Source organism: Triturus cristatus, chromosome 3_1, assembly GCF_964204655.1.
Source record: "Triturus cristatus chromosome 3_1, aTriCri1.1, whole genome shotgun sequence".
Taxonomy (NCBI): domain Eukaryota; kingdom Metazoa; phylum Chordata; class Amphibia; order Caudata; family Salamandridae; genus Triturus; species Triturus cristatus.
The window spans coordinates 660,415,801-660,935,748 of record NC_140583.1 but is presented as its reverse complement, the minus strand read 5'-3'; the positions used below and the strand labels follow the sequence as shown (position 1 = coordinate 660,935,748).

At 45.2% G+C, this 519,948-nt stretch overlaps 1 protein-coding gene across 1 annotated transcript; it reads right to left on the bottom strand.

The window, feature by feature from the left end:
* Window positions 1–32,636: 32,636 nt before the first annotated feature.
* MINAR1 (membrane integral NOTCH2 associated receptor 1) lies at window positions 32,637–289,418 on the bottom strand. The gene is made up of 4 exons (XM_085644700.1): window positions 288,759–289,418; window positions 195,109–197,424; window positions 40,870–41,133; window positions 32,637–39,047 (listed from the first exon to the last, which is right to left on the bottom strand). Exons 2-4 carry the CDS (start codon window positions 197,374–197,376, stop codon window positions 38,850–38,852), a joined length of 2,730 nt encoding a protein of 909 aa, XP_085500826.1. The 5' UTR covers window positions 197,377–197,424; window positions 288,759–289,418; the 3' UTR covers window positions 32,637–38,849.
* Between the last annotated feature and the right edge of the window lie 230,530 nt (window positions 289,419–519,948).

The following is a 519,948-nucleotide window of genomic DNA, read 5'->3' as shown; positions in this document are numbered from 1 at the left end:
CTACTTTGAGGCCTTTCATCCTTTGAAAGACGTATCACTGACTGCTCCCCAGCCCTGACTTTCGTTTTTAAGATTTGTTTAGAGTGGGTAAGTCAAAAACTCCCTCAAACTCTAGTATTAGGTGCTAGTGGCCCAGTGGAACTAGTGTGACCAGCTGGGTTTGTTATCTTAGGAAATCCCCTGACTCCAACTGGGATCCAGGGCAATGATCTGATTACTTATTGGTAATCTTTTTTTTTTTTTTTTGTTTATTGGCATTTGTAATTGTATACAAACAAAAAAAAAAACAATCATAACATTGCGGTCACGTCACAACAGCATCCTTCATCCAATTTTGTCTATACATTCCTAAGCAGGAGTCTCCCATACCCACCGCCATTTAACACATGTGCGTATCACTTATTCAGTCTGTTGCTGCAGTTGCAAATATTGGGTTAGATACACCCAGTAGTCTCTGGGTTGCGATCGAGCTGGAAGTTCTTCTTCATAGGTCTTCAGGGTATCTCTACAATATGTTAAGTCCGTGAGCCAGTCTGTGGGCTTCGGGCTGCGCCTGCCATTCCAACATATCGAGACCCTCCTCCTAGCCATTAGTAGCGCAATCATACAGAATCTGCGTTTCAGGGCTCGAAAGTCAGGCAGTAGCCCCAGTAAACAGGTTTTGATCTCGCATCGCACTTCCCCGCCTACCATAGCCCCAATCTTCTGCGTCACCTGCACCCAGTATTCTCCAACTGCCTCACATGACCAGGCTAGGTGTATGAAATCTGCCCCGTCTGCCCCACAGCGCTCGCATCTAGAGTCCTCCCGCAGCCCATAGCGGTGCAGCCTAGCTGGTGTGTAGTATGTTTGGTGTAAGTATTTGAAATGCAGAATGCGGAGATTGCCGTTAGGTGTCAGCATGCCCGTTAGAGTACAGGCGGTAGTCCATTCATCCTCCGTTAGCGGAGTGTCCAGACAGCCATTCCACTTCTCCATGGAAGCAGTCGTGGTTGCCGCTATGTCCTCCTGCATCTTCGTGTACAGTGTGGACACCAAATGTTTTCTCGCAGGTGTGGTGATCAGCCACTGCAGTGCGGTTAGCCCCGGGGGTTCCAGCGGGTACGTTGGGTATAGCTGCTTCATAGCCCTCTGCAGTCTGTGAAAATTAAAACGAAATAATGCAGTCATGTTACTAATAAATGTCAGGTTGTCTAGCGTTTTAAAGGTCCCATCTTCGTACAAGTCCCCCATAGTGTCAATGCCCACTTGGCGCAGCAGTTCCAGTCCCACTTTTTCTTGCGTGACCGATATAGCCGGGTGCCACTGAAGCCGGAGTGCCGGGGCGTACAGTGGCATTTTATTAGCTTTTCTGCCCATCTCATGCCACGCCTTGTTTGTAGCATCGATAGTGTTTATGTCGTTTATGTGCAAAGGGGGCCTGCGATGGGTGATAATCGCCTCCAGTGGAACCGGCATAGCATCCCCCTCCTCAATTGCTGTGTGGGTGAGAAACGGGACCTTGTGATACCAAAAATGTGCATATTGTGCTTGCGCGCAGAGATAGTATAGACAGAAGTCAGGAACCCCGTACCCCCCCCTACTGTAAGGCAGCGTCAATGTCCGCATCTCTACCCTAGCCGTCTTTCCCGCCCAGATAAGGCGGAGGACCAGCGAGGTGATCCGTCGGAACACCTCCGCTGGAGGATGAATTGGGATGTTAGTGAAGAGGTAGAGTAGTTTCGGCAGCACCACCATTTTAACAATAGCGATTCGGTCAGCCAACGACAGTGGCAGCTGGATCCACCTCCCCACCTTCGCGTCTAGTGCGTCAATCACCGTCCCGTAGTTAGTCCGGATCACGACTTCCGGGTCCCTATGGTACCACACACCCAAATATTTTATCGGGTCCATCTGCCATTCAAGGGGATAGTCCATTGGGTGTGGTTGCGTGCTGTCGGTCAGTGGAATGATCATGGACTTGGCCCAGTTTATAATGACCCCGGATTGCCGCGCGAATTTGATATATTCCCTCAGTAGGCGATTTAGATTGGCCTGCGGGTCTCTCACAAAGAGTAGCATATCGTCTGCGTACAGTGATATGTGTAGTGGCCGCTGCGGGAACTGCAGGGCCGAGTAATGGTGCCCCTGTCGTATTTTGCACGCAAGGGGCTCCAGCGCCAGCGCGAACAGGAGGGGGGACAGGGGGCAACCCTGCCTCGTCCCTCTCCGAATGTCTATGGGGCTTGAGATATATTTATTCACCTTAACCCGAGCCACAGGTGCGTCATATAATAAGTTGATCCATTGGAGGAACATGGGCGGGAAGCCCATCCTCCTCAGCACCTTGTTCATATAAGTCCATTCCAGAGAGTCAAAGGCTTTGGCCGCGTCCAAAAAGACCGCCGCCGCCTTTGTCTCAGGTGTTAAATAGTGCGCGAGTGCAAAAAGTGTTCGCGTGTTGTGTGCCGTGGAGCGTTCTGGTATGAATCCAGATTGGTCAGGCAGGACCAATCTGGGCATGAGCGGATTAAGCCTGGCCGCAAGCAGTTTTGCCAATATCTTGTTGTCCACATTTATAAGGGACAGCGGCCTGTAAGAGTCGCAAAGTTCCGGGTCCTTTTGAGGCTTGGGTAGCGCCAGTAGTAGCGCCTCTCGCAGGGTTGGCGGTAAATGTTGTTGCTCATGAGCATTGCCATACATTTCCACCAAATGTGGGGCTAGTTGGTCAGCAAACGCCTTATAAAATTCGCCGGTGAATCCATCTGGGCCCGGCGTCTTGCCATTCGGCAGCGATTTAATAACCTCAGTGACCTCCTCGACCGTGATGGGCTGGGAAAGGTATTCGCGGTGTGAGTCTGACAGCCACGCTATCGCCACGTCTTCGAGGTAGTCCGCGATTTCGGTCTCATTGGCCGTTGGCCGGGATGCATAGAGTTCACCGTAGGCGGCCACAAATTCACCCAGTATTGCTTGTTCACCATAGTGCTGCTCCCCATGGCGCCCACGGATCACCTGTATGTTTTGTGGGGCCCGGCCCTCGCAGATGGCAGTCGCTAGGCGCCTGCCCGGTCTGCCGCCCTCCCCGTATGCCCTCGCCACTTGTCTTTTGGTGGTGTATTTAATTTCGTCGTCCGCTAAGCTCTGGAATTCGGACAGTGTTTTCCTAATGTCCCCTAGTAGCTGACCATTCTGCGTGCTCTTATATTCCCGTTCGAGGAGTCTCAACTTGTCCTCCCGGGCTCGTATCTGCTGTCGGATGTCCTTTAGAATACCTGCGTTAGTGCTGATGCAGACCCCTCGTATGGTGGCCTTGCAAGCCTCCCATAGTACTCCCGGGTCGGTCGTAGGAGTCGCATTGTTGTCAAAAAAATCCTGTATCGCCCTCCCAATGGTATCCGCATAGACAGGATCCATCAGCGCTTTGGCATTAAATCTCCAACTGAAAGGAGGCGGCGTGTAGTTCGGGAGCTCCAGAGAAAGGAGCACCGGGTTGTGATCTGAGAGTGTTCTGGGTAAGTGCCTAACTTCCCGTGTCCACAATGCTATGTCCCCCGATACCAGCCAGTAATCTATGCGGGACCAACTGCCGTGTGATGTAGCTACGTGTGTGGCCTCCAACTCTCCCGGGTGTCTACTTCTCCAGATGTCAGTGAGTGCTCTGTCAACCATTATGTCATGTAGGACATGTAATGCTCGCCTATGTGGCTCCGTCGTCGTTCCAGATCTATCGACATCCTCCGAGAGCGCAAGGTTAAAGTCCCCACCCCAAATCACGTGAGGCGCCTGAAATTCACGCAGTTTACCCCACAGTAAGTGGTAGAACTGCGGATCATCCACGTTAGGCCCGTATACATTTACTACAGCTAGTCTCTGACCCCGCAGGACCCCAGTCAGTAGGACAAATCTCCCCATTACATCCGTCTCCACCTTGTCTATCATATAGTTCAGCCCCTTTCTGATCAGCACTAACACCCCCCGTGCGTAGGAGGAGTAGGATGAATGGTGTACCGATTCAGCCCATCTTCGTCCCACATTTATTCGGCGCGCCGGCGCGCAGTGCGTCTCTTGTATTAGTGCAATGTCTATGCGTTGCCTGTCTAGGTAAGCTAGCGTTTGCCTTATTTTCTTGGGGTTGCCTAGCCCCCTCACATTCCATGTTAGCAGTCGAAGATACCCTTCACCTATCCTGTTCTCAGCCATCAAGCCGTATCAACCTGTGTGCACCAGTCGCCCCCACTTTTAGTGAATGCTCCCAGCATCTGGCGCAGCGGGTAGGGGCCCCATTAGTCCCCAGCAATGGTACTTGGATTTCAGCGATGCATCTCATGCGCAGTGACCAACAGTTCAACAGTTCAACCACAACCCGTATCCCCCCACCCACTTTAGCACCCCAATCATGCCAAAGACACACCCCAAATTTAACATCAAACATCAAATTAACTGAATTCGGGGATCACCCTATTCGGGGGGACCGCCTAGAGCGCACCATTCCATCCAACTTAATGGATGGGGACGGGATTGTATTATGGTCCAGAGCTCAGCAGCTCCCATGTTAATGTAGGCATTTCAACAATCTTTTCCCTTACCCAGTGCAACAGCCCTTACGAATCATCATCCCCACTACGCATCAGCATTATCTTGCTATTCAGTGGGCAGTACACAGTCCTTCGCTTATTACCCCTCAAATGCCTGACCCTCGGGGTCCTGCTCCAGCCCAGCCTGCCAGGGACCATTGTTCTCGTTATCCAGTTATCTGAGCCCCTCCTAGGCCCGCGATGTGTATGGCAACACAGCACACAGTGGTCAAGTACACAATTATGTGGGCTCTATTGCTGTATGGCATTGTCACTCCGGAGTCCCACTTACAGGAGTCAGCGTACAGCTCCGCCGAGCTGCAAGAGCAGTAAAGGTGACAGACATCATTCTGGCATAAACCCAAATATACTCGCTCGCAGTGGGTGAACTCACCGTCTCCACCAGTCCGAGTGTCTCAGTTGTGTCCTTGCCAGACCCCACATACCTCGACATGGTCGCAGTTTCACCAGGTTGTGTGGAGCATCCTCACCGGTCTTCTTGTGGTTCACCTTGTAACACGTCAGTCTGTGTCTGCACCCTTATCAACCCTTTGTTTCTCTTTGCGCTTGGTTCCAAGTTGCTTGAGGAGTTCATGCGCCTCGCGAGGCGAGTGGCACAGCGTCACCCGCCCTCCATGTGTTATGCGCAGCCGGGCGGGATAGAGCATGGCATAATCAATCCCCAGGTCACGCAGTTTCTTTTTGACCGGATTAAATTCCTTCCTCGCCTGTTGGACTGCGAACGTGAAGTCCGGGTAGAAGGCCAGTGTATTACCCTGGTGCGTGACCTGTTGTTTCTCTCTCGCGATGCGGAGGATTGCATCGCGGTCCCTGTAGTTGAGGACTCTGGCGACTATAGGGCGCGGGGGAGCCCCTGGCTTCGGCCTCGGGGCCAGTGACCTGTGCGCGCGCTCAACCAGGAACAGCGGGGACAGATGTTCTGCGCCCACAACGTCCTTAATCAGCCCCTCAACATAAGATTCCATCCGTCCAGTGTTGGTGGACTCCGGGACACCCGTTATTCTAACGTTGTTTCGCCTCGATCTCGCTTCCAAATCCTCCGTCTTGTTTTTTAGCGCCTCCAGCAGCCTTTCCGCCTCCGTGCATCTTTGAGCCGTGTTTTGTGAGGCGTCCTCTACCGCTCCAAGCCGGGTCTCCGCCTCCGTCAGTCGCTCGCCGTGCCCATCCAGTTTGGTCGCCATGTTGTCGACCCGTAGCGTGATGGTGTCCAGTTTACCGTGGATGTCGTGCAGGCTTTGCTGGATGGCCCTCAGCGCCTCCGCCATGCCCGAAGGCGACAGCTCCCCCACGTCCTCTGCTTCATCGCGCGGTGGTGTAGCGCCCTTGGGTTGACGCTTAGTTTCAAACGCCAGCTTAGTTTGCGATTTGTCCGGCTTCCCCATCGCGTCCTGGTCCTTCGCCGGCCACCGAAGTTTGCGCTCGCAGTAGTATTTGGCTGCTCTGTCCGCTCCGCAGGCGTGGTGTGTATCGGCCTGGCAGAACAGCGTGCGCGGATATCAACACGTCGCCCCTCTCCTGCACTTCAGTTTTTCGTCGTGTTCCACCATTCGTTGTCAGCCGGTGCCACCCAGCTCCACCAGGTTCCGACTGACACCCGGCATACGTTATCTGCGGAGTAACTGCAAGTGGCCGTCTGCGTTTCAGCGGCGTCGTAAGGACCCGGCCGCCCGCATGTCATCGGGCATCCCCAATGGCGGCCATCAGCGCACGACAACGGCAGCAGTGGTGGTCCCGTGTAGTGGCATCCTCGCGATTCAAAGACCCCAGTCGAGCCTCCACCATAGACCCGGTGCATCAGATCAGCCTCCACCGCCGGCTGCCCCCAGCCATGCGGTCGTGCCGGATCCAGACAGCCAGCTTTCAGCGCCTCCTCAGGTAGGTATACATGTGTTACTCCGTTAAGTACTGGCAGCAGTCACAGCATAAGGCTCGCAGAGGCAGTCAGGGTCAGTTCTGCGTCGCTGCTTTTTTATCCACATCACCGGTGTTTCCACGGCATGTCTCCGCATTTAGTGGCACGCAGCGCCCCATGCGTGTACCTGGCCAGCCACCGGGCAGACAGTCGCGGCGTCCATCAGTAGCGGCTCGGTTCAGATCTCCCGGGCGCCGCCATCTTGTGAGCTGTTGTTCGCGCCCAACGCCGTGTGGAGAAGTTCGATTTTCTGGGGCTAGTCGGACGCTCCGCCGTCTCCCACTCGTTCCATCTGTGGAGCCCACCTTCCGACCTGTTCTGTGATGTTTGCGGGCTTCAGCACTCCGCCGATCATGCCTCTCGCGCCATTTGTTCGTCCCGTCCGGCGGAGCTGACTCAAAGGGCAGCCATTTCGCCGTGCGCCCTCTAGCGCCCCACTTATTGGTAATCTTCATTCCTCCCATAATACTATTGCTAAAACCCGGCAAAGGTCTGCAAAACCAAGCTTCAGGTAACACATTAAGTGGGAAGGAGCAGAGGGAAGATGGACTGAGATGAGGAACACTTGCAACTGGAGTCATGAGGATTGCTGGTAAGTAATCAGATCATTATGTACCATCTCAGATCATTATGTACCATCTCAGATCATTATGTACCATCCTTGTTGTCACAGTCCTGACTGAATATGGATATACCAAGCATTATCCTAATTTGTTTTTCATATATTGATTCATAGTTAAGCCAAATTAGTTGATTGCTGAACTTAAAATTTTGTAAACTAAATTTGTGAAGAATCTGATAAAGAATTCAAGAAATATTATTAAAAATACCAGGTCTTTGTGAATTTACATCAGTCTATAACGTTTTACAACCATGTTAGGAGACGTCAATGAAGCAGATCTACATATTTCTCCAGCAACCCCTATAAATTCTGCACAAGAAGCTGACATTCTTCTTGTGGAATGTGCTTAAACACCTGATAGTGTAGACTGCCCTACAAAATCATAAGCAGAAATATTAGCAAACTTGACCCATCTTCTTGAAGTAGCTATACATAGCTTCTTCCCATTCCTGATCCCAAAAGGGGCAAAATGACTTTGTTCTTTCAAAACAAGTACTTAAAGCTCGACCCACATCTTAGGTATTTAGACATTCTTCTCTCTGACCCCTGATTTTGCCATCAGAAAATAAACATGTTCTCTAAACGCGTAAATAAAGTTCACTGATAGCCAGGTAACTGGTGGAAGGCCCTGTGTTGGTAATGGTGACTGGATCACCAGATGCTTGAGTTTAAAACTGAACAACAAGCATCCAGCTAGTTCTTCTGCATGTGTCAAACGTTTGCCATGGTCTTCAAAAGTCTTAATGACTGCCGACTCCCCCCTTCCTGTTTACGTAGATATGTTTTTTCATGAAGCCGTCTCTTAGAAAATGTAGGACCTTAAAAGGGTCAGACAAGACCAGGTGTAGCCCTTTAGGTTGACACAATATTGATAAAATGCCCCAATATCTGGTTTAAGAGGATCGTGTAGTAGGACATCTATTCTCTTCAACAAAGATGCTACATTGCCTCAATAACCCAGTTCTAGCAGAGGTACCTGTTTAATTTCCAAGCTGTTAGTCTTAAATGACTTGGAGCTTAATGGGGCACCTCCAGTTACTTTGGGAGGGTTAGAAAATGTCTGATGACACCGTTTCTGGTAGTTTCTGTAACTGCTGAAAACATGGTTTCCTGGGCCAAAACGGTGCCACTAGAAGGGTCATGCACTTTTTTCCTCTGAGTACCCCGGGAGTGAGGGGTATGAGGGCAAATGAATATAGGAACTACATTGACCTCCTGTTTGACAGATTCTCCACTGCCCGTGCTTAGGCTCACTCAGTTCTCAAGCATTTGTCCTGGATACAAAGAGATCCAATCCTGGACTTCCTTGAAGTCTCATCAATGGCTTGAATACCTTGGGATGTTGGAAGTCGTCTCTTGAGGAGGGGCACGTCTGACTCATTGAGCTGCAATTACTTATTTTTTCTCTGGTAGAGATACTGGATGTTTCTCCACCCATACTCCTATGGCATTAACAACCTGAGCTAGGGAGAGAGATCTTTGGTGATTTATATATGTTTTCACCACCTGTTCTGATTAACATACCTTTCTCTTAGGGATCGAGGAAGTGCTTTCAATGCCAGAATAATCGTTTTTGTCTCTAGTTCAGTGATCGGGTTGCTTCCAGTGAGGACAATGTCCCTTTTATCTTGTTGGTCCCCAAGTACCTCTCCAACCAATACAACAGGTATCAGTTATTATCACTATCAGAAGTAGTTGCAGCAGAGACATTCCCTTGAATAAATAGGAATCCAACATTAACATACTGATGTCCTATCTAAGAGTGTTATTGGAATTAGGTGACTAGTGTCCTGACTGGCTGGGCCCCAATGCCACATCAGATGTTGAACAGAAGGATTCAGATATAGTTGTGTTCCAGGCATTACACTTGTTGCTGACATGCAACCCAGTACTTTTAGGATGTGTTCTGCATTTCCATTGTTTACCTATAGCAGAACCTGAAACTGTGGCTGGAACACAGAAACATTCTCTTGGCAGGGATACTCTCCTTGGATTGGAACAGAAATGAGTGCCTGTGAAATGTCGGTCTTGAGCTGGCTACAGATACAGTTTCTTCCAGGTCAGAAGAAAGGTCAATCTGTGAAACTTTGTTCATATAATTGTTGTTTGATCTTGTGCTTTTAACAAAGAAAGAGCAAAACATAGCCAGTTTACAAAGTATGAAAGTATTTCTTTCAATTGCAGAAAAGCAACTATGGAGTTAATACCTTTTTGAAAAATCTTGGTACCACTAATAGGATAGCACTAATATGGAAATAGTGAATTGATAGCTGTCCTCCCTCAGAGAAAAACAACCGTACATCTGCTGAAACAGATTCATAGAGGTATGAAAGTATGCATCTTGAAGGTCCAGGATGGTTAGAAAGTCGTCTAGGCTAGTAGAGTGATGACTAATTGTAGTGGCACCATTTTGAAATTTTGCTCACCATGCCATTCCAGTTTGGACCCAGCCATATGCAAATCAGTCTTGACCCTGCGCCCAATGGGAACAATCCAGTCCGAACTGCCACGCCAGCAGGGCCGGACTGGGAACCAAAACCCTCCCTGGCATAGTGCTCGCCCCCCGCGGGGGAGTGGGGGTGCCGCCGAGCTCTTTGCCAGGGCCGGTTTTTGGCCGATTTTGTTACAGGGCCGATTCGGCCCTGTAACAAAATCGGCCCCCCAGAGGCCCAAAACCGGCCCCAACCCGTGCGGCGCACCGGGGGATTGCCCGGTGCCCGCTACGGCCAGTCCGGCCCTGCACGCCAGGTCCTCCCTGGACTGGAAACAAGCATCCTAGGACCAGTTTCGGGCATTCAGTGCAGGGTCAAGACTGATTTGCATATGGCTGGGTCCAAACAGGAATGGCATGGTGAGCGGAAACCGATGGATTTAGGCCCAGATCTCTGCACTGTGGAGAATGTATGACATTGTTCTGCATTCTGTCCATCAATTGTTCTTTCTGCACCTTCTGCTCTGCCTGGAGAGACCACGCCCTATTTTAGCCACTTGGAGAGGGGAAGAGTCCGATATCTTCCTGCCACAGAGGATTCGGGTCAGGATGATGGTCGCCTTCACTAAGCAGTAGAAAAAAACACTGAGGCATGCCAGCTGCGTGTGAGGGGAGCCCATGCCGGAACACAGAAGAAACAGACGGCTGTAGGTGGCATACCTCAGCCTGGGTGAAAACTAGTAGAGGTCCTTTGGGAGACACCATTTCTGCATTTGGGGGGGTCTCCAGGTAGCTCAGATGCACTCCGCTGATGCTGCGGCTCCTTTTTCTCAGTGCCGCTGGGTCCTGCAAAATCCTAGGCCAATAGAAAAGAAAGCTATCAGGGCCCCCCTTCAGAATGGACTTGTCTATAGACTTTGGGCCCCCTACTGGTAGCGGGGAAACACGGTTCTGCACCTGCGCCCTGTCAGTTACTAGCAACAAACACCATAATTTCTGTACAGTTGGGTCCACATAGGCCAGGCTGAGAAGAGAGAACAATTATGAGAAAGACACAAGGGACGCGATTAACCATCAGTGTGAGGTTGGTGTAGTTGGTCCTGTGAGACATTCATGGTGGTCAGGGCTAGGTGTAGATTCTCCTCCCCTATCCGTTGGTGCTCACTGATGCACACCAATGGAATATGAGCATTACACTCTTCCTAAGGCAGACATGTACCAATATTCGGAGGATCAGGGCAGGGATGGCCCAACTGGCAACACTCACTGGAATTCCCCTCCACCTCGCAGGACTGCAAAACATGCCTTGGAAGTGTGAGCTATAGAAGTGGGGCTGAGGAGTGGGAGAGAGGCATGACTGGGACACCTATGCTTGTTGGGCCCTACTGATAAAAGGAATCCTAAGGCTCAATCTGGAGGGTACATAGCATGGAGGAGACACAAAAGTGTTGGTTGCCCGCCACGCGAGTGTACCCGTTGTACCTACTGGATTGACTCTGACCATGGGATTCAACAAACCAGCGAGAACCGATGGAATATCCCTTTGAGGATGAACTGATGCAACTAGTCCCTACAGACTCCAGGGACCCTGGCGCTCCACTCGACAAACAAGAAACCATTATTACAAGCCAGACAACCTACAGCAAACATCCTGGAGCAAAAGATCGACACAATCATCCTCGATCCTAATCTTAATCTACATAGAGCAGATCAACAGATAGTGACCACAAAAATCTCAAAAACAGAAAATGCACTGGCAGTAGTGAACTTAGCAGTCCGAAGCTATCAACTCACCGCAGACTTACAAGAATCTGTGTGCGTCCTTGAATACTAGATCCAAAACTCTGAAGGCAGGTCTTGATGCAATAATATAAGACTCGCTGAACTACCCGGAGAGACTAGAGGGCTAAAACAAACATGGTATCCTTCCTGTAAGAGTGGCTTGAGACACCTATGGCCCCCGAGCGCCTCTCTAAATTTCTCTCTGTTGAACAAGCCCACAGAATGCTGGCTGCCCCAACAACACCAGAATCACCACCCTGTCTGGTGGTAGTGATACTGCTTCATTATAAAACCATGACTGGTTGCTTCGGGGCGTCAGGAAAAAACATCTGCTGGTAATAGAAAACCACAAAATATTGTTTTCCCCTGATTACACTGCAGGAAAACAATTTAAAAGGCGCACATTTCTTGAGGTGAAGCAAAAGCTGAGCCAACTGGGAATCAGATATATGTTGTTGTTCCTAGCCAACTTGAAGATTATAGAAGGGAGCCAAATCACGCTTCTTCACTAATTCTTGGATGACGTGAGACTATGCAGAACAATGAGGAGAAGAGCAAGGGATAAAAGTGTCAGTCCGATGAACTAAATGGCTGAAAAAGAACAGAAAAAGGCCAAAACACAGACATTCCCTGAAATCAAAGTAGGCCTAAACTGTAGAAGCAGAGAAAAGACTGCTGGTAAGCACCTGGGGCGTCAGAAACACCCTGGGGGAAGACGAGGACTTATTTATTTATTTATGAATTTTTATAAAGCGCGGACTTTACCCGAAGGTGTCAGAGCGCTGTACAATAGAACCAGTTACGTTACATGAAAGAAATCTTACAAAATAGAACGTACAAAAGTAGCAGGACACAGAATCAAACACAGCAGGCAAGAGGAACACAATATCAATCACAGCAAGCAAGGGATGTACAAAAAATAAATAAATATAACAAATTTACAATGACTAACGAACTTCCTGGCGGGGTCTGAGAATGAAGGAATTAGTACTGAAAGTGTCTTTGGAATAGAAGAGACTTGAGGTCCGCTTTGAAGATCCGGATGGAGGTGGAGAAACGGAGCAAAGGAGGAAGCGAGTTCCAGATTCTCACTGCATTACCTGAGAACGATTGAGCTATCACTCTTTCCCTTTTGAAGGAGGGGGCTCAAGCAGGAACTTTTCCGCATTCCAAGAAGATCTCAAGCCTCTGGCCAATTTCAGTTTATTCGCCAGATAGCGAGGGGAGGAAGAGTGCAAGGCTTTGTGGGTGATGCAAGCCGTTTTGTAAATAGCTCTAGCCTCGGTGGGAAGCCATCGGAGAGAAGACAGGATAGGAGTGATGTGGTCACTTCGTTTGGACCCTGAAATGAAGCTAGCTGCTGAATGGAGGACGGATTTAAGGGGGGAGAGGTGAGATTTGGGAAGGCCAGTCAGAAGAGAATTACAATAATCCAGTCTAGAGAGAACTAGCAATTGGACCAAAGTTTTTAGGTCTTTCTCCAGGAAGAACCGACGAATCCCCCACAGAAGGCGCAGCTGATAACGTGCGTTCTTGGCAATGGAGTTGATGTGTGAGATTAGGTTGAGTCTTTTGTCAAGTATGACACCTAGGGATTTAGCGCAGTCGACAATGATGGGTTTACTGTTGAGTAAATTCAGCTGATCCATCCAGGATTGAACAGGAGGCGGGGAGAGAGAGGTAGACAGGAGTAGGAATTCTCTCTATATTTCAGCTAAGGCCAGATGAACTACTACTGGCCAGTGTAGCAGCTGACAATCGGAAGTTCTGTTGTGGCTTCATCATTGTACATCATGTACACAGGGAAGGGAGACGGGGAACTAATGCCAACTTGCAGAGCTCACACGCTGATCAACCACTGGCGGTGCAAGATGCTTGATCTATTGGACCATACTAATCAGAGAGCAGATCAACCCATTCCAACCACTCCTCCAACATGTATATCCGAATGACAAGATGGAAGAGATATAAACTGATAACATGGAATGTGAGAGGGATGGATAACTTCTCTAAGAGGGACTGACTTTTCTATCCTACAAGAGACTCACCTAAGCAATGGGGAATTGTACAAACTGAGGAAACCATTGAGAGGACAAGTATACTGCACAATCTATTCCTCTTGTGCAAGGGGCACACTATGGATTAGCCCAATAACTTCCTTTGTGCTGGGTGATCATAAAAAAGCCATCTAGAAGATGCTTGGTAGATAAAGGCCTCCTAAATGGAGAACTCATACACCTGATCATTGTGTATGCCCCAAACTCATCACAAATACTTTCTAGAAGAAATTACAGTATTACTGGCATGCTGACAGCATGTTCCCACAGTATGAGGAAGGGACTTTAACTATTAGATTTTGAGTTAGACAGGGCCCACCAAATCATACTTGGCACTGCAGCCAGCATGCTACAGCAATTGTCGACAATTAAATCAGTGGTTGGGTCCTTACAGATGACTACACACCCAGTGGAAAGAGATTACTCATTTCACTTGAACATTTATTTTCTTTTAGGATATTCTGAGCACTCCTGGCGTTGGCACGTGATGTAACTAGAGGATAACATCTAAGGATTAAGTGTTTGATATTATAGATGATGGGAGGAATTTTATTTCAGAGAAGGGCAGCTCGTACCCTAAAAGCATGACTCCTCTGTTACTTGGTGATATCACATAGAGTGCTTTAGAATTGGAGCAAATAGTTCTGAGTGGGGAATATTTCTTGAATATTTACATCAAAACATGTTGGGCAACACCATGGTGGATATTTTGTTTTAGGCAGTAGGATTTAAATATAGTATGTTCATGTAGTGGGTACCAGCGAAGTTTACGGAAGTAATGGACGGTGATTCAAATTTCTTTTAGTTGAAAAATACTCTCATTTAAAGAGTTCTGCATTGTTTGTAGTCGAGCAATGGATTTTTCAGGGAGACCGATTTATGCTGAGTTATCATAATCTAATCTCAGTTGTATAATTGCATTGGTCAGGTTAACTTTATTAAAGAAAGAAGGAAGTGGGTGACCCTTCTAAAAAGCCTGATTTCCTAATGCAGGTTTGCGTGACTTTGGTTATTTGAGCTGCCATGTTCAGGTTGGAATCAACTATAACACCTATGGGCCAGATTTATATGCAGTTGGACAGAGTATTTACCCTTGGCCTGGCGGAGGGCTTTTCGTCCGACAGGCTGTGAATACTACGCCCACCAGAAGTATAAATGACCGCAAATATGGCGGTCATTTATAAAGACATTGGCAGGTACTGCCGTCACGGCGATTCCTGACAATGCATTTTACTGTTTGTTACAGGGCTGCATCGGAAGGACGCGGCCCTGTAACAAACAATAATCTTTATTTCTTTTCAAAAAAGAAATTCCCAAAAGGGGATTTTGTTTTTGTAAAGAAAAAAAATAATGCTTCCCTCGCCATGGGGGAATTTTCCCATGGTGAGGGGAGCATCAAAATGTTTTTACTGTTCCTTAGTAGTCAGGTACTGCCACCAAATGAGTTAGCAGAATCTTGTCGTCAATAGTGTCGAAGGTTGCGGACAGGTCAAGGAGTATGATCACTCCTGACCAACCACCTGCATCTGCGATCATTCTTAGTTTGTCAGATGCTGTGGTTATGACTGTATCTGTAGAGAAGCCGTGCCTAAAAGTTGCTTCACCAGAAAAGAGTAGTTGATTAGCTTCTGAAAAGGCCGTTAGTTGCTTAGTTACCACTTTTTTCATGAGCTTGGTCACAAAAGGAAAATAGGTCTGTAGTTTGCAGGGTTCTATGTATTGAGGTGGGATTTCTTTAAGATTGGGCGAACCACAGCTTTCTTTTAGTTGGGACTATTCCTTGTGAGACATTTATAACGTCGGTAATCATAGGACCAATACAATTGTTTACTAATTTAAGGAATGCTACATGGCAGGTGTCAAAGGGGAAGTCTGAAGGGTTGCTGGATTTTTACCAGAGCAAGACTTTCTTCTGTTGAGACTGGAAAATGGGAGTGAAGACACAGAAAACTGGTGTGGTTTGTGGAATTAGTATTAGGTTCGACTGATTGGAGTCTTTTTCTGTTTTTTTAGGTATTAACTTAGGTTCATCTCTAACTGTGCTTACTATGTTTACAAAGAATTTGGACAAAGAGTCCACGAGGACTTGTGAAGGACCTGTGCGAGCTTTATTACAGGATGGGCTATATAGGTCATCAATTGTTTTGAATCAGAAACATGTTTTTTTTATTTGCTAATAGTAGTTTGTTGTAGTAATACATTTATTCCGCTTTTCTTATCTTGTCATAATTTTTTCCTCCATTAACTTTTTCGTTGTTTTAAGAGTTTTTCCTCTTTGATTAAATTGTTGGTGAATTTGGTAAATGTTGTTATTTTAAGAGTTTTCTCTACAAGAGGGGAAACAGTCTCTACATTTTCTGAAACAGGTCTTTGCTGGAGTGAGAGATTTTTTTGGGGATATATTGTGAAATTCTTTGATGAGGATGGATTTCCAGTTCCATTTAGTGAAGGATTTGGTTTTGGGTGTGGTGTTAGCTAATTTAGTATTTTTTATCTCAAAAGGTTCAAAGAAGTGATCAGACCAGGTCAATTCAAATGCTTTGAGAAACAGTATGTCGTTGAGATTTGCAAAGATGAGGTCTAAGCATGTTCTGCCAATTTGTTTTAGTTCAAGATGTTTGATTGGGTCTAATGCGTTAGCTCCTTTAACCAATTAAAGTATTCTGATTAAGCTTGGAGGGGGTAATATGCTACGATGCATCTTAAGGGGTACTTTGGTTAGATTTTAACTTTTAAGAATAGTTTTTCAGTATTTTGAAATTATTTGCATTGGAGGAAGGATATTGAGGTTCTGTAATTCTCGAGTCTGACTCCATTTTGTTCTGTGCCACCATTTTGTGTTGCCCTCACGTAGGCCTGTGAAGGTAGCCTGGCGAATAAAGTGGCCTGGCCTTCTTAGTTCATGTATACATTAACTAGGTTTCTTTTTGACTCTGAAATGAACTGTAAGAAACTGACCTCTGCACCTGAAACTGACCCCGCAAAGCCAATTTCCCTGATCGATCTTTGTTTGAGATTGCCAATCAATGTTCAGGACATCGTTAACTTTTAGTTTCCTTGCACATGCCTTATCTTGTTCAGCATCTGTTACCGTTTCTTTTTTTATGTTTCTTCATTACATGGGTTATGCTTTCAATTATAGGTTTGTCCGGCTTGTGGAGATTGAATTTGGGACATTCCTAATAATTAACTTTTGGGTTGGGATACTGTAAATTGAGTTTTTGTTATGTGACACTTTGTTTGAAAATGTACCTTATTGGCTAGAATTTTGTGCAGTGGGTGTACATTTATAATGTGAATATTGGGTATAAAAGGAGACGTCTCGCCTTAGTAAAATGAGCAGTCTCCTGAGAATTTACACCGTGATGTATTTCTAGGATCACTGTTACTAGCTGTAGCTAATAAACTTGGTCTCTGATGCCATCCAGAAGTACTCCGTGTCTCTGTATACCAAGACAGGTGAACTCGAAGATCTTAGGCGTGCCCCTGACGCCGCTGGGTTAAACCCTGGTTCTTCAATATTTGGATTTGATCATTATGAATATGTCCAAGAGAGACTTTGAATGTTTGTATTTTAAAGTTTTAAAATGAGATGAGATTAAGTCCTCCAGCATAGGCGTGCAATCTAGAGGTAGTCAGTGATGAGTAATAGGTCTAACTTTTAGTTAGCAATGTGAGTATAGTAATGAGGGAGCAGTTCTTCACGGCTGAGCAGGCATTACATATTCCTGCTTTTGGCTCTTTATTACATGATTCATCATTAAGCGTGTTAATGGGGATGTTAATCCCCGAGTCCTGAGGGTTTTGGCAGGAACAGAAGATGCCATTGTTTATTGACGTGGTTTCAAAGGGGTAAGAGCATACTTAAATGAAAGTAGATTAGGAATTGCAGTAGCTGGAGTTAAGGGTTTACCGTGGGTTTTGAGTGTAAGGCAGCGCTGAACAAAGTTTTAAAGCCTGATGGTAAGATGCAGGGCGGCCAATGATGCAGATGGGCTTGCTTTAGGTGCACCTTTGGTGCGTGATGCAAGTGATATTTAAAGGCACTTTGATGTGGGGCTTTGTGGAGAGCAGGCAGGGAATCCTGGCACTGCCGTGCACACTTGCCACACCCGAATAGACATGTTTCTACACACCTTGCACATGTGGGGCCAAATACTGACTAAAGAGTACCTGTCCAAAACGTTGTTCAACCATAATATCCTCCTGAGGATGGTGCAGTGGGGCAGCTGGTTAACGGGCACACCCTTTTGATGCTAATAACCAATGGCCCTTAAATAGTTTCTCTATAGAGGACTACGGGTACCTCAATATGACAATTCATAACTGATAATGCAGCAACAAATAGTGGCCTGGTTGAGTCAGAGGCATTCAAGTTATACATAACATGAATCTGTACAGACACAAACCAGGAGCAGCCCGTGCAGGTAAGAGCGGTGGGGCAGGGATTCGACAGACGATGAGAAGGGAAAATTAGATAAATATTTCATTTTCCCTCATTGTTGTCTGTCATGCCCCCACCCCGCACCCAGCCCCACTGCTCGTACCTGCACGGGCCGCTCCTGGCACAAACTCCATTGAACTAGAGAATACCATGAAAGAGCTGAAAAAAGCAGGGGTGATACTTCCCAACAGGAGAGAAGAATTGAGATGGACAAAGACTGCCTATAAATAACTAAGCAATAGAATCAGGCTGCTAGATTCCAGGGAGTACATAGCAAACATGCATAGAGATGGCAACAATGATGGGCAACTGCTTTCTGGCTGGTAGAATCCAAAGCAGCCCACTCTCCTAATGCAGCAATACCTAGTCCAGGTGGCTCTGGGGCATAAACACATACAGAAATAAATGATACTTAGCCAGACTGCTCTAACAATCTGTACAGTTCTGACATCTCCACCCCCGAACAAAAGGCTATGTATGAGGATAAGATAAGAAGCTGACTTGGGAAAATTCCGAACAACTAGTTGTTCCTCTTCCGGTACCGTCTAACCTGCACAGTCATGGAACTTGCTTACTGCGAATAATGGTAATGGCGAGAACCAGAAAGGCAAAACATGAACGTAGATGTTTAGGCTTGGCAGTGCTAATTTTAAAATGCCCCATTGACCTGCACTGGAAGTTGAGAATAGCGCCACAGACAGAAGCATGGGTGAAAGAATTACTAAAACGGGCTGATGGAGATCACAGCTATCTGCGTGAAACAAACATCGGTCGACGCAACAGCGCCTCAGACAGAAGCATGGGTGAAAGAATTACTAAAACGGGCTGAAGGAGATCACAGCTATCTGTGTGAAACAAATATAGGTCAACACAACAGCACCTCAGACAGATGCACGGGTGAAAGAATTACTAAAATGGGCTGAAGGAGAGAACACAGCTATGTTCGTTAATCAAAAACAGGTCGACAACTTGTGTCAGGAGCCTGGCTGCACTACTCAAGATTAGCAAAGTCAAAAGGTTGCGCCTACGCAAGATCTTTTGGGTTTGTCATTTTTTTAGACAAGTTGCACAGCAGCACGGGGGCGTGGCTAGCCACCTAAGATGGCGGCTGTGTTTTGGTAGAGCTCCGGGGGGATTCAATTCTCCTGCACCGCCACTCAAGGTTTACCAACAACCGAGGATACGTGCATTTGTCAGCTGAAGTTCTCTGCACACTTTGAGATCTTACCTGGCCCTCCGGACCGCGGTCCCGTGAAGTACGGAGGACGGGCCTGTTCACCGATGTGATCGGGCCGTGACCTGGCGCTCAAGTAAGACGCAAGCGGCCCAGCGTGCTACGAGGCGGCATCCATTACATGCACGGGAGCCTCGGGAGCGGTGTGGTATCGAGCCGGACCCTCGTAGCTGTTTCGATGTACGTGGAATGGATCCGCCCGCTGAAGAGACCGCCTTAGCCTCCAAAGCTCTGGTGCGGCGTGGGAGGGCTGGCGCGCTGTGCGGCGCCACCCGTGGGGTGCCCAGAGGCTGCCGTGCGGCGCTGGGCTCGCACCGCCCTTGGGTGCACGGCGGCGGCACAGGGTGCTTGTGGAGTGCCTGCAGGATCCCGCCGAGGTGAGACAAGGTGAGCACTGCGGCCGTGCGATGTGCTGAAAGGTCCGCAATTGAATTGGCACTTCACCCTCCCCCTGGCTTCCAGACTCGAGCGCGATTACAAGCCCTGTCGCCCTGGGATCTTGTACAGCTCAAGTGTTATGAACAGGGCACCACTGGCAGAGAGGCGCGGGTGGGATTCTTTGGCGCTCTTGTCCCCCTGCTGCTGCGGGCCTCTCCCCACCCTCAAGGACAACGCTACAGTACAGGAATTTCTCCGGACACTCCTACGACCAGATTGACTCGCATTGGCCTCCACACCTACAACACAGCGGCCCAGACTCCGCACTACAGACGCTGTGCCTCACCATCAGCGGGAGCGGCCCGGGTGGGCTACAACATACAGTAAGGTGCAGCTCGCTTGCTCTGGGGTGCATGGCTGGCTGGCACCGGACGGCATGAAACACATACTTCCTCCTCCGGGGTACCGAGGGCAATATCTGGATCACGAGTTCCCTGAGGCCTGCACTGGCCTGCCGTGCTTTTTCCCACAAAGTGAGGTCCCCCGTGCAGGACCCCATATTGGATAATCAGCTAGAAGGCGCTTCTACTAGTTTCTCCGTGAGGCCTCCTCTGCCACCTGGTCCTGCTCCGGCGGTGTAGGCCCGGCCTTGGCACACTGTCCCAGTCTCTAGGGGTGACAAACAGTTGAGCTCACGCGTGTAGCCCCTAAATCGTATCTCATTAGCCTGCACGGACACCTATCTATAGTGGATTCCCTGAGGGGCCTGGATTGTGCGAGAAGGAGTAGGCTCGTCCTCCCCCCATTCTTCTATTCAACTACCCCAGGCGACTGGAGAACACTACTTTCCACCACGGTCCGAACGCAGCATGGGCAGAGTTCGAGGGAAAACAATGGATGGCCATCAAGGTGCAGGTGCCCCCTCCACCACACCAGAAAGCTCCAGTCGGCCTCCTTCTCCAGGGAATGTGTCTTCTAAGCTTATCGTGAGTGCGCCTGACAAGTTGGATTTAATACTGAAAGAAATCCGGGACTCCAGGGCGGCCCTTGAACTGCAGATCGGCACGCTCACCACGGGCCTTATATTACTCAGGGCGGACCACAGGAAACTGGCCGATACCGTTAAGGAGCACGACCAAGCCCTCAAAGACATGGATCCCCGAGTGACAGCAAACACCGCAACCCTACAACATCTGCAGCAGCAGGTGACGCGCCTGCTAGATCGGGTGGAAGATGCGGAGGGCAGGAATAGATGCAATAACATCCGTGTTATTGGCCTGCCGGAACGCAGCGAAGGCAGAAAGGCAGCAGAATTTATGGAAGCCTTGTTCAGGGACCATATAGCACAAGAGGATCTTTCTCCTTACTTCTGTGTTGAACGAGCCCACCGAATACCAACCGGAGCACCCAAACCGGGCGCACCACCTCGACCTCTGATAGTAAGAATTCTGAATTATAGGGACCGAGATCTCCTTCTACAAAAAGCAAGAGAAAAAGCGCTAATCCAATACAAAAACCATTGCCTCTCTCTATACCCGACTATACAATCATGGTCCAAAGACAGAGATCGTCCTATCAAGCCGTGAAGAAGAAACTGCAAAAAGCACAGCTTAAATACGCCCTTCTGTACCCGGCTAGAATGAAACTCATCTATGATAAAAAAAACACTTCTTCGAAAGCCCGGTGGACGCCGAGGAATGGCTTGAGGTCATGTGCATTGGTGCAAGCTAGGGCAGTCATTCAGTCTTATCCTCACAGGGATCCGGCAAACCGCAGAGAATGAGTCACCGCCGGACACAGAAGACCACTCAGACTAAGGGCGGCGCTGGACCATCACGTGACCAGCAGCGACTTGATCAGGAGAGGGCCCTTGCTGTTGCCGGGACTTTTCGAGAGGACTCCACCAAGATCCACACAGACTCAGAGGACAGCACCCTCAACTCAGACTCTGATCATAGTATTACTCTGTTCTGCACGATCACACCCCGAACAGTGGATGATCTAATCGACAATTGAAGCAGGCTTTTGACACACAACGAGCATGACACAGCACAGGACCGGCTGCGAATTGAACTCTTGTGCAGAGGCTGTGATCCCTGACTTCCAGCAACCATTATATCCTTTTTCGCATATCGTCTACAAATGCCATCACTAAGTTTTAACCTGTATGATTCTGCCTCGAGTTTAGATTGTCTGTAAAGGATGTGGTGGCGGACTGCTCTTGTGACTCTGCAAATTCTCACTGTTTTGCTGGGTTCCCGGCTGTAGATTACTCAGGAATAATTAGGCGGAACCACTGTCTCTGACATGAATAGTTATACTCCCCCCCTCTGGGTTCCGTAGAGCCACCAGTACGGTAACCTCAGTATGGACATGCTTGTGGCTGGTGGCAGCGACCCCCCTCAGAGCGTAAGCACCGTTATTTGTTATATGATTGTTGCAGCTAGTTGTTGGGCCCCGCGTAGTTCGGGTGCGGAGCCATGTTTTGTTACTGTTAAAGGGAAAGGGAACTCCTGGTCGATGTCAGCTTATCAGCTCCATATATATTGGAGCTCCATGTAGTCTAATATGTCATGCCTAGAACCGTTGCCACATTAGGGTCCTACAACCTACTAACGTGGAATGTACGAGGGATGGGGGCGACACAGAAGAGGCACCGTATCCACGCCTATCTCCTTAGGCGAAAAGCACATATAGTTTTCCTACACGAGTCCCACTTAAATGAGTCAGAAGCACAAAAAAGACACAAGAAGTTGCGGGACAGGTCTACTCTACTAATTACTCTGCTTTTGCTAGAGGGACGACCATATGGTTACGCCACGGGGTCCCATTTGTCGAACTAGAGCGTCGCGTAGATGATCAAGGGAGATACATCCTACTGAAGGGCACGCTTGATGGCTCATTGGTGATTCTGGGCAGTATTTACGCCCATAACTTTGATCAGGACCACTTTCTCCATAGCACTAGCTGAGTGGGATGGTATTCCCTGGGTGTTGGCGGGGGGATTGGAATGCAGTCTTGGACACGAATATGGTTAGGTCCCATCCTCCACTACACAGTACAAATGCCCGTCAGCTAGCCGAAATATTTCATAACTGGTCGGCTGGTTGGGTGCTTTCAGGTGTATGGAGATGTCTGCACCCTACTCATAAAGAATATTCATTTTATTCTCCCATACATAGCCTCCATACCAGGATTGATAGATTTCTCTGCTCCAATTCTGTTGTCACTCAGGACTGCAATTCCATATATCCAGTGAAAACCCTCTCTGACCACAACCCCCTAGAGATCACACTTACCTGGGGTAATGTGCCAACCCCAGTACCCACCTGGAAATTACATCCACAATTACTAGAGGATGCTCCCTTTCGAGTAGGGCTCTCCAACGCCATTACTAATTATCTAGCCAAAAATTGGAACACAGCCTCCTCTAACCTTATAGAGTGGGACAAGGTAAAGGTAGTGGTAAGGGAGGCATCAATAGGACAGATAGTGGGAGCCCGACAGGAGACACATCAAAGCTTGCTCAGAATTGAACAACAAATGACTACACTAGAACAGGAAGCAGTGACGGACCCAGACAAACGGGAGGCATTACAGAATGCCCGTATTAGCCACGCTGAATCACTAGAAACCCTACAGACGATTGATCATAGGGCCTACATGCAGCAAAAACACTCTGAGGCTGATAGAACTGGGACACTGCTTGCCCGCCTGGTGCGAGACAAGCCTGATGCACCGCTCATAACCCAAATCCGTGCACCGGATGGGAATATGGCCCATACCCAACGTGAGATAAACGAAGCCTTTTATACACATCTTAGCACTCTCTATGCTGCACCCACACTAAATATGAACTCTTCCATCGTGGACTTTTTGCAGGATCTTACAATTCCTGTACTCTCAGATGCAATACAAAAGGAAGTTGATGGCCCCATCACCTAACAGGAAATTTGAGCTGCAATTGAAGGCCTGAATCGTAATAAGGCGCCTGGGCTCGACGGGCTACCTATCGAATTCTATCATACTTATTCAGATGCTCTGCTCCCCACACTAGAGGCGGTATATAGGGCTGCCTTGGACGCTGGCCATCTACCACAATCAACCATGCAAGCGTTGGTCACCACGTTGCCAAATCCGGGACGAGATAGCCTTGATCTGTCCAATTATAGGCCCCTCTCCCTGTTGGCGACCGCATATAAAATTCTGAGTAAGGCTCTTGCTAACTGCATACAACCCTACCTCACTACTCTCATACATAGTGACCAATGCGGGTTTCTGCCGAATCGCAGCACGTCTCTTAACACGAGACGATTACATTACGTCATGCAGGCCACCTCGTGCGCTTACCAGACTGCGGGATGCTTTGCATTACACCTTCAACAGGCCTTTGACTCCCTATCTTGGGATTACATGTTTGCGGCACTCCAACGATTCGGGCTCCCGGACACATACCTTAAGTGGGTACGCTTACTATATACTTCCCCCACTGCCCGAGCCCGTACGGGATGCTACATCTCAAACCAGTATACAATTCATAGAGGTACGCGGCAGGGATGTCCGCTGTCTCCCCTATTTTTCGTTCTCGCACTAGAGCTTCTGGCGGTGGCACTAAGGCGGTCAGCAGAACGCCTGGGAATTCCCATAGATGGCACGACCCACCTTATTTCGATTTATGCGGATGACATCCTCTTATATCTACGTGATCTGGCTGCTAATAATGCGCCCCTTCCCGCTATTTTTGCCATCTTTGAACAGGTATCGGGCCTTGCTATAAACCCGAGAAAATCTCCGGCCTATTTTTTCCAGGAAATGCCATACCCTGACGATCTACGATTTGGCACTTACACCTTGCCAGTAGCCCCCACCACTTTCAAATACTTAGGCATCCAAGTATATAGAACGCAGTTGCATCAACTCAACAGCAACTTAGTGAAGGCCATAACGGTCCTTAGAGCTAGTGTGGCTTTCTGGACCTCCCTGCCTCTATCGGTGATGGGACGTATCGCCATCTCGAAAATGGTGATGCTCCCTCGCCTATTGTATTATTTTGTGAACGTACCTATTGTAGTCCCACAGTCTATTTTTAATAACCTGAATGCTATATTAGTGGAACTCATTTGGGGGACAGGCCGGCGAAGAGTGAGCCTGCAGAAACTCCGATTGGAGCATCGTGGTGGAGGCTTGGGAGTCCCCGACTTCAGAGCATATTACTACGCTAGTCAGCTCCAATGGCTGTCTTATTGGACGGCTGGGAGAAATTTGCAAGAAATTGGCTACGCACCTAGAGACCTAGACCGAGGCACACTGCACTTCCTGCTTCTGCCTAATGTCCTCTGCTAAGGACGGCACTGCAGTGCTGGAAGAAGGCGTTATTATATACTTCTACAGTGACCCCATATTCGAAGAACATCCCCCTGCTGGGTATCCCCACACAGCAAGGCAGGCTTACGAAGACCAGGATCCGTGCCTGGGTAGAGACGGGAGTAGAAGATGTCGGGGCTTTCTTTGGAGATGGCAATCTACTTGATCACAAATCCTTTTTACAGGCTACAGGGGCACCACCATGTTTATATCTATTACACTCTACAGTCTCCCATTACATTCGGAATACCTGGCCCCCACAACGTAGAGAGCCTCCACAGCATAACTTGGTTCACCTCTTATATTATATGGGGAATGGGGGACACCTAGTTAGATGGATATATACGGGTATACGTGCACACGCAGCAATCACACTTACATCCCTTAGAACAAAATGGTCCGAGGATACTAATACCAAAATCACAGATAAAGCTTGGAAGTGCATCCTTGAACACCCTAAAAGAGTATCCCGTAATGCCAAACTAAAATTTATACAGACAATGGTTCTTCATAGGTCATATCTCAACCCACAGATAATCCACCGCATGTTCCCTGAGGCACACCGCTGCTGCCCCCGTTGTAAAGGGGACGAGGCAGACTTCCTTCATTTGTTATGGTCCTGCCCCCGCCTCCGGGACTACTGAAGCGGTGCTCGTCAATCCCTAGGTGAGGTCACAAACCTATCTGTCACAGATAGCGCCATGGATTGCCTCATGGGCCTTCGTAAACGTACAAGTACACAGAAAGTGCAACTGAGATTCGGCCCTCATACTGGCAATACGAGACATTACCATGAGGTGGAAATCCCCCAGGTGCCCGACATTATCCAGCTGGCAAGACGACATGATACAATGGGGGAAGGCTGAAGACACAGCCCTTCGAAGGGAGGAAGAGAAAGGATTATGAAAACACTCCATTTCAATGGAATGGGATATTATGTTACATGATTTCGAACTACTTGATTTAATACCCCCACTGTGTAACCCTACACCGTGAATCGCAATACGGCTTTGAGACCACCTGCCTCAAATCTCCCAAACCCTGAGCCACATACTACAATACAAGGGTAATGTAGGTCCCCTAGCAATACCCTACTAGCCCCCATAGGCTACTATTAGAATTAGCCTACTCAGACCAGGAGTACGGGTTGGGTGGGATGGGGAACGTGGGGGCATAGATAGGTTTGTTTGGTTAATTGAAAATATATATATGCTTTAAGTTAATGATGTTTATGTGACACTACTTCACGATCATCAAAAATCATAGCTATTATTCGGTAGTACATGAAGTTCATTTCCTGTCGTGATATTCCAATACTGGACAGTGGATTCTTGCAATATTACTGTTGAAACTGTATAAAGAACAAATGACCTTCTGTATTAATCTTTGCATTGGATGTGATGTCAAGGTCCGCAATAAAGTATGTTAAAAAAAAAAAAAAGTTGCACAGCAGCACTTGCTGCTGTGCAACCTGGCTTAAAGTAAATAAATTATTAGCGACATGTCTAAAAACATTGACAGAGCCCATAGATCTCGCATAGGCGAAACCAATTGGTTTCGTGCAAAGGCTCTTTATCTTTTCTATTGTGTTTTGCATTAAAAAAAGTTTTTTAAAAGGCAACAGGTTAACAATATGCGTGGCCCATGACCTTTGAATTGAAAATTGGTCTACAGTTTACACTTGGCAGAAAATGAAGAAAAATCTTGCCCTAAGACAGACAAGGGATCCCTACCAAAGGGGATCTTTCTGCCGGTTGGCGTTGAGCTGGGAGAAGCTGGGGCTGATGGGCTGCACTAGCGCCAGCTCCAATTCAAAGTCTCCATTTTTTGGCTATCCCCAGGAGCCAGGGAACAGAGGGGCAGAGGTAGGGTGGGAAGGCAGAGAGCCAGACCAGTGGTAATTAGGACCCTGGCAACACTCAGTCCCTTGCCTTATTCTCTCTTTTGTGTGCAACAGGGGTGGACCAAAGACATAAACATTATTTGCATATGAGGGTTCAGTCCCTGGGAAAAAGGAAACTTACCACCAGAGGTCCATAGAAAAGAACTTCTCTCCATAGAAAAGAACTTCTCTCCCAAGAGCCCCTGAAAAGGGAAGTGGTGTAATGGGGTACGGTGCTGAGTCCAGCAGCATGAGACGGGGTGAGCATCTGCTGTTGAGTGATAGTCCTGCAGCCATTGTCACATACAGGTCTACCCTGATTGAGTGCCTTAGAGCTCTCTGAGAAACAAAGATAGGCACGTTGAGATAAACAAAATGTATAACAATAGCTTTTGCCTATAGCACATGTGTGCTATGTAGGTGGAACCTTAAAAATGAGGACAGACCGCATACATCAAGGAAGCCTCCACAGAATATCCACAAACCAGGAAACAGCGTAGATAATGACATCGGTACACACTGCCACTCATACATATTTACCCTGATACAGATGCTGAGGCCTAGTCACCCCTCAGCAAACATTATACTATACTGACACACCTGTGATGAAAGATCAGAAGTACAATCTGCTAACCTCCGTAGGGCAGTAGACTCAGCATGTGTAACAAGACTGCCCCCCTTACAATGCAAAACTAGCCAAAAATGACTATGTGAAACATGGCATAAGTTATTGACATATGTTTTACTTTCTTATGCTACACTATATGCTTGAAAATGTAGACAAGATATCCTGTAGTGTTTAAGTGTGCGATTATATTGCCTCCACGCAAAAAAAATATATATATAAAAAAAAAGACCTTTGACTTTGTTGATGATTTCTTAAGGGTTCCAATTTGTTTGTTCCTCTTCTGTTGTTTATTTGATTAGTTCATCTAACCATGGACTAAAACTCCTAGGACCTAAAATGGTAAATTGGAAATGAGAGAATTGTGTGAAAGCACAAGGTCGCATCCAGGTGTGTCTTCAGTCTGCTTTAAGTGTGCCGGAGTAGGTTGCTTCTGCTTACAATCCATCATATTTGGTGGTGGATAACTATCTGGCGGACTCGACCTAACTAGATCCAGTGGGCTTTGCCTTTAATAAACCATGGTCCATTGAATTTTCAGCGAGATGTCATTGCAGCTAAAGGAGACTGTCCTTCGGTATGCCTGCCAACTTCCAATAGATGCATTTCCAAGCAAACACTCATTGCAGTAGTAGCGGGAGAACCAGCTTAGTTTAGAGATCCCCTCAGCTTGCTTCTCCTGTACCTTCCTGTCCCGCCCAAAGCTCAAGAATTATGCAGATTTATGGAGGGTTGGGCTCTTAGTTGTCAGAGCTGCACTTTGAGCTGCCTTGTTGCTCTGCCGTTGGCAACACCCCATCTAATTTGTGTACTGTTGACCCAACATCTTGTGATTTCTTATTCTAATTCATATTATCTCATCTTCCCACAAAAGTATATGCTGCAAACTTCTTCTTTTAGCCATTACGCAATTTGATCCGCCACAAGCCTTTTTGCAAAACAAGGGAGAACCTCCCATTCCCTGAAAGAAATGGAAAGTGCAGTTTTTAAACTATATTGTTGCCATTAATGCTAATATAATGTCTGTGGAGCCAGTGAAAGCATTCTCCCACATTGCTTGGTATTACAAGGCAAAGAGACTTACCGAACTCCTCTTAAAGTTGAAACACCTTCGGAAGATGATGATGACTATGAAGAAGCACTAATGTGTCTTGAAGGCTATCTCAAACCTACAATCCGTATTACTTTTGAAAGGTATCATTTTTACACTCGCAGAGAGAAAGGTGGCAAATCTTTGGATTCATATTTTACAGCACTTAGCAGTTTTTCTGCAACTTGTGAGTTTGGTACTGCTACCAACGAAATGTTGAGGGATCAGTTTATGGTCAATACTAATATTAAAATGAAACAATATAAATTATGGGTTATTGGAAACCCAGATCTACAGGGAGTCATTACATCAGCCAAAGCCACAGCAAAATCAGTTTCATGGGTGAAAGAGGTGAATGGAGACAGAAGTGACTAAAGGAATGGTGAAGTGTGTAGCATAATTAAACACAATAATTAGATGCAGAAAAAATAAAAAGTTTGCAACTAAAAATAATTGTTATCGTTATGGCAGCAATTTTCAACTAGCGCCCTTTAAGGAATGTCCTGCCCTAAATTTCTCAAAGCTCTACAGAGAAAGTGAACCCAATGTGAACTCCAGAGTAGCACAAGTATCAGAAGAAAACAACTCCAATGGGAAACAAAGTATGATTCAGAACCAATCACCAACAATATGGTCCTTGTCATCAACAAGAGACTGATACTCAGTGGCGTAACGAAAGTTAAAGGGGCCCCCTTTCAAGGTAAATGGTGGGGCCCCTGCTCCGGATTTACTCCGGAGCTCTCAGTCCTGAATACTGTGCTGAGGGGACACCTGCAGCTCAGGCCCCCCCCCTCCCCCGCACCGCGGAGGCTGCAGGGGCCAGTGTTACGCCCCTGCTAATACTAAAAATGTAGATTTAGACAAACCTCCTACAAGTGTGCTGGAACTTTTGGGAAGATAATTGAAGGTGTTGGTGGATTGCGGTTCTCCATATACCATAATTAAAAAAGAGTAGTTTGAAAGACTGCTCTCCAATAAGGCCAACAAATTAATCGAACCAGACATCAAGGCAGTGACTTTTGGGGGCAGACTCATTGATTTTATTGGATTTTTAAATACTGCTGTCACTTTTCAAGGACAGTCTGCCCTAATCAAGATCTATGTAATCAATAGAGGAGTCTGTGTACTAGGTTGGAAGGATCAAAGGTTATTGTAGATCACATTGAATCATACATTACTTGATCTTGTTCTTGTGGTCAATGTGATAGATTGTGAAAAAGACATCTTCAATTTATTTCCTAAGGTTTTCAATAAAGGATTGGTAAACTTGAAAAATTATTCTCACAAAATTATATCGAAGTAAGGTACCACTCCAGTTAGAGAAAAGCTGATAGGAGAGAGCCCTTCTCCGGTTGCTCAAAGAGTGAGTTACCGTCTCCAATCTGTGTTCTTGGTGGTTAAGGACCCCCTTAGATAAAAGACACAACTACATGAGGGACTCTTGCATTATTCAAAATAGGGTGCGATCCCATCAAGAAAAATCCAAATTATATTTTGATGAGAGATGCCAAGTTAAGCCTACTAAGTTTAAGATTGGAAGTTTGGTGAAAGTGAAGATAAATGGTCATGTCGAAAAAGGTTGTTTTAAGTATACCAAACCTATGAAGATTGTGAAAGTGAATAGAGGTAGCGTGGTTACCCAAGATGGTTAACGTTGGAGCATGAGAAGGTTGGCACCCTGTGCATGCAATAAAGAGACTTTCTAGAATGAGCTGAGTAGAGACATTGACACTGATTATGTTCAGGTGTGTGATGATATTGCCTCTGCCACTTCCAACCCAAAAAATCATTTTGATGTTGTGGACAATTCAACTGATGATTCCATTGCACAGTGTGGAAAATTATCTACTAGAAGTAGAACTCTTTCATAGAAAATTCTGAAAGAAGAGTTTTCTTTTTCTGTTTTAATTTTCTTTTTTTTTAAAGGAAGATGTGTCATATTCTCCAGGTCCCTGTTTACCCACCCCAGTTCATTTGAAGTTGTCCATTGGCTATCCCCCATGGAATGTTAAAATGGGACGGTTGGATATAACAATGGGAAAGCATGGTTGGACATAACATTGTGAAGGGATCAGGTGGGGGGAACGGTTTTAACAGCATTTAATGTGATGAGGCTCTTCCTGTTGAGACTTGTTTGTGTTGAGGAATAAAGACGTATCGAGAATTTCAGTGTACCTTATCTTATCGCTACTACACACCCGCCCCCTCTCTTTGGTCAAGGGTGGCAGTTCACTTCGTTTTAGCGAGGTTGCTCTGGAGTGTATCCTTAAAAAGATTGACGTGTTCACAAGAGTCTGTGTCATAATGGTCCGATTAAAAAGGCACGCTGGAGCACACCAAAAGTGATTTTGTGAGAACGTACATAAGAAGGCTGGGCCCTACATGCATCTTATCAGTAGCAGATACGCCCATTTCAACCAGCGGAAGACTGACAGGCTTCGTTTCTGCCTTTTTGATACCCATCATGCACATTGACGATGGATAATTAGACTTGTCTCCACATGACATATTCTATGCCAAAAAGGACCATTCCATATGTATTGCACTTCTCAAGTGCACTGTTTGCACGCGGATGGAGAATGATTTGAACATTCTGCTATCTGTTATGTATGCTAAGGAGTCCTATAAAATGGCTTTACACTGCAAAGGGATCGTTTGGGCCTGAAACTAAGATCAGAGAAATCGCCATTTGGGACACTGTGCCCCATTTGTTTGGAGTAAATTATGCTTCATATTGTGAGTATTAAGTTTAGACGTTTTACTGCAACTGGTGAAAGAAATGAAACACAAGATTGTATTAGAATATTGCCTACAATGGAGAAGCAGCTGGCTCTTTACAAAACAAAAAAGTTTGAGATGTGTTCCAGGTCTGCGTTAAGACTCAACAGTTTAATCAGGCGTTTTAGCTTTCTATGTCATTGTTTTATTTCTAACCCGAACCTGGGCCTTCTTGAGATGTGCTCCAGTAATATGTTTAGTGTGGGCGTTTTGCTAATGGTAATACATTTGAGCACCAATACCAGACTGCCTGTGATATCTTTACTTCAGGTGGTGCACTTGGACACTGGACACAATGCCAGCTTGAGTCACCAGCGATTTGACAGCCGCTTCTGCCCATGTGCTGTAAGCACACTTTACTTCCTCCGCCCCCAATATACCATTCTATCCAACTTGTGGGTTTCTTGTTTGAGGGTAACACCAGGCAGCTTCCTTCTGGCATTAGCCTAAAATTAAGTGGTTGTTGCATAAATGTTATGTCATTGGAATTTTCGTTTTCAGGAGAGTTTGCTATAGATAGTTTTTTTTACACAGAGGGTAGAGTGTTATTGCAAAGAGACTCCACTGTATCTCCCAGATATTCCAATTGTCTCTGTAGGGATACCAGCATATTTCTGCTCGTGTGTCCTCACTCCTCCTTGGGAGACCTCTTTAAATAAGGCCTCTGAGTGTCGTGTCCTGGGAGGAACCAACTTCCCACTGTCTCTTTAAGTACTCACAGTTCACACATTCTGAATATAATCCCTCTCCGGTCTCAAAAGCACTAAGACACCATCTGCTGAAAAATGACGAAACCAACTCCTACACGATTTTTTACATCTCTACCCTGAAGTTGTGGAGGTGGAGAGGGCCTTTGGTTAGTGTTAATGTGACAAAAAAGGAATTTAATAATGTCACTCACAGTGAACCACACCGTTGTGTGTTATTAGAAACGTCTGTGGCCAGGTAGGATGGTGCATATGTTGGCGAGTGATTCTCCTCTGGCAGTCAGTGCCACGGCGAATGTTGGTGCTGGAGTGCAAACCCTCTGCTGTGAAGGTGAGTGCTCGGGTGGGATCTGCTGTTTGCTCTGGCCAGGAGTGGCGGATAGTGAGTGGCAGTGTTCGCGTGAGCTTCGTCTCCTCTGAGTGAGCGATATGATTCGTGTGGGTCTGTAGAGGTCCTTCTGGTGTGACACTGAGTGAGATGGTGGCTGCAGAGTGCAGGGGAGATATGTATATTCCAGCGGTGAACCAGATGATGAATTTTAGAGCCGAGAGGCATTCTGTCTTCTCTGATCAAGAGTGGCATAGTGAATGCAATTGCTTTTACTGTGATGGAGATGGCATGTGTTAAAGTGTGACTGACGTGCATCTGCATGCTCTTACAGAAAGGACTCGTCATTGAGAAGAGAGACTCTGTGATCTCTCTCTACTGTTCCCGAACTCACATTGCTCCACATTCAAAAAGACAGGAAGGAGAAGAGGTAAATATGTTTATTGAGTAATAAGGCCCCCTCGGGCACATTCTTCTAAACACAGCTAGGAATAAATGGTCACTTTATCGCTATCTTTTGTGTATAAAACTTAAGAATTCTGAAGCTTCTGCTGTGTCGTCACAGACCCAGCCAAAACATTCTTGTGGCGAGAACATGGCCGTCGGTATATAGATGGTCCTCGTGAATCCACGAGCCTGGTCAAAGCCGTCATCTATAGAATTGCTCGGCTCCAAGTATGCCAAAGTGTCAATACCAATGTAAACGTTAATGTGAGCTTGGCATTAGACGACATTCGCAAACAGTCCGTGAGTATCGGATTCAGTACGCCTTTTGGCTCCCAGGCGATCGACTCTTCTGCAGCACTTGTACATAAGTAAATAATTCCATATCAGGCATGCAGATTTCTACATGGAATTACATAACATTAGTTAAGAACATTCCCTACTGCACCATCCCACTCTAGATAGAAGCCCCCTGTTCCTGTGAACAAAGAGACAATATCTCTCCCCCACCCCTAAACCCAGTTTCCTCTTTAAGGGCTTTTCGGAAAACATTCAATATCAAGAAGAGGTTTTTGGGGTCTTGTTTACACGAGGTCATCTCCTTTCCAGGCATGAATGCCTCTGAGCCCACCTTAGGGTAAGGAATGGGGGCTGGATGTATAGTCTGCCAGGTCCATGACAAATGTCTGTTTGATACGATGATGCCCCAAAAAATCAAATTTATATCTGGCAATAAAAGGAACAGATGAACTTTGAACACATCTTGAGGAAACTGGACTGTAAGCCCTTTATCAATTGGAAAAAAAGAACAGCTACTCATTTCTGGTGCTTATGAAATCCCTCTGGATGACAAAGCCAGACATTGACCACGATGCTTTTGGTGGGGCTCAATAGCTTCGGCGTAACACTAGAGACACTATGAATGCAAAGACAAGGGGCCTGTCAGAACCTTCTGAATGGAAATAGCAGTTTAATAGGATGTCAGTCCGTACACTCCAAAAGCATAGGTTACCATGAGACATGCTCAAGTATGGGGCATCAATCCTCACAGGAGAAGCAATTACATTTCCAGATGTCATTGCCTCCTTCTCCCCACCATTCTTCAAGAGCTTGAAAAAACATAGACAATGGAAAACTAACATAAATAAACAAATACATATCTAGAACAATCATCAGTTATATATTATGCAAAAAATATTTCATAAATCTAAGTATAGAATAAACATTTAGATTGCTTTGTAACTACATCTACAAGGCACAAAATTCTGATAATAAACGGTGTTGGTCTCTATTGACGCTTAGAGGGGTTCACTCTTTCCTCCTCTTTTTTCTTCTTTCATTTTTACACTGTACTCCCTTCTTCTTCACCATTTCATTACTCGTCCAAATCTGTTTGCTTCGAACTGCATATCTTACTTTCTCCACCTGTGTATGTCTCTTTGTATTATGTGTTAAATGTCCACTCCCTATCGCTTTCACACATTAATTTTTCAAAACTCATCCTTTCTTTCTTCCCACATTCTTGCACAAGCTCTTTCTTTTGATACCCACACCTGCTCTGTCCACACAGACATACACCCTGCCTTTTTCACCTTCTGCATTTGCAGTCCTCTGTGTTCCATTGCTAGGTAAATACCATTTTGCATTCTTCCCCCATATATGTGTATCACCATTTTATTGAAAAAAAGATGCTGATCCTTCAAAAAGCAAGAACTGGTAGTTGGTAGCTAACATTTTATTATTGATAAGGATATGGAAAAAGACTACCACTGCTAAATTTCAAGCCCTTCAGGAGATTAAAATTTTTGGGGTGAATTGTAGTTGGTGTTAGACTTCAGCAGAGATGTGGACATGGCACTTCTTGATGAATAATTCTCAAGCTATCATGTTATCAGTAAAAGAGAACCACTCCTTGTTTATGTTACAGGAATTGTTGGTTGCCTTTGACATTGTGGGTCACCCAATACTCCTGCTCAAGAGTAGTGTTCGGGTCTCTTGCAGAATAGTGGCTCCACTCTTTTAAGATTGAGAGACAGTCAAAAGTAATTGTTGGGGTGATACTGTCGCCATTGTCTTTAGTTATCTGCAGTTACCCTCATGGTGTTGTGCTTTATCTCTGTTTCATCGACTGGTTGTATTCATGGAAGTGAGTTTTATTTTCAATTCTATTGATGATGCAAATATGGCGTTCCAGATAGAGGTATGTGGTGCATTAATCAAGTGTTCTGTTCCATCCAAGTGGGCTAACTGGCTCAAGGCAAAATGGGACCCTTATTATTGCTTCCAAATCCACATATGAGTAAATAAATGTCATAAACCTGACTATATGAGTGACATCTTCCACTGTCTGTAGACGTAAAGGTCTTGGGAGTGACACAAGATCCTAAATAACAAGTGCAGACACATTAATACTATAATTTTCTAGTTTCATTACCATAATTAGTTAGTTATAATGATCCATTCCAGGTAAAAATGCACAAGAATCCAATTTCTAGAGCAATTGTGGAAGCCAAAAACAGCTACTATAACCCTATGCTGTAAGATACTTATAAAATTGTAAATTCACAAGGTAAAAGTGATCCAGATTACAATTGCTCAAACCCCGATTAATATTTAAAAGAGGGAGAATATTTACGCATTCTGAGGCGACTTTGGTGGCTGCAAGTTTATGCATGTACACAATTTAAGGCCGATTGGTTGCCCTATAAGGCCTATCACAGCAGTACTCCGACCAATCAAAGACATAGATTTAAAATGCATGCCTCAAACAGATTGTTTGAACTGAGGGAATAAGATCTGGCTAGTTTAGCCAAAGCCAATGTCAGAAACTTTTCTTCTTCCTAACCGCTAAGTAATGGGACTGTTTTTCCAGATTCCATAAGCAGAATTAGGCCGTTTTTTTAGCCTTCAGAAAAGTGATTAAGACTTTCTTTCTGATTTCTTTTCCATGCCTACTGGGCCGCATATGGATGCTCTCCAGAGTTTGTTTTGCTTTGCAAGGGAATACGATCATGACTCCCTTTTGCTATTCCTTCAGTCTTTCTTGGAGCAGTAGACATTCATTGCAGTACAACAATTGATGTAAAGTCATCCTGGGCAGAGATTTAACCAGTTTCTCAGATTGATCCACATACACAGAAGCCCCTATGATTTTAGCCTATTGATGCATGTTTATCTACCAAGTGAGCCATATAACTGCATGCTCTATTGTGTAATAAGGTATACAGTTATGTGGGTAATATCATGGTCAAGACCAGTGGCCATCAACTATTGGAAGCAAATGATTGTTAAGGAAAAATACTAAGTTTGAGTTTTTTTCTGTGTTTGAGAAGATCTTCAAATTTGTAAATGGCATTTGAAAGAGTTTTCCAGATCCTGTCTACACTAGGAGGGATTCTTTTTCAGTGCAGCACAACTACCAAGTACTGGGCAGGAGAACAGAGATTTTAAGATGAAATCTATCTGATTAATCCTTCTCCAATAATGGTGCTGATGACCAATGACCAGCACCAACAAGCATTTGCAGAGCCGAAAGATCTGAGGTTTGTGTGGTGTTTGGATTGTGTATGCACACGCCTTAAAATGCTATCCATATTATACTAAATTGCAGACAGAAACATTTGAAAATGGATGCCACTGAAAATAAAGCAACCTTTTTGCCTTAGCAGCAATTTCTCAGATGTCTTTGTCAGCTCTCATTCGTCAGTAGTAATGGTCTGCTTCCCCTCTGATTTTAGATGTAAATAGTACATATGAGTTTGAGTGGAAGAATAAGGATGCACCCAAACATCTAAAGTTTAAATACTCCTGTGGGCTGATCCAAAATATGATTGACAATGTCTCAAGCGAATGTCTGAAGGATCTGGTGGGAAAGTGGCAGGGACAGCTGGGCCAAAGTCCCCTAAAATACAGAATACGGAAGAGTGCCTATGAATTTCAGAATTCCATACACGTGAGTCCTAAAAATAGGCAAGGCATTCATTGATTGGGAGTTCCATGGAGCCAAATGAGCGACAAAGAGTTCTGTTCATATTGCGAAAGACCATTACAGGTCTGGCTGTTTATTTCTGTATTCTTGGAAGCCTGTCAATCATTTATATACTCTTGCAGTCATTTAATCCAGCTATTGTGGTAGCAGCACATTTGATTGTGTCTTGATCATTTTGAATAGTCATGGCAGTAGGTTTTTTAGCTATGGTCTGATAAAAGGACGAGAACTGGTAAAAGCCATGTTTATTTCGCTCCCACTATCATTTGGGCCCATTATAACTCTTGATCATGTAATGATGACCTCTAAAGGTCTGGCTGTGAATTTATATAGTCTGTTGAGCAGAGGGGCTAAAGATGTAAACTTGTAATTCTTTTTCTTAATTGCTGTACATGCCTTTTACCTTTCTCTTGCAATGGCACAGTCCTACTCACTCAATTCAAAGTGAATTTTAGAACCATAAATAGGTACCTGTGTAAAAATATCTCCAAATACACAAGGATTCAGAGCGCTATAGCATGCTTGTTAGGTGTAGACATAGTGGGTACTGGTACTGGCACACATTCTTTCACTCCCCATATAGTCTATGGCACACGTCTACCCTCGCACACATCTCCGAGACTTTGTATGCTCTCAGAGCTAAACATCAGCCTGAACTTTTCAGCTGACCTGTGTTAACAACTTTTGCATATCTGGTGAATAGTGCACTCCGATGGCACGGAACAAATTTTATCCGCAGCCAAATATACACGACTGTTCCTCGCACACTGTCATTTACTCAGGCTCGTCAGTCTAATCTTCTGCAGCTATCTCCTGGGATGCCACCAAGGGAAAAAAAATAATAACACCAAAGGCATCACAAAGAGTAAATGAAAGGCAACACAGAGACCAAACGCAGATCAACACAAAGACCAAACAAATGGCAACACACAAAGAGTAACAAGAGGAGCAACACAAAGAGTAAATGAAGAGCAACACAAAAGTGCCACAAAAGCATCACATAGAGTAAGTGAAGGGCAACACAAAGATTAGAAAACAGCGAAGCAAAGAGCAACACAAAGCCTAAACAAAGGGCGAACCAAAGAGTAAACAAAAGGCAACACATAATAATATGATGTGAAACACAAAGTAACAGGAAAGGCAACAGAGAATACACATTGCAACACAGAAGTAAATGAAGGACACCACAAAATGTAAATGTAGACAACTCATAACAACATGAAGGGTAACACTAATAAAGGAGCAGTACAAAGAGTATACATAGGGTGGCACATAGTATAACTCAATGAGTAACAGGAAAAAGACATGAAAGGAACAGGAAAAATGACGAAGCACGACACTGAGGGCAATATATGGAAGAACGTCATCATTCACAAATTCTTTCTTTACACATTCCATAAAAAGTTTGGACTCTTTCTCGTCTTATTGCAAAATGTAGCTCAGGTATCGGTTCATTCACGCATCCTAGCATTCTCCTAGCCTACCTCTCCCTGATTCCCCACTCAACGCCCTACGTCTCTTTTGCTCCTTGGCAGGCAGCTGCTGCTTGTCTCTCTCAGCAGACCAGGCCAAGGAGTTGCAGGTTCTCGAGCCCTCCGGAGGGGAAGCGCCGACGTCGCTAATACGTGACATGTTTTTGGCTCAACACACACAGCCCTCTTCTCCTCATAGCTCTTTGATAATGAACAAGTCTCAAAAGAGCTGCACTAACAGAGAGCAGATCTCCTGTCCATGAACGCAAGCAGGTGCAGCCGCTGCTTCCAAAAGGCTCTGTGGTTTTATGAGCAGCTGCCAAGTTCTCTAGGCTCTTCCCCGGCAGCACCGAGGGAGGTTATTGCCCTATTCAGATGAGCTGGCGCCTATCTTCACAGCCTGGCCCTGCCGCCTGCTCCTGGCACAATGCCGCGATGCCCTTTCCAACATGGCCGCCCCTCTTCCCTCTCTCTGGTCCTCGCGCCCCTCAGTCCCTCGTCGCTGGCATAAATGAAAATATTGCATATGAAGAATACTACATAACGACTGCTGGTCACGCCGGCCCAGCACATCGGCCGGCTCTTACAGGATGAGCACAAGTGCCGACAGCCAAGAAATCACGCCCATGCCCCTTGGCGTTTATTTCTAGATTCTTCTCAAGGTTGAGTGGTTAGACCGTGGCAGCCAGGCGAGGGTGCTAGGAAGGGAGCTGGCCGCCTGCCTCCTGGTGAACTCACGACTTCATTGTGCATATTGGAACCACGATGACCAGAATGACGGTGCAAGCTGCGGCGGCAATGAGGGCCGCAATTTTGCACACCTTGGCCCGTCGGAACTCTGCCTCTTTGCGCTTCAGCAGTGAGTCATAGCCGGGCGTGTAGATGTCTTCCATCCAGTATTCCAGGTTGTTGGGGTTTAACGATTCTTGACCCTGAAATTGAAAGAGTGGGAGGAAGGGTGAGTAGGTTTAGCATCGAGTTTGAGCGAGGGGCTACAGTAAGGTATGCAATGCTGTTGTGTTACTCTTCGCAGGTTCCTGTTTTGTATTCATTTTCCCACTCGCACCATGCTTCTGTTTGTCCAGAATATCATTACAGATCACTGTATGTTTTTTTATTCTCTAGGATGGAGAGAAGCGTGTTCTCACAGATCAAGTCTTACATGGGTTTGAATTTTACCCCCTCACATCTGTTTCTATTTCACCAACAGGGGCAGAGCCTTGGGAAAGGGTGCTCCATGCTTTAATTTATCTTCTGACTCAGATGCTTTACAGTGACCTGAAATGGTGAAGTATGACGGGGATAGAGTCTACACATAGTCATGGGAATTACATCAAGATTTGGTAGAGGCATGCAAGACATGAACATCTGAGACAGAACCAAGCCACATGACTTTAGGAACCAAAGCATGAGACAAGACCCTGCCTCATTTTCAGCCGGGGAACAGCGATTACAACGCGGTTATTACCACGCTGTGCAGTTACATCGCATGCGTTACAACGCATGCGATGTTACAACGCTATGCCATTAGAAAGCAAGTCTGTACATCGACTTGCGCTAGATGGCGTGCTAACATTAGAAATAGTGTAGTTTACTATCCCAACACCTTCCCTACTGTTAAGTAGACGGGAGTTGGAATAGTAAATTACACTTTTTTAATGTCAGCACGCCATCTAGCGCAAGTCGATGTAAAGACTTGCGTTCTAATGGCATAGCGTTGTAACATCGCATGCGTTGTAACGCATGCGATGTAACTGCACGCATGGTAAAAACCCGCGTTGTAATATCATAATCCTTTTCAGCCACAACAGGAGCAACAGAGATGCAGGGACTTAAAGAACGACAGCATTACAAAGGTTCGACCCCTTTGACCCTTGCAAATAAGCTGTCTAGAATCAAATGTTGAATCATTCAGGAAAAAGGTATAAGGCAGACATATGGATGAAGTATAGTACAAGAACCCGATGGCCTGAATATCTTCTGTCAAAAACATTGTGTCGTAAATATCATTATAAATATCACCCCATTGGAGTAAATAATAGAAAATCTATCCCCGATGGAGCCATATTTGTGTTACCAATATTTAGTTCACAATATTTATGTATTGGTTACCCATATTCTGGTATATAAGCTCCAGCAAAACTAATCACATCATACATCAAGTACTTCCCTTCTTCAGAAGGGAGCCTGGCAAGGTGCTTGTGTTATACAGGACACGTGAAACAGATTAATGTGCAATACGGAATAGTCCTTGCATCACAGAATGTCTAACCCTGATTTAGTGGCCTTCTTGTACTGCAAGACTAAAAAGGTCATGCAGGGAGGGTGATCCTATCATTTAATATCTTATTCTGACTTAATGGGGCAAGATGACTGGGGGATCTCCTACTCTGATTCACAGTCAGACACATTTTGTGTTTACGTCACACAGTAGTACCCTGTTTTAAAGGGCAGTTGACATGGTGCCCACATTGAGCAGAATAGTAAATCTTTATTCGGGAAAGATTGTTATGTCTGAGTGCTCACGTCTCATAGTGATTTAAGGGGCAGGGCTGGCATGGTGGACAATCCCATAATATCTAAAACCGATATAGGGGTCAGCTTCCTTGCTACTGACGTCACACATCTAATGCAGGGTCAGGGGCAGACTGGCATAGTGCCCACATAAAAAATTTTCTTCCCGTAATTTAGTGCAATTCGGCAGAGCAGCCGTATAAAAAAAAAGCAGACAGTTCAGACTAGGATTATACTCACATGCAGGTCCAGCGCGGCCAGCTTGCACTTCTCTCCAGAATGCCTTGTGTATTCCTCGATGGTCCACGAGGGTTGGGGTCTCTTCACCTCCGACATCTCAGTGAGGCGCATGTCCGTGTAGAGCGGGTTACTCTTCATATGTGACTTGAGGGAGGTAGGATAGGGGTGAGGGCTGAAGACTTGTTCTACCAGGAAGGAGTCCTTGGAAGGCTTGGACGGCTTAGATGCTCTGTGGGACTGCCGCATCTCATACTGTCTGTCCGTCTGCGACATAGAAGAAGACATGCAGTTAGTATCTGATGACCACAATCGCATTACATCATTGAGAATTCCCAATACATCATTGAATCTCCCTGTACATCAAGAGAACACTGCATCACTTAGAAGGCCTACTTTCACCAAGATGATTCCTCCATACGATAAAAGTACAGTGAATCAGTAGCCAAACCTACTTTTACTAAGAGTACTTTGCATCCCAGATTATGCATACCTACTCTGAGAGTGTGCTGTATAAGTAACAAGGAGATTATCCCTTAGAAATAACCATGTCTACCTTTAATAAGAGTACAGCACAGCAAATCACGGACTATAATTACATACTGTGATATTACACTGCAACAATTACCGTACCTACATATAGTGGGAGTACTGCGTTTATGTACCTAACCTGAAGGTTCATAAAACTTTCAAAATAATTAAATAAATAAATACCACTCCTACACAGAACTCGTGTGTTGCGTTAGTTCTGCTCATAAAGCACTGATTTATACTTGGAAGTCATCGTAGCCATATAGAACTAAGTGCAATCAAAATTCAAGAGATAAACTGCTGACCATAAAGCCAGATCTTTCAGACCCTATATAACTGCAAACGGTTGGAGGTGATGCAGTGCTGAATGCTAAACAGCTCTGCAGAAGGGTTGCTTGAAACCCAAAAGAAGGTCCATCCAGTTTAGTTTGTTGAAAAGGAGGAATTTTCAACAGGAGATTGGATGCACATCTTAGCTTTCTAAAGTTTTCAGAAGGAGAATATGTTTTAGGGGTATCCATAACATAAATGGGAGGTATGCTATAGAAGACGTCGCCAGTGAGAGAGAGACTTAAATGTAATCACAATGAAAGAGTACTCTTTACGGAGGTGACTAACTAGTCATGACTTGCTGGTACTCTGAAATAAGCACTGGCAAACCAATAGCTCTCGATTTCTTTGCTGCTAACGCGGACCTATTGCCTTTGACAATGGTTTTAGCCGATGCTGTTCAGCATCAGCAAAAAGAAAATATAATTGCTTTTTCCCAATGGACTGAATCGGCAAAAAAATAAAAAAACACTGAAGACACCAATCTTGCAGTAGGAATAAACAAACATTTTCAATGCAAAAGGTATCGCATTACAGATAGTTTGAGGTATTGGCATTGCAAATAATAGTGTAACGCCAATAGCTCATACTTTCAGTAACCCGAGACCTAGACCTAGTGCATTGCAAATGCTTGCTCAGTGCAGTACCGCAAGCTGGTCCTAGAGGTCCCTAGTGAGCAAGGCACCTGCACTGCTTGTCTAGGTTCAGTACCGCAAGCTGTTCTTAGAGGTCCCTAGTGAGCAAGGCACCATCACGGCTTGTCCAGGTGCAGTACCGCAAGCTGCTACTAGAGGTTCCTAGTGAGCAAGGCACCATCATTGCTTGTCCAGGTGCAGTACTGCAAGCTGCTCTTAGAGGTCCCTAGTGAGAGAGAGCGTGTCCAGCCTGCAACTGCAGGCAGGAGAAAGCTATTTCAGAAAATAGTGCTTAGAGGCTGTAATTAAAGCCTACTGAGTTACAACACAAGTAACGGGGTGTAGCCATGGGAGGTTACAAAATAAGACAAGGATGTACTAAGGAGGGACTACTAAGCCTATTGACCACTGAACAGCCACAGTTTACAGTGAACAATGACACAAGCGAATAAAAAGTATGGGCGGAGAGTGGAGGGAGCTTCAGGTCCCTACCTGAATACAGCATGCCTCGCAGTGTGGAAATTTAGCTTGTAACTGAACATTATCTGCGCCATCTTGCCTCTCCCCAGCGCCACGCGCAGCGAATGCACGGCCGCCATTTTAGGCGCCCCACTCTCTCTCTCCCCGCTCATTGCCGATCACCAGCGCGCCCCTCAGGCGCTGCGAACATCCCCCGCGCGCTGGCCACCCCCGCTCTCTCATACATGGGCCGTAAAACCTCTCCTTCTGCGCGACCCTGCCATGGAATTGCACCCCGTGCCTGACCAACACCTCCTTTCATCCCATACATGGTCATACATCCTTTCTGATAACCCCCCCTTCCTCCGCGCCCGATTGTCCGAACCGATCCCAGGCCATCACCTAGCCCTGCAGATGCAGTTTATTGCCCCTACTGTAAGGGAAACACCCCACATCAAAGGGATTACAGCAGATCAAGGCCCCCACCCCCTGAGACCCGACCAGTCGCACACACCCCCGGGAATTGGCGGAATGTCCAGCTGTGTGATAGCCATCTCCTACTGTGTGAGGGGTGGGGACTTCCACTGTAGATATGTGTGGGAACGAGCTTAAAGTGGGGATTCTGAGGATGTTTCATGCATCAAAGTGATCTCAAGAATGTGCCATGTATGATAAACCTGCAATAAAGTCATAAACGTGTGTATAAGAGACCAGGTCTCTGAGATGCAGTTAGAGCACCTCGTGACGATACCTTGCTGTCTGACCTGATGTGTTCTCCTCCGGAGAGAATAAAACTTTGTTTCCTGCCTTCCAGTCTCCGGCGCCTGCCTCTCTGTTGATTTATCATCGAATGGTATAAGAGGCGATTACCGCCGGGCAATACTTGAAAGGTTACCAACTACGACTGCCGCTACCATTTAACAATTGGCGTCCCAAACGTGGGGCCCATCAGCGACACGTGGATCCAGTGGGAGAGGTCCCGACGACAGAGTGAACAACTGCAACGATCGGGAGAGCTCCTGCCCGATAGACCCTCGTCTGGCAGCCGATCATCCGAACTTCACTGGTTCCGAACAGACCTCTCTCGAGTGATCTACGGTCCTGACTGGGAACCATCAGGAGTGCCGCGGCAATAACGGAGAGTAGAGGACGATCGGGCGCTGGAGGCGGAAGACGAGAAACTGTCCATGCGGTCCGGGTAAGGTCGTGAAACACGACAAATTGCGACACGATTGATTGATTGATTGAAAATACTAGTATTACTTATTGATTGTTCTCCTTGAGATATTCGCTGTCTACAAACGGGGAAGAGTAGAAATACTCTCTCTTCCTTTGCAGATAGTGAAGGGTAGGTAACGCAGACTTTTGTCCCCATTGTAACCCGTCGTGCCTATTTTTATCTCCCCACTGATTGATTGTCCGAACATTGATTGTTTTGAAGGATAGTGCTCTTTGAGATATTCTCTGTTTGCAAATAACGTAGAATAGGAATATTCTGTCTAGTCTTTGCAAATAGTGAAGGGTAGGTAACGCAGACATTTGTCCCCATTGTAACCCGTCGTGCCTATCTCTTTCTCACCATTGATTGATTGATTGTCCGAACACTAGTTGTTCGATATTGGTTCTTTGGAGGTATTCTCTGCTTGCAAATAACGTGGAATAGAGATATTCTGTCTAGTCTTTGCAAGCAGTGAAAAGATAGGTAGTGCAGACTTTTGTCCCCGTTGTAACCCGTCATGCCTATCTTCTCCCCACTGATTGGTAGTTGGTTCTGCCCGGACCGCTTATTAGAGGTGAACCATCCAGCTCCACTGGAAGACACCCCTAATAAGGACATATTTACTAAATATGGATTAGTCGCTGTAGCTTACAGCAAGCTAGGGCATAAAAATCGCTATAAAGAAACAAAAATAATCTAGTGAGACCAGTAGACCGCTGACGGGATCCTTTTTGACCCTACAAACACAAGAAACGCTAGGAAATAGCCCTTTACGAGGAATTTGAAACTAGGAGGAGGAGCCAAGCCCACGGTCGAGGTAGCCACGCAGCGCCGAGGCCCTGGCAGCGCCAAGGTGGAGTCCACCACGTTGTACTGGTCTTCCCATTCTCTGCTTCGACCGGCAGCGAAGGGTGCCCTGGCAGGGGGGAAGCGATGCGGACGGGCCTCCCCCGCCTCCCCAGGTGGAGGCTCGCCAGCAGAGAAGGCACCCCTGCCGTTTCATTCGCCGGCCAGCTGAGTTGCACCCAGCCGTTTCGCTCGCCGTCCAGATGAGTAGGCGCCCCTGCACTCACCGGCCAGCTGCAGCAGGACAGCCATTCACGTCTTGCCTGCCGGGCAACCACTCAGGTGCGGGTCCACTAAGATTGCCATTAGCGTTTGACTCGAGAAGTAGGCCCCCGCAGCCGAGTGATCGGGGGACCCACCCCGGTGGCTGTAACGAAGAGCTGCTGCTGCTGCTGCCTCTGGACTCTGGCGGTCGGTTCTTCAGATTCAGGCCTGGCCCACCGAAAGACGGCTCTGGACTCGGAAGCTTGTCTGCTCGGGCGTGGGCCCCACCCTTGAAAAACACCCTCTCAACTTTGCAGATTCTGCGGGAGTCATTGACATTCGACTCCCGTGGACTTCCGGTGGGGACAACCGCCGCTATTTGCTTGCTTATTCCACATTAACCTGTCTTTGCCCCGGGCGGCAGCCATCTTGCCTCCGTTTGGTGCCATAAAAGAAAGACTGATTCAAGGCGTCGGCGGAAGAACCCGCCTGCTGTCCCGCCCCAAGGACGGACCACGGCATTGCTACAAGACCGCGGTGACGCCATGCTGACGCAAGCTGACGCTAACGAAAGTTCTCGAACTACCGAAAGGGATTCTGGTCCGGCAGCTAGTTAGTGGGAAGACTTAGACTGTGCACTGGACCCACCCGACCTCGCCCCAAAATAGCGCCAATGTAGGAGGGGCCTGCAACTCCTTATGGCGTCCCGGTTACTTGACATTTATGTAAAAAAAAGATATGTATGCGATGTTTCCACACATGATGGTCGGAGGGACGGGGAGGGTACTGAATTTATGCTAAAGTAGTGTTGCTCATGATACTCGACGCCTCTCACACCGTGGCCGGCCTGTAGCGGTTGTAGGCCCGTATTTGTATACTGACATTGTTTTAAATAAAGGGCTTCTTAAAGGAATTACGGAATCAGCGTCATGACAAATCATCTAGGTTGGTAAAGGTTTTGAATAAATGATTGTTACTCCCAAGCAATAGAAAGCAGATAATGCAGACCCTATTTGCCTGAATTTTTTTTGATTGACGGAATTTGTACCTGTCACACCTGTCTTTTTTCAAGAGTTGTCAGAAAATGGTCGACTGTAGCTTAAGGTATATGCCGAATGCAAGGTACGGTATCTTGCACCATAATATACGACCGATTGAGAAATAAATGTACGACTAGGGAAACCGAATTTAGGAGATGAATGAAATAGAGCATCTTTGTATAATCGAAAGAAAGAATAATAGGTCTGTGGTATTACCCACTCCTGCGGCTAGCCTGGTACGTGGTAAGTAGAACTTTTTTCGTGTCTACGCGCGCTAATGTACTTTGAATGCTGCGCCCCCCCCCCCCCCTTCTTCTCTTCCCTATAGGCCACATCGGAATTCCGACTGGAGAATGGAATGAACATGGACCGCACCGTGCTCAATGTAGGGAAAAACATAGACAAACGTTGTGGGATGGTGAGTGAAGCACAGACCACCACTGGGAACGTGAAAAACTGTATGGTATAACTGTGCGTATGCGCCCTGATTGTACGGTATGAATGTGTACGTATTGTATATGCCTGGATCGCTGGAGAGAACGTCGTCGTATGGACTGAGACGCTTGTCTATCGACCAAAGGGAGGGGAGTAAAAAGTCCGACACCCCCCCCAAAATGAATTACGGAAAATACTGAAAAATACACAGCACACGTAGAAAAAAGGGACAGGAAAAGAAAGGCCCCCTTTTCCCTAATTAGCTCTGTGTCTTCGTCTTCAGTTTCTGCGCTTGGTGTGTGTACTGTCATGTCCTATCCGGTATTTGTGTGTACGTGAACGATGAGTTTATGTTTTTCCAGCCTATGTTTCTTTACGTAAAACTGACCCGTGCTGCTCTGCGTTGTGTGCACACCAAGTAGCCTATAATCATACACATTTATCGCTCTCTCTCTCTCTCTCTCTCTTTATGTCGCACGTTTATCAAATAGCCTACTTGATGCGCACGCACTCTCTCTCTCTCACTCTCACTCTCTCTCTCTCTCTCTCTCTCTCTCTCTCTCTCTCTCCCTCGCTGAAGGCTCCCTTGCCCTCTTTTTAAATAAATGACGACACTGTACCACCCCAGTAGATATATAATTGGCCTAAAACACGGCGGTGTTCGAACAAATTGACAGAAACAAAAACGACCGTACTTTACCACGTTACTACCTCTCCTTTCTGCAAAATGTTGAACTTAATTGGCTGAGAAAGAAAGGACAGGTAAGACGACTGATGTCTCCCAATCTGGCCCTCATCACAGGGACTATTTGTCAGTGGTTTTCGTTTTTAGAGCTCTTACGACACCATCTCCACTGCCCAGAATTGCCCCCGCCCAATTGCTCCGAACTAGAATGTCTAAGCACCCCGTCCTCCCAGAATCACCCCAGCTCTGTACTAGCCGTCCCAGAGTATTCCGAACAAAACAGCTGATGACTTTATTTTCTAAAGGTACATCGCCTAAGCTGATTAGGGTTACCTATTGTCTCCAGCAAGAAAAATGTTTAGCTTGTGTCCCTCCCCGAAATAGATATCTGTGAATCCATGACAGTAGCACCTCACACTTTTTCATAAACTTAGCAGTCCTCGGAGGAAAATGTGTATTAACAGAACTTGTGTTAAGAAGAACGAGTCTCTACCGGAGAAGCCGGTTCGAATTTTTGATAGACCAGAAAGTTGACAGATGTCAGGCTTCCTGCCACGATTATAGGGCACAGGAATCGACACCTAGCAGGCCAGACGATGGAAATTTACAGGAACACCCACAGAAACCTGCACCACAGCAATGATTAATAAATTAGTAACACACACCGACATAAGAGTTAATAGACATCAATCATACAGCGACCGATAAAAGCATTTCCCCAACTACTCGGTGGTTGGGGGAGAGGATGAAGTGTGTAAATGTCTTCCCTGCCAACTCTCTAAGATTTTGTTTCTTGTACTCATTCAAAGATAACCTGCGGCCATCGGAAGAGAGGGGTCGGACGTGACGCACAGCCTGGCTACGGACCATGGAACATCTATGGCATCGACCAAGGGGGAGCCACGAAGCAAAGGGATGCGGGACGAGGCACCATTCACAGCATGGAAAGCAATAGAACGAAAGGCTATCCCGAAGCCCCCTGCTCGCTGATCAGCTCGTGCCTGAAGTCCCAACCCGTCGGGCCCGATTGATGGGCCCAATGCTGAAAGATTCTGCTCTCCTTGGTCCGCCTTTGATCCGATCCCACTCCACCCCCTCTTCCCTCGGCCTCCCAAAAGCACCCCTATTTTTTTTGACATTGACCTTACAAAAGAAAAATGAGAAGCGGGTACCCCGTCTCAAGGTACCTACGATAAGATCAGTCAAGGGACAGGACAGAACAGGACTGTGATCCAAGAGCAAAGGATGATCACACCCTGCAACGCGAAAAAAAATCTGGATTTGAGCTGGACCTTAGCTCCACCGCCGGTGCTCAACAGTGCCAACGAAAGAAGAAGAGAGAGCTTACCAGTGATGTCTCACTGCAATAAGACACTGGAAAGCAGAAACCCCCCCCCCTGACTGTAACCCATGTTGAGTTGTATTCCTCTCCCAACCACTTTTTGATTTGACTACCTCCCAATCAAGTTTCCAAGATCTTTTATCGGTCGCTTCCAGCTACACACTAAATAAATGAGGAAACATTAGCTTTTTATAAATGACAATTGTATAGCATCAACCGTACACATGACTATGCTGTTTAGCTTGATCCACGCGAAGTCTAGGCCTTAAGTAAATGAGCGTAATTATCCCTTGTTTTACCGAACCTTTTTTCAAGTATCGAGTTTGTGTTCAAGCAAGTTTCCCTCCACCTATCTCCGTGTCTGATATCTGATGCAGCTAATGAAATTCTGTATACGCTACCTCCTCGACTGTCATGTCAACCACATGTAACTATGTACAATTGTGTCAGATTGCTCCCGTCTGTCCTAAGACTCTGTACTTTTAAGGAACGCATGAAAACATTTACGATATTATGGCTAAAAGGTTAACGAAGGTGAATGTCGGCCAGACAAGCTGGCGAGATATGTTAAAAGGGAGGACTGTGGAAATTTAGCTTGTAACTGAACATTATCTGCGCCATCTTGCCTCTCCCCAGCGCCACGCGCAGCGAACGCATGGCCGCCATTTTAGGCGCCCCACTCTCTCTCTCCCCGCTCATTGCCGATCACCAGCGCGCCCCTCAGGCGCTGCGAACATCCCCCGCGCGCTGGCCACCCCCGCTCTCTCATACATGGGCCGTAAAACCTCTCCTTCTGCGCGACCCTGCCATGGAATTGCACCCCGTGCCTGACCAACACCTCTTTTCATCCCATACATGGTCATACATCCTTTCTGATAACCCCCCCTTCCTCCGCGCCCGATTGTCCGAACCGATCCCAGGCCATCACCTAGCCCTGCGGATGCAGTTTATTGCCCCTACTGTAAGGGAAACACCCCACATCAAAGGGATTACAGCAGATCAAGGCCCCCACCCCCTGAGACCCGACCAGTCGCACACACCCCCGGGAATTGGCGGAATGTCCAGCTGTGTGATAGCCATCTCCTACTGTGTGAGGGGTGGGGACTTCCACTGTAGATATGTGTGGGAACGAGCTTAAAGTGGGGATTCTGAGGATGTTCTTTCATGCATCAAAGTGATCTCAAGAATGTGCCATGTATGATAAACCTGCAATAAAGTCATAAACGTGTGTATAAGAGACTAGGTCTCTGAGATGCAGTTAGAGCACCTCGTGACGATACCTTGCTGTCTGACCTGATGTGTTCTCCTCCGGAGAGAATAAAACTTTGTTTCCTGCCTTCCAGTCTCCGGCGCCTGCCTCTCTGTTGATTTACCATCGAATGGTATAAGAGGCGATTACCGCCGGGCAATACTTGAAAGGTTACCAACTACGACTGCCGCTACCATTTAACAGCAGAGCAGCACATGCGCTGCCCAGGCTTGACCTAAAAAGGAATGACCGGCAGCAGATTGCAGCTGCTGGGCCCTCCTTGAAAGAAGTAAAATGTAAAGAATAAAATGTGTAGGGGTGGGAGTCAGGAGGGGAAGTGTGGGGAAACAACATTGGAATGGATGGGTGGGCTGGTGGGGTAGCGGTTAAAAAGTAAATTTCACGGAGAGACTATAGCTGAAAGGGCATGTGTGGTGCATGAGGAGGAGAGGAACAGTTACACAGGGGAGCAACAGGGAGCTGGAGAGCAATGAGAATGTTGGGGTTAGGCAATTCAAAAAATGATAGTAGGACCAGCAGGAGTGGGAAAGTAGTAAATGGGCTGGTAGGATGGGAGCAACATAGAAAGCAAGTGGGGGGTGTTTTGAATTTGAGAGGAAGAAGCAAATTAAGAAGGAAGCAGAAAAAACAACATGCTTTCGCATGGCATGATGAAATGAAAAGAAAACACTAGCTCCTTAAATGTAAGCAGTGGCAGGATACAAGCCATTCAATCAAAAGAATGGTAAAGATGCTATGCTGCAGGGGAGGGACAAACACAAGGAGAGGAAGGAAAGTCCTCGAATAGGAAGCAAGTAAATGAAAGTGAAAAGAAAGCCAGCCACTGGTAAACAGTGGACTTGCCCAAAACCACAGTAAGTTTTTGGTGTGGTCCAAAATAATTATTTTGACAACAGTGTATGTGAGACCTCCAAAGCTATAGGTGGGGCTCATACCCGATGCATCCCATGCAATTAAAATTAGGATAATTTCATGGAACACAACAGTTTTTGCGAGACACTCGAGTAACAGAATGTATGATTATTCTTTTTCAGCATAAAGCTGGCCTGTGCATGCCAAGTTGTGAAACCTGAATTCTTGTTACTTTAGCCATTTCATAAAAAAGTCTTCAAGCTTTGGTAAGTGCTAAGCTGTTGAAATTTAAATAAAAAGCTTATCAAAGAAGTCCTTTATTTTAGCAGGAATGCTCCCTTGCCTGTGCAGAGATGGGAGCTGCATCCACATATCCTCTTTTATTAGCTACGATTTGTTCCTTCCCCTTGCTTCTTTGTGGCAAGTCTCAAGGCTGGACATCCAGGAGCTTGGAAAGGAAATGAAGTGGGTCACAGGAGATTGGCCTCCCTCCAATCTCTGTTGACGCCTTTCCTGAGCATCCTGACTTCACACCAGGGCTACACTCGATGGCCTACAAGCACCGACAGCAAATAGGGCTCACAAGCACTGGCCAACTATACAACACTGAAGGGATAATCTCCTTTGACAATGCTAAGGCAGACTTTGGGCTCCCGGAAACAGAACACGTCTATTGTCTTTAGGTCTGACACTGGATTAAGCATTCATCTGTGAGACCAGGCATACAGCGATTGCTCACCCCAATTGAGAAGTGTCTCCTTCTAAAAGAGGGAGACAAGCGCATTATGACAGAACCATATGCTCTCCTTATGGAGCCCACGTCTGGAGAGAAAACCCCAGGACAGAGCCCAGGACAGAGACCATGGGAACATAAAATCATGTGACTCTTGACACCAAAGGACAGGGCGGATATATAGTACAGAGAGTGACACACGACATGTAATGCAGACAGTGTGGAAACAACCACTTAGATACTTAATTATTAGTACCTCACCCCGGCTACAATACACAGATGGAATCCGGCTCATAGTGACACTCACTTACTGGCAGGGGTACGGGTCACAGGCACCCTACTGCACTTATTGTGGACATGCCTGAAATTGTCACTGTGGGCGGCCGTTATGTGTTCAGGTTGAAATGCTTTCCTGAAATCGGGTCTTCCGCTGCCAGACTTAAGGGCAACTGAAGCCAGGATGTCACTACACACTAAAATATGTGATAGGCAGGTGTCCTCAAGTAGATATCACCATCGGGAGGAAAAAGCCAAAGGCATAAAAAAAATTCCTTGCTGAAGACCTTGAGGATAGAAGAAAACCAGGATTCTGATGGAGACTTCTAGCCACAGATACCTCACCATTTGAATATTTCCCAGGCGTCAGACTGGATCTGGAAACCTTTCTATAGTATCTCTGAGCACCGAGAGGTGGTACTGTACACCTCCACATGGATGCTGTTCCCACTCCAAAAGTGACATGCGGGGCCTATATAAGCGCTACCCTGCCCACTGATATGAGTTCCCTTCTTTTTGTGCCTCTAGATGTGGATCCGGAGCTTCTCTCATTTCTCAGAGACAGCTTATTTGCAATTTTTCTCCAAATTTCTCAACAGTGTGCAAGATGTCATCTCCTAAGACAAAAGGTTTTAAACCCTGTAAGAACGGTTGCAAACAGATGTCTTTGACAGATCCCCACCAGGTTTGCCTGAAGTTTCTGGGGTCGAGCCGCAACTCCAAGACCTACAGCGACTGTGTGTCAATGAACCAGAAGGCCACCAGGGAGGGTGAGGTGAAACTTTGTCTTCATGCACAAGATGCCGCAGCGCCAGGACCGCTCCAAATCCCACTCCACGTCCAAAGCTCGATCTCGGGGGCGTGGCCAAGATGGGAGCACAGTGATATGTGTTTCTCTGTCCCTCCACCCGCCCGCCACCAAAACAATGTATTGTCAGGGGCCGGGGGAGCTTTGGGAGTAGCAACACTGAGAGTATAGCGGCCTGACTCTCCCCACTCCCCCCATCCTTAGAGGTGACAGCCACCATGCCAGTTGGGGAGGATGCAGAGGCAGTGCGGTGTGTGCCAACACAGGAGCAGATCATGCCCAGCGGCACTCAAGATGGCCACCACCAACGATCCCCGAGTTGAGCTGGGAGGAGCCTGGTAGCCCAACAGATCATGGGGCATTTTCACAACTGCCAAAGCAGGACATGAGTGATTGGAATGCACTAAATCCAAGTGGAGGTGAGCCGGGGCCCGGAGTACACCTGCACACAGCGGCCTGCAACAGCGTAGCCAATGAGAGGGCCCACCCCTTGGGTTGATCGAAAGGACAGGAAGAGTGAGGCCCAGACAAAGGGGAGGCTCATCCCCTGAGACTGCCCCCTGTCAAATAGCGGACATGTGCTTTGCCCCTCTATCACACACAGTACAAGCAGGCGGTAGTGCTCGGGGAGACACAGTGCCTAGGCCAGCCTGCGGTGTGGGGTAACTTAGTGAATGCCCCTCACGGGCGGTGAGAGGCCAAGCATGGGTGTACAGTGGATGGGGCCGAGGCCGGCATGCTTGGTGAAGATGGACTGGGGGAACAGACTTGTGCACATATCAAGCATAGTGGACGGGGATGAGCAGACTCCTCCACCCGCGCCAGTTCCCCTGCACTCTACCCGAAATGGCAGCCACGAGGGTAAGACGGAATGGAATTTTAAGGACATGCTCACTTGACCCCTAAGCATGCGACAGCATGATGGGCAACCCTCCCAGCAGAGTGCCCTCCAGGAGGACAGGGGTGAAGCCGCAGCTCCCCTGATTAGAGCATTCATGGAGTTGTTATTCGACTATCCCAGAGCAGATCTCCACTAGATGAAGCGCAACGTCTATCTAGATGTGGAGGCGATCGGCGACAGGGTCTCGACACTGGAAGGCAATGAGACCGCGAGGGGAGAGAATCTGAACACCTGCAGTAGGACATCTTACACCTCCAAGAACAGCAAATAGTGATTCAGGCCCACTTAAAGACCTAGAGAATCGGTTGCCCAGGAATAGCATATGTATCCATATGGTGCCAATGGGTGCAAAGGGGCAGACATAGTGGCCTACGTGCAAACCCACCTTCAGCCAGATCCTGGGCTGAGGCACAAGACTCCAGTACAGCTAGGCAGAGCACACGGGTAGACTGTCCTGGTTCGAGGGGTCTCACCCAGCCAGATATTCTCACATGTGTGCATGATTTCCAACTCAAAGAATGGTTCAGAGGCCACATACTTGCTCTATACCAGAACCTCTCCACACTCATGCTACAAGGACGCTGAGACTTTAAACCAATTACAGACCATCTTCACGATATGGGGGTCTCCTAAAGCTGTACATGGAGGTTAGGACATGTAAATGCTATATTGTGTAAGATTGTGTAATATTATTGTTCTGTAATGTTATTTTGTATTTGGCAGGGTGGGGGATTTGATGTGGAGATCATAGGGGTGGGGGGGGAACAAGGGGTCAGGTAATTTATGTATAGTGAGGTTTTAGTTTTGGAAGGCAGTTGCCAGGGTTAATAAATTGTGATATGCACCTGTTTCAATAAAGCAGCCTTTTACACACACAAAAAATTGGTCTCGTGCTGGCTTGCCCCCCTCCCTCTCAATCCCTTCTTTTGCCTCCTGCTTGGCACAGTTAGCTCAGCTCCATGCTGGGCTGGAATACCCTGTGCAAATAGCAACACTCACATTTCATCAACTTTCACAGCACATTGAGATGTGGTAAATATAGATACATACAGAAAATATTGTAGGCTCGAGAGAGCCATAGCAAACAATGCATCGGTGTATAAGAACAGGTTTTCAGCATGCATTCAAATGATAAAGAATCCTGCCAGTGACAATGTAAACCTCCAAGCCCACCCTGTCATCCCATTGCACTACCATTTCATGCATTTGAAAACTCACCTTTGTCTCAGGCACTGCCCTGGCTACTCCTCATCTCTATCTACCCTTTGTGAAATGGTCACTAGGAATTTGCGGTTTTGTCTACAAGCGTATCACTGCATATTAGCCTTGTCAGATGATGAAACATGTTGCTATATGATCCAATTTCTCCAAGCAGCAGTCCAGTCTAGGAGATCGATGCTCTTAGACTAATTTATTTGCTGCATCAGCAGTTTGATGTATTATGCACGATTTTATGTATTTTATCGGCTATCTTTTATGTGACGTTATATGTATATTTATTGCTATTTTGCATTTGATTCGCTTTACTTTTCTGGCTGGTGGAAGTCGAATAATGATAAATCTGATTGATTGATTGGTCACTCGTTCATATCTCTTTTGTTTGATAAAATGAATTTAAAAAATGTGTAAGACGTGGGACTATCAGCTGAGGGGGTGAGCCCCAAGTGCAATGGGGGAACCACAAAAGTCGCTAAATGAACCTGTTCTTAACCCTCAGGTAACTTGACACTAAACAGTCAGACCTAACTTAGAGGCAATGTTGAAACTATTATGCAGTACTAAAACAGTAATAAAGTCAAAATAAAAATCCCAAAACATATTACATTGAGTAAAATTCAAGAAACAAAATGAAACAAAATTACAAAAATAAAAATAAGAGGAGCCAGAGTTATAAATTTTAAAGGTTTTAGTAAAAATAGCGCCAGGAAGCTCAAAGTGCCAGTAATGGTCAAAGGTCATCGTAAAACAGGACCTAGACAAAATTTGGCGCTGACTGGGAGGGAGCGCAGGCCAGATACAGCAACCATGATTGGTGCCAGCCTGCTTAGAGGCGCAAAGGAGAGGCAGGCCTAGGTGTGATCTGCATCTACCAGTGTTAAGGTAGGCACCCTTTGAAGTCAGAAAGGGGCTGGATACAGCCCCAGGCTACCCTTTCAAGCTCATGCAGGACTGGTGTTGCAAAGTCATCCTGTGCCCTGGGCACCCCCCAACATTTTGCTGACTGGATCTGGTGGTAACTGACTCTGACTGATCCTGGGCTCTGTTTAACCAGGCCCAGGGCCAGTGCCAAGCTAAAAGGAACACATTAGAATACAGTTGAGACACCCAACATACACTAGGGTACACTATGGTATGGTGGGGTACCCCTGTAATTGGCATGACCTACCCCATAAGCCTCTAGTATATAATAGGGCAGGGGATTGAAACTACCTAGAAGTCCCCAGTGTCCTGGGGCATGGCAGTTTAGAGGCGAGCAGATTTTCTGCACCAGCATGTATGCAGTGCTGAAGCCTGAGGTCAGTTTAAAAGCAGCACTGGTTGCCAGGACTGCTTTTAAACCTTAAATTGTGCCCAAACTCGACTTTGTGGGTAGGGGCACTTAAAAATGAAAAGCCTACAATGTTTTTGCAGATTAGGGACCCACAGGGTCACCCCTCGGTATCCCTGGGGTGGGGGAGGTCAGTTATCTATAAGGTACACCCTTATAAAATGAGTTTTTATATGCCTGGGTAAAGTGAAATTTGACATTTCACTCCCCACATTGTGTTAAAGAGCTGCTAAAATTCGACTTTGATGCTAGAAGAACTGGGTAAGGAGGATCTGCAATATTTCTGCAGATTCAGAACCCCTAAAGTCTCCCTTAGTTGCACAGGGGGTGGGGGGCCTGTAGAGATAATGGAAATACTTATAAAATATTTTTTTATAAGCCCTGGTGCTAGAAAACTGGCCCAAGTCATTTTCCCCATTGCAAACCCCATGGCCCATAGGTTAACATGGTAGGAAGTTATTGATTAATAAATATTGATAGGAGAGGACTAGCCGGACCATTCAAAGACTTCCCAGAATGGTAGTAGTAAATCCAACAATATTATATTGTTGAATTTATTCTAAAGTGTACATACAAGAAGTTATGAGACTTTCTTGTTTGTAAGTCCAAATTCAGCCTTCCAGTGGTCTGCCCTGATTGGTCAGAGTTAAGTGGATTAGCCAGGCTGCTTTGAAGAGGTGATAAAGAACCACTCTGCTGGGAAGGCAGTGTGCTGGTCTATAGGTATGCCAGGCCATGAGGTGGAGTCGTAAACTATGCTCTTCAAAGGCAGAGGGGAGGCCTGGGTTTTAGTTTCACTCTGACACTCTTCACCCAGAGTCAGGATAGGCTTAAGGAAGGTATGTGCAGATGGTAGGGGGAGAGTCCATGGAAATAAGCCATCCCAGGGGGTGTGTTTAGCCAGCTCTTACCTTCTTGCTGGAAAATCAGCCATTATGGATTTGGAAGAATGATGCACTCTGGGACAAAATAATGCCCACTCTACAGGATGTGGTCATAACTATGAGGAGTTGCCCGGCTCTCATTGGTCAGAAGGGACCTGGTGCTTGACCCTGAGAATTTTGAATAAGTATCTGAGAGGAGCAGAGCCCTCCAGATCTGCTGCTTGAAACTGAATGAAGCAAGAAGTGCCCTGCTGAAAAGATTTTGCTGTGCAAGGAACTCTAAGGCCTGACCTCTGAAGACTGCACCAAGTGAAACTGCAGCCTGTGGATTACCGTGCTGCCAAAGGACTGAAGAGTGGAATTCCCTGCAAGCTACAGGTTAACAGAGCTCACCTGGACAGCCTCATAAAGAATTCCCAGCCTGGAGTACCAGTGGATTTTTAAGGGTTTTGTTCAAGTGGATTGCGGTATTGAAGTTTCACACTTTCAAGGACCCTCTTGGAGATTCCAGAACCTTGGACTGTGTGTTGGATACTTTGGGACCCACACGCAGAACCTCAGGAAGGAGTTCTAACTGGACACGCCTGCTGGAGAAGGCGGCACAACACAGTGGTGAGATATTCTCCAGAACAGTTTCTAAAGTTGTGTCCATGTCAGGGAAAACAACATGACTAAAAGGGGCACTGCTGGTTTCTAAGCCCTAGAAAGTGACTAATCTTTAAAAATTCATATCTCTGGTTCCCTGCAGTGTTTTTTTTTCATTTTGGTGTCATTTAAAGAATAAAAATATTACCTATTTTGATAAATTGGTGTTGGATTTTTATTTTGTGTTGTGTCTTAATTATTTACTGAAATGGTGTTTTTAAATGCTTTACATACCTGTCTTTGAAGTTAAGCCTCTCTGCTCGCAGCCACGTTACCAAGAGTTGAGCATAGGAATAATTTTCTAAGACCTCTGCTGGGTCCTATCATGTGTTAGTGGCCTTATTGCCAGTGGCAGACCTACATTTGCCCCTACCAATAACCCACTTTCCAACAACGGGGTACAGTACCCACAGGCCATTGCTTAGAGGCGCAAAGGAGAGGCATGACTAAGTGTGATCTGCATCTACCAGTGATAAGGTAGGCACCCTTTGAAGTCAGAAAGGGGCTGGATACAGCCCCAGGCTACCCTATCAAGCTCATGCAAGGCTGGGTACGGCCCCCCCAGGCCATCATGAGTGGGAGAGGAACACCCCTCCCCACGCCCAAGGCCCTTTGTCCACTGTCTGGGAGGACATATCTCACCCCAGGTGAGCCATTCACAGTCATGGGACACTAGCAGAAAAGCCCCTTTGGTTTAGACAAGAAATGACAACTTTTTAAAAGTGCCATTTCTAAAAGAGTAATATATAGTCCGATTTGACCATTATGTTGCATTTTACATTAATACTAAAAGAAGTCCTTGAATTATGGTTTTAGCTGCTTCGAGACTAAACTGAAGTTATTCATTATATGTTGTTGTAATGTAAACCAGTGTGTTCATATGGGAGCACTAGCCTTGTTAAACTGATAAATGACTTTTTTATAGCGCAAATTGACCCGAAGGTATCAGAGCGTTTTACATAGCACCAGTTGCGTTACATGAGGACACATACATTTTTGTTAGGCACTTAGGGGATTTTTCACTGTCAGGGCATGTAAAACATGAAATATATAGACCTTACTTTTGGACTACCATGGACCCTGACCTGTGGGCATTTAGGACCTACCTTAGAGCTACATACAAATATTAAAAAGGACAGCTTCGGCCTGGCAAAAAGTCCCACTTACCAGGCCGGAATGGCAGTTTAAAATTGCACACACAAGCTGTAGGGGCAGGCTTGGAGATATGCTTTACATGGTTTCCGTAGTAGGGAGACACAATGAGTGCTGCAGCCCACTTGTAGCATTTAATTTACAGGTCCTAGGTACAAATAGCACCATATAATAAGTACTTATTAGTAAATTAAATGTGCGAAATAGGTGTATGGAATTTTACCAGGTTTAAGTGGGAGAGCACAAGCCTTTTACTATTGGTTAGCAGGAGTTTAAGTGTTCAGAGCCCTATGGCCAACAAAAACAGGTTCTGTCACAGAAGGCAAAACATTTAAGGGATGCCACACAAATGGTCATGTCCTATAATCTGCAGCATAGCAATTACTGGTATAAAATTATCATACACTTATCAAAAAATGTTCAGAATGTCACTCTGCTAAGTATGTCACATCTTGTTTAACTCAGATAAAGAAAAGGGGCACTGCATTCCAATGGAACTAGGGTATGAAGCCATAAATATTAGAGATGTTCCAAAGTCAATCATTATGGGGAAATTAGGCAGGTAGACAGGGAAATGCAGTTCAGTGAATCCTGCTAATACAATTAAGAGTATGAACATAGTTCAGGTATTTTAATGATGAGATAAATCACCTCCATTGAGTGACAATTCCAATCAATGATAAGGAGCTACATGTGACGGTGCAGTGAAAATGAAGGTAAATGATAAAATAGTACAGGATGTATACAGTGTGCATCACATAAGATAGTCTTAACAACAGCACAATATTTTAGAATAGAGGAACTGTAGACTTAAACAGTTCCTTCATTAATGAAAAGTGGTTGAGACATAATAGTCGACGTTTAAATCCCAAGAGCATCTGGCCATCTTCCACATGCAAATAGAAGAAGCTGTGCATCAAGTTTGCCAAGAGCTCAGTTGATTCACTAAAGGGCCCAAAAGAGACAGTACTAGGCCATGTTTTGTATTTCATTAAGTTCAACTTTTAGCTCTCTTTGCAACTATTGCTGCATATAGACAAAGTTCTTCCCATACTTCTTTCTTCACTCTCCCAGTAGTAAGGATTTTATGGAAGTTTGTACAAAGGTTTTCTCTCCAAATATGTTGGGTTCTCCCAGGGATCTTAACAATGAGCTATTTAAACGAATGCCTTCCATCTCAAAGCCCATGCATATAGCTGCAGTTCACCGTTTGTGCTGAGTTGCTACTACTTCAGCACATAATTAGTGTGATGCAGCCCCTATGTTTCATTAAGCCATATATCATATTTCACAAAAACAAGGCAATGATAAACATGACCCCTACCTTCCTCCTCAAAGTTATTTCTAATTTTGTGCCAATCAGATTATGTTGTCCCCTAAAAGCTCTTTCCATGTATTTCCTTGCCAGATGAATTTCACACCCATGAAGCAGAGTTCTTGGATAGTGCCTAGTCAAAACTAAAGACTTAAGGCAGTCTACTCAACTATGCTCCTCTCCATAATAAGATGGTGATATCTAAACAGTCTTCAACCAAGTTAAACCATATCCTGCATTGTACCAACAAATAAACAATCTCTTCCAGACGGGCTGAAGTCCTAATTACAACTGATGCAGGATTTTTGCATTGGTCTATACACACATGAAGTACAAATACTACAGGTAGTAATACTTTCAGGATGGCTAAAAAACGAGCCTTAAAAAGTTAGCCCCTATTCACGCATGTTTCCCACATTTCTGGGCCTCTTTTTATCCGGACATTTTGCCTGATTTTAGTAGAGAAAACAGCGTTAACTGTGATTTTTCTGTGAATCTGTAATAGGGCCATAAGAGTTCATTCTACACGGTGACGATCAGATACAGCAGGCCTGCCTACAAACATCCCTGCAGTTGGAAGGTTCAGAGCAGATACCTGGCTATTAGCTCCCACATTTACGAAGCACTAGTGCCTAGGTTCTGACTGTAGGATGGATGCCCAGATGGATAAAGCGTGTCTGTAAAACCTGTTTGATTAGGAACCTGCATCCTTTATCAGTCCATCTTTTCTCAAATATTACTCTTCCTGCTTTTGCAGGTGGGTATTATCTTGCTATCATATTCAGTGCTCGTGAATATCAATGAAGATCCGATGGCAGAGAAGGGAATGTTGCTTGCTCATTATTCTAGTTCTCCACCGCGGGAACCTTTCTGAACACATGTACATCACACCCTTCTACCTGGGAAATGAGAAGTGACGCTCGGTGAACAGCAACAGTCAATTCTAAAACCTTGTTTGAATTCAATAATGAACTGAAATGAAAGGTGTATGCAAATGATCCAGAAAGCCTCAGGAGAAGAAAGTGTATCCTTACAAACCAAAATGTTGCCATTCCTAAGTGCTATAAATAAATGGTGCTATCTCACAATAGCTCAATTTAATGGCATTCAATTTAGAGTTTTCAGAATGATGGGAGAATTCTCAGCCCTTTCTGTGATTCAGACTTGTGACATTCAGAGCATTGCATTTAGCAGCACGGAGCACTTCACTAGCTGAATCTTCCTGCTAGTTGTTATGCCACTTCAGCTTCTGTTGGGCCTCTGAGTGCATGACCTGGTCGAAAAGCAGACTCTGCGATCAGAGGCTCGTGGATAAGGGCAAAGGATGAACCCTGTTGGATCTGTGGGAAGGGGTGCTGTGCTTAGAGACTTGTTAAATGACAGGTCTAAAGGTCTAACAACCAGAACACCTCAGCAACAATTTTGGATCTTACGCCATGGGTTGCACCCAGAGAGGACTGATGACTTTTGAAGATCATGTCCAGGAGTCTCGAAGGAAGAGGACCGGCATTTGATCTCGCTGAGGACAGCCTGAGGCTGTGCCCAATGAGTTCTTAGTGCATGGGTCTTTGGTGCAGAGCTTAGGCTGAGGCTTGGCCATGCGCCTAGAATTCACTGAATTTGACTGAAGTTTATCAGTGGGCCTAGGAGTAGGGGTAATGCCTCCAGGTGTCAGAGCTCTTTATACATGGTTGAAGCCTAGGCCCACTGTGCTACAGGAGCTGTATCCAGATAATGCGTGCAGAGTCCTCTGAGCATGACCAAAGGAGGCTTTGGCCTCAGCATCTGTGTATAACTGAGACAGACCAAAAACTACATTATGTCCCCTACAGCCTACTAAGACCATCCCCAGAGCAGCCTCTGCCCTCAGCAGCCTATTTTCCCTTTAGTGAAAGGTCTCGCCTTTGGCCACCCCCTCCACCCAGAGATGCTGTGTACAGTGAAAACCTTCATCCAGAAAACTGTAATCTCGTGTCTGGCTTTGGAGATGTTATAGATAATTTCAGTGGTGATATGATTCATAATCTTATCAGTGATGCCATTGATATCTGTGCATGTGTGAGGTCATGAGTAGTTCATTTTGGGACTATTATGGTTGCCATGCTCACCATAACCGCCTTCATTTAAGATGCCTTTAACTTTTGGTTTATAACTATAACTTCCATTCAATAGTCGTTCTTTAAGGGGCTTTCTTTTTGTTAACAATCTTTATGTTCTCATTTGTGTAAGGAACCATATGTTTCCTTTAACATTTTTTTCATTGTTATTTTTAAAAAAAAATACGTTGTAATTTATTTTAGTCCTTCGGGCAAAATAACAACACTGCAAACAGCCTTTAGTGTGCCCTAAGAGCAGGCGATGGCCTTCCTCCATGCCCTGTAAATTATTATGTGTGAAATGCACAGTGGGTTCTGGGCAGCATGGGTGGCCTTTGGGTATTCTCTTTGCTAGTAGACCCTACCACACATGACATTTGATTGTGCATTGCTGGCTCTGCGTGTAGGTCATGGCATACACGCTACTGTTTATGGCCTTCAGGCACGCGGAGCGGACTCCTGACACAGTGCATGAATTGTGGCAAACTACCTGTCCCATGAAATCTCCTTTATGGCCCAACACCTTATCCTATGGCCGCATAGCACATTGCCTGGTTTAGGCAGAGTGTAGGTAGTGACCTTAAGCCACATCCCACACCTATTTGCAAATCCCAGCGCTAAGTGCAAATGAGCTTCGGCATTCGCCGTGGGAGATGGGTACAAGCCACGCCATTTTTTTAAAAAAAAGCGTTAATCAGTGTAGAAAGGTAATGTTTACAGTTCCCCCAAAAGACACCTTTCTTTTTTAATAAAAGTGCAGCACCTCATTTATAGCACTATATTAATTTCGGCTCGAGTGCCTAGTTTCATTGCTTGCACCAGGGCCCAGGCTCCCAGGGCTGCGCCACTGTCTCTGACTCCACAGGGCCTCTAAGCCTCTAATAATGGCATATGTTACATCAGTGAACAGAAAAACAGTACAGTAACCCTGGCTGGTGCTAGAGGTCACTGTCAGCATCAAGCGTGCTTCCCTTCCCAGCCTTTATTGCAAATGGGCTGTCGGTATTACTGGCATTAAGTTAATGGCCTTACCACCTCATACTTGACAAACCAAACTGATACTAGTTTAGGATGTTAGATACTGCATTTTGAGCAGCACAACGGGCAACAGATGTAATTGACTCATCCTACCCCTTTTAGAGAAGTTGTCTTGAACCCGTTGAAAAAGTAAAGCCAGATCCGGAATGACCACCTACCCTCTAAAAGCCATGCACTGTCCTTAAATGCAGGACTATCAGTTGCTGCTGGAGGTTCTGACAACACTGCACTAATATATTTTTATGATGAGTTGTGTTAGTAAGGATCAGGAAGTTGTTGGAAATATTTTGCTTACAAAACTATGTTTTCCTGGCATTGGCCAAACCAGGACCCCATCTTGGATTGAAACGCAGCCCTGTGTCCATCTCTCATGCCGACGCCGCACACAGCCAGTGTGCACTGATGCTTTGTGATGACACTGGTCCAGGTGAGCCTCGAAGGAAGCTGTCTTGCAACTGCAACAGTTCAAGGTTCTTCCTTTCTGTATTACTGAAGCCCTATTCATATGATGAGTCTTTTGTTGTTTGTGTGGAAGTAGGTTTGTACTGTCACATCCTATGACATTAGATCAAGGGGGTGCTCATTGAATATTCATTTAGGGGATGGTGTTAGGATGGGATAGATGGTGCTGCATTACATTCTGTAGACTGATGTGGTCAACCCCTGTATCAGTTTCATCACCTTATGCTGACAATGCGCTTTTCACTGTGCATGTTGTTATAAAAGATGCCTATTCTGGAACACAGGCACACTTTCTAGCCCCTCTAAAGCGAGCACACCTCTTCCAGTCCGCCTTAGGCTTAGGACTTGGAATATTTCGCCCGGGTTATGCTCCTGCATTTGATTGATCCTTGCTATAATTCCCTGTATTGACTGAGTACCTTCATGTATGCCTTCTGTGATAAACCTTCATTTGTTTCACTTTTACCCTCTCAGGAAGGCTTATTTCATTGAAATGTAGCTTGAGTTAATCGGCCAGATTCTGACTTCTGTTAGGGATCCTTTACCGCATCTATTTGTGAGGATAACACCACCCCCGATCCCGTGAAAGCACCTTATCTCATATCAGATAATCCAAGATAGCGATGAATCTGGCATCAGTGCACAAATACCTCTCATTTTCTGTCATATGTTCCTCAGTTGTCTTCTGGGCCAAATCTTCACAGCCATGTCTTCTGCTCTGTGTCAAGTTATGATATGCGATTTTCTCTGATGTAATCTTCAAGGGTCTGGGCAAGTGATACAATTTCTGTGATGTCACCTTTATGCTGAATAGCGGTTTTGTTATCAGAACCCCACCTCCCCACAGCCCACACTTGTTTTGTATGCGCTCCAGACCCTTTGCTTTTTTTTAAATGATGAATGCATTTGCGTGGTGGGCCACGCTGGGCGTACCTGTCAGCAATCACTGAGGCAGCATGGGACAGCTGTCATAACTGCACGGTTTTCAATATACATATGTATAATATTTTCGCTGCATTCTGCCTAAGTGTAACAATTACATGCCTGACATTTTGAGTGACAATTTATTGCAAGCAGTTGAAAAACAATTCTGGTGCAATGCAGAAATATCCAGTGTTGGTTCAGTCTGTGAATTTGGCCTCCCGAAATTCTGCATTTATTACTGTGAATAGTAAACTGCAAAACACTATAACAGAGAAGGAACAACCGGATAAATGTAACTTCACTAACCTAAAATGTACTCAACTAAAATCCTCGAGTTGGTATCAGGTGCTAGGATGCTTTACTCTTTACGGGTTGGGACTATCCCATGTAGTCATATAGTGGGTCATATATGGGTTCACAGAGAGGAAGCCCTGCTGTAGATCTGCATGGTTCTACCATGCCATACTCATAGTTCGCCAACTCGATGGGCAAAGTACAGGGGTTTCACCTGCGGAGCCTCAGCTGGTTCCACTGGAGTAAACCCTTGAGCCGGTGGCTTAGTTGCCTAGTTAGGGCAACTTGCCCTGTGCTACGTTACCTACTTCCGAGTGAGGCGTGGTGGTGCAGGGATTTCAGTTGCTGGACTCAGCGCTCAAGGAAAGAATTGTTTGCTTTTCAGGGCTGCTGATGTTTGCTTTACATAAAACAAACTACCACTTTAGAGGTTTGTGTGTAACAAACAGAAATACTGATAATGGTGACAATAGTAAGGCGTCCACTCTACATTTCGCTGTGCTTTTGCCAAAGGTGGAGCCACCAGTGCAGCTGCTTCAGCGTAGGCTGAGAGCGCAGCGGAGGCCACCACCTTTTCCACTTCCACACACCACTCAAACTCCCCGGAATCACCCGGGGGTTGGAATCTGAATCTGTGTGGATGTGCTCCCACACCCTTTGTAAGACCACTGGCCTGGATCGGAGGTTAGCAAGCAATGCTGTGGGATACAGCCTTCCTCCCACACACACCTCACAGGTACCCCAGTCTTGTCCAAGAGCATGGGGTTAAATCTCTGCCTTTGCCTCTCCACCTGCATCACTCCTCACTTTCCACCAGCAACAGCCACTCATCAAGTACTTACTGTCCTGTCATACATTGTGTTTGAACTTTGCATTGACAGTAGTAGGCCAGGACCAGAGCACTGTTTCTCCCCTGATGCCCACGGGAACATTGATGGAGGTGGATGAAGTGCACCTGTGTTTTCCTGGTTGCCGCTTGGGCTGGTGGTATTGTGGCCCGTGGAAGGCAGGAGAAAGCGTTAGCTGGTGTAGTGGGTGATTCGGGCTGAAAACCATGGAGCCTCTGTGGAACAGAGAGACTGGCTTACCACTGCACCAGAAAGGGATGTGCTGTGGGTGTAACCTGTATGGGGTATGCATGCCTTCGTGTGGGTGACTGAGTGAAATGATGCTTATTACTGTCTGGGCAACTGATGTTTTTTTTTTCTTATAACTAAATTTTTTAAATTTCATTTTGGTATAGTAAATGTGTTTTCCAAAATTCGTTGAAGCATTGTTAAATGTGACCCAATGAGCATCTCCTTAACAGAGTTACATGTGTGGAAGAAGATTGCAATAGATTCACACAACTAATGTTTTTTAAGTGCAAGGGGTCATTAATGCATATTAGTGTGTGGGGATATGGATGCTTGTTCCTGATTTGGGTTATTGATGTGCCTTGAGAGCCCACCTCGCTACCTGGGTAAAGGGTGTTGATGGAGCCAGCTCTTCCTTTTATACACCATCACTGGCTGCCTTTTCATTAACGGGCGGGAAGCCATTGGCCTCACAAGTAAAGGGCTCCTAATCAAATCAGGATGATTTCCAAAATGTTTATTGTGAAATAAGCCTTGGATCCCGACTTGTCTGATGCCAATACTGACCTCACCTGAACCATCTAAATGACATTCCTCGACTAGAATGAGCAAGTATTGCCCATGCTGCGCATTAATATAAGAAGTATCACATTTTATGTTTTTTTTGCAGCACATTCTATTGGTCCATTTTGCCTTCTTATGCTTGTCTTAGGTGGCATTGCTGTTTAAGCATCGCCTGTAAGTGTATTTGTCCCATCTAGTGTCCTCCATCAAACTCCAATTGCTAACCACGTTTCCGAAAATAAACAAAACGTAAGAACTCCAAGAACTCCTCAAACTATGCCTAGATGTTTGTCCTTTTAATAATCACTGCAGCCTTAAATATATACATTTCACAGAGGCGTAGCAATCCATTCCTCCATAGCTACTGCTGCATTGATAAACTTTCAAAATCCAAATTCTAGAAGGGTTTCGTCAAAATATACAATGACTCTCGTTCGGATTTATACAATCAATGTTCCCAGTGGCCAGTATCTCTCCAAGGTTAAACTACTGATATTCTGGTGGACGAACAATAAGTGACTCTTGAAAAGAGTGAATTTGCTTTGCTTTATTGATATATACCATTTTTTCTTTAAGTAGAATGCTTAGGCAGTTGTTAAATTATTTTTATGGTTTCTATATTTAGTTTTTGAGACTTATAAATACTCAATTAGATTGTTTTAATTTCATTTTATAACCACCAAGCTAGAAGTACCATGAATTATGAAATGAGCAGTATAGCTCCAGGAATTATACACCCTGCCTCCAGCAGCTCTTTCATGGGTATCAAATTATTTGATAAGAAATATGTGTGATGTGTTGCCCAATCCCTCTTTCTCATCTTAGAGGCTCAAATGGTCGCCACTTTTTCAGCAGGCTCTTTAGGCGATCTGATTGAGTATACATCATAGCCTTTAACTCCAAAACCTGCTGTTTTTTTCCATTTGAATCATGAAGTCTCTCAAAAGACCATAGTTTGCAGAGGCATCTCCCTATGTGTATGGGCGTTCACCATCATAGAAATTAGGTCAGCCTTGGTTTAACTTGATTGTGATTTGGGCTAGAGTCTTGACCCCTCCCCCGCCCTTCTGGGTAATCCACTCTCCTTTGACTCATATTTTGCTATCAGTTGCAAATTGATGTGCAAGGCCGTTGAGCCCAGATGCGTGTTTGTAATTCATGAGTTTATGGGTGCATTGGTATCTTTACAGACTTGTGGCTTGAAGCCCAGTCTGAAGACAGCCTTTACCACCACCTCGGTATGAATGTAAATGTAGTGCATTTATATAGCGCTCCGCACACCCCCGAAAGGGTCTCTCAGGCGCTGTGCACATACCACTGTGGAACCCTTCCTGGCCTTTCCCTGTGAAGTGCCCACTCCAGGGCACCCCCAAGGTGAAGCCAGGCATCCTAGCGCTTTTGGGGCCATTGTGGAGATTAAGCAAGCTATTGCCCAGAGTTGCAGAGTGGGACCCATGATTAGAATATGCACCAAGGCGAGAATTATCGGGTCCGGGGAAATTGAGCCCAAGACCCGCCGAGGTGGGAATTGAACCCTGGTCCGGGCCAGACCTCTGCATCAGGGTCTGCCGCTCTAACCATTGAGCCACCCTTCTCCACAGCCACACTTCTCCATACAAAAGTACAAAAGTATAATCATCAGTATAATCATCTGGGGAGGATGGAACTGTTCTGACCCCTTTTTTCATTGAGGTAATGGGGTTCTGCTGAATTTGAAGAGGGTTGAACATTATGAAGGATCTTCTATTATATAGTTCTTCTTGCAGATCGACTATAGTGTGTTTGCCAATGGCCAATTACCCTGAATATTTTCATGTTATCTTTGAGATATAAATACCTCCAAGTGAGGTTTATGAATGATATATGAAATTGCTCCCCCGCTGGAGGGAAATCTAAAATTACATTTGGAGTTTTGAACCCTTAGGTCTTTGTTCATTTGTTATGTGCCCCTTTTCACAAGCTGTCTGCTGCTGAGTTACAAACTGCATAGAATAATGTAGAGAAGAGGCCTTTATGTCCTGCTCCAGGATTGCTTTTTTGAAGAGTCCTATGCCTTCGTCAGAAATATTAACTGTAATATTACTCTTTCTAAAGCATGGGTCATATATTATTATGACACTATCATAATAAGTGCATTTACAAATAATACAGAGTAATTTTCTATATACATCTAAATTGATTCTGCATTTTTACACTGTTGGCAAGGGTTTTATACAACTCTCGTTGCCAGAGGTGTGGCCCTTGGGTACTTGCAACCTCTTCTTGGAAAATCCCACAGATGCATGCATGTGTGGACACGAGGGTGAGGGTTGGTGAGACCTACGTGTGGCACGTCATCAAATCATCTGCAGTATGTTCCACTCAGGGCTGGACTGGGACTCAAAACCAGCCCTGGCAATGTGCTCGGCTGGCCCCCCGGGGGTTGGGGGTTGCGACCAAACTGTTTGCCAGGGTCAGTTTCGGCTGATTTTGTTACAGGGCCGATTTTGCAGCTAAGCTGCAAAAACGGCTCCTGTAACAAAAATGGCCCCCCAGGGCCCCAAAAACCGCCCCCCACCCTTGCGTCCTACCGGGGGAATGCTCTGTGCCCGCTACGGCCAGTCCGGCCCTGGTTCCACTTGCATTCCAGGCAGTGTGTGGGAGAAGGTGTAGAGAGCCTCCGCACGTCCCTGGCAAATTATTGCTATAGTAGCAAGAAAAACATTGAGGGCCTCATTTATGAGGTCCCTTGCGCCATCGGAACGTCACTTTTTGTGACGTTCAGGGGCGCAGGAGACTGCCCCATATTTACGAGGCAGCACTAAGCCACTTTTATTGGCTTAATGCTGCCTCGTAAATATTGTCCTCTTTAACACAGTTTTCTGTGTTAAAAGGGCGTGCAAGGGGTGTTGCTGGAGGTTTCGTAAATCTGAGGCAGCGCCAAAAACTTACACCTCCCAGGGGAGGCGTACGGGAGGCACAACGAGGAGAAATATCTTTATTTCTCCTCGTTTTTCCTTTTTCTATGTGTGCTGCATTTTGCAGCAAACATACAAGAAGGAAAACAAGCCTCTTGTGGTTGTTTTTGTACAGGAAGGTTTCTCTTCCTGCACAAAAACAATCATCACCTCAACATAGGCACCCTTGCACCATGGTGCAAAGGTGCCTGTGTTGGCACACGGCAGCCCATTGTGCGCCGACACAGGGGAAAAGGACAGATATGTGCAGTATATATCATAGATACAGTGCATTTCTGCCCCTTTTCTTTTACCGTAGGGCAGCGCAGCAGGGAGGCCTGCGGCCTGCCCTACGGTAAAACCTCATAAATGAGGCCCTGATTGTTTCCAGTGATGACTGGGAGCTGAGCATTCCATTGTGTGTTGGTAGGTGACATGGGTGAGGATCAAACATGCGCTTCAGATGTGGACGACAGCAAGCAGTATGTGGAGCTGAGTCAGTGTGAGTTCACTGCATACCTGCAGCTCATCGGCAGTCCAGTCTTATCAACAGTGTTTTCTTGGCCCATGGACTTGGTGAGTAGAGCGCTGTGGCACTATGTTGCTCAGATGAATGGAAACAAGCATGTTTTTAGCACTTTCAATAACATCACCGGTACTTTTAACTTGCATTCAAGTTAGCAATTGCACTTAGTTCATCACAGTGTGTCAACCTATTCATTGTAGGAAGGAAACACATTTTACGAATGTCTTAAAGCAGCATAATGAAACAATATATGCGCAACAGTGAGCTAATGTTATCAAGGACTGGGATTCTCTCCCTGTCCAAATCTTACTAACATAGCTGTGTCCTGTTTTGCGAACAATTCTGAGATTGGAAATTGCTTGTAAATCTCTTAACAGCCAATTTACATGGAGTCTACAGATGTGTTTTTCAGATAAGGCCGGCATGCCAACTGCTTGCATTTTTTCAGCAATTCTCTTGTATTTTGGCCACAGTGCACTGGAAGACATCATCCAATTGCAGAATGTGTAACCAACCAGTAGCACAACCAGAGGCCTCCACCAAGGGCCCGAAGTTGTTCCATATAGCCATACTGTGGGTCATATGTAGTTTTATAGAGATGATGCCCTGTGTTAAATATCCCATGTAGCCATATAGTACTTTATGTATAGTTCCATAGAGAGGAAGCAAATTATGCAGATGATCAGTTCTCAGTAGATCTTATAAGGTATCCTACTTAGCGCGATACATATCACTTTATCTGCCAATGGGCAGCCCCAGATCGCCCTAAGTGCCATTACTAAGGTTCAGGGTGCAGTGCTGCCTCACTTCAGTATAGACCAATGGCTAACAGGTGACCCCTAGACAAGTATCGAACAACTATGACTTTTGCTAATCTTTTTCTGCGAGCCACTAGAGAAAGATGGCCACTAATTTTTATAAGTTTGCTAAGACCATCCATGACATTTGTGACTGAGGCTTCTTATGGGCAAATTAAGGTTTCTAACGGAGTCTACTTTCAATAATGGCCTGACATACTTATATTTCTGTCTTCAGTTGTGTGGCACTCCGAATGCCAAAACGTTTTATAGCACACATTTTGGCTTTCAAAAATTATAATTTGGGATTGGCAGAGGTTACCAACAAGGAATTCTAAATTACACAATCCTGCAGGGTCTTTAAAAAACGCTGTGATCCAATTGCGGGCTATCATTATCAGCATAGTATAGGATGTGAACGTCCTTGTCACCTCAATTAGGCGACAATTTACTAGTTTTTTCCATTGTTTGTACACTGTAGGTATTTCCTTCCCGATTACCATTATTAACAACCTTTTTTTTATCGATTGTGGATGTGGACTCACGTTGTTGAAAATGTGGCGTGAGTTTTAAGAATATTTAATCAGCAGGCTTAAGTCACTGAGCACGGATTTTGGGACATACTGTGTTCTGTTGTGGGTGGACCCCCTGGGAGCAGTCATCTTCTGCATCCCCCTTATTCAGGTTAAAGGTGTTGTGTTAGGATTAATAAGCCAAAGAATGACAGAGGATGTGAGAGGGAAACTAGGAGAGTAAGTGTGAGAGGTAGATGAGAATAAGAGAGAGAGGAAGAGAGAACACTCAAAGAAGTAGGCATGAATCCATTGTGCAAGATACATATACAATATATAACTAAAATAATACAAGTGATCAACATGAGCATAAGCTCAAGAATGATCCTTCTGATGCAACATCTGTGGCGGAGATGGACAGGGGAGCTGTACAGCATATAGACAACTGAGAGGCTTGATGGGACGTGAGGAGTTCCATGCTCCTTGTACACTCAGTGGGGCAGATCTACAAGAAATTGACCCCAGCGCGGCACTGCAAGCCCTGTGGCTGCGTCACGCTGCATCACTTTCAAAGCACAGTAATGTGACATATTTACAATAATATATCGCATTCCTGTGCTGACCCCTGCGCTGGTGCACAAACAGCTGCCATGCACTGGCGCAAACACCTTTGCACCATGGTGCAAGGATGCCTGCGTCACTACAGGCTTTTTCCTCTTTCAATGCGTGCTGTATAATGCAGCATGCATTGAAAGAGGAAAAAATGAGGAGAAATGAACACATTTCTCCTCGTTGCGCCTCGCCACGCATTCTAACGCATTTCCAGGTTTACGATTCCTCGTAAATCTGGAAATGTGTCAGGTTCCATGGGTGTTGCCTGGGAACACCCTCAGAACACCCATGGAACGCCCATTTCAAGCAAAGTGCTGCATGTAAAGGGGTCATATTCACAAGGACAGTAAAAGTCACGCAGGGTGGCTTTTCCTGTCCTTGTAAATATGGAGCAGTAAAATGCGCCACCGATACGTCACAAAAAGTGATGCACCGGTGACGCAAGGGGCTTGTAAATCTGTCTCAGTATGATTCTGGACAACTGACATAGTTGATATGAGTTATATTTAGGAAGTTATTCAAAGCAGAGCGCTAATTTAAGGCTTCAAACTGTCATGTCTTTGTAGCCTTAGATATTTCTTTGCTGTCTGATGCATTAACTTGGGAGATAGCTATCCTGTCTGTAACCTGAGCTTCTAGGTTGGATATCACCTGAGGGATAACCTGCTCACTTCCGGTATACCGCTTCTGTAACCAAAGCTCGAACCTGCAAGATCTGTGTTACCTGAGATATAGCCCTGTGTTACTTCAGATACACTGCAGCTCTGCTGTCTGGGGCATGAGCCTGTGAGATTCGTGGAACCTGCGATATGTGTAGCTCATCTAATTATCTGTGCAACTGTGGGGATTGCCCTGTCCTTTAAAGCCAATGTCCGGAGGACATGTCCTGTTAGGGCATGGAGTGAGATGTGTGATCTGTTGGCTGTGCTCCGGGCCAGGCCAGGGATTTCAGCACCCTGAGAGACCGATCGGCACCCTAAAGTTTTGGGGAATGGTGGGCTATTATCTACTGCTTCTTTGGGGACCTGTTGTTACCTAGAGAGTTTTTCACCATCTGTGCCAGGCTCCAGAGAAGAAATTTCTATGGATCTGGGTTGCAATCACCAATTTAGGTTTGCAGTGTGGCACCTTCTGAGCTGAAAACACAGACATCACTTCATGAGCTTTCTAAGGCAGACCATTAACTGGGATCATCCATGTAGTGAGCCTGACACAGATCGCTCTGGTGCTGGGGGCGTGCTATGGCCGACGGCCTGCTAGAACTGAGCTGAGGTGTGTGGATCTTTATTGTCTCCGAGCACACCCAAGCCGTGGCAGTCAGAGGGCATGGGCATGGGCCTAGGCATGGCCAAAATCTTTATTACAGGACTGCAATCATATGTAAAGTCTGAATATTGAATTTCGCATCCTTGCATCATGTTGTTTTCTCTCACTTATGCTTTTTCATGTAATTGTCGCACATGCTAGATCAGTTCGAGCAGAAAAGTTCTTGTGGGGATTGTGACAATGGGCTTTTGCAGCTGTAGCATCTGCTGCGCAAGCAGTCTTTCCCACGGTACTTATTTAAGTGGAAGCGAAATACATTGGGGGAAACATTGCGCATTAGGGAATCAAATGCTTAAAATTTTCATGAAAGTATCTCCTGTGCGTAGTATAAGTAATGTGAATAATTATTAAAAAAATACCTTGTATCTCAGTTGGAAAACAATTGCTATTCAATCAAGCTTAATCCCTTGAGCAATAGGGGTCACAAAGGAGAGGTATGCCTGCACACCTGCATGCGAAACATGGGCCTCGGTGACCTTTGGCAGAGCAGACTGATACTTGCTGAAAGAGTGAAGGTGCAGCCATGACAACAGCAGCAGAGCAGAAAAGATGAATACCTCAAGACTGCATCTGCGGCCAAATGCAGCCTGTGCATGTCTGGATGATACTGCTATCCAAAGAGTATCCCTTCTGGAGTTTGTACCCTCTCTATAAGGAAGTAAGGGGGGTCTAAAATTCACCACACTTGTGTACCACTCCTACTGGGGTGGGAAAGGGAAAAAAACCTTTTTTTTATACAACCCACTTTAATAGTGGCATGCTTCATCTTTGTGTTCATCCTGACTCCTAAAGGTCAGGGTGGGCTCAACCATATTCCAGGGAGCACTTATGAAGACGGTTGATTATGAGGCGTAACTGTAAAGATGCAATTCCTCACCCACTCCCAAAGGCAATGGAGAGAGAACTAGGCAGGGGATTCTTGCATGAACAATGGGATGTTTTTTTTCTTAGGGTACATAGAACGTCCACAATCTCCCACAATAGGATTTAATCTGAAACGGACGTTGTGACAGTACTGTACACCAGTGAAAATGCAAGCCTGGGACAAGTAGAAATCCAATGCCGGAGAGGGTGCTGGATACAGGGCACCTTTTTATACATCTTTTTTGGCGATGCCCATAACTATGGTAGTTCTAGGAGATAGTGCTGAAAATGATAGACAAGATTTACTGTGTTGCTCTACCCATGTCTCTCCCCGCAGTTGTCCTGCTGAGGGCTCCTGTAGCCGATGCATTCCAATTATACTTGAAGAGGAGGAAACAAATAACTCTAACTCCACTTTCAACCCAAAAAACCATAGGTGCACTGGATGGCAAGAACACATTAAACCAATGACGTAACAAAGGCCCCAGCACCCCCTGCAGTGCGTGGGGGGGCCCGAGCTTCAGTGGGCCCCCTCATCCAAATATACTCTGGCCCAAGAGCTTCTGAGTGAGTAGGGAGGGGGGCCCCCTCCATGTACTTTGCAAGGGGGACCCCCTTAAGTTTCATTATGCCAGTGCATTCATCTAACCCCCTTGAGCTCTTCCAGTCCCTGACTTTTCACTTATCCTAGCTCAGTCTCTTCCATCAAAGAGCACTAATGAACCTTTAACGCTAGCTTCTCATCGTGGGTCTTTGTGGGCCCTATTTAGAGCCATCACAAGAAGATAGCACAGATGGGATGTCTCGGTTTGAGTCAATGGGAAGGAAGAGGGGATGCTGAAGGACTTTATGTTGGTTGCAAAAAGAGGAGATAAGGGAGAGACTCCTTGACGTCCTCCTCACAAGCCCAGTTTGGTATGTTGGTGAGCTAATTGAGTACCTCAAACTTTCAATATAAACAATTAAACCATAAAATCAATACTTATTCTATCTGAAGCACCTATGGAGTAACTTGGCTGTCTGAGTCTCAAGGCTATATATTCTGTGACTCCTGGGTATACCTCTGCTGTCCTGTAGTTAATGCTAACCTGGTAGGCGGAAACATTTTTAGGTCTGGTGTAAAAATTATATTTATAACATTCTTATCAAGACTTTCCGCTACCTCAGTTTATCCATTGGTCCCTTGTTGTGTCATTCACATTTCGCTTCCGCCCACTAAAGTGCATGACATGGGGAAATGGGTCAGCCTACTTAAGCTCCTAGTTAACTTCACTTTAAGTGACTGCATCTGCACACAAAGTAAGTACCAGTGTTTTTGTTTTTACTTTATAATTATTTTAGTGTTGCTTTTGTGTTTAGACCCTGATGTGATAGCAGGACGCCTCTAATGCACATTCCATCAGATCCCATCTCCTGCCTAGGCTGCTGTAAATTCCTTTTGGAGTGTCTTGCTTTTCTGACTGCTGCTATTTCACAACATACCAGATCAGATTGTGTCCATGTAAAACCATTCTGCATGACGGTAGCCTCCTTTTAAGATTTCTCTTTCTCTCCTTCCTTTATTCCCTTATTTCTTTCTTTGTTTCTTTCTTTCTTGCCTTCTCTCATTGTTTTTTTCTTGTTCTCTTTTCTTCTGTTTCTTTCATGCTTGTCTTCTTTCTTTCTTTTGTCTTCATTCTTTCCTTCTTTCATTCCTTGTCTTTCCTTCGCTAGTCCTTTCATTTTCTTTCTCTTTCCTTCTTTCTTTCTTTCTTTCTTTCTTTCACTTTCCTTCTCTTACTTACTTTCTTTCTTTCTCCTTCTTCCATTCTTACCTTCTTTATTTCCTTCTCCCTGTCTTTCTGTCCTGCTTTAATTCCATCTTTCCTTCTCTTTCTTTCTTTTCATTAATTCTCTCTTTCTCTGTCCTTCTTTCTTTCCCTCCCCTTCCCTCTTTCCTTCTCTTTTCTTCTTTGTTTGTATGTTTCTTTCTTTCTCTTTGCCTTTCTTTCCTTCTGTTTACTTTTTCTATCTTTCTCCTTCTTTTTGCTTTTTTTCATTCCTTCCTTCCTTCTCTCTTTCTTTATTTCTGTTTCCTTCTCTTTCTTTCTTCCTCTTTCTTTCCCTCATTCCTTCTCATCCTTTCCTTGTTATCGTCTCTCTTTCTTTCCTTGTTTCCTTATCTGTTTCTCTTTTTTCTTCTCTCCTTCCCTGTCTTTCTTTCCTTCTCTCTTTCTTTCTTTCTTTCTTTGTTAGGACTGAGTTAGCCAAGACCTTTTGATTTTACTAAATGTATGTCTATCACATAGTTACTTATAGAGTTTTCAACCAGACTTCATCCATTAGTCTGTGATTGGTATCATTCACATTTTTCTTCCACCCACTTCAGCATGCCTTACGGGGCAAGCCACTGGCTGACTTACTACTAGTTATTACATGCTGGCTTTTCACAAGGAACACATCCAAACAAAAAGTAGTTCCCTTCAGTTCCAGGGAGTGCTTTAGTAATATGAGTTTTGTTTTAGACCTTAAAAACCTTTTTTGCCAGTGGCAAATTCTTTTTTTTAGATTGATGGGAGCCCGGCATATTCCCAAACAATACAGTTTTGCAAAAACTATGACAAAACAAAGCAATAATTGCTAGAAGGCGGGAGGCAACACCAGAGCTATTTGCTTTGTGAATGCTTGTTATGGGAGTAGCTGAGTGTATGCTTGGGATTTTGCAGAGCTTTCAAACTTGTATTAGTTTTAGAAAACAACTATGAGTTTTAGCTGACAACAATACACAAAGGTAAATACAGGCAAACCACTTTTGGAAGAGCCAATATCCCTCTCTATTGCAGTCCCATTAGAGGTTCACTTTCACCCTTGTTTCTGTCAGGGATTGTGGTAGGACTCTGGAGGGATGAGGTGAACCAAGCAACAATCTCAATGACCCCGCAGTGGATGAGGTACCCAGAAAAAAGTGTCTCTCTGGTCTAAACAGACTGGTTACGGACAGCTGCCAATTATTAGTGACGGTCCCTTAAGCGCTCGCCTCTAGATGAAGAGGTAAGCCTATAAATTCTGTATCACCATACTCCAACAAGTGATTTTTCTGACAGGGACTGTCTTCTCCCCATTAATTTGTAGTCTCACCAAATTACTGGTTCCTAAGTATCAGAAGCCCCTTTTAAAAGCCCTCGGCTTGCCCCTTCTCTGATCCTCTTTTTATAAGAAGCATAGTGCCATATGTATCATTCCAAATTGCGATCACAAACGCCGAAATTCCCAGAATTTCGGCATTTGCGATCGCAATTGGGCTCAGTGGTATGTGTGAAAGAAAAACTGCATCGCAAAATAAGGAATCGCAAAATTTGCTATTCCCTATTTTGCCATTGCATTTAAGGAATCACATATTGCTATTCCTTAAATGCAATGTAAGAAGCACAGAAAAAGTGCAATTTGGCTGTAAGGAATCGCAAGTTACCACCAACTTCAAGTTGGTGGTAATTTGCGATTTCTCTGAAAAATGCACTTTTTAGCATTTTTCAAAGTACTATGTGGCGCATATACATATGAATGAGGAATGTACTGGCCACAGTAGAGAGATTGCAGTCTGGCTACTAGCTTGGGTAAAAGCACAGACCAAAGAATAAGAAACAATAAAGAAACTGAATCAGTGCAATTGGGGCAAAACCAGAGATGAAAAAAGTTGCAAAACCCCAAATTTATGGTTACAGCGTTTTGTCATGTCCAGCAAAAATGACAACACGATAATAACATTATGCAGTTCTGGTTAAATATTTGAAACAACATTTGGAAAAAATATGAAAGGGCAGGCAGAAGGAAGTTTTTTTCCAAAAGGTGGGATGGAGGCGAAAGGAAAAATAAAGAATTTAAAACAGGTGAAAAATACAAACAGAAACGTGTTATCTTCATGTGAATTCTAACAGAAATAGATGAGTGGTCAGAAAAGGCGTTGGGCATAATCTCAGTCTCGCCTCTGGATAACAAATTATCAATCCCAAAAAAATCTGTTCTAGATGAGCCCTTATACCTGGAGGAATAACATGTATAGTCTGACTGCCCTGAATGATTTTGACGCCATGGATCGAGCAAGGCAAAATCTAATTTCATCATGTTAATCAACTTAGTTGATTTGGGTTTTAGTTGCTTCTTAGCTGGATTAGAAGTATCTAAACGAATATCCTGGATAAGGCTAAAATCCCCCCATATTATAGAACCCTCAGAAACAGCCAAGAGGCCATAAATTTGAAGTACAGCCGAAATGTCGTCGATTATAGGGCCGTAATAGTTCAAGAGATCAAACACGACACCACTAAGTTTGATCTGTACATAAATCCAGCGGCCTTGAACATCATGTCTGACTTTGAGTACTTGACAATTGTAGTTATTAGAAAATAAAATAGCCACCCTGCGAACTGACTAGTTTACAGAAGCAAGGTACGCTTGATTATACCCCTTAGGAAGGAATTGAGGTGTATCAGACCTAAAATGAATCTCCTGGAGGAATAGCACTTGTGGGGAAAAAGAAAGCAACCAGGCTAGCATTGCACTTGGTTTTCTTGAATTCAGCAATCCATTCACATTGCATGAAATTATTTTGATGCTATCCATTTGTAAAAAGAATAACTGCTTTCATCACACCAAAAGCATAATATCAAATATTGAAAAAATATGTAGAAACACACCGATATATGCAAACCAAGAACTTTGATCCACTCATTTTTCCTCTGCTACCCCAACCCAACCCCCACCCTACGCACCCTACACACCAACGTGGCGGAAGTCCCCCTAACAACACGCCACGGGGAAACCCTATCTGAAGGATGCCATGGAATTGCATCCTAACCTGCCAGAATCGGGTCCCCTACCACCACCATCACCACCCCACCCCATCAAAAAGAAGAGAAGAACAAAGAGAAACAGAAAAATAAGAGAGAAAGGAACAAGACAGGAATTAATGCCACCCTATCTATATTACTGAATTGATTTTAAGAAGTCCTGTGCTTCTGAAACAACATTAAAGATCTTAAATTGTCCCTTCCGAGGCACCTTCAGTTTTGTCGATTGAACCAGTGAGGCTTGTGCCCCGATTGATCTCTATTCAGAAGCAAGGAGTTGAAACGCTTTTCTTCGCCCAGCTGAAGTCACGGAAAGATCGGAGAAAATCTTCAAAGAGGCACTTTGCAAGACTGAGAACGTTTTCTGCTGGATCACTTTAGTGAGGGTCTGTTCCTTGATCCGGAAATTGGAAAAGTTGACAAGAATAGTTCGAGGATACTTAGCCCCAGGTGTCTGATGAAAAGGAATTCTATGTGCCCGCATAATTGTCAAATCCTCAGAAGCGAATTGTAAAGTATGATCTTAGTCACCATATTAATGAGCCGAGGAACTGATTGTATTTGACCCAGGGATTCACTCCCTTTCGTAATTCCCGTAAATCGCAGATTAGAACGTCTTGCATGATTCTCCATTGATTCTAATTTTGAGTCCAGTTCTGTGATTTTTGCAGGGTCTCTAAACTTTTATCAGCCACCGTGTTCGTCCTCAGTGGAACAGAGGCTGGAGATGGGGTTAATTCTCTGAGCTCCTAGAAGGTGAGAAGGAGGTACATGATTTTTCTGATGCTGCTAGACTGAGCTTATGCGAAAGTAAACCTTCAGCTGCCCCCCCCCCGCTCTCCTCTTCGAGAGGCTGACCAGAGCTAAAAGAAAAGGCAGGTTTACCTGCCGAAGTCTCCATCTGCTTGTCTCGCTAGGCAGCCACTCGTTATCGAAATAGCAAGCAGTGGTATTTTGATAAATCGCTTTTGGAAGATGTGGAGTGGATTGCTGCAACCCAGACTTTTTTTTATTTTTTATTAATGAGAACTCCGCTCCTGTCTTTTCTGTGTGGTAAGCTTTTAAAGTAGCCTTTAGAGTACATGTAAGAGCATACACAAATGCGACTAATAAACGACGTTCTCAGATGATATTTTCTTTACAGGCTGAGGTAGAAAAAGTGAGTGTTAACTTAAGGACGGCTTGGTCTGAATCTCAAAAAGCTGGTCTCCTGCAAGACTTAGCAGTAGCTAAAGATAATCTTAGGCAATTTTTTAATCCTCAGGAAATCAAGGGGAGGAAGGCCTATAAACAAAAACTTTATGAAGAGAGTCAACATATAGGTCGTTATTTGGCCTGGGCAACAAAAATTCAAAATAGTCAAAATATAGTCACTCAGATTAGAGATCTGGTCGCGGATATAGTTGTAGATTCTAAAGAGGAAATTGCACGGGGTTTTCTATGGCATTTTAAAACAATCTATGAGGAGACGCAGGAAATTACTCAAGCATCACTTATACATTATTTTGCATCTTTAGAAATGCCCGCTATCTCGAAGACGCTTCGGTACTCCTTGATAAATCTATCTCATAAGCTGAAGTCAGCAATGTATTAAAATCTATACCTAATGCAAAAGCCGCAGGTAATGACGGTATCCCTCTTTTAAACATAGATTATAACATTTTTATGAAAATCTGGGCAGCAAGGTTGACTTCGGTTGCACAACAGGTGGTCCATCAAGATCAGACAGGTTTTATTCGTCATAGATCTATGGCTTCTGATACATATTTTTTGATGCAAGCAATTGATTACCTGTCAGTCAACAAGGTCAAGGCAGCAATTGTATTGCTTGATGCAGAAAAAGCACCTTGTTGACTGGCAGGCTTTATTTTTTATATTGGCTAAGTTCGGCCTGCCTGAGTGCTTGGATAAAATGATAAAAGAATTGTATACAGGCTCAGAGGCTAGAATCTTGTTCAACAGAGAACTGCCAGGTATAGTTAAGAGTAAGTCTGGGCGGTGAACTCCGCTCCACTTGCGGAGTTTGCTGAGTTTTCCACACTCCGTGTTATGCAGAGTTCCGTGTAGAGAAGTTTTTTCCCTAGCTCCCGTTCATCAACGTCAAGCTGGCGAGCGCGAGTGTGGAAAATCAACCACCCGGCGAGATTTCTCAATGCGGGCGGTCAGATTTCTCAATGCGAGTTGTCACCTATGCTGGCGAACGCTCGTGTTGAGAAACCGTCCGTTCGCGTTGAGAAAGCTGCCGCTCGAGTAAAAATCTACTCGAGCGGCAGAAAGGAAGTAGCGCTCGTTTACGCTGTGCATCGTGCCGTTCGCGATGATTGCACAGTGCAGACATCGCACCTGGCTCTGAAAATCACTGCGAACAGCATCTATGTATCTCACTCCTCCGGATTCGGAGCTCCACGTAGCGTGGCAGACTTTTTTGTGCACTTCTCGGAGTTCCGCATAGCGACACTCCACGAACTGCACCCAGGCTTAGTTAAGATCTGGCGTGGGACTAGACAGGGTTGCCCACTGTCCCCTCTTTTATTTTTACTCTTTATAGAGCCTCTGGCAGTTAGAATTCTCAATAATCTCTAGATAGTGTCTCCAATAGTAGCCATGCCAAAGATGAAACTATTTGCAGATGATATTATTTTGTATTTTTCTGCAGACCCATCTAATATTCTAAATGCATTTGATGAAGTCGAACAGTTCAAACGAATAGGTAGGTATAGGGTAAATCAAGCTGAGACAGAGGTGATCTGGTTCAATTCCCCATCAGTGTTGTTGCCTTTTCTTTCTCAACAGATTATGTCCAGACCTATTAGATACTTAGGTTTATATGAAACTAGCTTCTAGGATCAACTTTTTAGGCTAAATTATGGAAACACCCTGGAAAAAGCAAAGAGGCTTTTAGATAGATGGTCTCTTGTCCCTTTAACTTTCATTGGTCGGCTATCATTGGTCAAAATGTCAATTTTACCATTATTTGTATTTTTGTTTATTCATCTTCTGATTAAAATTCCTAAAGCATATTTTATCGAATTGCATACATTAATCTGGAATTTTATATGGGGATAGAAATAGCCTAGAACTTCTTTAGCAATTTTACAACTAGATACATCTTTGGGGTGGGCTCGCCATTCCTAATTTCGAGCTTTATTATCAGGCTGCATTACCAAATTTTTTGGTTCAAGTCCCACTGGCAGCATCCAAATTTAAAATGTTTTTGAAAAATATTATGATGGAGGAGAGTGCAATTCAATTACCGGTTTTTCTTCGTTCCCCGAAATTTCCTAAAAAGTCGAGATATAAGACGATATCTGATTTATCTTGCCGTATACAATTATTTCTAGAAAAACACAACATTCCTAGATATCATCTATATTCAAGAATTAGTCAATGCCAGGCCTTTGGCTTCTAGCTTTCTCGGGGGTCTTTGCAATTATAGAAGGAGGCGGGTTTTGAATACTTGGGAGATTTTTATATTACACCCAATTTGAACACCAACCAGATCTTATCCCAGCAGCTGGGTCCTAGGTATTCAGCTTTGGCATTTAGCTTTAATCAAATTTCTAGCTTTTTAAAAACAAATTACGTGGTGACTGATGATTCAGCTTCAAACACATTAAACCAATTATATGTTCAGGGCCTAAGTGAAGTTGGTAATTGATATTCTTGCCTAACGCAGCTGGGACAACAGAAAGTGCTTGATAACTTCTTTCCTAAACTATTAAAAGAAACCACTTGAAGTGTTAGTAAAAAAATGGCAGTCTCTATGCGAAGCAGGCCATAAAGCACTCAGAGCTGTCAACTATAAAAGAATGGCCTATCTATCAAGATGGCTAACTTATTATACGCCTAAAAGACTGAATAATATATTTCCGGCCTCTACTGAGTTTTGTTTTAGATGTGGGGACCCAAAGATAGGGGCGGGTTTAGGTTTAGGGATTTATAAAGCGCATGGCTAACCGCAGGCATCCCAGCGCTGAACTGGGAGGACAGATATCATGCACAAAATTTAAGGGAACAGCCATGTTTTACGTTTTGTTTTTAAAACACTACTCATTTTTGATTTGTCGTAGTTCTGGATCCATGCTGTTCCATATTTTGGGGACCAGGTGTGAAAAAGATCTTCCACCCCATCTTAATCTCCTGATTTTTGTTGTATTCATCAGAAAATTCGCTCCTGACCTAAGGCATCTATGGGGGGAATAGTGGGAAATCAAGGTTCGCAACATAATGGGGCCTCTCCCATGCATTGCTCTGTGAGCCAGGCAGAGGGCCTTGAATTTAATCCTAGCCTGAACTGGTAGCCAGTGTAGCTCCCTCAAGGATGATCTTACTGACTGGTGCCTGGGGATCTTGATAAGCAGTCTAGCTGCCGCGTTCTGCATCACCTCTAACCTATCTGTGACATATTTTGGGGAGCCGAGATATAAAGAGTTGCCATAGTCAAGTCTCAATACTACCAAGGCTTGTACCACTGTCCTTCTTCATTTCTCTGGGAGTAGACTCGGAATTTTTCTAATCATCCGAAGGATGCCAAAACAGGTCCCCGCCAATTTTTTTGCTGGCGTTTCCATAGTTAAGTTCTGGTCCAAACACATCCCCAGATTTTTTATGGAGGTTTGCAGGGAACCACATTGTTTTTAACTGCTCCGGCTTATATCAGTTCTGGTCCGATGTTTTTCAAATGATCAACCAATCTCTAGCTCTAACAATCCATATTATTCCTACTATTAAATTAGCTCTTTTTGGGTGTTCTATAGAGGTCCAACATTTGTCAAAATATCAACAATATGTTCGAGGCATATGAGGTGCAGATCACACACTTAGGATAGTAGATCGCCATCTGGTGTTGGGCTCGGATGCTTGCAGGTTGTTGTTGTCTTCGGAAGAAGTCTTTGGTCACGAGATAGGTGACTCCTCCCTTGGACGACAGTGCGCATGGGCATCAACTCCATCGTCAGACTGTTTTTTTCCGCCATTGGGTTCGGATGCAACTTTTCCGCTCCGTTTGGAAATATCAATTCCAAGCTTCTCGAAGCGAAAAACTTCACAACAAACATCGAAACACCTTCATCCTCGACATCGATTACATCGGCTCGATTCCGGACGTCGACGCGGGCCGCTGGGCCTATCCACGCCGTTAGGCCTACGGCTCATGGAAAGGACGCCATTCAAAAAATGACCCCAATGTGGAGCAAAATTTATGCACAGTGACCACCACAAAGTCTGCACCCTGTGCCTATCACAGGAACACGACGAGTCCAGCTGTCCAGCCTGCGCATCCTTTCGATCCAAAAAGACCATTCGGGATCGAAGGGTTCGACGCCACATCATGGCACAGAGACCAGCTCTGGAACCAGAGGACATCTTTGATGAAGGCCCGATGTCCCGGAAGAAGATTCTGAGGATCTGCAAATAATTTCCGAAGCAGACGACTCAGACGACCCCATCACTCCTGGGCAATGTGTGAGTACCACTGCCCCTGCCCCAACCCCACCAAAACCAAAGGCATTGGTCAAGACTTCGCCTGCTGGCCCCAGTCGAGAACGAAAACATCCTTCAGAAGCCCCGCCTCCGGGCTTGGCTCCGAAGAAACATAAGCCTTCCGGTAGCTCGGGACCGAGCAAACTGCATGTAATTGTCCAACCGGCACCATCGGCACCGAAGACAAAAGACCACTTGGCACCGAAATCGGCTCCGACGCCCTCGGCACTGAAAACACCAAGGCCAATAGACACACCGGCACCGAAGGTTCCCAAGCCCACAGATACACCTTCGGCTCCGAAGACCACATCGGCACCGAAACCATCGTCGGTACCGAAACCACCGGCTAAGGACTCTCATACGCCTCCTAAAGCCAAACACGCTACCGATCAACCAAAACCTCGATAGACTGTTCCTGAAGAACAAGAACTTTTTCACCCAGACCCAAGGCAGAAAAAGATCTATATCAACCCCAAGACTGGACATGTCACCGCGGTGCCATGCAAAAAACGGAAGCTGGACACACCACCCGCCCCAGTTCCTGTAAATAGGAAAGACTCTTCTACTTCCCCTATCCCTCATTCCTCTCCTATACTGCCTCCTATCCCACCCCCTCTGCCTACACCACCATTACATATACCCTCTCCATCTCATACACCACCACCACAGGATCATTATGATGACCTAGGGGGTGGGGGTGATCCTAATGATCCGTTTACGGATCCAGCCACCACACCATTGGATGATTGGGCATTCCCCTTACCAGACATGCCTGACCCTCAGCCATATCCCTCAAAACCATCGCCTCCTGACGATCACCTGGGGTTTGGACAATTATTAAATAGAGCAGCAATATACCACGGCATCACAATGCACTCAGACGCACCAGAGGAAGACTTCTTATTAGACACTTTCGAACAGTCTCAAAAGTCTGTACAAATCCTGCCCATGATTAAAGGAGTCATAAAACACACCTCCGAAGTCTTTAAAGACCCCGTTCGTGCCAGGTTTTTCAACCCACGAATCGAAAAGAAATATAGTCCTGCTCCTGAAGACCCTAACTACATCAAGGGACAACTCCCTTTGGATTCTTTGGTCGTCTCCAATGCTCGGAAACGCGCCAACTCCCAAACCACAGGAGATACACCACCCCCAGACAAACAATCCAAACTATTAGAAGCCTCTGGCAAAAGAGTAGCAGCACAAGCCGCTAATCACTGGTGAATTGCCAACACCCAAGCCCTACTAGCACGCTACGACAGGGCCCACTACGATCAATTAGAGACTCTCTTACAACATCTGCCAGACCAATACAAAACCCAGGCAAATGACCTCATTCAGGAGAGAAAGCTCATTTCAAATGCAGCAATTAAATGTGCACTTGACACAGCTCTTTGGGCCAGCAGTAGACGCTGCCCTGGAAAAAATGAAAAAGGACACAGAGACGGCTAAGTCCATGGGAGCATTACGGATGTATGACGTTACAACGCACACTTTTACAACGCATGCACTTACAACGCATTTTTTACAACGCATAATCCATTACAACGCATGACATTACAACTCATGACACTACAACGCATTTTTAAAAAATACCTTTACAACGCATTGCCATTACAACGCATACTACCTTTACAACACATACCATTACAACGCATTATATTAAATTACATTTAAGGTAAGTATTAGATAGTATAGGGGTAAAAATTACTATTCTAACTCCAGGGGGTGCATCAGTAGGGTAAGTGTTGGATAGTATAGGGGTAAAAATTACTATTCTAACTCCAGGGGGTGCATCAGTAGGGTAAGTGTTGGATAGTATAGGGGTAAAAATTACTATTCTAACTCCAGGGGGTGCATCAGTAGGGTAAGTGTTGGATAGTATAGGGGTAAAAATTACTATTCTAACTCCAGGGGGTGCATCAGTAGGGTAAGTGTTGGATAGTATAGGGGTAAAAATTACTATTCTAACTCCAGGGGGTGCATCAGTAGGGTAAGTGTTGGATAGTATAGGGGTAAAAATTACTATTCTAACTCCAGGGGGTGCAACAGTAGGGTAAGTGTTGGATAGTATAGGGGTAAAAATTACTATTCTAACTGCAGGGGGTGCATCAGTAGGGTAAGTGTTGGATAGTATAGGGGTAAAAATTACTATTCTAACTCCAGGGGGTGCATCAGTAGGGTAAGTGTTGGATAGTATAGGGGTAAAAATTACTATTCTAACTCCAGGGGGTGCAACAGTAGGGTAAGTGTTGGATAGTGTAGTGTAATATTATGCGTTGTAATGGTATGCGTTGTAATGGTAGTATGCGTTGTAATGGAATGCGTTGTAAAGGTAGTTTTTAAAAATGCGTTGTAGTGTCATGCGTTGTAATGTCATGCGTTGTAATGGATTATGCGTTGTAAAAAATGCGTTGTAAAGGTAGTGCGTTGTAAAAGTTGCGTTGTAAAGGTTGTTCCCCGAGCATTACAATCTCCCCAACCACGTGGGTCCTTTCGGCGCTCCTTCTATAGAGGAGCCTCCAAAAATATTGGAACGGACACCGCCTCTACATTCAAAACCGCCACACACACATCCCCCAGTAGAGGATATTTTAGAGGCGGAGGAAACAACAACAAGGTGCGATGTTGAGGTAATAATAACACTAGCACCTCCCCTGCCATAAAACAGTGTCTTTCCTCCACTCCCCCCAGACCATTCCACTCCGGTCGGGGGAAGACTAACACAGTTCCCACCTGTCTGGAACTCCATCACAACAGACAGGTGGGTAAGACAAATTATCCAGTATGGTTACTGCCTGGAACTCACAACTACCCCCCCCCCCCCGCATATACCACCCAAACAGCGTTCCATGTCACAAGATCATCTTACACTCCTCAAACAAGAGGTTCTCTCATTGCTTCAAAAGCACGCAATAGAACCAATTCCCTTACAACATCAGGGTACAGGGGTATTTTCCCTCTACTTCCTAATCCCCAAAAAGGACGGGACTCTAAGACCAATACTTGACCTCAGTATATCATCTCAGATCATTTCCATATGATCACTCTTCAACAAGTGCTCACACTACTGCAACAAGGCGATTTCCTTACCACACTAGATCTCAAGGACACCTACTTCCACATTCCCATACATCCTGCCCACAGGAAGTATTTAAGGTTTGTGGTGGACGGACAACACTACCAGTTTGCAGTCCTCCCATTCGGGGTAACAACCACACCCAGAGTATTCACAAAATGTCTAGCAGTAGTAGCAGCACATCTCAGACGGCAACAAATTCATGTCTTCCCGTATCTAGACGACTGGCTAATAAAAGCCAAGTCATTCAACAAGTGTGTCCTACACACTCACCAAACTATCCAAATTTTACACAACTGGGGATTCACAATAAACTATCCCAAATCTCACCTCCAACCTGCTCACATACATCAGTATCTGGGAGCCACAATAAATACCCCCACAGCCCGAGCATATCCCAATCCAGCCAGGATAGCCAATATGCAAGCTCTTATCGCAAAATTCCAAATCCAAAACTCTCTTCCAGCAAGAGTGTTCATGCAACTCATAGGCATGATGGCATCATGCATCTTCATTGTGCCTCATGCAAGACTTCAAATGCGTCCCTTGCAAGAATGTCTAGCACGTCCGTGGAACCAGGCTCACGGACAACTTACGGATCTGGTGTTGGTGGACAGCCGCACACATCGCTCTCTCAAATGGTGGAACATAATAAACCTCTCCAAAGGGCGGCCGTTCCTAGAGCCTCTTCCACAGATAGTGCTGACAATGGACGCATCGCTCACAGGATGGGGAGCCCACCTCCTCGGCCACACCACTCAGGGCAAATGGACCACTCGACAAAAAATGCTCCATACCAATTACCTGGAACTGCTAGCAGTGTTCCTAGCACTAAAATCATTCCAAATACATCTCCAAAACAAAACTGTCCTCATTCGGACAGACAACATGACAGCCATGTATTACATACAGAAACAAGAAGGCACACATTCTCTCCAGCTGCCCCAGCTCACACAGAACATTTGGAGATGGGCCATTCCCCAGAAAATATACCTACTTGCAGAACACCTTCCAGGGGTTCACAATCAGATTGCCGATCTGTTAAGTCGACAGACTCAACAAATCCACGAATGGGAACTACATCCCCAAGTTCTAATACCCTTTTTCCAACAATGGGGCCAACCAGACATTGATCTGTTCGCCACACACGAAAACGCAAAATGCCCAACCTTCGCCGCCAGGTTTCCCCACCCGGAGTCAAAGGGCAATGCAATATGGATGAACTGGTCAGGCAGATTTGCGTACGCTTTTCCGCCTCTCCCACTCATTCCATTAGTGGTACACAAGCTCAGGCAACAGTCTCTCAAACTGGTCTTATTTGCTCCCACATGGGCACGCCAACCTTGGTTCCCAACACTACTGGAACTCTTGCTAGTGCCCCACCAAAAACTGCATCTCTCCCCGTCCTTATTAACCCAGAACCATGGAGAAATCAGACACCCAGATCCAGGTCAACTGAAACTGGCAATCTGGCTCCTGAAGTCCTAGAGTTTGGTTATCTCAACCTACCACCAGACTGCATGAATATTATAAGGGAGGCCAGACGACCTACCACTAGAGCCTGCTACGCTGCAAAATGGAAAAGATTTGCCATTTACTGCACTAACAATCATATAAACCCACTGGATGCATCCATCCAGGACATCATTTGCTACTTGCTACACTTGCAAAGATGTAATTTGGCATACTCATCCATACGTCTCCACCTAGCGGCATTAGCATCTTACTTACAAAATAGACAACGCTTGTCACTCTTTAGAGTGCCTATGATTAAAGCCTTCATGGAAGGACTAAAAAGAGTTATTCCTCCCAGATTACCACCCTCTCCGGTGTGGAATCTAAACATTGTTCTTACAAGGCTCATGGGACCCCCATTTGAATCTCTACATAAATGCGAATTACAGTTCCTCACATGGAAAGTGGCTTTCCTTATCTCTATCAAATCCCTCAGTTGGGTGAGTGAAATCCAGGCTTTAACCATACAAGAACCATTCTTACAATTACACCGTAACAAAGTGGTTCTTAGAACAAACCCGAAATTCCTTCCAAAAGTCATATCTCCGTTCCATCTTAACCAATCAGTGGAGCTACCAGTGTTCTTCCCAAATCCCGACTCGGTAGCTGAAAGAGCTCTTCATACCTTAGACGTCAAAAGAGCCCTTCTGTACTACATTGACAGAACCAAATCATTCCGCAAAACAAAACAATTGTTTGTTGCTTTCTCACCACCACATAAAGGCAACCCCATTTCCAAATCTTGGATGACTAGGTGGATAGTTAAATGTATCCAAATATGCTACCACAAAGCTAAACGCACACTAACGGTTCCCCATAGAGCGCATTCCACACGCAAAATAGGGGCTTCCATGGCATTCTTAGGAAACATTCCCCTAGAAGATATTTGTAAGGCAGCCACATGGTCTACAACACACACCTTCACTAAACACTATAGTGTTGACGTGCAAGCAAAGCAACAAGCTTCTGTGGGTCAGGCTGTCCTTAAAACTCTATTTCAAACTGCTGCTACCGATACAGGTGACCACCGCTATGGGAGGTACTGCTATATAGTCTATCCTAAGTGTGTGATCTGCAGCTCATATGCCTCGAACGGAATATGCTACTTACCAGTATGCATCTGTTCTTGGCATGTAGAGCTGCAGAGTCACACACGCCCACCCACCTCCCCAGGACCTGTATATGTTCCAGCATTGTCTTACCTTAGACATCACACATGGACATCTCTCTCTGTTCTACAAACTCCATTATTTCCCATCATGGCGAAAAACAATCTGATGATGGAGTTGATGCTCATGCGCACTGTCGTCCAAGGGAGGAGTCACCTATCGCGTGACCAAAGACTTCTTCCGAAGACAACAACCTGCAAGCATCCGAGCCCAACACCAGATGGCGATCTACTATCCTAAGTGTGTGACTCTGCAGCTCTACATGCCAAGAACAGATGCATACTGGTAAGTAGCATATTCCTTCTGCTCTATAGCTATAGCTGTTGTCAGGTCCCTAATTCTACAAAATTGGAAGTCTGATAAGTCACCTTTGATTCAGCAATGGCAAGGGAAGATGGTCAAGACATATATGTGGGAACAAGCATATGCCAAACGCATTTTTAAATGGTCATCAATACTCACACCTTCATAGCGTTATAAAGCTAGCCCATTACATAAGCGGTACTTGAACTGAAGGAGATCCAATCCTTTTGACTAAATGGTACTTTACTACTGGTTATAAAATACGATGCTGTTATTGATATATTGAATAATGGTTGTCGATTTCTTGTATATTTTAGCGACAGGTGTTTTTTTTAGGCTTGATCCAGTATTGTTAGCACTTTATTTCCATCGCACTAGCACTTTACTGATGTATTTATGAATCAACAGTCTCTTTGGATACAGGCTACTGTTCTCCTTATATTTTGCTGATATTCTCTGTGTTCACTTTTAGCACTTTATCGTCATTGTATTAGCACTTTACTGTTGTATTCCATTCTCGATCCTGTAACAATAGCACCATATGCCTATCACACTAGCACTTTATCAATGCATTTATGAATCGATTATCTGATTGGACATAAGCTGCTCAGCACTTTATCGCCATAGCACCAGTACACTATTGTTGTATACAGGAATCGATTGTTTTATTGAATGTAAGGCGTATTATGCAATTTTGTTGTTTTTCTTTTTTGTTGCAATCCACTCACTAAAAAAAAAAAAAATCACAAACAGAAACGATTTCTCGCTAGTTGCATGCTAGGGAGTGGAGGAGAACAAGGCTGGGCCAGTGCCTTATCTGTAACTGTCCTAGTCCTCCCTTGTGTCCTACCACAGGGTGACACCCACAGCTGGAAAAAACATTCATAAAGTCTATTGGTCTCACCGATGGGACATATTTACTTTGCCAATTTCTTTTGCGATGGTGCGCAGCATGAAAAAAGAGTAGAAAAGAAAAGTAAAGCCTCAGATGCAGCAGTGCCGTTTTGCAGGCGCACACCACAGGCATACGCACATCTAAAGAATAATGTAGGCCCTTTGGGGCATATTTACAAGGATATGTCGGAGCATGGAGTTGCACCAAAGTTGTCAGCACTGACATTTCTTAAACGCAGGAATGCTCTGTATTTACAATAATACAGCATACCCCTATTTTTTCCCTAGCGCTGGTGCTACAATTACCTGCCTAGCGCCAATGCAGTACCCTTGCTCCATAGTGCAAGGGTGCCAGCATTGCAGGGAAAGATTGTTTATGTGCTTCCTGCTCATAAACAATCAATAATGGCGATTTGCTACTTCTATGTGTACTGTATTCTGCAGTACACATAGAAGTAGCAAATCGTCTTTAGTTAATGATTGTTTATGTGCAAGAAGGGACACCTTCCGGTGCCTAAACAATTATTAATGGCGTTTTGCTCTTTCTGTGTGTGATGCAGAATGCAGCACACATAGAAAAATCAAAAACAAGTAGAAATAAAACTATTTCTCCTCGTTGAGCCATTCTAACGCCTGCTATTGCATGGCATTAGTTTTTGGCGCTGCCTCGGATTTACAGATCCTTGTAAATCTGGGGCAGCGCTAAAAAGCAATGGCTTTTGCTGTGGAACGCAAAGTTATTCATGTAAAGAGGCTGCATTTGGAAGGCGGCGTTAAGTCACAAAAAGTGGGTTAGCGCCAATTCGTAAATATGGAGAAGGGCATAGTGCCAGTCGCTAAAAGTGACATTTTGATGGCACTATCGCCGTTGTGAATAACCCCCTTTTTTCATTTTATTTACTGAAGCAGGTAGGACTGGAATGTTTTTAAAGATAGTGTGAGAAGTAACAAAGTCGGAAGCAGCACAGAGGGTGCTGGTGTGGAAAGTAACACAGAGGGCGAGGGTGGGGAAACAACACAGTCAGGAGTAACATAGAAGGTGGGAGGGGAGCAACAGGGAGCATGGGGGAAAAAGATAAGCACAGGCGAGAGAGAGGAACTTGGAGCTGGATGGTGAAGCCCACAGGTGAGAAAATGCGGGTGGCAGGACAAGCAAATGAGGGTGAGTGCAACAAGGAGGGTTTGTGGAGAAGCACATGGGTGAGTGAGCAACATTGAGCGCAGCGGAGGGGGTGAAAGAAGCACGCAAGGGAGACAGCTGGAAAATGCTTGCACTGACATGTAATGCTAATCCAGAAAAAAAAAGTAATGAATAAAAAGTAAGCAATCAAAGGATACAAGTAATGTGGACATGCTTTAGGGGTGAGACAAACACACAGACTTTATACAGGATCAGCTCTCAACCCAAGAATGATATCAGGGAGTCCTATGCTATACAAAGAATAAAGGGCCACATGTTTGACCATTTTTAGCAGTCGCAAACAGCGAATTGGGCCATTTGCAACCACTAAAATGGCCTGTTACACATATCAACTCTATTTTGCGAGTTGGTAACCTATTACCGATTCGCAAACTAGGGTTTGTGAGTCGCTATTAGGAAGGGGCGTGCCACAGGAGCCCAGTGGGATGTACGATTGTTTTGTATTTTGCCACTGGAATGCAGTCGTAAAGCAGTTGCAGTTTACTGCCTACTTCACGTAGGTGGTAAGCCAGTCGCAAACGAGAAGGAGTCCTCAGGGGACCCCCTTCCCCTTTGTGATTGGCAGCAGAATTTTTTTTTTTTCATGGATGTGAGAAGTTGGCCTGGCATATGCTGTTCCTAGTTATAGGGACACCTTGCACCAGTCCAATTCGACTCCTATTGATGGTAGGTTTAAGACAACCTTTAAAGAAAGCTATCCTAGTGGTAGCTGTGGAGAGCAGCCTTCAGGCTAAGTCTTGAAGGAGTGTTAAGCTTATTGTTTTACCATAATAACCTCTTGAATAACCAAATGAAAGAGTAGCCCACACAGGTATATATATAAAATATATGTATTTATTCTAGACAGAATCCCACAGTCACTTTATGTGGCTAGTGGCAAAGTTACACGTCAAACAAGCATTTATAAACACAATAAATAGCACAGAAATCAATGGGCCCCAGGGGGGGACCAAACCATATACTAAAATAGTGGTATAAGAACCACGACAATTCTACAGGCAATGCCTAGGGCATTCAGGATCGCTGGCCCCTTAAGAATCCACCCACAGTCAAGAGGAAGGGGACCCACGGGAGGCGTGTGCAGTGCGAGAAGTTGCTATCGGGATCGCAATGTTAGCCTATGGAGAATGTCGCGGTTGAATAATTAAGGTTTAAGGACACTTCTAACAACAGTACAAAGTTTTTTTTTTTTTTTTTTTTTTTTTTTTTAAAACCTTTATTCGTGCATCTTAAAAGAACAAATACGGGCCTACAACCGTCAGGCCGGCCACGATACAGTAAAGCACTGATACCCACATTACAGCCCCCGTGCATCAACGGTCAGGATTAACAACAGGTTATACGTTACATACTGGAGATATCTTTGAAACCCGGGGAAGGAGAGGTGAAGGTTAATTTTAAGTTTTTTGATGATTTTATCAGGGAAAAAAAAGTCAATGAAGGATAAGAGCAAAGTAGATTCGAGTCCGCAAGATAGCTTCACCACACGGGCGAGCAGCAACATCAGTAAGAACAACAATGGGAATAAAATCTCAATCAGTGAGGCGGTGCAGAGATATATCAGGATAGTCACATAAGCAAGTACGCGCCCCTCCAGAGCCGCCCCCACTCGATCCACCCCACACCCGGACCCCGAATCGAAGAAAGTAGAGCACAGAGACATAAAAGAGAAAGGCCCATAGAACTAATTGAGAACAGAGTATTACCCCCCCACCCTACACCAATGCGGAGGCTACGGCCTACCCCCCCCCCAGCATAGTGCCTGTCGCCCAATGAACCCGAAATATAGAGAAGAGAGAAAGTAGGAACAGAGTAAAGAAGGGAAGAAAGCAGAAAAGAAGGTGGGGAGGAGCCCACTGGACACCAGAGCGCCCCGAACCATCAGCCAGTTATGGCCCCCACACACTGGAAGCCCTCTACGCCAAAAAACGGCATGCAAAGATACCATGGCACCACAGTTTAAGCAAGGGATACAAGTCGCGACGAGTGCGCGCAAAACATACATACAGTCCCAGTCCCAGGCCAGCCCGTCCATAACCATAGCGATAGAAGTCAGTCTAGCCCTGGCCCGATCGCGGGCTTGGGATTAAACCAGCTCCTGCGTGAAGGCCCCATGTCCCGAGCAGACAAAGACAAGATGGCCGCTTGTGAGAGGATGATGAAGTAGGATCACGAAATGGCCGCCGACCACCGATTGGGGTCCCTCGTTGCACCACATAAAATCCAAACCTGGCAAGTAAAGTACAGGAGTTCCAGAAAAAGGCAGCAGTGGGCCACCGCGGACGGTCCCTCGAAGCCGTTAGGTATCGCTCAGCAGGATAGCCTCGCGGACGCGGTGAGACAGGGAACAATGAAGCAGGCTGCCATGACCAGGGGGACAAAGTATCCGCAGTTGAGGTGGAGAGCGGTGGACCCTGGGCGCCGGGAGCGCTAGATGAAGGCACCAGTGTAGCACAATCATACACCGCCGCTGCGTCCCCGCAAGAGGACAAGAGCACCGGGAGACCTACGCCCTGTGGATGACAAACAGTGCGCTCACGGCCCGCAGCCGACAGTATGGGGTCAAACCTCTCACTCAGCGCCTGCAGGCCAGCGCACATCTGTAGTTGAAAGTCCCGCAGGACAGCCAGAACGGAGCCGCATGTCAGCGGAAGCTGGGCCCCAACATCAGCAGCAATCCGGGACGGCACTGTGGAGCTGGTGTCCGGAAGAGGGAGGGCGAAGTGGGCAGCGGGCGAGACCGGAGTATCACCCCCCAGCCGCGAGCAGGCACTCAACGCCATGTTTTGCCGCTATACAGTGCACTGGCCAGGGGGGGGGGTCGTGGCAAGGGGTCAATTCCCCTCAGGTCTACGCCGCAACAGGAAAGGCCGACAGTCGCTTATCTTCTCGCCGGTCCCCCTCGCCGCTGGCCAGGCAATAGGCAAAGGGGGCAGCAGCCCCCCGCAGCCCGGTCCTCAGAGCGGGGCAGGAGACTCACCGCACCGGGGCCCACCCCACAGCTCCAGCCCGTCAGGCACAGGATGCAGAAGGTGTCCGGCCGTCTCTCCTCGGGCTCATCCGGCAACGATCCATGGTGCAAGGCGAGATCGGGACCGCGGGGCTCAGGTTAGCGCTAGCTGGTCCGGTAACTGCGGAGCTTCCAGGAGGTCGGCAAAGGCCGTAAGGGCGCAGGGTTCAGTGCCGAGGACAAAAGCACCCAGAACACGGGCATCCGGGCGGGTTGAGACTCCGGGAAAGCAGCAGCGCGGTCAGCGCGTCTTCGCACACGGTGCACCTCGAGAATCGGCAAGGATGAGCATCAGGATAGTAGTCCGAGGCCACGGACCGACGGAGCCGGGCGCTCAAGCGTCTGCTCCGGTCGCCATCTTGGCTCCTCCCCTAACAGTACAAAGTTAAGGCTTGAGACTTAAGGCTTTGGAGAGCCCACCACCACGGAAGTACTGAAGTACCACTGTTACCTGCCCCAGGGAAGCCGGGTGCATAGGTCGATTCTGGTGTCGGGTCGCGGGCTGATTTTCTATGGAAAAGGAGTCCAAACTGCTGCTAGCTGGAAGTGTCGTTGAAGTCGTGAAGATTAAAGTTGAAGAAAAGACAAAGATGAACCTGAAAGCAGAGGGGACAGAGTCTGGGTCACAGCACAGTGACCAGGGAGCTCACAGGAAGGAGCTCGTGGATGTCGGGTGCTTCAGGTGTGGAAGGTACAGCTGGGCTCTGCAGTCACGGGCTCCGGGAGGCTTCAAGGAAGGCCAGCTTCTGGAGGGCGACTGTCCCACGTCGGCTGAGGGTCGCTGCGGTGTTAGTGTCCCGATTGGATCCACTAAGCATTGGCAACCGCAACCCACGCAAGATGAACAAAGCAGCTGCTGGTGCAGACCCACGTGGTCTGAGGGTGCTCTCCTTTGCAGGGAGCGTAGAGCAGGCCTGGAGCAACCAGGGGAACTCTTAGAAAAGAAGATTGTCCTCCGTCAGGGCCCACAAGTCGAGGGACAAGGGACCGCGGAAGGCAGCAAAATGGAGTGCGTAAAAGGGCTCCCACGGGCCACCGGAGCGGGCCAGGGAGCTGAGGGTCGGCACAAATGCTGCTTGAAGGTTGGCTCAAGAATGGGCCAAAGCACAACTTCCCCACTGGTCGGGGTCATGTGCTGGACAAGAGGTGGCCGGTGTCTCGGGGTATGCGGGGATCTCGACACCCACGTGGTCCAGGGTGCTCAGACTTGCTGGGCACACTCACAGGACGCTGGGATGCACTGGAGACCCACCTCGAGGTTGCTGGAAGGCGTCGAAGGTCGTGAGAGCAACGAAGTTCCAACCGGGTATCTTGTAGTCTTTTAGGTGCCTGCCAAGCAGGGGGATAACTCCTTTATCCCAAGGGAGATTTCTTCAGTCAGCTGGGCAGCAGCTCGTCGAAGGTCAGTTCTGTGAAGTCCTGTACGAATCTAAGGCTCTAGGGCAAAGTTATTCCCATATATCCCCAAGATTAGGGGATGGTCCAAAATAGAGCCTACCAATCAGAGTAGAGGCGGGAAAGGGTGGCTACACCCACTCCCCTTTGTGTGTTTCCCGCCTGGGCGAGGGGCAGGATGCCCCTGAACCGGTTCCAGGCGGTGTATGCAGAATTGGGGCTCTGCAGCTGCCTACGTGCAACTCTGAAAGGACATTTGGTGCACCCACCCTGTTCCAATCCACATATCCTGTCTGGGGAGGTGCTGGCACCTCCCTGCCACAGGAGCCCTATTGTCCAGATGGCGAGGCTGGGGTTTTCCCCAGCAACAGCCAGCCAGAGTCGTGTAGGTGGCGAACAGTAGCCATTTTGTGGTACATGTGCACTTTTAAATTGGTTTCCAAATTCTACTGCTTTTCCCATATCACCCTCCTAGCAAGGGGGAATCGTGCCCCCATGCCCATGGCTGGACTGGGGGTATGATTCCTTCATGTTTGACACCAAACACGATATGGTTCTGTGTAGCCACTCCTAAGTTACAGCGATGACGCAATAACTTATAATGCGGTTAAGAGTATATGGTATGGCTACACTACAAACAACCCAGTAACGTTTTTACGAAGGTTGCAGAGAGGTCCTACTCATGTAGGGGTCCCCCCTCACACATACCTCAGCACCCAGCCCTGTAGGATTACCAGGGCCTGCCATAGGGGTGACCTATGAGAGTATATGTGTTGTATGGTATGGGACATAGGGTACCTACGTCCCTGTAAGGGGTGCTAGCACCACCTTACCCAGGCTACAGTAGTGGCCTGGTGGTGTCAGTTTGGGTGGCTGTCCCAGGGTGGCACAATAAGTGCTGCAGCCCTGGTAGGCCTACTGGGGGACCCATGCCCTGGGTACCTAGGGTACCATCTACAAGGGACTGGTAGGGCATGCCCAGCATCCAATTATGTTTGTACCTAGAGTACTCACAACAGTTTTAGGGAGAAAGCAGATAGGCTGGGGTCCTGGATAGCAGGATCCCAGCCAGACTAGTCAAAAACCACTTAAATACCAGGCAAAAAGTTGGGGGCAACCATTAGTCAGATTCCACTCTCCTACAATGGACTACTGCCTACTCTTAAAAAATGAAAAAGAAACGTTTGATTGTTCTTTTTTAAATGCATTTTTTTTTAACTGCTTTGTTGAAAAAACAGTCACAGACATAGTGGTCTGCTTACCCTAGCAGGCGACCATCCCTGTGAGTGCCGGCTATTCCCAATGGGTCACAAATTGCGACTTGCCTCACGAATATTAATGAGGCAGGTCCCTTGTGAATCATTTGGGAATTGCAAACAGCGTCTGAGACACTGTTGTACATTTCATTTTGGGAATCGCTAATTGAGAGTTGCAAAAAATCGTAATTTGCGAGTCGCAAAATTGAAAAGTCATACATGTGGTTCAGAGTTTTTTAATATGTTATTTCCTCACTAAGTCATGTTGCAGACCTTAAAATTACCCATACCCCTCTCTTTATTCCAACTTATCACGGTGGTACCATATGTGTAAAGCACACAGTGTATGAATCAGTACTACATGTCTGAATGAATGACTGCTGCTCTGCTTTCTTATTCACACCGCCTAGTTCCTCATACACCCACCACTGTCTTGCCAGAAGTCAGCGGATTTACTTTCAAGAAATAAAAATGAAAATAAATCACTCCCCTTATTTGAGCATGAGAGGAAAGAGATTCCCTAGTGACCTTCATCTTGCCGGGACTGCTCTCAGCCGTGATTCGCATTCCCTCTGACTTGTTAAGGTTGTGCACTAGATTTGAGTGTGCGGATAAACTTCATAATTACGGTCTCGTATAATAAGATTTGAACTCTTTTTTTTTACACCTATTTGAAAATGATTAATGTGACAAAGATGTTGTATTGCAGCACTTTCTTTTGTGGGTGATCAATTCTCCTCTATCTGCAAACCTTGGGGCAGATTTACAAGCCCCTTGCGCCTCTTTTACGCCGCCGTTGCGTCACTTTTGTGACACAGTGGCGGCGCAAAACCAGCTCCATGCTGCGGGGAATTTACAACGTGACGCATCTGGGAGATGCGTCACGTTGTAAAGCCCTGCGCCAGAAGTAGGCGTTCTTGCACAGGGGGGGGGCGTTCCGTCGCAGGAACGCCTCTTAAAAGTGGCTGAGTGAAATCTACAAGATTTCACTCAGTCATTTTTGAGCCCATGCTGCGTCAAAACCCTGCGCCTGCTTGAAGCAGGCGTAAGGATTGACGCAGCATAGTGAAGATAGGGGCCCTATTAAGGCACCCAAGAGCCTTGCTGGAGCTGCGTCGCGCTTCCGACGCAACTCCAGCAATGCGCTGCCTTTACGGCACAGATGCGTCACGCATCTGTCCGTTTTTTTCCCCATGGTGCGCCGAATTGTAAATGTGGCGGATCCATGGTGGCGGAGCCGTGACGCACAATAACTGGCGCATCCCTGCTGATGTGCAGGGATGCGTCAGTTATTGTAAATCTGCCCCCTTGTTTTCACTGCGTCTGGATGTTTGCGACTGGCAAGTTTTCTTATTTCTGCTAGCTCTCGAGACCCTCAGAGGGTATTCACAGGCCTCACCTAGGCCTCACCTCTTTGATGAGCAAGCTAGGGGACACAGGGGTGCTTCCGAGGCCACTGACCCGTGCGCCCTCGTAAAATGTCTGCATTTGCATTTATATAATTAAAAGTGCCTCGACATCTTACCAGGGAAACGTGGAGGCAATCTGTTCTCCTCATCTCATGTGCCATTGCACACACTGATGAGAAACTCTTCGCCTTTTCTGATCCCCATCTTACCCTATTTGTATGCTCCTGCACGCTGCAGCGTCAATCCGTTTCCCGTCATCTCCCCACCGTATGATGCACGCACACATATGCCAACATTTTAAACCTGTAAAGTGGGAGATTCTGAAAACAAAAGCGAGAGGTGGGAGGGGGGTTGATGTATTAAGGCAGAGGCTATTTTAGACGGGAGACAGTTCCAATTAAGCCATTTTTGGCTTAATGAAACGTGGGTGTCCCATTGAATCGGGTCTGTTGGCTTGATTGGACGTAGCTCTGTTTTGTTCTGTTGCAGTGTGTTTGAGAGCATCATTGTGGTGTGAGAGGGGCAGAGGATGGGGGATAGATTACAGCGAGAGACTGAGGAGCGACAGAAGTGGGGGTGGAGGGAGGTGTGCCATGTTCCTGCGCTTGATTCCTTTTGGGGAGGGCAGTGATTGCTTGTGTGAGGGGCAGGGGAATCAAACGCAAGGGCTGAAGCCAGTGTGTGAGGGATGGGCAAGTGAAAGCACACCCACACCACCAGTATAGCCACCGTCTCACTGCGAGGAAAACAAGGGGGTGGCTTGTATTATTGCTCTCCATATATTTCAGGGAAGGGGGTGAAAACAGCGATATTCCACGGAAATTGAACATCTAGAATTGAAAAATTAACCAAGCGGAGAGGAGGAAATCATGGGGCGGGGAAATGGGACTCAAGACATTTGAATTTTTTGAATTTGAATGCAGATTTGTAAAGCGCATAGCTACCCTAGGGCGTCCCAGCGCTGACAGTCAACCAGTAGCTTCAGGGGGGGGGGGGGGGAGTAGTAGTAATGGGTTATGGGAAGAGCCACGTTTTTAGTTGCCTACGAAAGGCAAGTAGGTTGTGTTCTCTTCGAATGGAGAGTGGGAGGGAGTTCCACAGCTTTGGAGCATTGTAAGAAAACAGTCGTCCCCCGGAACGGGTCTTTCTTATTCTGGGGACGCTGGCCAGGGATAGGGAGTCTGATCTGAGTTGTCTGTTCGAATGATGCGATTTGACGAGAGATCTCAGAATCGGCGGGCCTCTGCCTTGTAGTATTTTGTGTGTGATGCAGAGGGTCTTAAAGGTGATCCTTTCCTTAATCGGGAGCCAGTGTAGGGATCTGAGGGCTGGTTTGGCAGACCTTATGTGGTGTGGACTCAGCGATGAAGACAGAACAGAGTCTAGGAAAGGACAGGTATTCACTAATATACGATGGGCAGCAGGGCCTGCAAGCGGAAGCTTGGGATATCACGAAGGTGTGTGTGAAAGCGAAAGGAAAAGCGTGAACGAGAGAGGAGGTTGGGGTAGGATTAGACACTGCTCATGGAGTGTGAGGCTGCACTCACATGCTTTTTTTTTCAAACATATTTTTATTGGAATTTATTTTTTCAATATTCATCAGGAACATTAGCATTCAATGTTATATATTGTGTCCCAACTTTATTGCAGGTCAATAGCATAGATACCTTCATGTTTGTTACTGTAGACTTTCTCATACCATTCTCGTTTTGAATGTTGGTATTGCTAGGGCAAGTTGCGATATTTGTACACAAAGTAGAGTCGTGCCGACTTATAGTTCACTCTTAATTTTCTTTGTGTATTACTGAATGGGAGTCTTCTGTGATCCATATATAAATGTATAAAAGGACCCATCCCTTATAAGTCTCTTAGTCTATTTAAAATTGTACAATTTATACAACTTATTACTCAACTAAGTGTGCTTTGGGGTCCTTGTTGTGTGTTTGTATCTGTAATGTAGAGTAAATGTCCGGGGTGCTTGGGTTGTGGGGTCTGCAGGGCACTGGCGTAACGAAAATTGAGGGGGCCTCCACGCAAGGTAGGAAGAGGGGCTCTCTCCAGGCTCAATCAGGAGCTCTCTGGCCAGAGTGCAGTGCCGAGGGGGCCCCCTGGAGCGTGCCCCCCCCGCACCACGGGGGCTGCGGGGGCCTGTGTTACGCCCCTGCTGCAGGGGGTGGGGTGGGGGGGAGTCTGTGCACTAAGAGGCTTTCACACAAAGTGTTCCCACGCCTGGGTGGCTCAGAAATGCAGTCTTTAAGTACTTATCATTCAGGATTCTGAGTTGTTCTTGTAAGCAGCAAGTTTAAAGTACATTTAAAGTAATGAGTCTTATAATTATTATCAATTATTAAATTAGTGTTAATTAAATATCCTGTTCTCAGTTGAACATATGTGCCCCGGCATCAGCGGAGCCTGGGTTGCTTCATTTATTGTGCTCCTGTGCTGCCGTCGAGTGGGGAAGTTCGCAGGTATTCAGTTTCCACTGAAAGTCCAGCATTCCTGCCTGGGGGCTTTCTACTTGCAGTAATCAGTTGAAACCGAAAACCGGACACCTCAAATATGTGGCTCTTTCACTGTGTTCTAACCAGAATGCAACTTTGCTGTGGGCTATGTAGTGTCCTGCGAGACACTTTCTGGTGTCCCGCAGGAAGTTACACTTCCAGCCACTCCCTTGAGGGCTGGTCACACTGCACACCACACCCATCCATCACGGGCGTCACGAGTGACATGGCCCTGTCAATAAAAGAGCCCGAGTGCACGTGCTCGTGGCCAGTTACTGCTGTATTCCTCCTGGTGCCTGTATCCATCATTTCCGTGATGTGGGCCCTAGGCCCAACACTACACTGGCGACGAGGCGGGTAGAAAACCCCGCATGCCTGCCACTCTGCTTCTTTGTTCCTCGTGGGGGAGGAAATGAACCCGGCAAGAGGTACCCCCAGCGAGCTGTCTGCAACCACCCGTGTCTGAGGAAGGGACTGAGCCCCTTGGGTCACCTGACCGCCGCTATCCCGACCCGAGAGGAGTAGCGGTGCCTGCATGGTGTCTCACACATAACAGTGCCAGCACAAGAGCCGTGGCCGTGCAAAAGGGGAAGGAAAGGCCACCCAAAGCCTGAATTGCCGCCCAGTGCCTGAATTGGTGTCACGGAGGAGGTCCTGGCAGACGCCTAAAAGCACCCTCATACTGCCGCCGCTGAAGCCCGGATGCTGGCCAGCCAGACAGAGGAAGGTCAGTAGCCAAGAAAGCAGACAGACTCAAGGAGATTTGCCTCTGCCAGCGCTGCGTGAGAGGCGCATGGGACTCAGACTCGTGCAATGAGGCATCCACAGGCTTGTGTTGTGCCTACACCAGAGGGAGAAGGAGCGCGACCAACCCCAGCACCGACCGCACCAGCCTGCGGCCGGGGCCGTTTGGATCGTCGGACGGGGAGAAGCCGCACAGCGTAAACGCCCCGTTACCCCGTTCTCACACCCCTGCATATCAGCCGCCGGGATCAAGTGAACAACGGCGCACCAACTAGCGCAAGGTGGAGCCACCCCTGTCCTAGCACCCCACACGAGGTCTGCAATCATACGCAATCACCCCATGATAGCAAGCAACACCGCCCACCAGTCTACCCGGCTCCCAGCCTCTCGCAAAGCCGCAGTACTCCCTCGGACACACCTGGACAGCTGCACCAAGGAAAACAAAGAAAGGGACACCTACTGCCACATCGCACGGGCATCTGTCTCTACAGCACCCACGAGACAGCCAGGCCTTCAGCAGGAGAGAGGCTGCCACAGCCGCGTGAGACGTCTGCGCCACCTGGTGGGCAGCGGAAAGCTCCTCTACGAGCTGCACAGGAAAGTGGTGGGCGACTGCGACCCCACACCGACCTTCCCTGGCCCCGCAGCGCACAAAAACAAAATCAGGAGGGACACCAGCAGCGCTGCCCCAGTGTTCCCCGCAAAAGCTCCAAAGGCCTGGTGAAGGAGAAACGGCCCACGAGGAAGAGCCTGCAGCGCCGCCCAGTTTGCCACCCTGCACCCTGGCCAGCAACCCCTGCCTCTCCCTGTGGCAAACGGTCCCACCTACCTCCACAGACGAACTACAGCCCACAAGGTGGCCTCACCATGTCGCAGGCAAGTAGGAGCAGCACAGGCCGCAGTCGAACGAATGAACGTCAGGACCGCCACAAACGGAGTGCTGCACTGACACCCGGAGGCCACCTGCAGTACTGCAGCCACCACAACCCAGAGCATAAGGAAGAAACAGCCTGCAGTGCAAAACCAACAAGACGGGAAATGCACCAGGGCAGGGGAATCCAAACCCCCGCACCCGCTGAGTCGCTGCGACCAGGAACAAGACTGGGCTGAAGCAAATGCCTCAGGCCCCCACACGTGTAGTGGGGGCAGCTCACTTCACCCTAGCGCCAAGTGCACCACACGGTATTCCCAACTCCCACACTGTGGCCACCGACAGCTATACACTGAGAGAGGGACGTACTGCCTGGCCAGAACAGACGGCCAGTGCACCCCGCGACCGTCAGTCCTAGAGCCACCATAGGCCGGAGGAAAGGCCCTGACACCCCACTACCCTGCAGGAAGTAGCGGGATCAGCTAGAGGAAATGGCTATGTGAGCCAAGCAGGAAGATCCACACTGGCATATCCGAAGAGTGGTCCAGCACACTGACCGCCCACCGCGACCGACGTCAGCAGATCAACGCCAAGGGTGACTACACTGCACCCTACAGACCAGCAGTGCTAGAGCACAGTACAGCATCCTGCTCACCAGCCGGCAACAACAGTCAACAGGTCCCAGAGTGCGCACTGCCACCACCAGCAAGACTACCCGCTCATGACCAATAACTGAGACGGACGGCACCAGGTGCTGCAAGACGCGCCCTCAGAGAAGAACGCTCATAGCGTGACCCTCTGCACCCTGCGAGTGAGAATAGCCAGGACGCCTTCGAAGACAGCGAAGCCTCCAGGTAGCTGCCACACTCAAGAGCCCCCAAGGTGCCCCCAGCTGCACCAGTGCAAACCAGCATCATAGAAACAAGAGCACTGCCTGCCACCCCTGCAAAGTATGGGGAGAGACTGGCAAACCCCGCAAAGAGCTGCCTGAAATTCAGAGCTATACATGGACAGCCACCACTAGCAAGAACAGGCGTTTAGCTAAGACAGCAACGTCTCAAAAGAAACTGCCCCCAGCAATAGCGCAAAGACGACTGGTGCAAGGCACGCACCACAAGCGGCTACCTAACGCTGCCGCCAGAGGACAGGCACAACCGCCAACCACAGGCACACCAGTGCCAGAAGGGAGCACCCAAGGCGAAGACGGAGCGCACATGGTCTGAAGCGCGCAGAAGACCACACCAGTGAATCCGACTACACGGGCGGGCGCCCGGGAGATAGAAGCGTCTCCGCAACGAAACACAGCTGAATGCAGCACAGAGAGCGACCGCGTCCCCACTGCACCAGCGAAGCCCCGCAGTGGGCTGAAAGCAACACAGGGTCCTCCTCAACACTGCCTCAAGATGGAGTCGGCGGTGACTCACAACAGGCAAGAGAGGAGTCGCACCCGCAGCGGCCCGAAGGCGTCAGTGTCTACGACACAGTGTCCTCCTCAGCACTACCTCAAGATGGAGTCGGCGGTGACCCACGACAGGCAAGAGAGGAGTCGCACACACCACGTGGCAGGCCGCTACAGCAACAGACGCTCCAACGCCAGCGACACACGACTGTACGTCACATCGCCCAGCAAGCAAGGAGCGCGCCAAAGCGAAGGCAGAAGCTGGCGCCACGACAGCGCCGCCTCGAGGTCCAAGCGCAACTCCCTTGAAGAAAGAAGAGTGATAGCCCTGTCACCCTGAAAACCGGAAGACAGTTGGGCTGAACAGATCAGAAAAGGGAGAAGACCAAGGACTCATAGCAAGCCGAGAGCTCACCCTGACACATCCGACAGCCACCAAGGCGGACCACCGCCCCTGGACACAGCCTCACAGGAGAACCGAATGTAAGCCGCAGCAGTCGCGAACCGCGTCTCTCCACAACGCTTCCCCAGGTGAACGGCCACTCCCCAAGTGTCGGCAGTCCAAGTCAAGTGGCATCCCAGCTCCTGTCCGTAGATGCCACGAGTAAAGATCTGCTCTGAGTGTCCGTCCTCACACCGCCTCAAGATGGAGTCGTCAGTGGCCCCAAGCCAGGCAAGAGAGGATCAACACACTCTACGTGTTAAACCGCCACGGACACTCAACATCAGCAAGGCGGATGCCCGTGGCTGCCCAGGTCCATTCTGACACCCGAACTCTCTCAGCAAGCCACCACCACCTGTCATTCCGACTCACCACCTGGCTGGTAGCCATCACCACGCCAGACATCAGCACATGCGTCAAACACCACTCCCCGAGTACCGATGGACTGGAGTCCGAAACCGTTGCCACACAAGCCGACTAAATGGAACCAGAAACCACCTGTGAACCTGGCCTACACCGGAACCGCGGCAGCGAGTGCAAGTCTTGACCAACTATCATCCACCTGTGAGGGTTGTGCGTGCGACCAAGCAACGGCTCCTCGGCGGTCCTGCAGCTGCCACCAGATGGCACACAAGCAGCGGCTCCAGTGCAGCCTTCCTACAGTCCCGCAGCAACCCCGACGACGGGCCTCCCCAGGCGGGACAGCAAGGAGAGACATTGCTCCACCGACATGGTACCGGTCACCGCCAAGTAGTTCAACAGGGACAGTCGGTCCAGCAACACCCCCGTGAAATCTCACTTGAGACTCCATCCATGGTCACGACGCAGCATACTAAAAGAACTGTTAGAACTCACCACAGACCATCACCGACGTCAGCAAAAGGGAAGCCATACAAGACATGTCATTGTCAGCAAACTGTCGGTATGCAGCGGACGTCTCCAAGCCAGCAGTCGTGGCCTGAGTCCTTCAGGTTAAAGTACGGGTGTCTGCTAAAGAAGGTCCTGCTGCTAGCCAAGTTCACCAGCCCATGTCTGAGGTCGTCCTGCCACCTGACTCGAGAAGCTGATGGACCCTGTGGTACTTAGGTAACCGTTTGTTTTCTTCCCCACAGGTTGGACTGACACTTTGTTTGTCCTTCAATAAAGTTGGGGAGGAATGTAGTGTCCTGCGAGACACGTTCTGGTGTCCCGCAGGAAGTTGCACTTCCAGCCACTCCCTTGAGGGCTGGTCACACTGCACCGCACACCCATCCATCACGGGCGTCATGAGTGACGTGGCCCCGTCAATAAAAGAGCCAGAGTGCACGTGCTCGTGGCCAGTTACTGCTGTATTCCTCCTGGTGCCTGTGTCCATCATTTCCGTGATGTGGGCCCTAGGCCCAACACTACAGGCTAAAGAAGCAATTAGTGCCTGGAGTTATCACCCTTAAGACGGACTCAGCAGCTTAATGGGGCAGCAAACCACCTACATTGTGTGGATCGAATGATGCTCCACAGGCAGTCAACGTCACTCATTTCAACCTCCTGCAGCCATGAAAAAGGGTGGTACAAAGATCATTCTGTGAATAAAAATGCATTGTACAAGCACTGATTTTCAGGTCATATGATTAGCGAATGGATTCAGTACACAACTGGTGGCTCTCAGCATTTTGAACCTGCGTAGCACCGAGGCTAGGAGTGCACAGCGCCTAGTGCATGTGCATTCAAAGTGGTGGGATCTGTGGGCCTGCTTGAGCATACTTAACTCAGGCTGCGTCTGGGATTCTCCACACTACAATGACCTACAAGATAAAGGCTGTCTCTCAATACATGGAAAACCAAAGAATCAGCACAAACTCCAGCAATTCGTAAATAGACCGAAGCCTTCAATTTGCTCCAAATTCCAAAAAAAACATCCATGTCTCACCTTGAAAACATCAATGTGTTTACCTAAGTCTGCACCCTACAGGGGATTGCCTCTCCGAGCCTCATCAGCTGGGTCTCTAATTCAGAATTGCCAAACTGTGGAAACACAGCTTTGTTGTCACCAGCATTATTGACAAAAATTATCATCAAACTAGTGATGTGGACCAATAAAATCACAGCCATCCTTGATTGTGTGTGTCCGTGGAAAAAAGGAAAGTGCTTGTGAGAAACAGGAGCTAGGAAAGATAATGATCTAAGCAGGATAAGGCTCATTGTCAGGGAGGTAAGTTTGAGAGAAGGGCAAGTAAGGGCAGTCAGCAAGAGAAAGGGACATTTGAAAGAGGAAAGGGAATGTGTGCATTTGTTTGTGAGAGGAGCGTTTTATTGAGACATGAGGGCGTGAGTGAAAATGGGATGGTAAGAAGAGGGTGTTGGGCATAAAAGAGGGTCTTCAAGAGACGATTATAAGGCAAAGGTGAAATTAGAAGAGATGTGAAAGGAAGATGTGAGAAAGAGGTGCAATAGTGAGATGAGTGACAGGAAGAGTAGTGTGGTGAGTTTGATGGAAGTGGGGAGGGCAGAGAGGGCAGGGTATCTGATGATGGACAAAAACAGGTGTGTGAATGAAAAGTGTGAGAGAGGAGGGTATGTGAGATAAAGCAATGATGTGGAGAGTTGAGAAGACAAAGTGTGAGGCTCATTCAGTTATTAATAGGAAGGGGATGAATGAAAAAAACGAGTTTAAGAAAGTAATTGTAAGAAAAGAAGACTGAGAGGGTCACAAGAGAGGAGGGTCATTTTTTGGGAAAGAGAAAACTAAGTGGACACCTCAACTGCCACTGCCAGGGCATGTCATATTTCCAGCACTAGCAGAAAATGTGCCATAACTGCTAGAGCGGGTGGTACAGAAAAATGTACCTTGAACTAGGAATGGTAAAAATCCCTGTAATGGCCCTAGGTGGTGCAGGTGAGACAAAAGTAGTAGAGACAAGTAAGAAAGTGAGGGGGTATGGGAGAGACAGAGGGGTGAAAAAGTGGGTAAAGATGAAATGAATGTGGCAGAGGTATGCATAATAGATTAAATTGAAATGGAAGAGGACAAGAAAGAGATACGAGTTTGCTTCAAGAGTCTGAAAGTGTTCAGGGTACGAAAAAAGGGACAAAAGACAAATGAAGAGAAACAAGCGTAAATGAGAAAACTGAAAGATGGAAATGTAAGCCAAAAAGGTGCACATAAGAGGGAAGGAAAGAGAGAAAAAGTAGGAAAGAAGAGAATGAATAGTGGTAGAAGCTGGACAGAAAGAGACAAAGAAAGTAATATTTAATAGAGAAAGGGGGACAGAAGGAGCAATGGTGGGGACAAAAGAGCAGTAAATATGTGTATTAGGTTTTTGCCATTTTTATCTTTAGACGGACATGATAGGCACATATCGATCCCTCTATCCCCTTTCACACCATGAGCAGGGAAGGTCTCGGTATTGGGCCTAACCTTTGCTAAATGCACATGCGAAGGACAGCAGTTGAATTTAAATGAAGTGAAAGCAGGAGGACTGCTGGATATGAAACCAGTAGTTACAGCAATGACAACAGTTCTCTGAGTGACAGCAGCAGGACTTTCAGGATACTGACATCCATGGAATAGCACCTTAGTGAGAAAGGTGTTAGAACTTGCATATTCGCTCGCTCATCTACCCGTACATTCCTCTCTGTGAGTTGAGCACCTGCTCCAGAAATCTGTGGGTTACTTTTATGTCACTCATGGCTCAACTGCGTATGTTCTGTAAGCGATGAAAGCTTGTCCTCGGCTACCTTACTGGACTGGTTCTGCTGCTAATGGAAGATTGCACTTACTGCTTTCTGCCATGCTGTACGGTCATGCTGGAAAAGAGAATGAGAAAGAGAGAAAAAGAAGGAAGGAAGAGAATGTATAGTGGTAGAAGGTGGATAGAAAGAGAGAGAGAAAGGAATATATAATAGAGAAAGAAACAGAAGGGGCAACAGTGGGAGGAGAACAAAAGATCAGCATAGATGTGTGTTAATTTTGTTTTCGCCATTTGTTCTTTCAAGGTGCATGCTATGGGCATGTCGCTCCCTCCATCCCCTATCATGCCATGAACACTTGTCACTCATGCTTTAACTGCGCATGTCCTGTGAGCAATGAAAGCTTGTCCTCGCCTGTCCTGCTGAATCGGTTCTGAGGGGAATGGAATTTTGATGTTACTGTTTTCTGCGACAGAGGGAAGCTTGCTATGCTACTGCCATGCTGTACCTGTTTTGTGAGGAAGTAAAGCTTGCACTGCTCCTACCTGATTTGTATGTGTCCTGTGATGGTCAAAGCTTGCACTGTGGCTACTACAGTTGTACCTGTTCTCTGATGGACAGAAGCTTACATGGTTTTTGCTCAAGCTGTGCCTATTCTAAGAAGAAGGTTTGTTTCCACCGCTGTTGCCCCATCTTATTGAAAAACAAAGGATGTAATGAATGCACTTGCATAAGATTTTTATGCATACACAAAATTTGATGTGCGGTACCAAGACTTGCAGTGCTGAGGAAGGAGCCTGACCCAGTGGGGGAAATATTCAGGTGCCAGCTGATGGAAAAGTGAAGTAGCATCCATTGCTTGACCCTCCTGTTTTGAATCTTGTAGTAGGCAGGCACCAATACAAACATTTGAGCTCATCCACACAATTGTCACATAGGTCTGAGTTTAACAAAGGGAGGGCATACACGATGGCTTGAAGACATAAGCGCTTTCAAGCTGGGGAACTCATAAGTAGGAAAGTGCACGCTTAATGAACATTAGTACTCTTGGAAGTTTCTCAGTACTAGATGTGGAACCCATTGATGAAGCATGCCACACACTAGGTGGGGGAGGGCTCATCACCCTGTGTAAGTAGATGAATATATGGTAGTTCCATAGAAGGTTTGGCTGTTTCTTCCAGGATTGTTGTAATTCTTATACATATGTCTATTTGCGAAGAGCATACAACAGTCCTTTAACTCCTCCCACTTGCTCTTTAGTGTATTACTCACCTGTACTGTCCCTGTTTTGTATTTGTGACATCGTGCAAGGTTCCTCCTGCTTCTGCAACCTATCTTTTACTTACTCTGTGTGTTAGGGAGGGTTAGGCAGCTTCTGCCCATGCTGTACCCTTGTTGTGATGTGAATCTCAGTATAAACTTATAACTACACAAACACAAAACAATTATCATTGCCAATGCTTGGTTTAGTGCAAGACGTGATTGGAAGAGTAAACCCTCGTAAAATACGTGAGCAGTTTACTCTGGCCTTTATGTGTAAACAAGCAGTATTTTGAAATGGACTACATGACTTTGTAAAAATGTAAAGCATGCTGACAAGTGGCTTAATGTCATGTATATCACTTTAGACCAATTCTGGCATTGTAGCAACCAGCACTATGCATGCTAGGGATTTGAGCCCATACTAGCAGCATTCATAGCAAAACTATCAGCCTCACAATGCAACCTGAAAAGCCAGGAATGGTGGATGGTATTATATGCAGGGCCACTGGAATTATATGGCTGTGGAGCACCAAATAATGTGACAACATTGACAACATTGTGCACTTGGGAAAGGAAAATTATGAGGCATAATACAGCACAATCTGTAGCAACATAATTTCTTTATTTTGTCATTTTAGCAACTATTCAAATTGTCTAGGCAAAGTTGTGCCACACTAGTATCAGTTTAACACCAGAATATAGCAACAACTGAAAGGCGAGTGGTTTCTTTTTGCAAAGGATCTGCCACAGCTCAGAATTATGTGTAGTGCTTTTGTTTAATAGCTTTTGATCTGCATATTTGATCAGTTTGAGCTACATACACATTTTCTCTTTTGGTGAAATCTTCAAATTATGCAGCAGATTGTGCATTGCTTGGAAAATGTGAAAAATCCATGATTATGTGGATATCGCTGCAGCCACAGAAATGCATAATTACAGTGGCCTTGATTATATGTCATAGTGCCAAATGTCAGACTTCTAGGGCCCTATCATGTTGGCTTTGCCGCCGATCTGAGCACCTGCTATTTTGCACTTGCGGTGTTTAAAGTTCAAACATTTAACTCAGAATTTCTCTGAGTTAATGCATAAACTTTAAACAGAACATGTCAGAAAAACTGGCCAGGGTTTTCCTTTCTCTGTTTTCAACGTGGGCTTTTTAAAGTTTGTGCATTAACTTGTAGAAATTCCGAGATACATGGTTGAACTTCGCACACCTCAAGCATAAACAAGCATTTACAATGCAATGGTCTCGGCAATATTATAGGTAGAGCTATTGGTATTGCTCATTTTTTTTTTTCATTTTTGTATCCTAAATAAATGGCATTGTCATTTCTATTGGCATTAGCTTTTTTTTTGCATATGTGATACCTATTGCATTAGCAGAGAGAGAGTGAGGTAGTGAGATAGAGAGAGTGGGGTATTGAAATAGAGAGTGGGGTAGTGAGAGAGAGTGAGGTAGATAGAGAGTGAGTGAGGTAGATAGAGAGTGAGGTAGTGAGATAGAGAGTGAGGTAGATAGAGAGTGAGGGACGGGCAAAGCGGTCCATGCAGGAACGAAGAAGCATCTGTGGAGCCAGGACAGGGAAAAAGTAGTATCTGTGAAGACAGGGTAGGGAAAGGGGCATCTGTGGAGCCAGGGTAGGGAAAGGGGCATTTGTGGGGGTAGGAAAAGGGGCATTTGTGGAGCTAGGGTAGGGAAAGGGGCATTTGTGGAGCTAAGGGGCATCTGTGGAGTCAGGGTATGGAAAGGGGCATCAGTGGAACCAGGAACGGGGGCTCTGGGGGGCCAGGGTAGGGAAAGGGGCATCTGTGGAGCCAGGGTAGGGTATTTGTGGAGCCAGGGTAGGGAAAGGGGCCTCTGTGCACTCAGTTCTCTGTTGGACCGGTCAGAGGGATGGAGCCTCCTAGAGATAGAGGCATGGCACGGGTCACTCACAGAGACAGAGGCAGGCTGTGCCGGAGTCCATTCATTTTGTTTCTCCACCCACAATATGTAGTGAACCTGGCTGCATTTTCGAGTCTCGTGACCTGGATATTTGTATTTGAGCTCTGAGTTATTGAATTCATAAATAAATGTATACAATTTAGACAGCGTTTTTTGCGGATTTCCCTGTATATGTGGATCCCTGAATCCCACACGTCGGTGTTCTACGTGTTTGCAAGACTACTACTCCTACTACACACACACACACACACAGAAATGCATAACATAACACAGATTCCCCACACACAAAGTTGCACACAAATAATACAAAGCCATATGTATGTACAACACACAAAACACACATGCACACATAACACACACAATACACCTTACTCGCAAAGCAGTGACGCACAATGACACCACTTATACACCATACAAACACCACATATCACTTACACATACAAAAACATAGAAACACACATTTACGCACATCCAATGGTCTCAAGATGTAGTACTTGTTATCGACAATTTAGCGAGATTGATAGAAGACACACGCACTGCATTCGCATCAGAAGAATCACAAGCCAAAATAACAGAGCAATAAACAACATCATTCTTTTCGTTTGGAGTTTTTTGTATATTAAAAGTATTATGTGAATTGAGTCTTTTTTATTCGGTTTCTTTCGCCTTGTCGATGCATTCTTTGCATGTTTCTGCAACACTGTTTGATTAAAAGTGTCCCTTTTTATTTTCTGAGCACCTCTGGTCTTCAGGTAAGGCAGAGAGACTATCGCTTCCTCCGACGCCGCCTGAATGTGCTGCGCCTACCCTCGTCAGAAAAGGCGTAGGCGCAGCAGAGTGGAGTCTATGCAACCGGGCCTTTTTAAACAGTCAGCATAGTTATGGTAAAACTGCATTATACTCAGGCTCCAGTCCCGAGGTTAGGAAAGTGGGCGAAGTTTCTGCGATTTTTACAAAACGGCTGCAGCGCGTGCCCTTGGTAGAGATGTTTGCGCATAAGAGAGTCCCAGAAAGCGTATCTGTTTGAGATCATGGGTTTATAATTCAGTTGTAATACTCTAATTCATGTAAGATATATACCCTGCGTTATCCATTTACATATACTCTGCGTGAAACTGGCATTTTGTTTCTCCACCCACAATATGTAGTGAACCTGGCTGCATTTTCGAGTCTCGTGACCTGGATATCTGTATTTGAGCTCTGAGTTATTGAATTCATAAATAAATGTATACAATTTAGACAGCGTTTTTTGCGGATTTCCCTGTATATGTGGATCCCTGAATCCCACAAGTCTGTGTTCTACGTGTTTGCAAGACTACTACTCCTACTACACACACACACACACACAGAAATACATAACATAACACAGAAACCACGCAAAGCACGAAGGGTGCCGATAAATTATTAAAACGTTCTGCGAACTACTAAGAACTGCACTGGTCTGTCTACAAGTGTTTTTAAACACGGAACCGGTTAAGTACATCATGGGACGTGCGCAGCACATCCAGCGACACCCCAACTTTTTTGAGGGAGACTTCCTCTCCGGCTGGTGAAACATGTAATGGCATCTCACTGCCAAGTAGTGTGCGCGCAACGATGCAAAACTCATTGGGGCATTGGAAAGCGACCCTTCTAAACCAACGTCTTAAGCGACGGTGGCAAGAGCTCTCCACAGCGTTTTCCGGAGTCGTCGTAGTTTTGAAAAGGGGAAACGTTTGGCGAAAATTGTCACATCTCGAATATCCAAAATGTGGGGGAGATAAAAGGAAACGTGTACAAGATGGTTTCGTTTCCTCTCCATTTTATCCACCCAATCTACAAGTGTCGGTAGCTTGTATTGCTCACGTATTGGCCGAGAAAGCCCATGTTAAAACTGCTAAGGAAATCACAGAAAATGTGTCACAAAAACAGCGTCTACATCTTGAATATCAGCCCAGAGGGGCGGGTTCATTGAATGGCTTGCATCGTTCTGGGTCAGGGTAGATTCGCAGTGGACAGCTCCCGCTCCCAGCACGCAGCACTTCACCTTCGGTTCGAAAGAGTCTCCCCCAGGGGCTGAAGGAATTGGAGCACCCTGAACATATTAGGAGGCGTGCGGGGAGGGAAGAGTTAAAGTAGCCGACGGGGCCTTGTCCCTCCTCCTGCCAGACCCACGGTCCGTGCTTCCTGTTTGCTGCTGGCGGTAAGGACAGGCGTGTCTCGGACTCTCGCGGGTTAGGGCTGGGGAAGTACAAACCCGAGCACAAAATCATTGTAATTCGTTCTCAAGCAGGATAAACGAGTGTTAACAATATAGAATACGATTACAAACAAGATGGCTTACCTTACTCCTGCACAACAGCAAGAACATCCTCACGGCCAGACGAGACAACAGCAAAAAAATGGCGGATGGAAGCTCCGAAACTTTTTCGGATTCGGGGGCGTGTTCCTGCTGTTCAAAAAAGGGCGTGGCTAAAAAGTGGAAAGAACAGCAAGGAACACGCCCCCGAATCTGAAAAAGACGGAGCCTATTTGGAGGGACGGCTCTCTCCTCCAATGGCTGGCCTCCGTTTAAGAAGCCAGCCAATGGAGGAGAGGCAAAAAGAGAGGCGGGCTAAATAGCCACTCTAGGAAACATTAAATCTCCGACTTCCGGTTCTGCCTTCGGCAGACCGGTAGTCCTCGACCTAAAAACAGGCTTCTGATGGAAACTTCTTACTGCAAAGTCCTCACTTTTTGACTATTTTCATTTTCAAGCAGTACCCTATGCGCTTTTAGGCAGTGTTGTTCTGCTGCCAAAGTGACACACATACCGGCACATACATACCACCCATTCTCGCTGATGTCAGTTCCTTTCTTTCTGTACCACCAGAAGCCGATCCGGAGCTATCTTCATGATACCAGTGAACCAGTGTGCCAATGAAATGTCACCCCCTAAAACTATAGGGTTGAAACCTTGTCTGTGACAGAACCCCTTCAGGTATGCTTATGGTCGGAGCATGACTCCAAGACCTGTAGTCAATGCGCTCAGATGGATCCCAAGGCTATCTGGGACGGTGAAGTGAAGTTATACGTCACCAAGTAGTGGAAGACTCCACGACGGGATTGGTCGAAAGCAAGATCCCTTCCTGTGTCATATCTTTGTTGCAGTCAAAGTCCACAGGCATTTTGGGAAAAAGCTCAAGAAGTCCAAGCGGGACTCAGCCCCTTTCCTTTACTCTTGAACGTCAGAGAAGGAGCAAGGGCATTGACGTGCCTCTTTTCTCGTTCCCGAACTTCAGAGCCCATTTCAAATCTTGCCCCAACGTATCCCACATTTCTGACTCTATCGATGACGCTTCAGCAAATCAAAGAATTTCATGAGGCTAGACTGCATATTTTTGTTACACTACTAGCGCCCATTGGTGAGATTCCGGGGCACAACGAACTGCAAGGTCCTCCACCTGGAAGCCCGCTGATGGATCCACCTTCGGCATCAGCTGGTACCTCTGGACCCGATATGGGCCCCAGAACTGCTTTGGTGCTGACTTTGATTCTGATGCCATGACCTGCGCCAGACCATTGACACCAATCTGTCTCCGACTTCAAGCTGACCTTGCTTAGAACTTAGCTGAGGCTGCGCCCCAGTTACACTGCAGCCTTCCTACAACCCATCAGACTCTGACCCATTGCCCTTGCCTCAAGGAAGGGCCCAGGCCCTTCCAAGCTATTTGCTACGGATTCGAACAATGACAGTTATGAAGAGGATGAGCTAGTGCCATAACGCACAGAAGACCGCTGTTATGAGGAGCTACATGATGCCAGTGGGCTGGATACTTCTCCGGACATTGGTCTAGTCACCCCTTGCCACAGAGTACAACTCCTCCTTTGCGATGGTGATGCGGAGTGCGGAGAAGTTTAGACTTCCAGTTGCCTACCATAGAGCTAAAAAACAACATCCTCACAGAGGTCCTCCAACCTGGGCAGACAAATTCAGAGCCTTGTCTGCCTGTCAATAAGTCCCTGACCAATACCCTATTGGGGCATGGGCGAAATCATGATCCAGTCCCCTGGTCAATAGACAGGCAACTTGATGGCACTGCTCAGCTCTGGGTGACGCAGTCTTTCTGCCACAACACACAACACCGGAAAGCTTGGTGGTTCAGACATCCACCAGTAAAGTCAATCCTAATGCTTTCCCTACTACTCCACTGGACTGTGAAACTAAGGGCATCAAAATATTTGGCAAGCATTTTGTTTCCTCCACTAGCTTTGCCTTGCCCTTGCCAGTTGTTTGCTTGGCCGTTACTTCCACACACTTCGGGACTCTTTGTTGCCGAGGTTTTACCTGCTGTACCCAAGAACTTACATCCTGTCCTCACACATGCCATTCAGGATGACCATGGTGTGGCGAAATTCACAATCTGATGCTGGCTGAATACTAAAGACTGCATAGGTCGAGCAATTGGCATTGCTGTGGCACTCTGATGTCACACCTGTATGAGGTCCACTGCCTTCTCCGGGGACGTTTAATCTTCACTGATAGACATGATCTTTAAAGTCTCTCATCTTTTTGGTGAAAAAGCAAACTCGGCCCTTGAGCAATTTGAAAAGAACAGAGCAACGGCTTGCTGTCTGCACCAGTACGAAATCTCCAACATCAGTTTCATCCCCCTCGTGGATACAGGAGCAGCTTCCAATTCAGACAATGTAACTTATGCAGCCAGTCCAGCAAACCCCACAGCTATTTCGTGACCGAGGCTTTGGATGCCAAAGACAACGTGGACAGCTAGGGCAGCGTACAGCCCAGGCTTCGGCCCTCCAGCTGCAGCAGCTCTCACACCCCCTTAGCATGTCCTTCGAGGCACACACTCACCCAATCAGAGGCAGGATCTGACAGTTTCTCCTAGGGTGGCAAACAATCATTTTGGACAAGTGGGTCCTGAAAATCGTCCTGCTAAGCTGTGCCCTTCCATTCCTTTCCACCTCACCACACTTACCACCACTTCCAGAGTGGCTGTTGGAGAACCACCAGTCCCTTTTATAGCAGGAAGTGAAAGGCCCTTTTGGCCAAAGGGGCCATAGAGAGTGTGCTTGCATCAGAAGCAGGAACTAGTTATTACACCTGCTACTTTATGGTGCTGAAGAAGGACGGAGGCCTTTGCCCTATTTTAGACCTTCATCATTTCAGTGCCTTTCTGCTGAAGAACAAATTAAAGATGATTACCCTGGCCCAGGTTTTGGCTGCACTTGACCTTAGAGACTGGATGGTAGCATTGGACCTGGAGGATGCTATTTCCACATCCCTATCCCGCAGACTCACAGGCGCTATCTGTGGTTCACAGTGGGGCAAGAGCACTTTAAGTTTGCAGTGTTTGCCTTTGGTCTCATCAGCGCCCCCTGGTTGTTCACAAAAGTGATGACGGTGGTTGCTGCACACCTTTGGAGGTGGGGAAGTCCGGCTTCTCCGAGATCGATGCCTGGCTGCTGAAGGGGAGCTCACCCCGGGCAGTCATCACTCAACTCTGGATCTCAGTGAGAATGGTTCTGAGGCTACTAGGATAGTTAGACCCCTGCATTCTGCTGACCAATCATGCTAGATGGCTGCTGCACGCTATGCAGTGGGATCTGAATTTCCAGTGGACACAGCATCATGGGGATCTGTCCGATCATGTACAGATTTTGGAGGAGACTGCATAAGACCTGCAGTGGCTGAAAATTGGGTCAGCAGCAGCTAACAGTCATGACAGATGGATTGCTTTGGGATTGAGGAAGCCATCTAGGAGAGGTGTAAATCAGAGTCATTTGGTCTCCAGCAGAGGCCCAGCTCCACATAAACCTGTTGGAGCTGTGGGTCATCGGGTTTGGCATTGAACGTCTTCCTGCCATCTACATACACAGTACACCTTAGCACACCCAAAAAAGAGTAACTATAATCCAAAGTTTGTGAAAAAACAAATGCACTGCAAACAATAGTCAGTATTTCAAATGTCCTTAATCACAGTCGTATGACAAAAAGCTCTCCAATCAGGTCCGGTTGCAGATTTTTTAATGATCAAGCAACAACGCAGAACAGCAGCAGCCGACACGCGTTTCGCCCTCTGGGCTTTTTCAAGGCTGCAGAAGGATACATATATGACAGTCATAGTACAGTGATCAGATATGACCAGTGGTGACCAATAAGAGTCACCACAATGTTAACACACATTGAAATGCCCTAGACAACACATTTCTATTGCACATGAATGTACATAAGTCGAAGATATCATCCGTTGCATATCCCACCTCCCTATACTGATTTAGCCTGAGACCGGAGGTCTAGGGATACAACACTCAAACCTTCTAATATTGTGTTTGTAACAAGAGAACACTTAGTACTAGATCAACAAATATGAATGAAGCATGAATCATTTTAAAACAAAAAGCACATCAACCTGATTGCAAATGTAAAATACAGGACAATAATCGCACATGGCCAATCACCATGAAGAAAGCACACCGTGACAAGCTTGAAAAGTAGAGCAAATTACCTCACTACGAAAAGAAAAGCCACCCCCACCACACCGATAGTGAAAACTAAAGCCACATTATAAGGCTCTCAAAAGATGATTTAAGCAGAGAAACCCGTAGTCGACACTGAGTGTTAGAGATATTCCTCTCACCTTGAAAGTCGAGGCTATAGCTCCTAGCTAGTTCAAAGTCGAAGAATATGTATCGATAACTTGGAAAATTAATTCTAGAGAGAAAAATGAATATTTTCGGCAAATCAGCTTTATAAACAAAGGGTATATTTCTGAACACGTTGGGTGATTCAAGTCAATACTATGCCTTTTCCTTACCCCGAATCACCACCGCCCATGTTACTCTTCTTGTAACACGTGGGTGTGTGTGGCCGAGACACATTCTCAAAAAGCGATTTGTCGTCGTGGTAAACGCACCGGACCTTTATGAGTCCTATGTTAAAAATAGAATAACGTGAACTTAGTAAAAATTACAGCAGCCCAAGTACTAAAAAAACAACGAGGGCAATTAGTATCGTTGTTAATAATACACCTTGGTACATGTGTCTAACTACACAGTACAAGTTATCAAGTCGAATACATCTAATCGATATAAGAGCTGTATGGAAACATACAGCGAATCAAAAGTTTGTGGCTTTATCCTTACCTGATTCAAAGGGAAATCTGGTGAGAGACGCGTGGCAACTCAGCGTTCTTTACACGCTGTTGCCATTTTGAAGGTTTAAATACTCGTAGCAGATGGCTATAGAAAGCGGACTGTGGCTGTGATCGTATCTTGTTTCTAGTGGTTTGCAAAATGTAAACAACAATCGCTATTACTGCCACATTAAAAAATATATTTAGGCTTGCAACCAGGATGTGATTCTTTTGGTAAAAAGAACATACAAAATCAAAAAAAGTTTTTATAAACAAGGTATGGATTCTAATGAAAATAGACAAAAGACTAACCTCGCTCATCAACAATGAGAAAAAACGGTCTTGGATTGTAAAATACATCGAATGTATTTTGAGGTTCATAATCTTCATTACTCGAGCTACATGGTATATGAGTATAGTAATATGCATACAAAACATATGCATACTGCTTAAGTCCCCTGATTTTTTCAGGACTAAGCAAATATGTCGTTTCCTGGACAGTGTTGTACCAATCCAATGGTGTTCCTATGTACCTACGTATCACATTTTTTAGTGGATCTTAATGAAGATTATTCAATGTAGGTGAGGTTATGTCCTTGATGTAAAGGGCACGTATAGTATAAAACGATGGAATTTCACCATCCATTTGGAATGGAAGACGACAACAACACAAAAACACTGGTGGCCTGTCCAATTATCTCAACAAAATGACAGAGGCAAGTCAATTGGATATTTAGTTAAAGTAAGGCGATATATATTTGACCAGTGATAGTGTGAGTAGAAAAAGAAAGAAAGAGAAGGTCAGTATTCCCAAATTCTCATCATGTGGAATAAGGGTGATATGATTCAGTCTGCGGCTTGGAGAAATAGGTATGGAGAATCCCAGATATGTGAAAGATAGTAAAGACTGCAGAAAGAAGGCACATGGATATCTGAACATGGCTTATAGGAATTCACACAGCTCTTTATCGAAATTTAACCCATGTTCCACCGCCCTCAGTTTGATGATCCAGGTACTCTCTAGTTTGCGTAATTGCGACGTCATGTCACCCCCCCGTGCATTCCGATTTATTGTGTCAATACCATGAAAGCCAAGTTTGCGTAGATCATTAGGTGTGTGTTCAGTATTGAAATGAACTGCTAGGGGATAATGCGAATTATTGTTTCTGATAGCACGGATGTGTTCTTGCATCCGCTCTTTCAGAGGTCTAATTGTGCTTCCGATGTAAATTTTAGTACAAACACATTTGATACAGTAAACCACCCATTTGGTGTTACAATTAATGAACCTTCTGATGGTGTATGTTTTCTCCGTATTGTACTTAAAGGTATTGATTTTATGCAGTCCAAAACTACACATATTGCACGAGCCACACCTAAAAAAACCATTTGGGGCAGAAGGTAACCACGTGTCATGCTGTTCCGGAGGAATAAAACTCGGGCAGAGTTGTTGTCTTAATGTGCGCCCTCGTTGATGAATGATTAGGGGTTTTGACCCAATAGCCCCCTGTAAGCTGGTGTCATGTGTTAAAAGGTGCCAATGTTTTTTTTAAATGTTGTATACATCTGAACTCAAACTCGTATACGGGGTAATGAAGGCACCCTTGATTGCTGTAGATGTTTTTCTCTTTTTTTTGGTATTCAAAAGTAACTTCCTTCTGTTGACCCCATTGACCTTCAGTATTGCCGATCTGATTATGTTCTTGGAATACCCTCTCATTTCCAATCTTTTTTCTACAATTGGTACTCTGATTCTTGGTGAATGATAGATTGTAGTCATTCTTATTGATGTATACATCAATGACAATGACTACAATCTATCATTCACCAAGAATCAGAGTACCAAACAAGTCAATTTCTTGGACTTAACCATAATGGTTGATAGTAATAGTCTTGTCAGTCTACCCTATAGGAAAGCCACTGCATGTAATGCGACTTTGCACGCCAGTAGTGCACATCCACCGTCACAAATCAACTCCATCCCGTCTGGAGAAATGCTGCGTATTAAACGTAATTGTAGTGATGAAACTTTACTCGACAAAGAACTAACAATTGTAGAAAAAAGATTTGAAATGAGAGGGTATTCCAAGAACATAATCAGATTGGCAAGATTGAAGGTCAATAGGGTCAACAGAAGGAAGTTACTTTTGAATACCAAAAAAAAGAGAAAAACATCTACAGCAATCAAGGGTGCCTTCAGTACCCCGTATACGAGTTTGAGTTCAGATGTATACAAAATTTTTAAAAAACATTGGCACCTTTTAACACATGACACCAGCTTACAGGGGGCTATTGGGTCAAAACCCCTAATCATTCATCAACGAGGGCGCACATTAAGACAACAACTCTGCCCGAGTTTTATTCCTCCGGAACAGCATGACACGTGGTTACCTTCTGCCCCAAATGTTTTTTTTAGGTGTGGCTCGTGCAATATGTGTAGTTTTGGACTGCATAAAATCAATACCTTTAAGTACAATACAGAGAAAACATACACCATCAGAAGGTTCATTAATTGTAACACCAAATGGGTGGTTTACTGTATCAAATGTGTTTGTACTAAAATTTACATCGGAAGCACAATTAGACCTCTGAAAGAGCGGATGCAAGAACACATCCGTGCTATCAGAAACAATAATTCGCAGTATCCCCTAGCAGTTCATTTCAATACTGAACACACACCTAATGATCTACGCAAACTTGGCTTTCATGGTATTGACACAATAAATCGGAATGCACGGGGGTGACATGACGTCGCAATTACGCAAACTAGAGAGTACCTGGATCATCAAACTGAGGGCGGTGGAACATGGGTTAAATTTCGATAAAGAGCTGTGTGAATTCCTATAAGCCATGTTCAGATATCCATGTGCCTTCTTTCTGCAGTCTTTACTATCTTTCACATATCTGGGATTCTCCATACCTATTTCTCCGAGCCGCAGACTGAATCATATCACCCTTATTCCACATGATGAGAATTTGGGAATACTGACCTTCTCTTTCTTTCTTTTTCTAATCAAACTATCACTGGTCAAATATATATCGCCTTACTTTAACTAAATATCCAATTGACTTGCCTCTGTCATTTTGTTGAGATAATTGGACAGGCCACCAGTGTTTTTGTGTTGTTGTCGTCTTCCATTCCAAATGGATGGTGAAATTCCATCGTTTTATACTATACGTGCCCTTTACATCAAGGACATAACCTCACCTACATTGAATAATCTTCATTAAGATCCACTAAAAAATGTGACACGTAGGTACATAGGAACACCATTGGATTGGTACAACACTGTCCAGGAAACAACATATTTGCTTAGTCCTGAATAAATCAGGGGACTTAAGCAGTATGCATATGTTTTGTATGCATATTACTATACTCATATACCATGTAGCTCGAGTAATGAAGATTATGAACCTCAAAATACATTCGATGTATTTTACAATCCAAGACCGTTTTTTCTCATCGTTGATGAGTGAGGTTAGTCTTTTGTCTATTTTCATTAGAATCCATACCTTGTTTATAAAAACTTTTTTTGATTTTGTATGTTCTTGTTACCAAAAGAATCACATCCTGGTTGCAAGCCTAAATATATTTTTTAATGTGGCAGTACTAGCGATTGTTGTTTACATTTTGCAAACCACTAGAAACAAGAAACGATCACAGCCACAGTCCGCTTTCTATAGCCATCTGCTACGAGTATTTAAACCTTCAAAATGGCAACAGCGTGTAAAGAACGCTGAGTTGCCACGCGTCTCTCACCAGATTTCACTTTGAATCAGGTAAGGATAAAGCCACAAACTTTTGATTCGCTGTATGTTTCCATACAGCTCTTATATTGATTAGATGTATTCGACTTGATAACTTGTACTGTGTAGTTAGACACATGTACCAAGGTGTATTATTAACAACGATACTAATTGCGCTTGTTGTTTTTTTAGTACTTGGGCTGCTGTAATTTTTACTAAGATCACGTTACTCTATTTTTTAACATAGGACTTATCAAGGTCCGGTGCGTTTACCACCACGACAAACCGCTTTTTGAGAACGTGTCTCGGCCACACACACCCACGTGTTACAAGAAGAGTAACGTGGGCGGTGGTGATTCGGGGTAAGGAAAAGGCATAGTATTGACTTGAATCACCCAACGTGTTCAGAAATATACCCTTTGTTTATAAAGCTGATTTGCCGAAAATATTCATTATTCTCTCTAGAATTAATTTTCCAAGTTATCGATACATATTCTTCGACTTTGAACTAGCTAGGAGCTTTAGCCTCGACTTTCAAGGTGAGAGGAATATCTCTAACACTCAGTGTCGACTACGGGTTTCTCTGCTTAAATCATCTTGTGAGAGCCTTATAATTTGGCTTTAGTTTTCACTATCGGTGTGGTGGTGGTGGCTTTTCTTTTCGTAGTGAGGTAATTTGCTCTACTTTTCAAGCTTGTCACGGTGTGCTTTCTTCATGGTGATTGGCCATGTGCGATTATTGTCCTGTATTTTACATTTGCAATCAGGTTGATGCGCTTTTTGTTTTAAAATGATTCATGCTTCATTCATATTTGTTGATCTAGTACTAAGTGTTCTCTTGTTACAAACACAATATTAGAAGGTTTGAATGTTATATCCCTAGACCTCCGGTTTCAGGCTAAATCAGTATAGGGAGGTGGGATATGCAACGGATGATATCTTCGACTTATGTACATTCATGTGCAATAGAAATGTGCTGTCTAGGGCATTTCAATGTGTGTTAACATTGTGGTGACTCTTATTGGTCACCACTGGTCATATCTGATCACTGTACTATGACTGTCATATATGTATCCTTCTGCAGCCTTGAAAAAGCCCAGAGGGCGAAACGCGCGTCGGCTGCTGCTGTTCTGCGTTGTTGCTTGATCATTAAAAAATCTGCAACCGGACCTGATTGGAGAGCTTTTTGTCATACGACTGTGATTAAGGACATTTGAAATACTGACTATTGTTTGCAGTGCATTTGTTTTTTCACAAACTTTGGATTATAGTTACTCTTTTTTGGGTGTGCTAAGGTGTACTGTGTATGTATATGTAGCATTTGGATTCGTCCTAAATGTGTTGATACCCTGATGGGTGGGTATTGCTGACACCGTTGAGCACCTCTATATGTGAAATTCAAGATATACATGTCGATGTGTTTTGAACTATTGTTGTGGATGTGCAGATCCTAAAGCGAATACCCATGTCTTTTGTGATTTTATGTCTTCCTGCCATCCATCGAAAGGAGATTGGTATAGGTGCTCATGGACAACACCACTGACGTGGTATTACAACAAACAGGGCAGAATGGGGTTGTGTCAGATGGCTTTACACCTGTGAAGATGGCTTGATCACCAATGGATTTTCCGGGTAGTGCACCACTTGGTGGGATCTCTGAAAACCAGGGAAGACAAACTAAGCCGCTGCTGCCTAGTGGAACACAAATTGCAGCCACATCCGGACGCGGGTCATGGTATCTTCCTAAAATTGGGAGGATCTTGGCTCGATCTATTCAGCACCACCAAGAACACACAATGTCAGCATTTTTGCACATTGGAGTGCCCAAGACGTCTCTCTGTGAGATGCATTCCACCTATACTGCTCAAGACCCCTGTACACCTTCCCACCCCCACCTTTCCTTCCTTGAGTTGCTCAAGATGATCAGGACTGACCAGACCCAAGCCATCCTAGTAGCACCTGATTGGGCAATAAACATTTGGTACCCAGAACTCCAGGGCATGAGCTCTGTCCTCTGATCCGCTTTGGGAGGATCTTCTGTGGCAGCTGCAGGGCAGGGTCCTTCATCCAGGCCTGCACAGGCTTCTTCTCCATGCTTGGAGATAGAGCAGTGACGGTTGACTGCATTCGATCTTCCTCTTGAGGTCATTAATATTATTCTGGCTCCCAGGCGTCCCTCCTGGAAGTCGGTATATACTTACCGTTGGGACAAGTTTGTACTTTGGTGTGGTACTTGCAGACTGACCCACTTCAAGCCAAACTACCCCAACTGTTGCTTTTTGTGTTTTTCCTAGCCCAGAAAGTACTTGCTTTGGGCACAGTTCAAGATTATTTGTGGGGTCTTTCAGCTTTTCTGCTGTTGCCCGAACAGCCCTCTTTATTTAAATCATCTGTTGTGATGCGTTTTTTAAAATGCTTGCAGCATATATTTCTGTCCACCCCTTTCATCATGCCTCAGTCGGACCTGAACTTAGTTCTCAGAAGCAGCACCAATTAGGCAGCTATCCTGTAATCATTAGAATACAGCCAATTTCCCCTGATGCAGTATACAGATTAAAAACAACTGCAGCACTCCTGTAAGCCAAATACCCCTGTTTACATGGGATACACTTAAACAGTTCACATGCAAAAAATAGGGAAACAACAAACTTCTCTCCAACAGCATCACAAGCAGGGGCACGCTTGTCTCCATGGAGGAATGATTCGCAGAATTGTTCTACACCTACCTTGGGTGAAAAATCAATAAATGATAAGGCACAACTATATGTGTAGGTACTGTGGGACCATTCTCATTCATGCCCTTCTTTGGTTAGTCCTGTATAACATGCAAATACATTATCTTCATGCCTGAAAACATGAAGCTAACGCCCTGTGACTCTCAACAGAACTGACTTACTGGAAAATTGGGTGCCTAAATCCTTAAAGCACATCCAAAGACAGCCAATCAGACAGCAGTGACAGAGTCTGTCAGTCGTGCAAATGTCCATTAAATGACCACTCCGCTTGCATTATTATTATTTTCTACAGGAGCTACAAAGTTCGCTTGAAAAGATCTCTAACTAAGTGCACCTCCTGCACTGGTCGCTGAGCTATCAAAATAAACCCTCAGTGCCTTAGGTAGGACCTAGATAGCCAGTCAGAGGGGCGGTGGCACCCGCATGACTGGCGTACGAGCCAGAAATTCAACAGGGGTTCGTGGGCCACTGTGGGTTAGTGCTCCCTAAGACTACTTATGTAATTTAAAGGGCGGCAAGGATCCCTGCAAAGGCAATTTACTTTGGGATTCACTTCTGCTTACTGAGAACTGAAAAATAATTCGCCAGGCATACTTCAGGAGCCATACGTTTCGGCTTTTTTTTCAACCTTAAGACACCTTCTCCGCATTTAGCCTAAAGGTGCACCAAAAATATCCAACTGCATGGAGCTAGTAGTGTGATTATGTAGTGTAACGCTTGAGCACCCTGCGGTTACAGTGCATTTGCACCTCGGATCTTCTTCTTCCCATAGGTACTCCAAAGTTACCATGCACTTCCGGTTCTTCATACGGAGTGGTACCTGCAGACAGATTGCAGCACACTGCCGAGCAGCACCCTGGGTGACATGACGCGAGCCAAGTAGCACTCCTCACTGACTCCCGGGGCTGCTTAGTGCCACTTGACACAGCACATAATTACCTCACCTTGACTTATCTCCATCTGTGATCCAGTCACTCTCTCATTCCCTGTGTAATGAGGGCTAGCGCTTCTTCTGCCTCCCGCTTCTCTCTCCCAGAGCACCTCTGTGCAGCTGGCCTCAGCAGGCAAGGCGCTGATTGGGAATTTTAATCTAGCACAAAAGGATCCAGAAATAGATTGTCTCAAGAACCAGCCTGCCTTGTATCTGGCACAGGATGTTCTGAGTGTAAGAAACCCAAAAAATATCTAGGTCTCTAACGCAGTGTATGCAGCCATCAGCACAAAACGCGCCAATGCACTGGGAAAAGGGATCTTGCCTTCATATTTAGCATTACCAGGCAAGAACTCTCTCTCAGTGTGCATGACTCCCATGTGCATTCGGTAAAATCAGTTCCCAGTTGTACCAAAATAATGGATACATTAGTCCATTTTAGGGTTTTGACATGCCTTTGTGGCAAAGAGAGCAAAGAGGTTATAAAAGAAAAGCAGATAATCAAAAATCTTGGGTTTCTTTGAAAATGGTGGGGGCGTTAGCAGAGAGAATGGGGTGAACATCCACTGGGCCCTCTTGCATAACAGATCTCACCATAGGCATAGGACCGGTAGAATAGTAAAAGAAGTGCAGAGGTCAGGGGAGTGACCAAGACCTCCTGCTAGACATATGTTGAGTGGCAGGCATTCTTCTCAGAACTCTGTGTAGGTCCCCTTTAAGTCTCAGCTACAGCTGGAGAACGTTTCGATAGTGCTAATGTTTGGATGGGGAGACGGCGAGAAGGGTTGGGAATAATGTAGCTAAGCCACCGGCTGGCTGATAGGACTGGAGACCCCTGGATATGTAGCTGGAGGTAGGTTTGTGTAGAAAGAGTCTTCAATTGTGGTCCCTTCTCACCAGTGAGGAGTCTTCAAACAAGCTTAGTGTCGTCTTGTCATTTTCAACTGAGGATATGGCCAGGGACATAAAAGATTCCCTTTGGAGTCTTTAGAGCTCCTTTTTTATATAGAAGAAATTATTATACTCCAGTCTCTCCATGACTTCAGCAAGCATTAGGCGATTTTGTGACTGAGTTGCATGAGAAGGAGAACTCTCTGAGTTTGTCGTAAGTGGTAGACAAGCTTTTGATAGTGGCATGTTGTCAGACCTCCTGTGGGGGTTGCCAAAGGTAGACTGAGGCTATTGTGCCGCAACTGTGGTGCATGAGGTTGTTTGTCACTGGGGTCCTGGATTTTTTGCTACTTTGTCTCTGCAAACTTGGCCAAATACCCTTTCCACACTTGACTCTCAGGGTAGGGAAGACTAGCAGTCACAGGCTTTTTAGGGAGGTACTGTGGGGAGCAAGACCTCAATGGTCAGCCAACAGACAGGGTAAAGTATTGTACAGGTCACTCCCTAGTCTTTTAAGCAAAAGAAATCACTCAGCATTACTAAATACTAGGCCTGGGCTAAAATTTTGTTCCGTTCGCGGAAATTGCGATAATTTGAAATTTTCGCGTTCCGCGGAAAGCGCGAAAATGTCAAAATTTCCGCATTCTGCAGCTTGGCGTAAATTTGTTTCTTGCTCGTGCTGTAAAATAATACATTATCGCGCACGCGCGATCGCCTTACCTGAATCCCTGCGTTCGCCGACAAGTTTTCTTGATCCGGTCGCGTTCTCCATGAGATGTTGTATTGTTTTTAGCCATTTGCGCTGTCTCGCGACAGTTCGCGCCCGCAGTGACGTCATGTGTTGCGCGATCACGTCTTTCTTCTCGCGATCATGCACCGCGAGACAACTGAAAACAAGATGGCCACGCCCGCGAGCAACCACATGGGTAAGTTGGCGAGCCGCAACCATGCAGAAAATCTCGCGAACATGCGGGAAAAAAACTTCCGCATCTTCACGATATTTCCGCGTGTTTGCGATAATTTTTTACATTTTCGCGATAATTTGCGAAAGTGGATTTCGCAAATTCCGCCCACCCCTACTAAATACTACACATTCTAAGGATGGTTCGGTTACAGGACTGTATACCCCTTACGGGAGCTAATAAAATGCCCTATGGTGCCCATTTCCGTCCCACTTCTATCTCTCGTGTGACTCAGGGAAAGATTTAATTACAGACAAGTGCTAAGCAAAGGTGCTGAACACTAGTAATTATCCCAAAGATTAGCTTGTTGTCCAGATCAATTGTCGTTTGGTCTGACAATTCTGTGGCTGCAAAGAATAGCGTTAGCAGGAACAGTTTCCCTCTTCTTGTGTTTAGGCACAGTCATTCAGTTTGTGCAGACAAACTACATGTGGACCAGTGTAATCAGAGTCTTCAGACTCTTGAGTTTCAGTGCTGGGGTGGGAGACCGCGGATGCCATCCAGCCTCATTCAGGATCATGGACACTGAGAAATGCGCTCGGGGCTTGCCCGCAATCACAGCCTTAGGGCCAGCATTGTCTTCAGTAGTTGGGGCCCTGGAGGCAGATGTAGGCAAGTGCCTGTCTTCAGTAGTAGTGATCCTGGGGCTAGCTCAGGGAGGCACTTGTCTTCTTTAGCTGTGCTCTTGGTGACCGATGCAGCAGCTCCGTTTGGGTGGGCACCTCAGGTAGCAGGTAGTAGGAACGCTGGGTCACACTGTGACAACCTGGTAACTACTTCTTTATACAGGTCACGGTGGGAGCTGCACGGGAGACCATGGGAACCTGCTCGCATCAGATGACGACCAACTTTACTTCCTCTTAGCAGTCAGCTATGTCTGGGTGACCCATATCCCAGGAACTTGCTAGACTTCTCCTCCTGGACATTCTGTCTTCCTGGAAGCCAAGCACTGTCCTTCCCTCTTTGAACATGGGGAGGTCTGGGCACTTAGGCAGAGCCTGAGCTTCCCCAGCAAGTTTCAGATTTCGGGTGATGTCTGCTCTCTGTTGGGGAACCTGCTGTTATGCAGACACCTATCCAGGTCACATTGCATTCCTCTAAGTACTCTGGGAAGCACTACTTTCCTTTGTCATGAAGGACATGGATCTTGAACAAAGTGAGGTGGTTTGGAACACATTTTCATCCATGGATCTCCTGTCTCAGGCATCAGAGCAAGTTTGCGCTGTTTCATTTCAAATGTCTTTTCCATACTTCTTCCCAGACAACTTTTGGGCAAAGTGATGCTTCCTACAGCAGGTAACAGTTGTTCTGGCTGCAAGCAGGAGTATCCAAAACATGGGCACAATAAAGAGTGAGTTCTCTGCACATAGCTGCCATCACCTTCCTGAAGCAGTAATCAAAGACAGACAAAATTGCAGTCCCAGCCTTCACCCATACATTCTACCAAATGGCAGTGCTCAGGAAGAACTAATCAGCAGACCCTTTTCTAACCTGGCTCTCAGGGAGTTCCTACAGGTAGCCCTGGCACAATACTCTTCCCCCTATTGTCTGTTTCTCTACCCTCCTGCTGCAGGAATTCAGATAATACACTTTTGCTATGTGGGGAACCATCTAGCTAATGCCATGCTAAACCATGGGCATCTAAAATGGATCCCTCCGGCCCCAGTACTCAGTTTCTCACAGCCCACATAGTCCTACTACCATACACATACTAAACATGCACTGCACATACAGTGAATGTCAACACAAAGTTCTCGGTTTCTTATAATAGTGGAATTTTACATGGGAGGGGTTAGTAGTATGCGCTCTCGCTAACACAGGAAAAAAGACCTGATCACACTATAAATTCACAAAACACTGTCTGCTTTCATCACCCCTTTACCTGGGCCGACCAGGAAAAGGACAGTCGGTCATCGCGTAATATGAAAGCCCGCTCAATTCACCTCTCCAGGTCGCAGGAGAGGTCTAGTACCTTGCTTTGCCAGGGCCAAGGCCTGTGTGCACGCACGAGGTTAACATGACACTGCGGCCAATACAAAAGTCTGGATACCATTTTCACATGCAGTCTGGCACATAAGGCAGAGGTACATGCCCATTTACCATGCAGAAGACATTTCCATCTCAACGCATGTATCTGAGGAGAGATGGATTGTTCATTGTCCAAGAGCACAGTGAGGGGTTCAGGTGCTTGTGCTCAGGATCACAATTCAAATTCCAGCTTGTACCAAGAATAACCGTTCACCACATCATTCCACCTGTACCAGGAAAGCAGCTGCTAATAGAACAACCAATGATGCTCTCATGTGACTGGCCCACCAGTGCATTCCAAACTACACTCTCAAGACACATTTACAAAGTCACAAAAAAAAGCTCAACAATCAGCAGCCTCATGACTGTGCAAGTCCATCATAACCACAGGGTTCCCTTCTCTATAGAACTTCTGAACACATGCAATACAACAATCTGACAGAGGTCATGGACACATATATCATGGATGCACTATGGTATGTAAGCCGTGTGAAGCTCTCAGTCCCTAGCATAAAACAGAGTGACCACATTATCTGACAATAGTAGCGTGCACCCTTTATAAGTTCAATCCTATATCATTGCATGTGCATACTCATATAAAGGAAGATACCTTTTATTCCAGTTTTCAGATGAAAAGCAATGTTTTCATTTTATTATTCTCCTCTTAATTTTGAAAAATATCAAAAGCACTTTTTCGTGCAGTTAATCTCCATTCCAGGGAAATAATTGTAATTGCTACAAGTTGGTGTAGAAATACTGACCAGAATTAGAGATTCAAACCTTCTGGTATTATCGCACCAAAATAGGCATACTCATAATGAAGTAGTAAAAGACTACCCAATAATAATTTGAAAAACGAAAAGAGCATGCCACACCGAAAGAAAAAAAATGCATACCACTACCCACAAAAATAAATATTTGCTCAACCATAGTAGTTCAATATCCCCTCAGACAGCTTCATCTAGAACCAGACAGAACCACAAACCTGTAAGAATGAATATTCAACTTAGCTCACAAACCCGCTTTTATAAAACAACTGTGTCCATTCGCCTACACCCCTTACCTCTTATAGTTGCCCATACCACCAACTAAGTAGCCACAAGTAGGAAATCTAGTGTACATTCAGTGTTAACGCCTCCTACAATTGTGGCACCGTACCTGGCCAGTCCTGGAGTACTCGCATAGAAACAGTCATGAAGAACCCCCCCCATCTACTAAACCTTAATGAGAGAACGATTTCAACCCTCCTCCACCTAGCAGACCTGCTAGAAAGAACAGTCTGCGTCCAGCTCCAACAGTACCTATAATCCAGCACACCACTAGACATAGCTTCAGATTAAGTAGGGTACTGATGCATACCAGTCACTGCGTCGATGGATCTCAAGCAGAGGCGGCTGGCATGTCCAGAAAGTGATGGGGCGGGTGGGACATTAAAAAAAAGGAATAATTAAAACAACTTACCTGCGAGTGCTACTCAACATCCTCCTCCTCAGTCAGTCTTCTCTCCTCGAAGCAGGCAGGCAGGCTCTAAACTCCCTTCACCTATCCTAGCACTGCTCTCACCAGCATGAGAGCAGTGCTAGGATTGGTGGGAGGGGCCTCACTCGGCGCTCCAGAGCGCTCCGGAGACTTTGGCCTTCTCTAACCTAGGTGTCTTAAGACAGTTGGGTTAGAGAGGTTTGAAGTACCCTTCTGTGGCTGGCCATCGCAAGACAACCGGCCAAAAAGACTTGCGCACTTTAAATTGAAAGTGCCCTGCTCTCTCTGCTGCTGTCATTCAGAAGCTGCCCCGCCCACCTCATGACGCTCCGTTCGAGACAGGGTGAAGAAAAATAAAATGGTAATGAATTGACTTCATTATCATTTTTTTTTCTCTATGGGGGCATTTCAGTGGGGTGATGCTTCTTCTCTCAAACGGAGGAGCCGCCCCTGATAATGAAATCGACTGGTGGGGCTGGTACCCTGATTCTCTTCCATCCCTCAGCGACTAATTAAGCCAGCATTGGCATAGCCAATAAGTTCCGCCTTTGGGACCTTATAAGTGTTGAACCATGCAAAAGTTAATGTTGTTGCACCAAGGATATTGTGCTGCATAACTAAATACTTATAAGGTCCCAAAAGCGAGACCTATTGGCTATGCCAATGCTTGTTCTTCTTGTAGGGTACTTAATTTCCTAAAGCAATCTCTTCTTTTAAATATTTGTGTTTCATCTTCACCTGAGAGGTATACTTATGGGAGTTGGGATGGCTGCAGTAGTATGTTTACTTGCATCGCACTATGAAGTGAGCACGTACCTAATGTAACCTGCCAGTTTCTGGCCATCAACAAATGGATTTTAGAGCAATGCACCAGAAATTGAAGTCTTTCGGGTGATAGCTTGCATAATGAGGATACTGTCTTCACATGTATGGTATGACTAAGAGAGAGCACAAGTCTCAAGGATGATTCACGGAGAGAAAAGGGAAAGACAACACTGGTTCTTGTGGACCACACAACTCCACCATTTTTCCCTGGCGGTTCTTCCCTGGCGGTTCTTCTGCTATTAATGTACTCACTGTATTTGGACTGGGGGCTCTGGGGGCAGTGTTCACAGTGTTTAATTTGAGCCCGTGCTTTCTGGTGCTAAGCACCGGCACTTAATTGGTTTCCGGTGCTCTGCACCGGCACCTAATTGTCAACACCATACATAGAACAGTCTACCACATGGTGATGATGCTCATCTAATTAAGAGATGGGCAGAACAGTTGTTTAGGAATACAATATACATTAAAATTGCTAGTACCTGCCTCCCCAGCCATTCCTTTAGCTTTGGGGACCTTGAATAATCTGAACTGTCGCACTTGCAGGCGAGAGAGATGGTTAGTAGTTGTTTTGGCAGCGATGACAAGGGCGATGGGTGGTGCAAGCTGCAGTGGCCTCCTGGTCAGAGCCCTGCACTTAATATTTTACTAATTAAGCACTGTGTTTAAGGGGCTTCACCATTTTTGCACGGTTATCTAATCATACATTAGGCAGAAGCTTGAGCAGTTTTTCACGGATTAAGAGTAGCTTCTCACTTTTGCAAAGGTTGGAGCCTCCTGCTGTAGATTAATCATACCGGCCAACACACCTGCTCTAGCTGAGAGACTCAGCGTTTATTTACTTAACCCCTTCCCCGCTCATGACGGAACCACTCCGTCGTGAGCCACGGGTGCCGTGTGCTCATGACGGAGTGGTTCCGTCATGCTGCGGCCGTTGGCCGCCGCTCCGCCCACGTGGCGCTAATTCCCCGCCTGTGCGGGCGATTAGCGCAGTGGGCGGAGTCGTGACGGAACCACTCCGTCATGAGCACAGCTCAATCGTGACTCATGACGGAGTGGCTCCGTCATGAGCACAGCGCCACCGCGCTGCCCCCAAACCCCCCCCAGCGCTGCGGCTGAATTCCTGCCGCAGCCAAGGGGTTAAATGCTGTTCCTGTTTATTCCCTCTTAAAAGGTCATCCTCCTATTAATGCCCACGTTAGGTCTCTTCAGTGATGCCAAATAAGATCAATAGTCTTGCTTTCTGTGAAGTCACTTCTTGTGATGTCACATACAAATTAGGGGGTCTCACATCTTCCTTTTCGCCCGGGGCCGAGAAGTTCTAGGACCGGCCCTGAAAGTAAGTAGATGAAACATTAAGAGTCCCCTACATTCTGTCTTCAAACTGACCTCTTGGGTGTTCACAGGCGTTGTCATATGTGTATAACAGGGGCTCGAGCAGTGGCTTCGTTTACTGTTCTTATAAATGCCAGGACAGCAGTTTAAAAGACGCCAGGAGGCCACAGACAGAGAGACATGTGGAACTCTTTGTTTTCTCATTTAATTAATTGCTTTTAAGTTCACTAGAGATAGGAGGCTCTACGATTCAGAGTCTCCTGCCTAAAACAGGTGTCTTGGCATGTATGTTCTGCCCAGGTAACACAGCAGACAGGGAATAAATATTTCAAAATCACTTTTGTAAAGTACAGGACGGAAAATTAACAAAAACGGAAGTAAAAAAAAGTTAATAAGAAGGAAGGTGTTTAGTCCTGGTAGCTGAAAAGGTTACATCTATGCATCATGTATGTCAGCAGTTGCTTCTCAATAAAGGTCTCGCTGACGTCACTTGAGTATGCGTCACTGAAGAGTCAAATCACACAGTGGATGTCACTCAATAAAGACAGGGCGGGATTTACCATTAAGCAAAGTAAGCAGGTGCTTAGGGCATCAAGGGAAGGGGGCACCACATAAATGTTCCATTGCCAGATTTACCATGGGCCATATGGTGTAAAACTGCAAATGGTACAGCTGAACCTGTAAATGGATTGGAGGTATACAAAAATAAACATGTTTTTCATCTCACTGTAAGTGTTGTTTCATTCCGAAAAATAAAATTTTATTTTACGGTTTATTATTGTTTATATTTTGAATTAGATATGAATGAAGGCACAAAAATCTATTGCGTTCTTAAGGACTTTAAAATTCTTAATCCGGCCCTGGATAAAAGAAGCAAAGATTATGCGGCAAAACTGGAAAATTGCACGTGTTTGAGGTGCATTGTAATGAAGCAAAGCATCCTCTCTTTTCTGTGCTTACTTCGGCCTAAGAAGAGAGGGTGGGGGTACGATCTGTTTTATTTTCTGCCCTACTCTAGCTGAGTGGAAAAAAGGGGGGGGGAAAAGTTGCCGAAACCCGGTATCGAACTAGGGACCTTTAGATCTTCAATCTTACGCTCTTTCAACTGAGCAATTTGTCCGGTATATTCTTTCCCAATTTCCTTAAACTAGACATAAATCTACATTTCAAGGAGTAATGTGTCTAGAACTTCATGCTGATGCGATACCCACAAGAAGTTAGTCATTAAAACGGACTCTTTTCTGTTTACATTGAAAAACAAAAAAACACACAGAGCCCTAATGATAAAGGAACCTGTTCGTCAGCGGAAGCGCCTCGTCAGAGCTTCAGGGCGCATGTTACACTGGCTTGAGTAAGCTAGGCCAAGAAAGGAATACGGCTGCCTGAGGCCACCACAGGAGGCCACTCAAGAGGGCGGCCCTGTAGTGTAATCGGGCATCCACCCCCCGCTCCGTGCTCCCCCCCTTTTCCTGGGGGGGGTTTGGCCTAGGGTGGAGTCCCCCCTTTGGTCGCAGATGTCCCGCGTCACGTCTGGTGCGCGAGGCAGGGTGAGGGGTACAGAGGTATCCCTCACCCCCTTCTCGGCCTCTTTTCGCACCGGACGTGCCGCGGACACCACGCTTCCTCCACGCTCTCCCACCCTGCCGCTTACCCGGTGTGTTGGCAGTGGGAAGCACAGCTGGACTTTGTAATGTTGTACTTTTTCGTTGCATGCGGAGTTACAGGGTGATCTGGATGCATATGGGTACAGAACAGTACCGCTGCGCGGCTCACGGTGGTGCCAGAGCCTAACCCCAGGAGCCTCATGGGAGGTTCACGGATTCTATGTTGGCGCCCCGTAGTCCTTCAGGCGGTTGTGGGCCTGAGCAACCGGGGACTTGCCTAGCTATGCTCCGCCCAGAAGGGCGTGAGTATAATGGACCTAGGGTGGGCAGGTGATCCGGGAAGGGGATCACCAAAAGGTGCAGTACTAAGTGGTTCGCCACGGTGCTGCTAGGCTCATCAGGCGGGCAGGTGGCGAGAAGGCTGCCTGTCCTTGGATCGCCCGTCAGCTAACCCACCAGAATACATAACGTTGTATGTAATAAACCTGCAGCAGTTTTTTCCCAAGTATAACTTGTGTGGTGTGTTTCATTTGCGGGCATTCTTGCTGTGGGGGGGGGGGTGTCTGTTGCCATGATGGAGCTATGACCCTGCTCCAAGGGCTGCACGGAAACAGTTTCTGTGAGAATGAGCACGAATCACTGCATATAATTCAAGTTGTGCTCTGTCATTTGTGAGTATTTCATACTCTTGAATGAATGCTGCATTCTGGGGCTTGAAGTCCTGCAGTCACAGCTATCTGAAGGAATTTCCGTCCATGCCTGTGCTATTCCTTCTCTTGGCACAAACCATGCTCTGTTTTGTCACACTCACTCCGCGTGAAGAAGGAAGCTGCAGAAGGTTCGTTGAATTAATTTATGGATAAAATAAAAGGCTTTTATAGTTGACGAGATAGCTGAGTGAGTTAAGGGCTCGTAGTCCTGAACATTGTTTTACCAAAAACGCCAGGGGTAGCGGAAGTAACAATACTCACCCTTTGAGCTTAATGACATCACTGAGAGTGACACCATATGACCTTTGACCCTAATCTTCTCAAGAAGTAATGTATTACATCACAATACTTGATACTGCTGAAGTTCCTTAATAACACCGTGATTAATATAACAACACAATCAAATGTTTGTATTAAATGCCTAGGCGGCTTGTGGATCCTCATTCTCTCTCACCCCTACTCAGTCGCAGCCTGGGAAAATCTACTTGCAGCATTGGTCGGAGTGGTCTGAATTGGCCAATGCCTAGGAGAGGGTGTGATCCCCACGAAACCAAAACATGAGGCCAGCGGGGCAATGGTCACCTTCTCACCGCAAATGCTGTCCCAATACCGTGACTTAGGGCAAAGAGGACCCGCATTAGAGACCTTACTGGAACAGCCCAAGGACATGGACACCCCCAGGGACGTGGCTGCCTGATGAGGTAGATCGGTCAGGAAGCCATGGACGGCAATAGGAGGATGACGGAGGCGAGCTGTGGTGAGGGACAGGCTCCACGGAGGTAGTGTCAAAAGTCCGCCCATTATTGCAACAGGTATGACGAGGACAGCCGCTGTGCAGTTGAGTGCTGACCAAGTGGGACTGGCAGGGGTTGAAACGGTGCCAGAATACTGTACTCTGTGGCAGGGCCCACAGACCAAACAGGAAGAAACTTACGGCAAGAGGTGCAGGGCAGCAACGATCAAAGGACCAACAGAGGAACTTGGCATGCAGAGGTTCGTAGGAATGCACTCAGCTTGCAGCAGCAGCACCTGCAGCCAGAACAGGGGTGCCCAGGGGCAGTGGGCTCCCACCCAATCTACCAGCAGCAACTGTAGTGATGAGATGAGGACGAAGAGTTTAGTGACACAAGCACCCCAGAAGGTGCCTGAAGCCAGCACAGTGGTACCTGAGGGGGAGGCAGCCAACCCAGCACTCAGAGGCATCAGAAAGCAAACGTTGTCCAGGTTTCTGCAGCGGGCACTGCGGGTGAACTGTAAGATGAAGCAGTTCCCAGTCAAGTTATGGGACCTGGTATACGGGACTTAGCAATGCTGGTCGACAGGGCCCTAGCACCCAAAACGAGCAGCAAGTAAGTGCGTGCCTGGCACCCTACCAGCAAGTAATGGGCTTAGATGAGCTTAGCGGCAGGCAGTCAATCTTCGGGAGTGGAGAAGTTCATAGTGTGGGAATTCACCAATTGAAATAGCAAGTCATGGGCTCAGGCGCATTTAGGTAGGGTGGCTACTGCAGGGCAGCGATAAAAGGGTGGTGGAGGGGTTACAGGCCACAGTTCAAGATCATAGACTCTCCATCAACTTTGACAGGCTAATAGCGATATAGCATTATTTACAAGCCATTTGCTGCGAGTTTTTAAATGGCCATTTTCAAAGCAGCCTTTTCAGTAGCATTCTTTGGGGCTTACAGGGTCAGCGAGGTAGTAGTTCCATCGAGGACCGATGTGGGCAGCACTTGTCTGCAATTCTGTGATCAGTGCATGGGCGATGACTATATGGTACTGAGGCTTAGGTGAATAAAAGCAAGTCAGGAGGCCAGAGGTAAGCTGTCCCGCATCGATTGCCTTCCCTCATCAGAATTTTGCCATGTGTGCCGGTCTCAAGACTATATACAAGTTTGCCTCTCTTGTTGCACCAGGATGGGACTTTCTTAAACATGCTTCAGTTCATGGCTGTAATGAGGAAAGCCCTTGAAACAGCAGGCTTGCCCCTGCGGCACTTCAGCAGCCACTCATTTGGCAATGGGGCAGCCACAACAGCAGCATCACATTGCTTGGTGGTGGATGCATTCATGCAGCTGTGAAGGTGGAGCAGCTCTAAGGCCTTCAGGACATACATCAGTCCAGAAACAAGTTAAGATCCATTACTCTTTCCGTTCCAACAGGGGGTTCTGAGCGCACATGAACGGTGTATCTACTGAGACATTCGTACAAGGTCCCAGCAATGGGCGGGTTCACAGAGACATGCAACACAAAACAGGTCTGGATGGGATGGGATGGGCACAGCTGCTGCCAGCGGTGCATAGGGCCTCCTGAGACTGGACACCATTTGGATGCTGGGATGCCTATGGGTAGCTATGCGCTATATAAATGCTAATAGAATAGAACTGAGATTGCTAGGTTGGTTTTCCCCGCGGACATTCTGTGGTCTGCTATTATAGTTTGTTTGGAATGGAGCAGTGCGGGGAGCCACAGTGTGGTAGTGCTTAAGGATAACTAGTCACACATTATGAGTCCTGAATATAGTAAGGATAATTTGCACCATGCATCAGTGACTGCAGTGCCAAGAATACATCAGTTCCACCAGCATAATAGGTTTACACTCAACTGGAGGCTTATCTGAAAATGCTCTAAAAGCTGCACTAGAGAATGTATCTTAATAGGGAAAAAACAGGCAGGATAAGAGATACAACATTTATGATGCTAATTCAGATGAGTTGATTCATACGTGCAACCACAGCTGGAGAGGAATGATCGTATTCATTCCAGCATAGTTCTGGCAATCCAGTTAATTCCTCAAGCTTTTTCAACTATTTGTCATATTCCACAGGGTCATAAGCTGCTCATAGGCTGAAATGTATGAAACCTGATTTTTGTTTCATCCAAGGAGAGCAAGAGCTCGCTTCTGTGATGTAAGCCAGGGCAGACTCATTACCCATTACAGGCCCTACCGTAAATTAATGATCACAAACCATTTGTTTCAATTCCGTATATTCCTGGAGATATCTTGTGGCCTCCTTTTTCCAGAATTTTGATGGGAAAGGTGAGATTGGTGATCAAACACAATCGGTCAGTTCCCTTGGGTTGGCTGTTGGTTTCTTCAGTCATTTTGGAATGCTTCCTGTGAGGCTGCAGATCATTAAATTTACATCTGTTTCTAGTAAAGGAAAATATTATTTCAGACATAGGTATGGAAAATCAGAAGCTTTCTTTCTATGAGCCATAATCAATAAGTACCCCTTCATCTTTTAGCAGAATGCAGAAAATGCAGGTTGGAGCCATGGTAGAACGATAAAAGGGTATGATGGAGGTTCTGAGTTATTGTAGATGGAGTCCTGGAATTTGCTGTTTTGGAGCTGTAGCATTGACAGCCAGGCTGGCTCAGAGTAGAACAGAGTGCCTGCTTTTTGTGTCTAACCTGGTGCTTACTTTCAGTCATTGGGGGCCACAGGCACTCATTTTGGGGGACCAGCATTTTCCTCTTCAGATATTTCTCACTTCGGATATTTCCCAAGAGCAAGAGAGGGAAAACCCCACAAAGGCAAAAGAAGGAAATGGAGAAACTGTGACAAAGAGAGAAAGCAGGAACCCACAAGAGTGAGATGAGGGGACAGGGAGTGTCTGGCAGTGGATTAAAGAGTCCTGTGATGGATTCAAGGCTACACAAGCCTTGGTATACAATGTGTCGACATTTAATAGTACTCTCCACTGGACCGTCACCCATTCTTTTACAAATTAAGCACTAGCTAAACTCATAGGTATCACTAAGGTACCTCACTAAGGTATATGTAAGGTTATGTGACAGCACAACTCAGAAATAGAGCTAGAGGAAATAAGTGCTCACTATTTCTAACTTGTGCTGTCTGTAGTTGACCTATTAACTCAAAGAAATGTCAAGTTAAATGTATGCTTTTTACTACTGAAGTAGAACAGGCCTCCTGCTTTGTGATGAGCCATCTCAGCTGTTCATGATACCGCCGTTGATCTGAAGGAGCATCAGAAGGCCCGCTCAAATACTCTTATGTCTTGCAATTGTGTTTTTTGTGACAGGATTTATCAGTTTCTAGTCGAAATTAAAGCTGTCTATTGTGGGTCTTGGGGCCTTTTGGCTCGCTTGGCAGTATTATAGAAACTGCATCCCTTGCAGTGTGTTTTGTCCTCATCAGCCATGGACTAGCAGCGGATTCTTTCATCTTGGCCCGAAATCCTTTAAACCAACCGGTGGCGGGTTTGCAGCTTGTCTTGATTTTTCTACTTCTGAGTATGCCAAGCTCTTTCAGTAGAGATGATGGGTTTTTTTCGTACATCTTGTCAGAGCTTTTTGGGTCATAGATGTTTGGGAGACTTTGTTTATTGAGCAGCATGTTAGTGCAAATTCCTCCTCGCAAAAAGTTTTTAATACTTGAGCAACGTAGGTTGGGATGTCTGACTGCAACAGAGGACAGGATAGTTGTAGGGAGAAATATCCATAACTGATTGTGCCACTGTCCCATCCTCTCCATTTTGTCTTTTCGACACAGAAGCGCCCCTTTATTTTTCCTAAATATTTCAAGAAAATGAGTTAGACGAAAACTACTAACCACTCAGAAAAACAGAGGAAGCTCGTGTGTGTCCCACTTTTTCCTCCCTCATGCTCTTTTGTCCCCAGGGCCAGTCAAAGGGAATACACTAGATGTGAGATGCATAGAGCGTTAATGCAGCTGCACACCCTCCAATTCAGTAAAATGCAGTGGTTGCGACAACAAAAACCCTTTTACATATGTACTAACCCCGTTTTGCAATACTTAAATGGGTTTTCGAATCGCAAAATAGGTTTAGAAATCATTACCGAATCAATCTGGAAGGGGAATGCTAGGTGCATCCTTATTCACATTGAGATTCAGTATGCATCATAATTCCAGTCTCAAACCATTGATCTGTTACAGATTTCCAAATTGAGAGGGTGACTGATTTGCAAAGGGGAAGGTGCCTTTGGACCTTTACCTCTTTGAGAATTGGGGAGGCAGGTTCGGGAAGAGTAGATAGTGGTCCTGAGGGCCACTACATGCTCTCACTCAAGTTTCCCAAACAGAACACTTTTTTTGTTCAAAGCGACCCGGTTCTTTAATGAACTTGGGCTGCTTTTAAAAAATGTTATACGTTTTGGAATACAATCACAAGTATTGTTGCCTGCTGTCCCTTGCAAGCCGCCTCCCCTGTGATTGTAGCTAATCACAGGGGTAGCAAATTGCAAATTAATTAGGTATATTTATTTGAGACCCCCGTGAATTGTTATTTTGTGAACCAACTTTTAATACATAGATCAGTTCGAAAAATAAAATAGTGGCTCGTAAAAGTCAGGACGCATTTTGCAACTGCTTTTTCAAACCACTATTTTAGTATATCTGGCCCTAGTTTTCCTACTAAAGCAGGTCCCTGGAGAATGTACCTAGGTATTATCCTATAGCTGCCCGAGTGCTTGATTTGTGCCGGTGCTTTCCGGTGCTCAGCACTGGCACTTAATTGCCAGCCCCGGGGCTTATGACTGTCTGCCACATGGTAGTGGTGTCTACCAATTTAGGTATGAGCACAACAACTTCTGTTTATTATTTCAATTTAAATTTGCAATTATTAGTATTTGCCTCCAAAGCCATTCTTATAGCTTTGGGGGCCTGTAATAGTATGAACTGTCACACTTTTAAGAGTGCGATGATTAGTAGTGTGTTGGTGCAGTCATTGGCCATGCTGCCAGGGGCAACAGATGGTGCAAGCTCTAGTGTCCTCCTGTCGATGGCCCGGCACTACGTATTTACAGATTAAGCACTGAGCTGCCCTATCACAGTATATTCTGGGAGCAAGGCAAGACCTACACCAGCCTGACTAGTTAGATTTTTTTGAATGCCAGAACATACACTAGCTCTGATTGGCAGTGGGCCACTACCCAGGATCAAGGACATAAGCTGGAGCCCTCCTCCAGCAAAGAGCAGATCTCGATCAATGCAGACCAGCATGGACCTTTGCTGCGGTGCTTTCTGAATTTGCAGATGAAGGTTTTATTCTGAGCTAAGACTTAGCCTGATACAGTACAAATGGTCTTGTGTCCTGATCCTGGCCTGTCTATGGCTACTGCTGTTGTCCTTTAGTGGTAAGAAGCACCTAACCAGCCTAGAGGATCATCAAGCATGGGCACAAAGCACGAAGAAGCCCTTGCTAACTAACCCTCATCAGATAATAAAGGAGACCTGCCCAAGCACGTCAGCTGAGTGGTTAGCTTGCCTGGTGAGCACCTTGCCAATATTTAATTAATTTGCTCACCTATCCGAGACTTTCCATTTGTCCTTTCTCAGTACCCACTGGGCTCTGTTCAATGTGGCAAGAATAGAGGCAGCTTTCACCCTCAGTTGCCTGGGTGCTGGAAGAGTGGTCTCCTGAGCCACAATGGGAACCGGTTCCATTGACCCTATCTTTCTGATGAGAGGCCCACTACTTGGCTTCCTTTTGTGCTGGCCAGATTCAGAAACTCTAAGAGGCTTGCATGATCCTTGTGTGTTTCCCTGGAGAATGTGGCCCAATCTCCAGTTCCCCCAGTAAATCAGAACTGCTGTAAGCCCCTTTCAGTTCTTGTTTCCTCTGCCCGCAATTTGCATCAGTTATACTGAATATTTACTGCAATTGACTACCCGCAATTAGCTAGTGGTCACAAACAACGTATTATGAATTGTTTTTGTTGGATCCTCCAAGTTTGCAAAAATAATTATGAACAGCACAGCAGCCTAGATCAGATAAATGTAACTGTTAACCACGTTATGTTTTGTGATATATACTTCTTAAGGGCACATGCACTAAAGGAAGTTGTCCTCAAGCAATATAAAGTGGAAGAAATTAGAGGCATTCATGGATTATGAGACAGATAAAAAAGCCTGGTATGTTAATTTTTGCCAAACCTGAGCTGGCGTTTTCTAGACCAGGGTGGCATTCAAAGATGTCCAGGATGGAAAGACCCACATCTGAAAAGCCCGACCGTCATATTTAGAGAGGTGGAACAGAACGACAGATAATGTCTTTATTGGAAGCCCCAGAGACATACCATTTGCAAGGTCCAGTAAAACCATGGCTCTGTGAGAAGGGGGGACAATGAATGATATGACGAAGAAGGCAGATATTTGCACCCACAGAAAGTCTGGGATCCAACAACATACTCCTGTTCCTAATGAGTAGAACTGTAATTGGTTGAGTCTAAAGAGTTCAGATTTAGAAAGATTTAGGATTATCTGTGTGCTAATTAACCAGTTTTTTACTGCTGTCAGCATTGAACCTGAGTTTCCCTTTTGAACGCTTTGCCCAGCAGCGGCTTCTCCGATGAGGTGGAGAAGCGTCGCCCCACTGCTTTTCAGCAGTGCAAAAAACGAAAAATAAAATGATAAAAGCACAATGTTATTATCATTTTATTTCTCTGTGCTGAAGACAGTTTTGGGGCAGGGCAGGGCAGGGCTTGGCTCGGCTGTCGTTACAGCCAGCAGGGGGAGGAGTGGTTGGCACACTTAAGTGCCCATGGTGGTTTGGCCGGCTGTCTTGGGCCGGCCAAACAGTCATAGCACTTAGCATGTTCTCCACCCAGCTGTTTTGCACAGCCTTGGTAGGGACATGGACAGGCTCCCACTCCCTGTCTGAGCACTGAAACAGGCCGCTCAGACCAATCATAACACTGTTGTCATGCTGGGGACAACAGTGTCGTGATTGGCTAGGAGAGTCTGGGAGCCTGTGTGCATCTGGTTGACAGAAGAGGGTAAAGGAGAGGTGTTATTCTCTTTTTTTTAACACCCCTCCCCCTGCTTGCCCCACCAGCCCACCACTACTGCCCCATAGCAGCCTCCACTGGCTTTGCCTACATTATAGATTTAAAAGCAAATGGGGTTGGAAGCTGACTTAAAAGGGTGAAGCGCATTGTACTGAGGCCTACGTTCAAGAAAAGAGACAACCCACTTCAGTGCAACCCACTCCAACCACCACCAGAGCAGGAAGGTGTGGTAAGTGCAGTAGAATTAGTGTGCCTGAACCCCCACCATCCACCATCTTCCTGATTCTTCAGCGCTAAGGGAATAATTCTTTCAGTGCTCATTCAGCTCCTATTTCAGTCCCACCAGAATCAATTATAAAGAACTGGTATAAATAAAAAAACATCTTTGCCAAGTATAAGAGAACAGAATATATGATTTTGTCTTCTACCAAGGACTGTTGATACCTGCAAATAAATCTCGACAGCAGCAAGACTAAGTGATCACAGTACATCAACAGCACCAGTGCCACAAAAGAAAACCGCATTATATCATTCTCACCCCTTCAAAAGATTATCTGTCCACTTATATCAAGTCTAGGAGCCCTCAAAGAGAACAGTTACCATGCATTAACGCCAATCTGAGCCAAAGATAGTCACCCTACCTCAATCCCAGGTGTACCAGGGATAATCAGTAGCCATATATCAGTACATCAGTTCATCAGGGTAAACCACAAAAGTCACTAAATAAACTTGTACTTAACCCTCTGGTAGCTTGGCACCAAAGCAGTCAAGCTTGACTTAGAGGCAATGGGTACTCAAACATTAATAAAGTGAACACACAAAACAAGTAAATTTGAATAAATAAAATGACACAAAAATGACAAAAATCCAATATTCAGAACCGGAATTGTGGATTTTTAAAGTGTAGTGCCAAAAGGTTTTAAGCACCAACCGTGGGTATCTGGCTGCACTTGACCAGACGGAAGTCAGACGTTAAGGCCAAATGCGATGGAGCATGGGTCGGGCACACGGACCAGGTTCACTCCGGTGAAAAGTTCTATCTATGAAATTCGTCTCTGGAATGGAAGTCAAAGATCCTTAGCAGGGCTAGGCAGCAGGCTGCGGCCAAAGAGGGCTCCATGGATAGCCAATGGACGAAGCCTTGATGAAGCCATTGACTTTTGGCAGGAAAGCTCCTGAGTGGGAGAAATTATTAATTTTCCGCCCAAAGAAAGTTCCTGCCAGACGTATACTTTTCGCGCCTTTGCCCGGTGGAGATATCTACCTTCAGACTAAGGGCTGATTATTGTATTGTATTGTATTGTAATTGCATTTATATAGCGCTTACTACCCCATACGAGACGTTGAAGTGTTTTTTCGGTTAGTAGCATGCTACTTCGGAACCGATAAAGGATTAGTGTTGAATTAGTATAGTGAAATATGAAAGTAATTTGAGTGATCACGGTGGCTTTCTTTTTTCGATTGTTACTTCTGACATAAGACAACTATGGGAAAACTCAATGAGATGGATAGTCATGGGTCCCCTTTGTTCTTATTGTAGCCCTGAGGAAGTCGTGGGAGATCAATCCCAAGAAGAAACGTGTTTGCTACATCAGTTACATGGTTACATAAGTCACATTTTGGATAGACTCCAGTGTGCATCGCGCAGTATTACAAATTCTGAAGCATAACTGTTTGGATTCTTGCTTAACTAAGAAAATGGACACTTGGAATTAAAGAAGAAGCCTCAAACTGTGAATACCTATGGACTCTTGAATCTTATTGGATGTATGCTCAGGATAAAGGCTTTTTTGTTAATGACATTTGGGACTTTCAGTCTACAAATTTTGAAACGTAGGGTGGCTGTATTTTTTTATCCTTTGACCACTGGGAGAATTAACGGTATGTTAACATGTTAAGCGATTTTGCGCATATTTTGACCCTGCCACGCTCATCTTATTAGTAAGTAATTTGAGTGGTGGATATGTTAGTCAGTTATTTGGATTCAGAAGGATAGCGGAGGGAATGAAAAGGGAAAAAGGTTTGCATTTATATAGCGCTTGCTACCCCTGATAAGGTGTTGAAGCGCTTTTTCGGCAAGTAGCATGCTGCTCTGGAACCTATAAAGGATTAGTATAGTGAAATATGAGCGTACATGTTAGTCTGTTATTTGGATTGTAAAGGATAGTGGAGGGATAGAAGAGGGAAGTATTCCGATTTTTTAAGGTTATACCAGTAGGAGGAGGCTTGGGATGAGTAAAAGGGATGTGGAGGAGCAGTGTCAGAGGGAAGGGTTTAGAAAGGCTTGTTTTGGGGGATCGGTATAGTAAAAGAGGTATGAAATGATGCAAGGAGGAGTAGAGTAGGGAAGAGTCTAGAAAGGGTTATTTTGGGGATCATAGTAGTGGTATGGGGTTTGAGATGAGTCAGAGAGTTGAGGTAGAAGATATATTGATAGACGTATAGGGTGAGAAATAGAGTAGTGCATTGGATATGCTGAATTGGAAGAAAAGTAATAAATATCTAGATCCATAAGTACATGGAAAGTATAAAGATGCATAAAGTAAGTAAGTATATATAGATTAAAGATATTGATAGAGGCATAGGGTGAGAAATAGGGTAGTGCATTGTAAAGAGTAGTAGAAAGAGGTTTGAGATGAGTCAGAGAGTTGAGGTAGAGGATATATTGAGAGAAGTATAGGGTGAGAAATATGGAAATGCATTGGATATGCTGGATTAGCAGAAAAGTAATAAATATATAGATCCAAGTACATGGAAGGTATTTAGATGCATAATGGAAGTAAGTGTAAGTAGGAGTTTGGCAGTCCTGGAGCAGGTCGCCACACCAGCATCTCGCTCTAGGACTGTCAAACTCAACCGTGGGCCGCCTGCCAGATTAAGAGCAATCTTGTGGTCTGGTGGGTGGTCCTTTGGCATTCCCAATGTGGTGCCTATTAGAAAGGCACCTCAATAGGAATGCTAAAGCCCTGACTGTGAAGTCCATGCTGTGCAGGAAAGGGGGTGACTTCACACAGGGGAAATTAACAAAACGAGCGAGGAAAAGGGCATGGTACACACCTAGGGAGTCCCTTTTAACACCGAAGGACAAAACAAAAGAAATGCCCCTAGTTTGTGTTACTAGGTTTTCAGGTTCAACCAATGAAATGAAAAAGATTGTGAAAAGAAACTGCCATGGCGTCAAAGGCCTGGAGATCTTTAAAGAATTGCCCATATTTGCCCTCAAAAAGAACAGAAACATCCAGGACCATTTGGTGCGGGCTAACACAAAAATGAAAAGAAATCCGCTGACATTACAAACTATGCCAGCACTACCCCCAGTAAAGGGTCACCACCGGTGTGGTAACTGTAATTCATGTAGCAGCACCATAGAAGGCCGCAAATTCATCTATGGTAACAAAAGTATCAGCCATGCAGAATTCACCAATTGCAATACCTCGAATAGGGTTTATTGTGCAGTGTGCCCATGCAAGTTGGCAAATGTTGGAAACACCACGCAACAGATCATAACACGCATCACACAACACAGATCATGTATTAAATGCAAAGTACTCACTGCACCTATGGTGAAACACTGTATTGATAAGAACCACGGGCCACATGAAATAAAGTGGACAATGCTGAAACATGTGAGAGGCCAACTTTGAAGACAAATATATTCTGAAATTGGGGGCATATGTATCAAACTCCCGTTTAGCGAATCCTAATTTGCGATAATTTGCGATTCGCAAATTGAGATTCGCTAAGCGGGATGTAAAAAATTAATCGCAAATATATTGCGATTTCTTAAAAATCGCAAATTATTCTCAGACACCCGTTTTGCGATTACTTAATAGCGAAATTCGCTAATTAAGAAATCGCAAAAACGGGAATCTGCAATCCAGGTGCAGCCTGATGACATCACAAACAGGAAACTGGAGTGATTTCCTGCACCTGCTCACCTGAGCCACATCGAGAGGCTGCTTGGGGAGTGTGAGGAGGCATCCCAGGAGAGTGCAACCAGCAATGGATTCCACCAAACAACAGCAGGGCAAGGATGCAGAGAAGAGGAAGAGAAAGCATAAGTTCTCAGAAAAGGAGCAGGAGGTCCTCATTGAGGAGATGGTCTGCAGCCATGAGCTCCTCTTCGGCAAGAAGGTACTGCGTGTCCCAGAGGCGAGGAAGAGGAAAATTTGGCTTGAAATACAAAATAAGGTGAATGCAGTGGGATTCACCACTCGTACCATCGAAGAGCTGCGCAAGCGGTGGTACGACATGCGCCAGAGGTCCAAGGAGAGGGTGGCAGCCAGACTGAAGGACGCAAATCAGACTGGAGGAGGACCATCCACTGCAGAGCAGCCAACACCCCATGAAGAGCTTATGGAGTCAACTCTCCTGCCTGAGAGCGTTGGTGGTGTGGCTGACATAGACAGCTCCGACCCTACATCCAGCAGTCAAGGTAAGATGCATGCAAAATCAATCTGCACTCCTCCCCATCCCATGCACACTTCCCCAAATGAGCATAGTAAACTCCCAAAATGTCATTCCAGCCCAGGTCTTACAGCACACCCAGCAATGCATCATGGGACTCATAGCACTATGTCTGACAGTGTGTCCATGAGACAAAGGAAATTTAATGCAACATGTGGGTTGGGGATAAGTGAATGATACAGTGTCAGAGGTTAGCCAAAAAAAACTGTAGGAACTTTATTGATTGCCACATGCAGACAATAACACAAACTCATGTAGTCCCCTTTACATCCACAGCACATTCCAGGGCACAAGAAGACAGCGCAGAGGGAGAGGAGCCTGCAGACCCTGCGGACTCCAGTGACGACACTGAGCAGCAGCCAATCCAGCGCAGGAAGCGCGCACATGTGCCCCCACTGCCTCCATTTGAGTACGAATTACCTGCCACAGGGGATGACACCGACAGGAGAGAGGAGAGTCAGGGTGTGTCACACATGCCCATTCATGACACACAAAGGCCAAGGAGTAGACCACAGGACACATGCAGATCAAGGCCCAGGAGCAGCACTGCGACTGAAGCAGAAGGATCCGTGTTCTCAGGCCTGGAACAGAGCATGCTGCAGGTATAGCGCCTGCAAAGCAAAGCACTGAGATCAATAAATAGGCAGCTATGCCTCACACACAATGAGCAGAAGAACATGGGGGAGGGCTTCATGGCCATGGCAGGGGCGATCCGTGAGCTCTGTGACACTTTGAGGCAAAACCAAGCCGCCAATGACCGGGCTGGCCGACGTGCCAAAGCACGCCTCCACAACTACACGAAGGCCGTGAACCGCCTCTGCACCACCACCAGCACCCTCACACGCAGAAGCGTAACTATGCAGGTTGAGATGGCGGACTGCTGCCAGGATATAGCCCGAGGACTTGCGCAGGTAACTACTGCTGTAGAGCAGCTGCAGACGGCCAATGCTGGTGGCAGCGCACTCATGGCCTCTGCCGACAGTGAGGACACCTCAAGTCGGAGCAGCGTCACTCCCACCTTGCAAGGAGAAAGACGACGCAGTGCCAGACAGGGCGCAGGACAAGGGAACACCATGGGGGGCACTCAGCCTGGACATCACCAAAGGAGGTGAACATGTGCGGTGACACTTACTGCAACACGGGTGAATGAACCCTACAATGCTGTTTGCACAGTTACTTGTGCCTTACCTGCACTGTGTGCACAACATGTGCTGGGGACATCTACTATTTCTTTAATGTGAAGTGTGAATAAACACTTCACACATCATCAAGCTTTGTTGTCCCATTTCATCATTACTCACCTAGAAATAGTTTTGTGTGATCTCTGTCCGTCTCTGGCGTCCAGCAGCTGCCCCAACTCCTGCTGCAGGTCTGGCAGGGGGAGCAGGGCGCTCGTCATCCGATGTGTCTGTATCGGTCACATCAATTGTGGTGCCTTTCCTCATTGCCATGTTATGTAGCATTGCACAGCTTGCCACGATTTTACAGCAGGTCTCAGGGCTGTATTGCAGTGCGCCTCCACTTTTATGCAGGCACCTGAAGCGGCTCTTCAGGATTCCAAAGGTACGCTCAATGACGCAGCGTGTAGATCTGTGTGCCCTGTTGTAGCTCCTCTCACTTGCATTTGCAGGATCCAGATATGGGGTCAGGATGAAGTCGCGCACTGCCTAGGCACTGTCACCTGCATGGACGAACACAATAGATAAGTCAATGTCCCCCCCCTCAAGTGATGTAGTGGATGTATTGCTGTGTGCCATGAATTTACCTAGCAGGTACCCCTCCCCAAACTCTCCAGCACTCAGACGTCTGTGTATTCCACTGTGTCTGAAGATGAAAGAGTCATGTGTACTGCCGGGGTCTTTGGGTACAATGTCTGTGATGATATACTTTGCGTTGCGCACAATCTGTATATTAGGGAATGGTAGCATTTCCGATTTCTGTAGACATATTCAGTTGCTGATGGGGGTGTGATGGCCACATGGGTCCCATCAATGCAGCCAATGACGTAGGGGAAACGTGCAATCTGGTAGAAGTCCAGTTTTGTTTGCTGTAATGCCTGTTGGGTGGTGGGGAAGTATATGTGATGTGATAGCCTCTGTAGCATTGCATCTAGAAAGGCATGGAGAAAGCGCGAAAGTGCACTCTGTGGCACCCCACCAACCTCCGCTATTACCCGTTGGAAACTCCCTGGCGCCAGGAGGTGCAGGGAGCACAGGACCTGCACATGTGTGGGAATTGTTTGTGTCCTGCGTGTAGGGTGTTCCAAGTAGGGTTTCAGCTCCTCAATCAGGTCGATTATGGTCTGTGGGTGCAGCCTGTACTTGTAATAGATGTCCTCTTCAGTGTGCTGGAACAGAGTGATGCGCAGCCTGAATATACGTTCCTGTCTTATTCTCCTCTGTGCAAGAGCCCGAATATGCAGCCTCCTGGCTATCACGAACATTGCTGCCATTGTGGGTGGGTCTGTTGCATTGTGGGGTGGTTTAAGTACCTTGCACCAGTTTACCACCTGCATGCAATTGGTGTTAATAGCGATTTCTTAATTTGCAAATTTCGTGAATTCGCAATTTGCGATTTTTTCATACATGTGTCAGCGAATTCTTATTTTGCGATATCCTTTTAGCGAATTTCGCTAGGTTGAGAGATCGCAATTTAAGAAATCGCAAGGAAATTCGCAAAAATCTTGTTTCGCAGCCTAAGAAATCGCTAATTGCGATTTCTACGTTTTCTCTAAATATGTGTGTCATACATGTGGAATTGCGAAAAATCAGTCGCAAACGCTGCTTTTTGCGATTCGCAGCCTTTGCGACTAATTTTTGCTTTCATACAAATGGGCCTTGGTCACAACAGACAACGAACTGAATGAGCTTTCTGAAATTATGCACTGTTTCTAACCTTCTCCGTGAACACACACAATACTGAAGGGACTCACTCACTGGTATAATACCCGGTGTCTCTAACCCAAACGTTCTGAACACTAACGTAGGCTGCAAATCCAAGAAAAGAGGCAACGCCGTTACTATGGCAAAAGGGACAGGAAGTCAGGCACGATTATCAGACAGCCATGCTGACCGACGTTAACACGTCGACACGCGAAGCCGTACTAAGAGGATGCCAAGGCCAACAACTCCTATCGCGTGACTAACGCAGAAGTCAGGAAGACACGATCTAAACGCCGACAGAGCCGGAGCGTGAAGGACAACGCGGTTACCCCGTAGTGGAAGATTTGCCGCACACAACGCTTAAGGTAGCAGTTGTTTTGACATCTATGTCAAGAGCATGCCACAAGAAGGAGGGCTTCATCCGGCACAATGACAACAGTAAAACCAAACTGCAACACCAGGGTGAAAGTTTAGAATTGCAAGACACCATCACCACAGATTAGAAGTCCCCTGATTCATAACGTAGAGGCCACCGTTCCTTCACACACTGCACCAACCATAAATTAAACCGAAGTACCCACCTTCCCTTACAATTAAGGATTGCACGTTCTCACTCCCTCTAAAAACGGACTCTTCAAGGCTTGTTTAGCTTAAATTTCCCCGACCATTGAGATTAGTGACTGACGAGATAACCCACCTCTTTACCCACAGACATTAAGAGCACACAAAGAGTGAACAATGTGTTCCTTCGCAGAGAGGTGACATCCCAGCCAGCAGAAGAGACTATCAGACTTATATTAGGTATGGTAAATACATGTGTTTGGTGGCTTTGAGCTTTCACATAATCCTTGTCATAGCCCAGAGCAAGAGTTTAACACACCCTTTCACTTTTTTAATCCCAATGTCCTACACTGAAGTTCCCAGCCGTGAAGAAGACCTTCTTTGAACCCTCAAGGTTCCCACACGAAGGTCGAAATGCGTTGGCACACTCACTACCCCCCAATTCCTTCAACGAGGCCAAGAGTATTTCCACATTGAATTGAAAAAAGAGACTATGGACATTCAAGTTTAGACAACTAATGGTGACTCAACGTACAAAAAATGTACTCAGGCATTCTCTTACCTCAACACCACCTGGACCGATCAATGCATAAGTATCGAGGATAAATAGGTCATAATATCCCGTTGCATGACAAAAAGCAGTAGGACTGTTTAGATTTATAATAAGTTTGTTTATGTAATGTCTGTAAAGGTTGTTTTTGTATTTTCTCAACTATGCATCTTACACAGAGTTTTTAATGTATCACAATCAGGTACCAATCTGTAAAAAAGCAGTACCATTGAGAAATTATGTTTGTGTGAACAAAAAAACATTAAGAAAAACAAAAAAACAAAAGTATGAAGTAAATACGTACCGATGAAATATAAAATATTTTGTATGAATTATTTTGAATATGCTGAAAAATGTTTACCTGCAGACTCACTGTTCAGAATAGAATTGAGATAACCACAGTTCATTTGTTGAACAGATACGAAGGTAAAAAGCTTGGACCTACGTAGTTAATAAGATAAGCCAATTCATGGTCCAAGAGGCATTTTCTCACTGCAATGTTGACACAGGGGAGCACACCATGTGCCACCCCGGCAGGCACACAATGGCCCTGAAACAACAGGGGGAGCTGTAGGAAATCCTTTGTTTCCCCATGCCACAGTTTTCATAGCGGCCTCACCAACATGAAAACTGTGGCAGAGGAAACTCCTAATATGCTTGGCGGTTCCACCAGTGGTACCGCCAGCATATTAGATCCTCCCACCGACACGCCACTGCCATGGGATCCATGACGCCCAGTGGTTGCAGTGGGCCTGTGGCGGTCCCACTGCCGTATCCGTAATACGGCAGGTGGACCGCCAGTCTGGTTGTCCAGGTACCACCACGACAGGTTTGGCGGTCCGATGGACCACCAAACTCGTAATCAGGCCCTAAATTATTTTTTGGGAGCTCGGATACCTCCAGTGGAGCAAGGCTACAGGCTATAGCCATAGAGGGCTCCTTGAGGCAGGACACCTCCGCAAGGTCTTCCTGGAACAGATTTGCTGTTGTGAAGAAGAACGTAGTGGGAGCTGCCTGAATCTTTAGCCCAGCGGCATACACCTTTGTCAGATCCACAGGTTGCTCCCAGTGTCAGGTGGCGAGAACCGGTGGTACACCGCTCGCATCCCCGCCACATGGGGGAACTACGTTTCCCAGGACGCCCGGCAGAACACGCCCCACGTGTTCGGCGCCGAGCGCGACAGCGGTTAAAACCGCCAACAAACACCAAGCGGTGCCGATGATTCCAGCCAGTCCTGTTCGCACTCTTGTTCCGGAAACAACGTTCCAGCCCTGCGTCCTCGGCCTTGCCCTCGTCCTTGTATCCAGACTCCAGGAAAACTCCATCAGCGCTCCTCTGCCCAAGGATTACCGGGTCCAGAGTGGTAGCGCGAAGGTGAAAACCTCGCCGGTGAGCCCCGACGCTGGTACGCGTCGGAACAACCTTCCACGTTCCTGTTTTCTTCCCTCGTCCATTCCACGCGCTCCTCTGCCCACGGAGTTCCGGGTACAGAGTGGTAGCGCGGACTGGTGCGCTCCTCTGCCCTCGGAGAACCGGGTCCAGAGTGGAAGCGCGAACTGGGGCGCTCCTCGGCCCATGGAGTTCCGGGCTTAGAGTAGCAGCGCCCGTTCCTTTTTTCAGCACTACACAACTGTGAGTACTGTTCTTTCCTTCAGCCTTCAGGGAGGCGATTTCCTCGTTCTTTTAGGAGTGACCCTGATCCAGGACGCGCTCTGGGGGGCATCAAGCACTGACATCCAAGTGCTGGCTTTTGCTCCCAGTGGGCAGCGTCCCTCTGCCCTTCCGGATTCGATCCCACGGGTCCGCCCTGGCTCTGCGGTGACTCGTCAGTGCTAACCTCAACTGAGCGTCACGCAGGCCAGGCCAGAGAACCCTCAAAACCCCGGGTTGGAAGGTGACAGGTGAGAAACCACTGCAAAGCGGGAGGGGGGAGGCAACACGTGGGTCACTATTGACGGGTGTCTGACGGTGTGCTTGTTTCGTTCCAGATCCCTCTCCCAGCTGCTCGTTCCCTTCCTTCCCTCGCCCACCTGTCTCCATAGTCCGTGTGTGTTACACGTTCTCCGGACTGGGGACGGATGGGAGGTGGACCCCATTATCTTCAGCGTCATCCTGAGGAGAGAATTCCCCGGCCATCGTGACAGAATCATCGGCCCACGAATTATCGCTCCTCCCGATCACGCTGTCATAGGGGATGACCACCTTAGAGGACGTGGTGGCAGCCCTGGCTCTTGTCCAGGGGGAACTAGCCGCCTCACGTCAAGAAACCGCTGCCCTACACTCCCGGATGGACCGTATCCAACGGAATCCCTTTGATGCCGGGAGTATCGGCCCAGCCTCCACGCCCCAGGTAGTGGTAGAGATGCCCGCGCATGTTCCCCTGGCCCCTCCTGAATGGTTCCATGGGGATATGCAGAAAGGACAGGTCTTCATGACTCAGGTCCTCCTCAACTTCCATTGTAAACCCAAGCTGTTCGCTACTAACCAGGCTAGGGTAGCGTTCCTCATCTCGTACCTGTCAGGAGAAGCGGCCCAATGGGCGGTGCCTATCGTCAGGAGGGACGACGCCCTGCTCTATGATTGGGATACGTTCCGCGAGGAGTTCGAGAAAACCTTCGACCGAAGAGCCGATACCTTCTCCGCGGATCGCAATCTTCTCGACCTCAAACAAAGCAGTTCCGATTTTCTCGGATACCTCAACAGTTTCAGGAGGCTGGTAGCGGAAACTGACTGGCCTGAAGCAAAACAGTCAGCCATCTTTTACCGGGGGTTGACGGAAGACTTGAAGGACGTCATAGCACAAATAGATCCCCAACCACGCTCCTGTGCCGCGATGATGGAACTTGCCTCGCGGTTGGAATACCGCCTCCGAGAAAGGAAAGGAGACCATAGGAGAAAGGAAAGACCCCCTCCGTCCTCGGATCTGGCACGAGCACCGGATCACGGGCCGGCCCGGCCCGAACCCATGGAGATAGGGGCAGTGAGAGCGTCCCTCACCTCGAGCGAGAAGGATTACCGCCGGAAGCAGGGCCTCTGTCTGTACTGCGGCAAGAAAGGCCATTACCTCAGAGAATGTCACGTCCGTCCAAAGGTCGGGAGGCCTCGCGCAAGCCAAGCCGCAGCAGTGACGGGAGAAGGGGAGGCGGGAAATGCCCAGGCTTGAAGGACCTCGAAGGGAAGCCTTCAAGCTACCACTCTATCCCTTCGGTAGAAGCCGATGCTGAGGCAGAGCCGGACCACTTCTTCCTCACGCTTCAAGTCGTGATAGACCATACCACTCGGACCATTCGGGCCATGATTGATTCTGGGGCCACAGGATGCTTTCTGGACGAGACCGAAGCACAGAAGCTGGGGGTCACTCTTCTCCCCAAACACACACCTGAACTCGTCTATGCTGTAGATGGGAAAGAGTTGGACTCGGGGCCTATCCGTTATGTCACCCCAGCCCTCTGGATAACCATCGGGAAGACCCACGGCGAATGGTTGGCCTTAAACATCATCAAAGCTCCCCGGTGCAAACTCATTCTGGGGCTACCCTGGTTAAGGAAACACGAACCTACCATAGAGTGGTCCGCGAACACCATTTCCTTTTGCTCCACCTTTTGCCGTCAACACTGTACGGTGCCTGACTCGCCTCCACCCCCTCCGTTGGTCTCTCAGCAACATATCGCCACGGCGGCGGAGAAAGACGTAGTGCTCCCGGCTTGGTATAGCGCCTATGCGGACGTCTTCGACAAACGGAAGGCCCAAGAGCTGCCACCCCATCGGGCATATGACTGCCGCATCGACCTGGAACCTGGAGCTGTCATCCCCTGTTGCCGTGTCTATGCTCTCACAGGACCCGAAACGAGCCACCTCCGAGAGTATCTGGACACATACCTCGCGTTGGGTTTCATTCGCCCCTCTCGATCGCCCGCAGCCTCTCCGCTCTTCTTCATCCCAAAGGCCAACGGCGAGTTGCGTTGCTGCATTGACTATCGCGCGCTCAACGCAGTGACAGTAAAGAACCAATACCCCTTGCCGTTGATCCCGGTGCTGCTCGAGCAGGTCAGGGAGGCAGCCCTGTACACCAAGCTGGACCTCCGTGGGGCATACCACCTGGTTCGAATGAGAGAAGGGGACGAATGGAAGACGGCATTCAAGACGCGGTATGGGTTATTCGAGTACCTCGTGATGCCCTTGGGGCTCTGCAACGCCCCTGCCGCCTTCCAGTTCTTCCTCAACGAGGCCTTAAGAGACTACCTGGATAAGTCCGTCATAGTCTACATCGACGACATCCTTATCTATTCGGCCAACGCGAAGGAGCACGTCGTCCACGTGAGACAGGTCTTGCAAGCCCTCCGCGTGCACCGTTTATACTGCAAGCTCACGAAGTGTGAATTCCACGTGACGACAGCGGAATTCCTGGGTGTTCTCCTGACTCCCGCCAGACAAGTCATGTCGGATCGGAAGGTGCAAGCAGTGGTGAAGTGGCCGCCACCTACAACTGTCAAGGAAGTGCAACGCTTCCTCGGCTTCTCCAACTTCTACCGGCGCTTCATCCATCATTTCTCCCAACTGGTGGCACCTCTTACGAAACTGACTCGCAAAGGCGTTCCGTTTTCCTGGCAACCCGAGACACAGAGAGCGTTCGAGCAGCTCAAGACCGCTTTCACCACCGCTCCGGTCCTACGCCATGCCAAACCTGAACTCCCGTTCATAGTGGAGGCGGACGCGTCGGACATCGCAGTCGGGGCGGTTCTGTCACAGCGGCATCCAGACACCGGCCACTTCCATCCAGTGGCCTACTTGTCCAGGAAACTCAACCCCGCCGAAAAGAACTACACGATCGCCGAGAAGGAACTGCTAGCGATTCGGGAAGCCTTCCTGGAATGGAGACACTGGCTGAAGGGGGCACAACACCAGGTCACGGTCTATACCGACCATCGCAACCTCCAGTTTTTGCGGTCTGCTAGGCATCTCACCCCCAGACAACAACGGTGGATGCTCTTCTTCGCGGAGTACCACTTCCTCGTCACGTTCCAACCAGGAAGCCAGAACCAAAAGGCGGATACCTTATCCCGCCAGGGGATGACCTGTCTCCCCTTGGCAGACGCCGAACGAGCCATCATTACCCCCGACAACGTGGTGGGGAGAGTGGAAACCGGATCGTTCCTCGACGGAGTGAAACGGGGTATCAAATCGTTTGCCTGGTCGTCCTGGTTGCGCAGCCACAAGGAGTGGCGTTTGTTGCAAGGCATCCCCTTGTGTGGCTCCCGAGTTCTGGTCCCTACACTCCGCCTCCGAAAGCTCGTGTTCAGCTGGTGCCACGACGCCCCCAGCGCCGGTCACATGGGCGGCTCCAAGACCCTGGAAAAAGTACTGCGACAGTTCTGGTGGCCGTCGGTTCGACCGGATGTCCTACGATGGGTCAAGCACTGCACCGTCTGCGCTCAGATGAAAACCGACCACTGCAAGCAACAAGGCCTCCTGCGTCCACTACCGACCCCTATGACTCCGTGGGAAAAGATCTCCGTCGATTTCATAGTGGGACTGCCGAAAGATCAGAACTGCACGGCTATTGTGGTCGTCATCGATTACCTCACCAAAATGGGGCATTTCATTCCGTGCAGGCAGATACCCACAGCGGGGGCCTTAGCGAAACTCATGTTGAAGGACATCGTACGGCTCCACGGCCTTCCGTTGGAGATCGTGTCAGACAGGGGGTCCCAATTCACAGCCCGCTTTTGGAAGGTCTGGTGCACAGAGCTGGGGATTCAATCATCCCTGTCCACCAGCTTCCATCCCCAATCCGATGGCCAAACCGAGCGCCTCAACCAAACCCTGAAGCAGTACCTCCGTTGCTATGTGAACAAAGCCTCGGAAGCCTGGGTGGAGTGGTTATGGGTGGCAGAGATAGCTTATAACAGCACCGTTCATGCATCCACAAAACACACTCCCTTCTACCTCTCCTCTGGGTTTCACCCTCGTTTCACCCCTTTTTTGCTCCCACGCTCTGGCGTCACTCTGCCCGATCTCCAACACCGACTCGCGCAGATACGCTCGACCCTCACAACGGCCCGCGTAAACCTCCGCATAGCAAAGGACAGGTACAAGGCGCAGGCCGACAAGCACCGTAGGCCCAATCCCGTGTACCGTAAGGGGGATAAAGTATGGTTGTCCACAAAACACATTTCCTTCAAGAAACCCAGTGTGTTCAATCCCAAGTTTATAGGCCCCTATGCGGTGGTTCGCCACGTCAACCCCGTGGCCGTACAGCTCCGTCTCCCACCTCACATGCACATACACCCCGTGTTCCACGTCTCGTTGCTCAAACCCTCATTGTGTCCTGTGAAACGTGTCCCTCCTCCGGTTTGGGTGCAGCATGAGCGGGAGTACGTGGTGGAGAAGGTGCTGGACTCCAAGCTGGTGCGGGGCAGGGTGTGGTACCTCCTGGCGTGGAAGGGGTATGGGCCGGAGGAGCATTCCTGGGAGCCGGCATCGGCGATCCGCGCCCCCCGCCTGGTGGCTGCCTTCCACCGCCGCTGCCCCGGGAAGCCCGGTGCTCCTCGCGGCGCTTGACTCGGTGGGGAGGGGGGTGTACTGTCAGGTGGCGAGAACCGGTAGTACACCGCTCGCATCCCCGCCACGTGGGGGAACTACGTTTCCCAGGAGGCCCAGCAGAACACGCCCAACGTGTTCGGCGCCGAGCGCGACAGCGGTTAAAACCGCCAACAAACACCAAGCGGTGCCGATGATTCCAGCCAGTCCTGTTCGCACTCTTGTTCCGGAAACAACGTTCCAGCCCTGCGTCCTCGGCCTTGCCCTCGTCCTTGTATCCAGACTCCAGGAAAACTCCATCAGCGCCCCTCTGCCCAAGGATTACCGGGTCCAGAGTGGTAGCTCGAAGGTGAAAACCTCGCCGGTGAGCCCCGACGCTGGTACGCGTCGGAACAACCTTCCACGTTCCTGTTTTCTTCCCTCGTCCATTCCACGCACTCCTCTGCCCACGGAGTTCCGGGTACAGAGTGGTAGCGCGGACTGGTGCGCTCCTCTGCCCTCGGAGAACCGGGTCCAGAGTGGAAGCGCGAACTGGGGCGCTCCTCGGCCCATGGAGTTCCGGGCTTAGAGTAGCAGCGCCCGTTCCTTTTTTCAGCACTACACAACTGTGAGTACTGTTCTTTCCTTCAGCCTTCAGGGAGGCGATTTCCTCGTTCTTTTAGGAGTGACCCTGATCCAGGACGCGCTCTGGGGGGCATCAAGCACTGACATCCAAGTGCTGGCTTTTGCTCCCAGTGGGCAGCGTCCCTCTGCCCTTCCGGATTCGATCCCACGGGTCCGCCCTGGCTCTGCGGTGACTCGTCAGTGCTAACCTCAACTGAGCGTCACGCAGGCCAGGCCAGAGAACCCTCAAAACCCCGGGTTGGAAGGTGACAGGTAAGAAACCACTGCAAAGCGGGAGGGGGGAGGCAACACGTGGGTCACTATTGACGGGTGTCTGACGGTGTGCTTGTTTCGTTCCAGATCCCTCTCCCAGCTGCTCCTTCCCTTCCTTCCCTCGCCCACCTGTCTCCATAGTCCGTGTGTGTTACACGTTCTCCGGACTGGGGACAGATGGGAGGTGGACCCCATTATCTTCAGCGTCATCCTGAGGAGAGAATTCCCCGGCCATCGTGACACCCAGTCCCCCGTTAGTTCTCAGAGAGAAAAGTTGACAAAAAGTTTTTAAGTCACAGGTTTCAGGAAGCTTTAGGAGGAGTACATTTTGACACCAGCCGAAAATCCAGGACCTTGTTGACAGCACTTTGGAGACAAGACATGCTCCAGCAGAGGCCCGCAGCAGGGTCAAGGGCAGGTCGATTTGGAGCTGCTCAACTGGGCAGTTGCATTAAAGGTCTCTAGAAGCTTATTGGGTTCCTGTAGCTCAAACAGGAGGTCAGTCAGCTGACCATTGGAGTCATGTCTGGGTTCCTGGGTTCAAAGCAAACTGGTTCAGTCTTTGTTTTGATTCTTCAGATAGCAAGGCAGTCTTTCTTCTGATTGCATACAGGTCTGGGAGTATTCTGAAGAGGGTACCGGGGATGCCACATTTATGCCTAGTGCCAGCATGTGGGTGGGGGTAACTCCTGGCTACTCCCTAAGCAATGGGGTTACAGTTCCCATAGGAGACCCTACCTACTTTTGCTGCACTTTCTGTGTGTTTTATTGAAAGCTGTCCCACAGTGTCCCTCTTTCTCTAAAACCAACATGGCAAAACCTTCTGCCCCTGATCAGAGCTCCCTATGCCCACGCAAAGGTGGGGTTATGGATATTGGCAAACCCTACCATGTGGTCACTCCAAAGCAGTTCTGGGGCAGCCCCTTGATCCCACTGTGTTTGAAGCCAAGCTGACTAGTAAGACTAAGTGAGGCAGGCTTATGTGTGAGCTACATCTGCCAAAAACAGGTTAGAGAACATTTGAAGCTCAGGAAGGGGCCACACACAGCCCTCCTGGCCATCCTCCTCAGGGAGGAAAACACCTCCCCATTCCCAAGCTCCTTGTCCACTGGCTGGGAGCCATTCAACAGTCAGGTGACACTGGCAGAAAGGTGCATTTGGCCTAGGCAGGAAAATGACAACTTTCTAAAAGTTATTTTCTAAATAGTGATATAAAATCAAATTTTACTATTAAATCGGGTTTTAGATTACTATTAAAATGAGTCTTTGAATCATCTTTCTAGTTGCTCCCAAAATGAAATTGAAGAGTTATAAGTTGCTGTAATGTAACCAAGTGTTTCCCTATGGGAGAGGCAGCCTTGCGACAGTGAAAAAACACTTTGGTTTTTTTTCACTACCAGGACATGTAAAACATTACAAATATATGCTCGACCTTTGAAATAGCATGCAACTTGCCTTATGGGCATTTAGGGCCTCTTCTGGAGGTAAACTATAAGTACTAAAATTGAAGGTCTAGGCCTGGCAAAAGGTGTATTTTGCCAGGTCGAAATGGCAGTTAGAAACTGCACACACAGGCTGCAAGACCAGACCTGGAGGCATGTGTTACAGTCCTACCAGTTTCGTGTAATTTGCAGGAACTAGGTACCTGTAGTACCATATGCTGGAGATGTATTAGATAAATTACAGGTGCCATTTAGGTGTATGCCAATTGTATCATGTCTAAAAGGGAGGGCACCAGCACTTTACCACTGGTTGGCAGGAGTTAAGTGTGCTGAGTTCCATGGTGAACAAAACGGGTTCAGTTAAAGAAGTAAAAAATCTTGGGAATACCATGCAAAAGATTGGTCATTTCCAACAGGGTCGCCATAAGGTTTAGTGCTGGTCATTGCTGTTGCCTTCCCTTCTGCCGTGTGCGCCCAGCAGCACTGCTTTCCATATCCCCCCTCCTGTAGAATTCATTGTGCAGCCAAGTACGTGAAAATAGGTTTGAAATCTAATCCTTATAATATTAGCAGGAATGATCTTCTTCATTCACGGGACATTGAAAAATCCAGTCCCAGCAGAACAACCTGTTCCCTTCTAAGAGCAACACTTGAATAAGTGACTGGAGCCAAATACATGGTCAAAGACGGTGCACCTTCGCAAAGATATGGCCCACCTACCCATTTCCCAAATACTGTATCCTATTCTTCTTGAGAGGCAAGAGCACAGCTACAGGGTATGATTGACCAGAAGTGGTCGCCTTTCAATTCACTATGAGAATATGACAGCTGTGACGTGGCTATTTGATGTAGAACTGTGGCACACCTGAAAGGAAAATGCACTTTGTCATAACTGGCCTTGAAGTTTGGACATCTTTGCAACCGTGTGGTTCATTGGTCGTAATCCAACTACCACTGTACTCGATATAAGCTATTGAATCTTACAGATTTTTTTTTTTAAAACACAACAATATTGTATACAAAATTAAAGAAAGAACAAATATTGCCTACACATTAAAACTTAGGAAACATAACAATCACGAAAACTAAAATATCGAACAATGGAAAATTGACATCATCATTTGCAATAAAACACACAATTTTACATTAAATTTGCACACGCATATATGTCAAAATTATTAAAAAAATTACAACTTTAAAAAATAGCAACTTCATTTCAAAGCGAAACGTGTGAACAATTCACAGCAGAAAATTCCTCAACTTGTATTTTATCGGTGGCTAACATCACACATGAGGCACAGCCTACAATAGCTATGCCCCCTGAGAAATGTCAGGCTCCCTCACACACAAAAAAATTGCTAATTAGTTTTATGCCCTACCACTTTTAAATTCCATAAGCCGCCACGGATAAAGACGGTTCCCTTAGGACCGAGGAAAAGACTTTTTTCCTGCTATACCTGAAGCAGAGAAGGGGGTCTACTACCCAGTATGTACAGGAACAGCCCTAATCAGCCCAGGTCCAGTGTTTTAGAGCATCGCCCCTCGAAGGACAGAAGGTCACAACATGCTGAAATCAGAAGCCTCCAAGCCGCTGGCCTGCGTGACCAGTGACTTCCATCGTGAACAGCCATGATGCACTTGTAATGCACACTGTGCTGCCTGAACTAGACATTCTGCCACACCACTCGCCCATGAAAGTTAAAGCCTAAATAAGAGGTACTTGGCAGTCCAAAGAGCTGGCAGTAGTACCTGGTTCCTGCCTTTCCGAAGACAGCTGCAGTACTGAACACAAATATTGCCAGATTGCCTAATTGCCCTTAAGCCAAACATGCTCCAAACACCTGGCCTGGCAGTAAGGTTTTAAGAACTAGCTTGGCCAAAAAGCACTACGAGCACACGTGTGGCAGTAACTCAAGCGGGTGTTCAATCCAATTCCCATCCTCGGCCATCTTGTTCTAAAGTGCTAAACCTCACTTGAATTTATGATACTGGGCATGAAAATATGCAGCACGCTTTTTTAGGTGTGTGATACGTGTGTTAATAAAAACTGATGCTTAAAGGAAGTTGTCATCATGCTGCTTGACATTCTTGTACGGACCTCTGACATGTGTGTCCTTTTTGTTACAGCCTGCACAGACCCCACCTGAATTGACATGTTGGTGTGGATTTGTTCTCTAGTGGTGAATTTCAGTCAGCCTTCATTAATCGCTTTTGTGCTAAAAGTAATTGATCACTATACTTAATTTATACCTGCAACAAGAATATTAAACCCATCTGTGTCGTGGATAGTTGACCACCATACGTCAATCTTACCGCTAATAAGGACACATGATTATTGTTCATCAACCTCACTTATGTCACCTGCATATAAAAGTCACACCTGAACTAACGATAGCCAGCCACCAAACTCGAATTCCGTCTCTTCCCAAGATAATCAATCACCGTCATCATTTCCACCTGGACCAGGGAAAATGATTACCCTCCATCACCACCCTCCCAAACCCCGGCACTCAGCCGCGGCCCATGCAGGTAAGACAGTAGGGCTGGGCGGGGAGGGGGATTTCAAAAGACGACAACAAGAGAAAAATAATTATTTATTTAATTTTCTCGTGTCATCATCTGTCAAAATCCCCCCTTCCACCCGGCCCCACCGCCTCACCGCTCCACCGCTCTTACCTGCACAGGCCGCGCCTGCCCGCACTAATGCTAACCATTGAACCTACATCAATCCCTCTTTTGCTGTTGAAAATCAGTTACTATTCAGCAGTCCTATCTGTACCCAGGATAATTGTCAACCAAACATAAATGCAGCCTGTGGCAGGGATAATTGAACAACTTATATCTATCACCCTACACCACGCACCATGATTCAGTAATAATCACAATACATGCGATTACATACATTAATCTTTGTTGTAAGAAGGCTAAGGAATAACCATATTTAAGTACAACTGGTACAAAGCATAATCGAACCCCCTACATCAATCCGATCTATACCAATAATTATTGATCACAGCTATCAATCTCACGCGTACTAACAACAATCTGTCAATCTATATCGACCCCACAAGCACCAGTGATAGGGAACAGCTCTACAGCTGTAATAAAGATAATCTATCACTGAACCGTGTGAGTCTGTCCTTCTTTTGCATGTTCTCACTTTTCTCTATCTCAGTTTTTTCTCTTTAAAGGGGGTTCTAATTACTCTAACTTGTTAATGGTGCTCCTAAAAGATATGTTCTTGGTATCCCTTCTGTTTTCCTTTTCTTAATGTTGTTACTTCATTTGCATGTGATTAATATTTCTATGTAGATACAAGCAAACACATAAGCCCCTTTCCCTTTCCCTTTTTTCAAAGGCTCTGTTTATTGATGGTTGTAATTGTGCATGTCACACTACTGGTGGATCTTGTATGTGAACCGCCATGCTCACTTTAACCCTTCCAAGATACGAACTTTTACATCTCTGGTGTCCTACTGATCACACACTTCCCCCATTCTGTGTGCTTTTTAATCCTGCTCTTTCTTTTCGAGAGAAAACAGCTGCAGTTGCAGCCCAGGTATAAATCTCATAAGCTTAATGAAACTGTGATAAATTCTGTCACTGTCCCAAAATGCCCCTTCAAACTTTAGTCGTATCTCGCTCCAGTTATTGCTGTTTGCCACTACGTGGATTATTATCACGTGTATTACATACAAATGGCCTACAGTTTCAAGATTCACGTTCTCTGCACTGCTGTCAGGTGTTACTAGTCTCTCATTCTAATTTAATATTCCCTGTTGATTTCTCAATTCACTGTCGTGCTGTTAAAGGCCAGCTTCCGTTGACTTCTTGCGCCCCATGTGGTTTTATTTCTTTCATCAAGCACCTACATTATTGAATGTATTTCCTCTCTCTCTCTTAAAGGGACCTTGTTTTTATAGCCTTTGCCTTTTGTTACATGGTATCTAAAGTTACTGCTCAGCTGCATTCTGTCTGCCTGCGTGTGTTTTTGCATGTACTGCTCTGGTATATGCTCTGCTGTAAAGGACGTCAGTTCTACCTGTGCCAAGCATACCAGATCACCAGGCAGGTATCCTACTTGTCCCATTGATAATCAATAATTACCTTTCACATACAGACATGTTGGATGATAACTTATGTCATGCAGTTTCCGCCCTTAAGGACCAGATCAGCTTCAGGAAAATCTCCCCCTTTCTCCCTTCCTGTTAGGGTTGCCCTCACTAAGGGGCATATCAGCTACAGACGGCGATAAATACCGCAAAGCTTTCATATCTATTGCCGTCTATCGCTGGAATTTATCGCCCGGATAACGTGTTATCAACAACGCTTTTCTCCGGGGCGATAAATAATCCAGCAAAAGCGGCGATATTCCCGCAGCGATAGGGGAAATCTTGCTGATTGGGAGATGTGGATTCAGCCACTGAATCCACCTCCCCTGTCAAAGATAGTGTAGTCATGAAAAAAGCAGACGTACAATACCGGCGATAACAGCGGTTAGCGCTGTTTTTAATATCGCTATGGGTGTCCTGGGCTGTATTGTAAATACGGAGAAGGACAGTTAGCAATCATTTTCCATTAGTTTTCGCTGGGAACGCCTACTTTGCATCTCATTAGAGAAGCAGAGTGAAGCGCCAACAAAACATGAGCTGAATCAAGGAAACACACGATAGCGTGTCCTTGTAAATAATGCGACATAATTATCGCCGCTTTTCGCCCAAAAACGGATGCTAAAGCGGTGATAATCATATCGCCGGCCCTTGATGATATGCCCCTATAATGGTTATTTTGCTGACATCATTAAATAATTTTGTCAATAAACCCACCCGTGTACCGAGAAGCATCTTTCGAGCACTGCATGATGAAGGACTTGACCTAGAACAAAGGTTGGCAGAGAGTAGCCTTGTCAAAACTGGGCCTCGATGTCCCAGATTTTGAACACTACTATCTGGCGGTGCAACTGCAGTGGCTCTCTTACTGGTTGACCAGGAAATTCCTTTCGAAACTGACTTTTCACCCCATCGTAGCACCTTAGATTGCAATCGGGAATTATTCCTACCGTGCACTAAACTCCCCCAAAGACCTAATATATTGCTGTTCGTAGTTCAAGATGCCTATTGCAGGGCGGGTGCTGTCTCTCACTTGCACTACCAGACACTATGCTCCAGGGACCCCCTACGCAGTTTCTGATGTTTTCATTATAGTGTTACACCCACCTCAGTGATCTCTTGGGAAGGCTCCGGACTGCATTATCTGGGAGATCTGTTTCAAGAAGCTTCTCTTCTCCCAGTTTTTGGCCCACAGTAACTCTTAACCCCTTCAGTGCCACGCCCTTTCCCCGCCCTGTGCCGGCCGTTACATTAGCGGGCGTGGTTTATGACGAGCTGGACTCGTCATGGGCACAGCGCAACCGCGGCCCATGACGAGTCCAGCTCGTCATGGGCACTGAAGAGGTTAAAGAACTCCAGTGACATTTCATTGATGGAACCACCCATCTACACCTTACTACAAACCCTCTACACGCTGAGCATTGGTAGTAAATCAATTTCCTGACTTGTCCGATGTATCTCTGACCAAAATGACCTCCTGTTAGTGGCTATCCATGAGCAATGGGAAGAAGATCTTGGTAGAAAAATGACAATGAAGGAATGGGTTGCATTGCGACCTCCCCCACATAAGCTCTTCCTTAATACCAGGTTCCAATATATCCAATTTAACATGCTGCACTGTGCCTATTTAACACCCGCATGTCTTAACAAGATGCACCCACTGCGAGTGTTAGCTGTCCTCGCAGCCATGCTATTGATGCAGATATCAAGCACATGCTCCAGGACTACCCTGTGGTTGCTGGATATTGGAACCAGATTACAACTCTAAGGGCTATGAACTAGCAGGTAAACCGGGATTACACAAACCAGAATGGTTGGGTACATACTAGGTTTATAGACTTGTCCACACACTGGCAAAGCTAGCACTAGATTCTAAGACCTTGCCTTCTTATTGGTGCAACTCCTACTCACTATGACCCGGAAGGCCTCCTCCTCTACTTGGGAAATCCCACTGGAGAGGAGGCACGGGAGATGCACCAATTCCCTCTCACCCTCTGCTGGGATGATATTTTGATTGCATTCATGAACCAGATAAAGGATGACACCAGAACCCTCTGAACAGGAGGGACTTGCTTAACACATCGCAATTCCCTTCCCTGATCACTGCTGCTTTCCTCCTGCATTTGGCCCTTATATCTAACAGCCCCCTCATCCATCCATGAGATACAGATGCCCTGCCAGGGATCATGAGCCCGCCTTGCAAGAGACTCCGCTCTCCTATTGACTTCACCTTGTTAGCATGCAGAGGAGCGCCTTTTGTTGCAGTGTCCCTTCTAGGATTTCTCATGAGGCATAACCCTTCTGGTTAGTTCTTATAATACTATCCTTGCAATAACTGCTATTGGCCCAGGCTCTTTTTTCTTTTGTAGTAGTTACTGTTTTCCTCTGCATGCAACCCTTTGCTGACCATATATATGTGTGACGTGCACCTGCTATAGATATGTCGCTTACTAGTCTTTAAAATAACATTCTTCATTGCGTAATTGTACACAGATGTAATTGCAATGTATTGAAGCTCTAATGTACTACTGTTTTGTTATTGAAAGACGAACAAAAACTAGTTAAATAAATGGATTTCAGAGCTAAATACAAATTGCAACACTGAATGCCCAAGCCGCCGTGAGCACCCAACTCAGTAGGCATTTTGGCTGGACAGTGGGGTTTGGAAGGAGGGCATGGCCAATGGTTAGACCCTCTGTCCAGTCCGTTGCAGTGCCTAGAAAAATTGTGACTGTCCCAATTAACCTACTCAAAAGGTTCAAAGAGCTGCAGAGGAGTGATTTTGTCAAGGGTGGATTTCAGAGACTCAGAATTCACAGATTATTGAACAGAAATTACCCAAGACAGACCAATCACTGAAAGGTGGGGGAAAAATGATCTTTACAACATCTGCAGCCCAGGATAAAATGAATATATTTGAAGATGGGATATTTCAAACCTGCTTTGAGGAAGCAGCAGTGATTAAAAAGATAGAGAGCATGGAGGAACAAATTAACCCAGACCCTGAAAAAGAGAAACAGCTTAATGTTTTAAATGTAACATTTGAACATGAAGAATTTAACAGTCCCTGCTGTTTAACTCCTGAAAATGTGAACCAGTGTCAGAAAAAATAATTAATTTCCCTGAGTAAGGAAACAGCTACATGTGCAGTAACTACACATGATAGACAGACTGATTTGGCTCAAAAATATGAAATTGACGTTTCAGGAAGTTTTCCATTTCAGAAAAGTTTCATGGTACATATGGATGATGAAGCAAATGAGAAAATGTGTTCTTCAAGAATGCAATTGCACATTGCAGAAATAATTAAATACATTTTCAAATGCATTGGGTTTGAGAAATTAGGAGACAAATGGGCAAGAAAACATGAGAAGAAAAAGAAACCACCAGACCTAGAAAAGAAACTGGATAAGAAAAAGAAACCACCAGACCTTGTTAGGGAAAAAAATAAACAGGATAAGGGAGAAACTTTTGCTTACTCATTGAGAGAAAAGGTGGGAGAACTGCATGTTCATATGCCACGGAACAAAGGTGAACTTGCAAAAATTCTGAACACACTCCCACAATGTTTCTTGTTTTCCGGACCGTTTCCCGTCACTTTATCAAATGGACGCCGGGGCTATGCTGTTCCCAATCAATTGTGGCCTATCCTGTTTCTAAACGAGCTATTCTAATCTGTTGACATCATTTGGAGCTTCGCATTATCACCCTCGACAGCTGGTAGTCTGCTCACTTTCAACAAAGAGACTTACATTTCCAGCGCTCCAGGATCAGAACAATTATTGCTATCTGACTTTTTGCTTCACTTCTTTAACGCTAGAGCCGCCTGAGACCGAATTACTTTAGTCATCTCATTTGTTGCTTTCGGAACCTCAACATGACGACGGGGTCCGTTCATATTTAGATATCCGTTCTGCCCGCATGTTCTGCCATTAAGACTGTTTGTGCTTCGGTGGAGACCTACATCGCTCCCCTGCATTCCCGATTTTTTGGCTCTATTAACCACAGTTTTGAGCAGTTACTTCTTTCTAACACAGGTCCCCTTCCACCTCTAGCTCGTCTGATACGTTCTTCTTACGCCCTGAAGAAGGGGCTGTTCACTGAAACACGTGTCGGCGTTTTGAATGAGGTCCCCCTCTTTTCTGTATTTTTTAAACATTACATTGTTTAAATTACAGCAAAATATCTACAATCATGTATAAAGTTGAATATCTGTGAATTGATTTTTGAAAATCAATTTTCCATTATGTGGGGCTCTAATGAATATTTTGCTTGCCTACTGTATAAATGTGACGTATGTATTGATCAAAGTGAAAATAAAAGTGAAAGACTTGGATTGAAAAAGTGCAAAGAATTGATGGTGCTCTGTCAGAGTTTCTCAGCACCTGAGTGGTCAAATTGCATGGAAAAAGTACAGAATGCCACACTTTTTGAGCCACCCTGATGGAAAGCTGATGACAAAGAGCAAAGAAATGCTGAAAGATTAATTGGGAATTGTCAAAAGCTGAAGAGAAAAGAATCTGTGAATGATGAAAGAAAAGGAAGAAAAGAAAATAGAAAAGAGAACTGTTTTGTTGAATCATCCTTTTATTATTTTAGTTACTTATTTTAGAGAAGACTAATAGTTCCAAGAATCTACTTACTGATCTCTGCACTAAACATTTGAGCTTGGCTATATATGATCTGATTACAGACAAAGCTTGTGTTGCCTTAGAAATAGAGGTACAATTGTTATATGCTCAGCTTTTGTAATAATAACTAATTTTAGTAGGAGTTTTTTTTCTTTATATACCTGTGTGAAATAAGTGTGCTAATGAAATTAACATGTCTACATACAGTAAAGATGAGTAATAATATTTTAGATAGAGAAAAACATATATTTGGCTTAACATGATGAAAATAAATAAGTGTGATAATTTACAAATCATTTGAGGTATCATGATTTGTTATCATCAAAGGGTGAGTTGATAGAGCTAGATTTCATCAAGATTAAGCATCGCTCTGTTTTGTGTTTCAGACAGACTGCATTTAAAATGGCACGCAGGTTTTGGTGCAAGTGAAAACACATGGCACATGAAACATGAAATGTGGCCTAGTCAAATTCTTTTTAAAAGTGGCATTTTGGTGCATGCAAAGTGAAAGACATGAAATGAGGCCTGGTCAAAATGCTTTCAGTCTGAAATGCTTTCATTTAAAACCATGCGTAATTAATTAATCATGGATGTTTAATGTGTCAAGTTTAAATTTAACCTCACTATAGAATGTACTTTTAATTTTGAGAATGATTTTTTTTTCAACTTTTAAAGTAGCACATAATTGTGCTGAATGTGCAGTGTAGAAAAACTTGTGATTTCAGTTTCCTCTTTAGCTTTGAAGATAAGAATGGAATGTGTGTTCTCTCCTCCCGGCTACTTTTTTCTTGCAATCTACACGCCCTGTTCCCGTCTAAAGAGACTTTGGCTTTGTTGCATATTTAGACAATGCATATTCAGTTCATAACACATCTTTTTATAATGTGTATTAATTAATCAACCATGCACCAGCACTACACGTGGGGCAAACACATTTTGCATGAAAAGCTATCTAAAACATTAGAGCATATTGCTATGAATATGTATTAACTGTTTGCGCTTTGAAAATTTGCACTGGTGCATGTTTATGTTATGCTTTAAACTAATAGCTTTTGCTAGGTAATAACTAATACAGGGTACTAGTATGGGGGAAGTAAACATAATGCATTTATTTCTCTTTATGGGAGATTTTTGCCAATTATTAATTATTGATTAGCCTTGCAAAACTCACTCTTGAATTATATTTTCTTGAACTCTTTAAAGAATTCTGACTGACATTTGATGCCTCATTCCCTTCCTTTATGGAATGCCTTGTATTCAGTCTGTAATATGTTCTGTATTAATTCTATTTTTCCTATTTTTAATTCTGCAACCTGATTGATATTTAACTAATGAATAAAGCGTCAGAGAAACTTAACTTTTGACTAGAAAATAAAACCCTTTAGAAATACTCACAACTCTCTTTATTGGCTTAAATATTAATTGCATTTTGATTTTTCATGTTTATGTAAAGTCTCCTGAAGGTGAAACATGGTGGCAAAGGTCCATCACCTTTAAAACGGTAAACTAGAGGTAAATAAACTTTTGCATTGAGAAATTACAGTGAAATTACCGCTGGATCATCTAGTAGAGATTGTTGTCAGGACAGAGTGGTGGTGGGATGGGGCAGGGGCGGAACAACGGACAACAAAAATACATACAAAAACAAAAAAGGGAACTTACCAGCCGCATGCTGTGTGCTGCATCGCCGCTCCACTGCTGCTCTTTGGCTCCAGTCCACTGCAGGCACAGGCTCCAAGACTCCCCTGCAGCCATGCGGATGCTGCTTTAATGCTTTTGGTAGCATGAGAGCAGCGTCAGAATTTTACTGAGCGCCCAGGATTTGCACTCCCGAGGGACTGGGAGCTTGTGCCTGCCCTCTGCAACCCAGCAACGCAGCTTAGGTTGGAGATAGCTCAGTGCGCATGACTGTTTGGCCATCCTAAGACGGCTGGCCAAACCCACATGCACCCTGACAACAGTGCCCACCACTCCTCCTATGCCCGTCTTCACGATGGCCCCGCCCCCTAGACTCTACACTATGGAGAAAAAGAAAACGATAACAACCCCGTTTATTATCATTTTTTCTGAAATTTTGAGGCTGCTGGCATAGGGTGGTGGGGGGGACGCTGCCTGTGTCCATGGGGCCTATTAACAAATGTAAGTTGACACCTGAGCATATCTACATGTATAATGTTATTCTTACACTTTGGGGCTGATTCCAATCTCGCTCGGAAGGGCTCCGAACGAGATCCGGCCGTAAAAAGTATGAGCGGTATGCATGTTTACCGACCGACTCGTACAGCTGTACGAGCGAGCAAGTACGATGCTGCGAGAAACGCGAAATCGCCGACCGAATCGTTTCCAGGTCCGAACCGCTCCTTACGGCTGGTTCGTAAACGATCCGTGCCGTGCAATGGAGGCGAATTCCGACCGAGCCAGTACGATGCACGTGTCGGACAGCTGGATCGAGCCAAAGTTTCCGGCTCGCAAAACGTCCGGGAAACTGCCTTTGGCGGTCTGCGTCGGACCCCCCACCATGCGCAGCCTTACGACTCGGACACAGGGGGAGACCCAAGGGTCTCCCCAACACAGGCATGTACGGTACGGATGGCACCGACGCGTACCCACTGTAGGGGGCGCCCTTGTGCGAGACATACCCATTCAGTCATTCAGTACGACCGGCTCCCATTGACTTTTATGGGAGTCCGACCAAACCGAGTCCGGCAGCATGCGGCCGCATTGTACTCGCAGGAGTCCGGCTTGGTCAGAAAACACTCCGGATCCGGCTCAGTCGGAAAGCTTTCTGACCCAGATCGGAATAGTCCCCTCTGTAGTAAGGTTTCTACTGGTTACTGTTCACCATTTCTCAATTTCAAATTTACTACAAAATATAGTCTTGAATATCTCTACACCTTAAAACAGGGGATGGAGCCACATTTACAAGTTACCACAGCCAAAAAGGACCCACTACAGTAGTACCTCTTCTCAGCTCATTCCTGAAGTACGTCCAGCGCAACACATGGCCAACCACAGGTACTTCAACAGCCTATTATAAAAAATAATGGAAACAGGGACTTAAAATAAAACGCCATGGCAAATGTTAAAATTTATTAATTTATTTTGACTTTTTTTAAAAATATCTAAATTTTATTTAATGTAAAAAAAATCAGTACATATGTAGATATAATTTAAAAAAATGATTTTACTAAAAAATATTTCAAACTTTCTGAATTTAAGAATAAATGTAATTTTACTTTTTAAATTAAATTAGTTCTACACATAACGTTATTATAATTTTTTTATTATAATTTGAATGCAAACATTTTACTTTCAGTGGTATTTTTTAAACAAATCTTTAAAATGTAATTTTAATTTAATGTATCATATTTACAATAAAATTAAATATTTGAATCAAAACTAACTTAATAGTATAAAGCTACCATTTGATTTAATTTGATTTGGGATTTATATAGCGCCTGAATCACACAACTTTTCACAAATATGCAGTGTTCTCTACCACTGAGGTGGAGAGCTCCCTTTGGTAAAGTATAGGGAAAATCTAAAAATTGTATTAAACAAAAAAATTAGTAAAATATTTTAATCCTAAATATTAAAGTGAACTAATTTTATATAATTATTTCAAATGTAGAACATCATTACAAAATGTTACAGCATGATTAACTTAATTTTGAATTAAATGTTTAATTAATTTCAATTTATAAATTAAATACAAATTAATGTATACAGATTTATTTTTAAAAAGCTACACATAAACTAAAGTGTTTAAATTTACTTACTATTTATTACTTATTGTATATTAAAAATCACAAAAAATTATATGTGCAGACTAAAGCGATTTAATTATTTAAAAAAAATAAAGTTACATTTGTTTTAAATTAAATGAGGGTTATTAAAATATTCTATGGTAAAATATTTATTTTTCATTTATATATAATTTTATATATATATTTATTTAAAAATTCGAAATAAATACATTTCTTTTACAAGATTTGCTATGTTCTATTTTAGTCCATGCCGCCACTGTTTTCTAAGGGAGGAAGTGTCAGTGGCTGTCCATGTATGGCACTGGACTTAGTCCAGGTCTGTGCTGGAGTAGTCTCCCTGGTGCTTACCACTTTTGCTACTAATGGGCCGATCCCGATCCCGCTGGGAGTAGGCTCCGTCCGACTCGGATCCGGAGGGCTTTCCGACCGATTCATGCTCCGGGGCTCTGAGCGCCCGAGTACGATGCGAACAAGCGCTGACGGACATGGGTCGCTCGGAGCCCCATTGAAGTCAATGGGAGGCTATTGTACGACACGTACATAGGCTCCCATTGATGAAAAAGGTATGTTGAGCACAAAGGCGCCCCCTGTAGTGGGGACGCATCTGTGCCACCCGCACCGTACATGCATGTGTAGGGGGGACCCTTGGGTCCCCCCCGTGATCAACTCGGAAGGCTACTGGTGAAGGGGTGTCCGGTGCGGACCCCCGTAGTCCGCTTCCCGGAGCATGTACATGACGGAGGCTCCGACTCGATCCGGCTGTCCGAATCATCCATCGTACTGGCTCAGGCGGAAATCGCCTCAGTTGCATGGCACGGTTTGCTTACGTAAGGAGCGGTTCGGACCTGGAAACGATTCGGACGGTGATTTCGTGTTTCTCGCATCGTACTTGCTCGCTCATACAGCTGTATGAGTCAGACAGAAAACACACGTACGGCTTGTATTTTTTCCATCCGGATCGCGTTCGGAGCCCTTCCGAGCGAGATCGGAATCGGCCCCTAAATAGTGAACTTACACGTGTGAGGCAATCCCTAAATCAAAGATAGGAAAGATGGATGTGGGGAGACAAATGTAGGCTTCTGAATTGCATTTTGTAATAAGTAAGTAGTAGTAGTAGTAGTATATGCTTTACAACATACAGTTTGTGAATCAGGCCCCATATCTTTAGGTCTCAGTTTCAATCCACTTGTACCCATGTTACTAGGTTCTAGAATTAGTTATCATATCAGTGTCTCCCTTTGTGTCAATGTCCAGCTTTAAGTGTGAGTTTCCATGTCTTTGTGTGTGTCTCAAGCTTCCAGTGCAAGAGTTCCTGTGCCGATGAATTGTATAGCAATACTAAACTGGTATTCAGTGCAGAAGCGGCTGCTGACTTTGAGTGTGGGGGCTGCACCCATTCCAAATTTCCTGGCTTATTTATTATCGCAAATGTTGATCCCCATGGTACATAAAGCCTTTATGTAAATGTGTACCATCCAGATCCGCCTTTGTGATGTTATTAAATAATGGCAATATACATCGTATTGCAAAGTTGACTGTTTTTCCTGTGCCTTGCTGTCATGCCCTGAGCCTCGCTTATGTGAGGGTCAGGCAGTAACCAGGCACTTTAAACAGACATGCCCGCTAGTGCGCATGTGCCAATCATCGTAGAGGCCAAAGGGCTATCGTACACAAGCTCTGGCCTTCCACGATCAGAGGTCTTCAGAGCCCACCCGATGTGGCATACGGAAGCCTTGCTTTTTAATGCAGCTCGATCGTTTTCAGCACCAGCCCAGAAACGCCTCTGGCTGCTAATCAAACATTGGTGCCTCCCACCCTTTCATGGAGTGTGTTAAAAGCAAACATCACTGACCCCACTATGTGACGAGTTGGTAAAGGGTTGGAATATAGTGAGTGCACTGAGGCTTCCTATGTAGTATCGGTGGGCAGAGACAAGTGAGCAAGTGATCCCACGGAGGCGAAGCTGGAACAGAAGCCCGTTAGCCTCTAAATATCAAAGCTTCAGCATTCAAATTAATAAAACCTTTCCCGAGAGACTCTTAGTTGCAAACAGGCCATCCAGCTCGACCAAGGAAGAGGATGTGGTGTAACGGCCATAGTTGCAGACTTTGGGGCATGGGACTCAGGTTTGAATCTCGGCGCTGGCTCAACATCCTGTGATTCTGGGCAAATCACTTAAACTCCCTTTGCCTAAAACTCAAAAATGTTGGTGGCCTTGTGTTAGATGCTTCAATAACATTTGGTGAGTTAGCACTATCTATGCGAAACATTTTTAAAAATCAATGTTTTCAGACTCAAATATCTGCACTGAAAACATGTTCATGCAACAGGTGTTAAGGCAGCCTCAACATCCAGGAGGGATTTCTTCTGATTGTTGACAGAAATATAATATTGATCAACATTTTTGAAAATGAGCAATCAGCAAAAATGTTTATGCAAAGGCAATGGGAGGTAGATTGTACTTAATACATGTTTGCTTTCTCACAATGAATGGCATGAAAAAAACATGAAATTCAATCAGCAGTTTCTTTATTTTGTTTCAAGAACGTACTTCAAGGTGGCCGCTCACATGAAAGCAAATACCAACAAATAAATATACAAAAAACAAGTGGGCAAGCCACTGAAAGCTTGAGCCATATGCCTGCCTCAACTCAAGGTCCTCTGAGATACCTAATCCCGAACCAATCAGAGCTTTCAAAGGAGAGATGTGGCCTAGTGGCAAGAGCGAATCTCAGCCTCACCTCAACATCATGTGACTCACCTTTTCTATGTGCCGAAACAATGCGTAAGGCAGTCTGTTGTGAAGCGCCCTCGTGCCAGATTTCTGCTATGCAAAACTTTCACAAATGTGGGCTCTGCCTGTCACCTTATACAGCATGACTTAAAAATTAAGCACTAACCTTTGATGAAGGCATACACTTCTGCGGGCTATAATGTACAATGTGAAACCTGAAAACCTGGGCTCATTTCCTCCTTCCCGGCTTTAACAATTTGTGTGGTCCTGGGCGAATACTTTATATCACTGCACCTCCTTTGTCTTCAGCACCTTGTGATCAGATACCCTGTGCATGCTTCTGTGCACAAAAGCATAGATCTGTTTAGAGATGTTCATACTGAGCAGCTACGAGTTTCAGATAGGACAGCTTTTCAGATAGGACAGCGTATCAAGTGTATTAGCCGAAGACTGCCCTTGCCCTGCCAATGACTAGCAGTGAGGTGCATCCAAATAAGGATGGGAATGATGACCTCGAGTACAGCTTGGGGAGGAAGGGACCCTTGAGTGCAGGGTCTGTTTGAAAACCGTGATGTGGTCTGAGATGTGATAAAAAGGACTCACTACTCTGCAGCTATTTTGTTGGCCTTTCACTTCCCAGTAAACACATTTAAAACAAACACATAACATGAAAAATACATGCAATTTAAAAACAAAAACATTGGGAATGGCAGTCTTAGGTTCTAGCAGCTCAGTCAGTTAACGTTATCAGTGCATATGTCATTTTGTATAATCAGCCAATCTCATAATTAAATCCTGTTTGGCCCAGTGAGGGGAATAAATAGTGACATGCATATTTATAGTACTATGAAGTCCCAGTCGGTGACTCAAAGTGCTGAGAATATGCAAGCCATTATTTTTAAATTGTGTTATCCAAAGTATAATTTAATGATGACCTTGAGGTGCCTTTAGCTGAAAGTTAAGGGATCGTGGGGGTCTTCTGTACTGTCAAGCCATAGGGGAGGTAAAAAGTGAAAGAAGAAACAAGCCACAAGTGCAGTTGGCTAATTAGCCAATCTAAGGGCTGCTTGGGAACCAATATGTGTGTGACTTTAATTGATGAAGTCATTTGAGACTTCATGGAGTCAAAGATGTAGAGCTGAGTTTTGGAAAGTGTCCTAATAAAGTTAACGTAGAAGAACGGTGTGCACTGGGAACAATCTGAATGACGTTTACCAAAAATATATACTTTGAAAGCAGATTTTCTGGCAGCCTTACCTCCTACCGAATGACCAATCTGGGATGAGTTGATTGCACCAGGCTTATGCTTTTTAGTGAAAAACCTAAAATGTTTGTCTGAAGGGGGGAGTGGGGTGAGGGCTGATGGTAAATGGGCTCTTTAAGCTGCAAACTCAGTGCTGACCAAGCAACCAAGGTGTCAGTCCCTCTACCTGCTCCCTAAGACACTAAAAGCAAATATACTGTGGTAGGGAGTTTGAAAGAGGCAGTCTATCAATTCACAGTACATAGATGCATCCTGCAATGCGCGTCACCCCTTGGAACTACAACAACACGTACAAGCGTTGCATTTTATTTCACTTGTTCTCCCAGCTTTCCATTTGACCCTAAATAGTTCAATTACCATCAGTCCCCCTCTTCAGAGAAACAGTTTAGGAGCAGACAAAGCGCCTGTGCCCGGTCCATCCGTCGCCCACTGACCAAATGCTTTGGGTGTGAGGGGTGACTTGCCAAACCAGAACAGAAATGGCACTAGAAAATGGACCATTTTACACCAGTTTATTATGTATTTTTCTTGAGAGAGAACTTCCCTGTATCCCCCTGAGAAATTCTCTGCTCGATCGCTACGCTCGCTCGCATGACAATGTTCTTTAGTTGGTTTTACGCCCTACCACTTTCAAATTGCACCAGCCGCCACTGACAATTTGAGTACCAGGATTCCCACGGGTAAACGTGCACTTTACAGACATGTTATGCATCTGCTTGTGATCTTGTTTCAGTGTGACAGTGTCCGTGACTCACAAATCTGTCTCTAGATCCCAGTGTTAGAGTTTCCGGGTCTCCCAGTGAGTGCACACGCATTGACTCTTTGGTGTTGTCACACCACAGCATGAAAAGAAGAGGCTTGTAGAAATAGTGCCCTTTATTTTTCAGCTGATTCTGTGTTAAATGCGATGTATTTCTTTTCCTTTCAGTGAGTGGTTCACTTTGGGTTATGCATTTTTAAATAACAGACATGAAGTGTGGGAATCAAATTCATTTGTTTTTTGAATGGGGAAATCTCTGTACAAGCAAATCAGAAATGTAAATTATTGAACAGGACCACTTATCTTTTTCGGATGGAAAATGTTTCATCGTTTGTGTCGAAAGAGTACGAACATGCTGCTTGTTACCATTCTGGAGAGTTTTTTGTGGCTGAAGTCAGTGTGATAGTCATAAAAATAGCTAATGTGGCTGGAAGAGTCTGTGTATCAGCTGCAGGCGACAGGTTCAAATCCCAGCAGACTTAACTCAACCTCTTTTCCTCCTTTGGATGATAAAAGTCTTTCCTAGAGAGATGAAGTTCACTCATGAAATAGCGCCAAAATACAACTGGGCAGAATGTGAGCACTAGAGAAATACACTCACAGGAGCTCGGCTTCATTAGAAGATGTGTTTGCTGTGCAATGCCCTATGTACTTTGAAGCGCGTTTAGCCTAATATGATGTTTTTTTACCTATAAAATGTCAGTTGCGACAGAACGGCACCTGTATGACTGAAGAGCGTGCGATCTTGCTTGTATTAGTCAGTTGGTAGTTATGGTGTGTCTCTGGAGGTTTTTGATTTATTACCTCACAACATACATTTGTTCTCCGAGGGCCTCTCATGATATGGTTTAAGATCACAGCGCTTGGCTCTGAGGTCAGGAAAGGCACCCAATATTCAGCCGTCCTCTAGAGAGTGACTAGTATCCCCTCATTGGACTGAGAGAAACTAACAACAAGCATTGGCATAGCCAATAGGTCTCGCCTTTGGGACCTTATAAGTGTTTAGCTAGAGATATTGACTTTGCTTATGTTTTTAAGCTGTCCTGTAAATTAGTTTGTAGAATGCTGAAAAGTTATAATAAAGAAGTGTTGATAGCATTTTTGTTACCTTATTTATGACCAAGAAAGCATTATGTCCAAGTGAATGACCATATTAAAAAAGTATTACTTATAAATAAAGTTTTCATCTAATTTTGTCCTATAAATGTTGGCAACTTGTTTCTGCGTGTGCCAATGCTTGCTTGCTATCGTTTTTTTTGTTATGGGGGGGCATAAATAACATGAGGCTGAAGCATTGGCAAATAGTACCTGTGTAACAGTTAGTGTGATAGTGAGTTACTTTGTTAATGTGAGAGTTAGTTAGTTAGTGAGAGAGTGAGAGTTATTTAGTGAGAGAAAGAGATAGAGTTAGTTATTGAGAGAGAGAGAGAGTCTATGAGAGAGAGAAATTAGAGAGTTAGTTTTGAGAGGGAGAGTCCGTGAGAGAGAGTTTGAATTAGTGTTTTTAAAGAGAATTAGATGGTGAGAGAGTTAGTGAGAGGGATTAAAATAGTTAGTGAGAGAGTAAGTTAGTGAGAGAGTGAGTTAGTGAGAGAGAGTGAGTGAGGTTGAGAGAGTGAGTTAGTGAGTGAGGGAGTTAGAGTGAGTTAGTGAGAGAGAGAGAGAGAGAGAGAGAGTTAGTGAGATAGAAAGAGCTACCTAGTGAGAGAGAGAGAGTTAGTTAGTGAGAGAGAGAGTTAGATAAATAACAACGGTAAACTCCCTTGCCTCGGTGTGTTATGCCACGACTCCCAGAGGCGGTCAGAAAAAGTGACCCGCTGATCTAAAGAGACGAATGTACTTAAGAGTTGTTTTTGCCAAGGCACACTGTGGTTGAACCACCCTATAATTCGGCAATGAAAACCTTTCTAATCTGACCTGAAATGGTTTCCAATAAGTGTGATTTGTTGACTTCCGATACAGGGCAGCACTTGAGAGAGGAAAGATTGTTCTAACTGTCAGAGGCTAGGATGTTCTCTTTAGCCTGAGGCCTAGGAGGAGGTAGAGATGCTATCCCCATTTCATTTGATCGGAGCAATTAAAACCCCTTCCGCGCTGCTTCCTGTGCTCTCACATGCAAAATGACCTTATTCTCGCGGGGTGCTTTGTAACTCTCCTGCCTGCTGAGTCCATGTATTAGAATGGCCCAGGAGTGCGGTGCCTTGTGAAATCCAATTGTCTGCACAAAAACCTGCTCACCATTAACTTTGGATCGGCCTGCTGAAGCCCTGAGAGGCAAAAGATGTTCTGATGAGAGGCACAGAAAGCAGTTTTGCGAGGAAACAAAAGTGTAATGCGTTTTTCAGTTACATATATCAGAATGTTTTCTCCAATCAGAGATGCTTCTCATTTCAGTCGAGCTCGAGACCGGAATACAATCAACCGCAGCTTAAATTTGCTGCAAATGATTGAATAATGTACGTTTTTAATAAGTAAGTTAAATCCGTATTTAAAACAGCTGTGCCGTGACTTACAGAGGCGGTCAGAGAAAGTGACCCGCTGAGCTGATGTCAGAGACTAGGATGTTCTCTTTAGCCTGAGGCCTAGGAGGAGGTAGAGATGCCATCCCCATTTCATTTGATCGGAGCAATTAAAACCCCTTCCGCGCTGCTTCCTGTGCTCTCACATGCAAAATGACCTTATTCTCGCGGGGTGCTTTGTAACTCTCCTGCCTGCAGAGTCCATGCATTAGAATGGCCCAGGAGTGAGGTGCCTTCTGAAATCCAAATTGTCTGCACGAAAACCTGCTCGCCATTAACTTTGGATCGGCCTGCTGAAGCCCTAATGAGAGTGCCACAATCGAGTCTGACATCGGGCGACATCTACGATCCCGGGAACGGTCTTTTCGTCAGTAAAGCGAGCCAGGGAAACCAAGAGGGCATTGAGCAGAAAGTACACTTGAGGAAACCAAGCAAAAGCACGGCGCGGGAACATATGTTGTTTGCCTGCATTCGAGGCCGAGTGAGAGTGTGCCGCGGGGGTATAAAACATACAATAAAAAGGGTGCAAAGGGCCTTATTGCCCACAGGCTGGCGGGGTTACCGCCCTTCCTCTTCGTTATACTTGCTTAGGTCTTTATTTTCACTGCGGGTGATTAACAGAGCTCATATCATTCAGAAGGGAAATTTAAAGCTGTTAATTTGCTAAGCAGAGGGCAAAAAGATTTTATACATCAGAACGCTTCATGTAAGACATTAAGGCATAGAGAACAAGCATTGGACGCGCGAGACGCGATGGTTGCGGGGTGGGGGAGAGAAGCGGGAGTTCTGATGAAAACTGGTGTGAAATAGCAGCAGGGAAGGTGGCGGAGAGGGGCTACGAGGAAGAGCGACGTAAAGCCATATGGCTGCTTTGCGCGCGTGCACGCCTCGTGCACTGTAGCTCTATCCCAGGGGAAGCACTTTAAAAACCCACTTACAAAATGTCTCAAAGAGACAGCTTTCGCTGTCTCAGCGAGACCTTATGAGGGAAACATTAATTCTAGGAAGAGAGGGGCCATTTTTAGGTCTCGCCTGACCCAGCGCATGCGCTGATCTGGCGAGTCTTATTGAGAGGGCTCCAAAAAGTGCTACCAGGCCAGCCTAGAGCTACAGTGCATGTGCACGGGCGCGCGTGCCGCGCTTTACCGCGATTACTTTCACTTTCGCGGCCGCACGGCCGCTTTGATGTTTGATCGTGATTGCGATCGTGATCACTTTCACTTTTGCGGCCGCTTTGCATAGCCAATAGGTCTCACTTTTGGGACCTTTATAAGTATTTAGTTATGCAACTGTTGCATGGCTAAACACTTATAAGGTCCCAAAGGCGAGACCTATTGGCTATGCCAATGCTTGTTTTTATCTCTCACCGTAAGAGGAGAGATGTCTATAGGCCTGTCCAGTAAAGAGGCCCGTTTATTTTCACTCTTCTGGCTCGTTTGCTCCATCCGTGTGGTACATAGATGTGGAGTCAATAGGAAGCAGATACAGACAGCAGGATGTATGTTGAACCTGTATGTATGTGCTAGATTGATTGTGGGCCGGAATGCATTTTAGGGTTCCTATATGTGGGGGCTGCTAATAAAATGGAGAACTGTGGTAAGCCGGCTCAGGTCCGTTGTTAACTGGGTGAGGGGTCTAGAACATGCCTGTGCCTCCCCTTTAAGTAAGCTAGACCCCAGTAAATGGAGGGTGGGGTGACACATCCCTTTGAAGTGTAAATGCAGCCTTTGCCTCTTGTGCTTTCTCTTCTCCAGAGGTGCTACTGCAGATAGTTTTGACTAATGGCTGGGAGAATTACTCTCTTTTGTGCCTTTGTTTCACATCCATGTCAAAGCACAGTCAACTCCACTCCTTTTCCCGACGAATCTGCAGATCAAAAACCATGGCTGGGGCACCCTTTGTGTTATACCCAAAAGCTTCCAGAACCAGACATAATCCACAACAGAGACTTAAATTCAAATGTGCGTTTGTGAGCTAAGAATAAATGCCGGGCAGATTTCCAGGTCAGGGTGGCATGGATTCTCAATGCCCAGTTCCAGGACCCACACAGCAGTGTGAAGGAGAAAACTTCTGTTTTTCCGGCTCCCTTTTCAAGCTGAATCTCAGTCAAGGCCCTGCAAGGAGAGCTGCAAACCCCCCGGAGAAGGAGAAACTGCCTGTTATGTATATGGGTTTGCTGGACTGAATCCTCCAGAGGAGTGTTAGCCTTGTGGTACCATCACCCTGGCTACCCAGTGACTAGGTACTATGCATTGGTCTTGGGTCCAAACTAGGGCTGGGCGTTAAATTCCAATCAATCGGTATTGTTTGTGGAGTTTTGCCTACTCTAGGTTACGCTTGTAATGCAGAGTTCTGGCACAACTCCGCTAACCGCCACATAGCAGAGTTTTTTCTCTCTTGTGGCTCGGCAATGCAGAGTGAGTATTGGTGTCCAGTAGCGCACATTTCAGGTGCTATAACTGCACCTGGCGAGATTTTCTCGACGCTGGCAGACGCGACCATTTGCAGTTAGAATGCTGCTTCTCGAGTAGGAAATCAACTCGAGAGGCAGCAAAGAAGAAGCACTCTCTGGCGTGCCGCGTGGTGCAGTTTGTGCTGATTTTGCAGCGCAGAACAAAGCTCCCAGAGCTACAAATTAAGGCGAGCAGTGCAACGTACTGATTTCTGCTTGCGGAACTCTGCAGAATCTCATGGAGTTTATCTGTAACTCTACAGAATTCCGTGGGGTGAAACTCCACAAGCTTCGCCCACTCCTCTTCTAACCCTGTTCAGACTGCTCTGTCTTGAAGGAAGAGGCCAGCTTGCTATGCAGTGGAGTCCTGGAAAGGAACTTCCTTCAGGGGATTGTCATCTATAATAGGAAAACAACAGCTGGGCAGGAAGGACAAAGTTCTACCATGAGGCCCATAGAGAGGACTAGCCCCACAGCATCCTTGTGGTGAGCCCCCTACGTCCATGACCCTCAGTGTGTGCCCCCGGTCGCCTCCAAAGGGACCTTGTTGGGATAATCAAGGAGTGTTGCCCTTTCCTTCGCTGGGCCAGGGATTCCAGTGCATGGTCGTGTGATTCAGCTCTAGCTCCTTACCATGAGCTCCTGTCTCCCCTCTTGTGCCCACACTTGTAAAGAACACTGTGGACATGGTAGGGTGGGTCACCTAGTCACTTGGCTCCTTGGTGAAAGAAGGATCAACTCAGTGTGAGTGTGGCTCCAGTGGGCAGAGGGGACTTGGATGCTAATTGTTTTGATTGGCTCTTGCAATCCTTACAACCCGCTAGTGTGTCTGCTATATACCTCTGCTGGTTCCACCCTGAAGGAAGATTGTACACACGTGATTACACCATTGAGAAAGGACTGCAGGACAGACGGATGCTTCTGAAGGAAACATTGTTAGCAAAAGAAGTAGCAGGCTAGAAGTCGGTCTTGCTGCTCCCTGAACCGTGTATCTGCTGCTGATAAGCCTGCTCCTTTCAACCTGCATGGGTTAGTTCATAAAAAGCTATTGTGTGGGCAGGTGTTTTACTTTTCTTGAAACACTGCCTTCCTCAAAGCAAATAAACGACAGTTCATTACTTCTGAAAACCTTGGGCCAAAACCAGCAGGCAGTTTGTATTGCTTGTGGATTCTCTATGGTTATATTTCCAATCTGTTGGGAGGACGGTTTTGGAGTTATCGGGCAATGTGCAATGAATAACTGTGTTCACAATAAAGTTCTCTTTTCTTTTTTAAGTAAAGACATTGACCTGTTTTGGAAGTATTATTGAGTGTTATTAGTATTAATACTGAGTTCTGAGTCTGTAGCCCACACAACCGCTCTAACTAAGGGCCTTATTACGAGTTTGGCAGTCCTCCTGTCAGCCGGTTACTGCTGAACCTACAGGAGGACCACCAAGCCCGTTGGGTGCCCGCCTGTCAGATTACGAATGTAATCCAGGCGGGGCAGTGCTGCGACGGTCTCATTGCTGTGTAAGGCTCATAGGAGAACCTTAAAAGCAGACCGCTGCCGTGACAGCTCCTGCAGCTCCAGGGGGGCACAACATGTGTATCCTCATATGCACCCCCAAGCCCAAATCCAGCCGGGGGCCCTTTTAGTTCCCCCTTTTCTGCATGTCTACCACCCTTTTCATGGCGGGCTCACTGCCATGAAAAGGGCGCTGGACATTTAGGTCATACTATGCTCCGCGGTGCTAGCATCCACCACCAGCATATTGAGACTGGTTGCAGACCGACTGCGCAGTGGGATCCTTGATCCCAGAGGAGCCAGCAGTCCCGTGCGGTTCGACCGCCACACTGAGAATACTGCGTTCAAGACCCGCACTGGTGGCAGTGGTCGGACCGCAGCCGCGAGTACGGTGGTTCTGAGGACTGCCATACTCGTAATAAGGCCCTAAGTCTTGGACAGCTCTCCTTCACTATCTAAGGTTCAATGATACGATGGTTCTAGGATACCATTGGTAAGAGCCTCCACTTGACACAATTAAAACCCAGTGATCTTTAAATATGCCCATAGAGACCAGAACCAATTTCCACAATGTCTATTCTGTTTTATGCATTTTCTCAGTTCATTATGGTATGTTATGTTATTTGCAGTGTTTTTGTTAAAGTTAAGTCAACAAACAAAGGTACTGACTTGAGTAGAGCAATAATTGGATTATTTCTTCACCACACAAAAGAACTTCCAGACAACATATTTGGCAGCCCACCTCCTACCTACCTATACAGGCATACTATTTGGTCCTACAACAACATCCACCCATACATGCACCTCAAACCATCCTTCAAGATCGCGACTAAACCGAACTCCCAACATAATCCGGATGAGTCACCATACGGGAATCAGGCCTCCGCAGCAGGCCCCAGTACCTCCAGTTTACACATAAAAATACAAACGCGCCGGGCAGCATGCAGAGACAAATATCCACATATTCCCACATGGCCATCTAATGTTTAGTACTCACAAACGAAATCAGACGTTGGTCTCCATTGGAATCCTCGGTGCTACAAGGCCATAGTGTGACAGAATGTGTACCATATAATACGTTTGCCAAAAACATTTTATTTTCGAACATATTTCTTTTCCCTTCGCTGTACTGCATCAGTGGTCGAAGTGGGATGGATTGGCAGGGCGCAGCATGCCCCTACTTCTTTAAAATGATTAGATTACGTTCCCTCACTGTTTTTATTTTAAACATGTCCCAGGACCGTAGAAATACCAAGGCCTATAGATAAGGCTCGGCTTACAGGGTCGGGCGGGTGGACAGAGAAGGAAAAGGACTCTGTCTTTCTCTTCTTGCCCAGAGAAGACAAGGCAAGTGTCCACATCGCCTGCTTTGCCACAGGCAGCTCCCCCCCCTCTTTCTTACTCTTCCTCCCTCTCTTTCTGTCATTCTCTTCCTCACTTACTGAAAACCATGACTTTAAGAAATGGTTATTGCTTCCTCTTTCCTCCCCTTTTGTTTATTTGTTCCTGTGTGAAATGGATCCAAAAAAGAATAACACTTTTGCTGGAAATTTCTTTTTCTGACATTTTTCTATTCCAAAGGCAGCCTTGGGACGAAGAGAAATAAAAGGTACAAAATGTGAAAAATACCTAAACAAAGCAAGATAGAGTGGTCGCACAGTGGCCAGATTTGTTTTATTCACACACAACACACTAGCACCAAATAACAGAGTTTGCCAGTAAAGTGCTACTTTTGTTTTTTCATCTTTTTTTAACAACATTGTTTTCCCCGGGTGGGGAATTGCACAAATCCTAGAGGTCCTGTGCAATACATGCTCGATGGGTGGATTGGAAAACCAAATTGTGTACTGCAGCTCTGTGTTCAGGAATGTGGTCTTTTTTAACCATGCCGCTTACATTTTGTAAGGATATAAGCGATGGACATTGGAAAAGGGTCCCTTCTGGGCCCTGTAGTCATGTCCTTAACCTTTTCAGGCAAAAGACTCATTGATTTCTGAATAATGAGTGTAAAAGCGTTAAGGTAACCATGTTGTTCCTGCTTATATTTCACATGCTTTACTTAATCTTGCATTCCCTTGAGTGTTTGCTTTTTCTAGGATGTTGTTCCTTTTTATAGGCAGCATATTACTCTTGTCTAGTGCGTAATTTGAATTGAGTCGCATCCAGGTGTTTATAGCAGGGCACAATTGGGATGTAGTTGAAGGTAGTGCACGATTCTATCAGTGGGGCGGTATGGTGTTCAGTGGGAGACAGGATGTAGCACTATGGTCAGAGCTGCCGAATTTGGAACTGGGGGACCAGGTTCAGCCTTCATGACCAGGCCACCAGACCACTCTCCTGAGGGAGCACATTCCTGTGCTAGACCTTAGAAGGCCCGCAAGATCTTAGAAGCCCTGGTGTCTTAGCACCAGCAGGTGGACCCTAGCAGTTGCAGGTGTGGGTTAACTTTGAAGGCCTGTCAACCACAATCCATGCTGAAGTTCACCTCCAGTCTTGAAGGCAGGCCCATGAAGCAGCACACCCTAGAGTGACAGTGACTCTTTCACTGAGGTCACAGGACCCTTGAGCTGGGCAGCTCTAGGTCGGTGCGACCAGTGACTTTGGGTGGGGCCATCATGTTTGCAAGTATATTATGTTTCTAAAAGCACTTGCTGCCTCCTTCCCGACCTCCAGCAATTTTCGGAAACAATAAAAATGTAGTGATAACTTTGGTAATTAATGTTTTTCCTAGAGAGAGATGGAGTTTTGTCAAGTGTAAGTTTTGACTCGTGGAAAAGTTAGCGCAGAGGGTTAGTGTGCCTACCACAAAGAACTTGTAGCACGCAAATCCCAAAGTGCACATACTGTAAATAGGGCAGTTGGTTACTGCTTTTGTCAGTGAGATCCTTTTGTTACTTGCAGTTTATAACTCAAAATCCTAACATAGAATAGTGAGCTATTAATTGTCATCTAAGACCTGCATGCAAGTGTAAGGTAAAAATTAGAACAATATGGTTTTTTCCCTAGTCGTTGATTATCCTAATATTGCAAAAAAGGTTCATTTGGATAGAAATCAATTCTGGTTATGGAAGAGAACCCCTAACAAATTCGGAGTTTGTGTTTCTCCAGGCCAATCACTATTAAACTATATTGCTTACTAGTATGGTTGTCATGTGACTCCTACACCTTGCAGTCGTTAGTCCTATGTAACATTTCCTATACAGTGATTTACACGTATGATTGATTGTCTCTGTGTAAGGCAGTGACGGCCCGTGTAGGGCGTTTAACCGGGGCGGTGACGTAAGTTAAAAAAATTAATAAAACGAATGCAGCGCGCGCAACGAAATTCGTTTTATTAATTTTTTTCGTAACGTACCTGAAATCGGCCGTATGTCGCATTTTGCAACCCCCCACCCTGCCCCTCCTCTGCGCCACGTCACCGCCCCGGTAAAACGCCCTACACGGGCCTTCACTGGTGTAAGGTGTGTGATGTAAAGTGCACTGACACTCTACACTGTTTTCAGTGGCATTGCAAATCTAATTAAAAGTGAAAGTGTAGTTATGGAGACTTGAGGGGCACTGATAAAGGATGGTAGTGAGGGAATCCGTGGCGGAGGGAGTCATCGGGGGACACCAACAAACATTGTCGCACAGGGCTCTACCAACGGCAAAGCCGGCCCTGCCCTTGAGGCCAGTCTGCCTCACCCATTGGTACCTCCATTGGCCTTGTTTCAGCAGTAGTAGCTGCAACTCAGCAGTGGTCGGCAATGCAGGATTTGCACGCACACTAAACTAAGTTCACAAACTTCACAGTGTTTCTGCTTCATGCACAAGCACTTTTAACATGTGCTGGCTGCTTTGGGGGCACTGGAATTATGCAGCAATAGAGGACAAAATTATGCCGCAGTGTTGACTAAGCTATGGAGGAAAAAAAAAAGGCAGCAGCGTAATGTGATGTATTTTCTGATACTTTATTATTTTGACATTTTTACACATGCTAACTGTCTGTTCAAAGATTTTGCCATATTAGTATCAGTGTAACATAAAAATGCAGCCAGCAGTGATTTAAGTGATTAGTCAACCTTTGCAAAGGGCTGTCCACTTCGTAGAAACACAAGTCACATTTTTTGGTAACTTTTGATCCGTTTGAGCTACGACTATTTTATTAGTTAAAAACGTCAAAATATGCAGCAGATGATGCATTATGTGGCAAATATTAGAGAGTCATAACATATGCAAGCTAGGATATTTAGCCATTCATCTTTGAACTGCTCTTGTGGAAAAAGGGAGGAGAAGTGCTGATGACAGACACTCAATGGCTTGGAGAAAAATGGCCTGTGCGTCCACTAGTAAGCATATTTGGGACATTCTGTGATTGGAAACGGATCCCACTTTGTGAGTGTATTTTAATGGCAACATCTTAATTTAAACATTAAATAAAGGTGTATCCATTGGTTGAATTAAATAACGTAATGAGCTATAACTGAGTAGTGAAATGCCGAAACAAATACTAAAAATTTGAATAATTTGCTCTTTCTGGCCACACCTTTGACTCGGCCCACTGACTCAATCCTCGGTTATTCCCACCCTCTGATGCCCACATTTCCTCTACTTTCCTTCGTCCACTTCGACCACTGTCCTGCATATGTACGAAGCAGCGTGTAGGCTTTTATTTTTTTGGCAAGCCTGTCTATTCCTTTAAGACTGTCTGTTTTCACAGTTATTTTCAGCACACGCCTATGTCGTCTTCTTTTCCGTCACTGGGGGTTTTGGACGTTCCTTCTGCAGTTTGTGATATTTTAGTGTTGGGGTATACGTCAGGCGGTTACTAAGCCAGGTGTTAAAGCATTCATCTCTTCACACTGGCACTTGCTGCAGCAGCAGCCTGTGGAGGCTGGAGGCGACAGAGTGTGACTTCACAGCTATGCTGCCTCTGAGGGTGTGAACACAGGCCCTGCTAAGGGAATGCGGCCCTCACCATCCCATTTGGGTTTCCTTTGCATGCGTTGCTAAGGGTATTTCCATATCTGGATGCAACTAAGATTAGATTCAAAAGGGAGAGTGAAAACCCACGAAACAGATATTAGATTTTTTTGTGTGTTTTTAGAAGGTGGGGTTTTCAAAGGTTTTTTTTCACCATATAAAATTGAAACTAGAAAACAAGGCTGCCATCCATTTATTTTCATATTTGAGGTGACCTAGCTATGCTTTTGACAAAATAGCTCTGAAACCTAAGCCCTTCCCAGCCCATTCTTATGCCAATACTATTCGTGTACTATATGAGGTGTTTTACCTCCTATCCAGGAACCACATGTTACAGCTTTATAGTCTATCAAATAAGAAACAGCCCATCCACTCGCCAAATGCCTTTCCTATTGCTCAGGCAATAAAGAAACTCATTTATCAACCTGTTATTTTTGTTCTCCATAGGTAGTAATCGCAAATAAGCTCTAGCATCCTTGGCCTTAGGGGTATATGTATCAAAGAATGGTTTTTCGATTCTCAAATAGCGCTTTTTAGAGAATCGCTATTTGAGAATCGCAAAACGAGATGTAATTAAAAATTAGCAAATATTTTGCGATTCCTTGGCATTCCTTAATTGTGACACGCAAATTACGAGTCGCAATTAAAGAATTGCTTCTCACTCATTTCTGTGGGCCAAGAGGCCCATAGGAATGATTAGGAATTGCATGCGCAATTTGCGAGTACCTTATAGGTACTCGCAAATTGCGCATGCAATTTCAAGAGTACCAAAAGGACACCCTGTTGCACCCCTGAAATGTGCATGTGTGCACATGTGGCGCACATACATGCCCTAAGGACATGTATGTACGCCACATGGCACTTTGAAAAATGCAAAAAAGTGAATTTTTCAAAGAAATCGCAAATTACCACCAACCTGAAGTTGGTGGGAGTTTTCGATATCTTATGCCGAAATCGCACAACTTGGGTGCTTCCTACATTGCATTTAAGGAAACACAATTTGCAATTCGTTAAATGCATTTGCAAAATAGGAAATCACAAATTTTGCGATTCCCTATTTTGCGAGGGCCATTTGGAATGATACATCCCAAAAGGCTTTTTCCCTGTTCGTAAACGGGCCGATTCTGAGAATTGGCCCATTTGCGAATGGGAAAAGGGCTTAATACATATGCTACCAAGTTCTTAAAGGTAAGCCCTGTGAATGCTATGCTCCTTGGGCAAAAAAGTTCCAAGCGTTTCTTCACCTCTTTAACCCCTTATGGAATATGATAGCTTGCTGGGCACCCTACAAGGAGATAGCCCCTTTCTTCTCTGCTTTTCCTCAGGAAGTCCTTTCCTGTTGGTATTGTGGGATCCTTTACATCCCAGGGAAGTGGCTATTCAAATGTTAAATAGAGATTGAAATGTGGTAGCCGCTGGGTTATTCTTGCAACTTGAAAAATCTCAATCAGTTCTCAACTAAGTCTCAGATTGACATTGGATCTCAAGGATTCCTACCTTCACATAATTATTTTTCCTCCTCGTAAGAAATTCCCAGTGTGTTCACAACAGTGTTGAAACCAATTGTAGCTCTTCACATCGGAGGAAATTTGGTTCAATCTTACCTCAATGTTAGTTTATTTATCTTCCAGAATCTTTTTTCAAAAACATACACAACTGGTTTGTCAGGCTTTGTTGGGCCATGGGTTTTTGATCAGGCCCAACTAACTCCAACACAGTCTTTGGAGTTAATAGGGGCCAGATTCCAGACAAATCTAGGATTTGTGAGTCTGCCACAATGAAGAGCTGTCATGATTTAACTTCTACTGCACTGTCTAGGAAAATTAAATACAGCTTCTGAAAGGTATTGGCTCCATGTCCAGGACCACGTGGTAAGTCCTAGTTTTTGTTGTCAGTGGACATCTTTCAATTAGTCCTACAAATGTGTTTCTTTTTCTCTCTCCCTTGCAGGCATCATGTGTCTTTGAGGCACCTTGGGCTCGTCTCCACCTGGGTTCTATGGTTTGTTACCTGCTGCAACACTGGAACCCAGCACATCAAAACCTGGACAATTTAGCACCAGACACAAACAAGATTTGGAAGGAATTACAATGATGGAGGAATTCAGAACATTTAGCCAAGGGAATCCCTTTAGCTAAGCCCCCTTTGGTAGTCCTGACTACACATGCAAGCAAAATGGAGTTGTATGCTATTCTAGAACATCAGATTGTCATGGGGAGGAGAAGATACATAAATGAAGGCAGAGTTTCAGGCACTTCTCCATTTCTCTCATCAGCTGAAAAGGTGTGTAGTCTTAGTAAAAACAGACAATAAAGTAGCTAAATCCTACCACAACAAGCAGTCAGAGACTGTTCTATCCTATCAGATAATCAGGTGGTCAAAGAGTCATTAGTATCCATATCAGCAGCCAGGGCGGGACTGAGAACACAAATCAGCCCTGGCAAAATCACAGTGATCAAGCCACAAATTGCACCCAAAATCATTATCACATAACGAAAGCCCACACACACAGCATTACAATCCATCACGCATCACAAATTGCAGTACTTCAATAGCACACCAAAACACTTTCAATCATCAGATTCATTCTGCCCATTCATACATACAATCTGTTTCATTCAGTAACAAGCGAAGCACTGCATGCCAGGATCTCTGCAAAATCTACCAAAATCCACATTGAAAAACCCACTATCTCTGAGCTTTGGGCAAAAAGGATATTTCTAAAGCAGAAAGGAGGTGCTCTTTTAACTCTCAGTCATCCTAGAATAACATACTTTATGGGTGTGGAGAACCCTAACATTTTGACACCCCACAATATTCCTCAACAAGACGCCCACAGTTTTGATGAATGGGGAATGGTGTTAAGCCTCAATTTCATGAGGCAAAATGTCCCAGAGAAAAGGCACCTCCTAACACTAAAAAGAATCAGAAAATACATCAATTATGTAAGGGGCCCACTCAATAACTGAGTTCTAGATCACTGGAAAATTTAAAGGGTTTTATTACAAAATTGAAGTGATACAGAGTCTATGCCATGCAGGTTCCCAGTACATAGGGCATAACAGAAAATTGCCAGGTTAGAAATATTGTAAGTCCCAAGTTTGGAGCAAAATCAAGAGAGGAATCAACATAATGTTTAGTAGAATAGGAAAGTCTCTGACTCACCCCTCAAAATTAAGAGTTTTTATACATTATTTGTGCATATGAATTTAACAGAACTGCAGATTCATGATGGTATGATCACAAATGTAACATTCATAGCAAATCAGAGCAGAGCCTCATATTACCTTAGCATCTAGGCATTATCCCACAACATGAATCTTTATTCTACGCCCTCTATGTTAATCTCATCTGGAGTTGGTGGACCAAACTAGATACAACAGCAAACTATTATAAAGGAATAGAGTAAAGTGAACTAATGGAAGCACCATGAAATGCCGCTACAGTTTGTGACTGAGCTGGGGAAGATTCATCAAGAACAGCATAGCCAATGACAATGGAAATAAACAAATAATATTCTGCTTGATGATGTGCTACTGAAATAATAAACAGTGAGATGTGCAGTGGGAGGACAAAAGTGACATCCATTTTAAAAGCAATGGCTAGTAAGCTTAAATTGAGGCCTAGTTGGCAAGAGTCAGGAAAACACAGATCTACACACTAGACAAAATACTATATCAGTATGTACATGTGTAAATTAGTGTAAACCATATTTTGCATGCTGTTAATATTGCCCAAACATTGTAACGCACAAGTCACTTTAAGAAACAGAAGAACCTAGCTTCAAAAACAGCCACACAATGCTACAGGAGAGTCACTATAAACGCAGGATGCCTAGATTGCAAGAGACCGACACTATGCAGTGAATAACTTAGGGCTTTAGATGTCTTATATCGTGCACAGATTGGCCCTGGCTTTAGGAGTCCAACATTGCGTGATCGGTGCCTCTTGTGTTCCAAGCTGTACAGAAAATTACAAGATCCTCTTATATTTCACAAAGTTTAATTGCAAGGAAATCCTGATCTCACCCTGTGCAAATACCTGGTGCCTTAATATGACCAGGTGTTATTGAGGCCTACCCTATGCAATTTATGACCAGGACTCAATATGTGCGACATTATGCTGTGAACCATACTTTAGATGCTGTACACTATGCATAGAACGTCAAGGATTTCAGGTGTCCGCTTCTATGGAGGCAGCAGTGAGCAGGGCTTTCTGGTCCCGTATTTTGCAATGGCCAAGACCTCATGTGCCTCACACAATGCCAAGCATGCCTTTGGCTGTTGGTGTCCCTCGCTATGCACAGAATGGCGACGGCCTGCGTTGGGACCCCAACTGTATCGAATGACTCCAGCTGCAGGCCTATGTCATTATGCTGACAATGACCCAGGCTGCAAGGTTCCCTCATATTCAGAGTGGCCCTGGCATCTTGTGTTTCATGAAAGCATGCAATGACTTAAGTAAAGGTGTCTCATGCAATGCAAGAACTGAGTACCTCTTTGAATGCCACCCACACTCTCAAAATGACTCATGTGTTACATTTTTCGAAACCCAGCACGGAGAGCCACAGGTGCTGCCCTTACCTCTTTTGATTTGCGATGCCAGTCTTTGCTGCTCCCTGTTGCCTTCTCCTTCTTCTCCTCATTGGCTCCTTGCTGAGGGGTATAGGTGGCAGTTCTCCAATCTCTGGGTGAGTTGGAAATGCTGGCAATTTTGGATTCAGTGGCACTGTTTTCCTCAGTCAGGGACCTGGATGACCTTTGTGTGAACATACTCTTTTTCAGAGCCTTCACCCGGAGGCTCTCAGTGTTGCTTCCACTTGCATCAGAGCAGCACCACTCGGGGTTGTTGTCTAGCTTTCCACAATGGGGTGTGCCATGGCCCTGTGGTACCCCTGGAGAAGCACTCCCACGAGACTGTGCCTCGCTACTCGAGGACTGCTCCTCTGCCTTAGCCTTCTCCTTCTCTGGCTGCTGGATTTTATCATCCAGTTTGTTTAGTTTGGCTAGGACCTGGGAAACTTCTTCCTTAACCCCTGACAAGGATTCCAGCTTTTTCTCTATCTCCCCTATCCGGAGCACCAGTTTGCAAACACTGCTCTTCAGTTCTCCGTCTGCACAGCTCTCTCTCCGGCCTCCCTTTCCTGGTTTGGAAGCCCGAGCAGCACTTCGCTCAGGCGAGCTCTCGCAGTCAGTTTTGTGGATCTGGGACAGGGAACCACAACTGTTGTAGCAAGAAGACTGCAGGATACTGACTGACTCACAGATACTCATGTCATCAAGAAACCTAAAGATATCACTGATGTCATCGCTGACTATTTCTGAGTCCGCTTCTGAGAGCTTGCGGGCATGAAAGTCCCCATATCTGCAAGAGGCCGAACTGCACAGCTCTCTTCCTCTCTTGGCCTCCCCCTGCTCAGTCTGGGTCCCAATACTTGCTGTCTTATCAAAGCTTGCTTGTTGTGATGAAGAGTGGCTCAGGCTTTTCTCCTTAAACTTTCTCAGCCCCTCATGTTTGTCTGCCTCCAGAGGAGAAGGTCCATCTGTACACTTGTGGCCATTCGGATTCACAGCATAGCTGCTCTGTGAGGTCATTACCTGGTCTTTTGCATTCATGTATGGCACAGGGTGATGTCGCTCTGGTGCTGCAGAAAAGTTTGATACCTGGACATTGGTACTTGGGTATGGAAGATTGTCCTCTGACTGTTTCCTGGTGAAGAAGGACCTTTCAAAATCAGGCACCTCTTCCGTATTTAGGCTCCAGCTCTTTATTGGCCAGGCTGCCTGCTTTGTTGGTCTCCCTGAGAATCTCTTATGTTCCTGTGGTCCGATTATTGTGGTCGGTCCAAAGTATGTAGAGGCTTGGAGGTCATCAAGGCTTTCATGCTTCACTCTCCGCTTGTCCTGCAGTGGTGAGTATTCCATGTTGACATACTGATTACTGTAGGGTATCTCGAAGCTATGGTTGAAGAAGATGGGTTTGGTGGTCTCCTTTCTGGCCAGCGGCTCACCACTCAGGCTTTGTTTGCTGGGTGGTATGACATTGGGTGGGATGGTGATGAGGTTATGGAAGTCCTCCTTGAAAATGTTCCTTTTTTGCACACAGGAGTTTGGTAGAATGAAAGGCTCATCCCTGGAGATGAAGGTCTCCTTCAAATCCTCATGCAGGGGCAGAGAGTCTTGTTCGGAGATGGTATCGTTCTCAGGGTTCATTGGAAAGTATGTACTCTGCATCTCACAAGGTTCAGAAGTGGCCATGGAGTAGGATGCCAGGGCCTGCAGTCTGTCCAGCGAGGCTGCCCGACCTTTAAGCTCTTTATTCACACCTAGAAGGAAATTGGGCTCTTCAGAAGCTAAGAACTGGTGGCAGTCCTTGCAGTCTGTTTTCCTGCACTTGGAGGCTCGTCTCATCGAGTAGCCCCTATTGAAGTCACGGTCACAGTTTGAGGAACATTCCACCACACTACAGGCATCAGTGTCAGATCTGCATGATTCAAAGGATTCCTTCTTCCTGAGTTTGGGATGCCGGGGAACAGGCAGCTTCTCCTTAGCTATTCCCCCATTCATCTGGATCAGGTTAAAGATGGTCACGATGTCTGCTGCCACCATGAGCTTCTTCGACTGCTGGTTCTCTACCATGCATCTCATTTTATCTTTGAATAAGGTAGCCGGGAAGCTGGGGTCCAGGCAAGCTGTGTAGAAGAGGACACTGCGCAGCTTTGTCAGCTGAGCGAGGTCAAAGCGGGCACACAGGGACTTGCACAGATCTTGGTAGGAGACTGTGTTCTGTTTCATATCCAGCTCCTCGAGGATCTTCACCAGCAGTAACGAGGAGTCCTGATTTATCTCCATGGCTGATTGATGTCGATGATCTTTCAGACCAGAATGAATTCACCAAGTCTGCAGGAAACAGCAAACAACATAATCACTAACCAGTCATTGGCTGTAAGACATATTATAACAATGTGTGATATGATTATCCATGCAATAGCAGTAAGGTTTAAAACTAGGTCATGTGACACCAATGGGTGGGGAATATGGTCCGCAATGTCATAAGAGCTGGGTGTGATATCGATAGTGCTTTCCAATATCCCAGTGCGATACAGTTGCCCATAAAATAACATAAAGTGTGCCACTGTGAGCACTATCTGTCTATGTTATAATCGGCTAATGCCAATGTCTGAAGAATGCTATCTCCACTGTGAAACTGCCCTTTCACACTAATGTTTGATCACTAAAACATTCATACAGTTAAATACACGTGGCTTCTGTGACCATCACATTCCAGTGCCACAAGGGCCATTAAAATCTTTGCGTTACAAAAACCAGAGCTCCATATGCCTGAATCAAGGGAAGGGAGTGTGGCTATGTTGGGTCATCCATCATTTCGGGCTAGTATTGTTGTTCCATCTTAGATCCTCAGGGAGCTGTTGTGCACCATTTAACTCTCTAGTTACACATCTCAGCAATGTTCAAACTTAACCCTCGGCCAATATCATTCAACTGAGTAGCCCAATTTACAAACATACAGAAATGACGAGCCATCGGTTGGTGTCGGAGCTACTTGTCTGGTGTAACTTGCTGTGGAACAGAGATCTTCAGGTCAAGTGGTTGGTAAACAGAAACCAGTAATGTATCACATTGTATTGTAATCGCATTTATGCAGCACTTAGTACCCCTGACGAGCCATTTAAGCAATTCGCTGCTTCTGAACTAAAGGTTAGGGGGGCAATCCAGTGGTTATTGTTGGGTATTGAGGTTAGTCTTCTGCTGTAAGAGAAACCCATGCATTTACTTACGTTTATTTGTAGAGGATTAAATTAATAGAAGTGAGGTGAGATCATAAGCGGGGGTGGGGGAGTTATGGGAGATGAGATAGAGATCAGGTATTGTTAGGTTGCAGGTATTACTTTCAAAGAAGGAGAGGTGTTTTTTAAAAACATGTTTGAAATATAATGAAGGCAATTTGCAGAAATATATTAATATAGATTAAGGCAAACATGCATAGACTCTGTTTAGAGAGAGGAGGCATGCAGAGGATGGAAAGTAGTGAGAGGATCATTCCACAGAAAGGGAGAGAGGGCAATCAGGTTAAAGCAGTGGTGTTGTAAACCCCCTGATTTAGCAACTTAGATGGGGAAGGTGTGGACTCTATAAAAAACGAATTCGTTATTTATGAGCCTGTTCTGTCTAGAGCTGTGAAGACAAAAGTTTTTAAAGGGAAAAAAAATCAGGGAAGCCCATAACATAGGTTAGGGATGCAAAACCAATTACAGCAATGGAGGCTCAGAAAGAGAAACAAAGAGAAAGCAGGAAAGAGGTGTGAAAGAAAGGACATATGGAAAGAAGGAAAAAACTGTCAGGCCGAAGGGTCCAAAAGGGTGAAAGGATGAGTGCAAGGGTGAAAGGATTGATGGAGGTTAGGGTTAAAGAACATTTGACCATGTATGAGTGTGCGGAAGGAGGGATGGCTGGGAGAGGATGTAGCGTAATGGGCAGAGCTGCAGACTTTTGGGGACCCAGGTCCGAGTCTCAGCGTTGGCTCATCATCCTGTAATTCTGGGCAAATCATGTAGCCTTCCCATGCTTAAAAAACCAAAACAAGAATGTGTCCATGTGTAATGTAACTGGTGCTCATGTAAAGTGCTTGAATCGAGTTTGCGCTATACAAAACTGAAAGGAAAAAAAAGATGAATGTCTGGATAATTGAGTGGATGGATAACAACTGGATAGAAAGGTGAATGGATGGGTGGGTTCATAAAAGAGGATGAAATGATGGATGAATTAAAAGTAAATGATGAATGCGTAAAAAGATGTATGAGTGATTGAAAGCATGAATGGAAGGGTGGATGGACGACTGTAATACAAGGGTAGATGGATAGAATGGTATAGGAAGGATGGATGGAATGGTGACAATATGTATAGACGGATAACAGGTTTAAAGGATATGTAGAGGGATGGAAGGAGGAATGAAAAGACGTCTTCTACAGTGGATAGTGCTTCCTCGCTTTGCTAACCCAATGACTTTCGAGGTATGGATCGCCATTGGGATTATTATAATTTTCTGGCTACTCCCTTGGGTTTAAGTGAAGGTGAGTTTTTCATGCAGGGTTTTTGGGAATACTGAGAAGGCTTTTTGAAATAGCATAAAATCTGAGGATGCAAAACTGTAGAAAGAAAGAACATTATTTGTATATGCTATCCATATTAGGTACTTTGCTAGGTACTAGAATCAAGCATAAAGTCTTTTCACTGCAACGCTACTACAATCACAAGCGCTTTAGCAAGGACAGCTAATCAGCTCTGTGGTTGGAAGAATTAAGTAAAGGCTGGACGCATATCAATGGAAATATTGAGAGCTTGATATTCTCTGAGTCACAAACTCCTGATTGTAGCAACACGAGAGAATAAACAGGGTAAATAATGCAAACACAGAAAAGAAGATTCTGCGAATGCTGCAGTGAATGTCTTTTCATCTTCACCCTTCAAGTTTCACTCATAGTATTAATCAGAAGAACAAAGTAGAGTCCTTTGGATGCCCCTATATGGTTGAATTAGGAAGTCAATAACTTGTGAGCAGAACCGCACTGAAAATGCTTTTGCGAAAACTTAGGGGCAGATTTACAAGCCCCTTGCGACAACTTTACACAGCCGTTGTGTCACTTCCATGATGCAGCGGCATCGTAAACAATGCGCCACGTTGAGACAGATTCACAACGTGACACATCTAGGGAGATGCGGCACGTTGTAAAGCCCTGCTCTAAATTATACCTGCGTCATGTACAATGGGGCAGATTTACAAGAACTGGCGTATCCCTGCATACTAGCTGGGATTTACCCGTTAAATTGCGACCCGTAAAAAACCCTTGTGCCGCCATGGATGCGCCGCATCAATGCGGCGCACCATGGCGCAAGGATAGACAGATGTGTGACGCATCTATTCAGCATAAAGGCAGCGCATTGCTGGAGTCGTGTCGCAAGTACGACGCAACTCCAGCAATGGTTAGGAATGCCTATTCCTAACATGTTGCGACACTCCTTGCACCTGCTTCAAGCAGGCACAAGGTTTTGACACAGTGGCGTCGTAAAAGTGACTCTGTGAAATCTTGTAGATTTCACTGCATCACTTTTATGAGGCTTTCCTGCTTGGGAACGCACACCCTGCATACATTATACCTGATGCAGGTATAATTTGGCACAGGGCTTTACAACGTGATGCATCTCCCTAGATGCGTCACGTTGTAAATGTGTCGCAACGTGGCGAATTCTTTACGACGCCGCTGCATCACAGAAGTGACGCAACGGCGGCGTAAAGTTGTCTCAAGGGGCTTGTAAATCTGCCCCAATGTATGCAGGGTGCAGTGACGTAACAAAAGTTGAGGGGGCCCCCCTGCAAAGTACACGGAGGGGGCCCCCTCCCCGGGCCACCACCTACCACTTTTGCAGAGGAGGTCCCCTGGAGCTTGAGGGCCCACCCTGCACCGAGGGGGCTGCAGGGGCTTATCTTACGCCACTGTGAAGATGCCAGACATGCCTCTTATTTCAGTTATGGACCTATCTCATTAGAAAAACAACAGACCTACAACTTCGGGCCATAAGACATCCACTTTAACACCAGGTAAAAAACAGAACAAATTCATTTTGCATTGACATAGCAACAATAATTAGCCCATAGTAAGATTATTCTATTTTGGCCACAGCCCAAAAATAGAAAAACTTTCTCATATGCCCCGGCAGTGAGGTCTGTGGGACTAGCAGGTTTCTGTGCCCGGGGAGGTCTGTGGGGACTGGCAGGTTTCTCTGCCTGGGGAGGTCTTTCGGACTGGCATGTTTCTGTGCCCAGAGAGGTCTGTGAGACTGGCATGTTTCTGTGCCCGGGGAGGTTTGTGGGACTGGCAGGTATCTGTGCCCAGAGAGGGCTGTGGGACTGGCAGGTTTCTGTGCCCGGAGAGGTCTGTGGGACTGGCAGGTGTCTCTGCCTGGGGAGGTCTGTGGGTCTAGCAGGTTTCTCTGCCTGGGGAGGTCTGTGGGGCTGGCAGGTTTCTCTGCCTGGGGAGGTCTGTGGGACTGGCAGGTTTCTGTGCTTGGGGAGGTCTGTGGGGCTGGCAGGTTTCTGTGCCTGGGGAGGTCTGTGGGGCTGGCAGGTTTCTGTGCTTGGGGAGGTCTGTGGGACTGGCAGGATTCTGTGCCTGGGGAGGTCTGTGTGGCTGGCAGGTTTCTCTGCCTGTGGAGGTCTGTGGGACTGGCAGGTTTCTCTGCCTGGGGAGGTCTGTGGGGCTGGCAAGATTCTGTGCTTGGGGAGGTCTGTGGGGCTGGCAGGTTTCTCTGCCTGGAGTGGTCTGTGGAGATGGCAGATTCTGTGCCTGTGGAGGTCTGTGGGACTGGCAGGTGTCTGTGCTCAGGGAGGTCTCTGGGGCTGGCAGGTTTCTGTGCCCGGGGAGGTCTGTGGGACTGGCAGGTTTCTATACCCTGGGAGGTCTGTGGGGCTAACAGGTCTCTGTGCCTGGGGAGGTCTGTGGGACTGGCTGGTTTTTGTGCCTGGGGAGGTCTATGGCACTGGCAGGTTTCTCTGCCTGGGGAGGTCTTTCAGACTGGCATGTTTCTGTGCCCAGAGAGGTCTGTGAGACTGGCATGTTTCTGTGCCCGGGGAGGTTTGTGGGACTGGCAGGTATCTGTGCCCAGAGAGGTCTGTGGGACTAGCAGGTTTCTGTGCCCGGAGAGATCTGTGGGACTGGCAGGTGTCTCTGCCTGGGGAGGTCTGTGGGTCTAGCAGGTTTCTCTGCCTGGGGAGGTCTGTGGGGCTGGCTGGTTTCTCTGCCTGGGGAGGTCTGTGGGACTGGCAGGTTTCTGTGCTTGGGGAGCTCTGTGGGGCTGGCAGGTTTCTGTGCCCGGGGAGGTCTGTGGGGCTGGCAGGTTTCTCTGCTTGGGGAGGTCTGTGGGACTGGCAGGATTCTGTGCCTGGGAAGGTCTGTGTGGCTGGCAGGTTTCTCTGCCTGTGGAGGCCTGTGGGACTGGCAGGTTTCTCTGCCTGGGGAGGTCTGTGGGGCAGGCAAGATTCTATGCTTGGGGAGGTCTGTGGGGCTGGCAGGTTTCTCTACCTGGAGTGGTCTGAGAGATGGCAGATTCTGTGCCTGTGGAGGTCTGTGGGTCTAGCAGGTTTCTCTGCCTGGGGAGGTCTGTGGGACTGGCTGGTTTTTGTGCCTGGGGAGGTCTATGGCACTGGCAGGTTTCTCTGCCTGGGGAGGTCTGTGGGACTAGCAGGTTTCTGTGCCTGGGGACGTCTGTGGGGCTGGCAGGTTTCTGTGCCTGGGGAGGTCTGTGGGGCTGGCAGGTTTCTGTGCTTGGGGAGGTCTGTGGGACTGGCAGGATTCTGTGCCTCGGGAGGTCTGTGTGGCTGGCAGGTTTCTCTGCCTGGGGAGGTCTGTGGGACTGGCAGGTTTCTGTGCTTGGGGAGCTCTGTGGGGCTGGCAGGTTTCTGTGCCCGGGGAGGTCTGTGGGGCTGGCAGGTTTCTGTGCTTGGGGAGGTCTGTGGGACTGGCAGGATTCTGTGCCTGGGAAGGTCTGTGTGGCTGGCAGGTTTCTCTGCCTGTGGAGGCCTGTGGGACTGGCAGGTTTCTCTGCCTGGGGAGGTCTGTGGGGCTGGCAAGATTCTGTGCTTGGGGAGGTCTGTGGGGCTGGCAGGTTTCTCTACCTGGAGTGGTCTGTGGAGATGGCAGATTCTGTGCCTGTGGAGGTCTGTGGGTCTAGCAGGTTTCTCTGCCTGGGGAGGTCTGTGGGACTGGCTGGTTTTTGTGCCTGGGGAGGTCTATGGCACTGGCAGGTTTCTCTGCCTGGGGAGGTCTGTGGGACTAGCAGGTTTCTGTGCCTGGGGAGGTCTGTGGGGCTGGCAGGTATCTGTGCCCAGAGAGGTCTGTGGGACTAGCAGGTTTCTGTGCCCGGAGAGATCTGTGGGACTGGCAGGTGTCTCTGCCTGGGGAGGTCTGTGGGTCTAGCAGGTTTCTCTGCCTGGGGAGGTCTGTGGGGCTGGCTGGTTTCTCTGCCTGGGGAGGTCTGTGGGACTGGCAGGTTTCTGTGCTTGGGGAGCTCTGTGGGGCTGGCAGGTTTCTGTGCCCGGGGAGGTCTGTGGGGCTGGCAGGTTTCTGTGCTTGGGGAGGTCTGTGGGACTGGCAGGATTCTGTGCCTGGGAAGGTCTGTGTGGCTGGCAGGTTTCTCTACCTGGAGTGGTCTGTGGAGATGGCAGATTCTGTGCCTGTGGAGGTCTGTGGGTCTAGCAGGTTTCTCTGCCTGGGGAGGTCTGTGGGACTGGCTGGTTTTTGTGCCTGGGGAGGTCTATGGCACTGGCAGGTTTCTCTGCCTGGGGAGGTCTGTGGGACTAGCAGGTTTCTGTGCCTGGGGAGGTCTGTGGGGCTGGCAGGTTTCTGTGCCTGGGGAGGTCTGTGGGGCTGGCAGGTTTCTGTGCTTGGGGAGGTCTGTGGGACTGGCAGGATTCTGTGCCTGGGGAGGTCTGTGTGGCTGGCAGGTTTCTCTGCCTGTGGAGGTCTGTGGGACTGGCAGGTTTCTCTGCCTGGGGAGGTCTGTGGGGCTGGCAAGATTCTGTGCTTGGGGAGGTCTGTGGGGCTGGCAGGTTTCTCTGCCTGGAGTGGTATGTGGAGATGGCAGATTCTGTGCCTGTGGAGGTCTGTGGGACTGGCAGGTGTCTGTGCTCAGGGAGGTCTCTGGGGCTGGCAGGTTTCTGTGCCCCGGGAGATCTGTGGGACTGGCAGGTTTCTATACCCTGGGAGGTCTGTGGGGCTAACAGGTCTCTGTGCCTGGGGAGGTCTGTGGGACTGGCTGGTTTTTGTGCCTGGGGAGGTCTATGGCACTGGCAGGTTTCTCTGCCTGGGGAGGTCTTTCAGACTGGCATGTTTCTGTGCCCAGAGAGGTCTGTGAGACTGGCATGTTTCTGTGCCCGGGGAGGTTTGTGGGACTGGCAGGTATCTGTGCCCAGAGAGGTCTGTGGGACTGGCAGGTTTCTGTGCCCGGAGAGGTCTGTGGGACTGGCAAGTGTCTCTGCCTGGGGAGGTCTGTGGGTCTAGCAGGTTTCTCTGCCTGGGGAGGTCTGTGGGGCTGGCTGGTTTCTCTGCCTGGGGAGGTCTGTGGGACTGGCAGGTTTCTGTGCTTGGGGAGCTCTGTGGGGCTGGCAGGTTTCTGTGCCCGGGGAGGTCTGTGGGGCTGGCAGGTTTCTGTGCTTGGGGAGGTCTGTGGGACTGGCAGGATTCTGTGCCTGGGAAGGTCTGTGTGGCTGGCAGGTTTCTCTACCTGGAGTGGTCTGTGGAGATGGCAGATTCTGTGCCTGTGGAGGTCTGTGGGTCTAGCAGGTTTCTCTGCCTGGGGAGGTCTGTGGGACTGGCTGGTTTTTGTGCCTGGGGAGGTCTATGGCACTGGCAGGTTTCTCTGCCTGGGGAGGTCTGTGGGACTAGCAGGTTTCTGTGCCTGGGGAGGTCTGTGGGGCTGGCAGGTTTCTGTGCCTGGGGAGGTCTGTGGGGCTGGCAGGTTTCTGTGCTTGGGGAGGTCTGTGGGACTGGCAGGATTCTGTGCCTGGGGAGGTCTGTGTGGCTGGCAGGTTTCTCTGCCTGTGGAGGTCTGTGGGACTGGCAGGTTTCTCTGCCTGGGGAGGTCTGTGGGGCTGGCAAGATTCTGTGCTTGGGGAGGTCTGTGGGGCTGGCAGGTTTCTCTGCCTGGAGTGGTATGTGGAGATGGCAGATTCTGTGTCTGTGGAGGTCTGTGGGACTGGCAGGTGTCTGTGCTCAGGGAGGTCTCTGGGGCTGGCAGGTTTCTGTGCCCCGGGAGATCTGTGGGACTGGCAGGTTTCTATACCCTGGGAGGTCTGTGGGGCTAACAGGTCTCTGTGCCTGGGGAGGTCTGTGGGACTGGCTGGTTTTTGTGCCTGGGGAGGTCTATGGCACTGGCAGGTTTCTCTGCCTGGGGAGGTCTTTCAGACTGGCATGTTTCTGTGCCCAGAGAGGTCTGTGAGACTGGCATGTTTCTGTGCCCGGGGAGGTTTGTGGGACTGGCAGGTATCTGTGCCCAGAGAGGTCTGTGGGACTGGCAGGTTTCTGTGCCCGGAGAGGTCTGTGGGACTGGCAAGTGTCTCTGCCTGGGGAGGTCTGTGGGTCTAGCAGGTTTCTCTGCCTGGGGAGGTCTGTGGGGCTGGCTGGTTTCTCTGCCTGGGGAGGTCTGTGGAACTGGCATGTTTCTGTGCTTGGGGAGGTCTGTGGGGCTGGCAGGTTTCTGTGCCCGGGGAGGTCTGTGGGGCTGTCAGGTTTCTGTGCTTGGGGAGGTCTGTGGGACTGGCAGGATTCTGTGCCTGGGAAGGTCTGTGTGGCTGGCAGGTTTCTCTGCCTGTGGAGGTCTGTGGGACTGGCAGGTTTCTCTGCCTGGGGAGGTCTGTGGGGCTGGCAAGATTCTGTGCTTGGGGAGGTCTGTGGGGCTGGCAGGTTTCTCTACCTGGAGTGGTCTGTGGAGATGGCAGATTCTGTGCCTGTGGAGGTCTGTGGGACTGGCAGGGTGTCTGTGCTCGGGGAGGTCTCTGGGGCTGGCAGGTTTCTGTGCCCGGGGAGGTCTGTGGGACTGGCAGGTTTCTATACCCTGGGAGGTCTGTGGGGCTAACAGGTCTCTGTGCCTGGGGAGGTCTGTGGGACTGGCTGGTTTTTGTGCCTGGGGAGGTCTATGGCACTGGCAGGTTTCTCTGCCTGGGGAGGTCTGTGCGACTGGCAGGTTTCTCTGCCTGGGGAGGTCTGTGGGGCTGGCAGGATTCTGTGCTTGGGGAGGTCTGTGGGGCTGGCAGGTTTCTCTGCCTGGAGAGGTCTGTGGGGCTGGCAGGTTTCTGTGCTAGGTGAGGTCTGTGGGGCAGCAGGTTTCTGTGCCAGGGGAGGTCTGTGGGGCTGGTAGGTTTCTATGCTTGGTGAGGTCTGTGGGGCTGGCAGATTCTGTGCCTGTGGAGGTCTGTGGGACTGCCAGGTTTCTGTGCTGGGGGAGGTCTGTGGGGCTGGCAGATTCTGTGCCTGTGGAGGTCTGTGGGGCTGGCAGGTGTCTGTGCTTGGGGATGTCTGTGGGGCTGGCAGGTTTTTCTGCTTGGTGTGGTCTGTGGGGCTGGTAGGTTTCTGTGCCCGGGGAGGTCTGTGGGACTGGCAGGTTTCTGTGACCTGGGAGGTCTGTGGGGCTAACAGGTTTCTGTGCCTGGGGAGGTCAGTGGGACTGGCAGGTTTCTGTGCCCTGGGAGGTCTGTGGGGCTAACAGGTTCTCTGCCTGGAGAGGTCAGTGGAACTGGCAGGATTCTGTGCTTGGGGAGGTCAGTGGGACTGGCTGGTTTCTGTGCCCGGGGAGGTCTGTGGGGACTGTCAGGTTTCTCTGCCTGGGGAGGTCTTTGGGACTGGCAGGTTTCTGTGCCCAGAGAGGTCTGTGAGACTGGCATATTTCTGTGCCCAGGGAGGTTTGTAGGACTGGCAGGTATCTGTGCCCAGAGAGGTCTGTGGGACTGGCAGGTTTCTGTGCCCGGAGTGGTCTGTGGGACTGGCAGGTTTCTCTGCCTGGGGAGATCTGTGGGGCTGGCAGGTTTCTCTGCCTGGGGAGGTCTGTGGGACTGGCAGGTTTCTGTGCTTGGGGAGGTCTGTGGGGCTGGCAGGATTCTGTGCCCGGGGAGGTCTGTGGGGCTGGCAGGTTTCTGTGCCCGGGGAGGTCAATGGAACTGGCAGGTTTCTGTGCTTGGGGAGGTCTGTGGGACTGGCAGGATTCTGTGCCTCGGGAGGTCTGTGTGGCTGGCAGGTTTCTCTGCCTGTGGAGGTCTGTGGGACTGGCAGGTTTCTCTGCCTGGGGAGGTCTGTGGGGCTGGCAAGATTCTGTGCTTGGGGAGGTCTGTGGGACAGGCAGGTTTCTCTGCCTGGAGTGGTCTGTGGAGATGGCAGATTCTGTGCCTGTGGAAGTCTGTGGGACTGGCAGTTTTCTGTGCTCGGGGAGGTCTCTGAGGCTGGCAGGTTTCTGTGCATGGGGAGGTCTGTGGGACTGGCAGGTTTCTGTACCCTGGGAGGTCTGTGGGGCTAACAGGTTTCTGTGCCTGGGGAGGTCTGTGGGACTGGCTGGTTTTTGTGCATGGGGAGGTCTATGGCACTGCCAGGTTTCTCTGCCTGGGGAGGTCTGTGGGACTGGCAGGTTTCTCTGCCTGGGGAGGTCTGTGGGGCTGGCAGGATTCTGTGCTTGGGGAGGTTTGTGGGGCTGGCAGGTTTCTGTGCTAGGTGAGGTCTGTGGGGCTGCAGGTTTCTGTGCCTGGGGAGGTCTGTGGGGCTGGCAGGTTTCTATGCTTGGTGAGGTCTGTGGGGCTGGCAGATTCTGTGCCTGTGGAGGTCTGTGGGACTGCCAGGTTTCTGTGCTGGGGGAGGTCTGTGGGGCTGGCAGATTCTGTGCCCGTGGAGTTCTGTGGGACTGGCAGGTGTCTGTGCTTGGGGATGTCTGTGGGGCTGGCAGGTTTTTCTGCTTAGTGAGGTTTGTGGGGCTGGTAGGTTTCTGTGCCCGGGGAGGTCTGTGGGACTGGCAGGTTTCTGTGCCCTGGGAGGTCTGTGGGGCTAACAGGTTTCTGTGCCTGGGGAGGTCAGTGGGACTGGCAGGTGTCTGTGCCCTGGGAGGTCTGTGGGGCTAACAGGTTTCTCTGCCTGGAGAGGTCAGTGGGACTGGCAGGATTCTGTGCATGGGGAGGTCAGTGGGACGGGCTGGTTTCTGTGCCCGGGGAGGTCTGTTGGACAGGCAGGTTTCTGTGCCCAGAGAGGTCTGTGGGACTGGCAGGTTTCTCTGCCTGAGGAGGTCCGTGGGACTGGCAGGATTCTCTATCTGGGGAGGTCTGTGGGGATGGCAGGTTTCTGTGCCCGGGGAGGTCTGTGGGACTGGCTGGTTTCTGTGCTTGGGGAGGTCTGTAGGGCTGGCAGGTTTCTATGCCCGGGGAGGTCTGTGAGACTGGCAGTTTTCCGTGCCCGGGGAGGTCTGTGGGGCTAGCAAGTTTCTGTGCCTGGGGAGATCTGTGGGACTGGCTGGATTCTGTCTCCGGGGAGGTCTGTGGTGCTGGCAGGTTTCTCTGCCTGGAGTGGTCTGTGGGGATGGCAGATTCTGTGCTCGGGGAGGTTTGTGGGTCTGGCAGGATTCTATGCCTGTAGAGGTATGTGGGACTGCCAGGATTCTCTGCCTGGGGAGGTCTGTGGGACTGGCATGTTTCTCTGCTTGAGTTCTGTGGGACTGGCAGGTTTCTGTGCTTGGGGAGGTCTGTGAAGCTGGCAGTTTTCTGTGTTTGGGGAGGTCTGTGGGGCTGGCAGGTTTCTCTGCCTGGAGTGGTCTGTGGGGATGACAGATTCTGTGCCTGGAGAGGTCTGTGGGACTGGTAGGTCTCTGTGCCTGGGGAGGTCTGTGGGGCTGGCTGGTTGCTCTGCTTGGGGAGGTCTGTGAGTCTGGCAGGTTTCTGTGCCCGGAGAGGTCTGTGGGGCTGGCAGGTTTCTGTTCCCGGAGAGGTCTGTGGGGCTGGCAGGTTTCTGTGGCCGGAGAGGTCTGTGGGGCTGGCAGGTTTCTCTGTCTGGAGAGGTCTGTGGGGCTGGCAGGTGTTTGGGGCAGGATGCTGGGTGATCTTGTCACACCCACAGAGTCAGGAATTTGGAGCCATTTATGGACCAGAAACATTGATCCTTTTACTGCTACTGAGTGGAGTACGACGGCTTCAGGGCGGGAAAGTGCATGGAGCGCCCCACAGTTCAAAGGTCGCAAGTGAGGTAGGTTGTGCTGGTGTTAAAAACAAAGTCCAGAAAGAGAAGAGAGTTACACACGCTAGTGCCTGTTTCCACGAAAGTCACGTGCAACCTCTGGTAGAACATGCTTCGTAACATAGAAAGGCTGTAAATGTTATTTTTTTCCTTTCATATCAATTGGGTAGGATTGGTGGCTGTTTGCGACAGCAGTAAACAGAGGGGAAGTACATGGTATGCAGTGCCATGAGAATTATGCTGCAGGTACTCAATTATGCAGCAGGAAAAGACAAATTATGCGGTCTAATGCCGCACATTTTGCGATACTTATACTTAATTTTTTGTAATTTTTGCACCTTTTAAGACTGTTCTGGCAAATGTTTCACCTCAGTCTCAGTTTAACAACCAAACAACAAAGAGTAACTGAAAGATAGCCTGTCAATTTTAGCGAAGGGCATTCGACTGTGCAGCAATGCATGTTGCTGTATTTTAGTAACTTTTAACTGTTTCAGCTAGAAACCATTTTATCTGCAAGCTGCAATTTATGTAGCACCACTGCCACCACAGCCCCAATCCTCCCCCTCTCTGCCCCACTCACACCCTGATGTCCAGTTCAACTGGACCTACCCCTTCAGAACCGACATCACTTGACAACTAGAAATCAGCGACAAGAAATCGGGTCAGTTTTGGGGGGAAGTGGGTATCACTTTGCCTTGACAAAGTCGGGCGAAACCGGGAAACTTCTCCCAAAGTCACAGAATAAGGTGTAAATTCATAGGTGAAGGGTATATTTTCTTGCGCCCACAAACTTCAATGACGATTTTTGTGTTTTCTGTAAAATCCGCAAATCAATATAAATCGCAGGTGAAACTGATGACACGCACTTTTAATCTTTAATGTGTAACATAACCCCCCCCCATATTTTCCAAACAACCTTCATGTACCAAAGGCGCCTTTCTTTTACTAAATGCCTTCACACTAAACTGGAGACCTTATGCACACAAGTGGTCGTCGCAATTAATTTTGGGTGGGGTGCACTTGTCTGTGGGGGGGGTGGCATAGACTGGGTGAACAGACAGACTCACCTGCGCGAGCCGCAGAAGACAGGGCAAACAAGGCTAGCCAGAGAAATAATTATATTATGGCAGGTAGTCGCTGCCGCACGTTACCTCTCAATTGTCTCCACTCTGGCCTCTGGGATGCCTCCTCGCTTCACCAGTCAGCAATGCGCATGACAATTGGTCACCAGCCCCACCCTAAGGGTGAAGAGTAAGACCGCGCAGACGCGGCGACGGAGACATCTGCACGCTGCGCAGTGTGCACCATTACCATTTTTTAAATGTTACCATTTAATTTATAAAGAAAAGTCTAGAGCAAGCGTAAGTTACATAACCTACCTATATTAATTAATTACCTATCCCAGACAGTCACGGATTTGTGGTGCTTGCTGGCACCGCTGAGAGGGCCTCTGGAGCGCTGGGGCCCCCCCGCAACACGGGAGCTGTGGGGGCCTGTGTTACGCCCCTGGGGCCTGTGTTACGCCCCTGCTTATAAATCCACACTGCACAATTCAACTATAAATAATTTAACCCTACAACATTCCATACCACATAATTACAATCCAAAAAAAACACATATTTCCACTTCAATCCATACCACATAATTCCACATCACAGAATCACATTCCACACAACTTAATACCACTCCCAACCACATAATTACACTCCACACAACATATTTACACTCAACTCTAAAACACATAATTACCCTCCACAAAATACAACTCTGCAACATGTTGCATAATTCCACTGCGCATAATTATACACCACACCATGCCACATAATTCCACACGTCACACAATTCCACAATTCATCCCCACACAATTTATCACACAGCATAATAACACTCCACATAATACCACTCAGCTCCACATAATTAACCTCCACATAATTATGCTCTACTCCATACTGCATACATACACTCCACATAAATCCAGTCTATGCCACGTAGCAACACTCCACATAGCTACAATTCACACCATGCCTCATAATACCACTCAACATAATTTCACTCAACACCGCAACTTCCACGTCACACAATTCAACTCTACACATTTCCATTCCACACCACATAATTCACAACAAACTACATAATTCAGACTACCACAAATGCACAACACACCACATACATCCAATCTACACCACAAATTCCACATCATGCTATAATATTTAACAGCACACCACATAAGGAAACTCCACTACATACCACTCCACAACACAAAATACCATTCCAGATAATCCCACTCCAAGACACACAATCCCACTTCACTCAATACCACATAATTGCACTGCACACCATGCCACATTATTTCACTACACAGATCCAATCCACGCAACACAATTCCACAACCAACAATTCCGATCCAAACCATATATGTCCACTTGACACCACACACATTCCCTCCCTCCAAGCAGAAAACGCATAGGTAAAATACATTGTCCATTACATCAATAATAGCTCTAACTCTCACCTTCTTATGTGTCCCAGCAGATCCTGTTTCTGGAGCTGCAAACTTGCTGGCTGAAGTCAGCTCTGTGCTGCCTCAGAGGAGCAGTACCCTGTGGTGAATGCTGTCTCTGGGGCCCCCACCCCCATCCATTCCCCTGTCAGCTCTCCTCTGTGCTGCCTCCTGCCTGCTGTCTCTGGGGCCCCCACCCCCATCCTTGTCCTCTCCCTTCTCAGAGGCAGTGCCCTGTGGGGAATGCTGTGCTGCCTCCTGCTCTCTCTGGGGCCCCCACCCCCATCCTTGTTCCGGGACTGGCTGGTGCCTCTGACTGAAGAGAAACAATGTAACTTGTAACATTGTTTCTCTTCAGTCCTGGGTCAGCACAGGAGCTCCATGCAGGCTGCTTTAGTTAGAGAGAGAGGCTTGATTTAGAGCAAGCCTCTCTCTCACAGCTCTCTACCAACGAGCTGAGGAGTGGGGGCCCCCCGCACCGCGGGGTCTGCGGGGGTGTTTGTTACGCCCCTGGCAGGGTGGACGTTCCCACGCAGGAAAGTCTTGTTTGTTTACCACCCAGGAGAGAAAGGAGGTAACTCAATGCCCATTGAGGCGGAAACAACTTGTGAAAATATTATTTTCAAAAAATATTCCCCTTATCAACAGGGCACTCTATGTCCGCATAGGTATAAGGCAGCGCAGAAACTTTTGATGCGCTACCCCCGGATTTATTAAAACACTCAATAAATGAGGCAGTATAATTTCTACCAACACCTTCGACTGAAGCATTCCCTTGAAGAGTTACAAATATGTGATAGCGCTGAGAGAGCTTTTGATAGTACCAAAATGTTAATTGTTCCAATTAAACACTGTAATGCGGACACCACACCTCGCGCCCCACTTCTCAAAAACACCAGTGAGATTTTGTTTCAAGTCCCTTCATGGACTGCCCAGGGACTTTGTGTGAAAGCGATGAATCGAAGGAAGAGACAATGTAGTCGAAAAATGGCCATTACTTTGTAAGGAAGACAGCAATAGGTGGATGTCTTTAAACATAGCAACAACAAAAAAAACCTTACCAAATGATATTTCAAAACTGAAGTTATAAGTATGTTGAACAATGTGGTACAATCAATAAAACATTTAAGCGTTCCCTCATGTGTTAACTGCCCAAAACTTTAGCAGGGTGAACACTTAGGTACTATGCAATGTGTGTTCTGTAGCCTATATGATATTCATTCCTAATCAGTCTCTCCTGTAGTGTCAGTGATCTATTTTTGCTCATCTGCTGCAGGTGGGTCAGTAAGCGTAGTGATCGTTTCCCCCTACCGTGATATACCCTCTGTGGTCTTTCCATCTCGCATTACCTCTTCCGGGCGTCGTCCCTCTGCAAACGCCCATTCAGTCGTATCTTTTATCCACAGAGACTTAGGGGCATATCAACAACAACCGGAGATAATTATCGCTAAGCGCACTTAGCGCTAGGATAATTATCGCCGGATAGCGAGGATTTTTATCGCTGAGATAGCGTGCTATTAGCAACGCTTATCTCAAAAGCGATAAAACTCCTAGAGCTAACTGCCTAACGTGAGATTATCGCTGGAAACCCAGCGATAATCTCACATTAGCTTGATGATAGGGACTCACAAACTTAGCCATGATATCCACCTTCCATAGGATATCAGGGCTAAGTCAGTCCTGAAGCAGGCGTAAGGAAAGTAGCGATGACAGGGGTTATCGCTACTTTTCTTAACGCTATGCTTCATAGCATGGGGTTTGATGATAGGAGAAATGTCGCTTAGCGACATTTCTCCTGTCATGTCAGGTCAGGAATGCCCACTTTGCATCTCATTAGAGATGCAAAGCTGGGCGTTCGGAATCCCCACGCTAAAGCAAGGTTTCACGCGTTAGCGTGACCTTGCTAATTAGGCGATAAAATTATCGCCGCTTTTCGGCCGAAAACGGCAGCTAAGGCGGCAATAATTTATTATCGCCTCCTTGTAAATATGCCCCTTAGTGAGTGAACGGAGAGAACTCCAATGTATTGCTATTCTCTGTTTGACAACCTCCTCCTATGTTAACTTGCTCTTCTGCTTGATTGTAGTTGATGAGCCACCACATAATAGCTGGCAGAGAGATTATATACGTTCTTGGTCCCAAAAGTCGTAATTAGGGCCTATATAAAAGAACATACAGGACACCCTTCTTAGAGCCTTTTGCTACATTGTATAATGTAATTACCAGAGACTTCCCTCCTTTTTCTCGAGGAGTATCCAAGAATGAAATGGCCAGAAAGAATAGCAATCGTCACACGGCTAGTTTGAAAGAAATGTAGTGGTGGCCTCATTTTAGGAATCTGGGACCTTTCCATCTTTGTTGTTGGTTCATTTTAGGAATCTGGGACTTTTCCATCATTGCCCACTATTGCCTTTACTAGAATAGTGGTCAGGAAGTGTTTACTTTTCTTACAGAATTCTCTGGGGAGGTCATCTTTTATTGCAGCTTTTCCACAGGGAATTTGCCAAATAATCTTTATTAAACAGGGTGTAAGTTAATTTGGTTCAATAGTGTAATCATTTTGAAACAGTGCTGCAAAATATTTGCAAACAATTTTTCCACTTTCCTCTTGCTAGTACACTTTCCTCTGCGTTTTGGTTATACACATACCTCTCTCCTTATCATAGGACCCAACTTTTGGCTAAAGATACTCATATAGATAACCTTCAATTCATGTATGCCTCGTTAGCACCCCAGCTGCCCACTTCAGCTTTAATTTCTGTCTTGAGCAACTAGAAGGTGTTTATGTAAGAAAACAGCTGTTGTCTCTCTTTATTCTGTGTGTCTCTCCCTTGGCGGATTTAAACGTCTTGAAATTCGGTGGCCAATCCCTTATTCCTTTGATAGCATTTTAGAACCTAATGTGACAGTGTAGCTAGGAAAGGTAGCCATGACCCCCTAAATGACCTAGGATACACAGAATTATTGTTTATTTCAAAACTTACTTTCCTTTCTAATTCCAGAAAGTCCATAAAATAATTCTGTTCTAAAATAGCCCGATGCAATGCCCACCTTCAACCAGGTGTGTGGTTGTCTTCCATTATTTTATTTGACACAACAGGATTGTGGTAGCAAATCATCAGACGCATCGCACAGCAGAAGCCATCAGTTACCAGAAGCAAGGTCACAATCGGGTCTGTCCTTGAATAATGTTCATGTGGATTGTCATAAAAGCAATTGCTTCTTTCTTCATATAATAATCCTTCTTCCACTCATCAATTCGACAGCATTCCTTACCAGAGGCAACTTTTGAGAATGAATATCATCTAAGACAGTATTCAATATGGCATTACATTTTCGCATACACTTAGGAGACTGCCCGACTCGGATAGCTCCAAGGTTAAATCATACAAAATTAATGACTCATTTATATGTTATTCATGAATTAAGCAGATCCCAACAGAGAAATGATATTTCTCTTATTTCACAATGACCAAGCGTCCTCTTGCATCTACAACAGACCCTCCAGAGCAGGGCGGCGATGGCCATATTACTCTCATTGATAGCCTCACCCAATGAGACATAATCAAGGCCTCAGAGTTCCATCCTTTGAAACAAAGCACTGTATTTTTGTGCAGTACGGGTCTCCTGGACACAGGTTTAGTAGAGTGGATTTCTTCTTTGACTAATTTTCTCTTGCCTGTCCTGCTCACACCGTTAAACACTTCAGAGAACAGCATGCTGTTCACCAGGCTTTGAGGATTGGAAACCATCGCCATAGCTGCATATGCGGTACATTATCTTGACGTTTGGTGTGATGAAAAGCTATGGCATTACCATCAAATCACTGTGGTGGTCAAGAATATGAACTTCTATCTCATGGTACTGTGTAGATTGCGTCTACGGCTCCAAACTGCACATTACATTGAATCGACCAGCTCTTTGGTGTTATCAAGTGTCCATTATCGTAGTATTGTCTGAGTGGCAAGTAAGAGCTGACAAAGTTACAGAAATTGCAGAATATAGCCTCCTAACTCTGCCTCAACTATTTTTTACATCTGTTTATTGTTTTCAATTTCATACACCTCCATTGACAAAGCATATTTGTACATCTGTCATTGTATATTTAAACACATCGTAATAACAGTCTCACTCATGTGTACAGGAATCATTCGTTTCATGAAATGCGGTATATTGCACCCTTAGCTGCGAACTTGAGATCCAGCAAGAAAAACTTACAACACATGGCAGATTCAAATGCAAGAAGTACACATGGAGATGGGTGCAGGTACTTGGAAAACATCTGTCAAACTTGCTGCACTCAGACCTCAGGAACTTTCCAAGCTTGATATTTTTCAAATAAAAACTAAAAACTTTCCCTTTCAAGAATGTTTTCTCAAATTACCCCAAAAAACTGGTACAGCCAACTCTCCTCCTTTGAAATGAACAAGGCCCCATTTGAGTTGAATCATAGATCTGATGAAGAACTACCCTGAAGAACAACCAAGAGATTACTTACCTCTTATAGACATCTTACTAACATTCCTGGATAGGAATTTGTGTAGTCTTCATCTACATCATTGGCTGCAACAGCACTCTAAACTTAGGTGGCCCCTGTCACCAGGGTGATTTAGAAAGCAATTAAATAAATAAATATGTATTTGGTTGAATGTAATAAAGTCGACTTTTAAAATGTCAACTACATTTAAGTTGAGTTGAGATTGTTGAGTTATTATTGTTGTGTCCTTCATTATTATCTATGACAATTTAATAAATGTTGAATTTTAAAAGTTGATTTTAACGTATGCATTCCCTTATTTACCAGACTATACCCTAATAATCCCTTAACCTTTCCCATCCTATAACATTTGAAACTCCGAACTACACCTTAATGCTACTCTACCCAGAACCCTAAATTCCCTTACAACTCTTAACAATACCAACCCTGAACCCTACCATCCCTTTACTTTCCCTTGATGCAACCCTTCCCAGAACCTTAAAACCCCCTTATTGCTCCTTTTTGCAACCTTCCCTAACCCTTACAAAACCCCTCCTACTCGAATATCCCATCTGCCGAAATATAAATACCATAGGATATAATGGGATTCATATTTCAGCGGATGGGATATCCGTCACCGTTGTGATGGAGTAACCCATCCACCAGAATCTAAATCAGGCACTAAATCACTTTGTTGGAAGTCGAAAAAAATCTCCAGTGGGAGCAGCTGCTAGCTGTAGATGATGAACAGGATTTGCTGCTGCAGAGAAGAACGTAGCAGGAGCTACCGCAAAGTCAGGCTGACTGGTGATGTACCTTGGGGGGGGATTGGCGAGCAGAAAGGTACCGTTCTCCTCTCAGTTCTCAAAGCACTTTTTGACAGGAAAGTCCCACATTTTGGATTTTGGCTGGTTGGGCACCCTGGGCACCACTTTCAACGGCCCAGGACCAGGAGGCACCACTTGGAGGGACAGGACTCACTTCAGGCTGGTTCAAGGTACACTTTAAAAGTTGTTGGAGCTTTTTGTGTTCCTGTAGCTCTGAACAGGAGGCCGGCAAACTAGCCCTTGGAGTCACTCTGGTGGTCCTGGGTTTGTGTAGAAAATCCTGTCTCAAGCAACAGGGCAGTCCTCTGAGTTCACACGGTGGGCTTCAGGTAGCAGGGCAATCCTTGTGAGTACACAGCAGTCCACATGCAGCAGGGCAGTCCTCTGAGAGACCTCTGTAGGTCCAGAAGTGAACTGAAGAGTGAGTCTGAGGGTTCTATTTTATACCTGGTGCCAGCTTTAAAGTGGAAGAAACGCATAGACTTTTCCCTCCACAGATAGTTCTGGAATTTCCTTCCTCCCTGCCCTGCGCCTAAGATGTCAGAGGTGACAAAAGACTAGTGTGAATTCATTTGTGCATGTGCTGGGTCAGCTCCTTTGAAATGTGAGTAGGGCTGTACGCAGCTCTGCCACTACCATCCTGTCAGGATGGACCATTCTGCCAACAACTAGTCCCCCTTTGTGTTACCATCTGGGAGGAATACACAAAGGTAAACTGACAACTATAGTTAGTCATGTAACCCAGGATACATGCTGCAGGCCCCAAATGATCTGGACGAGAAAATGCTATCTTTCTAATAGTAGTATTTTCAGGATTGTGACTTAAAATCTGACTTTACCACAAAAGAGGATTTTAAATGACAATTCTTTAAACACCAAGCATGACATCTCCACCTGTTCCCAAACAAAGTTATCACTTATTAAACGTAATAATGTAACCCAATGTTATCCTATGGGAGAGGTAGGCCTCAGAGTGGTGAAAAGCGAATTTGAGACTTTTTCACTGATAAGACATGCAATGCGCCCCACCCTTTGCGCTGTTTAGGGCGTGCACTAAGGGTGACCTATAGGCAGTAAAAAGAGAGTTTTAGGCTTGGCAAAGGTTTATTTTGCCAAGTCAAGTTGGCAGTTTAAAATTACACAGACACTGCAATGGCAGGCCTGAAATGTTATAAGGGGCTTTGTAAGTGGTGGCACAATAAGTGCTGCAGGCCCACTAGTAGCATTTAATTTACAGGCTTTGGATACATGTACTGCTTTCTGGATACATGTTGTACCATTTTACCGGGGATCATAAGTAAATTAAATAAGCCAATTGGAAGTAAGGCAAATTTACCATGTTTTAGGGAGAGAGCAAAATGATTTTTGCACGTGTTAGCAGGGGTAAAGTGCACAGAGTCCTAAAAGCCAACACGAAACGGGTTAAGGAAACAGGAGGGGTGAAGGCAAAATGTTTGGGAGTGACCCTGCAGAGAAGGCCAAGTCCAACAGCTACTCTTCCTTGCACCTTCAAACCCCTTACTTCCCCTTATTGCTAGCTTAAGAATACCCTTCCCTGGCCCCTCAATACCCATTCCAACCCTTTTGTGTTACCCATCCCTGAATTCTAAAAAGCCTGTATTGCCTCTTAATGCTACCATTCCCTAAAGCCTAAAACACCCCTACTATCCTTCCTTGAACCTACACTCCCCTTACTTCTCCTTAAAGCTACCCTTGTCTGAACCCTACCAACCCCTTTCTACCGTTTACCGCCACCCTTCCCCGAGTCCTATAAAAACCCCTTACTAGTCGCCCACCTCTTCACCACCTCACTGTAAATGTTCCTCTCAACTTTGGTAGGAAGATGCCCCCTTACCCCAGTTCCCAAGACACTTACCGATAAGGTATCACAATTTTACATTTTTCTTTGTGTATCTACATCTGTTTTTCATTCTATTTGTTCAGTAGACGACAATGTTGACACAACTTTTTCTATCTACTTTTTTTTCCCCTATAATATTTTTACTGCAAGCAAATATTCAGGATAAGGATTCAGAGCTTCAACTTTACCATGAACTTGTGTTTTATTTCTTTTGCCACACACTTTCCTGCGGCTTAGTACAGTCATATGCTGCAGCTTTCCAGGGCAGCAATTCAGACATTAACAACCCAACTCTGCCACCAATCATTTTCTTCATTCATCAGGCTTTTTTCTCACCTCTACACAAGAAGTGTGTATGGCAGCAGGAGGTTTTGCTGTCCCATATGGCTTTTGGTTTGACAAGCTGCAGGAACGACCTTGGCACAAGCATCCTGTATTATATAATTCACCTTTGTCTCCAAGCAACGCTACACCGCGGATTTGCAGTTGTCATGCAAAATGACATGTAAGTCTTCAACCTGCATTGGCTGATTAGGTTTAGAATGTGCATATATATATGATTATCAGCTGAAAATTCCACAAACGTGCTTGCTTAATCAGAGCTTGTCTCTAAGGTGCAGCGTGAGCACCGCAGTGAGGATAGTAGGAGCTGCAGGCCGGATAAAAGAGAGTCATGCTGCCTGCTGCTGCCTGTAGGCCAGGTCATTCCCCGAACCCACCACTCGCGACAACACCTTCAGCGCACGGCTCTGCACCGAACCAGCTGTGGGTGATCAACCTTCTCTGCACATGGAATGGCTATTGACCAACCCACACATAGCATGGCACCCAGCCTGCCGCTGGCCATCAAACCCTGCAGGACACAGCCTTCAGCCATGCACAGCAGGGGGTTGACCATAGATGAAAATTCCACCTATGGCTACACCGTACACCCTACCTGCTCTGGGTTGATAATCACGCTTATGATTTTTTTTTTGAGTTCTTTGAACCTTTTTCTATATGTTTTCTGTTTTTGTAACTTAACGATTTTTTGTTGCTACCTGGAACAGTTTTTTTTGCTGGAAACTCCTTTTCGTAAAGCAAATGATTTTTGTTCAAGCCATTCTTATTGAAAATGGAAACATTGTTCTTTTAAGGAAGCAAAAAGTTTGTGTTTTTTCTTACATAGCGCTTGAGATTGCTGTTCTGTTTGTGGTTCCTCTGAACAAATTACTGTTTTCCATGATGTGCAGTATGGTGGAAATCCTTTGTGACCTGGGTCTGACTCTTCCTCATTGTATTCAGCAGTCTCGGATGCCACAGGGTGTTCTTCTTGTGCTTCTTGATTCTTTTTCTCCACTAGAGATTGGTAAAATCCATTGGGATGCATCACTCACAGACGTTTCATTATCCCAGTCGCCCCAAATGAATGCGTGCCAGAATGGCCCATTGGTCCCTTGTGCATTAGATGGTTGCAGCCTGTGCAATAACGTTGCAGCATTCTCTTTTTCTCTCCTGTAAGATGAGTAAACAGGGTCCATGTCAATGACTCCTTGGGTGTGTGCTCAACTGACATTGAAGTTGTAGGCACTTCTTTACCTTCTCCTCTTCTTCATGGCTTGGAGACATATGTAGTTGTTGGGAACATTCTGCCTCCTGACTATGTAGGTTTTGGTCCCATGACATTCTTACACTACTACCTTCTTACTTATGTATTTCTGTCTTGAAAGTTAGAAACAAAATGGTGTCTGTATATGGTTGGAGTCCTTGTTACTAAAGGATTGGAACGCTCATTTCAATGTGTAACCAATCAGATGTCTCCATTCATGTTTTTTGCTACTTGCGATTTGCGGAGGATTCACTGTTCCCACCAACATTAGGACCGAGTTTTGCGGTGCCGAAAACAAGTACCACAAACCCCAGGGATTGTTTAAAACTTAGAGTTTGATTAAGAAAAAGGGATTCTGGTATGTAGTGTAAAGTAGGCCTAATGTAAGAAGATCAAAAATCACGTGACCAAAAAGCTTTGCAGTTCCAGTCTGCCATTTTTCTGTATCGAGGAGCAAAGAATCTTGTGGGAGTTAAAATGGAAGATATCACTCTTGGGAGCCCCTCCCGTTTTTCAAACTCTTCTTGATGGATCTGCGTGAAACTTATCATGAACAACCCAAGCCGGTATACTTTTTGGAAAGTTTCGTGCAAATTCAGGAACAGCGCCACCGTTATTAAGTAATCAAAAAAATGCCTTTAAATGCATATAAAAGATATGCTAATAGACACCGAGAAACTCCCATTTAAGTGGTGCCGTGCCACCCACAGATACAGAAAAACTAAAAGCTGTGCCCCTTAAGACTTTCCAGCAGTCCTGCATTTGCAATTTCTGCACTAAAACGTATTACATGACCCAAATAAAACTACGTTGGCCCTTTTAAGAAAAAGAATGTTCGCTTAGAACAAGCTTTGATTGCACGAAACACAAGATAAAAACAACTTTTGTACATGATCTATAAATGCAGCAGTTGAAGTAAATGTCATAATTGCCATGTTTTACATATTCAGAACTGCCAATGAAACAGATATAGATGTCTGAAAACTTAGTACAAATCAAGAGACTTGTTATGCAGAGTATTGGTTTCTATTTTTCAAAGCATGTAATGCTAATACATGTAAATGTAAATGTTTGTTTTGCAAGCCGTAGCGCCCCTCCTCCCTGTCTCACAGCACTGTAGGGCCTGCAGGGAGGCTCAGCTGCTCTCCTCTCATAGCTTGGAGTGCCTGTGGTGAAATGGAAGATCCTGTACCCCAGACGAGGTTTCTGACTCTGGATTTCTAGCTGCACTGCATATACCAGCAAGCAGTGATTAATCGGAGCCGGTGATTGCAGGTGGAGCTCGTCTGCACAACTTTTTTGGGGACTGGTACTTATTTTTCCTCAACAGATTCTGTCACTTTTTGTGACATTCCATGGCGCAGGAGACTGCTCCATATTTTTTTGGCTTGATGCTGCCTCATAAATATCGTTCCCTTTAATGCAGTTTTCTGCGTTAATGGGGCGTGCAATGGGTGTTGCTGTGTTGCTGGGGGCGTTCCCAGCAACATCGATGGCTTTTTGACATTGCCCCAGATTTACGAGAAATCGTAAATCTGAGGCAGCTCCAAAAACGTACACCTCCCCAGGGCTTGAGGGAGGCACAACGAGGAGAAATGTCTTTATTTCTCCTCATTTTTCCTTTTTGTATGTATGTTGTATTCAACACACATAGAAAGAGAAAAAGGCCTATTGTGATTGTTTTTGTGCAGGAAATTTTACCTGCTCAAAAATAATCATCCCCGCAATGCAGGCACCCTTGCACCATGGTGCAAAGGTGCCTGCGTTGGCGCACAGCAGTCCATTGTGCGCCGGCGCATGGGAAAATTACAGAAACGCGCCATATCTGATAGATATGGCGTATTCCTGCCCTTTTCTTTTGCCGTAGGGCAGCGCAGCAGGAAGGCCTTGCGCTGCTGCCCTATGGCAAAACCTCATAAATTCGTCTCTCTTATACCAGAGTAAGAGAGAGAAAAACACGAAAGTTGGAAAGGAGGAATAGAGGACTGAAAAGCTGTAGCAAAGGGAGAAAGCAAGGATGAAAAAGAATCTGTAACGGGTAGGAATGGTGACAACTCTCTGGAGAAGGCGGACTTATATTTTTACCTCGGTGGAACATTTTATCAGATGATCTGTCTTGGAAACCGCACAGGTTTTACTCCGTAAAATGGTACAGGGAATGTTCGCCTAGCCCTACATTGACTGCTTATAAGTCTACAGTGATATTGATAGCAGTAGATGGTGGCCCAAATGGTATCAAGTCAAATAATGACCGGGTGCTAAGAGAAGGCCACATTGAGTAGGGGGTCCTAAAGCTTGCCCCTGGTCGCTCTACATTTACTTACATGTTTTTACCCTGATGTATTAGGCCTTTACCGTTACTGAGTTTCGTTTTTTAAGAAAAAGATGGGCTAAAATCTCAAAATTAATTCTGTCTGACACATAAGCCCAAACTGATTTTTCTAATAATGGGACTAGACTATCAATGGGAATAGGCAGCCACTAATACAAGGCCAGCAGGAACAAAAAGTGACATACTAATGGATAAAAACATGTGCTGTGAAAGTTTCAAAGTGCAATTAAAAGAACAAATTGTAGGGCTCTGTTAAAAATATGAGGCACAAATACAACCTATAAATCATCGAGTTTATTTATTGAGTTATTATAGTGCAGTGTGACACTCCCTACCGTCCTAACGTCGTTCCCACATGAACAAAAAGTGTCCTATAGGTTGTGTAGGGTCGTACATGTTGATGATTCTCAAACAGCGTAATGTTAAATCTATAGGCAGGGCAACAGGAATTCTAAGATTGGGCGGACGCAACGATTTTCACATAATTATAAATTTGCCGCATTTGCAACATAATCCATAATCCATAATCTGCAGATTTTAACAAACAATATTGTTTCGTGCTCATACGGTTCAAACGTTACTAAAAATGTAGCGACACGAGTTGCCACGCAATGGAGGGCGCTTTGAAAAGCTGGACTGGTCATCTTTCTGTTGCTCATTGTTATATTTGAGTTTTAAACTGGTACTAATGAGGTGCAACCAAAGCCGAGAAAGTGTTACAAGTTCAAAAATGGCGGAATAATGAAGTAATACTATTACAAAATGTGGCACATTCTTCCGCATAATTTGCCTTTCCTTGGCGCATAATTTTCTCAACCATGCTACACAATTTGGCCCTCTCCTGCCGCATAATTCCAGTGTCCCTGTCTATGGGGGACAGTGGGATGATGTCGATATGGATATGACATGTCTTTGCAAAATATGGGATTTTCGAAATTCTGGAACATCTGATGTGGTCTTGAAAGCTATCACTTGAGACGATTAATGTATATATATACAATACCATGCACACACTCACCAGAACATATAAGAATACTCAGACACAAAGCAAATGAATGCATGTACACATCCACTCATAAACTCAAACATACACACTGCTTTATGTAATCTCACCGCTACCATTATCTGATATATTTAAATATATTTGAAGTTGGTGTTTATTTGATTGGCTCAGTTAATCCCCTGAGCGAATAAAAGCTCATCAGACTCACGAGTACGTATGTGTGAGAGGTTAAGAAGACTGTTCTGGGCTTTAGATCTCCAATTCTGCATCTGATTGATTGGTATCTACGCGATTATTATAACCAATGTTAACCAATCTTAATTCAAATTATGGTGGGAATATATTCTCAGTGATATGGCATACATTTCTTATATTAGGAATTTAGGGCTAGACGTGCATTTTGCAGGCAGTTTTTTTTTACTTTTTCCTGCTGCAATGATTCATTTTTTTAAATTAAACTTCTCAATATTGATGGTTTTATTGTACAGAGACTCAAAAGAGAGCCCTGGTGCCTTGAACACAGCAAGGCCGCAATATTCCAGTACATTACATTGACGAGGTCACCACAGCTAATAAGAACATTTGCATATTTCACTTATGGGCTAAAGTGTATAGGCATCGCAGAGGAGTGCTGGTGCATCCCCTGAGCAACCTAACAGGGAGAGGAAGAAGAATCAAAAGAGGAGACCGTGCACAAAGAAGGAGCGCATTATTTTTAGGCCTATTGTAATCCCTCAACCCTGGAGGGGCCAAATCACAGAGCAGGTGGAGGGGAGGAGAAGGTGAGCAAGGCTGTAGACCAGGAGTGGAAGCTCAGTCAAAGAGCTGGAGAGCTTTAAGTCTTGGAGGTGTAAGGCATGTGTATTCTAAACTGGAGAAATATTGTGCAAAAGGTTGCCAAAGACGGGTGAACTTCCCCTCAGTGTGGGTTATTCTATGTGAAAGCAATTCCATTACTAGGACTTGCCACAGGCCGATCCAATCCCTCACACCCGTCCGATGGGCCCCTAAATTCAACCAATACCTGGGCCTCCGGCTTACTTCAACTGTGACTACCTGGTCGTTGATCAATTGGCCTGAATGCCGGAAGTATGTTCTGGAAGACATTTGCGGTTGGAAACCCCTCCAGGTTTCTTTGCACGGCCGTTTAAATGCGGTCACGATGTCTCTCTTACAAAAACCCCACTCTAATGCCTACCTATGCCGATCCCTCAAGATGAAATCCTGCGCCTCCAACGGGACATTCACTCCTTTATTTGAGGGAGGGGGGTAGTGCCCCCGTTTCTCTAACTCAGTGCTTATGCTTCCTCGCGACTGGGGATGGCTGGGATGTCCTAACCTCTCAGAATATTTTTGGGCCACACATATCCGCTTCGTCTCGGAGTGGGTAGTGCATGAAAGTGACAAGCATTGGTTTCATATGGACCGTGCTGTGGCCTGTCGCCCCCTCTCGGATCAAGCGTGGCTCCCCAGGCACGCAAGGCCAGGAATCGCCTACATTGGCACAAAAACGGCCCAGAAGTATTGGACACAGTGGCAGCCCCGTTCATATAGCCATTGGAGGGAGGGTGAGTGAAAGGATAATCTAGGCATACTTCAAAAAGGCTGGAAATTGTCATCAGTCAATGAGCTGTAGTTCTTTAATATTAAAAAAAGAGTAAGGTCTTTAACTATTGAACTAAATACTTCTATTGCTTTACGATGATTCACAAGGACCACAAAAACATTCACACCTAAAAGTGTATTTTTGAACTCAAGGACAAAAAACACACTAACCACCTATCCATGGCTACACCAGGAGTGGCTGTGGGGGCAAGCACCCAGCCATATTTACGGATGCGAAGGGGTTTTGGTGGTACAGGTATACTGATTTTAAGAACTGTAATTTTCTCATCATGCCTCATAAAGAAAAGGCGAATAATAGTAATCTCTTATAAATTAAGCACTTTTATAAATGGCGTTGCATAGAACACTATTTATTATAATATATACCCAGGTTAAATATTTTCTCAATTAGGGAAAGCTGAGCTACCTTTCCACACCACCAGACTTAAACGATTAAACCAAAGACATCAGCAACTGAGGGTTAGCTAGGTTTTCCCCTGACTAACAGCAAGAGATATGATGATTTTATAATAACGGCATGACAGTCCTATAGAGAAGTGTTGGCTTTCTAAAATATGGTAGCAATGCTGAGAAATCCTAAAGGGTAAGGTTGTGTGATCCACTACAAAAGAAATCATGGTACAAAAAGATTGTTGTCAAAATATTGACATCAAAAATATTGACTACATGTCTGTTTACACACACACACACATACATACATGTCTGTAAAGTGCAAAAATATCACGGTCCAAAATATCAACTTTATATTAGCATGTGGGGGCGTGGCCTGACCGCGGACCAAGATGGCCACGTAGATCCGGAGCTCTGTCTGATTCACCGGAGGATTTGGTCCATCCGGCGGCCCCAGACGCTGAATTGCCGTGGCATGAGGCGCATTGTCCTGCGTAGCACCTCCGGTCTCTGCTGAGCCTTTCCTGATGTTTCCAGGTGACCGGGAACTGGCAATGGCACCGTGCTGCGTTTTGGGGCCTGCTGTACCTTACGGAGCCTAGAGTAGTCCTTCGACCCGGCGGAGTTACACGTCCGTGGGCGCGAGGAGGCGCAACACTCCCTGACCTCGCCAGGCCTGCCTGCAACACCTCGGACCAGCGCTGCTTGGCGTACAGCATGCCTCTGTGTGCCTAGGGGGGCCGGGAGCATTGAGTACCAGCCACCCAGTGTGCAGAGCCCCACCTGATACCACCGGAGGCCCAGTGGTGACAGGGTCCACGGGTGAGCCTGGGGACCAGCCGCATCATGGTGGGGACCCCCACTCCACTGCGGACACCACTCCCACTCCTCCACCCAGCATTTCTCCACTCTGTTCAGTGGCCTGGTTCCCCCTTTGGCTCATTTTTGGTGACTTTGGCCCCCATACAGCGACTCTGCAGCCCCGCATGATGGTGCCTTTGCACCTCGATTTGCTTACCATTGGGCACGGACCGCTGCATTGAGCCACAGACTCAGACCCCGCTGGGCTTTCCCTCTCCCTCTGGGCAGCACCCTTGTTCAGGCGTGCTCCGCCCTTGTGTTTTTTGTGCACCACCGGACCGGCTGGCCCCACCTCAGCTTACTGCACCATGCTTCCTTCGACGCCCTCCCCCCGCTGGCCCAGGCATCCCCCTGCGCTGCTCTCACTCTCCCCCGCTATTGCCATGGGGAAGGTAGACCTGAAACAGAGGAAGATACCGTTTGAAAAGGCAGCAAGCAGCGCTGTTCCCCCTGGCGACACAATGGTGGAGAGGGGTGAGTCAGAGGGTACTCCCCAACCACCGGTGCATGGCAATGAGGCTTTGATGGCAGAACTGCGGGCCGAATTTACAGCCCTTGACACGAGCTTCAATGCCCTGGATAGGAGACTCAACGTGATGGGGGCCAGGCTTGATAAGCACGACGTGCGCTTGGATACCGTGGAGGACAGAGTTTCCGTTCTTGAAGATGGTTCGGCCCAGATGGAGAGGGTGCTCAAGACCATGGCCATGAAGAACAAGGACTTGGAGGCCAGGGGGAGGCGCAACAACATACAAATTGTGGGTATTCCGAAATCCACGAACACCGGGTGGCTGGATGGGTTTGTGGAGGGCCTACTATGTGATCTGTTTGATTGTGACTCTTTCACTCCCACTTTTGTCGTTGAAAGGGCAGATCGCACCCTTGGCCCGCGTCCCAATCCTGAGTGCCCTCTCTGTCCGATCATGGCACGGCTTCTCAACTTCAGGGACAGGGATACTGCGCTGCGCCTGGCCCGGTAGCGGGGGTCTCTGGAATGGCAGGGTTCATCGGTCTCCTTGTAACCGGACTTCACCGCGATAGTTCAGGAGGCCCGTCGAAAGTTTGGGGTGGTCAAGGCTGCTCTTCGAAAAGCCGGCCTAAGGTACGGGATGATCTACCCTGCATGCTTGAAGGTGGACATTGACGGGAGATCCAGGATCTTTGACTCCCCGGCCGAGGTGCAGGAACTTCTCAGACACCGGTCAAATAATGTCCAGCCACACAGATCGCCCACACCGGATCACTCTCCTCACCTTTCGGATTCTGGTGATAGCACCGAACTGTTCTCTGCGCACGGATAGCGCCTCACCGCTTCAATGCGTGGATAAGTACAGACCCTCCTGTTTTCTCTTTTTGCTTCTTTTCAAGACCTCTCTCTGGGACTGCTGGATGTGTGCCTTTACGATTTTTAAAAATGACACTTCTGCAGGCCCGGGAATTGTTCGGAGCGTTGCCTCCCCCCTGTACTTTTTGCACCTATTACGTACTGTACGGTTTGATTGCTGTATTGTTTTTCATGCTTATATTTGGGATTTCCCCTGAGTAATGGGTATGGGGATGGGTGGGGGTGGGAATGTTGTAGGTTATTGATCTCTTTTCCCTTATTTGATCTATTCGTTAAATTTACAAGATTGTCTTTTGATCCACTAGTCAGCTCTGCCCAGACTTTTGTCAACGTCACGTAGCACATGCCACACTGAGAGCATCACCCTGTTATCTTGGAATGTTCGGGGGCTTAATGATACCCGCCAGCGCAAGCAGGGGCTCCACTACTTTTAGCGTCACCAGACCAATGTAGGTTTTCTCCATGAGACGTACCTCCCCCCCCACTCCTCTCCAAATGTTGCCGCTGGTTTGGGCTCCAACAGGTATTTTGCAGGGTACAGTAATTACTCAAGGGGAGTCTCGATCCTAGTACATAAGAGGTTACCAGTTAGAACTGTTGCGGTGCACTCGGACTCGGGTGGTAGGTACATTTTGCCAAAGGGATGGCTCCTCGGCCATACACTACTCCTGGTAAACGTGTATGCTCCCAATATCGACAACCCAGACTTTTATACTGAGCTCCATTCACGCATCGACACAATGGGGGCTGATCACATAATCCTAGGTGGTGACCTAAATATTCTGTTAAATTCCCATTTAGACAGCACTGCCAACTCCCCAGACTCCAAACAACAGGGCCAGAAGAACCCTTTCAACACTGATTGATGCTTTTTGCCTCACTGACGCGTGGTGTCACTCGCATTACATGCACTATTCTGCCCCGCACAATACCTTGACCTGTTTGGACTATTGGTTATTCACCCCCGGCGTAGCCACCTGGTTGTGCTCGGTCTCCCACCTCCCTCGCACACTCTCGGATCATTCTTTAGTGGTCCTTGGGTTGCAGATCCCGGGAGCCGGGGACAGGATGTGGCAGTGGCGGTTTCCCGAGATGTCCTTGCGAGATTCCGTTTTCGAAGCAGAGTTGCATGCTGCTGTTGAAGAGTATTTTGAGCTTAATATAAACACCATGGACTCTTAGGCCACACTTTGGGAGGCTTTTAAAGCTTACATCAGGGGGATCTGTATTGCTAAAAGTGCCGGCATTTTAAAGGACCTCTACCGCACATTGGCAGGGATTGAAGACCAGCTTGCTGCCCTGGACGCAACCCAGGAAACTTCCCGCTCCGTTTCATACATTAGATGTAGGGCAGCACTGTTGACTGAATTTCAGGAAGCGGCAGAGAGGGAGGCCCACTTTTTAGGGAAGTACACCATAGCCCGGCGGTATGGGAAGGGCGAACGACCGGGGCGTACACTAGCGAGACTGATTCACCCCAACCGCGGGCCCTAGTATATCACCGCTCTGTCCGGTGCTCGGGGCGCACTGATCGCTGACTGTAATGGTATTACCGACAGGGTGTTTTCTTACTATCAGGAACTCTATAAAACCAGAGTTGACCCTGATCCGGCTGCCAGTAACACTTATCTTTACGAGATAGCCATGCTATGGCTGGACCGTCTGCACATAGACTTTCTCGCTGAGCCTTTCATGGTTGAAGAAGTGCTCTAAGCCATCAAAGACATGGACGGCTCTAAAGCGCCCGGTCTAGATGGGTTCCATATATGTTTTTACAAAATTTTCAAAAAGATCCTCGCCCGCACCTTATTGATTTGTTTCATGAGGCCATTGAGTGTGGTGAACTCCCCCCACGCTGCGTGAAGCGGTTATCATACTCCTTCCCAAAGCCGGCAAAGACCCGCAGCAGTGTGAATCTTACACCCTTAGGCCCTTTTCGCTGCTGACTTTTTATTACAAAATTCTAGCAAAAATGCTATCCAATAGGCTCTCCCTCATTTTTGACACGATGATATCGCCTGCACAGGCAGGTTTTATCCCTCGCCGGTCCACTGCGCACTTTATTTGCCACCCTCCACCGTGTCAACCCTTCCCTTCCGGCTGCTGTGGTCCTATGGACGCTGAGAAAGCCTTTGACTCACTGGAGTGGCCCTTTCTTAGAGCTACGATGGTGCAGCTCGGCATTCCACCCAGGTTTATTTCCATGAAATCATTGTTCTATACAGGTCCACCGGCCAGAATTTGGTTGAACAGCTCACACTCTCCCCCTTCATGCTGTCCAGAGGAACCCGGCAGGGCTGCCCTCTCTCTCCCCTTCTTTTCATACTTGCAATGGACCCCCTCATCCGGCACCTTTTAGAGAAACACCGCCATAGGGGTATTCAATTCAACACGGGTCTCCTCTTACTTACCCTTTACACGTATAACGTAATTCTGTATGTTCGACAACCAGATGACAATTTGAATTCACCCGTTTTGGCGCCCTGTCGAGATTGCAAATCAACTGGGGGAAGTCTGAGGTATTTCCTCTGACTGATGCAAGTTGCAACCACACTTCGGAGTTCCCCCTTAAGTGGTGTGCCGACTCTGTCAAGTATCTTGGCGTACACATTCATAAAGACCAATCACAAATTACTCAACTCAATTATGGGCCGGCCTTGGAGAAACTCTCTGACAGCATCGATCGCTAGCTGAAACTTCCCTTATCTATGGCCGGCAGGATAGCTCTTGTCAAAATGGTTGTACTCCCACGAATCTTATACTTGTGTCAGAATATTCCTATTCCGTTGAATGGGAGCTTCTTTGCGACCCTTCGCTCTCACCTGCTGCGCCTGGTATGGGGGGTATACAGCCCGAGGTCAGCTGGGATGCCCTCACTTTGCCATTTGTTCGCGGGGAATTTGGGGTTCCTAAATTCCGTATTGATTATTTGATTGCGCAGTGTAGCTTTTTGCGCCAGTCGTTTTATGCTGATGCTCGAATTCCGTATATCAGGCCTGAGGCAGACCTTGCCCTCCCCTCCACTCTCTCAGCGCTATAACTGATGGGGATTTTTTTCCGAACAATCATATCTTCTCGCGCTGTGAGGATACTCGCTCCTCAGACGCCACCTTTCTTGACCATTTCATTTTGTGCCGGTATTGAGTGCTCTAAGGTCTTCTATTCCGACTTACCCTGTGGAGCCTCCTGACTTCCCCTCATTGTCTCTCCTCATTAAGGATGTCAGTGGTAACCACTTAATGTCTGAAATGTGTAAAGCCGCTATCACACTTCTCCTGAAACTGCGACAGATGTGGGAGCGTGACCTGGGCCAGCCCCTGTCAGACACCCAATGGCACTATTGTTGTGGCCAAACCCTTAAAATCTCTTTTAATTATAGGCATACATTTTTACATTTTAAATTTCTTCGGCTGGCGTATGTTACCCCAAGCATGGTCCACTGTATGGACCCCACCAGGCCTCATGCTTGTCCTCAGTGTAAGACCCCCATGGAAGACTTTGCGCATATGGCATGGTCCTGCACTAGGGTCGCCCAAGTTTTGGGGTAAAGATTTTGAGGCAATATCTTCAATGGTGGACCGGCCCCTCCCTCCCTCTCCCCTCATGGCCCTATTGGGATGTGTCAGAGATCTCCTCAAATCCTGTCGGCGTTTTTGCGCCCTCGCACTATTGTTGGCCAAAAGAGAGGTCGCCATTTTTTGGGGCAGCAAACGCTCCTCACTGTAAAGGGATGGTTGTATAGCATGACTTATTATAACACCAACTCAGAATTGTACGCCCAGTTGCAATCCCCTGCCTCTCGCCCTCTTGATATCTGACAGCCATTGAAGTTGTACGTGTTAGACCAGATGTCAGTGAGCTTGCAAAGTGACCCAGAGCCCCCCACCACGCAGTAGTGTTGTACTTTTGGTATTATTCCTATTCTATTATGTATGTTTTCAAGGTTACAGTATGATACAAACTATTGTGCTGTGGCGGAATGTGTATATCTGCGGATCTCCAGATGCTTTGATTGTCTCTGTTGGGAAAAATCTTTAAATAAAAGTTTTTTAAAAAACCATTATATCAGCAAGTATATATACGTAATTATAATTCTCATTATGGTAATGTTATTTTTTTTTTACAAAAAGTAATATATTAAAAACGATATACATATCATAAAAACATACATATTTACCGTTTTAAGAAGTTATTGCTAAAACTACATATGGCGTAAAAAAATGTTTTACCTTTCAATACAAAAACTTTGTTTCAGTTAGAGGGGAGGAGTGGCGCAGGAGCTAGAGCTGCTGACTTTAGAACTGGGGAATCAGGTTTGAATCCCAACTTTGGCTTAACATCCTGTGATTCTGGGCAAATAACTTAAAATGCTGTTAGGCTAAATTTTTGCTATGTAAAAACTAATATATATATTTTTTATTTTAATTAGATAAAACGAATTCATAAATGTAAAATATAACATTATTAATTTATATTAAATAATAAAGCTCAATATGTACATGTATAGGTATTAATCCTTTAAACAAAATAAAAACATATTTAAACTTATTAAATCTTTCCAAAAAAGTATTTCGAAATATGTAACAAAATATTTAAAAACTCTATACAAACATAACACAAAATTGAGTTTTAGGTACAGGGGTTGAGGTTTGTACCCCTTGGTTCTGAAATAATTGAAAGGTAAGATCCTTATTGTTTAGTTTCTTGCTTCCATTGTTCTTTGTTACACCTTGTAACATTGGGAAAAGGAACAGAAAAGACAGCCGACACGTGCTTCGCTTTGAGGCCAATTGGCCGAGGGCTTTTTCAAGGCAAGAGTAGTAGAGAAAGTCCGTTAAAGCTGCAAAGAGCGATCTGTTTAGATGTGCAACGAGGTCTCTGCGGTCCTGAGAAATAGGTCTCCGGGCGAAACACGTGTCGGCTGTCTTTTCTGTTCCTTTTCCCAATGTTACAAGCTGTAACAAAGAAAAATTAAAGCAAGAAACTAAACAATAAGGATCTTACCTTTCAATTATTTCAGAACTAAGGGGTACAAACCTCCACCCTCTACCTAAAACTCACTTTTTACAATGGCTCTTGGGGTTTAGCCATTTGTGAGGCATGTACCAGTGTCATATTGGGTCACAACAAGGATAGCGTGGATCCCAGACATACCAACACCCTGGTTTTCCTACAATAACACAAAATTGGAAAAAATGTATATGCATAAAATAAAAAAGAACTAAAATAATGTGAATGCGTTTACTTTTCAAATGAAAATGTTTGATCTACTAAAAAAAAAACCAGAGTAACATGTAGTAACCTTTCTCCAATCCAATAACATTAAAACACAAAAAATTAAATGCAGTATGCGGACTACAATCCAAAAAGAACAATTGATGGACAGAATGCAGAACAATGTCATACTTTCACACCAGTACAGAGATCTGGGCCTAAATCCATTGTAATTTTGCTCACCATGCGATTCCAGGTTGGACCCAGCCATATGCAAATCAGTCTTGACCCTGCGCCCAATGGGAACAGGCCAGCCCGAACTGCCAGGCCAGGTCCTCCCGGGACTGGAAATAAGCACCGTTTTCGGGCTTTCAGCCCTCATCAACCAGGATAGCTTGACTCCAGTGGCATGTAGAGCACGGGACCCATGTTTGAGCATACTTGTCCCACTCTGGGTGACAAATGTAAAAAGAACAATTGATGGACAGAATGCAGAACAATATCATAAATTCACCCCAGTACAGAGATCTGGCCCTAAATCCATAGTCTTTTTGCTCACCATGCCATTCCAGTTTGGACCCACCCATATGCAAATCAGTCTTGACCCTGTGCCCAATGGGAACACTCCAGCCCGAACTGCTAGGACTGGTTTCGGGCTTTCAGCCCTCATCAGCCAGGATAGCTTGTCTCCAGTGGCATGGAGAGCATGGGACCCTACACATCCCACTCGGGGTGATAAATGCAAAAAGAACAATTGATGGACAGAATTCAGAACAATGTTATACATTCACCCCAGTACAGAGATCTGGGCCTAAATCCATTGTTTTTTTGCTCACCATGTAATTCCAGTTTGAACCCAGCCATATGCATATCAGTCTTGGCCCTACGCCTAATGGGAACAGTCCAGCCCGAACTGCCAGGCCAGGTCCTCACTGGACTGGAAACAAGCATTCTAGGACCGGTTTCGGGCTTTTAGCCCTAATCAGCCAGGATAGCTTGACTCCATTGGCATGGAGAGCATGGGACCCACATCTGGGCATACCCTGTCCCACTCGGGGTGACAAATGAAAAAAAGAACAATTGATGGACAGAATGCAGAACAATGTCATACATTCACCCCAGTACAGAGATCTGGGCCTAAATCCTATTGTTTTTTTGCTCACCATGCCATTCCAGTTTGGACCCAGTCATATGCAAATCAGTCTTGGCCCTATGCCTAATGGGAACAGTCCAGCCCGAACTGCCAGGCCAGGTCCTCCCTGGACTGGAAACAAGCATCCTAGGACCGGTTTCAGGCTTTCAGCCCTCATCATCCAGGATAGCTTGACTCCAGTGGCATGGAGAGCATGGGACCCACGTCTCGGCATACCCATCCCACTCGGGGTGACAAATGCAAAAAGAACAATTGAGGGACAGAAGGCAGAACAAGGTCATACATTCACCACAGTACAGAGATCAGGGCCTAAATCCATCGTTTTTTTTGCTCATCATTCCATTCTAGTTTGGACCCAGCCATATGCAACTCAGTCTTGACCCTGCGCCCAATGGGAACAGTCCAGCCCGAATTACAATCCTACAAACATTGGGGAAAATGCATACGTTGTGGGAATGCCTCAACTTTTATATCCTCACTTACAGTCTAACAAACATTGGGGAAAGGACATATTTAAAGTGGGTCAGATGTACTATTCTAACTCCCTTCTAAAAGATGTTGGGAAAAGTGCATTCTTTGGAGAGGAGGGAAGCAAGGGCATGTATGTCACATTTACTATTCTAACTCCAAACCTTTGGGAAATAACATATACTGGAGGGTGGGATGGTTAAAATGTACTTCCAAAATGTAGTCAAAAAGTACATTTTAATTAAATATTGTAACATTTTAAAACAAGTATTACATTAATATAGCAAAAATACAAATACAACATTATTTAGATTTTGAATTATTACACTTTTAAAAAAATAGTATTTATAGAACTCACATAAAACACACCATACCTAAAAGAAAATAAGAATAAAATCAGTTTTGATCATCAAAAACTATTTTCACAACCCAAAAAGTAATTTAGAGTCTGATTCTGAGTTTGGCGGTGTAGGAGCAGGGCGGCACGGCACCGCCCCACTCCAACATCGCCAAAGCTCACCGCTCGTGGTCTGCCAGATTACTAGTTACCTCTTTGTCTGGCAGGCGGCCCTTTGTTGTTCCCAAGGTGGTGCCTAATAAAAAGGCACCGCAATGGGAATGCTAAAGCAAGTTCCTGCATGGCATGGACCGTCTCCAACCTTTTCTGTAGTGAGTGCTACTTCTGCTCAAGTAAAGTCCTCACGAGCTACTAGCATATTTTATCACTGTAAAATAGTGATCAGATATGACACAACCTAAGCAAGATTATCACTAGTGACCACAGGATAAATGTCATCGGTAATAAATGCCTCTCCCGAATTTATGAAATAACACCCAAAGCATCACATGCCCTTGAGCCCAAAGGACATAACCACAGCAATAGGTCGCCCCAACTAAGCTTACTAAGATTGAATTATCTTTCAACTATCAGGCATTGCCATTTTTATGAGAGGGACAGCCACCTTTGTCAGGGATATCTACAAGTAGGCCTATTATGCTCTTAATATGTCAGAGATGGCTTCGAGAATGCCACAGCTAGACCAAGAATGCCAAAAATGGCCAAGGAAAACCCTTTTTAAGCCATACACACTATTATGACATGAATACACACAACTGTGCCAGAGTATAACCTGTTATGATGGGAGGGGGGCAGCTTATACTTCTGTTGTCCTTGACACCAGGAAAAGCTTTCAAGTGAGCGATACTGTTTATTATGAAGGGACACAATGTCATGCACACAGACACACATAAATGTGCACTGATGGGGATATTAATTGTCTCAGCTCTGTATCCATACCCTGTTCTTCTCCGCTCTTTGACTGATCATGCACCTAAATAACAATGTTTTTCACTCTGGATCCTGTCGTCCAAAACCTTGGTGGGTCAGCACCAGTTACTGTTCACGCTATTGCTGTCACTCTTCTTTCATGGCCCATTATTCACACACAGGGTGGACTCATAGAGCAGGGTTTAAAACATGTCGATTCTTCTTGGTACTTGGCTAGATTGAGACTGGAGACATATGGTGAATTTGCAGACCCCATATGCTGGCAGAGTGTCTATCTGATTATCATGAGATGCGTCTTTGGTTTGCCTGGCTGTCACTCTAATGGTCTTGAGATTAGCAGTACTGCTGTCTTTAATATGCACAGACTGTCTGAATGAGATGCTAGACTACACCTCTGAGAGGTACTCTGAGGGTGCTGGTGAGCTACCAGTAGCTCCCGAGCTACTCGTTGGAGACCCCTGATTTAATCCATAGCGTGCAGGAACTGGGTCTGCATGCAGACAAGGGGGCACACCATGTGCCCTCCTACATGAAATACCCATGGCCCTCAAGCACCAGGGGGCCCTGTAGGGCCCCCTTAGTTGCCTCATAGCCACAGTTTTCATGGTGGGCTCAATGTCATGAAAACTGTGGCGGGGAGGAAACTCATAATATGCTTGTCGGTGCACTGCTGCACCACGGCAAGGGATCACAGATCCCCAATGGTTACAGCGGTCCAATGGCGGTCCGTCAGTCAAACTCAGAGTATGGAGGTTGAACCGCCGGTGTGCACAGCCACCTCTGCGCCACCCTAGGTTTGGCTGTCCATCGACCGACAAGATCGGAATCAGACTCTTTAGCCCTGATTATGAGTTTTTTGCAGAGTGGTTGCGCAGCAGTGCAAACTGCTGTGCCACCCCTCTGCCAAAGCTCACGCCGCCCGCCTGCTAGATTATGACTTTTTAGTAGTCTGCCAGGCAGTCAGCGTGGCAATCCAATGGTGGTGCCTTTTTTAAAGGCGGCGGTGCCATTTAAAAGTCACCGCAATGGGACCACACTGTAAGGTTCCTGCACAGCATGTACTCGAAAGTCCATGCCGTGCAGGAACCTATGTGCATGTACACAGGGTGGCATATATTATGCCCCTTGTGTGCATCCACATATGTTTAAGGCACCGCTTCCTCTCCGCCAGGGTTTTCATGGCAGTGGAACAGCCATGAAAATCCTGACGGTGAGGAAACTTATATTATGCTTGGCGGGACTGTGGCGGTCCCGCCAAGCATATTGCGGCCTCTGATCATCACTCCTACGCCAGGGAACGTGGTTCCCTGGCAAAGCCGGTGGTCCCAGGGTGGTCCGACTGCCCAGTCGCAATAGGGCAGTGGACTGCTGGTGCAACAGTGGCTGGATCCGCCTACGCCGTGCCACCGTGAGTCTGGTGGTCCTAGGACTGCCAGACTCGTAATAGGGCCCTTAGTGTTTCTGAAATATAAATATTTTTTTTTAAATTAATTATAACATGATTTATTTTAAAGACTATCTAACTTTTAACTATTTTATAAAGGTTTATGTGTATAAATTTTTAATGTAAAAAAAAACATGTATTATATTTTTATTACGGGTTGTGGTGTACATATAAGAAATGAAAAAGTAGCCACAAGAGGGCAGGATGAGGACAGCCGGTCCCCCAGGTGATGGTAGGGAGGACCTTTGCGGGGGTGCTCAAAACACAAAAACAAAACATGTTGCCATGGTCTATGAACTATTTTTCGAGACAGTGGACCCCTAAACCTAAAATGGCATTCATAGTCCATGGCCTTGACGACTGTGTTGTGGACTCACTCAAGATGGCACCCATAGTCTGCAGTCTAGTTGTAGATTTTGTAGACCATGGACACCAACTTAGGTGTGCTGTGTCCGTGGCCTAATTGTTAAGGCTACGGACTATTGGCACATTTTGGGTATTTCAAGTCTGCGTCATCAAAAAATAGTTTGCTAACTACTGAAACAATTGGGGGTCTCATAATTTTAAAAAAATTCCCCATATAAAATGACCCATTTACATGTTCCCTTGTGGCACATATCATTTTTAAGGGGTCATTGATAATGATTGCAACTTTTTTAGAACTGCGTCTTTCATGAGACGTATCACAAGACGCATCTAGTAAAAATGGGTGTACATCTTGTGCAGAACGTAGATGTCCATGGACTATTTTACATTTTTAACTTCTGAAATTCTCTTTGGTTGAGAGGCCAGTAACCGATGAGAACAACAAACAGTGCCTTCTCACTGGCAACAAAGAACTCCATCATTTGGGAGCTTTACATCTATCCCCCAGGTGAAAAGAAACTGAACACCCTTGTGGTTACCTGAAAGCACTGTGAGCAAAAGCTCATAAGGCCACTTAGACATCAACCATACAACAACACCTCCGGTTGAAACATGAGAGGGCGTACATGAAGTACCAGTGGGAGAGGTCCAGAGCAGGGGCAGAGTAGAGTGGCATACTGTCAAGCCTACTGTATGAGATGCTTACCTGTGGGAGCCGAATCCCAATCATCTAAACCCCAATATTTATTCACTGAGGTATTTCACTAAAATAATAAGGCTCCAGTGTCTCTAGTTGATCTAGCAGTTAAGAGACTGCACTCCTCTTCAGGAAAACACAATTTACCAGAGTTAGACAGAATAAAATATTAGAAGCATAAAGGCTTTTAGAAGAAAATAAAGCAAAATGCTGTACAGAGAATAAATGCATGAAATGCCATGAAGACCAAATTACAGAGATATACATACAAAATCAGAAAACTTAATAGTATGTGTCAAACTTATAAAAGTACTGACAGCTTCCCATTAGTATGTTAAAGGGCAAAAGAGAAGCATGTCAAGTTGCCTGCAAGGAAACTAGTAAAAGAATCTCCAATGAAAATAATGAGAAGAAAATCCCTTGAAAAACCCATGAAAGTCAAATACCCACAGGATTTATAGACAAATCTCACAAGCTATTATTGATTCTGCAAATTCATCATGTTATGATAATAGTTAGGGTCACATTGGCAAATCAGAAACAACTAAATGCTCTACAGCTTTAGTACTACTTTGTTTTTAAGGTAAGAAAAATATTCCACTTGTTCCCTCATCAAATGCACTCCAGCGATGTGCAGCACAAATGAAACATTTCTTAAACAATGGCTCATTGAAATAGCATGACATAAACTAAGGCTTCTAGTGGAAGGCCTTGAAAATGATACTTTGTGCACACAATAGAAGCTTCATTTACAATATATGTTTTCTAACAATGTTGTATATTGCTTATACATTGACGTAATTCACTTGATGCTGGAAACAAGGGGACAGATGGCTTTGCAGAGAGACACTGATTGGGAGGGGGGAGTGTGTTGAAGCAAGTTGAGTAGAACACCAGAAAGACATCTATTTTAAAAATAAAGGTGCATTACACGTAAATGTGGCATAACTATTCATAGCATTATTTTACACTTCTAAGTGACCAAGGTAACTCATTACAAGTGCAACATCATTAGTTCATTGGTTACGACTCTATGCATCATTAAAAACTCAAATTATCAAAGACAATTTTCACACAATGCTAGCACATTTTACATATTTCAACATACCAAACAAGAAGAGGTTAACCAACACCTGAGTGTTTTCACTCTCTGTTGCATAGAGTGCAGCGTCCACATGTGGTGTGGAGTGAGGGAATGAGAATTTGGGAAAAGAGACAAAGGGAGAGCACTTCAACAAATTCCATCATGTAAAAGAAAACATTTTAAAGGTGACCTTTTGCCACTACAGTAGTTCAAAAAGTAAAAATAACAAAACAAAAAAACCGAACCTCACTCCCATAAAAAGACAAAAGAAAGATGTTCTTTTGAGAACCACCAACAAAAATCAAATATAAAGCTTGCCTCTATTAAATGTAAGGCCCAATATGTTTTCCTATAGTGAGTTAGCTGCAGTACCAGGCCAAAGGCAAAATCTTGCAACCAAAACCCATGCTCATTGGCCCTAGGGCAAACACCTGTTGCTGAGCGCCGAAGGCCATGGGAAGCGTGGGGTCAGCCTGCTGCAGCAAGTTGGGCACAGGGTGTGACTGGAGGCCATGTGTGTGTTCTTTATTATTAAAAAATATATATTTATATATATGTTAGACACTGGCAGTAACTATTTGTAAGTCGGTTTACATAGAAAGAGTGATTTTTATTTTGCTAATAACTTTGGCACTGTTTGATGATGCTTCACAAAACTTTCAAAAAAACGTTTATCCACCTCAGCTCCTTCCTGGAATGTTTCTGGGTGATCCGCCAAGTGGGAGCCAAGAAGAAGAGGGATGGGGAGGGGTTCCCAATTTTATTTTTCCCCAATGCAATTTCCATTAGGAAAACATTAGATAAATTTACAGAAAAACAGTTGAACAGATTTACACCAAATGTGGAAGAAAGCTAGGTATTTATCCAGAAAGCTTGCATTTTGTTATTTGGCATAATCTGTTCAGCTGTTTTATAGAACCTAAGGTTTAAAATAAAGCAATATATGTTGCTGCGAGAATCCTGTGGGGAAAAACAACAAAAAAGCATTTTGATTGACTGGTCCTGTGGGACACCCCCGGGACCAAGCAATGTGATTGGCTGGTCACAACTTGAAGAAAAAAGTTGCAGCTGCCATCACAGGACCCGGGGGCTCGTTCACCAAGTCCTGCAAAATAAAGCACATATAAGTGGACATGATAGGGGCCTTGCCTGTGCACAAAAGCCAGCGCAGCCACCATGCGGGTCTGCGAGGTTACCACAGGAACTAGCACAGGCCTCTGCTCCTGCAGGAGTCCTGCGGGCCAAAAATAAAAATTTTAAAAGGGACAATGTGGAGTTAGGTCTATGGATGGTTTTCTGTTCAAGGGGCTAGAGGGGCTTGGCCGCCCTTTGGAGACCAGGCCCTTCAGCCAACTCCACACTGGACACAAAGGTCAAGCACAGTGGAGAGTTGGCCATCTCCAGGGGGCATCGAGGCCAACCTCATCCACTGCACACTGCAGCATACGTATCATAATAAGATATTACTTTATGTTAAAAAAAAACATTGAAATTCCCCCCCAAAAAACGAAGGTTAAAGTGGAGTCATATTTAACTGGTAAATTTCAATGTTTTTGTTTAAAAAAACTGTTTTAATTATTAAAAGAACTATATATAACTTTACTTTAATCTTTGTTATTTATTGTGAATATATATGTTACATTTTTGGGTGCTTTCATTGAAGAAAATCGTGAAATATGGGAAATGTTTCTAAGGGGCCGATTACAATACCGTAGGAAATGGCTCCGACCCTCATCGGAGCCGTTCCTACGGCATTGTAATCTCCTGTTTGGATTCATTCCCGACTGACCCATTTTGATGGAGTCGGTCGGAAATGAATTCAAACAGGATTTCCGAATGGCTTACGATGGCTCGGACAGTCCGTCTGCCATTTGGAAAGCATCCTGTAATCCCAAGGGCAGCTCTTTCCACCCAAGGAATTACAATGTCAGATTCCAACAGCTTTTCTGTGCCAACCTTTCCGACACAGAAAGGCTGTGGGAAGTCGACTTGGGGGCCCACAGCAGGGCCCCTATGGGTGCAAGGCCACCGGGTGACGGCCGATGGGGCACCTATGGTGCCCCCCTGTTGATCGCGTCACCCGGGGGCAGGGATGAATGCACCTCCGCTCTTTACAATGAGAGCATGCATTCTGGGGGGAATGCATGTTCCCATTGTAAAGTATAGGAGTGCAACCGAACAGTGTTCGGTCACATCCTACTTGCTGGTTTGGGACCGCTGACAGGAGATCGGTCGGTCCCAGTTCCAGACCGATGTCGACATCAAAATCGGCCCCTTAGTTTCTCATCATAATGACAGCCCCAGAACCGTTCTTTAGAGTTTACCATTTTCAGAGCTTCTAGGATTACACTGCAAGGTTTTCAAGATTATGAAGGAAACTTTTCAGAGTATGTGGCAGATTCTCTGGCAGTATTCTTTTCATCGATTTGTGCCAATTGCATCTAAGGTTGATGCCATATGGTTGTGTTCATGTACTGCAGTTAAAAACAAATTAAGTGTACATATCCATCAAGTTTGGGTGCTTGTTTTGCTCCAAATGCTGTAGTGAGAGCTACTACTGATCAGTGAAAATCATTGTTGAGCTCTTGAAGGCCAAGCAAGCCACTCATGCAATGTTTCCAGACACCCCCATGCCCAGTTTCATTGAGTATGCCTAATTTCCATATATTCAAAGACTATGATTTGAACAAAATACTTTGACTAAGGACACTCTGACAGGGCTGCCATGTGTGTCAGTGACAGTGTGGTGTTTGGGAATGTAAGAACATGTGTGCGTATCAATGGCATATATGTGTATGGCTGAATGAGTCTGTCATATGTACTTGTGGCACAAGACATACTTTTCGCCATATGTGGCACTGATACATGTATAACACAAACATACACCCATTTTTATAGGAAAAATCTACAGTGCAGAAAAATGTTCTGCAAAAAACGTTCATAATATGGAATATTTTTCTGCACTTTAAATGTCTTCCACTCCAAAAAGTGACTGTATTTTTCAGTTATAAATATGACACTGTGTCTACCAGCCATTGGGAGAGCAAGATGCCTGCTGTGTGTTAATGCCCTGCATACATGGTGTCATAATTACAACAGAAAAATACGGCAATTTATTTAAAGGAGGAATTTAAAGTGAAGAATCATGCTTCATAAAATATTAGGAAGGATATAATTGGCTTAATTGAAAGTGATGAAAAACATTTGACTTAATGTTTCACAGAAATATTTTTATCCACTTTAAATTTCTACCATTTGAAAAAAATGACAGTATTTTTCAGTTATAAATATGTGGTGTATACTTGCCACTGGGAGCAAGAGGCCTGCTGTTTGCAAATTCAACAGTTTCAAATGGGATAAAATGAAAATAAAGAGTTAACTTGATCATTGTTAACTCTTGATTGTAATGTTTTTTTCATTTAAAAGCATTCACAAACATCATTTTGTTCTTGTGCTCTAAAATTGAGTCCACAAGGACTTTTATTTAAGATATAAATACCTTAGTTCTTCAGTTCTTCACCTCTGTGGCCTGGGTCATAAATCTGACTCCAGCACTGCTCATTATCATGCCCTGCTATCTGCAGCCTGAAGATCATAATGTAAAATAAACACAGACTTCTCTTAACTTTAAAAAGAAAATGTGACCCTGGGCTGATTGAACAAGCATTTGCTATGCAATAGGTTGTGCATGTGTGAGTTTAAGGTATTGGCATTGTAAATGACAATGCCTTTTATTTATTTTTTTTAAACAAAAACAAAAATAAAAGCCATTTTCATTTACAATGTCAAAAGCTCAAACTTGCGTAAATGCGAGACCTATTGCATTGCAAATGCTTGTTATATATGGCACTAAAGAGCGGACTCCAGTCTCTTTCATATCGCTACAACGTCGGCTGAACATGGACCAAGGCTACTTATTAAGACTACTTATGGTTACTTTCGCAGGTTGTGTTCCTTTGCCAAAGATCACACTTGTTGGTCAATAGGGGTAGCCAGGATTGGAAACGGGAAGTCCTGAACTAATACTGATTTAACCACAGGGCCATGCCTATGATCTTAGGCAATTCAATGTACCTCCATGCTCCAGGTCTAAAGTATCTGGTAAACATTAGGAGCACTTTGAAGCAGGCTGTAAGACACTGTAAACTCGAAGCAAAACATTGCATCAAATAAGAGCATGCAACTTTGCCTGAATAAGGCTTGCATTGAAGTTGGCAGAGGGTCACTGTGCTGTAGCATAAAGCTCAGAACAGCACAGTTTTTGTAATTTGTTTAAGATTAATGTTGTCCTTTCACTTTGCGCCGCCCACACTGTATATATCACTTGTGTCACTGCACTTATCACTTACACCGAGCACGGTCAGTACACAACTGGTGTATGTTTGGCTACCAGAATTTGATTTAACTGTATTATAGTGCTGTTATAATTCTTTTGCATAATAATAATAACTAAAAAACTTTTTCATACTTTGGTCTCTTGGTTTCCCTCCTTTATGACTTATGCATCTTTGTTTAAAATTGTCCCTATAATTACTGGTTGAGACATTGTTGTTTTGATACTATAATTCACCCGGTCTCAACTGGGTATACGGGTTTACTCCTGTTTCACGTTCCTTACACGGAAATGTGGCATAACTATTCATAGCATTATTTTACACTTCTAAGTGACCAAGGTAACTCATAACAAGTGCAACATCATTAGTTCATTGGTTATGACTCTATGCATCATTAAAAACTCAAATTATCAAAGACAATTTTCACACAATGCTAGCACATTTTACATATTTCAACATACCAAACAAGAAGAGGTTAACCAACACCTGAGTGTTTTCACTCTCTGTTGCATAGAGTGCAGCGTCCACATGTGGTGTGGAGTGAGGGAATAAGAATTTGGGTAAAGAGACAAAGGGAGAGCACTTCAACAAATTCCATCATGTAAAAGAAAACATTTTAAAGGTGACCTTTTGCCACTACAGTAGTTCAAAAAGTAAAAATAACAAAACAAAAAAACCTAACCTCACTCCCATAAAAAAACAAAAGAAAGATGTTCTTTTGAGAACCACCAACAAAAATCAAATATAAAGCTTGCCTCTATTAAATGTAAGGCCCAATATGTTTTCCTATGGTGAGTTAGCTGCAGTACCAGGCCAAAGGCAAAATCTTGCAACCAAAACCCATGCTCATTGGCCCTAGGGCAAACACCTGTTGCTGAGCGCCGAAGGCCCTGGGAAGCGTGGGGTCAGCCTGCTGCAGCAAGTTGGGCACAGGGTGTGACTGGAGGCCATGTGTGTGTTCTTTATTATTAAAAAATATATATTTATATATATGTTAGACACTGGCAGTAACTATTCGTAAGTCGGTTTACATAGAAAGAGTGATTTTTATTTTGCTAATAACTTTGGCACTGTTTGATGATGCTTCACAAAACTTTAAAAAAAACGTTTATCCACCTCAGGTCCTTCCTGGAATGTTTCTGGGTGATCCGCCAAGTGGGAGCCAAGAAGAAGAGGGATGGGGAGGGGTTCCCAATTTTTTTTTTCCCCAATGCAATTTCCATTAGGAAAACATTAGATAAATTTACAGAAAAACAGTTGAACAGATTTACACCAAATGTGGAAGAAAGCTAGGTATTTATCCAGAAAGCTTGCATTTTGTTATTTGGCATAATCTGTTCAGCTGTTTTATAGAACCTAAGGTTTAAAATAAAGCAATATATGTTGCTGCGAGACTCCTGTGGGGAAAAACAACAAAAAAGCATTTTGATTGACTGGTCCTGTGGGACACCCCCGGGACCAAGCAATGGGATTGGCTGGTCACAACTTGAAGAAAAAAGTTGCAGCTGCCATCACAGGACCCGGGGGCTCGTTCACCAAGTCCTGCAAAATAAAGCACATATAAGTGGACATGATAGGGGCCTTGCCTGTGCACAAAAGCCAGCGCAGCCACCATGCGGGTCTGCGAGGTTACCACAGGCACTAGCACAGGTCTCTGCTCCTGCAGGAGTCCTGCGGGCCAAAAATAAAAATTTTAAAAGGGACAATGTGGAGTTAGGTCTATGGATGGTTTTCTGTTCAAGGGGCTAGAGGGGCTTGGCCGCCCTTTGGAGACCAGGCCCTTCAGCCAACTCCACACTGGACACAAAGGTCAAGCACAGTGGAGAGTTGGCCATCTCCAGGGGGCATCGAGGCCAACCTCATCCACTGCACACTGCAGCATACGTATCATAATAAGATATTACTTTATGTTAAAAAAAAACATTGAAATTCCCCCCCAAAAAACGAAGGTTAAAGTGGAGTCATATTTAACTGGTAAATTTCAATGTTTTTGTTTAAAAAAAATGTTTTAATTATTAAAAGAACCATATATAACTTTACTTTAATCTTTGTTATTTATTGTGAATATATATGTTACATTTTTGGGTGCTTTCATTGAAGAAAATCGTGAAATATGGGAAATGTTTCTAAGGGGCCGATTACAATACCGTAGGAAATGGCTCCGACCCTCATCGGAGGCGTTCCTACGGCATTGTAATCTCCTGTTTGGATTCATTCCCGACTGACCCATTTTGATGGAGTCGGTCGGAAATGAATTCAAACAGGATTTCCGAATGGCTTACGATGGCTCGGACAGTCCGTCTGCCATTCGGAAAGCATCCTGTAATCCCAAGGGCGGCTCTTTCCACCCAAGGAATTACAATGTCAGATTCCAACAGCTTTTCTGTGCCAACCTTTCCGACACAGAAAGGCTGTGGGAAGTCGACTTGGGGGCCCACAGCAGGGCCCCTATGGGTGCAAGGCCACCGGGTGATGGCCGATGGGGCACCTATGGTGCCCCCCTGTTGATCGCGTCACCCGGGGGCAGGGATGAATGCACCTCCGCTCTTTACAATGAGAGCATGCATTCTGGGGGGAATGCATGTTCCCATTGTAAAGTATAGGAGTGCAACCGAACAGTGTTCGGTCACATCCTACTTGCTGGTTTGGGACCGCTGACAGGAGATCGGTCGGTCCCAGTTCCAGACCGATGTCGACATTGAAATCGGCCCCTTAGTTTCTCATCATAATGACAGCCCCAGAACCGTTCTTTAGAGTTTACCATTTTCAGAGCTTCTAGGATTACACTGCAAGGTTTTCAAGATTATGAAGGAAACTTTTCAGAGTATGTGGCAGATTCTCTGGCAGTATTCTTTTCATCGATTTGTGCCAATTGCATCTAAGGTTGATGCCATATGGTTGTGTTCATGTACTGCAGTTAAAAACAAATTAAGTATACATATCCATCAAGTTTGGGTGCTTGTTTTGCTCCAAATGCTGTAGTGAGAGCTAATACTGATCAGTGAAAATCATTGTTGAGCTCTTGAAGGCCAAGCAAGCCACTCATGCAATGTTTCCAGACACCCCCATGCCCAGTTTCATTGAGTATGCCTAATGTCCATATATTCAAAGACTATGATTTGAACAAAATACTTTGACTAAGGACACTCTGACAGGGCTGCCATGTGTGTCAGTGACAGTGTGGTGTTTGGGAATGTAAGAACATGTGTGCGTATCAATGGCATATATGTGTATGGCTGAATGAGTCTGTCATATGTACTTGTGGCACAAGACATACTTTTCGCCATATGTGGCACTGATACATGTATAACACAAACATACACCCATTTTTATAGGAAAAATCTACAGTGCAGAAAAATGTTCTGCAAAATACGTTCATAATATGGAATATTTTTCTGCACTTTAAATGTCTTTCACTCCAAAAAGTGACTGTATTTTTCAGTTATAAATATGACACTGTGTCTACCAGCCATTGGGAGAGCAAGATGCCTGCTGTGTGTTAATGCCCTGCAGACATGGTGTCATAATTACAACAGAAAAATACGGCAATTTATTTAAAGGAGGAATTTAAAGTGAAGAATCATGCTTCATAAAACATTAGGAAGGATATAATTGGCTTAATTGAAAGTGAAGAAAAACATTTGACTTAATGTTTCACAGAAATATTTTTATCCACTTTAAATTTCTACCATTTGAAAAAAATGACAGTATTTTTCAGTTATAAATATGCGGTGTATACTTGCCACTGGGAGCAAGAGGCCTGCTGTTCGTAAATTCAACAGTTTCAAATGGGATAAAATGAAAATAAAGAGTTAACTTGATCATTGTTAACTCTTTATTGTAATGTTTTTTTCATTTAAAAGCATTCACAAACATCATTTTGTTCTTGTGCTCTAAAATTGAGTCCACAAGGACTTTTATTTAAGATATAAATACCTCAGTTCTTCAGTTCTTCACCTCTGTGGCCTGGGTCATAAATCTAACTCCAGCACTGCTCATTATCTATCATGCCCTGCTATCTGCAGCCTGAAGATAATAATGTAAAACAAACACAGACTTCTCTTAACTTTAAAAAGAAAATGTGACCCTGGGCTGATTGAACAAGCATTTGCTATGCAATAGGTTGTGCATGTAGGTGAGTTTAAGGTATTGGCATTGTAAATGACAATGCCTTTTATTTATTTTTTAAAAACGAAAACAAAAATAAAAGCCATTTTCATTTACAATGTCAAAAGCTCAAACTTGCGTAAATGCGAGACCTATTGCATTGCAAATGCTTGTTATATATGGCACTAAAGAGCGGACTCCAGTCTCTTTCATATCGCTACAACGTCGGCTGAACATGGACCAAGGCTACTTATTAAGACTACTTATGGTTACTTTCGCAGGTTGTGTTCCTTTGCCAAAGATCACACTTGTTGGTCAATAGGGGTAGCCAGGATTGGAAACGGGAAGTCCTGAACTAATACTGATTTAACCACAGGGCCATGCCTATGATCTTAGGCAATTCAATGTACCTCCATGCTCCAGGTCTAAAGTATCTGGTAAACATTAGGAGCACTTTGAAGCAGGCTGTAAGACACTGTAAACTCGAAGCAAAACATTGCATCAAATAAGAGCATGCAACTTTGCCTGAATAAGGCTTGCATTGAAGTTGGCAGAGGGTCACTGTGCTGTAGCATAAAGCTCAGAACACAGCACAGAATTGCTTGTAGCGCCTTGAAAAGTTTAGATTCTGGAACTGTGGCAGGTGAGATGAGACAGACAAGGGGTAGTTTGTTGAAGATTTTTAAAGTTTCAGTTTGTCACACGGAGCACTATTGTGCCTCAAAGCAGCTCAAATACATGAGACACCAGTTTAGATGGTATGCCCATTCAGTTTTTGGCCCCTCCCTAGAGATTCCCGATAATAATGTCGTTTTGTTGGAAACCTACTGTTCAAAATAGGCTTATTCCTTTTAATAAAATATAAAAGGTTTTTCTCATATAAATTACTCTGCAACCAAGGAAGATGTACACATTCATCTCAAAATATTTTTCAATGTGTTATCTCGACGTTGCCACGCCCAGAAAGTGCTTTGAAGTGTCTTCCAGTCCCGTTTAGCTCTTTGCAAAATAAATAACGTAAATTGTTTACTTTACTCATGTAGCGGCTAGAAACCGCAAAGTGCACAGCGCTCTTTATAAATCACCAAAACAATCCTTTGCAGTGCGTGAGTAGGTCAGAGCAAACTGCCTAACAGATAAACTGTTGATGTGGAACCAGATTACTTGGGCTGTAATCCAGGCTGTGCCCCGTGTGATCCTGGGCAAATCGCTTTATCACACTGGGCTTTAGCTCGCACGTCCGCAAAACAAGGGAGATAGTTAAAACAGGTTGCAACACTAGTATTCAGCGCATTATATATATCTGCATTGCCCAGGTTACGTTACCTTTAGGGACGGAGCCGGTGCCCGGTTGCTGGAGGCTGGCCAGCAGCAGCAGAGCCCACACAGTCCGGTCCATGCTGCCAGTACAGAAGTGAGTCACGCACAGGTAGCAGCAAGCCTATCTCCGTCAATGCCAGGCTAAGTAGGGCTCAGATTTCAGACATCAGTCAGACCTCATCCCTCGTAAAGAGGTTCAGCCTGAATATATACAAATGGGTTTAAAAAAATCTTCAAAGACTCATGAGGAATCTCCTAATCCGCCATTTAGGGTCGAGTTAACCCTTTGTAGTTTCCATCCGTCGGAGCACTGCAGAGGATGTGGGTTCCGGAAATACCATCCACTGAACCCTAAACAATCATCCGTGAGGCACCACGAGGATGTGCCTTCGAGCAATTCATTCTTCCAGTTCCGACGGGGGGGGGAGGGTGTTTGAAAAAGTGTCCGCTATGATAAAAGAGTGCCCTGATTACGCCATTGCCAAAGGTGACTGAAAAAACATAGTGCTTACTGACTGATGAAGGAGACTGTGTAACGCCACAAGTAAAAGATCCAGTCCTGATGGGCGGTCATAAAAGGAGACAGGGCGGTAACAAGGCGGGACTAAAAATATAAGTGGATATTCCACTCCACTTCAACGTCTAACCCTACTACAGCATGCCTCGCAGAGCAAGCAGCGCATGCGCCGAAACGCTAGGCTCGACCTAAAAATGAACACAGGGCTGTGAGCTACTCTGAAGGTGTCTGTGAGCTACTGGTAGCTCATGATTGACTGGTTGCAGATACCTGATATATATATATTACCTATTGGAGGTCGCCAGTATGTAGTTAGTTAGGACCTAGTTTCAGAAGGAAAAGCATTTTTTGTTTTGCCAATAACTTTGGCGTCATTTGGTGACTCTTCACAACATTTTCAGCATTTGTTTGCCAATAACTTCAGCTGCTGTCTGGAAAGTTACGGGGTGATTTGTCAAGCAGGGGCTGAGGAAAAGAGGGGGGTTCCATAGTGCGTTTTCCCCATGCCATTTCCCATAGGGAGTTTATACACTGCTACAGCCTGAACCGCTGAAAGGAATTACACCAAATTTGGCAAAATGCTAGGTCTTGCCTCAGTAAGAGTGCTTTTCGTAATTTGGTGTAAATCTGTTCAGTAGTTTTGGAGTTATTAAAGAAAAATATTTAGGTACATCTAGAGACGTGAATCCTCCGTGGATCCGACAGATCTCGAAATGAGATCTGATTGGCTGCCTCTACCTCTCAAACAGAAAGTGGTGGCAGCCATTTTAGGACTAGGGACTTGGTCTCACGTCCTAAATAAAAGCAAAATAAATACATGGGGCAGGGTAGGGATACCCTACCCCCCCTATGCCTGGTGGTGGGGTCCACAGGGACCCCACTCGGACCCTACTCATAACCAAAAGCATTTTTTAAAATGTTTTGCTGTGAATTCACAGAGGTCTCCCGTGCTTGTTTTTATTTAAGCCCCATGAGCGAGCCAGGTCCCGAGGGAAACGTCTAAATATATATATTGGGGTGGGGGCACGCGTGGCTCTCTCCTCCCCAGGCTGATTTCAGCCCCTGGGTTCCCATTCCCGGGGCCAGGCCGATTTTCAGAAGGTGGAGGGGGGCTGTACAGGCCCCCTCCCAAACCGATTTCAGCTGCAGGGACCCCAATCCCCTGGGGCCTGGCCTTATTAAAGAAGGGTAAGGGTTGCCACACAGCCCCACTCCCAGGCCGATATCTGCCCCAGGAAACCCATCCCCGGGGGTCCGGCCATATTGAAAAAGATGGAGGGGGCCACGCAGCCCCCCTCCCAGGCTTATTTCGGCCCCAGGGACCCCATCCCCCTGGGCCCGGACGTATATCCAAATGTGCCCTCGCTATGCACAGCTAATTACCCCACATATTACATCAGTCATGAAATCTTCTATGACATCATTGATAAAATCACTGCAACATTTGCAATGAAATTATTCGTGAGAAAACATGTGCATGGCATGGGAGCCAGTAATAGTTACTCAAGATTGCTATATCTGCTGAATTTCTGTGGTTTTGTGTCTGTAAAATATTAACTTAACTATAATGTCCCTGTAACCTTTGTTTTTTGTGAATGTCTTAAGGTTTTTTAAATGCTATTTCCTAACTATAACGTCCCTGTAACCTTTGTTTTTTTTGGGGATATGAATATATATTGTGCTTGTTAAATTAAATGTGGCTGGGGCCATATACACAAAGCTTAGTTATTGTGATTCTCACTGCACACATTAAGCCATTTTAGCTCTCAATCTGGTTACATAACTTTCTTGATCACTGCAGTACATTTACAAAACATCATCCATACCATAAAGTGTTATATGTTATGTATTCCCATTGTTGAGGGAATGGGGAGCATCATAACTCTAGGGCCATGACAATGATGAGGTCTGGTAGGTTTGTCCAATGACGTGGCTGTTTACCTTATGCTTAAGGATTTACTGCATTTGCCACATAATTTGCAGATTTCATTAAAAGCTGAGGTTTCTAGCTAAAATGGGTGAAAATAATACTGCCAGCGGATGTGTTGCAGAACTTGATGTTTTCGTTGCATAATATAGGTAAGCTTGAAGCATAATTGTTAAGCCATGTTGTATATTCAAAGTTGCACTGACAATGGTAAATCTCTGCATAGTGGTTTGGTGATGAAATCCGTATTTCACAGAAACCCGTCAAATATTTTCCATATTTTATGTTTTTTTGTGAAATATGGCTTTTTATACCACTACATTTTGTGCAATAAATGCACAAAAACAGGATATATATTTCCTTCCTCTCCATGCTGACAGAGAGACCAGCACTGAAGATTGTGCATGAAATAATTGATTCACCCAACAGTAGATGTTGATATGTTTCTGCTGGCTCGTAGCCCTGCTCACAACAACGAACGCCATCTTGGACATGCTTAAATAACACCCAATGTGCGAATTGAAATAAACATAGAAAAAATGCTTTACAAAATTGGAACCGGTCTGTTGCTGACAACCATCACTGCCATGTTACAAAGTTTTTGCAAATTACCATGAAGTTCAACTTCATGGTAATTTGCTCCCCCTAATAGCGAAATCGCTAATGTTTATACTTTAATGCATTGCATTTAAGGAATCTCAATTTGGGATTCCTTAAATGCAATCGCAATTTAAGTACTCAGAATTTAGAGATTCCTTAAATTGCTATTTTTGCATTTGGGATGATACATCCCAAATGCAAAAATACCGGTCTGAGAATCTGCCCGTTTGCGACCGGTTTTTCCTTTGATGCATGTGCCTGCATGTGAGAACTTTACCGAATGACCCCAAACCAGCCAATCAGGACTGCCTAAAACTGATTTTTGTTACATTTTGACGTTAGTTTCATTATAAAAGTGGGTAGAGAAAGCGAATTAAAAACCTTCTTTCTGAGCAAATTTTCCTTTTTCCTGACGTTATGCTGACGGAGAGGACGGTGACACTGCTGGACAGCTGTTATCCTGAATCTTTGAAAAGACTGAATAGTTGCCTGACTTTGATGATTTAAAGACTTTTCCACGACTTGATTGACTTAGAGGACGTCTAATAGCCAGATTAGGTAAATATGATGTTCGGTGATTTGGTTTATGATTTATTGAAATTAAAATTGATTAGATAAACAAAATTGTTATTCTAACGAACAAATGTGTCGGGTGATTTATTTAGAGAAATTAAAATAAGATTAAATGTAGATTAAAGAATTGTGTCACCAATAATCCAAAATCAACTAACAGATTCATCGATTAAATGGAGGGAATATCTCGAGGTTCTGAGTTTAATAAAGGTACTTAATGTAGGTTCAGGTAAATTAGGTTCCTTAGTTGAAAAGGTATTCCTTCCATGTCAGCGTTTGGACAATTTATCTCTCCCGTGAGAATGGATCAATGAAGTGTGAGTGTTGGTGTTATGGGCCCCACCAATGAATGTATTGAGTGAATGTGCTAGTGTGATATTTGATCTGTGACGAAGGGAGGATTTAAAATTCCACGCTGCATCAGTTTTTCCTGGTAGCAGTATGATGGTTGTTATTGTTTTGGTTTGGTGAATATAGCTTGTAAATTGCTTATTGATTATTGGTTATTGATTGATATTGGTATATGTATTAACACTCTATGTTGAGTCCCGTCGAGTTCTATGTTGTTTGCACAGCTTCTGGGATGTAGGAAGTCAGAAGTTTGTAACGGTTCCGTAGTAGAGCAGAGGTAAGACGGAATTGTTGTTGCCCTGTAGGTACACGGGAAAAAACGTGTAACGATTGAAGTTGCACGACGCATTGTCTGGGTTCGATCCGGTGACATCGTCGCATGTTACCAATAGGAATATCTCCTGTATGAAAGAAGTGTATGGTAGCGAAGGTCACTTGTGAAGTTTTGGTCTTAGGTACCGGGAGTCCAAATGACATTTTAGGTAAATATGATGTTCGGTGATTTGGTTTATGACTTATTGAAATTAAAATTGATTAGATAAACAAAATTGTTATTCTAACGAACAAATGTGTCGGGTGATTTATTTAGAGAAATTAAAAATAAGATTAAATGTAGATTAAAGAATTGTGTCACCAAGTATCCAAAATCAACTAACTGATTCATCGATTAAATGGAGGGAATATCTCGGGGTTCTGAGTTTAATAAAGGTACTTAATGTAGGTTCAGGTAAATTAGGTTCCTTAGTTGAAAAGGTATTCCTTCCATGTCAGCGTTTGGACAATTTATCTCTCCCGTGAGAATGGATCAATGAAGTGTGAGTGTTGGTGTTATGGGCCCCACCAATGAATGTATTGAGTGAATGTGCTAGTGTGATATTTGATCTGTGACGAAGGGAGGATTTAAAATTCCACGCTGCATCAGTTTTTCCTGGTAGCAGTATGATGGTTGTTATTGTTTTGGTTTGGTGAATATAGCTTGTAAATTGCTTATTGATTATTGGTTATTGATTGATATTGGTTTATGTATTAACACTCTATGTTGAGTCGCGTCGAGTTCTATGTTGTTTGCACAGCTTCTGGGATGTAGGAAGTCGGAAGTTTGTAACGGTTCCGTAGTAGAGCAGAGGTAAGACGGAATTGTTGTTGCCCTGTAGGTACACGGGGAAAAACGTGTAACGATTGAAGTTGCACGACGCATTGTCTGGGTTCGATCCGGTGACATCGTCGCGTGTTACCATTAGGAATATCTTCTGTATGAAAGAAGTGTATGGTAGCGAAGGTCACTTGTGAAGTTTTGGTCTTAGGTACCAGGAGTCTAAATGACATTCCGATAACGCTTATCACTAGAAAGGTAATAGGTGCTCCCTAAGCTTGTTAGAAGGGTAAAGTAGAGGGAAGTGCTCCTTTATCAACGTATGTCATAATTCTGTAGTAGGACAGACTGTTCGCTGTTCTTGGGAAAGACAGGATTCTGTGTGAATGTACTACATTTTCTTGTGTGAAAGTGCGTGAATGTGAAGGCATTCGGGTTAATTGTGAAACTCTAGTTTTATTTCTCAGGAGCATTGGGTCTCCAACCAAGTGTCTTAAATCTGGAGAAACGGTTAGCTAATGCTTGTTAGAAGGGTAAGGTAGAGGGATGTGCTACTTTATCAACGGAAGTAACGATTCCGTAGTAGGGCAGAGAGAGGTAAGCGCTGCTCTCGGGAAAGACGGAATTCTTGTGAGAAAGGTCTATTGTTATTCCTTGGTTAGCGATGCGGACAATGGTGGTGTTTTTGTGTTCTTACTAACAGAATTGTAAATTTGAAACAAAACTTACCGAATGAATTTTGTAAAGGAGGGGTAGACAGGAGCAGGAGCTGCGGCAGCGGCTGCCGATGTCAGAACGACCGCGCTGGGAAGGGCCAGTCGGAAACGTAGAACGCTCCTGATTGGTGCGTTAGTGTACGCCGCGCTAGGAGTGGAGAATCACAGGGTGACGTAGACGCTCCGGATTGGTGCGTTAGTGTGAGTCGCGCTGGGATTGGAGAATTACAGAGCGACGTAGACGTTCCGGATTGGTGCGTTAGTGTGAGTCGCGCTACAATTACTTCCTCCACCGAAAACCCCCGCATCCTTTATGGTTGCGAAATATGGATATCACACCTGTATTTGGTTAGACAATTGGGTCAAGTATACTGAGAATGACGGAGTTTTGGCTTTTCCAGAACATGGTTCATTTAATTTGGCAGTTTTTAGAAATTTAAGAGAGAAAATGATGAATTTAGAACCAAGACCTAGACCGACACAATTTGAAGCATTGACAGAATGGGAAGATGAGATGCATGATCGAGAAAGACAGAGGAGTGGCGGAAGGTATAGATACATGTTTGGTAGGTCATACGGACATGAGAATCATGATGATCGAATGAGAAGGTGGTGGAATGCAAGTATGACTGAGGGTTTGTTTCCCGTAAGAACTGCAGGAGAAAATGAAGGAAGAAAATGCACAGAAAAGAGACATAATGTAGAAACGAGAGGGTATGGAGTGAATGAATCAGAGGACGATGTTCTTGATGACATGTTCCATAAAAATCCACCCCCATATCGGCCAGAACCAGAAATATTAACACCAAGTGCCCCAATGAAAGAAACTTTACGAATCATAAAATCGGAACCAGAGTTGCAGGATTTGGGAAAAAACTATTCCATTAGAGAGGTAGAAAGGAAGACCGGAAGTAAAATAAATGGTGAAAATTCAGCGGAACTAGCAAAGACAACCTTAGAATTAACAGAGAAAATAAGAGAATTAACCAAACATCTGGAAGCTGTAACAGTTCCAGTAACGATAGATCCAGTAATGCCTATTTTCGATAAACAAAAAGATGGCGAACATTGTTTAACGGTACCTTATAAAAGCAATATACAGGTTGAACAGCCAAAACTGAGTCAAAATGACAATCCATGGAGACAGACAATAAGTATGATTGAGCCAAATGTTTCAAATAATCCGTTTGTAGGCCAGAATTGTGCAGAAAGACGTATAACAACAGTGGAGTCATTATTAGAAACACAAAAGGATTCTGGACAAGGTAATGTAGAGAAGTCAGTAGGAACATCTACAGAGGAATTAAGTGAATGGTTGAGAAGCTTGCAAAAGAAAGACAAAGAATTTCAGTCAATAGATGTGGCCAAACTACGAATGGTACTGGAAGAGTTAATTGTAGGAACTATCCCTACGGAGAAGTTAAAAACCTACCAGGATGAGGAGTTGTTATTTCTGTGTAAAAGCATAACCTGGAGAGCAAAAAGTCTCCATGAAAGATTAGAAGAAGTGGCAAATGAAATGGGTATAGATATTGAAAAGGTAAAAGCCCTACAGAAACCATATCGAATAGATTTCACTGAAAAGGACATTGAAAATATGAATACCACAGGACGAATGAGTCAGATTAAGGAAATAATTATTTTATTGAGAAAATGGGGAGATGTAGACAAATGGAAAAGTAGATGGTATCGAAAACGAGATGATGCTATAGATAAAACCTTTTCAACTTTCCCTGTTAGAGAAAAAGAGAAGGTAGTAACAGAATGCCCTATGAGAGAAATTCCAGGAGGAGGATATGTACATGTCCCATGGACTAGGCAAGATATTTTGTCATTCACAAATGACTTCCCTTGACTACGTGAAAAAAGTCGAGTGGTATAGACAGGTAGACAGATTTGTAAAATTGTCCAAAGTATTATGGATTGATCTAAACAGCATGTTTGACATAATAGTACCAGCAGATCTATGGACAGAGTGCAAAATCATGATAGATTGGCCAACACAAGAATATGCAAGGGATCCAAAAACAGGGGCTCCAGACCCCGAGGTTATGAAGAAATACGAACAGGTTATTGCCTTTTTGAAAAATAAGGTTCCACCTAAAGAGACAGATTGGGTAAAAATTGACAGAACACATCAGGAAAGCAAAGAGTCAGTACATGCATATTATGAGAGGCTGATCTTGGCCTTTAAACAGTTTAGTGGAGATGAAAATCTGAGAGAAAAGGATCGAAGACATTTTGTATACAGGTTTGTATATGGTCTTCGTCCAGAAATTAGTGAGATGATAAAACAGCATACTGTAGACTGGCAAAATAAGAAAATAGACGAAGTACTGAGAGATGCTAAATATTTCAGTGATGAGATTGAAGGTAAACAGCGAAAATTGAAAGAAAAGGCTATGTGGGCACAAGTGAAGGTAGCAGAGAGACAGGAAGCTCAATTAGCAGAACAAGCGAATAATACAGGATCAAGACAAAAATGTAGTCCTGGGAAAGGTAAAGAAAATATAGAAGAAGCTAAGAAGAAATTCCTGTGTCATAATTGCGGTAGAACAGGGCATTGGAAATCTGAGTGTAAATTTCCCCCAAGTACTAACGATGAAAATGCATCATTGAATCCACAGGTGCAGAATGAGGTGAGTGGTCAACCGCAGCGACAGCAGCAGGTTGTTACCCAACAGAATCAGGTGCCAAAACCGCCTTTTCCACAGAGCAAAAATTCCCAGAGGTATAGTAGTGAAACGGGATTCTACAACGGAGAACAGGTAAAGAAACCGCCGCGTGCTAGCGCTGTTTCGCAATATTGGCTGCAACGCGATGAGAGTGATTCAGAAGAAAGTTATTGACGGTGCCGAAGGGAGTAAGAAGAGTGCGTACTTGGCGCAACTCTAGAAGTAGACCAGTCAGGCCTATTTGTAGATGGAAAGATTAATGATGAAAGCATTACTTTCCTAGTTGATACTGGTGCTACTCGATCAACAGTCAGATCAGCTGATGTTAAGAATCTTCCTCTCTCGGATGAAATGATCCAAGTAGTTGGTGTATCCAACAGGCAGATTAAAACTTACCTTACGGACCCAGTGAAAGTTAGCATAGGGAAATTTTCTGAAATGCACCGCTTTGTCGTGTGCGATACCAGTCCTGTGAATCTGTTAGGTAGAGACTTGCTGTGCAAAATGAACTGCACTATATTTTGTACCCCGGATGGGATAGCATTTGAAACCCCAGATGAAGATGTGCTGTATAAAATGACAATGACAAATAGGGAAAATAAGGTTATTGAAACCTATGCTGTATACAACCCTGATGAATTACCTAAAGAATTAAAAAAATCTGTTAAGGCAGAAGTTTGGGATTTCACAGGAGAATATGTGGGATTAATGAGACATGTAGATCCAGTAAAAATAACAGTAAAAGAAGGAGTAAGTTATCAAATGTTCCCCAATATAAATTGACACCTGAAATAATTGAAGGAGTGACTCCTGTGATTGAAAAAATGATAAAACAAGGAATTTTGAGAGAAATAATGAGTAGTCCATGAAATTCACCAATAATGGGACTGAAAAAGCCTAGTGGGAAGTTCAGTATAGTACAAGATCTGAGAAAGATAAACAAGATTGTTGTGTCATGTTGTCCCATTGTACCAAATCCATCTGTGATTTTATATCAGATTCCCCATGGCGCAGAATGGTATATAGGGTATACAGAAAGCCCCTCGATATTTAATCAGCGATTGAAGAAGTCTTTGAAAAGTCTGGAAATGCCCGAAAATTCAGTATTAGTCCAGTACATCGATGATCTTCTTGTGGCTTCGAAAACCCGTGAGGCTTGTGAACTTGACACGATAGCATTGCTGAATCATTTGGCAGATGGAGGACTTAAAGTGTCACCATCAAAATTACAATTTTGCAAGAAAGAAGTACAATATTTAGGACATCACATTAAAAAAGGACTGAGAAAAATAACAATAGATAGAATCAAGATCATAAAAAGAATGAGTGCACCCATGACCCAAAGAGAAGTAAGAATGTTTCTGGGAATGGTTAGATATTGTCGTCAATGGATTAGCAATTTTTCGTTGATAGCAAAACCTTTGGTACGACTGACAAGAAGTGATGTGAAAGATCCCATTGATTTGACCAAAGAAGAATTGGCAGCATTCAAAAGATTGAGAGATGGGTTGTGTGAAGCACCTGCATTAGGTATGCCTGACTATGAAAAGGAGTTTGAGTTGTATTGCAGTGAGAGAAATGGATGTGCGCTCTCTGTGCTAATACAGAAGCATGGAAAACTGAGGAGACCAATTGCATATTTTTCATCAATGTTGGACCCAGTAGCTGTAGCCTTACCTGGGTGTTTGAAAGCAGTAGCTGCTACATGCCGAAGTTTGGAACAGAGTGAGGGAATTGTGATGGGATATCCTGTGAAAGTGTTTGTACCTCATGATGTGGCAATCCTTTTAACAAGGAGTCGCACTCAGTATATGACACATAGTCGGCTGACCAAGTATGAGAAAGTTATACTAGGTGCCACGAATGTAAGTCTTGTGCGATGTTTGAATGTGAATCCTTCAACATTACTGCCTGATGCTGAGAATGTGGAAGTCAGAGATGAAGCAGATCATGGCTGTCTGGATGTACTTGATTTCTGTACAAAACCTCGACCGGACATAAAATATGTACCCTTACCAGAAAGTGATTTTGTTCTGTTTGTGGACGGGTCTTGTTTGAGAACAGATGATGGAGTGTTAAGTGCAGCCTATGCGGCATGTACAGTTGCAGCGGTGATGGAAGCATCATATCTGAAAGGAGTAAAATCGGCACAAGTAGCTGAACTTGTCGCTTTTACTAGAGCAAGTAAGATTGAAAAGAGTGTGAGAGTGACTGTGATGACTGACAGCCAGTATGGATTCGGAGTCGTACATGACTTTGGTCTAATATGGCTGCAAAGAGGCTTTTTGACATCGAGTGGAACTCCCATTAAGAATGCTGAAGTGGTTGGGAAAATGCTTGAGGTGATACAGTTGCCTAGGCAATTGGCTGTTGTGAAGTGTGCCGCCCATAGTCAAAGTGGTGATTATATCGCCACTGGCAACAAATACGCGAATGACATGGCACAATACTGTGCACAAAATCAGAATTCCATTAATCGGGCTAAGGAAAGAGAGGTGATTTCTTGCTCTTTGATGTTTACTGACACTGTGGGAACATGGGAAGAAGTAAGACAATTGCAGGAAGAGGCAGGAGAAGAGGAAATGAAGCAGTGGGTAAAAGCAGGATGTGCACCCAGAGAGAAAGATCATGTGTGGGTCTATCGAGATGGAAGACCAGTCATGCCTGATAGCATGATGTCTGCCATGGCACGGATGTATCATGGACAGGGACACATAGGGAGAGATGCTATGGTCAGGTCATTTAAACAAACCTGGTATAATGCAAAATTCAGACTTGTAGCAGAAAGTCTTTGTCAGAGATGTCTAATATGTCAGCAATCCAATCCGGGAAGAAAGACAGTAGTGAGTCTAGGAACAATAGGTCGAGAAGGAGGGCCTTTTACCAGAATGCAAATGGATTTCATTGAAATGCCTCCCTGTAACAGACTGAGGTATGTTTTGGTTATGGTCTATGTTTTCTAGATGGGTAGAAGCATTCCCAACCAGAAAAAATGATGGGATGACAGTGGCAAAATTACTTTTGGGGGAATTCATCCCTAGATTTGGGTTCCCAGTGACAATCGAAACAGACCGAGGAGGACATTTTCATAATCAGATCATAAAACTGATTTGTGAAGCATTGAATGTACAACAAAAACTACATTGTGCCTACCGACCAGAGGCTTCTGGTGTGGTGGAACAGATGAATGGTACTATCAAAAACAGGATAGGGAGAATGTGTTTAGCCACAGGTATGAAATGGCCTGATGTCTTGCCTCTGGTACTCATGACTATTAGATCAATTCCAGATAGAACTACAGGGTTAAGCCCCCATGAAATCATCATGGGACGAGCCATGCGGCACGTGTTTATACCAGTCAACAAACTGATGCCTATAACTGATGACATGGTGTTGGAATACTGTAAAAGCCTGGCTGACGCAGTTCATTCTGTGTTTCATCAGATTGGAGCGGATGCCACCACCCTTGAATAGAAGCCAGCCCATGATCTAAGCCCAGGGGACTGGGTGAGAATAAAATTACACAGAAGAAACTGTTTGGTCCCAAGGTGGGGAAAACCAAGACAAGTCATCTTGACCACAACAACAGCTGTAAAGTGTGGAGTATTTTGATTAATCAGAATCCAGTACTGAGTCAGATGACGAAGAGCCAAAAACAAAAGAAAACCCTGAAAGGGGGGAAGCAGAACAAAGTCTAACACATGTTCCAAGAAGTATTTCCCTGAGAAGAAGGTTACAGATTTCTGATACCCGTTCAGACTCAGAGACTGAACAAGGAGCGAAGTGTTCAAAGGAAAAATGACGGAAAACCAAAGAAAAAGACAGTGAAGAGATAATAAAAGAGATTCATGAGAAGGAAGTGCCAGAAGAAAGATTGAGAGAAATTCCACTTGAAACAACACGTTTAGATGGACAGGTGCCAGATACAGAGAGAGAGGGAAAGATTATTGCGGAAGACCCCCGAGGAGGTGTAGGGAACTCCAACATCCGGGTGCCAATTACGATCCTGTAAAAAATGTCCCCGTCCGACTCGTATCCGGTCTTTTTACCGTACGAATCATACAAGTGCCGTACAAACTGCCAAGTACGATTCGCATGGGAAAAAGTCCGTACGAATCGCATTGGGAATAATTCCCCACACGTCCTCGGGTCGGAAAAAGTGTCTGACACATCCCCGGACGATTTACCGTACAAATGTGAAAAGTGAAGTCCGAGCGCGGAAGTACGATCCATCCCGTACGTCCGATGTTACAACCGTATGGAAAATGCACCGTACGGACCGAACTCCCATAGCAACCATGGAGACATGTGCCCGCATACGCGCCCAACACCCCCCAGCCCCTGTGTACGTAAGCGCCGACCCCCCCGAGCCCCCGTATGTACGCGCTGACCCCCCCGTGTATGTATGGAGCGTACCCCCGTGTATGTATGGAGCGTACCCCCGTGTATGTATGGAGCGTACCCCCCATGTATGTATTCCCGTGTACGTACGAGTCGTACCCCCGAGTATGTACGGTGCGTACCCCCAGCGCTACGCGCTGGGGGTACGCACCGTACATACACGGGGGTACGACTCGTACGTACACGGGGGTACGCTCCATACATACACGGGGGTACGCTCCATACATACACGGGGGTACGCTCCATACATACACGGGGGTACGACTCGTACGTACACGGGGTGGTCGGCGCGTACTCACGGGGGCTGGGGGGGGGTACGGCACGTACCGGGCCCCCAATTCCACTCGCATCGTGGCGTAATTCGCTTCTCTGGCACTTTTTGGGTGCCGTAAAAATATTGCCGTCCGGACAGCTGTCGGTTCGAATCGTACTTCCTGGTTCGTGAAACGCTGCCTGAGAGCGTCCCGACGTCACGTCGGCGCTTTCCCCGGATCACATTTGTATGTATCTTTTCGTCGGTCGGTGTTTTGTACGACTCGTACGGAACTGGTGTTTCCGTGCGAATCGTACTTGCATGTTTGTAAAGTTTTACAACCGGGTACGAGTCGGACGGAAAAAAGCCTCCGTCCGACGGTTCGTACCCGGTTTTTACAGGATCGTAATTGGCACCCCAGTTAGAAACAGGGACAAGTAGTCAGCAGGAAGATTACGTGACGGAGATTCGAGGAGGGACAGAAGTAGGGAAAACTAAAGAAGTGGTGGAAAAAGAAACTGTTAAAAGTAAAAAGCAAGTTGAAACAGAGTCAGAAGAAAGCGAAGATGAAATACCTGAAGGTCGAGTTCTAAGGAAGAGAGCTTGGAGAACTGAAAAGAATGATAAAGGAAGTAGATTGAAAAGAGCAGCAAAAGATGATGTTTGGCCGAATAAAATAAAAAGGTTGAGATACCGACTGACACGAATAAGTTCACCAAGAGCTGAAAAGGTGAATGAAGTGACAAGTCAGGTGAAATCAAAAGACGAAGAAACCACTGAAATTAAAGAGTGCAAAAGAACCAGAAAACCTAACCAGAAGTATAAATCACCAGAATGGACGTATGTGGCCCTGCCTGAAGTAAAAGAAGAGGCGGATAGCCAAGGAAATCCAGAGGTGGTTGTATCGGAAGTGGTTGAGGAAGACGAAGAATCGGAAATCCTGAGAGTTATCTTGTCCGATATTGGAGAAGAAGCGGATGTTCAGGACATTCTGTATACCGATCACGAAGGAAACGTGAAAAATGATGAAATGCCAAACTGAATGAGACAAGAAAACAACTGATAGAAAGACAATAAAATACCGAAAAAGACAAAAACTGGTAGAACCAAGTAGGTGCTTAGAGTCTTGGGTTAGAAAACTAGTTGTGAAGTAGAAGAGGCTAAGTCAAAAGACAGTCCATTTTAGCAAAGATGGCAAACATAGATAGTAGAAAAGGTAGATGTAAATTTTTGAAGAGATGGTGTAAAATGTGTTGTTGTTGTACAGGATTATTAATGCTTCTATGGAGTATACTTGCTCTACTGATCTCATTTAAAGTTACTATAGATACATTAGAAGGACACAGTGAAAACATAACTAATATAGGGAAGATTCAAAAAGTAGTTCCGACTAGAATAGATAAAAACTATCTACATAAAGACAGGTCTATAACTAATTTTTCTAATAATGTGTTTTCGAAATTGTTGTATGAATATGTAAAAACAATGGATGTAAGGGACTGCTATGTCTGTATGCAGTTACCTGCTTCTATATCGGAGGGAGTGACTTATCATCACCTTCCAGTAACTTATGGAATAACATGTAGTGTAATAGCTAGTTTATTTTATCAGACAGGAAAATTAGAATATTATTTTTCAGATGTAGATACTATATTTTCACAAGTACCGTCAATTAACAAGTTAAATAAGGTAAAACCTGCAAAGGTATTAGGTGAATTTTTCCTAGAGACTAAAGAACTAACATTAGAATACATATTTAAAAACAATTTGACTTGCAGTTTAAAGAAGGAGGAAAATACATTTTTAGATATGGTTGAAGAAAGGAGACTGAAAATGCAAAGAATGGCTTCAGAAGGAAAGGTGGAAAAAACAGTATGGGATGTATAGATGGAAAAACACTTGAAAGGGGAAACGAGTCCAACTATGGCTTTAGATTGGCCTCAGAAAGGGAAATTGTGTATTAGAAGGAATCAAACTGCATATGATAATTATTTTGTAGGGAATAGCGAGTGCCATGATACATACCGAATCATGGGTGGATGGGGATTTAAAGGTGGAAAAGATCCAGTTTTTCCTGGACTATATTTTATTTGTGGGAACAGGGCATATTATCGTTTGCCAGACCATTGGTATGGCACATGTTATGTAGGCCTGGTTTTTCCAAAGGTTTTTCACATGGATAAAGGAGAAGATGGTGTACATAACTTAGGTAGTAATTTAGTACGTAGTAAGAGAGAATCTTGGGCAGAAATTGTAGGTGATATTTTTGGAGCATTGATACCGGCAGTGGGAATATCTCTGAATGCAAACAAAATTAGAAGACTTTCAACAGTAGTGGATCGCTTGTCAACAAGCACTGCTGGAGGATTTTTATTGGTAAACACTGAAATGGTTGCCATGCTTTCTATGGTAATGCAAAATCGACTTGCCCTTGATATATTATTGGCAAAAGAGGGTGGAGTCTGTGGAATGCTGAAAGTTCAACATTGTTGTACTTACATTCCTGACAAAAGTAAAGAATTGAAAATTTATATAAAAAATATTGCAGAATTGCATGACGAAATTGCACCACTGGAGGTTGAAAGTGTATGGGAAAAGATTGGAAGGAAGGTATCAGCTATTAAAAATTTCTTAGTAAATTTAGGTGGTACCTTTCTAGGTAAGATATTATTTCCATTAACATGTGTGATTTTTATAGTATTAATGATAAAATTAGGGTGTATCTGTTGTAAAAAGAATAAAAATCAGAAAAAGTCAAAAAGAGAAAATTTAAGGAGAAAAGACGTAAACAAGAGAGAAAATTTGATGAGATAGAACTGGAGGAAATTAAGGAGAGTATGTACAAATCAGCAAAAAGAGAAGAGACAGGGGAAACTGAATTATGAATAAAAACAAGAAATCACTTTGAAATTCCGTAAAAGGGATACAAAATTTTGATGGTGTGGTGATATAATCACTAAAGGGGGGATTGCTGAAGCGGGTAGTACAAAATGTTGCATACTCCCCCCATTTCTGCATGTTAATATTAATCCGAATAATCTATTAATTGTAATATTATTAATCTATTTGAAGTGATAACTCACCAATTATATTAACGAAAGAATTACACGTGGGATTTGCATTTGCATGGCTAAACTAACTGTATACTTATATATTTACGCATACTAATATTAGAAAATTTGAATATTGCATGATATATGTTGCTTTTGTGACGTAATTGTAAGTTGCACCAGATGACATTGTTGGGTGAATATAAACGCTTTGAATGTTGCTATCATGCTAGATAATTACTTACACATAGGGGAATTAGCGAGGGTTTAACATTTTATTAGCCATTTCAATGTTTTAATTACGTTTTGTGTTTGTTTTGCTTAAGTTGACAGTTTGGGCCAAAGAAAAGATGGCTGACTGAGACACACGACGCGACTACTACCGTTTCACGAGGTTTCGGGTGAAGTGCGCCTGCGCCACCGCCAGCAACAAGTGGCCTCGTCCTGACCCCAGGCAAGATGTACCCATCAAGGACACACTGGGAGAATCACCAAATTCACAAAACAGAGGACTGTCTTTAAAACCGGAACCAGCAAGTGTGATGACTTAACCTAACGGACTATGTGAGAACTTTACCGAATGACCCCAAACCAGCCAATCAGGACTGCCTAAAACTGATTTTTGTCACATTTTGACGTTAGTTTCATTATAAAAGTGGGTAGACAAAGCGAATTAACAACCTTCTTTCTGAGCGAATTTTCCTTTTTCCTGACGTTATGCTGACAGAGAGGACGGTGACACTGCTGGACAGCTGTTATCCTGAATCTTTGAAAGACTGAATTGTTGCCTGACTTTGATGATTTAAAGACTTTTCCACGACTTGATTGACTTAGAGGACGTCTAATAGCCAGATTAGGTAAATATGATGTCCGGTGATTTGGTTTATGACTTATTGAAATTAAAATTGATAAGATAAACAAAATTGTTATTCTAACGAACAAATGTGTTGGGTGATTTATTTAGAGAAATTAAAATAAGATTAAATGTAGATTAAAGAATTGTGTCACCAAGTATCCAAAATTAACTAACTGATTCATCGATTAAATGGAGGGAATATCTCGAGGTTCTGAGTTTAATAAAGGTACTTAATGTAGGTTCAGGTAAATTAGGTTCCTTAGTTGAAAAGGTATTCCTTCCATGTCAGCGTTTGGACAATTTATCTCTCCCGTGAGAATGGATCAATGAATCGTGAGTGTTGGTGTTATGGGCCCCACCAATGAATGTATTGAGTGAATGTGCTAGTGTGATATTTGATCTGTGACGAAGGGAGGATTTAAAATTCCACGCTACATCACTATCTCCTCTCCCTTCTCCCTCCCCGGCTCCACCCTACCCGCATACCTTCCCCCCACGACCCCTGGCCAACCATGCTTGCACAGCTATCCAAATCCTGGTTATGGACTAAATGTTACTTCTTATTTCCTTGTCTATGTATTTATTGTTCTTTACATTTTGCTCATATATTTTGCTTTTCCTTTTTGTACGAATGTAATACTGCATTGTATTTCCACTTCTGTCCCCTGTAAAGCGCTCTGATACCCTTGGGTCTAGCCAGCGCTATATAAAACCGTTTAAATAAATAAATACATACATATTCTGTCAAACTATGATTTTAAAATTCATAACTGTACATATAGTTCCTTTTCTGTATTCAAACCTCTTGGTTTTTTTGGGTCAAAGAAGAGTATATATCTTGATTCTAATCTCCTCAAGCTCTTTTCTCTGTATCCTCCTCTAATGCTCCTAGTATGGTGATACCCACATACGTTTTGAAAATAGGGAATGCCAACATATATACTGCATATTCACATTATGAAGATATGTCTGTATATATATATATATATATATATATATATATATATATATATATTATCTACTGGCGGTCGCCAGTAGATAGTTATAGTTAGGACCCTGTTTCCATAGGAAATCCGCAACATTCTATTTGGAATAACTTTGGCACCGGTCGACGAATCCTCGTGAAATTTTCCAAACTAATGGGGCGCTATGCTCCGCTCCTACCCTGAAAGTCTCGGGGTGATTCGTCAAGCGGGGGCTGAGAAAAAAGGGGGGTCCCAAAACGCGTTTTCCCCATGCATTTTTCCATAGGACCTTTAGACACAGATACAGCCCGAACGGCTGGACAGAATTACTTGTAATTTGGCAGAGAGGTAGTCCGCAGGTCAAGGAAGTGCCTTTTGTAGGTCTGGTGTAAATCTGTTCAGTAGTTTCTGAGAAAATAGCATTTAAATCAATATATATATCTGTAAGCGCGCTCCGTGCGCTTACGGTAAGCTTACCGTACGCGTACGGTGACGTGCGCGAGCGCGATTCTGATTGGTTGTTAGATCAAAGTAAACATTCGAATCGGTCGAAACCAGGAAGTATCGGCCGCCATTTTCTGTCTCTCGCACTGAAAAACAAAGGTTGATAACATGAAAAGGGGGCAACGAAGAGAGTTGCAAACCCCCTAGCGTTCGTCAGGGGGTTCACAAAGGACCAAAAAGTATGAAAAATAAATTTAATAACTTTTTAAAAAAATCGCGGAGTGCGCGTACGGTAAGCTTACCGTACGCGTAGGGTAAAAATAAAAAATTAAAAATTAATAATCACATTTAATATATAAATCTAAGGACCCCCAAGGGAGAAAAAAACTATTGATAATTTGTAAAAAATGGCGTGGCGTGCACGGTACGAAATGCGCAAGGTGGGCGCTCGGTGCGCAAAGCGCACCGAGTGCCCACTGCGCGCGCACGGTGTGCGAAGCGCACCGTGCGCGCAAAAATTAACAATAAATAGATAACTTAGCATTTAAAAAAACGTACAAATTCACTGAAAAAACCATAGGTTTCACACACGTTATAGTTAGGAATTAGCATTTAAAAAACCTTGCAAATTCACTTAAAAAACCATAGGTTTCACACAAGTTATAGTTAGCTGTACATTTCACTCGTAAAAAACCAATGAAATTCCACGTTATAGTTAGATCAGGTAACTATAACTTGCGCAACCGCAATCCACTGCTGATGACGTCACATATTACATCACTCATGACATGGTCAGTGACATCACTCATCACATCAATGATGACATCTCAAATGACACATTGTGGATTGCGGTCGTGCAAGTTATAGTTACCTGATCTAACTATAACGTGGAATTTCATTGGTTTTTTACGAGTGAAATGTACAGCTAACTATAACTTGTGTGAAACCTATGGTTTTTTAAGTGAATATATATATATATATTTATTATCTACTGGCGGTCGCCAGTAGATAGTTATAGTTAGGACCGTGTTTCCATAGGAAATCTCAAAATTCTATTTTGAATAACTTTGGCGCCGGTTGATGAATCCTTGCGAATTTTTCAAAACTAATGGGGCGCTCCGCTCAGCTCCCACCCTGAAAGTCTCGGGGTGATTCGTCAAGCGGGGGCCGAGAAAAAAGGGGGGTCCCAAAACACGTTTTCCCCATGCATTTTTCCATAGGACCTTTAGACGCAGCTACAGCCCGAACGGCTGAACAGATTTACTTGAAATTTGGGAGAGAGGTAGCCATAAGGTCAAGGAAGTGCCTTTTGCAGGTCTGGTGTAAATCTGTTCAGTATTTCCTGAGAAAATAGTATTTAAAAGCATATCAATATCTATACGCGCGCAGGGTGCGCGCACCGTGCGTGCACCGTGCAAGCACCGTGCGAGCACCCTAACGTGCGCGAGCGTAATTCTGATTGGTGGTTACATGTCAGTCAACGTTCGAATCGGTCGGAATCAGGAAGTGTCGGCCGCCATTTTGTTTGTTTTCAGTGCGAGAGTGAAAAAGGAAGGTGGCGAACGTGAAAAGGGGGCAGGGTAGAGAGTTCCTGACCCCCTAGCCTTTGTAAGGGGGTCCCTGAAGGACCCCGAAGGCAAAAATTCTTTTTTTTTTTTTAAATCGCGTGGGTGCGCGCACCGTGCGCACACGGTGAAAAGCCGAAAACAAAATTATTATTTTTTTTTTTCAATCGCGGGAAAAAAAATTTAATACGAACTTTATTGTAAAATATATATATCAAAAAATAATAATACATAAATAAATTAGCATTTAAAAAACCGTACAAATTCACTGAAAAAACCATAGGTTTCACACACGTTATAGTTAGGAATTAGCATTTAAAAAACCTTGCAAATTCACTTAAAAAACCATAGGTTTCACACATGTTATAGTTAGGTGGATATTTCACTCGTAAAAAAACAATGAAATTCCCTCGTTATAGTTAATTCAGATAACTATAACTCGCGCAACCGCCACTCTATCACAAGGATCATGTCATCAGTGATGTCATGAGTGATGCCACTGACCATGTCATGAGTGATGTAATATGTGACGTCATGAGCAGTGGATTGCGGGCGCGCGAGTTATAGTTATCTGAACTAACTATAACGGGGGAACTTCATTGGTTTTTTACGAGTGAAATATCCACCTAACTATAACATGTGTGAAACCTATGGTTTTTTAAGTGAATTTAGATATATATATATACTATATACAAAGCTACCTCTCTCTCTCTATATATATATACTATATACATAGCTACAGAATATATATATTATGTAAAGTATTCATACATACAATGTATTGAGCCAAAGCAACTATTGAAATAAGCCACCCTCCCAAATCTATTTCACAGTTTTTAACACTTATTTTAGCTTTTTTCACTTTGGTGTATTTTGCACAGGCACTTTAGTAATCTTACTTGCACCAGCACTTTAAGTAGTCAGGAAGTCTACAATACTAATGTTTACAATTCTAAATATAAAATTGCATTTGCACTAGCACTTTATGTAGGCAGGTAGTCTACAATATGGAAAATTACCGGTAAACACAACTGACAACTTTTTGCACTAGATGTACTATACATGAACTAGGTGATAGGTTTTAAACAGTTTTACGTTACCATAAGGAATGAGATTTTAATTGTTATTAGCAATAGTAATGCATCCAAGCAGTGTTTGACAGCTATTGGAAGCTTAATGAGCCCAACTTGTTTAAAGGTATTTAAACCTGGATGGAAACTAATGGGCAAACACTGTACCCCATGATGAAATTTGTGCTAGGAAAATCAATTTGGTTTCTAAATGTGAGGTATACAATGATACAATGTTTGTAAACATCAAATACTTTGTCAATGTCTATGACTATAAAAATATGTTGCACTTGTCACTTTAAGAAATTTTTAAAAAATTGTAGAAAAAGCAAATTGAGGCTGTGGAGAGCGTCATGTGATCAAGGCCCTTCGGGGTTGAAACGCGTAATGGTGGCTGTTTGTTAAGCGGAAAATAAAGACACTTTACTAGCACTGAATTGGTGGTCCGTGCTCCAGTCCTTGTGGAATATCAACGAGTGGTAGGTGGAGTACGCTCGATATATATTACAAGATGCTCCCATTGGTGTAGGCGCAGAGTCATAGCCTGCAACGAAGAACTAACACAATTCAAGTTCCAAATAACGATATCATGGTTGCCATGTCTGCTTGTGCTTTAAATCTTTCAAGCCTTATGGTAAATGTTTAGTTTTTCATTGTTTTCAAAGTTATTGCAGTCTTTTATAGAATTTCAACATTCCATCTTATATAGGAATGAAAACGAAGATGTCAATTGTTCCTTCCACGCAGCACAAATCCATGTAGACCTTCGTGAAAAAAGAGGCCCCTGCGCCTCCAAAAAAGAAGTGCCATGCCGGTCATCATTATGTTCCTCGTCCATGCTGTGAATCCAAATGTTGTACATTACTACAAGTATCAGTCTGAATGACTTCAATCAATCAATATATAATTGACGGCCTATTGAGGCCGGTAGAATTGTATTTCATCTTCTGTCACGGCGGTTCTGGCAGTCATTTAAATACCAGCTCCAAGTAACATCCATACTGCCTGAACTCCGGATGGGTGCTTTCTCCCGCTGCCGTGGGGTTGAAACCACGTTTAAAATGAAAGCTACACAAATGCGGAGCACTCACGGAACTAGGGGGCATATCAACAACAACCGGCGATAATTATCGCTAAGCGCACTTAGCGCTAGGATAATTATCGCCGGCTAGCGTTGATTTTTATCGCTGAGATAGCGTGCTATTAGCAACGCTTATCTCAATAGCGATAAAAATCCTCACGCTAAGTGACTAACGTGAGATTATCGCTGGAAACCCAGCGATAATCTCATGTTAGCTTGTTGATAGGGACAGACAAACTTAGCCATGATATCCTCCTTCCATAGGATATCATGGCTAAGTCAGAAAAATAACAGACGTAAAAAAGCAGTGTTAACCGCGGTTAGAGCTGCTTTTTTTGTCTCTAACAGGGTTAGCGATATTCTTGATAATAGGAGAAATGTCGCTTAGCGACATTTCTCCTATTATTTTACTCTGGAACACCCCCTTTGCATCTCATTAGAGATGCAAGGGGAAGCGAAGAGTAAAAGGGTGCTAACATGCAAATTTGCATGTTAGCACCCTGTTGTTGATAGGGTGCTAGTTTTATCTCTGCTTTTTTGGCTTTTAAAGCCAAAAAAGCAGAGATAAAGCCCTTGTTGATATGCCCCCATATGAGTTGATTTATTACGAGCAAATGCATTTCGGCAATCCGCCTTCCTCTGCGCTCATTAGCACGGCCCCAGGCATAGCACAAGTTTAAATATTTTACAAGAAGCTCCCATTGGTGTAGGCGCAGAGTCATAGCCTAGTCATGATATTGGTATTTGGAACTTGAATTGCGTTAGTCCTTCGTTGCAGGCTATGACTCTGCGCCTACACCAATGGGAGCATCTTGTAAAATATTTAAACTTGTGCTATGCCTGGGGTCGTGCTAATGAGCGCTGAGGAAGGAGGATTGCCGAAATGCATTTGCTCGTAATAAATCAACTCATCAAGTTCCGTGAGTGCTCAGCATTTGGCAGTGTGTTCCTTAAGGGTGAGGTTGGTGTCAAGGGTTAATCCAAATTACTTGCCATTCAGTGAAATTTGGACTTAAAAGCCATCACATTTCATGGAATTGAACCATGTTTTTAGTATTTCTTGGTTGTTGGTCTTGGCAAATAACAGAGATTTGTCTTAATATAAATTTGTCTTGGTGGGGTTGAGTCTCCACTGTTTACCACTGCCAATTTTCCCTGCCTAGTTTATTTTAATCTATCGGCCACCCCCACTCAGAAAAACATTTGCATATGCCCTTCAGGACTCTGTAGCAGATATCACCATTGCCCATCCTAATCATCGTATTCTAGGAGACCTCAGTATATGGTTTTAAAAAACTGAGATTCAGTAGACTGTAGGCCTACTCAATCATGTTCAAGCACTCAACCATGGCCAGCTTGTTGATTGGTCAGCACATGACAAGGGCTACACATTGGATGCAATATTCACCTCACAAGATCTCATCTTAGTCAAAGAAATCAGGCCCATCACTTGAGGTGACCGCCACATATCATATGCTTCAACTTAAACCAACCAATGGCACCACCACTAACAACAAGGCCGAAGAACGTATCTCTTCAGATTCCATGAAAGAATTTCAACAGTGCCACATTTCAGGAACAATTCATGCCGACATGCCAACTGAACCCACTGATGTTTGTCCACCAATGGCTCATTTATATCTTTTAAATTATAGCTCTCCTTAATGTCACAGGACCCCTGCAACCACAATAGAAAGTAGGATGTCTTAACTCAAATATAAATTTACAAAAAAAGGAAAATTTAAATGCAAGAATGAAAGTGGCAGAAGAAACATTACACAAGGCGAATGCAGGGTTCATAATGCATTCTTGAACAAATCCTGCTTCTCACAATGCATCTGAGATGCCACCAACTTGACTAAAAATATTCATAAATTAACTTACATTTTCAGCAACAAGACTACTTCTTGAAGCATGCCAATAACTCCGAAAATCTTTTTGACCCAGTTATAGAACACGTCACTGAAAAAAACAAATAGCTTGAGGTCTACTGCCTAACAAAAACAACCACTAACCATGGCACATTAGGAATTGGGCCAAATCATGGAAGTTGGGATGCACTTCCAAAACTAATGTATCAACACACTTCCCTATAGAAACAAAATAGATACAATCATCTGATACATGAAGGCCTAAGTTGATCAACTATCCATAAGAGAACCAAAGCAGCTAGGTATGTTTATAAGTATCACTGGCTCTCCTACTGACAATGCCTGCCAGATAAATATACTAAAGAACTTCCTCAAAACCACCTCTACAGCCATAGCTGTCAGAGCGATCATCAACAAACACACTAACAGCAGGAGAATTCCACTGCAAAATAAAAACCTCATATATCAAACCTATTTTAAAAAAGCAAGGACAGTACTCTAAGAATCTAACAACCTAGAGGCCTACAGTAAATGACCATTTTTGAGTAAACTAATTGAAAACGCAGCATTCATTCAAAGTTCAAAGTTTGCCAAACAACTTCTCTGACCAACAGGGAAGACTCCCTCCTGGACGAGACACGGAATCAGCATTAATTGCTATGTTGGATGACCCCAAGAATACAGTCTATTCTGACAGAGGCGCTCCACTATTCCAGCTTGAATTATCAGCTTCTTTTGACACTGAAAATCCAACTTATTCTTTAAAGAGTAAATGATACAGGAAAACAAGGCTGCAAGGAAGTGAATTTAGCCATGCCTCATCTCCATTTTCACAAAAGGTAGGTGTTCCCTAAGGTTCAACAATGGCACCTCTTAATTTCAAGATATTCCTTACACCGCTCTCCGTTCTAATTAAATCCTTGAAACTAACCTTTTACAACACTGAGATTTTCTCTTAAACCGGAAAAAACATCTTATCTTTGGACGTCAGCACTCACTGTAAATCGGCCTGCCGTTGAAACTTGAATACTACATAATCATCTCGAACTAGACCCTGACACACTGAAATTCTAAACTAAGACCCACCCACGGCCTGGTCTAAGGAGATTCAATCTCCTTCCATCACATACACAGAAATACATAACTTGGGTGTGACCATGGATCCCAAAAATTCACTTGAAAGTCAGGAGAAAAGTTTTACAAAACAAAACGACCCACATCAAGAGAATGTTTAAATGGATCTCCCTGTACCGGGGCGACCCCCATAGAGTACATGCATGAACAGCATCAGTGCTGCATGGATGGACTGTACATTGGGCTAACAAAATGCATAATCGGAGTACTCCAAAGGACACAGAGTGACGCCCCCAGGCAGGTTCTCTGCCTGAGCAGACATGTCCACATCACACCTGTCCTCAAAGCATTCCACTGGCCACCGGTTGGAAGACGCATATTCTTCCAAACCCTCTACTTTGTCCACAGGGCAATTCATTGCATTGGGCCACTGTTTCTCCAGTCAGAATTCAAACTCTGCGCACATAGAATTATCTTAATTCAAGCACGGTACCACCATTAACCGTCCCACCTTTCAGAAGAACTTGGACAGTAGTGCAAACATGTACATCATGAAACACATGACCCAAGACAATGAAGACAATCTGCAACCACCTGGAATTCAGACAAGCACTAAAACTTGCCTATTTCAAAAATATGCTGCAATGCTATGAACCCTAGAGCTTGCTTTGCCATGAACCCTAGAGCTTGCTTTGCCATGAACCCTAGAGCTTGCTTTGCCATGAACCCTAGACCTTTCTTAAATGAGCTAATGGTATCCACCATGGATCTGCACAGCAAGAGAATCTAGTTATCCCTGGTGCAAAAGCAATCAAACACAATTGCCAATATTATGTTGGCAGCCAGTTGTCCCTAAAAGTATCAAATAACCCAAAGTGTCATTCTTCATCAAAAAGGGGGGTGGGGAGGCAGTTTTAAGGGTTATTTGGAGCCCCTCGTCCACCCCCACATTGACAACTGCTCCCAGCCAGGCAGGTCATGAAAGACCGAAGATGGTACCTATGCCCATTACACTTTTTTCACTAAAAACGCAGCTCTGTTTTCGCATGATTTCTGTCGCTGTTCCGCAGGGGCATAATGACTGCACCTCTTGGCCAAAGCCTGGCACCTTCACCCCACTCCCCAGGGGAACCAGCCCAACAGTTTCAAGCCTTCTGCCATACAGGGTTAGGTCTACAACCACAGTGAATGGAACAATACTACTGAATGGCGTCTCTCTTGATCCTCACAACCAGTGGGTTAACCTTGTGGATTATACTAACATTACAAGCAGCATCCTTATTCAGTAACTACTAGTCGAGCATGGTGAGTGCTCATAAGCGATACTATACCTATGCACACATTATTATGCAACATATACTATCGTATACGTTGAAGCTCACAGAGCACCTCTACCATTCATACAAACCACGTATGCTGCACCCCACTTTTCCCATATAGGTCACCCAAAGGGCGACCAGGAACCCAATGAAACATGAGGTGCGTCACAGACCGCCTGGGACTATGAAGTGCTATGCAAATGATACATACTGTGACACAGTAACTGTGTGGCTACTTACTCATGAATCCAGAGGTGTTTTAGGCCTCATGAAGGATATGAAAAGCGCCACATAAATAACCGTTCTCTGCAAACCTGTGGGAGTTAAATCCGGGTGTGGAAGTGTCAGGTCTCCTGCAACCTCTCCCTCAATACCTTCTCTGCGCACTGCCTCCACAGCACTGGAGCCATGGGCTGTTGCTCCATCCCTATGCTTTTATGCCATCCCCGAGCATTGCAGGGCATCAGTGTGGATGCCCATCGGGTGTCTTACCTGGGAAAGTGAGGTAATTCCTCAGACGTGGGCTATAAACAGACCTATGCAGGACGTGCAGAGGGAAGGGAAGCAGGAATGGGTTGCTGGGTGGAGGGCCTGTCCGAAATTGTACCGGAAGAGCAGGAGTATGTGCAGGAGTCATACAAATGGTTGAAGGCACGGGGTGGCAGCTGTGTAGGAGCGATTGGAATACAATTCGATGACCTGGAAACGGAGGCCCTGCGTTTGGAGGAAGGGGACACTGTGAAGAAGTCTGGGGTGGGAGAAGGACAGAGGGTTGTGTAGGTGCCTAGGAGGGGTTGGGTGGCAGCCCGGGAGCCTAGAATGGGGTCTCTGAGGAAGTCTTGGATGAAGGGGAGGGCCGGTGGGCCAGGTCTGTAATAGGTGGGGTGGGGGGGGCTCTGTGCAGAACCCTGGTGTGTGCGCGAAGAGCTGTCCGGAGCTCTATCTATCGAAAGGGGAAGTGAGACCATGGCGGAGGGCCGAGGCCGGCTCCTCGGATTCTGTTTGGTGCTGGAGTCCGGAAATAGAAGAAAAGCACGGGGTGGGAGTCTAGGATGCGGGTCTTGCATGGTTAAGGCGACAGCACCAATATACTGGCTAAGCGCTTTCACTACAGCCCTACAAAAGCTTGCGCCCCCCTCCCCCTTTCCGCTGAGTGAGAAGATGGGCCTCAGAGTCTCCCATAATTCACAGATATCATTGGCCTTGGGCAGAAGGGGCTGGGGGGGGGGGTCGAAATGTCGGGGACCCACCTCCGCCGCAGGGGCTTGCTTTGCCCCCTGGCCCTGCCTCGGTGCCGTCGGGGAGCGCGGGATGGCCAGGGAGAGCTGCAGGCTGGCAGGAGCGGCCCTGCCTGGGATGGGGCGGGCGGTGCGCAGGGACCTTTGGTGGGACACGAGCCCGAGATGCACCGAGAGGGGGCTAGCATCAGGCCCGGCAGGGATGACCAAGGAGGCGGGGGTTGCATGAGCTAACGAGGGCTACCTCCATCCTGGGATTGAAGGGGAGCCGTATTATGTGGCAAAGTGGGTGAGTCACATGTGCAGGGCTTGTGATGTACGGGATACGGGATGTGGTGATGTGCCTGAGCCTTAAAGGAAGGAGTGTTTGTTATAGGGGCTGCGGCATATGTGCATAATGCACGCCAAGGGCGTGTTGGCGTGAGTTTGGCATTAGGGGAGGAGGGTTGATGAGCCTGGGATAGAAGGAGTGCGAATGATCCGTGCAGGAGGCTGGAGTTGCAGCCTCATGTCTGTGCCGGGCTGTGTAATGCGTGCATGTGTCTGTTTGGCGGGGTTGTGCAGCAACCACGGTGCGTCCTTGTGGGTAAAGATACCTGACAGAAGCCCTTCCAGTGAGAGTAGGCGCTTGGCGTGGTAGGGAGGGGTGCTGTCGCGCGCTGTCCAGCCTGCTGCACAGGGGTGATGGCGGGGAGGGAGTTGCTGGGTGGGAGGCGCAGGACGCCACCGTGAAGTAGCAGGCTGCACAGGAGGCCGGGGAGAGTGACTGTGCATGATCTTCGGGTGGAGTAGGGCGCTGTGCAGGAGCGCCGTGCAGGGGCCATGTGCAGGGCGCATCTGTCATGCGCACTGGCCCGGTTGTGCTTTGGTCTGCTGCCAGCGGTGCTACGGTTCAAACGGTGTTTGTAAATGTGATGGACTGCAGCCTTGGTGCTTGTCGAGGAGCACTGGTGCGTGTGCGTCGTGGTGCACAGTGGAATGGGTGCTGTTTTATGTACAGAGCGGCCTGTGCTGTGTGCCACACAATGTATTCTCGCCGGTGCGATGCTCATTGGTTTGTTGTGCAGAGTGTTGTTAGTGCGTTGTGCTGCACAATGTTGTCTCTTGCTATGAGCGATGCAGTTTATGCTCAGCGCTGTGTGCGCTATGTACTGCACAGTGCTAGGATTCAGAATGTTGTTTGTAAATGTGATGGACTGCACTGTCAGAGCGTTGCGATGCTCACTGATTTTTGTGGGCTGTGATGCGCGTTGGTATGTCTTCTGGTTTATATATAGCAGATCTGCCTATGCTGTGTGTTCCACAGTGTCTTTTCTCCTGTGCGATATACGAATGTGTGTGGTGCACAGTGATCTTTGTGTGTTGTGCCACACAATGTTGTCTTATTTGTAACGGGCGAAGTTTTCATGTTCGGTGCCGTTTGCGCTGTGTGTTGCACAGTGTTGGTCGTGCTGTGAGTCCAAATGTTAATAATTGTGAAGGACGACACCGTCAATGCTTTGTGACGAACACTGATGTTTGTGCGTTGTGATGCACTGTGGTATTGGTGCTGTTTTTAATACAGGGCTGACTCTGTAGTGTGTGCAGTTTGCTTTTATTGTGTGATTAACGGTGTGATGTGCAGTCTTTGGTAAACTGTTTTTTCAATTATATGATGCAAAGTACAATAAAACATGTGACGTGCATCGATAGCTGTGGTGTCGGCTGGTTAGTGCTGTGTGTGATGTGTAATGGACCGTGTTGTGTGTGCTCTTTGATACACAACAACAGTAATGAGTGTGATACACAGTGCAGTTTGATGTAGGGTGCTCAGTGTAGTTTGTACTCTGTGATTGGCAGCGTTATGGGATTGGCTGTGCTGTTTGTACTGCGGGATGCACAGTGCTGTTTGTGATGAGAAGTGTTGCTTGTTCTGTCTGATGCCCATGCTGCTTGTGATGAATACCGCGTGCATGATTTGTGGTGCTCTGTGTGATTTGAGTAGTGAGATGCATAATGCTGTCTGTGCTCTGTGATGCCCTGTGTAATAATGTGCACAGTGCTTCGTATCACGTGAAGCTCTGTGTTGTGTGTGCGGTGTGATATACAGTACTGTTGTAGGTGGTGAGCACAGTGTTACTTGTACAGTATGATGCTCGTTTTCGTGTGTGCTCTGTGATTGGCACAGTTGTAGGATTCACTACTGTTTGTGCTTCGGAACGCCCGTGCTCTTTGCACTTTGTGGTGCCACTGGCTGGGATGTATCATGGGCGGCACTGCGTGTTCTCTTGTAGGCGCCGTCTTGTTTGTGATAGGGATGCAGGGGTTTGTTGGTGATTTGTGGTGGATGGTGCTGAGTGGTGCGCCCGCCGCTTTACTTATGGTGTGATGCACTCTAAGCCTGCGCTGTATGATGTTCAGTTCTGTCTGTGCATCCTGTTGTGGGTGCACTGTGTTCTTCGTAGAGTGATGCATGATGCTGTGTGTCCTGCGTCAGGCTGTGGTGTTGGTGTTGTGTTGGACAGCGCTGTTTGAGCTGTTGCTGTTCGTGTCGAATTGTGCACTAAACTGTCAGAGTGAATTATATATATATATATATATATATATATTCACAGAAAAAACCATAGGTTTCAGGCACGTTATAGTTAGGAATTAGCATTTAAAAAACCTCAGAAATTCACTGAAAAAACCATAGGTTTCAGGGGCGTTATAGTTAACTGGACTTTTCACTTGTACAAAACCATTGAAATTCCCCCGTTATAGTTAGTTCAGCTAACTATAACTCGCGCGCCCGCAATGCACTGCTGATGACGTCCCATATTACATCACTCATGACATGGTCAGTGACATCACTCATGACATCACTGATGACATCTCAAATGACATCACTGATGACATCATCCAGTGAATGTGTGTTATTCTGAAAATTAAATATGTTTTATATATGTATATCTCAAGGTCGATGGAAGAATAAATGGGTATATAAGTGTCTAAATGGATGATTTGTTTTTGAAAAATTGATTGTGTAACTGACTGATTAAGTGTATCATAGTGAATACATGGCTTAGTGAGTAATGTTTAAATATGTAAATATCTGTATCAGTCTCTCACTTTGTGTATAATTGGCTGCATGGGTTGGTGAGTAGCTACATGGGTGTCTATATAGGTTATTAGTTGGTTTTTTGAGTATCAGTGAGTGTCTGCATGGTTCGGTGGGGGGTATTACGTAGTGCATAGGTGCATGAATGAGTGACTCACTGTTTGTATGTGTTGAACACAGTATGTGTGCAGGACTGTATGGGTGGATGAGTGTGTGTATGGGTGTGTTAGTGAGTGAATGACTGTCTCAATAGTGTCTTTATGAGTAACTACATATGTTGTAAACTAGTATATGTGACTATTGGTGTATATATGTGAGTATATGTGAGAGTGAGAGATTGAAAGAGTTCCTGTATGAATAAGTATGTGTTTCTATAAGTGATTGTGTAAAAGACTAAGTATGTGTAAGTTTCCGTAGAAGTAAGTGTGGTGGTGTGTGTATAACTGTATATGCAAGTAAATGTATGTTTGATTCTTTATTAGCATGAGTGACTATGTGTGTGAGTAACTCTATGGATGAGTGGCATTGTGTAACAGGATGTATAGGTGTATGAGTACATATGATGAGTGAGTACATGTATGAGTGACTGTATTGGACTGTTGGTGAATGAGTGGATGTGTATGTGGATCTTAGAATTACTGAAGAGGTTGTTGTAACTGGTATTGGTATGTCCATTGTTTTGAAAATGTTAGTCTCTATTTTTGAATGTGTGTATCAAAGGTTATATTAGGGTGAGAGGAGGTCTGCCACTCTATCACAAGGATGATGTCATCAGTGATGTCATCAGTGATGTCATTTGAGATGTCATCAGTGATGTCATGAGTGATGTCACTGACCATGTCATGAGTGATGTAATATGTGACGTCATCAGCAGTGCATTGCGGACGCGCGAGTTATAGTTAGCTGAACTAACTATAACGGGGGAATTTCAATGGTTTTGTACAAGTGAAAAGTCCAGTTAACTATAACGCCCCTGAAACCTATGGTTTTTTCAGTGAATTTCTGAGGTTTTTTAAATGCTAATTCCTAACTATAACGTGCCTGAAACCTATGGTTTTTTCTGTGAATTTCAAAGGTTTTTTTAAATGCTAATTTCTAACTATGCCTACAGAGATAGTTATTCCAAATAGAATGTTGCGGATTTCCATGCTGGACAAACCGTACGTACCTATCACCATGACGATTTGCGTGATATTCATTAAAAGGCGACTATGCATGCAATTAATCCACGTGGAATGTATTTACACCACTAGTGAAGCTCTGACATGTCTGATGCTCTACCGTGCCTAATCCCGGTAGACACCCTTGTCGTTTATTTATACAAACATGGGTAGCTATTGACGGGCACATTTAATACACATGCACACCAAGCCATTCAAAGGGGATTCGACAAAAATTCGACAAAAACTATGCAAGAAACCCCCCTCACAGTTAATAAAACACACATCCACTGCCGGATGTGTAATACTTTTTATTTTACTCTCTGGAAAGGGGACGAACATCACTTGCGAGTCACAGCGCGCTCCTGACAGAGCCCAATGCTGTGTTACACCCACCATTGCCTGCCGAGTGCCACACACCTCTGTATTGTATTCCACTAGCTAGTGCATATGCTATGACACTCTCTAGCCCATGTGCACTGTAACACCACCCCGTGAAAATGTCATGCCACACTTGTCTTCGCACGGGTTATATTGCCCCATCTAACGTGCCTTCCTCGATGCCTATGTTATAACGCACAGTGCTATGCCATACATATTACAATTTGGGATCCATATCTTTGTCACAGTGCATATGCAACGTTACACTCCCCAGCACATATTTTATATTACAACTTTAGAGACTAGTTAGGTTACACAACACTGCCCTGTGCATATTACACTCCAAGGCGCATATCGCATAGCACGCGCTAGTGCCTGTGCTATCTCGCGCTCTCCAATGAATCTGTCATTGCGCACAATGTATTGCATATTATATTTCACGCCTGGTTCATCTTATATCACACTTTTTGGTGCATAGTTTATACCATACACTATATCTAGTTTTCATTTTCAATCGTGCTCTCAGGACTATGTTCTATATAACACTGTGTTCACCTACCCTTTTCACGGGCATTACATTTTGCGATAGGGGGTGGAGGGTCAGGGGGTGTTTTTGCCAAGTGAGCCCGGAGTCACAGTCACTAACGTCTTCTTCTTCCTGAATAAAAGTGAGATTATGCTGCATACTTGTTCATATTTTAAGTAGTTTGCACAGACAAAATGTTTTAAAAACAATAAAGTTTCTAATACCCGCCTTCTCTGAACAGTTAGCTTGCTGCCCCATCCCCCTCCTCCCTATCCTCTGTTGTGTGAATCCATGGACTAGCCTCCTCCCTCCTGCCATGCATGGTCTGATGTGCTGCCACTGCCCTCAATTTAGTATGATGTACCAGTCCACTCCTCCTGCCCTCCATTGCCCAATTCTATGCCCCATCATTGACCTCCTGCTTAAACTCTGTGCTTAGCTTGCTGCCCCTATTCTCCTTCCCCCTGCCCTCCGATGTCTTTGTGCATGCCCCTGCTCCATCCTTTTTGCCCACCATGTCCCATGGACCTGCCACTCCTATCTACTCTGAGTGTTCTGTTGAGCTGCCACTCCCCTCCCACCTGCCTAGCATTGTCAGATGACTGTAACCTGTCCCTGCCACCTCCACCCTGCCTGTCCACATGCCATGCCTCTATCCTCTTCCTCCTGTCCTACATGGTCCATTGTACTGCCACACCCTTCTGCCCTCCCTGGTCTGTTGTGCTGCAACTGCTCCTCCTGCCTGCCCCGTGTGGTCTGTTGTGAGGCCCCTTCCCCTGAACTTTCTTGTCTGTGCACAGGTCCTGACCCTCCCTTCTATCCTCCATCGTCCTTTGTGCATGCCCCTGCACCCTCCTTCTTGCCCATCATAGCCATTGTGCTGCCACTAACCCTCCCACTTGCCATGCATGGTCTTCTGTGCTGCCATGGCCCCTCCCACCTTCCCTGTGTGGTCAGTTAGCTGCCCCTGACCCCCTCCCACCTTCCCTCCATGGTCTGTATGTATGCCATCACAGTCTCACTGTTGCTCTTCATGTTGTGTCTTGCTTCTAGTGCCCATCCTGCCTGACCTCCATGGCTATCTTGCTGCTCCTGCCCTGCCCCCTTGCCCCCAGCCCTCTGTTTACATGTGCAGACCCCTACTCCCTCCCTCCTGGCTTGTCTGTTCCATTGTAATGCCCCTGATCCGTCCCTCCTGCCCTTTATGGTCTGTTATGCTGCAGCCTTCTCTCCTGTCTGTCCATTATGGTCAGCTAGCTACCATTGCCTCTTGCCCCTCTGTTCTCTGTTGTCCATGTGCATGGTCCTGTCCCCTCCCTCTTGCTTTCTATGGATTGTTGTGCTGCACTCCCGTCCTGCATGCCCTGTGTGGTGTATTGTGCTGCTGCAAACCCTGATGCCTGTCCTGCAGGGTCAGTTTGGTGCACCTCTCCATGTCTCTCCTGTCCTCTGTTATCCAAGTCCATGTCCCTATCCCATTTCCTTCCATGACCCAATGTACCATACTTGCGAACATTTTGAACTTGGTAAGAGGGAGATTTTGAAAAAAAACTGGGGTATTGATTTTCCCCTTTGAGTTACATTGAAAAAGAGGATATTGTAGACAGGAGACAGATCAAATAAAGCCCATTTGAGCTTAAAAACATTGGACGTTTCCTGGCTGAATCGGGTCTGTTGGCATGTATGGTTGTACTACCATTGCCTCTTCCTTCTGCCCACAATGGTCTATTACATTGCCACAGCCTTGAAGGAGGGTAGATTTTGTATCACAGGGGGCCCCTGGCCCGTTCTGTCCACACCTGAAGTATGAGACCCTTGTCCTTGCCCTGCCAGCCGCATTTGTAGGCCGTATTAAATTGACCAGCGGGTCCTGTGTTGCTATATAATTATCCTGAGACATCCTTACCACTCAGCCAGCATAAAACCCCTGTGTAGGCCCTTCTGTTCAATATGTAGGCCTCTTTGTTAAATTGACCATAGCTCTGCAATTTTAGTGTATAGCAGTCTGAAGGCAGGTCTGCAAGGCCTTCTGCTCCAAACTAGTAGCCCCCACCCTACCCGAGTGCTCCGTGCTCGGTATCAAAGTTCAACATCCCCCTGAAGCTGTCGACATACAGTAGGCTGCATCCTGGACTGGTACTTGCTTCCTGGGCAGGTTTCCCGCTTTTAAGGAAGTGGCAACCGCAGAGCGTCAAGTTAGGAGAACTGAGGAGATTTTATACATGAATATATTGAATTCCTGTACAATACCCATTATTTTCTGCTTGCTCTATGGAACTTACGATAAGCGATTGGCCTGAGAGACTGACCTTTTCACCCAGTCCATTGTCAGCATTAAGTGGGTAAATGACGAAATGTCTGGTAAAATCTGCAGACGAAGCTTTTGGGTAGCATACGTAGGTAGATGTAGCGTGCAAAGGAGCCCACAAAATGATATAAAAAGGGAGCACCCACAGATATCGACGGACAACCTCGCCGTCTGTATGTAGGTTAACAGGCTGTGCAGGTTTTCCCCAAGAACTGGGAGCTCTTGTCTTCCTTTGCTTAAAATGTCTTGCTCTGCTTTGCTTGAAGTATCTTATTCTATTTTACCTATATGAAATGTCATGTTATGTTTAACCATTGTTCTCTTTACTTTTGCATTTAAAAGATGTTGTATTGTAATTGCAGGAATGCTTGCTCTAAGAGTAAATGTGAGTGTCCCTAGGTAACATTTTCCTTGGTGTAACTTGTTTCTCATGATGAATTTATAGATGTGTTTTCTCTCTCTCTCTGTCAGTCCATTAATTGAGATACAGAGAATATCATGACAGCTGTATGATTATCTGGATTCTGTATTTTGTACTTTATGTCTCTATTCTGCGGTTTCTTTGAAGTTGCATCTTCTTATTAAACTGCCATTGTATTCTGCCTCCAATTCCATGTCTCATATGTCTGTTTTCTTCATTTTTGGAGCAAGTGTTCCTAGGCACCCCGGCTCAAATTAAGGTGCCCCTTTTGTCCCTGACTCACTCTCCTGCTCAGTTCTGTGGTGGCTCCCGGGGCTCTGGGGACCGCCCCTAGCTTCCTTGACCCGTAATAGATCTTCCCTCCAACAGCCTCTCTTGCAAGTCCTGTATTGTTGGTTTGTTGCCCCTGCCCCCCTTTCCACTGCCCTCCATAGTCTGTTGTGCTTCCACGGCCCTTCCTGCCTGCTCAGTGTGGTTAAATTGTTGCCTTTGCACCCTCCTACCTGCCTTCAATTTTCAGAGTCCGTGCCCCTGGCCTCTGCCTCTCAACAGTATCCTAATGAACAACTAGATTGCTAACATTCTATATTTATTACAAAAGTGTGGAACGCCTGACATCATCTTGATGTAATCAAAACTGTAATACCTAGAGCATTCCTTTAGAAATTACATATATGAGAGGGTCTTATTGGCATCAAAATTATGGTTAGTGCTCTAAAAGACTAAAATAAGGACATATTTTCTGAGTTTTCAAATAGCGACAAAGCACTTTTAAATTATTTGTTATCTTTATGTTTTTTTATCTAGTTGACAACTTGATTAAATGTTGCACTTAGGGGAGAGGATGTGGTGTTACTTCCAGAACTGCAGACTTTGCAACTGGGGAACCAGGTTGAAGTTTCTGCTTCAGCTCGACATTCTGTGATTCTGGTCAAATCACTTAGTCTCCCCATGTCTACAACCAAAATGAATTTGTTCTTGTGTGATGTAACCAATGCTCATGTAAAGCACTCCAATACCTGACAAGTCTGCACTATATAACACTGCAAAAACACAAAATAATAAGTGTTTTGCACACTTCTGTCATTGGGCTATATTTGGGCTATATCTGGGTGATTTTGGGCTACATTTGGGCTCTTTTGTCTCCGGTGGCCATCTTGGGAGATTCATTTGTTATGAAGTTTCCTAATTTCCTCATGTACTGCAGTCTCCTCAGTCGGAAATGCTTTCAGTTTTTTACTTTGATTCCATCATGAAGGTATTCAGATATGTCACACATTTGCCATAAATTCTGAATGTTAGCACTCTAGTTGCTCATTAGATCACTGTAGTAAAACTACTGTTCACCATGGAAGTCTGCTCCTGGTATTAAAAGTGCATGTTTCAGTCTGCATGTCAGAATTTTTTAATGAAATAGAAGAGGATTTGAGAAGTCACTCAAAATGTGCCCTCATTTTCTTTCTTCAGCATTAATCATAATTTCTATGGCAAAATGAACCCCCTCATTGTGTTCCTTTTTAAATTAAATGTTTTAAGTGTTACCAGTTTATTCCAATCAAGATGGCTTCAGGTGTGCCATACTTTTGTCATAATGAAGACAGTAAGTGCTCTAGTTGTTTTTAAGAACATTCTTGGACATTCTGTCATTGGGCTATACTTGGGCTACATCTGGGTGATATTTGGGCTACATTTGGGCTCTTTTGTCTCTGGTGGCCATCTTGGGAGACTTATTTGTTATGAAGTTTCCTAATTTCCTCATTTACTGCAGTCTCCTCAGTAGGAAATGCTTTCAGTTTTTTACTTTGATTCCATCAAGAAGGCATTCAAATGTGTCACACATTTGCCATAAAATCAGAATGTTAGCACTCTTTTTGCTCATTAGATCACTGTAGTAAAGCTACTGCTCACCAGGGAAAACTGCTGCTGGTATTGAAAGTGCATGTTTCAGTCTGCATGTCAGAATTTTTTAATGAAATAGAAGAGGATTTGAGAAGTCACTCAAAATGTGCCCTCATTTTTCTTTCTGCAGCACTAATCATACTTTTTATGGAAAAATGAACCCCCTCATTTTGTTCCTTTTTAAATTAAATGTTTTAAGAGTTACCACTTTAATCCAAGCAAGATGGCTTCAGGTGTGCCATACATTTATCATAAGTAGGACGGTTAGCGCTCTAGTAGTTCTTTGGAACACTCTGGAAAGCTGCAGTAGAACACAAAGGAATCAACTGACAGTCTCTGCCCTTGTTGGATGTACATGTTTTACTGAGAATGTCAGACTTCATTCTCACATGACTGAGAAAGATAATGTGAATTTACAGAAAATAAGCTCTCAGTTTAGCTTATAGATCACCTTCCAAACCTCTGTGGTAAAAGCATGAGAAAATATTTTTCTCTCAATCATGATATCCCAGCAGAAGGCTTTTTCACATGGTGAAATCACCTTAGAACATACCACAATTCCTAAAATGAGTATGGTACCATCAACAAATGATTTATAATGTAACTAAAGTCTTAAAACCTTCTATTAACTGCAATGCTTTTTAATGAGGTGCTATCATGTATATTGGTCCCAAGATGGCTGCCAACACTTCTTGGATGAAGTGCTGACAGCCAATCAGATCTCAGGATGAGATGTGTGGTTAGGCTCCGCCCACATATATATATTGATTTAAATGCTATTTTCTCAGGAACTACTGAACAGATTTACACCAGACCTACAAAAGGCACTTCCTTGACCTGAGGACTACCTCTCTGCCAAATTTCAAGTAACTCTGTTCAGCCGTTCAGGCTGTAGCTGTGTCTAAAGGTCCTATGGAAAAATGCATGGGAAAAACGCGTTTTGGGACCCCCCTTTTTTCTCAGCCCCCGCTTGACGAATCCCCCCGAGACTTTCAGGGTAGGAGCGGAGCGTAGCGCCCCACCTATTTTGAAACTTTCGCGAGGATTCATCGACCGGCGCCAAAGTTATTCCAAATAGAATGTTGCGGATTTCCTATGGAAACAGGGTCCTAACTATAACTATCTACTGGCGACCGCCAGTAGATATATATATATATATATATATATATATATATATATATATATATATATATATATATATATATATATATATATATATATATATATATATATATATATAGTGTTTGATAGTATATTGCGTTCTTTGTGATAGGCTTTGCTCTTTGTTAATGTGATTGAAAGAGTGAAGAACAGTCTGTCGCGCGCTGGCTGATAGGTAGTGCTGCTTGTTGCCCATGACACACAGTGATGTTGCCGCTTGTACTGTGTGATAGATACACTGTGCTCTTTGCTGCTTTGTGATAGTCTGTGCTGCGGTGTGTCCGCAGACCTCTGAGTGCAGTTTCTTGCCCTCCCTCGGGTTCTTTGAGTGTGTGCTGTTTCTGTCAGTTTCTCTAGGCTTTGGCGAAGTGCGGCACTCTACCTTTCTCTTTTGCGCCCCTTGCCCATCTGTGGTCTCCTCAGATGTTCATCGCTTCAGCGCCTCAGATCGGTCCGGGCCTCGGATACCCTAGACTCGCGATCCCTCAGATCAATTCAGGATCCAAGCAGCCCATCTCTTCCGGGCTTTTGATGTGGTGCACTCAAGCGGCCAGCGAGCAGCGCGTGGCGCCCAATACATTAGTGATAAATAAATATACTACCTCTGGTCCCATTAGATGTCCTCGCTCTCGCTGAATCTCTGAGTTCCTCGGATGCCCCTCTCTCCGGGTCCTTTTAGAGGTTCATCTCGCTGGAAGCGTTTGTTTTCGCCCAAAGCTCTCAAGATCAAGATCTCTCCTGCTGGTCAGTTTTCTCATGACCCTCACGCCCCTCTCTCTGGACCTTCCGATCTCTCACGACCTCTCAGATCCCTTCGGTCCCATCAGATGCAAACCAGCTAATCTGTTCAGATCTCCTCGGTTCCCTCAGGTGTCAATCACTCCATCCTTTCCAAATCCCCCCGGTCCGCTCAGATTTCGATCTCTCCGGGCTTCTGAGCGCTATTGAGACCTCCGTGACTTCCATCTCTCTGGCCCTCTCAGATGACCATGTTTACAGTCTCCAGACCACCGCTTTCAATGTTGACACGGCGGACGTCTCTCTCCGCAGACCCCTCCGCACGCCTCAGCTCCCTGACTGCCTCGTTTGTCGCTGCACCCTTCAGGTGTCTCCGGGACCGCTAGATCTCTGCGCCCTGTCCCTCGGATCTCCGCGGAGCGCTCCTGGCGGACGCGCAGGCTCTGCTTTCGGTGCTTAGCTCAGAGTACACACAATGGGTCATTTACACATTCTCGCGCTCGTCCCTCCTGCTGCTCTTAGAGCCGTTCCTCGCAGCTATTCATCCCGAGGACAGGCTGCCCGTGCAGCATCAGCATCCTCCTGGGCACGCCCCTTTTCCTTCAATGATTCCCCTCTCCCCCCCTCCAGCCCCGCCCTCCCATGGCTCTTCATAGCTGCCCTCCGTCTCTCCTCCCTCCCGTTCCTCACTTGTCCCCTCCTCCTCTCCCCATCTCTGCTTACCGCCCTATCCCTTCTTTCATTCCTTCATCCCGCCATCGTTCCAGCACCCCTCACGTACCTTCCTCGTCCCTTCCTCCTTCAGTCTCTCATTTCCTTCGGTCCTCCCCTCCCTTATCTCAATCTACACCGCTCTTTCCTCACCTCCACTCCACCGCTCCTTTGCATTTCATGCCTGGCTCCTCTCGTCCCTTCCGTCCATCCAACATTCAGTCGTTCGCTTCAGTCCTAGTACTTCATACTCCCTCCCTCGCCTCCCGCTGCAGAGCAGCTGAGTTCCAGCCAGCAGCCTCGACCTGAAGGCACCACGAGCAGTGCCTGCAGAGGGATGGGGGAGGGAGTCAGCGCTAGCTCCCAGCTTCCAAGGCAAGCCCAACCAGCTCCCGGGCCTTCCAACTCGAGTCCTTTCCTCGCGGGTCCCCCATCTTGAACTCCCAGGCCTTGTCACACCTCCATCCCAAGATCTCGGGTCCTCAGGTGTCGAGCTCCCATGTCCTGAGACAGCTTCAGCACTCAATCCCAGACTGAGCTGGCTCCGATGGGATAAGCCAGCGCCAACTTGCAATCCCCGGGTCTGAGGCAGATCAGCCTCAGAAACCCTGAACTAGGAACCCACCCAGATCTGGCTCTTCCAGCCCTTCCAGGCACAGGCCTGGGAGAAGAGCTTTCTCCCAGGTCCTGAGACGCTCAGATGCGGCTGCTACTTCATTACTGAATAAGCGGTAGCTCCCATATTTGTGTGTTTCGATATTGTATGCATCGATATTATGTCAGTGATCCCTTTCAGAACACATTTTAAAAACAAACACAATTGACTATAATGAAATAAAGGCTGAACTGTAACTAGTGAATTAGTAGCATAAATTGTAAAAGAGGATATATCCATAGGGAATAAATGTAAGACAAGCGTTTACAATGCAATGGTCTCGGCAATATTACAGGTAGAGCTATTGGTATTGCTCATTATTTTTTTTATCATTTTTGTATCCCTAAATAAATGGCATTGTCATTTCTATTGGCATTAGTTTTTTTTTTTTGCATATGTGATACCTATTGCATTAGCAGAGAGAGAGTGAGGTAGTGAGATAGAGAGAGAGTGTGAGGTATTGAAATAGAGAGTGAGGTAGTGAGAGTGAGGTAGATAGAGAGTGAGGTAGTGAAAGAGTGAGTTAGTGAGTGAGGTATTTTCTGACGTAGTTAGATAGAAACAGTGAGTGATGTGAGATAGCGAAAGATTGAGGTAGTGAAAGAGAGAGTGAGGTAGTGAGGGATGTTGTGAGGTATTAAGATAGAAACAGAGAGTGATGTAGTGAAGTAGTGAGATAGAGTGAGGTAGTGAAAGAGTGAGTGTAAGTGACAGTGTATTTGAGAGAGAGTGAGGTAGTGAGATAGAGTGAATTAGTGAGTTAGAAAGAGAGAGTGAATTTGCGAGGTAGTGAGAGAGTGATGAAGTGAAGTTTTGAGAGAGTGTGTTGTGATATAGGGCCTCATGTAGGTAGCATACCAGTTACCACTTCTAAAATACCGAACGATACCGAATCGGTATTTTAGAAGTGGTAACTCGTATGTAGGTAATGAGTCGGTATTTTTTACCGATTCGTTACAATTCGGTAATTACCGAATCGGTATTTACCGATTCGGTAATGAGGCATACCTTCCCATTGAGGGGAAGGTATGCCTCATTACCGAATCGGTAAATACCGATTCGGTAATGGTGGAGAAAATGCAAGGGTGGCAGGGTGTCACATTGACACCCTGTTGCACCCCTGATTCGGCCATGTGTGCACATGTGGCACACATACATGCCCTAAGGGCATGTATGTATGCCACATTGCACACTGCTACGCGCTTCCACATGCATACACACATACATTAATTATTTACCACCAACTAAAAGTTGGTGGTAAATACCGACTCATAAACACACACACACACTCCCCCTACATATCATTTCTGAAATCGGAATTTACCGATTCGGTAAAATTACCGAATCGGTAAAATTACCACATCGGTAACGTTACCGATTCGGTAATTTTACCGATTCGGTAGTTTTACCGATTCGGTAAATTCCGATTTCAGAAATTGACCCCCTACATACCAATAGCCAATATACCGGTCGGTAACGGTATAATTACCGAAAATCGGCCGTTACCGACCGGTATATGGCTACCTACATGAGGCCCATAGTGAGGTAGTGAGAGTGAGATAGAAATAGATAGTGATGTAGTGATAGAGAGTGAGGTAGTGAGATAGAGAGAGAGTGAAGTTTCTAAGTAGTGTGTTAGAGTGAGAGATAGTTACTGTGGTAGTGATATTGTGTTGCTGTGAGAAAGAGAGAGTTGAGTAGTGAGTTAGAGAGTGAGGTAGAGAGTTAGTGAGAGAGAGTGTAGTATAGTGAGAGATAGTGAGGTAGTGAGAGATAGTGAGGTAGTGAGAGAGAGAGTTAGGGAGAGAGAGTGACGTAGTGAGAGAGCCAACCCCACACACATACAGAACCACCCACACAGTCACACACATACAAAGTGTATCCCCCAGACATACTTACAGAGTCAGACAGACACAGATAGAGAGCTATCCGCACAAATATTCAGAGCTACAGACATCCACATACAGAGCCACTGACTTACACATACAGAGCTAGCTACAGACATAGAGTCACCTAACACACAGCGAGCTAGCCACATAAAGATACTGAGCCATCTATACACACACAGAGGCACCTATGCACTTATTGAGCTACACATACACTGAGCCACACACACGCACAGCTACACACATAGAACCACACAGACATACACAGACTTACACATACTGAGCCACACACACACAGAGCCACCAACACATACAGAGCCACACACACAGAGTGCCACAAACACAGTTCCACACAGAGCCACACACATATATCTAGCCTAAACTTAGGTACACACAGACAGAGCTACTTCTAAATAGCGATACTTAGCCATAAAGCAATCTACACAGACACATGTGTACACACAGATGTATATACATTCACATAGTGCAATATAGAGTGGCAAATATAAAGCTACACTTTTACACACACACAGAGCTATAGACTCACATACAGAGCATTTACAATGCAATGGTCTCGGCATTGTTAAAGTTAGAGCTATTGGCATTGCTCATGACATTAGTTTTGTTATTTTTTTTGTTTTTAAAACATTTAAAGAAATGGCATTGTTATTTACAATGTCAATATCTTAATCTCTCTCAAATGCGAGACCTATTGCATTTGCACCCACAGACAGAGCCACACACACAAAGCCACCCACACACACAGAGCCACCCACACAGAGCCACCTACAGAGAGCTATTCACATAGAGCAACCCACACACAAATAGAGCCACCCACACAGAGCCACCTACACACACACAGAGTTACCCACACACAGACAGAGCCACCCACGCATAGAGCCACCTACAAAAAAAGCCACCCACACAGAGCCACACACACAGAGGCACACACATACACACACACACACACACACACACACACACACACACATAGAGACCTCTGCAGCCAACACATTAACCCACTGATCCGACGAACCAGGATTTGATTCTGTACCCTGTAGAATACACAGGGAACAACGCAGCAGGCTCACTATACTGTTTTAGAAGGAAAGGAAGCTGTGTATACACATTCGACTCTGCAGCAAATGCATGAACCTGCTGAGATACAGCTGTGTGAGTGTGACCAGGGTGCAATTATGTGACCCTGACACTCATCCCTGCCTGGGTGAGTTATTTTGCCCGCTTATCTTGTTAACAAGGACGTTCCAAACTGGCCTGTGTGAGGCAAAGGGAAAAGGTGACCAGGGCCAGTCCGTGAGGGTACACAGGTCACCCTTTCCAAATAATAACTCACACCTCGTGGCCTTGTTTGTCCCAGTCATATGACTGCAAAGAAGGAATAATGCGACAATCAGGGTGAGTCATAAGAAGCCGAGCACGGGCTGCTGAGTGACGAAAGGGCGGAAGTGAGGCTGCCGGAAGATTCTGGGACATCTTTAATACAGACTAAACGTATGGCTCGCCATGACCTGACCCCCACTGAACACCCGTCTGCTGAACCCCACGCCAATTTCTTTGTGGCAGAGTTTTACAACAAAAAGATGTATAAGTGTCTGCCAGGCTGGTCTTCATGACTCTCTTGTGACTTCTTAACGTTTTTGCAACACCTTGTGAACATGGGTACTCGGAGTAAAGCTTTCCCTACATGGTGACGCTCATCCATCCTGTAGGACTCCTTGCACCCTTGCCTCCTATTCCTCAGTGTAATGTATACATTACAGTAACGAAGCAGCATAGCGTATCAGATCCGAGCAGTACCATATGGCATCTAGTTATACGTCTCGGCCTATCATGGCATTATAACAAATCGTAGCCTAGTATCACCAACCAGCGCTGGCGTTGCCAGGATCACACTGCGCGATCGAGCAAAACATCACATGTGCCGTAAAACACTACTAGCACAACACAATTTGAAGTGGATTATGTCTCCGAGCCCTCTTCCCCCACACCCCAGAGTGAAGGGGGTGCATCCCCCCCTCTGTGTCCAAACCTTCCCAGTACATACCTTCTCTGTGGGGGTGGGGAAGGCGGGGGAGAGCCGACACCGCTGGAAGTTAAAAGAGTGGGTCCCGAGAGAGAAAGAGGAGCGGTAGTGGAGGGGGTAGAGGGTGGTAAAACGAGATAAGAGCAGGGAGAGAACGAGACGCAGGAAGGGAGACGGGGGCGGGGTGTGAGGAAAGGGTATGAGAAGAGAGAAGATAAGAGAAAGTAAGATGAAGAGAGAGAGATTGGTGAGGGAAGTGTAACTGCTGGGGGCAGAAGGGGGGGCAGGCACGAAAGAAGAGGAAGCGCACGTGAAAGATAGGAGGGAGTTTGAGGGAAAGAGTGACCCAAAGGAAGAGAGAGGAGATAGCTGGGTGGTGGAAGAGAAACGTGTGAGGTGAAGGGCAGCAGGAGGAAGTGAGGGGTCACAAGGAAGGAGGGAGGGAGTGACACAGAGGGAGGAAGTGACACAGCAGGACTGGAGGGGCAGAGAGGAACTGATAAGGAGAGCGCAGAGCAAAGGAGATGAGAAAAGAAGAAATGTGGCGCCAAGGAGGGAGCTCGAGAGATGAACAGAGAGGGCGCGTGGCCGCGATGGGAGGGAAGTAAAGGGGGGGGGGAGGTGAGCATGTGAGGGAAGGGGAACAGAGTGGAGGGAGAGAGGAGCTCAGAGCGCGGATGCTACCAGTTTCAGCCGCCCCCCTCTCCTGCTCTGACCGTACAAATAACACACCCTGAAGAGCTAATAACCTTTTAACCCACGGAGCTAGACACAGGGCACCTCCGAGAAAGTGAGTAGTTGGCGGGGTGATCTTGACAACTCTGGGTCGCCGTACAAGCAGGAACGGCTTAGCCCCGACCCCACCCAGGAGGATGAAGAGAGCAGCAGCCCGGCACAGGTGAGAGGTGCTGCGCAAGTTCGGCTCCCAGAGCCTGCAGGGGGCTCTCAGCTCTCAACAACAAAGGAGGCAGCAGGGGGAGGGAGTCGCCATGAAAACCACCGCCTTTCTCCGAGGCAAAGCAGAAATGCCTCGGAGAAACGCAGTGGCGTTTTCGGATTCGGGGGCGTGTTTCTTTTTCTCTCCTCTTGCCATTGGCTGGAGGAGAGAAAAACACGCCCAAAAAAGGGCGTGGCTAAAAAGTGGAAAGAAGAGCACGGAACACGCCCCCGAATCTGAAAAAGACGGAGCCTATTTGGAGGGACGGCTCTCTCCTCCAATGGCTGGCCTCCGTTTAGGAAGCCAGCCAATGTAGGAGAGGCAAAAAGAGAGGCGGGCTAAATAGCCACTCTAAGAAACATAAGATCTCCGGACTTCCGGTTCTGCCTTCGGCAGACCGGACGGTCCCTTGACCTAAAAAACAAGGGAACCCTGATGAAACCAATAATATTTTGTACTGTGCACTATCAAAAAACTCAATGTAGGGTAGGCGGGTTGCTTTGTTCTCTATGTGTACAGAAGTAATATAAAAACGCTTTCCTTAAGTTACTTGCAATCAAGTGAGTTCACACCTGAGGTCACTGCCTTCATCCTCATCATCCTCATCATTGTCAACTTGCGGATTCATCTCACCAATATCATCCTGGGGTTCCTACTGGCAATCGTTGTCTGCGATGAATAGAACATTTCTCTACACACCAGTGTTGTGAAGCATATAACATAGTAAAACAATCTTGCAGACCTTATCAGGAGACTAGCAGGGGATCCCTCTGGTCTTTTCCAGGCAGCCGAGCTGGTCCTCCAGGAGCCCAAATCCCTGTTCAACAGGACCTCTTGCTTGCACATGGGCCTCATCATCAGCGGTCCGTGGAGGGAGTTCCGTGGGGTGGAAAGGTGGGGCGGGGGAGGGGCAGGGTGGGGGGTACTAAACACCGGAATTTTGTGATGCAGGGGGCGCTACGAAATTCGTTTTATTTATTTAATTGTTTACTTACCTCTAATTATCCACATTCCGGTGTTTAGTACCCCCCTCCCCCGCCCCACCTTTCCGCCCCACGGAACTCCCTCCACGGACCGCTGCTGGGCCTCATTGAAGCAGACTTGCCCTGGCACTGTTGGATGTTACTAACCACATACAACTAGGACATGATGCGTCTCTGAAAAATATTATCACACATTCAAACGAAAGTGAAATTATGTGTGTAAGGCCACAACCTTTCAACAAAAATCACATCAACAGAATTTTTAAACTTACCAACAAGCCAGGCCCTCCTTGGTCTGTCATCTGAATGAATATGGAGCTGTTGCATAGCCCTAGCGAGTCGTGGGTGGAACCTGGAAATATTGTATGCACACACACACACATACGCACGCGCACACATACACATGCACACGCACACACACACACACACACACACACACTAGAGATCTGCTATGCAAACCTTCACATTGAGGGAGTGAAAATGCTTCCCATTGTGGTGCACTTGCTCTCGCACATGAGATAGTGCCAATGCAATGTGGCTTCCATTTATGGCACCAACCACATGTCATATACCTCCCAAGCCATAGAACTCTTGATATTTTTTAGTGTAGCATTATCTGTAGAAAATTTGATTTAGTCATTCATATGTCTGAGCATAACATCCAGGAGCAGTTTGAGAACAGCTGATAAACTGGGCTGCAACATCCCGTTGGAGTCTGTAACTGTGTACTGGAAGCAGCCAGTAGCACAGAAATATAACTGTATCCTAACCGTCACAATAGGTGGTATAGCAGTCTGAATTCTTATCTCCATCAAAAGTTTGGTTTGAAATTGTTGGGATAATACCTCAGTGTGATACGGTTATGGCTGTACTTCTTTATGATGTGTCTTTCCTGTATGGTTTCTAAATCCGGAAGTGGTTTGTACACTCGTTCTTTTCATCGATGTACCCTACTCCATCCTCCCTGGGGTGGTTGATAGACATATCTACAGCATGTGACTACAATATGCCAATGTTCTATTTTCACAAACGGTTGTTGGGCACATTATAACAACTGGTAATGTTTGCCAATCTAAAATTACATACATATGTAAGATTTCAAAAGTGTAAATTATTTCTCTACATTTGATTCTATTATACATACATATTTTTCCCAACATGCATTGATTTACAATAATTTTGTAAAAATATGGCAAAATTAAAAAATGATTATCAAACTAATTCTAAGTAAAAAAAATATACACTGTTTTAAAAAAAATCTCTTTTAAAAATAATGTCTAATAAAATATGCAAGGTCATAATTTGTGTTACTAATTGATAGACCCCACAAAAGGAAACAGTCATCATCAGGGTAGACATATAAACACTGATAAACACTTGCATAACCAGAAACAAAAATTCATTTCAAAGAAAGGAAAGTGAGAGAGAATGAGTCACTCATTCCTTTATTCGATTTTAGTTCAAATCATAAAAGTACAGTTGCAAAAAAAAAACATCATACTTAAAATTGCAGAAGGGCTGGGGCTGTAGAAACAACCTACTGAACAAATCATAAAGTGATGGGTGCATAAAGAAGGGTAGTAGTAAAGTATAGTAAAGCAACATGTCCTACTAGTTACAAAACACATCCGTTAACAAAAACCTCGCTGGGTCCACTATGTTACAAGATATAGTAATGAGCCTTTTATGGACAGGCCGGCAAAAAAAGACCTGTGCCTTTGTATGAGTAGCTAACTGTTCATATGTAAAAAAAAATGTATAAGGTGCAAGTATGAAGGTGCTATTGTCGGTTTAACCTTGCTTAAGATTCTTACATTGTTCATTGTCCAATAAACCAACAACTATATAATTAAGTGCAATAGAACACACAAACGTGTGTAAAATCGATCATTAAAATCCATTATTATGTTAAATCAGAGAACTTCAGAACAAGAACGTGGCACACGGTCGAATACAATACAGTTTAATGGAGCAAATGGCCCGCTGTATGAAAACTGCAGTCAAATAACCTGACCTCACAGTTGGCAGCTTTTGCAAAAACTCCATGGCAACCCTGCTCTGCCTTAAGTTTGCCTGCCTCAGGAGTCGTAGAATGAACACAGACCATAGCAAAACATAATGTTTGCAAAAGAGAATAAAGTGCAGGTTGCTCTGTGCAAAAAGTCCATCGGAAGGAGATATAGGGAGGTTAGCAAAAAAAATAGCTTGCCTGGGGTGTGCAACAAGAAAATGGATGGTATTTAGGCGTAGTCCTACTAGCAAAACCTGTGGTGTAAATTATTAACCCAGAAGAGTTTACGTCTCAATGCTAGGGTAGGCACTGATTTGAACATGGGCAGTGACTGTGGACATTCCAGAATTTTTTAACATCCATTCCTCAGCACATTTGGCTAAAAAGAGTTTAGTCAGAGGTTTTCAGAAGCTGGCCTTGAATTTACTGGGGTTAAATAAAAACTCATCTAGATCCAGCCTGTTGCAGGTTTTGGACATGTGTGCAAATCTGGGTATTTTGGAACTTTTTTCCAGATTCAGACAGTCAGCCAAGAAATTGCGATTTAGTATGGTTTCCCCCTTCAGGCTTCAGCCATATTTTCAACCATAACAAAAGAGACTGGAGCCTCACAAAATCGCTACTATACCCTAACCAAAATTCTGTGTGCTAGTGGATATGGGTACAGCAAACAGTCTTCTTATAAACCCATTTTCTACCTTCTCCTGCCCTGGTTGATTGCAGATGCCCCAGATCCGGTCCCGTATGTGGCGCGTGGGCGGCACTTGGCCTTGTAGATTTCTAGTAGCTCTATAAAGGGCTTACTGCTTAATGTGGCCGCAAAGCCTAAGACCACTTCAATGCTCCTGGCAAGGCCAGCTGCACTGCCGGCTTTCAGAGTGCTCCAAGTTAGCCTATTATCAAATAGTATTCCGAGATAGGGGTAAGAGGGGACTTTGCTAATCTTTGTTCCATTGACAGAGAATGCCCTGCTTTATTTGTCATGGCAGCCAAAGACCATAATGTGGTTTTCTGACTAGTTTACCAGCAGATCTAGACTGGTCAAAAAGGCACAAAATTGATCTAGTAATCGCTTGTAGTCCAGAGCAGAGCAGTACAGAGCAGAGCAGTACAGTCGGCTTAGACCATGGCCGGTACACTGGATTTGCCTACCATTGGGCAGTCAGCTCTAGAGTTCAATAAATGCCTCTCTGAACCGTTGACATACAGGGAAAAGAGAAAGGGAGCCACACGCTTGTAAGTACCTTGTAAAGTGGTCTACAATTTACCCAGGGCCTGTAAATTAAGTGTTACTAGCAGGCTGCAGCACCGATTGTGCCACTGTGGAAATATGGATTTTTCCGGTCAGTTATGTCCCCTATCTTGGACCCCAACGGTTCTATGTGCATGTTACAAGTACATGTATGATCCCTCCAGTTCCAGTTATGAAGACGCAAATACATGTGCGTCCATCGTTAACATGTCCTCTTCCAGATCCGCCATGAATGGGCCGGATATTCCATTCCTAAGTACGAAAGGCCACCGCCTTTATATGGTTCACTTATGCCATTTTACAGTCCAGGCAAGTAGGCCCTGATTCTGTCATCAAGCTTTTCTTGCTTTCTGTCTCTGAAGCTCCAGTCCGAGGCTGCATCTGTGACCATGAACTTTGTCTCATCCTCTGCGCGGCTCACGATGCCTGACATCAGCTTGCTGCCTGCCAAGAACTGTATTTCACCTTCGGAAATTATCTGCTCCGCTCCCTGCCCAATGCATTCCTGTCTAGTAGCTTAAGTAAACATTCTGCCAGCTACAGAGCAAAGGCCCGGCTTCTCTGTCTTTATGCAAGTAATTCATAGCCCTGTTACTATGGAAGATTCCTGCCCTCGCATCTAGTGTAGACACTTAGACGCTTGTACACGCACTAACAGTCAGTATAGTCAGTATAGAATAAGATTCTACTCCAAGAAGGCCTCTCTTTTGGATAACATAGTTCTTTAAACATAGGATGTTAGATATGATTTGGGATTAGGTTGACTTGACCCTCTAGACATTTGTCGCCATATGTAGAGCTAAATGTCAAGTCCCCTTCACCCCCTAGCTGCACGTCAATCACACGTCATACTGCTGCGCGCGCATCTCTGCCAAGTATTTCTGCTGACATTGCGAAATTCTTTCATGGAACCACCCCATTATGACATCATGCCTGATGACGTTCCTTTGTTACGCCCAATCACGCTCATTTTCATTACGTACGAATAATGTTATCTTCCTTATCAATTGTTACGCCTCTCGCATTTGCTTCACTGTAATGCCTATTGTATAAAAGTAATTTATTATCAATAAAGTATGTACTTCACTTCCTGAGCCTCCGTGGTGATGGAACCTGGGGTCCACGATTTCGAAATCGTTTATTGGAATAAAGCCCGTTCTTAACCTCTAATACCACGGATTCTGCCTCTTATTTATTGAGCTATTTTTATTATGTTCTGTATCAAATTAAGTCCCGGTAATTAAATTATTTACCACATAAATGGCGCCCGAACAGGGACACTTTCTCATCCCACGCGCCGGCGGTGCGTTGCAGGCCCGGTCTCCTGCCACAGCTGGACGGACAACAACGCGTACCAGCAGGATTTCCTGTATCTCCCTCCGGTCAAGCGGGGGCGACTGAGGCTGCGATCAACACCCAGACGAGGCGGTGAGAAGTGCGAAGTATCCCGACCAGAGCCTAGCTGAGAGAGCAAGATCCGAGGTATACAGAGGCCCACCAGGTTTCCGATGTCCCGACGTGTCTGAAGTTTTCGAGTCGAGTCGAGTCCAGTCCGGTCCAGTTCAGTTCCGTTCCGAGGCCTTCCGTTCCGAGCTACCCGGTGAGTACCATTACTGGGGAGGCGTTCTGGCGTGCACATAAGTTGTGCCGGTCCAGACGGGTTTGGGTACACAAATCCGGTCTGCACTGTTTCAGCAGTGTATCTGTACTGTTTAGCAGTATATCTAGTATATCAAGTATATAAGTTCAGAAAATTTCCGTTAAAATGTCGAGAAATATGTTTTATGATTAAGTTTTCTTAGATCGTCATCTTCATTGTTGCTCATTTAAAAATGTTAAATGTTAAATGTATTAATACGTCCTGCATATTGTGGTGTGAATGACTGTTCATTATTGTGTTTTATTGTATTAAGTTTGTTCAAGATCAAGTAGCAGACCAGTTCTCAATATGCCGCTCTTTTCGAAACTAAGACAGATCACAACTAGAAAAGGGGTACTCGAAGAAGCTGTTCCCATTCCTCCTAGGGACACTCCAGGGTACTTCATGTATCATAAACACGGCCTAGACGCTATATTATTTCTTGATCTATGGGTAGACTACACTAAGGAATTACCAGAAAGTCAGAGGTGGCCCGCAGCTGGGACCTGGGATGCCGAGTGCATCGTGAAAGTAGAGGAAGAATTATGGAAAAAGAAAGCTAGACAATCACAGAAAGACGCCATTGAATTATGGCGTAAAGAATCGTATAGACGCACAGAAAAAGCACGTAGACAGGAAGAGAAGAGTAAAGAGAATTCAAATAAAGTTCAAGAAAATCTATTAATTGAAGAAGGTACACGAGTGAAATCAGAACAAGTAGACAGACAAAGACATGCCCTTATGAAGGGTATGTATCCCCTTCTGGCCGAGGGATTACTTAAGGCTACTCCGGGGATACCAAAAGACTTGCCACCCCCGTTATTTCCAATAAAAGTACATCCTTAGGGGCATCCTAGAACCGCAGAAGATGTTTTTCTTTCCTCATATTTAGATGACGCAGCTCCCGAGTATGCTAACCCCGCCCCACATAGACCGTTGGCCGGGGAGGTTCAACGCCAAGATCCTGTACCTATATCCTTACAGCATCAAATCCTGACGCAAGTTCCGGCAAGCACGTCCGTTTCCACATCTGTTCCTACAGCTACTTCTATAGCTGTGCCCACACCTATAGTTGCTGTATCGCGTTCTACGAATCCTTTCACGCCCGATACTCCAGACGGGGCTACTGGAGGTGCTACCAATATTTTTTCTACGCCACCCAGAGTAAATAAACTTACCTTTCAAGAGTCAGCACATCCACGTACCCCCAAACTCATAAATGCCCGCACGCTTAAGGAACTTCTAGTAGATTGTAGATATGACCCTGTGCCCGGCAAAGAGGACGAAATGATCATGGCATCATTACGTATCAGACGAGCCGCGGTGTATTTAGGGAAGTTACCAGGAATGACTATGCATCTAGATAATATATATCATTATGTCCAAACAGGGCGAGACTCTGAATGTATTAACAGAGCTATGGAATACCAGAAAGTGGAGATACAGGGGGAACTGTTACGTTTCCTCATAAATTGCGTAATCAGAAATCAAGACCGACCGGGGGTAGATCCGGAAATAATGCAAACTCTTACCAGATGGAGCCAGAATATATCAGAAGGGAGACATGATAGGCAAAAATGTATAATAGCCATGTGCAGAAAGATCCGAAAAGAAATAGAACGCCTACACGAAGAAAGATTAGCGGTAGACCAGTTTGAACAAAACGAGGAGGAGGAAGGATCAGGACTGTCCACAGGACAGTCAGAAACCATAGCCTATGTAGGTAGAGGAAGATCTTGTAATAGTACTAGATACTTTACTGACCCGATACGTCCGATATGTCTAGATAATAACAGGAATTTCCAAGCACCTATAATAAATATGAGGTCCCCCGAGCATTCGTTCCAAGCCGCTGACAAATTACTGCAAGAACGAAGGGGTTATCATTTTCTCGATTCTATGGATGAACAAGAGTTAGCCAGGTCAGCCGTTCATTGGGTTGACAGTCCCGGAAAATATGGTGATGATACAGTAGCGCACACATTTTTGAACCTCACCCCAGATGAACAGCGTTTAGCTGGGATTTATATGATTCAACAACTTCTTATACTATATAAAAGCCAACATTCAGATCCTGGTCCCTTACCTGATATATTGACCGAATTACTCACGAATAGATGGAAAGGTTCAGGTACTAAGTTAATTAAGGAAATACTAGAATCTAGAAAACAGTACATTCTTTTTGTATGTCCAGAACATGATTCACTGCCCATCAAGGAAAGACCGATGTATTACATGGACAGACAGAATCCCTTACGAGAAGTGCACCCAATAAAGGGCGAGGACAATCAGTTTAAACGTGTATATGTATATACGCCCATATCGAAAATAGAATTGTTAGAAATGAAGAAAGTGGTACCCAGTCATGACAAAGACCCAGCGGGTTTCCACCGAGAAATTAAAGACATGTTACTCATGGGAGAGTATACCTATCCCGACATTATGACAATATTAAAGGTATTAATGCCTGCTGGCATTTATGAAAAACTCAAGGAAAAAGAGTGGGAGGTAGGAGACCAAAAGATAGAGTGGACAGCATTAGAAAATGAAGAAAAGGCCCGAGGTCCAGGTTCGGGGCTTGGGGACAAAACTAAAGCACTGCCAGGTTTACTAGTACAGGTACTGCCACGTTTATTAACTACGAAAAAGGAAGACTGGGGTGCAATCTCAGCCTGTAAACAAAAGCAAGATGAAGACACTAGTGATTTCTATGCCCGATTCGAAAAATGTTTTGGTATAAATAGTGGTATAAAAGCAAGTAGCGAGTCATACCCACATCTGTTTGTGACAAAATTAGTTGAAAATTCCTTGCCCCAAGTGAAGAATAGAGTATTAAAATTCGAGAGTACCTGGCAAGGTAATACGCCATCACAAATGCTACAAATGTTACAGTACCATTACAATAGAATTAGAGAAGAACAAGAACATGAACAAAGACGCATGAAAGACACGAAAATGAAAATGCTAGTCTCCCAGACAGTTCCAACTGAAGGACATAAAAAGGGTACGACACATTCTGGTGATTCAGCAGGACCTATAAAAGGGACATGTAACTATTGTAAACAGCCAGGACATTACATACATGACTGCCCAGTCCTGAAGCGTAATATCGCCACAGGCATTACAAAAGAAAGACCACGGCCACCTAGACAGGATCAGAATGAACAAGGAGCACCGCAGCATGCACAGGCCATGCCGGCCCCACAACAGTCTATACAGTTCGTGCCAGCCGCACCAGCGTTGCCTGCTGCTGCCACACAAACCACGACACGACAGCTGTACCAGACAGCACAGTATGACTATCCTGATTATCAACGATATGCATGAACCAGCCTAGAGAGGGAAGTTGACTTACCCCTTATCGAGGTCCCTGTAGACCAAGAAGGACCTTATGTACATAGTGAATTATTAGGCCAAGATAGAAAATTTTTACTAGATACAGGGGCAAGTCGAACAACTATAAAACGTAGTGAAGTTCCAGGGGCACCCCTCTCAGGCTCACAGAATATTTCCCTTGGTTTTTCAGGAAAACCTATTGTTAATGAAGTATCACAGCCTCTTCCACTTACGATAGGACCCTTGACCAGAACTACAGATTTATTGCTTACTAAATCCTGTCCAGAAAACTTGTTAGGAATAAAAACACTGAAAGCTCTAGGAGCTATAATATGTTGTTCTCCGGAAGGAGTAAGATTGTTTTTACGTGATTTCAAAGGTCATTATGTGTCTCGAGATATGGATTCCCGACTGCAGACTTTACCCACACATTTATGGGCACAAGGCCCTACAGATGTTGGTTGCATGAACATTACACCCTATCGAGTCACACTAAAGGCAGGAGTGGTACTACCACGAATGCGACAATACAAGTTACCCCCAGATGCTGTAATGGCTTTACTGCAAATCATTGACGAGCTTATTGGCCAAGGAGTGGTTGTGGAGACCGACTCCAATGTATGTAATTCACCGATAATTCCGATTCTTAAACGAACTGATCCAAAGGCTCCCCCAGTATATCGATTGGTTATTGATCTGCGCGAATTAAATAAATGTATTGTACCACAATACCCCGTAGTTCCAGACATCTCTTCATTACTGACAGCTATTGATTCCGAAGCAACGTTCTTTACTGTAATTGATCTCAAGAATGCCTTTTTCAGCGTCCCAATAGATCCGGAAAGCCAATATTTGTTCGGATTTAGTTTAAATGGACGTAGCTTTAAATTCACACGCGCACCTCAAGGATTTACAGAAAGCCCCAACATCTATAGCCAAGCATTGAAACGAGAACTTGACAGTATACACATGCCAGTCAACACTGCTCTGCTTCAATATGTCGATGATCTGCTGATCACCGCCCGAAGCGAACCTGAATGTGAAAAAGCATCACTGACGGTTTTACAATTTCTAGCCGAAAAGGGGCACAAGGTGTCCCCTTCTAAGCTGCAATTCTGTGTCCAGCGAGTTATTTACCCTGGTCACTCGCTGTCCAAGGAGGGAAGGCAGCTTACACCAGATCGCATCCAGCTAATTGCAAATATGCCAATACCCAAGACACAAAAGGAGGTGCGGGCTTTCATAGGCCTCACTTCATATTGTAGGCAGTGGATCCCTCAATATGCATTTCTAGCAAAACCACTCATTCAATTAACAACACAGGAGGCAGCCACATCGACTGTCCTCCCTTGGACTCAGGAACACACACTAGCTTTTGAAAGCTTAAAGAAAGCTCTATGCCAAGCACCTGTTCTAGCAACACCATGTTACAGAAAACATTTTACACTCTTTGTTACAGAACGAGAAGGTACTGCCTTGTCAGTACTCACACAGGAACAAGCAGGATCACACAAACTGTGTGCTTATTTTTCTAGTACATTAGATCCCGTAGCTCAGGCTCTGCCTGCGTGCCTGAAATCAGTGGCAGCGACAGCTTTAGCAATCAGACAAAGCGATGCCATAGTGTTAGGACATCCATTGACAGTCCAAGTGCCACATGCAGTAGAGGTTCTTGTGAATCGAACGCAAACACAACACTTGACTATAGCACGACTTACAGGGTATGAACTAACATTGTTTCAGCCACATATAGAAATCAGACGTTGTAACACATTGAATCCTGCCACACTTTTACCTGTAATCGGAACAGACCCACTAGCCCATGACTGTATTGATGTTATTACAATAACGACGAAACCCAGACAAGACTTGACAGATGTCCCATTGTCAGATCCAGACCTGACGTTGTATGTAGATGGTTCATGTATGAGAACAAGTACAGGAGAGTTAGTGGCCGCTTACGCAGTCACAACAGACACTGAAATTATCGAAACCAAGTGTATAAATACCTTGTCCGCTCAAGCAGCAGAGCTCGTCGCTCTGACACAAGCCTGTATTCAAGCCACAAATAAAAGAGTCAACATATACACTGATTCACGTTATGCATTCGGAGTTGTACATGACTTCGGCGTGCTGTGGCGAGAGAGAGGTTATTTAACTTCTCACGGTGCCCACATTCAGCACGGACCCCTCATTCATGCCTTATTAGATGCAATACATCTACCCATTGCAATATCGATTATGAAATGCAAAGCTCATACGAAAATTACTGATATCATTTCTCAAGGCAATGATCTAGCTGACAGAACAGCTAAACAGACGGCTCAAACTCAAACATCCGACATGACAAAGACAATAGTCCAGACACCAACACATTGCATGATGGTTAAGGATCCCGCTCTTGATGTAATTGACATACAGACACATGCTACTCCAGACGAAATAAGGAAATGGACTGAATTAGGAGGGATCCAAACGGATCAAGGATGGATGACGAAGGAAAAATCTGTGTGGTTCCTTCCTGATTCAATGGTCCAAGTCATTATTAACACCGTCCATAGTCCAGCGCATCTAGGAGAGAAAGCTATGCTAGACAGCATTCAACATATTTGGTTCAACAAGCATTTGCGAGCAGCAGCAAAACAAAAAGTTCGTACCTGTATGATCTGTTGTCAGTTCAACCCAGGAAAAAGCATTCCCGTAGAGCAGGGTGGATTTCAGCCTCCCGATCATGCTTTTGAAGTCCTCCAGATGGATTATATCCAGATGGAACGATGTCGAGGATTCAAATATGTTCTCGTAGTTGTCTGTGCTCTTTCCCGTTGGACAGAGGCGTACCCGGTTTCAGATTACACTGCCCCGACTACTGCCAAACAGTTAGTTCGAGAATTCTTCCCACGATACGGTTTACCACGTGCTGTCTACTCAGATAACGGCCAGCCGTTCTCATCCGAACTAATGAAACACGTTTCACTTTTGTTAGGTTATCAGTGGAAATTCCACTGTGTCCGACACCCCGAGGCAGCAGGTCTCGTGGAAAGACATAATCAAACTTTGAAAATCAGATTGTCCAAAATATGCAGGGAAAAAGGTGTCGACTGGGTAGTAGCATTACCAGTTGCACTCTTTTACATGAGAATGGTAGCACACTCTCGAACAGGGCTATCCCCGTATGAGGTGATCTTTGGCAGACCACCAAATATGTGGGGGACGCCTATACCACGCAAAATAACTGATATTGACTGTAATATGCTGACAGATTATTTTGTTGAAAAGAGTAATGCCGAACATTATAAACTAAAGCTCAGGTCCAATCAGTCAAGCAATTTGATTGTTTAAGTCCTCTCCGAGGTGAAGCGGTTGAATTGTCTCTGACATGTATCCCTTGGACCTGAATAGAGAATGCACCCGAAAAATGCTGAAACGACAGGCGTACTGTAAATCACTGCGTAGTCATTGCACAGTGACGTTATTGATTTTGTTTTTCCTAAGTCTTTTAATAATTACTGCAAGTATATTGTTGCACATATGTTATCCTATTTCTAGACATGTTTATAATATTACTGCTGAACATTCTTTTAGCGAATTACCTCCGCATGAATTGTCATACAGATTTGCGCTGCGCAATAACACCTTTATTAGTATGTTACATCATTCCCATCAGGTTAGCAATGCTACAAATTGTTGGATATGTGGCCGACTCCCTCCCTATCAGAACTATAAAGGAATTCTACCTCTTTTTCCATACCCGTTCACACACAACGGCTCCTGTGGAGCATGGTTTAGTTTACTTAATTCCCAAGATTCGAACTCTGCAGTTTATCAAGACAATGGGGTATGGGGAAATCTGAACTTAGTTTTACTTAAAGTCTGCCACCCCAACAAGGAGGGACTTCCCAAAAGAACAGGAACTGATCTAGAAAATGAAGTATATGGATTAGGTAATTTTACGCTTAATCTCCTGATCTTGAATGTCGAATCCGAAGCTAATCCAAGTTTGCCCGCCATGTCAGTATTTCCAGTAAAAGGTGAATTATGTGTGAGAAAGAATGGTTCCATACATATGGGCCATAGTAGATGCACCACTGTAATAGAATTCAGTGATCAAGGCAAGTCGACATTTAGAGCTTCCCGCCATTCCTATTTTATATGTGGTCAGACGGCATATGTACGTTTGCCTCTAGATTGGGATGGTACCTGCTACATTGGATTCCTTTTGCCACCTGTTTTTCTAGCTCCTCCTGATTATCACAGAAATACTCATTTAGTACACAATAGAGAAAGGAGAGATCTCCCAATAGTCGATTACACTGAAACAGCATGGGAAAAATACACAGATTTCAATAAAGGTCTCTTTCCCTATATAGGTACCGTTACTAATAGTAAGCTGATACGAAGATTGACTAGAACCCTTGAAGCAGTAGTGAACGAAACTATTTCCGCCTTAGGCAATTTAACAGAAGAGCAGTCTGCTATGCGGATTGTTGTGCTTCAAAATCGTCTTGTCCTTGACGTCATCCTGGCCGATAGGGGCGGAGCTTGTAGGGTCATCGGATCAAGCTGTTGCATTTTCATACCAGAAAATTCGCCATCTGTATATAAAGCTATAACGCGCCTTCATAAGATTGTGAGCCAGATACACCAGAATCCAGGCACCTGGACTTGGTCCGGTTGGTTTTGGAGCGTGTTATCAGCCTGGGGATGGAGAGTTCTATCCTTCCTAGGTATTGGCCTTCTCATACTATTCAGTTGCTGTCTATGCCTGCAATGTGGACCAGCGATTTGTGGTCTGTGTGCCACATCGTGTATTCCAAATCAAGATTTTCATTCAAGATCCCGGAAGAAGAAAGAAGAACAAATGATGCTATATGAACAGATCAATGGATTAATGAAGATTGATATCTCTTGACGGGCAAGTAGGGGACAAGGAGGGAATGTGGAAATATGGATTTTTCCGGTCAGTTATGTCCCCTATCTTGGACCCCAACGGTTCTATGTGCATGTTACAAGTACATGTATGATCCCTCCAGTTCCAGTTATGAAGACGCAAATACATGTGCGTCCATCGTTAACATGTCCTCTTCCAGATCCGCCATGAATGGGCCGGATATTCCATTCCTAAGTACGAAAGGCCACCGCCTTTATATGGTTCACTTATGCCATTTTACAGTCCAGGCAAGTAGGCCCTGATTCTGTCATCAAGCTTTTCTTGCTTTCTGTCTCTGAAGCTCCAGTCCGAGCCTGCATCTGTGACCATGAACTTTGTCTCATCCTCTGCGCGGCTCACGATGCCTGACATCAGCTTGCTGCCTGCCAAGATCTGTATTTCACCTTCGGAAATTATCTGCTCCGCTCCCTGCCCAATGCATTCCTGTCTAGTAGCTTAAGTAAACATTCTGCCAGCTACCGAGCAAAGGCCCGGCTTCTCTGTCTTTATGCAAGTAATTCATAGCCCTGTTACTATGGAAGATTCCTGCCCTCGCATCTAGTGTAGACACTTAGACGCTTGTACACGCACTAACAGTCAGTATAGTCAGTATAGAATAAGATTCTACTCCAAGAAGGCCTCTCTTTTGGATAACATAGTTCTTTAAACATAGGATGTTAGATATGATTTGGGATTAGGTTGACTTGACCCTCTAGACATTTGTCGCCATATGTAGAGCTAAATGTCAAGTCCCCTTCACCCCCTAGCTGCACGTCAATCACACGTCATACTGCTGCGCGCGCATCTCTGCCAAGTATTTCTGCTGACATTGCGAAATTCTTTCATGGAACCACCCCATTATGACATCATGCCTGATGACGTTCCTTTGTTACGCCCAATCACGCTCATTTTCATTACGTACGAATAATGTTATCTTCCTTATCAATTGTTACGCCTCTCGCATTTGCTTCACTGTAATGCCTATTGTATAAAAGTAATTTATTATCAATAAAGTATGTACTTCACTTCCTGAGCCTCCGTGGTGATGGAACCTGGGGTCCACGATTTCGAAATCGTTTATTGGAATAAAGCCCGTTCTTAACCTCTAATACCACGGATTCTGCCTCTTATTTATTGAGCTATTTTTATTATGTTCTGTATCAAATTAAGTCCCGGTAATTAAATTATTTACCACATAAGTAGCCTTTCAAACCTGTCTCAGGCCTGCCACTGCGGTGCCTGTGTGTGCAGTATAATGACACTTCAAATTGCCATTAAAAACTACTTGCCAGTCCTTAAATTGCCTACACTACAACTAGACTATGGAACTCCCTGCCAACAACTTTGAAAAAAGAAACCAATCTGTTTACATTTAGGGGAGGGCTGAAAACTTGGCTTTTCTAGATGGTGAGTTCAATATAATACCTCTAATTCCACTAGTTTGAAAGTAGCGCCTAGACCCCCTCGGGTATATGCAGCGCTTTACAAATACTTAATTTAATTTTCATATCATTTAAATAGCCTTTTTATTACATATAAGTCACCGCTAAGAGCAGGGGGCTATGTTAGTAAAAGTTAGGCCATGTACCTCGCTGTTTTACATGTCCTAGTAGTGACAAACACCCAAATTCGTTTTTCAATACTGTGAAGCCAGCTCCTCTCATAGATTAATGTTGGGGATTCCTTAAAATACATTTAAGCTGTCATTCCTGATTGCAGAGGAGTAGCTGCTTTATGTTTCATATCTTTGGATTGGTAATGACAAATCCTCTTTACTGGTGACGTTGCATTTGGCATTACTAGTGCCACTTTTAGAAAGTGTATTTATAAGAATTGAGTTACCATGTATACCCTGGTGGGCCTGGGTAATATAAATTATAAAGTAAAAATGCCTACAAGGGATTTTGTTTAACCACCAATTACATTCCTTTAACTCGTTCCGTGCTCATGACGGAACCACGCCGTCATGAGCCACGGTTGCCGTGTGCTCATGACGGAGTGGTTCCGTCATGCGGCGGCCGTGCCGCCCACGCGGCGCTAATTTCCCGCCTGTGCGGGCGATCAGCGCCGTGGACGGAGTCATGACGGAACCACTCCGTCATGAGCACAGCCCAACCGTGGCTCATGACGGAGTGGCTCCGTCATGAGCACAGCGCCACCGCGCTGCCCCCAAACCCCCCCCCCAGCGCTGCGGCGGAATTTCCGCCGCAGCGAAGGGGTTAAACAATGTTTGTGAATCCATAATGTAAGCATCCTAGCAAATACATTTTAAACTTAAATACAACAACTTTATAATGAATACATCTTTAAAAACAAAAGAAACGAAACAGGGTGTATTTCTTTTTTTAAAATAAATGTATAATCATAGAGTAAGATTTGAAGGGTACATAACTATCTCATATATACAGGGGTGACAAAAACAAAAATCATATGAACTAATTTATCCCCATCCCATTTCTAACAGGTGCCCAAAGGTGTACACTTGCTCCAAAAAGATCTGCCTAGGGCTTTGGAAGCAGAGTACCTTTTACTATCCTCTATCACATCAGTAACATCAATCTCTAAATTATAGAGAGGTTTAGTAGAAGCTATCAGATGTTGTTGTCCAATTCATGCTCGGAGTGCGCCCTTCAAAGGTGACAGGGCCCGAGTATAACTGAGAAACCAGACCTAGACCTCTGGCGGAATCGCTGTATCGAGCCCAGTTTCCTGGCCTTTCTCTAGGTAGTTTCTATTCACCATTTGCCAAAAGAGCTTGCAATCTTTGATCTCGCTGGCCTTGACTAGATCATGATACGCTTCCTCTCTTTGTGTCCTTTTCCAAGCCTATAAGGCAGTCTTGAACCCCCTTCTACAGGCATAAACACTTTCCAGATCTCTTGGCTCTGCTTTGAGTGATGACAGTAGCAGATTGTGGTCTTTAGTGCAGGTGGTATCGAACCACCTCACCTGTTTGTTGTGGTATGTCTTAAGCCTAATGGTGAGCATTTCTTGTGTGGTTCCACTGATTTTATCAAAGCTACTGATAAGCCCAAGCCCCCTTTCCTTGTTCTCCTCCACACATATATACATATACAATTACATTTGAGATGAAAAAGTCCTTGTCCACACTCACCCAGCTCATAGTGATCCCCTTATTAGAAGAGAAGGACAAGGGTAATGGTAACGAATGGGCCGTCTCCTGCTGTTCCAAAGAAGGCATCACTTAGCATGACTGCTATCAGCCTGTGATCGGTCAGGGGGAATTGAGAACCTCATACGTTCCTAACCATATCCTCAAATTATGTGTGAGTAAAGTAAAGTTGCTGAGGCTAAAACGACCATGCCCCACAAAAGTGGGCGTATTGCCTAGGCCACTATAGGAGGAATCAAAAGCAAACATCAGGTTATACCTGATTAACAGCAGGTTGAACTTATTTTCGAATGGAGTGTGGCAAAAATGTGTAGTGGGTTCCCCATCCGTACTCAACAGGCCACAGGATGTTGAAGCCAATAGACAGTGTTTGGCATTAAAATCCCCCATCCACATAATCACATAGCTGCAATGAAAGTTACTCAAGTCATGATCTATATCCTCCTGCAATAACTTCATTATGGCAGAGTTTCTGACATCAAAGGCATTGTTTAGAAATTCACCAATAATATATATGCTCAATCACAGTTCATAAACATGATCTGATAATGAGGCGAGGCTAGATTAGTCCACATGACCCCCTAAAAAGGTAAGGGCCACCAATGTGACTGGGGCTCCTTTAGCACTGCCCATAACTCTAGGCATCGCAAGAATAAAGTAAGTCATGAAACCGTCAATAAAAGGAGGTTCCAAGAGCCACGTTTCTTGAAGGCAGAGAACTGCGTAGGGTTTGATGAAATGTCCAGTCCAGGTTCTCCTATTTTGCACCCAGCCCTGTCACTCTCCATGATGCAAATCGTCTACCTCCTCCTTCAATGTTGCTAGGGTGCAGGGTCACTGGGTTTCCCCCCATTGTTGGGGGTGAGTCAGTTGCTCTCGCTAGGGAAGTGGACACAGCCCCACCTACATCGATGCACATAGGAGATTCTGGGGCAGCTGATTCACAATCAAGTCAATCCAGTTGATCTAACCAAGAGAATGGCGGATATCTGCTCCTTGTAATGACGGGGTTTATGGTACTTTGGCTTGGAAGGTTGGGAGTGTCGGCTGGTCTATAAAAGTAACCCAGAGGGAGGACTTCAATAGCTGGATAGCAATGCATGGAATGCTATCACCATGCACATGGAATATTGGTGAAAGCATGACACAACACATTCCACATACCAACAAAAGGTATAGCTGCAAGGTGCCCCATTGTTATGTGTGATACCTTCAGACAATACAGGCTCCTTATCCAACTGCACTTTACTGCTGGAGTTTTGAGCCTATAGTTATAATGTTAACAACATAATTTCGAGTCCTAGAATACAACGTGATGACTGTTAAAAGGTCAGGACTGATTTAAAGTGAGACATTTTCCAAGGGGACACTTTGCAGCTATGAACATCTAAACAACAGCAGTGGCACCTTAAGGTAAGTCAGACAAAAAGAGCTGAAAAGCAGTGGTAAGCATGCTTGCAGAATCTAGTTTCTGGTGCTTTATATTTTATATTGCAGGGCTACTATGAATCTGGTGTAATTCAATAGTTTAAAGGTTTCAAAAGGTACCATGCTTTTGCCAGGGTTCCCCACCCCTAATATGTAATAATATTCAGTAAGGAGTATATTAATGACCCCCAACTGATACTAAGAACTGGTTTATTAAAACATTTGAATATAACACTCTTTCTTCATTAATAGATTAATAGTCCTGTAAACCAGACAGAGTCCTGACAGAGTGTGAGAGATAACGAGATGTGAGAGCAGGTAATGAGATGTGAGTGAGAGTGCAATACCCAGACTTTCTATGTGTTAAACAGTCCCAAAAGAGACCTTTGGACACACTGCCGATGGGAAGACATGACATACCTTGCATTGATTCTTCTTTAAATAAAGATGTGCTTTGTAATAATCATTGCAAAAAGGCAACACTTTGTAAACAATGGAAAAGCACTGGCCTTGTCTCTTTCTGGGGGCTAGGCAGCTGAATAAACACTGATGAGCACCGATTTTGAAAAGTTTGGTAAACACTGAGAAAACACCACTGAAATCAACGAAAGATAAACACTGAAAGCAGGGCAGCCTAGTTATAATGGTCTACGAGCGATGGAATCTGTCATCTATCGTAAAGACATGTGTTAACTGAATTTCGATCACTTTTGTGTACACTTCATGTAAGGCCATTAGGTCACTTGCCTTATAACCATTACGCGTAGTGGACCTCCTCAAGAGTTGCTGATCATTTTCTTCTGCTGGGACCAACAGTGGCTCAAGGAGCAGGTGCAAGGGTCCCAACTTCACACCTGAGGAGTTTGATATCCTTGCAAAGGGGGCCTTGACCAACTACAGTTAGCTATATTGGCGAGCAGAATGTCAGGTAAGCTGCATACTTAAAATTCACTTAAGTTTATATTGAGTAACTAAATAAATCATTGGAGTGAATTCACACTCTTACTCTAATGTTTTTAAATCATCACATTCACCTTAAGATTATTGTTTCATAATCCTATGATGTGGCAATTTGTGATTTACACATGCACTGCTTTAAAACCATATTTTAACTTTACCATGTGTGTCTAAAATATAAGATGCTGACTATATTAATCATATTTTGACCAAATAAATCTTGAGAAGCAGAGCACCCTGGGCAACCACCGAGATTTTATTATTAGAAGCCAATGCCTGAACAAAAATGCACATATATACATATTTTTATTAGAAATATATATGGCCTGAACATTATTTTGCTTCTCTGTTATGTTTTTAATCCAGTACGTGAATAATTTGTACAGAATTGACTATTCTGACATTAATGATTGTTAAACAAACACCACATCACAAATTTTGATACAAAATACTTTTCCAGTAAAGTTTGCTGTTTTTCTAAAACAATCCAACAGACATCACAGGGAGCATGCAGGATCTCCCATTTTCACGGGGAAGCTGTGTGGTCAATGAGGGTAATAACAAAGTGAGTGACAAAATGATTAGTATCCATGATGCCACTAAGCATGTCATATTTTAGCAGGAATGTTATTGTAATGTCATAAGTTTTAGAATATGGCAAAATCTTTTGAGGACTGGGTAATCTCTGACCTTTTGAAAGGCGTAGCCTCTACATGCAAAACACAACGATCTTGTTACTTTTTGCCAGATTGGCTACTCCTTCACAATGTGGCTTATAAAAGTCAGGAGGAATTGTAGCAGTATTGATGATTACCGCACACAATCGACTGACTTATCTGCCAAAATACGTAATCGTGGCTACCCGAGACCATTCTAAAGAAGAGCTACAAACAATCAAGGAACCAGCCCCGCAAAACCCTCTTGGAAGATATCCCGAGGCATACAGAGGAAACCCCAATGACTTGTGTGACCACGTATAGTACGGCGTCTAATGGAATCACAAAATCTATCAATAGACATTGGAAGTTTCTTGAAACTGGCAATAGAAAATGGGAGAAGCCCCTTTGTTCATTCAAAAGGGCAAGAAGCCTCAAGGATTGCTTAATACACACCCGCCCTAAAAAACACTGACACTAACCCCAATCCATCAGTGCTGAATGCATGGGGCCTACCTAGTGTCATGGGTCATTTCCCCTGCGGCAACTGCAGTGTCTGTCACCTGACTTCTGCCTCCAAGACAATAGCATTTGATCCTAACAAGACTTGGACCTAGAGAGCCCACACGAACTGTAATTCGAGCAACATGATATATCTTATCACGTGCCCTTGTGGCCTACGATATCTGGGTATGACCACCAGGAAGATCAAGCAATGCAAATGTGAGCACCAGAGCAATATCCGGTACAAGAGAAACACCACAAAGATGACTGAACACTTTATTCAGGCTAACCACACTACCAACGATATGCACTGGACTATAATCGAACAGTTGAAACCCGGCAGAAATACACAAAGGGCTCTGTTTGAGAAAGAACAATGCTGGGTGTATCGTCTGTCCTCCCATAAGCAAGGAATGAGTGACAACATCCCATGGGGGTCAATCCTGAGACGATAATCACCCTGTAGCTGTATTTTAGGTTAGCCTTCTTACTTAGAGGAAGGGTAGTGACCATTTCCCTTCCAGTGACACCCATTCACCATCCAAGTGCAAAAATACCACAGACCACCAATATGGTTACTTAGTTTTCTTGTCACATGACACCATGTAGCAACATGTAGTGGCTTTCAAAGTTCTGGGCTCTCTTGCTATATACTTGTGCTCAGAAACAGATACACCTATAATGGATCTGTAGTCACCCACTATAGTTCAGTTAATTACTCAACACCCTGATATAGGCACATCTCTAATCTGTGTCTTTCTGGGTTACTGATATGGGCCCCCTTCAAGAGTGTTTGTGATGTGTTAAAGCATTATGCCTTTAATATTTATGTCAACAAAATGTTATACTCACTAATTTTATGGAAATTTCATACTAGATCAGATTCTATTTAAAATGTAATTACTGGTCATTTACCTACAACAAGTGACTCTGTGTCATCGTGTTTTTTATAAAAAAATTACGTACACAAATTGTCGCATTGTCCATGTTGTCACATTGGGTTAAACCCCACCATTTTAAATGCCATGCACAATCGATCTCAGCATATACACAACGCAGTAATGCAACCGCTACACTTATGTGGTTAGCGGTGCACTCTTTCCAAGATGAGGGACGCATGCACACGCACGTACGTGCCGACGTCATACCATCGGCTCTGCGGAGCTTCCGCCCAGAGACATGGCCAGGGCTGCCGCTTAAACACCCCATGACAGACCTCGAGAATCCTCGGGGTCCTGCCGACGGGCTCAAACCAGGTGCCACACGGGCGACAGACTTTGGAGTAGTAAGTTTTGCAGCTCCTTGCGGGCGATTCAAGGTAACTGTTTTAAACCTTGTTGAATATGAATTGATGGGACCCTCTTTTTCTCCCCCACTCTTAGCGTGTGACTTTAAGCCACTGCCCCGCCAGGATCCTTGGTGTACGGCTTTCCTACATCTAACGTAAGCTTTGGTTCTCCCTTAACTTTGGTAATATTGACTGGTCATACCTGATACCACCGACCAAACGACCGTACGCACTTCTATTTTAGTCAGTTTCACTGTTATTTACGAAATCTCGACACTGCTGGAGCTGGCATGTTTAAAATTTAAGCGCTGCCCAACGAATACAATGAGGATTCCCTTCTGGGATTGCATTCCTAGAAACTAACCAGGTCACTATTTGCTAATATCAGCTTAGTGCTTATCCAGTTACAGACATGAGCACTATATCCAGATTAGCGCTTACTTAGTCACACATATGAGCACTATAATCTGCATGTGAACACATGACTCTATGGCGTCATAGCTAAAGGTCACTTGCGATTGCATGAACAGTAACACTCATATTTGGACCTATTACAAGACTAAATAAGTGTGAATTGTCATGTCTCTTGTTTGTCTGCCTATTTGTCTCTTTTTCCTTACAGAGTAGTTTACGTGTTCAGAAGTCCTGAAGGCATCAGTTGTGAACCGTGAGTAACTTGGTTCTTTTTGAGGTCACTGGTTAGGGTGCACCTTAGTGAGTGCATACCGCCGTGGTCCCTGGTCCTGAAGAAAGCCTTGTGATAAGCATTTGGAGGCTGAAACATGTAGACCTCACTTTCGTTCAGGATGTGACTGATCAATCTATTCAGTCTCAACATCCACTGCACACGTTTTTAGTCTCGCCCTACTATTCCACCATTAAAAATCCTTTTGGACTAGTAAAGGCAATATTATCTTTTCTGCACCATCACTTGCACTTATCACAAAAACAAAAAATCCCACTCTGCTGTAGTCAGGCATCGTAGCACACTGGAGAGGCACTCGGCCTCTCTGGTGGGAGCCCAATGATGAAGCATGTCACCAACTAGATTGGTGAGTGAGGGCTCTTCTAACGAACATAAGTGACTCCTGTTGTCAGCCCTTCACAATTCGGCTTTACTCTTTTGTTGTTTATTGAGTGTGCTTATAAACTATACCCATACTTGGAAGTACTATTGTCATGTCCTTTAGGCTAGTCCTGTCATGTATACCCATTTTTGCATGCATTGTCCTATCCACACGACAATAACGATTCCAAACAAGAGACCTTTTACATAGTAGCTTGCTCCTGCCTCTTCGACACCAGGCTCTCGGTATTGTATCATAATCCCTGTACCTGACATACCTAAATATGTCCCTAGGCACTGCAGAATTATTCTTTGTAAGGGTCACTACTTTTTTCATCCTTGGCCAACAGCAAGTTGTGCATAATCACATTTGTTTAGAAAAGCATTGGTGATTGTTTTCAAAACATTTATGATTGTTTTCAAAGAAACCATGATTGTTTTAAAAACATATCGATTCTAGAAAAAACCTTGGAGTGACCACTTTAGTATAAAAGACTCTCATTCCCCCCTACAAATAAAGGAGAATTCCTTCCAAGCCGACACAGGGTTCTGCTTGCTGAATCTTCGATACACAGCGGTCTGACATCCCTTGCGGGGTGTCATCCTTGCAGCAGAGACGGGGTCCTTCGTTCTCAACCATCAGGTGAGGGGGCTGGTTCTTTCCTAGGGGTTTCTTGGCTACACACATATACACATATATATGCGAAATATGCGGATCTAGACTAGGTACATTTAGGTAAATTACTTATGGCGCGCATTTTAGGAATATGCAAGTGCTACTGTTTTTATCTGAACTGCTTATGGTCATCTTATTAACACTATGGTAGAAATGTATCTACTATTTACTATATTGGTACTAGCAATCTCTTTCATATGCTTCTTTCTCCTGATTGTCGCAGCACATATGTTTTACACAAGACTGTCACTGGACCAATAAATACTTATTGAAACATCCTAATCGCATCCTGTGTATTTTCTGAGAGAAAGCAAGCATGAGTGTCTGAGCAAAACATACTGTATTGTTTTCCACGATCCCTGAGGAATCAGGGTTGTCATGTTCAGTGGTTGCCAGAAACTACCTACACCACTGTAGAATACAGGGGGGTGGTAGTGGCACTGTAGAGCTAGCTGGTCTAACGTCTGACATATTCTGTGGGGGTGTCTGGAAGCGGTTGGGAGCAAGACCACCGACTCATTGTCAATAAAATTGCTCTCCCACCCTCGCAGCTCCACCATTAAGTGCGGCCTCTCCTGAGCCCCTGCACTCCCTGTAGTATTTGGTGTTCGAGGCCCTCCTCCACCCGCAGGTTATACCTGAGCCTCATCCCTGGTGGTCCAGTGGACCCTGACTCCTTTCCCTTGCTCCGCTTTCTGCCCCTTCTGCTCCGTTTTTCACCCTTTAGCTCTTCTCACCCTTTCACTCTTCTTAGCACTCTTCTGCTTTCTGCTCTGTTTTCTTCCTTTTAGCGCTTTTCACCCTTTCACTCTTCTTAGTACTCTTCTGCTTTCTGCTCTGTTTTTCACCGTTAGCTCTTTTCACCCTTTCACCCTTCTGAGCACTCTTCTGCTTTCTGCTCCGTTTTTTCACCCGTTAGCTCTTTTTACCCTTTCACCCTCCTCAGCACTCTTCTTCTGCTTTCTGCTCCGTTTTCACCCTCTAGCGACGAGCCGGGAGTGACTTTGGGGCAGCCGCACCTTTCGAGCCATGATCTTGGCTCCCTGGATGTTAGTAAACTGACTCCTCTTTCACGAGAAATTATCAGCAGACAAGCCACAATCAATACAGATTATCGACATCTTCAAGCTGGTCCCTGCAAGGAGGAGTCACGGGCGCAGGAGCGCCATAAATCACCTCGAGGTATCCGGCGAAGCGGGAGCCCTTATTGCGGACACTCTGCACTTGCACTTTTCAGCTGGTACCTGCCGGTCCCTGCGAGGAGGAGTCACGGGCGCCGGAGCGCCATAAATAACCCCGAGGTATCCCGCTGCACGTGACGCGCGCAGGGACACAGATCGGGGCGAAGACCGGGCCAAGTGGGCCCATCTGAGCCCGTCCGAGACTGAACAAGGCTGAGCTGGGCCCAGTCTCTTGGCCCTGTGGCCTGGACATATGAGATTTATGGAGAGGCAGTGAGCAACCAAGCCTAAGAAGAAGAGGTATTCTCACTAATCAAGACGCTCTAACTATGGCGCAAGCAGCCGTCACAGATAAAGTACTGAATGAAATAAGGAGGCCCTACATTGCAGTTTTTTATATGGTATATGTTATATGTTACATGTTTTTATATGATATTCCGCCATTCCAAATTTTAGCTGTATCATATATTTTCCCTTGGTATTAAGGGGACAGTGATTATTGGATAATTCTAGAGCATAGACCCAAATAGAAGAATGGGGAAAAGAAAGGTGGCAAATACACAACCCCCATTGGTAAAAAAGGCCCAGGGAGGCGTACAGCAAATGCTACTAAGCTACCTTACAGGGGCAATGGGGGCGATAGAGAAATAGATATCCTCAATAGAGGAGTCATTAGTGTCAGGTACGACAGGAACAATCACAGGGCCAAATAACGCAATCAAGGGAACGGCTGGTTCGTCAGGGGAGAGGTTCAAAGGATATCTTACCCCAGAATGGTTGCATTCAAAATTTGTCAGACCAAGTGATACTCAGTGATTCTGACTCTTTTTCACAACCCCCACAGAAGCAGCAAAAAAATCCGACACCAATAGGTAAGAGGAATGAGGAAATTGAGGAGGGGGAGGGAAACACAATGATTTCTAAGACCATCGCTCCAAACATCTCTAAATTTGCTAAGCAAGGTAAAACAATAACTGGAATAAAAAAAGGTACCTCCAAAACTACAGAAGAGCTGGCAAAAAAGGTTAAACCCCAGGGCAATGATCTAAAGAACTTAACCTTGCTAGCCGAAAGGCTAGACCTCTTTCTGAGAGACTCATTAGACAAGATAGGGGAAAGAGTAAATCAGATAGAGGCACATTTGATTAAATTTCTAGCCGGGGGAGGGAACTGCCAAACATACAAGTAATGACTCTAGGCAAGGGGGTAACGGTAACCCCGAAACATGCATGAGTACCAACTCATCTAGCAACCAACAATATACTAATTTGAATAGAGAAGCAATAAGGTTCCGTCTTATCAATACCCACCTACTAGGTCGATCGCTCCCCTCACATACCTCCATACAAAACATAACTAGTCAACATCCAAGTGATGTAGCAAATAGGGGTAAGATGGGAATAGCCACTCAAGAGTATAGTTCTAACCGAACTTCTTCTAATCAACCCATCGCGCCATTATCAGACAGGACATATCCCTCTGAACCACCGTATCTAGACTTACCACCAGCAGTCACCCCATATACGGTTATACTAGCGAATGTACCTAAGCTGAGGGCCTTAGATAACGAATCCTGGGAAACGTTAAGAAATAAGGCATTACACTGGTCAAGTACGAAGGTTGGGTTTACTGAACAACTTTTTATGGAGTTCAAGATGGCCCGTCGGGTTAAGTGGGTTGGTAAAGAACGAAAATCCCTACCAGGCGACTGCATGGTCTTAACGTTCAAAACACCCCAGCTAGTGGAGAATATCTTATGGAAGGCAGGGAATAATACCGTGATAATGGGGCGCATTAATATATTGCCCCTCGGCTTCTTTTATCAAACGCCTTCCATGTTGGAGAGAGGTGGTATTACTAGAGACATCGAGGCGAGAAATAAGTATATATATAACATACCGGTGGGACATCGATTTGCATTACTCCCTTCTTTAGAAGAGATATATTGACTGGATCAACCCCTGGAAATAACCCTAAATAATTCGGTAGTCCATACCTCTCCTAGACCAGAAACTGTCGATTCGAGCTTGAAGAGGGTCCTTTTAGGAGGGGAAGATACGTTGAAGATACAGATCAAAACTCCAGTCGATAATTCCCTCAGTACAGGAGCCATCTCTAACTATAGCCTAGAGATAGCACAGGGAATAAATTCGAAATAGGAGCTTAGATACCCCTTCACCCACTGTTGTAGTGTCTGATATGCAAAATGAATTAACAGTCAATGGGAATAGTTTTTTGATTTTATATTGAAATATAGCGGGTTTACGGTCTAAATTAACCAATCACCTCTGGCATGAATTTGTGGGGAGATTTAAAATTCTTTTGCTTGCAGGAGACTTGGTCTGCTAATGAAATCCATATCAACGGCTATAAGACCTACCATACACCTGCTATATCATCCATACATGGGAGCCCCAAGGGAGGTTTGAGTGTATATATGTCTCAAATCTGGTGATGATAAATAAAATATCGTTTATAATTTCAGAACCAAACTATCAAATAGTAACCTTGAACATGGATGAACAAAACATGGTCGTCCTGATTAATTTTTATAATAACGCACAGAAGAAGCACCTGGTGCATATTCTAAAACAGTTTAGAAATACCCTACAGGAAATTCAGAATGGCAGTATAGAGAATGTTTTATTTATATGGGGAGGGGATTTTAATGTGGCTTTGTGTACAAATAACAACAATTTAACTTGTGGATTAGTTGATGAAGATAACTATAATCTACCCCACTTCCCCCATTCTGTATATGGGGACTTTTTAATTGAGATCTTCTTTGTCTTGGATTTGGGCTTTGCAAATGCACTATGTTGACCACCAGTTCCATTTACCCAGACCTTTAACGGGAGAGTATTGAGCACGATCATTAATTTCCTAATAATTCCAAATAGGTTCGCTCCCCGCTTGCTGAGTTTTAAAACGCATAAGAATGTTATAAGCGATCATTTTCCTCTGAGCGTGTCCATATCTCTCCCGGCAAAAACTTGCAGCCCATATAATAAGAGGACATATGCGGCTCAAAAACTGATAATAGATAAGATAAACGGTTACTCCCTAAAATGGGATAAGGTAGAACCATGTAAGTTCACCCAGACAGTGGTCAAGAAAAGTTTGAAACCAATTATGAAGTGTTTGGATGACTCCACACCATATGAGGAAGTTTTACGCACAAATAACAGAAATAATCAGGGACACTCTAAAAGTAGGATCAAAAAAGGGGAATGGGAAGAATAAGGGGTGGTTTAATAGTAAATGCACAAAAGCCTATACAGAATTGAATTCTGTGCTACACAAAAAAGAAAGGGATATAAATAAAATTAAGCAGCTTAGGAAGGCCTATAACCAGGCCGTGAAATCTCGAAAAGGAGAATTAAAAAATAAAACCTGGGCCTACCTACATAAGGCAAGCGTCAATAAGGATAGTACTGCCTTTTGGCGCGTGGTAAAATCCCCATTCCTGATAATAGAAGATATCCCTACCTTAGAAATTGCCATTGATGAAAGATATTGGGCGGAACATTTTGCTAAGATCTTTGGGCAGGTCAGGGAGGAGAATGGTATAGCTGCAAGTGCTGCAAGACTTAGCTCTCCTCCAATAGATTTCTCAATAGATTTAGCCTTCACCCTAGAAGAGGTAGAATGCGCATTAAAAGCTAGCAAGGGGGGAAAAGCTCCAGGCCCAGGTGGAGTTCCCGTCGACATTTTTAAACACAATATAGAGCTATGGGGCCCACCACTAACGCGCGTGCTAGAGGCATGCTGCGCAATTGGACTTATGGAATCATGGTCAGATTCTATTATGGGACCAATTTTCAAGAAAGGAGACAGACAGAATCGGGCATGTTATCGTCCCATCCCATTGCTCGATTCGGTGGGCAAAGTGATGGGTCGCATAGTTCTAAATCGTCTCCAGCAATGGGCAGAGGACAATAACGTCTTATTAGACCTTCAATTCGGTTTTAGGGAGGGGCTGGGTACAATAGAACAGGGCCTTAATTTGACCATCCTTATGGGAAAATATACAAAGGCGAGAAGGGAAAATTGTACCTGGCCTTTGTTGACCTCTCACGGCCGCATTGGATTGCGTACGCCATGGAAAACTATGGAGCATTTTAGCGGCAATATGGGTGGAGGCTCCCATAATTTATTTCTTAAGAGAACTCTACAATAACGCAAGAGCTCGGGTACGCTATGGTCGTAATGGAGAGTGTACAGCGTCATTCCAAGTGGAGAGGGGGGTTAGACAGGGCTGTGTTCTGGCACCTTTCTTATTTACTATATACACTAATGGCTTGGAGCAAGCCATGTTGGAAAGGTGCCGGGATTTACCACAGCTACAGAAACGCCATATACTCGCCCTACTCTACGCGGACGACGCTGTAATTATGGCCCGAACACCAATAGGGCTACAATGTGCACTTGATAGCTACAATGAGTTTATAAAAAACCTAGATTTAAGAATAAATACTACAAAAACTTTTATAATGAGTTGTGGGACAAGTGGAAGGAAGCAGAGGGATATCCATTTAGAGAATAAAAAGGTGGAGATCACTATATCGTATCCCTATTTAGGAATTTTAATTGATGATAAGGGCTCATGGTGTCAGGCTATTAAAGCCAGGAAACTACTCTTTATGAGAACAACGACGGCCTTTGTGAATTTTTCTCAAAAGCTAGGAAAGAGGCCTCCAGTGGTGTTGTTACTAATCTATCAAGCCAAGTGTGTTAGTACGGCTATCTATGGGGCCGGGATATGGGGATACTGTGATGTAAATGAAATCCAGAGAGTGGAGAATGCATTTTTAAGATATTAAGTGGCGGTCCCACGATGTACCTCAACCTACATTTGCCATAGTGAGTTGGGGTTACCTTACATTACAGACACAATAAAAGTCCAACCTGTATTGCTATGGCACCAGATCTGGACCTCATCAAAAACCATATTTAACCGGAATGTACTAAGTGATAGCTTAAAATTAGAACATGCTCTAAAGATTAGGTGGTTCAAATACATAAAAGATTTTATGACTGACCTGGGCCACTCCGATTTTTATCACAACTCTAAATTGATGGGCTCCATCTCCAGAAAACTTTTTAAAAAGCAATGCATGACTCATATGGAGGCGAATAGATTTGCCATCGATGCTTCAAGGCCCACTGTTCAAAGTAATCAAATGATGCGGTCCACCATCGGTATACAACCATACTTAACATACACACTAAGTGGATACGACAGATTTGTCCTCACACGCCTTAGATTTGATGTATTCCATCGCTTGGTAAGCTTTCCGACCAGAAACGATTGGACAAAAATTCTACCAAACTGCCCCTGTGATGGAGTTTCATCCCAAACATCAATACACGTAATCTTGTTTTGTAAATTCTACATGGAACAAAGGAAAAGGTGGATTAAACCCATATTGAAAATATGGGGCATGAGGCAATATCGTCCAGCCTACCTTGCACTGCAATTCCTAGATATTGATTGCTTTTCGAGACAAATAGCATATTTTTTAAAAAGTATCCTTAGACATAGGAAGCACCTTTGAACAATGCTCCACATTAAAGTATGTTCCTAGGCCTCAGTTTTTAACTATCTCTTAGATTTTAAAGCTTGTCCTAACTTTCTAAACTAATATTAATTATGTTCACTGTATAATAACAATGATATGTAACTGCAAAATTATGTTAATATGTTAACCTGCTTCTTTTTATGACCATTGTATAATAATTGTGAATTGATATTGTAAAACTGTGCTTTTATGGTTTTTCTATGTGTCAAAATGAAAACTGAACAAAGCTGAATTAATTCATTCACCCTCTATTCTTCCCACCTGTCAGCATTTTTTGTTTCTTTTTCACCCTTTCTACTCCTTACTTTCTTCCTCTATTGCTTGCTTTCCCTCGTCTTTTTCTCACCGCTGCTGCCCCCATAGCCCATTCCCCCCAAGCCCGACCAGCCCGAGCCAGTTTCCCTCCCCGCTCCCGTCTCCCAGCTGTCCAGCCCTCCTTGACCCCTACTTAATGGCCACCGCTGCCCGGTCGCGCCGTTGGTGCACTGATGGCATGCCAAAGGCAAGCTCGTCTGTGCCCATCCACGACACCGACCAGTGCCAGGAACCCTGGACCTCTGCACCACCAACGCTACAACCCAGCGGCACTCCACGCACTCAACCCAGGCTGCAACAACAACTGCAAGCTAGCATCACCAGCTGACACCCACGGACCCTTCAGCTGTCAGCGCTGCCGGCACACCTGCAGCACCGCCAGGAACACGGACCCAGCACAACCTGCCCGCAAGAACCCAACCGAACCGAAGACCCTGCAAAGCATTCTCCTCAACGTCCAATCACTCCACAAACATACCACCGAGATCTGGGACCTCCTCGACAGCACCACCCTGGACGTAGCATTCTTCACCAAAACCTGGACCAACACCATCTCGGGCCCGGACATCGCCATCCCCCAAGCAAACAAGATCTCACGGAAGGACCGCCCCACCCGCCCGGGAGGAGGAATCGCCATCGTCCACAAATCCACCCTCCGCCTGGGCACACTCCCCGACAAGTCCACAGACCTGATGGAACACCACACTTCAAGATACAGGCCAGCCCTACCACCACCCTCTGAGGAACTCTCATCTACTGACGCCCCCGGACCCTGCAGACCTTTCAGCAACTCCATCATGGACATCATCTCCCCGCAAGCCATCACATCCACCAACTACACCCTGATGGGAGACCTCAACTTCCACGTAGACAACCAACTAGACCCCAATACCCCATCCCTCCTGGAAAACCTCCACAACATTGGACTCCACTATATCGTGACCAAACCCATGCACTCAGCAGGATACACCTTCGACCCCCTCTTCACATCAGGAAACTCCATCACTTTCAGCCACACCACCGAACTCCCGTGGACAGGCCATCGATGCATCCACTTCACCTTCAGAACACCCACACCCACAGACCCCAGTACTTGCTCCCACGAAGAAACTGGACCAAAATCACCAACGACCAGCTCACCTCCTCACTCGGCAACTCGACCCCAACCACAGCCGAAGACGACAACCCCAACACCTCAGCCCAAACCCTGCACAGATGGATCTCCGACAGCACCAACACATAGCCCCCTCAAAAAGAACAACAAACACACACACCAAGAAAGCCAGATGGTTTACCACCGAACTCCGAGAGTCCAGATGCACATGCCGCCGCCTTGAAAAGGCCTGGAGGAACTCCAAATCCACAGAAGCCCACAACAACTTCAGAACCACTACCAATGCCCACCACCAACTCATCAGAAATACCAGAAAAACAGCGATCGAAGACAGAATCTCCACACACGCACACAACAGCAAAGAACTCTTCAGCATCATCAAGGAGTTCTCCCAACCCACCAGCGAGTCTACTGACATTCCTCCCTCACAAGACCTTTGCAACAAACTCAGCGCCTTCTTCCACCACAAAATCAAGAACATCTACAACAACTTTGACGAAGACAACCAACACACTGAACGCTCACCAGCCTCCCCGACTCCCTGAAACCAACGATTGGCAGCTGGACAGCCCTTACCACTGAAGACATACTGAAGACGATGAAGGCAATCCACTCCAGTGCCCCCACAACCCCTGTCCCCACCACATCTTCAACTGAGCCGCCGACACCATCGTACCCATCCTTTGCCACACCATCAACAGCTCCCAGGCGATTGTGTCCTTCCACGACGACTGGAAACACACCGAGGTCAACCCCCTCCTGAAGAAGTTCTCGGCGGACCCCACCGACCTCAAAAACTACAGACCCATCTCCCTGCTCCCGTTCACAACGAAAGTAATCGAGAAAGCCATCAACAGCCAACTCGCCACCTTCATCGAAGAGCACAACATCATCGACGCCTCCCAATCCGGCTTTACTAAAAAACCACAGCGCAGAAACCTCCCTCCTAGCCGCTATAGACGACATCCGCTCCCTACTGGAAAAAGGAGAAAGAGTAGCCCTCATCCTCCTCGACCTCTCAGCAGCCTTCGACACAGTTTCCCACCGCACCCTAACATGCAGACTCCATGACGCAGGGATCCAGGACAAGCTCTCGACCGGATCAACTCTTTTTCCTCTGGCAGAATGCAGCGGGTCAGACTCTCTCCCTTCCTCTCGGACCCTACACTGACCACCTGCGGAGTCCCCCAGGGGTCCTCCATCAGCTCCACGCTCTTCAACGTCTACATGGCTCAGCTTGGCCCCATCGTCAGAACCCACGGACTCAACAATGTTTCATACGCAGACGAAACCCAACTCATCCTCTCCATATCCAACGAACAAAATGCAGCCAAACAGAACTTTCAAGAAAGCATGGAAGCTGTCGCCAAATGGATGAAAAGCAGCTGACTACAACTCAACTCCGATGAAACAGAAGTACTCATCATGGGCCCACACCCCGACGCCTGGAATGACACATGGAGGCCCCCAGCCCTCAGAAGCCCACCCACCCCCACTGACCACACACGCAACCTTGGAATCATCCTGGACTCCGAGCACAAAATAGACCGCCAGATTAACTCTGTCGCATCCTCTTGCTTCCACACCCTCTGCCTCCTACGCAAGACCTTCAAATGGATCCCCCTCGAGCACAGAAAGACTGTCATTCAGGCCCTAGTCACCAGCAGGCTCGACTACGGCAACGCACTCTATGCCAGAATAAACAAAAACCTCACCGCAAGCTACAAAACATCCAGAACACTGCCGCGAGACTGGTCCTCAACCTGCCAAGCCACTGCCATATCTCCCAGCACCTGCGCACACTCCAATGGCTTCCCATCAAGACTAGAATCACCTTCAAGATCCTCACCCACGCACACAAAGGCCTCCAACAACGGACCAGCATAGCTGAACAGCCGACTCAAATTCCACGCACCCCAAAGACCCTACGATCAGCCCAGTTCTCCTATGCCGTGGTCCCTTGCGCCAGAAGGACCAGATCAGGAGGTTGCTCCTTCTCTTTCCTCGCGGCCAAAGCCTGGAATGGCCTACCACTCCACCTCAGACAGACAACATCAATCTCCATCTTCACGAGAAACATCTAAATTTGGCTCTTCGACAGACCCCCTCCTGGAGGTGCAGGTCCCAAGGAGGGTGCAGGTCCCTCCTTGGGACCTGCACCTCCCCTCCTCCCCAGCGCCTTGAGACCCTTACAGGTGAGTAGTCGCGCTTAACAAACACATGATTGATTGATTGGACACCAAGCCCTCAGTTTAGGTCATCCAAAACACGCAGGTCCTGGGGGAATCCTAGGAACGAAAGAGTGAATAAGGAAAAGGACAACAGCGTGGGCAAAAACCAAAGGAGTTTGTTAAAAGAACCCTCACTCACCAACCTGGTTGGTGACATGCTTCATCATCGGGTTCCCACCAAGGAGGCCGAGTGCCTCCCTGGTGTGCTGCGACGCCTGGTTTACAGCGGAGCTGGTTTTTGATGGAAGGGTGAGTGTGAATTTTAAAAGGTTCGTGGTTTTAACCTCTAACAAATTTAATCTAGGTAAACCAAAAACCATTAAAACAAGTGAGACGGACTGAAACTGGTTGGTTAGGATAACCAAGTCAGTCCGATTTAAATCAGTGAGAAGAAAATGGTCGACATGTTTCAGCTTATCATGCCAACTTGGCTAAGCATTCTTCAGGACCAGGTGGCAAACCACGGCGGTATGCGCACGCTAAGGCGCACCTTAACCAGTGGAATGAAAGTGGTAAAACTTACGGTTCTACCGATAAGCCTCCTTGCTATTCCAGGGCTAATAAAATCTGTAAGGAAGGAAAAACAGACAAACACACATAAACTTATACATGTGACCTGCTGGTTATTTCTCTCCTTAGTGAAAATGAGTGAACAAACAATTTGGTAATCCCGTGCTGTGGAGCGGGAGTGGGTGTGTTTAGCAAATTCGGCCACTACTGCCCGGGTGCGAGCAATGCTTGTCTAGAATGAACCGGAGGTGTTCTTTAGTGCGCTAGGCATCTATATGGTGCCTGCATCAGTTAACAGTAATCTGTTAATTCAGCAAAAATTGTGCCTATGTAGTGGCTATTAGCCGCTGTGTAAATAATGAGAGCTGACTCGTGAAAGTGTCTTGCATGCTGATTTTAAGGCGCCCGTGGTTGTTGCCAGGCGTCGTTGCTCCAAAGCATGCATAACAGAAGTATAATAAAACAGTAGCATGGAGAAGAAATGGTCCGCTTACTCGTATGCAATGTACGACTAACATCATGGGTCCGAGAGGGGGGTAGTGAGCTATAGTATCTGGAATAATGACAAAAAGGAGTTAATATGTCTTGTTGGGCTGAGAGACCATGTTCCAGAAGCTAGGGGGACATGGTTCCTAAAGAGGAGGGGTGCCCCGAACTTACTTCCATGCTCGCACACTCCCGCTGTAGACCTGGTTCATTCCTGCTCGGCCCGGATGTTAATGGGTGCTGAGTAAACACGGAAGTAAATAGTCCGTGAAGCCGGTCATGTGATGCCCAATACGTGCATGTGACGTCAGGGGTGGGGGCGTGAACTATTGAAAAAACGAACTTTAATCAGTCCTTGAGACCGACAGAACAAGCAGTAAGTACATCTGAATCAATAAGGACAACAGTTAAAGGACCTCGAATCCAAATTGCCGGTGTGAATTGCTTTATTGGAAGGCTAAATAACTGTTCCCAAACGATGTACTCGTTTATTTGGTAACGTGCTTGAAGGACAGTGAATAGGATGTCCTCTATTCACACCAATCTCACGGTGACTAGAAAAACTGAAAAAAGGTGGGGGGGGTTAAAAAGGGCTATAAACATAGGCGATTAATCCCCTTTAAAACGGACCATATTGTCCGAGTATTTTAGACAATGATCGGCACTAGTCAAATTCAGCTAATCAGAGGCTAGAACGGCCACTAACAGTTCATCGCTTCAGTACTGAACTCCAAGGAATGTTATCATTCAATCCTGATTGGTGTGTGGATAAGCGGTAAATCCAGCGTTGTTCTTTCTCAAAAAGTGACTGTTGGGTGTTTGGACCTGGGTTGAGTTTCTCAATAACTGTCCATCTCAGGTCATTCGTGGTGTGGTTCTTCAGTAGAAAGTTTTCAGTGAGTTTAGTACTCACTTTGCGACAGCGGATGGTACTGCGGTGTTCACAGATGCGCTGCTTGATTTTTCTACTTGTCATGCCAACATATCTTAGCCCGCAGGGGCAAGTTATTAAGTAGATCAAATCTGTGGAGTTGCAGTTGGTGTGCCTTTTCTGTAGCCATTGTTTTCCTGGTTCAAGCGCTAGGTGTTTAGAGGCAGAAGTCAAGTGGCAAACGCTGCATGATCCACAAGGATAGTGCCCAACCACTGGGGGAAGGCCCCACGTATCGAGAACAGATTGGTCCTGCCTTATCTCCTGTATTCTCGGGCGGGTATGTACAAGCGTATCCTTGATGCTTCTTGCTCTTTTGTATGAGAATAAGGGGTTTTCCCAATTGTGGTTGTTGCTCTTCAAGATCTTCCAATGTTTTCTGATGGATTTACTGACTGCGTTGGACGCTGCGTTGTAGGTGGTCACGCATGTGAGGGGTATGGTATCCTGGTCATCTCTCACATTAACTTCGAGGAGGGCGTCCCTATTTTGGTTGAGGGTTCTTTTGTTACTTTTTTGAGGATTTTGTCCGGATAGCCACGGTCTTTCAGCTTCACAGTAAGTTCTTGTGCTTGCTTCTTGAAGATAGCAACTTCACTGCAGTTGCGTCTAAGGCGTAGGTATTGACCAAAGGGAAGGTTCTCTCTCATTGGGCGTGGATGGTAACTAGAAAAATGAAGCAGGTTATTCTTCGCCGTCGGTTTGTAGTGGGTTTTGGTCTGTAGGGTGTTACCTACTTTAGTGATTACTACATCCAGAAAAATCATCTCTCGCTCATCATGAGCATGCGTAAACTTAAGGTGAGGATCACAGGTGTTTATCCACTCGAAAAATTCGAGAAGAGCTTCTTCAGATCCTTCCCAGAAGATTAACACATCATCAATATATCTTTTCCAAAGAGATATGTTAGATGAAAAAGGGTTATGTGATGATAAGATGTATTTACATTCGAAATCATAGACATGCAACCCTGCCACGCTCCGCGCAAATGTGCTGCCCATAGAAGTACCTGTAGATTGTAGAAACAGGTCACCCTTGTACTCGAAATAGTTATGTTTCAGTGCAAGGACCGCACAGGTGACCACAAACTCGCGCGGGGTTTTGTAGTTCCAGGTACTAGTATCCAGAGTACTTTTGATGACACTAATGGTGTCATCCTGTGGGATGCATGTGTAAAGGCTTTCTATATCTAGGGTAACCAGAAAGAAAGCTCCATCTGAGATGACGGTCTCTTGTAGGAGTGCAAGAAGGCTTTTAGTGTCCTTCAAATAGGTGCTTGTTGTCTGGATAAGAGGTTTAAGAAAAAAATCACAATATCGTGAAAGAGGCTCCAACAATGAACCAATGCCTGACACTATTGGGCGACCAGGAGGGGGTATCCTATTTTTGTGTGTTTTTGGTAACGTGTAAAAGTAAGGAATGATTCCTTTGCTAGTTGTTAGAAAAGTAGCCTCCTGTTTGGTAATGAGACCCTGAATTTCAGCATCATTGACAAGATCATGAATAGTGGTGCGGAGTTCTGATGTAAGATCCACTATCAAGGGCATGTAACTGGTTTTTGGTTTACCTAGATTAAATTTGATATAGGTTAAAACCACGAACCTTTTAAAATTCACACTCACCCTTTCATCAAAAACCAGCTCCGCTGTAAACCAGGCGTCGCAGCACACCAGGGAGGCACTCGGCCTCCTTGGTGGGAACCCGATGATGAAGCATGTCACCAACCAGGTTGGTGAGTGAGGGTTCTTTTAACAAACTCCTTTGGTTTTTGCCCACGCTGTTGTCCTTTTCCTTATTCACTCTTTCGTTGTTTACCTAAGTTACGAGGGGGAACAAGAGTGATTCTCTCCCTCACCCTCTCTTTGTTGTTGTGGAATCCTAGGAACTACATGACACTATACTATATAACACACTTGGACTACAGTGGACGACTCGCCTATTACATTGTCATGGAGTAACGTGATCTAAAGAAAGAAAAAAAGTATTTGAGTATGGACCTTAATGGCATCAGATAAGAATGAGTGATGACCAAGTAAGTTACACTTTTCAAAACAACACTATAAAAAACATTACTCATGATTTATATGTTGTTTGAAATTTTAGTCTCTTATAGATATCCCATACACATTTTACACTTGGATGGAGGGAGACAGAATTTCCATCACAGTTGTGATGCAGTAACACATCAAACCAAGTCTCAATAACCATTAATGTATAGAAATAAAAAGTAGACATATATTGATAACAATATATCTGATAACTTGTGTTGTGTAAGCAAACATGATTATTAATGTATCCATGTGATTTTGTTTCTTATAGTTCTCTCTAGGCTAACCCGCACAACAATCCTGCAGGCCATTGTGAGGTAAGTACAAAAACAGGGGATCTTTAAGATCTGCAATATCCACTGCAGAAAACAATGGGTGGACTTTCGTCTGTGGACATGCCAAATCATACTAACAAAATTGCAAAAACAGAGGGTGTGGTGGTAGCTGACCCCCATGATGCGGACATTTCTGTCAGTGGTCTACTTGGACCAATTGCTCAAGACAAGAAAAAGGATAAAGTATTTTGTTCTAAAGGATTCTTTCCATTTTTTAGGCTGCAATATAACTTCACAATTGCAAATGTTTAAAAGATACTCCTATCACAAATACCATAGGATATTACTCCCTACAAACTCGTAGTAGGTGTTATTTATCGTCCATGATAAATAACTTCCCCCTTGTTATCCTTATTCATCATGTGCAATAAATAGAACCTAAACTTGTAATCAGGCCCTTAGAGTTTGTTGGAAAGTTATTGTCACAAATTTGACAGATATCCCACCCACAAGTGAAAAAACATATAATACACAAAAAATGTAATGAGGTGGATAGGTATGTGTCACATTTGTGGCGGAGTAACATAACTGTCAAACTATAAATGATTCTCAGTGTCAATACTGTATTTGCAACTTTGCTGATATCATATCGGTTAATGATGGATTAATTCCTCTATAAAATATTTCCAACTTCCTTTCATCAAGTGGTTCATGAGACTCACACTCCTGTGGTGCACATAAACCATTTTCAACATGCTCAGGTCTGCATTAAACCCGATGTCTTGACACAACTGTGTTTTAAATAATATTATGTGGCATGGATATTCCTCCTTTCCTAGTATCTCAGGTTGTATTATGTGCAAGACATCCAGGCCCTGAGAAAATATATGAACACACTATTGTTAAAAGGCTGGCCTAGGCACTGACATTCACCAAATTAATTTTTTTATACTGATGGTCCATAGATTTGTGCAAGTTTGAGAGCAGATATGTAGAAATGTGAATGCTGGGCATGGCCTACAAGTAACCACTATACGCGGAAAATTGTTGTCAACAATATTTCAAAGTAAAAAAATAAATAAGAATATGTGCCTGTGTTTCATTTTGCCAGCTAGGATAGTCCTTCAAGAAGATGTCAGAACAAACATGCACTATTTTTTAAGTGTATTAAACTATATCTAATTTATAATGTGTTTGTAATAAGGTATATAAAGATAGATTTAGCAAGATAAATTATCAAAATTGGACCTGAAAAACATACATGAATAAAGTAAATATGACTAATAAAGTATAATATGGTCAAAATTGATCTTTAATTATGTTTAATTTTGTTTATTCAGATAGACCACAAATTGTCTATATATGTACAAAAATATAAATCATTAACAATGCTTCATTTCTATAACCATGATATTCATAATTCATTAGTTGAACAGAATTAGTCAAAATCTAACAAATGACAGAATAGTAACACGGCTTGAGACTTTTTTTGAGATCCTACGCGCGTTTCGGCTATGTGCCTTCATCAGGAAGCCATGTATTTGATTCACCACAACCTGAATAGGGTGCAAATTACCAACATATAAAAACATGTTGTAAAACGGTCCTATTTACATAATTGTGCCCCTTTAAAAGAAAGGGGTCATCTACAATACTTGAAACTATTAAAATTACTAGTCATAATAGCACCTAACCATTAGGGCTAAGAAAAAAGGTTTGTGACTCTATATGTACATCACCTTAAAAAACCATCACCAATTGTGACATGAGAATAAAACGCTTTTTTTATATATATATATATATATATATATACAGCCATGATTTCAAATTATAATCCACAAATTTTCTAACAATGTACAAAAAGAGCAACAAAAAATTAAAGAAAAAAGGATGAAGATAAACACATGTGTCTTCACTTCCCTTAGCCATAAAGGAACAGATATCAGGTAAGTTACCTTATCAGAAATGATGCTCTAATCTAATCTAGAAGTGAAGCGGACTTGTAACGTCAAATATAACAACGACGTATCGTAACTGGGAGGAAAAATGAGAGAGAGGATAGGTTTTTGATGGCTCAAGTTGACAGCAACTGAATTACTAACCTAATTATCATACATATATACCCCTACTTCAGAAACAAGCTATAACAGGAGGTCAATAATTGAAGAAATGTATTACCAACAGATGAATGATAATACATAAGACCCTACTCTCTGGTCTGCAACTACAATGGAATCGCATAAAGAAAGAGAGTTTTAGCGGTGATAACATAATGTATGTATAATATAAATAAATACGACCCTATCTGACTTTATTGTATATTTTTAAAGGAAATAAAAGTTTACTTTGGAATAAAACATTGCAGGTATGATGATGACATCCTACAAAGACTACACTATCCAGTTTTAGCGGGGGAAATTTTGAGATTTAAAGACATATTTTCTACAATGGACTACTTTGGTTCATGGAGGACCCAAGTACTGGTGGTTGTATGCGAGTTATTTGACAAAAGACACACCTTTTTAGAAGGACGGCACGTTTCTGAATGCTGCAAGAATATCTCCTGCGTCCAGAGTGCGATAACAATTGGGCGTTAGCAAGAACCGCGTTCAGATAAAAAATTAACTGTAAATAAAAACAATTGACCCTGCTGTTAGGCTATATATTTAACATACAGCGTTATGACAACAATCGAAAAGAAGGCTGGTAATGGCTTACCCGCTAACTAGGCAATGATTGTCACGAAAATGTTTTGACGATTTAAAGATCAATTTTGACCATATTATACTTTATTAGTCTTATATACTTTATTCATGTATGTTTTTCAGGTCCAATTTTGATAATTTATCTTCCTAAATCTATCTTTATTTACATTTGTTTACTCGCCCTGATTTAGGAATATCAATTAGGGGTACCCCAATCTTACCAAATTTTGTAATAAGGTATGTCAGATGTGTTACGTAGCGCCTGATTTAGAGTTTGATAGATGGGTTACACTGTCACAAACATGATGGCTATCCAGTTCATCTTATTGCAAGTGCATTGTATCCCATGGTACTTCTAATAAGAAAAATGGGATAGCTATTATGTTCATGACAGAGTAACATGTCCACCAAACTCCAAATCAGGTCCTTGGTTAAATGTAGATTTACTTGAAGTTACCTAAGTAACAGATATAGTGCATGATCTGGAATTTTGCATATGGGTAGTTTGTCACAAAAGTGCTATATATAAGAGATAAAGAACCCCCTGTCGTACATTATGATGATATGGCAAGTCACAGAGAAGTTCCACAACCATATAGAGGAACGAGGCTGACGGTCGAGTTCCTTTATAAGGAAATGGAACCCCGAAGTGACTTGTAATATCCTTATCATGTACGCTAGGGGGTATTTTATCCCATATAATACATAGTTACACCATCACTTTCCCACAAACCACTTAAAACCTTGGTGTGTAGCTCTTTCATATGAAAGAGTATGCATGTTTTCAAACATGAAGAATAAAAATAAAACCCTTAGTGCAAAATTAAACAAATCAAAAACCTGTTAGATGTGCTTTGCAAACAGTTAAAAAAAAGCTGCAATAGCTCAGAATGTGTAGAAACATGCAGAAAGATTCTAGCTTTTCTCTAAGAAGTGCAAGAATAAGCATATGCTCTCTGCGTGTCATTGTAAGCTATTAAAATGGAGCAGAAGAAAGGAAAGCAACTTTCTGTTTTTGTTCCTTTAAACAGCTGCTTCAGTTATGCTCTGTGTCCTGACCTACCTTTCTTCCACCTTGGCTAATGGCTCTGCCAGTAAGTATTGTGATGTCTGAACTCATCTGTAATAACTCATAACAGTCGAGTTCTGGCGGCTTTTCTTCATAACCGGCGACTGAGTGCGTCACTAGTCGCCGATTATAAAGAAATTAGAGACGTGCATTTATACAGGGATTATCCAATCCCATATATTATAACACAGTATGCTGTAATAAAGCAGACAGAAAGTCCATATCATTTGTGATGGAGCAACTGGTCTTCCAAAATAAAACCTAGGCCCTTTATAATGTCCCATTGTGTACCTTTATTGAGACTCGTGTGGCAAAATGTGTTCTGTTTTGCCCTTTTTTGATGTGTGTCTTTTGCTATTGACCTCTCTGGTATGTAACTTATGTATGCATATGCGTGCTTTCAGCTTTCTCCTGAGCAAGGGTGGAAGAGACTGGCCAGACTTCGCGGGACACTCAGAAGAGCCGCTGGGAGTCAGAAGGTGGAGCTACTGTCACAGAGGGACTCATTGGCAATGAGTGTGATGAGGCTGTCCAGGAGGCCACTACCACATCTGAATCTGAGTCATCCAACTTGGGTCGGCTCCTCGTGGTGGCAGACAAACCATCACAGGATGTACCATCTGTTCTTGTGACCGCCACCATCACTACAGAACGCCGGGAGCATAGAGGTACTACCACCTGAAGCCCGCAGAGGGAAGCGTGGAAATGGATGCCCTCATCATGACCCCAAACCGAGTACGTTAACACGTTGAAGACAATACAATTCATAGACCAAAAGGACAAGTCAAGGAGGCTACAAACATCGGAAATCTCCCGCGCACCACGAAAACCCGATCTGGCTGTTAATAACTGCACCACAGCGCAGCATTAGACCCGGCAATAGATGTCCTACCTGAACACAGCCCGCCCTGACGGAGGCCTTCCTATAAACACAGCGTCTTGGTCCCCCACCATTGAAGGTCGAAACGCGTTGGCTCTTACTATTCAGAAGTTCAGAGCAAACTAGGACAATAATACGCCAAATAACAGGCGTCTTGAGCTGGAGTGTCCAAGCTCGAGAATAGAGTTTGAAAATAGCCTCTGACCTCTGCAGGACTTCGTGAATAGATAATATTGAGGACAAAGGGAAAAAGGTCCCAATACTAGACACAACTTAGTAGGACTAAAAAAGTTTAGAAGAGAAGTTCATTCTTATATGAATTTAAAGTATCATTATAAGTGTGCTTGATGTTGATATACATGTTTTTTTATGTGCAAAAAAGTTTTGTAGTGTTAGTGATATAGTATATGTATGTGATGTAAATATTGTCTACAGTTTCTGTTAGCAATTAAAAATAAAAAACACTGAGGGTATGTTCAAAGATATTTGGTGATAGTAACCTTCAATCTAAAAAATACAAAAGAGAAAGAGAAAATAACTGGAGCCCAGAGTTAATAAAAAGGACTACTGTGGCCAAGGTAAAGTCTCATCTATGGTTTCAGAGGTATCGGTTTGTTTAAATACCATCACTACCACCAGCAGCACCCTTGCTTCTGTACCTGAGGTCAAAGCCAACACTGCCAACATCACAACCACCAGCAGTACTGTAACTCCTGCCCCTGAGTACAAAGCCAACACCCAGTCTGTAAATGTGCTGGGATCTCCTTCGCCCAGTGTACTTCCACCATTCCCCCATCACATCAACACTGGCATCAGAGGACGTACTGAAAGTTCTAAATAACCTCTCTGTGGGGCAGCCAGCATTGTTGCATGCTATCCAGGCTCAGTCAACAACTCACACAATTGATTGACATCCTAGATGGAATGTGATCTACCCTGTCTGCCTTACAGAGAGATTTGTTTACTCTTATTGCCTCAGCTGACACCTCTGCTTCTGACACACCTACCTCTCATTCTTTCTTCTGCCCCCATTCCACCCTGGCACCATTTCACCCCATTTCTGAAACCCTGTCCCCCATTAAAATCCCTGACCCCTTCCACAGATAACCCCAGTTTTCTCCTTTTGAACCAATCTCACTACCTCCCTCCACCATTCCACCTGTCCTGACAACACCTCATACCACCCACTAACCATTTTCATACCCACATACACTCCCATACCCTAAAACCTCATCATTCCTCTTGCCATCCTTCCCCAGAATAACCTGGGTCTGGCCCTCTAAAAAGTAGTAAAAACTCAACCCCATCCCAAAATGTAGGTACCATACATCCAGCAGCTCAGGAGGATAGAGAACCCTATGCGGAGGACACTACTACAGCAAGATGAAGGGCTGGAGCCTACAACGCAGACTGTGATAGTACGCTAATTGTGCTTCTCTCACCTAGAACTTTAATTTCTATTATAATTTATTTACAGAATTTCACCAACCCAGAGAAATGTTTGTATTGTCTCTTTTTACTTTATTCCTCATATACCTTTTGTTTACTTATAGATATATTTGTTTGTTTTTGTAAAATGTAATACTGTTTGACCTATGTCAGTGCTTAATTTGTGCCGGTGCTTTCCGGTGCTTAGCACCGGCACTTAATTAGCAGGGCCGGGGCTACACACATTTAGTGCACGTAATTGATTTGATAGTAATTAGTGGCACTGAGTGCTGCTCTACCGTAAGTGCTGCTGTAGTCTGTAGTCTGTGTTACTGTTACAGAGTGTTGACTGGAGTTGAACTTGTTTCTGACTCCGATTCAGTGCTTCCCGTTCAAATTCTCTAATCTAAATGTTGTTCAATGCAGTGGCACTGGCTCAGTGTTGCCGGTCCAGTGGGCGGGACACTGAGTTGGGCAGGGCTGGATTTTGGTTTTCTGCGGAGGTTGGGGCTGTGCGCGGCAGGCAGCGTGCGCAGATTTTTTCATATTGCAATGCGCGCGCATTCACTGCTTTGCCACGCCCCAGCATACCCACACCTCAGCACCAGCACGTGTCATCGTGGTTCAAATCAACGGCCGCCGCCGTTCAAAGTCTGTAAGAGTGCGACCTGGACGACGTTGGCCGCTTTGAGGAGTAGACAGTAGCGTTACAACAACTCAAGGTGAGGCAGGGCCTGGTAGGCCTAATCATCATCAGTAAAAAATAAAGGAGCTGCGCAGCAGCCTAAGCAGCACCAGTTGAGGCAGGGCAGGCGCCACGGCCTAATCCGTTAATGAAGCTGCGCAGCAGCAGCCTAAGGCAGTGTACAGTGACAGAGTCCCGAGTGAGCCAGGTCCCACCCTCAGACACCCACAATCCCACTCAATTTACTGTCCGGGTCCCACAGTCAAGATAGTGTGTTGCAGGCATGCCTGTGAATCAACTGCATTATGGGGGAGATTCATGAATGAATGAATCTCAATATCTCTGACTGTTTGACATTATTATTATTCGATTCGATGATAATGGCGTGGCGGCTGCGAGTTCGCGGCCCTTAATTTGGTGTTGCGGGCCAGCCCGGGCTGGATTTTGGTTCCCCAAATCTGCGGGGGTTGGGGCAGTGCGCGGCAGGCAGCGTGCGCAGATGTTTTCAGATTGCAATGCGCGCGTATTCGCTGCATTGCCATGCCCCAACATACCCGCACGGCCGCACCTCACCACTGGCACCGAGTCATTGTGTCCGTTCACGGTTCAGTGGTTAAGATTAAGAACCATTCAGGCAGTGTGCGTCGGTTCCCTAAGTGAAAGTAGTCTGAGAGCCAGGCTGGACGACGTTGTGGTGGTGCGATGTACCTTGCCATTGGTGACTTGGCTTTGAGGAGGAGTAGCCCGTAGCCGCTGCCAGCAGCAGTGAGTACTACTACTACTGGCCAGTCTGGCCAGTGCCGCCAGCACCAGCCACTAGGTGAGGCAGGGCCTGGCAGTGGCAGGTCTAATCAGTGGCAGGCCTAATCAGTTAAAATAAAGCTGTGCATCAGCCTAAGTAAGGCTGCAGGCTGTGCACTGCAGTCAGTGTGTGTGTCCCGGGCCGGCCGCCCGGCCCGAACCCGTCCGGTAATTTAAGTTTTAATTGACACACACAGTGACTGCACTGTTACTGTAACAGTAGCAGTATGGTAGGGTAGCCACCATGTGATGCCACCATGATCATGCTGCCCGTGGGTGGCGGTGGTGTGGCCCATCATGCCAAACCAACCAATGCTGCTTTTTGTTTAGGTGCGCACAGTCGTGCGTGCCTCCCTCCACCCTCGGAATCCTCATCAGAGACAAAACACACAGAGATGACCGTGAAGGGCAACTGAAGGTGTCAGCAGGGTCCAGTCACCATTATACTGCGTGCATTCTTCTAACGTGGAGACCTTGGTGGGGCTTGGACTTGTGACTGGGCCCAGTCCCAAAGGTAAACAGAGGGTTAACCCAGCACTTGGGTGGAAGTGAGTTGACATTGACACGACCCAACTCTCTATTCTCAGACAATCCGAGGAACGAATGAGAAGCATTGCAATGAACCCAGAACCTCCAATGCTTAACACTGAGCACTTTCTCATACTGTTCTGTACGTGCCAATATTCTCAGAGTCATAGTTACCAAGTATTTATTTATGAATCTGTACAATGTAGCACCTCTGACCCTTTACATTGATTGCCGGATTACTCGTTCTGTCCATGAATGAGACACCAGCAGTCAGTGCTTCCATTCATTAATCCATGTTCCAGGTTAAACAAGGGCACACTCTGCCATCACTGCTGCAGGGCCACCAAGGGCACACAACTTCTTTTTTACTACTGATGACGATGGCGTCATCATACAATGTGTGTCCAGGACCCCCAAGTCCTCGCCTTTGTTTTTGCACCATTATGTATTTCCAAAAGCCTTTAATCCTGAGCCATGCTTTTTTCTCTATTGGATTATTTACAAATCTGTCAACTTTGCTTTACTCCATGTAAAACAGATCTCTCACCCAATCTCTCTTCACTCTTCCATGTAATCTTTTTCAAAATGTTCATAGGGCAGGGGAAACTCCTATCAAAACCTTACTATGAGGAAGGCTCCCTTGCTGGAATTCAGATCAGGTATATATTACAACTGACTTTTAGCAGTGGTAGTTGAGGATGTGGGTGGAGCTAATATAGTAAGTGGGTGGAGCCAGTGGACAAAGTGGGCGGAGCCAGATACAAATGGGTGTGGCCTCAGGAAAGAATCTGAGCACCTGCACTTCATATTTTACAAATTAAGCACTGACCTATGTGATTGAGTATTCCAATATGTTGCACAGGTCAGTAAGCCACCCCCCTAGCTGAGTAGAGACAGCATAAGGTTTCCCAAGGATAAAACCCTAGTCCAAACTGTCAAATACTTCTTAGCAAAGTGTCCGCAATAAACAATCCTCTCAGTCATGATAAAGCACACAATGCTGACAATAAACAAAAGCTGTTACTTACGAACATACTGGTGGGTACGCACGAGACGTGCCCTGGGTGGGATAATCTTTGCCTCCGTGTCCTTTATAGAATTGAAACTTATCGATTCTATGTTAGGACCTGAGGCTCAGATTATGCTAGTTCAAAGCTTACTTACCACCAACTGAGCGACCTCCAATACCGGTTTGAAATAAAACCTCTTGAAGGTGGAATCCGAGGACCAATCCGCAGTGTGCATAAAGTCCTCCAAACGGACCTTCAGGGAAAAAGCTTTTGAAGCCATTGCACCCCTGGTCGAGTGAGCACCAAACTGCTCTGTGTCAATGCCCGCTTCCTGCATGACCCAATGCACCCACCTGGCTATAGTGGGAAAAGAAACTGCCCTGTGTGGTTTTCTCAAGGAAATAAGCAGCTGTCGTTTACCCAGAGGGCGGAATTCCTAGGCTATGTCCTCATATGGCTTAAGACAGTTCACGACACTCAACTTTGGAACATCCAGAAAAGCTGGATACGAGATCGTTCTTGTAAGAGACTTAGTACGACGACCTACCGTGAATGTGACCCCATCCGGGGGAAAAACTCTTGCAGAAATATCCAACGCATGAACATCAAAAACTCTCCGACAGGAGACTAAACATAAAAGCATAGCCAGCTTGAATGAGATTTCCTTCAAGGAGAGATATTTATTTGGCTGCCAAGATAGAAAAAGATTCAAAACCAAATTGACGTCCCATAGGATGGAATACCCCGCAGCAGCCTACAGATGAAAGGATGTTCCCCTACTGGAGCCCCTTCCACTGGGCAATGTCATGCCGAAATCACCGACCGCACCGCGTTTATTGAACAGTACGCCAGGCCGTCTATTGCCAAGTCCACAAGAAAATTCAAAATTGGAACAACACCTGCGATCCAAATCCCTTCGAAGACACAAACGAATCCACATTGCCCAGGCAGACCGATAATGCTTTGTGCTGCCATCTGCCCAAGCCTTTGACAGGATGACCTCAGCCGGTCTCGAAAGGCCCAGGAGTGACCATCGCTGCCTGATTGGAGAATCCCAAGAAAGTTCCAGAAGAACCGGAAACCAAATTTGAGATCTCCAATATGGCGTTACCACCACCACCTCCGCTCTCTGGCGGAAAATTTGGGCCGCTGTTCTCACAATTATCAAGAATGGGGGAAAAGCGTAACCTCTCTCCTGACCCCAATCCTGTAGAAACACACCCGTGGCAATAGCCAGCAGATCCGGCCTCCAGCTGAAGAACCGCATGATTTGATGAGCAAGGTGCGACGCAAAGAGGTCCACCGAAAACGGTCCCCACAGGTTGAGTTACCACCTGAAGACCTGAGGGTCCAGCTTCCACCGGCTGGAATCGTGGAGGTGCCTCGAGTGCCAATCCGCAACCTGGTTGTCCTGGAGCGGAAGGTACTCCGCTATTACCAAGATGTGATGAGCCAGGCAGAAATCCCAAAAATCCTTTGCCAGATTCGCCAAGGCTCGGGAGCGGGGCCCTCCTAGATGGTTGACATAACGGACTGTGGAATCATTGTCTATCTTTAACAGGACTCACAACAGCACTCTGTCCCTGGTCCAGCACCAAACTGCGAAAGAACCCGCTAGGAGCTCTAGACAATTGATGTGCAAGGTCTGCTCTTCTAATGATCAAGCACCTCCGGTGGAGAATTCTGCGCAGCAGGGCCCCCAATCCGACCTCCATGTGCATGAGCCACCACGTCACCTCCTCTTTCACCTCCCCAGAGAGGGGGACCAACTGATAGTAAGCCTGTAGGCGCTGAAGGGACCCGGAAAAATTGCCTGGATGGAAGAGGAAAGTAGCCCCACCAGCCGGGTAATTGGCTGGAGAGATGTATGAGTTTTGGAGATGGTCTGTTTCAGCCCGTGCCGGATCTTGGCCATCTTCCGAGATGGCAGACTCAAGGAAGAGCGAGCGGAATCCACGACAAATCCGAGGAACACCACACTCTGAGAGGGCCTGAGGACCGACTTGTCCACGTTGATCACAAATCCCAACCCCTGCAAGTCAGAAACCGTTTGTTGGAGCGAACTGGATAACTTCCTGGGACACTGCGCCATGAGAAGAATGTTAACCAGGTAGACAATCATGTGTATGCCCTGGGCTCTGAGAACTCCACCGCCAGATGGGGGACGTTTGTGAAGCACCAAGGTGCCAAAGAAACACCGAACAGAAGGGCGGTGAACTCGTAAACCAGATCCCTCCAGCAAAACTACAGAAACCAATGATGCGGAGGATGAATAGGGACCACCAAGTAAGCATCCTTGAGGTCCAGCCTCACAATCCAATCGGATGGAAGCATAACGTCCCGGAGGAGATGAATCTCCTCCATCTTGAAATGTCGGTAAATCAACCACCCGTTGAACCCTTTGAGGTTGATAACCGGGCGATGCCCCCATCGGGTTTGTCCACCAAGAAGATGTTGCTCAGAAACTCGTTGGGATGCAGAGCTGACCGACAAACGGCCCCCTTGCGAAGCAGAGCGGAGACTTCTTCGTCGATCAGCTGTGCATCGGCAACTGAAAACGAAATGGGGCGAAACTCTGCTGTTGAGGGCGCTCGTAAAACTCGATATGAAAACCTTGGATGGTTTGCAAGACCCAAGCGTCTGCCGTAATATCTGCCCCAGCATCTCGGAAGGCCGCTAACCGACCCCTGATACGGACCTGTGCCGCTGGTATAATACTTACCGCTGAAATTGCCGCCACCGGCGTTGTTCTTGAATTCTCTGGCCTCTCGTGGGGTAAAAGTTAGTGTAGTTGGCGCTGGTATTGTACTGTCCACGACCGGAGCCTTGTCCCTTGTTGGGGTTTTGTTGGAACCCATGGTCGACCGAGCGGCCCCTGCCATGAGCGGCCCCGTGGAAAACCCGGGGGTGGAAGACCCTCTTTTAATGTGGGACTGGGCCTTGTCCAGCAAGGTAAACGTAGCCACAAATTTACCTAGCTCGTTCACAAAAGGGTCCCCGAAGAGGCCTCGCTGCGCAACCGCCCCCGCCTCCGAGGAGGCTAAATCACCAAGTTTTGGGTCTAACTTAATCAACAGGAAGTGGCGACGCTCCGCTGACAGGGCACAATTTGCGTTGCCCATAAAAATGATGGCCCACTGAGCCCAGTGGGAGAGCACATCCGGGGAAATAGAGGAGCCGGACACCTCAGCCTCCCCTGCCATATCTAATATTTTGGTCATAGGGCCGATGGTATCCAAAAGCTAATCTTGGCATGACTGCCAAGAGCGATCAATGCCCTCCTGGGGATCTTTCATATATTTAGCTAAGAAGGTGGCCATCTTGCAGTCTTACTCCGGGGTGAAGGCCACCTTCCCCTTCAAAGTGGGCCTCGGACACTCTGCCCTCAAATAATTGCTCCAGGTACTGGATGGTACTTGGAGTTGAAACAGCATTGGAATATTCTAAAAAACTAATACAAGAAATCAATGACCTTAAAAGGGAAATAGTAGGAGACAATACATTGACAAACGCTAAAGAAGCCTTGGAAAAGGTAGAAAAGACACTTGCTGAATTCCATACATTTACGTTACACAAAAAGGCAGATAAATTGCAGAAAGATATACAGAATTACGATAAGAAGATCACATATCCCTATACCTCAGACGATTACTATCAACAGGACAGTCAAGGTTTTTTCAGCAACCGCAGTAGACAGGGACCACGAAGGTTTACTACTTTGTCTAACTCCTCTTTTGGAAGTAACTCTGAAGGGGAAACTGAACAATCCTCTACAAGTACAGCACAGAGATTTCAGGGTCCTCAACAACAGTCTTTTTTAGGGGACGCACCATGGGGCTCCAACAGAGGAAGGGGATATCCCAGACAGAGAGGATGGAATCGTGGCAGGGGAGGAAACCAACAATTGTACACCCACAGGGTAAATCAGAACCCCCCACCCCAAAGGGGCAACCAACAAGTAAGATTTTTCGATCAGGAGAATCACGGGGAAATTTCAACGAGACGCCAGACATATCGGTGGTAACCTCAACCCCGGTGAACACTTCAGTGGTGACTTCACCTATTTTGAATTTTTATACCAATGCAGATTTGCCACTTTCAAATGCTGTCCTTCGGGTTGAAGATACTAGAGCTCCTTTGGTTTCTAATAATGCCCATAATGAATTTCTGGTTTTGAATGATAGTGACCCTATTATCAATCTTTCCAATTATAATCTGTCGCATGAGGAAACTAATATCCTTGCCAAAGGGTTGTCATTTGTTCCCACTCAAAGAACAGATCCATTTATGGTTAAACTTGAACTCATTCAGTTTTTCAGAAAGATCAGATTAAAATATTTCTTCGCACAAAGAGAACCGTGTCTTCGGGCGATTGCCGCGACACCTTTTAAACCGACCTCTGTTTTCACAACTTCAATACAGGCTATGAGTCAAAAAATTGTAGCCTTTGAGCAAATTGTAATGCAAGAGGTGTTGTCCATATTGGATAAACCTAGATTTGTTCCCTACAATATTTCTTTAGGAGAAAAATCGGCCCTTCTGTCTCTTAAGAAAAATGAGCAGATAATTATTAAAGCTGCCGACAAAGGTGGCTCAATTGTAATACAAAATCGGATTGATTACATCAATGAGATCCAACGACAACTCAATGATCGTGATAGTTACCAACCTATCACAAAGGATCCAACATCTGAGATAAAGATCTTGATAGACTCTTTAGTGACACAAGGCCTTGAATTAGGTTTCTTGAGTACCCCAGAATCTAAATTTCTTTTGAAAACAAATCCAAGAATCCCAACAATTTATACTCTGCCAAAGGTTCACAAGAACCTTGAGAATCCACCTGGACGCCCAATTATATCGGGTTGTGGTTCCATATTAGAACCCCTTAATCAATACATCGATTATTTTTTACAATCGTTTGTGACAGAAACTAGATCTTTCGTTCGGGATTCTACGCACATGATTCAGTTTATAGAGGACTATCCTTTTGATAAGGAGAGACACCTTTTAGTAACTCTAGACGTGTCCTCCTTGTATACGAGCATCCCTCAGCATGAAGCACTTGGGGTGGTGAAAGATGTACTCAATACAAGACCAACTCCTCATAGAGTCCCCACAGAATTTCTAATTGCTATGCTGGATATCGCTATGTCAAAAAACTACTTTGTTTTCCAGAATCAATATTTTTTTCAATGCAAGGGCGTTGCTATGGGTGCTGGCTATGTGCCGTCCCTGGCAAATCTCTACATAGATAAGTTTGAATTGGACCATTTGTATGGCGATAACAACCCATATAGAGACAGCATCGATATATGGAAAAGATATATCGATGACGTCTTTATGATTTGGACTGGCACTACTACGACATTGACGTCATTTTTTGAATGGTTAAATGAAAGATCTAGTGATATAAAATTCACAATGAGTGAAAGCAATGAGGTCATAAGTTTTCTGGACCTTAATGTGAAAACCATGGATGGTATATTGTACACTGGGCTCTATAGAAAACCGATAGGGAGAAATGCTCTTTTAAGATACAATTCCAATCACCCTCGTAGTCTTCGTGACAATCTGCCTTACGGGCAGTTTCTAAGACTGCGGCGTGATTGTACCCAGAGAACAGACTATTTTGCAGAAGCAATAGTCTTAACAGAAAGATTAAGGAGTAGAGGTTATCCCAGTACTCTTCTGAAACGAGCCAAAAAGAGAGCGTGGTATTGTCCACGAGAAACTCTATTAGAGACCAGGACAAGTGAAAAAGTGAATGACAGAATGGTATGTGTCACTACTTTTAATCCAGATAGCCAAGCAATCAAGAAAACAATAGTCAAGTATTGGAACTTGGCTGCTACAGAAATAGGAACTACTGCTCCACCACTGTTTGCTTTTAAACGGGGTAGGAATGTTAAGGATACTGTAGTTAATGCCTATCTTCAAAGTCCCCCTGCACCAGACTTACGCTCACAACTTTCATTGCCACCTATCTTGGGCCATAGAAAATGTGGCAGTTGCAAAGCTTGTTTGTCCACAATAGAAGGTCCTGATTTTGTTTTTGGTACAAGGAGTTACACACGACCTGTATTTACGAACTGCAATAGTTGCAATGTAATTTATGCAATATATTGCCCCTGCGATAAAATCTATGTAGGGCAAACTACACAAAAAATAAAGTGCAGAATTTTACAACACATGAGCAGGATCAAATGTAAAACACAAGGGGCACCGTTGGTGGATCATTTTCTAAGCTCTAACCATGCACCTGATAGTTTGAAATGTACAGTTGTGGAAAAAGTGCGTGTGCATCCGAGAGGTGGTAACGTAAATTCCATTCTCAACTATAAGGAATGCAGATGGATCCACTCTTTGGACTCTGTAAGGACAGGATTAAACGAAAATGAGGAGACCAATAAACAATTAGGCATACTAGGCTTTGGCTAAGACAAGCAGATACTCATAAAAATCTTTATCTGGGGGAGAGAGGTTTTTATAACCTGTTGTCAACCTCCTGTATCAATGTATGCTTAATATCCCTGTTTAATTACATTGAACTGTTTAATAACAATGATCTGTTTATTCACTGTATGCCTTGAATATGAAAACTTATACGAACTGTTTTTTCTGAAAATCACCTGTGGAATATACTGTTTTTCAAGAGAAGTTAATTGTTGGTATATATTGTATACGAGAAATGTAAATATCTCTAGAGTTGTTCTCTTATATTGTGATCATTTATATTGAGCCTTTTTGTCTTTTGTCCAACTTGGTTACTTGCAATGGAACAAAAGAGGTGCTTAATATGAAGAAAATGTGCAATAGAGAGTTGTGGACAAGTGTTTAGGTTATTGATACAAACTTGAAACCAATGTTTTTTTTTAAAAATCCACTATGCAAATTGCCAATGGTGAAATGTAGTTGGAGAATAACATATTGTAGATCTGCATAAATGAAAGATTTGATTGCCTGTGCTGGAACATACAACAGATTGATTATGGCATTATGTGCTAACTTGCCCTTACGATGAACCGCCATGCCTCGTGAGGGTAGTTTCCATGTCAATTGAAGTTAATAGCAATAGTCCCGTTTCGATGTCTATTGACAGCAGCAATATAGCTGCTGCACGCGCGTCTCTCGCGCTTGCTGTTTTCACACGATTTGAGCTCCCCTTGAGAGATAGAAGCAATCGAGTACCATCAGGTATGAGGCATCTAATCGCTCGCAACTTATCCTTACGCTAGGCGTTAAGCTAGTTTACTAACCTGGGTAGATCGTGATTTTGTTTGTTGAAAAATGGATTGATAACCTATTATTGAGCTCTTCGAGGCAATATGGTTAGTTCCATTGTATTTTATGTGCATAGGCTTTCCTTTGAAGTGCGTTTCACACTGCACACTGTGCGATATTAATTAGATGGTCGTTTTGTTTGCGATCAAATGCACTGACGACCGAGTATTGAGCATTTAGGGAGAGTATAGCAAGTTTTCCCTGTATCTTATGTGAATAGGTCTTCTTTTAAAGTTCGTTTAGCATATAGAGACTGCTACTCTATGATCAACTGTGAGCCTTTGGAACGGTTGTTTGGTTGTTGATGTCACCTATAATTTAGCAGATAAGACACTAGCTTAGTGTAAACTGTACAACAATCTGCGAAACTAAGTATGATTTGCTTATGCATTGTAGTGGAACTTGTGTCTTGATGGCTGCGTCTATTTTCGAAGTGCTATACGCAAAGTTTCAACTTTGAAGTCAGGTGAGCCATCAATTTGGGCTATTACTAATCTAAAGTGATTTATTTGTCAAACGGTGCGAACATTATATTGATTATCCCCATTTGGGTTTGTAGTTGTAGTACTCAAGAGAAAGTCCCGTTAATTGAAGCAGTAAGAATGAAGAGAGAGTGAACAAAGAAGAAGTTAATCCGGCAGAGTAAGAGGCCCCCTTTAGCAGCCAAGACTCTTTACGAGCCCGGTAAAACTCTAAAAAGAATATTTTCTCACTGGCCTACTGGCTAAAATAATTTCGTTTTTCTGATATATTCTTATTATCTTGCATATTTGTCATCTGGCAGTTCCACGTTGATTGACAACAAGAGGCAACTATTGGGTACATCTGTTCAATCACCTATACCCTAGGTGAGTTTTGGGGATTATTCCCCTTTTTTGTCAAAAACCTTTTTTATATATACCCATTTATTTTGTTTAGGCTGGTATACATCTCCTGTGTCCTGAAGAAGACCCGATATGACTACTTACAACTAGTGTTTGATGTAGGGTCGAAACGTTGATGGTTCTCCAGTTCCCTATTAATCTGATTTCCTTGTTGATAACAAAAAGATAGGACATGTGCCTTACAAGGATTATTGTATACCCATGAGGAAATTAAGGACTTTTCACAATAAGGAACTTTGTATATATTTTGGTTTTATTTTAGTAAATACGTGCATATACTGTAATTATTTACACTGTCACCTATTGCACTAAGTCACTTTATTCACTTGGTCACTGCGTCGTTTTTCAAAAATATTGTATATACAGCCTTATCTTTATCCTTTCTTTGTTTTGGATTTTGTTTATCTCTGAAAGAGTTGATACTTAACTTAAAACACAAAGAATACATTTTTGTATCTAAAATTGTACATTTTTGTTCGATATTGATTATCTAATTGATTTATATATGCTGTGGTTTTTGATTTACTGCGATTGAAATTAATTGTTTCCCTATGGAACCATTGTTTATATTATGCTCAAGCACCCTCAAGCCTCCTTTTCCGGGGGCTTACGGAGACGACCGGCCACAAATTTGGCCAACTTGTCACCAGGAGCCCAAGCTGCAGACTGGGGATGGATACCCTCATCCGGTTCCAACATGCCCGAGTCATCCTGCGGCGTTGAGGCGGAAGGCACAGCCGGGCGCCAAGGGCGAGAGGAACCTGTCTCATCCTCAGAATCCCCTTGCGAATCCCCATCAGGATCCGGAGAGGCCGGGTCTGGAGACCCAATGGGCTCTTCAACAGGAGAGGGTGCAGGTGAAGGGGGAGCAACCTTAGCAAGGAAAGCACTTTTGAGGCGCACAAACGTGTCCTTATTCACCCCTCCAGAACCCTGCGCCTCCTCAGGACAACTTTTTTTGAGAGGGGGAGAGCCCTCCCCAGAAGAGGGATCACCAGCAGGAGCAGAAGACTCCAGGCGGGCCTGGGCCAATTTTACGCACTCCCAAACAATCCTGTCTGACAGGTGCAGTTCCATGGGCCCAACCACCTCATCCACAACCCTATAAATAGATGAGTCTACTGCAACAAAAAAATCATCATCATATGGAACGTACTCCTGGACCTCCTCATATACATCATTGTGATCCATGACTCAAAAAGCTTAAACGAAGGTTATTTAGGGTTAGCAGGGAAACTGGGAGATATAGCCAGCAATAGTATTTTAACAGTGCAGAACACTTTACTTTTGTTCTGGGAAAACCCCCCTGAATAATTATAGGCAGACCGGAGGACTGCAGATCTTTTCACGCAGCTCCAAGAACCGCAATAAGGCTGCACTTGTCTTTCGCGCGCACCAGCCCTCAGTAGAAACTGACAGGGCCAAGCTGCCTCCCAGCATGCAGACACTGAAGAAAAGTGCAGGAATTTCGCCCGGAGGCGTCACCGCGGACTAAGTCGCACTACGGACCCCTGCCGGGGCGTTCAACAAGAAAATGCCAGTAACACAGACCTCGCAGGGCGGAGAGGTGAGGACAGCAGGGGACAAGGCTCGCTCCGACCCGACTCATGCAGCGCGGCTCCTCACCTGAGGAGGCCACGTCGCGGGAGCAACGAGACGGGTGAGACCCCCCAGCGGGCTCTTTGAAGCACCGCAATCAAGATGGTGCCGACCACGTAAGGAGCACAAACGCTCCCGCGGTCGTCCGTGAATCTGTAGGAAGGAAATCCTTAATAAGCAAACAATTAAGCAAACAATTAACCACACACACCCCGGGCGTAGTCGTCAGACCATAAACGCCGTGGGGAGGTATAAATAACTTTAAAAATAACGCGATTCACATATAAGACAAGCAGCAAGAAAATGCGACTTAACTGGCTGCGAAGCAGCAAAGAAAGAGGAGGGACAGCCAAAATGGAGGGACTATGTGCAGTTATGAACACTGTGAAAGGACTTGCTGGGGAACCTCCCGATTATGGGAGTTGCAGTTTGTTCATGCTTTGTTCATATTTTTTCATGGATTGGTTTAGTTTTTTCTTGTGACAATTCGAGAAAAAAGGATTTTGATGCTTTTCTGGATGCTGTGAAATTTGTATGTTATTAAAGGCGGAGAAAGAAAAGCATAATCTGAGCCTCCGGTCCTGACATAGAAACAAGGATCCCTTGTGGCGGAGGTGATGCTAACAGGGGCAGCAAATTGCAGGCAGTGTCGCTAATGCACCGCTGAGCATATTACAAGTTGCCTGTCCACCGCCCATTTCAAAGGCTGGCGGATAGGCAACTAAGGGAGCCCTCACAGGGCCCCTGGTGCTCCTGGGCTTGGGGGTGTGCGGGGGGGGCAAATGTAGTGCCCCATGGATTTGCACTCCCAGTTCCTGCACAGTGTGGCATGTTGGACCAACAAAGTCATAATCAGTCCCTATGTCCGATGGTGTTGTGCAAAGTCCAAAACAACAGACTTAAATTGAGTAGTCACTGTTATCTACACAAATATTCCCACACAAATTGAAGAACAGAGTGCCCAGAACAGTGTTTAGAATGATGAAAAACAATATCAGCAACTTCTATATCTATATATCATCAAAACTAGATGTAAGATGGAATAAATATTATTTTCACCAAAATGAAACAAATGACCATAAGTTGCAGTTGTATTCACTGAATACTAGAGTGCAACTGTGTAGAGTCTTGTAGTAATTCCATGGACACATGGCTTATCACTTTCTGCTAACCAGGCCAGATGTAGAATGCCCTTTTGCGGTTGGAGCCTCTGGAATTCACAAAACACAAAAATACAGGGTTTTAGTCCGCAAAAAAATATTTTTACATTGTACAAAAGCCATTACAAGTCTGAAAATGTGTTTTTGACTCGTGGAAGGGCTTTTGTTACACACTTCGATTTGGAAATAGGGTGTTTGAAAGGATATTTATTCCCCTCCTGTTTGGGGTCTGGAAAATCACTTTTGTTTGTGATTTGGAAAAACATGTATATTTTGTGACAACAATTCCAGTTGCAGACCTCTGAGAAGGTATTCACCTTAAGTTGGTTGTAGTAACCAACTCACAAAGGTAAATACGTCCTGTAAGATAGCTTGCCCACCGGGAATCATGCTGTCGGCCTGAGGATGGGGGAGATCTAGGGCAACAAGCAGTGGTCAAGTGGACTACTGCCTGCTTCCCCACACTGTCTTCCCCCCAAAAATTTAAACAGCACCTATATATACCAATTATGAACACTGACTGCTTTTAAAATAAATATTTGCTTTTCAGGAATAATGCAGGGATGGAGGTCTGCTGTTCATTGTAGATCTCCATATTATCAAAGGCAAGGGGGACTAGTGGGCTTTGGAAAGAGGTCCAGCATACAGGCCCATAAATCGTTTCAGGAGAAAGGGTATGCAGTTCCTCAAAGTCAAGGGAGAGAGAGAGTGTAGGAAAGAGACCGTGTAGAAGAGGAAGGGGAATTCCTCTTGTCGGAACTAGGGTCCTCACACACCAAGCAAGCTAGGTGTCATGCTTCATCAAATGGACCTGCACCAGTTACTGGTGTGGGGGTATGATTCCAAGTTGTTTGACACAAAACACGACATGTTTTGATGCAGTCATTCCAAAGTTAGCATTTAGCGGGAGGTTATAATGCACTTAAGAGTATATGGTTTAACCGCATCCACAAACAGCCACAGAGAATAGACTCTGCGAGCTGCAGAGGGGTCCTGCTTTTAATCAAGTGGATAGCAATGTTTGACTATCCAACTTGTTTTAATCACATGCATTCACATCTACACTACTAGACCCCTCACACACAACTTGACATCATATGGCCAGGAACAAAAGATCTCCGAAAAAGAGCCCCTTTTTAGGGTGCCCGTCGGGGATTGCAGCGCCGCCCCGACGAGGAGCAGGTCCATATGATGAAGCATGACACCTAGCTTGCTTGGTGTGTGAGGACCCTAGTTCCGACAAGAGGAATTCCCCTTCCTCTTCTACACGGTCTCTTTCCCACACTCTCTCCCTCCCTTGACTTTGAGGAACTGCATACCCTTTCTCCTGAAACATTGTAGATCTCCACCCTTGCATCCGCAGCTAATTACAGTGGATCACAAATAGGGATCGGCCTGATATTCATTAGGCAGGTCACTTTGTGACCCCATGCAAATGGGTAATTTGGGATGCGACCTATTATTACATGGATTGCATTGCAAATTGCAGTCCTAGTTGCAAATGAGTTCTTGTGCAGATTAACATCCCTGGTTTCCGTATAGGAATAGTACATCTGGCTCACTAATCCCATCGTGGTGATCTGGAGCAGGCTTTGTTTCTTTATACGAATACTCGAATGTGTCTTTTGTTTAAGAATGCTCTTCTATATTATGATGAATTGTTTTAGCTGTGTCATCACGCCTTATGCTCCAGACACAGGGCTGCTTAATAACATTATCAGGTCACAATCTGGGTGCCATGTGTTCATATTAGAACAGTAGAACTCCCACTGAGGAGTGCATATTAAGAACCCCTTGACTGCGCTATTAATGTATATACACATCATATAAACTATACATTGTAATGTACACTCTTATGTTTACATGGGCATGAGATTCACAGATTAAGGGTGTTCCACTGCAATGTTTGTACAAGCTCTGCACGAGCATTGGAAGAAATGTCTGGCTCACCTGTGCACAGAAACTCGACAGCGAAGGGCTTAGGAAAACGGCCACACTAGGTACCTTATCCACAGTTCCTTAAGGTTTTCCAAGACTTTATTGTGAATGAAAAACCTTAGCCACTGACGTTATGACTCTACTTTACTTGTGTGGTCTTCCCAAGGTTTTCTTTTTAAATATGGACTAGTTTGATGGCATATTTCGACAACTGGTAGATGCTGAACACTTCTCATTGCATGAGTCCAGACTTAAAACATAGGAATTAATTGTTTGTTCCCAATTGGTAGATTTGACATTTAGATATGGCTATGGTAAAAATGCTCATGGAACTACCCGGGTACCTTTGCGCCGTTTTGCTTCTAAATAATTTGTGATCTTAGATTTCTGGTCCAAATGCCACGAAGATGTTTTTTTACAAAAGTATTATTTTAATTTCTTTCTGAATCTTTCCAACTACTAAACTGGTTCTGCTAGCCTACCATATAGCAGTGACTTTTTGTTTAAATTTCTCTCAGCCCAGAGCTGCCCATGAAAAGGTGTTAGTGGCTGTCATTCTGGTATCACCATTGACAATCCGGCCATGTGAGTAATCACCGAATTACGAATGTTTTCAATGGATACTGTCAATTGAAAAATGTAGGTTTCATAAAAAAATTAGATTACCCTCACCCACCAACCTAGGAGGATTGCTTCATCATCGGGTTTGCCTCACACCCATCTGACTTGCCTAGGGGATGGACAGACACCTTAATATGTAGGGAGTACTTTGGGTGGAGGTATGCACATCTCCTTATACTGGTGTTAGGATCCAGCACAAATGGTCAAAAATCCCTATGGAGAGTCCAAAGTAATATTAAGGGGCCTATTACAAGACTCCCTTACACCATCTCGGTGTGAGACCCGACCGACCATAGGTCGGCGGGTCCACACACCTTATCACAATGCGACTGCACATGATGCAAACTGCCATTTCTCAATGGGAGCTTGTGCTGCGGGCGGAAACCCCCTGCAGCACAAGCTCCCATTGAGAAATGGGAGGTTTTACACATCCGGCACCATGTGGCAGGCACCACACAGTGCCTGCCACATGGTGCAGGGATGTGAAGGGGGACACCATAGGTGCCCCCCACGGCTTCAACCGGAGGGCCAGGGGAGAAGGGGGCTCTGCTAGGGGCCCCAAAGACACTTTCCCACAGCAGTTCCATGTCAGAAAGGCCGACATGGAACTGCTGTCAGAAAGTGCCATCATAATCCCGAAGACGGAAATGCGTTCCTAAAGGGATTATGTGGCCTCTCTGACTGGCCGATGGGCTCTTGAGCCCGTCGGCCCCCAATCGGTTCCCCAGGCCACTTTACTCTCCAGCCACCGACATTATAATTCGGCAGTTGGAATGTAAACCTACCATGTAGGTCAGAAAGCCTCCGTGGAGCGGTCGGAGGCTTTCTGACCTACATTGTAATTAGGCCCTTAATGTCTGATTATATAGGACTATTAAAAAAAAACAAATTAAGGATTGGGTAATAATTGTTTTTACAATTTACAGTTGAGGGTATCCATTGGACCCAGTCTGAATTTCTGTGATTGCTCCCACGTCCGGATTGTCAAATGTGGTTTTGTAGTGTCTTATTGAGAGGACGCAATTCTTGGATGGCCAACTTCTCTCATTCCATCTTCTGATGATAGGTATCATCCTGGTATGTCCTATGAACAAAGAGACCATCAGGGGCTGATGCCCTACTGGTAGAATCCCATGGGTAGGGAAAGGTAAAGATAATCACATTACCTAACAGAACCAGGAAACATCGACCTGTACCTAATAGAGGAATGTAAGGTGAGGAGAGGGAAGTGGTGACAAAACAACTTATCCACGTAAAGGACAGGCAGGAGTGTCTGCAGGTTTCCTGTTCATATAAAGGGAATCATAATGGTGTGAGTTTCCCTGTGATGCTTGCTTCCCATAGACACACTGGCACCTTCAGTCAGAGGGTCACCAGAGGAACAGGGTTTTTTTCAGTAGGATTTCTGTTGGTTGTAAGAGGGCAGTGCCTCATTTTAATATTATAACCTATAGGCTCATTTAAGGGGCTCCAACAGCTGAAACAGTCTTCCGCCATCTGAAAAAATACCAAGAAGTTTGCTTCCTGGGATGGTTTTAGCCAAACTACATGCAAGATGCTGCAGAGTTGGGAAGGTGCCAGTGTGAGAACTTTTGAGGGCAGGTTCAAGGCCCTCTACTAACCACTGCTAAGCTACAGTTGATATTTTTACCCTCTCGCCACCCGGAAAGGAGAATCCGTTGAAATTTGTCAGAATGAGTCAGAATTAATCTTTGGATGCCAAACAATGGTCATGTTTTAGTGTGGGCTAGAGTTCGTTTTCTGCTTCAATGTTGCATCTCTTTTTTGGCACTGGAAATAGTTGTGTCAATTCCCTCAGTCTTCAGGTTCAGAAATGATTGGAATTACTGTACTTCTTTGGGGTGGCCTGGCTGTGCTGACCCCTGAATTAGTGGACTGCCTTCTTGCTTAACAAGTATCCTTGCTGTTGAGCCAGGGTTGACTGCAGAGATGCCTGGATAGTTGAGAATCCTCTCTCCTTAGCAACAGAAAGACTTTTATGTAGTTGACTCAGTGTTTTCTCTAATATATGAACCAGTTTTAGAGTCAAGAGATATCCGAGCAACCAGCCTTGGGCAACGCTCAGATTTGTAGGCAGTAGTACCGTACGTGCCACGGCACTCTCTTACTGGCAAACACGAACTACCTGCGACATTCAACTGATACAAGCTCTAGACATGGGGCGGCAGCTGGCTGCTACTGGACACATGAGCCACGGATCATACTATACATGGTAACATGAAAGGGGGGGGGCTACGGGCTGTATGTTTGGTTGCACAGATTGTGCATTTCTCTTTTTCCTTTCTTTTCGCTCCTTTCTTTTGTATGCACAGTTCCTAGTTTCTGTTGTTTAACAGTGAATCTGTAATTGGCACTCAACTGCAAACGAGCGTCAGTATCCTGCTGGCTCCATGGGACAGTACATGCACATATGTGCGGCAACGGACATTCGCCAGCATTTCTACCTCAGTGGATATTCTCCTTGTCGACTATGATATGATTATCATGCCTTCTTATTCCTTTTTTTTTGGTCTTGCTGTCCTCTCACCTGTCTACTAGAATATGCTGCACATGTATTGGTCAGTTTCATTCTTGTCCACACAGTACGCTACTCCGAGCGAGAAATGTACATATGCTATATGTCTATGCTGTCCATTATATATCAATTGAAGTGCCCAACATTGCTTGCTTTTCATATGACTTGTGCTGTAATAATCATAAAACCCAATAAAACAGATTCACAAAAAAAAGAAAAAGAGAAATCCGGGCAATACAAAAAGTACCATTTTTAAATATACATCTATTAGAATAAGGATAATAGTATTATCTTGTGACATAAGGAAATCACAAAGAATATACATTCCATCCTTCTCTTGAGGCACATGATGTAATTGGCTTTTGTAAATGTGGCACCTGCCTTTTCATAATCATGTTTTTCTTTAGCTATAATAAGCTATAAAAACATTTAGAAGCCGGTTCCCTTATCTTTCATCGTTTGGTGTACGTTGCTATTAATTGTCATTACTATTTCAAATGTCCTCCTACACTACTCTTGTGGTGATTATACTAATTTCTTTGAAACCATATTCCCTTACACTTAAAAGTTGTCAAGCCATTTACAGATGGATTTGAGAGTCTCTTCTGGAACTGTATATCTTTATCCTGTCCCTACCAGTCCACAACTCTAATTGATTTATGTACTGAATTTAATGCAATTATTGGCATGGACTCAACTTTATGTAGACTCTTATTGCTTAATCTTAATAGTTCATACACTGTGCTTGTCTCTTGTCCACCATAGAAGATGAGTACATATTACTTATGAAAAAAACAGTCTTCATTACCTTGACTTTGATTCATCCCCTTTACAGGCTTCTGATACGTCACGTTTTTTGATCATTTATAAGAAGGCTCCTCAGTGATACTGTCTCAAATGACCACAACATTCTTTTCTGTTGCTCCTGGTAGCTTTTCATTGAAGATAGCAAAGTTGTATTTCATTGAATTTCATGTTTCTTGTCCCTATCCTGAACTTTGAATGGGGAATAGGCAAGAATATGAGGGAGCACAAGCTTTGCAGAAAGCGTTTTCTGCGTAGCTAGTGACAAGGGGGCACATGTACGACTGTTTGTAGTGGTCACAAATGGGGATTTAGCCAGTTTGCAACAGCTAAAATGACTTTTGCCATGTACCAAACCTATACCGATACGCTAACCCTATTATGCGTGCCAAGGGCGTCCCTTACTAATAGCGAGTCTCAGGGGGATGTACGATTGTTTTGCGACCAGAATGAAGTCACAAGCAAATCGCAGTCAACCACCTACTTTAAGTAGGTGGTAAGCCAGTCGCAAACAGGAAGGGGTCCTCAGGGGACCCCTTTCCCTTTGTGAATGGAAACGAAAACGTTTTTAAAGAGCAGGCAGTGTTCCTTCAGACCACTGCCTACTCTTAAAAAACGAAAAGGAAACTTTTCATTTTTCTTTTTTAAATGGATCCTATTTTCCTTTAAGGAAAATAGGCTTAATTTAAAAATGAGCTGCTTTATTCTAAAAGCAGTAACACACATGGTGGTCTGCTAACCCCAGCAGGCCACCATCCCTGTGAGTGCCGGCCATTCCCAATGGGTCTCAAATTGCGACCTGACTCCTGAACATTAAGGAGGCAGGTCCGTTGCGACCCATTTTTGAATCGCAAACAGTATCTGAGATACTGTTGTACATCAAGTTTTGCAACTCACTAAAAACCGCAGTTTGCGAGACACAAAGCCTGACTCTCATACATGTGGCCCATTGCCCATTCCTAATGGGTCACAAATTGCACCCTACCTCATGAATATTGATGAGGCAGGTCAACTGCGACTCCATTTGTAATCACTAATGTGTCTGAGATACATTAGTACATTTCATTTTGCGAGTCTCTGATTGTGAGTCGCAAAAAATCGCAATTAGAGACTCGGAAAATGAAATAGTCGTTCACCTGGCGCTTAAAGCATGAAAGCCAGTTAGAGACCTGTAGTATCAGATCTAGTAACTGACACTCCCAACTGTTCAAAGAGCGACTTGAATATGACTCAAACTCTATGCTATGACTCTCTACAATGTTTCTATTGGTACTCTGCCGTTGCTTGTTCTTTGTCAAGACAAATACTACAGATGTATTTCCTCTGCATCATTGGAAACAACAACTGGAACATCTCGATTCTACTTTGTTTCAAGCCACATCAGCTTTACTTCTGGCACTCATGTTTAGGACAGCTGACTGGGTTATAGAATCCTAATAGGACAGTGAAGATCGGAGCCAGTAGCCCTCTCAGGCCTAGGACATTCCCTCAGACTTTGTAGTGGGCTTGCTTTGAAGTACTCAGAAGAGTGGTTATGTTGTAAAGTTTCTCCCCACATAAGTCAGTTCATCAACATTTCCAGAGATTGTTAAAGCATGATGTAGAGAGCCTGTTAACTTGGTCTAACAACCCCCTTTTGCACAACAAAAGTAAGCAATTTAAACTGCTGGCACACAAACAGCAGCTGTGCGCCAGTGCCGTCAATCTTACGTCATGTTGCAAGGGTGCCTGGAATGCGGGGATGATTGACTTTGTGCAAAAAGGGAGAATTTCCTGCACAAAAACAATCATTGATGGCATTGTTCTCTTTCTCATAGAAAGAGGAAAAAATGAGGAGAAACAAAAGTATTTCTCCTCGTTGCGCCAGTCCTACTCCTATCCTGGGGAGGCGGAGGAATCTGATGCATTCCTAGGTTTACGATTCCTCGTAAATCTGGGAATGCTTCAGGTTTCATGGGAGCTGCATGGGAACACCCACAGCAACACCCAGGGAACACCCTATGATATTCCCGAGTTAGGCCCATGTAGCGAAGCAGCTTATTTCTTATATTGTCCTAATTTGCAGCAGTAACCTTTTGCACATATTTGCATGTGTTACAATGTTGGGTTAGTTTCCCTGAAACTAAACTTGTTTACATATCTAGCTTCGCACAACATTATCATAATGCCCTGAACATCATGTACAAGGTCTCATTTCGCACTATGCACAAATGTCATCTCTATATTCACCCACGGGGCGACAGGGCTATCTACATATCCATTAAATCCCTATCTATACGCACATCGCAAAGCTGCTTTCTACTATAAAATATGAGCATCCCAATAGATTAGCGGAGGAGGCACTCCAGCTGACCCCAGAGGTCTGTGCATGCTGAGAAATCACCACGCAACGGTCTGACATCTTGTGAAGGTTGTCCAGTTCATGACCAAGGCGCTCCACCTACACACACTCTAGGTACACTTAGAGTAGGGTTCGCATAGTATGAGTACGTTTGATTACTGCCTTGTTTTGTATTCCTGCATATATACATTGTTTTAACAACATGGTAGAACTATATCTACTATTCACACTTTTCGTGCTTGTAATAACTTCTATCTGCTTCTTTCTATTAATCATTGCAGCACATGTATTCTATACAAGAATAACATTGGTTCAATAAATATTATAAAAACGTCCCACTGTGTTTCCTCTTTATAATCCACTGAGAACAAGTGAGCACAAGTGACAGAGCGAAAGGTTCTGCACTGTTTCCACGATCTCTGAGGGGTCAGAGTTGTCATGTTCAGTGGTTGCTAGAAACCATTTACTCCCTGGTAGGATAAGGGGGCTCACAGTGGAACTGTGAGCTAACTGGTCTATAGGCCACATATCTTGTGGGGGTGTCCAGAATCAGTCTTCACACCAAGCCCATATGTTGTACAAACAATGCGCAGATCCTATGGATTAGTAGTAACTACACGATATGGAGCCCAATGTTGGTTGGGTTCTTATTTACCGGTCAAGCCAAGTAGTTTAGTCATGCTTTTTCAGAGACCCCTACTAAATTTACCTGTAGATGCTCGTAGTGGGAAGGGAAATAAATCTGCCTCAGCTGAGTAGGTATACCCTATGTATTGGCTGTAGGTTAATCAAGCTTGGAGGATTAGAAGTTCCTGCATTGTGCCTTAAAATATCCATAGAATTTATTTCAATTAAATAAACCTTTCTCTTTACATAATATCCATAAACAGAGAAGCAGGCGAGGGCGTTGAAGAGCAGTAAGTTCCTCTAAATATTTCAGAAAATGTGAGACAGGCAGTTACTATAAAACTATTACAATATGGCCTCCAGGCAACGGGTAGAGATGTTACCTTCATGGTTGAGGAACATGAAGCATTCAGCACAGAGGTATTCTACTCTTGGGTTTAATTCCCACCTGCAGATGCACAAACACAGTTGTTTCACGAATACATTGAAGTGGAACCACCTGATGAGTATTTCCCATACGTGGACTTAGAAGTCCCATTAACTTACCCAGAGCATATTAATTGGTTTAAAGGCACCCTACCCCATACCACTGAACATGTGACAGTCAGTCTACTCCGCAGAGAAGGAGCGACCTGGCTGGTCTTAGAAGCTTCATATACACCGCATCCAGACATTGCTGCTTTATCAGCAGCAGGAATGCGTACACTCTACAGAGATTTAGTAAAGGTTTGCAGAAATATTACACAATACATAATGAGAACATTAAAAGTTCAACCTACAAGGGCTGCTCAGGCTACACAACCACATATGGCTACCACAGGGATTAGCCCACAAACACTGAATGTCGTTATTGTAAAGATTCCCACCAGCCAGGAGCAAATTTCATTCTGGATAAGACAGAAAACAGCACAGCTTGAAACAGTTTCTCCCCATTTGGGCCTGCAGGAAAAACCCAGAATACTAACAATTTGCTTGCCAATGGGGAAGGCTCCCCCGATAGAAGATTGTGTCACTTGGGGTACACTCATCGCAGCAGTTTATACCGGAACACATGGCACCCCTTCAATAGCAGTTATATCAGATGCACTGAATCAGATTCAGAATGAGTACGGGGCAGAGCGTGCCCTAGATCTGGGGATGAAACTGATAGGCAATTTTGCACCGGAAACCGGCCATTATATTAAGTAATATAAAACAGGAGACAGCAGCGGTGGCTATAAGCCAACGCCTGATGGAATTCACTTCTGCACAGCCTACATGGCTAAAATTATCGACTGCTTCAATTGATAGAGATAATCTGGGAGCCAGACCTGGAAAACCAATAGTTAAGAGCAATTCTGAAAAGGATAACCCTAAGCAAGCACCCAATTCCGCAAAGAAGAAATGGGATAATAAACAAAAAAATAAACAAAACAAAACACAGTCCATGGGGTGGGTCTCCTCAACAGGAACACACCGAGAGAAAATACAACTTGTGGAACCGTGACAATATTAGGAAGCCTGACAGGAATCAGGATACTGATACACGTTCATCTTGTTTCTTTCAGGAGACATCCGAAAAGCATGTAGAGAGAGCCCATATCGGAAGAGCGAGTCATCATTATACAGGAACACAAACAAAAGACTTCTAAAACTCAATTTAAAAAGAAGAAGGTAACAGGGATCAAAATTAGAAATTCCCAGGCTACTGAGGACTCTCCTTCTGAACGGGTAATGGGCAGTGAGTATGCTGGGCAGTGCGTCAGAAGTCACAATAGCTAGCCAGAACCTGATGGATTATCTGGGTGTAGTAGCGCTGAGTGAGCATGTCACAGTGGAAACACTTGATACAAGGGTAAGTGTCCCACATCCTTTATATGAAATAATGCTCCAAATAGAGGGGGACATACCCAGGCAAGTAACAGGTCTCTTTTGAGAGAACAATCTTTTGGCAGAATAGGATTGGCCCCCTGATTTTGTAGTAGATTGCCCAATGGGTTAAGAAGTTATTTTACCTGCTTTCTCCGACCTCATACCAGAATCAGTTAAAAATTCATATGCGCAGCAATGGGTGGTAGCACTTGCTCCTGCACTTTAACGAAATCATGTTGGGCTGGAGGATACATCACCGCAATCCCATTACAATTGATTCCTCAACCACAGAGACAATATCCAATACAGCAGGGTGTGATTGACAATTGCACCTCACCCATGAATAATCCCTTGTTTCTGGTACAGAAACCTGATAATTCATACCGTCTGGTCTTAGATTACAGACATTTAAACACATCCACACATACCTTTGCAGTACAAAATGGACATAGTGCCGCACTAATGAATAACATTGTGTGGAAAAAATACAAGACAACACTAGACATCTCAAATTGATTTTTCTGCCAAAATATAGCATCTGGAGCAGGTATTTCACAGCATTCTCAGCGTTAGGTTCTCACGAAAGTATGAAGGCCGTTGCCGACTGGATGAAGACCAGCCGGCTGAAGCTGAACTCGGACAAGACAGAGGTCCTCATCGTCGGCTCCAACGCCGTCTCCTCCTCCTGCTTCAACACCCTCCGCATTCTCCACAAGATCTACAGATGGATCCCACCTGATACAAGAAGGACAGTCACCCAGGCCCTCGTCAGCAGCAGACTCGACTGAGGAAACGCCCTCTACGCGGGAGCCCGACCAAGCTCATCAAACGACTGCAACGCATCCAAAACGACTCGGCACGACTGATCCCCAACGTACCACGACATGGCCACATCCCCCCCACCTAAGAAACCTGCACTGGCTCCCCATCAACGAGAGGATATCCTTCAAGATCCTCATCAACGCACACAAGGCACTCCATAAGACCGGCCCATCCTACCCCAACAGACGACTCTCCTTCTACATCCCCAACCGCCAGCTCCGCTCCGCTGACCTCGCACTCGCCCCCGTCCCGCGTATCCGAAGAACAACCACCAGCGAGAGATCCTTCTCCCATCCCGCCGCCAAGACATGGAACACCCTCCCACTGAGCCTACGACAGACCCAAGACCTGCTGACCTTCAGGAGGCTACTCAAGACCTGGATGTTCGATCAGTATCACCCCCCCTCCCAGCACTTTGAGACCCTCACGGGTATGTAGTGCGCTTTACAAGTGACTGATTGATTGTCTTATGTAGATGATATCTATCTGACGGATGATGAATTAATGTAACACTTGGCTAGAGTGAACCAAATAATCCTTGGGTTTGCTCACCGGGGTTACATATTCAATTTAAAAAAATCAAAACTTGCCCACCTCAGTGTCCTATTGTAAGGGTACAAGTTGTCAAGTGAAGGGAAAAGACTAGTGGCACAGTTTTTAGAAAAACGTGCACTGCTCCAACCTCCAACCTCCAAAGACTCTGAAGAGACTACAATCCATTTTAGTATTTTTAAACTTTGGCAGAACATACATTTTGGATTACGCAGAAAGAGTGAAACCTTTCTACGACTTAATTAGACCTGATTTGTTAGTATACCATTGGACACAGGAACACACAGATATTCTGCGTTTCACACAAGCTGACATGATAGCTTCCAAAAATGTATATACACATGTTAACACAACTAACCTGGTGATCCGTGTATTCGTTGGACCAACCAGTACACCTACTTTCAATCAAGGCGATAACGTCTGTATCGCATACAAATCACATTTGTACACGAACGCTGAAAAGCATTTTGCACCAATGGAGAAGATACTCACAGCGGTACAGACTGCTGTAATGAGTAAGAAAGCACTGGCACAGGGGAAACGCAAAATTGTAGTGACCCTGGTACCGACTCAAGAGGCCGTTATGAAAGCTAGCATGCCAAATGCTAAAGTGTTGCATCCATGATGGATTCAATGGGCTAACTGCCTCACTGCAACATATGTAGATTACAGATTTGACTCTATATTACAAACACAAGCATTTCTAGAGTACGAACAAAAATATTCTCTCTCGAATTAGGTGATGCCTCTATATCAATATGAATGCATCGTTTATACTGATGGTTCTGTTCATCCGGCCGTAGGACTGAAACAGCAATATTCAGCGGCATGCGCAAATTGTGAAAGGGCGCATGCATGAGGAGAGTTCCCTCCTGGAAAAACACATAGCCCCTAGGTGACTGTGAGGCGCAGCTGGCGGAACTAAAAGCTCTGCTACTGGTACTTCAAAATATGGATCGTGAATTTCCCCACACTAATTGTGTGTGATTAATTTGACTGCGTCCAGTCCTTTAACAAATATTTACATTACTGGGGCTAGAATGGATTTAGCAATTTCAAAGGTTGCACAGTAAATTACAAGATACCTTGAAAACAGGTGGCGAAGCTGAAAGAAGGCCTGCCATGAACTCATGCCATACATTGAGTCATCAAAGAGTTGGCGTTGACATTGAAGGGAATTCTACGGCAGATGAAGTCGCCAAGGCAACAGTTCGTACAGCTGCTGTGGCTGCAATAACTCGTTCCAGTATGAGGATAGACGGAACAACTATGATAGATGTCAATGCAACACTCAACAGTTCAGCCCTGCCGAAAGGCTTTCCACTCCAGTACTTCTACAAGTTAGATTCACAAAACATTCTGTATACCCAGATTCTAGGAGGGGTGGGTATAGCAATACCATAGATTGATCACAGATTGGGATTGATACTAGCTGCAGACAAGGGTCTGGGTTCAGCTCACACAGGGATTACTGCTACAGTTTTGCCACTAAAGCAGCCTTATTGGTGGCCGGGTCCTACTAAACAGACCAAGGACTTTGTCCCCAGATGCGACATCTGCCAGCAGATGAAAGGCTCCACCGTAGCACGTCCTGTACAGACATCTCTACTGATCTTGGACAAGCCTTTGGCTTGTGTTTATTTGGACCACTGCAGCCCCTTACAATTGGATGGGGCTTACAAGTACATCTTGTTGGCAGTGGATTCATGCTCTGGATTTCTGTGAGTTTGACCCCAGGGCTTGGTTGACACTCAAACTGTTACAAAGTATTTGTGAGTCTTTATCGGGACATATGCAATTGGCACAGTACATTCTGACCAGGGTCTGGCGTTTAGGTCTCGGGCTTACAAAGAAGCCATGGGAGGTTTATGTGTGGCCTTGCGGTACTCCTCCCTCTACCATCCTGAGGGAAATTTGGTTGTTCTTGGGAAGAACTGTGACTTAAAGCAATCCTTAACAGCTAGGGTATTAGGCTTGGGTGGCAGTTGAGTCAATCACCTATATGGGGTCCAGATGGCACTTAACAAAATGGCAAGAAAATCCCTGCGGTGGTTGTACATCTTATGAACCCTGTTTGGAGTAATGATGTAGGTGCCGACCCTCGATAGCGTCAGCACGGAGGCGGCTGAATCTCCATTTGAAATCAATAATCTTTGGATGTTTTACAGGATCTTAAAGAATACCGAGTTTTACAAAGCAACTTCCAAGTAAAATGCACCGCCACGGCGGAAGTGAAAGCAGTACTGCAAGACCTGCGTGGGTACCGAAGATTGGGGACCTGGTCAGAGAGAAAATTGTGGGCAAAAAAGAATTTGGGCCATCTTACAGAGCACTTGTACCTGTCCTGGCTGTCGAATGGTATCAGAACTGTACTTTTTCCGCTGCTTGCCAGTCGCAAAGACAAAAGATTTGTTTCAATTGATCTGATCAAACTACACTATGTAGCCGATTCTCGACAGTGTGCCATGTGGGCTCCTGGGTAGCCGCCGCACTTCACTCGCTACTGTATAGGAAGTTCAAATGGAAGCTTTAATAACGACTGAAGACTCCATTCTCTTAAGAGAAGCTACAAAATACGATGAAATGATACTTCTCCCTGTTGAAACAACTACAACTGTACAATTAACAAGTACAGAAATTTCAATTCGGAAAATTGATAACGTCTATGTAAACATGCTACAGATCAAGTTGTCGACAGTTCTACAAAACCTGCTGAGCTGCCAAGAATAGACTGTCCGGCGTATGGCTACTTTGTGCATTATGATGATCGTTCATTGGATCCAAGTGAACCTGAATTGCCAACACCCTTTCTCCCTTTCAAATGTATGCACTCTATCATTGGCTGAAAAAGACTTACTTTGTTGTTCCATGGAAACATCTCTGGATTACAATTGGATTACTTTTCCTGGTACTTTGGATTGGTATAGTTACTGTTTTTTTCCTTCTTTTGAATTGACACTTTCTCCCAGAACACCCCACAGTACCACTTGTGAACATGGTTCTTAAACCACATGCATCATCGCTCTGTGATCTGAGGGATCTGTCCCTGGTGAACATTACAGCAGTTCCAGTTCCTGTCGGAATTGTATGGGACATTGTATCGTATGATATGTATGGTCTTACTGAACTTTTGCAAATTCCTTATATGTTCAGAATTTCTTTAAATTACATCATCACCTCTAGAACTTTTTCTTATGATTGGGACATTGAAGCGGTGCATAATTTGCTTAGCGATCTAGAGCAATCAGCTGCATTTTCTTATGATGAATTGTATGATTGTACACATAAATATGGAGACATGTTCTGCTACCAACATTATGGTCAATATTTCTTACACAAACTAGTATCTCGCGCGCTATTTATAATGACACACAATGGAAACACTGCCAGACACCTCAATAGATAGTTCAAAGATTTTGCACTAAAATGTACTTATTTTTGAGGTTTGATACATTTTACCCTGCCTCGTAATATTATAGGCTTGAACCTACACCTGCAAAGAAATATATGCTTACAAACACCAAGCTGATATACTCTGCTTACTTTATTTCCCAACTATTTACACAGGGTTCAACTTTTGGAAAGACACCATAGAGTCAAATATGTCTGGAGGGGCAAAAGATTGTCAGGTTCAGGGAACAGAGGCTTTATTTAGAGCATGACTCATACCACATAAAATGATTTTCCTGAACAAAACAGTGCAACAAACTTCATGTTTTGGTTTAGCAAACATTAGGATTTGACCACACCACATATTCCCGTATTCTTATACTTTGAGAAATGGCAGCACTTAACACACTTCAGTGTGGATACACTAGATACCATGATACATAATGTTTTTTTCAATTCATCAGATCCCATTCAGAAGGGATGGCTGGTTTGTCCAATAGATACAAATAAATGCCCCTCCAAATTCCTGGGTAACATCGAAGGGTTTAGGATCAATAGGGCTGATCAGCGATATGTACAAATAGAACATTAGGGGGTGGTGACATCAGATAGTGTTGGGAAGTTCGGCCTAGACTGGCTAAAACCTTAACACTTTCCCAGGTGAAGCAACAATTGTCCCTTCTTTCTGATGACATTGATCTCAGGGATCTTTTATTAGTTCTGGAACCCATGTCAAAAGGGCTTTTTGTACGGTATATACAGCGAGCCGTTGTGAGATTGCGCGAGATTGGCCGAGTTAACCTAGAAAGGGCTTTCGCTGTGGTTAACAACGGTATGACCACATATTCATCCAGGACTTATTCACTGGGCAACGTAGTGTCTTCTGCTATTGACATAACACAGCAAGACATGTCTATTTTACAACATGAAAAGTCACAATTACGGTCAATTTTAATACTGAGCTGGACATTACAAATGTTACGATTTAGCCACGTGCCATGGCGTTACATCAACAGTACTAGTCTGTTTTTGGCATATGGATACGATCTAACAGAAAGGCAGTATACCATGGCACGCAGAGATGCGAAATTTACCATGTTGCACATTGAAAAATTAGACCCATTATCCTTCACCGTGGCTGAGACACCGTCTACTGACTAAATAATCCATGGTTATATCACCCTACCGTTCACGACGTTCCAATTCCAATATTGTCTCCAATACCAACAGGTAGGCAGATACGAAGCGCTAGGGGAAGGTTATGTGCATGAGTATTGGGAATGACAGTTTAGATTCAGGAATTGGGACACAGAGGTTATCCTTAGTGGTTCCTATTGTGAGCAACAGTAATGTTGCGTCTACCACCCGGAATACATAAACAATCAGACTTTTCCGTGTCAGAACAATTTGGTCTCTTTTTAAACAAAATGAACCAAACAGCTTTTGATTTTTCTAGGCACCATGGCTTTCTGAGTGCTTGGGATTTCAAACAGTATACTAATTCTTAAGGCTTTTTAGGATGTCGTTTTGAGGGAAGCTTGCTTTTAATGATTTCATCTCATCAAGGCTTGCAGACTTTTTAGAATGATTCTAGATAGTTTTTTAGATGTTTTCAAGCTTAATTTTTTTAAAACATTTTTAAACGTTTGACTTTATAGATAGCTTTTAGGCATCAACCCTTAGTATGAGGAGTGGGTGTTTTATTCCCAAGTTAGGCCCATGTAGCGAAGCAGCTTATTTCTTACATTGTCCTATTTTTATTTTTCAGCAGTAACCTTTTGCACATATTTGGGGGCGCAACAATGTTGGATTAATTTCCCTGAAACTAAACTTGTTTACACATCTAGCTTCGAACAACATTATCACAATGCCCTTAACATCATGTACAAGGTCTCAATTTGCACTATGTACAAATGTCATCTCCATCTTCATCCACGGGGTGACAAGACTATCTACATAGCCATAACATCGCTAATCTATAGTTACATCGCAAGGCTGTTTTCTGTTATAATCGATGAGCATCCCGATAGATTACCAGAGGAGGCACTTCAGCTGACACCAGAGGTCCGTGCATGCTGAGAAATCACCATGCAGCGGTCTGACATCTCATAACGGGTTTCCAGTGCATGACCAAGACTGGGCCCTTCATTCTTTACCACCAGGTAATGGGGTTGGATCGTCCCTTGGGGGGACTCTTACACTTAGAGTAGGGTTCACATAGTAAGAGTATTCTCGATTACTGCCTTGTTTTATATGCCTGCATATATACATTGTTTTAGCACCATGGTAGAACTATATCTACTATTCAGGCTTTTGGTGCTTGTAATCACTTTTGTCTGCCCCTGTCTATTAATCATTGCAGCACATGTATTCTATACAAGAATAACATTGGTTCAATAAATATATTGAAAACGTCCCACTGTGTATTCTGTATACTTCTCTGAGAACAAGTGAGCACGAATGACTGAGTGAAAGGTTCTGCATTGTTTCCACAATCCCTGAGGGATCAAAGTTGTCATGTTCAGTGGTTGCTAGAAACCTTTTGCTACCTGGCAGGATAGGGGGGGGCTTATGGTGGCACTGTGAGCTAGCTGGTCTATAGGCTAACATATCCTGCGAGGGTGTCCGGAACCAGTCTTGAGAACGAGCCCCTAGTTTATGTTGTCCAAACAATACTCAGATCCTACGGATTAGTAGGAACTGCATGACAACCCTTTTCATGCAGTGTTCTGCGTAAAAGGAGCACATATTGACAAGGCCATGAAAAGCCTAGAGAAGAAATGGCACAGTGAGCAGACTCCGGACAGCCACGCAGCCCACAAGGACGCCATCCGCAACCACCATCACCTTATCAGGACTGGCAAGAAGACCTCCTTCAAAGACCGCCTCGACAACAACACACACAATAGCAAGGAGCTCTTCAACATCGTGAAGAAACTTTCCAACCTCAGCTCCAACATCGACACCCCTCCGTCGCAAGCCCTGTGCGACTCTCTCAACACTTTTTTCCACCGCAAGATAGCAGACATCCACGACAGCTTCAACACCCAGACAGCCCGAACAGACATCAACACAACTGACTCTCCGCACACCATCGACCACGACCCCCTGCTAGCCTGGGCCAACGTGAGCATCGATGACACCATCAAGACCATGAGCACAATCCACTTCGGCTCCCCGTCTGACCCATTCCCGCACCACATCTTCAACAAAGCCAGCAGCTCCATCGCACCCCATCTGCGCAACATCATCAATCTCTCCCTCGAGACCACGACCTTCCCAGAGAGCTGGAAACGCGCCGAGATCAACGCCCTACTCAAAAAACCCATGGCAGACCCCAGAGACCTCAAGAACTTCCGGCCCATCTCTCTGCTTCCGTTCCCGGCCAAGGTCATTGAGAAGATCGTCAACAGATAGCTAACCCGATACCTCGAAGAAAACAGAATCCTGGTCCCTTCCCAGTCAGGGTTCCGCAGCAACCACAGCACCGAGACTGCCCTCATCGCTGCCACTGACGACATCAGGACCCTGCTGGATAACGGTGAGACCGAGGCCCTCATCCTCCTGGACCTTTCCGCCGCCTTCGACATCGTCTACCACCGCACACTACGCGCACGCCTCCAAGCCATAGGGATCCGAGACAAGGCTCTGGAATGAACCAACTCCTTCCTCTCCGGCAGAGCGTCCGCCTCCCCCATTCCGATCCGAAGCCTCCGAGATCATCTGCGGTGTACCCCAGGGATCTTCCCTCAGCCCGACACTGTTTAACATCTACATGGCCCCGTTCGCACACGTCGCCCGATGACACTCAACTGATCCTCTCCCTCACCAAGGACCCCATCACTGCCAAATCCAACCTCCACGAAGGAATGAAGGCCATCGCCGACTGGATGAAGATTAGCCGACTGAAGTTGAACACGGAAAAGACGGAGGTCCTCATCCTCGGCTCCAACTCTTCAGCCTGGGACGACCCCGACACCCACCGACCACGCACGCAACCTGGGAATCATCCTCGACTCAACACTCTCCATGACCAAGCAAGTCAATGCCGTCTCCTCCTCCTGCTTCAACACCCTCCGCATGCTCCGCAAGATCTACAGGTGGATCCCGACAGACACAAGAAGAACAGTCACCCAGGCCCTCGTCAGCAGCAGACTCGACTATGGATACGCCCTCTACGCAGGAGCCCCGACCAAGCTCATCAAACGACTGCAACGCATCCAAAACGCATCTGCACTACTGATCCTCGACTTACCTCGCCACAGCCACAACACCCACCACCTGAGAAACCTGCACTGGCTCCCCGTCAACTAGAGGATATCCTTCAAGCTTCTCATCCACACACACAAGGCACTCCACAAGACCGGCCCAGCCTACCTCAACAGACGACTTTCCTTCTACATTCCCAACCGCCAGCTCCCCTCCGCCGACCTTGCACTCGCCACCGTCCCTCGCATCCGAAGAACAACCACCGGCCGGAGATCCTTCTCCCACTTCGCCGCCAAGACCTAGAACACCCTCCCACTGAGCCTACGACAGACCCAAGACCTGCTGACCTTCAGGAGGCTACTCAAGACCTGGCTGTTTGACCAGTAGCGGTCCCCCCCTCCCAGCACCCTGAGACCCTCGCGGGTGTGTAGTGCACTCTACAAATGATTGATTGATTGATTGATTGATTGAATGCCATGTAAAGTAGTGTTGTGTGGACTTGTCAATATGCTGCGGCACATTGCACCACTGGTGCATCAAAAAAGTGATGCTCTGGCACCGCAAAGTGTGCTAGGGCCTCGTAAATGAGGCTCTAACTACTGAAAGGTTTTTCCCAGAACCATGCTTTACCTTTGAGGTATTTCCCATGAGAACGAGTATGGACCAGCATCTCAAACATCCAGGAACAGCTTGAGGGAGGTTGTCAAGTCTAAGGGCAGGGATGCATACAGCTATGGCACAGGCATAGTCAAGGTGGCCATGCTAGCTGCAGTTATATATAAGGGTGGGAGTAATGTGCGTATGCGTATTCCTGCGAGAAATGCGCATGTGCGGGCTCCCATGCATGCGCAGTTCCCAGAAGAAGACGCGCTGGAGAAGGATCAAAGCACGGGGACGCCGCCAATAAGGTAAGGTTTCTTAACAATTGTTTTTCTAATGTATTTAAGGCGGGCGGGAGACGGGCAGGAGGCGGGCAAACAACTTCCGTTATGCCCCGAATGTGCGGAGATTTGCCCTGTTTCTCCGCCTATTATCGCGGAAGGCGGAAGGGCAAATATCCGCACATTCCGTGGGTGGAACGGAGTTGTCCGCCCACCCTTAGTTATATACAAAAATATTTTTTCACTTATCTTGGAGGCTTCATTGATAGGTCTAGTTTGACAACAGAAGTTACATTTAACACTCTGGGGAAGATTTTCAATAGTTATTGTGCACCTAAATTCAACTTATGTGTGCAAAAATCAAACATTTGCAAATGGTAAAGGCATATTCATAATTCACAGCAATAAAAATGGTAGGCTTTTACCCTTGAGGATGCCAGCCCATAAACTCTTCCATTGTGTGAAAGTTCTACATTTGCAAATCCAGCGTTTGTGTAGGCTTTCTGGAGTTGTTAGGTGGACTCAACTGTATAAGTTGATGAACACTCGCACATATGTGCAAGTACAGTCCCACCCTATAAAAGGGATGTTGTTAGGACATTAAGGCCCTAATTCACAAAAGTAAATTTACACTTTTTTGTAAATGTACACTTTTTTTTGCCATTCACAAATTACGAGCAGTTGGGGTGTAGAATCTTTTCTGTAGTGAGCTGTGTGTAATAAAGAGGTACCTGCTTGGAATATGTGGCTCTTCCTCTCCCCCATCCCTTCTTTGAAGAGCCTGCCCTCTGGGGACATTTATGGTATGCAGCTTCCTATGTTTGAAATAGGTTAACAACATAAGAGAAGGAGTCTGCAGGAAATACTGGAATTTGGCTGTGTTGACTGGGGAGGTACCACATTACTCCCCCGGTGGCTCCAGATAACAGTGGTCATATCTTTTCAAGACCCCCTCACCTTGCACAGTTGAGATCCTTCGGGCTGGTGGAAGAACCAGGACTCTAACATACTTCACTTACATTTTTACATGTCTTCTATAGGCACCAGAATCTAGCCCAAATGTGAGATTTCATTCACATATCATTGACGGTTGAAGTGAGATTGGCTTAAGCAGAGCTTGGTCACATGATGATTGGTGATATTCTTAACAAAACCTCTGTGGTTTACACTTGTCAAAGCATAGCTGGGTCACGTGGGGGTTGGTGATTTACATGACAGAATCTCTGATACTTACCTGGAGACGCCAAAACTTCTTGTGCCCCTATGATCATGGTTCGGTACCAGACATAGGTGTGGCGGGCCTCTTTTGTTCTAACCACCCACTGGTTGTTCACTGTTGTCAGCATTGTGACCCAGTCAAGCATGTGGTTTTTTGTTGTATGGGAGGATGGAGGGGACCCCATTGGTAGCGCAAAGGCATTTCTACAGGCTAGGTCTCTCATGGGGCACACTCCCCATCACCACCCAACACAACGCAGTGGAACAATAAAGCCTCTAAATTGGACCCCCCCTGGAATGTCTGAATTGCACACAACAGCATCTGCCACTCCTGATAAGGTGGACAAAATACTTGTTGCCATCTAGAGAGGCCTTTAAGGACAAATCTCACTACTTCACTAGCGATTTGGCTATTTACTGAGAAAACACGTTCCCACAACCTATTGCCAATCTCCAACCATCTACTTCTGTAGTCGCTGAACAAACCCAAACAGTCATGAAGCTACTGCGCATAGCAGGAGGCAAACTCGAGGCTGCACAAGAGTGCTCCCGTTATCATAATATCTGCATCATTAGCCTGCCAGAGAATACAGAACAGACAGACACCACAACATTTTTGGAACATTGGCTAAAACAGGATACTTTCCCTATCACACTCTCCACTCACTTTTTAACTGAACATATACACAGAGTACCTGTTCAGCGCCCACCTCTTGGCATGCCACCCAGACCTCTAGCATTGAGATTATTCAATTATTGGGACCAGAACATGGTCCTGGCAGTGGCCTGGGATGAGGGTACTGTTCAATACGACAATGCAAGGGTGATGTTTTTCCTGGACAATACAGTGGTGGTTCAGCACCAGAGGGCATCTTAGCTTCAGGTCGAGAAGAAACTGCGAGATATTGGTCTCAAATATACTTTATTACACCCTGCTAAATTTCGGATTTCAGAGGGCCAGCGCACTCACTATCTTCTCAATCTAAGAAAGCCTGGGACTGGGTGGAAGCATTCACCAAGTGAGCTTAAAGCCGCTCTCCGCTCAACTCCTCCTCCACCTCTATGATGGCCCAGATAACTAACACTGTGCGAAGACTACGCTGCAGACGGTTGAGGTGTGTCATGCCTTCACTTTCACAGAGCCAACTGGAGCAGCGAAATACAGTAGCTGTAGCAGCCTCTCTTCAGGGACTTTCGTTGACACCACATTTGCCTTCCTCTGACTTTAATGTTTCAGGAGATGACCAGATGTCAGAGGAGCTTAACTCAGACATCCCCATTCCTCAGTCCCTTGTACTGCATAACCCCACATACCTTCAGCAATGGTTGGCCCATTGGTCCTTAGATGATACATGGTAGCTTGAACGTATGACTTGTTGAGAATTGTCCTTTTATTCCCCAATCCACAAACTAACTTCCTGCCTACACAGATTTTTTTGGTCTTCACCACTTCACACAACAGTAATCTCTATACACTACCACCCAAATTCTCTCAGACTATAACCCCTTGATTATGGAATTGGCCTGGGCTGGTCCACCATCTCGAATCCCCAGATGGAAGCTCTCAGTCACAATGTTTGAGGGCATAGGGCCCAATTCACAGAAGTAATCTGAGACAAAATCCTAAACTTACTACTTTTGGTATTCACAGAAGGCATTTAGTAGTAATAAAGTTAGAATTTTGTCTTAAGTCTGTCTTAAGTTTGTCCTAATTTTGTCTTAAGTTTGTCTTAAGTCTGTCTTAAGTCTGCCTTAAGTCAAATTTAAGAAAAAATCCTAACATTACTACTACTAAATGCCTTCTGTGTAGGCCAAAAGTAGTAAGTTTAGGATTTTGTCCCAAATGTTTTTCGTCAATCATTGCTTGAACACCTAAATTCCTTTTTTCAGGACAATAATGGGTCCTCCTCCTTTCCAGTGATTGAGTGGGAAGCTTTTAAAGTGATCACGAGAGGGCTTATTATCAAAACCATGGTCGGTGTTCACAAGGTGCTTGCAAGAGATATTTCCATGGCGGAAGCATCACTGTTTTCGTTGGAACAGATCGTGGCAATGTCTCCAGATAAATTTTATTTATTTATTTATTTATTTATTTATTTATTTTATTTATTTATTTAATGCAGTTTTATATAGCGTGAACTTTACCCAAAGGGGTCAGAGCACTTTACAAAAGAACCAGGGGGCATATTAACAAGCCAGGCGATAAAATTATCAGAAAACTGCCGCTAAAATGACGATAATGGACTTGATAATATGCTCTATGGAATTCCAATTGAAGCCCATGTTAGACGTCCTTCACATCTAACATGGGCTTCAATTGGAATTCCATAGAGCATATTATCAAGCCCATTATCGCCGTTTTAGCTGCAGTTTCCTGCCGCTAAACCGGCGATAATTTTATCCCCTGGCTTGTTAATATGCCCCATAGTAAGTTACAAAAGGCATACAAGATGGACTAAACATGCTAACAAGTTACATATATACAGTTACAGGTACATAAGAAAGGATGAACATGCTAAAAAGTTACATATATGCAGTTACAAAGCTAACAAGTTGCATAATTATATTGTAAAAAATATAAAAGGTGTCAGCGTTAGGTTAGAACATGACCTTCTTGTGGCACAAGCGAATCCTTTTGACAAAATAGAGTTGCTCCTTTGCCATGACCTCACCTCATACATTGCCAGGAGCCATAATAAAGGTGAACAGACCTAGCCACCTGTTATCAAGGCTGACTGCACCCCACCATTTAGACTACACCCCACTAATCATCTCTCTCCCTTCAGGGTGCACAGCTCACACCGAACAAGCCATCAACTCCACCTTCCATGTTTAGTACAGTGCGCTCTGTGCACTCCCACCACCAATGTCAGACATTATGTTCATCCAGTTTGTCGCTGATATCACTCTCCCTCGCCTTTCTCTAGATGCCCGCATGGCCTTGGATGAGTCAATGACGACTAGCTACCTTCTGAAAGACCCACTGCGTGGGAAGGTCCCGGGAACGAATGGCTTTCGGCCGGGTTTTATATTCAGTTCGAACATACCCTGGCACCTAAATTGCAGTCTCTCTATCAAGCTATTTACACATCGGGCTCACTCCCCCATCCCTAAATGCTGCACTCATTCCCCTTGCTGAAATCACTGTAGCACCCAAAGGACTGGCAGCTTACTGCCCACTATCCATCTTAAACACCGATTTCAACTTTCTCACTAAAATCCTGGCTATTCGCCTACTTCCAGTATTATTGGACATAATTCATAAAGATCAGACTGGCTTAATTTTGAGCCCCAACATCTTGTAATCTCCGCCGACTTTGGTACTGCAAGGATGAATCTGCAACTAACTATCCTGGTGCCATATGCATTGCAGTAGATTTAGAGAAAGCATTTGATTCCCTGTGTTGGGACTATATGCACAGAGTGTTGAGACAGTTTGGCATAGGCCCTTTCAGAAGGAAGTAGATTCAAATACTGTATTCCACTCCCACTTTTCACATGAAAACTGGCAAATGTATCTCTGCTTTGTGGCCTGTATGTCGAGGAACCGGTCAGTGCTGCCCCCTTTCACTGCTGTTGTTCCACATGGCAATGGAGCCTTTTGAGGCTTGCATCCATCTGCACGGAGTGGAATGAGAGATACCAATAGGAGGACAGACCCATACAATATAATTATTAGAAGTACCCGGATGCAATCCTGTTGTATATCTGGGATGCGCATATGGACTTGTCCACTATAGCACGGGTGTTCTCTGATTTTGCAACTCTTCCGATTTTTGAGGTGAACTGGACTGAATCTTGTGTTTTTCCTCTTCAACAAACCTGCAGATTCTCAAAATCCCAATGTTGTGCTAATAGAGTACCAGAACAAATATAATACATATATCAGACATCCTTGCCACACTAAAATACACAAAGCTCTTATCACCGCCATGGACTGCCAATGTCAAGAAGATGATGTCTTACCCTCATCCTTCATCAAAGCTGTCTCTAGGGACGCTCTCTCACACCTACTCACCAATGCCTCTCTTATTCAAGTCATCTTCCCAGAAGCTCTCATGACAGACCAGATCATCCCACTTTTAAAGAAATCTACACTAGACTCTGATGACATCACCAGCTACTGGCCCATCATTCACCTACCATTCATCGTCAAGATCATTGAAATAGCAGCCTATGTTCATCTCCAAGATCACATTAATGGTAACTAGCTCCTGTGTGACTACCGGTCTGGCTTCTGTTTGTGCTGCAACAAGGAAAACACAACCTTACATATCATTGACTAGGCCCTCCTGACCACAGATGTAGATGACCCTTTCTCCTGATATTGTTCACCTTCCCAGCTGTCTTCTACACAGTCCACCATCTCACCCTCACATGCACTCTGGGTTCTCAAATGGGATTCACTGGCAGTATCCTTCATTGGTTCTCTTCCTACCTTTCAACAAACACAAGTTTGTTCACATGGGTACCTCCAGGTCCCCAAAGACAACCTATCACCTTCGTACTCTTCCACAGTTATATACTGTCCCCGTCATTTTGAAACTCTCCATGGTGCTGTTTCGTGCTGCCCTCACAGATAACAGCATTAAAATTCACAATTATATAGAGCATACACAGTTCTACTTGAAATTCTCCTCTGCTTCAGACATCCAGTGCCTCAAACACTGCTTGCACATCTTCCAAACATGGATGTCCAGTGGCGGCAACAAATAAGAAACAGCACAAACCTGTCTCAATGACATGACCGTTGATGTCTTCGAACCTCAACTCTTACTGAGGTCACTTGGATTCAACCTGAACACCGACCTCACCTTCAAGGACCACCCTACAAAAGCCAGGCTGGTACCAGCTGCCTCAACTAAAAAAAGTGAAATTGTTTATTCCAGAAAACAACTTCAGAACTGCTATTCATTCAAGCCCTCATATTCGCAATTCTGGAAGGTGAAAATGCCCTTCTCCACGGCCTCCCAGACCCCAAATTGGCCATCCTGCATGGCAAAGCCTGTCTCATCCAAGGTCTTAAGAAATATGATCTCATCACCTCCATCCTGATTGAACTCCATTGGCTCCCATTGCCACCTGAACCATCTTCAAAACTAGCTGCATCATTTACAAAGCCATTCTGACCAGCACATCCACTGATCTTGCAGACAAGCTAACTATCTCCAAAGGTTATCTGCACACCAGTAGCCAGTACACTACCAGTCTGCTGACTAAGTATAAAAAAATACAAGGCATCAGACCTGTTCCATCCAAGCACCCAAAATCCCACATACATACAGACGACAACTGTACATGAACTTTGTCTCTGCATAGTGGGGATTGGCTAGAGGACAGGCGCTTCTATCAACTCTCCGTGGGTGAAAAACCCCTGCTTTGCACACCTTTGGTTGTGTGGAGTGAGGGTTGGCCATAGGCCTGTGGCCTTTGCCGTGTATTATTTTTAATCTTTTCAAGGGTTCATGGACCCAACTCTGGTACCACGGACCCAAAATGGATGACAGGAGCAAAAAAACATTCTTGTCTAATGGGGCTTTATTTTTAAATTTAGGTCTGCAGACTGTCTGAGAATTATGGTTAAGGAACTATCTATGGACAAAAGATCCAGATATCTCTAATTGTTTACCCTTTCAAGTCCCTTACCACTTTTGAAATGCTAATTTCTCAAAAACTACTGAATGAATTAACACCAAAACAAGCAAGAACACTTACTTAGTTATAGTTTCATCCAGTTTGATGTAATTTCTTTCAAGTCCTGTTTTTTACTGTGGATAGCAAAGATTACGATCGGAGTTAAAATGGGAAATGCAGCTTTTAGATTCCTAATAAGAGTTCCCCTCTTGACAAGTTTGCAAGAAACTCAAAATATCAAGAGTAATCTACAAATGGATGGAGTCTGCCCAGTGTTATTCAGATCAGTAAAACTGCACCCAAGTTATTAGCAAATTATTTTTGCCTCCTCCTCCCCTATTTATCTTTGCCCACCTTTGTCGGAGATTCTTACACTGCGCTTAACATGTTAACAGCCTGACACATTTCATACAGATTCATTAAAGGGTACCAAAGCATCAAGGACTACCAAAGTTATTAGCACATGCAAATGTTCCCCCTTTTAGCTTTACCCCTGTTAATGGATACATCTCAAACTTATCATACACACCAAAGACTAAAGATGCTGTCTGCCAAACTTCATTGTGGGGTAGTCAAATGTTATTTAGAGCAACTGTACATATAAACCTCTATTCATACATGTATTACTGTAGTGCAAAGGTTAAATCCAATGTTATTTCCACAGTACAGCTTAACTGATTTCTCATAATGCTGCTTAATGCCTTGCAGATTCCATTCTAGATTCAGTTTACAGAAAACAAAATATTGAAATAATACTAACAAGACCTTGTAAGTCACATTGTGCCTCACTGCTCAGAGTTAATCCCTTATGCTCTAGTTAAATTATTTTCTTATTGCAATTGCACATGAAAAAATAAGGCATTAGCTATACATTTAATTTTGCAGAGTGTACTATGCTATTTATTGCCATTGTTGCAGAACCCATTGTACATCTTCATATATTCTATTTATGCATGTATATTAGTGTTAGCAAATATAATCAAGGCAGAGTTTCCATTAAAAATGCATTTTGTTCTTAATAACTTTGGTGCTGTTTGGTGATTCTGCATGAAGTTTTCAAAAACAGGTTCATTCAAGTTGGGTTCAGTTTGGCAAGTTGCATGCAGACCCATCAAACAGGGAGGGCATTTTCAAACAAAGATGTAAGTGATTTTTCATATATTAACTCTCATGGGAATTTTTCCTTTCTGCAATAGAAACAACTGCTGAACTGAAATATACAAACTCAATATGAAAGTAGAACTCTTTGGGCCCGATTCACAGAACTAACTTAAGACAAAATCCTAAACTTACTACCATTTTGGTATTCACAGAAGGCACTTACTCATTTTGGTATTCACAGAAGGCACTTACTCATTTCGGTATTCACAGAAGTTAGGAGTCCTAACTTTAGGACTCCCAAATGCCTTCTGTGAATACCGAAAGTCTTAAAATTAGGATTTTTCTCAGTTTAGTAGTAGTATAGTTAGGACTCCTAACTTTAGGACTCCTAAATGCCTTCTGTGAATACCGAAAGTCTTAAAATTAGGATTTTTCTCAATTTAGTAGTCCTAAATTTAGATTTAGGACTACTAAATTGAGAAAAATCCTAATTTTAAGACTTTCGGTATTCACAGAAGGCATTTAGGAGTCCTAAAGTTAGGAGTCCTAACTATACTACTACTAAACTGAGAAAAATCCTAATTTTAAGACTTTCGGTATTCACAGAAGGCATTTAGGAGTCCTAAAGTTAGGACTCCTAACTTCTGTGAATACCGAAATGAGTAAGTGCCTTCTGTGAATACCAAAATGAGTAAGTGCCTTCTGTGAATACCAAAATGGTAGTAAGTTTAGGATTTTGTCTTAAGTTAGTTCTGTGAATCGGGCCCTTTATATTTAAGGAAGTCCTGTTTTTTTGCAGTTTTATATAGCACGAAATGTGACCACGGGCATTTTGAAAAATGTGCAATTAAATAGTGTTTTGGGTGGGCTTGAGAGGGTTAACAAGTAAGAGATATCTGGATAGGTAGGTCTTGGATGGTCTACAAACCCAGGTTCAGATGCTCAGTTTTAAAAACAATCCAAAACATTTGGATATGAGAGAGTTTTCACCTGTACCCAGAAGGCTGTGCGCATCGGGGTTGGTCAGTCTAGTGATTCTGCTCCTATCTGTTGGATATGATTAATTGTAGGAGAAAATCCAGAAATTCACTGGAAAACTAGGTTATATTGAAGTTATGGTTAGTTTTGGTTAAAACACCATAAATTGCATTTAAATAACTCAGAAATTCACTGTCTGGATATGGAAATCTACAAACAGTGAAAGGTAGACCAGAGTGGAATAGCATAAATACGCAAATCCAGATTATTGGGCTTCACAAGACTAGTTTGAGCAAAAAATGTTGAAAGGAACTATGAAATTGCATGTGTGCTAGTAGGCAAAGTAGAAGAACAACTGTTGATGGACAGAATGCAGAACAATGTCATACATTCACCCCAGTTCAGAGATCTGGGCCTAAAGCCATTGTTTTTTTGCTCACCATGCCATTCCAGTTTGAACCCAGCCATATGCAAATCAGTCTTGACCTGTGCCCAATGGGAACAGTCCAGCCCGAACTGCCAAGCCAGGTCCTCCCTGGACAGGAAACAAGCATCCTAGGACCGGGTTCGGGCTTTTAGCCCTCATGAGGCAGGATAGCTTTATTCCAGTGGCATGGAGAGCAAGGGACTCACGTCTGAGCATACCAGTCCCACTCGGGGTGACAAATGTAAAAACAACAGTTGATGGACAGAATGCAGAACAATGTCATACATTCACCCCAGTACAGAGATCTGGGCCTAAATCCATCGTTTGTTTGCTCACCATGCCATTCCAGTTTGAACCCAGCCATATGCAAATCAGTCTTGACCCTGTGCCCCATAGGAACAGTCCAGCCCGAACTGCCAAGCCAGGTCCTCCCTAGACTGGAAACAAGCATCCGAGGACCGGTTTCGGGCTTTCAGCCCTCATCAGCCAGGATAGCTTGATTCCAGTGGCATGGAGAGCACGGGACTCACGTCTGAGCATACCCGTCCTACTCGGGGTGACAAATGCAAAAACAACAGTTGATGGACAGTATGCAGAACAAGGTCATACATTCACCCCAGTACAGAGATCTGGGCACTGGAATCAAGCTATCCTGGCTGAAGAGGGGTGAAACCCCGAAACCGGTCCTAGGATGCTTGTTTCCAGTCCAGGGAGGACCTGGCCTGGCAGTTCAGGCTGGACTGTTCCCATTGGGCACAGGGTCAAGACTGATTTGCATATGGCTGGGTCCAAACTGGAATGGCATGGTGAGCAAACAAATGATGGATTTAGGCCCAGATCTCTGTACTGGGGTGAATGTATGACATTGTTCTGCATTCTGTCCATCAATAGTTCTTTTTTGCATTTGTCATCCCGAGTGGGACGGGTATGCTCAGACGTGAGTCCCGTTCTCTCCATGCCACTGGAATCAAGCTATCCTGGCTGAAGAGGGGTGAAACCCCGAAACCGGTCCTAGGATGCTTGTTTCCAGTCCAGGGAGGACCTGGCCTGGCAGTTCGGGCTGGACTGTTCCCATTGGGCACAGGGTCAAGACTGATTTGCATATGGCTGGGTCCAAACTGAAATGGCATGGTGAGCAAACAAATGATGGATTTAGGCCCAGATCTCTGTACTGGGGTGAATGTATGACATTGTTCTGCATTCTGTCCATCAATAGTTCTTTTTTGCATTTGTCATCCCGAGTGGGACGGGTATGCTCAGACGTGAGTCCCGTTCTCTCCATGCCACTGGAATCAAGCTATCCTGGCTGAAGAGGGGTGAAACCCCGAAACCGGTCCTAGGATGCTTGTTTCCAGTCCAGGGAGGTCCTGGCCTGGCAGTTCGGGCTGGACTGTTCCCATTGGGCACAGGGTCAAGACTGATTTGCGTATGGCTGGGTCCAAACTGGAATGGCATGGTGAGCAAAAAAATGATGGATTTAGGCCCCGATCTCTGTACTGGGGTGAATGTATGACATTGTTCTGCATTCTGTCCATCAATAGTTCTTTTTTGCATTTGTCACCCCGAGTGGGACGGGTATGCTCAGACGTGAGTCCCGTGCTCTCCATGCCACTGGAATCAAGCTATCCTGGCTGAAGAGGGGTGAAACCCCGAAACCGGTCCTAGGATGCTTGTTTCCAGTCCAGGGAGGACCTGGCCTGGCAGTTCGGGCTGGACTGTTCCCATTGGGCACAGGGTCAAGACTGATTTGCATATGGCTGGGTCCAAACTGGAATGGCATGGTGAGCAAAAAAACGATGGATTTAGGCGCAGATCTCTGTACTGGGGTGAATGTATGACATTGTTCTGCATTCTGTCCATCAATAGTTCTTTTTTGCATTTGTCACCCCGAGTGGGACGTGTATGCTCAGACGTGAGTCCCGTGCTCTCCATGCCTCTGGAATCAAGCTATCCTGGCAGAAGAGGGGTGGAACCCCGAAACCGGTCCTAGGATGCTTGTTTCCAGTCCAGGGAGGACCTGGCCTGGCAGTTCGGGCTAGACTGTTCCCATTGGGCACAGGGTCAAGACTGATTTGAATATGGCTGGGTCCAAACTGGAATGGCATGGTAAGCAAAAAAACGATGGATTTAGGCCCAGATCTCTGTACTGGGGTGAATGTATGACATTGTTCTGCATTCTGTCCATCAATAGTTCTTTTTTGCATTTGTCACCCCGAGTGGGACGTGTATGCTCAGACGTGAGTCCCGTGCTCTCCATGCCACTGGAATCAAGCTATCCTGGCAGAAGAGGGGTGGAACCCTGAAACCGGTCCTAGGATGCTTGTTTCCAGTCCAGGGAGGACCTGGCCTGGCAGTTCGGGCTGGACTGTTCCCATTGGGCACAGGGTCAAGACTGATTTGCATATGGCTGGGTCCAAACTGAAATGGCATGGTGAGCAAACAAATGATGGATTTAGGCCCAGATCTCTGTACTGGGGTGAATGTATGACATTGTTCTGCATTCTGTCCATCAATAGTTCTTTTTTGCATTTGTCATCCCGAGTGGGACGGGTATGCTCAGACGTGAGTCCCGTTCTCTCCATGCCACTGGAATCAAGCTATCCTGGCTGAAGAGGGGTGAAACCCCGAAACCGGTCCTAGGATGCTTGTTTCCAGTCCAGGGAGGACCTGGCCTGGCAGTTCGGGCTGGACTGTTCCCATTGGGCACAGGGTCAAGACTGATTTGCGTATGGCTGGGTCCAAACTGGAATGGCGAGCAAAAAAATGATGGATTTAGGCCCAGATCTCTGTACTGGGGTGAATGTATGACATTGTTCTGCATTCTGTCCATCAATAGTTCTTTTTTGCATTTGTCACCCCGAGTGGGACGGGTATGCTCAGACGTGAGTCCCGTGCTCTCCATGCCACTGGAATCAAGCTATCCTGGCTGAAGAGGGGTGAAACCCCGAAACCGGTCCTAGGATGCTTGTTTCCAGTCCAGGGAGGACCTGGCCTGGCAGTTCGGGCTGGACTGTTCCCATTGGGCACAGGGTCAAGACTGATTTGCATATGGCTGGGTCCAAACTGGAATGGCATGGTGAGCAAAAAAACGATGGATTTAGGCGCAGATCTCTGTACTGGGGTGAATGTATGACATTGTTCTGCATTCTGTCCATCAATAGTTCTTTTTTGCATTTGTCACCCCGAGTGGGACGTGTATGCTCAGACGTGAGTCCCGTGCTCTCCATGCCACTGGAATCAAGCTATCCTGGCAGAAGAGGGGTGGAACCCCGAAACCGGTTCTAGGATGCTTGTTTCCAGTCCAGGGAGGACCTGGCCTGGCAGTTCGGGCTAGACTGTTCCCATTGGGCACAGGGTCAAGACTGATTTGAATATGGCTGGGTCCAAACTGGAATGGCATGGTAAGCAAAAAAACGATGGATTTAGGCCCAGATCTCTGTACTGGGGTGAATGTATGACATTGTTCTGCATTCTGTCCATCAATAGTTCTTTTTTGCATTTGTCACCCCGAGTGGGACGTGTATGCTCAGACGTGAGTCCCGTGCTCTCCATGCCACTGGAATCAAGCTATCCTGGCAGAAGAGGGGTGGAACCCTGAAACCGGTCCTAGGATGCTTGTTTCCAGTCCAGGGAGGACCTGGCCTGGCAGTTCGGGCTGGACTGTTCCCATTGGGCACAGGGTCAAGACTGATTTGCATATGACTGGGTCCAAAATGGAATGGCATGGTGAGCAAAAAAACGATGGATTTGGGCCCAGATCTCTGTACTGGGGTGAATGTATGACATTGTTCTGCATTCTTTCCATCAATAGTTCTTTTTTGCACTGATAGGCAAAGTTGCCTGTGTTCGTTCAGAATAAGGCATATAAAAACTATTAATCATAAAAAAAAAAAAAATAATTAGTTAGGTCTAGTGAAAACAATAATTCAATAATAACAACTATTTCCGGTTTTCGTGTTTTTTACACAGCACAAATCCTTAATTTAGCAGAAAAATATTCAATATAGTATTCTCTTACTGATATATTTTCAAATGATAGTGCCACAGTGGAGCGTAAAGCCCATGAAGTGCAAAAACAAATTGTGGTTTTGAAAGAGAATTGGTAAATTGCAGTGTATGAAAGAGAGAAATGTAAAAAACTAAGGGCATCAATTATGAAAAGTGTTGCATCGCCGGGGAAAAACAGCGATGCAACACCTTTCAATGCACCCTCCTTGCGACACCATAGATTCCCCTTCAATTCGATCCTACAAAGTGCGGTCAATGAAGATGCTGACAACCTATGGCTAATGCAAGAGTTGCCCTCTATCTCAACCGACATAACACTAAAGACAAACGATACTACGTGGTTACTACTATTTGGGTTGCTACCAATTTTAACCCAATCTTTTGGAGCACCACTACATGTTGGTTGCTGTTTCACATGGTCGTTGAATACACAGCCAAGTCTCTTACTATTCAGGGTCATCGATGCTCACAAGAATCTTCGTCTTGATGATGGTCTTATAAATGTCTTCACACCAAGGACCGAAACGTCAACATTTTGACCCGTTATCCTTCTTCTTAAATAATTTGTCAGGAAGTGTTCACTGTATTGTTAATGATGCCATAATTTGTGAAATGGACAATGGCATTAGTGTGTTATTTTAAAAGATTTATATGAAAGAGTGTTTTGCTCTTATGTGATTTACAAGTTGAACCCTTTTTAGAATATAATCTTGTTTATAAATTTAAACCTGATTAATTATACACCTGTGTTAAATTGTATATCTCAGTTGAATTGTGTTAATTGTTTTGTGTTCTATTTCACTGGATAATTTCCAATTTATTTTGACATTTGTTGTTAAGAAGCCACTATTCAGGGCTCTACATAATGCATTTTTTGAAATCATAAAAATATTTAAATCTTGAAAAATAATCCCTTGAGGGCATCTTTACCTGAACTTGTATTTACACTACGGCGCTCCATGTCGCAAGGATTGACCAGATAAGTCAGGAATCATGGCGTATCTGGTGGCACAGTAATGAAGAATTGCTAGAGTGTGTCAGTAAACTGATGCAACTCGAGCAATGGCTTCATTACACGCGGACGAGTCCCATGTCAAAAGACCTGAGTCACTCCTTACGCCTGCTTGCAGCAGGCGTAAGGATTTGACGCAGTCAAGTCGTAGAAGTGGTGTAGTCAAATCTCATAGCTTTCACTGCACCACAAGGCTTTTTTTCTTGGGAACGCCCACCCTGCATACATTATACCTGTTGCAGGCATAATGTGGCACAGGCATTAACAGAGTGAGGCATCTGCCTAGATGCATCACTTTGTAAATAGAGCGCATTCTGGCGCATTGATTACGCCACCACAGCGTAACAAAAAAGTGACGCAACGGTGGAGTAAACCCTTCATAAATAAGGGCCAAAGTCTAAGAGAAACCACCATCATGTTTTACTTGTATGTCTCCATTTCCATCTTTACCCTCCACCACAACGATCTCTGCATATGCTTTCGCATACAAAACAGTAAATAAGTTAACAACATTGCACTTTAGCAAATTAAATGGATAATTTTCAACCCCAGAATAATGTCAAGTAAATAACAATGCACTTGCATAAAGCCAGGAATCGCAAACGAAACGTGACAAAATGCATTTCTTTTCATTAATGCAATAGAACTGAAGGTCCCATCAGTTCACTTTATTAAACAGAGTGTCATTTTCATGGTTGCATGGCCCTTCACGGTTTCATGCAGACATGACTCAGCAATACAGAATAATGCAGTTCATAGGAAAAAAAAACAATGCATTAGCCAAGATACATTATATGCACTGGAGCATCTTCCCACTGCAAATATTTTCACATTCTGCTACAGTAGTTATGATTCTCCAGTAATGAATCTTGAGCAGTATCACATGCTTGAATCTTCCCCATTGTCATGGTGGGAGTCCCACGTTAATTATAACTAGCATTGTAAAGGGTAGCATTGCACAACAAGGGTTAAACCAAAGACATTGTTAACGGATTCACATAATTTTTATAAGGCCAGCAGTTACCCTCAGAAGGGATTGTGGGGGACTGTCTTCAAGAACAGGAATCTTTGCCTATTTATTTCCTCCTCTTCTATTAATTCCATGATTACTGAACAAAATAAAAAGAGAACCATGTCATCCTATTCTGGATCACTGACAAAATATCGGAAACAGAAATATTGTGTGGACATAATATTGTGTCAAAAATATCGAGCACCAAAATATCGTGAAGGTAAGTGCAAATAGGTAAGTATAGATTTTCAATTCTTAACTCCACATCAACGTACCTTAAAGATATATATATTGTCAACGTATATATATATATGTGGAGTTAAATATACTAAAACGTTGTTTACCTACAGAAGATTACTGTCACAATATCTTTGCCATCAAGATCGTTGATACGATTTTTTGCCCCATGATATTTCTGTTTCTGGTATTCTGTGTAAACAACCCCTATTCTAGTAGTCTAGCATATCCAAGACAGTACTGGCACTCAGAGCTTCTGCTCCAATTGGAATGCAAACATATTCCACTCGGACCAACGTTGGGTCTCTTGACAATGAATAGGGGCACGTTGTTCATCCAACACTGGGATCTCTCACTTCATCAGCCTGGCTCGTGAATACAATGAATTCCCCCCCTTAAATATTTCAGATGATTGCAGAAAGATTCTAGCCGAGCCCAGGGCTGAAATGCCAAACACAACTTATAACTTATAAAGATAATTGCTTTCGTTTCTGTATATGGTGCTCTTAAAACAGCGTACATCCTGTCTCATCTCCACCGGAATAGATCTTACCATGCCTGTTACACTTGGCATGTTCCGGCCTTTCTAATAATTTAGTCAAGGTCCATCGAGAGGTGAATTTGCCCTTTGGAAGATCCTCAGGACAACTCTTTCACTCGTCTAGAAAGCTGGTAAGAGAGTTCCTAAAATGTCCTTCCAGCATATATTCTACAATGGAAAAAAAACACATGGCAGTTAATGAAGGGCCCATTTGAACTTATTAATACAGCAGATTTCAAGCACTTATCCTGGAAAATGGCTTTACTGTTGGCTTTGACATCTGCCAGGAGAATTAGCAAGATTCAAGCTATCATTATAAAGAAACCGTACAAGCAATTCAGAGATGACAGAGCCATATTGAGGACCAAAACTTGTTAATCCCAAAGGTCCCATCAAACTTTCATCTGAATGATCCAATAGTTCATATGTCTTACTTTTGAATTCCTACTATTTCAGCGAAAAGTGCACAGCATACGCTTGACGTCAAGCAATGTCTCAAATGTTTTATATTGATAGAACTAAAACGTTCAGAAAAACTGACCAATTTTAATAGCCTGTGGTTCTCTAAGTAAAGGAAATACACTGTTAAGACTTAGTATAGCTCAAATGGTTACTGCAGCTGATGGGAAAGTCAGAGGACACCCACAAGAAGGATATCTACTTCTACTGCTCTGTTCGCCGGAGTGTGCTGCCAAACACACTTATGTGAAATCCCTTGACTCTGCCAAGTGCTGCTAGTCACTTGGATACAGTGTGCACTGTTGCTAATTTATCATACAATAAGAATAAAACAACATATCAATGTTCTGTTAACATCAGAGAATTCATTTATATTTCTACACTAATACATAAACCACTCCTACTCTTGTGGACAAGAATGTCCAATTCTCTAGACAAACAACAGTCAATTTTACATACAATAAGTATTGATTAACAATTTGCTTTATACAAAAACTCTTTGTGTCTGTGCCCAATGCATTTCAGGACCATATCACTTCTTTCGGGCCTCTGTGAATAAACAGTGATACATGGAGGATGTTAGATTATGATTAAAACATATCTGTTATTTATACTGACCACCTTATACCCTTCTAATAGCTTTTCAAACTCTTATCAACATTTGTTGCATGCTTATCAAAACGAAACTCACATGTATGCAGAACAATGCATTCAGTGAAGTGTTGAAATGAAAAAATGCAAATTTTAATATACACTTTTTTGTGAAGCCCTCCCTATTGTTCTTGCTAAACACATATAGTATAGAACCACAAGAGCGAACCATGCCACCTACCCATGCCCTGCCAGTAGTGAAATAATTCAAGCTCTGCCACCACGTTCTTAGTGAAAATCCAATCAATGTAAAGCACTCACAACATTTCAAATGAAGAAAAGTGAAGACAATAACTGACTTGTGAACTTTCCAAAAATTCGGTTTCACTGTGTGCACAAACTATTAACAATTTTTGAAACCCAAAACTAAATAATGATCACATTACTACAGTTACCCCACATGTACTCATACCTTCCTCTATGAGTTGATTGAACACTGTGCTAACCCTTTCTGCTCACCGACAACCTTCACAGGCGACCAGTTTTAGTAGACAACTTTTTTCTCGTGAAACACCAATAAAATAAACCCTTGTGAACTCACCACTCTATAAACAAATCTATCTACCGTCTTTTTTTTCACCTCCATTATCTTCAACATACCTTTTCTGATCCACATATAAACTTGATGATTCGATGCTTCCGACAGTTGGGGCACGCATGGGGGGGCGAGGAGGTGTTGGAGGGGGTAAGTGGGTTAAAAATAAAGGAAAACAAACTTACCTGATTGTCGGGTATCTCCTGTGCTTTTCCTCCGTCCTCTTTCCAGAACAGGGAAGCAGGAAGCAGCCGGCTCTCCATAGCCAATTACATCGCTGTCATATAGAGCGTTGTGATTGGTCTGAGCACCATGGTTCGGCGCTCAGCCTGGGAATATGGGTCTGGCCATGTACTCCATGCAGGCTATAAAGCAGCCTGCATGGAGAACATGCAAAGTGGGCATGACTGTTTAGTCGACCTGAAAGGGCCAGCCAAACAGTCATGCACATGTAGGGGGTGCAAACCACTCCTCCCCTGCCCTGCTCTGTAAGCAGAGCAGCCTCACCAACCCGCAGCAGGGAAACATAGAATGATAATAACAACGAGTTATTATAATGCATGTTTCTTTTATTTCACTGCTGCAAAGCAGTGGGTCGACACTCCTCCGTCTTTGTGAAAGAGCCGTCACTGGCTCCCGAGCTGTTTCTCTACAACCTCATCTCCGGCGTCTGGTTCATATGGTTTATATTGTACATTTAACTGCTAAGAGGCAGGAGTGTGCGCTCACTCTGCTTGTTCTGGTGTGTTGGAGGGAGATTTTTTAAGGGTCAAGAGGGCAGGGGGCTGAGCACAGGGCACAGGGAACCTTCACTGTATGATCGAGGGAGTGAGTTAGGGACAAAAGGGGCACATTAATTTGAGCCGGGGTGTCTGGGAACGCTTGCTCTAATAATGAAGGAAACAGATATGTGAGCCATGGAAACTGAGGCTGAAAGTTTAACAGCTTTATTAAGAAGATGCAACTTCAAAAAACTGCAAGACAAAGCCATAAAAATACAAAATACAGAATCCAGTGGCTCCGCATTCACAGATAGTCACATGGATTAGATGGCATTTCTGTATTAAAAAGTTTGTACTGTTTGAGAGAGAAAGACACTAAACCTCAAAGACACATTTATAAATGCATTATGAAAAACATGAGTTAAATCAAGGAAAATGTTCTCAGAATGTAAAACACACTTGATCTAAAATACTGAGAATACTCACGTACCTACCTAAAACCTAAAAGAAAGCAGCCTTGCAAATGTAATATAAATATGAAATGCTCAATAAGAAAACACCAATTTAGGGACAAAATAGCATAGCAAAATAGCATACATAGAATATACAGCAAATATTTTGGCAAGTTAAATTGTATCTTAAAAACAAAAAAACAAGAGCTCTAGGGGAGCACCCGCCTGCCATCTACTAACAGACGGGTGGGGTAGTCCGCCGAGGATTGTGTGAGCTCCCTTTTTATACATTTTAAGGCTATGAGGAGCGCCTACAGTAACGTCATCTCATGCCACTTCTACCCAAGTCACTTAGTGCATGGTTTGACCATTTTATCAGACGTGTCGTGTCTATCCCACTAAATGCGGAATGTAGACTAGGTGAAAGGTTTTCCAATACATATGCTCTTTCGAGGCTGCTTCATTTGATTTAGTTTCGTTTTGCCCAAATACCCTTATTTTGTGAATCTTTACAGGTACGACAGCTGGCCTCCTGCCATGTGATTCTTGAGCAGACATTTTTTTTTTACTGGAAGCTGAGGGCTGCTTTCAGACCTGGGTTGGATTATCATGATCCAACCTTGAAAACGCTTTGTCAATATATTTGAAAAATTGTGATGGAACAGGCACTATTTGGACCCATTATACCATTAAACGTTTTTGACAGTGTGATTTTGATTCTCAGTCTGACCCTGTCAGCCATGCAACTGCATGCATCTAGTTGCATATGCATTGAGTGAACAGTTAGCCCTCCAATGCATGTGCAAAAATATACTTATCATATACATTGTTTCACAAGAGACCTCAAAACCACATCTTTGATATTTTACAGGGACTTCAGGCAGTGCTTAATTTGGGTAGGTGGGGGCCGGCTCCCATTTTTTCCCCAAGACGTTGATTGCGAACAAGAGAGAAAAACATGCAAAGGGGAAAGAAGTAAGAAAAGAAAGACTGAAAACCCAGAGCAAATGGAGTAAAAAAGTCGGCACCTGCATGAGGGAGATAAAGGGACAGGGAGTGTCTGATAGTGGATGGAAGAGCTATTAGGTCAGTTCAAGATTACGCACTCTTGGAAGTTGGTGCATGGGTTTCCGATCAGAACTTTATTGGGCACCAGCACTCATTCTGTTACAAATTAAGCACTGACTTCAGGGTATGGCCAATCACCATATAGATTCAAGTAAGCCACATGTTGATTATTCATAGTTCTTTCCTCTAGATTGTGATTGCAAGTGCTATGTGGGACTGGAAAGAGGATTCCTGTTAGGCATGGGCCTTTAAGTGGAAGTACATGAGAAGGAGGAGGAGGGTGGCACCAAAAGACCATGCAGCAGAAGAGTGGGCAACAACAACTTTTGGTAGAGGGCTGGGTCTGGTGGGCCCATGGGAATTGTGTGTGTATGTGCTCATATTTACATGTACAGTCCTGTATATTTATTTATGTATATTAACTTTTCTGTTTGGTGGATGACACCCCCTGGCATCTGGCCACCGGCCTGCAAGCAATGGTTAGCTTCCACCGTATTCCATTTGATACCATGACCCCATGATACATGCTGACCTCTACCTGTTGACCGCTGGTTGCTACCACTCCCTAATTTGTGTGGACTGACACCTTCTTGAATTCAGTAGTTACCCCTCTCCTGCCAGCAGCTAGTGGCTTCTGCACCCTGTTGTCTGCCACCCCTTGGCATATTGTGGACATTGTAGGTATTATGATGGATGTGGATTAAGGTAGCCCTCCTATTCGCAATTTGAGTGCATTCTTGGTATTATGGTGGTCCATCAATATGGTTGCACTCTCCTTCACACCATATTTGTATAATGCGACCATGTTGTTCCTAGACATCTTAGTTTATTTGTCCTGACATTTGGTTGCATATGACCGGCATCCTTGGCATTTGTGGGAAATGGGCATGCGGGGCAGATTAGTACATGCATGGTAGTATATATGCATGATTTAAGTATGTAAGTAAATTATTATTATTATTATTATTGATTTATAGAGTGCTTAGCTACCACAACAGGGTTTCCCAACTCCATGCAGACACCAGGGCCAGATCCAGATTTAAAAGTCCCAGATTTTAAAAGTTGTGAAAGTCCCAGAAAGGTTGGTACACTCTCAGATTCCATAATTTAGGACCCAGGTAGGAGAAAGACTTACCTCTAAGTTTGACCCTCCTAAATCTGGGAACGCTAAAAAAGTTCTGATGACTAGAGCAAAGGGGTCATCTGGGGCAGTAGGTAAATACCAAGGATCTGATATAGAGTGGACACTCATTCAACAAAGCCTTCTGCATAAAGCACACAGCTTTAAATTGAACTCGCTTCTTATGGGAAGCCAATGGAGGTCAAACAGAAGAATCAAGACATGAAAATGTTTAGGTTGGTGGAATTGAATTCCGTAATATTTTAAGACGTCTCAGGGAAGCCTTAGAGGGGCCTATGTACAGAATATTCCCATAGTCCAGCCTGGAGATGACTAAGGCCTGAATTGCAATCCTTTGGGCTGAAACTGGTGGCAGTCAAAGTATAATTTTTAGCCACTTACGAAACGCCAAAGCAAGTGGAAGCTACCTTGTTGATTTGATGACTCATCCAAAGTTTGTCATCTAACCAGAAATCTAGAATTTCTTTTTAAGTCTTTTTATTCTAAACAGCACAACAGCAAGGGATACCATTGTCTTACGTATAATCTCACCAGTGAGTTTACAGTTGTCGTTTATCAATCGGAGAGGATACAACACCAATACAGGCGACCTTCATGGTCTGTCTACTATTCCCCTCACAGCCCTCGGTAAGCTTGCCACTGCCCCCAAATCTTTTCCCATTTCTTCAGGCATCCTCTACTTTGGTATATAGTACGTTCGGCCAACCAACACCAATCTAGATTAGTCTTCCAGTCCACAACCTCTGGTAAAGTCAGAGCTTCCCAGCACTTAGCTAGATTGAGTTTTGTCACCATCGCCGCCAATGCTAGCTAAATCTTAATACACATGGGCCATGCTTCTGTTGGAGCGGAAATCCCACGGTAATCTCTCTTAGGAAAATCTAGGGAATGTGGCACCATTACCTCTGATTAACTATTTCCCTTGTTTCTGCTTAAGGTCGATAGATCTTGGCCACCGTTTATGACCAGGGATCTCCTATATAAACATGAGCAATGAATAAAATGCAAATAAACATTTTAGCCAATAATGAGAGTTGTGAGTAGTTTTAAAGGGATGTATTTTCCAATCAAAATTTAAGAATCTCTGGCTCTTCATTCAGTAGTTAGGTATCAATCAGGTTACAGAATGATCATAAAAAAAGTTAGTACAAGCATCATAATTTGCAATCAGCGCATTCTATAAAGGAAAGAATTCCTGTTCCAAGACAATGAGGCACAACTGATGTCAGTCAGAACTCATGAAGGGTTCTAGAAGCAAGAGTGAGCTTAGCATTTAAGCTAAATCAATCATTAAATATTGCAGAATCTCCCATGAAGAAAAATCAAGCATAGAGCAAATATGCCCTGGCAAAGCCAGTTAGTCAAAGCAAAAGACAGAATGGAACTAAACCTACATCTAATCTGCCTATGTCTGCCTCCGTTCTGCTCTCCATCAAGGTCTGTCCTCTCCTTTCCTGCATCTGCAAATCACTTCTGCTCTCCTACCTTCATTTCTGCATCGGAGTCTGAAACTCCTCTGAAGCGTTGCGTCTTTAAATCTGTCTGTCTCTCTCAAAAGGCTCCAAAAGTGTGCCTGCAAGTGTTCTGAAAATTGTTCTGAAACTCATAACAAGGAATGTGTTTATCAAAGAATGATGTTACAAAGAATGTAGCATGACTTCATCTTCCTCCAACTGGCATCCAGCATTCTCCAAAAGGATGCCTCCACCCATCGGCAGATTTCATACGTCATCTCTCAGACAGCGAAGATCCTTCCCATGGCATATTCTGCATCTTATTTAATACAATTTCATCTCCTAACCTTTCTTGAAAAAAATACATTTTATTTCTAACGCAACACACAACATGAGCGCAAAATAACCTTTAAATTAAGCAAGAAGCATTAAAAATAGTAATGCACTTTTAACATAACATGTGTTTTCTATTCTCACTAAAGCAAAGCATTAAATGAGGCTTTGTTTAAAATTTTTATCAACCACAGAGATGAAAGCTCCGACCGAGGTCACAGCTGTAAATTATGCCAGTTCTTCACAAAGAGAGAAAAATTCCTTTGCTTATCTTGAAGGTCAACAGAATCTCACAGAGCAAGAGCTGAATCACCAGCTGGTTCTGTTTTCTACATTATAAAATGTTGTGCTAATTCTAATACAAGTTTTGTTCTACTAATGCACATTTGAACACTTTCACAATTTAGAGTCACATTTTCATAGTGAGAACAAAATCTAAACTAAACACATTTAAATCAAGCTATGAATTACTTGCACATGGATTACATGAATTGCTAAATGGAAAGCATCTGACTAAAGTCTGTGAATTTCTAAGCTTATGTTGTCAGTTTGTAGAACAAAATGCCTGCGTGTCACTTTTTAAATGCAGTTTCATTTCTGAAGCCCAGGCAGGGTTTCCTTTAGTGGTGCTACATTTTAAAACACATGTTCAGGCTCTTTCAATCCTCCCTCTGATGATTTAAAATCATCAGACCTCTGAGGATTTGTAATCATCACACCAAGTTCATTCCAAATGTGAGATCATTAACATTAAAGAGCACCCTCATAAACTAGTTGAATCAATATATTTTGCTCTACCTAAAATATTGCTACTAGTCTATGGTGTGTGTAGATGTGGTAGTTTCATTAGTAGATCTAATTTCTATCTGATATGTAAAGGAACCCTCCTAAAACTAGTATGTTCAGTATCACTTGTTATTACAAAAATTGAACACATAACAATTTTACACCAACTTCTAAGGCAACACAAGTTTTGTCTGTAATCAGACCATATATAGAGAAGCTCAAAAGTTCAGTGCAGAGTTCTGTAAGTAGCTTCTTAGAACAGTTTGTTTTCAGCAGTTCAAATTTCCAAATAGACAGTCCTTAAACCTACTCTGTGTTCTTCTAAAAATGTATCCCTCGCTCGTCTTGTAGCTTTTTCTTGGACCTTGGTTAGTCTTCTGTAAAATAAATAACTAAAACAATAAAGTCTAACTGAACAGTTCTTTTTTTTCAATTTGTTTTATTGACCAATAATTGTTTTCTTTTCAGCTTTTGATCGTTTTCAGTCATTGTTTCACCTTATCTGAGTCCTCTTTTTGTCTCAAGCTTGAAATCAGGGTGGCTTATACAGTTCAAATCCTGCATCATACAGTTCATCCATTGTGACATTTAGTGTTTTTCCATGCAATGTGATCATTCAGGTGCTGAATAACTCCCACAAAGTGCCATCAATCCTTTGGACTTTCTCAATCCAAGCCTTCCACTTTCGCCATCACTTTGTTCTGATTCAGACGTTTCAGCTACGAATGCAAATGTTTTTTCAGGGGACTACTGCAGACTTTTTGTATACCCCTTTAGCCAGCTTTCTTCTATCCCCATTCGTGGGCCCACAGCACTAATTCTTTCATCAGAGGCTGGACCGGGCTCTTTCACCGCTTAAATACCAGTTTCATGCGAGCCATTTTCCACTTCTTGCTTTTGTAGTCCCACTTCGGTTTGCTTTAGTGCTGCTTCAGACACAGTGTGTTCCCCTACAGATTGGCTGACCCTCTCCTGTGGCCTTTTGATCACTGCTGGCACCTCTTCTTGAAGAGGAGCTGTTTCATCAAGGGGACACGGGACCTTACGTGCATGGAAGACATTCACCCAGTTCGGAAGGCCAGCACACTTCACAGCAATCATTGTGGCCAGGATCACTTGGAACGGTCCTTTCCATCTTGGTTTCAACCAAGTCTTATGAACGTCGTTCTCGATCACAACATCATCTCTCAGATTGAGGTTGTCACACCGTTCACTATGCAGATCTCGTGTAGCAGCTGCAACTTGGATGAGAAACTGTATGTGCCACATCAGCCAATTCTTTGCAGCAATGGCTTATCTCCTCATCTGCGATTGTCACAAGTGCTTTTACAGGTACATCATCAAGCCACTTCAGTGATATTGAGACACAGACTTTTGCAAAGCAAGACTCTTTGATGTCTTTGTGTTGCTCGATTATGCTTGAAACTCCGATAACTACAGTGCAATCCTTGTTCAGTCTGTAGTTCTGCACACATCATTTTTGGGAACTCATTGATAGAGTGGGTCTTTTGATCTGATTTCAGAGACACTTGCAACCTATACCTGGAGATCGATTTTTTCAATAGCCATATGCTACCATATGGTTGTCATTTCCTCTGGTTGTGTAGGAATCAGACATTTTGATGATGTTCTTTTGCATTCTATTGAAGGGACCTTCAGATCTCCCTATGTGACGCATGTGTTCTTTTCCCTGCATTCATTTGTTGACATGTCACATCTCGATGACACTCTTCTTCTGCAAGCTTCCTAAACTTTTGCTGGTATCCATTCTTTCTAAAGAGATGTTTTAGTTAATCCCTCTCTAAGTGTGTATGTCCATGCATGTATCGTGTCTTTGGTAATGACAAACTGTCTGGCAACACTGGTCTCCCATCAGCTGACATTTGGAGTTCATTTGCCTTTTTCTCAAAATCTGTTCTGATCCACCCTTGTTGTTCTGACTCTGAAACATTTTCTTGTACACCCTTCAACCCTTCACAAGTGTATGATATTGACATCAACATTGTATAGACAGTGCCCTCTCAGATTCACATGTAAAATTTCCCTTAAATGTGTAAGCTAGCCGGACACTATATTGGGCAACCAAATTACCATCCATCTTTTCCATGACAACAGTGAATCCCATTTGAGCAGTTAGACTGCATGCTAAGGTAAGGGCATTCAATTTTGTCTCTTGTGCTCAGGTAACTTCTTGAAGCCATGAAGGTTCGGCAACATAATTCATGGTGTGCACTACATATGCTTCTCTTAATGTGCCCTTGTTACCTCTTAAACATTGACCATCTACAAAATAGACAAGATCAGGCTCAATCAGGGGCTCATCATTAGTGCCTAACCTTGGCTTCATGCATTGATTCATGACACCTAGGCATGCAGGTTCAGCTTCATCACAAACATTTTCCTTTACTAGCAGTAGACTCAATACATGTGAATTTAGACATGCCTTGATCACAAGATTTTTCAGTAGCAACTCCACAAAACAAGAAACCATTTCAGTTACTGGACATTCCATCATTTTATTCTAACTCTTTTTGTGATTGACATCAACCGCAGCTACTAAGTTATGGTAGCTGGGCATTTCTGTGACGATTGGGTCAAGGGTCTTTGGAAAACACGTCACAGACTTTTTAACATCTTCATGTTTTTGAACAGGCACTGAGAGAGTGCAGCCCTCCCTCTCACTGCAAATTGGTGTATATTATTTTAAATAACCTTGGATCCCTAGTGTCGGGGTGCAACACACTTTCTCTTTCGACTCTAGGTATGCTTTTGTGCAATCATTGTCAAATGGAAGTGGATCAGACACATCCTTGTGTGTCAGCGTCAGTAAAGGCTTAGCCACTAGGGAAAGGTTTGGCGTCAATTGTCTACAGTAACCAACCATTCCAAAGAGCATCCTGACTTCTCTCGTAATGGCATTATGATATAAACCTGACAAAAATCAATAACAGTAAGCCATTCTTCAGTACATGCAATTTGAAAAGGTATGTTCACTGGATCCGGTTCCATAGGACAAAACAGAACAATTTTGCTGCTTATCTCCTGCACTATTCTGTACTTCTCATTGGGTTTTTGTAAACCTGTGATCAGAGAGTTACATGAACTTCCAATCAATTCCTCCAAAAGTCCCTTGCTCAGTTTATCTTCAATTAGGGTGACATTCCTGAAGCTGTCTCTTGTGTTAAATTGCATGATGCTGTTGCTGAACACATGGCATCTGGTTTTATTCTCACTAAGACTGGTTCTTCACTTTTTATTATTTAACATCTTTCTCTGTGAACTTCCATACTGCTGGGTTCACTGTTTCTTCCAAATCAGAGGGTAATTTTTCAACTGTCATCTCTGAAACCAATCCTAGAGCTGTCTCTTGTTGGGTCATTTTAAACTGTACATCCTCAGCGGGAGTCTGATATTCAATATCATTTGGTGTACATTAAATTGTGCAGTTTAACTTGCACCTAGCAGGCCTACATTGCTTGCGTCACAAAGAACAATTTTGTAACTTTTCTCAAATTAACCTAATTTTGCTACAACCTTCTTCAAAACTGAATTTGCAATCTGTATGTTTAGAATTCCTACAACTTGGAGCTTTTTCCCTAAGTAAGGTAGGTCTGGAACTTCCACTGTTCTCACAATGGATCTGTTGATATCAGAAATGTTGGGGCTAAAACTGTCACTTTCAAATACAGCAGACTGTTGAAATGTGTTCTGATTTTGGTCCTGAAAGGAATCAAATTTGCTTTGGACACCTGATTTAAGTTACTTTTAGGGTTTTCCATATTTTGTGGTACATTTCATCCTAGAAATCTTGTATCACTGGTACCTGTTTCTGAATTGACATTTGCTTTTCCTGAACTGGAAACTATTCATCTGCATTTCTCCCTGTATTTGTGCATTTCCATTTGCTACATCAGGTTTAAGTCTACACTTCCAGTGCTCAAATCTGTTACAAAGATGGCTAAAGGTCTTCTTCAGCATTGCGACATCCATACCCGAATTTGGACCAGCCAAAACACCTATATCTCTGTCCTGTAAAACACCAAATTCTTCTTGAGCACCTTGTATTCCTGCTTGTGCAACCACCTCTTGTATCTCACCTTCATTCGTCCCAATCCCATCAATCAACCGTCTTTGTGAACCAACCACTCTTTGCTGAATGTGCACACGGATCTGACCAAAGATCATTAATCCAATAACAAATTGAGACACAAAGAATCTCATGTCACTGACATCAGTACACTCTCTCTTGTTGTGCTGTTGAAACTCCTGACACACTCTTTCACAAAATTCATGAACCGATTCTTTTAGTTCTTGAGAGGTTCTTTTGATCTTCATCTAATTAAGATCTTTTGGTGGCACTAGGCTTTTCAAAAAAGTAATCACTGCTTCTCCATAACTGCAGAAGATGGTGCATTAGGGCAAGACTCTCTCATTGTCTCCTCACTTGGCCCTAGCACAACAACTTTACTTTCAGACCACAATTCACTTGGCTCTGCAATGTCAAAGAACAGTTTGAAATCAATCCACAACACATTTGAGATTTTAATAAATCCATCAACTTGTGCATACCACAGTACAGGCTTGTCTCTCAATTTTGGAAATTTGTTCACAATTATTGTTAGTTCACCTTCGTCCCGTGGTACATGTACATGCACTTCTCCCACTATTTGTCTCAATGGATAAGCTGAAGCTTCTCCCTCTCCCTGTTAGTTGTTTTCCTCAACAAGGTCTGGTGGTCTTTTTCTTCTCCAATTTCCTTGCTAGGTCTGGTGGTTTCTTTTTCTTTTCATGATACCTTGCCCACTTGTATCCTAATTTCTCAAAACCCTTCTATTTACAACTGAATTCCGCCAATTCTATAATGTGTAATCGCATTCGTGAAAATTGCGTTGTTTCAATTGCTTCATCATCCATCTGTACCCTGAAACTTTTCTGAAATGGAAAACTTTTTGAAAAATCAATTTCATATTTTCGGGTCAAATCAGTCAGTCTGTCACATGTAGTTTCTGTACATTTTGTAATTTCCTTACTCAGGTAAACTAAGTCTTTTCCCTGATATTGGTTCAAATTCCAAGATCTAAACCTTCCCTGATAATTTCTCCAAGTTCAATTTTTAAATTTGAAACATTAAGTGGTCTCTCTTTTTTCGTGTTCTTGCTCAATTTGTACTACCATACTTTCTGTCAGTTCAATCCCTGCAGCTTCCCCAAACCATGGTCGAAAAATCCAATCTTCCAATAAATGTGTTTCTCCCTTTGCTATTGGTTTTGTAAAGACAATTTTTCCTCTATCTTTCTATGTTTGCACCGTCTGGGGCAGTTTCTGTTCTATAATCTGTGAATTCTGAGATGTCGAGGTAGACCCTGATGTAATTACTCCTTCAACAGTTCTTTGAGCTTCTTGGGATTGGACCATATTAATTTGGACAGTCAAAATTTGTCTATGCATTGATTGTGCAGCTGCAGTTTGCAATATTTGTACCGAATCAGTCACAATCGGAGCATTAGCACCTGGAGGTATCACTGTCGGTATCGAGTCAACAGCTGGTGGGGCAATCTGAAATGTCTGTAAAGTTCTCTAAATCTGTATTTCTCTAGGTTCAACAGAAGCAGTAGCCACCGTAGTACTTGATGGCACACCATTATCAGAACTTGTACTGGGGACTACATAAGGTGGTGGACACTCAGTTAACAATGCATCCAATATTCCATCCTCTAAATCACTATTGGTTTAAGACTTTTTGTCATCTATAATTTTCTTCCCCCTGTACCTGACTCTTTACCCTTTCGTCCTCTCTTTCCTTGTCTCTTGCTGTCTTTTCCCACAAGCTTAAGGCTTCAAATGGTGCGGCTCTGGATGGTGACTTTATTTCAGATAACATTTCTCTCAATATGTCAATAATTTGCAGTTCAAAAGTACCATATTTTGGAAAACTAAAAGGACCCTCTTTCTCAGTAACCTTGCACCATTGGCGAATCCACAAACTTGAAAATAATCCTAAATTCGTTAACAAAATGTGCAGGCGTTCCATTAGGTGGGGTCTTGTCACCAACCCAAATCGAATTTGTCAATTTGCCTCTCAGAAGTGTCTTAAAACCCTTAAACAATTTCATTTCTGCAATAATTCAATCCAATGTTTTGATGAAATTCAATAAACGTCAAATTTGCCCTGTTACAGTTTACATTTTTGAAGACTGTCAACCAATCTCAATATGGTAATCACAAAACTGACCTATCACAGAGAGGCACACTCTGATGCCACTTTTCCCCCTGAGAGTGGTTCACCCTCCTTCACAATCTCTTTCTACACATTCATGCACTTCCGTCATAGAATCTAGCAACTGTCTGTCCACCAAACGACCGGACAGTTACATATCCGGCTGTCTGTCCATCAAGCGACAGGACAGTCTCGAGTAATTGTCTGCCTCACCATTAGTAACTGCCTGTCCATCAAACGACTGGGCAGCTACATATCAGACTGTCTGTCCACGAATGACCGGACAGTCATGTAAATGAATTGATAGGATCCACTCGCTCAAGCCCATTCATACACAGTGACCCACAACCTGCGTCGGCCACTCAAATCGCTGTGGTCCGCCTCTGTGCACTAGCTTTCCACGCAACTCTATCAAGCTCTCTCACACACGTTTCCCTATCACAAGTGGGTTGTAGATAGCGCTTCACAACTCCCACAATGACTGGTCAGACAATTACATCACTCGGTGTCTTCTCATCTCAAATCTATCCCGGGATCTTAGGCTACTCGTCAAGCCTGACATCAAAATCAACAAATCGTATCGCATGGACAGCGCACATTCAGCCCAAAACTACAATCACTCGACTCTCATCCCAATTCCACAAGACATCACACAATCAAATCATCACTGCAATCTAACACGCTCCATGCAATTACCGCAACTGCCATTACCCGACTGGAATTACCGCGATTGGAATTACTGCATACCACAGTCTAATCCAATGCAATAACCGCAAACGCCATGATCACATACTATGATCTAATCTAATGCAATTACCACAATCAAAAATTAACTCAATCAGAAATTACCGCAAATGCGCTGCTCCCTATTAATACTCACACCTTCTTCAGTAACTGCCTTCTCTCATCGCCATCTAATACCACTTTGCCAGTCTTCAAGTTCTGGGCATTAGAATCAGGAATCATGACTTTTTGGGGCTTGAGCCTTATTCTAACTTGGGCAATTTTTTTGTAGCTCCATTCAGGGCGTTAACCTAAACTCTGCTCCTTCTGGTCAAGGTGTATAAACTTACCTCTGCTACCATCCTGTCGGAGCGGAAATCCCACGGTAATCCTTCTTTGGAAAATCTAGGGAATGTGGCACCATTACCTCTGATTACCGTTACCCTTGTTTCCGCTTAACGTCGATAGATCTTGGCCACCGTTTCTGACCAGGGAGCTCCTACATAAACATGAGCAATTAATAAAATGCACCTAAACGTTTTAGCCTATTATGAGAGTTGTGAGTAGTTTTAAAGGGATTTATTTCCCAATCAGAATTTAAGAATCTCTGACTCTTCATTCAGTAGTCAGGTATCAATCAGGTTACAGAATTGATCATAGAAAAATTAAGTTAGTACAAGCATCATAATTTGCAATAAGCGTGTTCCATAAAGGAAAGAATTCCTATTCTAAGACAATGAGGCACAAATGATGTCAGTCAGAACTTATGAAGGGTTCTAGAAGCAAGAGTGAGCTTAGCATTTAAGCTAAATCAATCATTAATAATTGAAGAACCTCCCATGAAGAGAAATCAAGCATGGAGGAAATAAGCCTTGGCAAAGCCAGTTAGTCAAAGCAAAAGTCAGAATGGAACTAAACCTATATCTAATCTGCCTACGTCTGCATCCGTTCTGCTCTCCATCAAGGTCTGCTCTCTCCTTCCCTGCATCTGCAAATCACTTCTGCTATCCTCCCTTCATTTCTGCGACAGAGTCTGAAACTCCTCTGGAGCCTTGCATCTCTAAATCTGTCTGCCTCTTTCAAAGGGCTCCGAAAGTGTTCTGAAAAGTGTTCTGAAACTCCTAACTAGGAACGTGTTTATCAAAGAATAATGTTACAAAGCATGTAGTGTGAATTTGTCTTCCTCCAATGGGAATCCAGCATTCTCCAAAAGGATGCCTCCACCCATCAGCAGATTTCATACGTCATTTCTCAGACAGGCGAAGATCCTTCCGACAGCATATTCTGCATCTTATTTAATACAATTTCATCTCCTAACCTGCCTTTAAAAAAATACATTTTATTTCTAACTCAACACATAACATGAGCTGCAAAATAACCTTTTAATTAAGCAAGAAACATTGAACATGGTAAGCCACTTTTAAAATAACGTGTGTTTTCTATTATCACTAAAGCAAAGAATTAAATGAGGCTTTGTTTAAAATTTTCAACAACTACAGAGATAAAAGCTCTGACCCAGGTCACAGCTGTAAATTATGCCAGTTCTTCTTCACACAGAGAGAGAAAAATTCCTTTGTTTATCTTGAAGGCCAATAGAAATTCACAGAGCAAGAGCTGAATCACACTGGTTCTCTTTTCTACATTATAAAATGCTGTGCTAATTCTAATACAAGTTTTATTCTACTAATGTACATTTTAAAACTTTTACAACTTAGAATCACATTTTCATAGTGAGAACAAAATCTAAACTATTTAAATCAAGCTATGAATTTCTTGCACATGGATTACATGAATTTCTAAATGTAAAGTGTCTGATTAAAGTCTGTGAATTTCAAAGCTCATGTTTTCACTTTGTAGCACAAAATGCCTGCGTGTCACTTTTTAAATGCAGTTTCATCGCTGAAGCCCAGGCAGGTTTTCCTTTAGTGGTGCTATGTTTTAAAACACATGTTTAGGCTCTTTCACTTCCCCCCCTGAAATCACTAACAGGACCCATTTCTACTTCAAGGGTACCACCACATCCATCACTTGCACCATAATTCTCCCAACTTTACCTCAGTATGTCTGCGTCTCCAGGCATACCCATAAAAGATGGTCAAAAGATCCCTCCTGGCCGCAACACCTGTGTTGGAAGGTGGGTTATTGGTAGGGGCAAATGTCGGTCTGCCACTGGCAATAAGGCCACCAACACATAATAGGACCCAGCATAGGTCTTAGAAAATTATTCCCATGTTCAACCCTTGGTAACGTGGCTGCAAGCAGACAGGCTTAACTTCAAAGACAGGTATGTAACTGGCGCAGTTTTCAGAGGTCAGGCCTTAGAAGTCTTTGCACAGCAGAACTTCGCAGCAGGGCACGTCTTGCTTCAAGTAAGTTTCAAGCAGCAGATCTGGAGGGCTCTGCCCCTCTCAGATACTTATTCAAAATTCTCTGGGTCAAGCCACAGGTCACTTCTGACCAATGAAAGCAGGGTAACTCCTCATAGTTATGACCACATCCGGCAGAGTGTGGCATTATGTTGTCCCAGAGTGCATCTTTCTTCCAAATCCATAATGGCTGATGTTCCAGCAAGGAGGTAAGAGCTGGCTAAACACACCCCCTGGGATGGCTTATTTCCATGGACAATTTAAAAAAATTAAAACAATGGATTAAAAACAGTTTAGTCCAAATTCCAAAAATCAAACTCAAAAGTTTTGTTCTAAGGCAATTTAGAGGATTTTTATAATCTTAAATCATTCACTGAAAGGTGTACTTTTTAAATGCAAGTCCACATCCACACCGCTGAACACCAAATGTTGGAAGGTGGGTTATTGGTAGGGGCAAATGTCGGTCTGCCACTGGCAATAAGGCCACCAACACATAATAGGACCCAGCATAGGTCTTAGAAAATTATTCCCATGCTCAACCCTTGGTAACGTGGCTGCGAGCAGACAGGCTTAACTTCAAAGACAGGTATGTAAAGCATTCAAAAACACCATTTCAGTAAATAATTAAGACACAACACAAAATAAAAATCCAACACCAATTTATAAAAATATGTAATATTTTTATCTTTTAAATGACACCAAAACGAAACAAATCCCCTGTAGGGAACCAGAGTTATGAATTTTTAAAGATTAGTCACTTTCTAGTGCTTAGAAACCAACAGTGCCCCTTTTAGTCATTTCGTTTTCTCTGACAGGGACACACCTTTAGAAAAGGTTCTGGAGAATGTCTCACCACTGTGTAGTATAGCCTTCTCCAGCAGGCTAGGTCCAGTTAGAACTCCTTCCTGAGGTTCTGCGTGTGGGTCCCAAAGTATCCAACACACAGTCCAAGGTTCTGGAATTTCCAAGAGGGTCCTTGAAAGTGTGAAACTTCAATTCCGCAATCCACTTGAACAAAACCCTTTCAAATCCACTGGTACTCCAGGCTGGGGATTCTTTGTGGGGATGTCCAGGTGAGCTCTGTTACCCTGTAGCTTGCAGGGAGTCTGCTTCTTAGTCCTTTTGTAGCAAGGTAATCCACAGGGCTGCAGTTTTCAGATGGCGCAGTTTTCAGAGGTCAGGCCTTAGAAGTCTTTGCACAGCAGAACTTCGCAGCAGGGCACGTCTTGCTTCAAGTAAGTTTCAAGCAGCAGATCTGGAGGGCTCTGCCCCTCTCAGATACTTATTCAAAATTCTCTGGGTCAAGCCACGGGTCACTTCTGACCAATGAAAGCAGGGTAACTCCTCATAGTTATGACCACATCTGGCAGAGTGTTGCATTATGTTGTCCCAGAGTGCATCTTTCTTCCAAATCCATAATGGCTGATTTTCCAGCAAGGAGGTAAGAGCTGGCTAAACACACCCCCTGGGATGGCTTATTTCCATGGACTCTCCCCCTACCATCTGCACATACCTTCCTTAAGCCTAGCCCTGACTCTGGGTCAAGAGTGTCAAAGTGAAACTGAAACCCAGGCCTCCCCTCTGCCTTTGAAGAGCATAGTTTACGACTCCACCTCCTGGCCTGGCATACCTATAGACCAGCACACTGCCATCCCAGCAGAGTGGTTCTTTATCACCTTTTCAAAGCAGCCTGGCTAATCCACTTAACTCTGTCCAATCAGGGCCGACAACTGGAAGGCTGAATTTGGACTACAAACAAGAAAGTCTTATAACTTCTTGTATGTACACTTTAGGAGAAATTCAACAATATAATATTGTTGGATTTACTACTACCATTCTGGGAAGTCTTTGAATGGTCCGGCTAGTCCTCTCCTATCAATATTTATTAATCTTTAACTTCCTACCATGTTAACCTATGGGTCATGGGGTTTGCAATGGGGAAAATGACTTGGGTCAGTTTTCTAGCACCAGGGCTTATAAAAACATATTTTATAAGTATTTCCCTAATCTCTACAGGACCCCCACCCACTGTGCAATAAGGGAGACTTTAGGGCTTCTGAATCTGCAGAAATATTGCAGATCTTTCTTAACCAGGTTTTCTAGCATCAAAGTCGAATTTGAGCAGCTCTTCACTTTTTAAAAGCAAAAAGCAGTCCTGGCAACCAGGGCTGGTTTTAAACTGACCCCAGGCTTCAACAGAGCACACATGCAAGTGCAGAAAAGCTGCTGGCCTCTAAACTGCCATGCCCCAGGATACTGGGGAGCTCTAGGTAGTTTCAATCCCCTGCCATGTTATATACATCTAATGTGTTCCTTTCAGCTTGGTACTGGCCCTGGGCCTGGTTAGGCAGAGCCCAGGGTCAGTCACAGTCAGTTACCACCAGTTCCAGTCAGCAAAAAGTTGGGGGGTGCCCAGGGCACAGGATGACTTTGCAACACCCTGTGGCACTGTGATGACTCCACCCTACCTAGGTGAAGCAGCAGCCTCTGGGAGCAATATATACAGTGAAAGACCTTCAACTGGTACAGACGGAAACGGGAACTGATCGCCACTTCTCTCGGTCCCTGTAGGGCCTCTATCTAGTCTTCAACCTCTATTGGGCCTATATCACCCTCTCAAGCGGCCCTCAGCTGTTCCAGGGGGTCTGCTGCGTTTATTACCAATTTGTTGTATATTAATGATATTGCCATCCCCTCCTAAGGGTCTATCAGGAGTCTGTCCTCCAGTGGGGAGGCCTCAGCCAAGTCTTCGCCCTTCCAAATGTGAACCCAGAGCGCCTGGCCCAGTTGCAGGTATCGCAGCCATTTCCCATGACCCAGTTCGTACTCTTGTTGGAGGGTTGCAAACTTCACAAATGCTTGGTTCCTTCAAACATCACCAAGTTTTTCCAGGGCCAGCAGTTCCCACTTACCAAAGCCCTTCAGCTGGCCCTCTTTGTCTAGTTGGTTGCTAGCCCACAGGGGGGTCATTGCCGTCAACCTGCACTTCCAACCCAGGTATTTTACTGCCGCCCGCCAGGATTTAATTACTGCCTGCGTGTGTGCCGGCAGGCCCAGACGCTTCCTCCTATCATATATTATATTTGTAGTGCCCCATGTCCCCATATATGCCCTGTCCACCTGGCAGACTGGTTCCGTCCAATCCCAACGCTCAATCATTCACCATGACCAACTGGGCGGCCCAGTAGTACATCTTCACATCAGGATCCGCCATCTCCCATCCTAAAAACTCATCTGCAATTTATATAAGGCTTTACGTGCTGTCCCTCCACTCCATGACAGTGATCGTAACTCTGCCTCAATCGCTCGAAAGAACATAGTTGGAATCAGATACGGGGCAATTTGTAGGACGTAAAGTAGGTGTGGAAGTGTCATCATATTAATTAGGGCAGCACGGCCCAATAACGTTAAAGGCACCAACCTTCAATGCTAGGCTTCCCTCTTGAATTGATCCACTTGGGATAGCAGGTTTCTTTCATAAAACCTCTGATGGTTCCTCGTTATATTGATTCCTAAGTATTTACACCCCTCCAACTCCAGTGGGACCTCACACCTCAACGTCAATTAAGGGGTCCCCTCCACCAATGGAAACAATAGGGATTTATCCCAGTTAATACGATATCCTGAGTAATCTCCGAATACACGGATGATTTGTAGAATTCTGTCAATGGATTGTCTGGGACGCAGGAAAAATAACAGAATTTCATCAGCATATAGGGAGGTGCGCCATTCCCACTCATCCCCTACTGGGATACCCCATATCAGTGAGTCCTGATGAATCCACACCACCAGAGGTTCAAGCGCCAGGGGTAATAAAATCAGAGATAAGGGACACCCTTGTCTTGTCCCTTCCTGCACGGGAAACTTGCGGGATACAGTTGCGTTGACCTGCACTCTCCCCAGTGACTGCTCATATAGTAACTTTATCCAGCCAGTAATCTTTGGTCCAATCCTTATGTGCGCTAGGACCGCCACAAGTAATTCCATTCTACACTATTGAAAGCAATTCTGGCATCCAGGAACAGGAGAGCTGACGACAGCGAGGGACCGGCTCGGTGACTAGAAGGACCCCAAACAGTCTACACAGATTGAGCGTGGTACACCTGTGCGGCATGAAGCCCGATTGTTCCGGGTGTACTAGGGAGTGGATCACTGCTCTCAGATTCAAGGCAAGGATCTTTGCCAGGACCTTAACCTAAATATTCAGGAGATATATCGGTCTATTTGACCCACAGCACGTCACTCGGATTACTGATGGATTTCAGGGCTGGGTCGGGAGCTCCAATAAGATGCTGTCATCTTAGTCCGTGGTCAACCCACGCCTCCCAGAAACCTAGATTTTTAACCCAACCACGGTACAGGAGAGAGAGCAGCTCCCACAATAACTCCCACAATATCTGCCCAGAGTTGAGGTTGATTCCCCACCAGCAGAATTTCAGATTTGTTTCCATTAGGTTTAAAATAGATATTGTTCATATAAATTGCCACGTTCGTGAGACAAGGATTGAGGGTATTTGACAAAAATGACAAACTGGTGCTTAGTGGATTTTTTTTAATTTAAATAAATGAATTGGAATTGTTTGGAAGAACTGAATTTAATAACCCAAAACTAAAACCTACTATTTCAGAGTAAAATGTGTGTATTTTCATATGTTGATAAACTGATGTTTGGGAATTACATTTTTATTTTTGCACAACATATGTCAGATTTATATTTGAATGAAAGCCCATGCTAAGTTGTGGGAGAGCTATTGCTGAGTTTATTTCCTTGTTGCACTAACCTGTGAGATGCATCAAACCTAATGGATAACTCCACTGCCTATTGATAACTCATCAGTAGAACGTTTTATTTGCCAACAATGTCCCTCGCAAGTATATTCTCAAAAATAATATGAAAATGCATACGTGCCGTCATAAAAGCTGCCGTAATAGATGCAGAGTTGTTGGTATCCAGTACAAAATGGAAGGAATCCACGGAATCCGTGAAATGGAACAGCCATCATAATCAAAAATTCACAGTAATAAAAAGAAGAAACAATCCCCCAAACTCCCTAGCCCTCCCTCCAGACGTTTGGGTGGCCCTAGTGTTGTCGAGGTTATCAACAATAGGGGGGAGGGGGCTAGGAGGGGGTGAGGGTCCATGTGCCACATGAGGCGGCACAGTGCCTAATTACTTGAAGTCTAGGATACAAGAGTGGGTCTTCTATTAGAGACTTATTGCATCAGACATGTGTTCACGGAAATGGTCCAGCAGTACGGGGTCCAATCTAGTAAAATTGACTTTTTACGAAGACCCCTATATTCCGCCCGTCGCAGTGCTTTGCCTTCAGCAGAACCCAGCACAGCACCTCCTCTGCCCAGGACCCTTCCCTAGGACTCATGGCGACTTCCAGTGCTGTGTTATTCATCTTTTTACCAGAAGTAACAAAAGGTTGACAAAGCGTTGGATCACTTTAGCAGTTTTAGGCAGTGGGGACAGACCCAATGTACAGAATTCTAACGATGTCCAGGTTTGTACTCCCCTCAGGCATGATACTTCCTGAAACCTTCCCCCAATATCCTGTTAGGGAAGGGCAAGACCAAATCATATGTATGAGTTCCGCATTGGGTGAGTGACAACGCGGGCACTCTGATGTAGCCGTAGGGTACATTGCATGCAGCTTGTATGGTGTCTGTGTAGTATTGAAAATTGTATACATTTAAATCGGGTAAGGAAACTAGCAATCAGAGATCCTGGCTTAGAACGCAAGTAATTCCCACCCACACTGTGTTGTGGACCCTCACACTGGTCACTGATAATACTGGAAGGCACACTGACCAGTTTTCCTACCCAATAATCATCCTAGGTTTGCAGAGAACAAAGAGGATTTCAGAAATCAACCTGGCTTCAAGCAGTTTATTAGCCACATACTGGTCAGGCTAAGGTTTTTGTCACTCAAGATTCAGCATGAAGAGGAGATAAATCTGGGAGTTCCCTGTTAGGGAGACCCAAAAGAAAGGCCTAGAAGAGGACGAGGCCTTTCCACTGAACTAGTCTGACAAAGAATAAAACAAGAAGAATTACAGTATGCTTGTCCCCCTCATGCCTTACCCAGGAGCCCTACAATCTATATTCCCTTGTGGCACAGTCTCTCATCCTTCATTTTGTAGAATACTCACATATGGGAGGTCCATAAAAGGAGTCCTGTCTGCATAGAGTTGAGCACAACAGATGCACTCCACACTTACGCCAACCCACACATGCAACATGCACTCTCTACTCATATCCCCTGCAACCTAACCAGAGCCCCTTACCCAAGTTAGCCACTAGCAGCTGGCCTTCTAATAAACGGCAGGCCCCTACAAGTCGCAGTTTATAATCCAATTTTAATAGCCAGTGGCGGCTCCTCCGCTAAGGCACAGGAGCGTCGCCCCGCTGCTTTCAGCAGTGTAAATAAAGGAAAAATAAAATAGGAACTTGTTCTTATAATTTTATTTGTTCCTACAGCCATGTCTTTGAGGGTGGGGAGGGCGGGGCTGCTCTGCTCTCAGAGCAGGGGGGGAGTGGTGGGCACTCTGTAAGTGCGCAATGGCTGTTTGGCCATTCCTCTCGGGCTGGCCAAACAGTTATGCACACTTTGAATGTTCTTCACCCAGGCTGCATTACAGCCTGGGTGGAGAATGCCCACGCTCCCATTCCTTGGCTGAGCAGCAAACCATGGCCCTCAGACCAATCTAAACGCTGCATTGCAGCATTGTGATTAGTCAGGGGAGCCCGGGTGCTTCCTGTTCCAGCCCAGCTGAGGAACAATGCAGAGAGAGGTGGCGAGGAGGTACATTTTGTTTTTTTACCCCCTCAAACCCCCATCCTCTGCCCCGCCACCCCCCATCCGTGACAGCCGCAACTCTTAATACTGCTTATAGTGAATGAGACTCCATAAGAGAGACTCACCAAAACATAAGACGTTCAGTTTTCTAAAGTCAAAAACAACTGGGAGTAATCACCAGTGAGAAGACATTTCCTTAACAATAACCAGCTCATATTTGGAAGCAGAAGAGCTTCGTTATAAGAAATGAAATATTCATATTTGGAAAGAAATTAATTTATTTAATAAAATTGCATGTTTAGTTTTATGCACAAAATTAGTTTCCATATTGTAAAAGGAATTGTATTTTGAGACAATCTTAATCCATTTTTAAATTATCTCTTGCCAGTATTTAATTGATAATTCAAGGAGTGTGCCAGCTTTTCGCTTTGCCAGGCTGTGTAATAGGGAAAACTTCGAATTCCATCCAACCTTCACTAATTAAAGTTAAACATTTTTTTCCCCCCACAGCTGGATATTTTGCCTGAGAAGATTTGAAAGTCGGCTGCTGGGCAGTGCCTCCCAGTTGTCCTCTCAAACAGCCTAGCTGGAAAATGTTGTAACATCCTCCATTTCTCTCCCACCTACGTGTGACTCAAAAGAGTGGGGTCTCCATGAGATGAGGCACGCTGCTGGCCATCCGTGCACTTCGGGGGAAAATATATATGGATTGTGCCATCAGGCCACCGTAGGAGGCTGGTGACAATGAGACAGAGTGACAGCCTGTTCCCGCTGTTGCACAGAGCTGCCTTTATTAGACTTAAAAACAGAATCACTCTGACAGATTCTACATCGTGAAGTTTTATTAAACGCATGCGAAATTGTGAGGGATTTTGCATGCTATTTAGTGAAATCTCCGGCCCCCATTACGAATTATGCTGAGCAGAATTCGTAGATGTATTCAAGTTTTAATTCCGCTCCATTTATATTGCAAGTTTTAAGTTGCGTCACTTTTAACTAATGCGTAAATTCTCTACCCGATAACACCTGGTGTGGATTTCATTAAGATAAAATGAAATGTAAACCCCCACCTGGAATTATCATGTCCAGATGTTTTACCAGACGTCCGAAATCCCTGAACGATAATTATGGGTACTGTAATTAGAGATTTCATAAATTACACCTATTTCAAGTATTGTTTAAGAGGACAGGGGGTGGAAATAATCCAGAGAATTTACACCTGCTCTGACGAGGTTGTAAATATAAACAAGCATTTGCAATGCAATAGGTCTCGCATTTACGCAAGTTTAAGCAACTAGCATTGTAAACGACAATGTCAATAGCTGATGGAGACCTGTCTCTCAAAATTTTACTTGTGTAGATCGCATACGGTATTACGTCTCCACTGGAGGTCCCCAGGCTTGTTAGATTGAGTTTGGATGGTCAGTCTTGACATTTAGTGTACTTAGACTCTGCATTAGGTCGGACAAGCCACTTTGCTGGGTGGCCCTTTTTGTGGGAGTCAGTGGACACAGCGTGATCTGTGGGGGGGTGGATTACCCCTACGAAGTTGGGGTTGCGTGATGGGAGGGCGTGATTGGATGGGACAGGTAGGGGAAAATAAGGGTTTCAGCCCTCATCACTAAAGCTCTGAGATAGATTCTGACTGTAATACTCCGATTAGCCGGGCAGGATATTGTGTTTCCAACTGAAGGGCAAGCAGTCATTGCCACAAAGTAACATCTTGCACAGTTGCTTGCATTATTTCCTAAAGTAATTGCTGCATTGGACTGCTCACATGTTGCATTATTTGCATCATGTGTCACTGAGCATATCTATAGAAACTGAAAAATGCCACACACCGTCATGGCACACGAAATTTGTGATGCAGACTTTTTGTTTTATAAAAATTTGCTTTATTGGTTTTTAACAGAGAAAACATAGAAGTACATAGCAAGAAATTATCGCAAATTATCCATTGCCCCTAATTCTCGGAGGGACCATATGTACTGCTGAGTGAGCTTAGAAACAACGACTATACATGCAGTGAAATCATCACGTCTTTCCTGTGCGGTTTTAACAGCAATGACTGATCTAAGCAAAAAACTGAAAGAATGAAAAGTGTTATGGGTGACTATCTGTCCAGCAATGCGTATAAAGCAAGACAACTCCGTGATCAAACATATTGGCAGTTTTTACAATAACAACTTGTCCTGTGCACCCATTCCCATGGGTCTCTTGCTGTGGGTCGTCATGTGTTGGTGCCATGGGGGCCAGAGGCGGTGGGAGCAGAGCACTGCACATTCCCTGATCATGTGATGCAAACTGACATCTGGGGTCTTGCATTTGGGGCAGTCAGAGGAGGTCCCTGGATACATGCACTGAATGCCCTGTGGTGTCAGGTATGTCTGGTGCACGAAGTTGAACTGTACAAACTGGAATCTCTGGTTGCGGGACACCTCCTTGACATGTTGCAGTACTTGGTTTCATTGTGGGACTGTACAGCACTGTAAAGAGTTCTGATGATTGTCGCTACTCTCCACTAGTTATTCTAAAGGAACAATGGACCCTTATGTGCAAAATAACAAAAAGCATTGTTACATTGAGATACAATGAAGTCAAATTGAGTCAAAGTACTGTGATAGACAAAGTTTCAAACCCTTAACTAGATGTTGGGACCATCATCAGGACATAAGAGGTTATGTCTGAGACAAAATGCCTGCATATGCCCTACATTCCTTACAATTAAGGCTTGTCCCAGTGATGTACAACACAAACAAAGTCACTTCAGGAATTGTTTGGTTAACACAGACCACATGTTTGTTAGAAACTTAAGTAGGAGTATAGGTCATCAAAAGATTTTTGAGAGGTCGTCTCACCCGCAACTTATCGAGGCATGCTTCATCATTTGAAGACCTCTCACACCGGGGTAGGAGCAATGCCACCCCGATGGACTCAACCTGAGGGAGTTTTTTAACAGAGAAAACATAGTAGAACATAGCAAGAAATTATCGCAAATTATCCATTGCCCCTAATTCTCGGAGGGACCATATGTACTGCTGAGTGAGCTTATAAACAACGACTATACATACAGTGAAATCATCACGTCTTTCCTGTGTGGTTTTAACAGCAATGACTGATCTAAGCAAAAAACTGAAAGAATGAAAAGTGTTATGGGTGACTATCTGTCCAGCAATGCGTATAAAGCAAGACAACTCCGTGATCAAACATATTGGCTGTTTTTACAATAACAACTTGTCCTGTGCACCCATTCCCATGGGTCTCTTGCTGTGGGTCGTCATGTGTTGGTGCCATGGGGGCCAGAGGCGGTGGGAGCAGAGCAAACACAGACAATACGGCAATCTTTTTCTACAGTCAAATATCTATCACCCAGCTATCCCCACCACTCTCTTGCCAACTCTCGTGCCAACCTCTCTGAGCATAAGAGACTTCCCAGCCCGTGGTAGGGGCCCTGGGTCCTCCGGCTACCGTCCATGTGGACAGCCCATGGCGTGTACACTGGGTTTAGGGAGCGCATTCATCATTCTTTGCTTCAATCTTCCAAATGTAGTCATCCCAACATTACCCGCCCATTGTGACCCCTCCCCTGAGGCATAGTCCTGCTAGCGTGTCTGACTCAGCTTGAGCCTATGTCTAGAGCATCCGCAATCACTCCTTAATGTTCGGTGCTGTGGGTGCCTTCCATGTCATAGCAATGTGGTGCTTGAGAAGAATAAACGTGGATGGATCACCAGAGCACCAGATTCGGGGTGGGTAAGGGAGTGTGTTGTACAATTACGCCTGTGATTTCAGTTGCCTCCCCACAAGTGTGCTGTAGCACTGCACATTTCCTGATCATGTGATGCAAACTGGCATCTGGGGTCTTGCATTTGGGGCAGTCAGAGGAGGTCCCTGGATGCATGCGCTGAATGCCGTGTGGTGTCAGGTATGTCTGGTGCACGAAGTTGAACTGTAAAAACTGGAATCTCTGGTTGCGGGACACCTCCTTGACATGTTGCAGTGCTTGGTTTCATTGTGGGACTGTACAGCACTGTAAAGAGTTCTGATGATTGTCGCTACTCTCCACTAGTTATTCTAAAGGAACAATGGACCCTTATGTGCAAAATAACAAAAAGCATTGTTACATTGAGATACAATGAAGTCAAATTGAGTCAAAGTACTGTGATAGACAAAGTTTCAAACCCTTAACTAGATGTTGGGACCATCATCAGGACATAAGAGGTTATGTCTGAGACAAAATGCCTGCATATGCCCTACATACCTTACAATTAAGGCTTGTCCCAGTCATGTACAACACAAACAAAGTCACTTGAGGAATTGTTTGGTTAACACAAACCACGTTTGTTAGAAACTTAAGTAGGAGTATAGGTCATCAAAAGATTTTTGAGAGGTCGTCTCACCCGCTACTTATCGAGGCATGCTTCATCACCTGATGACCTCTCACACCGGGGTAGGAGCAATGCCACCCCGATGGACTCAATCTGAGGGAGGCACACAGGGTGGCTTTACGTGTCCTTGTAAATATGGGGCAGCAGGATGTGCTGCCGATGCATCACAAAAAGAGACACATCGGCGGCGCAAGGGGCTTGTAAATAAGCCCCCAGGTTTTTATTGTGAAAGAGATCTCCCAGAACTAGTATCTCAGTAGCAGCCGTCCATGGTGCCATGTCAAAGCGACGTGTCACCTCTCGGGGGGCCGGTATCTGCCATTTGTGATGTAGACTTGCTAATCATCCATTGTACAGTAAGGGATGATAAGCTGCATCTCTAGGTTCATGATTTCTAGGATCAACATGATTCCATGATTTTAAGAAACAGCAGAATACCATTCGCCACCGCGGAGAGATGCCATCCACATCAAACATCGTTATTGGGCGGGTGATTTTATAGTGGCAAATCGTGTTGTTAAAATTTCGAACACATCTTTTAAGATTTATACTGTCTAAATGTATAAAGGTTTTGCTCCTAAATAAGACATTGTGGGAATTGAAGTAAGCTGTGTTCATCTTCAGTGACGTACATATTGTTTATTTTCAAGTGACTTTTACAACCTTGCCGGATGACTCCATTGGGTGACGCTTCCACACCAGCAGCGAGGGCTCAGAACCAGGCCCAGATAAGAACTCATTAAACCATCAAGCAGTACAATTTGGTTAATGAAGGGACGTTTTAGATGTCTACATCGAGTGGGTGGTTGTCTTTCTTATTCTCCCGAAAGAGTTATGATACATTTCTAATGTTATTTTGAAACTTGTCATGATTTGTTAGTTTTTAAAAAAATTCTTTCGCTAAATACATTTTAAATAATTTATTGTTAAAGGTGATATCCACAAAGCTTTTTTTACTCGATTATGACCAGTTTAATCCATTATTCACTTGATGTTCTTCCAAGAGTTGGGAGCTAATCTTTGGCCTGGGTGAATGAGGGAAACTTGTTCTGATGCTTGTGAGGGTGACAAAGTTAAAGGTGGGGGGTATGCTGTGTGATTCAACATCACAGGTGCGATGACATTTCCATCTGTTCCATAATGCTGGTGTGAGTCTGAAAGGCCGAGGTTTGTGTCACTTGTCTTGCCGGAAGCTGATGGAGAATGTCCTGTATCCCCTTTGCCTGATGTTATAAGTTGTGTGGCTTAGATGTGGCTCTGCTGCTCTCTTCCAAAGCACTGACAGACCAAGAGGCTGCCTCACTCCACGCACACACCTTAAGGTAAAGGTGTGTGTGTGTGAGTATAGCATAGGTTGTAAAATAACAAGCTTTGACTTCCTTTTAAACTTTGTCTGCTTTGCATGTGTGCCGTACAACACACGTGCAAAGATGGAAACTTTTGAGGAAGATTTCACCAACTTTACGCCTATTTTTGTGGTGCAGAACTCTGTCTGCCAATGTTATTTGATAGGACTTTGCATCAAAAGCCATGGGTGTTTGCATGGGACTGCCAATGTACCACCCATCGGGTGCACCGTGATGCAAAGTAGCTCAAAGCAGTGTTTTGATCAAGCAAAGGACAGGTTCATTGCAGACAGTTCTGTCAGCCTCCAGTGCGCATACAATGCGCTGCACTTATGTCACGCCTTTGTTGTATTCTCTACCTAAGGGCAGAGCGTGCCTCTGTTCTCTGCACTGCAATCAAGACTCTTAATTGAGTCCCTTATTTCTGATAATGCAGTAAGTGAGTTAGCCTTACTCGCTGAATTTTCAATTAAAGCCTGATGCTCTGCCTGTAAAGATTCTGGTCTGGATTAAATACATGAATTCCTCGTTAGGCGCACCAGATTGTTCTTGGCTAGGCTCTGTTAAAATCTCACCCCCCTGTATCAGGGTTTCAACCTTCGGAATCAGCTGGAGGCTCAATTTAAGAATAATAATCCACATTTGTAAAGCACGAACAATCACCCGTAAGGGTCTCTAGGCGCTGGGGGCCGTCGGGAAGATTATGCAAGCTATTGCCCAGAGTCACATGGTGCTGGGCTAATCTGCCACCGGCGATCAAACCGTGATCCCCAGATTCCGAGTCAGTCGCCCTGGCCGCGGCGCCACACCTCTTGTGCTTAGAGCTGTCACTGTCCTCAAGCAAGATTTCCATCTCATCCTCCACTGATGATGTTTCACATTGATTTGATGTGTGACTTGTGGCTAAAAGACTGACAATAGGTGAAGTGACAGCTGTTACTGTGGTCAATGTGGACTTTCTTTCGCATGTTACAATTGACGTGCATGCAGCTTCATAGGTCCTTGACCTAGATACCAAGGCACTTTGTCATGGTTTTAGGTACAGATAAAGGTTCAGTTATAGTGGTGGTTGGTGTTCATTTGGTAGTCCTTGCTTGTGTTTTTTTTTGGGACATGGTTGAGTCAAAATCTTGCTACTTTAACACACTTCTTCATCAACATCAGCATATGCGCTCGCATTTATTACCCATTTATTAGTGTATAATGTAGTTATTTTTATAATATCATATTGATATATCAAATACATTTTACAATGTTTCAAATATACTACCTGTATTTTTATGAATGGTCACACACACACGCACGCACGCACACACACACAAACACACACACCCTTTCCTTACACATAGCACCTGATCCAGGGGTGATAAGGACAGAATTTACTCTGTTTGTTATGGCATGCCACAGCTTAGCAAGCCCTTTACCACTTGTTTGGCCTTTAAACGAACTAGTAAATGTAGTCGTCTTTTACTACTTCTTCAGACAAAACTTCAAGTTTCATCTCTGAAAAAGTTCGTTTTCTTAGGCTTCCAGATGCCATGCATTTGTAATACAAAGGTCTTTGAGATAAACGGCAAAAAGACATGTTAGATGGAACTGGTTCCTCTTCAGTATCCTTCTCTGGCTAACACGCATCCAAACTGGTTCCGTGACCGCCACATCTGCGTGATTAGGCTTATTCGCATGTATAACTCTAACCACGTGACAGGAAGCTGTTCTTCCTTTCTTAGAGGCCCTTCCTGGCCACTCCTGATGATGCTTTCCTGCTCCTGAGCTGTATTTGCACAGGTGAAAAAATTCAGACCCAATGGTCTGATATTACCAGGTCTGAAATCTACACAAGTGAAAATCACAGAGCTACATTGCACTGAGTCAGTTAAACTGGTGCTTTGACGCATATCACCTGACGCACACTGTGACATTTCATGCTTTTTATTATTATTAATATTATTTGTCATTTATGTAGCAGACAATGGCCCTATTATTTATTAGTCAACTTGCATATCAAGATTTTTAAAACAGCTGTAAAACCCTATGCTTTTTAGCTTATGATCTATGAAATTTGTGCTGTAAAATACATTGTGTGCAGCAATTTTAAATATTTTACATGGTGAATAATCCTGCAAAACAACCCTGGTGGGTGGGGGTGGTCTGAGTATCTTGTTAGACTCTGAGGTCTAAGAATAGTTTGCAAGTGCCTCTTCATAGCCTTTAAAAAAGCTGTGGCACTTTAGCTAATTTCTTTGGAAAGTGTGCTATAAATGCATCATCTGACTACATTTGAAAAATAAATTGGGGGAGAGAGTCCACGCTAATCCTGTGGCAACCATGCTCACTTGGTTTGCTTGCTTGCTCTGTGCGATCTGTGACAGGCCCTCTATTGTCAGTGCATGTGACAGCGTTACTGATCATAAGGCCCCCAATAATAAGCTATAGCTTGACAGAGCAGCTGCCACCTGACCTTATGTGGTCAACAGATGAACTGCTTTAAGACGCACTCCTGAAAGAGGGGCTCCACCCACATGTTGCTTTGCTGGCCTACTGGATTTGATTGTGAAGACGTTGCGCTGAAAAAGAGTGCTTGCATTCACAGATTATGTCCATACAGTATTCTGAGCTAGTTATAGTGGCAAGCCAATCATCAAGGCCGTAGGCCCGATTGGATCAGTGGGAAATGTTACGTCAGATGACATAGGTCTGATCTGTTTATTATGAAGTTATGACAAAAGCAATAGCCTTAACATATGTATTTTGATACATAGAAGTTAGAGCCTGTAGACCTTTGTGGATGGATTGTTATTACACTCTGTTAATACCTGAGACAAGTATGTTCTAATATGGATTTTCCGAGATTTCTGTGATAGAGAAGGGGTTTTTTGATAATCCTTCTCTAACAAACCCTGTTTTTAAAATTCCTTTGTTTTTTAGACCTGACTTGCAAGCACAACTGTCTGCAAAGAGCTTATGTGTTCTCACAAGAAAAAGAGCTCTAGGAAGTAGTATTAACAGAGGGGCTGTGGCTCCGACCACTTGTTGATCTTCTTCTGTACAAGCCTCTGCTTAAAAAATAGTTGTGTTAGTCCTGCTAAGAAGGGCTTCTATTGCTCATAACTGACAGGGAGGTTGTTAACGCAGACCCCAGGTCAAATAGAATAAGAAGGGGCTTTGCGTGATGTACCCTGTCTGCTACATTGACCTGAGCAGGGCCCTGATACTGGCGCCCCTCACAGACTACCTGCAGGCAATGTCCTTGTGCAAACTCTACCCCAGTCTTGTGTTGCAGGAGGGTTGTAATTTCTCCGAGTTAGTGAGTCTTTGCAGTGGACATTGGAATCGTAGAAGGGTAACAAGTCCCTGCTCCCCCTTGGTTCCATGCCAAGCCTCGTACTACACGATAGTCTACCAAGCTCCGCTCCCTTTAGTAGTATACCAGGTCCTACGTACTGGGCTCTTCCAGGTACACTGCCAGGTCGTATGCAACTCTGTCCATACCGGCTTTGCTCCCTTCGGTACCATGCCTGTCCCTGTTTTCTTTGGCATTCTATTCGGCGTTGTGTACCTTTGGAACGCTACAAGGCTGTACATATCAGGCCTTGTTCACCTCCATACTACACCAGGCTTGGTTCCCCTCGGTCCTCTACCAGGCCTTGTTCCCTCAGCACTCTACCAGGCCTTGTTCCCTCGGCACTCTACCAGGCCTTGTTCTCCTCGGCACTCTACCAGGCCTTGTTCCCTTGGCACTCTACCAGGCCTTGTTCCCTCAGCACTCTACCAGGCCTTGTTCCCTCAGCACTCTATCAGGCCTTGTTCTCCTCGGCACTCTACCAGGCCTGGTTCCCTCGGCACTCTACCAGGCCTTGTTCCCTCAGCACTCTACCAGGCCTTGTTCTCGTCGGCACTCTACCAGGCCTGGTTCCCCTCGGTCCTCTACCCGGCCTTGTTCCCCTCGCCACTCTACCAGGCCTTGTTCTCCTCAGCACTCTACCAGGCCTTGTTCCCTCAGCACTCTACCCGGCCTTGTTCTCCTGGCCTTGTTCTCCTCGGCACTCTACCAGGCCTTGTTCCCTCAGCACTCTACCCGGCCTTGTTCTCCAGGCCTTGTTCCCTCAGCACTCTACCAGGCCTTGTTCCCTCAGCACTCTATCAGGCCTTGTTCTCCTCGGCACTCTACCAGGCCTGGTTCCCTCGGCACTCTACCAGGCCTTGTTCCCTCAGCACTCTACCAGGCCTTGTTCTCCTCGGCACTCTACCAGGCCTGGTTCCCCTCGGTCCTCTACCCGGCCTTGTTCCCCTCGCCACTCTACCAGGCCTTGTTCTCCTCAGCACTCTACCAGGCCTTGTTCCCTCAGCACTCTACCCGGCCTTGTTCTCCTGGCCTTGTTCTCCTCGGCACTCTACCAGGCCTTGTTCCCTCAGCACTCTACCCGGCCTTGTTCTCCTCGGCACTCTACCTGGCCTTGTTCCCTCGCCACTCTACCAGGCCTTGTTCTCCTCGGCACTCTACCAGGCCTTGTTCCCTCGGCACTCTACCAGGCATTGTTCTCCTCAGCACTCTACCAGGCCTGGTTCCCCTCGGTCCTCTACCCGGCCTTGTTCCCCTCGCTAATCTGCCAGGCCTTCCCTTGCTACTCCAGCAGTCCATACTTACCGTAACTTGCCAGTTTACCCTTGTTCTCCCTGTGCTCTATCGAGCCCTGCTCCCATCATTACCATAGCAGACTCCGCTCCCTGCAGTACTATCCCTGCTCTGCTCTCTTCTGTAGCCTGCAGTCTTTACTAATTTACCAGTCGCTGCTCTGCTCTGTACATTTCTCGGCCATGCACACCTCTGTAGACAGCCCTTTTCCCCTCAGACTCCTAGACCGATTTGTCCTAGATTGCTAGTTAGGAGGAGGCTTGGGGCAATGTGGGGGGAGTTTTATTGTTTTGGAATGCTCCCCCTGGTTCCAGAATGAATTAGTGCCTGTCAGTAGCAGCCTTAGTTTGTTATTGTGTCTTGATCATCTGTTTAGGTTGTTTAAACCCTGGTGGGCAATAATAGGCTATTGGTTTATTTATAGTGTATTCTGGAGTGTGGTACTTAGATCCGGATTTCCCGTTTGTTAAATGTTAAGGTCGTTCTTCCACGTTTTTGCAGCACTCTTTTGAACTTCGGTTCTGTCTCCATCCATTTCTGCTCCTTTGTCATTGTTTTTATGATAATGCCTTCAGCCTTGTCCATGATAGGGATCTCACTTCCACCAGTGGCTACTGGTTGTCTGTGGTGGGCTCTGACTAGGCGTCCATTGAGGAAAGTCGCCGGCCTTCTGCTTTGTAGTGCTAAGAGATGGAGATGTAACTCCACAAGGTTCTCTAATGAGCATCTGCCTCTTCCTGCTGTGTTGCTTTTTGCCCTCAAAGACTCCTCCCCGTCGGTTCTCACCCCTCCTGTCAGCCAATGTCCCTTTGAACTTGTACATGCTGGGCCGGCTTCTTCCTCCGTTTCAGACTTTGGTGCTTTCATTTCACATTCAGCTTTCCCCTGCTCTCATGTACGCCCCCCCACCTGCAAGTCATGCGAGCCCCGACTGCAACTACCTTATCCAATCCAGAAGCTGCTCTCATGCTGCATGAGTGGAGCATCTGGATTGACTGGAGCAGGCTGCCTCATTACTCCAGAAGGCACTGGAGGCCTGTGCCTGCACTCCAATCCAAGCGTCTCACACACAGCTGGGTTGGAGAGTTGAATTGCAAATGTGGGTTTGGCCGTAGCAAGATAGCCGGCCAAACTGACATGCGCAATCATTTATTACCATTTATTTTCCACTCTTTCTGCAGGAGTGTGGTGGGGGGGGCGACGCTCCTCCGCTCCTTTGGAGGCACCGCCTCTGGGTACAGAGAGCAAAAGGAAAGCCAGGAGAAAGAAGTCGGCAGAGGGATCTGTAGGAGTGAGACCCAGTGGGGAAAAAGTGATAGAGAAGTGGGAGGACAGTGCTAAATTTGAGCTGGTGTTTGTGGACAGAGAAGCAGGTGGTAAAGAGGAAGGAAGATAGAGGGAGCGTGGCAGAGGGAGAGAACATGTGAAAGAGAAAAAACAGAAGGTTGGTTGTACTGAGGCGATAAATAGAAAGATAAAGGGAATGCACTGCCACTGAGGGCGAAGGCTGTAGAGAGAGGGTAGGGACAGAGTAACATGCGCCGAGGAGCACAGCAGAAAGCAATTGACAGTGCCAATTGGGAAGAGAGAGAGAGGTGGGTTAGTGGCTAACATACCAACCATGCAATCTGCGTTCTAATCCCAGTTTTGACAAATCAAATAATCATCTAATTCAGGGTAGTCATATTTAAAGTAAATGTTTGCAACTCAACATATCTATTTTGCAGACCGTGGCTTGCCCACCTCCCATTTTTATTAACCGGCTGCTGGTTTTAGCTCCAAGACGAATTCAAAATTACCAATGCACTGAGCAGTTCTGCCCTAGCCACATGCACTCTCACCCATCATTACACCCAGGTTTCTGTAATCTTGTCTTTCTTTGATCTCATAAACGGTGCTGTTCCATGCAGAAGATCTCCCTGCTACAATAAAAATGTTCTATAAAATGTACTAATGTAATTATTGAAGCTAGGTCTGTGTGTGAGCATAAGAACACAAGTGTACTCGGCTCTGAACATAAGCAGAGAGTACACTGCACGTAGGGGAAAGAAGGAGGGACACAGTACCCTGCATGGAGAGCAGAGAAGGGAGGAAGAGCACAAGACCAGCCACTGAAGTGAGAAGAAATGGAGAAAGCCCTCCTCCTTAGAAAATCACGGGCTTTGTTAGGAAGGGGCTGCTGGTTACTAGTTTCCCTGAGCACTGCAGGTTTGGTACATAATGTGAAGGGCGGGACTGCAGCGTCTATTGTTCAGGTGAGGAGGTATCTGGGCAGGTTCTTTCCTTATGTGTGTCTGATTACTGCCACAGGAAGGCTGAGTGGTAACCAGATGCGGAATCTTCATCTTCATTGTGCCTGTGTTGTGGGTGCTCCAGATTAGACGCAGCCCCAGTGCTGCCTTCCCTGAGACCATTACCGTACACAACTGTACTAAAGCAGGCTCTGCTCACCTTCATCCCAACCTGATCCTCAGAGGGAATGGGGAGGTGCATCTCTAGCACAAACATCTCAAGTGCTCCATTCCTGTTTGTGTTTCCTTCCATCAGTTGTTTGGGATATTACATAAACATATTTCGTTTAATTCTATTTTCCCACAGGTGACCGTTGTGTGAGTGTGTGTGCGTACTGCTGTTCTCATGGCCGATAATGATATTGCAACACCTGCAAATAATGTTGTTTCTTTTTACAGGTTTGTATGCAATCTCAAGACGCCGCCACAATATTCTTAAAAACCCTGCATGAAAACTGACTTTGACTTAAAACTTCCAATTCTCAACTCTCATTTTTCTTGCGAATGAGTCTTTTTCCTTTCCATCCTTTACATGCCTTCTCTCTCTGAGCACAGCCTACTCTAACATGCATAGTTTGCTTTAATCTCTAATATTGTATCTCTGCAGATTGCCCATACCTCATTTCAAAGATCACATTTTCTCCTTTACAAATCATACCCCTTCAGTGTAATAATTCTTAGTCTCCTATATCCTTATCTATTAATATCGCCAAGCAATGCATGAATTCCCCCGTCCAACTAAGCATCACTCCTAACTCCTATTAATGTCTTCTATTATATAGAAACAGAAGAAAATGCATAGCATGGTTCCTTATAGAACGCAAGAGTAATCCCAATAACCAACAATAAACAAAAAAACAGAGTAGCTTGCTGCCCAGCATATAATGTGACAATACCTCTTCATGGGCAAATTGCATAATTGCATAATTACAATACTAGTTCCTGCAGACTGCATAATCATTTCCTTATACTGCTTGACTCTCACACTCACATAAGTCAAAACGGCTATGGGTCATGCCCATCACCCACTACTGTATCAGTCCACAGCAATTAATCACCAACTGAACAGGCATGGAATAACCCTAGCTACATACTATGACCACTTTTGACATCTCATAATGGCAATCAGATACGAGATGATACTAAAAAATCCAAACCTCTAATCTCTGATCTATGTCTCCCTCAAACCTCCAATGTGTCCCTCCAACCTATACCTGCTGAGGAACATGAACTTTAAACTTTAAATAATATATCTCAGAATGGACAACCCAGTTCAGTAACTAGCTCAGTGGACTACAAAAATATGAAATACGATAAAGGGACCTGCAGAGGTTCTTAAAGCTGCCAGCTTACTGAAAATCATAAACTGCCCCCCTGACTGTCAGACGTCTTCATCTATCACACTGCTAGGCTCTGTGATCCGTAACACACTAACCATACCTCAGTGGTCATCACACACGACATGGAAACACTTCCTTCATAGGAATAAAACAAAGACAACATCCTACCAACCAAACACCCTACACTGAGTAGCTTGCTACCCTTGTAGGGAAGTGCTTCAGCGCCCCACATAGGGGTAGTAAGCACTATATAAACATTGTAATACAATGCAGTATAAGAGCCCTTGATCAATACCATACAAATGAGTTGACTTCATGAACTCTGACAGACATTATAGGAATAGGTTTTACTTGGAACTGCTTGCTGGTATACATTGTGAGTTATCCTACAGATACAATAGGAAGGAGTTTTACACTGTGAATTCTCGGACAATTGCAAAAGCAAGAGGCTGAAGGAACAGGTTTTACATTGTGAATGTGAGTTTAATATATCTTTATGTATGTGTGTATATATCTTTTTAGGTCCAACCACAGTAAAAACGTGATTTGGTATCTCCAGAAGGAGCGTTAATGTTCATGTCATTGTATACCATGGGTCTGCCTAAGTTATTTGATGAGCTTCTCTAGGCAGAGCAAACATGGTCCTGTTTATGTTCAAGTTCAAACCAACTAATGTGTTTTGCTGATCATGAAATAGGGTGGCAAAGGCAGGTCGCCTTTCACATTACATATTGAATTACTTTACAAAGGATGTAAACTTAGCCTTTCTGACTGTGAAATTCCTATTTTTTCTATTGGTACCTTATTGGACCATCAGTAGATTTTACGATTAAATTCTGCTGGTGCACAAATTACAACATGGTACCTCACAGACAAAGGGAGAAGACTACATTTACAGGGTAGGTTGACCCTTGAATTATTTCTTTAGGATACATGGTATGCACTCTGTTTAATCTGCAAGGTCTTTGTAGGAGTGGGTTCCAATTTGTAATTTCACTTGAAATCTTGTGGATATTTGTCATTTTAATTATAGTGTTTATTTGTGAGAGTTGTAGTCTAGAATATTTAGTATGGCATATCATTATACCTTAATATCATAGACAAAATATCACAGCACAACAAATATTGAAAGGTAAGTGCATATAGGGAAGTATAGAATTGCTATTCTTAACTCCACATCTACAAACTATGAAGATATTTATATATATATATTATCTACTGGCGGTCGCCAGTAGATAGTTATAGTTAGGACCGTGTTTCCATAGGAAATCCGCAACATTCTATTTGTGTTGGAAAGGCGTTCGCCGGAGGGGGGTTCGATACACGTGTTGCCCACCCCTGCGACCCACCTCTCCCAAGTAGCCCGAACCAGGCGCGCACACCCTGAGATACACTACAAACAGAGTGACACCACACGTATTCTTTGTAGGACGACAGATTCTTTTATCAATGATTTCAAGGGATCTTTATGATCCAAGATGCAAGCAGTACAGCAGTGGCACAACGTACCACAAATCGGTCGTGGGGAATGGGGGTAGCGGGACAGTCTTTCAAGATAGTGTCTCTGCGAAATACCCTGCGGAAAGCTCACAATCCTCGAGCTGGAGGGTGTCGTGTCTCTGGGCGATCTCTTACCGAGTTGTCCTCAAGGGGAGCGCCGCGAGTCTCTCAGCAGGCACGAGTGGTCGAAGTTCGGGAGCCGCGATTCCGTCAGCAGGGCTCAGATGGTTCAATAGCTGGGGGCCGCGAGTCACTCAGCAGGCCTAGGTGGTTCAGTGTTCGGGAACCGCAACCTCGTCCGCAGGGCTCAGATGGTTCAATAGCAAGAGGCCGCGAGTCACTCAGCAGGCCCAGGTGACTTCAGCATTCAGGAGCCGCGACAGCGTCTGCAGGCTCGGATGGTTCCAGGTCTTCTCTGCCCTCATCTCTCCGGCACCCCTTGTTATACTCCGCTGTCTTTTTGAAGTCCGGAGTGCTCGCAGAGAGGGGCCTGGGGTGACGGAGGGGGTTCGGCGGGATTTCCTGCCGCTCACTTCTTTGGTCTTTTCAGGTGGGTCTGGGAGGGACCCCAGACGCTCGGCAGGGGAGGCGCCTGCTCCCCAGGGGCCTGGTGGCCGATTGAGTCCTCCCGGGGAAGGCGACCCGAGGTGTGACTGGGCTGGCGCCTCTGGGTCTGGCTCGAGGGTTCCCGCTCCCTCGGTTGGACATGCGTGGTAGGTGTTGAGTCTGTCAGGCCTCTGGCCGGCCCGCGGATCGGGGGTGGCTGGGGCGGCCGGAGTCGGAGATGTCGTGTCTTGAGGGTGGTTGCAGGTTGTCGGGATGATGGAGAGGGCAACGCCGCGAGGCCGGTCTCACACGCGTCCCCCCCAGCTGAAAGGCGTGGAGAACTACCCATCCACTGGGGGGTTCTCCTCGCCGAAGCGGAAGAACCGGGACAGGCCGTCGGCGTTGGCATGATCCGTCCCGGGGCGATGTTCGACAGTGAAATCCATCCCTTGGAGAGAGATGGACCATCGTAGTAGCTTGGGGTTCTCCCCCCTCATCTGCATTAGCCACCGCAAGGGCCGGTGGTCCGTCTGTACCCAAAAATGGGTTCCGAACAAGTAGGGCCGTAGTTTCTTGAGGGCCCAGACTACGGCAAAGGTCTCTCGTTCTATAGTACTCCAACGCTGCTCTCGCGGCAGCAGCCTTCGGCTGATGAAGGCTATGGGCTGATCAATGCCCTTGTCGTCGAACTGCGAGAGCACGGCCCCGATGCCGTGTTCGGATGCGTCGGTCTGGACCACAAACTCTTGGGAGTAGTCGGGGGCCTTGAGTACGGGGGCGGTGCACATGGCGGTTTTCAAGGCGTCGAACGCCTGCTGGCACGGGGTGGTCCACTGCACCTTCTTCGGGAGCTTTTTGGAGGTCAACTCTGTGAGGGGCCCCGCGATACTACCATAATTTTTAATGAACCTCCGGTAGTACCCCGTAAGGCCCAGGAAGGCCCGAACCTCTGTCTGCGTGGTGGGGGGCTCCCAGGACTTGATGGCGTCGATCTTCGGCTGGAGAGGGGCGACCTGGCCGCTGCCCACCTGATGGCCCAGGTAGACCACGGAGCCTTGCCCAAGCTGGCATTTGCTGGCTTTCACTGTTAGGCCTGCTTGGCGCAGGGCCATTAGTAATACAATGCAGTGTAAGAGCCCTTGATCAATACCATACAAATGAGTTGACTTCATGAACTCTGACAGACATTATAGGAATAGGTTTTACTTGGAACTGCTTGCTGGTATACATTGTGAGTTATCCTACAGATACAATAGGAAGGAGTTTTACACTGTGAATTCTCGGACAATTGCAAAAGCAAGAGGCTGAAGGAACAGGTTTTACATTGTGAATGTGAGTTTAATATATCTTTATGTATGTGTGTATATATCTTTTTAGGTCCAACCACAGTAAAAACGTGATTTGGTATCTCCAGAAGGAGCGTTAATGTTCATGTCATTGTATACCATGGGCCTGCCTAAGTTATTTGATGAGCTTCTCTAGGCAGAGCAAACATGGTCCTGTTTATGTTCAAGTTCAAACCAACTAATGTGTTTTGCTGATCATGAAATAGGGTGGCAAAGGCAGGTCGCCTTTCACATTACATATTGAATTACTTTACAAAGGATGTAAACTTAGCCTTTCTGACTGTGAAATTCCTATTTTTTCTATTGGTACCTTATTGGACCATCAGTAGATTTTACGATTAAATTCTGCTGGTGCACAAATTACAACATGGTACCTCACAGACAACGGGAGAAGACTACATTTACAGGGTAGGTTGACCCTTGTATTATTTCTTTAGGATACATGGTATGCACTCTGTTTAATCTGCAAGGTCTTTGTAGGAGTGGGTTCCAATTTGTAATTTCACTTGAAATCTTGTGGATATTTGTCATTTTAATTATAGTGTTTATTTGTGAGAGTTGTAGTCTAGAATATTTAGTATGGCATATCATTATACCTTAATATCATAGACAAAATATCACAGCACAACAAATATTGAAAGGTAAGTGCATATAGGGAAGTATAGAATTGCTATTCTTAACTCCACATCTACAAACTATGAAGATATTTATATATATATATTATCTACTGGCGGTCGCCAGTAGATAGTTATAGTTAGGACCGTGTTTCCATAGGAAATCCGCAACATTCTATTTGTGTTGGAAAGGCGTTCGCCGGAGGGGGGTTCGATACACGTCTTGCCCACCCCTGCGACCCACCTCTCCCAAGTAGGCCGAACCAGGCGCGCACACCCTGAGATACACTACAAACAGAGTGACACCACACGTATTCTTTGTAGGACGACAGGTTCTTTTATCGATGATTTCAAGGGACCTTTATGATCCAAGATGCAAGCAGTACAGCAGTGGCACAACGTACCACAAATCGGTCGTGGGGAATGGGGGTAGCGGGACAGTCTTTCAAGATAGTGTCTCTGCGAAATACCCTGCGGAAAGCTCACAATCCTCGAGCTGGAGGGTGTCGTGTCTCTGGGCGATCTCTTACCGAGTCGTCCTCAAGGGGAGCGCCGCGAGTCTCTCAGCAGGCACGAGTGGTCGAAGTTCGGGAGCCGCGATTCCGTCAGCAGGGCTCAGATGGTTCAATAGCTGGGGGCCGCGAGTCACTCAGCAGGCCTAGGTGGTTCAGTGTTCGGGAGCCGCGACCTCGTCCGCAGGGCTCAGATGGTTCAATAGCAAGAGGCCGCGAGTCACTCAGCAGGCCCAGGTGACTTCAGCATTCAGGAGCCGCGACAGCGTCTGCAGGCTCGGATGGTTCCAGGTCTTCTCTGCCCTCATCTCTCCGGCACCCCTTGTTATACTCTGCTGGCTCTTTGAAGTCCGGAGTGCTCGCAGAGAGGGGCCTGGGGTGACGGAGGGGGTTCGGCGGGATTTCCTGCCGCTCACTTCTTTGGTCTTTTCAGGTGGGTCTGGGAGGGACCCCAGACGCTCGGCAGGGGAGGCGCCTGCTCCCCAGGGGCCTGGTGGCTGATTGAGTCCTCCCGGGGAAGGCGACCCGAGGTGTGACTGGGCTGGCGCCTCTGGGTCTGGCTCGAGGGTTCCCGCTCCCTCGGTTGGACATGCGTGGTAGGTGTTGAGTCTGTCAGGCCTCTGGCCGGCCCGCGGATCGGGGGTGGCTGGGGCGGCCGGAGTCGGAGATGTCGTGTCTTGAGGGTGGTTGCAGGTTGGCGGGATGATGGAGAGGGCAACGCCGCGAGGCCGGTCTCACACGCGTCCCCCCCAGCTGAAAGGCGTGGAGAACTACCCATCCACTGGGGGGTTCTCCTCGCCGAAGCGGAAGAACCGGGACAGGCCGTCGGCGTTGGCATGATCCGTCCCGGGGCGATGTTCGACAGTGAAATCCATCCCTTGGAGAGAGATGGACCATCGTAGTAGCTTGGGGTTCTCCCCCCTCATCTGCATTAGCCACCGCAAGGGCCGGTGGTCCGTCTGTACCCGAAAATGGGTTCCGAACAAGTAGGGCCGTAGTTTCTTGAGGGCCCAGACTACGGCAAAGGTCTCTCGTTCTATAGTACTCCAACGCTGCTCTCGCGGCAGCAGCCTTCGGCTGATGAAGGCTATGGGCTGATCAATTCCCTTGTCGTCGAACTGCGAGAGCACGGCCCCGATGCCGTGTTCGGATGCGTCGGTCTGGACCACAAACTCTTGGGAGTAGTCGGGGGCCTTGAGTACGGGGGCGGTACACATGGCGGTTTTCAAGGCGTCGAACGCCTGCTGGCACGGGGTGGTCCACTGCACCTTCTTCGGGAGCTTTTTGGAGGTCAACTCTGTGAGGGGCCCCGCGATACTACCATAATTTTTAATGAACCTCCGGTAGTACCCCGTAAAGCCCAGGAAGGCCCGAACCTCTGTCTGCGTGGTGGGGGGCTCCCAGGACTTGATGGCGTCGATCTTCGGCTGGAGAGGGGTGACCTGGCCGCTGCCCACCTGATGGCCCAGGTAGACCACGGAGCCTTGCCCAAGCTGGCATTTGCTGGATTTCACTGTTAGGCCTGCTTGGCGCAGGGCCATTAGTACTTGTCGGAGGTGCTGGAGATGCTCGTGCCATTGAGAGCTGAATACGGCGATGTCGTCAAGGTACGCTGCGCTGAACTCCTCGAGTCCGGCCAGGACCTTGTTCACCAACCGCTGGAACGTGGCTGGGGCATTTTTCATCCCGAACGGCATGACCCTGAAGCGGTAGTGGCCATCTGGCGTGGAGAAGGCAGAGCGCTCTTTTGCTCCCTCCGTGAGAGCAATCTGCCAGTATCCACAGGTCAGGTCGAAAGTGCTGAGGAACCGGGCGGCCCCCAGGCGGTCGATGAGCTCGTCGGCTCGGGGAATAGGGTGAGCGTCTGCGCGGGTGACCGCATTGAGCCCCCGATAGTCCACACAGAATCTTAGTTCGGGGGCGACCCCTGGGGAAGCCGCCTTCGGGGCCAGAACCACCGGGCTGGCCCAGGGGCTGTCGGAGGGTTCGATCACTCCCAGGGTGAGCATCTTCTGTACCTCGGTCTTGATGCAGGTGCGGACCCGGTCAGGCACCCGGTAGGCTCGGTGTCTCACAGGCGGGCTGTCGCCGGTGTCCACGTCGTGGACACACCAGTCGGTAACCCTGGGAATGAGGGAGAAGAGGTCTGCGAATTGTCTGAGCAGCTGGCGGCAGTCGTCGGACTGCTGGGGAGTGAGGGTGGTCGACAGTTTCACTCCCTCCACGGAACCATCCAGTTCTTTAGCGCACAGGAGGTCGGGCAGGGGTTCGGTGTCTTCTTCCGCCCCATCATCGGTGGCCAGTAGCAAACTTAATTCCGTCCTTACAAAGTGGGGCTTGAGACGGTTCACGTGGAGGACCCGGAGGGGGTTCCGTGGGGACTGTACGTCGACCAGATACGTGACCTGGCTCTTCCGCTCGACCACCTTGAAGGGACCAGTCCATTTGTCTTGTAGGGCGCAGGGTTTCACCGGAGCCATGACCCAAACCTGCTGGCCCGGCTGGAACTCGACCAGGGTTGCGTTCTGGTCATACCAGCGCTTCATTTCCGCTTGGCTGGCCTCGAGGTTAGTCTCTGCGAGTTCTCTGAACTTCCTCGTCTGGTTGCGGAGCGCCAGGATGTAGCGGAACACATCAGGGGGTGTCCCCCGGGGGCTTGTCTCCCAGCCCTCTTTGACCAGGCTCAGGGGCCCTCGGACGGGATGTCCGTACAGCAGTTCGAAGGGGCTGAACCCCAGGGACTTTTGGGGGACTTCTCGGTATGCGAACAGGAGGCAAGGGAGGAGGACGTCCCATTTCCGGCGCAGGGGCTCTTCGAGGCCCAGGATCATTCCCTTCAGGGTTCGGTTGAAGCGTTCCACTAGGCCGTTGCCCTGGGGGTGGTAGGGGGTCGTGAACTTATACGTGACTCCGCACTGCTGCCACAGGGACTTCATGTAGCGGGATATAAAGTTAGTGCCGCGATCACTCACAACCTCGCGGGGAAATCCGACACGGGAGAAGATCCCCATGAGAGCCGGCCCACCACGGGAGCCGTCACGTTGCGGAGGGGGATGGCCTCGGGGTAGCGGGTGGCATGGTCCACCAGGACAAGGATGAATCTGTGGCCCTGGGCGGTCTTCGGATCCAGGGGTCCCACGATGTCGATGCCGACCCGCTCGAACGGGGTACTCACAACGGGGAACGGTTGTAAGGGAGCTTTGCGTTTTCCGCCACTCTTCCCACTGCCCTGGCACGTGAGGCAGGATTTGCAGTGTACTTCTACATTCGCTCGCATCTTGGGCCAATAGAAGTGGGTAACCAATCGCTGATATGTCTTGTCTTGGCCTAAGTGTCCTGCCAAGGGTACATCGTGGGCCAGGCCCAGGAGGAGGCTCCGGAACCGCAGGGGTACTACCAGTACCCGTGCTGCGCCTAGCTCGGCGGTCTTTTGCTCGCTGTATAGGAGGCCATTGTCCCAATAGATCCAATGGGTTCCGGTTCGGTCACCGGCGGCCTGGGCTTTGGCTTGTTGTCTAAGTCCCTCGAGGGAGGGGCAGGTGGCCTGTTCCTGGCAGAACTCTTCGCGGGAGGGCCCCCCTTCACAGCGCCACTGGGCCATCTCGGGCATTTCTTCGAGCTCCGTCAGGGCCTCTGGGGCGGAAAGGTTCCGGTCCCTCCCCCGGGTTAGTGTCTCCTTCTCCCTCGGAAGGAGGGTTGTCTGCTTCTGGTAGGGGGTCTTGGCTCTCGGGGATAGTGTTCGGTAAGAGGGCTTCACCGCCCTTGGGGAGAGGCAATCGTGCGGTCATGGAGCGCGTGGTGGCGCAGACCCATTCTGGTAGGCCCATCATCTCCAGGTGGGCTCTTCGTTCTACTTGCCCCCACGGGGAACTCTCCAGGTCGTTGCCCAGGAGGCAGTCTACGGGCTGCGAGGTCCGGACCGCTACCTTCAGTTCTCCGGAGACCCCTCCCCACTCGAAGGGCACCAGCGCCATCTGGCAGAGGCTCTCAGAATTGTCGGAGGATACGACCGGACAGAGTGCCCCGGTTAGGATCTGGTCTTCTGAAATTAGGCTGCGGTGGACCGCGGTGACACTCGCCCCGGTGTCGCGGAGTCCCTCGACTCGGTGGCCGTTGATGGTCACCTGCTGTCGGTATTTTTCTGTGTTGGCGGGCAAGGGTGTCCCGGGGACCATTTCTCGATCACCAAGGGAGACCAGGGCCATGGCCGCCGGTTCCCATTCCTCGGAGTCTTCCATCTCTTCCCCCAGAGCCACGGAGGCCATCTGCCGGGCCGTGGGGTTGGTCGTTGTGGTTCGCTGATACTGGGGACACTGTGGGTCATTGGCGTAGTGCCCGGGCTGTTGGCAGCGGAAGCAGGTGATCCTAGCTCGTGGACCTGGTCGTCCTGGGGCTCCGGTGCTTGCTGGGGACGGTGCCGAACCCGCCGCTGGTGGGCTGCTGGGGGGGCTGGTGGAGGACCCCCCGGGGAAGTCTCTTGGTCGGCCGTGGTTCCCTCCGCCCCTCTGGCGGGGGGGGGCCTTGATTGTGGCGGCCGTAGTCCCCCACGGGGCCCCGGGTGGCCCGGGTGTTCACCCAACGATCAGCCTCAGCGGCCAGCTTCCGAGGGTCGGTGAGTTTACTGTCCAGGAGATGCTGGCGCAGTTCTATAAAGCAATTGGCCGCTAAATGTTCCCAGGCAATCAGATCGAACAGCTCTTCGAAGGTGGAGACCTTGCTGCCCTTGATCCACCCGTCCAAGGCTCGGCTGTAAAAGTTCACGTATTCTACCCACGTGGTGCCCGGTATTTTCTTGCAATCTCGGAATCGTTGTCGGTACATTTCGGGGGTGAGTCCGTACCGGCCCACGAGGGCTTCCTTCATGTGGCTGTAGGAGTTCATGACCGTGGAGGGCAGATCTAGCAGAGTGTCTCTTCCTTCGCTTAAGAACCGGCCCCATAGGCCAGCCCCCCAATCCTTCTGCGGGACTCGGTGAGCGGTCATGGCGACTTCGTAGGCTTTAAACCACTGCTGGATATCATCGTTCTTGTAATACTCCTTTACCACATCCTTGGGGATGTGAACTTTGGTTTCCCCGGTGGGAGCGGACGGTGGATTCCCGGGCGGCTGTGACTTTTCGTTTCTAGCCCGCCACTCAATCTCCTTCAGGCCGCGTTCATGTTCTAGCTGGAGTTTCTTTTCGTCGTGCTCCCTTTGGAGTCTCGTCTCTTCGAGTTCCCCTTGTAGCCGTAACTGCTCGACGGCCAACTTCTTCTCTGCCAGTTTTATTTCTCCCTCGATTTTTAGTTTTGCCAGTTCAAGTTCGTGGTTGCGGCTTCTCTCTCGGTCCGCTAGTTCCTCGGGGGACAGGTTCCCCTCTGGCCCGTTGTTTCTCGCCGGGATGCTTGGTGGTTCATGGGTAAAGTTTCCTTCCGTTTGGGTAGGGGGCGCCCCCGTCTCGACCCAGGTTTTCAGTACTTTCTGGAAGTCTTCTTTTGTGCTTAGTCCGGTGGTAGCGATGCCAAGATCTTTGCAAAACTGTTTTAATTCTCTATGCGTGTAATAGTCCAATTGATCCTCTCGGAACGGTGAGCTTATTTCGGTACCTGCGGCACCCAGGGAGGTTTCTCCTTCCATCTCTGTTTGGTAGTGCGTCAGTCGTTCACTGCACGCTCTCTTTCGGTGTCGGCTCGGATCCCGTCGTCTGCCACCAAATGTTGGAAAGGAGTTCGCCGGAGGGGGGTTCGATACACGTCTTGCCCACCCCTGCGACCCACCTCTCCCAAGTAGGCCGAACCAGGCGCGCACACCCTGAGATACACTACGAACAGAGTGACACCACACGTATTCTTTGTAGGACGACAGGTTCTTTTATCGATGATTTCAAGGGATCTTTATGATCCAAGATGCAAGCAGTACAGCAGTGGCACAACGTACCACAAATCGGTCGTGGGGAATGGGGGTAGCGGGACAGTCTTTCAAGATAGTGTCTCTGCGAAATACCCTGCGGAAAGCTCACAATCCTCGAGCTGGAGGGTGTCGTGTCTCTGGGCGATCTCTTACCGAGTCGTCCTCAAGGGGAGCGCCGCGAGTCTCTCAGCAGGCACGAGTGGTCGAAGTTCGGGAGCAGCGATTCCGTCAGCAGGGCTCAGATGGTTCAATAGCTGGGGGCCGCGAGTCACTCAGCAGGCCTAGGTGGTTCAGTGTTCGGGAGCCGCGACCTCGTCCGCAGGGCTCAGATGGTTCAATAGCAAGAGGCCGCGAGTCACTCAGCAGGCCCAGGTGACTTCAGCATTCAGGAGCCGCGACAGCGTCTGCAGGCTCGGATGGTTCCAGGTCTTCTCTGCCCTCATCTCTCCGGCACCCCTTGTTATACTCCGCTGGCTCTTTGAAGTCCGGAGTGCTCGCAGAGAGGGGCCTGGGGTGAAGGAGGGGGTTCGGCGGGATTTCCTGCCGCTCACTTCTTTGGTCTTTTCAGGTGGGTCTGGGGGGGACCCCAGACGCTCGGCAGGGGAGGCGCCTGCTCCCCAGGGGCCTGGTGGCCGATTGAGTCCTCCCGGGGAAGGCGACCCGAGGTGTGACTGGGCTGGCGCCTCTGGGTCTGGCTCGAGGGTTCCCGCTCCCTCGGTTGGACATGCGTGGTAGGTGTTGAGTCTGTCAGGCCTCTGGCCGGCCCGCGGATCGGGGGTGGCTGGGGCGGCCGGAGTCGGAGATGTCGTGTCTTGAGGGTGGTTGCAGGTTGGCGGGATGATGGAGAGGGCAACGCTGCGAGTCCGGTCTCACAATTTGGAAAAACTTTGGCGCCGATTGACGAATCCTCGCGAAATTTTCAAAATAGGTGGGGCTCCTTCCCTGAAAGTCTCGGGGGGATTCGTCAAGTGGGGGCTGAGAAAAAGGGGGGGTCCCAAAACGTGTTTTCCCCATGCATTTTCCCATAGGACCTTTAGTCCGCGCTACAGCCCGAACGGCTGAACAGAAAACCTTGAAATTTGGCAGAGAGGTAGTCCTCAGGTCAGGGATGTGCCTTTTGCAGGTCTGGTGTAATCTGTTCAGTATTTTCTGAGAAAATAGCATTTAAAAGCATATATATATCTATAGGCGCGCACCGTGTGCGTACCGTAAGCGCACCCTGCCGTGCGCGAGCGCAATTCTGATTGGTTGTTAGATCTTAGTAAACATTCGAATCGGTCGAAACCAGGAAGTGTCGGCCGCCATTTTGTCTCTCGCAGTCTGAGGGGGTGAAAAACAAAGGTGGAGAACATGAAAAGGGGGCAGGGTGGACAGTTCCTGACCCCCTAGCCATTGTCAGGGGGTCCCCAAAGGACCCCCAAGGGCCATAAATGTTTTTAATATTTTTACGAAAGATCGCGGAGTGCGCTTACCGTGCGCGCACGGTCGAAACGGGAAAATTACGCGAATGGCGTAACGTGGGCGCGCGGTGCGCGAAGGGCACCGTGCGGTGAAAAACCTTAAAAAAAAAAAAATAATAATAAATACATAACTTAGCATTTAAAAAACCGTACAAATTCACTGAAAAAACCATAGGTTTCACACACGTTATAATTAGGAATTAGCATTTATTAAACCTTGCAAATTCACTTAAAAAACCATAGGTTTCACACATGTTATAGTTAGCTGGACATTTCCCTCGTAAAAAACCAATGAAATTCCCCCGTTATAGTTAGTAAAGGGAACTATAACTCACGCGACCGCAATCCACTGCTGATGACGTCAGATATTACATCACAGATGACATATGTGTCTTTCTGTAAAATAAATATTTATTAAATATGTATAGCTAAAGGTTAAAGGAAAGAAAATGGGTAAATAAGTGAATAAATACAGTGATGTAATATCTGACGTCATCAGCAGTGGATTGCGGTCGCGTGAGTTATAGTTCCCTTTACTAACTATAACGGGGGAATTTCATTGGTTTTTTACGAGGGAAATGTCCAGCTAACTATAACATGTGTGAAACCTATGGTTTTTTAAGTGAATCTATATATATATGCATCTATATCTATATATAAATATATTTATATATATAGATCTGTATAGATATAGATAGCTATATATAGATTATATCTATATATAGCTATCTATATATCTATATATCTTTATATAGATATCAATATATAGATATATATATATATGTATAGTCAAGGTACACATATGTGGAGTATATTGTCAATTTACACTTATATGGAGTTAGGTGTAGAAAACTAGAAAATCTATACATACTTTCCTGTGGAAATTTCGTCCTTGATATGAAGGCTGTGATATTAAATTATGGCAGTGATCACTTCTTGATATTTAGGATCCACACCAGTTGTATGTTGAGTTAAGTTCTTGCCCTTTTCAAAGAAAAAGCACCGTCTGGGCATTGATTTATTGAGTGTTAATTTTGCATTTTGTTGTGTTCTGAGTTTCTAGGCCACAGCACATCAGGGAGTCATCCTTGGACTTCTCCTTCTAATTGCCATTGGAGGCTAGTGCAGTGTAAGATGGGCCCTTAGGGCATATGAGCTAAAGCATTTTTGTGGTTGTAAACTATCTGATTCGCAGAATTGGGCCCTTACCTACCACAAAAATTATTTTTGCTATGTACAAAACACAAATTGCGATTCGGTAACATATTACTGAGTCGCAATTTGTGTCTAGTGATTCGATATTTGGAAGGGGCGTGGTTCGGGAGGCCCTTCCATATACCGAATTGCTGTGCTATGAATGAATGTTTTGTGACTGAAATAAGGTTGCAAAACATTCATTTTTTACTGACACCTCAACGGTGGTGGCAACCATTCGAGAATGGGAAAGGGTCCCTTGGGACCCATCCTCTTTATGAATGTTAAAAGAAATATTTTTTAGGAGCAAGCAGGGGTGTCTACTCTTGAAAAAATAAATTTAAATGTTTCATTTTATTTTTTTAAACCCATCCCATTTTTCTTTAAGGATAAAAGACTGCATTTGGACAAAAAATTGCCTTAGTAAAAAGCAATCACAGACATGGGCATCTGCTAACCCCAGCAGACCACCGTCCCTGTGATGGCTGCAATTCCTAATGGGTCGTAACTGCGACCTGCCCCATTAACATTAATGAGGTAGATCTACTCGGAACCCATTAGGAAACACTATTTCCAACTTGTACATTTTTGTATATTAGGAAATGGCGATCCCTCAATTATGTATAAGGGGGGGCCCTTGGTCCCCAGTTCGAGCGTTTTGAGTACTGAGACTCCAAGACACTAGAGGTCAAAGATAGCTGGTTACTTTTGATTGCCCGTGGGACCTCCTGCCCCCGATTTTAGATTTTTCAAATACAATAGGAAGGAGTTTTTAATTATAAATTGTCTGACACATACAATATAATGGGGTATACATTGTGAACGACTTGCCAAACACCATAGGAAGAGGCTTTACTTTGAAACCCTGTGAAATAAGAACTAGGATGGGGCTGAACATTGAAAATGCTTTGACAAAAGGAATACCAAGAAGTGTTATGTTGTAAATGCCATGACAAACACCATAAAAAGGGGTTTTACATATCAAACTATGTGACAAATGCAAATAAAAGGTGTATTAGATCGTGCACTCTCTTACAAATGCAGTAGCAAGAGGTTAAATGCCTTTTAGGCCTGGCCACAGTACATGCTTGGCCTACCTCAGAGGGAAACATTATGTGTGTCACTGTATACTTTGGGTCTGCCTAAAATGTTTGATGTGTTTTGATAATGTTTATGTTCATGTTAAGCGCAGTAGGCGTACTTTACTGAGTTTTAAATGAGATAACAAAGGCATTAGGGCTCACATTTTACATTGTAAATTACTTGCCAACATCTGTAGGCCTAACCTTACTGATCATGAAAAGCTTAACGTATTGCAATAGTGTAAGGGAAGCAGGTCAAAAGCCATTGGGAAATGGTTCACAGAAGAATGCACATTTGAGAAAGACCTGTGGTGCACATTTCAAGGCTGGATTGTCTTTCCGCTTTCGCTCAGTTTGTACACTTGGCCATACATCCAATCACCTTTGTTGTCTTCCTCCCTCGTGTTATTTTGTCTTGCCTCTTTCTCTATACCTCATCCATCCGAATAGCCTACCTCTCTCTCAACATTTCTTTCTCTCCATCATTAACTCTCTCTGCCTCGATATATAACCTTGCCTATCTCTACTACACCTTTACTTCCTACGTCTGTAGCATTATTTCTAGCTCCGCACCTTTATGCCTTTACTTTGTCTCTTTTCCTTCTTTACTTTCTATCTTAAGTCTCCTCCTACCTCACCTATATCTTATCTCACCGCTTTCTATTCTCTTTACTTCTCTGTCCTTCTCCCGTCTTTTGCTCCCTCCCATTTCTCTTACTAAGGATAGTTGGTGATCACTGTCGAAGTGTTGGCAAAGAAAGGGGATAGAGGAGACAAGGTAAGTATAGAAAATAATAGAGACTATTATCAGTATTCACCCAAATATTTGGATTTTCAATGCTACAGTGAGGATGCCATTTACAGAAGTGAATTCACTCATGATTATAAGTATGCAACAATTAAAGTTCAATTTCAAGCTGTATGTGCATCCATCTTATTTTAATATTATGCATTAGTCCACTAAACATCCTCCAAATCACCCTTAACCTGTCCGTTCTACAATGGGAGGAACAGACTGATTAGGCACTGAATTCTCTATCAAATGTTGCAAGACATAAAACAATAGATACATATACTATACAAGCATTTGCAATGTAATCAGTCTACATTTGCGTGATTTTAATTTATTGGCATTGTAAATGACAATGCCTTTTATTTATATGTTTTGATAACTCCTAAATAAAACGCATTGTCGTGTACAATGCCAATAGCTCAATCTCTTGTAAATGCGAGACCTATGCAAAGAAGCGCCCGCCATTGTCCCGTGCTGCTTAGCTAGTGAAAGAGCGCATGGCACGCTGAATGTTGCAGGAAAGCATGCCCTGCCTGAGTATAAGAAACTGCCTAAAGAAAATAATGCTTACAGACTTAAAAAAAGACTCACCGCGTAACAACCGGAGTGGAGGAGTGTGGCTCAATGGTTAGAGCGGCAGACCCTGAAGCAGAGTTCTGGCCAGGGACCAGGGTTCGATTCCTGCCTCGGCGGGGCTCGGGCTCAATTTCCTCGGACCTGTCTATTCTCGCCTCGGTGCCTATTCTAATCACGGGCCCCACGCTGCAACTCTGGGCAATAGCTTGCTTAGCCTCCACACCGGCCCCAACAGTGCTAAGGATGCCTGGCTTCACCCTGGGGGTGCCCAGGAGTGGACACTTAACAGGGAAAGCCAGGAAGGGTTCCACAGCGGTATGAGTATCAGCGCCAGGAAACTGCTAAGGCGACACCGCAAGGAGGCCGTCTGGTGACAGTGTGCTCTATAAGTACCTTGACATTTACATTTAAAAGGGCCAGTCCTCATGGGAGGTTACGAATGAAGACAAGGCGGCACTAAGGAGGGACTAACAAGCCTATTAACGAATCAGAGGCCAGCATTTACGAAGGAAAATGATACAAGCCAATGACAAATATGGGTGGAGAGTGGGCAGGGCTTCTATTCCATACTCTAAAACAGCATGGCTCGCAGAGCAGCTCATATGCTGCCAGGCTCGACCTAAAAAGGTAGATGTTTTTGGTGATGAAAAACAGAAAGCTTGCGTACCGCCTTCACTGTAATAAAAAAAAAAAGTGGTAACGTGTGACTTTACAGAGTGTGTGGGGGGGCGGACTTTGTGACATTATATGCTGTATATACCAGTCAAACAAATATATGCAGAATAGTTTTACGGTGTATGCTAACTATGCACTATTTCATTACTTCAGTTCAGGTGCGAGGATGACAAGGTGGATGAGCAGATTCACCCTACGTTTCAGTGCCCCTACAATATAGAGAAAGAAACATTTAAAGTTTTAAAATGTCTTTCTTTTTAAATCATCCTTTCTACGTTAGAGTAACTGTATTCCACGCAGCATGTCTTTTTAAAATATTTATTATGCAGATTTGTTTAGTGCTGCAGTGTCAGCGCCCCTTTTCCCAGTTTATCAGCCCCATTCCACACACATACAAGAACGGAGCTCTTACACGCACGCGCGCACACACACACACGGGCACGCACGCCAAACTTTCAGTTCACTGCTGCAGGTCAGGTTATTTCCCCAAAGCACTGAGCCGCACGTAGCACTGCCTTGAGAGTGAGACCCGTGTGGTCACGAAAGAAACTGTCTAGGACATTCTGTTGTTGCATGGCCATACCTGGCTTCAAAGCTGATAACACCTTTAGTCATTAACCTGGAAAAACAGGCTGTTCAAGCAAAGTAAATGCCATTCATCATTTGAAATGCAATTATGGTTTGTTCCTCGTTTACATTAGCTAATTGAATCCATAGCTGTGCACTGAGAGAGAAAACTCCCATCCAGACCAGTGGGTTAGTGTGTTCTGTAACACTCAGTCACTTCACATGCGGCCCATAGTTGTAGATGAGCTCGTGATAACAGCAGAGAGGCCTTGCCACAACAGATTGGTAAAGCGCCTAAAGCATGACAGGTTCTCCGACTCCCACAACACGCCACGTGTTGGAAGACAGGATGTGTTCTTCAGCTGCAGGAAGAGGTTTGAACAGATATAGTGCTTTGAGTGGAGTGGCCATTGCCTGATTGAAGTAATGTGATCATCATTACCTGTCACTCACTGTAAACGTGGTGAAGAATCTTGGGGTTAACCTCGAGGTAGACCAGACTACATCCTTTTTAGGTCTTGCCTGCGTTGCAGCGCATGCACTGATCACTTGCGAGATCATTAGTCGTTGGTTTTGTGTCTGGCTTCTTTGGAAGTGGGGTTGGTGACCGCCCTGTCTCCCTTAGGCCCCGCCCACCCATACTGGAGATTTAGCTCACGCAAGGCGTCTCTCTAGCTCGCGCACGGCATCTCTTCCAGACACACATGTTTATTTTTGCATCGCGCTTCTCTGGCCCAGTATCGAGCTCGCGCAGTCTCCTTGTAAAAGCCAAATGCAGTGACTGCTTCTACCCTTGTGTGGCTGCAGTATGCGTGGTGCTCCCATACACACTGTTGTCGAGCTCCTGCTGTTTCTTGGCACGTCCTTGCACAGCGCTGCACAGGCCTCTACCCCGGTGCTGGACATGGCAGTCACCCGGGCCTCGGGCTCCGTTGCAGTGTACGCACAGCTGCTTGGAAAAGAAAAAAGAAACAGTGCGTCGGCAAGGTGCAGCTGCTGGCAGCGAGGACCCGGAAGAGGACGAGGAATATGAGCTCAAGGAGGAGGAAGACGAAGAGCTACAGTCCACACTACCGCCAGCTGTGCATCCCAGGGAGATGCACAGGATCTTCGTGGTTCACATGGATATAAAATGAGGGCCAAAGAAACCGCACTTAACCACAGGTACATGCACTGACAAGAGGGGTCATCTATTGCATAAATGTCACTATGCATAAGTCAAAGCAGCATTGTGTAATACTAGCTGATATGTCACGTGTGACAATTTCAGACAGCCCTGGTAGAAACACTTTGCATGCTGGGATTTGTAGTTTCGCTTTCGATATTGTATGTAGGATGACCACCTTTCTCAAAGAGAAGTACCGTCAATTTCTACACGCTTTGAGATTAGGAATGCAAGAGTTGTTGTACTCAAAGAATAATATGTGCATACCTGTCAATTCACCCGTATTTGGCGTGTCACCCTATTTTTCCCTCGATTGCCTTCCTGGCAAATAAAATGCCTCCATAAACTAATGCGGTCACCTGCTTTTCTAACCTGTATCACCCACCCTCTAATATATTAGTGTTCGTTCTCCATTCATCTTCGCAAATACGACACCTATTGCTGTACAAATATTTTTGTGGGTTGTTTCAAGCACCCCATGCCGTGCTTCCACTTAATAGAGGCCACGCCCCTTTATTTAGACGCAGCTCATCTAAAGAAAGGAGCGTGGCCTCTATTAAGTGCAAGCAGCATAGGGCACTTGGAAACAAACAACATTTGCAGTTCAATTGGTCTCGTATTTGCCAGCATGGGCCATCAACTAGCAGGATGGGGGTGGAGCTGGACACAGCCCCACTTGGAACAGAATAGGCTGTTCTCTGGCTTCACACAAAGGGCTTGCCACTCCTGCATTGTTCATTTAGCCACCTTGGAGCAGGGGCAGAGGATACAGGCAACTTCAAGCACTTCAAAGGGAATTCTCAATAAACTTCTGCTTCAAAGAAGGCTTAGGGTATAAAAATAGGACCCTCAGACGCACTCTATAGTTCACTTTCGGGACTTGCGGAAGGTCTTTCAAAGGACTGCCTGCTGCTGTGGCCTGCTGTGTACTCCACAAAACTGCTTTGCTGTACCTGGAATGACTGCTTTGTTGCTTGGAACCTGCTTTGGACCCTCTGAGGCCTGTCCTGCTGCTTGAGCCCTGTTGCACTGCTTGAAACAAGGACTACCAGAGTGACTAAAATGGCTAGTTGGGTGGTCTCCTGATCAGAGCCTCAGGGACAGAAAAGGCTCCAACCATCTTTAACCCGCACCTCAACACAGACAGAGTGAGCCCTGAACCCACAAGTGGTGCCCCTCCAGTCCTGGACCCTTGGTTGTGGTGTTAAAGGTGTCCAGATAGCCATAATCCAAAACTTGGGACTTGGAAACTTTTTGACTAAAATCTATTCCGGGAACCGAGAGGAGACTGGGACCAACCTGCGCTCCTATCTGCCCAAGGTGCATCGCCGGTTGGCCTGACTTCGCAGTAATTCCCGCTATGCTCTACTCCACAGCAGCATATCCTGTTTAGCGATCATTTGCCAAAGGGGTATCCAGCCTTGTGAAACTCTTGTCAGCTATTGCCTCCAGCCTCCTCCCACTGGGGATTGTCAACTTCCAAAAAAGTCAGAACGTAGAAATCTTCCATGTGACTTTGTCCAGCGGCTCCACGACGATGAAGCTCCCTCCTTGGACATTGACTGCAGCCTTGCCTTGCAGAAATGTACTTTCTCATAACACTTTTCTGTGAAATTTCTTCTAAGTCCGAAGGTAAGCACCAACCCAGCCTAATCCACTTTTTGTATCCACTCGCTCGCCATCGCAGTCTGCCATATTTTTCAACTTTGACCAGGTCTCACCTAACTATACTTCCGCAGTTGGCGCTTTGATCTTTAAGGCGCTATTTTTTACCTTAATCTTTTAAATTCATAACTCCGGTTTTACTACTTTGATTTTTATTATTTTGATGTCAAATAATTTATTAAAATTGACTCTATGTTTCTAAATTAGTATGGGATTTTTCTTGTGTTTTCACTTTATTGCTGTTTGTGTACTGCATAAATATTTTACACATTGCCTCCAAGTTAAGCCTGACTACTTATGTGCCAAGCTACCAGAGGGTTAAAAATGAAAAAAGGAAAAAAATACACTTATGGCCGTCCGTCGCCTCTCCTACGTCCTCTTCTTCCTGTGTCCAGTTCGGCAGCAGGAATCAGCAGGAAGCACCCAGGCTCCCAGACTCCCCTCAGCCAATCACAAGTTTGGTCAAAGCGCAGTGGATCGGCGCTCAGAAGGGGGTATGGGAGGCTGGACATGTTCCTCACCAGGCTGTGCATTACAGTCTGGTGAGGAAGAAGCAAAGTGCGCATGACTGTTTGGCTGGACCACAAGCAGTCGTGCACACTTAGGCAGTGCAAACCACTCCTCCCACTTCTCTGGCCAGTCCGCCACACCCCAAGAGCCACTGCAATAGGAAAACTAAAATGATAATAACGATCGTTATTATCATTTTATTTTTCCTTTAGAGCGGTGGGGCAATGCTCCTCCGCCTTTGTGGAGGAGCCGCCATTGACCATGAGTTATTGTTGAAGTCAGATGTTGTCTGTTTCTTATGAATGTCAGTATTAGTATCCTTTTTTTACTGCAATTACGACTCCCTTCAACTCTTATTTTCAATTCTGAAACTCAAATGTCACTCATAACCTAAAGTGATCAACAGTGACCTCAATGCAACAGCTTTAAGCCAATTCATTCATTGCATCCAAATAACACTTTAACGGTTGTTGAATCTTCATCGTTAATCTCTTTTTCTTAATTGTTCATTCACTCACCATCAGCCTGAACCAGTAGCATTGGCAGTAGCAGTGTGATGGGTGCTGTAGGAGCTGCAGCACTCCGAGATAAATTGCACACCGCTTGGCAGGAGAATGGCCAATAGACAACCTGTTGATAGTGCTTTTGTCTTTAAGCAGGTGGCATACTTTTAAAGGCAGTCACAGGTTGGATGTAATTAAGCCAGACTTCAACAAACTGTTAACATCTTTTACCATTAAGATTTACCTTTGCAATTGTCTGCCTACAAGCTTTGTGTATTTTGTTTTAACGCAAACATGTTAATTGAGAAATGTATGAAAAAACTTACATCAATAAGATATTTTTGGAATCATATATTACAAGCCTTTAACTGTAGAATGGGGAAGAAAGATCTTTAAATGAGACCTTTTGTATGAGCCGATTCCCCTTGTGCAGTGTGCAGATCCTGAACCAATATTGGTATACTCCAGACTAAGGGGCAAATATACAAAGAAGTTAAGGAGTGCGGCGTTAGCCTTCTTGGCTTCACGCTGTGCTGCACCACTTCTGAAACACAGGGCTGCATCGTATTTACAACAGTACGGAGCAGCCCTGCATTAGCGCTAAATTTAGCAAACAAGCGCCAACGCAGAAACCCTTGCACAATAGTGCAAGTGTGCCTGCATTGTGGGGAATTATTATTTATGTGCAGCAAGGTGTCCCTTCCTGCACATAAACAATCTTAAATGGCGATTTGTAACTTCTATGTGTGCTGCTTTGTGCAGCAGTCATAGAAGTTGCAACTCATCATTTTTTAAAATTATTGTTTATGTGCAGGAAGGGACACCTTCCTGCACATAAACAATCATGTATGGCGTTTTGCTGTTTTTATGTGTGCTGCACAATGCAGCACACAGAAAAACAGCAAAACGAAGGAGAAATAAAGCATTTCTCCTTGTTGCGCACTGTTACGACCAGGTTTTCCCTGGACTTAATTTTGGCACTGCCATATATATAGACCACTCTTTTAAATATGGGGCAGCGTCAAAATCAATGGGTGTTGCGGTGGAACACCCCCAGCAACACCCATTGCCCACCCCTTTCCCGCTAAATATAGCGTGAAAGGGTGCTTATTTACAAGGCAGCATTAAGCCACATTAAGTGGCTTACACGGCCTTGTAAATAAGACAAAGCCTGTATCGCCACCACAACATCAAAAAAAGTGACGCTCAGGTGGTGATAGGGTCTTGTAAATGTGCCCCTATGTTTAAAATGGCTGGCCAAGGCTTGGCAAACAGCCAGCAGGCTAGGGCTCTTAAGGTTTACAATCGAAATCACATGTTTAAGCTGTACGCCCCGGATTTAGAGCACTATGTATATAATGTTCTTTCTTTCTACAGCTTACATCCTCCGATTGCTTGCTTTCTCAGAAAGACAACCCCCACTATACATCTGAAGCCACTCATGAAAAATTTACCTTGACGTACTTCCGCTTGATTCCTCTCATTGTTTTCTTCAGCCACCTTCTTCTTACCTTCCATCCTCTGAATGCCTCCTATTTCTGAGTAGAACTTCCTCTCAGTCTCATGCCTGCCTTAATCTTTCTTATTGTAATTCTGACATTGGCTGACATAGGTCACAACCTCTCCTCTTTAAAACTTTGTCCCATAAACTAACATAACCTAATCTCCACCAGCCTGTCTATCTCAGCAATCAGATGTGCCATTTTAGCTTGCAGCACTTTGCATGTTGGCATTCTTATATTACTGAAAACAGATTGCAAGTCCCAGAATAACAACTAATGTTGTTGAAAAGCCAGGACTGGCTGAACACTGGACTGGATGTAATAGCCTGACTAGCTACACAGAAACACCACTCGCTACCCTTAAAAGACGTCTGAAATTCATCCAACATTTTGCCTCTTCAACACCCTAACAGTTTATTCATTCTTTAATCTTATATTATATATTTTGTTTATCATTTATATACCACTTTATACCCCTAGAGAGGCTACAAAGTGCTCCCATTCACTTCAGGTTCTTAGTGCTCTTTCAGAATGCATGGTTGGTACGGTGAGCCTTGAATGTTGACCCTATGTAGGTGTTGGGTGAGGTACGTGAGTTTCATCCAGACACCGCATCCTCCCCAGCGCCTTCTTTTTTTACTCTGCCCTCTCCGGCTCACTCTCTTAAATCTATCTGGTTGCCTTTCAAAAATGTGGTCACTTAGTTTCTTTGCAATGTAGAGTAGGCAGATGTAGTGAAATGTGGAAACTACAATGCAGGACAGCAGCTTGTGGAAGATTGGAGGAACTGGAGTGTAGTCACTAAGTCACAGCTTTCCAGATTCAATGGCTTGGCTAGATATATAATTTCTAAGGAGGTAGGGTCTCTGCAGCCTTTGTAACACCAAGGAGTATAATTTGTCAATCAATCAGGGATTTGTAGAGAGTGGCATATCACCCATGAGGGTCGCAAGGTGCTGAAGTTGGTAGCTGCTACGTGGTGATCTGTTATTCCATCAGCTGTCTTGAGTTCTTTCCTCAAGTGCTGGAACAATGAGGCGGCACTTAGGTGCAGGGGAAGGTTGTTCCAAGCTGTGGCAGCCAGGTGTGGGAAGGAGTGTTCTGTGCTGTTGCCTCAGCAGACCCGTTTGGTGTCTGCGAGGAGGAGGGAGGCAGATCGTAGATGTCTGGTCTGTTGGTGGAAGGTCATGCGTTTGTTGATGTGTTCTGGTCCCTCGTTGTGCAGGGCTTTTTATGCCTGGGTCAACATCTTGAACTGGCATCTTTTCTGTGTAGCTTCTTCAGGTAAATTGGGTTCATCTGAGGAGATCGAGGATGAGTCTTTCTACTGAGATTTGTTTTGCCTACGATCTCTTCAGGAGGCATGCAGTGATTCCTATTTGTAGGGTGATCCCATAGTCCAGCCTGCTGGTGACGAAGGCCTGCGTGACAGTCCTTCTGGTGTTGATTGGGAGCCACCTGAAGATCTTGCAGTGCACGCATAAGGTGTGGAAGCAGTTGGAGGAGACTGCGTTTACCTGTTTCTTCATGGATAGCTTTCTGTCCAAGATGATGCAGAGGTTGCGGGCATGATCTGTCGGGGCAGAGAATGGGCCGGGGTTAGCAGGCCACCATGCGTCATTAAGTGGCGAGGTTTTTTTCCCAAAGATGAGGACTTCCATCTTGTCCGTGTTGAGCTTGAGACAGTTGTCCTTCATCCAGTCGGCAACGTTCACCATACATCTGTGGAAGTCGGCTCTGGTGATGTTAAAACTTGCATAAACACTTCTGCAATACGTAAGTGTGTCCATGTTGCTAGGGGGCCTAAAAGTGCACTGGAGTTTAGGAAGAAAGTGACAGTGTCAGTTCTTAGTCAATATTGTGCTGTCCTGCTGACTCCCTCTCACACCTTGTTGCGCTGTGTTGCATGAATTATTAGTAAATCTACCTCTTCCTCTCTCTCACACTGTATGCACTTTACAGCTCTCAACTACAGGTGACTCCTATTACCCTCTTTGTTGGCTCTGTGCTGAGCAACTGCACCATGGGGCAGGTTTAGTCAATTATAGTAGAACTCAGCACAGCAACCACTGTTGTGGTGCTGTGTTACTCTAGTGGAGCAACACAATGCAGAGCCATATTTCCTAAATGTGCCCTGCTGTTCTCCTCTTCCCTTCTCTGGTACACAAATGTGGTGCCTAGCGCAATGCACTTTTACACCATGGTGCATGGAGTGTGTGTGATGTCTAGCATTGGTTTTGTATTGGAAGAAGACACTTTTATCATTCCACACATTAGAAATGTGCTATACAGTGCATTATTCTCATTTTTCGTGCACACCTGCTTTTATCCACCTCTCCTGCTAACATTCAGGCGCCTCTTCCTGCAAACCCTTCACCTCTTCCCACATATCAGCGACAGTCAACACAAGTGTCACGGGCCTGCTATTTTCGGGTTCATTTGAAAAATCCCCATTGAAAGTGCAAGACCCAAGAACGCAACATCTGGCGATTCTATCTGGGATCGATTGCCAACTGTACCAAAATCTTTTCCACTCTTGTGTGCTGCACACTTCTCAACCGCCCCTACATGCAGCAACTGCAAGGCTTCAAGGTGGATCATAACATAATGTCCATTTCTGATTGGACAAACAGACGAGTTCATAACACCCCTCTGGGACCTCAGCAGCCTGAAATCATGAACCTCGCCAAAGCCGCATTGGTCGAGGACAAAAAAAGCATCTCTCCTGTTTTCTGTCTCCTTGAGGGAGGCATTATGTTTTTTTACACAAAGCCAGGCCTGACAATCTTTGTAGATCTGTCTTTGGATAAAAAATCATGGGTGGTAACATTGGGTGCCCCTTTGACACAATGTAGCGCAAAACAGTGTAAAATTTCCAGTGCAAAAAAGAGTTATGCGCTAGAAAGTAAATCCCCTAACAAGACTTTGTACAGCTTTGTGTCACTTCCCGTGACTTTACGGAGGTAAAGAGTCTTGCTAAATCTGCTCCCTTGTGCTCTGCCCCTGCCTGGGCCCCCTCAATCAAATCAGGCAAAACGAATCATGATGCATTTTACTTCTGATAAGAAAACAATTAATTTGATAAATTAGCCACTCAGTGCGCTGCTTGCTTAAGCAAATTAAGTGCTCGCATTTCATTTATAAAAAGATAAATGCATCAGATATCCGGATCATGTGGGCAGTGGCCACCAGGCAATGAGCCCTGGGGAACAAAAGAGGCGGCCTGGGGATGGGGGCGGAGGGAAGCATAGCCTCACGTTCCCCATTAGCTCCACCACTGGGAACGAGTAGGGGTATGAAGTGCTTAAGTGCGTGAGTAACTCGCTCCTGTTGGAACGGATGCTGTCTGGTGTGAGATTCCGCCGGAGCCTGCGAGCCCATTCTCGTGTGTGCGTCTGAGGACGCCGACTGATGTTATTACAGCTAGACTCCGCACCAGGGACGTGTTCCCTGTGCTACGGTACATCACAATTAATTACTATCGCCCGCCATTGCCCACAAAAGTCCATTCCGCGGCTGCATCCCTGGAACAGAACCAGGCAAGTGAGGGGGGGGGGGCTCTCAATCACCCGCGAGCCACCCCACTTCGAGAGAGGCCAGTCACAGGTGCACATTTAATTGAAAAAGGGAGGGGTAGAGACTCTGGGGACCGTATGACGGGGCTCCCATTCTGCTGCCCATCAACAGAATCTGACACCAGGCTCCGTTATTAAAAAAAAAAAAAGAAACTTTGTGGGATGAAATATAATAAATCTTTGTAAGTGAAAGAAAGAGAGAAATTGCCTGAGGTGAACTGGAAGGCTGCCGAGGCAGGAGGTGGGAGGAGGAGATGGAGGAAGAGGAAACACGCATGGATGTCTACAACGTCAGAGTCGGTTCTAGAGGTGGTGCGAGTGACATCACACACGCCTTGACCCTCCATGCAATCGCAATTTTAACCACTTCTTGCACCTTTAATCCCTCCAATTCCCTCACTCGCCTCATGTTCGCAGGTGCAGTGCTAGGGAGAGGGGAAGCGACGGGGCTCAGCTTTCCTTCTGTTTCTGGTGCTGCCTTCATGACCCCTGAGAGCAGCTAGGAAAGGCAGTGCCAGGGGTAAAACAAGCATTGGCAAAGCCAAAAGGTCTAGCAATGGCAGCTAGCTTTTTGGCTTTGTCAATGCTTGTTTTCTTTTGTGATGGTTTCTGCAAAACGTTATCATTGGGAGAGTTGCCACACCAATCCGAAAACAATTGTCTAAAAGTAAAGGTCTTATTTTGGTCTCAAAAAGCACACATTGCCACAGTAGACTTTGGCACTGAAGAGAATTGCATTGTCTGTAGAAGGGGTCCTTGTGAAAGAGCAGAGTGCTGTCACTCACAGTGCCCTTAGCCAGAGGCCAAATAGGGTAACCGATTGCCCCATTCTGCATGCTGCAGTGGATGGAGAAAAAATGTGAATGACATAATAGCAAACCAATCAATTATGAGGGCAGGTTGATACTCCTTTGTAAGCATGTTATACTTACATGTTTTGTAAAATCAAAAGAATTGGTGAACACCAGACCTAAAATATGCCATATCAGGGAGTTATAAGTAAAACTGACAGACACGAAGTGAGATAAAACTAGGTTTAATCTGTACTCGATGGAGTCATGATAGGATACTGCCTGCACTGTCCAAATTCAGTGCAAAGTTTCAAACTCTGCTATCTTACTTGGATGGACCTTTTTGTCGAACTGGGGCTTAAAGCATCAACGCAACAACATGCCAGTGATAGTGTGGCATGTTTTGTCCAACAGTAATGACAAAGAGGCGTACATTTGCAAACCATAAAAGTTTTTTAGCACATTAGTAAGTTACAATCTCAATTAAATGAGTCAGAAATGGATAATCATCTGAATACAGCATATGTGAATACAATCCAGGCAAGTCAAAGGAACATGCAACGACAAGTTATTGAAAGAGAATAAGCAGAGTATATGGTTTTTGTTCCCTTGAAGGGAAAATCCCAAATATTCAGCTAAGATTATAGGCAACGTGGGGGAATTCGTAAGCAGCAGGTGTTAGCAAGAATAGTATCTCAAATAGAATCAAATGAAAAAATTAAGGTTCCAATCAGGACAAGGAAAAATGTGTATGCACAGGAAGCTATCTATATGGCAAAGTTGAAAGCATGTCATTAGATGCAAAGCAAAATTAGTGACACTGCATTACCAACTCCCCCCAAAATTGGTTAAAGAGCCATCACACAAAACAGCCACCATTTTGCCTCATGCAACTCAGAAGCCAGATGTTGACTGCTATTGCTTTTGTCTTGATTCCTCTAACTCCTTCAACTCATCATAGACACAACACTTCCTTTCTTTTCAATTCTATTTCAGCACAATTTCTTGTCATGCCTTTCCTTTGAATATCTTTCCCTCTTTGGTCCGTTTCAACTTTTCTCCCCTTTCAGCAGCTTAAATTCCTTCACCATCAAAAGCAAACAGATCACACAAATCCAAATAATATTCTTTATATACTTGTTGATTTCCCTGCTCTTATCTAGCACATATGAGCAGCATTGTTGAAAGGGTAACATATTACAAACTCCACTTCTTCATTCACAACCAAAATATCTAAAGCAAACTTGTTCTGCAGACCATAGCTCTAATGACAACTAATTCTGTATTAATAGCTAATAACGCACCAGCTATGCTGGTTGTAAGTTTATCTACTAAGGTAGACACCCTCCTAATCCTCATATCCTTTAAAACTACTCCTGCAGAGGTGATTAAAGCCACAAAGAAATCACCTGCAGTTTGTGAAGTACTGTATTTGGCTCTCCCAGGAACGCCAACTCCCTAGTTATGTAATTTATCTACATGATACACCTTGGAGAACACTAAACCTAAGTAGCAGCTCCCAACCCAGTTAGCAGGGAGCTTGAAATATCTATTCTTTCCACACTCATAGTAAACTCCACGAGGAAGGATGGGGTAATTTCCAGAAAATATCTGATTAGTGTATCGTTGTACCTCATATATATGCAGGCATTCAGGCCAACCTATCATCTGGCAATTCCAGACATTTAATTTTCTCCTTGTAAAACATAACTTTCCATGTTGCTCCCAATCTAGATTTAGTTTCAGCTGTATTCCAAGCATTTTATATTTCTCCTCTACCTTACCACACACACACTTCACTTAATTCCCTCCTTTCATTGCCTTCACAGCAATTTCTTCCCTCCTACCTTCTAAATCATCAACAAAAGCCTTTTCAGACTTACTCAACTTACAGGACAGATTTTGTTTATGGGCGCGGGCAGTGTCTAGTTTAACTTGGGACCTGAACAAGTGCCACAAGGCATCCATAGTTTTAAAAATAATATCCAACCTGACACCGATAATATAAGAGACTCAAAATTATACTACAGGAAATGCCATACGTAGGTGGAATATGATGGTAGTCATACCCTACACCACAGATGAAGCCAAATGGGTACACATATAGCAATCTTTTGCATGCATCAGGCGAGAATATTTATGCAAAAGTTTGGAAAACACATTAGTTGTGAAATTTTCATCAGAACTATCTCTATCTGATAATTTCAAATCAAAACTAGGCTTCTCTTCTACAGGGCAGGAATTGGTTTAGCTTTAGGAGTAAACCACTCTGCAGGGGATCTTAGATTTAGTGATAATTACTATAATAATGATAGTAGTAATTGATACTATGACCATTATTGTTCTACACTGGTTTAGTGAAAGGATCAACATGGCTTCTCATGAATTTGAAAGGAAAAAAGCAAGTCTCACAGATAACATTAAACAAAAGTTTCTACTAGTTGCTTCTACTTGTGCAAACCGGCAAAACTATTGACATTCACTATGAATATCAAATTTGGGGACTTCAAGATCAATTCCTAAACCTGTGTCAATCTTCATAATTGGCATCCCTTCCCTTATATAGGAGCCTAGACCCTAAAGGTCATCGCAAATCTCAATCTAAAATTTCAATCATTCCAAAATGTCAGTTGACTTTAGATCAAAGAAAATCAAATATTTTGTCAATGTCAGAGTGTGGCAGCTTTAATCAAGAATGTTTTCCAAAAACAATCTGTCAGTCCTCAATCTTATGTGCTCTCAAGCCAGCTTCATTTCCAGTAAAGTAAATCTATTCAGGAGCTGAGTACCTCCGAATAGGCACACTTGTTCTTCTTGATTGCCTGACTACTGGTTGTCTACTGTCACTGTCATTTCTTTTTACTGATCTCTGACTCCTCATTGATGGTGTCTGGGATGCACTCTTCAGACACAGAAACTCTCAATCTCCCACCCTTCCTTGGCCATTTCTTATGTCTTGCCCTCCTCCTACTCCAACTCTGATCGCACTGCTTGTATCTTCTCTTCTCCAGGCTCAGAATCTGCATTTACAGCTTCTTTAGTTTTGATCACAGTGGTTACTCTTGGCTTATTCGCCACATTTCCTGCACTTTTCTTGGGCTGGCTTTGAGACACTTCAGTGCACTCTCCTCCTCCTCCTGGGCTCTACAATCCAGTTTGTCAGGCCTCCTCATTTAACAGCAGTGATTGTGACCAAAATAACCTGATAGGGGCCACTGAACTAAGGATCCAGACACAACTTCCTCATGTGCTTTTTCACCTGCACCCAGTCACCAGGAATGAGGTCATGGCACTGTTCTTTCCTTGGAAGGCGAGTCGCCGACTCAACCTGATGAGAGACAGAATGCATCACGTCAGCCTGGCCTTTGAATTTGTACAGAACCAAGATTGCAGGCCCAGCGGGTAGTTTCATGGCTCTGCCTATGAGAATTTCATGAGAGGACAATCTTGTCCTCCAATCCAGGATGCTTCTCTGCTCATCAATACCAATGGAAGGGCATCAGTCATTCCAGCGATGTAGATGCACACACCTTAGCAAGATGAGACTTCAGCATGCTATTGATCTGCTCCACTATTCCTGAAGCCCCAGGTCTGTAACTGTAGTGGAACCGCTGATCAACCTGCAATTTTGCACACAAAAATTGAATGACCTCATTCTTGAAATGACTACCACAATCTGGTTCGAGAGAAACCAGGATCCCAAAATGTGGCATCAACTGCTTTAGCAACAGTTTGGTTAAAGTAAGACTGTTATTTCCTTCTAGTAGGGTATGCCTCAATCCATCGGGGAAAAGAAACAAACCACCACCAAGATGTGGCAAAGCCCATTACATACAGGTATCTTACAAAAGTTGGGTTGCATGAGACTAAAGGGACCACCTGCCTCGCTTATGTCGCTTGTAAGCACTGCTGTCCTCCTCCCTGCATTTAACTGTTGGCATGTTCTACTGCAAGGGCTTGAAACCAGGGATTGAACCCCTAAAGAGGCTAACTATCGCATCTCACCCAATGTGGGTGGCACCACTGAAATATCGGACCATAGCAGGCAACATGGAGTCTGGTAACACAGGTTGGTCATCTATTGAAATCTGCATCTCATTCTCATTTTTCTTACACACCTGCTTTTATCCACCTCTCCTGCTCACAATCTGGCACCGCTTCCTGAAAACTCTTTACCTCTCCCTATGTATCAGCAACGGTCACCAAAGGCTCATAGACATGAGAGTTTCAGATTCAAAATCCCCGTTGAAAGTGCAAGGCCCAAGGACACAATATCTGGCAATTTCATCAGCATATATATAGATTGTCACCTGTAACAAAATCTTTTCCATTCTTGTGTGCTGCACACATTACAACCACCACTTCAGTCGGCATCTGCAACGCTTCAAGGAGGCTCATAACATAATGTCCATTTCTTATTGCACAACCAGATAAGGTCATAAAACCCCTTTGGGGCCACAGCTCCTCAAAATCATGAACCATGCCAAACCCAACCTGGTTATCACTATATATGGTTACTCTTAAATTGTCAGAGAGACAACAAACGCTAGTAAGAGCAATCAGTTCAAACACCTGTGCAGAAGTTACATTTTGCAAACAGGAAGCTTCCACTACACCTTCAGAGATGCAAATGACATAGGCTGCTTTCAAAATCCTATCCATAAATGACATGTAATCATGCTCTTCCATAGAGACAACTTTAATTTTGGGTCTCTGCTTGGTACTTAATTGGTCATGTCCAGGCAGTCATGATCAACTCCATCATCATTTTCATCAACAACAGGCAATGACAAACCGTGTCAGGATTTAGAAATGAGCACCTTAGCAAAGTGATGTTCGGCAAGTATAACCTGCTCATATTTGGTCAACCAGCTTTTGGTCGAGTGTTACATTCTAGTGCGGGTGAGAAGAATCTCGACCAAGTGAGGGACTATAACTGTAGGGGGGTAGCCCATTACAATACCAGCACACTGCTGAATGCTGATTGCAACTGCGGCCATCACCTTAAGGCAGCCCAGTAACATTGAGGCTTCTGGGTCTGTAGTGGCTGACAAATAGGCTACAGGGCATTTAGAGTCTCCATGCCTTTGAGTTAGCACTGACATGCAGCACCCTGCCCTCTCAAAACAGTACAGTATGAACAGCTTTTCATAATCAGGCATTGGTAGAGTTGGGAGTTCGACAGAGTCTTTCCCTCAGCTCTAGGAAGGCATACTCACTCTCTTTGTCCTAAGGAAGGAGACCAGGCACATCTTTGTTTGGAAGCCTCTGTACAGGCTTTGCCACTAAGGAGACGTTGGAAATCCACTGATGACAGTAGCCCATTAGTTGCAGTATCATTCTAACTTCTCTTTGCATTTTAGGAGGGTTCATGTGCAGTATGACAGAGAGTCTGCCTTGAAACACTTTTCTTGCTCCTTTCTCAATGCGATGTCCTAACTACGGGACTTCTATCTTACAGTACTGCAGCTTGGTTGGGGACATTTTGTGTCTGTTTTCAGCCAAATGATTCAGCAAAGCAATAGTATCTTTTGCATGCTTCTTGGGTTGCCGACGCCACCAATAGGTTCTTTGATGTACTAGACCAGAATGGAGTTGCATGCAACTGCAAGTTCTCATATTCTTTTTCAGTATCTTATTGAAGATAGAGGGACTTTCTGTTTGACCTTAAAAAACTCAGCACCACACCAAGACTCTATTTTGCAACCCGTCTGCAAAAAGGATCTAGTTGTCTTCAAGTAATGGACCAAAAAGAAGGCTTGGCGCAGGTTGATGACTGTGAACCATTCAGCTTTGCTGGGTATCTGAAGCGATATTATGACTGGATTTGGTACTAAGTTACAATCTCAATTAAATGAGTCATGGTTCGATTATCACATTAATACAGCTTACGTGAGTATAATCCAGGCAAGGCAAAGGCAAATGCAAAAACAGGTTATTTAAAGGTAGAATAGGCAAAGTATACGGTTTCTGTTCCCTTGAAGGGAAACAACATAAAATGAAGCTAAGGTTGTGGGCAAAGCTGGGTAATTCGTTAGCAGTAGGTGTCGGCAAGCATAGAATCTGAAATAGAACCAAATAAAGGTTCTGATAAGGACTAGGAAAAATGTGCTCACTTGCAAAGCTATCTCTCTGAGCAAAGTTAAAAGAAGGATGGGATCTGAAGAGCTGGAAAATGGCTATCCAACTCCACAAAAGCAAGTCTAGCTAACTAAAATCAATTTTGCACACTCAAAATATGAAATCATGCCCAAGAGACAGTGCTTTATTTGAGCCGGTGGTTTCCAGTGCTCGGCACCGGCACTTGATTGGTTTCCGGTGCTTGGTACCGACAATTGGTTGTCAACACCGCACACATGGCAGTCTGCTACATGGTGGCACTGCTCATCTAATTTAGAGATGAGCAGAACAACGCTTGTTTATGAATACAATTTCCATTAAAAATAAGTAATACCTGCCTCCCTTGCCACTCCTTTAGCTTTGGGAACCTGGAATAATCTGAACTGTCGCACTTGCAGGCGAGAGAGATGATTAGTAGTTGTTTTGGTACCATCATTGGCAACGATGACAAGGGAAATGGGTGGTGCAAGTTGCAGTGGCCTCCTGGTCAGGGCCTCGCATGTATTATTTAACAAATTAAGCACTGCCAAGAGATACATTGCATCGGTTCTCACCAAGAAAGAACCATTCAAATGTAGACATTCACGATCAGCACAGTGTCAACAAAATTCACATGATTAAGGAAGCAAACACCTCCAATCCCAATGACCTCTCAGTGATGTCAGACAAATGGGATGACTGCTTCTCTTCTGACTTCTTTCTTTCCCAGGTGCAGAAGTCTACCATTCAAATAATGGAGGTGCAAGAAACAACCTTCACCTAATGCTTTAATAATAACACTTCAGACTAGTGAGATCACAGCAGCTCTTGGTGCCTTTAACAAGAAAAGATTATACACAGCAAACAAGAATACATTATTTAGTTTAAAATGGAGTTGGTCAATCTGAGTCCTACTATGACTCCTACTATATAAATGCATATATTCTCTGACTACAGTGAATCAAATATATATACATTATTAATTATAGTCAATTTCAATATCAAATATCATATGCATGCATTCAAGCATTGATTATATTATTATTTTTGGTTTTGTAGAGCGCATAGCTATCCCAACGGGGTTTCCCTGCGCTAGGCAAACAACAGGGCTAGACCCACCAGAGTTAAAAGAGCCAGGTTTTTAGAAGTTTGCAAAACCCCAGAAAGATTTGCATGCTCTGAGAGAGTCAGGTAGAGAATTCCATAATTTGGGACCCAGGTATGAGAAGGACTTCAATCCTAGTCTTGCATTTCTGAATCTTGAGATTGTAGAACAATTCAGGTGGCTGTAACAAAGGGGTCATCTGTGGCAGTAGGGAGATACCAAGAATCTTATATAGAGTGGGACCTCACTCGACACAGCCTTGTGCATATTGCACAAGGCTTTAAATTGGACTTGAAATGAGGAGCCAATGAAGGTCATGCAGAAGATTAGAGACCAGAGAGTGTTTAGAAAGATGAAAAAGCAATTGGGCCGCTGCATTCTGAACTACTTGAAGGCACCTGAGAGAAGCCTTAGAGGAGCTGAAGTACAGAATATTCACATATTCTAATCTGGAGATGACTAAGGCCTGAATTACTGTCTTTTGGGCAGCAACAGGGAGCATCGAAAGTATTTTTCTAGCCACTTAAGAATGCCATAGCAAGTGGAGGCTACCTTGGTGATTTGATGATTGATCAAGAGTTTGTCATCTAGCCAAAAGCCTAAATTCCTAACCACAGGGACAGGAGAGGGATTAGCTACCAAAGCATCCAGCTAGTACTAGGGACCTCAGAGATGAGGTTGGTTACCCACCAGCACAATTTCAGATTTCTTTTCAATAAGCTTGAGAGTATTATTGTTCATCCAGATTGCCACCTTTGTGAGGCAACAAGAGTTAAGTGCATCAGAGTTACAGTCATCAGTGGGAAAAAGAGAGATCGCGATCTGGGTATTGTCCACCTAAAAAAACAATGTAAGACCACATCTTTCAACTAAATAAGCCAAGGGATGCACATAAATATTAAACAGGCTCGGACTCAGCACCGATCCCTGTGGTACCCCAGAAGACAGAGGGAAGGAGTTAGAAGTATTCATTTTTGTAAAAATCTGGAAAGAGCAATCTTGTAGAAATGATTTTAACCAAGCTAAGGTCAAATCTTCGATGTCGATGTCCCCACGTCTCTGAAGAAGTAACAGGAGGGAACCCGTGTCAAATTCTGCGCTAAGGTCTAATAAAATCAGTGCCGCAGATCCACCCCTTCCAATTTGGAGCCTAAGATGTTCAGTGACTCCAGGCAATGTAGATTCAGCGCTATAACGAGCTCTGAACCCAGATTGAGAGGGGTGGAGGAGACCATTAGCTTCTACAAAAATAGAAAGCTGGTCATTTACATGCGTTTTGGTAGGCCCAGTTAAAAGGGTTCGGGTTGGGTTTCTTCAAAATAAGAACTCTCATCTTGTGTTTCCAGATATTGAGAACAGTTCCTTCTGGTAAAGACAAATTTACAATATTTACTACAATGTGAAATAATTGGGGGCACAATTTATCCAAAGAGGCAGAAGGGAGATGATTACAGGGAGACCCGGATTTGATGGAATTTAGTAAAAGGACAAATCCAGTGAGGTCCATCAGGGCAAAGGAGTACAGTGAGCGGATGAGGTAGTGAGGGAGATTGCCTCAAGTCCTGCCTGCAATGGAGAAGGAGGAGGCTAGAGATTTGGAGACAAAGAAGCCTGGATGTTGGCCACCTTTAAGCAAAAGAAAATGGCCAGATTATCACAATGCTTCTGAGAAAGTATGACAGTAGGTGAGAAAGCAACAACATCTGTCAAACATTTGATAACTTGGAATCATGTTTTATGGCAGTTCTGGACCAAAGTAATTTTATCAGAGTAGAGACAGGCCTTGATCGAACAACATTACTTGTGGTATTTACTTAAAGCCTGCTTATGTTTCAGCTTGTTCTTCTCACAGTAGGTTTTACACCAGATCCTCTCTAGGTGCTTGCAAAAACCAGGGATCAAGAAGGAGTGATCTCAAATTGGTCCTGGATTTTAGAGAGAGTGCAGGATCGAGAGACGAGCTGACCCAATCATCAATGGTAAGTGAGTCGGTGACGACTGAACGTCCCAGCTCAGGTACTGAGGCCATTAGAAGTTAATTAACGGTGGTGGGATTAAACATGGATCAATGCCTTAGCCTGGTGACATGCCCACATGCCTGTGCCTTAGGGAGGCACATGCAAAGCAATGGAGAAAGGTATAGCATGATGATCAGACCACACCAATGGGAGTGAGCCATCAACTGACATACTCCTAAGATTAGTAAAAAGAGGATTCAGTAGATGACCTGCTGCATGTATGGGCTACTGGTTAAATAGATGGACATCCAGGCCTTAAAGACACCCACCAACGCAGAGGCGACCCTACGTTTATATCATCAAAATGAATATTAAAATCACCTAAAATGGTGAAGTTAGAACATCTAAGGATGAGTGAGGAAAGGACTTCTGACTTCGATGGGCACCAGCAACTGGATGTACCTGGGGGACCATAAATCAGAGCAACAGAAAAAGTGACATTTTTAGTGAGTCCAGGAGAGAAAAAAATGGTCTCACAATCTGAAAGAGGCAGCTTGTCGATTGTACATTGGAAATGCACCCTAAGGATGGTGGCAACCCCAACCATTTCCTATCCGATCGGGCCTGCCTTACTATGCGGTAATCGGTAGTCAGTGCGGTAATAATGTCAGTACGGATGTGTAATTGAGCCAGGTTTCCATTAAATAACAGCATCCGGCAATTTATCCACTAAAAGGTTAAATATTTCCAGTTGGTGCTTCACAGCAGTGTATATATTAAAAAAACAATATGTATTTGTTCTGATTTATGACATAGTAGTGTCCTTGTGGCTGTCACAAGAGGAGTCAGAATAGGGGATGTAAATGTGTATCGCAGGTTCAGAAACAACGGGCCTTATTTATGAGGCCCTTACACCGCCATTGCGTCACTTTTTATGACGCTGCGGCTGTGTAAAAAAGGCACCGCACTGCGCCATATTTACAAAGTGATGCATCTAGGCACATGCGTTACTTTGTAAACCCCTGTGGTATATCATACCTGCGACAGGTATAGTATATGCAGGGTGGGTATTCCGGCACAGAAAAAGCATGTAGAAGTGTTGCAGTGAAATCTATGATATCTCACTGCATCACTTCTACGGCCTCACTGTATAAAAACCTTATGCCTGCTTGAAGCAGGCATGAGGGGTAACACAGGCCTTTTGACATGGGACTTGCCTCATCTGAAATCACATATTGCTGGAGTTGCGTCTGTTTCCAGACACACTCCAGCAAGCGCCATTTTTACGCTGACAGATACGTCGGGATTCCGAACGTATGTCAATTCTTGCGACATGGAGCGCCATACAGTAAATATGCTGCATCCATGGTGTCGCAAGGAGGGTGCACTGAAAAGTGTTGCTTTGCTGTTTTACTGCAGCGATGCAACACTTTTTATAAATGAGGCCCAACAGACTTGGCTACCATATTGTAACCACAATAATAGCAGTCAGAAATGCGTGGTGCAGGACTAATAGATGAGAGACAGACCTCTCGAGTCCAAGGGCAGAGAGCCCAAAGTTGAGTGGGGGGAAGGGGGGTGCATCATCCTGGCTGGGGCAGGATAACCCGAGTTCCTAGCCCCTGGTCGGGCACAGAAAGGCTTGCATTTGGTGTGCCTTTGGCATGCCAGTGGCACTTCCTCACCACGGCCACCCATTATATATGTTAATATATTATCATGTCATTAGATGCAAACAAAAAATAGTGACCCTGCATCACCATGCTTGTTACAAGCATCCTACCTTGTCCACATCACAGTTAACAATGCCAGTTCAACCACCCCAACTGTCAGTATAGAATATCCAAGGTGAACATTCTAAAGGGAGGGTGAGATGAAGGATACCAAGACTGTTAGAAATGGGGGTCTCTAGTTGGCAGAGGTACATTCCTTTGTCCAAAGAGGTACCCTTGCTTCTAGTCAGGGTAAGGAGGATACGCACTTTATATAACCCCTGCTAACCCCTGGGTAGCTTGGCACAAGCAGACAGACTTATCCCAAAGACAATGTGTAAAGTAATTGTACTCAATGCACACAGTTATACAGTGATAACATCGCAAATGGACACCACACCAGTTTAGAAAAATAAAGTATCTTTATCTAAACTCAACAAGACCAAAACGACAAACATCCAACATACATGCAGTAAGAATATGACTTTAAAAAGGTTTCAAACAACTTGGCCCATAGAAAACTATGGATGCATGATTTCTCTCAAAATACCTGTAGTTGCGACAAAATTCACAAGGCCAAACAGACACAGAGATGGGAAGCATCGACAAACAAAGAGATGCGTCAGTTCCTGAGACCATGGGAAGGCGATGCGACAGTTCTGCGGCACGCAGGAGAAGTGATGCATCGAAACTTGTCTGTAGGAGGAAGTGATGCGTCGATTCCGTGATGGTTCTGGTCCACGGGTAATGCATCGGAAAAACTTGCCGCACAGGTATGATGCGTGGAAATCTGGGATCGATGTGTCGGCATCGAGCGGCGTTGTACCAGTTTCTTAAGCCGCGATCCCCCGATGCTTCGATTCTTGCAGCGGCGACAGGCGCTGCGTTGGCTTCTGTAACGACATGGAGATTCTTTTTACACCGCGGTGCTGCATTGGGAAACTGCCGCAAAAAGAGCGATGCGTTGGTTTTCCTGTAGTTGCATCGCTTTTCCAGCTCCCAACAGCAGAAACAACCTCCAGAGGCCCAAGACAGTCACAGGCTCTTCCTGGCAGGTTAGAACTCCCAGCAAGGAAGTTCAAGGGGATTTCGGATGAAGTCTTTGTGTCCCTGAGACTTCAAAACAGGAGACAAGCTCTGATCAAGCCCTTGGAGATTTTCTTCAAGCAGGGGACACAGCACACAGCAAAGTCCTTCTCCTTTGCTTGGCAGAAACAGCTACTACAGGCCAACCCCAGACACACAGCAAAGGGACAGTACTTCTCCTCAGTTTCTCCAGCTCTTCCTCTTGATTCCAGAAGTAGTCTAAAGTTCATGGGTTTTAGGTCTAATACTTATACTCCAAAACATTTTTGTTCTCTTTGTGCAAGGGTCTCTGAGCCCAGTCCAAACCAGTTCTGTCCTCTCTTGTGCAGCTGCCCGGCAGGAGGTGGAGACTGCATTGTTTAAGGCAGACAGGCCCTATTCAGGTGTAAGGGAAATCTCCTTCTACCACTCTAAATGCAGACCGGACCTATTCAGGTGCTAGTGAGAACTCTTCCCCCTACTCTGAATGCAGCCCAGGTCTATTTAGCCCAGCCCTGACTCATTCAGGAAAGGCAGGACATACATCAACCCCGTTCCCCCCGGTGGCTGTCTGAGAGAATGCACCTCCCCAGCCCCTGTCAATCCAAAACCAGACAGTCAATACACAAACCGGCAGAGGCACACCGAATTGTTAAACAAGAAAATGCCTACTTTCTAAAAGTGAACAAGAAGAGACCTAGCCACCACATTTAGTGCTGTCAACTATTTAAACAGACAAAGGAACCAACTTTGATTCTTTGATCCTGATTACGTATTTAACCTTTTACCATTGAGGAGCTTGATAAATATAAATAGGAGCAACACTGAGGGATTTTCTTTCATTATTCTTCCCCCACCAGGTCTTGCTCACAAAGTGTTTGCTCCCAATGGGCAGCATCCTAAATGAATAGAATCATATAAAGTATTTGATCTAGGTTTGCTGCAAGTTTGAACTCTTTGTCATCATAGCTTATGTTTAATTCATGTGTTTAATGTATTGTCGTTCATTTTATGTCTCAACAATGTAAAGTATTGTGTTGAAATTAAAAGTGTTTTCTCAATCTCAGATGTCCATTGAAAAAGAAATTCATCTGCATCAAATGGTTAAATGAATAACCAGGTCTAAAGAATCAAAGTTTGTTCCTTTGTCTGTTTAAATAGTTGACAGCACTAAATGTGGTGGCTAGGTCTCTTCTTGATCACTTTAGCTTGAACCTACCCAGCCACTGATCAATAGTGCCTAGCCTCTCTTCTGTTTTACTTTCTAAAAGTGGCATTTTCAAACACACAATTTAAAAACCATATTTACTAAAAGATGTGTTATTAAATTCTGAGTTCAGAGAGCCTAAACTTTATTTCCCTATCTTGTTCCAATGGGAAGTTATATATATAGATGTTATATATAAACTCCCATTTTAACTTATGGGGCAAAATAGCCTTTCAATACTGAAAAACAAAATTGGCAGTATTTCACTATCAGGACACGTCACACATCCAGCACATGTCCTACTTTTCACATACACTGCACCCTTCCCACAGGGGTACCTTGGGCCTACCTTAGGGGTGACTAACATGTAAGAAAAGGGAAGGTTAGGGCCTGGCAAGTAGGTGCACTTACCAAGTCGACATGGCAGTTAACAACTGCGCACAGACACTGCAGTGGAAGGTCTGAGGTACCTTTTCAGAGCTACTCATGTGGGTGGCACAATCAGTGCTGCAGGCCCACTAGTAGCATCTGATTTACAGACCCTGGCACACTCAGAACACTTTACTAGGGGCTTACCAGTAAATCAAATATGCCAATCATTGCCAACAAATCATGTTAAAAATGTACACTGAGAACATATTCACTCTAGCACTGATTAGCATTGGTAAAGTGCCCAGAGTCCTAAAACCAACAACAACAGGTCAGGAAAAAATAGGAGGAGGAAGCAAAAAGTTTGCGGATAACCCTGCAAAAAGGGCCAAGTCCAACAAAGACCAACAGAAAGAATGACAGGAAGAGACTAGGGAAACCGATAAATTGTAGAGGGGCAATTATTAGACCTATCCATAAACGAGGAGATATTCTGCTACCCAAAAATTACAGGCTAATCAATGTCTTGGATAGCAGTTAAAAGATGTTTTCTAAAATAATTTTGGAAAAACTTAAGGAGTGCGCTGAGGACATCAAATTGTGCCTTCAGAACAGGGTGACTTCCGGGAGGGCCACTCTACAATTGATCACTGTTTTGCATTATGGGCAATGGCTTGGAAGTCGATGGAACAGGAGGGTTGTTTGTTCTGCTGTTTCATAGACTTTCGGGACCCATTTGACCTGGTAGACCAAGAAAAGCTATGGGAAATGCTGGGGGACTTAGATATCCCCAAGGGCCTCCTGTCTATGATACAAGGGCTACATAGTCAGAATTGGGCCCAGGTTATTCTCGATACAGAGGGTACACTGTCACGAAAGATATTGATTTAAAATGGGCTAAGACAGGGGTGTGTATTGGCCCCGTTGCTTTTCTCTTTATTTATAGCAGATTTGCCCACCACTTTGAGAACGGTGCGGGGGGCCAGACCAAAAATAGATGGGAAACATACTGCATGCTTACTTTATGCAGGTGATTATGGACCAAACAGAGATTGGTCTGCAAAGAAAGCTCAAAGTGTTTGGTGATTACTGCAGTCGTAAGAAAATAACAGTAAACTTGGAAAAAACAAAGATCCTCTGCTTTATCAAAAGAGGAAGATTTTCAACTGGGTCCTAGGCTCTATAAAACTGGAGAAAATTAAGGAGTATAAACACCTAGAAACTGGTTTGAAAAATCTATGAAGTGGAAAGTACACCTGGGTTCACTAAGAATTCGGGCTCTATCCTCGGTCAGCGGCCTGAGAAAATGTAATAACATTTATGGAGAAATTACGGATAGACCAGTCCTGAAAGCCTACACGGCTATGGTACCTCCTCAGTCTTATATGGCGCTGAACTGCTATTCCTAAGTGGTAGGAGGAAGTGGGATGCTGAAGAAGGGAAAAGTGTAAATAAAATTACTGTCCCTACCTAGATCCTCCATGATCCCGGCAATAAGATTAGAAACTGGAATGGTTTCATGGGAGAAAATGGCAATCATGGCACTAATAAGATTCTGGCAACACCTGGGTTGTAAAGAGGAGCAAAAAGTCTCATTTTGGTGTAAATGTGAGATCCTACAGAGTGAAATGAAGTGGGCAAAGCAGGTTTTCAACCATTGACCTCACTGCTGCATTTCACCAAATTTCGCCACAACCTTCATGACAAAGTTTACATTGTTCATTACACCGTTTGGGTGTTACAGGTTTGTGTGTATGCTGTTCGGCCTGGCGTCAGCGGTTGCTGTAGTTCAGCGCTTGATGCATAAGTTGTTTAAGGACTTGAAAAGTTACATTATTTTCAAGACGATATACTCATCATGGGCAAGAATAACGAAAAGCATGATTCCAAATTAAAACAAGTTTTTGGGAAGGCTGGCTAAAAATTGATTAATGGCTGAGTTAGAAAAATGTAAATTTGCCCTACGATCTGTAACGTATTTAAGGCATGAAGTTGGTAGAAAGGGTATTACACCCAAGAAGGATATACTAAAACTTATCAGCTTAGCACTTGCCCCTACAACTAAGGAAGAAGTTAGATCATTCCTAGGTCTTGTAAAATTTTACATCGTTTGTAAATAATTTTACAGCAAAGACTAATGGGTTATGTCAACTTTTGAAAGAAAGGGAGACATTCATTTGGAATACTACGTTGAACCCAGAATTTGAACGCATTGAGTATGACATTTGTTTTTTTTTTTTTTAATTTTTTTATTTAATTTTACGCAATTCAGTGAGGTCAAAATACTTAAACAAGATTCATAGTATACAAACAAAAAAGCCTTAAATCGGGAACATATACAAACAGAGAGCCATGATCCAACATGAATAATCCATAATTTACAGACATATATCTAATAATAATCATTAAAATATATTACTATACCCAATTACAAATCGGCTCCCATATTGCAGCCCCCAGTTTCTTCCTTGCCCTACCTTTTAATTTGTATAGGGCGGTTTCCAAATTGTAAATTGAGATAAGCTTAGCCCTCCAGTTAGCAAATGACGGGGGTTCGGGATCAAGCCACTGGGATATTATGCATAGCCTCAAAACCGCCATACATATGAACTTTAGGCCTCTATGTGGTACCAATTTCCTCCCCGAGTCTATACCATATTCTATCCCGAACAAAACCAAAGGTGCAGTCACAGAAATCGGTATACCCAGAGACCCTAAAATAAAACATTCAATATCCGATAAGAGTTGATGATGCGAAGGGCAGGAGAAAAACATATGTATCGAATCTGCCCCATATAGACCACATCTAGCACATCTCGTTCCCCTTCCCGCCTTCCACTTTGCAATCTTTGCTGGCGTATAGTATAAATTAAACATAGCCATATAGGCTTAACTTCTTAGACTGCCAGAAAGCAAAATAGAACAAGCGGTATGACATTTGTAATGCAGTGCCAATACAAGGATTTGACAGTTCAGCTTGTAGCATTCTCACAACTGATGCCAATGCCAAAGGCTTGGGAGCTGTGTTGACTCATGTATCTGGTGAGGGCTTGGACACTACTATAGCTTTTACCTTTAGATCACTTACACCATCAGAAGGACATTTCTCTTTAATAGGGAAAGAAATGTTAGCCACTGTCTGGGCTATGGCAAAATTCAGACAGTATTTAGGGGGCACACGATTTATTCTTAGGACAGAACATAAGCCTTTTGTTAAAGTTCTGACTTCAAGTGGTATTGTAAAAGCAACTCCTTGCATTGATAAAATTACTTTGACGTTGTTAGATTATGTGTATGATGTACAGGTAACAGAAGCAAAGTTGCGGTCTATATGAGTTGGTTGCTTTTGCCACTGGAGGAATATTGCAGTAATGAATGGAAAGAGAACAGTGTTGCATATGCTGTGGATAAGGAGGATGTAATTATAGCAGAGGGCTGGAAGGCAGCTTACAACTCGGATAGTGTTTTGAAGGAGTTCAAAGGTTATGCAATGGAAGGATGGCCTGAAAAAACAAGTTATTAGAAGAATGTACGACATTTTGGGAGTTGAACAGTGAATTATCTATCAGCGATGAGGGGTTCCTTCGTAGAGGAGATAGAGCAATTACCAGTGAAAGTATAAGAGAATATATACTCAACATTCTGCATGAGGGTCATTTATGCAATGTAAAGTCAAAAAGGAGAGTGATGTCATCGTATTGGTGGCCTGCTGTGGACAACGATGGTGAAAAATATGTGAGAACTTGGAGTTCGTGTGCCAGCCCTGACAAGTCATTGACAGTCATCAGACTTCCTTTGGGGTAGTGTAAGTGTCCTGAAAACCCTTGGTAGAAACTTACGGTGAATATATTGGGTCCCACTTTGGACTCATGGTGTGTTCCCAAATATGTTATTGTGATACTGGATAGGTATACCAAATGGCCAGAGTTTGAGGTGTGTGAGAAAACAGATGCATCTCCCTTAATGTCTTTTCTAACTAAAATATTTCTGAGAGATGGAATTCCAAGAACCATATTAAGTGACAACAGTCTACAATTTATTTCAAATGGAAAGCATTCCTAACTAGGAACAGTGTAAGAGCAAAACATACCCCTGTGTAACACCCGGCTCGAAATGGAGCTGTTGAACACTTCTATTGTGTGATTATGGGCTCCGTTCAAACTACGATCAATGGAGGGAAGGTTTGGGAGGGGGAGGTTGCCAAAACAGTGTGGGCCTACCCTATAACATCCACCATGACTGAGAATAGTCCCTTTAGGATTCTGAGAGGGAGAGAGACTGTCACTGCAGATAATACGGCATGAATGAATCTGATGTCACAAAGCAGACGGTCTCCGTCAGTTCATAAGGGGAACCTGGTAAAAGCTCAAAAAATCTACAAGAAATACTATGATAAAATACATGATGTGAAAGAAGTAAAGTTGTCTGTGGGAGACTGGGTTAGAGTGAAGCTTGGAGTCTATTCCAAGAAAGCAAGTAGCAAGTTTTTGGATCCACTCCAAGTTAAGGAACTTTATTCACATCCAGCACTTCTGAGTGATGGTAACATTTGGCACCTCAACAGAATGGCCAAATGCAACAAAGGTCTGTGGTGGAAAGATGATGATGGTATGAGAGTAGAGAATGATGATTGATTGTGGTCCAAGGTGAAAGGATTGAACCAAACCAGATGTGATAATTGAGGAAGAGAGGAGAGGTAATGTGGCGGTGAAGAGACACTGGACGAGGTCATTACACGTGATAAAGATATACAAGTGCCCTATTGTTCACGTGTGTCAACTAACATGGGAAGGCCTGTTATGTTACCCAAGAAATATGATGAATTAGTTATGTAACAATGCTATATTTCGGTTTAAGAATTGTGCATCTTATAAGTGCCAGCCTTGGCTGTTTGAAGATATTTGATTATATAACCATTCTGAATCCAATGTCTGGAATTTATTGTTTATTGCTTTTATGAGCAGCAATCTATGATTGGATTTATTACAATTTTGCTATTCGTCGTCATTGAAAATTTATTATTGCAAAAGAGGGAGATGTGTGGTGTTGACATACATTGCTTTGGGTAGGTAGGGGAGGTATTATGTTGAGTGACATCACAGTGTTCTGGGGTGGAATATAGAAGGGAGTAGAATGTGTGGGAGAACCGCAGAGAAAACACATTTGGCTAAGTCTTGGTTGGAGGTGAAGCATTACCTGCTCTCTTTTCTGTACAATAAATGTACCCAAGTATTCTGCTACACCGGTGTCCTCTCATCCTTACAGCCTCAAACCCCGGTTAGTGAGGTCTGAAATTACCATTCTCCTGGTGGCTGACGATGGAGTTGAGGAGGAGAGTGAACCTCTACACAACCTCCATTCTTCCAAGGAGCAAGATGGGTCAGTGGAGTGTGTCAACCTCTCTCCTACCCTGACCTTAGGGCAACAGAGGGATTACTGCTGGTTGTTAGGGCAGTTTTCCTCCCTCTTCTCCCTAACCCCAGGGCTCACTGCATGGGGTACCCATGATATTGACACTGGGGACAAAATACCTGTGAAGAATACGATCTACAGGCTATCTGGTAAGGTGAGAGTTAGCATGAAGGAGGAAGTCTCCAAGATATTTCAAAGCTGACACGAAGGAAAAATAGTGGAACCTCGGACCTAAATCTTTAGTACACCTCTGGGCCTATGGGAGACTCAGAAGAACTGCTGTGCTGCTCTTCTGTTAGAAGGACTGCTACCCTGCTATCTGGGTGAGAAGGACTAGGCCTACATCTGGAGCCCAGGATCACCAGTGTGACTCCAAAGGCTAGATGGCTGGCCTCCTGATAAGAGCCTCAGGGACAGAAAATGCTCCAATCATCTAGAATCCTGCACTGAGACACTCCTTGCTGTGACTCCTAGCCCTCAAGGTTGTGCCCCTCTAGTCCTGGACCCTTGGAAGTGGGGATAGAGGTGCCTTGCCAGCTCTGCTGTTGTCTTCACCAAATATGGCACATAGCATCACTGCACAGCTGTGAGCTTCATCAGGATTGACGCTGAGCAATGCAAAGTCTCGCCGTCCTACTGCCAGCTTCATTGAAACCTATGTGACTTGATGCGAAGGCTCACAAACCCTCGCCCTAAAGCTTCATCGGAACCCATGCCGCATGAAAAACCTGATGCAGGACCTCACATTCCAGCCCTGAAAGCCCCTCGGAACCGGACGACAAGAAGCCTCGCAATGCAACGCTGCATCAATGACATAAGGTACTGTCCAGTGGACTCAACTGGGTCCTTATACCCAGCCCGCGCTCCATCGCACTTGGCCTGAACTTTTGACTTTGTCCCGGTCCAGTGCAACCAGAAACCCACAGTTGACACGTTCTGCTTTAATGCACCATTTCTACCTAAATCTTTTAAATTGCATATCTCTGGTTGGATATTTGCTGTTATGATCTAAAATAATTTATTAGATTTTACTTTATTTTTCTAACTTGGTGTGGGATTTTTCTCGTGTTGTATTTTCACTTTATTACTTTTCGATGGGCTGCATAAATACTTTACCTGTTGCCTCTAAGTTAAGCCTAACTGCTATGTGCCAAGTTACCAGATAGTTGAGCACAGGGTATTATGGGTTTGCTGTGATTCACCCTGACAAGAATTGTGGTTGCTGCTTAAGTAGGGTTTCACCCCCCTTAACCAGTAACCTAATTTCCAACAGCCATCCAGACCCAAGCCCGCAGGATTTAATGTTTTGAAAAATAATTTTGAGAAAATATTTTAATTTATGAAGGGCCAAGTACATACTTTTACATCAGTGCTCTGGGAGGAGAAGATTAAATTATGAGTGGTACCTATCATAATTAACACAACAGCACCATAAGAAGACCATAGATAAACAAAAAATTATGAAAAGTTGCATCAAAACATTGTTACGAAAATAAAGAATGTACATATTCAGTTGGTCATTAAACATGGGATACTGGATTAACAAGCAATGGCAAAGCTAATAGGTTGCGTCTATGTGAGAGCTGTTGCCTTTGGCAATGTGTTTAGCCATGTTATGCACCAGAGTGGCTGCTGTTCAGCATGGCAAAACGTTAGTGGGATGTGGTAAAGTGGGGTATATTGGAGTATGGTAGATGGGAGTGGGGTAAATTGGGGTAGAGTGGAGTGGGGTAGTTTGGGGTAAAGTGGAGTGGGGTTGATAAGGGTAAAGTGGAGTGAGGTGGAGTGGAGTAGATCGGGGTAGATTATAGTGGAGCAGATTTGGGTAGAGTGGAGTACATTGGAGTGGGGTAGATTAGGTTGGAGTGGAGTAGATTAGGTGGAGGAGGGTAGCTTGGGGTAGAGTGTGATATATTGTAGTAGAGTGGAGTTGATTGGGGTTGATTAGAGTGAATAGCGGTAGAATGGAGTGGGGTAGCCTGGGGTAGATCGGAGGGGACAGGGTAGTTGTAGTTTGGAGTAGATTGGGTTGAAGTGAGGTAGATTGGGGCGGAGTGGGGCAGATTGGAATAGACTGGGTAGACTGGGGTGGAGTGGAGTGAGATAGATTGGAGTGGGGTAGTTTAGAATTGGGTAGTTTGGAGTGGGATAGATTGGACTGGAGTGAAGTAAGGTAGATTGGACTGGAGTGGGCTATATTGGGGTGGGGTAGATTGGAGTGGGGGTGGATTGGGGTAAAGTGGAGTGGACTGAATTGGAGTGTGTAAATTGTGGTGGGGTAGAGTGGAGTGGGATAGATTAGAGTGGGGTAGATTGGAGTGGAGTGAGATAGATTGGAGTAGAGTGGGGTAGATTGGGCTAGGTTGCAGTAGATTGGAGTGGAGTGGAACGGGGTAGATTGAGGTGGTGAGGGGTGGGGTAGATTAGGGTAGATTGGAGTGGAGTAGATTTTGGCAGATTGGAGTAGGGTAGATTGGGGTAGATTGGAGTGGTGGAGTGGAGGAGTAGATTGGAGTGGGTTAGAGTGGAGTGAAGTGGGATAGATTGTAGTGGAGTGGAGATTGGAGTAGGGTAGATTAGAGTGGAGTAGGGTAGATTGAAGGGGGCGGAGTAGATTGGAGTGGAGTGGGGTAGATTGGAGTGGAGTTGGGTAGATTGCAGTAGATTGGAGTGTAGTTGAGTGTAGTGGGGTATATTAGAGTGGTGCAGAGTGGAGTGGATTAGAGTGGAGTAGATTGGATTGCAGTGGGGTAGACTGACTGGAGTAGGTTGGAGTGGAGTGGGGTAGATTGGAGCGGACTGGAGTGGAGTGGGGTAGGTGGGAGTGGAGTTGGGTATATTGGGGAGGAGTGGAGTGGGGTAGATTGGGGTCAAGTGGAGTTGAGTCGGGTAGATTAGAGTGGGGTAGACTGCAGGATAGTGGGGTAGATTGGAGTGGGATAGTTTGGAGTGGAGTAGACTGGAGTGGTGTGGGGTGGGGTAGATTGGAATGGAGGGGGGTAGATTTGACTACAGTGGAGAAGATTGGAGTTAAGGAGGGTAGATTGGAGTGTGAAAGAGTGGGGTGGGGTAGAGTGCAGAGGGTTGGATTCGAGTGGGGTGGGGTGGGGTAGAATGGAGTCGGCTAGATTGGGATGGAGTGGAGAAGAGTGGAGTCGAGTTGGGTAAATTGGAATGGAGAAGAATGGAGTGGAGTAGATTGGGGTAGGTTGTAGTAGACTGGAGTGGATTGGGGTTGATTAGAGTGGGGTATATTGGAGTGGAGTGGGGTAGATTGGAGTGGAGGGCGGTAAACTGGGGTTGGTTGGAGTAGATTTGAGAGGACTGGAACACAGTAGATTGAGGTGGTGTGGAGTGGGCTAGATTAGGGTAGATTCTAGTGGGGTAGATTTTGTTAAATTGGAATAGGGTAGATCAGGGTAGTTAGGAGTGGTTGAGAGAGTATATTGGAGTGGGATAGATTGGAGTGGGATAGATTGAAGTGGAGATTGAAGTGGGAGGGGTTGAGTGAAGTGGATGTCAAGACTCGCGCTTGCAAGAAAAGTCCTGAGGATCAGTGCGATGTAGAATATGGTCCATCTCTTGATATCCCAAATTCCGCTTACCTTTAAGGTAGGGAGTTTCAGGGCGATCACACACACACACACAGTTGACAAAGGCTGCTGGGGCAGCCGAAACGCGTCTCTCATGGTTTCTGGGTCGAGGGAGGCCTGAATCAATAAAGAAGCCTTAAACCTGCAGCCCTCGTGTGCGTGCTCTCTTCCTTGGGATTGGGAGTTGTTCGTATATTATCTACTGGCAGTCGCCAGTAGATAGTTATAGTTAGGACCGAGTTTCCATAGGAAATCTGAAAATTCTATTTTGAATAACTTTGGCGCCAGTTGACGAATCTTCGTGAAATTCTCAAAACTAATGGGGCGCTCCGCTCAGCTCCTACCCTGAAAGTCTCGGGGTGATTCGTCAAGCGGGGGCTGAGAAAAAAGGGGGGTCCCAAAACGCGTTTTCCCCATGCATTTTCCCGTAGGACCTTTAGTCGAAGGTACAGCCCGAACGGCTGAACAGAATTACTTGAAATTTGGCAAAGAGGTAGTCCTCAGGTCAGAGATGTGCCTTTTGCATATATGATGTCAATCTGTTCAGTAGTTTCTGAGAAAATTGCAGTTAAAAGTACATAAATATCTATGAGCGCGCACGGTGCGCGCACCCTAACGTGCGAGAGCGTAATTCTGATTGGTGGTTACATGTCAGTCAACATTCGAATCGGTCGAAATCAGGAAGTGTCGGCCGCCATTTTGTGTGTGACAGTGAAAAAGAAAGGTGGAGAACGTGAAAAGGGGGCAGGGTAGAGAGTTCCTGACCCCCTAGCCTTTGTCAGGGGGTCCCTGAAGGACCCCGAAGGGTGAAAAAAACATTTAATTTATTTTTCAAAAAATCACCGGGTGCGCGCACCGTGCGAGCACCGTGCGCGCACCGTGATAAAAACTTTTTTTTAAAAAACATTTTAAACTGTTTATAAGTTTATAGAAGATATTAACTATGATGTTAAACTTTATCCAAATTCAAAAAAAAAGAGCTGAACCATTCCATATTACAGGATACAGTCAATCTATAACTATATACATAGGTAGTTTATGGTAAAATAAATATATAAAAAATATAATAATACATACATAAATTAGCATTCAAAAAACCTTACAAATTCACTTAAAAAACCATAGGTTTCACACACGTTATAGTTAGGAATTAGCATTTAAAAAACCTTGCAAATTCATTTAAAAAACCATAGGTTTCACACATGTTATAGTTAGCTGGACATTTCACTCGTAAAAAACCATTGAAATTCCCCCGTTATAGTTAGTTCAGATAACTATAACTCGCGCGACCGCCAGTCTATCACAAGGATGATGTCATCAGTGATGTCATGAGTGATGTCACTGACCATGTCATGAGTGATGTAATATGTGACGTCATCAGCAGTGGATTGCGGTCCCGCGAGTTATAGTTATCTGAACTAACTATAACGGGGGAATTTCAATGGTTTTTTATGAGTGAAATGTCCAGCTAACTATAACATGTGTGAAACCTATGGGTTTTTAAGTGAATTTGCAAGGTTTTTTAAATGCTAATTCCTAACTATAACGTGTGTGAAACCTATGGTTTTTTAAGTGAATATATATATATATATATGTGATCAAGACCGTGGCAACGTGGTCAAAACGGGTAATGCTGGGCACTTGCCTTTGTATTTTGATTCGATGCCATTAATATTGGAATAAAGCACTTCATTTTGAACATGTATGCAGTGGTCCATACTTGATTTTCGCCAATATTGCCGATGCTTCAGGATTGTGGTTTCTACATATATAACTAGTGGTTATGATACGTAGCATTGGTTAGCCAGGGTCTATCTATAAGCAATTTCACTGTGCACTTGCAGTTTATTCATAGTATGTTAGGACATTTAGCAAACGGCTATGTTACAGATTTTACAATAACGCACATGAATTAATGCTGATATTTGCACATCTATTGAAAAAAATTTTTTCTTGCACTAGCACTTTATTTCTTTAGCACTTTACTGATTTTAGTGATAACATACTGGTACTTAGAGGTGTTATTTTAATACTTGGTCAATGTAACACTCATATTAGAACATTACGACATGGTCATTTTGACAATATGTTCTTAATGCCACATTTATGCTAATAGGACCAGTTTATTGCACTGTTCCAAACGCGTCAGGCTGGGCACTTGCTTTCACCTTCGATGCATAGACTAAAGCAATAAAGCACCTTTTTTTGAACTCCACTACGTGGTCTGCACCTTTGTTCGAGCAGAAAATTTGTCGATAAAGGACTGTGGTTACTATATATATATATATATATATATAGTAAGAAACCCTTTCTCCAACAATTCCTGCAATGCTGAATCGAAAAACGGAATGGACTCCACTTTCTTTGTGCCAGTAGTTTATTGCGTGCGCTGTGCTGCCATGACACGTTTCAGCCTCGCAGGTCCTTGATCACATGGTGTGCTACCATTTCCTCTCCTTATTTAAAGTGTCAAGTGCCTAAATGGATATGGAAAACAGACTGCTCGTCTGATTTCCACTATTACAGTACAAGTTTAGCAGCATTTGTTATACATTTATGTAAACATGAGTCCTACACTTTTCATACAATGTGCAAAATACGCAACTGATCTGTATAAATACAAATAGATATATGCCTACACAGTAAATAGCATTTAAGAAACATAAATGAAGGTACATAAAAATCAGTTAAACATCTCTCTGTTTTTATATTGCTGTAAAATACAAACACGTACCTGCATAAATAATGTTAATTTGTTTTCAAAGAATTCATTAAAAGGACCACTCATAGATACATGTGCAAAAATGTAAAGATACAAGGTAAGTACTATAGCCCAGATATTTAATAGCTGCTAAATGTTTCCTAAACATGAAATAAAAGCTATATGTATGCCGAAAACTAAAGAAACATTTGTATGACGTGTGGTGTTTCTCATTACACCTCTAACCTGATGTTCATTGTAAAACGGCAGGAGGGTTCAACATACACGCGCCGTGGCTGAAAGTGCAACCTAGGCTTGATGGGGTCTGGTCCTCGTGCACGTGGGTGCTTAAGGTGGTACCTACAATCCTGGGATGGCTGCAACCAGAAATGGAGTAGGTGGCGGGCCAATGCGGCGCACTGATAATTAGCACCTCCTGCCGGCAAGTGGCTGCATACAGATGCTTGTGTGAGTTCAGTCAGACAGGCTCACCGGGGCAGAGCTTGGTGCAGGTGCATCGAGGTGGCAGCAGACAGGAACTTGTGTAGATAGGGTTGTGCAGCACGAGTTTGGTTCCCTGCAAAGCCTTTTTTAGGGCTTGTTAGATATGTGCAGCAATGCCACAGACTGCAGCTGGCTGCACACAGAGGCTTTGGTAGGTCTGTTTATGCAGTTGCACCAAAGCAGAACCGACTGCCGGAATGTGGCACAGAGGTGGTGCAGCTATTGTCATGCGATGGCGCCAATGTGAGAGCTTGCAGCATGAACATGGCTGCACACGGAGACATCTGTAGCTCTGGACATGCAGGAGGACCAATGGCAAATGGGCTGCCCACAGAAGCCTTTGCAGGACTGGTCAAGCAGTGGCACCAATGGCAGAGCTAACAACATGAAGGTGGTTGCACACAGTCTGTTGTAGGTCAGGTCATCAAGTGTACCAATGGCAACGCATGTTTCATGAAGGTGGCTGCACACACAGTCTGGTGTAGGTCAGGTCATCAAGGGGACCAATGGCAACGCATGTTTCATGAAGGTGGCTGCACACAGAGGCCTGTGCAGGTCTGGTCATGCCATGGCACAAAGATGGCTGCACACAGAGGTCTCTGCAGGTTTGGTCATGCAGTGGCACCGAGGTGGCTGTACATAGAGGCCTGTACAGGTCTAGTCATAAAATGGCACCAAGGTGACTGTACACAGAGGCCAGTGGAGGTCTGGCCATGCAATGGCACCAGGGCCACGTCAGTGTTTTATCCTTGTAATGCCAGTAAAATAAGAATCATTGCAAGTTTGGACAAAAATCTCTAGTTATCCAAACACAATGTTACGATTTAGAGGTGAGTGATGCCTACGTATAAAGCCATTGTTCTTAATAGCCCTTGTACTTGTACAGGGGCTGTTTGTAACCTGCCATTCCGATCAGTAACTAAACAATTTAAATTCTGTAAAATATGGAGTATTTTTAATGTTTCAATATTTCAAGTGTACACTATCACAATTGCTTTATAAACCATCTTGCTTCATCAAAATTGTTTTAAAATCCACGATTTACCCACTTTTTTCAAAATTCTCGCGACACAAAACTCATTAACAACTTTTACGCCCACCATTTTCAAATGTCACCAGCCGCCCCTGAGCCATACCCACAGGAACTATCATAACAACCGCAAAAAACACACAAGGAAAGAAAAGTCTAACTCAATTCTTTCTCCAAGAACCAACGTTGAGTATCTGACTGCTCTCGGAACTCAATGAGAGTTAATGTTAATGCACAGCCATAAATGCAGAGAAAGAACCTTGAAACTTCAGGAAGAAAGTAAAGGCTGTTGCGCGGTAATTTACTATAAAAATCCAATGTTTTCTTATAGGAAAGCAATCCATATGATAGTATAGACCATAAAAATCATCCATTGGATTACATGTAATTTTCCATTGTTAATGCACAATAGCAGCCACATAAAAAGTCAGGCTCTCAGAGAGCTCAAGGAAATATCTTTCCAACAAGCAGCGCGATAGAGCACTCACAGAGAACGCAGGCAAAGTACCTGGGGGGCCATAGCGGGACATTCACCGCGCCCTCCGCTGCTCTGATACAAACATGAAAGGAATAGTGCACTTGGCAGCCTCCAGCCCCCACACCCAGAATGCAGCACTTCGTCCATCGGGTCCTGCTAATAAGACATTGAGGGAACACAACACCGAGCGCGCTCATCAAGGTGGGGAAAAGAAAAGGCAACACTGGAGTCACGAGACGCTGCCGATGACTTCCCTACCTGGAGGTTGATCACAGGACAGCACAACTCACAGATTCAGACGCCCCCTTGAGCAGGGCGAATGTTCTGAATAAGAAGCGGGAAGACCGCAAACACCGCTGCCTTCACCGCTCCTCTGTACACAAGCCTCCTCCACTAGAACATCTCTGGAATCAGGAATTCTCAGTGCTTCATTTGTAAAACAATAAATGCAAGGGCCCTGACCAGGAGGACTCTGAAGCTTGCACCACCCAGTGCCCCGTCATCGCTCCCAATGATGGTACCAAAACAATTGCTAACCATCTCTCTCGCCAGCAAGTGCAACAGTACAGATTATTCCAGGCACCCAAAGCTAAAGGAATGGCTGGAGAGGCAGGTATTATTATTTTCTATTGTATATTGTATTCATAAAAAGTCGTTGTTCTGCTCATCTCTAAATTAGATGAGCAGCGCCACCATGTGCCAGAGTGTCAGAAGTGTGGTGATGACAATCAAATGCTAGTGCGGAGCACCAGAAAAGAATTAAGTGCCGGTGCTAAGCACCGGAAACCACTGGCTGAAATTAAGCACTGGGAATTCTGCATGTTGGCCAACGTGCGAAAAGGCCTTTTATCACAGAATACAGCTATCAGCTGGGAAACTTTAGACCCCGCAGAATCATAGGAATTGTTCAGCTGCTTTCAACGAAAGAAATAGCATGAAAACGTACACATATATTGCATAGCCTCAAATAAAACGTGCATGGCCATACTCAGAAGACATATAACATATGTCATGTTTACATCATGATTCAGAAGGCACCTGGTGAGCCTAAGCCCTGACAGTGGAGTAGGGTAGATTGGAGTGGCGTGGAGTAGACTGGAGCGGATTGGGGTAGATAGGAGTGGGGCAGATTGGGGTGAAGTGTGTTAGATTGGAGTGGAGTCGGGCAGGTTGGGGTAGATTGGAGTGGAATGGGGTAGAGTGGAGTAGATTGGGGTAGAGTGGGGTAGATTGGAGTGGAGTGGGGTAGACTGAGTGGAGTAAATTAGAGTTGAGTGGGGTAGATTGGAGTGGACTGGAGTATATTGGAGTGGAGTAGGAGAGATTGGGGTAGATTGGAGTGAAGTGGGGAATATTGGGAAGTTGTGAAGTTGGGTAGATTGAGGTAGAGTGGAGTAGATTGGGATGGGGTGGAGTGGGTAGATTGGAGTGGGGTAGTGTGAACTGGATTAGAATGGAGTGGACTGGAGAAGAGTGGGGTAGACTGGGGTAGATTGGAGTGGTGTGAGGCATATTGGGGAGGAGTGGAGTGGGGTAGATTGGGGTGGAGTGGGGTAGATTGGGGTAAAATGAGGCAGACTGGAGTGGAGTGTGGAGTGGATAGATTGGAGTGGGGTAGTTTTGAGTGAGTGTGAGTAGAATGGAGTGGGGTGGGGTAGCACTGAAATGGAGTGGGGTAGATTGGACTAGAGTGAAGTGGGGTAGATTGGACTGAAGTGGGGTGGATTGGAGTGAGGTAGAGTGGGGTGGGGTAAAGTGCAACGGGGTAGATTTGAGTGGAGTGGGATGCAGTGGGATAGACTGGGGTAGATTGGGATGGGGTTGAGTGGGGTAGATTGGAATGGAGTGGGGTAGATTTGGGTAGAGTGAAGTAGATTGAATTGGAGTGGGGTAGACTGAATGAAACAGAATGGAGTGGACGGTAGTATATTGGAGTGGAGTGGAGTAGATTGGAGTACAGTGGAGTGCAGTAGATTAGAGTGGAGTGGTGTAGATTTTGGTTGATTTCAATGGAGTGGGGTAGATTGTGGGGTGAAGGTGAGTGAGGTAGATGGGGGTAGATTCTAGTGGGATACATTTTAGTAGATAGTAGTGGGATAGATTGGGGTAGATTGGAGTAGTGGAGTGAAGTGGAGTGGGGTAGGGTGGAGTGGGATAGGTTGGAGTGGAGTGGAGATTGGAGTGAAGTTGTGTAGATTGGAGGGGAGTGGGTGGAGTAGATTGGAGTCAACTAGGGCGGAGTGGACTTTGATAGATAGAAGTGGGCTGGGGTAGATTGGAGTGGACAGGGGTAGATTGTGGTGGAGTGAAGTAGATTGGAGTGGAGTTGGGTAGACTAGAGTGGGGTGGGGTAGATTGGGGTAGTGGGGTGTATTAGGGTAGATTAGATTATAGTGGATTTTAGTAGGTTGAAGTGCGGTGGATTTATGTAGATTGGCGTGGAGTGGGGTAGATTGGAGTGAAGTGGAGTAGATTGGAGTGGAATGAAGTGGGGTACATTGAAGTGGGATAGATTGGAGTGGGGTGGGGCAGATTGGACTAGTTAAGTGGTGTGGGGATAGATTGAAGTGCACTGAGTAGAGTGGTGTGGGGCAGATGGGGGTAGATTGGGGAAGAGAGGAGTGGGGTAGATTGGGGAGGAGTGGAGTGGTGTAGATTGGAGAGGGGTGGATGGGCCTAGAGTGGAGGGGCATAGAGTGAAGGGGTATGGATTGGAGGGGGAGGAGTGGAGTCGGGTAGATTGAAGTGGAGTGGATAGATTGGAGTGGGGTATAGTGGAGTGGAGGGGCATGGAGTGGAGGGGCGCTGGGTGGAGGGGCATAGAGTGGAGGGGCAAGGGGTGAATGGACATGTTCTGGAGTGGAGTAGCATGGAGTGGAGTGGATTGACGGGGGGGGTCATAGAGTGGAGTGGCTTGTTGTAGAGTTGAGTTGAATATCATAAAATGGAGTGGCCTAGATCGGAGAGGCAGGGAGTGGTGTAGAGTGGCGTGGAGTAGTGTGGAGTATGCATGATGTGGTAGCGCACCACCATTATAGACAACACATTTTCAGTTGAAATGCCCATTACATTTGCATAGGCATACAGTTTTATTGTGCACAAACGATAATGTGTGGAAATGTCATCTGCCAGTGTATTGATGTGTTTTTATCATATTTAAATATTTGTTTCCACTGCACTTAGGAATTATAATCAAACATGTGCTTCATTTGTACTTTCCTAATTCTGATATATTCTGAATTATCAGCATAGTTCATTTGCAGGCATTTACATTTTGCAAGAAAAAGCATTTTCTTTCCGAGCAAGATTGTCACATAAATGATCTCACTTTGAAGTCAGAGAAAGAAAAGTAATCACCAAGCTTCCTCTGAAGACAGAGCCTGATATTTGACCTCTGTCTTTGAATGCACAGCAAATAGGACAAGATCAGAACAAGATTTAAAGCCTGTTTGCAGAAAACTAGGTTGTCGAAGAATACAGTAGAACTCAAGCTGGAAAGCCTAAAGCAAATAAAGTCAGCAAATAGAAAGCAAGCAAATGTGAGTTACAAACCTCAAAGCCAGTGGTCAGCAATCGGTGGAATGCATTGCCAGAGAAGCTTTTAGAATGCCCACAAGAAGTTGTTAGCAAACCAGGCTGGGCTGTTTGGTAGGCCGCTTTGACCTAAAATAGAATTGAGCCACCTTGAAGTGTTGTCAGACGTGTTCAGAGCATTAATTTTACTCTGCAAACCATGCTGAAATCAAGTAATAAAGAAACGAGTGTCTGATGTTGATGAACAATGGGAAGCTGATGTTGGGTGTCAAGATGGATTCCTTTTGGAAACAGTAAGGCCAGGTCAAGTTTGATTCAAAGGGTTTAGTCTGTGATTCGATCCTGTTGCTGTTCTCAGCAGGGTGATAACTCCAGTGCTGCATGATAGCTAACACCAAGCTTCTGTGGGTTTCATTTGCATACATGTCTGTCCTACATGTGCAGACCTGTAGCAACTTCAGAATGAAATTTTACATAATGTATCAATCATTACAGAGGACGTTATATTTTTCAAAAACGTTTTTTTGAACAAATTTCGATATTTAAAAAAATATATATTTCATTTGTTGTTTTGCAAATGCCACATACAACTTGGCCAACGTTAATCTTTCGATCACCGAATAAGAAAAAGTTAATAATAACAAACAGAAACAGGCCAAAAAATATGCCTACCCCCTGTGACCCTCACCATCCCCACCACCCTGACCTCCATACGACTTAAAGAAATCCCAAATTTTCAAACCCATGATGCATCCCCAACACCGCCCGCCTCCCTCCCCGGAACGTTCAAGTGTTCACCATGAGGTGAGTCTTCAATGTGAATGTTTGGCCCCAAGTCTACTCTATACCTCTGTAGTCAGTCTATCCACTCCATATCATTTGGTGTTTATGGGGGCAGCCCCTCGCTTTATAAACTGCTACCTCCATTCCCATACAGTTATCCATCCCCATTTTCTACCCCGCTGGGGGGAGGATCAACGCCTTCCATTCCCTAGCACTCTCACGTTTTGCCAGTGTCAAACCCAGATAAAGCAAGGTCTGTTTGTACCTATCCCTACCAAGGCTGGCTGTAAGATGGAGGAGGGCAATAATTAGGTCCCTTGGGACCTGACAGGACAGGACCCTACCCATGCTTGTCAGTACTCCCTGCCAAAGTGCGTCCAATTCGGGACATCTCCACACAGTGTGAAAAAAGGTGCTCTCTGTCGCACCGCAGTGAAGGCAAGTCGGTGAGGCAATTACAGCCATCCTCCACAGTCTATGTCACATGTAACGTTTCCCTAGGTATGTATTTGAATTGGTGTCCCCAGAATTTCTGTCTAATGCTCATTTTCCAACTCCCCCATGTCAGCTTCCCATGCCGTGCGGAGGGGACCGAATGTGTCAGGTTGAATAGTGATCAGGGACCAATAAATTTTTGCAACTGTATGATCCTCGAGGTCACCCATGAGAAGTTTGCCTCCCAATGGATTTAATTCGGGGAGCTCTGAGAGACTGGCGACATATGGGGTCAGCACATGGCAGAGCTAAAGGTATTTATGGATTTGACTACAGTGTAATTACTCTGTCTGAAGGTATTGGTACGTTTTGAGGACCACGCCCTGCATCACATCCCCCAAGGTGGAGATCCTGATGAGGTCCCACTTCTGGAATACCGCTAGTGTGACCACCTGTGGGAGTAAGCGTCCTCACTACAAAGGTGTTTGCTCTACCCCACCACTTCATGTGGCGAAAGGAGGAATGTCACAGGTTAAGCACCACTGTGGTAGCCGGGGAGGACCCCACCACTCGCCCCTGCTATACAAGTATGTTTTGAGGGGAGTATTCCCCATCGCACATCTGTTTAAGGCATATGTCGGGTCTTTCAGTGCACTACACCACCAATCATTTACAATAAGAAGATGAGCTGCATGATAGTAGGATTCTACATCAGCAGCTGCGATGCCCCCACAATATGTGGACTGGAAACATTTGCTAAGGGCCACTCAGGGAATCCCCCCATTAAAAGTATTTAGTATTGAGTTCAACTTATGGAACCACCATTGAGGAACATCTTACAGGAAGTTTTGCAGTTGGTAAAGGAGCCTGGGCAGAAAGACCATCTTAAATATGGCTGATCGTCCAGATAAGGACAGCGGGTGCAAACACTGTAGGCTTGAAGGTGTTATTGTAGAGGCCAGATGTCACCCCATAGATGAGCATGAGGTGCAATAATCTAGGCCCTTTAGAGTAAGGTGTAATGAGAAAGAAAAGAAAAGAACATCAGCCACATACAGTGTGATCCTGTTGGAGAGGCCTTTCCTCCATTCGAAGCCCCACATCTGCACATCTATCTGCACCCATACAGCCAACTGCTTCATGGCAAGGCCAAACAGCAGGGGAGACAAGGAGCAGCCCTGTCACATCACCTGCTGTAGGGAAAACATGTTCAATCGAACTGCTGCCACTCGCACTGATGCCGTTAAGCCAGTGTAGAGCAATTTGAGGTAAGAAAGAAATCTTAGGCAGAAATTCCGGCACGCAAGGAGAATGAACATGTATTCCCAGATGACTGAGTTAAACGCCCTATCAATGTCAGCTAGTAGAAATGCCATTGGTTCTTCGAGTCGATCAGCCAGTGACAGTGCGTTATGGACATGCCGAATATTATGACGGCCTGGTCCTGGTGTACCAAATCTAGATTATGAATTATCAACCTATTTGCTAGGGCCTTAGCAAAGATTTTACCCTCCATGTTGAGCAGTGAGATCGGGCAATAAGTCGAATGTTTATCTGCTGGTGGGCCTGGCTTCGGAACACTGCAGTCTCGGCGTGGCACACGTCTGGGGGGAAGGACAGCAGTGGCTGTCGCTGATTGGATTGCCCCTAGCAAGTGGTCCCAGAGGTTTGGCATATGTGCTTTAAAAAATTTGCTCCGAAGACCATTGGGCCCAAGAGCCATGAATTTCAGTTTTTCATTTTCATTTCCTTAGCATGTAAGAATATTTGTGTCAGTGTGGACAGTGTAGTGCTCAAAAAGTGCTGTTGTGATAATAAAACGGAGTGATCCTGAAATGATATACATATTCAAGGACATACACTGATTTCTGAGTGTACAAGACCAGCCATGCTATTTCCTTGTAAGATAAAACACTTTGTAAGTAACAATCCCTGAAATATGCCCGTTTCGCCCTTGAACCAATGATAAGGGTCTCATCATGACGTGAAATATCTCCTGCACCCAAGGTAATAAAGGCCTATCAGAAACCATTCTAGTAGCGCTGTTCAGAACGTGTGTCCACACCACATACTATGACCTACCTCACAATCTATAGTCAATTCCTTTTTAGACAGAAGATGTCATCAGTGTCCTCCATCTCATATCACCGGACACACAACTGTAGGCTAAAAAGGAAATGGACAAAACCTGTCCCTCATGATAGCAGAAGTCCATGGTTCATCCTGCCTAAATCGGTCACTGTAGCTTGACTTGTAGAAATAGTCTTGATGGGCTTCCCCTTATAGAACTCAAACTCTCACACTTTTTGCTCATCCTAGTCACCATAAGGCTAAGTAATCTTAATACTTGTCTGCCAAGCACTGCCACTATGCCGTGGAGGTGAGACCTAATGTCTGACATGGCTCTTTGCTATGAATGGAGCTGTGCAGAGTAAACAGATCACTTTCTGGACTATAACTATCTCTTATCATATAACTATCATTAACCTTGATGAGTCTTCCAGAGATAACAAATATGATTCACTTGGAACATGTGAATTCATAAATTGATGTCTTCTCCAGGACAGAAATGAGAATTCACATTAATTTATTTGCAGAGGTAGAAAAATAATGTAATTACAATCCTTTGATTATTCTTGACTATAGATACTAATGTGCTGACCTAATTTGCACTTCTCATGCAAAAAATCATCTCTTAGTGCGAGTCCCATCTCATCTGCTGCATCCAGCAGAGATATAGTAATTGATTGCATAACCATGTTATGCATTTAAGGAGAGAGAACTGCAGATGGAAACTCTTGCTTAGTCACGTGGAAGTCTGATTATGAAGGAGACATGTCTTGCATCTACACTTTGTGACTGATGCATTAAAAGCCAGAGTGAGTGCCTTTCTAGATTTATTATACTATGGTGTTAAGTAATTGTTATTTGCGATCATTAAAGCAGTAAAAAGTGTTTTTCTGATGCCGTTTTTTCTATACTGTGGTTATAAACTGAAATATTTTACCCTTGCAGTGTAGTAATAAATATGCGAGCATGTATTTATTAGAGCAGTTGCTCTGGCTCCTTTTTTCCACTCAATAGCTGTTGTAAACTTAGCACATAATAAGCCAGAGAGATTTGTAATACAGCAGAGGATACCTTACCCCTTTCCCAGGGGTCAAATGAGGCTGTGGAGCTAATAGTTGTGTGTTCAGTAGCAGACTACTGTGTAAGCACCATATGTCTGGGGCTGTCTTTCGCCTCCAGAAAGTGCTACCTCAATAGTTTATGTGTCTGTTTTTAATTTTATCTGGTCTCTCTACCTACCTGTGAATAAAATACATATTTTCCCCAAAAATATAACTCTAGTTAGACATTGAATTAATTGACAATTAAAGATAATACAGTGTTGTAAACTTCGATAAGATACAGAGCTACTCATCTAGTGGCTGAATTGCACAATGTAAAACAAGAAAATTTGATCTGTTGTCTGCACTTTTGTGGGGTCGGACTCCTCCCACACTTTGGATTGGCTTTTGTGTGTGTCCTTTAAAAATCATAGCCTGAAAATGTCTAATGGTGGGTGCATATCCCACCTTTTTAGAGAAGTTTACTCCCATGGAGTATTGGTGCGGGTACCAGCAGCGACGCACATGCAGTCCCTATGTGCAGTCTGGTGCCGCACTAGGCTGTCTGTGTATCTTTTTATTTTAGTTTCATCAAGCGCACACACCACTTGCGGGGCACTGCTTTAGCAGTGGCGGCCACTTCTTTTTATTATTTTCTGCCTTTTGCTCACCACTCGCATAAGCTGTAGAAAGACTGTACGACGTGCGTTGTCCTTGTTTTTTTTAGAACGGTATTGGGAAGGCCAGGTTACAAAACACTACTATCACCATTGGCAGCCTTCCCCACCCCTCCAATGTAACATACATGCTAATAAATAAACGCACAACACATTTCTTGTTTGGGTAAAGTTGCTGCAGGTTTATTACATACACCGTTATGTAATATGGTGGGTTATCTTACGGGCAATCCAAGTGCAGGCAACCAACTGGGCCGCCTGATGAGCCAAGCAGCACTGGGGCGAACCCCATCTGTGCTGCCCCTTCTAGTGATGCTCTTCCCGGATCACGTGACACATGGTCCCTTATTACTGACGCCCCTTTCAGGGCGGAGCGAAGCATAGCAAACCCCCGGTTGTTCAGGCCCACAACCGCCTGAAGGACTAACAGGGCGCCAACACGGTTTTCCAGGAACCTCCCATGAGGCTCCTAGGATTTGGTTCTGGCACCCCCTATGGTGCCATGCAGAGGTACCCTTCTGTACCCCTCTACTTCCAGATCGCCTTGTAACTCCGCCTGCAACGAAAAAAGACAACATTACAACATTCTCTGCCTCCTGCCTGCCACAAACTATGCCGGGTAAGCGGTAGGGTGGGAGACGGTGTGTCGGGCGCGCAAAAGAGTGCGCCAAGATGGTGGGAGAGGCCTATATACTCCTCCCCCAGTCCTAGCGCCCAGGAAGTGACGCTCCGTAGCGTGCCGCGACAAGGCTGGGGGGACTCCTCCCAGAGTCCCTGCCCCTAAGGGGGGTTGTGGGGTGCCCCGATGATACTAGAGGGCTGCCATCTTTAGTGGCCCCCTCCGGGGGTCTCAGTCAGCCGCATAGTATCACCATTGGCAGCCGTCCCCACCCCTCCAACGTAACATGCATGCTAATAAATAAATAGGCCTGGGCTAAAATTCCGTTCCGCTTGCGGAAATTGCGATAAGTTGACATTTTCGCGCTCCGCGGAGAGCGCGAAAATGTCAAAATTGCCGCAATCCGCATTTTACCGGAAATGTTTTGCTTGCTCGCGCTGTAAAATAATACATTCTCGCGTGCGCGCGATCGCCTTACCTGAATCCCCGCGTTCGCCGACAAGTTTTCCCGATCCGGTCGCGTTCTTCACGAGATGTTGGATTGTTGGTAGCAATTTGCGCTGTCTCGCGACAGTTCGCGCCCGCAGTAATGTCATTCGTCGCGCGATCACGTCTTTCTTCTCGCGGTCATGCACCGCGAGAGAAGTGAAAACAAGATGGCCGCGCCCGCGAGCAACCACATGGGTAAGTTGGCGAGCCGCGAAAATACCGCGAACGGGCGGAAAAAAAACTGCCGCATCTTCGCGTTATTTCCGCGTGTTTGCGGAGATTTTTAACATTTTCACGATAATTTGCGAAAGTGAATTTCGCAAATTCCGCCCACCCCTATAAATAAACACACAACACATTTCTTGTTTGAGTAAAGTTGCTGCAGGTTTATTACATACACCGTTATGTAATATTATGGGTTATCCTACGGGCGATCCAAGGGCAGGCAACCATCTGGGCCGCCTGCCCGCCTGATGAGCCAAGCAGCACTGAGGCGAACCCCATCTGTGCTGCCCCTTCTGGTGATCCTCTTCCCGGATCACGTGACACATGGTCCCTTATTACTCACGCCCCTTTCAGGGCAGAGCGTAGCATAGCAAACCCCTGGTTGTTCAGGCCCACAACCGCCCGAAGGACTAACGGGCGCCAACACGGTTTTCCAGGAACCTCCCATGAGGCTCCTAGGATTTGGCTCTGGCATTCCCTATGGTGTCGTGCAGAGGTACCCTTCTGTGCCCCTCTGCTTCCAGATCGCCCTGTAACTACGCCACAACTCTGGAGGCGGCCACCGTCGCCACCAGAGCCCACAACGAAACAGCTATAGTCTTACCCGCAACCTCTCCTGTCTAGAACCTCCTGCAACTCTAGATGAAAGTGAACCATCCCTACTGGTTATAAATGACCCCATCTATATCCTAATAGCCCTTGACGTTAGCCTGGTTCAGCTAGTGTCTGATGAAACAAAAGACCCTTTTGGTCTGTGAAGTTGTGCCAAGAACTATTCACCCCATGCGGTAAAGTTCCACTGCGTCACATGATTCAGCCCCGCGGCAACTCTGAGCGGGACGGATTCAGACACCCTGGCTCACAATGCCCCACCTATTTGCTGCACTTACCTAGCTGCCGACCTTTCAGCACAGTGTGTGCCTGAACACCTGTGTCCCACATCTATGGGACTGCAGCCCACTTGAACAACCGGTGTATGTTGCCCACTCCCTGATACTTGTGCAGTGTTAACTGCCCGTGTTTGGGTTGAAGGAATGCTGGATGATTCCTAAGGACTGTGAACTTAGTACTCCATCCAGTTTGACCCCCAAACTTTTGGGACAACCCAAGGAGTAATCATGCCCTTCATGGTACATCTACCCTCACGTTGACTATGAACGTATTTGGCCACCGTTAGCAGAAGACGCCCCTTCCAGTCTCAGGTTCTAGCCCATAGAAGGATAACCCATGGGGCAGACAAGTCTATAAGATTGAGAGGGGAACACCATGCAAATACCTGCCCTTTCCTGAATATTGGCAATGCCAAATGGTCTATAATACCCTGTCGCCATTCGGGCTCTAACGCAGTGTTTACCAACAGTTTTTCGGCGCAGCACACTTGTTAGATGACAACTACCACCACCCGCCTGCTGCCCTGGCTAAAGCGCAGGTTAATATGTCTAAATTGAAGCGACCTGAAACCTGCCCTAGGTTGCAGAGGAATGCCCACCCATTGTACATGGCACCCGTTTTTATATGGAGCCAGCAGATATTCCTCATAAAGGCCCTCATGGCCAAATGCCCAATGCAGTCTTAGCCTTTCGCAGTGCCTCTTTGTGCATATCATTCTGGGGTGACTAAGCCCTAATGTGCCCCATTACCTGGATGATCCCCAGTACGAGGGTACAGACTGATGACCAAGTGCTGCGCCAGCCAATAAACATGTAGACATGGCGTGAATTTACACTAACTCGTGCCCTACAAGGCCGCTCGGTGTGCCATTTCACCTAAACCAAGGCAAGGGTGGATCACCCTGTCCTTAGCCTGCAACCCATCCGTCATCTGCACTGACGGATGCTGTGTCTGCTCCTCCTGGATGCATGGTCAATGCATATGTGTGTGGGTGACCCATACGCTGGCATTTTGCATAAGCTTAGTGTGCCGCCAGCTGGCATTTCGCAGCTTCTGTCATTGCCTCCAGCTATATACTGCACAACCATACTATACCTGCAATACGTCACTACCATTGGCGTAGACAATGCTTGTTTATTTGTATAAGGTAAATTAAGCCCTAATTTAAGCTTCGTTGCATAGCATATTGAGAATGCTTCATTCTTTAATGGTAGGTCTGTCACTCTTAATGTGTTCACTATTAAATAAAATGTCTCAATTCACTTGAAAGCAAGTTGAACCGCAAATTAGATCATTACCACTAAGCAACATCACATTATCAGGGAATCATAGAGACCACCGGAGTCCCTCCACGCCCTCTGTACTTCCGCAACAGCCAGACAGGTCACCCGCACGCATGCCAAGTGCCAAAACCAGCAGCCGTTTTGAAAATGGAATGGCAGTGCACAATCCTCGCATCGGAGTCACAATTGGCTTGTGCCGGCATCCGCCCCGCACTGGACTAGCTATTTTATTTAACCATGGTGCTTTTAGCGACCTGCCCTCTTCCAGTGAACTGGAAAGTCATGGAGGAAGGTGCATCTATCCTTAACCTGGCAATTCTCACCGGCACCACGCAGCTCGGTACCTGTGAACTGCGTGCCCCACGATGCAGAAGTCAACAACCCTGGTGCTCCAAGGCCCAAAACTGGTAAAACCAGGCACGCAACCAGAGAACCGTGCCTGCACTGTTAGCCTGTAGCGAAGCCGCCCAGGTCTATAATGCGTTTCTTGTAGGTTACCTCCCATTCCAACATTCCGCAAAACTACTGCTTTATCGCCATGCTATATGAATATTGGCAACCTATCCAAGCACCACAAAACGTAAGTAAGAAATTGAGCCTCAACCTTGAAAAGTAACAAACACTGGCCCTGAAACGAGGCAGACAATGCTTGAGCAACTCAGCAGCCTCACTCTTCAAAATTACCTGCAGGTTATATGCTCACACAACTGTGCAGCTAAAAGCTAAATGACCCGAAATATTGATTATCTTTATATGCTCATACCTACTCTTTGTCCATAAGGAAAACCGGGTCCATTTCATGGAGCACCGACAAATCCCCCTTTGGACTGAGTCACTGCATGCAGGAAGTAAAAATAGTGCGCTGGCCAGGAACAGTGCTCCGTAATCAGGTTGCCTATCTTGGAAAATGCCTAGTTTGAGGATTCTGAACATGCATGCTAGTTCGGCCCCATCCATAGCTGCCATTGTTGCAGATTGCTATGTATGACGTTTGCATAATTCCAGTGCATCTGTGAGTGACATCAAGACTATGCCTGACATTTTCTAGCACTACACCTACAACAAGCCCATCCATTGGCTTAGTCAATGCTTATTAGTTGCCCACACAACTACTACCCTCGCCACTCCTACGAGCGCGACAACTCAGACTGCTCGAGGTACCAAAAGTGATTTGCCCCGCTTCACAGGATGCTTGAGCCTACCGCCAGACGCGAAGAACGATTTTGGAGCGGGCACTAGTTGTCTCCAATGCACATTGAACAACAAACAACTGCTGTGCTCATCTTTAACCACACAACAAAACACACAAACAGCGCCACCATGTAGCAGCGACCACATGGGCCGGCGTCCGATGCCAAGCCCCAGAAACCACCGGCTCAAACCAAGCTCTGCGAAAATACCAGTGAGGCAAACGCAGACCCCCCCCATCTATACGATGGCCACAGCGAGCAGCAGTGTGTCCGTACGTAGGCGCTTGACACTGGACTACATCCGAAAGTAAATTTATGAGAAATTACGCAACAGTTTCCCCATGTAGCAACCGTGGTAAGCGCTGCTCTCCTTTGCCGCCATCCCAAATTAAACGTTGCGACAATGCCAGCGAGGCAAACTTAGAGCTTTATCCCTCCGATGGCGAAAAGTGGGCAGCACAGCACTGAGTAAATAATCTCGTAATTATCGCGCTTCCGCGCCAAAGCGTTTTAGCATTATATCAAAAGTGAATCAAAAACACCTAGTTGCCATACCACAAGGGTCCCTTGCCTTCTCAAGCGTGCCCTTAAGTTCAAAACCATCGGGAGGTTTGCTTCTCATCACGAAAAGCTAGACAGTGGTGCACGCGGCCGCCACCTGCCCCCCGGTTGGGGTCTGTCCATAAGAGGCCCGCCTGTTGTGGGCGCTGCAGGGTTCGCTCTGTGCCAGACATTTGCCCACTTCATTGATAATTTATACTTCAGAACTACAACCATTGAAGCACCAGGGTTTGAACACATGACATTCGGACTAGGAGTCAGAGACCTTAACCAGTACGCACTGCTAGATTTAGAAACACCAAGAACATGAGGGAAACTGCTTCCTTCCTATTATGTAATTAACAATATGGACTCCCTCCATCTTATGCTTAAACTGCACCTTGAAGTTCAGCGCACTAAGAAGGGGGCAGTCCTGCAATCAAGTTAGCTGATTCACCCAGCCACTTCCCCTAGCTTCAACGGGGCCTGCAGTTGCAAGAATGCAACGCGTCCGAGGGGCAGTGTGACCAGAGGCATGTGTCATGGTCGTCAACGGTCTAGGCTCACCACTGCAAACTATCGCCTGGCCCCCCTCCCACGCCGTTTGGACCGCACAGGTGGCATGGCAAGGGAGGCCTGGAGAAGTGTGCAAATATCCCTCAATGGCGATGTGCCCTCTGCCACGTTGCTAAACTTGCCTCACCTCATGTAAAATTTGCGCACTGACTGTGCATGAAAACTACCAGTGCGCGTGCCCCTTGAGGATAAATGGGCATGACCTACCCCCGGCGTTGCTGGTGAGGCCGGACCCATGTGATCACCCGGCTGGAACGCCCCACCGACCATCAATCAGGATACAGCGCATCAGTCCCGGGCTCTGTCCATGTGGGACCTAGCCCAACAGGAAAGAAGTGAGCCCCCCACATGAACCAGTTACATGGAACACTTCAGCTGCCTGTTTTAGAGTCACACTGTCAGCTGACTCGCACGCAGACAGGCACCATTTGGACATTACGCCTCCGGCTGAGGCACAATAGTCTCACATCGGCATGGCCGACAGCTAGGCTGAACAGAACATTCAAAATATCACACAACCATGCCCAGGACGAAAGTCGCAACCGGCACTGCAAGCGGCTGATTGCACGTTGCCGCTGAAAAGCAGGGTATAACACAGGGAGCTGCGGCGGGCACCCCCTGTCATGGCACCTCTGGGGGGGGGCAAGATCTGAGGGTCCGTAAACATCCAGTGGTGCCCGATCGAGGTGGGCCCGCAGCCTCCTCAACCATCGGGCAGACCAAGCTAGGTTACCAGCCAGGAGGAAGCAACCTGGCGCTCGCTGCCCCGCACCCCTACCAGGCAGTACCAAATTCCCGCTGGCCGAAGCTCTGGAACCAATCACAGCGACACCTGAGAATCCGGGAGCCACCCACTCACTTGCATTGTGATGGCTCCTGCACTTACGGGCTTTGTACCCCTCGCTACATCAAGATCAAGTAATTTGCCCAGAGTCGCGGGATGCCGAGCGACGTTACAGAGACTCGAACCAGGTTCCCCCGCATCAAAGTTGACAGTTTTCGCAGTAAGGCCCATCCTCTCCTCTCGATGCACCGAGAACTAAATTCAAACCTTTGTGGCCATATCAATGAAATTGCTGTTGAGGAGTGCCCACGTGCAAACCCGCGACGATGGCAGCATCAGCAATAGCCCAACAGCTTGACTGACCAGCCAGGCCAGAAACTATTGTAACTTGTACTTGTCAAACCAGGCTGTGGGGACACCATGCGATTCAGGTTTCCTGAATCAATTCAAACCCCTTGTCAAGGGAGGCCAGTGACTAACCATCGGGCCTCAGAGGTTCCCGGAGCTCCTCTAAAATTAGAATGAAATTGGCACGGTGACTATTGCTAACACATGCACTGCCCTTAATGAGGTTATTCACAACTTTTTGAAACAAACTCTACTCAAGGTGCATCCCCTCAACAAGCAGGCTGCTAACCATACAACGCTGTGGCTGCTGTGAACCTAAGGCAGTGTACCAGGGTCCCCCCACATAAAAACAATCTGCGGCCATATCCGTTTTCAGCCTAACAGGCCCCAGCTTTGAGACGTTTTGATGCCCGCATGGGTGAAACTCGCGACCGTAATGATACCAGCATTACACTGATTTGTGTCCCTGACACCACGCGAGCGGAACCCCAGAATGGGTAATCCCCCCTCACCCCGACCAAAGCGCCTGCCCCGGGAACCAGGAGCAAAGGTGCACCGAGGAGCACAGGAGGCCGCGGCCCACTCGCCAATTACCATGTACTGCGCAGGGAGCCCCGGGGGAACGGGGGACCCAGCCCCAAGCTCTTGCAAGAGAGCGACCGTCCGCCTCCACCCAGCAAACCCTCGTAAACGCCCTGGGTGGGGGGGGGGCGGGCAGGGATCACGGTTGCCCAGATGCTTGCCAATGCTGCAAGTACCTCCCCCGCACGAAACAGGGGGGAGGGCGGCAGAAGGCCCAACAGCACCGCAAGCCTCCAGAGTCCACCACAAGGCCCACCTATCTACTGGGGCCTCGCAACCATACGGCCCCCATTGCGGCTGCCCACGCGGGCCCTGCATGCTGGGAACTTCAATCATCCCCGCACAAGCAATAGCACCAGGGGCCATGTTGGCCGCAGCGACCGCGGCTGCCAGGTGAGCAGAAAGGCGCACCCGGGACACGGTAATGCCCCCCCCACCGGAAAGAGGCCCGGGCAGGAAGCGGAGTGGTAGGGAGTAGGGGGGGCCTACCGCAGTACGGCCTGCTCACGCCCAAGCCCCCCCCACCACCGCTATGAACACCAGGGGCAGCACGCGGGGCAAACCACCTCAACCCGCACTACCCCTGGGCCCCATATGCGCAGGCACAGCCAAGCCACGCACTGCCCCCTAGGGGCATTCGCGTGCCTTCCCTCTGTGCGCCCCCTCCACGGTCAGCACAACGCTGGCCCCGGTCAAGAAAGGGCGCCACAGACTTAAACCCTCGAAGCTGGCAATCCTCCCCTCCCACTGGCGGGACGACCAAGCCAGAGCCGGTCAAGCATCCAACCGATGGGTGGTGGATAGAGGGGTGATCAAACTCACTGCAACGTAGTCAGCTCCCAGGCAGTCCCAAGCGGGGACAAGGGACAGCCCAAATATGGCGTGTCTGGCGCAACATAGTCAGCTCCCGGGCAGTCTGAAGCGAGACAAGGGGCTGACCAGAGACGGCATGTCGGGCCTGCAAAAGAGGGCGCCAAGATGGTGGGGGAGGCCTATATACTCCTCCCCCAGTCCTAGCGCCCAGGAAGTGACGCTCCCTAGCGTGCAGCGACAAGGCTGGTGGGACTCCTCCCCGATGTAAAGTGGTGGTGGCGCTAGGCCCACATGCTTGGATAAGGAGCACACAGACACTGCATGTACAGTTAGTAACTGGCCTCGAGCACGTGCGCTCGGCCCCTTTTATTGTCAGGGTCACCTGACCGGTGACGCCTGTGGTGGGTGGGTGTTTAGTGTGGGTTCAGCAACAATAGAAACACTAGACTGTGTCCAGCAGGACACTACATCCCTCCCAACGTTTGGATAAAAGAAATATTCCAAGTCCAACCTGTAAAGGAAAACAGATACCCAAAAAAAAACCCAAACAGCCTTAACTTCAGGCCGCAGTCCGTCAGTGTTCGCTTTATTGGACCACCATTGCCTGTGACGTTAGTGTCCGTCTTGGCCAACTACTGGAGACCGACCTGGTCTATCAGTAACAATGTCTATGTACACGAGTCCTTCATTTGGATACGGGGAGCTGTGCTGGGATCCACTCTGCTGATTCTTGGCCTGAGGTTTCGCCTGGAGGTGACGTGCTAGCTGTTCCAGTATGTTGACGGCCAAGATGCTTCCGACTTGCCTCTCTCACTTGGGCACCTCTCTCACCGGTGCATCCATGTGGGCTTTCCGGCTGGGTGGTCATGGGACCGTGTGGACCGTGTGGGCTCCGCGTGGGCCGCGCTAAGGCGTCGCTTCCGAACTGCCAACGGGACTCACAGCCTAGTCGCTCATGTGTTCGCCCGGGTGATGTTCCATCTCGGTGTCTTCGCCATCCGGTTCGGTGTCTTCCTCTCAGGGTTGCCGGGCAACCAGTCTCCGGTTGCGGCCTCCGTGCATCCTGCGCATGTCGAGGAGCTGCTGTGAAACATCTCTCCCATACGGATTCCAACTTCACTGGAATTCCGCCGAGGCCCCTTGCCCCTGGATTTCCACTTCACCGCGTGGGCTGTGCGGGCCTTCGTGTAGGCTGCGCGTAGGGGTCGCTTCGGAACTCCCAACAGGGCCACGGTCTAGTCTTGCTTTATCCCAAGGGGTGGATCTTCAAATGTTCAGTTGTGCTCCACTTCCGTATGCTACAGGGTGACAGGGGTGCACAGACGGTTCCTGGGCGGCCTGCCTTCTTGGACTCCGCTGGCCTGGAGTGTGTGGATTCCCTTGGGTGTTATGCGACTCCTTGATGGTGCTGATGACATCACCATTATCCTTTGATGGGGCAGTAGGCGGCGGTCCGATGTCTCGGGGTGTTCTCTTCGGTGATGATGCGAGTACTCTGCCCGGTCACTTCGCCTCATGGTCCCTCGCACGCCTGTGTTGGTTGTCTGCCCGTTTCGCGGTGCCACTGTACCTTCCTCCTTTCTGGTCCTCTCGCATTCTATCTCCTCCTCACCAGGCTTCTCCATGTAGCGTGCACTCTACACGTTTCCCTCTGGTCTTGTCCCAGCAGTGGGACACTGTCTTCTGTTCAATCTGTGACTGGACCGGTCGTCGCGACCTTCTTCTGACTCCTTCTGGTTTCTAGTATTAGGCTTCTCGTCCGTCTCTTTCTGGTCCTCTTCACGGACCATTCCTGGGTCCTTTCGGTGGACATCCTCTTCATTCTTTACATCACGGACTTCTTCTACCTTCTTTTGATCCGGCCGCTTGTCAGGCCTCTCCTCTCTGACGACCATCTGAGTGGTCCGCTTCTTCTCTTCTCACTGGCGACCATCTGCCTGGTTGGCTTCTCCTCTTCTCACTGTCGACCATCTGCCTGGTCGGCTTCTCCTCTTCTCTCTGGCGACCATCTGCCTGGTCGGCTTCTCCTCTTCTCGCTGGCGACCATCTGCCTGGTCGGCTTCTCCTCTTCTCGCTGGCGACCATCTGCCTGGTCGGCTCCTCCGGCTTCTCTCCCTTTTCCCGGGTCTTCTGGCGTCTCTTGCAACCACCTCTTCTTCCCTGCAATTGCGTTGCAGTGGCGCTCTTCCGCTACCTTCCTGGGTGCACTCGCTGCGCGTCCTTCTACCTCCTTTGTCCCTGGAGCAGTGTCCGCTGTTCTTGCACGTCTTCGCCCTTGCCGGGTGCTGAGCTCCTGAATCTTCGTTTGCTTGTCTGGTGATGCTCCTTCTTCTTACTATTGCAGCGACAACCTGTGGCCACTAGGTACCGCTGCGCTCTCACTCTGTCTCAGCTTCGTGCTTCTGGTGGTCTGCGCCACCGCTCCGTCGACCTGCTCCTGGTTACTCCTCTTGGCGTGCTTGTGTCTTCTTTCTTCTTCCCTTCTTGGAGTTTCAGCACTCCTGGCGTGTTCCGGCACCTTGTCTCTTCATCCTCACAGGCAGTGTGACGGCTTGGCGCCACCGTGGCATGGCAGCTTTACTGCGCACTCGCTTTTGCACACCTGTAGATTCTTCTCTCTTTGTGCTCCAATACGCCGGTCTCCTGTTGCTACTGGGTTTCCTTGGCTTGCGGTATGCTTGTTTACTTGTTTTCCTGTCTGCAGTACCAACAGTGTCCACCAGATGGCAGGGTATTGCCTTTCCAGGCACCGGCAGTCCTTCCCTCCTTTTGGGCCTTTCTGATCAGCCGCTGGTGCTGTGCTTCGGTGCAGCTTTGAAGCTGGGGGCACGCTGCAGAGCCCCTCTCCTGGGTTCAGGGCAATTCACTCCTGCACTTGTTCACTGGCCCTGCGGTGCACTGGTCTGCCAGAGCAGCTTCCCCCCCACACTGCTGGCTGCGCCTTGCTGCCTCCTTGGTTTCTGGGCAGGACCGGGACTCCACACGCTGCTGCCTGACCTACGTGCGAGGGAGCACACCGCTTAGGGCACAGTGAGTTTTATTACTTTTATTTCGCTCCTGCTTTCGCTCACGCGGCCTCCACTGCTCCTCCGTGGGTCTCCTTAACTCTCTCCTCCTCCTGAGCACCTCGCGCCTTCGCGCTTATCTTAATTCGCGCTTCGATGCGCCTTTGATCGGTCCTGCCACTTTGCTCTCCTCCCCGCAGCAGCCCCACTTTGCTTACGTGCCCCTGCGGGGAAGCGGGCGAAGGAGATGAGGCCACTGATCCAATGCTGCTTCAGCTCCACTCGTACTCTGTTCGGACCGCGCAGGGGGGGGGGCTGAGTAGCCTTGTGTGTGCGCTGTACTTTACTCCACTTCTTGGTAGCGCTGCATCTGCGGGTGGGCTCCGCTTTTACTTTCAGTTCTCTCCACCCGGGACACACACTCGCAGATGGGTCCCGCAGGACCACCACTCTATCGCTTCGGTGAGCGTTTCTTTATTTGTTTGTTTCAGTGGCGCCTGCCGCGTTCAGTCACTCTCTTCTTCGCGGCCGCCTGGGGGCACCTCGTGCTCATCGCGCTTCTTTTATTAATTAGCGCTTCAATGCGCCGCCGGCCACACGCTGACCGGTACTTTGCTCTCCCCGCCCGCAGCAGCTCATTCGTTCTCACGCTGCCCGGGGCGGGGGAGTGTTGGCGCCGACATTCATGGCAGTGTGTGCGGGCAGACGAGACGGGGTCGCTAATCCGGTGCGGCGGGTGGGCTCCGCTCTACGACCGGTAAGGCACATTTCAAGTCGGTGTCTGTCCTGCCCCCGCGCCGCAGGCCTCCTCGTTGTTCCTGCCCTGCAGGGGTGGGGAGGGTTGCCTCTTACTTCGGCCTTGCGCCGGACGCCATTCCTGCTTTATCCTCGCTGCCGCGACTTCACTGCCCATACGCTGTGCGGAGGGACGGGGGGTGTTGGTGTGCTTCTCCTTCACCCGCTGTGCAGCGGTAACTTACTTTCTGCAGTTCCCCACTTTCGACCGGCGGCCTTCGCCTTCACGCGGGTGGGCTCCGCTTAGTTCGCACTTCCCCACAGGGGCACCGCAGCAGGCTCGACGGGGTCGGGGTGGGCACCCGACTTCCTCTCGCAGGGGTCACAGCATCGCGGCCGATGCGGGTGGGCTCCGCTCTGCTTGCACTATTCCTTTTCAGTTTCCTGTAAGCCCGGGGCTCATCGCATGTCCCTCGGGTGGTTCGAGGTCCGGCGCCTTACTTGTAGGGGGCGGGTGCTGACTTCACACGGCAGCTCTCTTCCCCCACGCCAGTCCTCCTCGGCCTCACACTTCCCCCACCAGGACCAGGGGAGGCGAGGCCACCGCACACGTGGGATAGGACCCACTCGTCGCCATTGTAAAGTGGTGGGGGCGCTAGGCCCACATGCTTGGATAAGGAGCACACAGACACTACATGTACAGTTAGTAACTGGCCTCGAGCACGTGCGCTCGGCCACTTTTATTGTCAGGGTCACCTGACCGGTGACGCCTGTGGTGGGTGGGTGTTTAGTGTGGGTTCAGCAACAATAGAAACACTAGACTGTGTCCAGCAGGACACTACACCCGAGTCCCTGGCCCTAAGGGGGGTTGTGGGGTGCCCCGATAATACTAGAGGGCTGCCCTCTTTAGTGGCGCCCTGCGGGGGCCTCGGTCTGCCGCAGAGCTGTTGGAGGGTGATTTACTAAACAGAACAGCATTGGAGATTTATTCGGGAAGACTAATCGTCCGACAGGAAGTGCACTTCAGTTTTCAAACAAATTACGTTTGGCTCTCATGTTTGTCAATATAGCCAGTCTATGTGTGAGATGTCAAAGAAAAAACAATGTAGAGCTAGATGATACCTCGAGGAGTGTGAACCCTCAAGTCTTGTTAGCTTTGGAACGAAGAAAGCAAATCGCGCACGAGCCGTAAAATAGCATAAACAGGGTACTTTGGAAACATTAAAAAACTGTAAGAAAAAACCTTCATGGCTGCAGAATATAATCTGGTCCACCCTCCCCGCGCCCTTCCTCTCCTTGAAGCCTCGGGGTAGGAAATAGTGTCCATCCGTCACACCGTCACAGTGTGTTTCCTAGTTCCGTTTTATGTTCGCTGCTGGCAGGTCTCTGATGGTGCATTCTATCGGCTCTTCAGCTTTCATTTCCCTTTGTGAGATTTTTGTTTTCTAAGAGTTGCCATCCCTGGCAGCGTATGTGACTAGCATACAACAGGAATAAAGCTGGCAGATTTCATCTCGTCTCGCCAATGGATTCAGCGGTATAGATCGCTGCGAGGAGGGGCGGTGTTAACAGCAGGGAACGGCAAATGAGAGTTCCTGGAAAGTGTAAACCCGTGGATTCTGCAGTCCCTGAAGGGGCCGTCAATAACCAGACCCGCCCCCACCAACCTTTCGCGATTTTGCGAATCGCAATATTCCAGTGTAATTTGTGGACGGACGATGAACGCTATTTTAGCTGATCTTGCTGTTTGCGTCCTTACTGCAGTGGCAGCGACCTCAATCCTGCCCTAGGATGAGATAAGTAAACCATGGCCTCAGAACCTGGCAGGCAGCAGCAGGGAGGCACCTTTCCCCAACCCTCCTCCCTGCTGCAACAAATATTTGGGGTAGAGAGCCTTATATCACTTCTACTTCTTTTGTCATTTTCCCAAACACTTATGAAGCCAAAGGGTGTGGCATAACGTCTGACTTTATAACTGGGTGTGGGAGAACACCCGACTTTAGAACTGGGGAAGCGGGTTTGAGTCTCCGCGTTGGATCAACATCCTGTGATTCTGGGAAATCGCTTCATTTCCATATGCCTACAAAAATGAATGTGTCCTTGTGTAATGTAACTGGTGCTCACGTGATCTCGCTATATAAAAACTGTGGGAAAAGAAGTATAAAGAACAGCCAATACGGTGCAGGGCTTCAAACAAAGTGCTTGGAATGCTGAATTTCTGGGTCGGATGTTACAGCTGAAAAACAGTAAGATGTGGTTTTGTTCTGCCTACAAAAGAAGGGGCATCTATCATGATGTTAAGTTGTGCATTTCCAGTTTTTTACAGCATCAGAAGTCCTAGTGTTTTTTCCGACTTAAATAGACTAAGGGAAGTCAATATTAGGAATAGCGATTGCCTACTTGCGATTTTCTGCAAATCTCAATTAGGTAATCACTATTCCTAATGTATGAAACTCCACGAGTTACATTTAGCGATTCCTAGGGGGTTGAAAATCGACCTACCTCATTATTATTAATGAGGTAGGTTGCACTTTGCGACCCATTAGGAATCGCTAAAATCGCGGGGATGGTGGCCTGCTTGGGTCAACAGACCACCATGTCCGATATTGCTTTTAAAAAAGCAATCTTTTTTTTTTTTTAAATGCAGCCGTTTTACTTAAAGGAAAACAGGCTGCGTTTAAAAGAAAAAAATAAACAGGTTTATTTTTATTTTTTAAGAGCAGGCAGTAGTCCGTAGGACCACTGCCTACTCTTAAACAAGCATTTGCAATGCAATAGGTCTCGCATTTGCAAGAGTTTAAGCTATTGGCATTGTAAATGACAATGCATTTTATTTATGTGCTTTGAAAACCTGCAAGTGGTGGGTAAACACGCACTTTGTAAGTTATAATCCTTGTTTACGAGAAGCAAGGCTGGCAGTAAAAGAGGCGCAGTTACTGCCAGCCATGCTTCTCATATGCAACAACTATAAGTACAAAGTGTGAGTTTACGCACTGCTTGCTGGTTTTTAAAACACATAAATGAAAGGCATTGTCATTTACAATGCAAATAGCTCAAACTCACGCAAATGCAAGACTTATTGCATTGCAAATGCTTGTTCTTTCTTGTAACATATGAGAGTACCTTCAAATATGTGAGTTTAGGAAGTGGGCTGTATAACAACCTCTTGGCCCTGATTTACTAACACTTTGTGCTGGGTTTGCGTCACAAAAGTGATGCAGACTGGTGCTATGTGTTTTGGTATTTACTTTCCAGCGCAAAATTATTTGTAACAGGAAAGGAGCTCTAAGTAACACAAAGGAGTGCTTTGCATCAAGTGGGCGTACTGTGGGTGGTACTTGGGTTTTTCTATGCAACCACCCATTGGCCCGTGTCGCAGATCCCTTTCTATTAAAAATGTAGATGGGGGTTTGTGTCAAAACATTAGACCTCCTTGAGGCAGACATAATGTATGAGAAAAGTTTTCTTTTCTCAAAACCTTTCAATGTTTGCATGTGTGATGTAATGCACAGCACACATAGAAAATTGGATACATTTTGACTTATGTCTAAGCATAGTATTTTGTATTGAAAGGATAGTTTCTAGTACAAAATCTATTCTAGACATTATGACAGTCTTCTGCACAAGGCAAGCTTGAGTCCACCAGCACAATGGAACAGATACATTGTGTCCTATCTAATTAGATAAGGCAATGTTCTGCTCTCTCTCCTATTAACAACATTGCATTGCATGAAAACTTTTGTTTAAATAAAGATATTTTATTGGGTTTTCAATGAATAAGAACATTACCATACAGAAATAACAATGAAAAGAAGAACAAAAGTGTACCACCGCACACCCCCTCTTCCCAAGCGCTTAGCTTCAGGGGGGTGGCGTGTCTGAGATCTTACACCCCCTTAATAAATATATTATTATTAACTAGTTGAGTGCAGGAGCTTTCAGTCTCGGTTTTGAAGGTCTTAAAACATGGTTATTTAATATATTAATTTATACTGTGTTTTAAGTATCCCTCACAATCCACATTCCTTTCCCTTTCCACTGGGCTCTCAGCCCCCCTCATGCACTGCTTCTTATATAATGAATAACATGATAGTATAGCGGGATTGTTGGAAAATCTGAAGCTCGCCCCCACAGTCTTAGTGACCATTTTACGACTCTACCCCTTTCCACCTGTATCGCCAGTGTTGCAAAGTCCTTCTGTGTGCCCTGTGCACCGCCATTGTTTGCTCATTAGTACTGGTGGTAAGTGACTCTGACTGTCCCTGGGCTCTGTCTAACCAGACCCAGGGCCAGTGTTATGTTCTAAACACAAGTGAAAACACATATGTACATTAGGGTACACTATATATTAGGGTACACTTACAATTGACATCCCCTGCCCTATAAGTCCCTAGTAGATAATAGGACAGGGGGAATAAAACTACCTACAAGTCCCTGGTATATATTAGGGCATGGCAGTTTAGAGGCAAGCAGCTCTTTCTGCACTTGCATGTGTTCACTGCTGAGCACCTGAGGACATTTTAAAAGCAGACCTGGTTTGCAGCACTGCTTGTAAAATTAAATTCACTGCAAACTCGAGTTTGGTGGTAGGGGCACTTAAAAAGTGATAATCTCCAATGTGTTGGCATATTAGGTACCTTCAGGGTCTCCCTTAGGTGTCCCTGGGTGGGGGTCCTGTAATTATAGGGATGGCCCTTATAAAAGAGGTTTTATATGCCCTGGGGATAGTGAAATGGCACATTTTACTTTCCCCATTGTAGTAAAGTGCCTTCCAAAATCGACTTTGGTGCTAGGAGCACTGTGAAGAGTAAATCTACATGATGTTTGCATATTCAGAACCCCCAGGGTCTCCCCTAGGTGTCCCAAGGGTGGGGATCCTGTAACTATAAGCAGGGCCCTCATAGAAGATGTTCTATATGCTCAGACGATGGAGAAATTGCACATTGCATTCCATAGGATAACATTGCAATCGTTTTTTAATGTATAAATATCGCTATGAATCGAATAGAAATTGAATATCATTCAAGGAGTTAGGAGAATGGTATTGATAAATCCAACACTATGCTATTGTTAAATTTATCCTAAAATATACAGAAAAGAAGTTATAAGCTAAAACTTAGCCTTCATGCGGTCTTCCCTGATTGGTCAGAGTTAACAGGATTAGCCAGGCTGGTGGAGTGATAAGTGTCTCATCCAGGGAGAGGCCATCTGGTGGAGGGGGCTCTGCTACACAGGAATGCCAGAGCAGGAGGCAAGGGTTGTAAAGCTTTAAAGGAGGAATAGGACAGGCAGGAAATGCCAGGTACATTTACCCCCATCCCCAATGACTCCCCAGCCAGATGGGAGGACTAAGGAAGGAATCTGCAGCTGGTAGGGGGTGGAGAGCTTTGGAATGAGCCATTCTGGATGTTTGTTCAGCCAGTTGTTGCTACTCTGCTGCAATTTCAGCCATACTGAATTTTGGAGGAATAGTGGTTTCTGGGAGAAGAATATGCCACACTTTGAAGAAAGTGGTCATGCTCTGGGGTGTTTCTTGCACCTCATTGGACATGAGTGTTCACCTGCTTGGCCCAAGAGAACACTGGATACATATGAGAGAGGAATAGAGCCTCACATATATGCTGCTTGAAACTAAGGGAAGAAGCAGGTTTGCCTAGCTGTAAACTTGATTTACACCCTCAGGCCTTGCAATTTGACTGACCAGACCCTTGGATTGTCTTTTGGATATTTTGGACCCTCAAGAGGAACTTCAGGAAGAAGTTCCAGAAGCTTGAAGAATTTTGGATGGAGCACCTTTGGAAAAAATCTCCATAATGTGACTCAACTGATAGAGCCAAACTGGCCATATTCAACCGTGACCCGGACAGGATTCCTGGTTCGTCCCGCTAAAGAGCTCAGCGGTCCAACTTCCAGAGCTTGACCGGGAGCTCCCTAAAAGCCAAGCCAGCAAACCCTCACCAAATCAGGACTGGCAAAGAGCATCGAGGGACCCCGGCAAAAAAAGCTCTAGAAAAGTTTCTAAGTCTGAAGGTAAAACTTTGATCGGGGCCTCCAGCACAGTGTATCCGTGCAGGGCTCCATTGCGGTTGGCCTTAAAGTTTGTCTGTCCCGGTCAAGCGCCACAAGATGTCCCAGAGTGGCGCTATAGGTTTTTAAGTACTAGAAACTGGGTATTCTTTAAAAATTTATATCTCTGGTTCTCTACACTGGAGTTTTGTCATTTAGGTGTCATTTTAAAGATAAACATATTTCCTATTTGTATAAATTGGTGTTGGATTTTTATTGTGTGTTGTGTCTTAATTATTTACTGCAATGTTGTTTTGAATGTGATGGAGCAGGTAGTGCAAAATGTTGTATACCTACTTTATTTGTGCATGAAAATACTAATTATATAATCTATTACCTATAATAATATTAAACGAGTATTGCATGTATACTAATCAACATTATTAAAACTTGAACTACACATGGGATTTGCTATTGCATCGCTAAATAACTCTTATAACTAAAATCTGTAAGCATATTAGCAATAGTATATGTGATAATAGAATATTGCATGATATATGTTGCTTTTGTGATGTTTGCGTTCCTGATGGGATCGAAAAGGTGAATATAATGGCTTGATGTTCTGCGATTTACCTGAATTAATCAAGAAATTCTAAACTTTGACAAGATAAATGCAAATATAAATCTTTATGATAAATTTACATAAACCATTATTGATTAACGAGAATTAATGAGTTTGTGGTTTTTCATTAAGAAAGAAAAGGATTCTGAATCTTAAAATGTGTTTTAGCTGGTTCTAAATCACCATCAACCAATCCAACTAAATTGGTCCATTCGACCAAGTGGGAGGAGTGCATTGATGTTTGAGATTAGGGATGTGTAGGCGAAGGATGGTAATGTATATTTTGTAAAATAACTTTTCTCTCCCTATAGGTTACAAGGTATTTCCCCCCCACAAGTCCAGTGCTTGAATTACTCATCCCTCCTGTGTGCAGACTCTTGAATGGAGATGTGTGAGTGTTAGGGTTTTGGGCCCCACCAATGAATGCATGTGTGAATGAGAGTGCGTGACGACGGGTCAGCGACGCATGGAGGATATCGGTATACGTGTCTCCCCATTTCCCAGTCTTGCGCTGGATCAGTTTTTCTGGTAGCAGAGTTATGGTTTTTATTGTTTTGGGTTGGTGATTATTGCTTGTAAATTGCTTATTGATTATTGATTGTGGGAAAGTATTGGCTTATGTATTAACACTCTATGTTGAGTCGCGTTGAGTTTTATGTTGTTTGACAGCTTCTGGGATGTAGAAAGTCAGAAGTTTGTAACGGTTCCGTTGTAGAGCAGAGGTAAGCGCTGCTCTCGGGAAAGACGGAATTGTTGTTATTGCCCTGTAGGTACACGGTGAAAACGTGTGACGATTGGAGTTGCGCGACGCATTGTCTGGGTTCGATTCGGTAACATTGTCGTGTGTTGCCATTAGGGACATTTTCTGTATGAGAGAAATGTATGGTAGCGAAGGTCACCTGTGAAATTGTGGTCGTAGGTACCAGGAGTCCAAAAGGCACTCTGATTACGCTTATCACTGGAAAGGTAATAGGTGTTCCCTAAGCTTGCTAGAAGGATAAAGTAGAGGGAAGTTCTACTTTATTAACAAGTGTCATAATTCTGTAGTAGGACAGACTGTTCGCTGTTCTTGGGAAAGACAGAATTCTGTGTGAATGAACTACATTTTCTGTATGAAAGTGCGTGAATGAAATAGCATTCAGGTTAATTGTGAAACTCTGGTCAGCGGCGTAGCTAGGGGGGGCGGTGGGGGCGGACCGCCCCAGGCAGCACTATTAGGGGGGCGGTGGCCACGCGGCACTGGTGGCCCGTTGCGACGGCCTTTATAATTTATTTGGGAAAACTCACTAAGTCAGTGTCCCCAAATAAATGATAAAGGCCGCCGCAACGGGCCACCAGTGCTGCGCGGCGCGCGCGCGGCCTCAGTTTTTGAAGTGCAAGTGCACGGTCGCAACTGCTGCGAACATCACATCCTGCTGCCCGGGAGTTTTGAGGAAGGTGCGCGCCTCCGTGGGCCGTTTTGCTGGTGGTGCCGCAAATTGAATGATGGCGCGGCAGGCGCGCGCTGGCGTTCACAAAGCTGCTGGAATCTATCGAGGTCTACAAAAAGGCAAGCAATGAATCCACATTTAAAAAAATGTTTTGGTATTCTAGTGCTATGGGTGAATTCTCTTCTTTAATCACTTCAATTGTCACCTCTTGTTATTCATACAGATTGTGCAGCTTAGTTGTGCCCAATTGTTAAGAATGTATGCTGTTCAAAACAACACCATTTTTAATCAATATATGTGGAATAGAAACTATAGTCTATCGAAGCCACTGCTTTCTTTGATAATATTTACTTACAATTCTTTTAAATTGATTGAAAGAAATGTTATATTACTTACTTTTGACATGGTATGTAAGATAAGTTAATTTGTACGAAATGTTGAATCTTTCTGCTGATAAGTTGTGCTCAACGAGACTATCATACATTAAAAGCCTAGTTTCCAACACAATAAATAATGTTATATACATATGGAAGTTTTAAGAGTGTCCAGTCAAACGTTTAAAGCCCCGATCTGTTTATATAATTTACACGTGCCTTTTTTAAATAAACAAGGATCGTCCCTTACTTTTATTAGTGGTGGAGCAAACTGGGAAGCATAAACATCTTAAGTCCTCACACAACACTTTGCTTCTTTCATTAATGGATTTTGTTTCATAAACTCTGCTTTCCTGCCTTTGCATCAACACATTTCGACTCCATTCAATTCAATGTATTGGCTTATTTGGATAGCAAGATGCATAAACCTACCCATTACCATGAGAATTTATCATACTATAAAACATTAGAATAAAAATACATAAAAAGAAAAATATTACAAATAATGTAATAATATGTATACCGTGTGCATATGCTGTTACCTTAACTAGTATTCTCGGGTAGTGGCGTAGCTGGGGGGGCGGTGGGGGCGGACTGCCCCATGTGGCACTATTTGGGGGGCAGCGGCCATGCGGCACTGGTGGCCCGTTGCAACGGCCTTTATAATTTATTTGGAGACACTCACTAAGTCAGTGCCCCCAAATAAATTATAAAGGCCGCTGCAACGGGCCACCAGTGCCGCGCGCGCGCGTGCGGCCCCAGTCTTTGAAGCGCAAGCGCATGGTCGCAACTGCTGCGGACGTCACATCCTGCTGCCCGGGAGTTTAGAGGAAGGTGCGCGCCTCCGTGGGCCGTTTTGCTGGTGGTGCCGCAAATTGAATGATGGCGCCCGCTGGCATTCACAACGCTGCTGGAATCTATTGAGGTCTACAAAAAGGCAAGTAATGAATCCACATTTAATAAAATGCTTTGGTATTCTAGGGCTTGGGTGAATTTTCTTCTTTAATTACTTCAATTGTCACCTCTTGTTACTCATACAGATTGTGCAGCCTAGTTGTGCCCAATTGTTAAGAATGTATGCTTTTCATGCGGTAAAGAGTATTGCCAAATCAAAAGAATCTGAAAATATTTTCTTATAATTCTCTTGCTTTTTTTTCATATTTACTTTTGAGCCCCAAACTTACGGTTGAGATAGCTAGCCAGTCATACTAATGCATGAAGTTGGCACATACAGTTAAGAAACTGTTTGAGCGTGGGCTTGGGTAAGCCATCAATCACTTCTTAGCCTCGAGCCTTTGACTGAACGACATTCTGTTCTAGGCTGTCGGACTGAAAGGTACCTAACAAATGTTTCTGTATATACAATTTTTTTTACAAAGTATAGCACCAATAAATTACATAATATGTTTACCATTTTGAGTGACAGAAGCACAAGAGGGGTGTGGGGTGTTAAACCATGACGGATTGCACAGTTGCCGTGGATTAGTCAACAGGAAAGCACATCTGGTTAGCTCTTTGAGCTCTGTCAGATAGCACTACCTATTAGGGAGTTTCAGTTAGGCAAGTGCAGTTTACCAAAGGTTCAAGCCCTGAGAGATTGTGCCACCGCTGTGGGATATTTTGCTGAAAATAAAGCGTTTCTTGTGAGAGAAGCGTGGTCCTCAAGCTATAGAAGCCCTGAAAGTCTAAAGAGCCAGTTCTGTACTAGTGGCTGAAACTGTGACAGGTACTTCTGGTTGGCCATAAGTGATTTTCCTTTTGATGGATACTCATGCCCCAAAAGCAGGACAGGGAAGCAAGCAGGAGAAGAGCTTCCAGTTGAGTGCTTAGAATGTGAACGACTGTGCAAGCTGTCTGATATTGCCTTTCAAGCCAGGGATGTGCAACCTGTCAGCTGCTCACACCCCCAAAAGACTGCACTGCCTGCCTGGCCTTTCAGGACAGTCAAGTACCTCCAGTGATAGCAGGACGCTTTTAATGTCAGAAAGGCACAGTCCGGTCTCATGAGTTCCGTTATCCTGCCAATGGTGTTGAAAATAGCTGTTGGAGTGCGTTTTGTTTATCTGACTTCAGCTACTTCACAGCATAATAGGTTGTGTAGATTTCTGTATTAAGTTATGCGTTCTTTCTTTCTTGCAGTCTTTCCCTTTTCCTTCTTTCTGGCTTTCCTTCTTTCTTGCTTTTGTTCTTGCTTTCTTTCTTCCTTTTTCTTTCTTGGCTTCTTTCTTTCCTTTCTTTTTACTTTCTACTTTTTGATTCCTTTTATGAGCCTTCGTTCTTTCTTTCTTTTTTGCTTTCTTTTTTCTTTTTTTCCTTCCTTCCTTTTTCTTGCCTTTGATATTTCTTTGTTGCAATCTTTCTTTCCTATCTCCTCCCTTTGGTCTTTTCTTCTTTCTTTCCTTCCTTCTTGCCTCATTTCTTCCCTTCCACCCTCCCTTCTTCCTTTCTTTCCTTTTGTCCTGCCCAACCCACCCAACAAATAAACTGGGAAAACCCAGCAGATGCTCTGGTTTGGCTCTGCGAGCCCTTTAATGAGCAGAGCTATCAAAATATTTCCAAGTGTGCAGAATCCCTTCAATGTTGTTCTAACATCTTCGAACAAAGCTTGATGAAGTTCCCAAAAACGAGGTGTAAAATGCTTTATTAAAAACAAGTACTGGCAAAACCATTAGGTCTGTTGCTGGCTAGCAGCTTTTGACTTTATCAGTGCTGGCCAACCCCTACCATAGATACCATTGGCTGCTGGAGTACAGGAGGCTGAGTGAGGTAAGAGCTAAACGGTTTTCAGAGGGGAGGAAAGGATCTTTAGTGAGTGGCAGAGAGTTCACAGACAAGTCCTATAAAACAAGCATTTGCAATGCAATAGGTCTCGCATTTACGCGAGTTAGAGCTATTGACATTGCAAATAACAAAGCCTTTTATTTGTGTTTTAGTTTTTAAAACAGAAATAAAAGGTATTGTCATTTATAATGCCAATAGCTTAAACTCGCGTAAATGCGAGACCTATTGTATTGCAAATGCTTGTTTATAAAATTTAGCATAAACTGAAGCCATTTTGTGTTGAGTCTTTGGGCTCTGGAGCAGAAGAGAACGGTTGCCTAAGTGCGTATTCACAATAGGCAACAGATTTCATATAAATACCAATCAATAGAAGTGTATTGATGTGCATTTGCGCTTGTGATGTGTACATATGTATGTGTATAAGTAAAGAGAAATGGTATTTAGGTATATATCTATGGGCATCTATGTTAATGGAACAATATATAGATCTATGCTATGACAGTGAAAATTAATGTGGCTAAATTAAATATGCTACTGGGGAGAATGTATACTAAGCGGTACAAAAGGGGGTGGTGATGGACGGAGCATCAGAACCAATCAAACACTCACACCCAGTCAACAGATCTGGGTTTAATCCATCACCGTTCTTTAGCCCACTCTGCCACCCAGTTCAGACATGGCCATATGCAAATCAGTCTGACCCTGTCCATCACCACCCCATTTTGTACCGCTTTGTTCGCCATAAGTTGGCAGGGTATGCTCAGACGTGAGTCCCTTGCTCACTTTGCCACTGGATTCAAGCAAGCCTGGCTGAAGACGGCTGAAATGCCAGAAACCGGTCCTAGGAAGCTTGTTTCCGGTCCAGGGAAGGCATGGCTTGGCAGTTCGGGCTGGACTGTTCCCATGAGGCACAGGGTCAGACTGATTTGCATATGGCCATGTCTGAACTGGGGTGGCAGAGTGGGCTAAAGAACAGTGATGGATCAAACCCAGATCTGTTGACTGGGTGTGAGTGTTTGATTGTTTCTGATGCTCCTTCCATCACCACCCCCTTTTGTACCGCTTTGTTTGCCATAAGTTGGCAGGGTATGCTCAGACGTAAGTCCCTTGCTCACTTTGCCACTGGATTCAAGCAAGCCTGGCTGAAGACGGCTGAAATGCCAGAAACCAGTCCTAGGAAGCTTGTTTCCGGTCCAGGGAATGCATGGCTTGGCAGTTCAGGCTGGACTGTTCCCATGAGGCACAGGGTCAGACTGATTTGCATATGGCCATGTCTGAACTAGGGTGGCAGAACGGTGATAGATCAAACCCAGATCTGTTGACTGGGTGTGAGTGTTTGATTGGTTCTGATGCTCCGTCCATCACCACCCCCTTTTGTACCGGAGAATGTATACTAATACATGTATGCCCTCCCCCACTCCCATATTATACCAAAGAACAAATGTCAGATTTTATGTTATTGCCATAGAGCATCCCATCTAATGTGGTAAAAAAAACTCTTCTTCCTCAGAGATTAATTGCTACTATGTCTTTAGAGTATACTATCTCTGCGGATGCTCACAAGGCCTATTCAGTGTGCCTGCATCTCACTGTACTGATTTAATCCACGATCTCCTCTTAAATTTTTATTATATATAAATGTATTTGTTTATAACTACTAAACAAACCATACATAAAGTATGCAAAGGGTAACGTGTTATGTACTACCAATTTTGAGTTAGGGAATAGTCCTCATGACACACTTGAGGCTTTGCTTCTTGTAAATCACTTTCCCTCCTATCCAGAACATTGCTGACAAATAATAGATTACCCTTTGCCCATAGATAGATCGATAGTTAGATAGATAGATAAATTACGTTTATTCGTTGTTTTCTTTCCTGCAATTGAAGAGCTTTCTATTAACTAATCAATACAGAAGCTAAAATGTAGCCAGTTAATTGGGGGGACCATGATATTTGGTCATTTAATGTCAGCTGTAGATGATGGATCCCCGAACAGTGTCATGTATGTGCATGTTTGCATTGTGCTGAGGGGATTACCAGGTATTCGTTCACGCAGCTCTCTGATGGATGTCACATGCGTTTTTTCTGAGTCCCCAGATAGATCATGCAGTCTGTGTTTTCTCCTTTGTACTGCCAGTCACAGGTGTATTCAACTGTGTAGACTTGGACCTTGTCATGTATGTGCATGTAACTTGCATGATCGAGGTCACTATTAACGGCGATACTACATGTCTCTCGAACCTCTTTCAAGTGCTCGACGTCCTTTTTCCCAATCACCCCCCCGCCCCCAGGGGCGGCAATCTGAGGGATAGCCCCAGGCGCCACAAGCTCTAGCTACGCCTCTGACTCTGGTTTTATTTCTCAGGAGCAGAGCGTCTCCAACTAGGTGTCTTAATTCTGGAGAAACGATTAGCTAATGCTTGTTAGAAGGGTAAAGTATAGGGATGTGCTATTTTATCAACGGAAGTAACGATTCCGTAGTAGGGAAGAGGTAAGCGCTGCTCTCGGGAAAGACGGAATTCTTGTAAGAAAGGTCATTAACTATTCTTTTGTTAGCGAAACAGATTATGGTGAGGTTTTTATGTCGTTACTAACAGATTTGTGAGTCAGAAAGAACGTAGGAAAGTTTGCCTATAAATTTTGTAAAGGAGGGGTCAGCAGAAGCAGGAGTAGTGGAAAAGGCTGACGTCAGAAAGACCGCGCTGGGATTGGCCAGCTAGTAGGAAACATAGACGCTCCTGATTGGCGTGTTAGTGTTCGCCGCGCTAGGAGTGGAGAATTACAAAGTGACATAGATGCTCCTGATTGGTGCGTTAGTGTGAGTCGCGCTGGGATTGGAGAATTACAGAAGTGACATAGACACTCCGGATTGGTGCGTTAGTGTGAGTCGTGCAATGATTGGTTAAAACAACAGAATAGTCGTAGGGAAAATCTAGCGATACACGGAAGAGAAAATGATGTATTACGATCCACCAGAAAAGGAGAAAAAGTCCTGGTTTGGAAAGATCAAGAGTTTATTTAAAAAGGACAAACCGATTGTGACTAGAGAGGGACAGTTGCTTCCTCCACCAAAATCGCCCGCATCCTTTATGGTTGCGAAATATGGATATCATACTTGTATTTGGTTGGACAATTGGGCAAAATATACAAAAGATGATGGAGTTTTGGCATTTCCGGAACATAGTTCATTTAATTTAGCAGTTTTGAGAAATTTGAGAGAAAGAATGATGACTCTAGAACCGAGACCTAGACCAACACAGTTTGAAGCATTGACAGAATGGTAAGATGAGATGCATGACAGAGAAAGACAGAGAAGTGGTGGAAGGTATAAATACATGTTTGGTAGATCATATGGACAGGAGAATCATGATGATAGAATGAGGAGATGGTGAAGTGCAAATATGGCTGATGGTTTGTTCCCTGTGAGACATGCTGAAGAAGTTAGCAGTAGAAAATGTATGGAAAAGAGAAATAATATCGAGTCAAAAGGATATGGTATGCATGAATCGGAGGATGATGTTCTTGACGACATGTTTTATAAAAATCCACCCCCTTATCAGTCAGATTCCACATTATTGACACCAAGTGCCCCAATGAGAGAGACTCCATGGAATATAAAATTTTAATCAATATTACAAGAAACAGGAACGAACAATCCTGTAAAAGAATTAGAGCAAACACAACATGGTAAAATGGGTAATGAAAATTCAGCTGAACTAGCGAAAACCACTTTAGAATTAACTGAAAAGAATAGGGAATTAACAAAAAATTTGAAAGCCGTAACTGTTCCTGTAACCATAGGACCTGTAATGCCTATTTTTGATAAACAGAAGGATAGTGAGCATTGTCTGATGATTCCTTATAACAGTAATAAACAAACAGAGAGGCCAGAAAAGAATATAGACAAGAACCCATGGAGACAAACAACAAGTATTTCAGAACAAAGTAAACCTAAAAATTTGACAGTAAATCAAAGTTTAGTAGATAGAATAATAATGACGACAGAATCAGTTCCAGGATCACCAGAGAGATTAGCACAACAAAACACTGAGAAAGATAGTATAGGGCCTACTTCAGAAGAATTAAGTGAATGGCTAAGGAGTTTGCAGCAAAAATATAAAGAATCCCAATCTATAGATGTGGCCAAGCTGAAGATTGTTTTGGAAGAATTAATAGTAGGGACTATCCCTACGGAAAAGTTAAAAGCCTATCAGGACGAAGAATTACTATTTTTATGTAAACGTATAACCTGGAGAGCAAGAAATCTACATGAAAGACTAGAAGAAGTGGCAAATGAAATGGGTGTGGACTTTGAAAAAGTAAAAGCTTTACAAAAACCATTCAGAGTAGATTTTTCTGAAAAAGATATTGAAAATCTAAATACCGCAGGAAGAACGACTCAGATCAAAGACATAATCATTTTGTTAAGAAAATGGGGAGATGTAGATAAATGGAAGAGTAGGTGGTTCCGAAAACGAGATGATGCCTCGGACAAAACGTTTGCAGCTTTCGTAAGAGAAAAGGAAAAGGTAGTAACAGAATGTCCCATGAGAGAAATTCCAGGAGGAGGATATGTACATGTCCCTTGGACTAGACAAGATATTTTGTCATTCACCAATGATTTCCCTCGACTACGCGAAAAGCCAGTTGAATGGTATAGGCAAGTGGATAGGTTCGTAAAGTTATCAAAAGTTTTATGGATGGGGAGGAGCCAAGATGGCGACCGGAGCAGACGCTTGAGCGCCCGGCTCCGTCGGCCTTTGGCCTCGGAATATCATCCTGCTTCCTATCCTCGCCGATTTTCGAGGTGCAACGTGTGCGACGACGCGCTGACCGCGCTGCCGCTTTCCCGGAGTCGTAGCCCGCCCGGACGCCGGAGTTCTTGGTGCTTTTGTTCTCCGCACTGGACCCCTGCTCTATTGTGGCCTTGGCCGGCCCCCTGGAAGCTCCGCAGTTACCGGACCCGCTAGCGTAAACCTGAGCCCCACGGTCCCGGTCCCACCTCACACCACGGACTGTCGCCAGATGAGCCGGGGGAGGGACGCCCAGACACCTCCCGCGCCCCGCAACTGATGGGCTGGAGCTACAGGGTAAGCCCCGGTGCGGAGGGTCTCCTGCCCCGTTCCGTGGGCCGCGCTGTGGGAGGCTGCAGACCCCCTTCTTCTATTGCCTAGTCGGCTGCAGAGAGAACCCGAGGGAAGGGCAGCGATTGTTGGCTTTTCTCTGTTGCGGCGCAGACCTGAGGGGAATTGCCTCCTTGCTACGACCTCCCCCCCTGGCCACCGTACCGTGCTGCGGTAAAACATGGCGATGATTGCCTGCTCGCGGCTGGGGGATGCTACTCCGGTCTCGCCCGCTGCCCGCTTCGCCCTCCCTCTACCAGACACCAGCTCCACAGTGCCGTCCCGGATTGCTACCGATGGGGGGGAGCAGCCTCCGCTGACATGCGGCTCCGTTCTGGCTGCCCTGCGGGACTTGCGTCTACAAATGTGTCTTGGCTTGCAAGCGCTGAGTGAGCGGTTTGACTCCATACTGTCGGCTGCAGGTCGTGAGCGCCCCGTTCGCCATCAACAAGGCGTGGGTCTGCCAGTGCTTTTGTCCTCTTGCGGGGACGCAATGGCTGTTTATGATCGTGCTACACTGGTGCATGCCTCTGGCTTTACCGGCACCCAGGATCAATCGCTCTTCAGCTCAATTGCGGATACTTTGTCTCCCCGTTTATTGCTGCCTGCTTCGTTGTTGCATGCCTCATCGTGCCCGCAAGGGTATCCAGCAGAGCGACACCTGACGCCCTCGAGGAACTGTTCACGGCGGCCTACTGCTTCTTTTCTGTGGAACTCCTGTGCTTTACATGCTAGGTTTGGACTTTATGTGGTGTACAAGGGGACCTCAATAGATGGTCGGCGGCCATTTTGTGACTCTACTTCACCATCTTCTCCCAAGCGGCCATATTGTCTTTGTCTGCACGTGGGGCGGGGCCTTCATGTAGGGGCTGGTGTAATCTTAAGCCCGCGATCGGGCCAGGGCTAAACTGCTTTATATCGCCATGGTTTCACGGATGCGCTGGACTGGGACTGGGACTGGAACTGTTTGCATATGTTGTGCGCACTCGTCGCGGTTTGTCCGCCTTCACTTCAATTGTTGTGACACGTCATCTTCCCACGACCGCTTTTGGCGTAGTGGGTTCTCAGTGTGTGGAGGCCACAGCTGGCCGATGGTTTCGGGCGCTCTGGGGTAACGTAGGCTCCTCCCCACTTACCTCTCTGTTCTCTT

Coding starts and splice junctions, on each gene's coding strand:
- MINAR1 (XM_085644700.1), bottom strand. CDS start 197,376: ATGGAGATAAATCAGGACTCCTCGTTACTGCTGGTGAAGATCCTCGAG. Junction 41,134..195,108: donor GGCATCGCAAATCAAAAGAG/GTAAGGGCAGCA, acceptor TCTATGTCGCAG/ACGGACAGACAGTATGAGAT. Junction 39,048..40,869: donor TGGCCGCGCTGGACCTGCAT/GTGAGTATAATC, acceptor TTTCAATTTCAG/GGTCAAGAATCGTTAAACCC.